Here is a 548623-nt window from a genome sequence, read left to right on the forward strand (position 1 = left end):
TAAACCCAGGTGAAAATTCCCTAGTATTTCAACAGAGTAGAAACCAGATCAGGACATGTCTTGTGCTTTTTGTGGCATCAGAATACAAACAGGCTATTTGGACCATGACTTGCTGAGACAAACTAGGGGAGTGCATATTACAGAAATTAGCATTGAATAAAATGTGTAGGTTGCACAGTTTTTTGGAGGTGTCCCTCCATAGCACTAGTTTGATCTGGAAGCACTTGTAGCTGACAGTGAATTTTAATTTTTTGATAGAGTAGCACAGTAATTTTATCTTGATTTAAAAAAAATAAAGCTCAATTTTATATTAAGACAGGAATTCTCAGTTGAGTGAGATTTTAGCTCAACTTTGGTGTGTCAAGTGTTAACAGTTCCACAATCAGTTGTGGTTGCATTCATGGAATGCCACATTATTAATTTCATATGATTTATCCAATTTACCTGTAACATCTTGAGTTACGGTCATGTCCTAAAAATGCTTGCAGTTCTATTTATTTCATTAGAACATGTTGACAACTTTGAGAAAAGATTTGTTTTGGGGGAAGGAAAGCTCTTGGGTTTTTTTTTGGCAAATACTTTGTGGACATACTTTCAAGCACTTACACTCCACACTAGCATGGCTGAAGGTGGAATTTTATGCAGGAGATTCCCACTGTCTTCTTTTATCAGTGGAAAGCATTAAATACTTGTAAGCCTATGGCTTTTTAAAACGAGCCGCTGATTCAAAGCTAATTTCTCAACCTGCTCTAGGTTCAGATTTCCTGTTAACTGTGATACAGAGATTGCTTTTTCATTTGGCTCTGCTTGAACTAACTGTACGGTGCTGGTGAGTAGTACTTACAGCCTTGTTAGATCTCCATAACTATTTTTGTATATTGTAGTCCTCATAAAATAATTCAACAGGCCAATCAAAACCTGCTTTCAAAGTCCTTTCCCAAACCTTCTTTTTTTGCTCAGGTCTTTATGAAATAATGAAACCCAGCTATATGTAGAACTGAGGGAGAGAAATTCTAATTTGCTAGTCTTATATGAGAAATATACATGTATAATGTGTATAAGTAACGACGACAATTCAGTGCTATGATACTATGTGCTAGTTTTGACTGGGGTAGAGTTAATTTTCCTTATCGTGGCTAATATGTGGCTGTGTTTTGGATTTGTGCTGGGAACAGTGCTGAATAACTGAGGGATGTTTTCGTTACTGCTGAGCAGTGTTTACACAAAGCCAAGGCCTTTTTGCCTCTCACCCCACCAGTGAGCGGGGTGGTGGGGACAAGGCGTGAGAGGGGGTACAGCCAGGACAGTTGACCACAACTGACCCAGGGTATATCACAAACCATATGGTGTCATGCTCAGCGCGTAAAGCTGGGGAAAGAAGAAGGAAGGTGGGATGCTGGGAGTGATGATGTTTGTTTTCCCAAGCAATAGCTACATGTGATGGAGCCCTGCTTTCCTGGAGATGGCTGAACACCTGCCTGTCCATGGCAAGTGGTGAATGAATTCCTTGTTTTGCTTGCATGCCCAGCTTTTGCATTACCTATTAAACTGCCTTTATCTCAACCCACGAGTTTTCTCACGTCTACCCTTCTGATTCTTTCCCTCATCTCGCTCGGGGGGAATGAGTGAGCGGCTGGGTGATGCTTAGTTGCCAGCTGGGGTCAAACCACAACATATTGTGATGTCAAAGCAACTTAAAATAGTTTTAGATGAAAAAATACCTAGATTCCACTTCTTGGATTTTGAACTGAGTGAATGTAATAATGTCTATTTTACAGTGACAGAATTTGTGTCATCTTCCCAGTCATTAAATATTGTATTCCAGCTAGTAGGATTTTGATGCTTTTTCAGGACAGAACCAGTAACCTCTTTAGTCCCATTTGATAAGCATAGACCTAAGCAGACTATAAGATATGGTGCCATGAACTCTTCTGCAGCTTTCAGTACTTCCTCTAAAAATACATAAAGAATTTCACAGCTCTGGGCATCTGTGTTCTTATGTACTTCCAGCATCCCACTAAGATTTCTAGTGCAAGTTAGAATCATGAGTCTGAATGGTGTAGCTGAAATGGCATTTAATATGTTTATTTTTAAGTGCAGTAATTTGGTGCACTTCTGCAAGTTTTTGCAAGTTTTCCTCTGCAAGTCTGCAAGTTTCCTTCCTTAATTTAATTCCTCTCCCACATAAACTACACCATGTCTTTAGAGAATAATTTTTCTGTCAACTTTTAAGAAAACTACTACACAACAACATTAAACTGTAGTCCTCTTTTTATCTTAATAAATTGCAAGTAATGAAGGTATAATTCCTTCCTGCTTCAGCTTTTTTCTTTTTCATCCGATTTATACCAATTGCAAATTTATAGTATTATCTTCCTTTATGTCTCTTAAGACTGAACTCGTGTTAGTGCAATGTTGTAGTCACTGGTTTTGTATTGTTTTAAAAATGGCTCAGCAAGGACTGAGCTTGTCTGATTTCCCTACTTTTTTTGAAAAACATTAGGTTTTTCTTTTAATTTTGCCTGCTCATTTGATCTCTCTGTACGTTTAATTTTGGAAAGGTTCATTGCTAACATTGTGAGTGCCAGTGCATGCAGGAGTGCCAGTATCAGAAGTTCTGATGAATGCATGCAGTTTGACTATATCTAGATTTACATGACTCAGGATAGTGTGTTTCAGTGGGACTAAGTAACAGGGAAGGAGGAAATGGCACTGAGGTGCATGATCACAAAATAGTGGTCAAATGTTCTTTTTGTTGGGTTTGAAGAGTCACTGATTCATTTTGTGATTGATAGACCTAGGAATAATAATATTGGTGAGTTAAAATACATTAAGAATTCCTTTAGTGGGAAACATGAAATTATTTACCAGTATGGTACCATCTAGCACATCTGGTAGGTGCAAAGAAGCTTTCTAACAACTTGGAAGAAGCTTTTTTCTATCAGTTACCAATGCAGAATTTCTACCACCTGATACATACTACTTAATTTGAACTGGAAGATTAAATCTTTTAAATATTATACTTAGAACATAATGAGACAAATAAACTGCTATTGTATATATAGCATATATCTTGAGGTATATTACCAATGCAGTGTCTTATCTCATCTGACATAAATCTGTCATTGACTTTGCTTTCTTGTACTATTTCTAGTATCAGCTGCAGTTCATATACTTTCCATCACCACTAGATTTCTCTGAAACATTTGTTCACTTCTGTAATAAAAAACATGATCAGCAGAATTAGAAATAAAATTAATTAAAGTTAATGTAAATTTAAAAGTTAGAAAGCTTCTTAACCGCTTTCATCCAGGAAGCAGAAATAAATGTCTTCAGTTCTGTTCACCAATGAGTGCAGAAATCTAGTCAATAAATCCCTGTTCTAGCTGTTCTCAACACCATCATAAGTGATTGGGTTTTTTTTTTTTGGGTGTTTTTTTTTTGTTAAATGTATATTATAAATCCAGACAGAAGAGGTTATGCAAGTCAAGTAACTGAAATGTTGTTGGCTGTAAAAATCTTGGCACAGAAACTCCCAAGAATTCAGAGTCAGAGGGGCTATGGCAACAAAGTCTGAACAAACATTTAAGCTGGAAATTCACAGATTCAGAGGGACTAGTAAATAGGTTGAAGGCTGAGGACTTATCATACCAGTTGCATAAAAATTACAGATAGGCAGCTTCATGTCTCAGACCTTAGAGTATGCATATATCCATAAGCCTTCCTTCTGTGCATTGTTTTCCAGCATGCAAAATATTTTCATATTTTTACTCACATTGCCCAATGAGAAAAGGTGTTCTAAAAAAAGATAAAATCCCCCAAAGCAGCCACACAGGTTTATACTCCAGAGTTTAATTAAACTCAATTTAATGCCAAAGATGGTACTATGAAGTAATTGGGAAGAATACGTTAAAGCTCAAACTTGCAATAAACAGAAAAAATTAAATTATTGGAGGCTGCATTGTACTTTTACCGAGGGCAACAAAGGGAAAAAGAACAAAATTAAAGGGTTCTGTGAAAAACCAATGAGCATGTGTCTGTGTGAGTTAGTCTCTGCTTGTGTACATCTTTTGAGACAATCTGCTTCTGGGCACAGAAACATAGCAGAATATGCGGCAGGGATGTGAGAAAATATTTTCCATTTAAAAATTCATCAACAGAAAGTTATAGAACATTATATAATCAGATAATTTTTAGAAACTATTAGAGACTATTTGCTTTTCATGCTGTCTGAGTTTTGTTCATTGAAGATCTATCAGAAACATGTAGTTCACACTAAATTTCTTCTTTAGTGGTTACAACTATTTTCCCCATTTGTTATTACATCTCATTGAGGATGAGTAATTCACTTGTAAGTATGTTCTTAGTAATGAGTTTTGTTGAAAATCGAGATATCACAGATTAATATTCTGAAATTTTGGATGATGATCTCATCATTTTCAGAACCTTTAATTTCTTGTCTTTCACAGCACAACTGTGTTGTTATCTCTGTTTCGGTGAGATAAGGAGAAAACTAAACAACACGGAGATTAAGAGCAAAAACTGAGAAACAGACTTCTTCCCATGGGCTCTTTGCCTCAAAACCACTTTTCCAGCTGACTTACCCAACATTCACCTGCATTTCTGACAGTGGGGCTTTAAACACTCTGTGTGTCATTCTATTTGTTTTCACGTTATCTCACAAGAAAAAGGTCTATGTTGGCCAATTTTATGTCAATCACTGTAAACTTCACAGTGGCTAGGCAGGAGCTGGTGCAAAACACAACCAGTGAGGAGGCTGGCATTGCTGACAAACTGTTATGGCCATGTGGGGTCTTCTGGGAAAATAAATGTAACAGCAGGTGTGCTGTTGCAAACACTTAAAAACTGACAAAGCTAGTTGTGTGGGTGACCAGAGGAAAGTGAACAGTGGTTTTGTCTCTGCATGTGTTTGTCTGTGTTGCAGGTAGTGGGGTAATTAAATTATGGTACTGCTCAGGTAAGCCGGGTTCTAGATGCCCTAGAAGAGATTGGTAGCAGATTTCTATTAGAAGAGCTGCTCCTAAAATCAATGTGGAAAGCTGTTAGTAAGGGAATGTAAGTCTTTTCCTTGAAAACACTGTTGGAGAAAAAAGTTTAGGGACAGCTAATGCTTCTGCAGGTGTCTATCTGGGCAGAGCTAAGGGAAAGTGAATTTCAAATTGAGTGCAGGAAAAAAGAGCAGGGATTCAGCATAGGGATTCAGGTGCAGAAAAGCTAACAAATAGTGGCTTTTAGATGATTTCTTGAGATTAGATGGAAGGTGACAGCCTTGATTAGGGAGACATGACAGAATGTCTCTTGGGAGTTTGAGCCTATACACCTTCAGAGAATATCGAGATTCTTGTTCAACACATGCCCGAGAGGCCTGAGGCAGCTGTAGCTGTGGTTGCAGACTGCTCCCAGAGCTGGTCTGAACTCTGCTGGAGATGTAGGAATAGCCAAAATCAGCCTGTTATGTGACATGTGACAGTTTGTGGATCTCACTAAAGTAGCACTGTTTGATAGCTAAAATAATAGAGTGGGTTCCAACAGTGTTTATAGTGAGATTATAAAGCCAACATAGCCTATTTCCCCACCTTGTCTGGAATACTTCCCATGCTCAATGGGAATTTATATTGATGAGATTTCAGACATAAGTGCCCAAATGATTTTGATTCCTAATTTAAAGAATGTTTTCTGTAGTTGCTGGAATTCTTATGACCTCTGATTATTTTGGAAGCCATAAAGATGCTGGGATGTTCAATTGCTATTGAACCTGTTGAAGTCAACGGTAACATTTTTAGGCTTGGTTCTGTTGCACATGTTAAAATGTGCTATAAAAATGTGTTACAAAAGTGAAAGTTATGTTATAATTCCAAAAACTGTGCAAGTAATATTCCTCTGAATGATTCATTTGCATTTGTTGCTGCCTTGTCTCTGTCTATACACAATATGCAGCAGATTCTTTTAAAAATAAATTCCTTTTATGTCAGAAAGATTTGGGGGGGGGGGGAAGGGAGGGAAATCACATAACATGGTTGAGAGTTAGTTCTACACAAAGCTCTTTCAGAAGCTTTGTATTTTGGAAATCAGTTTCTGGGACTGGAACTCCAAAAGCAATTTGCAGCATTTAAAAATAAATCTCGTAAACAGCAGTGCATGTCAGAGAGACCATGCAAAGCCTGGGAAGGCATGTTTGCACAGAAACTGTGTGCCAGGAATGTTCATGTTGGTGTCTATCCAGGTTAGCTTCCTCTTCTTATCAAAGACTTCTGCATCACAAACAAATATCCATACAGAAATTTTAAACATAGGAGCTGAACCTTGTGAGATGCTAAATATTTTTGTGCCAGCTGAGCAAAACGCTTTGTAACATATGTGCTTAACTTTGGCAGACTGTATGAAGTTCTGCTTGCACCTTTTTTATGGGTTGGATCAGGACCACATGTCAGCACCTTCCATGATCAGTCTTTGTGTTTGTTTAGAGCAATTCTTGAGCAACTCAAACAACAAAAACATTGACGACAGCCTGCAGAAAGTTATTTAAAAATACCTCAAAACCAATAACCATTCACATCTGTGTATGTATCCTGTCTTCTAAACTTTTCTGTTATCATTAAGGAAAAAGTGATTAGGACAAGAAAATGAGATCCATGCTCTAATGTATGCTGCACCCTTGGTGTGCTGCAGATTTTAATGCTGCAGGTCTGAATTACTGTTGCAAAACCACTTTTAAGATGACAGTCAGGTACTTGCAGTCTTTTAAGCTTCTGGACCTTCAAGCTGTTCCCTTCTGTGAAAGTACTTCCTTAGCAAGTGACAGCCATAAAGGCTTGTGGAGTGCTCAGAAACTACTGTTACAAGGATTACCTAAGTACATCCTCTGACATGTTTCGAAACAAAACTCTATGTAATATGGGGATGATTTAGATACACACCAAAAATTTCCATCTTCATACAATGCATACTGAAGTAGCTGTTTTGACTGACTTAACACTTCTGGCTGCTCTGAAGTCTTCTCTAGCAATTTATGTTTTATTCACTCAAAGGCTCTTAAGATGTTCCTCTGAACAATGAGGGCTTCAAGCTCATTCATACTTACCTCTCCTTTTTGTTTTTGAACTTACGGAGCAAAATTTACTTTCAAAATCTGGTAACAAGGAAGCATGGAGTTGAAAATAAGAAGAAATTAGTTAAATGGAAAGCTTATTTTAAAGATAAGGGGATGTGTACCTGACCAAAAATGTACTGTAAATAATTAATTCTATATCTGTTGCATAAATAATAGTGTATATAAGACTGACCTAGCCTGAGGGTTCTGTAAGTGCTATACTGTGTGTGTATCCCACAGGGACAGGAGAAATCAGCAAAGGTTTCTCTTTTCATTAAACCTTTAGACAATTCTGTAGATTTCAGACCTGTTGGGATAAGATATTGGCCTTACATGACTTTCTCAGATGAGATATAATGTAAACGCTTTACTTTGGCTACAGTTTTCAAAATGTTTTACATGATACTAGATATTCATGTTTGGATGAGCAGGCAGCTGGCAACTTATGTATGCTTTCAGCAAATGATCTACAAGGTGTCATCAGCCCTGCTGTATAGTGATATAGGTCAAGTGTAATAATGGTAATCTTAGGAAAGTACATAAAAAGGATTTTGGTTTGTTTGTTTCTATCCATCCAAATGCTATAGGTAGGATGTCCTGCATTTAGGCAGTGGGTGAAATAATTCATTTAATACATATGATGAAAATATGTGAAGCACTCTGAGACCTAGAATCAAATGTTCTGATTTTGCTCTCTTTTGTTTACTTGTCCATGTAATAAGTAGAACTTTATACATTTTTCATCATCCTGTATTAGCCATTTTAAGAACAGCTGAACAAGATCAGTAACTCAGGATTAGTTTAGGTGATTTCTCTGATTATTTCATAAACAGATAGTCATCAAAGTTATCTTTTTTCACAGGAGAAATAAAAAACACAGTAGCAACCTATATCAACATTTTATTTTTATAGTAGACAAATGCAGAGTCAACTTTACTACAGCTGCTGAATATGCTTGAGATAAAATCTTTAGTTACCTATTTTCTTCAGTTTTTCAGTCATGCAAAGACATGACTTGGCACTTTCCATATCTGAAGATGTCCACAGTCCTGATGGCATTCAGCACTGAAAAAAGCGAAGATCCTTTTGATGTCTTGTACATGGTTGTAACTGTTTTGTTCATTCTAAAGAGATGCTTCTTTAATTAAGAAATTCTAAATTCTAGGGGTACACTTTGGGTCTCTGACTCTTCAGCATTGTGGAATTGTTCAATAGTATTTTTAAGTTATTATAAGTATCTCCCTCTGTTTTTTAAAAGAAATGGTAATAGAGGAATTATTGAAAATATATCCCTATTTGTAAGTAACACTATAGTAGATGTTCTGATAATCCTTTAAAATTCCTATCAATGAGATACACTTTACTTTATTGCTCTGCTCCTTCATGTATCAGTTCCCTAAGCTTTCAAGATTCAGAGGGTAGATTTATGCACTAACAGTGCTCAAGGGGCCCCTGCTAGTCATTGATTATGATCTTTTCTGGGTCAGATTAATAATTCATACAGTATTTCTCTATGAAAAGGGATATGTTGCCTGTCATCTCCTGTCATCTTTTTAAGGTTTCTTTCAACCCTCTAACGGGACTGAAGTCAGATAAGTTCATTTGAGGATTAAACTTCAGAAAAAGGATAATTACTAGGTTGTATGAACAGGTACCAAGTAGAGAGCATTCTTAACTCGGATGTGTTTTCTGGATCTTGAGCTACTAGACCATGGAGCAGCTTCTCCTGAAAAATGATGGAAGATCCATTACATGAGGCGCTTAAGATGCAATTGATAACTCCTGATGGGGAAAAATATCAGTGTGGGGAATAATTTTAGTCTTTGAAGGAGATGTAGATACAAATAAATTTTGTAACATTTTTGAGGGAAGTGATACCTTTCTCATGAATCTTTTAGCTGTTTACTTTAGGCCATTTCATTACTTTTAACATCTTGTTCATGTTCTTTTGGATACAAAAGGTATTTGATGAGTATGTTACAGCTTTAGAGATGAAAAATCATCTTTGATTTAAGAAAAAATTGATTACCTCTATTTTTAACTGAGTGAGGAAATCCATTTTCAGGAGACAGACAAGTATTTCATAAATATGAGTTTGAACTGAACAATTCAGAACAGAAGGCGGTGCCCAGGGATTTTGATTGGCTTTTTGTTATCTCATGTGGTTTTTTGGTGGGGTTTAGATTTTGATTTTGTTTTGGATTTTTGTTTTGTTTTGGGTTGTTGGGTTTTTGTTTGTTTGTGGGTGGTTTTTTTTTTGTGTGTGTGGTTCTTTTTTTTCCTCAGTTACACTCAGTTTGCCTTTAGTACTTGGGACACAGATAGTGTTGTTTGTTATCCCTTTGCTTGTTGCCTACTTTCAGGAGAAAAAAAAAGGCAAAGTGTAGCTTGCCAGTGTCATTGGACTCCTTATTCTTTGAAATAAGGTTGAACGAGAACTCTGGGAAGGCATGAGTAGAACTGTGTAGATATCTGTGGCTTAAGTATTCCTTCCTACAGAGCTGGGGAACAGATGAAGAGAAAGGGTTGTCCAGCCCAAAATATTGCAATGGTGGTTGAAACCCTCATCATAAAACAGACTTTCTGTATGGCTGTGGAAAAGTCTGGCTTATCTGTCCACTCATAAAAAGGCCTAATGTGAGGAGAAATCTGTTAATCTGACATACTCTGTACCAGAAAAATGGGGTTATCTATGTTCTTGTTCTCCTAGAATCATGCTCTAAGATGAACCTGGCAAGAACGGAGAAGGTATCTTCTTCAAAAGCAGGCATGTATAATTCTAGAGAATACGGTAATTTAGCTTAATTTTAAATCTCAATATCCAACTCTAAAATGATCTGTGACACTTTAAATTGAATCAAATAACTGAAGTATGATTAATACTGCAGTTCCAAGACAAGGTCTTGATGATCTGTTGTTTGAAGGATAAATGAATGTATAGAAGAGTACTAAAGTTAATATTTTCTGCACAGATAATTGATGATAACTGTGGTTTTTCTTTCACATTCCATTATCAGCCTGGGAAAGATTAATTTCTAAAATATCAGCAGGGATTACAGTATAAAATAGACTAGTATAGGAGACCCATATTATTCCTGTCTTTTTAAAGGGTATGAATATGATTAAATTGCAGGCAAGAGACTAGAACTTTTTATTATAGCAGTGTAAAAAGGTAGATGTGGTTAAATTGCTCCTTGAGGCACACATTTCAATAATGTGGCACAATCACACTGATAAAGTAACAATATATAACTTGCAAGGAAATTATTAAGGATAAAGGAATGTGTGCAGAGATTTAAAAGGTCTAATCACATACGTAAGTACTTATGTATGACTGTCATGAAATTTGCCCTGCTAGTTTTGTGACCTCTGAGGATTTCTTTAAGCTGGGAGAATCCTGTTGTTCTCAGACAGGTTTGAAAGCTTTCTGGAGGTGTCTAACTCAGACATGTTTGCCTCGCACAGCAAAACTTCTGATGTCCTGTGGTTGCTTGCCATCTGCTTGAACTACATACAAAAGGAAGGTTCATGTTTGCAACAGTAAAGGAGGCTATAGACCAAATCTCTAAGGATTCATCAGAGTGCATATTTCTACCTGTCTGAGGACTGGAAAAACTATAGTTTTATAGCTACAACCCACTGTGCCTTTGTTACTTCCCCTAATACTTGTGTATAACTTCAATTGCCATCGGTGTAAAACCAACATACTGGAAAAGCACAAAGCCCTCTCTCTACTGCTCTTGGTACTCTATGGTACAAATAATTTTACAGTATTTTGTGTTATATACCATAGATTATAATATTATTTAGCATATTGAAAAGTAATTACAACTGTATAGTTTTATTACAGTCACTAGAGCTTCTGAATAGATTATTACAATACTTTATATCAAAATGCAAACAGGAACAAAATAAAGTCAAGCCTTTTTACTGTATCAGAAGAAAGTGCCTGTATATCATTGAAATAAAGTATCTTGACATCACATTAAAGAAATGAGGTAGATTAGGCTGCAACTTTCTCCAATATATTTTATTCAAAGCAAAATATTTCAATAAAATATATAAAAATATGTAATAGAACTGCAATTCTTGTATGTAAAGCAGTATTGACAAAAAGATCTGAGCTAAGTAATCGACATTAGTTGTCATGGCTGAGGACTCTGTTCACTGTAGAATATTTGGTCAACTTTCAGAAGTGTTCTAATGATTACCAGTACAATAACATTACATATTTCAGGCAGAAAACCCAACAACACAGGACTTCTATCTGTTGTGAATTTTTCTGACATTTCACTTCTACATTTGGCATGTTTCAAGAAGATTTTATGAATCCTCAAACCCATGAGGGTTTGAGTAACAGTAACAGTAAATCTGCCCCTTGTGTTACTGTAATATAGTTTCCCAGGAAAAAAGCTGCACTGTTGTGATATTTAACAAAACCCAAAACAGACAAATAAGCCAAAAAAAAAAAAAAAAAAAAAAAAAAGAAAGGCTGGGAATGGTTACAGTTGTTTCACAGGAGACCTAGCAATTTTTTAAGTGTACAGTCACAATCATTCCCAAAGCTTTCTATATATTTATTAATTGAGCCACTCTTTAGTTTCCACAGAAGTCATTCATTTCTGCATAGCAAAGCATTAGTGTCCCTGGCAAACACTGATGGGTTCTTTTGAAGGTAGCTATATGAGGGTGTACGCTTTTTTCAGAAAATACGCTGGGATGGAATTGGAACCTGGGATCAACTGTATCTGTTACAAATACATTATGATGTGAAGAGACAGTAAGCATGTGAAGAAGCATTCAGAAGAGGATATGCAAACCCTTCTCAGCTGGCAGTCTGTTATGACAAACCTAAAGAGAAGAAGTGTGAATACCAGTAAGCTATTTTCCAGATGATAGCTTAGAAGTACTACTGTCATTCAAGGAGAAAGATTAAAGCTTCCAAAACAGGATTTTTTCATTGATGTGATAGGTTCCCACAAAGCATGCAAATTCCCATGTTTCTTCCAGAGAGTGTTAATGCATCATCAGGAAATTTGACTTCAGCAGAAATAATGGAGGAATAATTTTCTCAGGAGTCTACTGATGAAGAATTAATTTACAGACCTCCCCATCTACACAATATAGAGCAATTTCTTAAGCAAGCATTTCATCTTTTAGACTGTCACCAAGCCTAGCAAGCAGCTTTGCATGTTTTAAAATAAGGACTATTGGTAAATGAGCAGGCTATATAATATTTTTCTTATGTTTTTAGCTATCACTTACATTGTCATCTCATTAATGATCTTGTTTTAAAGACTCAGCTTGGTGCATTTTTTGTTTGTACTTATCTGATGGTTATTGTTAGCCAAATTAGGATAGTGGCATAGGTTGTGCCCTAGTTCAGGTTTCTGTTTTTAAACTTTTTTTGGTGTCAATTAAACAACTGGTATCCTTTGTGAGAGAACACATTTTTATTTCTAATTCTGAAGACTCTCACTTAAGACAATGGCTTGTAATGTTCTAAAATATTTTTTCAGGTTTCACTGGACTCCTTGAGTCACAACGATTCATTTTATGTGCTTGTTTTAATAAATGCACCAGGTTTTGTTTCTCACTTACATTATTTTTTCCATCAAATTTTTACTTGTATTTTTTTGTAGCTCATATATAGACAATTTCTTGGGTTTAAGTGTATTTTGATGCTTGAATTTTAATTTGTTCTATTAGCATTGCCTGCTAATAGGACAGAATTTTTGAAAGAATATTGAACCATAATCTTCAAAAGAAACAAGCTGATGATAATGTTGCCATAAGACAGATACTTATGGTAGCGTATATTACCAGCTTGTTAGCGTCCAAGTAGTCCTGGCATGTTAAAATCATAGTAGACATGCTTTGTCATGCTCAGGGTCATTATCTATGACAAGATAATATCCTATAGATCTTTCTGTGAAAAAAAAAAAGTCTCTGTACAGACGTTTGATAGGCACAGCATTGACATAAGTCAGTTTTTTGTCCGTGCTTAGCTGCTCTCCACTAGACATACTATGCTGGAAGTAGCACAGTGTTGCAAGACCCTCGTTCATCTCAGCACGTTTTTAACAATCCCTATAGTATGTGATCAGAACTTCTAGTTCAGTTTCAGAAATAACATAAGGGAATTACATCTGGCAGGTCCTAAGCAGTCTGCTTAGAGGAAATTTTTGGTAGTTCTTTTACATTGTAGTTTTCTTCAGTAAGGGCACATCTCTTAACACTTTTTGCTTCAGACCTTTTACAGACTCACGAAAGTCCTCCTGCCTTGTTTTGTATTTTTTTCACACCATTATTAGTGCTTTCATTTTAGGCTGAGATTCTTCAATGAAATTTTGCAGTAAAGGAATAAACTTTGTGTCTGCATTATTGTAGAATAGCAAGAGGCCTGATGGATGGCAGAATTTGTTACACATAGACCTTCTGTGCCATATGAGGTCTTGCCCAGTAAATGTATATTGTTCAAGATTAGTAGTTATTAATCAGTCTGTAGAAGAGGAAAAACCTGAATTTCTGCCTCCCAACTGTGTTTATTCTTTGATAAAATAGTTGGTTGCACATACATACCTTTATACATAAAGAGAGTTTTCTTACATCCTATGATTCAACATTATCCTTGAAATGTTCCTACCAAAAGAGTATGTTAAGAGAATCATATAATCCTAGAAAAATCAAGAGGTACTGTGCAGCATTCCAAGGAATAAATTTGGTAGGTAATACACAGCTATGGATAACAGAGGACTACTATTTCTTTGGTACTATTTCTTACTGGATTGTAAGAACTGGACTGTGCTCAAAAATTAATTACTGCTAGAATTTACGATTTGTGTTGGTTTTTTGGGTTTTTTTTTTTTTGTTTTTTATTTCACTTCAATCAGAATGCCATATTGTGAAATTAATTTTGTTTAATGCTTGCTTGATGTGTTCTCTTTGCACATTATTTTCTGTTTGGACTCACAAATTCACTTATCAAAATTTCACAGATGTAAGTTTTGGATCAGTGCTTTTAATAAAGTTAAACACATAAAAATAAGATGTGAATGCCATAAATGCACCTTTAAATTATCTGACGCTCTTCGTCACTGCTGGTATCATCGATGAATAAGTGTAATGACTTCTTAGATAGATACAGCTTAAAAAGGACTTGAAATTACCTTTTCATTCACAGTCTATCAATCAGATTCACAGTTTTCTGTTTTATGAAAACATGTTCAAATGGCATGGAATTGTAAATGTGAAAAGGAATTTTAATTATGCTCTTTAAAAATTGCATTAATTGGTAAAGTAGAACTTACGGATTGTCATATTCCAGAATTTAAGTGTTCTGTGTTTTAAGTATAGCAAATAACCTGTCTCAGAAACTCAAGTCATAATCCGCATATGAAATTTTATTAGACAGTTACAGAATCTCAATAAATTGAGTATAAATTCAATGTAATTTAATATGCTTTCGTATGTTACAGGAGTGTGCTACCTGGTTGAATGGTTGTAGGTGTTGGAGGGAAAATGATCAGCATAAAAAAGACCCAATATTTCCAAATAATTTTTTTTCCAAAAGACATTCCTAATAATAATATGTCATTAGATCCACACCTCAATACAGAGACATTTAAGTTAAAATATTATTAGAATTACTTCCATGCACCCCTTAATAAAGGAAAGATGCATAGATCCTTGAAGGCTGCAGAATTCAGCTTTGGCCTGTATAATCATGAAGAGAGCACTGTGGTGATCCTTTTTGGTGTCTTACTTTTCACTACCAAGGACATTTGTGGGAGAATATGAACTTGCTATGGTCTCAATGCTCATATGAGCATCTGCTACTCGATGGTGGAGGTTTAGCAAGTGCTAAGTTCATAGGAATCATGGGGAAGGGTGAAATTAGCATGCAGAGAGCTCCTCTATGATAACAATGGAGGCAGAGTTGCCATATTAAAAAATGTCCTTTAAAATCATGTGATATTCACCTAAGATCTTAATGCTTGTTCTGCACCTGCTTGCGTTCGTGCAATGAAAAGTTGTCTAAAATAATTACTGTATTTCAATGAATAACATTGTTCAATCTTTTTCTGTAAAAATGAGACAATCTGTCCTAAAGAAGGTTATTTACAAGATGCTCTAAATGAACATAAGGCTCAATAAAATAAAAAAGCAGGAAGTTTAAGTCTAGTGGTGTTTCTACAAAGGAATATTACAGCTGTTTATATTTGTCTGCTTTGACTTCTGTTAATATGTACTATCTGTATCTTTTGTGTTCAGTATAGTGCCTCTTTCACAATTCCTATTAATGCTTTGCCAGTTGTACATTTCTCTTGTACCTAACATTTTTTACAGATAGTTTCGTTGATCAATCTTTCTAAATTAATTGCTGTTTGTTTTTTTCCAAGGTTGCCATCTAAATCAGCTAAAGTTCTCCTCAGTCTGAGAAAATGAACAATAGGTAGGAATACATTTGAATGTAATTCTTTATAGCACTTTATGACAAGAATGTGATATGTTACTTTTTACATGCTGATATTATATAGGTACAAAGGGAATCTAAATAATGCATAAATGTATAAAACATGTTCTGAAGAACAGAACTCATATGATGGTCAAACAGTGCAAGTGTTAGGTTCTTAATAGTAGCTTTTGCGCTACAATGCCACTCCTATTGAGCCTTACTAACGCTATGCAGACTGAAGGTCCTGTGCTTACAAAATCCCCTTTTCCTAAAGCGGTAAATTATGAATGACATGGTCTTTGGCAGAGCTTGGCAGAGGAAATGTGACCAGGGACTGCTTGTCATTGCCAGCCCATAACCAAAACAGCCTTGATGAGGCCATTCGTATCCTCCAAAGCTTCAGAAACTAGAAACTGTCTCTCCCTGACTCAGTTTCAAATGAGACGCCTGAGAGATTAGTCCTTCGGTCTCCATGTACAATGTCTCAGTGAGCTTAGGACATTGGCTCAGTTTGTGATAAAAGTTAAGGTAACTCTCTTCAGCAGTCATAGAACTAGTGTTATTATCCTATAGCATTTTCATCCTGCTATTATTCTACAGCACCTTCACGTGTGAAGGCCCTGCAAGGTGACCTTTTGTGCACCCTCAGAAATATTCTCAGCTCTTGTGCTGAATTAATCCTCTCCAGTTTTGAGAATTATAGCCAGAGTATGGGACATGAATTTAGCAGAAGATGTTGCATAAACAAGATAATGGATAGGAGAATTACGTTTGAATATTTTGGTAAGTGAGCAATGTCACTTGAGGTTCACTGGGGAGTTCACATTTAGATTTGCAGGTGTCAGAAGATCTGAGAAAAGCACATCCCTAACTTTCAAGGTTAGTCTGACAATGCAGTTTGGTAGTGAGTACTGGTTTAAACTTACTTTCTATTATTTGCTTCCTCTTATACATACGTGTGCTTCTGTTCTTACAGAATCACATGTGGGTGCAGGTGACAGTGTCAGAAATCTCGACTAGATTTATTTATATTGCATATCTTAAAATCACAGAGTCACTGAGGTTGGAAAACACCTCTAAAGATCATCTAGTCCAATCTCCATTAAAAAAACCCCAAAGTTGCTAAGTTTTATAAATGTAAAAGTTGCAAACATTTCCAAAGAACAAAGTCTTTAGCATTTGGAATTTACATTTTTATAGAACTCAAGTTTTGCTCTTGCCCTTTGTTGCATTCTGTTGAACAAGGATTATGAGTCACAGATTGAAAACTAGCAAGCAGCAAATTTTCAGGTAATATTTGAGACAGTGCGGAACAATTTTTATTTTTTTTTAATTTCTTTTTTTGCTAGGAGCAGCCTATGTGAAAGAAAAATTAATTTGCATGGTTGCAAAACCAAAAAGGTTTGAAGAGAAAAAAGATTTCTGTGCTAACTTGTTGCATTTTTTAACCTAGTGTTAAAAAGTCAAAGACGAAGGATTCTTTTCTATAAACACAATTCAAAATATCAGAATGAAAGCTATTCCTCCATAATAATTACTTTTGAACACACAGTAATATATATAGTCTGAAAAAATACAGAGAGCGCAAATAATTATTTCAGCAGATCACTACATGTCTGAAACTCCAAAAGGTTCAAATTAAAGTCTTTGAAAGCCATCCTGTGCGGTAATTGTGTTTCCTCAAGCCCCAAAGCAACTCATGATGTCTCCATGGCAACTGTTCTTTACTTTTTTATTTAGAAAAGTGTTTACGCTTCATACTTCACATATTATCATGTAAAACCTAATACTGGAGAATTTTAGTAGTCAGCATCTTTTCCTTTTGCAGTATTTCCCTTAGTGCAGATACTACAGTTGTGATTCCTGATCTTAACTAGATTTTTATCAAGTGATCATTACATTTTATTTTTGCACTGCAAAATACTTATTTGATGAAAAAATGATGTCATATTTTCTGACGTTTGTGTAGTGGCAATTCAGCACATCCTAACTGCTCTCCATTTGTGTACAATTTTCATCTTAATTTAGCATCAATACCAAATCTGAGCATGACAAACCAGACTCTTTTTGGTTTTTCACTCCATATTTTATGATTGGTACCTGGCTATTTCACTGACTATAAACTGGCATAGAATTAGGACTAATATGCTGAAATTGAAAAGGGAATCCAAGTTCCTGAGGCTGAATAGGAACCTGCAAAAGCTCTCTCCAATGTTCAGGCTGGCATGTCATCTACCTAGACTTGTGCAAAGCATTCAACACTGTCCTGCACGACATCCTTGTCTCTAAATTGGAGAGACATCAATTTAATAGATGGACCACTCAGTGGATAAAGAACTGGCTCGATGGCCACACGCAAAGAGTTGCGGTCAATGGCTCAATATCTAATTGGAGACCAATGACGAGTGGTGTACCTCAGGGATTGGTGTTGGGGCCTGTCTTGTTCAACATCCTCGCCGGAGACGTGGACAGTGGGATTGAGTGCGCCCTCAGCAAGTTTGTCGACACCAAGCTGTGTGGTTCGGTTGATACCCTGGAGGGAAGGGATGCCATCCAGAGGGACCTTGACACTCTCGTGAGGTGGACTGATGCCAACCTTATGAAGTTTAACCAAGCCAAGTGCAAGGTCCTGCACCTGGGTCAGGGCAATCCCAGGCACAGCTACAGGTTGGGCAAAGAAGAGATTCAGAGCAGCCCTGCAGAGAAGGACTTGGGGCTGTTGGTTGATGAGAAGCTGAACATGAGCTGGCAGTGTGCGCTCGCAGCCCAGAAAGCCAACTGTATCCTGGGCTGCATCGAAAGATATGTGACCAGCAGGTTGAAGGAGGTGACCCTGCCCCTCTGCTCTGCTCTCATGAGACCTCACTTGGAATATTGCGTGCAGTTCTTGTGTCCTCAACGTAAGAGCTGTTGGAGCTGTTGGAGCAAGTCCAGAGAAAGGCCATGAGGATGATAAGAGGGCTGGAGCACCTCCTGTACGAAGACAGGCTGAGGAAGTTGGGGCTGTTCAGCCTGGAGAAGAGAAGCTGCGTGGAGACCTCATAGCAGCCTTCCAGTATCTGAAGGGGGCCTATAAGCATGCCAGAGAGGGACTCTTTGTTAGGGACTGTAGTGGTAGGACAAGGGGTAATAGCTTCAAGCTTAAAGAGGGGAAGTTTAGACTAGATATAAGGCAGAAGTTCTTTACTGTGAGGGTGGTGAGGCACTGGAATGGGTTGCCCAAGGAAGTTGTGAATGCTCCATCCCTAGAGGTGTTCAAGGCCAGGTTGGACGGAGTCTTGGATGACATGACGTTTGGTGCGAGGTGTCCCTGCCCATGGCAGGGGGGTTGGAACTAGATAATCTTAAGGTCCTTTCCGACCCTAACTGTTCTATGATTCTATGATTCTATGTTCAGGAGATGAACCCCTAGAATATATTTGCCTTCCAAAGAAACTTGCTAAATGACTGCAGACATCTCATTTCACCCAGTAACTCAGTTCCTGCATCTACAGGTGGTATTAACAATCTGTTTTTGCAAAACACTGGAACATCTGCACTTTTGAAAAGAAATGAATTAGAACTCAAAGCTTTTCATTCTTCATGAATACTAACCAACTAGCTTTCTGGAAATAGTTTGCCATTGTCAGTTCTTGCCCATTAGTGTTTACTTACGCTAATGATACCAAGACTCCATGGCCATTTTGGTCACCTGCACAGCTTTTGTAGCTGTCACTCTAGAGAGCTGTTCAGCAATTTAAATTCTGGCTTCCAGCTCATTTTCATCAGCACAGTATTTTGCTAAGGGTACCTAATTTTATTTCTGCATATTTGACAAAGAAGTGGTTGGACAGCTTCTGGGCACCCATTACTACCTGTCCTTTTACTGCACAGCTAAAATTTGTGCCAACATAGATCATATTATGTGAGCTTAAAGTGATTGGGAAGAATTATATCTATCTGTGTGGTCTTCTGGAGGGGACTGTGAACTGAATGAAGAGGGATAACTGAGAGTGACTGCTAATCTTGTAATTGTTCTGGAGCTCATAGCTGGACTCAACTGAATTCAATAATCAGTTTGGGGAAGCAGTGGTAGTGAGGCTTGTGAGTAGTTCTGGGCAAATATCTGCCAAGAATGTTTTAGACATGATTGATTCTGTTGTATAAATGAGGATGGGCATGACATGTCTTCGACCTGTTGGGGTCCTCTCAATGCATATTTCTACAGTTTTATGCCACTTTTCAATAAGGTATATATTTTATTTTATTTTATTTTATTTTATTTTATTTTATTTTATTTTATTTTATTTTATTTTATTTTATTTTTAAAATTCTTGTTTTAATATTTACTGAGAGGGTTTTTCTTCCTTCAAAGATTTGCATTTAAAATTTGTGTGAGTAACACTTGACTTAATGACAGGCTTAAATGTAAGCACTTACGTAGATGCTTTATCAAATTGAAGTCTGTCCTCTTAGTGTCCCATTCTGCCTTTTTCACCCTCTCCCTGAGAAATATGAGACCAGCATGGTGATGACTAATCCTGCTGCTATTGTTTTGGTAGTGTTTAAATGCATCAGCAAGCAATATTTTTAAGAACATTTCCTATTGTTTGAATTAATTTTTAATAAATCAGAGAACTGCAAAACTGCTGTGTGACCTTGACCAAAAATAATACACTTCAGATACCTAATATCGAGGAAGCAGTTCCCAGCAGCCCAGAGAGTATAAATTGTTGGGCCAGACTAATCATCATGTAATGATCACATCTATAAAGGGTTTGTAATTTGTTTTTACAGAAAATATACAAACAACACCCTTTTCCAACTGTGTAAGAGTAATAATTCATTTATAAGTAGCTTGATAATAACAAACTGCCTGTCTGTATTCTAGGTTGTACTACCAAAAAATTTCAGTCTCCTGTGCTAGTCCTAAAGAAGTATAGCAGAAAGCAGAATTAGACATGCATACTGTATGCCTGAATGCCAGTTACTTACAATACTTTCATTGAAGCAGCTAAACAAATTGCTTGTAGTTTTTATTTGCACATATAGCCCAGTTAGTTACAAATGTGTTCAATTCCATGAAAGTGAACACAAACTGGTTGTTAAACAGTTGGCAGGAGAGAAAAGTATTGGCTTAAAACATGTTTATTGCATTCTTATTAGATTTCTTTTTCTAATAGCAGTAATAAACAAGAAGATGCTATAGAGTGAAAACATACCATTCATAATGGCATTGCTTTTTCTAAAACCTAGTCGCAATAGCCCTGATGGTATTTACTTAATGTTTACACCGAAGAGATGAGATCTAATGTTCGAGGAATATTACAAATATGTAATAAACAATAGTACCTGCTTGAGACTCTTGGATGATCTATTTAATCTAATCATTATTTGTTCATATGCCTTATTTATTACAAATCACCTTTCTTATGTTTGACATCTCCATCTTTAAAGTCTTCCTTTACATCAGGAAGACATCAGGAGTATTCAGACGTAAGGCTTCAGCTTTTGCTTTTTATAAAGAAAATAAAGCATGATCTGCTTTAGGTGGTTTTGGGTCTCCTAAAGAATCCCAAAGAGAACAAGGAAATTCAACACTATTTGTCGGATGGGTTATTGTAGAAAGCATAATAGTAACTATACACCTCCTAAAGACTCATCTCTGCAGTCAGACACCCTGCTAGAAAAAATCTGGCTGCTTTCTGGTGCATTCTCAGGGCTCCCATGGCACAAGATAACAATAGAGAATTTGCCTTCAGAATTAATGGTAATATCCATTTTAGATATTTTTAGCAATCCTAATGGATTCTACATCTGTAGAAATGATGGGATTTGTCTCTTATATTATACAGCATATTTCCAAAAAGAAAGAAAAAATGAAACTGTAAAAAAACAGAAATGAAAAGCAAAAGCATTCAAGAATGCATAATCCTCTCCTAATAGCAATTTTAACTCGTTTGGTGAAAGTCGAGTCTCAGAAACACAAACGTTGACATCAGTAAGAATATTGAGCATAGCTCTTACATTGTGTTGAGCCCTCTAAGCTTAATTTGAAATGAATAGAAGTTGAATAGTCAATGGAAATCTCTCTTTCTTAGGTAATATTTCTATCAGGCAGGATGTTTCAAATTAAGAATTTAGAAACCTATCAAAACATAAATATGCAGAGCACAAGGAGAAACGTCATTGACCAATAATCTAAATATAAAATGATAGGATTGTGGTTACAGATACTTAATAAATTTAAATGATCCTAAATAAGACTATAACCTCCTTTTTTCCTAAGCAAAAACTTATGTGGAATAGAAACAAAGAAACAAACAGTTAATTAGCACTTATTTGGTAATGTTCATGGTCTGGAGTTCTTTGGATAACTTGCCTACAGCTCAAGGTGCCCCTAATTATTAACAGTCTCAAAGACAGTATTAAAAAAAAAAACAAAACACAAAACCATGGTGTCAGTAATGTCTAACATAGGTTGGTGTTCTTTTATTTTTTTTACAGAGCTTGAATACAATCAAAATTCAGAAAACTTTGGGCCAGTAATTGTGGGAGGGATTGTGAAAAAAAGAAACAGAGGAAAATGCAGAAAATGGAGAACAAAGGTGTACAATTTCTTTTCTTCATCAGTTTATTAGTTTTTCATTCCTTTTGTCTGTGTACTAAAATCCTGAGATAATTTGTATGTATATTTGCCATTAATTGGCTAATAACCTTAAAATAAAGAGACTTCTTAATATTAGATATAAAAAGAAGTTTATGGAAGAAATGCAGTTATGTGATAACAATCTGGATGTTAGCTTGAAAACAGAAAACCTGCTGGACTTTCAGTTTTATTGCCACTACCTCATACAAGTCACGGGTGCAGAAATACCATGTAACATAGGGATTGCATCCAAAAGTAGGGAAGGACCAGTAGGAATACATTAACTTAGAAGAAAAAAAAACTAGTTTCCATAAAAAGACCATAATTAAAACAAAAGGGTAGGGAAGAGGAAAGAAAGGAAATACAGAACTCATAGAAACAGATTGCTTTTTATGGCTATTTTTAGCAATTTTCATGGGTGACAATTACTGTGGAAAAAGAGCTTCTCTCATACTTTTTTTTTCCAATATTGAGTATGGTATAGTGTGTGGGTCAGTACAAATATACATAGATACATGGCTAATACTGAATGATTTTTATCATGGCTTCATTTAGTACATTAATTCCCATTTAAACTTCATCTGATCTTGTCTTTTAAAGCTAAATATCTCTAGAAAGGTAGTAGAAAATAAGCTGTATTTTTTTTTCATTAGTTATAAACATCATCTGCTAATTTAAATCCACCTGGGGTTGGTTATTCCGTACCACTGAGGGTCATAGAAGCAGATGTGATTATCCATTCTCCTCTTGGGTAAAGAAACAAGTGTACTCCCTCTGATATATCTGAGGATGTAATGAAGTAACAGAAGATCCAGTCGATCCCACATTCCTTTGATGGTATCACATCTTCCTAATGTAGGCCAGGGTTTAAGGACCAAAACATGATTTGCACTTCTCACATCTTCTGAAATTATATTCTTTGGTATTATAGATATATGGATTACAACTGACAATATTAAGAAAACATATTCTGCTTACACATGCTCTCACATGCATGTACATTTGCTGTATGTAATGCAGTTAAATGAGGTAAATAATCAACTCGACTGTATCCAAGAAAGATGGAAATCATAACATTTTTATGGTTTCTTAGCATCAGAGACCATGGAAGATAAGAATATTTTCCAGCAGAAACAGACAGCTCCATCATGCGTAACTGTTGCTTGGGAAGACAAACACCATCACTCCCAGCATTCCCCCTTCCTTCTTCTTCCCCCAGCTTTTTATGCTGAGCATGACACCATATGGTTTGGGATATACCCTGGGTCAGTTGGGGTCAGCTGTCCTGCCTGTGCCCCCTCCCAACTACTTGTGCACCCGTGCACCCCCAGCCTGCACCACGGTGGGGTGGGGTGAGAGGCAGAAAAGGTCTTGGCTCTGTGTAAGCACTGCTCAGCAGGAACTGAAGTATCCCTCAGTTATCAACACTGTTCCCAGCACAAACCCAAACCACAGCCCCATATTAGGTACTACTAAGAGAATTAACTCTATCCCTGCCAAAACCAGCACATCTTTAGAACCAATACAGGCTGCAGATGTGATAAACTGAAGCAGCATTTCTTAAACCCCATTTTTAGTTTGTTAGGTAGAGTGATTTCACATCCTGAAATAAGAGATGAAATATTTTGCTCCATTTTAATTTCTATATATATTTATATGGCTGTGCTTTTTTGTTTCATTTGTTTTAGAGCCTTTGGAGATCTTTTCTGACAATCCATTAAAGTTGTCAGGACTTTTTCTACATCATTGCCTTTAATTCTAGTCCTGTCTCATTTTTTTTCCATCATATTCTCCTGTCCTCTCCATCTCTCTTGCTGCTGTCTTTTTTTTTATGTTGTTGTTGTTTTTACTCTGTTTTTCTTCCTGATTCATTATTCAAAGCTTTTTTTTTTTCTTTCTTCTCCATATGATGAAGAATCACAGGCATGATTTACATGATATTTGCATTCTTCAAATACAGACATTTATTCCAAATTGCGGGCAGAAGCCTCTGAGTAATGTGGATCAAGAGTATCTGTTGAATCCCTGGAGTTTCAGCAGAACATTGATTATTACTTTGAAAATGTTGTTTAAAGTTAAAAAGACTGAAATGTCGAAAAGATAAGCAGGAAGACCATTCTGAATTTGATGTGAGGAGAAAGCACACTGGAACAAAATAAAGTCCCTTAATAGCAAAGCCTTGTTAAAATAAAAAAGGCTTAAAACTGGGGGTGTATTTATTATGGCATGTGTTGCAGAAGCTCAACACTCAGATATTTTTACTCATGATCTCTTGAATAACTGTGAAATATATCAAATAAATACTGTGCATATATAATATAGACAAACAGATACACAGATGTGAAATGTCTTGAGCAACTGGAGCTGTTTAAAATTTGTTGCACTTAGATGGACAAGATTTTCAGAAGTGGTGTGTAATCTTGAGTGCCTACTTTCTCGTGTTGCAAAAGGACGTGTGCTAAGCCTCTGCTGCAGATTAGTGTTATCTCTTCCCCTATGTTCCCAGCTGTGTATCAAAAATGAAAGCATACTGAATCAGTAAAAACTGTTAATTTAGTTTTAAAGGAATTCTGATAGAGAACATTCTCATCCTCCTCACCTGGGAGCTTCTGATGCAGAAAGGTCAAGAAGATAAGGGGCTTGTTTCAGAATAAGAGAACAAGAGTAGTAAAAGGAATCATTAGCCGTATTAATTACTGCTCTTTCACTTCAGTAGTGTCTATGCACTGGCTTGGCAGGATATGGGCAAAATGTTTCCATTTAAAAATATGTTATCAATGGGATACATGGACAAGAAGGTTCTGCAGTATAGTCTTCACAGTGTAATTAATCTGAAAATGCAAATGAGTTAATTGTAGAATGACTGCTTAATACCAGAGCTGTTTTCATTAGATTGCATGGTAAGTCACATTTGCTAACTTGGGAATGATAAGCCCTTGGGAAAGTTATTAATCTGCTGTTGAACACTGTCATTCCAGTCTCTGATGAGCTGAGGCAACAAAATATAGATGTTGAATGGTTAAAAATGTGAGATGGCAGGAATTGCCTGTGGTTCATGGTGGATCTGGCAGAGACTATTAATACTTTCCTTTGCTACCATGCAGTCATTCTACTTCTATTCTGACATCCGTGAGTGCAACATATCCCTCCAGAAAGAATGGCTTGCACACTAACAAGTTAATAATAAGTTAATAATATCCTTAGACAATTATTTAGGCTTTTTAATACTAAACAAAAAAGAAGCACTGCAGTCTTTTGTTAATATCTTAGCTCTGTCTGCCCTAGGTGTCAAGGTCCTTGTATTTTATATGAACACTAAATGAAAACTAAATGAACAGATATGCACCACCTTAAGCAACTTGTTGACTTAGTATTTTATAAACTGAAGCACTGTATTATTAAACTAGGTGTACTTTTCCTCACTGTAGTCAATGGCAATATTCCTGGTAGTGTTAGTAAGTACAAGAATAGGCCAGAAAGCTGGTTTTGCTTGAATTAAGGAGGGCAACAATAGATTATTCTTTCAAGAAGTTGGAGCCTATTTAAAACATTTGTGCTTTCTTTTTCTTTTTTTTTTTTTTTAATAAGAGAGCAACATGTAGTTGTTTTTTGCATGAAAAGTGCAGTAAAACTTGACTAAAATGATTTAATTAGTCACTAAGGGACTGTACTAATGCCTTCATCTGTTAGATTATATGCAAAATGAAAGACACTGTCATGCAAGCTCAGCGCTCTGGAACGGAGTGTAGATCTCTAACAGGGACTGTTCACTGCAATTAGGAATCAACAGTTGTTTGAGACAGAAACTCCATGTCAGTCTAGACTAAGGGCCTTCTAGCAGAGATGATGGAAGGCTTCCTTTCAGAAACTAGAGGGAGTTAGTAGTCCTTTGTGGATTTTCAGTTTCTCAGCAGATGGCCAGAAGGTCTCCAAAACCTAATATGGATGAGTTAATTTATTCTCTGATTTCTGAACACTCCGATTTCTTTAGATACCTTCTCAAAAACTAAGTGAAAGCTGAGATACTCATTCAGCTAATACTCATTCAGTATCAGAGATACTCATTTGGTACTAGCTTGATTTTAAGGAAAAATGCTGGATATGTATCACCAATGATAAAAATGTGATGGTTTCTGTCACTAGTGATCATAATGTTTTAAAGACACGAAGCAGGCATTTGATGGAATTCAGGTGCCTAAACTCAAAGCTGCAGTTTTGAATATTTTGCTCCAGTAAGATATTTATGTGAGGTTTGCAAAAGCATTAGATCTGTGAAATACTAAGGTTTTAAGTGACTTGCCAATTTATATATGGAGAATCAGTGACTGAAGCAGCCCTGGATATCCAGTTATCTTTTATATGAAGCACACAGTGAACAAAATTCAGAAACAGCCTTGGACCAGAACATGGGTTTGACTCTTCACATTAACAAAAACCTTGACTGTGTTTTCTTCTTTTTCTTTTTTTTTTCACTTATTCAGCCACTCAATTTCACTCCATTTCTTCCCTGCAAACTTCAGAAAAATAGACAGTACCACCACACTCTCCTCACATAACATGTTATTGCATTATAGTCTAACTTATTACCACATTAGTTAGGTGCTTTGTATTCTTTTAGTAGTTGGCAGCTTGTAGCTTTGCAACCCCCAGCTAATGAAGAACTTGTATATCCTATATACATTTTTTTTTTTTTCATTTCTTTATTATGTACTCCAATTCTAAGAGTATGGCTATTGCTTCCAACCAGAAGTTCACATTTTCTTCATAGTATCTGGCTATAGCTAGTTAACACCTACTGCTATTACAAAATCTAGTTTATACGTGGCTGGTTTGACTCATCTCCAATTAGCATCCCATTGTGAAGTGTGCACCATCCCAACTCTAAAGAGGCTGCTTTCATGAAATGTTGAAAGTGATCATTCATTCCAACATGCTTCATAATTGTCAAGTGTTGTATTTGTCATTTGTTGTCAAATAATGGCATAATGCTGAAAAGAGGCAAATAGCTATGCAAAGATATGTCAAAAGACCTGAAGCAAAAGAAATTGTTGTTACTTCAGGAAAATTACAAGCTATGCTACATTTTACAATTTCATTTTAACTGTAACTTACCTTGAATGTTTTCACATTAATTACTGAAGTCATAGAATCATAGAATCATAGAAGAGTTAGGATTGGAAAGGACCTTAAGATCATCTAGTTCCAACCCCCCTGCCATGGGCACAGACACTACACACCAAACCATGTCATCCAAGACTCCGTCCAACCTGGCCTTGAACACTGCCAGGGATGGGGCATTCACAACTTCTTTGGGCAACCTGTTCCTGTTCCTCACCACCCTCACAGTAAAGAACTTATTCCTTATACCCAACCTAAACTTCCCTGTTAAAGTTTAAACCCATTCCGCCTTGTCCTGTCGCTACAGTCCCTAATAAGGAGCCCCTCTCCAGCATCCTTGTAGTCCCCCTTCAGATACTGGAAGGCTGCTATGAGGTCTCAACGGACCTTGTACAATTCCTGAAAGCTAATTTAGGAAATAATATTGAATAAACAAAATTCTCAAACAATTTTGCTTTATAAGTTTACAAGTATTTTTATGATTACTGTCCTTCGACATTGCCGGTAGTTTGGATTGATCACACTTGTAAACAACTCAGAAGATTATAATTTCTTAGATGTTTGTTATGTTTTTGTAAATGTTTCCTTTTCAAATGTTTTTTGAAATTTAATGGTGGCTTATTTACAATTGGTAACACTGTAATGGTGGGTTATTAAAAATCTATCATCTCCATTTTCTGTGAGTTAGTTTCAGGAGTAATTTAGATTAATAAAGCAAAAATAACATCTTTTGATTAATTATAGAATAAACTATCACTGAACTACTGTTGCCATTGCCATCTACGCAGCTTGATATATTTCACAGGTGAAAATATTTATTCCCGATTTACAGAGAGGGAAATTGAGGCATGGGTTATGACTTAAACTTGTGAAAACCAACATCATAAATGAAGGAATAAAACCTGTGTTCTTGTTTCATTACTGGCCTCCTGTCCACTTCATCATCCTGACAGAATTCAAGCCATCTAATGGGATTCCAGTTGAAGTTGTAGATAGCAGCTTATGCATACGAGGAAGCACTGGGTTTGATCTCAGTATAAATAGCTAAGATCGTTTATGGATAGGCTTGAATCCGGAGCTAAACTTAGAGACTTTAATCTAACACTCAGTTTCAGTGATAGGAAATACTAGAAACAGTCTCGCAGCTGTGCCTCTTGGAAATGATCTGTCATTGATCTTCATTTCCATGGTTATGTTTAAGGCTTGGAGCTTCAAACACATTCGTATGAATTTGTATGAATATTCACATTTGTATGAATGAGCCATGCAAAATTCATCCTATAAAGGTGTTATTCTGGGGGACCTTTTCTGATGCAGTAGGGAGGAACAAGGGCAGCATTTCTTCTTACTGAGAAGATAAAGGAAAATGACTATCCTTTGAAATATATTTTGCTAGAGAAGACAGGTTTAGTGGGACAGATTTTGAATAAATTCTATGTGTCTGTAGGAGAAATATTCTTCTAATGGAAAATATGCATACCCAGGGAGAATATTTCAAGTATGTGCATAGGGAGACAGAGGAAGGAAGAAATTACATGTAAAGGGATGACTGAAATAAGATTACTTTGGAGATAAGAAACAGACATACACAGTACTTTTCTTAGTATTTCCTAGATGTGTCCTGTGTTTTTCATTTTATTGGCTTAAGGGAAATGCATTTAACTTTTATTTCCAGAACAGAAATCATGGCACAGAAGAGGAATGCTCAGAGTACATAGCATGAAAGAAAATATCAGGTACTGAAGACATAATTCTCATATCAGATTGCATTCATTTGTTTAAACTGATGCTAGAATTCATTCAACCAGTTCAGCAAATCCCAAATCTTTGCCTTTCAGAAATGTAGCAAAAGGCTTTTTTCAGAGACATGGTGAATGGCATGACAATGGGTGATGGAAGAAGGTGATCTTCATTGTCTTCAGTGTCCTCTACATAATCAGTAGTGATGTCCATCGCTCATGACACCAAGAAGTTGAAAACAGATTTATGGCTGATGTAATTAAAAAAGATAACATTAAAGAGAATTTTTTAATAGAATTATCTAGCAAATAAAGTTTGTGATTAATAGGTAAAGGTAGACCAAAGGAAATACTGCAAAGCCCTGAGGTGTCTGTGTTGGTGGTATTTAGTGGAAATGGGGCATTACTTTGTGTCCCTGTTGTTGTTGTGCCTAGTGCATTCTTCCAGAATGCTAGTCCCCTTCAGTGATGCCACATATATATTATATATATATATTTATTCATGCTGTGGGAGCATTCAGATTTGAAAGATCAGAAATGTTACTGATATTATTACTTTTATCATTAATAGCCAATCCTAGAAGCATTCATCACAGTTTGGAAACAAATGAGTAAGGAAGAAATCTGCTGATGTTCTGCGTGCCCAGCTTTGGAGTCTTCACAATGGTTTTCTATTCAGTGATCTTTGAGTGTACAGGAAATCCTGAAGTAAATGGAACTGTTACAAGCTGAAACTTTCTTTTTGTAGATCTAGAGGAAAATAAAAGAAAACAAAACAGGCATGCACAATACAAATGATGGATGTGCTTTTTTAAAAGAATCTCCAGCCATAACCCCAGCCACTCATTCAGCTTTTGGGTGAGTGTCTCTGACTCAGATTAAAAGGACTAGGCATTTCAGATCTGTGGTTCATGAGTATTAATGGCCACTGATGATGCAGGCTGGTACATGCGTGTTCTGAAAAATGATCCATAGTTAGGTGGTTCTTAGGCCATACCATGATAGTTAAAAGTACAGTCCAAGTTTTTCCTCCATGTGCATGTAAGTAGCCAGTGTCTCTTCCTATTTTTGTTATCCAATTCTCACTCTCTCACCCACTTTCCTGATGTTTGGTGATTGCTTCTTCAGCTAGCACACTGGAAATAAGTCAGGCATTTTTGTAATGCCTAACATGGTAGGCCTCTCAGAATTATCAGAACATAACCATTGAATAATAATAATGATCATGTGAAGTTTGAAATAGTCTTAAAGCTTTTTGATCTCTTACTAAAAAAGACACAGCTGTAAACGAAATTGTCAGTTCTTTTTAGCATGGGCCAGGCTCTACATAGTAAATGAGCATTAGTTAAATGCTGCCTTTAGAAGAAAATCTATGACTGAATTCTGTTCACATTTCTGTTCTTGAGAGGTGCATTTTTCAAGTTTCTCTGCAGATTGCCAGAGAACATGTGATGTAAGCAGTAAAATGGATCAGAATAACATCTCTTCAAAGACAGGTATGTAGTCTCTGGTTTCCACTGAAGTAGCTTTGCCAGCTGACAGACGAGAGAAATTTAGTGACTTCAACAATGCTATCCTTTAGCATTAGTCTCCCTTAGGTGTATGCATAGTTTAGCTAACATGGGTCAGGTAGCTGAAAACCCAAACCAGCTGGTCAGCTGACTTCCCAGGCTCTTTTTCATGCTGTGGAAAAGTAAACAGAGTAGCTAGGTTTGTCTTAAGTGAATTAATAAAATGTCTACAAGGCTCACAGAATCACAGAATCCACAGCTTCTCTGGGCAACCTGTGCCAGCGCCTCACCACTCTCACAATAAAGAATTTCTTCCTAATGACTAATTTAAATCTCCCCTCTGTCAGTTCAAAGCCATTCACCCTTGTCCTGTCCCCACATGCCCTTGTAAAAAGTCCTTCTCCAGATTTCTTGTAGACCCCCTTTATGCACTGGAAGACTGTTATATGGTTTCCCTGGAGCCTTCTCTTCTTCAGGCTGAACAAGCCCAGCTCTCTCAGTCTGTCTCCATGGCAGAGCTGCTCCAGCCCTCGGAGCATATTCATGGCATCCTGCAGACTCGCTCCAACAGGTCTACGTCCCTTTTGTGTTGAGGGCCCCACAGATGGATGCAGGACTGCAGGGAGGGTCTCACCAGAGTAGAGTAGAGGGGGAGAATGCCCTCGCTTGACCTGCTGCTCACGCTGCTGGTGATGCAGCCCAGGACACGGGTGGTTTCTGGGCTGCAAGTGCACACTGCTGGCTCATGGGGAACTTCTTGTCACTGAACACCCCCAAGTCCTTCTCCTCAGGGCTGCTTTAAATCCATTCTCCACCCATCTTGTAGTTGTGCTTGGGATTGCCCTAACCCAGGTGCAGGACCTTGCACTTGGCCTTCTGTTGAAATTGTTTCACAGGTTTCTTACCACAATATAACTGCAGCAAAATTGAAGTCAGTAGAATGAGACTAAGGAAAGTTGGATAATAGTTCCCTTTCTAGGTAACTTCTTTTGACTATCAGTAAAGTGACGAAGAATATGTTACATTGGAGAAAAAGAAGTCTTTGTGTCAGGGAAGATCATTGCATCAGAAGGGAAAAAATTGGGAAAAGAAAGGTCTCATACAGCTTTTCCAGTAGCTTCAAGGCACTGAGAGTGGTGTGAAGGCTGTAAAGGCCCATCAGAGAAGAATAAATGCCTCCTTCACATGCTCTAATCTGGAGATTCTTTCTACAAATTCCCCAAAAGGGAGCATTGAGTTCTCTGCTGACTCCCTGCAGAGCATCGCTGGCATTATACTGGTTTTGAGCTGTCACATTTGGCATAGAAATGATGTCAGTAGGTGGAAGGAGAGCAAGAAGAGACCAAGAATATTTTTTAGGCTCTTCAAATATATACCAGTCCTATGAGTTTGTTTGACACACAGCATTGGGCTGCTGTTTCTGCTACTGTTCTACTGTCCTGTTCCTTTGGTAAACATATCTGAAGTTTCATGAGTGTCAGATGTGTGTGGCTAGTTGCAAGAAAAAAAGATTTACATTAGTGAAGGTAGAAACTGGAAGCCTGGGCAAAATTCTGAAGTAAAAAAGCTATGCTGCCAGACTGAAGTGGTGATGGCAAATGCAGATGGGGTTTGTGTAGTACCCTACAAAACTCAGGATTGCACATAGGTTTGAGTTGAATTGGCCTTTATCCCACTTACCTGCAGTGGATAAACAATATTTGATTTCACCCCTCAGTTAGCAACTTGGCAATCGTATGTCGTTTCATTGAGGAAAGACATAAAAAGCTCTGCTTGCAACCCTGATCTCCACAGAAGTATACTTTTCTTAAGTCATTCAATAAATGTGGTAATTTCCCTTGGAAACAAATTTTTATATCTTCAGGAATTTGGGAATCTGTGAAATTCTATTTATGAGCAGGATTAGATCGTAATGATTTAATTGATGGTTGAGCATGCGGACAAACTATGCATACAAGATTTTTCTGATAATTACATCTTTTCATGGTGTGACAGGTTTTTGTAATTTAGGTCTCAGACAGTAATTACAAACTAGATGCTATTTCAGGCACAGTCTGCATCACATCCATGGTACTTAGTTTGAAATTCAAAACAAACAAAACCACTGTTGGAGCACTTAAGGCAGAAAGATGAATTAAAGTCACTTAAGGTAATGTGGCATCATGCATAGATACATGAATTGCGACAGAAGCACTGTATCATTATAATCTCTGTCTGGGTTCACTGTCATGGAGCATGACTGTGGTTTTGGTGGGATTATTTTTTTAAAGTTTTATGTTGAATCTTCTGAGTCCAAAATCTCAGGTTTCATTTGAAGACTGTGTTGCATAAAAATCACTGTATGTTGGTATTTGGGGGCTTGGAAGAGTCAAGGTAAATTCCTGATCAAAATTGAGGCTTGTTAACACATTGTGAAAGCTGTTCCTGTAATAGTATGTTAGACAGGACATGTGAGCAAATGTCCGATAGTATATTTATGTTCCTACAGGAAACCTATTTAGGAGAGAAGGGCAGTGGTGGCTGTAAGCTGGTTTGATGTTTTTCATATCATACAGAAGCTATAGCTTTGTCTAAGGCAAAATAGACTTAGCCTGCTTGACTTGGGATTTCCCTGGTTCTGTTTTCCATGGCTGACTATGTACCTGGGTATTTCTCCAATATATATATGGGGTGTTCTCTTTGTATGGCATATGAGCATGCATATTGTACATATGCCGTTTCCATGCATGTTTTCAAGAATTGATTCAGAAGGATGTACCTAAAAGGATGTACCTAAAAGGATGTACGATGGGATCTCAACAGAAGAACAGAAAATGAGCTAATTCTTTTACTTCTGTGAGTAGCCAGCAATCATTAGTACTAAATGCATGATGTTTTGCATTCCTCACACATTGAAGATCTGACTTGTCTTACCTCCAAAAATGTGCTTTTTACTCAAGCATCCCAAACAAATAATGATTTAGAGATTTCATGGTTTTTTGCTTTGTCTCATTTAATTACACTTTTTGAAACAGTTCATAAGAAGGTACAGCGTGTGGTAAAGGGTAAAGGAAATTAATATAGAGCAGTAAATCCAAATCTCTTTCTCTTAAGGCCAGTAACATTAGAAGTTTGCTGTGCATTTGGTTTAAATGAAACTTCCAGAAGGTATTTATTAAGTAGCTGTTGTTATTTGGGCAGTTGGATAATGTAAGTATTATATCAGTTCACCTGAATCCTATGGTAACACCTTTTCTAAACACAGTTTTCTCACCTGTCCATTTGCTCTCTGTGTTCCTGAATATTACTTTGGACAAGTGTCAGAATGCTCTGACATTTCAGGCTATGTCATGGCCTGAAATACTTTATAAATGTACTTTTTCAAACTTCACATTATTGACAAATATTTGATGTCCTTAGGAACAGATATGAGTAGCTACTGATTTTGTGATTTGCTATGTCACCTTCGATTTTGCAGCGTTCATCACAAGTGTTTCAGGCATGGCTATTATTGACTAATTAAATTGCAATCTGGCAATTTATTCTACCATGTTCTGACATTCTGAGTAGCCCTTATGTCCCTACACTTTTGATCTGTTATGTGAAGACAAAATACAATCTTTCTAATGAAAATGTTATTTCTGAGAGGTAATAGCAGACAAAACGTGAGTAAAGGTTGAAACAGCTCATTACCAGCCTTGTCTGTTGGACCTGGTCTTATTGGGAAAACTGCAGGAGAAATCAAAGTGTTGGGTGAAATTTTTTTTGTATATGAAGAATGAAAATGACTGAAGTAATCTGTCTAGTAAAAATCACAGAGGGAAAGATTAAGAGGGAAAAGAAGAGAAGAAAATCCAGCTATCAGAAGTGGAAAAAACCCAAAGTAAAACCAGCGGACAATTAAAATGAAAATCTGTTAGGCGTACATATAGAATCAACTTAGATGTTAGTTCTACTTGCAATAGAATTTCAAAGGCAAATCATCTTAGATCTTGTTTGAAAAGCTCCAGAACTTTTGAAGGTTTAGCTTAAATGTGCTATTCTGCCTTAGCAAGGTGATAGCAGAAAAGGGAGAGGGAGAGAATGCCACCCCAGGTCTCAGATTGGAGGAAACAAAACTGGTTCAGCATAGCAGCACCTAAAGATGCTTCTGATGAAAGGAAGGAATTTCTTTTTTGAGTGAGCTTATTTGACAGTGTTTGGAACAATTAATTTTGATTTAATATGGATCTAAAATAAGAGTAGGAGGAAACAACTTCCTGTTCTTTCTTACCAAGAGGAGATTCAGCTCCAGTGTCATACTGAGAGTTCCTCCTTCTGTTTCAATCCACTTTGACTTTTCAAGCAGTTCAAGTAGCATAGAAAGGGAAGAAGTCTTGAAACATTTACAAACAACTGGATAAGAAGGCAAGAAATGTATTAATTTGGGAAAATATGACAGAAAACCTTAGCTCCTGCTACCAACAGCAAGAAATAGAAACATAGTAAAATGTTTCTTCCCAATTTCTGTTGCTGGCACTGTGTGGTACTGAACTGCGTATAATCACCATCCCGTGTCTACAGTAGGTTTCTGCTACCTTTGGTGCATAGCACCATTTAAGGGAGTCTTTTACCATTCATTATGGGCTAAACTTACTTTATTAATTGACCAAAAATGTACCAGTTTTCTTCTGGGTAAGGCTTATTGACATTTCTCACACTTCCAAATGATTCTTTAATATTAAAGCTGCTTTCTTTAGGGTCTTTGAACCAGACTGTGGAGGCACATCTTACGTTATGGAAATTTACAGCTTTTTCTACTTGAGCTTGTATTGGAACATAAATTCACTGACTGTTATTTGCAAGTAATTAAGTGGTTTAAGGCCATGATTGTTTGGATGGTGTGGTGGACATGTGGTTAATTAATTTGGAAATGATACAGCCAGTAAATTATTTGGTGGTGTTTAAATGGCAATATTAGAATACTGATGAGGGTGATAAAAATGGTGGCTTGAAAGACTTTGTTCTTGTCACTACTGAGGGGCAATTTTGGCTCTCAATTGTGAGTGTTGGAACTTCATATTTGCACAACCCATGCAGGGGAAGAATTCAACCCCAACCAATCTACTGATTTCTGTTTCAAGGAAGAGAGGTGTTTTTTTATTTTGCTTAGAATTTACACCACAAGCCTTATAAGAGTTTTCATGTTGCTTATATAGAGAACACTCTGTCAGGATGCACCATGACAAATTTTAGTGACAATATTTTCAGAAGTGAATGGAATTAGTTTGTGGTACAAAACACTACATGGTTTCCTTCCCTGGAAAGGTTACTTTTGGAGTCACAAAGTTTGCCAACCTGATCATGTCTTTAGATGTGGAGGTTCAGCCTGTTCTGCATCTCTGCTCCTTTCTGAGTTACTGGTTTCCTACTCTAACAGCCTCTATCTTCAGCTCTTTAGGGACATCACTGTGCACTCGCATGCCTGTCACTTCAGGAACTTTTTAGGCTTTGTTACACATCCTCACCAAGCATTCCTCCTGTGGAAAGTCATAGTCAGCTGCTAGGAAATCTTATTATTAACAAGGTGTCTCCCTTAATTTTCATCTCACTGGATATTGGCTATGCAGGATCACTAGGCTTCTCAGGTTTAATGTTATGTGAGATATATAATTTGCTATTGATTAGGCTTTTTCAGCGAGGATTCTCAACCTTTGGCTTCTCACTTTCAGTTCTTTATCAGGCTGTTACAATCAGCTGTTCAGCTGTCCCAGTTTTACTGGAGTTTTGTTTCAAGTCTGTAGGCTATGTATAAAGATGTAAAGGATGATTATGCGGGAAAAGTGTCTTGAAAGGAGACATGTGTGGACCTCTTTTGACAGAGAAAAGGGTATTGCTTGCTTTTTAACAAAGAAATAGAAACATGCAAACCTATTTTTGAACTGCATTAAAAACAGTTTTGAAGTTCATACATCTCCTCTGCTGTAGTAGTGTTATAGCTACTGTTATAGTAGCTTACGGGACAGAGAGGGGTAATTAGCACTACATTCCTTGCCAGGGATAAAATGCTTATACATGTATCCTTCGTTAATCTTCCACCTCTCTTGTTATCCTAGCACACCAGCATTCTGGGGCACCATTTACAGGTATCTGTATGTAATGCAGAAAAATAGGAATCTATGTAGGACCTAAAGGTGCTACCATTATTAAGGATAACATCAACTTCAAAACTACCAGCTTGTTCTCATTTCTTTTTCATGTGCCTGCAATATCAAATAGTTCCAAGAAGTGAACAGAACTATATTCAGTCCTTAGTTGCATGAAATTATTGCTTTGTGCCACATTTTGTACGTCAGCTGCCCTTTATTAATGCACTAGGCTATATCTTCCAAATGACAAGAGACTGAACATATCCCTACAGAGACAGAGAGAATCTTAATCAGATGTCACAAACACGTAGAACCCTTGCTGACAGATATGTAATTTCAGTTGGTGTGAAAAAGACAAGAAAAAAGGATGAGAGTATCACCTTTTTAGGTGCAGTTTATGTGGTTAGACCAGATACATCTGTGCTCTCCTTTTTCTGGGCTCTGCCAGGGGACTACTGGGAATTTCTCTGAGCTACATGTCAGGTGTTGGCAGGAGGACTGCTAATTTTGCTAGCCAGCCATGCTAAATACTAATTTTGGTAATTTAACACACTGTCACTTGGTAGACACACTTCTGTAGCATCTTGATTTTCTTAAATATATATGAGATTCATGTTTGGTATCTTTGAAAATCATTCTGTAATGATGATTGTGGCTTTGGGATGAAACGAGAGGAGATTTCAGTATCCAACTCCCCAAATTATGTTTAAGTGCTGTCAAGTAACTGTCATGTTAACAGCTTTGTCTCTCTGGTCTCATTTATTTTATCAAAACACAACATCTATGGAGAAAAAGTGAGTTAAAACATTTCCAAAGTGTTTGCTGGCTTTCTGACTAATGACTTGAATTTTAATATTTTAAATACAAATTAGTAATAAATTACAATTGCACAATTTCTTACAGAGTTTTTATTTAGATCAAAACTTATTTGTTCAGACTAGATTTATATAAATAAATCACAGTACATTTTTACTTGTGTTTAGAAGATTGTAATACATATTATAAAATTAAGAAATTTTTTGTCCCTCAAACCATCACTGCAAAAGGAATCATGCATTATTTCTACTAAATGAACAAAATGCCCACCTAATTGAGAGAGCCTTGATACAGGTATGGCTCTACTCTCCAAAATTAGACATGAAACATGGACATAGCAGTTCTATTTATTGGACAAGAAATCATAAAGTATAGTACAATGTACATGTGTTATTAAAAACAAAAGTATACCAAAACAATACACCTCTCTTCACGCACCTTTGCAATGGGTATTAAAAATGACAGCTGGCCAGCATGCAATTGAGTAAAACATTCCAGTTTTACAATGTCTACATTGAGCAAAAAGAGGAACTAAAAAACCCAGACAAAACAAACAAACAAACAAACAAGCACCCCAGATGCTTACAAGTCTTCAAGTCAGCTTCCCCTCTTTGCCATGTGTGCTGTGTTCAGTCATCAGTTGAACTATGTCCTGATGATACCTTTCCTGAACAGTGTCCATCACTGCCATCCGGATTAGTGCACCCTACGGACCTTCAAGGAGATGGAGGTCCTTTCAGAGAACTGCAGGACCCTGGATAACTTGCAGCTGTAGTCCCTTGACCAACTCACTGTATTAGAAATTAACTCTAAAAGCAGCTCCTAAAACTACTCGGCCTTGAATGTACAGTGCCCTTACAAGATAATTCATACCTTGCACAGCTCGGTTCACATACTGTAAGGCTACCACTTCAGAACAGAATTATGGTTGCAAGCAAGGCCTTGCACCAATTACAGCAAGATAATGCTGTTATGAAGTCTGTCCTGCTGCCATTTTTCCCAGCACAGAGGGCTTCTATTAAATTCTACAGGACTGTGGATTACTTTCTCTACATGCTTTTTCCCTTCTAGGTAAGAAAGTAATTGTTTTCTCACTTGATACTGAGATGTAATCATTTGACAATGCACTGTTCTAAAGTGAAGAAAGCATTTGATTACATTTCAGATCAGGTCACCTAGTCTATTATTTTTTCACTTCTTTCTGTTCAAACAAAATGCATTAACAGTAAAGTGATTTCAGATATTCCTAACTTTGTCAAACATTTTTCAACTGCATTTCTACTCCTTTCTCCCTTCTTGCTTAGTGTTTGTTACATTTAAAGCAAAAAGAGAGTTTGCAGGGTTTTTTTTTTTAGTGGCAAATAGGTCCCTTCAGTGCTCCAATGTTGCCAAGTGACAAACATGTAAATATCTCTCTTGTACCTCTGACTTTCCGTGCTCATGTTAATATAGCTACATATCATGTTTGGTGTTTAAAAACATGTGAGTGAAACCAAACCAAACAAAAAGAAAAGAACCAAAACAACCAACACCCCCCTCCCCAACATCTATCCCCTCAAGCCAAGAGGGGTGGATTAAAATAAACTCTTTATTTTCGTTCCTTTGCATTGCCTTTTACTGTTGTCTCACTTTGGATTGAACTAGCAGTTCCTCTACTGGTAGTTAAAGTTGACCTCTGTATAACAAGGTTCTTACATGTACTGCTTTGGTGTTTTACGGATCCACTGGCGTATAAACCTGGTCTGTATTGATTGGTAGGAACAGTTTGAGCACTGGTTTTTTTATGCTACACGTTTGCTTTCTGTTCTGGTAGTCCCTGCTTCCCCACGTTGAGATGCATGTGTGTTTGTCCACTGCCAGGATTATTTACAGGGAAAAATGAAACAAAAGAGAATAGAAATGCTTTTAATATCTTGTGATTTCAGCGGAAACAGATAAGGAAATATTTGAGCACTCAACTGCAGAAATGTTGTGCTGAGTATTTTGGCATGGGAATATCACACAATTGCCCATTATAGTCTGCACCAGTGTCACTGCATTTTCCTAAAAAAAAAAAAAAAATTCGTTTCACCTGACATGGTGGTTTCTTATGGAAAACTAAAAGTAACAGTTTAATAGCATGTTGTTAACGAGTGAAGTGGGATTAAAATCTTTCTGAGATGCATTTCTAAGGGATTTTCTTTTCTATGTTAGAATTATGATACTTGTCATACAGCATAATTATGTATTTACAGGAAATAAGAAAACAAATGAAGGTTGCAGCTTTGAAATTATTCTTGTGAGACTTCTACTATTTTACCTCTGAGATTCATAGATCAGAGAAGAAAGACTGAAGAATATTGGGATCATAGTTTTCTCTGGGTTTCCAGGTGATTTTGTAGCAGCATATCCTCTGTTCTTTCAAATGTGCTGCAATCCAAAGACAGCAGCAGTCTACTGTCCCTCCAGAATCATCCTATGAAAATATTTCGGGTCTAGGGAATAGCCTTGGTTAAGCGGAGTATAAAGGTGAAGAGTAAAGTACCCAAATATAGAAAATAGCTATTGTCTCATATATGAACAGCTATGAAAAGGCAGATGTTTTTAAAAAGCATGTGGTAATGCCACAGCCTGAGTAACAATTTGCAAGTCATGAGTCAGCAAGAATTAGGAGAATTTAATAAAAAATTAGATTTTCTTCCTCATCCTTGAGCCTTTGCTGGATGCTACTGTAAATGCTTACTGAACAGAGATTCTGATTTTCTGGAAGATCCTCATTGACAGGTTATAAAACTAATTTTTCAGAATTTGGATCAAAATTTCAAATATTCTATTCAATCTGTGCATGCATATTTTTGTTAGGAAAAGTGTGAATCCAAAATGCTTGGTGAACATTCAACTCATACAAGACATGAAGCAATGTGTGTGCACATCAACTTATCCAAACTATATAGAGATCGGGGCTCACTACCGAGTAAGTACATAGCAGGCAACTACACTGAGATTGTATAAAATACTCACACCTTGTGTTTGCATTTTTAAAATAAAAATTCCCATGCAAAAACTTCAATCAAATTCTCTCTACAAAAATGTGAAGGAAGAGAGAACTCCATGCATGGCTAAGTAAGTGGCAAAAATTTATCCCAGGGGCTCTTGTTCCAGGGCACAGATTTCATCATTTGAAAGAGTTCAGTGCTTGGATTATTTTTTTTAATGGTCAGAATATGTCGGCATTTACAATATACCATCATGTAAAATAGCTCTGTTAATTGTACTACAAATAATAAAGTCTTCACAGGCACTATGTATTTGGAACAACATTTTAAAACAACAGTGTGTGTGTGCACATGCACGCACAGGTGTGTGCTTGTTTGTATAACAGAGCATAGCCGCCTGCGATATGTTTCCAACTTTTTGCAGAGTCATGGACACAATTAAGAAACATTGACCGGAAAATCACCTATAAAGGTTGAGGACTAACAGCTTCCACGCTACACAGATGGTTACCTTCTTTCTAAAAGAACATACTGTCATTACAAATACCATATGTACCTTGTTCTCACTCAACAGAACTTTTTTCAGTTTTTCAGATTTGAAGGATTTCTGCAAAGAACCATATTAATTTACAGTTTTCATATAAGGTGAAATGAGGCACCAACTGAGACTGAGAGCACAACTTGTCATCAAAAAATAAATATCAGTAATTCTGAAAAAATACTTAGAAAGATATCCATTTACAATACTGCACTCTTTTTTTTGCAAATCCAAGAACCATATTTATTTCTGCTTCCCATATTTGTTGGTTTTCATTGCTATCATGCTGCTTGTAAAACCCGCGTTTTTCTAATGAACAGAAATTATGACTTGAATTTGGGTAATGCTTACAACCATACAAATAACCTATCAGTAGCAATATTGTCAGCTGGAGAATTAATGCTACAAGTGGATAACATTACGATACTTGAAACCAATAGCTCTTCACACAGTAGAAGACTGAGGGTCCTATTCAGCAAATAATCAGGGTCCTATAGCTGTGGCCACAGAGGTTCCAGAAGCTCTCGCTGAGTCTAATCCTGATTCAGGAACCAAAATGATATGCTGTGTATATATTTCTCTGCACAGCCTGGATGCGCTGGACACCCTCCCCCACTTGATTCCTGGGAAGGAAAAAAATATGTCTCTGTTTAGCTCAGTGACATGAAAAGCAATCCACAGTAATGCAATCTAAAGAAGTTAGCCAGGCATGTATGAAAAGAACAGGATGCCTGTAAAAAGGGAAGAGCTGTCAAAACCTAATTGTGGGCTCTGGCTGCAATAAAATTTATCAAAGAGGGAAGACAGGTTGGATGTAAGGATGTAGATAACTTCTGCTAAGAGACACTTCTCGTATTCTGGGAAATGGTAACCATTACACTATTCCTCATGTATATGTCAAGTCATTCCTATCAATGCTTGGCTACAACTGAGAACTTGGTGATGAGTTTTCTAAACCCAGCTCCCAAATGCCCAGGTAGGCTTTTCAAGTGTGGCACTTCAGCTCATAGCTAGCTTCTCATTGAGGGCACAATCATATAGGCAGATCTCCCCCACTTTGCTTGATCTTCTTTCATAACATACTTGATTGTTGGCAGCACCCTTGTGCTGAAAAGGCATGGTCCGTTCCCACTGCAACAGAGCCTGTGAGCACCTAGAGGTCTCACTGGTGAATCTGTGCTGCTGTGGTCCCAGGCACCAGTAAATGTAATTCCTTATGGACATAGGGTAAGACTGTGATTTTTTTGGCTATTTTTTAGCATCTTCTTATTGCCCAACAATTATTTATGCAGCTACCTAGGGTTAGCGCTTACAGACAAGTAGGTGAAGCCCTCAGTTGTGTTCTAGTAACATGGCTGCACTCTGCTGCATAAAGTATACTCAGAGAGGCTGCAAACTGTCTGCCTCTGTATATTAGGTGCTTATGGCATTTGTGGCTTGGTATGAATACTATGGTCTTTCCTGTCTTTCTGCATTGGGGGTAACATTGTAGCAAAACCATTGTTTTTTCTTTTGACTGGGATTACTGCCTGACTTTAGCCAGTGATAGCAACAATACGAGTAACTGATGGTAACTCTTAGGAAGCAATTTAGTTAGATCTTTGATGAATTTTTGTGCATCATGAATCAGGATTAGTATTCCCTGTATTGGGGAGAGGATTAGACAGAGGGATTAAAAGGACATCTTTACCCCACTGGACTCTGTGGAATAGCCCCTGAGGATATGGCTAAGAAAGAGTTCAACAGGAATGCCAAATTTCTGCTGAATAGGTTAAAAGGGTGAGGAAGCCTCTTCGGCAGCCATCCAAGCGCAGAAGACCTGCATAACATTTCTGCTGAATAGGGCCCTAAAGACAAAAAACAAAACAAAACAAAACAAAAAAAACATAGGAACCTTAAAAAGCTTTTCTGATTGTGTTGCTTCTTATCAGCACCTCAGATCTCCAGAGACAGTTAAACATTTTTTTTTTTCAGTGCAGTTAGGCATCCCTCGAGATGTGCTAGTGGCATGGATGATATATTGTTACAAGAGAAGAAGTCAAATTAGGTTGTTATATATAAAAAAATAGGTCTTGGTTGTTCTGTAAACAAGGTCCATTTCTTTATATCAATTAGCAGTGAAAGCTACCCAAGATCTTATTTAAAAAGCAAAACCAAACCCTTAATCCAGTGTATAATGCTCATTTTTCCATGTATATATGTTAAATACATTTATTACTTTCTGTCTCCCTAAAATTGAAAGGAGCAGACTTAACTTGCGTGTTATGTTTGACTTTTAATACCAGTGTTTCTGAGCCCTTTTCTAAGTTTTTAGTGCATGCATGTGGATCTTGGTTTTGTTCACAAAATTTTATCCAACTTCTAATGCCATATGGAAGAATATTCACAATTACAGTAATGGGGAAGCAAGAAATAAAAGTCTTACCTCTGCAAGGGGATGCCAGTGAGCAATGGGTTTCCGAGGATACGAGAGCATTTCGTTCCAGTGGTCACGGCCTAGACTTTCTGCATCGTTGCCTACTTGACATACTCCAATGACCTCATTGTGACCTACACTGTGAAAATGTTCCATAATATTTTTTTCTCAAAATTTTACCTTTAGAACCATATCATTTACTTATTTCATTAAAAACATAATCATGGATTTTTAGAATTAATTATTGCCTGAAAAATATAAGGAACTATAAAATACATAGGTTTGCTCTTTGCATTTCCCACTAATCAGAGCAATTTAGTATTTCCCCCATTATAGCATACACTGCGCATCTGTGTGTGTTTGTTTCTTAATTTTGCCTGAAGATATAAAAAGTTCTTTGCCTGTGTTCTGTAATTAGTTGCAAATACAAGTAAGATATAAGCCACAATTTTAGAAATGGAGATACATGCCTAAGGGGTGTACAAACAGAACATCAGTGTGTGGACTGATTATGTGTTCAGTTATTTCATGTAGACTGAAGCTTAGCTTTGCCAGTTATAGATGCAAATCTGTATTTTAAAATTTAGGAAGGAAATTCTGCCTGATATTACAAGAAATTTTAGTCTTCTACCAAACTTGACATTAATTTCCCATTTATTGGGAAAAAATTGTAGCTTTTTTCCTGGATGCAAAACTACTATGCGAGATTTTATAAGCCAATAGATGATGTTATTTAAAGCTACAGGTATCTCACCGGTCATAATCCATAACAGCTATCGACAAGTTAATTTGGTCAATGTTTTCTGGAGGGACGTCAAAGACTATGGCTTCATTGTAAACGGGATTAAGGGTATTCCTCTTGGTGGAAGTTTTTCTTTTCTTTAGTCGCCTTCCTTCACACATTAAAGAAACCTTCACGTAGGGATCTGTGTGAATCATAAGAACAAAGTTGGTTTTCTTTTGTTGTTTTTAAGCAAACATAAATGGAAAGTGAAGGGAGAAGCCTTCTTGAATGCCCATACCTGCTTGCAGAATTAACCACCTGGACCTGACTGGAATTTGAGCTTCTTTATTACCATGGAATGCTTGGGAGGCAGTAGAGCTTTGAAAGCTTTACCTGGCTGACTGCTTATAATGAACAATTTCGGTTCAAGAAGCTCTTTGTTGTGTATCAACTTCTCAAAGGGTATTAAAATGTCCACTGAACCGTGTTATACATGACTGTTTTATACAACAGCCAGTGTATCGGCCTATTTATAACAGCCTAATTACTTGTGCAGATTTGTAGCACAGACAGAAGATGACAATATTTTTCACAGTGGGATTTACTGATGTATGGTTAAAAATAATTAAAAGCGTAACAGTTAGTGGCTTATATTTCTCAAGAGAATTATAATTAAGTTTAAACCCCTGAATGTAGCAAAAAAAGCTATTTCTTTGTAGCCCTTTTCTGGGAGCTCTGCAACTCCCTGCTAGTAGTTAAAAGTCATCTATGAACTCTTATTTAAATTAGTTTCTTGGTTTCATCATCAAGTTTTGAAAGGGTTGCTGAAAGGAATCTGGGATGATCCCGTTTTGTCCATACGCCAACAACAGCAGCATTGGCTCAGTGGCTCTGGGAGACTGTCAGAGAGGGCCAGCCTGCCCCTGTGCCACAGCCATAACAAATAGTCTGCTGCACAATTTCCCACTGTTATGAACACAGTTTGGCTAACTTGTGCTAGTCTGAATCACAATGACTTTAGAAGTAATAATCTTGAAGTCTTTTTACAAGCATGTTATTTTAAACTGTTGGTTACAATGGAGCAAACTGAAATATATTATTTATTCCTGAAATTCCTGTACTCCAGTAACTCAAGAGCTTGCAGTGTAGAACCCTCTTCTCAAAAATCATTCTGGGATTTGACAGTGCTGATTCTGTGTCTCAGGAGGGAAACAGGACAGAAATCCACGTTGAGCATTAAATTCATTCCTACCTGATGCTCCTGTGATATCCATTGCCTTTAAATTTCTTGCCTTTATTATTGTAATAGTTAGTCTACCAGCTGTTGGAAGGTAGCAGAGTGAAAACATCAGGTCACCAAGATCCACGTTATCCTGTTGCAAGGAAAGAAAGATAATGTGAAGCAATAATAGCAACTTCCCTACCCATGACAAGAGCTAAAGATAAAAATATACCTTTGGGGATCTACAGTTATGCAAGCAAAAGCTGAATTGTCATTCTGAAACATATCTGAAAAAACAGACATCCATCTGAAACATTTATTGATAGACAACCAAAGTTCTCAAGCGTAAATGTGGTTACAGTTTCTAGCACTCTGTCCTTGGAGATGAAACACATTTAAGTGATGAGGCACAGCTCGAGGCACTAGAAAGCCTTTGCTCTCTTTTATGCTTGTAGTGATTTGCGTCTATCATTGACAAGCTGCACCAGATCTCTGTGCCTCTCCTTCTGATCTGCAGAAGGATACCCATAGAGAGGTTCACAGAAAAAAACATTGGTTGTGCAGGTCAGAGCCTTATGCAACTCTCAAGCTTGCATAAACCGAGGCGTGCTAGGTGTGAAGTCACTGTGGTAATGGGACAGTCTCCACCAGAAGTAGAGTGCTGTGCCTTGCATAGACAAGCTCCCTCTTGTAACTTCATCCACCTCTTTCACTGATGGAATGGTCTGCAACCCTTCCTGTGCCAGTGGCATCAGGGTTTCAGAAAGGTAGTAGAAAATGAGCAAACCCTGTTTGCTCATACAAAAGCATCTGGTTTTTGATTTGTTTTGTTTGGGTGTTTTTTTTGATTTTTTTTTTTTCTTTTTTTTAAAGAAAATCCAGGTCTTTTATAAAAAATATAGTGAATAAAGGATTGTATTAAATGATTTTTGTGATTTGATTTGCATTTTTTTTGACTGGGCAGTGAAGTGCTACTTTCATAGACCTACCTCCTGTAATCTCAATGTTTCATTATTGTCTAAAAAAGGTTACTCTGTCCAGCAAATTCAAAGCTACATTCTAGGTTTTATAAGGAACGGAAATACAGCTGTTGCAGAATATGTGTATCTTGCCCACTTAGCTTTGTGCAATAGCTTCACTTCCTTTCCCAGGTTGGCTCTTTCTGTGTCAGTCATCAAAAAATGAAGGGTGTTGAGTGCAAATACCTTGAAATGCTCCTAAGAGGTTAGTGTTTGTCTCTAAGCTAGGTGCTGTACAGACTAATGCCCGCACCCTATGCAGTCACTTTATATAGCTTCATGAGTTAGCAGCGGAGACAGGCAGGACAGAAAGAATCCCTGTCACAGAGTTGTAGAAAAATGTTATGTCAGAAGGGATTTCTAGAGATCACTTGGCCCAGCCCCTTGCTCAAGAAAAGCTTCTTCACTTTAGTGCTCAGCTTATGCAAGGAAAAAAAAAATCCAACCAAACAACAAAACCACGTACATTAGTTCAGAAATAGGTACTTTCCTTGTGCTATTATTGGAGAAAGATATTGACAAAGAAGGAAAAAGCTGATATGGGCCCTTTGTCAGTAATAACTAGCTTTTAACCCTGACTTGACCTCATCAACTATCATCTTTTTCATTCTAAAGATCAGTGCTTCATGGTAGCCGTAAAGCTAATATCAAGAGGGCAGATATGACTCACCCTGTTTAGTGTCTCTTGATGGCTCATACTCGGAAGCAGTCCTGCTACAACAAACTGTGTCACTGACTCACTTGGGCTATGAAAGGATCAAAGTGCTATTTGAGGTGATGCTCTAAGAAGTCCAGAGGCTAAAGTGATGTCAGCACATCCAGGAGAAAGTTCTCTTAGCTAACATCTGCAGTTAACATTACAGGAGGAATAACTGATCTCTGAAATTTTCCCAGCAGTCAGCTGGAGCTTGGTTCCTATAACCTGGGGAACAGGAAGCAGAGATTTCACTTATCCTTCCCATTGTAAGGAAGAACAACTTCCAGCATTTAAGTGTACGTCCTCAACTCTGAGATGCTGAGGTTTGTAGCTGTGGAATTCTCTCTCATGCAGCAACTTTGAGGGGAGCAGAATTTCATAAGACATTTAAAGAAATTATTGAGTGAAGCCACCTTTTCGCAATTTGAGGAATTTGTCACTGGCAAATTTTAATTGAGAGGTTATTTTTTATGAATTGATCACAAACTTTTAGGAGAAGATAGCTTTGTTGACTCAGGTTTTCCCTGAACATAAAGAAGCCCTTCAGGCAACTGTTGTTTTAACTCTGTATCTGATATACTTAGATATTGTCAACCATGGCAAAGTCATTCTCTATTCAACTCCAGTGCGCCACATGGTGATGAGGTAATTCACTATGTGAGTACTGTAAATGCGTTGCTGTTGCTACCAAATACAAGAGTTTCCATGCCAGACTTGATCATCCTGAATAAACATTTTAAAACCTTTCTTCAATTCTTATCAAGGTGTTCATAGGTAAATGGATTACTATGCAACTGTTTTAGATACAAATTCCAGGAAAAAAATGTTAACCCTCTGCATAACTGAACTGGTTAGGAAAAAAGAGATCATATGTGTTGAATTTTGTGTTAGGAATCATGCCATAATACTACACAAGCTTTGCCTTATGCTTGAAAAATAATCATCACCTACACTGTGATGCACTTTTTAGCAAATGCTGCAATGACAATAATACTTTGTTGATGCTTTTTCAAAAATTGCACTGGGCATTGCACAGAAAAACATTGTTAAACTGGAAACAGAGCCTGTAATTTCTTCAGTCTTTTCCAGTTCTAGAAGTTGGATGTGTTATAGCGCTAGATCACAGACGATTGTGAGATTCAGTCTGTTCATAAGCCAATGCTAGCAGTAATCTAACCATGGAAGTCTGAGAATGAAACTGAAGGAAAGCTTGCAGGCAGCAGCAGGAAAGAAACATACTTTTTGGCATGCAAATCCTTCTCTGAGTCTCAAAAAGCAGCCTTTTCTTCTCGCAATTTCATTTTGATTTGTAGGGAATTAACTACTACTCCATAATACTGGTTACTTGTAAATGTTGTCTTAATTTGGGAAAGATAGATCTTCTAACTTGGGAAAGATAGCTTTTGCCAGTGCTCTGGCTAGTCCACCCTGCTTACCCCTGTTTTCTGTAATGAAAGGGCAACATTTTTAACTGTTCCAAACATTGTAAATTTTGCTTTTGGGGCTTCAAGGTTCAACTTAACAAGTGAATATTCTTCAAAGAGAACCAAAAACTGTGACTGCACCATAGAATTTGCTTGTGAGTGTTCATCTATGTGGGTAACTACAGTGGAACAGGCAACATGCTCTGGCTGGAGATTAGTGGTGTTGCAGGCAGGAATGACTGTAAAACACAGTAAACACAGGTCCTTATAATAAATTCATTTTCTTAACAGAACCGAGGTCTGTGTAACAGAACACAGAGAAGATTATTACATATCTTCACTGGTTTAAAATCACTGAGCCACATGGCTTAAGCCATGGATTGTCACTGGAGGTGTACTGTATTACCAAGAAATAGCCTGAAGGAACAGAATTCAAAAGCATAGAAGGATCTAATGCAAGAATTATGCTTCTGTTTGAATTGAGTACTTATATGTTACTATGTATGCTTGACAAAATGTGGTGATATAAATATTACACTGCCAGAGACACATTTTAAAATTCCTGCTTAGGAAAAGATTTCATAATATTGTAGGTTATCAAGTCATGCATTTTGTACATTCCAAATTTGTGTCTAACTTTATTTAGTGTGGTGGCAATACTGTACTGTGCATGTTATAGAGCAACCAGGTCAGCCCTAATATAATCAGACCAAAAGGCTGGTTAACAGTATTAATAACTTAAATAAAATATCCAGGAGATAATTAAATTATAACAATGATTTTTTCAATATGAGTATGGTCTGCACTATTTTTCTTCTAGTCCTGTTCAGCAGGTAGCATATTGTAAGAACTAAGGTCCAGGCTACTCTCCCATTGTCCTCAAAAACTGTCCACGTTGAGAGGAAGAAAGCACTGCCTCCATTTTTAATCTATAACCTGCTCATCCCTGTATTCTAAAAATGTAGAACAAGATTGGTGTCTGCTTTGTTTTTCCAGTGCCCCAGGCTTCAGCTTGAGGCTTGGGGTGATGGCTGAGTGCTTCAATGTTTTTAGGTGTGTCCTACAGTGAGCTGCACAGGCTGTTTCTGATAATCCCACCTAGATTTGTCTCTGAGCCCTTATTCAATAGGGTAAGAGTATCAAGTTTCTTCGTTAAAAATTTGCATGGTGTTACCTAAGAGAGTTGTATATATTCAGTATTGGGTAAGCAGTCAGCTGGAGAGTTCAAACTGGAGAGGTAAATCACAAGATTTGCCTGAAAACCACCTCTTCACAAAGGGAACGAATCCTGTACTGCAACCTCAAAATAGACAGGACCCTTTCACTGCCATTAGGAGCATAGAGACAAGAGTCCTCCATCCCATTATGCTTCTTTCTTGTTCCATTTCTGGTGAAAATATTTAATGTATCATAAAAATCATATTATCTGAGTAACTTTCAGTGGCTTCTACCTAAAGGTTTATTGTTCCTGCTTCCCCCCCCCCCGTAAAATTAACACAAAACTAATATATCTTTTAAAATGCTGAATTCCAATAGTAATGTTAATAGCTTGTTAGTCTATAGTCAAACGGAATTTATATATTTTAAAATGATTAATTTTGCTAGAGATTAGCCTGCAGGATAAATCACTCCCCAGTACTGTGTCAACAGCTCTATGCCAGTACTTAGGTGAGTCTAACTCAGCACATTGAACATGGAGATGTATAATCTTAGAGAGGACTGTGACAATGGGCCCTTAAATGGCTTCACATTTGATTCCTTGGAGGCTGAGTTAAGAAGCTCAGGCTGGATCAAACCTTCCCTGTGAAACCTGAGAGTTACCTCATCATTGGGCAGTTTCTGACAAATGGGTATGATATTTGAGATCAGATTTCTCCTTTCCATTTTCATAAATACATTTGGGTGCAGGGAACAGGTACGTAAAATCACGCAAAACAGGCAGCAAGGGATGGAAGGAAACAAGACAAATTATAGGTTCCAACTTCTGTTTTTGCCTCTTCTCTAGAAGGTATGCTGTCCACCAGTTAGGCAATCAGTTTTCTGAAACTTGCATTTTTTATTTCTGGAGCAGACAAGCTGTGACAGGCTTGCTATCACATAGTGCCTGTGCCATTCTAATTAAAGCATATGTCTCAATTATACCAGGTTCCTCAGCTCCCCAGCTATAAAAAGACAGACACTACTTATTTACTTTTCTGGTATGTTGTAAAAATAACACTAATTATGGATTGTGCTCCCATGTATTTTTATGCATTTCATCAACTTACCATTAATGAGAGCATTCACAGGCAGTGGTGCCCTTGCTCGCTTATTTTAAAGTGGCTGTCAAAAGAGTTTTTTAAGGCACTAGTGATTTTAGAGACTTTGTAAGTTCTTATTGCTCTGTCAGAGCTGTACAGCTCAGGCAATGGTAACTTTGCATACGACCTCCTTTTGCAGTTACACATATCTCTGAAGAGGTCACTGGAAAACAGGAAAATTTCTGAGGTTTCATGAAATGAGATGTTATTATTTGAGCTTTTAAAGCACAGAAGGGATTGATTACCAGTATTTAATTAAATTCTTTTCTTTTTTTTCCATCCTAGCTGAAGAATATGAGTTTTATTTTAAACAAAAAATAAATCTTCCTAGTTATTTCATAATCTTTCTTGGAATTAATGGAATTATACTTCTTTAATGCAAGACAAATTTTAGTGAACATCATTCTAATATTTGATAATGTGGGGGGTTTAATTTTGCAAGGATTTATGTTAGAAGAGCTACACTCTGCTGAGGATATTTTAAGTATACTAGGTATCTGTGCTGAGTCTAAATGAATTAAAAATATTTTAAGGAGTGCTATCTGGTTTTGGGGATATAGATTTATTAAGTTGTTCTTCTGTGTTGAGAAGTCTAGATTCAGATCTAAGTGAACTGAAATATTCAGTTGAGGTACATGTCCAGGACACAAATAATACGCAAATACTATATTAAAGAAATTTGAGACTCTAATCTGTTTGGCAATGATAGTAAATCTGAAGTATCTAACATGATGAACTCATGAAGTTAGCTCTACATTTTTGATTATTTAATCATAGAGTTACTTTGAGTTATATCTATGAGAAATGTATATTGATAAAAACTCTTTAGAAATGTTTGATTTTAATTGATTTGCATGTGACTAGAAGAGTGCCAACTGGTTTCTCATTACACATTTTAAGATGAATAGAGAAGATATGACTGGAAAATTCTATTTTCATGACATCTTAGCATCAAAGAAATGAACTCTAGTGAAGTAGATATTTATTAATGCCTCAATCAAAATCTATCTTCAGAGATATGATTAAGTAAAGTTTGTGGAAAAATGGGAATGGCCTATCCTTTACAATTATTCTTTCAATACATCAATGTCAGGCTATACTTCATGCTTTAAGTTAATTTGCAAATTGTATTATTTTCTCAGAGTGATTCCATTTTTTGCATTTTGTTGTCTTTCTTTATTCATGGTTTCCTTAAAAAATGAAAGCAAGTAAGTAAAGAAGCTTTTACACCTAGGTATATAGGTCTAGGTATATATATTAGTCTGATTTCATTTCCCAGGAAAGAACATGGAAAAAAATTCTGAAACTTGGTTTCCCTACAGTGAAGGAATACAAGAAAGTGGAAGTATTTGCATGTAATTCATTCTGGATTTTATACTGCTTTGGGTACACAATATAATTTTCATGTCAAGTCACAGACTGGCTATCAACTTTTATGCCTACACAACTGTACAAAGCATATATATAGGGAAGCTAGTCTGGTGGGATGCACAAAAAGGCGGGATAAGAAAATGCACATTTGAATCCCTCTCTCCATGGGCTTGTCTGTGTTACAGCATTTACTACTACAGATTGATAAAAGCACTGGGGAGCTACAAGGTTCTTGCATGACTAATCAGCTAAAGAATCTAAGTAAAAAACCCTTACAGGGGAGAAAGAAAGCACTTCAGCCATCCAGCAAACGGAAGATGTTGCGTGTTGTAATTTAAAGAAAAAAATACCCTCTTGACAGAGAAGTTTAACTTCAACTTTGCTGCTTAACTATGTGGCTCGATTTTTCTCTATTAGAAATTACATCAGTAATGCCAAGGCAATACCACAACAGAGTTTCTATTACCTTATCTCTGAGGCATTCTGAAGCACCTTATGGTCAGTCAGAAGTCTTGCCTGACAGACCAAATCTGAATACCACAACTTTGTGCTGTACTTCGTGGGGACTGAGAGAAGTATGAATCCTTCCTTCAGACTGGGTTGTAGAGAGCCACTATGAGCTCAGGGAGTTTATTTTCTTATTTTAACTTACTCATAGTTTTGCCTAGTATTTTGGCAATTTCTATATAAAACAGTATCAAAAGTAAAGCACCCAGCAGGTAGCATATCCTCCATCTCCACTTCAGAGCCTGAAGATCTTTTAATATGGATTTTTTTTTCTCTCCTTTTTCCATCATCCTTGTGTCATAACTGCTTTAACGCAGATCACTGCAGTCCACATAAGGAGGATCCTCCAGACATGACTTTGTGTTGTGCCAGTCAGTCAAGATATCTCAGAATGTGATGGCTGGAGTCAAAAGATAAGCCCTTCACCTTTATATATTTCAGAACAAATCCAGTTAACATCTTTGAGAAGAACATACCCATAACTTGCTCTTGCCACAGTGTCCTTAGTAAGTCAAGGACAGAGGTCTTTTCCGGTCAGGCAGTCAATGTACCTATCTCTCTAAAATCCCAACATCTGGATTGTCATAATTTGTATCCTGTAAATAGGATGGCAGTGATTGTCCTCAGTCCATCAAGTCATTTAAGTCTTTATTGATAAATTATTCTGTAATAAGATCCTTACTTTAAAAAAGACTCCATTCACTAAACTGCACATACATACTTATTTTTAAACCTATGCTGAAATCCTATAGATTTTACTGGCTTTGAATCCTTTACATAGCTTTTCAATTCCCAACAACTAAAATGCTTTGCTGAATCTTGGCCTAAGAGCGAATCTAATGAATTATCCTGTAGCCATTGACATTGAGTTAATGTCTTCATTTGTTCAAACTAAATTGATGAACTTGGGAGATAGATAGTCTGAACTGAGCTAATGAAAAACAGTAGAAACATGACTGGAAAAGTTGGAGTACTTGTCCTGTTTATGTATGTGTGGCTGTGTCAGAAATTTATTTCACACAAAAACCAGAAATGAGGCATTCTGAAAATGAAACTTCTGTAGTAACTTTGGTTATTGAGACAGAGTGCGCATAGAGTTGTTTCTGAAGGCTTATTAGATGGCATCATTGGTCAGAGAAAGAAACTAATTAAAGTTTAAGTTTCTCCTTGCAAGTTAAACTGTTCCTCTGAAAACTGTTTTGTTTTCTTCATTTGTTATTGCTTTTTGCAAGTCTTCTATGACTTCTTGCTTTCTACATAATATGAAGTTCAGTATAGATTTAATAATACAGAAAAGTCTGCCTTAACTCTTCTTTTCCAGGCATTGCAGACTGCCTTTTACCATGTTGATTGTCACCGGGAGATAGGAGGCGCATGTGTGGAGGATAGGGAATGCTTGAGAGCTAGATAAAATAATTTTGTCTTCCTGATCTAATATTTATGAATGAAAATGTCATAACCTGTAAGACATGAGTTTACAAGCGAGGTGCTCTGGACAGATTTGCTGCTCCTTATCTTCTAGTATATCCCACCTTCAGTGTATCCTACCTTGTCAGCGTTTACAGGTTGCCACCTTTGGTACTGGGCTTCAAAAGTCTTTTGAAAGGGAAGCCTCTTGAGGGTGGGTTTGATTTCAAATTGCTAAAGTTCTAAAGGAGAGTACTTGAGCACAGAGCTAAGTCAAACCTTTGCAGAGAAGGCAGTGGTGCTTTAGAAATGTCGACAAGCTTGGGAACAGCAATGACATAGAAATTGATCTCTATAGGAATAGATGCTTGGAGGACAACTGTTTTCTCAAAAGGAAATGTAAGGGAGAGCTTTGCTGGGAAACATGAGCTTTGGTGTTAGGTGAAGATCGTAAAAATAGAAGGACAAGTAAGTCAGGCAGACAGGGGATGCCTCACAGAGGGCAGTTTCACAAGACAATCCAACAGTGCAACCTGGAAAAATGGACAGTAGTTTTCCAAAATGAGAACCAAACCTTTTAATGAATGTCCATCAGTATCTGTCATGCCAAACCCAGGAATTTATCATCAGGCTGTAACTGATTTGGATTAGACCTCAATTTTTGGTGAAATACTGACATTGAAAAAAACCCAAAGAAAATGGAGGTTAATGGCATTGTAGTGCACAATACCTTACCATATAGGCTAATGTGGGTGGGCCAACCTTGCTTACTTTAAAGAAAACTTTTGATAAACCAACATCATGCAGATGGAAAGCAATGAGAAAACAAACCCTCATGGTTTCAAGGTTAAATCATAGCTCGTTGTAACAAGAGAGGCTAAATTACATGTTAAGTATTCACTACCTCTAGGCAAATGTAAGCTTGAAGAAAATGAAGCAGCAAATCCATTCTAATGCATAAAATTATTTCTACCATGAATTATTTGACAGTTACCTCTTGCTTCCATTCTGATATAAGTTGAAAGTAATGTTTAATTATCTCAATATCCCACTAATAATGAAAATCTCAAATGCATTCAAGAAAAATTGTAAGGGAGAAAACTGGCTTTAAAATAAGTAAACTAATCAAAATATTTTAATCCAAAATATGTTGCTTGTTAGTATTTTTTTCTTAGTGTGTTAAAAATAAAATGTCAATTTAAACTTAAATTTGTATGGAAATTAATGGATTGGCCTTTTACTCTATTGTGAGTTATAATGGCTGCACCTGCACTTCCAACTCCACTAAAATATCAAAAGATACTCCATCTTCTAACCCCAGCCAATTATGTGTTCATGTACCAAGACTGAAAGCAATCAGATTGTCAGGGTCCTGAGGGCCTTAACAGGTCTTACTGGCCCTGACCACCCGCCACGACTTTCCACTCACCCCACCAATAGTGCCATTTCCCCAAAAGGTCCCCATTTCAGCCCTGTCCAGGGCTGTTGGACCCTGCCTCAGTGACATGGTAGGATGCTGGTCTCCAGCTCCCCACAGTCTTGCCCTGCCTGGCCATGGGACTTGCTGAGCCGGGTCCATCCATGGGCAGAAATCTCAACCTGGCTTGGCTCATCCCCAGGGAGCTGGCTGATGCCAAAGGCTGCCCCCCCAGTTCACCTGACTGGGGCAGTGGGATGGAAGCTGGCTGGTGAGGTCCTGCCCAGCAGCAGCAAGGGCCCCCCATGCTCTTGGTGCATGGAGCAGCCAGCCCTTGTGCCCTGCTGACACAATGTTCATTACAGATAAAGGCTCACAGACTGGCCATTCTGTATTAAAAACGCTCATATAGACATGCTGCTAAAATGAGATGATACTAAAGCTTTGGGCCATGTGAACAGTTCCTCACCCTTTCTTAGCACTGAATGCCATCATCAGTGCAGGCGTTTTGTGTTGTGTTGTCCTGGGTTAAACCACGACATGTGTAAAGCAGACGTCTTTTATATCGTGCATTCTGAGCACATCATTCTGAAAAGGAGAAAAACTAAGTATCTGAGTAGTGCTGAAAAAAGATGGAGAGAATCACAGTATCAGGGAAAAACAGACAAACAAACATTTTCTTTTCAGTCCGTGTAAGCACCTATAGTGTTTTGTGGACATATTCATGATACTTACATTAGCTGTTCTGTACTCACTTCCTTGCTACTCAGGCTTAGCACAGGTTGTACGCAAAATGGGTAACAAAGAAAGGCTATTTTCATAAATCTGAATCTACTTTTAGTCTAAGTAAAAGTTTGCTCTACAATTTTGGTTTTGAAGAAGCTTCTATGAAAAAGAGAACAGTCCAAATAACATCGTGTGCTTGAAAAACAGAAAGCTACTGTCAAACTCTGAGTTGCAGTCACATGTCTTTCTTGCCCTTCCAGAGCTTTTCTCTGAGATATCTTTTTCTTATTATTTTTTATTTTTTATTTTTTATTTTAAAACAGACATCTCTTGTTGTATTTTCTCATCTGCTGTGTAATTCCATCCCCGGTCTAATTTCAATAGCGAAGATATGGTGGTCTGCTATACACATATCTGTGTGCATGCCCTGGGAAGGCCAGGAGGGCTTCATTCTGCTCAAGGCTCCAGTGTAATGAATGCAGAAGCTGGAGAAGCACATGTGCTTTGTTCATTGTAAACAGGCAGCAAAAAAGCACTTTGCCCCTAGATTTTGACAACTTGAACATAATGGGCTCCTTTCACAGACCATTAAAATAACTATCAGTGAACAGTGTATTGCCATTAATTCAAATTCTGTATAATCCTTTAAAAATTCATCCAATATGTGGATATCAAATTCAAGTTCAATGAAATCCCTGCTGTGATCTTCCTCTCTTTTTGATCTTTTTTGGCTTCTCATCCCACTAAAAAGTAATAAAAGAATTATTACCTCTGTTAATAAGGTATACCTAAGGCAGACTTTTCAAAAGTAACATTTTCTATACACAACTCCCTTTAAGTTCAGTGCCCATTTAGCAGGTGGGAAAAGAAGCATCATTTTATGAATCTATTTCTTCTATCTTTTTTTTTTCCTACAAGTTACATAGAGATTTTCTTCATCATGATTTAAAGTTATTCTTTCTTTCAAAAAGGTACCTTTCCTGGGTTTCCTTATGATTTTAAAGCCAACGATCAAGTATCTTTCTGTTGAAGTTTCTCCATGTGTTTTGTTTCTCTAGAGACAATTCTGTCGTGCTGTGTTATGATGTATGTTGGCTAAAAGTAGCTTTTTTTCTAGCACTCCCTGATGTCGAAATCCTGTTACCTTTGAAATGGACTTGGTTACTATTTAGTGGTGCAACTAAACATAAAAAGTTGGCCAGTGATGTCACCTGTATCAGTAACACCAGTGGCCTGTCAGACTCAAATGCACCATCCACAGAAATTATCAATGTAAGGAAAATGGTGAAAAGGGATCATTATGGCTCAAAAACATGTCCAAGAGCATTCCATATAACTTCCATTAGGCTGAAAGCACAACTAAATTTCACAACATGCATTTTACTAGTAACACTTCTCTATAATATTACTCACTTTTAACAACAGAAGAGCAATTTCTATAGAAGTTTCATTTACTCCTTTTTAATTTATTTAAATGGGTCATTTGGAATGAAAATCCCTGCAAATTTCAAAGCAAAGCAACCAAGGTAAAGAGACTACTTCACTGCTAGCAATATTCTGCTAACAGATTGGGTGAAAAAGTGAGCAGTTGTACTGCTTTGATTGTCCTTGCACAGCAATTCCATTTTAATTACAAGATAAATGTAAGAATATAATCATGGATGCTAAGGTTAATCCTATAAAACACATGTATTAAATGTGCCAAAATAGACAAAACTCTAAATCTTTAATACTGTATCTTTTTTTTTTTTTTTTTAATTGTCTCATTTTAAGCTGCAGAAACTCTCTGGTTTTCAAATACAAAAGGAATTAAAATAATAGAGGAAGGAAAGAAGAATGAGAATGACAAAAGAATGATAACAAGACAGCATCATTCCAGAAGTGTGAAAAAGAGAACTGCTTTCATCCATTATTTCTTAAACCATGATACAAAGAAAACTTCATATTTGAATCAGGAGAGAAGTTAGGGGTTTGGTGGTTCTTCTTTTGGGGTGTGGTGAGGGACATGGACAAGAAGGTAGGCTCCTCTGTTTCCCCCCAGAGATGCCTCTAACAATTTCATAACAGACTGTAAAATTTGCTGACTGTCGAGCATGCTGACAGGATGCTGGTATCAAACCCTCTCAGGGCAAAACTTCCTGAATCAATGCTGTGGAATCTGTGGTGATCTAGCAATAAGGGATTACTTTTACCACTTCTCTTAGGTGATGCCAGGAACATTTCAGTGTTTCTTAGTATCTTAACTGCTGATGCTGCCCAAAAGCTCACGCAAATCCAGCTACTCTCTTTCCTTCACAGACAGTGCTGGCCTATTGCCATTAGGATACTTAGGCTATGTGAATTTGGTGAAGGAGAATTTATGTTGTTGCTGTGTATCATTCACCTACCTTGCAAATAATTTTAATCTTGAAGCTGCTAGGCAGTTTACCAATACACTACTACATATACTCAGGAGCTGTACAGAAAAAAGAGCTTTAAAGTGAAACTGAAGACTGTGAGGATGCTGAAGAAAGAGGAAGGAGGAAAACAGAAATCCATTTTAGAAAATGCAGACTCTGAAATCAAGTGTAACATCCAGGTGCCTACAGCGTGAGGAGGGGAAGATGTGATTGTGTAGAGTGTGATAACAGTTCTTTTTCTGTAATACTTGTTCTCTATCAGATATGCTTGTGCCTCCCTATTATATTTAGACGTGTACTGCAGGCAATTTCAGGACCAGTTTAATGAGCATGTTTTCTGTCTTAAAGAATGCACAGGGGGGAGTCTAAGACGTGAGATAAAGGGAGCACTAAATATAGAAGTGCTTTAGTGCTTTAAGTCCATAAAAGTGAGTCAACAGCACTTCCTCCTCTTAGAATACTTGTCTTCTAACTTGTTTTACTTTACACATGCTACATGTGAAATGTCCCTAGAGAGGAAAATGATTTTTTTCTGTGGCTTGTTTTACTCCCTTTCCAATGGCATCACATGCATTTGTGTGAGGTTAGTCCAGTGAGCTGCCCAGACTATTACCTGGTTATGTTTCTGTTCAGAATAACTAGTGTTATTAAGTATATTTTTTGAATGTCTGTGAGTGATTTAGTAAACAGTATCTTGCAGTCACTTAGATGCCTTCTCAAAATTTTGGTTTAGTTGCTTGTAATTTAAATAATTTGATAGTTTTGAAAGGAAATCAAAGCTGTGAATTGATTTGTCCTAAGTGGTGAGTTCACTTTAGAACTCTTTGTTACTTTGAGAATGACCAATGATTTGGGGTACTCACTTTGACCCTTAAAAGGGCCTGACTTCGATTTTTTCGAAGGAAGCAAAATTCTGAAAGAATTTAGTGTAGTTATCTCTGACCATCCTGACTTCTGGAGCAAGACTGTCTGAAAAGAACTGTGCTGCTTTAGCTCTGAAAGTTTTCCTGAAAGAAATCATTTTTGAGATGAACAAGAGAGTGACTGGATGGGGGTGAAGAGAATGAAAATCCAGTGCTATACGTACTGGTTTGTTTTTAAAAATACCCATATTTTTATGAACAAAGTATTACAGTTATAGATAGGATTAAAAGCTTTTTATATGTTGTTTTATAATAAAAGCTTTGTGTTGAATGAAGTTTTTCCCAAGAATGCCGCCACTCCATATATTATATTGAATAAAGTAAAGGATTTGGAAAAGGAGCTGGCAAATGAGAAACAGTGCTGAGCTACTGAAAGTAATGGGTTACAGGGACTCAAGCAGAAAACCTTGAGGGAAAATAACCTATTCCGGTTTCTTTCTATTATGACTGCTGCCCAAGTCAAAAGTTGAAGATGTGGATGTAGAGCTCAGGCAATTTCTGAGAGATTTTTACCTGCTTTCTCCAGGACCAAATTTGATAACTCATTCATATTTTAGCCAGTAAATTTTGGGTGAGGAGAAGATTAAAATCTTTGTTGAGCGGGTCATTGCCATGTATTTATTTTGCAGACAGGAATAAAAGGATGGTAATTTGTTTATTCTGTTGTTGTAGTGAATTTTCTGTTGTATATCTCAAGTTATTTTTACTGTTTACAAGACTATTTCCAAACTATAGCAAGAGGATATGCATGAAATCTGAGCTTCAGTGGGAATTCTTTGCCTGACTTTACAGTAGAATCAAGATCTCATCCTGACTACTACTCATTTCTACTTGCATAAAATGTTGTGGTCCCAATAGAGTGAAGTTTATTGTTCAATTAGCATTTACTGTAAGATTCTGTGTTCAGTGGAGTACAGACATTGAAAGGTTTTCATTATTTTAAAGTGATTCCTTTCTTCCTGATGATCATAGCTAACTCTCTAGGGGGCTCAAAACCAAAGTAAGTCTGCTGTTTTCTTCCTATTTTTTTTGTATACACTTTTGTTTCCCTTTACTGAATACGTATGTATTTTATTGTTGGGGTTGTTCAAAAGTTACCGTAATGTAGATCAGATAGTTGATTAAACCACAGCTGGCTTTTAAAAGTATTTTTGAAACCCCAGCATGCTTTTAAAAAGAAAACACGTAAAGATTTCTATGAGTTCTGAAAACAAATATACCAAATACAGTATGGGGAATTGTTCTTTTAGTCCTGTGTGTTAACTTTCATAGTGTTTGGGTAGCAGTTTCTATATGAATAGAAAATATTAGACATTGGATGATACTGCAAGTCTCCTATTCACCACTCCTTTTAAAATAACTTTACTGCAGGAAACAGAAGAGCAAATGTTAGAAGTTAGGAGGAGTGGTGGATTTCAGCCACTTGCACTGTGGCTGTTAGTACTCAGTAACTTGGCAAGCAAAGTTATGTTTTCTGATGTTGCAATAAACTGTTATTTTTAAGATGCCGGATTTGGCCCAAGAATCTGAGTGAGGAATTTTATCCCAATAGTTCATATAATCAACTGTGAAACCCACCAGCTGTCAGTTGTTTTCTGCTTCTGTGCCCATCACAAGCAAGATGCCATCACTAGTTAGAGATCTTCTTCCAGATGGTGTATGTAGCTTTAATTTTGAGTTTGTCTGATGAAAGGAGTAATGAATGATTAAGCACTCACTAAGGTAAGCTGTAGCTTGTAACTACTGTTTTCTTGAGTAAATAGAGCAAGGTGTTTAATCAAGCAATGAAGCGCCAGAAACATGTAGCTATACACATCTCAAATGTCATGATATTACAGATGTTGCTAATAGAGTCTCATTGTTTGAGCCTGTCACTTCACCAAAGTACATGGTGTGAAATACTCATTCTAATTCTCTGCTAGGGAGCCATAGGAAGGCTCAGACACTGCAAACAACTGTATGCTTCATTTACCTTATGAATACTTCCAGTGACTTTAGTGAGACTAACTATGGAAGTCATCATACCCATAATTCTAGAATTTGAGTGTGCATTGCAAATTCTCTTTCAGTATTTGTGAGGGCTGGTGCAGAATTTGGAGGTTTGCATGTGTTTGTCATTTAATCCCACCCAGGCAAGCACAAAGGGATGTGGTAGTGGCCTGTTGGATTTTTTCAGGAAACGTACTTTATATGTTGCTTCTGATACAGATACATCTTCCTGAACGATCAGAGAAATGAGGAAAAATTCAATTAAATAGTAAGTTAAAATTAAGATCTCTGCTGTAAAAAGGTAGTACACTTGGGACTAATAAACCTTGATGAAAAAATTTTTAGTCAGTTTTGCCATTGTTTCTTTAGCTCTGCTCTCAGAAAAATAGCTCACCATGGTAGAGTGCTGCCTTTCTGTCCCTCTTCCCTCAGACAGTTTGTCTGCCAGGTGACCTATTCCTTTTACAAAGTGAAAGAATGAAGAGCATATGTATCTTTCTGCAATAATCTGAGCAAGGTTCTCTACAGAGCCTCAGAAGTGGCCCTAATGCTCTGAAGGGCTGGGGAGCCATGTACATGCCATGTACATTTCTGAGGCCTCCCAGGGACAATCAGGGCCTCTACAGTATCTGGAAGTGTACTTGTTGATCATATCTTAGCAAAACGTAGTGTGTGTCTTTTAAGGTTTCTACTCTTATTTATGTCCATTCAGTTTAATCTTTTATTTCTTCCAAACTATGTAATTTGCTGCTAAAAGTCTCCTAGACTAGGAGAAATGCTAGAAAAGCTATAGATACACATGCAGGCCCTTATCGTGGGAACCAGTCAGCTCAAACTTCAGCTGGAACTTCTAATGTTTTCCCCCCACAAAGGCAGTGGGGAGGTCTGAAGAGTGTGATTACTTAGCAAATGGTACACCCTAATCTTAATTTCAACAAGCACTAGAATTTAGCCTGTAAGCACAAAACCCATGCCTCTGAAGCACTACAGTTATGATCCAGTAATTCTTTCCTTCTGTACAGACAATGTTTTGTCCCCTCTAACAGGACTCTGGAAAGATCCTGTAATCCTGAACGGTTAAATGTGAGACAGGTTACATTCTCTAACAAGAGTTTGAATGGGGACAGACAAATCTTTAGCGTGAAGAAGAGCCTGTTTATAGTGGCACTTTCTTTTCTACTTATTTACCTGGGACACAGGTGTACTAGAAAAGGTGAAGTCAAGACTGTACCCCAACAAGCACATATTTTAGGTTGTGTTGGTATGCCAGCCTGTCAGGTATGGTGCTTCCCAAGTGGGTAGGCTATCCCCTGCAGAAATATCCACTATGTATTGGTAAGAATTTGGAGCACAGTTACAGTTAATCCCTAAGTAAACAATACACAATAACAAAAAAGCCCACTTACTGCTTAAACATAAGACCATGGAAAATAACATGAGAACTGGGTAAACAGACTGTACACAGAGGAAAATTGCAAAACTCTGAAATACCGTTTGGTGGAGAAAGAAGCTTGATGGCTGTGGTATCTTGTGGGGATTAAAGACTAAAAATGGCTTAAGGCTTTTCACATAAGCACGGTATGTTCAGAGGGAAGAATACTTTCAAGTTTGGCTCCAAATATTGAAACTAAATTTAAAGAGTAGGATTTTTCAGAAATTTGGATGAATGCACAAGCTATGAAAATGCTTTCTATGACCTCTGCTAGGAAAAAAAAAAGACAAAGTAAGCATTCCTCAAACTGTTCAATAATTAAATGCATGTTTGAAGTGATTTCTTTCCCTGCCTGGCTAAATACATGTTTAAATTGAAAGTTATATAACCCTGTAGAAAAAAGGCCATGGCACAGTGTAATCCTGAATTATGTGCAGAATGGTTACAGCCAAGATGATTACCTTAATACAGCTATTTTAGCCTTAACGCTGTGCGAGTGCTCTTTGCTCAGCTGGAAGAATTGCTGCCTATGAATTGTAAAATGCTAGAGCAATTTTTTTGTGTGTTTGCAGCTCCCACTAAGTAATTTTGGATAGTATAACTGAGGGACAGGCTTGGCTGACCAGGATCACATTTTGGCTTTGTTTTACGTGCAGCGCGTATGTTATTGCGAGCTATTTCACTGCAGGCTACTCCTGAGAGCCTTGGTTAGAGAGAGGTTTCTGGAGAAAAAGAATTAGCAGAGGAGGGTGAGAAGAAAGGAGAAGGGGTATGCATAGAACAGGGATAGTTACAGATTCTACATATAGAAAAATATGAATTTAGGACTGGATCTAACCATTTTTAGCATGCGGCTAATGTATAGATGAAAATACCATTTGTGCACTATTGCTGTTCTGGGGTTGTTGCCCCAAGGAAACAAGTATGATACAAAGACAAAAGAGAGAGCTCAAGAATATGATGGGCAGGGGAAGAATCAGTGTGGAAAACAGAATTTTAATTTCATAAGGAATTTTGAGCTATGTCCATTTTGAAGCAGAATATCCCTCACTTGAAACATTTTTCTTTGATAGAAAACAGGACATTTTGTTTCTATTTCAACCTTCAAAATGTTTTAAAATATTGCATAGAAGAAAATTCCAAATGAGAACTCAAAACATCTTATTTTGAAATTTCTCAAAATACTGACTTAAAAAAACCAACAAACACCTTTAAAATTATTTAACTGAAATGGTTCCATTTCTGCTAAATGTTTGTTTGGAGTTTTTTTGTCTGCTTTAGTTTTGACTTTGTTTCTTTTGTTTGTTTGTTTTTTTGTATACTTTTTGCAGATAAATATCCAGACTGAAAAAAGCTCACTTGGAAATTCTGATGGCCATACTCCTGGGTTCTGCAAACTTCCAGTGATACATACACATATACACAATTCTCTGAATTAGCATTTTCTTAAACTAGTCCTAAAAAGCCCAATAAATGTTAGCTGAGGCTTCAGTGATATTACAAGATTCATCCTGGTTCTGACCGTGCCTGTGGAGCTATAAGACTGCTGGGTAATCACTTGCACTGAATAGCCTCCATTGGTTTTAGAACCAAGCTTGGAGTGCTTGTACCACTGATTGGGACCAGCCTAGATGCCTCCCATACCATATGTCTTCAAGGCATTTGACTCCTTCTTACTTCAGACCCTTCCCAATTTTATTGAATATCATTTTCATGGTTGCTCCAAACATAACTGGACATCTGCTATTTTTAAATTTTCTGAAAACACACATCAATATTTTATCTTTACCCTATATAATTGTACATAACCATATCTGCCCTTTGGTTAGCCAGGCTGAGTGCTGTCTCCTCATCATTGAAAAGCATGTCATTTCTGACAAATCTTCTCTTACAAAGTAATTAGCAAAATCATTAGATTGAAAAAGAAAACAGAAATACAAAAGGAAAATCCCAGTTTTGAAATGAATTCATTTAAATATGTGGTTATTAAATAATGTAAAAAATGTAGGAAAAACAGCAGCTGTATGATGACCACTGTACCTGTTGTACTCATGCTGAAGGCTAATTAATTGCTTTTTCATGCTTACTGTGGTGATCCTTAGAAATCTGAAGGATTAAAGATCTATGACTTTTTATCATCTTCTGGCTGTGAAATGATTCATTGCAAGTGGACTTTTATTTCTTCTGTACATTTGATTAAGTAAGAAGAGTCAGAAAAAATCATGAAACAAAGAGTGACCTTTGTGACTTAGGAGAAGCTGAATATCCACTGATCTACCCCTTGAAAGCAATTATGCTTTCTGTACTGTTTTGGTACTTATGGGTTTGGTTGTGGGTTTTGGTTTTGGGGTTCTTTTAATAAACCTAAAATTTTAGTGAGGTGAATCTTACCTCTTGTGTTTACTGCCTGACTTTGGCTAGCCATGAAATAATTGTTGTTGCTCCTTAAGCTTTTGGCATAAATGGGCAAGACTCATAGGTTTGCAATTCAATCTCTTCCAGAGAGACTTGTAATTGCAAATCAATTAAACAGATACTTGACCACGTCAACATCTGACTGCCTCCCTGATGCCAAAGCCTACTTGTTTTAAACAAATGGAACACCAGATTAATACTGGATATCTTTTCTGTATTACAAAAAAAAACAAACCAAACAACAAAAAAACCCAAAAAACCCCCCAACAACTAGTGTTTCCCATTTACTGCTATAGTCCTAAAAAGCAGATATGGCACATAACGTGGATGGTTTGGATTGATTTCATAAAGAGACAGATTTGGTTTTCTTCTGTTCCTTCTCAAACTGTTGACTCAAGAATTTTTGATAATCATTGTAAACACTTCAAATGCTTTCCTGAGATCTTGCTTAATGCCATTGCTCTTCTAAACCCAGCAACTTGCCAGAAGAGGAATTTTAGAAATACTAGCTAAAACATCTTGACAAGCTAAACATTTTTTAAAATCAGAGTAGGTGGACTTAGTTGACTTACTGCCAGCTCCAGTATCTGTCGAAGAACATAAGCTGTGCTACATTGAGTTGATTAAAGCTGGTGCCAGGAATCTACAGATTCTGGACCCAGTCTCATTTCTGTGATTTAGTAGTGTCGTGTCTTGAGTGAGTCACATCCTTTTTGTCCACATCTGTTCCACTGTCCATGAATTAGGGACAGTATTTACCTACTTCTTTCAAAGAAGGAAGTTTTGAGGGTATAAGCCCTAAGGATTATGACCTGCACCTATGCATGTGCATTTGGCACACATTAAACATCTCACAGCCTCTTAGCAGGAACGCTCCTGAGCAATGCAACCTTTGAGGAATTTTTTGTTGTTGTTTTTTTTCCATAGTTTTGAACTGCAAAAAATCTGGTAGGTTTGGTCAGGTTCCAGAATTTTAGATTTTTATTATGCTTTCCATAAACAACTGACTGAAATAATGTAGTCTCTTTTTGTCTCTCTTCCACACATATTGTGGTTGGCATTAACATCTCTGAAACAGAGAACTTGAAACTTCCTTCTGGTAATGTTATGATTCCAGTTGCATCTCAGTTATACAACATAAATGCCTAAAAATACAAATTCTCAAATCCTTTCTTGGGCAAACTTGAGAATAACAGCAGTGAACAATTAGCATTTCTAGAATGCAGAATTTCAAATACTTAGAGCCATCCTACTTTCTAATTCTCTCTTTGTCAAAACACTAGCTTGTATATCAACATGCAACTTAAACTCTTAAAAAAAAAAACAAAACAAAAAAGGTTTTCTTTATTGTTCTGTGTGAAAGGAATTCAGCATTATCTGACATACTATAGTATTCCTGACCACTACATATACCCTGAAAGAGCTTGAAGATTCTTAAAAACAGATGCAATCAATTTCTTGGCTTTGCAACTTCCAGCACATGCTGGTTCTTTCTGGATGTCAAACAACTTGATATAGAGCTTATGTTTCTTTATAGCTTTAAACTATCAATAACTATCTTCTGGATATTCAGCAAACCATACACATTCTCCAAAGTCTGTGACATGTTACTTCTCAAATTCTGTATGTATTACCCAGCATTGTCTTTCTGTAATCTCTTCTCCCTTTCTTTCACAAGTATTTTCCTTCTATATTTTCACTCTCCTTTTGTGAGTGAAATATATTATCATACTGAATGAATATATGAATGTATTATCATATAATCATATATTATCTCTTAATTTTGGGGGCTGGATGCTGCACTCTTCAATGTTTACCTAAACACAAAAGCAGAAGTACTTCAAAACAAAGCAACCTTTTGAATCCTTTCCATCTCTTATCCTTTCCAATTGTTGGAAAATAGAGAGAAAACCATAGTTTGAATCTGAACAACTGCTTTTACCTTTATCAGCTTCTATTTACTTCACACCTTTACAGGAGGTGGATACAGCAAAGGGCCTCGAAGGAATCATACAATAAGGATAACTGGTAGGAGTCAATATGGTAGCTACAATTTATAGACTATTAGGTGCACAATCACTGCAAATCCTGTTGTAAATATCCTTTTAGAATGTTATTGAAAGATTCATGAAAACAAGTGAGTCCAGGCTGTACAACCTTGGGCTAAATTGAGAAAATGGTGCCAATGGGGTGTTATGAAATTAAGAATTTTTTAAAAAAGTGTATATATAAGTTTAGACACTCAGAAAAAGAACAGTTTTCATTGTATCATGCCTAGATCTCAAGTATAACTATATGTGAAAAGATAACATCAGTGTCAAAAGCTGTATATACTGTAAGACCAAAGCCACAAATTTTGCCTCCTAAAATGAGTAGCCATTTTTGAAAATGCTGGCCCAGGTAAGAATAGAAATGTGCATTGTTCTTTATCACCCTGCTCTAAGTGGAGGCCACTTTTAAATACTCATCTAGAAAGACCACTTGCTTAGCAAGTGACAAAAGCCAAGCATTTTGAGAATCCAAACAGCCAGTATGAAACAGAACTAGATTTCCAGTTCCCAGAAATCCTTCTCTGTGCCCTATAGCTGCCTGCTGATGTTTAACTAGCAATTCTTGAGAAAGTATTTTCCTTTCTGGGTGTACAGCAAGTTATGCAAGTGGATACCTAGCATCTTCTTAAAGAGAAAGTTCTTTATCTGAAATGGACTATCTGACAGCAACCTGTCTTTCATAGTATATTTTACTTTGTGACTAGCCATGTATTTTTGCCTGACCACATCTGAGTTTCAAGACGGCAACCAAGGAAATATTAACAACTCTTTTCTCTTCAAAACATGCCATCAATCTATGAACATTACAGAAACAAACAAAAAAAACCCCACTCCAAGCCCTGAACACTTTTTAGACACTACTAAACAAAACATACCAGCTACTGGAACCCAGCCTAAAAATGACATATATCTTTCCCCTTGATGAGCCAGAAACCAGTGTAATCTGTCTGGTAGATATACAAAAAGCTTATCTAGTTCATTTCATGTTCATCTAAGGTTGATCCACTTAATTATTTCTTTCATTAAACAGCCCACTGCTGCTTTTTTCTGGTTGGAAAAAGTGCCAGTGTTACAGGAGAGATATTTTATGCTCAGAATATGTGGGATTAGAAGAACAATCATTCTGATATTGGAAATTTGTGTTTGGAGGCAGATTGCTTTTGAGCATGTAGAAAGTTTTTATGCTGACACTTGCCTGTGTTATGAAATAATTTCAAACTCTGGGATGATAGCGGATGTTATAGTCCAAAGAATCAAAACTCCTGGTTTTGGATAAAAAAAAATATTTTTCAGTCTTATTAGAAAACAGAAGAAAACTTATGGCATAATAGGTCAATTGAATGGCATTGTTTGCAGTAAAGCTGACATTTCAGGCATATCCACAGTGCTCCCTTGAAGTAGGCCATTTTGCTGGGCAGAGGAGGATTCAATACATTCTTTTATATTACTGTGTCAAATTGGATTAGAACATAATAAAATGGGGAATGTAAAATGAAGCCCTCTGGGATTGCTGGTTATGCAGTGTAGTAAGATGTACACGGAATTGAAGTGAATGTGCTCTTCAGAAGTATGACAAACTTGTCATGTGCAGTTGTGTGAACCTTCCCTTTTTATAGTGTGTTTCCTTGGTTTATCCCTCCTGTGCTGCACTCTTTATTGATCTACTTGATCTACATCAAGTGAATCTCCTTCGGTAAGTTTGCCTAGGATTGGTCTGTTTCGTAAATATTATTTAAAACAACAAGACATTCAAATATAAAACTATTGAAAACTTGCTACAGTTGATACAGTTTCTGTTTGCAATTATAAACAGCCCAACAGTGCTCTAAACTTTGCTGAGATTTATTTCAGAGATTCATTACTACTGCCTGCTGGCCTGGTTTGGAGTGCAGTCACAGGAGTTTTCACTTCAGCAGCTTCACTGAGTAGCCCGTAGGGTCCAGCTTCTGCTATCAGTCTGCAAGATATCTAAGCTACACAGACAGGAAAAAGTGCTGAAACTTGGTTTCTTAAATGATGCTTGGAGGGTTTCTCATAACTTCATGGAGTAAGTTCTAACGTTTGAAATTTTGGAAATGTTAATTAGTAAGCGGAATACTCCACACTTTCATTTATCTGATACTCTTATCTCAGAACTCACATTACCCAAAATTGGATTGTGTCTCCTAAGTACTATGCATCATTTGCTTTGAAAAGGTCTCTCTTAGCTGAAAACCCAGCGACAAGTCTAGATGGCAGGTCCTGTGTTCTGTTTGGATAAACAGTGTTACACTTCACACAGGAATTAATATTAGTCAGAATTAATAAACCACTGAATTAAATTGTCCTGAATTTAATTTCAGAGATTACAGGAAATCTGATTACAAACTATATGCTGCATCACTTTTGAACTTTGGAAGGGGAAGTGATTAAAAAGAAAATACCGGAGCCACTCTTTTGTGTAAGTTAAAGCACGGAAAAAGGCCTAGTACACATCAAAGTAACTCCAGTGTGCATGTGCATTCAACTTTTAGGTGATTGTAAAACTGAAGAGAAGTTGAGCTTGGGACACTTAATGCCGTGTGAAGACAGGCTTTCACTTAGAATGACTGTCATCTCCTCTGTCAGATTCTTACTTTTCCCTTGCAGCTGAAGAGCAGTAACTTTTCATAGAAAAGCCGGATTCATCCTTCTGTGACACTGAGTGTCTATGACCCTGCCTGTACCTTGAGTGAAGGAACTGCTAGTGCTGCTGCTGCTGCATTTCCATCCTAGTGTGGAAGAGGATTGTGCAGTGGGTGCACAACACATTTCACACGAATATACGTAACACTGACTAAGAACACTGAGAAGTCACCTTAAAGCAAGGACAATATCAATTTTCAAAAAGAAATTCCAAACAAAAAGATGGATTTAATCAATCTGGTCAGTAATATGGGCATGCTACCAGACAGAGGTTATAAGATGAGGGTCTGAATACAGGAAAGTTATTTGGCTTAGAACATCCTTTACTTTTCAATGGCTTCTTACACTCAGCTAAGCATATGCTGAAATGCTTTCCTGAACTGAGGTCTAACAAACTTACACTTTGATCTCACTGTTAATGAATTTTGGTTTATTTGACTCTAAACCATGCACTCCATTTGAGTATGGTTTGACATAGTAAATGAAATATTTACTCACTCTTGGAAATAGTACCTTTGAGGATTTCTGTAATGTATCATTCTCATTGAAGGTCTGATCTCTATAGGATGAATGTGATTGATTTCTAAGGGCATTACAAGGAGGTTGGCTCATGCTTTGAGAAGAAAGCTCTTTCTTATCCAAAAGTAATTTTTGTGGGCTTGTACCTAATTGCTAATTGGATTCCTGCATAGAATTTGATAACAGAGACTTTGGGATAGCAGAAATATGGACTTCTAAGTTTCCCATTTCCCCATGTAACAAAAAGATACCAAACAAAGAGTTAAACCACTTCACTGTGTTTCACTGCTTTCATGGAACAGCATTGTCTGAACTCTGTTTGCTTGGTTTATAGAGTGGTGTTATCTCACTTTATCAGAATATAGTGTTCTGAAGGACTGAAGAGCATCACATAAGAAATCTTGAATCTGCACTTCTGGCTGATTAGTATGCTGTAATTTATGTGGTGAATCATGTAAAACACAGAAATACAGGCAAAATAAGAGAAGCAGTATTTCCTTAAGTAAATTTCAGATTAAGTAAGATTAAGAGAAAAACATTCTAGAGCTTTTCTACCCCATCAGCAGGGCAATGACTAAACCCACTATCTCCTACATAAGACATTCTTTAATATATCCAAAGAATGAGAAATGAGGACTGAAAATGTACCATCAATTTCCTTGGATTAAGGTCAAAGCTTCAGAAAGAGAGAGAATAGAGTAGTTTCCTTCACAAATTTATCAGACAATTTCAGTTACGATCAGATTAAGGAAATAAAATCAGAAACAAAAAATTTCAAAAAAGAAAACGGTAATACTTACATTGGTGACATATTCAATATCCTTCCAAATATTACATTCCCTGGGAAAATCTGCCAAATCTAAAAAATTATCCACTACCACTTGGCCAATCAAGTCATGCCTGGAGAATCTGTCAAAGTCATACACAGAGAAATGGAGCTTCCTTGCGTTCAGATCATTGTATGGGACAGCAAATAAAAAAACTTCATCAAATACTGGATTTAGGGTCTTTCTGTGCACTTTAGTCTGGTGTTTTGTTTTCCTATCAGGAAGCAGATATATCTTCACATATGGATCTGAAGTTCCAGAGAAGTCTTTTGCTGGCAGGTTGATGGCCTTGTGTATCTTCACTATTAACTGCTCTAAATCACAATCATATTTCAGAATAAAGTTCAGTTTTCCACATGCCTTGCTATTACTCCTCCGGCCATCGTCTGTGTCCACTGATCTTTGTTTATAGAGCTCTGGCTTAATGCGGCCAATCCCCGTCAGTTGCTCCTGTTTCTGAACCTGCTGGATGTTGAAGTCAGGGTTGGAGAGGTTGAGCTGTCTTCGGATTGAATTATGCCTAAAGTGGAAATGAAAGAATTGAAACAGATTGTGTTGAATATGATGAGAATCTCTGCACACACACTAAAGATACTGTTCTCATTTGACATATTTTTGTAATGTATGACGGGGTCAGATTTTTACTTGCATAAAGTGATAAAGCATGATACCCAACAGTTGTGAGAGCTCACCTTCAGCATTAGACTGCTCATATCGTATAATTTTCTGTTCCTCTGTCTCAGGCTAGTGGTATGTACTCTCCAAACCTGGCTGAAGAAAGTGACAAAGGCAAATTCACAGCCATTGCAAATCCAAAGGATCTGCCTTACTGGCAAGTATAATGTGATATAAGAACTGTAGATGTTCTTATCACATACCATTTTCAACTAAATTCTTTGGATTATTGCCAATGAAATGAGTTACATTATGTAAATGGGAGTAGGATATGGCCTATTTTGCCAGCTGAGCTCGCTGATTTCTGGTTCTAAGGCAAAGCTGGACAAAGAAGGGTACTTCCTGACGTCTCTGCATTTTAGTTACTTAGTTACTTAATTACTATGACTACTTCATTTACAAGTTCTGGTCTGAAATGGTTTGTTGACCTCCTCAACAATAGTTTTGGTTTTTCTCTCATACCTGATGTAATAAGCTCTGTGGTACTTTGGCCGAAAAGCTCCTTTAGTTTCATTACTCTGAGAAGAGAAAGTTGCTTTTAGCTTCGGTCCAGTGAAATTTATTACCTGGAGTCACTCAGTTACTGTGATTGAAATTTCCGCTTCATGAGATAGTAACAGAAATCAAATTTGCAAACCCTATCAGGGTAGTGGGATGTGAAAGCTGGATTAGGTAAAATCCTAATCTTATATGAGCTGGATTCCACTTTTTTTCCTATTCATATGCATCAAACATCCAGTGCCTTGGAGTACCACAAGCTGTGATTGTACATAGAAAGAGCATGTGGAAAATGCTAGCACAGGATTAGTCCGAAGCTATTTATGTTGAATATAATCAGCAATAGTTCCTCCGCTGTCATTGTTCATTCATTCCTTGTGAATATGTGTTTATGCATGCTTAAAACAGGAACAGCCTCTTATATACTAACCTATTTTTTTCTTGTTGTATAATAAGTACATAATTTTACAGCTATATAATAGTCATTTCAGGATAAAATATTATCGTGTTACAAAAAAAGATTTTTATTATTCAAATCTTAAGCTCCTCACCGTAGTGGGAAAAATAAAAAGAAGGGAGAAAAGGCTGGAGAGACCGCTTAGCAAGGATTGTGGTGCGGCTGGTGCCTGGTCTCTATGGCCACAGAGGAAGGCCACAACCACCCAGTTACGAAGGAAAGCAGCAGAGACAAAGGTGAACAAAGGATGCAATGCAAGGAAGATGGGCCCCTCCTGTTCAGTGAAAGAGTCTTTTGGAGAAGACCTGGTCAAAAGTAAAAAGCAATGAAAGAGAGGAGTAAAGAGCAAAGCCTGTATCAGCAAATGATACAGGGTAGGGGTGGGACTTGGACAAGTCATGCCCGTGTGGACAGAGAGCCAGTGTAATAAAAACCTGCTGGAGAGAGCCAGACTGGGAACAGCTGCCAGAAGAAAGGTCTGCAGAGATTGACAGGAGTGAAGACATTGTGCATGCACTGAGGATGCTAAGGCAAGCTCTTTTACAGATTGGGATTGCTGCTACTTCTTGTGAGATGACTATGCTGTGGTAATACGCTGCATTTGTCATCTGATTAAATATCAGAATTGCTGCCCTGTTGTAGCAGAGGAAGTCTGTATCTGACCCAATACTTTCACAGTACCAAAGACATGAGAGAACTCTTGGTGTTAGATGTCAGATATGAATCTTCTGTTGTTTATGAGTCTTACATGCGTATTTCCCAGCAGTTTGAAAACAGCAGCACTAGCTCTGTACTGTACTTGTGGGCTATTAGTCCTTAACTGGAATTCAATCTTGTGTGTGGTAGGGTATGTGCTTCGGTACCTGTAATTATGGCTTTGACCTCCCCATAGATTCCTACAACAACATAAGCCCAAGCCATTCTTCTGCTAATCTAAGGAGGAAGGGCACCTGGATCTTTTACCGCATAACATTAAAAATGTACTGAGGACTTCCCAAATTCTTTCTGAGACATGTTTTGGACAACTGGCAATTATTGAACTGGCTGTTGTCATCATTCCCATCTTCAGGTGTGCCAGCAGGCACAAGTCTTGGCTAAATTTGCACTCCCAGATGGCCAGAAAGGAGGCTAGTAAAAAGCATTAGAACTAGTGCTATATCTTTCCAGCTGAAGTACATCCGCTTTGACTCAGACGTCTACTGTTGCTTCACATGCTGATCCTTTTTCTTACTGTGTGAAACATAATCCTTTCATCACCTGCCCCTGTACACACACTTACACTTTCTCTTTCCTCTTCCCTCCTGCACTGGTTCTCCAGTTGCCCTGAAGACCCCACTTACTCTTGTTCAGTCACTTTTCGCCCCACAGCCATGATTGTGGCTAAAATCTATGATTTTTAATCCTATTTCTAACTTCCAAGTGCTGCATTAGCTTGCCGTACTTTTCTCCTTTGGCTGTTGTAAAATTTTTGAGGACATATTACTGAGTATTCAGCAACAGTGCTAAGTGCAAATGAATATGCTTTAAAAGCTAAATCCAGGCTGTTCTGGTGCTTTAAGAGACACACAGTGCTCTGTCTTGTCCAGCTTCTGAGGGAGAGGCATAAATGAGATAGTAGTTGATAGAAGAGTAGAATAGTATTGTGATCCTGTCGCTTTAACCTAAGAGGTTTGCACACCTCAAAGAATAACTTTTGTGCAATTTTATTTTAAAAAGAATGTGGCAAGAAAATTATACATTCAGTGTACCGGATAATCAAGCTGTGCTCTTTTGACTGTATCTGTATTCATTAATACCAGAGAGAAATTGGAGTTACTGACCGATCAGAAGAGGTTGGTTCAGTGACCTGACGATGCATTCGCGCATTGTGTACACAGTTCTCCTTCGTTCCTGCCTGAGCATCTAAGGGAATATCAGGGGAGGTGTGGCTGATCTTCATGGAGGACTCCGGATAGGCTGTAGGCTGTCCCAGATAATCCTCACTGTAGTCATGGTCATTGGTCTCTGTATCTGTGTAGTTCAGTGATTCTTGTTTGTTGTCTTTGTTCCCAAATGGCAGACCACGCTCTCGCCAAGGGATCCAACAAAGCTTCCAGGATACGAACAGAGAGACACCAAACAGAGCAAGACCACAGGCTGTGACAACTAACGAGAGCAAGCTTATTGAGATATCTGCAAACAAGAAAAACACATGCACATCACATATTTGTGTTCCTTGGAGCTCTGCATTTTCAAGGCATACAATATGGGAAATAAGTATCTCTGGATTGCAGAGCTACAAAAATTGAATTCTGATCCCTGCAACAGTCATAAGAGAAACATACTAAATGTCCTATTCTTCCCACCTCCTCCCCCCCCCAAGAAGAAAAGTTAACCTTGTTTGGAATTCAAGGCTTATCTTGATAGAACTTAGTTTATATTTTCTCTCTGAAAGCTGGGTGGGATGAAGGCTGTTCTAAGTATGAAAAAGGTTGTTCACTTGTTCATTTAACTTTCTACTGATGAAAAAGCAGTGCCTGCTGTACATTGTGCCTTTTCTTTATTTTCATGTAGTGCAGCTACCTTCATTTCCTTTACCAGATCTTACTACACGCTTTTCCAGAGATTGTATTATACTTGAACACATGAAAATATGCACACATGCACATATGTGACATGATTTTTTTAGGTATTCAACTGAAGTATCTTGTTTCAATCCCTTCTTTTCATCTTAGACTCATTCTTACCTTTGCAAATTACATTGGACTATCAATACATGGCTTGCTATTTGTAATTTAGATAGGTACCAGTATCTCTTAAGAAACTGAGATTTTTCTGGGTTTTTTTACTCCAAAGGCTTTTTTTTTTTTTTTTCTGTTTCCAAACTTCTGGTATAAAAAGGAATGTGGAGATGAGTTTTCTGTAGTTTTTCCCCACATTCCTAGCATTATCCTACTCCATAATCATACCAACACAAACAACTTACAACTGGGAGAGGCTTTTTCTCTGGTTTGCTTTAAGTTGCACATTGAGAAAATGACTCAGTGGAACAGCTGTTTTTATTTTGTCTTTTATTTTCCTTTTAAACGCTTTTGAAATGAGTTTCTCTGTGGATTACACAATGCATCATGACTTAAACACCATTAGTACGAATTCTATTTTACTGACTCAAATTACAACCACAACCTGATCAAAGCAATCTTTCAGAGTTCGTATAGGCTCAGAATGTCAGGCTGCACCTCTCTAGCCTAAATCTGCAAAAGACGGCATGAGGTTGAAATGTAGTGCCCCTACTAGGACAATTATTTAAGAATGATAATTCAAATTAAACCGCCTCAGTCAATTGAGGGGGGGAAGGTGTGGGGAAGAAAATAATATTTTTTTAAAAAGTGTGAAAGTCAATACCTTCTGCCCTTGCTTTGAGTCTCATCCTCACTAGCCAGATAGATTAAATGTCTGCAGAGGGGGAAATGAAACTACAATCAGTTTCACCCAGGAGCTGTCCGGTTTATTTTGCATGCTGAAAACCAATTTAAAACAATTTTAGCCAGTATGGCCCTTTCTTTCCTTCTCCCAGTTGTATGAAGACAAAGCTCATTAACAGTGGGGACAGAACAGCAGCTGTTTGGAATTATAGTAAAGAGTTTCAGAGCTGAAATTGATTCAAGAAATTCCTCCTGTGCATAAAAGGCAATCTGGGAGAAAGTAGAATGGTGGTTCGTGGTATTTTTTGGAATATTTACTGGTAAACAAGTCTGGCAGCGGAGGCAGAGCACACCCTCTCCCTCTGATTAAAAAGCGGAGGATCTGGGATGCGGTAGTGAAAGACGACCTTCAGAATGAAGCAATTTGTCTTGGATTTCTTGGAGGAGAAGGAAGAAATACATGAGAGGTCTGCAAAAAGGTCACATTTTCAAAAAACTGGTTCAAGTAAATGGTCTAGCATTGAAGGAATGAGAAATTGAGAGCTGTCAGAATCAGCCAGAAGATTGCAAGGTGAGAACTGGAGACTGCCCAATACAAGGATATGTGACAGTGAGGAATCATTTCAAAGGTAGACCAGCAGTCCGGTCCCCTACCTTGAGGATGACTTTAATAAAGGACATAGTCATTGAGAGAACTGACATCATGAGATAAAATACATGAGAACAATATGGATGACTTTTCGTTTGGAGAGTTTGAAGGGCTTTAATAATATACCTCTGAGAACTCTTATCTCACAGTTTACTTTCAGAGAAGCTGGGTAATAAGCAGTTCAGGTAACTTGCCAAGTTGCAGAATAAGAAGGGATTACTTTTCATCATCTTGATTTTACTTCTTTCTGACTCCTTAGGAACCATTTTTATTTGAAATTTTTGGTTCTGTGGGTGGAAAAGGGACAATCATGTATCTATCTATCTTCTGTGAAAGACAGTGGGGCTAAAGGGCACTGCTCCAAACTGTGCACTTTCATTGGACAGTGCTTTTCATATATAGCACATCTCACTGGCAATTTTCAGCAACTGGGCATGTCCCATGCCAGGGGGTTAGAACTAGGTGATCTTTATTTAAGGTCCCTTCCAACCCAAACTATTTTAGAATTCTATGAATAGCTGAGGTGAGTGCAGTCCCAAGTGAAGAGACTTTTGGCTGCATCCTGGAGCTGCTTTTACATTAGCCATTTGTACTGTTATATATTGTATTCTCTGTGTAACTTTTACTCCCATCTTTCCATATGTCTTAGTTTTTCTAAGCCTGTTTATCTGTATTCGCATGTGGTACCAGTACACATCTGATGCCAGTGATTTCCTCTGCTTTGTAATGAAAGCAGGATAAGTCTTTACTTGTTTGTCCTCACAAAAACCAGAGATCTGCAGCACAGAAAGTGTTCCTCAAACATCCAGCTGCTTCTCAGTTCACTCTGCTGCCACAAGAATTAGGGCAATGTGTTTTCCAGAGCAGTATCTGATGTTATTCTAAACTACAACTGTGAACCAAAGTGTAGGCAAGTACTATAGGCAAAGCTGAGCAGCTTACAAGCAGGCATGGGCTTTGGGGCCAGTGAGGAAAGGCGTTCTTTCAGAAGGAACAGGGGGTTTTTTTCAGTAGCATTGCAACATATAAATTCAGTGCGCCACAGTTTTGATGATAATCTGTGCTCACTTGTAGCATTCGGCCAGCTCCATCAGTGGCTAACTACTATATCTACTCTGTCCCTACTCTCCAGTGATAGGAGGCCTTGAACCTCTGCACTGAAGAATGTAATGAACACAAGGAAGGCCCCTGTGCCACAGCTACTTGCATTGATCTCTTTCATGGTGCAACCACAATGCCAGCCAACTGTCTTAAGAGGTATACATACAAATCCAAGTCAAAGTTTCAAAACTATAGTTTCCTGATCATGGCTGCAGCTCCCAAATTCTTCCATGTCGGAATACCTGGACAGTGTTACAGTGTGTTGATAACGGGTAATGTGTTCATAGAAAGTAAGTCCAAATTTTCTGTAAAAAACATGTACTTCTAAATGGGTTAAAGGAACCAATCAATGTAATTGTATATACATGCAGTTCATTTTTACAAGCACATCCTCTGCTACATGCTTTCATATACCAATAAAGGAGGTAGAAGATAAGACAGAACTTCAAGAGTGACCTCAGATCAAACACTCTTGAGACTAGTGAGCTTCATCTAATTTTTTGTCTATAAAGACTGTAACTTCATTGCTACAGGGCATGGAAGATGTCATTATTTCCATGCAGTTATAACAATGCAGTACTAAGCTGTGGCTTGCAGTAAGGCCACAGACACATAGGGTCCCTGAATGTCTTGCTCATGGCATGTCTTACAGGTATTCTCATGTACTAATCAATTTTTGACTAAGTTTTCATGTTCAAATCCTTTTTACTCTACTGACTTTCAATTTCTTATTAATCCCCTATGCCTATCAGCATGACGTGTACATTTGTTCATTTTTTGGTAGCAATCACAAGGTTAAAACCAATGCAGAAATAACAAGTGAAATAGAATTTTCTACCTATGGATCACATCGTCACTTATTATCACAGACTGGAGAGATGAGCCCGGCCTTTCTCTGTGACAGATTTTATTACAATCAGTTCTATGACAGCTTTATCAAAAAGACTCAGTTTGGTTACGAAGTCATTGCTGGATCTTTTTAAAATTTTTTACTTACATTTTAAAGCAGATCTGTTATACAAAAAAGTAAGATCTGACTCTTTATGTTAAGAGACTGTATGATATGAATTTAAATTCTCATCTTCAGATTACCCAGTTAAACAGAATTGCTGGGGAAGGGACCCTACAGATCATTTAGTTCAACACCCTGCTTAAGCAAGGACACCTTAAGAGTAGCCTGGGACTCTACTGTCTGGGACCGTGCCCTGACAAAATTTCTCCAAATATGGAGACCCCCACAGCCTCTGTAAGCAACCTATTTCAGTGTTTGACCACCCTCAAATAGACTAATAATTATTTTGTTAGGGATAAGATGCTAAATGGGTAACACTTTTTCAGATCACAATACAAAAATATCAATAAAGCTCTAAGATATAACTGCACTCTGTAGATTATATAGTAGAAAAAGACGTGAAATACAGAAATAATAGTGGTGGCTTTGTTCACAGATGAAACAAGGAATGAATTTTTTTTCCTTCTTGTGTTTATTAAGTTACTATTTGGATTGTTAAACATTATACAAAATCAGGTATCTGAATTAGCCAATGGCAGAGATCAATAGCTAATGCAGAACAACGCATGCCTCCAGATATGCAATTGGAATTACGGAGTTAAAAGGCACATGCTAAACTATTTGGATTCCTCTGTCTTCAAAAGTTGCAAATACAAAAAAACATATGAAGGAGAAAAACCAGCTGGGAATTCCTGATCAACCAGGAATAGACAGGACATTTGATCAAACGAACTGCTGATCAGTAACATAATTATATGCGTAATAAAGCTGTTGGTTCCATGGATGCAATCGCTGTTTGTTCTTTCATACAAATGCATTTATGGAGGGTTAGCCATAATTCAGCTCCGTAATTGTACTGTAAGAGCAGAAGTCTAAGAGCCTAACTTGTCCAGAGGAGAAGTGTTGTTAGGAGGAAGTATCTGAAGTACTTACTGAAGCAGTTTTAGCTTAGTATTGCAGGGTAGTTTCATTCGTGCTTCACAAGTTTTTCTTAATTACCATAGGTGGCACTTGTACAGGATGAAAGGTGTGTCTTTGAGAGACTCCTGAGACAAAGGAGTAATTCTCAGCTAATATATTCTTCTCTGAAATATTCCAGAACACAGTTAATTATCTTTAATACTGTGTTTAAAAACTTTCTGGGAAATTCTTTAAAGTAAGGCAGCTGAAAATCAAGGGAATGAATCTTCAATTATATTAGTTTTATTACACATATTAATCCAACTTTTACTCTGACCCTGAAATTTATGAATGTGGACCAACAAAACAAGCCTAAGTGAGATGAGTGTCAGGGTGTCATATAGTAAAAACATTTTCATGATTTAAAAATGTATCTGTAACTGGGTTTTACTGGAATTTGAAGCCGCCATTAGCTTTTAGTGACTTTTTTTTTTTTTCAAAGTTATGTGTTCTATATACGTAGGCCTTAGGGTACATAAAGATTTTGCATTGGTTAAGACACTGTTCTGATCATCTGAGTGATTTGCTTATATTTTTATTCCTAAACAGTGTTATGAATTCCAGTTTGTCAGTGTGTGCTCTCTTCATCTGTGTTGGTTGGGTTACAAACGTGTAATTTATTATTTAAAATTAACTAAGTTTCATAAATTAACTAGATCAATGAAATATAATCTTAGGTCTTCACCAAGGTAATTATCAATTAGTTTAAATGTACATACATTCCATACCACAATTTCAATATGAAATCAGAATTACTAAACAGCCATACAAAATACAACAGAAAGTGCATAAGCAATAGAGATTTGCTTGCTCAGCATATTTTTCCAGCAGCAATTGTTGTAATATAATTCAAAACTGAAACAAGATTGACATAGTAGTTTATTGGCAAAATCACAAAATTAGAGCTTCAAGGAAAAAAAAAATTAAACTGAACTGTTCATGGACATTCATAAGACAGGAAAAAAAGGGTTCAAAACAGCAAAATATTCTGATTTATTTTAGTTTTGGTTATTAAGAAGAAAACTTATAGAAGCAGAATGTTTTGTTTGTGTCCTGGGTTCAGCTATAGCAGTCATTTTTCTCCTGCTTAGTAGCTGGTGCAGTGCTGTGTTTTTTAACTTTCAGCCTGGGAACAACGCTGATAACACCGATGTTTTTAGTTGTTGCTAAGTAATGTTTATTCCAACCAAGGACTTTCTCAGTCTCATGCTTTGCCAGGGAGGAGGGGAAGCCGGGAGGAAGCAGAGACAGGACACCTGACCCAAACTAGCCAAAGGGGTATTCCATACCACAGCACGTCATGCCCAGTATATAAACCGGGGGGAGTTACCCGGAAGGCCCAGATCACTGCTCGGGTCGGGCTGGGTATCGGTCGGCGGGTGGTGAGCAATTGTATCCTCTCCCCTTGTTATTTCACTAATCGTTATTATCATTGGTGGTAGCAGTAGTGGTTCTGTGTTATACCTTAGTTGCAGGACTGCTCTTATCTCAACCCGTGGGAGTTACATTCTTCCCATTCTCCTCCCCATCCCTCCAGGAGCGGGGGGAGGAAGAAGGTGGGGGGGGGGGGGGGGAGTGAGCGAGCGGCTGTGCGGTTCTGAGTTACCGGCTGGGCTCAAACCACGACAGCTCTTTTTGGTGCCCAACGTGGGGCACGAAAGGTTGAGATAACGACAGATCTGACCAGAGTGTGTTTAATCATATTTGTGATAAGCATTCATTGTTACTACTCGTCACAATGGTGATTATTTGGCTCTCAGACGTGTTGCGCTTGATCTCAGAGTTTCAGCATGTTGTACCTTACTTACAGCCACTATTTGCTGTTTTAGCGTTTATCGGCTGGGGGGCCTGGGCTAAGGTTCTTGTTTCACTGTACTTCATGGTAATGACTTGTAATACAATAGACTCATTGATCATGAAACTGGTCTGGTTTGTGCTTCCAGCGTGGCCATCACCACTATACATTGGGAGGTATATAATGAAATATTTTAGCAATTGCATATCTTTTTTTTTCTCCTCGGGGGGTAAACTTACGAAGGAAGCATTCTCTTTCACCCCCCATTCCCCCACCAGCCTATTTGCAACAGCAGTTGAGAGTTCTGAAGGTTTTAGATGGCCTTTGAGTACCCTTGAAACCTGCCTGCTGATTGTGCTGGGGATCAGCATGTTGGCAAACATACGGAGTGTGTTTTACCCACGGCCATCCCGTCGTAGGAACATCCTATTTCGTTTAATGTCAAAAATTCAGCAGTATCAGGTTCGAATCTGGTCTAGGGTTAGACGACGATATAGGAGGACCACCAGGAGATTTTCCCTGAGGCTGGACAGTTATGAGTGGCAGGGTGTGTGGGATAGTATGGGCAAGTACCTAGGCCAGTGGGCCCCTCCAGTGCTTTGGAACTTCACCACTGAACAAGTGCAACATCCGGAAAAACTAGTAAAACACTTAAACGAGGTGTGCTGTCGTCCTGGTTATACCAGAGAGGGACAAATTTTGGCAACGTGCTGGGGCTTGGCCTATGCCTACAGAGCCCTGCTCAACACTATCCAGCACCTTCAAAGGGAAAAAAATGTCTCTGGATCTGATGGCAAAGCAACAGACAACGCAGCTATGCCAACTACAAGCACAGCAGCTACTCACACCCTGACCACAACAGTCAACACAGCTACTCCAAGTACAGCAGCTACATCAACCCCAGTGACAAGCACAACAGCTACTCAAACCCCGACAGCAACAGACAATGTGGCTACTCCAAGCACCGCAGCCACACCAACCCCAGTGACAAGCACAGTAGCTACTCAAACCCCGACAGCAACAGACAATATAGCTACTCCAAGCACCACAGCTACACCAACCCCAGTGACATGCACAGTAGCTATTCAAACCCCGACAGCAACAGACAATATGGCTACTCCAAGCACTGCAGCTACACCAACCCCAGTGACAAGCACAGTAGCTACTCAAACCCCGACAGCAACAGATAATGCAGCTGTTGGTGTTACTCAACTCCCAAGCACAACAGCTGCACCAACCCCAGCAATAGACATTGCAACCACTCCAATCCTAGTGGCAGACACTGCAGCCACTCCAACCACAGTGACAAACACTGCAGCTAAACCAAATGTCCAGTTTGTGACAATGTCTGTTGCCCCTGTAAGCAAAAGCAAACGAAAGGCACAAAGAGCAACCCGCGAAGCGAAGAAAGATGAAGACCCAGTGCCATTACTATATGCAACAGCACCTGAACAAGAGTTACTACTACGTGGGTCAGAGGAAGAGGAAGAAGAAGAAGAGGTCACTTCTCGACCCCGGACCTCAACCGAACTACGGAATATGCGAAAAGATTTCACCCGTCTTCCAGGGGAGCACATTGTCACCTGGTTGCTCCGGTGCTGGGACAATGGGGCCGACGGTCACGAACTAGAAGGTAGGGAAGCCAAGCAGCTGGGATCACTTGCTAAGGAAGGAGGAATTGACAAAGCGATTGCAAGAGAGAAGCGAGCCCTCAGTCTTTGGAGGCGGCTCCTGGCAGCTGTGAAGGAAAGGTTTCCCTACAAAGACGATATTACGAATCGCTCAGCCAACTGGACCACGATAGAGAAAGGCATCCAGTCCCTGAGGGAATCAGCCATTATAGAGATGATCTATCGTAGGCCGGATTCCAGGAACACATCCGTAGACCCAGATGAAGTCGAATGTACACGACCCATGTGGCGGAAACTTACACGGAGTGCGCCATCATCATATGCCCACACATTGGCATCAATGACCTGGAATGACGGAGTATCACCAACAGTGGATTTTCTGATTCGTCAACTCCGAGAGTTCGAAGACAATCTCACCCCTTCCATCATTTCAGCTGTGGAAAAACTGTCCCAGGAGTTCAAACAATTGAGAGACGATTTATCCGATCTATCCAGCTCTCCACGCGTACCAACCCATGTCTCAGCTATTAACAGAAGGCGCCCTACTGCTCGAGAAAGAAAATATACGAGGTACACGCCACGGGCCACCCTATGGTTTTACCTGCGGGATCATGGAGAAGACATGAGAAAGTGGGATGGAAAACCTACTTCAGCTCTGGAGCAACGGGTGCGTGAACTGAAGAGGAGAACAATGGTCAAGGATGATCCTCCCAGGAAAGCTGCTGCTCCAGTCTCTGGCGAGCAGTTTCCCAGATGGAGCGAAAGAGCTGATTTTACTCCAGCTCCTGTGATAAGGAATACTAATCCCTTTCTACAAGACAGAAGTGGAGAATTTTGTGATCACTATTAGAGGGGCCCTGCCTCCAGCCAGGTGGAGGAGAGGGATAATCGGGTTTACTGGACTGTGTGGATCAGATGGCCTGGCACATCAGTCCCACAGAAGTATAAGGCTCTAGTAGATACCGGTGCACAGTGTACTCTGATGCCATCAAGCTATCAAGGGGTGAAACCCATTTCTATTTCTGGAGTGACAGGAGGATCCCAAGCGTTAACTATGCTGGAAGCTGAAATCAGCCTGACTGGGAGGAAGTGGCAAAAGCACCCCATTGTAACTGGTCCAGGGGCTCCATGCATCCTTGGCATAGACTATCTCAGGAGAGGGTATTTCAAAGACCCAAAAGGGTATAGATGGGCTTTTGGTATCGCTGCCTTGGAGACAGAGGAAATTAAGCAGCTGTCCACCTTACCCGGTCTCTCAGAGGATCCTTCTGTTGTGGGGTTGCTGAAGGTCGAAGAACAACAAGTGCCAATTGCGACCACAACAGTGCACCGGCGGCAATATCGCACCAACCGAGACTCCTTGATTCCCATCCATAAGCTGATCCGCAGACTGGAGAGCCAAGGAGTGATCAGCAGGACCTGCTCACCCTTTAATAGCCCCATATGGCCAGTGCAAAAGTCTAATGGAGAGTGGAGATTAACAGTAGACTATCGTGGCCTGAACGAAGTCACACCACCATTGAGTGCTGCCGTACCGGACATGTTAGAACTTCAGTATGAACTGGAGTCAAAGGCAGCCAAGTGGTATGCCACAATTGACATTGCCAATGCATTTTTCTCAATCCCTTTGGCAGCAGAATGCAGGCCACAGTTTGCTTTCACTTGGAGGGGCGTCCAGTACACTTGGAACCGACTGCCCCAGGGGTGGAAACACAGCCCTACCATCTGCCATGGATTGATCCAGACTGCACTGGAACAGGGGCAAGCTCCAGAACACCTGCAATACATTGATGACATCATCGTGTGGGGTGATACAGCGGAAGAAGTTTTTGAGAAAGGGAGGAAAATAATCCAAATCCTGCTGAAGGCCGGTTTTGCCATAAAACGGAATAAGGTCAAGGGACCTGCACAGGAGATTCAATTTTTGGGAATAAAATGGCAAGATGGACGCCGCCAGATCGCCACAGACGTGATCAACAAGATAACAGCAATGTCTCCACCAACTAACAAGAAAGAAACACAAGCTTTCTTAGGTGTTGTGGGGTTCTGGAGAATGCACATCCCAAATTACAGTCTGATTGTAAGCCCTCTCTACCACGTGACCCGGAAGAAGAATGATTTCAAATGGGGCCCTGAGCAACAACAAGCCTTTGAACAAATTAAACGAGAAATAGTTCATGCAGTAGCCCTTGGACCAGTCCGGGCCGGGCCAGATGTGAAAAATGTGCTCTATACTGCAGCTGGGGAGAATGGTCCTACCTGGAGCCTCTGGCAGAAAGCTCCAGGGGAGACTCGAGGTCGACCCCTTGGCTTTTGGAGTCGGGGATATAAAGGATCCGAGGCCAGCTACACTCCCACTGAAAAAGAGATACTGGCAGCCTATGAAGGAGTTCGAGCTGCCTCAGAAGTGATTGGAACTGAAGCGCAGCTCCTCCTGGCACCCCGGTTGCCTGTGCTGGGCTGGATGTTCAAAGGCAGGGTCTCCTCTACACATCATGCAACTGATGCTACATGGAGTAAGTGGGCCGCACTAATTACACAATGAGCTCGAATAGGAAATCCCAGTCGTCCAGGAATTCTAGAAGTCATCATGGACTGGCCAGAGGGCAAAGATTTTGGGATGTCACCAGAAGAGGAGGTGACGCGTGCTGAAGAGGCCCCACCATATAATGAACTGTCAGAGAGTGAAAAGCAATATGCCTTGTTTACTGATGGGTCCTGCCGTATTGTGGGAAAGCATCGGAGATGGAAGGCAGCTGTGTGGAGTCCCCTGCGACAAGTTGCAGAAACTGCTGAGGGAGAGGGTGAATCGAGTCAGTTTGCAGAGGTGAAAGCCATCCAGCTGGCCTTGGACATTGCTGAACGAGAAAAATGGCCAGTACTTTATCTCTATACTGACTCATGGATGGTGGCAAATGCCCTGTGGGGGTGGTTGCAGCAATGGAAGCAGAGCAACTGGCAACGCAGAAGTAAACCCATCCGGGCTGCTGCATTGTGGCAAGATATCGCTGCTCGGGTGCAGAACCTGGTGGTGAAGGTACGCCACGTAGATGCTCATGTACCCAAGAGTCGGGCCACTGAGGAACACCAGAATAACCAGCAAGTGGATAAAGCTGCTAAGATTAAAGTGGCTCAGATGGACTTGGATTGGCAACATAAGGGTGAATTATTTTTAGCCCGGTGGGCCCATGACACCTCAGGCCATCAAGGCAGAGATGCAACATATAGATGGGCTCGTGATCGAGGGGTGGACTTAACGATGGACACTATTGCCCAGGTTATTCACGAATGTGAAACATGTGCTGCAGTTAAGCAAGCCAAGCGGTTAAAGCCTCTCTGGTATGGAGGACGATGGCTGAAGTACAAATATGGGGAGGCCTGGCAGATTGACTATATCACACTCCCACCAACCCGCCAGGGCAAGCGCTATGTGCTTACCATGGTGGAAGCAACCACCGGCTGGCTGGAAACATACGCTGTGTCCCATGCCACTGCCCGGAACACTATCCTGGGCCTTGAGGAACAAGTCTTGTGGCGACACGGCACCCCAGAGAGAATTGAGTCAGACAATGGGACTCATTTCCGGAACAACCTCATAGACACTTGGGCCAAAGAGCATGGCATTGAGTGGGTATACCACATCCCCTACCATGCACCAGCCTCTGGGAAAATCGAACGGTACAATGGGCTGTTAAAAACTACACTGAGAGCAATGGGTGGTGGGACTTTCAAACACTGGGATACACATTTACCAAAAGCCACCTGGTTGGTCAACAGTAGGGGATCTGCCAACAGGGCTGGCCCAGCCCAATCAGAACTTTTACGTACTGTAGAGGGGGATAAAGTTCCTGTGGTGCACATAAAGAATTTGTTGGGGAAGACAGTCTGGATTATTCCTGCTTCAGGTAAAGGCAAACCCACTCGTGGGGTTGCTTTTGCTCAGGGACCTGGATATACTTGGTGGGTAATGCGGGAAGATGGGGAAGTCCGATGTGTACCTCAAGGGGATTTGATTTTGGGGGAAAACAGCCAATGAACTCAATTGTACGCTGTTGCCTGCTCTATAACACTTTTATAGCCCACCAGCTAGATATCTTCAGGTCACCAGCCATTGACCCTGACTTCCCTCCGATCATCACCTCAACAAAGAATGAATTTTGAGGAAACCAGACGAGCTCAGCAGTGACCAGATGAGTTTGGCGGTATCATCAGCAGGCAACAACCCAACACTATGTACCGTCCCTCCTGCCCTGAAAGACTATTACAAGAGATAGAGCCTGACATCATGGACTGGATGAGTTCAGCAATTTTACAGGGATTGGTCCATGGACTAAGGAACGATATCTTTCTCTGTGTGTGGGTGTGGGTGTATATATATGTGTATATATGGGACAGGGGTGATGGTGTGTTGAGAGATGTGGGATCTGAGCATGACGTGAATGGTATGGAATAAGGGGTGGATACTGTCCTGGGTTCAGCTATAGCAGTCATTTTTCTCCTGCTTAGTAGCTGGTGCAGTGCTGTGTTTTTTAACTTTCAGCCTGGGAACAACGCTGATAACACCGATGTTTTTAGTTGTTGCTAAGTAATGTTTATTCCAACCAAGGACTTTCTCAGTCTCATGCTTTGCCAGGGAGGAGGGGAAGCCGGGAGGAAGCAGAGACAGGACACCTGACCCAAACTAGCCAAAGGGGTATTCCATACCACAGCACGTCATGCCCAGTATATAAACCGGGGGGAGTTACCCGGAAGGCCCAGATCACTGCTCGGGTCGGGCTGGGTATCGGTCGGCGGGTGGTGAGCAATTGTATCCTCTCCCCTTGTTATTTCACTAATCGTTATTATCATTGGTGGTAGCAGTAGTGGTTCTGTGTTATACCTTAGTTGCGGGACTGCTCTTATCTCAACCCGTGGGAGTTACATTCTTCCCATTCTCCTCCCCATCCCTCCGGGAGCGGGGAGAGGAAGAAGGTGGGGGGGGGGGGGAGTGAGCGAGCGGCTGTGTGGTTCTGAGTTACCGGCTGGGCTCAAACCACGACAGTTTGTAATTGAGGTAAGGTAACTTCATATTGAGATATGAATTATTATTTGCAACCAAAATAGTACGTAAGCACAACGCTCAAAAGCAATCTCACTATGATCAAGCCTAACATCTGTAATACAATAAGTTCTAAGAATGATTTCTTATTTGCACATCTATTTCTTCTTAATGTATTTAGTCTGCATTAATGCAAATTTCCTTGACAACTTATCTGACATGTAATATTCTGCTGGAGTTTGTAAGTGACAAAAAATGTCTGCTACTCTGGCTGAATGAGTGGGGATTCTTAAAGACACAGTTGACAGGAGTCATATGTTCAAGGGCTTGCATTTGTCTTTCTGACATCGTGCAGTAGTATCTACTGACAAAGAATGATGTTTTCCTCTTGTAAAAACTAAAGCTTCTGTTTCACAAGCAAACAAAGCATAGTAGAAAATAAAATTTGTCAGGACTGCATATACACAACTGTAATAAGATTCATCCAGGTTCCCATGCCTCAAACTTGGTTCTTTTTGGTTATTTCCATAATCTCTTTGAATACATACTTTGCAACAGCTGATAAAATATGCAAAATTACTCTATACATTTGGTCTTCTAATATCCAGTGAAAAATATTATAATCAGGAAAAAATGCGTAAATAATAATATAACAGAAGAGAGGACACCACTTTTAAAGATACCATGACAGATTGCCAAGTACTCTGTGTAACATGACACGGAGATGGCTTAAACAACTCTATTTCATCCTGTTAGGCAGAATCAGTTAGAGTGCTACATTTGCTGGACAGAAATGTGGCTGGAGCAAATGAATATGAAATCTTCAAAAAGCCATTTGGCATTTGAGACACGCTTGTATCTTGTTAGCTAAAAGGGAAGCTGGTGGTATGCTGAAAAAAATTTTGGAGGTATACATTTATACTGCAAATGCATACAACCATCAGACCTGTTAGGTCCTTCAGAGCGTAAAAACTGAGTAGTGATGCTTCATAAGACTTACAGTTCCCACGACTGTACTCAACAGCTGTAATGCATACTGCCACTCACCCACTCTTTCTACTATTCTTGAGATATGTTAAATAGAATCAGATTAATTATTTCATTGGACTAAACAATACGATACACGTAAAGCTTTTCTTTTTCTTATAGGATTATTCACAATGTGAACTGAGCTACTAATTAATAATTTGGAAATGTTTATCCTGAGTTTTTTTAGTGGATGGAAAATAGTAGTTTATGCGGTTATTGAAGAATTTAACTTCTCATATAGTCATAGGAAGTGACTAGTCACTTTTGGCACATACTGTGTATGTTCCCTCATTGGCAAATGTAAAGTTTTAATAGAGACATGAATGATGAAGTATGAGTAAAGAACAACCATGTTGTCTAGTAGAAATTTTTGGACAAATTGCGTGTGTTAAAAAGTATGAAACTTTTAAGATTTGTGAATATTTTTATGAATAAACCACCAGAGCACATATTAATCTTGTATGTTATGACCCTATGAATAACAATGAAGAGAAATTGCCATTTATTTCTGCAAAGTAATAAATTTATTTCTGCTGCTTTCAGCAACAGAAAGTCCCCAGGTTACAGAAGAGCAAACAGCTTAAATGAATCATGTCAATAAACTTTAAATTCCATTATACTCCTTGAAAGCCCAGTAAGTTACAATAAATAGTAAAGAAGCATTTGAGAGCACTAAAAGAAATAAGAAAGAAGCATTTAATTTACTTCTATAACCTGAACAGCAATACTGTACCAAAGTGCTCAAAACAAGTTACAGAACAATGAAAATAATAAAATACACAGAATAATAATAAATAATAAAAAATATAGAATAATAAAACTAATAATGATGTAGCAACATTTTCTGTAAATTTTTAAAAAAATCCTTTAAATTTTGACTCCCTTTAGGGCACAATCTTACCGGCAAGGGAAAAAAAAAAAAAAAGTACTCACCCAAATGTTTCATTCAATGACTTTCTTTTGGTGGGAAAATTTGTGGAATTAAATGACTTTAAAGGGCCACAGGAGATGTGGACAGACCACTGAAGTGCTTAAAGACCTATCTGACCTTTAGCAAAATTTAAGTTCCACATTCATATCTAAAGCCATGTATATGTAAATATATATATACACACAGAGACACCTATAATGTAATGACTGTGATGTTATATGATGAAAAAATATTTTCACAGAACTAGCTATAATGATTAATAGGAGTTGTGTTGCTCATATAGTTCTAGAACAAATCTATATAACATATTTTTCTTTCAAATTTCCATTTTCTTTTCCATTGAAAGCACTGAATTTCATCTACCAGTTGACTACCTGTCTCTTTAAGTTTCTCAAGCCCAGTGGAAACCATTAGCCTTTCTAAATTTGAATAACCTAAAAAATTGTCTATTTTTGAACCTTTCTTAATTTAGGGTTTTTTTAAAGGAAATAAATATGTAAGACATAAGGAGACGGTACTACTCTTCTGGGCAATTTATGTAGAATAAAAGTGCAAGCTTCTATTTAAAGTCAGATTGCCTGGAATGGAAATGAGGTCAATTATTTCATTAGCTTCCTTTTCAGAATCAGCTACACTAAGCCTATATTATAGGAATTTGGCATATCACAGTGGTTCAATATTTACAATCCTTGCTTTACATTTAAGGTAGAGCCAAAATTCATTTGCTTTCTGTATACTGGCAGATCATAAAACGGTTGCCACAAGCATTGAAACCTCACAAGAGTATTCAGGGAAGCCACCTGCATAGACTGATCTGGATAAGGAGGAAATGTATTACTTCTTTTGACCTTCATGAATCTAATGAGCTGTTTATATCTGGTTTTAAGTTTCGCTGGTCTTTATGTTTATTTGTTTTTTTCTAAATGAATGCACTCTCATCCCTACATAATACCTAGACTCAAAAGATTACAATATTTTCAAACTGCTCTGATCATGACTTCTTCATATTAACTGATTGTCATGGACTTGTTACACATTATCTTTTCTTAAAAGTAAACTGTTACAAACCACTAGCACCTTAAACTCATTAAATAGCCTGATTTTTCTTTTAGAAGGGAGCTGGTGGCATAAACGGAAATAAAGACAGCTTTGAAAGCATTTATCCTTATCAGATGAGGAGCCAGATGCACTGCAATACTCACATTGACTTTTTAAGAGAAGTATTTCAGAAAATCAGCCATGGTGAATGTATTCTGCATCTGTTCTTTGTGAATCTAGGGTTCCCGTTTTATAAAATGAAGCTTTTTGGTCTAACAGGGTGTTACTGACAGGGATATTTATTACTAGGAAAGATAATGAATTAGTAATTTAAAATCAGATCTAGTTTACTGTTAGAATAAATATACAGAATATACTTCTTTCACATTCCTCTTCATCTCCAAAGAGCAAAAGAAACAAGTTCAAGGCCTTTACAGATCTACAAGTGGGTAATTCTAGAAATCCTGTCTAAAATACTAAGAGAAAACTGTAGAACAGATATGAAATCAGAAATACTAAGCACACCAAATCAAGAGAAATCTAAAATGAAATCGCTTAAAGACATAACAGGTGAAGAATAGAACTGAGAAACAGATTTGATAAAAAAATTATCATTCAGACTGCTCTTCTGCTTTTGATTCCTAAAAAGTGATTAATTTAAAGCAGAGATGCTCTTGAAAGCTCTCCTAATTTTGGAAAATCCAAATATAAACGAGAATATAAGCTTGCTTATTTTTGCAAAGCATATACTAAATAATGCATGCTTTGAGTAAGAATTGAACATACCTGGATTTCTGCTTTCCTGGGTGTAATTGTATAGTCATGCAAGACATTCCTTAAAATAATCTATAAAAGGAAATAGTAGCAACAACTTTTTGAATTATTATTATGAACTACACAATTTCATGTTGTACTTTGTGAACGTAAAATTGAAACTGGACAGCTCGAGGGGTTTTTCTTCCTGTGTTCAACTAGTTTTATGGAGAAGAATGTTGTTATACTGTAATTATGATCAACAAAGCAAATATTGAACACCATGTAGTACTGACAGATGCCCACCCACACCAAATTAATGGACCCACTCTGATCAATATTTGGCAGTGGAGCCTAATCCTGTCGTTCCAGTGAGTACTCAAACTGCTCAATAGGTTACAGAAATGAATGCATCAAAGTTTCAATACTGAGAAGGATGGTAATAATATTCACATTCAATAGTTACTTTCTGAGGTTTGCTAGTATTCTTGCTCAATATCATGCAGGAGGCATCCAAACATGCAGCTTTCTCACTGAACAGCAAACTGGCAGAAGCTTGCTGTACTATAGATTACTGTCGGGATCAATTCAGGGCTTTACTCTCTACAACTGCTGATCTAAGCATTTTTATTGAGCTATAATAGATTAAAAAAAGAAAAAAATCAAGATAATAAATCAAAACAGAGCATTCTAGCATCAGTGAAGTACCCAGGGATTGCTACTCCTTAAAATCTAGAGGATTTTTGCAAGTGTTCACAGTTGTGATGCAAACTGTTGTCAGTGACTGGTGAAGATTAGTATGTTCATGTGCCCTTAAATTCCTTGAGTTATACTTGGAGAAACATGGCCCTACCACATGGTCAAAGGGACACGCTCAACAAATCAGTTACTGTGAAAGGTCAGGAGTTCCTTATAACCTGTTGGATTCACAGGGAAAACAAACTGTTAAAAGGAGACAGGTGGGGAACAAGCAACAAAAACGAAAGAATTGATATAACCTTACATGCTGTTAACTTCCAAATTTGCCGATCCCTCTTGTACCTTCCTGTCAACAATAGACATAGCTGTGGACTAGACAAACAATCAGATTATAAAAAAATATAAATTTCAAATAATAGTATCAATAAATAGTTCACTAAGGCTAGAAATTCTGACAACTGTTTAGATTGAGATGTTTTGGCTTTCAGGAAAACCAATTTATTTTTGCCCTTACACCTATAGTAAAAGCAAAGACATTTTCTCACAAACAAAAATCAGGAAGGCCTGCTGAGTCAGGAGTTAAATTGTTTTTCATTCATCTTGACATAAAGGTCAAGATACTAACGCTACAGCATTTCAGGGGTTTAAGGCTGATAGTAACTTACGTGAATACATTAGCTTTGCATCTGTCTGGAAGTTTCAAAAGCTACAAGGGACCTCATGGTACATTTTGTTCCTAAGAAAAGCAGGAAGTGTTTTATAGTATAGATATTTAAGAAACACTGTGAGCCTTTCTGCACAAATAAGGAAACATCCACTTGTGAGCACCAGGGACTGAGGTGAGTGGAAGGATCAGAATTTCTTACATTTTATACCAGAAGTATTTTATAGCAATGACTGCCTGTTGAACCCAGTGTCAACCACTGTGAAAAGGTTCAATGTATCTAACGTACATCAAGAAGTACTTCAATACACCTAAAAATGTTCAGCAATTAAAAAATTAACAGTAAATTTTAAGAGCATCCCAAAGATTACCTACTTCCCTCAATGATAATGAGCAGGCGCAGTTCAGACACTTCATTTTTCAAACACTGCAAACTAGGCAGATGGCTCCACACCGATTTACACTGTTTTGTGTGTTCAAAGGTTTCTCCTTTGCTTTGTGTTCTCCCTCACTTCATCTCTCCCCTCTGATACACACTCACATATGTACATCCCAAACCTAAGATAAATCAGCATGGGCGGAAAGCTAAGATTCTGAAGTATATATTAAATTCATAGAAAGTGATCATTGACATAAGCTTAATAAATGATGTTGCTTCTAGGGATTTGGTGTTTAAAAAAAATGAACAAGTTCTGATGAGTAAAACATATTAAGGGGGAAAACAACTCTCAGATCTGTAAGGCTGGAGCCACAGTTTACTCTAGGAATCCTGCTCTATTGTAACTGAGTTGTGACAAGTTGTGTGAGAAAGCGGTGCCAAATGCAAGCTGCCCTCCTTGACCACACAGGTACCAAGTCACCATTGCTGGAGGTATTCAGAAGATGTGTAGATATGGTGCCTAGGGACATACTCTAGAGGTGGACTTGGCAGTGTTAGGTTAACTGTTGGACTCAATAATCTTGAAGGTCTTTTCCAACCTAAATGATTTTGTTCTATGAAAGAGTCATCAGTTGATGGCTCATCACAGTGACCTCAGAATTACAAAAATAAACCCTCTGTGCACCTTTGAGACCCTGATTTTTCCTAGCAGTTAGATATAGGCTTAGTGTATGCCCAGGAGTGAAACTATTCAGGAGTGATTAAGATAAGGGGTTATCTGACACCTTTCTTGCCAAAATCTTCAGCCTACCTCTGATGCACCATGTATCATTACTGTCCATCAACTAACAGTATGCCTTCTGCCCTCCTGGATGATGACAAGGTCTATTCAAAATATTTTCCTCCAGTAATTTCAAGTATCATATGAATGGAAAAAGCAATGCAAATCCAGATTTTTCAGAGAAAGATGTAATTTAAAAGAAATTTGTAATTTAAGAGAAATTTGCAAGCTATCCTTTTTCAGATTTTGTCTTTATTTACCAGCTTAGAGGCCTGTGCTATATATCTGAGCCATAAATCACAGCCTTCTGTCCTCATTTAACTGATTAGTAATATTGCCATTGTTGATAGAATGAGTAAATTTATCTTTTTTTTTTTTTTTTTAATTGAGGTTTATTCATGGAAGCTGCTAGAAAGCATTACAACTTTGCTGTGTGCTCTCCAATTGTCTGGACATACATAGTTAAAACCATTGGGAGTAAATCTGGGTCTGACAAACGTTAATGGAATGTAAACAGTGTAAGCAATGTGTTTAGAAACCCTAATGGACAGTTGAAGAATTGTTTGTAGTGTTTTTCAACCCACATTACCAAGTAACTTTTTGAACAAAGCTGTTAAATTATCACAGTGATTAAACTGTTTATCACTAAGTAGCTTTTTCCCTCCTATAAATGTCAGTATTATTTAAATGTCTTATTACAAATAGGCAACAGAAACCAAGATGCAGCACAGGTACTCAAGGTGAAATTAGGTAAATCAATTGAAAAGTTGAAAATGGAACCTGGATTTTCTCACTTCTAATACTGAGTCTAGCAACTTTCCAGTTACTTCTAGTGAAGCAACATGTGACTAAATAGAAGGGATGCAGAGAGTTTAACAAGCATTGCTTAGCACACAAGCAAAATTTTGACCACTAAACAGATGGTATAGCTTTTTCAAATAATCTAGTTATAAATGAGTTAATTAAATAACCGAGTTCTGAGAAAGCTGTCATCTCTCCCATCGCACCTGCTCTCTGTGAGGCAGCAGGCATACTGCCAACACATAAAGCACCAACCCACAATGAACAGACCTGTGCAGAAATAAAGTGGTACAGATAACTGAGAGCCATGTCACTGTGCTCTGCAGCACATAGGGACTACCAAGCATCAATTCTTCGGTTGTAAATAAAACTTTTTTTTTTTTTCAGAGTAGATCCCAGAAAGCCTGAAATACCACAAAAAAGCAATTACAATCAACATCTGTAATTAAAAGAAAAAAAAGAAGAAACATAGGCTTTGGTAAATGTCACTATGCTGGAAGATCTGAGCAGAAAATCCAAGCAATGGTATTTATGTACAATGCTAAATGATTCCTACAGTAAAAATTTGTAGTAGTCTCCATACCCCATGTAATATATTCCATCTTCTTCTGGTATATACATGTATACGTAATTACTACCAAAGTTAATAGCTTCTTTCAACTCAGAATTCTGTAGATCCCAATCTTGCTATGCTTTCTTCTAACGCAAACTCTGCAGTAGTCCTCTTATAATTTTTATTATCAAAACACCATTTTACATATTATATAAAATGTTTAATCTGATAACTAATTGAATGGAGAATAGCAAAATAATTAACTGGATTAAAAATAAGCTCTAAAATAGTTTGAGGGTGCTGGAAATCAGTCCATATTTAGGCTTGCCTTTCCACTTGCAGCAGGTAAAGCAAATTTGAATCAAATAGTCTCTGTTTTCACCCTGCATCCTGATAGAAGATATTTCTAATATGTTAGATGTAAAATTTTTGCCATTATTTGTCATATCCAGACTCTTGGAGAGATTTTGTGCTTGCAGCAAGTAGAACCTACATTCTCATTCTACTGGATTTGCATTTTCTTTAATTAAGTTAATTTAGCTAGATCTGTATCTTATCTTCTGAAATTATTCTCTCCAGAAAAATGAGAACAACTAGTTTCTTAATATGAGGAACTAAAGAGTATCTATCCTCTGCTTTAACAAGGACAGCAAGTAAACTTCTGATTACCTTGAACAACCCACTATGAAATGAAAAGAGCAGGTGCTGTCAGTCTGAACTTGAAAACCAGACCTGCGCTCCACCATCCAAACCCTGGGTGACACCAGAAGACAATGCAGCTTTCCATTCCTGTGAGGGGAAGTTTTGCAGATTCCTGTCCTTTATCTATATGAAGGGCTTCACTTTTTTTGCTGTACTGGATACTTCCTGGAAAAGCTCTCTCTTCTATTGAGGTTTCTAGGCAGTCCATGTTAATTCTGGAGCTTTGGCAGTTTAAATAGAAAACATTGCCAGGCTAAGCTGGCAGGTAAATTCATGCAAGCTTCTTGCTTCATTCAGTGCTTCTTGCACCTTGTAACCTAGAATATGTGGAGGAAATGCATTCCTTTCAAGAATTACTGCACAGTTCTATATGCAGAAAACAACTGCTCTGTCTTACAGACAGCATAACAATTTTTTCCAGCATCTTTAGCTGGAGTCTTCTTACATAATATAGGATGTGTCCACATTAATAACGTAGCACTGGAGGAGGGGGAGGGGGAAGGATTCTTTTTGCTGCAGTTTTGCCTTGTATATACTTGGAGCCTGGTGGTACTCATTTGAGTGAGACATACCACAGGTGGGTATGTTCCAAGTAGTTCTCCTCCTGGTAGAACCAAGGCTGAAGCTAGACATCAGGGTTCAGCAATTGGATGCAGCAGCATCCTGCAGTTAGTGCTCTAGGCTCACCTGATGTGTCCTCCAGCTGGCTCAAGTTTCCCTCCGGGTAGCAGCACAATGGGGACATCAAATACTATAAACAAAATGGTGTGCAGCACATCAAACTCACCTCCTTGTGCCACGCAAGTTGGTAACAGAGTCACCTGACGTCTTTGTGAACCAGTTACTCTCCCTTAAGTCAGCGAGATTCAAGTACAGGAGGACTATGAGTTTCTACTCTGAAAAAAAATCCCTCACCACAAAGATCCCCTTATTTTGAATTGGATTTTTGTAAGCCATTAACTCCCTAATTTTGAGATCCAAACAACAAAATAATAAACTATTGTGTACTTTAGAATAAATACAGTATAGCAATTACAGTTAATTGCATATGAGATTCTCAGTGAGCTCTAGGATGAAACAAAGGTGACAAGCAATTTAGTAGACTGCACTTTCCTTGCCAAAATCAATTAGGACATTCCAAATCCTGTAAACATTAATAGTAATTAGTAAGCTACGTGTCACTGCGCATCTCTGACTGATGTCCAGTATGTACTGTCTCGTGTTTAGCTACAGGGAGGACTTCTTATCAAATCTTTTAAGAGACCGTCTACAGCATACGTTTACAGAGGGAGAACAACATATCCTTATGTATATACACTGCTGCTGCTGCTGCCAGCGGCTTGAGCATGTTTAGGCCTGCCTCTGGGTGTCATTGATAGCATAAATATAGAATAATAATTAATTACTAGGCAACGCTAGCCAGCACAGAATGAGGCTGACTACAAACCTGTGTTCATAGCACTGAGCTTATTATTCAATTTGGCTCACTGTTAGATGATGTTAGTGCCAGAGGATTACAAATCCCTTCGGGGCTTATTCTGCAGTGAAATACCACCAGTTGCATAGTATCTTCCTTCTTCTAAAGTATGTATTTCAAATGTATTAGATTCACTCAAGCAATAAATAAGAAACAGAGGATAAACCACCTTACCAGAGAGAGAAATTATAATCATGGTATACAGCACAGGGTTTTTTTAAGACTAGTTCAATTATAACCATTGATATACCCTCCCCGTTGCACACTGGTCTCTCCAGGTGGGTGCACATAAACAAATGGGATGTAGAGAAGGGACTATCGACTTTGCAACATTCTTCTTCCAGCTTCCCGGCTGCTCTTCCTCAGGCCTGTTTCAAGGGGAGAACAGCTCCTCTCCTGACTTCCCCCTCAGAATTACAAAAACAGTGTGAAGAAGAAAATGTTGGCAGCAGCCCCTTGTTCCCAGGAACCATTAACACCACAGCAGTAGGACACTTAAGAAAACAGTTTGGAAACACTGAGCCACAGCTTTCATGTCTTCTCCCCTCAGCCAGGAATTGCTCAGCTGGATTGCTCTCAGATCTGCGGAATTCCCTCGGTTTTGAAGAACTCCAAGAATTCTCCTACTTCTAAGGGAAAACCAAACATACGTAACAGACTAAACTAATGGTAAATTTCTAGTCACTGTTTTTCCATCTTCTGGTCTCTACAGTTTTTATTTTTGCCTAGAAAAAAATGCAACTAAAAATAGTAAGGGGGGTTTCTTCTCAGCTCCCCAGAGACAGCTACAACCCACTTTCCTTCCTAACTGGAACGCACTGATGGAATTTGCTAATTTTTCAGCTACTTCAGCTGAATGAATTTAGGATAATTTTTTTGAACATTGGGTGCTTTTTTCTTTGTCATTCCACATCTATAGGTAGATAAGGCACCCACCAATTTCTACTGCTTATCCTGGTCCCACATAGCCAAAAACCAAACCGAACCAAAACCCGTTTGGTGTGCTGTCTGATCATCTGACTATATTATGAAAAAACATACCTAAACCCATATTACATGAACATTATTTTAAATCTTTTATTTAGAATCAGGTGCTTGTATACATCCTTCTCTCAGGAAGTGTCTGCAATTTCCCTTAAATTAACACTGTTCCTACCATTAAGCTGACATTTAACAACCTGTATTTGCCTCACTAAGTTAGCAGAGATTACCTTTCACACTGCAGATTTCTAACTTCTGCTGACAGTGCATAGCACTGAGGTGAAAGTTGGTCACATTCTTATATTTTTAAGGAAGAATTTGTCAATTCCTGTCATTATGCTTGTTATAGCATACATTTATTATTTAAGTAAGACAAAATGGAATATATGATCATTCAAAATGGATTGCTATAACACTGGGCTAAGTATTTTGAACAGCAGTCATTTCTTATTTTATGCAACCACAAACTATGAGGCTTGGATTTTAAAAAATCTGTGAAGGGCTTATACATCAAATTCCCACTCAGCTTCAGTGGGGTATGAGTAGTTACACTTACAGATGCTTCTTTGAAAATTTTATTCTCAGAGATGATTTTGAGTGAAAGTAGTGCTACAGAAGCCATGAGGTCAAATTTAGTGGCTCTGGTTTAGTAGATTTTGAAATCTGACAGCTGGATTAAGTTTTACACCCAAATTATAGAAACTCAGATGAATGTAGGAAAAAGGAATAACTTTCTGAATTACTAAAATGTGAATGCTAAAACCACAAAACATGTCATTTGTAAGGGTACAGTTACATTCACTTCAGGAAAAAAATACCAACTGTCAAAAAGGAACTAAAAAGGGAAGGAGGAAAGGAAGAAGAAGGGAAAAGGACCGTACACTTCCAAGAGCTGCATATTCCAAGCTTCCAGACTTGTGCAAGTGAGGCTATTAGCGGGTTGCTAAGTAAAGCTACCCCACCGTTAAACAATTTCTGTTGCAGACTTACATGTAAGGGGTGGGTGATTAGTTTTATAAGTTTCCTAAACATGAGCAAAACCTGCTTGTTGAGGTATATTGACATTAATAAACAAATATATATCCTTAATGACAAGTAAATTGAGTCAGTAAAAATACATTGTTTAATCCCAAGTGCGTGTGTGTGTGTGTGTGTGTGTGTGTGTGTGTGTCAAACTGGAGAATGGGAGCACATTAAAAAAGCTTCTCCCTTCAAGAAACATATTTTGTACTGTGCATTTCTGCTACAGTAATGTAAACAGAATTACTAGTGTAATAGTCCTTTTACTTTCAGTCTCAAATAGTATCATGCCAAGATGTGCGTTTGCAGCCCAACCCAGGCCAGGAAAGCAAATGTTTGAAACTTTCATGCTGAAAAAGGGGCAGCAAATGGCAAAATGCTGGGCAATGCAAAAGATAACTAAAAATGACCCTGTTAGTACTGTTGCACAGCCAGAAGCAGAGTAGAGTGTGGGGTGGGATTTAGGTCTGAAAACATAAATCTAAGCTTGCAAACAGATATCATGAACAAATTCTATAGCTAAACATTCAGATTAAGACCAGCACAGAAATGGAAATTTTGAAATCCTTCTTATGCTTTTATTTATTTCCATCTGAATGTCTATGCCATCAAATCTCTACCTCTCGATTATGGCTTCCTTGCTGATAAGAGAAGCCCATTTCTATTTGCTAAACTACAGAGGAGAAAAATATATTCTGTTTATGATTTATAAGAGTAAAGTGCTGACAGGCCCCAACATAGCACAGGCTCTTGCTGCCTGTTCACTCTGAAAACAGAGCACGCCATATTCAGGAAGACTACTTTCCACCTAAGTTCTTGGGCCCACTCTTTTCTCTTGCCTGCTTTTCAGACAGTTTTCTGCTCACTACTTTACTGACATTGTGCTTGAGAGATGCCCTCCTTTCACCACTGATCACAGACAAGGGATTAGCTGGAATTTTAACTGCATATCAGTGCTGAAAAGGCAACTGAAAGGACAGGTAAAAAAAGCACTGAGAGATTTCTCCAAGATCACACCCCAAGTGACTTCTTAACCCCAAGTTAAGAAGAGAGCCTTAGTTTTCACAGTCCCAACTAGGAATCTTTTCCAGTCAACTAAACCATACTGTCTCTAGAAAACATTCCTGAATCAAACAAGTTTGTAGTAACATACTGTAGAGTAATAACTGATTTGCAGGATTTATAGGCAAACATCTCCTGTGCTGTTTCGTATGCCTCTAGTTCCTCTTAGCTGGGGCTAAGTCCTCCCACTACCTTGAATGAAGTGTGTCAGCATCATTCCTCTCATTTAATTGCTGAGTCTGGAAATACTCACTAAAACTTGCTTTTTTCCCTTCTTTTTTTCCAAATACTAATAAGTAAATGAATAAGCAACAGTCAGGCTTTTAAACTCAACAATATTAATGTTTATTTCAGAAGTACTTAAGGATTTAGCATCTATTTGCTGTCATTTACTGGCAAGAGTACTGCTTGAAACATTGTAAAAGGGGTCCATCCTTGTCAATCAAGGGATAGTAATGCAACACTTCTGTATTTAACATTTTTTTCTACTCCCATCCTAAGAAAACTTTTTATCTATTAGCAACATTTCCAGATTTAATAACCCTGGCACCTGGTCTACTATTTACGATTAATCCAAGATCTTATGTGAATATCCACTTTGAGGTGATGTTTATTTTAACATCAATGATGTTATGACTGCAATAAATACACTGGAATAGCTGCCAACCATGTTTCAAACTCCTGGGACTGCTACAGAAAAGTAAGAATTGCTCCTCTTTTACAGTTCTGGACATTTTTTACTGTTGGAGTCCAAGGACTTGTGTATTTCCCAGATGCAGCTGGCTGATCTTGCTGTCATGCATTCCTTTACTGATTGCTTTATCACATCTAGTTTGCTCCTATATTTTTGAGATAGCATTTTAAGACACTAATTTTACGGATTTCTGCTCTGTTTTGCTTACTGAGGAAATAAAAAGGGATTTCCTTAAACGGTAAACATACTAGGTCTTGATGCAACGGTGATGATTTGAGAAAGGAAAATAGCAGAGGATGAAGGGACTGCACAGCTTCTTTGCTACTCCATCTCCTATACAGCATACCTTGTACTAGGTACTGTTAACAGGGTTGGGGAGAAGAAACAGAGAACGGAGAGAGAAAACGAAAGGGAAAAGAGAAGGCTGAACTCCTTCCTGTCTGTTAAATTTACTCTTAAATTTACCCTTCGCAAAAAAATCTCACAAAGTCAGCAGGACCGTCCTGAGAGGAAATCCATTGTGGGAGACAATTAGAGATCCTGCTTAAGAGAAGAGCCTGGTGAAATAAAAGGCAATACTGATTTGTGGTTTTGAATCCCCTAATTCCCCTCCTCTCCTCCCTGACTCTCATGATTTTGAATGAAACATTAATACTGCTTCAGATGCTTCTTCCCTCCAAGGCCAATCAGTTGCTCGGCAGGGCGTGAAGCAGTTGTTCATTTGAACAGCTAACGAGGGAGTGGAAGGACAGAGCTAATTCTAAGGCTTTTCCAGCACTGCTGAAGCTCGCGTTTGCGTTGACACACAGGGAATGACCTGAAGAACCTCCCTCCACTTTGGAATAAGGGAAGTGGTGCTGCATTAATTTTGCGTAAACAAGCCTGACTTGTCAGAAGAGATAATTTTTCACAATACAACCATAAACATAGTTTTAAGATTGGAGTAGACACCTTGTCCTGCTTAGTACCATGGCAACAATGACTACTGGAAATCTTCCTCATGAAAAGGGGTACAGAAAAAAAGGAGGCAAAACAGCCAAAACACTGAAAATGTCAAATCCAAAGACTTCCATTTTAACAAAATATCTGTTCCTTCTTCTCTCAGTGCACAGAGCCTTTAGGATGAGAAGTGAATCCTGAGATTGCATTCGGATGTTCCTGAAGGTGAAAAATTGTTTTACCCCAATTTGGAAAGGAAAAAAAGTTGAGGTGTCTGAAGGTGTTACTGGTTCTGTTGCTATTAAGGTCTGTTCTGGTTTCCAGCTCCCAAGAAAAACAGAAAAGAAGGAAGAAAAATACATCAAAGGAAGAAAGAGCAGGTTTTGTTCACAGTGCTGGGTCTCACTTGTAATACTATACCACAGGAAAGATACAGTAATCACTATCAAATCACTCTGGAAAACCTGTATCTGTGCACTGCTATTTTGGGCACTGCTTTTAGCTATTTTATCGTCATTGGTCATAGCAGCAGTATGAAAGAAATCATCTTGACTAGTCAAATCATTTTTCATAACGTAACTACAACACAACGAGAGACAGGTAGAGAATGAAAAAGGTAGGCAGGAACAAGACACTAACTTGAGAATGGGAGCAGATACAAAAATTTTACACCTTCTGCAGTTAACTGAAGCTGGTGGGAACAGTGATGCTGCTGCAATAGGGAAGAGCCAAGGTGACAGGTTTTCCTTATGAGGCGAAGCCACAATGGCCAAGCTTTCTCCTTCCTGCTTAGCCACAGCCCTGCTGTCACTGTCAAATCATGCCTCCTCAGGCAGGTTTACCAAAGTATCCAATCCTCACAAAACCCCAAACCACCAAGCAAACAAAAAAAGCATCTGATGGGACTCAGAGAGAGTCAACGCATTTGGACAGATCTGCTTTTACTCTTTTTTACAGAAGCAGCTCAAAAGGCTTTGAAACTCGGAAAACTGGCAAATTTTAGTGTAACACAAAACAGAAATATAACTTCTTACAAAGGTATATACAAGATAGATATAGTTATCTACAACGTTTCCTGACTATTACATCTCTCTAGCCAGGTTCTCAAAATCCCAGGCTTCAAATCCGTTAACTCTAATTTCTGAGTGACAGCAAATCTGCTTGGTGCTCTTTGGTCCCTTAGGAATATAAGTGACATTTCCCTTGTCAGAGGCTTGGCTGCCTGTCCTGCTCCTCATGTCCATCTCCTATGCAGCACAAGTGACAGGCTTCATGCTCGTGCCTGCTGCACTGTGAGTTCTCTCACCTTTTTCTTTGTGCAACAGCTAGAAAATTTAGAATAAATATTAACCATCATTAGTAGTTGTAAAATAAAAAAAAAAAAAAGTGGAGAAGTTTAAGTTAGACTTTTGTTACCATGGCTGCCTGAGTGATATCTGCAGAAATAGGAGCCTTTTCTGATAGCATGATCTACTGCAGAAGAGAGGACAACCATAAAATTAAACAAAATTGGAGCTATTAGTCTAGATTTGTGTCTTGTATTACCCCAAGCAAAATGGTACAGCTTAAAAAAAACAAACAGTACCGATATGAGAATTTTCTGTTCAGAGCTTTCAATATTTTCTTACGCAATACCAGATCTGTTTTCTCTTGTATTTGGTTGCTAATGGACCTAAAAGCCTTTTCCAGCAGGTAACAATTGCCATAATGCCACTGCTACACATCCTACAGCCTACTAGAGGGAACAGAAGAGCACTCACTGAGAACCAACTCAATACCTGCTTTATTTCCCTGTAGCCAGCTTTGGGAAACACTCCCTTCCTTTATGCTGTGCAGAGAGACCTTAGCCAAATGAATACTTAAGATCACCCTATTTATGGTAGGCTTCCCCCAAAAAAAGATAGAATAACTAGGCATTAATTTTATCCATTAAACTTCTCAGGGGTGGGGTAGGGCAGGAAGGAGGGAAATTAACTTTTTTTAAATGGGTAAAAAAATCAGCTACAAATGGAAACAGAAGATCACAAGACCTCATCGATGATTTTCTAATTAGCACTGTACATTCCTTTCTACATATTATAGTAGGATAATTCTTACTGAATTACAAATTGTAATTATTTATATACTTTGATATGAGAAGCACCTTTTGTAATATCTGAATATGTAATAGCGAAACAACTCCATTGGCATGATTCTATTTCAAATCCTATTTCTTCTTATTTTACATGCCCTTTGAAAGTTTTAGCTCCAAAATCATTAGTGCCTTTTTTTTTTTTTGTTAGTACAGTGGATTTACATCAATAATCAAAAAGCTTTTTCTGTCTGATTATGTATTCTAGGACTATTTTAACAGTCATCTTTGGTAGACACACATCAACTGTAAATTGGCTCAACACACACAAACGCATGTGCCAGTTTTGACTGCATCCACTGTCTTTCTCAATCCCAACTAACCATAGGAAGTATTCAAGATAAAATCCTGCAGCATACATGTCTGCCAAAGGAAGCCAAATTGATTTTACTTGTTTAATGAATGTCTAAAATCAAAACAGAAAAATGCAGCTGAACATATTGAGCAACTTCGAACATCAAAGATTCAGGGTGAATTTACAATATTACAATATTGTAAATTACAATAAAATATTACAATAGCTAATGTTACAAATGTGCAAGCCACCAGCTGTTCTACGTAACATTTTCTTTATGGGACAGAATTTTTTCTCTACTCTCCAATAACTGGATCAAGTACTCACTACTTAACAGTCTACAGAACACGCAAAAAAGACTTATCTTGTAAGATAATGAATTTAGGAATTAGATTTTATAACTTGCAATGGACAGCATTTTTATGAAAAATCCTTCCATTTGTAATTAATTATTCTAAATTCTTACTCTTTGAACTAAAATTTTGTTAGAAATACAAAAGGGACATAAAGCTTTAGACCAAAATAATCTCTCTTTATCTGTTTGGTCTAAATAAAACCACAGAAGCGCTTAAATTAATGACAAAATATAGCATAAGATGCACGATACAATGTTCTTAAGTATGGCTTTGCACTAAACCAACGGTGATCATTATTTTCAGTGGGGGAAGAACTAAAACCTAAAATGTGGTTTTAAACATAAATACATAAATTGCAGTTTATGTTCAACCTCTACATGTTACAAAGATGTCATAGTGCTCCTCTACATGTTACAAAGATGTCATAGTGCTGCAAAGCTTCCAGACTGAATTTAACCGCATCTGCTGCTATGACATCAATAATTTTGGACTTACATTTCTAGGTCTCTGAATTGCCAGTGCAATTAAACTCTCACTAATTAGTTTGTAAAGGAAATTTCCAGAAAGCTATCTGGGTGGACATGAGGCAAATCATCTGTACTTGGGTCACTAAATGAATGGATCACAAAAACGTAATGACTCAGAATTCCACCCTTACTGAAAATGGCATTATTGTAACACAGGTTCATGGGTTTTTTAGGAATTAATGACCCATAAATCCATTACAGTAGCACCTCTACTTCAGTGATCAGAGCTTTGGGTCCTCAAACATAAAGTGTTGCCTGTGGAAAGCTTAGGGATATTTCTTAGGGAACTACAGTTAGCAAACTCTTTCCCTTCTCCCCTCTATCTAGAAGGAATGCGCAAATCCCATTTAAAATAAGAGCTACGACGAATGCAAGTAAAGTCATATGTACAAGGGCTAAATTTACCCTACTGTTTTTCATCATCAAAACTGGCATTTCGGAAGAGAATCCAGGAGTAAGACAGACTGTATGCTATTTAGCCATCCTGATTCTTAAAAGGTTTATGGTTTTATCATTACTTATTAGGTTATTTTCAACGATACCTATTCTTGTTACAGTTCAAAATAACCATTTTCTTGAATGTTCACTGCACATTGGACGAGACTTCCATAAACTGTGGTACCAATTGAACGAGAAGTTAGTTATGTTATTCAAACTTTTAGGATTACTTCATAAAACTGCTTGCAATGACTTCAGTAAATAGATACTATTTTTATATATATATAATGAATATAGTATATGAGCAAACATGCAAAAATACAAAGGGGTGTAGTTGGCATCAGTCTATTTAAGACAAGCATAATACAATGTTATGCTATAATTTCAGCCTAAGAGCACACTGTAAACAACAGACATCTGGTACAGTTCCCATATAGGTGAAAAGTGAAATCAAAATGGAGATGGAAGCCCTAGAATGCTCTTGGCTTGCACACCTATACTGAATATGAATGTAGAGGCCAAGCAGGGCTGGAGGCCACCTTCCTTCTGTTTTTTTCTCCTAGTTACACGAGCTCTCCTCCCCACAACAATCAAGAGCAGCCACAGGACACCAGTGGCCTGAGTTTTGGTCAGAGGAACTACAGAAAACCTACTCATGTTTGTCTTCTCTAAGTTAGAGGAAAGCACTGCTACACTGAAGTTGTTCTGCACCACTGAAAATCGTTCAGTGATTTCAGTAGTGCAAGGGTCCTTTCGTATTTAAACAGTATTTAATATGACTATGCTCCAACCTGATCAAAGCTCAACATAAGTTTTATTATAAGTATGATCTTTGTAGCCTTTTCTCTGGTTCTGAAGTGTCAATTATAACTGAAATATCTATACATCTTTAGGTTACCTGTTATATGCAATGATATTAAAGTAAAATCTTTACTTTTATTTAAATTAATTTAATTACAGCTTCAAACCGCCATTAAGCACACAGGCAGTCCCTTTTCTTTGAACATAATTTGCTCTTTTCTACACTTTGCTTCAAAGTTTAGTTATCTGCATAAAACAGATTTGTAGGGAAAAAACAATACTAAACTCTTCCAATATGACAGGAAAACCTCTGAGAGCCTATTTCTTTGATGGGAATTACCCTGGCAGAGCAACAGGAAATCATTTTTACCTTCTGCAAACATGTTCTTGACTTTACAAAAGAGAAAAAGAACACATACTTTTAGCCTAAAATATATAACATCACCGTACTTTTTTAAACTCTTGACAGCACTTTAGTTCCTGAAAGCCAAAGGAACATGGGCCTCGCACTCTTTCGTTCATTTGACATCATATCAGTGAATATGATTCACACTTCTCCTCTATCTCGCAAAGAGTTTTGCACTAGCATGACATACAGAAAACTATCAATTTGAAGTGGCAGCATTTTACATTCATTTTGCAGGAGGAAAATAGAATTAAAAATACAGTGAGCTCATCATGAGTAAAATAAAAATAAAAACATACTGAAAGCTGTTTCACCCACTCAGATCTTTTTCATGTCTTTACAACCCATAAATGCTTCTTGCACTTATCTAGATAAATCTAGATGCGCTTATCATCTTGATGAAACTGCAGCTTGGTATGTTGCCGGAAGCTGGGGGGGGAATAAATCACTAAGTCATCTGAGTTACAAAAATTTCTTAAGAAATTAAATTACTTTCTGAAAACAGGTTTTGTTTTAAACTCAGTTCTGAATTAACGACAAGCTTGCTTGGATAGTCTTTAATTGCAAGTATTAGCTTCCTAGGGAATGACAAGTCTGCCGGAATGACACTCTCCACAACCTTGGCTCTTGCACTCCACCGTGGGCTGAGGCCACATTTATGCCAGTCAGGCCTTTTTGTTTCTTTTTGTTTTTCTTTCCTGTAGTTAAAAGTATACATTTAAAAATACCACACTGATTACTAAGATTCTTAAATCCTACTGCAAGGCCAAAACTGCACCTTCTCATACATTTTCTTCAATATCCATCACATTTCCATGCCCACAGTTTTAAGTTTCTTGATTGTCAACTATCTTTACCCTCCAACAAATACTAAAATCTGACTTTCTGTCACTGTACAGTACTGATCTCACACTTATGACCCGTAGCATTCTTTATGCTTAACGACCATCACTATGCCCACAAGACTCACCATGGATTCTGTTTTCGTATCTATTAGTCAATTTTAAAGCAAACAATTAAGAACATTTTAAGACTTACTGGCTTATCCTCAAGACATGCAATCCAACACAACAGAAAAGGAGAGCTTTTTTTTCCTAGCTTACTTTTTATTTCTATTCATTTTTCTGCTATGAAATTAATGAAAATTCATTATGATTACTGGCCTAGACTTTTTTAATATCCCTTATCTTCGTAAGTATTGGGTTCATAACAGCTTCCTCTGATCTTTTTATATTTTTTATTCCAGGTTTTCGAGGGTTGCATACTTTCTAACTAAAGGAAGAAAAATTCAATCTGCAGAATGTGCTAAGGAGATGAAGTTTTGCGCAAGGCACCTTGGTGTGCAACTCGTATGCTTTTCCTATATATAACTTAATTTTACTGATATTCAGCAAACGCCAGCAAACATGTAACTATGCCTTGAACATTTTACTGCTCTATCTAGCAGTCACTGGAAGGCATACAGGCAGCACAAGTTGCTGCAAAGTTGGCAAAACACTACAACAAAAGGCAGTGCAGAAATTCATCAGGTCTACCAAGCGCAATACCAGTCTCCCACTGCCATTGCTAGGAAGCTGATTTATAAACAAAGATTCACTACAGAACAACAGCAACAACAAGTATACATCCTTTCTGGTAGGCTTGATTCATGCCACACCAAGTTTTTCAGTTAAGAAGTTGCAAGACAAATCTATTAGAGAAATGGTCCACAGGGAAATGCAACTGGTTTTGTTCTTAATACTTCTTCTAATGGTCAGATTCACAATTAAGATTTTCTGCCTTCATGGTTTTGTTTATTTGTTTCTGGTTTGTTGTTTGGGTTTTTGTTTGTTTGGGCTCGTTTTTGTTTTTCCTCTTTGCTTGTTTGTTTTGTTGGGTTTTCTTTTTCTATACATTAGTATAATTCTTCTAGTCAAGCAACTTCTATTCCTCATCTCAAATATTTGCTTTATCTGGTGCCATGGGATGATATTACATGATCTTGAATGATGGTTTTCAAATGCCATATGACTAGCGTGGTAGAATATAGAAATATTATGAACGTTTTACAAATAGGGAATGGAAGAATGGAACAGAAAAAGAAGCAGCTTATTAAGGTATCTAAATGCTTAAGGATGCCTCTTGGGATTTTCAAGGGTGCTCTGACATACAACTCTTATGGAACTAATTTAAGATTTTTTCACCAAATGCCTGATTAGCACTTTTAGTTTTCCAAAAACCTTTAAAATATGACTCCCTAGGTCACCCTGTAAATCCAGCAGACCAGCACGTTAAACCTAGAACTCATCAGCCCTTAAACTTATGCTCTAAGCACTGTGCAGTAGTCCCCATAATAGGGCAAATTACAAAACCTGAAGATGCTGTGCATACCACAAACATCTAGTCCCTTTCTGTCGCCCTCCCAGGCTGAGTCACACACCAAATACTCAGACCAGACACCGGGGAGCCACACAGCCAACTGCATCAGATGTCAGGCAAGAAGTGAGTGGATCTCCAGGGATATGGCTGCTCTGTGCTGGGACAGAGTGGTGCCAGGAGGTTGAGTTTGTAGACGAACCCTGGTATTAGGCTTAGCAACCACTCAGCTCTCTCCCTCCCTCAATTAGGGTTTGATTTTTCCAATAAATACTGCACTTGTACAGTCCCCCTTCCACTCCCATAAGAGAAACACCATACAGGAATGGCTCAAACCAAATGTGCTCCAAAACCATCTGTATCCATCACATAGCTGGCAAGTAGCCACTTTATTGCAGAAAAACTTCCATAAGCACAGACTTTAACTCCTGCACAAAAGCTGATTGTGTTTTCTAGCTGCACTTTTTTCTACCCTAACAAAGTTGCCCACATTTTTTTGATAGCTTTTTTGGCTGGCCTAAGAGGAAGTTGCTCAGTTTGGCAAGTGCACATCACCTTCACAAAGGGGAAAAAATTATGCCAAGGATAGCTTCATCTTTTGCCTAATTCTGCCAAGAAGATGCTTTCAGTAGAGGTTTGCTTCATCCCCCTGTGTTTAGACCACTAGTGGCTGGAAAGCGAATGGATTAGCTGTCAGGGCTTTTTAATGCCATCATTAAGTCAATGAAAGTCACTAAGTAAATTTAGATGGGTCAACATACTACCCTTTGATTGTGAATCATATTACTTCATTTTGGAAGTCACACACACTGCCTTCTTACAAGCCCATACCATCACATCCAAGGACCAGATAAACAAACCAATGGGCAGCCAGTTTACTGGGACAATCTATGTATTTTAATCAAAGCAACAGAAGACAAGGTAAACTAATAAATTCCTGACATTGTTTCCCTACAGAAGTGGTTTCCAGTCAGGGCTTACGGATAACATGTTGCCTGCTAGACCCTCTGAGACTGGCTGCAGCTGCAAAAACTAAAAATGTTAAAATTGAGGCCAACAGGAAGATGCTGCCTGCAGCATAATTGCTCCCTGTTGCTGCACATTGGCTGGCAGAGGTTAGGGACCGCTGCTCTATGTAATTGAGCAGGTTTGCAACAATACCAGAAGGCTGTTGTATAATAGTGGTTGAAGCAAAACAGGTAGAAATACATACAGATTATATTTTTTTTATCTTTAGGTAGACGTGATAAATTTTTACTGTGCAGACTGTGTTTTAAAAATGCTCCCAAACAGATGCCGGGTAGGCTTTTTGCCCAAGGCTGAGAAAAAAAAGCAGGTAGCTTCTGAAAGAAATCTGAAGAGCTGTTATCCAAGTAGCTGAGGTTAAAGTCTCCATACGCATTTCAAGTAATTTAGTATTCAAAGTCAGCACTGATTTAAAACATTTCTGGACTCATCACCTGACATACAAATACATAATTGATCCCTCGATAAATGAAAATTACAGAAAATCATAGGTGTCTGTCACAAAAATGACTGCTTATATGAACAAAGCAATTCAATCTGCCTATATGAACAAAACAATTAAATTTACCTAATTTTAAAGAATCCTTACAAAACATTGCATAAATTGCTTTTATTTGAAAAAAGCCAGAATGGCTGCAAATAGCTTTGGATACAAGTGAACTGCATGTCAGAAAATTCCTTATTCACTTGTTGTGGCAGCAGATAATTTTGTCACCATTTTTTTCTTAGTTTTACTTGTTTCTTCCAGGCCTTTCAGCACATCCAAGCATTTGTCAATAAGTTGCACTGTTACTTCAGACTCACCAAATTACAGAAAAAATATTTAATAGCACGTCATCAGACTGCCCTATACTAAATGACCTAATTTATGTCAGAGAATATTAAATAAATTAATACCGTGCTGCGAGGATCAGCTGAGCTGAGCCAGGCTTTCCAGCACTTCAAATGTTTATCAACTCTTCCTTTCACTCTTTAGATTTCTCCTCATATTCAGCAAACTCAACCTGACGGTATAAAAAGAAATATAACAAACTCCTACTTCAAATTGCAATTTGCCTTTCCCTTATGGCCAGAGATGTACAGAACATCAGCAGTCTTTCAACATTTTCATGCAGCTGGAGCTCAGCTTCCTTGTTAAAAAGCTTCCTTTTTAAAAAGCTTCCTTAAGTTAAAGTTTCTGTGTCATGCCAAGACATGAAAAGGCAATCGCCATCCAGGCATACACACAGAAGCACTCGGTGTACATCGTATCAGACCTACAACCCCACATCTGCTACAGAAACCCAGAAGCAGTCTTTTTTTCTTGTGAAATACACAGAATTAGAAAGTTCGGTTAAATTGTGCTGCATTTAAACTGAGCTATAAGCACCCACGCCAACAACACCCCACACACACATCGGTCTTTACACCTGAACCCCTCGTGGTGGGGAGGGCCGCAGGAGCCCAGGCAGGGCCCCGGGCTTGTAGCACTGCAGCAAGCTCCGGAGAGGCGGCGCTGGGAGGGGAGGCCGGGCCCGCTCCGGGCCAGGAGGAGCCGAGCCGAGCCCAGCGGCGGGAGAAAGTTGCCGGCCAGCCCGCGCTGCCGGCACCGCGCTGCGGCGGGCAGAGCTGCCGAATGAGGGCTCTGCATTTCCTCCAAGAGCTGCGCGCCGGACGCCTCTAACGGAGACCCAGCAGCTCAGAGCGCAGCGGTGGGCAGCCGAGCCAGGACGAACGTCCTCCGCCGGCCAGGCCGGGGCAAATCTTCCCCCCCCAGTCCCGGGAGCCCCCCGCTCCTCCCCTGCCGCTCGCTCGCACCCCGCGGCAGGCCTCGCCCCGCGGCACCCGGCCTCCGCGGGACGCCGAGGGATGTTCACTCTCCTCCGGTATTCGGGGGACGGGGGAAGCCGCCAGTGCCCGTAGGCCAACGGCGGCGACCGTACCTGAGTCGGTGAGGCGGGGCCGGGCTCTGTCCCGCAGGTAGTAGATGAAATCCCGGCAGTTCTCGTTCTCCACCGCCCCGACGGAGCACAGCTCGGCCAGCAGCTGCAGCGCTTTCTCGCAAATCTCGTCCTCCCTGTCGCCGGGCATCGCCCCGCAGCATCCTCGGGAGCGGAGCGGAGCCCTGCGGTCAGGCGCTGCGCCGCTGCCCGCCGCCCGCCTGCAGCCGCCCGCGCCGCCGGGCCGCCGCCCGCATCCTCAGCCAGCGGCGCCCGCCCCGCCGGGCCGAGCCGGGCCGCCCGCTGCTTGTCCCCGTCCCCGTCACGGGCTTCGTCCCACCGCCTCCTGCGCTTCGCTGCCGGGGGCGGGGAGGGGGGGCACGGCAGGGTCCCACCAGTTGAACGCGAGGGTGGGGACGGCCGCGGCCGCGCTGGCGCAGCTCTTCCCCGCGGCGGGAGCGGGCGGGGACCGGCCGTGCCTCCGCCCGGCCCGGCTGCGCCGCGCCCCTCCGCCTCCAAGGGCAGGGCTGCCCCAGGCCACGGCCCTCAGCCCCAGACGCGATCTGCCGGGAGCCCTCTGGGCGGCGGGGTCTGGTCGCGGCACCCAGTGAGCCGCGATCCGGCCGTGTCTGGAAAGGGACGAGGAGGAAAACTTGAGAAGCGGCTCAGGGTCTGGTGGAGGACGGTCCTGAGCGCAGGTCCTCTAGGCAGCTCCTCGGTATCCTCCCCTCCATCGTCGGCCAGGCCCAGACCTCCGCCTTGCTGGTGGGCGTTTAATGTTAACAGTCTGTTAAATACCGTATGCTCTTTGCGTCCCACTGCCTATTCAGAAATTACTCCACTCAGCTAGTTGTCTTGAAATAACAATCGATGAATAATGCGTGTCCTCACTGTCGAGAACCTAGCAGACGGGAAAATGTTAGAAATTTACTCTGGGCGGAAGGGTGCTCTTAAGCGCGTTTATTGTTTGGCCTAGGAGATTGGGTTAGAAAGAGTTAAAGTACCGAAGAGAAATCTCAGGCACCTGCCAACCGGCCATAGCCTGAGGGGAAGGTAGGAGAGCCTTCTGGAGGAGGTGAAGGCTGAGAATCTGTCTGCCATTAAGCATGTTTATCCTGACAAGAAGGAGATTTGTAAGGTGCTGCTTGGCTTTCTGGGTTTGTAGGCAGGGAGACTGGTGGGTGTCATGAGGGAAAAAGCTGAGAATTGGCTGCTCCATTTAACGTAATTCCCTCCTTCTCCCCCCTTTTGTCATAGTTTAAGCAAATATCAGAGGCCATGATGAGCTTGGAAAGCTCAGACTGGTATGGATGTTCAGCCTACTGTTTGAAGACTGGTGAATAACGGTTCTAGAAATAGCGTAGACAGCAACATCTTCTAGTATAACCTTTTTCTTTTTTTTTATTTCTTTTAAGGAAAAAGTACATCACTGAAATAAGATGTATTCTGTGAATGGAGTAGATGTTAACAACGAAAGTTGTATACTGGTATGGCTTATTGTCTCTTAGTGCTTTGGCAGCACTGCTTATGTCTTAAAAGCATTACTGTTTTCCTTACTTTTAACAGAAAAATTATGTCTGTAAAACTTGATTGTATAAGTCAGGTATAATTCCATCAGTCAACAGGCAACTCTTTCACACTGGCTTGTTATTAGGGAAGAAAAATAGGTAATAAAATAGTGTGTAGCTGTTAGAATTGTTGAGGTCATGTTTCTGAAGCCAAGAGATTTTTATGACATTAAGTGTATGTTTTCACATCTAGACATGGGGAAACTCCCTACTAGTCTCAGGAAATGCTGCACAAATATTTATCTTGGTGCTGGAAATGCCAGTGTGATTGGCTTACTTCTCTGGGCATGCAGGGAGGGCGGGAAGAGGGACAGTTCTGCAAAGGTGTTGTCAATCACAGCTTTCTCTGCAACTAAGGAGCAGGCTTTATCAGTACTGCGGCTTTTCCTGCTTCAGTGAAGAAGGGGTAAAATTTAGAGAACTTGGTAGAACCAGAGATACCGGAATACCTTTTTGGGAAAACCAGTTTCAAGAGGGCTAGTGAATATGTAGGTTTTCTAGGAATAGGAACTTTTTCATCTGTAGCACAAAATCCAAGTGCTGGACAGTGCTGGCAATACCTAATAAAGAGGAGGAAAGGCAGAGAAGCTATCAAAGACCACAGACAGAGACATTAGTGAAGTACAGTCCAAGTCATCCGTTGATCATGTGTGACCAGATTTGGAATTAGTGTACAATTTGTGCATTGTGACTCATTCATGCAGCTTATTTGGCTATATTTGGGTAGTTTGGCCATGACCTAGGTGGCTGTGCTGTTCTATAGCTTGTAGTCTGTCCAGGATAGACAATAAATCAACTGCAATGTGATATTAATGCATTTACTAGACTGTGGTTTTTATCCTGTGGGACCACAAGCCCATCACTAGCCTGGAAATCTGGCTTGCTGCAGAGTGAGCTCTGGACAGGCTGGTGATGAAGCAGTGATTTCTGTACCTTTCTCCTTTAACTAAAATGTCTTGCCTAATTTTTTAAATAGCAGCAATTTGAAGGTGCTGAGATGTTTGTAATGCAGATGGTGAGGGTTGGAAATTTTTTAATCTGGTGGAGGAAAGATCATGAAATTATTTGGACATCACTGCTAGTAACCAAAGGTGTCTATTCTCAAAAGCTCTGGGCAGGTACTAAGTGTACTCTGTAAGCAATTTTCCATGTCGCTTTCTGGAGATAACAGCAGTAAATGCAATCTGCTGTGTCTCAAAGGAAGTGCAACTTTTCCTTCCTGTGGCGAGAGCTGGATCTTACCTGCCATTTTGTTGTCATCGATTACATGTTTCTGTTCTTGCAGGCACTCCTAGTTGTGGTGAGTTTACTCTTGTGTCAGCTGCAGATTTTGCCCATTCAGGGGCTTGTGTTATGTTTGAGTTCCCTAGTGAATGTGGTACTAATTAACTTTGGTCCTAGCAGGGCATTGCAGTGGATCACTCCTGTTAACTTTATCTTGCAAGTTACAACTTGTACTGACCATATGTCCGTTTTTTTCTGTTTAGCTCAGAGCAGCCCTCACACAGTACAGCGTACTCAGAAGTTAGAAAAAAAAAAATAAATCCCCATGCCTGCTACACGTGAGGTCAGAATAAGTTTAACTGTTTGACCTACAACAGTTCCATCATCATCAATTGACATGTTCTTCTTTCTTTTCTTGAAATAAAGCTTTCCCTTAGTATTCTGGCAGTCACACAGGGGTTGCTTGGCAATGAAATCATCTTCAAAGCTAAGGCGTTCATGAAAAAAATGCCTTTCGGGAAGAAAGTGAGGCAGCTTGCACCAGAATTTTTTTTATGGCTATGCGGCAACCAGAACGTATCAAGGATTAGTATCAAGTATTTGTAACTGGTTGAATGACATTTGGCCACAAATACGTGGATCTAGCTCATCATGTTAATACTTTTTTCCTTAACAAAAGGGAAGAAAGAGGCCAATGTATTTCAGGAAATCAGGGAACTATGTAGAGCAATAGACTTATTAAACGCAACATGACGAACAAGGTTGGGCTTGGTTTGTTCCAGAAATCAAAGTGGATGAACTCTGTGATTAAGGAAAAGGCAGAAATCAAGGACATTGCTGTGGTTAAAGGATGCCCTTGTGCTGGAGGCCATGACCTGAAGTCCACCTGGAGAAGGGTAATGCCATTCTAGGACCGAAGATTGATACACCTATCAAATCTTTGTTATTGGCTATGCCAGACTTTCTGCCTCACTGTCCCTCACACATGCATATAATCTTTACGTTCTGTTCTTAATGGATATATCTTTTTATGCTACCGGAAAGTAGAAAACGCTTAGGTGAACATACAAGGAATAGTAATATGGGTAATGGCTACAGAGCGTTTGTGAGCTAGTGCTTTTCTGGGCAGCTTTATTCTTGAGGTCCATTAGTTATTCTTCACAGAAGGTTTTAGGAATGCTGTTAAGGGGAGGGTAGTTAGAAAATAGGTATGCCCCCCTTTGGGCTTTTGACTCATTGACTGCTAGAGGTCATATGGTCACAGGTTAGTGTTAGCTAAAGGGAATGTTTTATGAAACTAATAATATAGAGACATTTAAAGATTCTGAGATCAGTATTTAATACTGTGTTACAGGAACATGTCAAAGGATGGTGGTGTATTTTCATTATGGTATTTATAAAATCTTAAGGCTTTTTATGTAGAGTCGCGTCTTTTATTGACATCTGTTCAGATTTTTAAAACATAATGCATAAAAACAGTGTTAAACACTGGATAGTACACAGCTTTGTTCTTTCCTCTGCAGAAGGCCTGTAAGCTGTTTCTAAGTCAGAATTGGTAAAATGTCATTACAGAGTTTTCTGAATGGTGGTAGGTAGGTTACTTCCTCACAGGAGGTCCTGAAGGAAGAGCAAAATATCTGTCCTTCATTGAGCAGATCTCTTAGATACCATCAAGTGTCACTAGATGCTGTGCTGTATTAGAAGATTAGGAATATACATCTGACAGGCAGTGTCCTGATACAACTGGGGCTCAGCTAGATTTTATGAAGTGAGTTGAAGGGGTGTGGATAATGAATGAGTTGTTTGAATGAAGGTTATGAGAAAAAGCAAGACAGCTAGTTTACGTCTACTGTAGCTCATCAACGGGATTTTGAGGGAAGGGGTTTTTTACCATGTTGCCGTTGGACAAAGCTTTATTGCCTAGGGAGGAGAAAGAGATGCAAGCTCCAAGTAGAAGACACTGCCCAGAAGACTGTAAACAGTGTAACATGAAGACAAGCTATTTCAGATGATGGATTACTTTCATGACCTCTTTATAGCAGATAACCAGGTGGTTTTTTTTTTTCTTGATCTTCATACACCTCACATTGTTAATAGAGAGGACTGTAGGTGCTGTAACTTGTCATCTGCTATTTTCATCTATCTTAAGAAAGCTTCCTCAAAACTAGAGAAAGAGGGAGGAAAACACTTCTTCTGATTTAACTTTAATTCTAATTCGACAATCTCTTCCTTGGCAGCTTTTGCAAACACTACAGGGGAATAAAAAAAAAAAAAAATACTGAATAATTCAGTCTTGAGAGTGAATTGAGCTTGAGGAGAACTGTTGAATTCCCAAGTCTGTGGTCTGTGGTTTTTGTTATTGACTGCTCACATGGATTTAAAGTCTTGTCTCCACAGTCAGTGGTTTTTATCTCCCCTTTGCAATTTTGTCCAGCTTTCCATCCCTTACTGCCAGCAATCTGATCTTGTGAATAAATGTATGGAGAACCGTCAAAGAACCTTCTTGCTACCAAGAGGAGCCATAGCTAGCATGCTACACTGAGCTCCTCTCTAGCTGAAGTTCTGCATATATCTATGCAACTGTAAATCAGATTTTGACACTGGACCCAAATGTTGAAGAAAGTCAAGTGAAAGTTGATGAGTCAGCATGCTGAGTATGAAGCCATCTTTTCTGACTTCTAAGGTCTGGTGGTTTTGTTCCTGTGCTATTGGGTATTATTTATCACACTTTCCCTTAATGTTTGGCTATTAGCTGGTGCTGCTTTTATTACCCAAGTTTTAATCTTACAAATACACATGAAGGCATAGTGTGAAAGAAGAAAATTGATATCACAGACAGAAACAATCAAATAATCACTTTAGTTTTACCTTGCAAGAAAAGGGTGATCCAATAACCAAAGCATCATCTATGATGTCTGTCTTTTACTGCTAAAGTGTGTCCCCTAAGCTGTGCTATGGCTGTAGCTAGGTTGGAGGCAAAGCCCTGTCTTGTTCTCTAATAGCTAGTCATTCTTGGCTAAAGAGGAGTAGTGTTGACCTTTACATTGCTTGGTGGACTATTTTTTAGAAAAAGAGAATATGCTGAAAAGTGTTCCTACATTAACCTGGACAACCATCACTCTGTTCTTTTCTGAGGCACTGTTCCTAGTATCCTCCCCTCACGTGCTGAAGCTTAAGGAATATGGAAGCTTGATATCGAAAAAGAATCTCCTCAAAATGGGGTGTCTTACTCATTCGAGATATAGCCATGAAGTTTGTTATTTATGTTAACATGCTAATGGGAGCCAGATGAGATTGGTCCTGTACTATATGCATCTATAGTTAATAAGTAACAAAAAAAAAAAAAAAAAAGAAAAAAGAAAAATATCTTTATGTCATTTGAGTATTTGTAAATGCATAGGAAAATAGATCCCATTTTCTGCAAGGTGGAATGATGATGCAGTAAATGTCACTGAAAGTAGCTTGTTAGGAAAAAAGAAAAAGAAAAAGATGAGTGTAGCTAATAGGCAAGACTGTATATAAAACCTGAACCAGGCTTAGCAAACCTTAAAGGCACTGAATAACGTAAATGTTATTACCTCCAAAGCATTTTTTTTTCCTAGTTCAAGAAGCAGAATCATCTGTGATAAAAATTAGTCTGAAAATTGGTATCATACTGTCTAGTAGAACCTTTGTATAGTTGATGGTCTCAGTTCATGCGAATAAATATATAAGACCTCAATCATAACGTGGACTGCAGGAAAGTTCTGCTAATGTATTTCCACTCATCTATTTACAGCTACATGTTACTATTTCCTAACCAAAAGAAGAAATAAAAATGTTTTGTGGTTTTATGGTTTATAGTTTGATGAATTTGTAAGAGAATGCTAAGAAAGTAGCTTTTGGCAAGGAGGATGTAGTCCTTTATCTTTGAACCTTAAAAGGTTACAGAACCTTCAGCTAAGCAAGAAGAACAAAAAAACCCAGACACCCAAAAGAAAACCCTTTTTTGATTTCTGGTGATTTAGTGCCTTATAAATTATAATTATCAATAGTGTTTCTGTAGTCACAGCCTTCCTCAAAAGGTAGTTAGATCTGTAAAACATTTTTAATTAAATGATAGATCAGATGGGATCTTCTTGCAAGTAAAATAAATTCACAAGTGCCTTTATGGATTGATGAAAAGTTTTATTCGTTTTAGATCTGTCTTTAGTTTTGGTTAACATATAATCAGATAAGCTAGAGTCCATGCAGAAGGCAGTATTAGTTGAAAATAGTAAATTAATTGCATCAAGAATATCATTTCCGCTAGGTGTTCTTGAAGTGGGAAGTTAGAAATGCTAACTGAAATAGTAGTATAAATCCTCAATAGAATTGAAGATTCACTTGGACAGAAAGTTCAACTTTGTATTGCAAAAATCTGAAAAGTCCAGGTGGCCTCATTTGTCACATTGTGCTTCAGGTCCATGGTTTCTAGCTAATACACTCATGAACAGATGTGGACTGATGGTAAGGAAAATACAGGGATGGAGAGGTCGAGTGTTGATCTCTTCCTTTTCAGGTCTGTTGAAGAGCAGCATTTTCTTTCTCAAGTTATTCCTGTTGCTTTATTTTAAACAGGAAGACTTTATGATAATTTCTTTTCAGCCTCATTGGAGTGCTTCATTTTTTACATGAATTTGTTGCCTTCTTTCTGTATTTTATTTGACATACCTAAAAAGGGAAAAATCTGGAAAAATAAGGGGAGAGGAAGTTACAAATTTGGGTTCTGGAAGTAAATATCTATCACTTGTACCGATTACTTTTATATGTTAACTAAATTTTGGAGAAAGTGTTACCACAGCAGTAATGTTGTTGCAAGTATGGTGTCTCAACAGCCATGTTGGACCTTTGGGATCAAACCCTTATGTCAGAATGGCAACTTCTTTTTGGAAGTTTCATTGGCTTGACTCTTTTTGTAATCCCTCTGGAGCATGTGTCATATGCATTGTTGTTCTGGGCTCAAGATAGAGTTTGGGTGTGTGATCCTTTTTCCCACAAGCGTGAATTCAAATCAGAGTTGAAGCACGTGTGTATATTTTTGATTCAATCACCAGAATACTTCTGGTTTTAATTAAATGAGACATTCCTAAAGTTAGATTCTTCCCAGGTTATCGCTCTGAATCAGAACTGCCTACACTAATGCTCATGGACTGCTTGTGTGAGTAAAGATGGTAGGATCTTTTTCTCAAATCTCCAGCTAAAGATGAAAAACTTTATCCTGAAACTACCCAGCTTTTATGACTTGGTCACAGCCTTGTTACTAAGCAAACAAATGACAGAAATAACATTGTTAAATTTCCTCTTCTGCTTAAGTCACTTGAAGAAGGAGGTTAAGGAATCCCAGCTGAACGTGCCATTTTGGCTGCAGCATGACTTGTGGTACTTCAGTGCAATGGCTGCTGGTCTTCTGTCCCACACAACTACAGGACCTGGTGCCTGGCATAAATCTGCATAAGACAGCAGGAGTTTTATGGGTAGCTTGGACATCTCCCTTCCTAACAGACTAACAAACAATTTCTTTCTTCTACTGCAGTTGAAACATCGGGTGAATAAATGAGCTGTGCTGCTGTATGAGATACTTCTGACAGAAACCCAGGAAAGCTGTTCCTTTGGCACAGGCATAACTTATGGCTGAGGCCCTGTGTGTAAATCAGTTTCTTTGAGACTTAATGGCAACAGCATGATAAACACTTTAATCAGAAGTGTAGTGTTTGGGGTTTTATGCATATCTCTTTGCGATGCTGAGGCAATAGACTCTGAAGTTTGATTTATTGGTTATATAATTGGTAATAGTTACAACATAGAACAGTTTTTCTTCCACCCTCTGATCTTCTCCCCAACAGTTAAGAGCTATTTTCCTTCTCTGAGGATGTTCTGATGAAGCTGATGCTATGTGCTAGGTCCTGGCCACCTGCTTTACTTGCTCATGTGAATGCTTTATTGAGTCATACTCCCAAAATATATTGTTGCCTAAATCTAGGGAAGATTGGCAATTGCTAGCAGTTGAACTTTCATGTTGTGCCAGAGTTTATGTTAAAAAATAAACTCTTACAAATGATCAGTGTCTGGAGAACATATGGGTTGTTTGCTAAGAAACAAAGGGTGGTTAAGCACCTAGTTTGCTGTGTGAGAAGGGTTTGCTTTTGCTATTAATTACTCCAGGAAGAAAAATCCACGGTAGACCACTACATTGGAAATTGAGATTCATTGTTCCATACTTTTCTTGTTAAGTATTGAAGCTGTCGCAGAAATGTTTCCCATCCTGTGTCAGCTACTCTTAGCTTTAAGTGTCATGTACATTCTTCTTTTGGCACTGTGAGTTTTCAGCTCTTTTCAACAGAGTAGTATCTTTTCAGCCAGAAGGGCTAAGGTTGCTTTAACAAGGCAGAGGGGACAGGGTGTCTGTTAACTGGGCCATTAAGTTTTTCTGTGAGCCAGAACCTGTGGGCAAACATCTTTTCTGCAAAGAATTGACTCCTGGTCTTGCCTCTTTGGAATGTCATCTAAATGAGATGTTCTTATACTGAGGTCCTGTCATTTTATCTGCTGTACCTTTTGATGTTAAGCTCCTGGAGGAGTGTCTGTCTTTGAGGGAGGATTCTAAATGGTACTGCAGGTGGATGATGGGATCCACCTTTCAGTCTGCAGGACACAGGGAAAACGTAAAATATTGTGCTGGTCCCAGCATTCCCCTGGGCTGTGCTTGGAGAGGGCTGACTCCAACAAGCTCCTTGGTCAATAACTGAGCTGTTTTGAATTTTGTTGAGGCATCTGCCTGTTCCCCAAGAATTAAGTGTGAAAGTAGATTGCACCTGCTCCCCACATTGGGAAGTGGAAGGTGAAGAATGCATTATCCACCCTAAGGATATAGTTATCCAGAGGCTTCATCTTATGCAAGTTTTGGATACTGCAATTTCAGATATAGACAAGCTGAAGGGTGTCCAGAAAAGAGAAACAAAAACAAAAAAAAAAAGTCTTAGAAAACTATGTTTTGTAAGCACAACCTGCAAGCAAATGCTAAAAGAAATAGAAGTTTGCATAATCTTTTATAAAGGAAGAGAATGATCTTTTGACTGTGGAAAACTTTGTTAGGTTTTCTGGCTTCTTCAAATAGAAGATGAGTATGATTACATAGAAAAGGTTTTTATACAGTAGTAGGGTATATAGCTGGATAAGGAAAAAATTCAAGTGAGCAATGCATTTTTATCTTTAAAGCAAATCATGCAAAAGCATTTTGCCTTGATGTCTTAGAAGTGGTTTAGTTTAACAAAAAGGTATTCCGATTTAAAATATTTTTTCTAAAGTAAGTATACCTTTGCAGTTGTTGAATACATATTAAGCTTAGACAAAACATAAAAGCTTGTCTTGTTTCAAAAGCAGACCACCTTAGACCATTTAACATCCAGTGAAATTCCCACCAAATTCATAGTGAAGACTATGGTGACTGTATTTACACTGAAGAACAGCCTTTACTCATAAAATTCGGTAAAAGCAAAGTAATCTGTATGGATGTTTATACTTGATGTTATTTGATACAATAGGAACATTTCAGTAGATTGCAGAATTGGTTCTGAAATTTGTTTGCGTGTGGGATCTTAGTTCAAGGTTTAGTTCATCTAGTTCTCTGGACCACAGGTTTCCATTTGTAAATGCAGTTCAAAGCTGACCAATGAACCACTCATGGTTTCAAACTCCCCCTGGGGTTGAAGAGTTTAATGGGTAGCTGGAGCATATTTCACTTCCCTCAGAAACAAATTTATTTCATTCACATGGTGTTTGAACTGTCCTGGTGTAGTGTAAGCATGGATAATTAGGGGATTCGCCTCAGTACTGCACAGTTGCATTGAACCAAAGGACTGGGAGATGCAACCTTTACAGGTAGTCCTTCTGAATCACACAGTGGACAATCTTAATTTGTCACACTTCATCTTTTGCTTGTATTTCAAAAATACAAAGTTATTAAAGCAGACAGATATGCATACTTTTCATTGTATGTTTTATCCCAGTACAAATGTGAGCAAACTAAGGAATGTGTGATATGATTTTTTTTATTGGTAGTTTTCCTTACTGAGCTATCAAAGGTGACTTAAATTTCTTCACTTAACAAAGAGGTTATTATTAATAACTTTGCTTTTTCTTGACAGACATGCCAAATTATCAAGGGTATGGAAATTTAATTTTATTATTGATAGTAACTAGACATTTTTAAGATGCTCATCAAAAGGATCTTTGAACTTTTTCTTCTGTCCAACCACTTGATGCTCATAAAACAAGGATAAATTGTGATAAAATATGAGCACCATGTATTTTCCAAGTGCACATCTATCTGTCACAGTTCTTTAACATTGATCAAAGTATCTAAATCCACACAGTAAAGACCTCAATAATTAACAGGCCAATATTTGCATTCAGTTATGTCTCACAACATAAGCTGTATTTGTGTGAATGTAGAAACAGTCTTCTGACTGGATTTGCTGCTTCTCACTTTGGGAACTAACATTGCTTAATAAATGTTAATTAATTTACAGTAGCCTTACATAATTGGAGTGCAACTTCTTAAGCTGACAGTTTCTGACCTAAAAGTTGTATTTTTAGTTTGTATATGAGTCCAAACTTTCCTTCTGTTCATTATGGTACAACCAGAGTTGGATGAGAAATGTCTTTCCAGTTTTTTGAAATTTTGAGGAATTTCATAATAACTTCTGTTCCAGTGTGGGCAGAGAACATGCTTTTTTCAGAGTGTTTTGGAGATTTTTTTTTTTTGGTTTTGCTAATAAAATTGGGACTGTCTTCATTTAGCCAAAGACTTTGGCGGTAGGAACACATCTTGGGAATAGAGCACCCCGAATCAAAAGCCTAATACCTCCTTCTCCGTGAGTTTTCTCACAGTCAGTTTTGCTACATCCAGCTGAGAGGAAGGAAGGAAGACCTACTTTATACATTTTTTTCTTCCCCTCTTGCTCAGAAAGTTGATTTTTCTTATTAACATTCCTAAACAAAAGAAACAGATTGGCACTTCCTTACAGAAACGTGTTGTGTTCAAGCGTTCCTGGAATTTCTGTTGCAGTTTCTCAAAGGCTTTGGCAGAGTAAGGGTGAGTGGAGTTTGTCTATTCCAGCCTCAGCTGCTGGATTTGAGTTGACTAACAGGGTTCTTCTGCCTCCCTTGAGACCTAGGATGACTTCCCATTTCTCTGTCTTTTTTGCTGATGGCTTTTGTGGGTTGGGTTTTTGTGAGGGTTTTTTTGGTTTGGGGTTTTTTTTTTTTTTTTTGGTGGTGTGGTTTTGGTTTTTTGTTTGTTTGTTTGTTTGTTGTTGTTTGGTTGGTTGGTTGATTTGTTTTGGGTGGGGTTTTTTGTTGTTTTTTTGTTTTTGGGTTTTGTTTGTTTGTTTGTTTTGTTTTTTTCTCTTGTGCAGCTCATAAAATCTTTTCTTAAAGACATGAGGGGTTGATTATCTGCTTTCCCTAGGAGTCTGAACTCTTCAGTCCTAGACTTGTTGCCATTAGGTCAGCAGGGCTGGTACAAGCTTGCTTACTGCAGATTGGCTTCACCCACTGCATCCAGCTATTTTTTCCCTCAAACCATGTGGAGAAGGAGAAATGATCCATAGCCAGCTATAGTCTTTGGTTTTTTTCCCTGCTGTTATGTTTCTGTTCATACACAGGCTTTTCAATTTTATGAAACCAGCTTTACATGAAGGCTGAAATGTAATTGCATCCTCCTGAGTAAAATGGACAATTTCTGTGCCAACTGCGTTTTTAAAGAAAAAGATTACAGCATTCACTCTGCTGCTTGCTTTCTTTGCCAATGAATCCCTCTGCTGATGTAAACGGATTAAATATTCTAAAACACCAGCCAGACCAATTCTTCATAATTCCATATGTGCATGGAATAACACCTTCATTATTGTTGTCAGGGCAAGAAATCAAACATAACAGGTAGGCCTCTTCCAGTACACCTTGTTTTACTTTACAAATACTAGTGAGGATTCAGTTCAGTATACATCATGCTTCTGCATCTCCATCTTACCTTAAACTTTAATTGCCTTCTGGAATTTGTGGCTTTTTGATATACCTTGTAGATCTAAGGCAACATAATAAATATTGTGCATTTTGCAGTTTTTTGTTTGTTTGTTTTAAACTAAAGTGCTAAAGTGTGTTAACATTTGTTTATGTTATGGAAAAAAAAATTAATAAGGGTTCCACTCAAAGCAGTTTCAAATATATTTTTCATCTGTTTTTATAGTTTCTAGCATTCTTTGTATCTTTGATAATACCTTTACACAGCCTCAGGAAATGGGTGGCTTTTACAGAGTGGAATTTAGATACAGTATTTTGTCTTTCATTGATCGCATTTTGTAAGATTTCCAGACTCACCCATGCATTTTATGCTTGCCTATGGACAATCATAAAATAGTTTACTTATAGTTATGTTGTAAGCATGACAATGCCAATATATCTCATTTAATTTGAGTAGTGTACTCAAATTCTCTTTTCCCAGCCAGATGATGTTGCAGTCTTACCTGAAAGAATACTTGATATTAAGATTATGCAATGTCGTTCTTGTTCCCAAAAATGTGTTTGTCCATCTCAGGTCTGCACAATCCTTCAACATTGGAATTTATTCCTTGAAAGCCATCTCTGATATCCCCCAGAGTGGGGGGGGGATAGGAAGCTTAAGGATTGATTAAGGATTGATAGGATTGATTAAGGATTGATTAAGGATTGATTAAGGATTGATAGGATTGATTAAGCTGGTCCAAACCAGCTTAATCAATAAAGGTTAGGAAAAAAGGTACTCTAGCTGCTTTGAAAAACGTTGTATTTGCAGAAATGAGAGAGGTTCCTTAACTCAGGATGACCTGAACTCAAAGAGGCTGGGCTATCTGGGGTAAAATAGTTTTACTTTGCACACAGCTAAGATAATTGGAAGAACTGGAAGATTTGTAATCTCCTTCAGGAGGCGGTGAAGGGCTAATTGCCATTAACGTCCAGTTCAGCAGATTCAGCAGATGTCCTGTATGACAGGATGAAGGGGGTGACAAGCTGCTTCACCTTCAGTTATTGTCACAGCTACACCCATCCTAGCTTCTGATTACACCTGCTGCAGGAGAGGCTCAGTGGTGCCACATCATTGACTTTTTGAGCATTGTATGTCCATCTCAAACAAGGAACATAGGAGTGACCAGACAAGCCCTAAGGAAGTATTACAGCCTGTCTATAAAATAAGATTATGTTCTGAAAGATGCTGAGCATCAACTCTGAATAAAATCAGTAACAACAGAGAGTGTGCAGGGCAACATAAAGCAATGCAGAGGTAGTCTAAAAGCGTTGGAAGTATGAAAGAAACTTATGAAATTAAAAACAGTGAGATGTATATTACTAAACTCCAGTACACTGGATTATAAACTAATGTGAGCACTGGTACATCGAGGCTGTGGAAGGAGAAGGTGGGTAGATCGTCATTAAAAATGTGAATGCCAAGAGAAAAGACTTATACTGTAATATCCTCATGTGGGGTCAGATTAAAATGTGAAACCTTAGAATGGGAATTGTCATTGTATATCTGCTTCTGTATGCAGAAATCTAATGGATTCTGAAAGACTTCTTAATGTGCACTTTTAAAGAAGATTCTTTAACTCCTTTTTTTTTCCCCCACTAATATAAATTCTCTTGCTGAGATGTAAGGTGATACAAATGCTCTGTTGTTTTTTGGTTTTTTTCCTCATTAGGAAGCACCAGAAATGGTCTGTAGTGCATTTTCAAAGAACAACTGGGCCTTTACAATATGTTTTCATACTGTTAACTTTACTAAATTGTGAGGGATGTAACCATAACAACTAACCTGGTTTTAGCAAAATTATAGCTAACTTACTCTTTAGACTCTACCTGAACAAAAGCATTCATCAGTCATCTTCATGAGTTCACAGAATGCTAAGATTACAGGCAATTCCCATGTATTGTATAACCATCTGCAGATCTTAATGCCAGCCATCTTTTGGCAGTATCTAAAAGAAAAAATGGTTCCAGGCTGCTGTGAGAGGAGAGGGAAGTTTTCTTCCATCTAAGGCAAAACTTGCCCTTGCAAAACGTAGAGGTCTGTAACCATTTCAATCTCACAAAGTCTGCCTTTCAAGAGGTGCTTACAAATTGTAGAGATGTAGTACTTGAAATCTGAGGCCAGTATTTTTTCTACTATCTACACTACTAAAGATGTATTAAGACATCTGTTAAATGGTAAAAGCAAGAGCACTTTATTGAAGGCTATTCATGATTACTGGGTTTTTGAAGCACAAATACTTATTTATGTGTGTGTGTGATATTCACGTGCAGCATTACTTGAGTCTAAAGTTTCAGTCTTTTATGGCAGATATTTCTGCCAGGCCTTTAGACCTTTCCCAGTCTAGGTGATCTTTGAGAAGGTAGAGCCTATGCTATTGAACAAATGCTAACTGAACTGGCTCTACATCTTGCTTAGCACTCAAGGAGCACTATCAGCCCTCAGTGGGATCTTATTTCCCAAGATTTAATCCCAAAATCAAGTTTTATCCCTAGCTTAAACTGGTATCTGTCTTAGAGTGGTAGCTTAATTCCCTCTGCTTCCTCCAGGCCTCATTTTATCCCTGTGAGGTTTTAAAGAGCCACCATTAATTTTGACATTCCAGCTATCCATTTCTAGTTTTACACCAACTTAACCTCTCCTCTGGATTGTTGCCTGCTTTAGCAAGAGTAGTAACTCCTTTACAGCTTCTTCCATGTGTCTTCATTTTAAGTCGTTCATGATCCATGACTAGTTTCACCTCTAGAGTTTTTCTTTTCCTGACTAGTCACAACCTGAACTATACCCATGAGTCTCATACAGGCTTTAGGAGTGACATTACATTCTTCCTATTTCTTCAAGCTCTTATTTTAGCTATGTGAGCATGTCAAGATCTATCACTCAGCTGCATATGCTCTCCTTTTTCAAGCTCTGTCCTTAACCTAAATTCTATTTCTCACCAATGCAGTGGGACTTGACATACCCGACAGCCAGTGGCAGCATGTTTACACCTCTGTTCCACAGTCCTCATCTCAGCCTGAAGACTCTTAACCTGCAGCATTCATCTCACTCCTGCTTCTCTACTTTCTTGTAAGCTAACACTGAATGTAGTCGGAGGCTAGTTAGTACTTGCCTTAACTGGAGTGACAGCTCATTTAGCCGTGCTTCCTCCAACTCTCATTGTGGGAGCATCTGCAGAACTGAAGGTAGTGCTGAATCTTGAAGGGCTCAGAGGTCTGAAGTGAGTACTATGGACAGGAGAGGAAGATACAGTCCAGTCTGCAGGATTTGGGAGAGGGTGAAATGTGTGCTGGGTATTTGAAGATCTAAAGGGTTAAAATGGAGCAGGTATACATCTGGTATAACTTCTAACCTTATTAATAGATTTTTATTATCCTTTTACCTGTGATTTCGCTTGTATTTAGTGATCTGACACCCACATCAGCTTCATAGGCTCTCTTTTCTTGAGCAGTCCCTAACCACAGTCTAAGCCATGACTGTTGGGCTGTTAATTGTATTCCTATGCTAGAAACTTGACTTGATAGGACTGAAGGATGTTTGGTGATGAGAAGCTCAACATGACGTGGCAGTGTGCTCTTGCAGCCCAGAAAGCCAGACCTGTGCTGGGCTGCATCACCAGCAGGTCGACAGAGGGGATTCTCCACCTCTACTCAGCTCTGGTGAGACCCTCCCACAGCCCTGCATCCAGCTGTGGGGCCCCCAACACAAGAGGGATGTGGACCTGTTGGTCTGAGTCCAGAGGAGGCCACGGAGACGTTCTGAGGGCTGAAGTGCCTCTGCTCTGGAGGCAGGCTGAGAGAGCCGGGCTTCTTCAGCCTGGAGAAGAGAAGGCTCCAGGGATACCTTAGAGCAGCTTCCAGTGCCTAAAGGGGCCAAAAGGAAATCTGGAGAGGGGCTTTTGACAAGGGCAGATAGGGACGGGACAAGGGGGAATGGATTTAAACTGACAGAGGGGAGATTGGGACAAGATATTAGGAAGAAATTCCCCACTGTGAGGGTGGCGAGACACTAGCACAGGTTGCTGAGAGGAGCTGTGGATGCCCCATCCCTGGTAGTGTTCAAGGCCAGGTCGGACAGGGCTTGGAGCAACCTGGTCTAGTGGAAGGTGTCCCTGCCCATGGCAGGGGGTTGGAACTGGATAATTGCCCTGGGTTCAGCTGTAACAGTTACTTTTCTCCTTCTTAGTAGCTGGTGCAGTGCTGTGTTTTCGACTTTAGCCTCGGAACGGTGCTGATAACACACCGATGTTTTTAGTTGTTGCTAAGTAATGTTTACTCTGATCAAGGACTTTTTCAGTCTCATGCTCTGCCAGTGAGGAGGGGCATGGTAAGCTGGAAGGGAGCAGACACAGGACACCTGACCCAAACTAGCCAAAGGGGTATTCCATACCACAGCACATCATGGCCAGTATACAAACTAGGGGGAGTTACCCAGAAGGCCCAGATCGCTGCTCGGGTCGGGCTGGGTATCGGTCATCGGGTGGTGAGCAATTGTATTCTCTCCCCTTGTTATTTGCCTTATTATTAGTGGTACCAGTAGTGGTTTTGTATCATACCTTAGTTACTGGACTGTTCTTACCTCAGCCCATGGGAGTTACATTCTTTCGATTTTCATCACCATCCCTCTGGGAGCAGGGGAAAATAAGGGCAGGGAGTGAGCTAGCGGCTGCGTGATTTTGAGTTACTGGCTGGGCTTTAACCATGACAATAATCCTAAGGTTCTTTTCAACCCAAACCCTTCTATGATTCTGTGATAATGCTATGAAACTCTTTCGAAGATCTAGTGCGAAAGATTCTTTCCCCCTTGTCCCTGAATAGATCTCTGGCCGTATGACTTGCACTTCCCATTTAAATTATAAATCATTAACTTGCGCTTTCACCATAAATGTATCAGATGGAAGAAAACTGTATCTCTTACTCAGGTTGGAACTGGAATTAGAGTTACATTTTGGAATATTGTTCTCTGGAAGATGTCCAGCTGCAACAATGAGCCTAGATTAAGCATACTTCAGATTCCTGTACACAGGAATTTTCATTTATCATTGCTGCCATCAAGCATTGTCCTAGGTCTTTAGCCCTTGCTTTCCTGATTCCTGTTCATAGCTTGGTCTGACCCTTATTTCAAATAATAAACCTAGCCCAGTGATACTAACCTGATGCTCTAGGTAGCTATCCAAGTAAATTTTGTCCAAAATAAAAGACTAATCCAATAATAATTCTAGCTTTACAGCCCCTCCTATGCAGATCCATAACCTTAGTACTAATTTGTCCAGCTGTTCCTGTCCTGCTTCTAACCTTGAGGCAGTTGTATATGGAGTACTGATTTTAGTTCTTTATTATGTTTTCTGGAACTCAAACCTTCTCCTTGACTATCTAGCTTAGCAATATATAACTGTTATTTTCCATGCTGTGTTTAGTTTGGTAAATAAATAAATAGAGCTTATAACTAAGCAGTAAAAATCGTAACTAAAATTTTCATTGAAAAGCATGCAGAAATAATGTTTTTACATAACTCAATATACACATACACATTTTTATGCTTACAGATTACTATCTCTTTTACAGAATAGTATCATCTATACTAATAGGACAAATAAAAAGATATTTTTGTGTGTGTTATGCCTGTCTTTGTGCAATTACATTACATTTTCAGAGCATAAGGGAAAAGGCTCAACCCTCCACCCCCTCCCTTCCCTTAGGGTTAGATTTCTCCAAGCAGCGCCTCTCTTTGGGAGGAGCACAGGGAGTACTTTGTGTGCTGTGCTGTCTTGAAAAATATGTCAACCTGCTATGATCTCTACACGGCAGCTGATCGCTTAGAAAATCTGGTTTTCATCTGAGTGAACCAGCATATATATATGTAGTACAGCCTTCCTCAGTGGACACATGATGAGTTTACTAAGAAAGCTGTATACATATCGTGATTTTTCATATGGATTGAATTCAGCCTAAGTACCTTTTCACTGATGCATTCAAAACTACTTCTCAAAAAATATGCTGCTCAAGTATGCTTCTTTAACCGTTTGAATGGTAGAATTTTAAAAATATTTAACCCTTTAGATGATGAAGTTTATTTATAAAATAAATTCCATCTTGCAAAAACTAAGATTACTAATTTGCAAAGAACTCACTGTGAATTAAGTGCAATATCCTAGCTGTAAATAGTAGATTTTAGCTGGGAAGGTTAATGTTCTCAGAGTAGACTGGAAGCAAAAAACCCAGATTAGAATTAATCCATAAACACAGTTTGTTAATACAACTTCTATAATGTGAAATCAGTTTTTGAATTTTCAGACTGAATGAGATCTTAGCGCAATTTAGTGACCTACTGTTAGATTAGATTCATTCTATGAAGAGATTTCAGTAAATGCTCTGTATCAAGCGGGCATATGCTACGCTGTCTGCGTACACTTTTATTGTCACCTTTTAACTCTCTTCGAATGAGGATGATGAGAAGTAAAAGGAGACTGGCAATACCTAAGTTTCCTGGAGTGCTACAGATGTTCTGAGTGCTAAGGTCTTGTCAGCATCCTGCTGCCTTAAAAGATCACCAGGCAGGGGACTGAAGACTATGTTCAGTGATGTTAAGCTAAGAAGTTGCACCCAGCAACTGTGAATCCCTGTGAGACTTTCTGCTGCAGGGATCCTGTGTTATCCTGGGATAAATTAGTGATAACATAGCAAATTCCATAATACAGTTTACTGCAGGTAAAAAAGGTCCTTTATTTCCCTTGGATTGAGATTTACCTGCAACTACGAATATATCTCAACTGTTTATTGGTAGTCATGAAAGGCACAGATCTAAAGAGCTTTGATTATAATCAAGAAAAAAAGATCACTCACTCTTAGCCAAATCGTACTACAGCTTTTTGATTTATAGCTTTCTAGCATACACGGTTTTGAATCTGTTACTGTGCTTTTAGTTTGAGGACTCTTGGACACAGACAGATGCTTTGTTGCTTGTCTGTAGGAAAGAGAAGAGCGTTTGTAAGAGCAGCAGTTTTAGTGAGAATTCCATGGCTAAGGTTCATACTCGTCTGACCTTTCTTTAAACTGTATGCAGCAGATGTTTTTTATTTTGTGTGAGATGAAAAGGATTAATAACCTTGCTTAGCCTTGCTTCGTGCTATGTGATTTACCTTAATAAAATACCATTTTGCCTTGGACTTTCTGCTGACTGTGCTGTAAGGCTGGTACCCCAAAACATATTTGTCAGTGTGCGTCACACCTTTTCTTATCTAGCTTGGTCTAGCTGCCTATTTATGTAAGCTTCTGTATGATCAAGTGCTTATCAGCCCAGGAATTCCAGAGAATGCCCTGCTACAGAGATATCAGTGCAAGAACCATGGTTTCTCATCTTGTTAGTGCAGTGATGCTGCATACCTGTGTCACGTTGTACCACACATCTGTGGGTGCTAAGGGTCTTGCAATCAGATGAGGCTGTCTCCAAAGGAGAATTTAGAGTGAGCAAAGGAGTGCTCAACATTTGTTTTCTGATTTGCTTTATTTTTCTTTCTATCTGTGTAATGAAAGAGCTCCCCGTAGCAGGGAAATGCTATAGGAATGGGCTATATACATTTCTCAGAAAGCCTTGAGGATAGGAAAACACAAAAGTGGTAATTTCAGCACTTTTTCTCTAAAAGTAGAATTCTTCAAAAATAGACTAGTGACTCTGTTTGTCCTCTGCAGTGAAAGACTATCCTTTATACAAACAATTGGAGAGAATTATAAGTCAAATAAGAGTGTAAGGCATGCTTGACTGATCAAGGGGTAGAATAGGATACAGCAGTATGTATATGTCAACAAAAGGGTGTAAAAACGTACAATTCTGTAGTGGAAAGAAGTCTTAAGAGAGAAGCTGGCTCTCTGTAAAACTCATCACGAGTAGTGAAAAGTCTATTATCCACGTAGCTGGTGAGTAAAAGAACCTGTGTGACGGTTCTGCTGTTGAATTTGTAGTAGATCAAAGTCCTGCTCAGGGGTACTGGCACTGTAAGCATTCACTAGGCCACTTCAATGTGGGGTTTTTTGTGTTACTTTCTCTTATGTATGTTTTGTTAGCTGTGGGATCAAGGGCAACAGAACAATTAGGCATCTTTTTCCATAAGGTATCTTTGTGATAGTGTGTGTGTGGATTTTGTGTGGTGTTTTGTTTGGATTTTTTAAATTTTTTTCTTTGTTCTGTTTTCCCTTATAACCAGTTGTGCTTAATATCTGATCTCTTAGTTGTCTTTGAAGATTAACCAAAACCAGGTATTGAATGTGTTTGGCGGTTTTGCATTAGTTGTTTGCCTTCTTGGGGAAGTCCTAAACTTGCATTTTTCTAGGTCTGTATTTTTAAGTTTCTTATTGCAGTTTGTGTCTTTTTGCTAATCCATTTTGCACTGCAACCCCCGATTTTGGCACTACATGATGATGGTTTTTCTTCCTGTGTTTATTAGCATTTCACTTAATTTAATGCATCTGTGAGTTTGACCTATAGCTCTGTTGTTGCTTCTCTCAGTTCTTATTTTCCTCAGAATCATGGATCTGTCTCTCATGATCTTGTTCAAAACACCTTCACCCATTTATATTCTCACATGCTTTATTAGTCAGGTCCAAAATAACTGTGTCTTCCGGCTTTATTTCTTGTCTCCTGAAACAAAATGCACTTTCTCTCAGTGCGTTTCATGAATTTTGCTTAGCCTGTACCCAGATATGCATTTGAGGATGCAGGGACTCATCATCAATAGTGAATCTCAAAGTCACTTTCCTAGTCCTACCACACAAGTAGTACAGGGCTCTAACGCTAATCTTGGAAACACCACAAAGAATCTGATCATTTGCTACACAATTACAAAGTAGAACTGGTACCTAGGGCTTTGAGAGATTTTGATGAGCTCTTGGTTTCCTCTTATTAATGTCAGCTGAGATAGATTAGGGACAGGTTGAAATTAGTCCTAACTTACCCCAGGCTTGCTGTTTGCACTCTGTTTGTTCACAGCAGCACATCAGAGTTCTGCAGCTCACTGTCTTCATTTCTGTATTACTGGAGCATTCGGCCTGAAATGAATACATGGAAGAAAGACAGCAGGAAAATGAGGGTAAGGGACACATGGAAGTAAAAATATGTGCTGATGCCTGGTAATAGGTGGTAAACTTTAAGCGGAGAAACTCGAAGCAGTTTTTCTGGAAAAAGATAGTTGTAAATGTGTGAGTGATACTTGATAGAGAAGTGGGGGAAGACAGGGAATCTCTTTAACTCTGTGCTTTGCCAAACTGAATCTGCTTTTTGTAGATTAGGAGGGTATTGAAAATGTGATTATATGTACTGTGGGCTCCAGTAGGTTCCCTGAGATTGGCTGAGGAAGAAAGCAGAATCCTTCTGAGGTTCTGGAAGACTAAAATAGAAAATTGCTGATACAACATGAATGTTTGCTTCAAAGAATTGCTGGTGGACTGTAAAAAGATGGATTTCAGATCACACGAAATTTTGCCCCATGTGTACTGCCCTGATCATCTGTTAGTTGTACACTATCTGTGCTTCCATATTGGAGCCTTTCTAGCCTTGTTTTCCCTACTTTAAAATGAAGATTGGCAACATGCATTACAGTGAATGCCCTGTTAAAAGGAAGCTTGTGAACTGACACCAATAGTGAAGCTGTGTTGGTAAACGAACTACACAAGTTGTTCTGCTTAAGACTAATTTCAGTTTGGAGGAGATGATTTTTTCTGTAGCATGAAGGTACTTTCTTACAGGTTTTATGGCTTTACTTGCTATAACTTTGATACACTTGTTAAGAGAAGTATATAGAGGTCACTTGTCTCCTTGGAAACCAGAAGATGAAATTTCTCTAGTTGTATCTGATTTTTTTCATTTGTAGCCTGTATTTTGATATAAGTAATTTTTTGTTTCCTGAAAGCTACCTGAACACTGAGGAATTAACCATTTTGTAGTGATTTTCTGTCTTCTGCTAAGACAAGGGGGTCTTACAGTGGAAGAAAAGTAACAACATTCTTAACTGACTGGCTCAGATATGCTGTTTGCCTCAAGCGTCTTGCATTCTAATTAGAAATCAAAGCATTACAAGGTGTTCCCTTTGCCTCCTGCTGCTCCCAATTTGTGGAGTTTCTCTGCCTTTCGTCCAGCCTTCTCTTCAGTGCAATGTTGTGTTTCTGTGCAAATATTTGAAATAAAAGCTTTGTAGAATATGTTCTTTCTATAAAACTCAGACTGCTAATGGTAAGGAACTCATTTATAATATATATCACTGGAGTAGTTGTTATTCCCATGGAGATACTGATGCTGCATTGCAAGGAGAATGAGCACAGGAAGGTGCTAAGAGTCTGATAACTGTAGGTCAGAAACACTCTAGCAGTGTAAAAGAAGAGCTGTGTTCTCTGTAAGATAGGGTGTGACAAGCGATTTTTACTAATCGTGTTGTGGTAACAAGCAGCAACTAGGCAGATACAGTCTTGGGAAAGTTTTGTCTCTAAGCATCTTTATTTGCAAGAATGTTTCTTCTATGTTGCAGTGTATAACACAGGAAAAAATGACCACCTGCAATGAGCCTACTTGGGTTTGATCTGTATACAACTATTGACCTTATGACTTATATTCAAGCTTTAGAAGGATGATAGTATAATAGGAATGTTCTCCAGTATAATATGTACGCATACATATAGTGTAATACATGTACTCTAAGATAAAGTCATTATTTCATCCTTTGATCTATTTTTGATTCTCTCCTGATGCCAACTATAATGTGTTTCACAGGTAACAGCAAAGATCTAAGCTTCTTAACTCCTAATGTAGTTTTCCTCTATAACAAAGGATGGTATAAAGGATGAGATTTGCTTCAGTGCTAGACTTTTAAAAGAACTAGAACAAATCAATTTCCAAGACTGAACAGAACAGTGCATTGGTATGAGTTTTGACTTGTGAAAATTCCAGATAAACAAAAACCTAGTATCAGTTTAGGCTGATCAGTGGAATTGCATACTAAGACAATCTGGAAGTCCTTTGGTTGAACAAACTAGCAGGGAATGTGTTTATCTCTGTGGATTAGGATGTGTTTTGGTGTTTTTCTTCAAACAAATTGCTGAACATTTTCTATAGAAATAGCTAGTTTCATTGCCAGGAGTGCATTGCACTGTTCTAGAACAGCAGCTATATTTATGCCATCTCATGTGCCTCAAGAGGTGACTTTATTTCACACATTGCATTTTGTTGTGGGCTAAGGCTGTCCAACTGGCAGATTGTTTTGCTAGTAGTATCAACAATTGTGTAATTAGTATAGCATGGAATCCACATTGTCTCTTGGGGAAAATGCAGTCTCCAAGGCTGCTATATTCTGTTGAATTTTTGAGCTGCTAAAAAATATGGAAGATTTACTCTGCTGGCAACACATGCATTTCCTTTCCATTCCTTGTTGTGTGGTCTGGTTGTTATTGGGCTCTTGGAGACTGTTGGTGGAGTTGGAGCACACCACTTCTGGCAGCATTCTGACTCCCTTTCCTGATTTTTCCTGGTCAGTGGACTTTATTACCATGCCAACCAACTGCAGATTGTCACCAAAGATCTTGTGTCTGTATCTACTGAACTATGATTTTAGAAGCTTGGATTTTGTATTGTTGGGTTCTGCTTTGAGCAGACTGCAGTAGAGCTAAGAGTGGTTTGACTGAAAGTGGTTGGTGGATCTAAAAGTGAAATTGGGTGCTTGGGTGAGTGATACGGCAGTGTTAGGTGGCAAGAAATTGTAATGGCATTGGAATGGTTTGCATACATGTTGTTTCTGTGACTTTCCAGCTCAGGACCTGGTTTCATGTTTATACATCCTAATAGTGTCTGGAGCCTAGCTTTAGTGCTATGATGATGCTCCTGAATGGAAGCTTGTAATGTTAAATAGAAATATGAGGTGAACTACTGGGTGTGAGTGCAAAGCTTGCTTAAGGGGTTTTGAGGTGTTCAAATTAAGTTATGCAGGAGCAATGGACACCATTCATTTAAAGTTTTTCTGATTCTGTATCACAAGCTTGAAATGCTTTCTAAAGCAAAAAATCTGTTTAATGGGAAAAGCAGTTAACTTCTGTTCAAGGGCTAACACAGCTTAATATTTGTAATATACATTTCAAACTTAATATTTATTGTAATGCACCTAGCTAACAGTAAGTAAAAAATGCAAAACACAATTCGCCGTTTTGGGGAATTGCATTCCATGAGGTTGATACAGCTGTTGTGTACAAACAAGATCTCAAATACATCATTATGTAAATCTCTGAAACACGTAGATCTGACTTTCAGTGAATTAATGACAAATACAGTAGTAAATTAGATGAGCAAAACTGCAGTAATGAACAGAATTATCCAGATCAGAACTGTTTCATTTCTGGGTAACTAATCATAGTGTACATTTGCTTTGATAAGTGTCTTCCGTTGGCTAATTTATTTAACGTCATAATATAAAGCCCAGCTATGTATGGGTAAACTTGGATGAAAATTAATAGGTATACTGTCATTAGATCTTACCTTATTCCCTACCTTCTTGGCACCATCTGTGAACTTTTAATTATTATCATGCAAGCTGGTCTGTATTTAGCTACTGTAAGTACTTTTTTAGGAAAACTCTACTAAGACTTTGACATACAGTACAACACTTTAAAAAGAAAATGAAACTATCTAGAAGCAGAAAAAATACAACATATATTTAAAAGCCAAAGTTGCTTTCCAAAAGACATGTGAAATCCTACCAGAAAAGATATTGTCATGTCTTTGGATGAAAACTGACAAAATTTGAGAAGCTTAATTTTATTAACTGAGTCGTCTGTAAGTGGAAAATGTTAGAAACAAGTGCTATAGTTGTCTAGAGGTGCTTACTTTTGTGTCCTTATCACCAGCATGGTGTTAAGGGTCTGTATAGCTGGTGAATGATGCCAGAGATTAACCTCTGGGGGGTTTTGCCAGTCTCATAAACTCGCCTTTGAATTTGATCAAGAGACTCACCAGGCAAATAGGTCCGTATTACCTGGTGGCATGACAAAACTTAGGAGTCTCTAGATGCTTATTTTATTCCCAGAAGACTAATAAAACAGAACCCCTTATGTTGGATATATAGTGTCAGTGGCAATGATAGTGAAACCTAGCAGAACTGGTTTGTAGTGGGACCTGTTTTTTTTCCCTGTTCTAGCTCTTGGGAAACCATTGATGTTTGTAAAATGGGAGATCAGGTTTTGGCACTCATCTCTGAGGAAACATCATGGGGATATTTGCAAAAGTAATCAGTCCAAAGGTGGCCAATTGCATACCTGAAAAAAAGGCTATGGAAGCTTATGAAGAGAATACAGTAATAAGCAAAAGTCTGCATGTAAATAGTGTACAGTCCAAATAAACTTGCGGTTGCCATAATTGAAGTTTTATGTGCAGAAATTTACCAGTCCCAGGGTAGGAACTTGTCCTTTTAGGCCTATCTGGAAAGGAAGATCAAAAGCCCCCCGATTTTTTTATTCTTTTTTTTTTGGGGGGGTGGGTGAGGGTGGTGTTTGTTGTGTTGGGTTTTTTTTTCTCTTTTCTTTTTTCTGTAAGTATTTTGTGAAAAATAGGAGTTTCTCTACAAACTACTATAAAGGCACTTACATGCCAATATCAAATAGATTTTTCTCCATGGAAATTGTAGAAGACACCTGTAAGAAGTGGAAATGAGAGAATTATTTCTTTTTTTCTTTAACAACACAGAACATTGACTTGTTATTGCCCTTTCTGAATCAGTTGTTTAACTCCATACAACTTAATTTCACTTCCACAGAAATCAACTGTGAATTTTCTCACCCTTTTCCAGTTATTACTAAAGCATTTTAATGGTTTAGGATTGATCTAACAAGCCCTCCTTGGAATAATTCTTATTGAAGTGGTTTGGTAAAGACTAATTTAATTTTTCTAACTAGTACTGTCAGGTTTTTAGACCTATTAGGAATAATCATCAAGGCCGAATGGTTGTCCAAGGGGAGCTGAGGTTGTGTGACACAGCCTTGCTGGCTGTAGGTGATCTGATGTTACTTCATTTCCAGATAAAACACTGATTTCCCTGTATGCAGCTAAGATTTTTACCCACTTTGTCTGTGTCGATGGCACTGATATGAGTATTCAACAGCAGAAAGAAAGCAGAATTAATGATTTTAAAATGTTACATAATAGAAATGTATTGAAAAGATACTTTGAATTTCAGTTGAATATAAAGTTCGTGTAATGCAGCTCCACTTTTGTTAAGGTAATTATCTGAAGTTAGCACTTTATTGCTCATTATAGATCTTTGCTTTGTGGAGAATCTCTACAGCTAGATATATTTTAATGAATATGTTTTTCTTTGGTATGCATAATTATATTAGTAACTAACTGCAGCTTGGCTTAAAATATTTGTATTCCACCCAGAGGGAACTGGGAAAAGAAGCTGGAAAATAAATGCTTTTGTTCTAATAACAATGCTTAGTTTTCTTAAGAACATATAAAAACCCTGTAACTTTTAAACTATTTACTGCATAATCGTATGAATTATTTACGTCAGTCAAGGTTATATGAAGCTATTTATCAGCAAGGTGGCAGTTTCACTATGAAACTTTTCTTTTTACTTGGGATGCTTGGGACGTTTTATTTGATTAGCCTAACACAGGTTTTGAGCGCTTTTGCAGATACTTTTTCAAAAAAGCTTTTCCAGGAGAATGTGAGTGAGCTAACTTTGCAAAATGCTCGAGGTGAATACAGTTGAAGTTAATTAAAATTTGAAGCAGAACTTCTTGTGTTTCCTGTGTAATAGATATAAATGTGTAGGAAAGACAGATTGGGAAGCCCTTGTTCTGTGGATAGGTTTTTATTCCATGTAAAACTTGGTGACTTTCTGAATAGTTTATCAAAGGGCTTCTGAAAATATGGGTATTTTTAATCTGGTCCTAATTAATAGTGTCTGCAAGAGGTGCATTTGTTTTATTTTAGCTATTGCCTGTTATTTAGTTTGCACCACTTGATGCTATGCTGTCTGTTAAATTCTAAACTGACTGGTTTTGACACTTTTTTTTTTTTTAATACAGCGTGTTTATAGAAATAACGTGTTGTTAGGTCACTGGGAAAACAGAACTCTATTGGGGTACTTCCTCAAAGAAAGAAACTAACTTCCTTATTCTTGCAGTTTATTTGTTGCTGCAATAGTGCCAGGAGAAGATAATTTACCGTTACATATCCTATTGACATGTCCTGGTTTTACAGAAACTGAAGCAGAGGCAATTTGTAAAGCATCCTCAGTACAGTGTGCTAAGCCTAAAGAACGCTGAAGTTTTGCAGTTTCTTATAAATATTCAACTGACCTTGCTCATTGGTTTAAAAAGAAAGTTAAGGGTGGCATCTTTGCTGCATCAGGATATCAAAGCCGTTTGCTAGAATCTGGTTTTGGGCAATAAAAATAGTGCTAGGTTGAGTTGCAATATAAGAAGTAATGGAAGCACTGATTCCACTTGCATAAGTATTTTTCAGGGAAGAGGTACAACAGATGTGTTCAAGGAGGTGTTGGGGGAAATCCAGCTTCTTTTGCCTGGCCACATGGAAATAAATGTGGTAATAATTGCTGTTATTTTTGCCATGTAACTCCAATCTCCTGCAATAAGTGTGCTTGTGACTTCCTGTAATTTCTTGTGACTAGGCAGAAATCATTAGATAAAAAAAAATGTTATTTGGATTTTACTTCTACCAAATCTAAGCAGTGTATTTGATAGGCTGAGAAAGTTGGGGCTGTGCAGCCTGGAGAAGAGGCGGCTGTGTGAAGACCTCATAGCAGCTTTCCAATATCTGAAGGGGGCCTACAAGGGTGCTGGAGAGGGACTCTTCAGCAAGGACTGTAGTGATGGGACAAGGGGGAATGGGTTTAAACTTAAACAGGGGAAGTTCAGGTTCGGTATAAGAAGAAGCTCTTTACTATGAGGGTGGTGAGGAACTGGAACAGATTGCCCAAAGAAGTGGTAAATGCTCCATCCCTGGCAGTGTTCAAGACCAGGTTGGACAGAGCCTTGGGTGACATGGTCTAGTGTGAGGCATTCCAGGCCATGGCAGGGGGGTTGGAACTAGATGATCTTAAGGTTCTTTCCAACCCTAACTATTCTATGGCTTTATGATTCATGGAATATGATAGAGGGCATCTAGTAGTCCTCTTATATGCATATAAACCAATATCCAATAAAGATAAATATGAAAAGTAATCAAATATTAGAGCCTTTTCTGAACAGTCAGAGGAAAGATCTTAAAGACTTGGGTAATTTCCTGTAATTTTTTTTTTTTTTAATGAATTAAAAAGTACCTTCATTACTTTAAGGTATGCTGTATATCAAAATGAAACTTTCTTATGCTGGCAGTTGGGTGCAATATGCAGTAAATTCGTAGTGAAAGTTAGGAGTCATAAGATTCAAGTGCTGCTCTCGGTTAAAAGGAAATTAGTCTTTTTTTTTTTTTTTTTTCTTCTTTAAAGCAATTTCTGAGCCAAACAAAAATGGCTGCTCTCAGACATTTAGAGAGCAGGATTTAAGAAATAGCGTATGATAGCTATGTTGGCTTCAAAGTATACGAAGTCTTTGGAAAACGTTCTTCTTTCCTAATTCCCTTTGGAGGGAGATAAGTACTCAGGTGCTAGAGTTTTTGCTAACTGAATTTCTGTTGCTTTACATTGCAGTCAGTACTGAAACATACTGAATCACATATGTTGTGATTCAAGGTTAGGTGAGGGTCTTTAACATTTAGTTTCTAAGTGTGTCCAGATTTTTTTTTAGTAAAGCAGTGCTGTGCTGGGTGCTACCTTTATGTATTTTAAGAGCATACGTAATTTGAATGCATGCGAGAGAGAAATTGTATTGACGTAAAAATTGCAAAAGAGCAGAACTTTTGGGCCCTGGCTACGAACTTTCTACCTGTATATAAAGAAATTAATTAAGGGCTGGATGGAGCGTTTTGATTTCATTGAAATTTGAAATGCTTTTTCCCTCCAAGAGGTCTGAGAGGAGTTTGTTCCTCCAGGACACAAACTCTTCTTTCCCCTTTGTCCTCTAGAGTTTCTGTGTTGAGCGTCTTTGCTGTGAGATAAGAGGTAACTTCCAAAGTGCCACAAAATTTATCGTGCAGCTTAGCCATGTTTTCTCCCATTCCTCACCACCTCCTCAGCAAACCTATTAATGTAGTCCTTGCTCTTTGTATGCACACTCAGAGTCAAACAAGTCCTGAGTGGGAACAGCTGATACGTTATATTTCTCAAAATGCTCATCTGAAGGTGTGGCATGGTGAAAAGTGATCTCTGCATGCTTTTTCCTTGTTCAAGTCTAATAGCGAGATCCAGCACAAGTCAGAGTTATAGTACCATACTTAAAGAGATGATGCTATTAGTAATCGAACTGAAGACTTTAATTTGAGGAGTAAGTAGCATAAATAATCTGTTTCTAATCTTGTGGTTAAGGCCATCTGGGAGAGGAATAGAGTTCTCTTATGCTGTGGGAGTATAAGCGTGCTGCTCAGCACATATCAGCCATGGCCAGAGCAGAGTTGGCAAAGGTTATTCTCCGCTTGCACCTGCATGGGAGGAGCAGCTGAGACTTTCACATTTGTCTTTCTATAGACTAGGAGAAGCTTGTTGGGGACAGGCTGGTTTGGAAACTGAATTTTTCTTCTGATAGGTGGTTTGACTAGGCTGAATAACTCCAGTTCTGGCTATGCTAAAGTTGAACTATGTAGCCGTGCAGAGTTCATGTGGAACATAACTGAGCCTGTCCGAGTTCAAGAAGCCTTGGACAAAGCTCTTGGTCATATGGTTTAGTTCTAGGTAGCCCCATGAGAAACAGGGAGTTGGACTTAATCCTTAAAGGTCCCTTCCAACTTGAGATATTCTATAATAACTTCCATTTGTAATCTTTTTTTCTGTTTGGCAATGCTGGTTTTTGGAAGGCTTTGATATGAAGTTCCTGGGCAATACTGTTACAACAGAGGTTTGGAGATTTTGAGATTGGGTTGCTTTTCCTTTAAAATAGTCAATTTATGGGATTTACTGTTGCAAGATGCAATAGAGGGCAAAAGTAAGAGTTCAGAAAGGAATTTGAAATACTTACGGATGAAAAAAAGGGATCCGGAGTGTTTAGTAGCCTGGTCATCTGTGGTTCAAGAGGTTTCCAGACAACGGATTTCCGGAAGCAAGTAGAATATGCAAAATGACCTGTCTTGTTTCTTTTTCCCTAAAGATGCTCTTGGTTTTTGTCAGGGAGTAGCTGATGAAAACAGCTATACCTCTGTACTAAGGCATTTCTGTTCCTATGTCCAGTCTCAGCTGGGCTGCCAGGCTAGGGAATGTTTTCTTCCAGCTGGAAATTTAAGACCTGAATCTACTGGATTTGGGTGTGGAAGGTATACACAGAGAAGGAGGAAGGAAGGGAGAAAATAATGGTCATTGCCATCCGTTGTGCCATGCCTTGTGAGGCTGTCCAGTCTAGACAAAGCCATCTATCTAGCAGGCTTCAGATATTCTGCATCCTGCCATCTTCCACAACTGGTAAAGTTAGAACAATTTGTCTAGTATCTTGTCTTATTGTGAAACATATTGACGTGTTTATGAGATAATTTGCATAAAATGGCATTCGTGTACAAAACTTGGTAGCTCTAAGCCAAATGCTTTTCAGAATTATATGCATAATATTTGCTGAATAATCAGGTTGTAAAAAAAAAACCACCAAAAAAAAAAACCAAACAAACAAAAAAACCCCTCATGACCGTAATTCTCATTGAAAATTTGAACCATCTGGGTTAGAAAGAAGTAAAATCATGTATTATTCCTTCTCAATAGGATAGTGCATAACTCTTAACAATTGCAAACATGAGGTTGCGTTACTTGATTGCTACCATTTTAAGGCTGTTGGTTGCAAATGCTTGCAGCATTTCTGTATTGTTGTCAGTTAATTAATGATTCCACACCCCTGTTTTAAAAAATGTGGTAATATTAATGTTAATAATTCACCTCATGAAAGAATACTGAAATAGCTGTGGAAACACCCCTTGCAATGTATACTGCCTTTGTAATTTTATTATCACCCTGAATATAAATACCTATGCTATTTATAAGCAAATGTAATTATGTAATGGATGGAGTCTTGTTAGGGGAAAAAAATTCTGCTGCTTTTCCTAGTCTATATTGTCAGTTTCTTTCTCCTCTTACCCCACACTTGTGAAATTACTTTCTCTTCCTATAATGTATGTGCAAGAAAGATTTTGGCAATCTTTGCCTTTGAGGCTGACTTGCACAGGAAACTTCAGCATCTGTCTTCAGACTTCAGAGATGAACAATATAATGTTGAAACATACTAGTTGCCAAAAGGACAAATAACCTGAAATGTTGACTGCATCTTATAAGTGATCGTGGGGAAATTGTGGTGGCTTTTTCAGTTCAACCTTAGTTTAGCTTAGTGTTCTGTGCTCTAAAGGCAGAGACATTGAAGATTACTGACTTATTTACTAGCATGTTTTGTTGTGCTAGCTATTCTGGGGAAGAGTCAAACATGGCAAAAATGCTCACCACCAGTCTTGCAAAAGAACTTTTGAAAACTAGATGTGTAGTCAATGTTTAGAGTCTTCCAGAAAGGTTGTCCACAGTAAAACTAATCTCACTAGATTGCTAACAGCTACTGCTGGAAAATAGTTTTGGGACTTTGAGAGAGCCCATTGTATTAGGTGGCTTAAAAAGGCAAACAAATCATTCAGAATAAAATTGAAATACCATATCAAAGATTCATAAAGCAAAGTAAGGTTATAAAGGAGAGTTTTAAAATAACCTGATTCTTCCAAACCTTCATTTAAGTGCTTGCTAGCTTTTTGAAAATTCTGGAGTTAGCAAAGGAGACATAGCCATTAAGCTAAGAACAAAACTGTGTTATTTCAATTCGTGTTTCCCTAAATAGCATACCCACGCTACGGTGTACTGAAAGGGTGGGTTCTTAAATGACTCGCAAAATATTAGTGAATTCACTTTGACTTGTACTTTTTCGAGACTGCTATATAGTATTAATTATGCAGATACAAAATAGCTGATAAAGCAATATATGTTTGATTAGTTACTAAAAAACTCACAACAGTTTTTGGGGAAAATACTGTCTAATAATGAGCCAAAACTTTTAAAACATAAATATTATTTTCTTTTTTGTTTGTTTGTTTTGTTTTCAAACTCAAGACTACTTCTACTAAATGCATGGTATCTGTAGAGGTGTGAAGGAAAGTTATATGCCTGTGGAAAAACTAACCAGCCAATGCGAGGTAAATGAACACAATGTTTTGGAAAATGGGCAATGTTTGGTGAAGAGAGAACTGACCTGGGAGAGACCGGAAATAAGTTTGTTTTAAAATTTCCTGCACATAGCATCTGCTTAAGCACAAGAATTTTCCTTTGCTTGATTTTACAAGAATTTCTTTAGGTACCCCAGCTCCTGCTTTTAATAGCCAGCAGTGTTATCAGAGATTGAGACTGTTACATTAATATCCTGTGACGGTATGTATATTTAAAAGACAGAGTACACTGTTAACTGGAAACGTTGCTTAGCAGTTTCTCTCAAAGGAGAGATTTTGCTTCAAGTTATTGTACAGTTATAAGAAAGTTGACTGAAAGATAAGAACTAGCAAGGAGCGTAAATTTTCTACCTACACTCTAGTGGCTTTCATGCTTTTTGTATTATTTATACTCCATGAATATTCCAATGCAAATAGAGCCTACTTATAAGCATACGGTGGGAAAGAAAGATGTTAGAAGAAAGATGGTTTTATGCATTGTCTCATGATTATACTTATTCAAAGGACAATGTTTTCACATAGAATAGGTTTCAATAAACCCTTTAAAACTAAGACAAATAATAAGCAAAAAACAACATGGAGTCAATCAGATGGCACTCAAATCCTGTCAGCTTCTGCTTTTGTAAAAAAATAATATAAAGACATTTGAGAATGTGATCAGGATGTCTGGCCCACTATTTTTCAACAGTAGTGTTGACACAGTGTCTGTCAAGAGTGTTTGTTTACTGTAGAAATCCTTTACAACAATAGATCATCAAAAAAAAAAAAAAAAAACCAGATAATGTTTTTGCTAGATATGCTGCAAGTTCACTGTAGCTGTCTTGGTAGTTAACTTAGGACAGATACAGTTTGCCTTACCAGTCACTGCTTGCTTCTGCGTCAGAGCCTAGCATCTGAAGTGCAGCCATGCAATTCCTGTAGCTCATGACATGTGCTCATCAAGGGAGAATGAACGATGGGAAATGTCATCCCTCCGCAGTGGCTGAGGGAAAAGGGAAGCCTGGGGGAGGTAAACCCTTGCTGCCCAAAGGTACTGTTGGGGTATTTCAAATTAGATTTTTAGAACTCCCAAATGATATATTCTGGGTGAGTAAAATATCACTTGTTTTCTATATCCTATTTTGCAGTAGCTGCAAGGGCTAGAATGGCTGTGACCAATGCTATATAAAATGAACTCATTTTTTGCTTTAAAAATCTCATGACTTTAAACCCATGTTTGAGACTTGACTTGTGCACATCATTTTCAGTGCTGCAAGAGAGATAGCTGGACTGAAAATACTGCTATCAGGTGCTAGGGTCCTGACCGACAAATCTTGGTTTGAATCCTTTTGTTTTACCCATGTAGCACAGGTTGCAACACAAGTTTATAATCAAAGATGCTTCAACTTGCTGGGTACGTGTTAGTGTTGGTAAGAAAACCTATTGCAGTATTTCTGAAGTCTCCACTTAGTTTTGCGTCACCATGGGATCTTTGTTTCTGCTGGTCCTGTGGAGCATGGTGCCTTCTGTGGCACTGGACAGAAATGAGGCTTGTGCATTAAGCTGATTTTTCTAAGAAGTTAAAAAAAAACCAACCAAAAAAACCCCCCAACAAACCCCCCAGAACATTAAATTCCAGCATTGTGAGTGTATAAATAAAGATGACTTTTTGTCATCTGATAAATTCTGCAGTCCTTGCTAGGTACCCCTGCACTTGTACCGGTACTGTTCAATACACTGATATTGTGATATGGTGAGTAAAGATAAAGAATATGTGTGGAATTAGTCTTGCTTAAAGGGATTAGACCAGATGAACTCCACAGGTCCCTTTCAACCTTAAAATTATTCTGTGATTTTTGCTGTCAGTTGGATACATTAACTGGAAGAAATGCTGGCTGTAATAATCTGTGCATCCACAGGCTTTCCATAGCATTTCAGGGACTTCTTATAAGCTTTCTGAGAGGCATTTAGCATCTATCAGCAAGCACAAATTACTTACCAGGGACTTTTACCCACTAATGCAAAACACTTCTTTGAGAATTCCAAAGCCAGTTCAAAATAAAATCAAACCAGTTCTGCCACAGATCATCTTCTCAGATCATTAGTTTGCTTAATCATAGGCTTCTACACAGAACTCTGCATCCATCTCTAATGCATTTGCACTACCAGTGAGCATCCAGATGAAGCTGCTCATGATGATTATCCATCCAGCAGCCAGATAGGTTTAGAAAAAGGCTTTTAAAAAATTATGTCATCCTTCGTTTAGAGCTAGAAACAAGTATGCAGCTTTTTGCATTAGTTTGTACTGCAGTGTTTTAATGTCTGTCTCAGTTGAGTCCAGGAGGGCTGACATCAGCAGCTGTATCATGCAAGATAGTCCTCTTTTTATTAAGCTGCTCTGTGAGGCAAAGGCACTGCTTAGTGGCATTCATTAGTAAGAAACGTGCTGTGAAGCTCCCTCCCTTCCCGTGCTGTGCAGAAGAGTGTGTTCTTCATCTAATGCCTCATCCTAATGACTGTCTGAGTGGAGCTGCTGTGGCCAGCCCTTGGGGAATCCTTCAGTAGGAATGTCTGGTCATGATTTCCAAATCTGGAGCTACTACTATAGGATACTGCAGTGGTGAAAAGTAATCAGTAATGTTTACACAATGCTACCAGCACTCAGAAAGTAGTATTCCTTGGTGTAAGCGTGAGAAATAACCATCAGAGAGAAGGTCAGGTAATCATCTGCTAAGCTGTCATTTGGCAGTTGGAGAGCATACTAAACTTAAATATTGAAGACACACTGTAAGAACAGGTAATGCTATAAGATACTTCAGTTAGATGAAGTGAAAGTAATACCGCTTCTGAAATCTCTTGGCAACCCAATGGTAGCAAGCACTCCTTTCTGTATTTATGATTGTACAAAGACTGCACTTACATGTTTTACAGCTTTTTATAAATTATGCTTCTCTCTTTGGGAGATTGATATACGCAAATAGAACAAATATTCTAAGCAGTATCGTGGTTTTCTACTTGAAAAGCAGTTTAGTGCTATAGGCAAGAAAGAATACGGGTAAAAAACCTTGATTGACACAGTCAAGCTCACTTTTTCCTTTTGGCAAGCATCCCTGTTTTCAGGGGTATATTTTTGGTTTAGGAGGACACCTGCTTATTTTCCAGTGAGTGGTACCCATGACAAGTCTCATTTCCCAGAGCAGTGTTGAGCCCTCATCCCACGGGAGGTGAGCAAAATGAGTTTGCTGTGTGGGATTGCTGAATGTGCCTCTTGCTCAGCAGAACTGTTGCTGGTAGTTCAGAGGTGAAAATGACCAGCAGTGTACTTACTATCCCTCCACTTCACCATGTCAACAACTGGAGCTTGGTCTGAGGGAACCCGATGTTCACACCATAGCTTGTGTTTCTTTGTCTTGCAGCTGGTTGCTGAATTAGCTGTCAGTACAGGCAGGAGAGCTGTTGGCTCCTTCTCACACTTGCCATGGTTCCTCTTGCTCAAGCAAAGGGCACTTGCTCTGTCTCTGTTCTTAACTAAATAACTGTAGCTTCTTCTCTGCCTCAGCCAGGTCCTTCCCTGGCTGCATTGCTTGTCTTAAATCTCAGAAACCATCTATTTAACAGTTTGGTTGGGTATAATTTGAGTTTTGTACAAAAGGACTCTTCATTTGGTCTGATATCTTCATTTTCATCATTGTGCAGCTGTCTTGGATGAGCAGAATGCACCTCACTCAAAAGAAAGAAGCAGCAAAAAAACGCTGAGGTAAAATAATAATTAGACATAGTTCAATGCATTCAATAGAATTTAACAAAGTTGAACAGTGGTTTACCAAGTCTTAAAATGTTTGATGGCAAGATTCATCTTAATTACTGCATGGCAGAAACATACAAGGAAAATTGAGTTAGAATTGAGTTAGAATGATTCATACAGAGAGCGAAGGCACAAAGGGCAATCCTCTTACCTGATTTTGATGACACTTCCATTGAGTCATGAGGTTCAGAGTGGACCCACTTGCTTTCTAATTCCTTACGGAGCCTACTTGCAGCTAAGTCCAATCTCATTCTTGGACTTGGACATAAGCTTACGCCAAATGATGTTATCTATACAGTGTTTATAATAATATTGAGTAGCTATGTGGATTAGTGATGTTTCATTGGCATTAATTCAGCATGCTATCAGTCATTTACTGAGGATCTGTCACAGGTAAGGGATCTTTCTGAACTGGGCAAAGAAGGATCTCTTAGTCTCAGGTAAGGAGTCCCAAACCTTAGGAGATATCCTTGCTCAAGGGGAAAGTTATCAGATGTCCAGTCCAGTTACGATTCAGGGAGAGCTCAAATTGGGTTCACCCTGATGGTAATATTTATAGAGTAAAGTAGCAGGCTGCTGGTCAGTAGTATAGACAAGGACAGATGTCTTCGTTTCGGCACTGGTATCCTGTTCTGTACTTTGGTTATCTTGCATTCTTGGGCTTCAAAACCACCTTTTGAAATATTTTTCTGGGGCACCTTCACTTGCTCGTACATGAGCCAGGAGCTTTCCAGCTCACAGGTTCACCGAGGAGCATGCGGCCTGCTGCTCTTTGGTCAGCCCAAACTAAAGTATAGCTAGGGGCCAAGCTTACATTTAGCCTTATATATGTTCCCTCTCTTCTGATGTCTTTATACTGTAGGTTTTGGCACCAGTATAGACTAACATTTTGAATTTTAAGTCATGAATCTGAGATTTTATTGTGAATTGAAGAATCTAGCCTGTGAGTGGTTTGGACTTTGGTAAACTAGTTAAAAAGAATTAACAAGTGGGTTGAGCTTCCCTCTTGTGGCTGCATTATGTAACTAAACATCTTCTATAAAACATCTGAACTTAACCCTGAGAATTTTTTTTTTTTCCTCTCCCTACCCACTCACCCCCCCCACCCCCCGCCCCAAGCAGAAACTCCTCTGAGACTTCTCTTGAGTTAAGATTGCTTGAGCTTTGCTGGTTTTGAAAGTGCCAGTTGTTGCTCTGTTACAGGCATGTAGGACATGTTCAGTTACAGTTCGTGTTCAGTTACAGTTTGTGTATGGTTTATACGAAATGAAGAAAAAAAAAAGGAAAAAGGATAAATGAAGAAGATTAAGGGTGACAAGAAGCAACAAGTATTAATAAGAGGAAAAACTTTGTTAGGTCCTTCTGACACTTGGAGAAAAATCCCACTTACCTTGCTGAGGCATTTGGTCACAGGGCTACTCTCTGCCAATTCTCTTCACTAAAGAAGGCAATTTAATATGAATTAGTAAACTTTTAATTGTTTCTATATGGATTAATAGCATCTACCTGTAATTTTTTCCAGTTTCATATTGGCTGTAGTAGTAAGATGTTGGGGGTTTAATTAGACTTTTTTTTAAATGCTGCACCCTAAATGACCTCTGTTATTAACTGTTTATAATAGTCACCACAGTCTTGTATTTGGCCATGCTCCTCCAGAAGGGAGGTTGGCTGTTTGGTGTGCTGTGTGCACAACTGGGATGCTTGCTGTCGGTGCAGGAGTCTGCCATTACCTGTTAGGAGTCAAATGCTGGCAGTGGAAGGATTGGCACCCAAAGCAGTTCAGAGCTACAAACTACTTCTCAAATCTCATGTGCATGGAGGTTAGGTTGTTTTATAGAAGATAATGCAATTATTTTAATTTGAGATTGTTTACTCCTTGTCTCTTGTATTGTTAACCTTGCAAGACCATGTTTAACTTCTTCCTCTTGCCGCTTTGTTGTCGTCTAGAGTATCTTCAGCCTTTGCAGTAGCAACAGATCCTATTCCTTTGTCTGAAAGGGAATTCATTAATTTTCAGGAGATAGTACAGGGATTAAAAAGCTCTACATGGAGCTTTTGCAGTCCCTTCTGCTATGTTATATCTGTTCATTTGATCGGGACAATGCTGCATGCATGTGGAGGATTTAATAATATATCCAGTAAATAGAATATTTTGAGATAATTGAAAAATCGAACTGACAACAGTAACAATGAACCCAAACTGAATGTTAAAAGCCTCTTGAAAACATGATACTTAATGGAGTTTGAATGTAAACAGGAAAAAAAAAAAAGTTTGTTCCCCCCCTGCCTTTTATTAATCACTAAGCTTCCAGGAAATTTTTCACAATAACCACTTTCCTGGTTTAGCTGTAATGTAGGTGGTAAATTAGAAGTCCACATTAGAAGTGATGCTTAGCTGAAAGCATGGTAAGGTTGTTTGCACAGTGGGAAAACTGTGTCAAGATGTCACAAGATAATTTGTCTTAATACAGAATAAATTTATAGAGGAAAGTTAAAGGATTGTAATTGCTCACCTGGAAGAAATTTTTGTAGATAAATAGCTACAGTATGAAGAATATTTTTATGAGTAAATAAAAGAAATAAAGACATTAATACCGTGGAGATAGAATAATGTGGAGAACAACATGCTATTTCATTCTTTAACCTAGCACTTTATGATATCTTTTCAGTTAATCAATAGGAAAATCATTGTATGATCTTGATCAATATTAGTAATCAAATATCATTTGCTGGTTAGTATACAATACTTGGCCCCTTGGAAGTATCCTGGGTAATCATTCACTTATAATTGTCTTATAGCATTAACTGATTTTATCTTTTTGAGAGCACATTCAAGAAAAAACAATCTCTTGATTCACAGGATATTTAAAATGCACTGCAGCCTGAAAGGAGAGACAGAATTAGAATCGCAGTGTAGATCCTGGTGACAGAAGTTACTGCAACAAGTCTTGAAATAAGCCGTGTGTTTTTTCTTGGTAAGATGTTGATCCCATATCCTCACTATGTTAGCTTGGAATTACATGTTTTAATTTTCTGAAACATTTGGTTCTACAATGTTTATTTAAAAAAAATATTTAGCAAATATTTTTAAAGCCATGAGTTTTCTCACTTAATAATATTCTTATGTCCAGCAGCATAAGGTCAGTAGTCAGTATTTAACACTGACAACTTTATTATGTTAACATAATATATGGTACGTATGGTTTTCCTTATCCTATTGCCATATAACCTGAAAGGTCTGTGTCAGTCATTGAACGATGAAAAAAACTAAGGATAATGTTTGTAGGTTAAAGGAAGTTTAGTAATTTTTTATCTTCATAAGTGGATTAGAGAAAGCAGTTGTAATGGTGTTTTGTTTTAAGGCTGTTTAATATGGTGAAGGAGAGGTGTATGTGTGTATGAGCATCATTAAAACTGCTCTTTCTCTTGCTTTTAGGCTAAACTTAGTATGTGTCTGATTGTGGAACTGTAAGTGGCATTGAATCTCTCTGAGGAATTGTCTTTTTTTTCTTTCTGATGTATCAGAGTGCATGACGTAAGACCTAAAGGCAAGGTTATACTGGTAAGGTCCTCTATTACATCCTTTTGCTTTGATGGGAGGTAAACAGGTTCTTTGGCAAGCTGTGGTTTGGGGCATACTGAAAGAGCCGTGTTCTCACCCAGCAAGTGTCAGCTGTTAGTAGCATGGTGAACATTTTATTACGTTTTGAGTATTTTTAGGTTACTCAGTTTTATAAAAGGTAATGATGGTATCTAATTTTTGGTGAGGGTTCATGATGCCCAAGATGGGTCTGCTTTTCTCTTTTTGAAGTAGAAAATAGACAAATGGCATTCTAGATCCTGTAATACATGTTATTTTGGTACCTCTAGTTTAGTATGGGTGATTTCTGAAAAGATTACTGTTGCGTATAGATTATACAGTGAACGGCCAGATGATAAAATGAAAGGATTTGATTCTTAGCTATCATATGTCATGAAGTAGGGCGGGGGGGGTGAGGGGGGGGACGGGGAAGCTAACTCGCAAGTGCAATCATGTTTAGATGTCAAGTGGGGATATTTAAAACCATCAGATCTCTGTTCAGCTATGTATTTAACTGTGATTTTTATTTTTTTTCCTTTTGTTACTTCAGACTTTTACATAGAGAAGTACATGTCACAACACTGTGATTAACAGATGAGTTATTGAAGCTATGGCAAGGATTAAGGGTCATTTTGTTCAGTGTTGAAAAATGTCTCTTCAGAATTGCAGCACTGATTTGATGGATATTAACTGTATTTTCTGAAAATATTCATTGACATCTGTAAATTTATAATTTTTGTCATCAGAGGAGTTTCTCGTTGTACTTTGGATATAGCCATAACTCACTGAAATCTCAAACACATATTTAATGATACTTTTGAGGCTTATTATTGAACTTGGGTTTATTACAGCTGGCAACACATTTCACATGACCATACATTGAAATTTCATCCTCTGGTTAATTTATAAAAACCTTCATACCTGGTTGACTGGCAGGCTTTCATACATACACATAGCCTGGGTTTTAAGAACTAGTAGACAGCCATTGTTTATTTCAGTTGTTCCTCATTCTTCCAGCCTCCTGTGATTCTCTTGTGCTGTAAGAGGCTAATAATTCACCTCTCATCATTCAGTTACTTAGATGTCAAGTCACAAAGGAATCTTAAAGGTCCTCAGATTCCCCAAAAGAATATAAAATGCAATGACACTTGCAAGAATACTCTGGTGGTACTGTAAAATTTCTGGTTCTGTAAAAGTGAAGAGCCTTGAAACAGGATCTTTTTAGATGTCAAGAACTGTAATTTCTGTCCTCCAGACACTGATGATCTTCAGGGGATCTCTCCTTCAGCTCTGCAAGTCTGCAGAGTCTCTCAGGAGTCAGTTTAGTGAGCGAAGACAGGAAGGTGATGGAATAGCTGATAAAAGGGTCAGGCTGCATCACAGAAAGCAAAAAGGAATTAGAGTGGAGAGCAAATGAGAAGATTTAAGGATGAAAAGATAAATTCCATGATAAAGGAGATAATGTAGGCATCTGGGAGAAAAGTAAATACAGAGAAGTGATATTACGGTGAAAATGGAGAATATAAAACAGAAATTAAATCAAGTATGTTTAAAGAAATCACCTGAAAACTGGGGTAAGGAAACTAAAGGAAGGTGGCACTATGTTAGGCATCAAAATAAGCTGTAGGAACCTGGGTGCATGATTTATCTTTTAAAATAAAGGCATTAAAACTATTAAAAACCATGATTGTGTCTAACACCCTGAAAAGTGAAAAATGGATAGGTTACAGTTCAGTCTCCATATTTCCTTGAACTGGTGACCTCATTGCTTATAATTTCCTTATCTCTTTGCTTAATGCTACCATGTTTACAGTTCATGCCAACAAGGATGGCCCCTTTTGTTACATATCATATATTCTTTTATAAGTTCTGTGTAGATGTAGTTTTTACCCTTGTTGGTTTGTTATTTTTATCTTCTAAATACAACTTTTATTCCTTTGAATATACATTACTGGCCTGTCATACTGTCAGTAGTAAGAAATATATTGGTGCATAATGAAACCATTAAGACTTAGAAAACCACTAATGTTTCCCAGGTTGATTGCATGTGTGAGAGAGAGTGAGCGCAAAATATAGTGGCTACTCTAAAGGAATGTTTTTAGGAATCCATTTTTCCTTTGTATTCCGAGTAACCCTGAAGTAGGTGTACTTGTCTTCAGATACAGTGGTCTTTCATTTTTCTATATTAAGCCACTGACTCTTTGCTGCTCATGAATATTTTTGTTATTAAAGAAGTCCTTTTTGTACAAATAATGAGTTTCCTTTGACTTTAATCAATTCATATTAAATATTAACCAATTAAATATATTTGCAGCTTCTCATTTGTAGTCCTATCTTAGAGATGATCCCTGAATTTTATTAATTAAATATTGATTAGCTATTAGAACTGCTTCTTGTACAGGCAAACCTCTTAAGTGTTTTGCAGTTAATGCCTCAGCCTTTCTCCGTTGCTGAAGCTGCTGTAGGGGCATATCTGCTACTTTTAGGGCTGAATATACCTTAGCCAAATACTGCAGATGAAGAGCTGACACAGTGCTATTTGGCAATTAATAGAAGTTGGCAGATGTTTCTGCACATTATGAATCATTTGAACATTGATACTGATAGCTCTAAAAGGCAGCTTTGAAGTGAGGTAGAGGTCTCCTGAAACTAAGTGATATACTAATTTAGTCTCTATTAGAATATGAGACATTCTATGGGAATGTTATAAAAAGTGTGATTCTTACAGGCCTAATTATGTTCATAGCCAGAACTGTTTTCTCTAAAATCAATTATTTACTGGTTGAAATGGAAACAACATTTTCAAAATCTTAATGAAGATGATAATAAATTCAATTTCCAAAGACATTTCAGGTTGGGACAACCTTTCTTTTATGAAAAAGAACCATGATGGATGTCACTTTGCTGCCTTCTTTGAATTAGGGCTGCTGTCTACAGCAGAGGTTTGATAGCAGGTGTCAGAATTAGAAGCATCACATTTAAATTTGGTTATCTAAATCCTGAGAGGCTAATGTGAACTGTGCTATTTGCAGAGATGCAGGGAGTGAGCCTTGCTCTGAAATAGCACTGAAAGACATTCAGTGCTTTTGGATGGGATTGGATAAGGAGCTTTGGAGTCAGAAATCCTCTGCTTATCCAGAGAGCGAATGGCAGAAGCAGTCTAAGCTCCTGGCGGTCCATGTAAAATTTTGATCTGGAGAGCTTAGTAAAAGTGATAGTTCATGTGGATTCTCCTTTGCACACAATCAGCATGTAGCCTTTATAAGGAAATTTTTTAGATTTCATGTTCAGCTAGGAACTGAACTGAAAACATGAGTCCTGTTCAAGGAGCCAGCTAGAAGGCTTTTCAGATAGTGGATTTCAGGTAACACCTGGATTCAGTAATGAAGACTGTATTTCAGTTGCTGGCTAACCAGTAAAAGATGTCACTTAAGCAGTCATCTGATGATGAAAACTTTTACGGGCAGTCAGAATGTTTAAAAAGACAAAGCATTCCTTGTTTTAGGTAGAACTTACATCTGTAAACTAAACTCATTTTGCAGCTCTTGGAGAGTAAGTTCATTCTGCAGCCATCGGTGGGGACCGCAAGGGCCTATCTCCTGAACACGTTATAAAGTTTATAAGCATTTTCAATACTTCAAAATTTTTACTTTCCAACTGAAATTTGCAAATGGATTTACAAGTCTTTAAAGTTATGCATACTTAAGCCATAAATCTTATTTCCTTGGAGATCTGGCTAAGAAATAAATTTGCCTATATCTTAAAAGGTAAAAGTTAAGTGGAAAATGATTCCCTTTTGTAACAGTTTGATAGAAAGTACCAACTGAGCCTGACTTATTTAAATGACAGTAGAAATTGTTGTTACTGCAACAAATACTATTGCTCAGGTAGATCCTCATCTGTTTAAAGCTGTCCAAAGGTGTAGAAATTTAGAAGTACAAATTGCTTTATTCAGAAATATAATACCAGCCACCATGTTAATCAATGTTTTATGAAGGTACAAACGGGAACGTGCCAAGAGCAACTGGAAAAAGCTGTAGTGTTCTGTATTGAGGTGTTGAGCTTTACTCTAAGGAAATCTTTTGTTTAAAAATTTATGTAAAATTTATTGGTTTTCCTGTATTTTGTGGTAGTGGTCATTGGGAGGAGATTTCTTTTAGACAGTTCAGGAATTCTTTTAGGAATTTCAGTAAGGCTTATTTTGAGAATGTTTATTTTAAATATGATTAAGAATTCTTCCTAAGAGAGTTTTCCCTCTAATAATGACACTCGAAATGGAAATATGGTTATTCCAATTCCTGTACCCATAAAGACTGTAGCTAAATTATCTCTTTTCTAGAAGGAATTCCTGCAGATTTACAAGGGAAGTGCTATATGGCTTTGTGGTCCTTAAAATGCTGGATTTATAGAAGGCTGCTGTGACTCTCCATATGACTTTTTGTTGTTGTTGTTGGTTTGGTTTTTTTTTTTTTTTTTTTTTTTTTTTCCCATAACAGTAATAGGTAGTGTGATTCTGTTGATGAAAGACCATTATAATAGAAGAAACCTGTCTCTTACTATGGCCTCAGCCTCTGAAAAAAAGAGACAAAACCACCTGAGGACAGCGTGTTTCTATTGAATCACATATAGAAGTCCAGTTAAATTTGATAACTGGAGACAGGGACCTAGAGCAGTTGGGAAATGTTTTAGTAGAGGACCACTGGCAGTGCTGCTTTGAACTCCACATCTCAGGCTGTGAATGCAGAGCAGGACCTGTGCCAGGTGGAAAGTGCCTGTATGCCTTTGCTAGAGGACTTCTCTGTACTCAATTACTGAATCTGGCCATTTGCATTGATTTTTCAAAGCAAAGACTGGTCTCTAAGAATAGTCAAGTGGGCTCTGAGTCTGAAAACTGTTGATTCTCTTTCATAAACAATATTTCTTTGGGTTTGGGGAGGGGAAGGGGGGTATGTTTGTTTGTTTTAATTCCCCTTAGTTTTGCCCATATGTTATCTGAATTTCCCTAAAATGCTAGGAGCTTTGCATGCTTGTCCCTTGCTTCTGCAGTGACATTTTTGGCCTGGGATTAAGCTTTTAAAGAATACTCATTTGAAGGACTAAGCCTTGGTGTCTAGCCAAGATTTTTTAATTGAAACTCTCTTCAACAGATACGTGTATTTCCTTACGAACATAATAATCCTATGGCAGAGTAATGACTACAACATGATGTTGGTGGAATATACTTTAAATGTATGGTTAATCTGAATGCACTTGAAGTTTAATTTTAGAGTTTTCTGCTTACCTATAAGTTCCCTACTGTGGCTTAATTGCTACCGGCAGTAAATACCTGTAACAATCTTGAAGACATCTGGTTCCTTCAGTTTTATTAACTTGAAGCAGATATATTATAGCATAGCTACATCTCAGACACTTGCAGTCTTCAAAAATATCAGTTATGTCTTATAGGAATGGTTCCACCTTTTGTTCACATGCTGCTTAGCTTTCTTAATATTTGGGAGAAAAACATTTAAACCTGTGTTTCTGGTACAAATTGTAAAAATAACCTAATATTAAAGCTACATGGAGTTGGACAGCCAAAGTGGGACAAGGTAAAGGTCCAGGAGGAATCTTACTATTGGTCTGCCCATAAGATAGAAAGCGAAGAGAAACTTCATTAGCTCCTTTCTGGAGAAGTAGCTGGACTCAAGCACAACCACTTTGAATATTGCAAAAAAAGTATTTCAAGAGTATTTGAATAATGTGTGCAACACAAGTAGGTTTTTTATTGTGGTATTGTTATAATCCTAGGAATCACTAGAGGACTTACTGGTTTGTGAGTGTTTCAGGTTGGGGATGTTTTAACCCTGTGATTGGTTATAGTTATCTCCTTGATTGAAGCACCACCTTGCATGGTAGTCCCAAGCTTGGGGAAAGGTCAGGCCAGCTGAATACATGTCATGTGTGTAAGGGTTAACTGCCAAAATTAAAGAGTATGAAAGCATGGCAAAAATTTTGTTTTTCAATCCTTGTAAACTTGAGTTTAGGCTTCAAAAATGACATTGGTATTTTTCTACTGCAGACCCAGCAATAAATGAAAAACAGTCAAGTAGCCCTGAAATAAACCACTTTCCTTAACTTGGCATATGTATAACAGAGGTTGTTCTTTCCTTTGCATCATTCTTAGAGCTATTTTTCAAAATCCTTCTAATCTCACCCTCCTCTATTTGCATTTTTTTAATGGATTGCCACTAGCTATTGATATTTTCTAAAAATAAACAAAAAAATAAATACATGCAGCTATGACTGAATAGCCAATGGGAACCATTGTGGTAAGAAGCACCATTTCTTTACCATCTTTTCACCACAACATAGGTATATATTGCCATATAACCATGCTTTGGTTTTGTGAGTTGTTAGTAATTAAATAATCATGGATTTCTGTTGCTGGAAGAAAGAATTAAGGACCACTATTAGCATTGTTAAATAGAAATATGTTCTTAAAGGAGCATCATATTTTTATATTAAAAAAAACCCCAACAAAACCTTTCTGATTTTTCCTAAGTGCATTACAAAGCTTTTAAGAATAATAAAGCATTTTAAAGCTCTTCAATATTTGGTAAGCTATATTCATTATTCATTGAGGGAAAATGAATAAGTAATATTGAATGGCAGAAGATAGTTGTATTTTGCTTGTAAAAGACTGTTAATGGAGACTGCTGTTAGCACACGTCATTGAACACAAGCCTATTTACTTGAGATGCGAGTTAAAAATTAGGAAAAAATGTTCTGAATTAAAGCAGGCTCAAAAGTCCAACTTATTTATTGGGGGGAGAAGATTCTTCTACTTCTTGGAGTTTGCTTTTGGTGAAGACTTGTTACCAAGGCAACTAGGTTAACAGATCAAAGATTACTATTTTGTTCTAAACTGCTATGCAATATCAATTTCCTTAGTTCTGTCTTTGTGGTACACCTTGCTGGACATGAAGGATCTGCTAATCTTTGCTTTTCCAATATTTTAATACATATTTTAGTGCAGATTGCCAGAAAACAACATAGCATAAGCTCTGGAGGTGCCCTTTATGTCAAAGGTTCTGCTTGTGCTCCTATTATATCATTTTAACTTTGAGAGCTGTTTAACAAGTTTTAGAAAGTGAAATTTTTTGAAGACTGAAGTTCTTTTGAGTTCAAAATGCTTTTAATGATTTCTGTGTTATTGGCGTTATTCTAACAATATCCATAAAAGAAAGTCAGAAAGGGGAGAAATTCATCTGTCCAGGCAGATGACCAGATGTTTGGCTGCCAGCCTGGCAGAAGAGGATCCCAGAGATTCACAGTCATGTCTTCTAGGCCGCTGAGGTATCTACAGCAGAAGTATGGGTGGTTGGTAACATTTGTGTTTAAACAACTAATGCAAATCAATTGATAATAAGGGAAAAAAAAAAAAAACAAAACCAAGAGTTGTGAAACTAATGAAAGGGAGGGAAAGGCACTATTGTGCACAGACTCAGCATAATGCTTTAGAAGTCTGGACCACCAACTGTAGTAATTTATCTGTTTGACAGGACTGAAACTTACACAGGAAGGGTAACTGGCATTACTTTTGCTGGCATTCACATACTCTGAACTTTAAAACACAGCAAAGTAAATAAAGTATACAATAAAATGAGATAAAAGTAACAAAGCACAGTTCTGTCTATTCATTGCCGTAATAAAGCAGGAGGGGAAGAGAACTTACTGAATTAATTTGTGCATACAAACTGTAACATAGTTTCTCCCATGGTGTGTTTTTTTTTTTTTTTTTTTTCCCTTTGTGGGTTTTGGGTTTGGTTTGAATTTTGGTGTGTTGGTTTTTTTTTATTGTTGTTGTTTTTGTTCTGATATTACTACCTAACAAATGCCATTTTAGTATCTATCAAATGTCACATTTAATTGGGAGAAGTTACTCCCTTCTAATCCAATTACTGCTCTTGCATTCAAAGTATCATGAGGGATTTTCTAACACATTAAAATAAATGAGTTTGAACTTTTATTCCTTCCTTTGCTCAATTCAAAGTTGTAATGATTGTTTAGGGAAAGCACACTTGAATTAAGTGTGATAAACAGTTCAAAGCAGCAAGACAAATTTGGGTTAGCTTCTTCTTTAGGATTAGTTGAATAAGGCACAGTGGTGATTAAGTTGAATAAATACCCATACCTATGATAAATTCATAGGTGTAGTGATGGGAAAGTGCCTGTATTCTTTAAGTCCTTCCAGTAGTACTATACACTTCTTGTAGCTTTGAACAAATACATAGCAATAGTTGTACTAATAATTTCTATGAAAGCAGTGGGAAAACAACTGTTTTGAAACAAATGAAAGATTGCTTAATGTTTGTTAGGATGGTATAACACTGGGGATCAATTTTGCCCTCATTTGCCATCATGTTCCCTGCTGATTAAGCTAGTGCATGGGCTTGAGTTCAGAGTGTAGTTAGTTTCTAATAAGCATCAAACTCTTCTTCACTTACGCACATCTAAGCTTTATTTTTTTATTTATTTCCCCCCTCCCCATAAGCCTGGTAAGTTGAGATGTCAGTACTGTTGTGCTTAGTTGACTACAACTCATTAGCAATCCTCTGATATAACTCTTCAGAGGCTGTTGTGGTTTGATGTTTGGAAAAGGATTAATATTTGCTTCCAAGTAAATCAAAAGGCGGAAAAAAATTAGCACAGACAGGGCACATTTCTTGGTGTCATGGCTGGGACATTTCTTCGCACGACAAATAGGTCCTAATTCTCCAGTTGTCAACCCTGATGTTATTTCATTTCCCTGGACGCTGGCTTTGCCCTCCCAAAGCAGCAATGGCAGCAGTTGTGCGCTCTGAATTGAAGTTAGCAAGTGCAAAAATGTTGCTAACGTTGACTACTGGCAACAAGAAATACAACACGCTGCAGTTCCTAGGTCAGCCCATTGTGTACTTCACTTAGCAGAACAAGTACTCCATTGGAACAGGGTAAGCCAGGTAATAATGTACTTTATTAAGAGTCTCACCTGAATTATGCTGATTCTGCACAGTGGTTGTTAATCTGGGATAATGAGAATATCAAATACAATCACAGACCACTTGAGGATTGCAATGAGACATTTGTACTGTACTTGCCCTTTTCTGCAGTCTCCAGCCTCTGGCTCCATTTGCAAGTTAGCACAGGTAAGGAGATGGAGGGGTTAAGGCTCTGTGTGCAGCTGGGAGCATGGGAGAAAGCTCACACGATGACGGGAATGGTTTCTTCAAAGTTAAGGAAGTGTCTGTAGTAGTGGAAGCCTACACAGGTCAGACAGGCTTATCTGAACAAAAAAAAATAAATAATCAAAATGCTGGAACTTAACATTTAAAAGGATATAGACTTGTTCTTAAACCAAAGAAAATTGCTTACAGGCAGGATGGGTACTACCCAGGCATTCTTGTACCAGAAAAAAAGAACTAACATACTCATCAAAACATTTTGGAAAACAGAACCAGAAAGGAAGAGGTACTGTTGAAGAGCAGAATAAGGGGACTGTAATAAGCAAGAAAACATTCTACAGAGAAACGAATCTGTGTTCAGAAGGGAAATATACAATGGCTGATGGACTCTGGCAGGTTAAATGTAAAAGCATAAGATAGGGTGGGGGGATGGACACCCAGCTGAGAGAATAAAGATGAATAATAAAGTTGTTGGTTTGTTGTTTGTTTGCTTTTTGTTGTTGTTTGTCTTGGGTTTGGTTGGGGGGTTTTTTGTTTTGTTTTGTTTTTTTCAAATGCATCAGAATTGGGAGGTTAGAGAATAAAGCTGATAGATGATCAAGGGGTAGAAGGAACACTCAGAGAAAATGAGCCCACAGCAGAAAGTTAATCTTCATTTGTACTTTCGTATTCTTCACCCAATATGACCAGGATGTGGAAGCCTTTGCAAGAAGATGACATAAATTCTGAAAGCTTTCGCAGCTTTTAAGAGCAGATCAAAGAAATTAATGGAAGAGGAACTCACTTAGGGCTAAATACAAAGATGCTCTCTGTCTCAAAAGTTGCCTGAGCTGCATATTGCAGGATGCTGGGAGAGCACATCACAGTATGTTACGTACTTTTCTTACGTATTTCCCTGAGCATCCTCTTGCTGCCTTGCTCTCATCTCCCTTTCCTGAGAGCACTGCAAAGCTTTGCCAAGTGACTCAGCTATGGCAGGAGCTCAGAAGACTGGATCGGGGTCAGGATTTGAAGTGCCACTGATGTTCACCACATGCTCTTCTTGCAAGCATGTCTTACAGAGCTGCAATGTGATTGCCAGTGTAGCAGCAGGTGCTGTGGGGTCGAGGGGGATGCAACAGGACGGTAGTAACAACACTGGAAAGGCGGCAGTTCAGAAAAAGGGGATTGCTAATGGACTTCATACCAGCCCCCAAAGGAAGTGTACAAAGTTCAGTTCTCAGCCAGTTTTCTAAAAACTTGAAAAGGATTTTGTTGGCTATAGCCTCTGGGCTGGATGGAGCTCTGGTCTGGCTATGCTCATCATCCTGTGTACTTGTTGGTAGGGGCGGCAGGTGCACGTGCCCCAGCCAAAGGCCCAACTAAAGCCTTGGCCAAATCCCATGAAATCTTCCCCTGAGACAGGATCCCGGGAAAACTCCCCCGTGTGCAGCTCCTGTCCCGTCCACATGGTGGTGCTGGCCGTGCAGGGGCAGGAAGCAGGTCCTGAGCCCATGGGGTATGTGACCATGGTTGATCACGGGTCAGACTGTCCCAGGGTGTGAAGGAGTCCCTGGGGCAGCCATTCTGAGCCGCTGCTCCTCAGAGCAGAGCTCCTGCATCCGGGGGCTTTCCCTGGGGTCGGGAGCTCCTCAAGGTGAGAACCCTCCCTGTGGAGGTGAGTGATGGCGCACCTTGGGTCATTGGACATCGGCGGTCAGAGTCAGCAGTGTAGTGGTGAGTCCATGTGACATGCCAAACCTGTAGTTGGCGTAGGAGGTGGCTGGTCTCTTCTCCCAAGTAGAAAGTGATAGGACAAGAGGTAATAGCCTCAAGCTGTGCCAGGGGAGGTTTGGACTGGATATTAGAAAAAATTTCTTCTCTGAAAAGGGTGGTCAGGCACTGGAATAGGCTGCCCAGGGCAGTCACTGTCCCTGGAAATGTTCAGAAGTTGAGGCTCTTAGTGACATGGTTTAGTGGTGGACTTGGCTGTGCTGGGGAACTGTTGGACTTGATCTTGAAGGTGTTTTCCAATTTAGTTGATTCTTTGATTCTATGTTGGTGAAGCTTTATTTGAGTTTGAACAACAAATTTATTGGTTCCACGACAGAAGGAAAGGCATTTCCCTTTCACAGGTATAGTTCTTCCTCATTCCCAGGGGGAAGAGAAGGATCACTGACTGCCAAGGGGCTGGATCATACATCACGAAGCCATGTATGGAAAAGCTGTGATTTCACCTGCTGTCATTTCCACTGCAGATTGAGTTAAGGCAGCACTCTATATGGCCTAGTGGAGCTAGAAAAAGTGACGTCAGTCTAGCTCATTGATAAATTAGTGGAAAAGTCTGCTATAAAACTGGAGATTCAGCTTTTCCTGTAGTATTTCACATTATTTTGTCTATTGGCCTATGAAGAAGTCCACATGCTTCCCTCCTTTTATAACAAACTGCATATCAACTATGATTGCTGTTTTCTAGAATTTACTTCCATGTTAGTCTTTTTAGGCTGCTGTAGAAGAAGTTACACAATCTAAGCTGCTTTCGTTCATGACTAAAATAATACTGCCTTAATTTCTGAATAAATTTGTACTACTCAATGTTAGGATTATTCAGCTTGGGAATTTTCTGTACAGGTAATCTAGAATCTGATACATATTCCCTTATTCTGTGTTGCACAGTACCTTTACTTGTTACATGGTCCTGTAGCATCACTTGAGCTGTTATGTGTCTAATTCGAATTTTGCTTATTGGTGTGAGATACTGTAAGCACCATCCTTCCGACAGAGAGGCTTCAGCTTCCTGATTACACAGGCATAGATAACCCCAGTATAGACAGATATCGTGCCTGGTTGGCAAGGTGCTTTTTAACAGTGGAATGGCAGCAATCTCTTATAAGAAGGAAGAGGTGAACACCACAAGTGGTTGGGCCAGGGGCTGGAGAGCATATTTCCTTGTCTTTAAACAGGGAAACCTCTCAGGGCAGGGATCCAAAACCATTGTATGGCCAGTTGTCATTTAACTGGAGCTGATTTAACCTGGATTTTAGTTTAAGGAATAGACACTATTTTACTATTAGATGTTATCTCCCTGGTAGATGAACAGGGTGTGAAAGTTGGCCTGAAAGAGATGTACAATGCTCAGGCCAAAATCTGTGGCTCAGAAGTTCATATTTGTGATGTTTCAGAGAGAGCTGAATAGGAATTAAGTAAATACATTCAGATACCTTCAGAATTTGCCGGGGGGGGGGGGGGGGGGGGGGGGGGGTGGGGTGGGATTTGTGTACTCATTTGAATTTGTCAGTTACTTTATGGTTAATTATGGGTATATTTACATTGTCTCCAATCCAATATTGATAGAAATCTTTTATAGGCGGAAAAAAAGAAGAAAGACAGAAAGAAAGATTGGTACTATTGGTGGATGTCCAGTGTCAACATGCAGGAAGTGACTCTCAAACTGCCAGTAAATCCTGCCAACCCTAGGCCTTTCATTTGATGTGGCTGTTACAAGGATTTTTCTATGAAGGTTTAAGCTAAGAATCAATTTTTCTTTAATTGTTAATTTTGAAGCAAGCAGGTTATGGAATTGAACTGTCCACCTTTTGGGGCATGAGGCATCTGTAGCTGACCATTTGCTACTTGACAACAGAGTATTTTTAAATTTTGGGAAAACAGGAGTGAAAAAGGCTTGAAGTAATACTTGATATTTGCTGGATAAGACATAATCTCTTGCTAAATTTTGGCTGCAGATACTGTGACTCTTCCCCAACTTTTGTGCCAGTCCAATTTAATTGATTTCAGTGGCACTGCATCAATCTTATGTCAATGTGACTGCTTACAAGTTCTAACACAGATTTTTCAAAAGTATTCTCAATTTCCTTTTGTAATTGCCTTACAAGTGGGAGATAGTGTTATTAATATTTGTTAATAGTAAACAACATATTGTTAGGCAGGCATTTTTTAAAGTTTGTTAGTGTCACAGGTTGAAGGCTGGGAATTGTAAATGAAACTCTCCTGTTGGGCTTTTTCCTCATGTTTTCCTTGATTGTTGTAGGAAAGGGACTAAATGAGGACATTCTACAGAATCATAGAATAGTTAGGGTTGGAAAGGACCTTAAGATCATCTAGTTCCAACCCCCCTGCCATGGGCAGGGACACCTCACATTAGACCATGTCACTCAAGGCTCTGTCCAGCCTGGCTTTGAACGCTGCCAGAGATGAAGCATTCACAACTTGCTTTGGCAACTTGTTCCAGTGCCTCACCACCCTCACAGTAAAGAACTTCTTCCTTATACCGAACCTGAACTTCCCGTTTTAGCTTAAACCCATTACCCCTTGTCCTATCAATACACTCCCTAATGAAGAGTCCCTCCCCAGCATGCTTATAGGCACCCTTCAGATACTGGAAGGCTGCTATGAGGTCTCCACGCAGCTTCTCTTCTCCAGGCTGAACAGCCCCAACTTCCTCAGCCTGTCTTCATATGGGAGGTGCTCCAGCCCCCTGATCATTCTCGTGGCCCTCCTCTGGACTTGCTCCAACAGCTCCATGTCCTTTTTATGTTGAGGACACCAGAACTGCATGCAGTACTCCAAGTGAGGTCTCACGGGAGCAGAGTAAATCATTTTAATCTGTTCATTTGATAGTTGCCCTCTGGTATTTGGGCTGCATAAGCAGGAGACAACAGTTACAAATGACAGCAAATGACTGGGAATGGTTGGGTTGTTGTTTTTTGTTTTGTGTGGGGGGGGGAGGGGTTGTTGGTTGTGTGGTGTTTTTTTTTTTTTTTTTTTGTTATATGCTTATATATATCCAAGACTAGAAGTGAGATTATAATACCTATTTAATTTGTTCAGGGTATCTGACCCTATAAAATAAAAGTGGAAATTCTTAATTCATAGTGATTTCAATGCTTAATCCAATATGAGTGTCCTGCATCACTTGCTAACATAAGAAAATAATATTATTCTCCGTTTCTCGAATAGTGTATTGATGCAGAAGGACCTAAGGCATAAACCCTCAAAATTATTTAGATATCTGTGAAGTGTAGGGAATTTCCTGCATCGTACAGATCATGTTGGCCAAGTAGGTTTGGGCCAAGGCCACTGACCATGGAGCTTATAGATATTTTTCCTGCTTTGTTCAAGTTAATACTGGAGGCTCACTGATGCACGTCTGCAGCTCAATAAATGCCTTTATGCCAGTCAATTCTTATGTATTCACTTACTGGTAATTTCTTTCCAAAGCCCTTGCTCCATATTGTCTTCTACACCTCAGTAACTGCAAATTGATAAGAAAAGATTGTCTTGACTAAAACTATTCTTTCACTCCGGCTGTTAGCTACTGTCTGGTTTGAGCTCTGTTACTGTCTGAGTGATCATTGATGGTCTGTTTCAATGCAGTGTCAAATAGATTAATATGAATCACTGCCAAAGGTGGTTCAGCATAGCCTGTCTCAGCACAGAAATGGACTAGGGGCATTCATGAAATTGGTTGTGGCTAATGTAGTTGTAGAAACTGTTCTTAGCACCTCTCAGCCATGAATTTCTGCAGGTCTTTCTATTGCTCTATTCACGGAAAGAGCCTGAGCACAGAGGAGCTGGCTTCATCTGCCCTGGGCTCTTGATAGCTTCCAGGCATAGTCAGAGGGGCACTCTGCTGATTACCAATGTGGATGGATGCCAAACTGGTTGGCAAACCTGGGTGAAACGCAGAGTTATAAGATGAAATCTTCCCTTGATCAAGTTAGTACAAATGGTGATAAGTGCTCAAGCTGGAGGTCATAAGTGACAGAACTCTTCACCTATGCTAACCATGGGTATAAATTGTGCATTTTCAAATTAATATTTAATAAATGCCACTATTAAATATGAAAATAAAAAACATAGTTAAACAAATGGTGATTTTGTCATCTTCAGGCCCATATGAAGGGAGTCCTTTATGAATGTTTGCTGTGGAGTGAAATTTAAAAGAAGATAAATTTTTCAGTAACCATAGCCTTGGAACTGAATTTAAGGGAGATCTAAATATCTTAGGAAGCAGGCCTCCTGTCCAGAGTAATTTATAATTCTGAAGTTCCCTGTTTGGAAGTGAGATGATTTCTGTTTTAATTATAAACAGATAAATAAATAATCCTCTATTTTTTATCTGTTTCAAATCTATTTAGCTTCAAATCTAATTTCGGTGTTTACCTTCTTTCCACTAGTTCCTCCTTCTACACTGCTGCAGTCCTTGTCAAGGTATGCCTGTGCTACCTCAGGTGACCTGTGTTCTCCTTCGGCCACCCTGTCTTCTCTCCACCTGTCTCCTCACTTCCTTTGGCAATTTATCCCACACACCTTTTCAGGCCCAGCCTCAGCTTGGTCTTATCTCTTGCCTTTATGTGTTACTTGGGCTGCTTTCATCCCCTCTTCCTCTTGCCTCTCTATGTAGTGGTCTCTGCTCCAGCAGTGGGTAGGCATGAGAGAAGTTTCTGAGAAGGTTCTGCACTCACTGCAGGAAAACCCTTGTGGGGAAAGCAGGAAGAAGTCGTCCTGTAAACCCCAGGATGACTGTATAACCCTTAGCTGCAACCTCTTTGAGGGAACAGTTGGGACCCTAGAAGATGTGGTGTCTTGCTCCATGTAACCTGATTATGATTTAATTATATAATTAAAGTGACAAATTGAGCATGTAGTTCTGATATGGGCCATGGCATCTGATGCTTTAATTGGTTTTGTTTGGCTTTTTAATAGGAGGAGGGTGATCTTAAACATCTTGGACTGCCACAAAAGTACCATCTGTGGCTCCCTCTTGGTTATATAATGTTTTCCAGGCCACAGGTCAGTTTTGGTGCAGGAGGTCTATACTGAAGAAACTGCACAGCATTCATTTTTCACTTAATAACACTAATTTCATGAAGAAGGGAGGAGCTATACTGGTGACAAATACCAAAGAATTAATGTGTCATGCTCAGTGAGAGCTATTTTCTGACAAAGGCTTTGTCAGGGGCTTTCATAAAGTTTGGGTCAGAGAAGCAGACTTTTTCTTCATTAATAAAGACATGGAAGAATATTATTTTGTTTTAATTCCATCTTTTGCTAAAGTAAATAAGAAAAAGTGCAGGCAAGATATGCAGTTACAATTACATAACTGTACCAATATGTGGCTTAATAATAAGCAACCAGAGAGAGGTTTTGCGTCTTGCTGAATATTTTATACTTTTTAACATATGATCTATATTATCTGACTTCTTGCTCCATAAGGAATTTGACAGATGGCTGAATTTGCATCAGGGGAAAACACTAATATTAAATTAGTCTAAAGATGGTGCTATGACATGGCATTTCTTTAAAGAAAACAGAGCAAAATCTCTGCTGTTTGAGATGTTTGTATTTGGGTCATAAGATGTTATTCATAAACTTGCAAGTAATTTTTTTCATTGCACAAACCAATCTTTAGTCCTGGAGGAGCACTATCATGTTTGGTCTTATTGCATTTTTACAGGAAGAAAAGTGGTTTTTAGCAAAGGGAAGTTTCTCCTTTTCTTGTCTGCTAAGAACTAGCTCTTGCGACAGGTCCTGGCACTTTGCCAAATGGCTACAATCTCTGCAACCTCCTGCATTTGTTTATTGCTGATCTATTTCTGATCTGACGGGGTTACAGGGAGAGAACAATATGGTAATGACTAGAAAACATTTCTGCTACCTGGCTCTGGTTCTTTCAGGCACTCCAGTGTGTGTCCATCTGGCATATGAAATGTCTTACTGAAAGAAGCTGTCTGTTTGGGGCACTTTGCAATGCAGGGCCCGAAAGGGTGGCAAAGCTGAATGGATCAGCACAGTAGCGACTGCAGGGCACATGCTTACAGAGATTCAAAATCTAGAACCCATTTCTCAGTTTTTCACCCAGGTTTAAGGTAAGCTTGTGAGGAGTCTCATTGACTGCTGTGAAACTGCTAGGTGTTCATACTGCACATAGGCTCAGAATGTTCCTTTTGGCTTTTTAACAAGGGCTTTACATCTGAACAGTGTTGGAAAGCCTAAATGCAGGAGGAAATGCCCAACTTTATCCCCGAGAGATGTTTTTATATGGGTTTATTTTTTTGTCTATTTGTTTTACCTTTATGAGGAACATAGTTACAGAAGTTGAAGAAACCAGTTTTCTTCTGTTGAGCTTTCTTCTGGAGTTACATAAACCATCCATCATGCAAATTCCAAATACATTATGCGAAGTGTTTCAGGCTAATTGCCAGTGTCCCATTAATTTCCACTGCTGAAAGGGATCTGGAACATTCCTAATATAGTTATTTCTCCTTCCTACTCATGCATCACAACAGCCATCTTAGTGCTGGTTTTGGTCCATTCTCTTCCAATTTTAAGAAACATATATCACATAGTGGTAATTTATCATGGATTTAGCTGCCTACCTACACTAGGGAATCTAGTTTAGCCTGCTTATAGCGGGATCTCGTATCATTTCTTCCATTACCCTACACTGGTCTGTTGTCTTTTCAGTTTTCCATATGTGATAATTATAGTAACAAAGTTTGCATAATATCTGTTTATTTGGAGACACGTACCAGCTATGTGAGCATAGAGAAAATTGTCTGTAAGTCTAACTTCTCCTGCTGGCGGTAAGGAGGAAAAGGGAGAATTTAGTCCAAACCATCTGTTCCCATTTTTGTAATTTTGAAATTGTGTTACCTGAAAATTGCTAGGAGAAGAAACGCAGCACTGCTGAAAGGAAAGTTACAGAGAAACTGCTCTGACATTTGGAAAGTAGGTCCCAAGTCTTATAAGTGATAAGTGAGGAGGTAACTTCTCAAGACTGATGAATAGCCATAAAGGAGATTTTCGATTATTTTATCTTTGTGCTAACATTTTTTTGACCATGATTTAGTGAAGACCACAAATTAGAAATAGGTGCTAGTTAAATGTATTTTTTCTTCTTTGTAACAATACAAAGAGACACGGCAATACTTGCAGATTTGTACATTGGTACAGTATCAACTCTTTGAAAAAGGGTGAAAAATATTGATTAAGATCAGGTAGCATTTGGATAGGTTAGAGAGTCTCCAAAGTAATGAAAAGGCAATACTACTGCTGAAAAAGTTTAAATTAGTAGCAGTTTGTTACATAGCAGAAGCCACGTACAAGTAGTTACTGTGTAAGGTGCTGGCAGATGCTCATCAAATTGAAGATTAGGGAAAATTAAAAGCGTCCTTTCCAATATTTTACTTTGCTAAAGCTGCTTTGTTTTATTTTGTTCCTCTTTGAGAAGCTAACAAAGAGTGCAAAATAAGCAGCAGATCCTGATTTTTTTCCTCTGCGTAACCCTGTTAGGTCATGCTTTACCCTACAATTGTCCCATTGAAATCGGGTGAAATCACTTACAGAATAATATACTACCCTCAGTAAGTATGGTAAGAATGGGGTTGAGAGGTAGCTTATTAGGAGCAGTAATTGCAATGTGGAGTTCATTTTAGTGCATGTAATGTGTATTTCTGAAGCATCTGCTGTTGCAGACTGATTGGGCCAAAGTCTGTACCTTTAATCTTAGTCTATCACTAAATAGCGAGGAAAGATTGAACAGATTATCTATTTGAAGGGTGTACAAATATCTGGGTGTATCCACACTCATCTCTCCAAAGGAGGATAATTCCTTTCCTAAGAATGGAAATGTTTCACAAGGTCAGGCTGAAAGCATCATGTTGGGTAGTACTTTACTTTGCAGTCACGGGGCTGTCAGCAGTGTAGAGGTGAGGTACCTGAGGAAAGCTGCCAAGACAACAATTTGTCATATTTGTATTTGTCATCCTAAAAATTTAAAGTATCATTTAAAATATAAAATAAAAAATATTAATACATGAAAATAATTTAAAATATGTCATTCTAAAATTTTAAATTCAAATGTCTTTGTCATCCTAAAATTACCTATTAAATGAAAGTGCTCACAGGCCACTGTGAAAATGTGAGTTAACAATGCTTTCCAAAAGCATTCTCATTATATGTGTTTAGACTTTCAAAGACTTCAGGCATGGAGCTTCTGGAACTTCAGGTAAACAAACTGAAAAGAGTATTTAGCAGCTTTTCTTGTACGAAGGAGGCTACGAGATAAGATAAAGCAAACATGATTGGCAGATCTTTTGTTTTCTTTCTCCACAAAAACCTTCTTAAAAAAAATTAAAAAAAAAAAAAAAGCTGCAGGACTGAATCACATTCAGACTAGAAAGACAACGTAATCTCTCTTATACTCAAGTGTATGGATCTGTTACAATAGGTACTTCAATACGCTTGTGGGCTGGGGCAGAGCCAGACCCATTGGTCACTGGCAACTCAGGAATATTCTAGTTCCCAGAGTTCTCGTGAGTGCTTTTCTCCTTCTTCATCACTTGGGAGTTCAGTTATCCCTCTCTGCTGCAAGAGATTTTGCCCCAGAAAACTGGGGGAAAATGGGTAACTTTCTCTAGGTACTTATGTAATACCTCCATAAATGGTAAATTCTAGGTTCAGATGGCCGAGAGTTGCTCTGAAAATCAGCAGACACCACTGGCTTAATTTCTTCATTGGAGTACTGGTGAACTCTAGGAAGTTACCTTCATAATCACAAAGCTCATCTGGTTCCAAGACTCTGCCATGTGCAGGGACACCTTCCACTAGACCAAGTTGCTCAAAGGTCCATCCAACCTGGCCTTGAACACTTCCAGGGATGGAGCAGCCACAACTTCTCCAGGCATGAGTACCAATTCTGTATAAAATAAAGTATTAAGCTGGGGGAAGGGAGGGGACACACCAAGATTAATCTGTTGGTGGAATATAATGAACACATCTGTATATCTACATAAGTGTGTGTGTAACACAATATGGGCATAATAGAAATTGAAACATGCTCCACAGATGGGCTGCCAAGCGTCCCCACCTGCTGGTACAAACACCAAATACCCCCATAACACATGATTTTTCTAGTCTATTCAGGTTGGAGTAAATTCAGGAGTATCAGGGGCACTGCTGACCTTGATGTTCCAACTCAGAAGTGGTTATGATCTTGGTCCTTAACCTGAATTGCAGTAGTAAAATATCTCAGCAAGAAGCTGCTGAGCCACAGTATCTGTTTTGTTGCTACTTCCGAATAACTTCTTGCTGTTGTTTTATAGACCCTTCAGCAGGGGGGAGCCAGGGTCATGTCAGAATGTGGAGCAGAGTTGTCACTTCAGGGTGTAGGTTTTCCCCCTCTTTGCCTTCAATGTAGACACACTACCTCATGGATTCAGCGTATTAGACATGAGGCACATCTGTCACAATTTATTTTTAGGACAATAAAGTAATGCATCTGCTGAGCATTTCCTGAAGTAGGAATCTTCTACTACATATTAACTCTCAACTCCTAAACCACCTGCAGAGTCAGGTCTTTAAAAAGACACAGACACTGACCAATGTTCTTGGTAATTATTGTTGTGCTTCTAAAGAAAGATGTTAGTTTCATGCAAACGTGTGTATAACAAACATTTTGAGCAAGTGTTACAGACTAAAAGCCTGGCACAAAATGCCAAACCTATGGAATGATAATCTCCCTTCTGGAAAACAGTTCAAACTTGCAAATCTTCACAACGTATTTGGAATCTGTCATGTTGTCCTAATTCTGTGCTAGACATCTAAGGTACCATAACCCTTTGGTGAAGCAGGAGTATGCTCTGTGTTGTAGTATGAACATGTAACATTGTTCACTTTCCATTTTAGTCTAGGTATAAAAGAAAAAGACATTCTTAAAAGTTCTACACTAATTCATGTGTCTCAGCACACGCATGTATAAATTATTCAGGAGACTACTCTCTTTGGCCTCAGTCTTTAAGGATAAAGCCTTAATCTTCAGATAATGGTTGTTTCAGCCTTTCCTTATCAAAACCTCGTACGCCTGCAAACAGGCTCAAATTCGCTGTGCCATTACTGTATTGTTTGCTGTGAAGAGGCACTGTCTCCTTTGCATTCTTTGGGAATTCAGTCTGCCTCATGGTCTTCAACAATGAGAAAACCCATAAGGAAACAGCTACACCAAATCATAAAACAGCTGGTCTGCTCCTAGGGAATGGAGGTTTAGCTCTGTTGGAGTGTTTTATAATCTCACGAGCAAAGAGTAGAACACAGGAAACTGCTTGCTACTTATTACCTCAAACAGGTTCTGAAGCCTAATATAAAGCCTCCAGAAGCAGAGTACAAACTATGCATTTTGTGAGGGGGACAGAAAGGACTGCATGGTGTAATCAGGGTTACAAATATCCTTTTCCTCATATGCATTTTTCTTCTTACACAGCCACAGTTGCCTGTCTCCGCACAAATCCTGTAATCATTGTTGTAGCCTTGCAAGCATCAGATCAAGCCATCATCCACTAAGCATTAATGTCAAAAGCAATGTAATTGTGTGCTGCCCGTCATCAGGCAATCTCACTGCGCTAACCACAATATGTGATTGTAGGCATGCATACTTGCTGCCCAGCTGTTATCTGGGTTTAGTAACATTTTGCAGTTTTTCAGAGAAGCCTGAGATTTTGTGTCAGAAGAAAAGGAATGCTAATAGTAAATGCATTCACAGCTTTGAAAGGACAGTGTTAAGAACTGTAACTAAATTTTCATACTAGGGATGTTACTATCATCTGGGCTTTTAGGGTACTGCCTGAATGGATGGAATGAATTCTCTTTCCATTTACCTCAGTGGCCAAATTTACTTGCTTCAAAGGGAATAGGATTAAACTCTTTGATAACAGAATTTCCTGAAGAAGGAAAGTATAGCATGGTCATGAACAAATCTAATAATTTTTCTGCTCTAATCATCTTATGCCTCAAAGAGGCAGTTCTACCCTAGGGGGGCTAATATTTACATAATTATAATTTGTTGCATGAAGATTTTCCTAGCACAAAGAAACATCAAAGTGTTTGTCTTCATCAAGTTCCAGAACAATTCTTAACTTCACATGGAAGTGAAATGTAAAGGGGAATACTTCTTTGGACCAATTAGAGAGAGATGGCACACGATATTTGAAATCATATAGGCTGTTTGAGTATTTTTAATGAAATGCAGTTAACGTTTGTGACAAGCACTTATCAGTGCCATCACTGGACATGATGTACATGGCTGTGGGCGTTTTGCTGAAATATCTGATTAAAATAATTGGTTATGTATTTCAGCAGGGTGTTTGTAGTATCTCTATGGGCAAAATAGTGTTTATGTAAAAGAGAGCTTTCCGTGGCATTTAATTTCTCTCTAAAGAATAATGTTAGGTATTGTAATTTCAGTAGTTCTACCACAGAATATGTGTTCAGGTGAAATACTGATTGTTTATCACTTATCCCAGGCTGTAATAACTCTAAATGTGCTGCTTTTCAGTATTTAAATTCAGGCTTGATTATTTAATGCATTCACACATCTTCTGTTCAAATTCTTGATCTCCTTTTAGTTAGTCTCAGGTAAATTTAATTCAAATAACTTAACCCACTGATGCAATTCTAGACTGCTTATTGTATAATAATCTCGAGATGCTTTAAAGACATAAATTATTCAGCTTAATTGATTAAGCTTCCCACAGATGGGGGAAGTACTGTGCTCTTTCTGCAGCTAAGAAAAAGCAGTAATGGAAGCCCAGGCTTAGGAAATAAACAGGAGAGATCCTCAAGTTCATCCACAGCAGTTTGACTTCAGGTTTTGTTACAGCCATAGATTATGAATTTTCAGAATTTTTCAGGACCTGAGCAAGACCACTGAGAATGTCACGAGGACCTCATGTTTTGTTATAATGAGGGGAAGGAAGGCTGTTGGAAGTATCTTTTATGAGATTAGCGATGCAGTTGAAGAAGGGTTAGTAGAGAGCTCGCATGCCACAAGTACCTGACAGAAAGGAGTGGGGGGACCGCTCAAGGAGGATTTAGGAGCAGCTTCCTAAACACACTCTCAGCCTGAAGTGGTTTTCCTGCTGTTAAGACATAGAAGATGATCTTAGTTGTCCTCCAGTTTCAAGAGGAAGGCTAGGAGATTTAAAATGTAAGGCTTGGGCTTTTATAATTTTTTCCATTTGAATGAGAGAGACATTTGAGTTCAAGCCCGTTTTCTGTGGATTTAATATACAATCTAAAAATTGCCTAGGAGTCTTGAACTTTTTATGGTGCAAATGGAAGTAAAAAATACAAATAAAATGCACAGTGTTTTGTTCAAACATTTGAATTAGAAATAAATTGGTTTCAATAAAATTCTTATCTTTTCTCATCCCAGGTTTATTAAATATTTCAATGTCAGAAAAGCTCATTGAAATTTTTTTTTTAGCTTGTACATTCTGATTTGATGGGGGTGATTTTGAAATTTGCTTTATACTGACATTTATGCTGGAAACTTTAGACTTTCTTCTTCTCTAGCTAAGGTGCACAAACATTACTAGTGATTGGTTTATACTCAAACCAGGCCAAAGCCCAACACGATCAAATATTGAAGGGGGAGCTTTAAATAAAAGAGATGCTAGACAATTCAAAATTCTCAAATAATTATAAAAAAATATTCTATTTTCTCATATTTTGTGAGCTGAAGATGCTGGCCTTAATAGATTATCAGTTAGAAATAGAGTCCTCAAAGAAAACTAAATCCAAACTTTCTATCAATAAGGTACGGTTCCTAAAAGATGACTTTTCTGAGTTTAAACACCCACGCCATTTAACATGATAAGAAAGTTCTGTTACTAATGGATAATTAATGGCTAATCACTATTATACTCCATGAGTTACTAGTGGGAGTAAAAGCTCTGCACAGTTTCATTTTTTGGTGGGTTTTGGGAGTTTTTTCTTGGTTTGTTGTTGTTGGTTTTTTTTTTGTTTGTTTGTTTTCTCTCTGTAACTTACTTGTTAGGTAAGTTTTTCTTTATTGATTTAATCATGGACAATTCAAAAGAGATAAAAATGAAATAGGAGGAAAGGAAAGGTGAAAATTACTAGTAAAGCTGATGAAAGCAGCAAAGTGATGGCTCCACTTTTACTTTGCCACCTTCCCATAAAATGCATTAGCATTTTCTAATGAGCACTTTGGAAGGAAGATCATGACTCAAGGGCTCATTGTCCCTGGTTGAGACTGCATTGGGCAGATGGGATGGTGTGTGAGACTGTAGGATATACAGACACAAGGTTTTGTTTCTGTGGAAGAAAAGGATTTGTCAAGGGTTTACAATCTCCCTCAGCTTGCAAGGTTCAAATTGCTCCTGGATCCCATGGATCCATTGAGATATGCTGCAGGAAATTCATTAGCGTTCATGTGAAGCACTGCAGTGGGTCATACTCTTCACATTTCCAAAGCGGCTAGGTGATTAGGATGGTTTCTTAGTGTATTTTTCTCTCTGGCTTTGTTTATTAGCATAAATAGTAGACAATGAAGAGATGTTCACCATGTCAAACATTCTTATGTTTTGGGATTTTTATTAATCCTCTCAGTGAAATTCCTGCTTTATCGCTTAGTAGTCATAACAGCGACTGCTCTACCCACTTTTATTATTTCAAGAGTTTTCATGATTCTCATTTACCTCATAGATGAAATACAAAACTTGGATTTTTCTGTTGCAGTTTATTCTAATGGAAGATTTAAAAATAATTGTCTGACAGAAATAGCCGTGTAAGGCATTGGTTTAGGGCTTGATCTGTCACATATTGTAATCAATAGGTCTCTATCTACTAACTAGTCATGGTTTTAAATGACCTTTTCTTATAGGGCTATTTTGTCAGACATTTATTTTCATATCTTCTGCTAGATTTTACTGCACCAGGAAGTTCAGGAGAACGGTATTTGGGTTTAGTGACTAAGCCTTGAGAAAAGATTATTATTATTATCAAGCATAAACACTGTGAGTATTCAGGTGTTGCAGTAATGAGGGATGGATTGCCTTGCTCCAGTTTGTACTGGTAATGCCACTAAGAGATATACAGGCCCAGCGTGTACTGTGATATTCCCTGTTCAGGGAGGAAATATGCTATTTGTAAATGTTTTGGTTGCAAATACTAGCAGCTCTTTAACCTAAAGAAATCCTCAAACTAGTGCTGCTCAAAGTCTGGGAGTTTTCTGCGGAGGCAGAATGGGCTCTTATGCTACCAGCCACCTCTGACCCTTGCATCGCTTTAGCACTACTAGCTGAAACATTGAATTTTAAATAATTTTCTTCACTGGCAGAACCTTATTGTGACATTTTTGCAAAATTTTTTGTTTCCCCGAATTATATTCAGGGAAAGCTTGATAGTGGCTAGAATTAAGGATGGAGTCCCTGGAGACTCTTCTCCCCTGTCCTCTGGATACCCATGCTGAAATGTCCTCTCTACTGGCTCTTAATAAAGCAATTGTCTGTGTGTGAGGAGAACATAGAGAAAAAGGCATAAAAAGTATGTGTGATTCACTATTTGTTCATTATTGAGAGAATTAGTGTTTGGGGGGTTGTTTTGGCTTTTAGCTTTTATTTTAGTGGTACATTAATTATCACTTATATCTTTGTCTTCTGACCTATTTCACTTTCAATACTCTCTAATTAACATGCCTTTTCTAATTAAACATCGAAGTGCCACCCTTTTGACTTCAAAACCCTGTAACTGTTATTTTCATTCCTCCACTTACTGTACTTTTTCTCTTTGTGTCCCCACATGGAGGGTGTTTTCGACAGGCCACCGGTGGGATGCACGGCTGCCATGGATACCAGCAACCCAGGCTGCAGGGGAAATTGTCAGGCAGTGGAAGAAACACAAATGATGGGTGAATGGCCAATCTTGTACAGTGTAAACTGTCACCCTGCAGCTCAGGTCAACTATGCATATATTAAAAATTATTCTTCTGCCTCTTCCAGGTGTGAATTTGTATTTATGTATCTTTGAATAACCTTATTTATTATTTCTGGGAAGTACAAATTTTTCATGTAATGATTCACTCTGATATTAGATTGGTTTAGAAACTATAAAACCAGTGGTGTTTATTGAGGTTTAAGCCTGTGAATTAGCAGGAAGAGCTAGTTGTTGAATAGAAGACTTAAATGGTGATCCAGATGTACTGTGGTGTGTTTGCCTATTCAGATTCTGAGAAATGAAGAAGTAGGAGGTTGAAGACACATTTAAGATGGGAAATAAAAGCAAAGTAAATACGCTGAGTTTGAGGTGGTAGCATTGAAACATATATGCTGCGCATGATAGGAGCGTTGTGCTCAGTGACGAAGAAACTAGCAATTTCTCAAAGTATGGCTTTGGGACAGGGGTGTTAAAATTTTAGAATTGCACCTTTGATTTTTCCTATCTGGAGAACTTGTCACTAGTGAGGATTGAAAGTGGCAGATGCAGCACAAGACTATGGCTCTGGGAATATTCAGGCACTAGAGAAGTCTTTGAGATGCTATTTAAGGTAGCTTCATAGTGTCTGTTATTGTTTCTCATTGCTCAGTGCATATGCAGGCTAAAGGACTGGGGTTTGTAAAGGCCTGTGATTCAAAAGATGTGATTTCTCATCCTGGTTTGGCTATGAACTTTGGTATCTTCTGCACAATCAAGTAGTATGGAATGCTCCTAGGGCCAGGCATGAATTCTAGCTACAGCACATAAAGTGGTGGCTCAGTGTGGCTTCAGCCTCGGTGGGGGATCTCTTGACATAGTTGTAATGTGAATAATATTGCCATCAGCATAGTAACAATTTTGAGACATATTTAACCTTTCTCAAGCTCAGCCCAAGCATGCATGAGAGACTTCAGTAACGTCTAAGGTGTGATAAGGATTGCGTCACTGGTCAAGTTTTTAAATCTCACTGAGCGGCTGCGAGGATCCTTTCAGAAGCAATAAAGCTCAGCGTACTCCAGTGTGTTATAAAGCAGAGAAAAAACAATCCAAGCACCATCTCATATTTTTTTCATTGAATCTATTGAAATTGAGTCCAAAGTAACTGTAGTGATGCTCTTTTGTATGCCTTCTCATCCTGTTACGTACCTTTCAGATAGAGATTTGTATCCTTTTTAGAGATTTGTAGGGGGGAAGAGGGGAGTTTCTTTCACTTGTGTGATTCTGGCATCAATTTGAGATGTGCAGGAAAGAAGGCATGTTTTCAAATATCTGCATGGAGTAATTCTAGCTGGTGGGTGACCAAAATTGTTTGGTTTGTGCCATTTATAGCAATTATGTATACAACTGGCAAGGTAGCCATCTGTATTGTTAGTAAGTGCAGTTAAGCTGACTTTTAGCAATGTGATCTCCTGAGGAGGTCATGTATACAAGTGCCTACTTAGCAAATTAGAATATTGTACATATGAGCCGAACAATGACACTGGTCTCTAAGATTTAAATAAATCCTTGTGGTTTATTACCCTGTAGCCTCTCTATGGTTGTGATGTGCTGCACATGTATGGCAGCATCACAAATATCTCTAGGCAACTTATTAAAGCACCGTCACGCTTTTGATAATATTTGATATTCAGTCTTACACATTATGTAAAGCAAAAGATTATCTGCGGGGTTATTAGTGGAGGGGAAAAAAGCATACAAGGAGGCTTTATAAACTGGTTTATACAACATGATTGCCTGAGAGAGCAGAGAATTGGACTCGATGACCCAGTTGATGTCTGTATTCAAGTAATGTTGCTAGTAATGATGCTGAAAGTATATAAGAAATACCCACCTACTCTCACTTTCTGTTAGCAAAAGGGACCAGGTTAACTGTAAAGATTTTTACTTCAATCATTTTTTTTCACCTAGCAATTTTCTTTTTCAGGGATTGTATTGTTTGAACATCTCTGTTTTAAAATAAAGAATGTGATCTTCCTTGGAGGGTGTTGACTGAATATTGAGATTTTGAATGTTGCTATAAGAAACTTGTCTAAAACTTTTGAGTGGAAGCTTTCATGTTTGCTGGATCATGGAAAATTAACTTTATAAACCTGAGTGATGCTAGTTTGCAGTGTAGTTGCTGTTGCACTAAGGATGACTACCTGAGTACACACAGTTGCTTGTGTCCTGTCTTTGCCTGGCTTGCTGTTTCTCCATTTGACCTGGAGAGAAAATACAAAGACATGGGCTCAACGCTTGTTGAGGTGTGCAATCATTTTTTGCTAGCGAACTGAAGACTACTAGCCAAACAGCTGAAAAGCTCCTGTTTGCTATTCAGAGCATTTCCTGTGAGAAAACACACTTAGTCTCATTATGTGGAAGCATTAAACAGTGGACACAGGAAGGTAAAAGAGCTGCAACTGGAATCTAAGATTTTGGAAATTCTTGCTTAGTAAATGTGATAACAAAACTGTTTAGACTAGGAAGAGCAGTTATTTAAATCAAATGTGTCAGATCCTCAGTGAATAACTGGTAGAGCTCTAAACTTTTGTTTTAGAAGTGTTTCATTTTTCAAGGAGGACTGTCTTATATGAGTCATTACAGTGTGAGGCTGAAATTGAAGGCATCAGGGAGGAGGCTGAGTATATTTTGGAGTGTTGCTGCGGTGGGGAGACCATTGTAATGATGTAGAAAAGAATGCCTAAGCACAAATAATAATTTGAAAAGAAATTACTGATGATACATGACAAGGCTAAACCATGGAGCAGATCCTCACCTGATGTAAACTAGCATAGCTCCAAGTCAGTACTGATTTGTCACAGCTGGCAATTTGTTTAGTTGAGCACATATTTTACTTCTTTATTTTACATACAGGATCGGAGTTACTCATCTGTTCATCTGTATACTCCAGCCAGGATTCCCTCAGTTTGATAATCCTTCACTTTATTATAACATCTTAATCACTTATGATATTGTGGCTATGCAGAGGATTGTAATTTAAAATAAGGAGCAAGCAGCTGGAACAGAAGAATTCATGGCAATGATACTGATTTTTTTTACAGCCTTTCATTTCAGGTTCTTTGTTACTTTGGTGATAGCAATAGAGAATATAGAGCATGGGGAGGAGGCTGTAATGTTGAAATGGCAACCTTGCTCAGAATGATGCCTGCTGTTCCATGACACCTCCTGAATGCAATGGAAGTCCAATTTCTGTATTAAGGAAAGAGTAACAGGGAATATCCATAAAATAGCAGCAGAATTATGCCTGAATTAGTTGCAGTTTTTTTGAAATATAATGGAGATATTCCTTTCAAGGCTTTAAAAAAAAAAAAAAAGAAGTAATGTGCTCCAAGCAATGTCTCCAGACAGCAGTTATGTGGGATAAAAATCTCTTTCCATATTAGCTGTTGAATAAAGAAAATGCTGTTAAAGTCTCTTTACAGGAGAGCGATTTCAAGGCAGGTACTGGACAGGTCATAGAGATAAAATGGCTACTCTCAGACCTTTTAACACAGTACAGTTAATTACAGACATTTGTTCCTCTGAGAAAATATTTCAGACCTCAGTCCTCTGATGTCAGACTAGATTAGCAACATTCGATCTGTTACAAATGTCTAAGCTCTTTCATGAGTAATGCGACAATAAATGCTTCATGTCATCATACAGTAATGTTAAAAGAAAAAAAACACCAAAACAAACCAAACCAAATGGCTACTAGACAATCCTGAAAATTTAGTAGAAAGTGTATTTTATAATGTGATGCTACTGGAACAGGCAGAAGATAGCACTTTAGAGCTTTTCATAGCACAGGAGCAGACGTCCCCTGGGACACTGGTTAGACCCTGGGAAATTAGTTTGGACAAATACTTAATTAACCATGGAATGCTTAGGTCATTAACCCAAGGCCATTTTTATTGAACCAAAGTGATTCACAGGTGTGGGTCAAATATGCAAAATTGTTCACTTTTGAAGTGCGCTTTGTTTTCAAATTCTTAAAATTCAGTTGTAAATGCAAAAAGAGGCATTAATTCAATTAAGTGTAATTTTGGTGTCAAATACTAAGTTTCAGATGGAAAAATGCTTTCTTTTTGGAGGAAACAGGAATATCTTTTTGTTCTAGGTTGATATTTTTCCACATTTTTTATTTGGCCAAAGAACTGCAAAGCAGCATTTCTGTAAGATCATAACAATAAGCCAGCCGGTACCTACTCCACATCTTCTGGTTTTCAGCTGATGCTGAAAACTGTCAAGGAGACCTTCCTACCCACAGCTCATCTGGCTGCCCCGCTCCCTGACCTGCCACCATCCCATGTGCTCCCAGCACACCTTCCCTGCTGCTTCTCCACTAGCTGGGTTTTCCACTGTTGCTGTTACCGCTGACACTGTGTCATGGTGTGAGAGGATGGTGCCGGATATGGGGGCAGCAGTGGCAGAAGTGTTGAGCAGACACTGCTGCAGAGGTGATGGCAGTTTGAGTGTTTCAAATTACAGTGCATAGACTATTTCCAAAGTGCTTAATCCTCTAGGTCCTTGTATTTGCCTACTAGATTCTCCTGGGGGATTTTTAAGAGCAGTTAACAGTTCAAGGACTTTACATTTAGTGATGGGAAAAACTATAAAACTGAACCTGAAATTTCCTGCTCAGTTTATGTGCAAAGTTAACCTCCCTTTATGTGCTGAGATGACAAGTGTCAGAGGTGTTCACCAGCAGCCTTCTAAGGGCTCACTGCAGCGTGGTCTCTTCAGTCGCATACTGAACAGTACTAAAATGAAATTTCACTTCAGACTAATTTCTGCTGCTGTTTTCCATCTTGATAACATGGGTACAATACGTTCTGCTTAAACTGATTATCTGCCCCTCGGGCTGCTCTTTTGTTTGCGCTCTGTAAGCCCTGATGTGAAGCTTTCGTTTCCCACAGATGTTGGTTGTATTGTATTGTATCAAAAGGAAATGATCTCTGCTTCAGCTCAGATGAGGCTTAGTTTCAGCATACTTATGCACAGTGTTCACGAAAAGATTGCTTTTGATTTCAGGAAAGGAAAATAAAGATATATGGAGTCAGACACCCATTAACACAGCTGTCTGAGCATGACTGCGTAGTCTAATGCTTTTTGGATTTTCAGTGAAAAGAGATTGAACTTCTCTTTCTGGTTTTGCCGGGGAAAGAAATTAGGTCCTGAAGAGTTTTAATTCCTTTGAGTGATCTGGAAAGCAGTATAAACTTCTAGATGATAGATGGCAAAGGGATACCCAGATAACACTGAATTGTTCAAACAACGATACCACATGATTACATCACACTCCCACATCCCTGGTCAGAAATGAAGTCGATGGCAGTGATAGATGGTTAAAGACATGAAATTAACAAAATACACAGTGGCTTGATGGGGGGGTTAAGAAGAGAGAAGTAAAGACTGAATGAAGTAGGGTTTTTTATAAATCTTGAATGTATTTAATTGTTATCACTGATTCCTGTGTTTTCTACAACCTTTTGTCTAGTAGCATGGTGTTCGGAAAGCAACAAAACTTGGAGGCATTTTTCAATCCTCAATAAGAATAATGTAATTTCATTTATTGGTTTGGGGTTTAAGTGAAATCATGACGAGCTGTGTGCTATATCATCACTTGTTAGCAGTGCAGAACTGGCCAGGGGATTGTCAAGAAGCCTGGTTACCAGGTTCTTCATGTCTGGGAACTCAGCCAGCTGCACAGGCCCTGTGCTACCCCTTCTCCCTGTTACTTCCACTGTCTTGCAGTCTGAGGAGTGAAGGCAGGCTGTGCTGAGTTTTCCACCTGTTGATAAACCTGGAGTAACTAATAGCTGGTAGTCCTGGCTCATTTTGTACAAACCCTAATCCTGCTCCCCCTGAGGGAAGAATCAGCCTGTCTCACCATTAGGAGACATTTATGCTGCTCTGTTATTAGCTTTCATCCTCCCTTGTGTTTTATGCTGAAGGGATAATAGGGTTCTGTATTATGCAATCTCCTTCCATTAGTTATCAAATCAACCACATCCTGTCATGACTTTGCCTTTCCCTGCAGTAAGGCTTCCATGCCAAAACTTAATAAATAGATTCTGCACAAATGCTATTGTATCCGAAGTGCTCTGTGTCACTGGAGTGCAGTGGTTGTAAAGTGCTGCATGTGTGGACTTATCATATGTAACAAGTATATGTAAGCTTTGTATAGGTATGCTAAGAATTTCATGAACGTAACAAGTTGCTCTGAATGAGTCGTGAGTGTTCAAAGGTCAGAAATATTCTGTATACTGTCCTGGGTTCAGCTACAGCAGTCATTTTTCTCTTTCTTAGTAGCTGGTGCAGTGCTGTGTTTTTTAACTTTCAGCCTGGGAACAGTGCTGATAACACTGATGTTTTCAGTTGTTGCTAAGTAATGTTTATTCCGACCAAGGACTTTCTCAGATTCATGCTTTGCCAGGGAGGAGGGGAAGCCGGGAGGAAACAGAGACAGGACACCTGACCCAAACTGGCCAAAGGGGTATTCCATACCACAGCACGTCATGCCCAGTATATAAACCGGGGGGAGTTACCCGGAAGGCTCAGATCGCTGCTCGGGTCAGGCTGGGTATCGGTCGGTAGGTGGTGAGCAATTGTATGCTCTCCCCTTGTTATTTCACTAATCATTATTATCATTGGTGGTAGCAGTAGTGGTTTTGTATTAGGTATAATACAAAATAATATGTTGCTTACGGCCACACTACCCTGAAAACGCCCGATCTCGTCTGATCTCGGAAGCTAAGCAGGGTCGGGCTCGGTTAGTACTTGGATAGGAGACCGCCTGGGAATCCCGGGTGCTGTAGGCTATGGGCTCCACAAAGAACTGTCGTGGTTTGAGCCCAGACGGTAACTTGGAACCACACAGCCGCTCGCTCACTCCTCTTCTTCTTCCTCCCCCTGCTCCAGGAGGGATGGGGAGGAGAATCGAAAGAATGTAACTCCCACGGGTTGAGATAAGAGCAGTCCCGCAACTAAGGTATAACACTGCTGCTGAGTATACCCACTACTGCTACCACCAATGATAATAATGATTAGTGAAATAACAAGGGGAGAGCATACAATTGCTCACCACCTACCGACCGATACCCAGCCTGACCCGAGCAGCGATCTGAGCCTTCCGGGTAACTCCCCCCGGTTTATATACTGGGCATGACGTGCTGTGGTATGGAATACCCCTTTGGCCAGTTTGGGTCAGGTGTCCTGTCTCTGTTTCCTCCCGGCTTCCCCTCCTCCCTGGCAAAGCATGAATCTGAGAAAGTCCTTGGTCGGAATAAACATTACTTAGCAACAACTGAAAACATCAGTGTTATCAGCGCTGTTCCCAGGCTGAAAGTTAAAAAACACAGTACTGCACCAGCTACTAAGAAAGAGAAAAATGACTGCTACAGCTGAACCCAGGACAGTATGCAACTCCCTGTTATAATGAAATGTGCAGCAATCCCTGCATATGACAGATACTGAATATTTACGTGAAGTGAAGAAACTTAATCATAACGAGGGCCTGATCAGTGAACATATTGCTATCAGTGAGTACCACTGACTTTGATTTAAGTGGAGTGTTTAAAAGTTAAGGACCTAAATATCTTGGTGGATTTGGGATTAGAAATAGCATTGCCAGATTCCTGGATATGTTTTGAAAATATACATCAACATTAGATCTGAATATAGATAAACTATTTTCTTTTTAACTATGACGTTTGGTAGGGATTTTTTTTACTTTGAATTAAAAATTCTATATTAAAATGTAAATAATGACATGGGTTAGTAACTGGCTGCAAAATGAAGTAAAATGAAAATCCAGGTTACTTTGAATTTAAGTGTTATCACACTTAACGTTTTGATATTGATCGTACAAGCACAGCATCCAGAACCCAGACTTGGGACACAGACATGTATGCCAGCTACTGCATGAATTTTAGTCTTGATGAAACAGATACTGCAGAATAAGGTTAGGCACATCTGAAGAGCATTCTGAGATAGCAAGCGTGCTGACTTGTGTACGGACACCTACTTTGAATGAGCTGAGAGAGGGCAGGAATGAAAATTGACTTATAGTCCTTAAATCAGAGCCATGGGAGCTTGCCTCTGATCGCTTGGAGTGTGTATTTCTGTGCCATCGGGTGAAGATAGGTACCTTTGGTCTGTCTTTTGAAGAAGCTGCCAGAGTGCACTCTTTTCATAAATTGACTAAAAGTGGAGGTAGCGGAATCCCCTTTGGTGTATCAGCTCAGTAGTTTGAGCTTTGGACTGGGAAGTGAAATAGCACCAGGTTTCTCTGGCGTGATTCATCCCCCATCCACCACCTGCTGCAGGACTGTGAGGAGCAAGGGATTAAAGGGACCAGGAAGGGCACTTTCTATTACAGCTGCTGATTATGTGTTGTTATGGCAAGGCAAAACCAAAAGACCACAGGAGGAAAAATACATTCTCCACTGTTTTGCTAAGGGCATCTCTCTGGGCTGAAGAAGTCCTGTGTCTCACTGGTCTCTCAAAGCCTGTTTATGTGCATCCCAAGAAATGGTCATGGGACTGTTTGGTTTCCCCAGAAGAGGAAAAAGCAATGCGAGGGGCATGGTGAGAGTACAAGTTTATATACCTGGAGAATTTGAAATTCAAACTGGGAGCTAATTGCTAGAGGTCATTCCTTTCAGGATTAGGCAGAAGCTAATTGTGGGTTTGTACTGGGTCCTTCACTTATATAGTTAAATCATGCAGTTTTATGCAGCGTAATGCTTTATGCTACGTGATGCTTTAAAGAGCTTTAAAAGCTGATGCTAGTCTTTGAGATTTTTATGTTCAACTTCAAACACATGGTGAACCTTTAGAATGAAATGTTGAAGTGCCCAAGTTTGAGGATTTATAATAAAAATACTGTGTTGATACTTAACTAGATAAAATTAGAAATGTTTGCTCCTGATGACTACTCTTTGTAGCAGAGCTCACCCTTAAAAGAATATTTGATTTCTGGCAGCTTCTTCGGAATTTCTAGTAGAAAGAGACGATATGGTCAGTATATTTGTACATTAGAATCTCTTTTAAATTATTTATTGATATGTTTTTTGATTAATCACACCATGATTTAATTTTTTTTCAGATAGGAAATTTCATAAGAGAGAAGTTTATCAATAGATTACATTTACAAAACCATGGTAGTGGTGCAGATTGTTGTGATATTTGGAACTATGTCTAAAGCTAAGTTCTGCTAGTTAACTATTTCTTATTTTGTTCAAACTAATTTTGTCACGTTTCTGGTTCAGAGTAGAAAAATTGAAGATGTGAAACCTTAAACTGGGGATTTAATGAATTGGAACTTTTGATTTTCAACACTTTGATTTTAGTAATATAGAAAATATTCCAAATTCAAAGTCTTAAATATTCTTATCAGAAAGGGTCTAATTCTCAGTAATAACTTGTCAGAATTTGACATCTTTCAAGTACTGGGGGAATATGTACTGAAAATAATCAACTAAACTGGTTTTGTCCTTGCTAAGCCAGTCTGTCATTGAAACGCATTTCAAAATATGTAGGGATATTTCACAAATGTGGCATACAACATTGTGTGTACTGATATATTCTGCAATTTCTTTGCTGAGTATCAGCACATATATCCAAACTTCCTGTCTGGAAGAAGAATACCAATCATCTGTGTGTTCAGAAGAGAAAATGGCAGGGAAGGATAGAATCTGTCCATTGAAAGTCAGAATTAAACTCCAGAGTTAGGTGTAATTGGGGAGCTCAGCTGTGTAACAGTATAATAATGTATAACAAGTGTAATATAATAACATGTAATAATGTATGATGTTCCCTTCTACATTCTCTCATGGATTACTTCTTTCTCTATGCTAGAGTGTTATGTCACATCTTTCCTGGGTTTACTGGAAGTCTTTTTTCCACCCCAGTAATTTGTTATTGAAGTAAATCTAACTTTAGACAAAAGAATTTTTTGAAGCAAAAGGTTCTCATTTTAACGTGCTTTCTCTGAGGCTCAAAATCTCTGTTTGCTGTTATTCTGGAAATAAAAATCCCCCGTCATCTGCTGAAAACTACCACCCAGTACTACTCCATGATGGGCGTGATTTACTCAGCTGCCTTTTGCAGAGCACTCTGGTGCTGGTGGGTCATGATATTACAGGTTTGGTGGTGGTGGAGCTCGAGAGCCATGCGGTACTGTGATTATAGGGTCATAGAATCACAGACTGGTTTGGGTTGGAAGGGGCCATAAAGATCATCTAGTTCCAACCCCCTGCCACAGGCAAAGACACCTTCCACCCGACCAGGTTGCTCCAAGCCACGTCCAACCTGGCCTTGAACACTTCCAGGATGGGGCAGCCACAGCTTGTGTAGCATAAGAACTGCATTCTCTGGCATTTATGACTGCATAAAGGGTTTAGTGAGTGCAAAGGATGTCCTCTGTTCATATTCAAATGTGGTAAGTGATTTGTAATGTAGGGGGAACCCTTGATAAAGCCAAACCCAAGTTTTGGAAATAAAGTGTTTGTATGATATGCCTTATTTACATTTTAGCATGTATTTAAGGTCTGGTTGCAGAGGTAGGTTGGATGAGGGAAGCACACCCCCATGATGAAATGAGGCATAGGGCAGTACTTTGCTTATGGCACAATATTTTGACAGATATTTGCTTTTAAAAAAACCCTAAAAATTAACCAAAAAAAAAAAAAAAAGAAAATCCAAAAGCCAACCACCAAGAACCAGCAGCTTCTGAACACGTTAAAATTGGTGCTAGGCAATTTTAAAGGATTTCAGCATTACCCATGGCAGAAAAGGAGGAATTGCTGACAAGTGGTGGGGAAAGGAAGCCATCCCCCAAATTCACTGATTGTGGCGTGGGCATCTCCACCATCTATTGCCACTGCTACTATGGCCTCGTCAGGCACCAATGCCTTGTGCTTAGAAACCGCAGCAGGTCAGCAAAGGCAGCCACCATGGGGTGCCAGCAGCTGCCTAGGGTAAATTCCAGATGCTAATCAAGCCAGACCCTAATGCACTGAGTGCCATAAAACATACTGGCATGAATGATAATTTCAGTAAATCACTTTGTCGCTATTGATCTGCTTTCATTGGATCAATGCAACCAGATTTAATGTGAGAATGAATGAGGAGACCTGCAAGTAATAACCTGCTGAATCTTCCAGCACTTGAACTTGCTGTACAAACACCTGATTTTGATCAAAGTGTATCTTTATGATTGGAGTGTAAGGAAGTTTTAAGATGACTTGAACAGAAGGTCTCATTATTTTTGCTTTAATATAAACACATGGGTTATTTCCTTTAAGAATGGGATGTTATGTTTGTGCTTTTTTTTCTATCTCCATGATGAAAGACAGAATATTACATAAATGTTGGTCAGAACAAGCCTTTTTTTATCTCTGTACTACCTTCAAATTCTGGGTGTTTGCTGTGAAAATGAAAACAGCTGTAAATGTGTTACATTTATTGCTTTGCATAGTTGTGAAGAAGGCGTCTCCTGAAAATGCCTCCTTGATAAGTAATTAAAAACTTACTAACTCAATCATCCTTTTTGAAAACATCTTTGTAGCTCTTTTCTGAATTTAATAAGCCTGACTTTAACTAATTCAGGATTTAACAGCTACTTTTACTGCTGAGAATTGTCAGCAGCAGCCCTGGATACACTGTTGGTTCATTCAGCAAGCAGAAATGTATAAACCCTTCCACAGTCTGTGCAAAAGTCTTTGTTCTCTTCAAAGCCACAGCAATGCAGGACACAAGTGTGCAGCTGGACATATCCACTGACTTGTTCTTGCTGACCGGGCATGTTTAGAAGCTGCTGGTATACACTGATTTTTGAGGTTCCAGCCTTTTGCTGCTAGTATATATCCAATTTCCTGCCTGCAATTTGTTCGAGAGCTTTCCATGGGATTATTGCACAAGAGACAAAAAAAAAAAATAATAATTAGCTACTCTGTGTCTATCTTGTACAGGAGTGTACAGTTTCTCCAGGGTACCAATACTCAATGCTTTATAGATACGTGAGCAGATGCATACACTTCCTAATGTTCATTCTCCTTCTTGGATTCCCTTAGAGGAAGTGATATGACATGATGTATAAACTTCAACCACAGTGTCTTAAAGTAAAAAGAAACCAAAGAGAATACAGCAAATGGGAAAGGCAGGATTTTCATGGTTTAGGGAAAACAATATTTGGTTTGTGGAGGGATTTCAACTTCACTGTGATATCATTGGCCCCTGTTAACACTCTCAACTTCATGTAGATCAACCCTAGCCCGATATGCTGGTCATCTCCTTATTTTAAATGCCTTTGGATGTTTAGCTGAGACACAGCCTGTAAGTAGATGTTGCCCTAATCCAAAAATTAGATTCTAGTTTGGATGCTGTTTGAATTCTGTTATAGTAAGACACAGTTCACATCTCTTTGGCTTCCTGTTCTAAGTGTATATATGGGAAGTTAGATTTGTGAAATGCAAAGAACATCAAATGTAATAGACTAGGGGTAATATTCTGCAGCATCTTAAAACCCAAGATGCCACTTGTCAGTGTGGAGAAAACCCAGTTATCTCATGGTTATTTTCCTCATTGCATAGGTAAGGATGGCAGAGTACACTGTAGAAAGTAGCGCAGCCTGCTTACTTGAACACTATTCCCATTCTCGGTTACTTGCTGCTGGCCACAGCTGGAGGCAAAAGATAGGAGTAGATGGATTTAGGGTCTGAGGGAGTGTAATTATTTTAATGTGCTTGTGCTCACATGATTGCAAGTGTGACAGTAAACTGTAATCCCTTTTTCCTCTTCACTTCTGCCTAGTAAATCATGATTATTACTGATTTTTCCTTATAGCTTTACACAAAAATTAGTTGTAAAAAAATGGAGTATATAAATCAGTATATATAGAGCTGAAGGTTGGTAGTTTTTACTCCAGCTGACTCATTAAATATGTATTTATTAGTAAGATTGTCAAATTTCAAGATATGAAATAGGCTGCAGTAGGTTCTTCTTAGTTCTTTAATTTTGCTTATTTTCTGCTCAATTTTATATGTCTGACTCAAATGGCCTAAACTCAGAGTAAATGTAGTTATCAAAAACTAGATGTGCAAGGTTGTGTGTGTCTGTGCATATGCAGTGTCCTGACTATGTTGTGTGTTTTCTGCTGTGGGTCTGAAAACACCAATATTTCCTTAGTCCTTTTGGTTTTGTTTCCACTCTAGTGTGTGTGACTGGCTGATGTGTTTGAGGGCCTTTTGTGTAAATCAGACTGGCAGAAGCAGAATCTTTGAGAGTGTTTATGGAGTCTTTATTCTCCTCCTTGTTCAAAGTAAAATTTGCCTGGGATCAGATTTTAATTTTATTAGTTTCAGGTAATAAAAAATATTTTAGTTCTTTTCTTGATGAAAGAGGGTGTTTCCGAGTGTTAGAGTGGTGAATGTCAAAAGCATTATAATATCTAAACCAAGATACTGAGACTCCATAATTTATACAGCAGTAAAATACACTTTGTGCACCAGAGTCTCTTCTGTAAACACATGTTTGTTTTCACTGGTACTCAGTGGAACAGCCTTTCCTTGTACAGGCTTAAGCAGTTCCACAGTCAACTTTGTAAAAAAATTACTGTGTTGTTTCTGACTGGAAATAAATGTCTTCAGCAAATTGTAAAGTATGTAACCACAGGATGTCTTCCAGGCAATTGGCTTTTATTATATATAGAAGAATTACATGCTAATTTGTATATTTTAGATAAACACATAAAATAGACCTGCAGCAGTCAGACTGTTTGTCTGCAATGTGATTCCCATTTGCATTAAGACTCTTACTGCTAAACAGCCAGCTGAAGGGAAAAGCTCAGGCAGTATATTAGCACATGGGTCTTCAGCCAGCAAAAACACCCTGTCTTGATTTCTTCAAAACTGCCATTTGAAGAAAGATGGATTTATTGTCTTTGCTGGCATCAGCATCAGGCATACATCTTACAAAATACAGCCTGCACAATGCACACTAGCAATGGCATAGGTTTCACCTATACATAATTTTTATAAGTTCACGTTATAAAAGAAAAGGTTATATGATTTAGAGCTAAAAGTGAACTCACTCCATGGCTACGAATGCTCTCTCAGCTGAAGATGTTACCATTGTAAGGATAAATGGGCACTGCCTCAGCTCAATTGCCTGTTTTACTGCTCCTCCTACCCCAGTGCATTTGTCACGTCTTTCAGTCTGCAGCAGGGTTTGTGTTTGTGATGTGTGCTGTGCTAATGAAGTTCTCAAAAATGCTTTGGTTTGGTTCTGTAAGTTGCTTGGGAGTTTGTAATCAGAGCAATTTAAAGATTCAAATCTTTAATCAGAAGGGAAGAACCCTTCAGAAGAGGCATCTTAGGTAAAAAAGAACTTTTGGCCATGATTTATTATCTACTTTGAGCCAAGATAATCTGACAAATTAGAACTGAAAGTGTTGGAGATTACTTCAATTTTTAGATCCTCACACCCCTTCCACCCCTACCGCCCAAAGAAACAAAAATGCACATTCTGTTCTGTGCTTTAAAAATGCAGGTATGTAGGATGGCCTTGGTGGTAACAAAAAGGCTGCAAATGACATTTTCCCAGGTGCCCTGTCTCTTTGCAGCTTTTCCCCGAGTCCAGTCTCTCCTGGGTTCATTAGAGGGAAATTTCACTGTGTGAACCTATCTGAATTTAGTGAGTCTGGTTGTTACTCTGTTTATACAGAGTATTCAACAAAAAATTGAACTAATTCCAGCAAGACAATTGAGTATTTATTGTGTCTTCATTCTTGAAATCAAGTGGGCTGTTCTTAATCAAGTTTCATGTTGAACCTCTAAATTATACAATTATCAGTAAAATTTCCGATAGGCTTTGATAAAAAGACTGACAATCTACATAATAAAAGAAAATCCTATAAATGGCCTTTTTAAACTATGTGCTGGAAAGAGCATAAGCTCTGCATTACTGACAGAGCTGGTCCGCAAGCTGTATGAAATTTGCCTCATGCTGTATGAGTAATAGTTTTGGGTCTTTTTAATAAATTAGTAGAATATTTCCTTTTTTTCCTTATCAAGGAGATTTTAGTTTAGCTTTGGTTTAATGTACTGTGAGCTATCACCTTTACAAATAATGGGGAGATTTCTTCTGGTTGTTTGAGCTCTCATTCCAAGGGTTCTCTTATACTTGGGTTCCTACTTAAGTCCTCCCCAACCTCAAATGGGAAGAAAGAGTATCTGAGAACCTAGGCAGCATGTCACTGCTGTGTTCTCTAACCATTATCTTCTCTTTTTCCTTGATGGAGTATGGATAAAACCAAGAATCTACTTGAACAGAAGGTAAAACCACATATCATCTGTTCTTCCAGATTTATTTTTTTTCCTCATAGTTCTCTTAGCAGAATTTGAAAAAAACTTATTTATGAACTAAAAGCAAATTGACTGACCTAAAATTTCAATGCACCTTCCATCAGTGGATTTAAATAGCGAAATTATGCAGGCATCTCTCAGTATTTAGGCAATCAAATTAGTAAATGCTGGAAGTACCAGCAATAATGCCAGTTCTTGTCCTGTTTACTGTCTGTATTTGAAATCCTGTATAACCTTAGCTGAAACCTTTCAGCAAACTGTTTGAGGCAATCATTTTGAGCTGTGCAGTTGATACTACCGAGGGACAGGTTGCCATCCAGTGGGACTTGGACAGGCTTGAGAGGTGGGCCCATGCAGACCTCATGAGGTTCAACAGAGCCAAGTGCAGGGTCCTGCATCTGAGGCAAGGCAACCCCTGGTGTCAACACAGGCTGGGGGATGAAGTGACTGAGAGTACCCCGGAGCAAAAGGACTTGGGAGTATTGGTGGATGAGAGATTGGATATGAGCTGTAGGTGTGCACTTGCAGCCCGGAAGGCCGATTGCATCTTGGCTGCATCCAAAGAGGCATGGACAGCAGGTCTAGGGAGGTGATTATGCCCCTCTGCTCTGATGAGATCCCACCTGAGTGCTGTGTCCAGCTCTGGAGTCTTCAGTACTGGAAAGACATGGATCTGTTGGAGAAGGTTCAGAGAAGGGCCACAAAAATGATTAGAGGGATAGAGCACCTCTCCTGTGAGGAAAAGCAGAGACAGTTGAGGTTGTTCAGCTTGGAGAAAAGACTCAGGGGAGACCTTATTGCAGCTCTTCAGTTTTTAAAAGGGGCCTATAAGGAAGATGGGGAGAGACTTTTTAGCAGGGCCTGTTGTGCTAGGATGAGGGGTGATGGCTTTAAACTAAAAGAGAGGAGATTCAGGCTGGGTGTGTGGAAAAAATTATTTACAATGACGGTGGTTTCCCAGACAGGTAGTGGATGCACCACCCCTGAAGACATTCAAGGCCAGGCTGGATGTGGTTCTGGGCTACCTGATCTAGTTGAAGATGTCCCTCCTCATTGCAGGGGGGTTGGACTAGATGAGCTTTGAAGGTCCCTTCCAACCCAAACTATTCTATGATTCTTTGATTCTGTTGTCTGAGTTTAGCTTCCATTTTCTTAGTGATCGTTCAGTATATATGTTTCCCTCTGCTCATTCCAGCCTGCAGAAACTGGTTCATTTGTCATTTGGCAAAAGTCTGGAGATATGATCCCCAAATCCTCTTTTTATTCATCCAGAAGTTTCATTTCTGCTGAGCTATTCAACTGCAAGACCATTCATGCTATATTTACTCATAAATAGAAGTGTCATCCCCTAAAAGATGGCTGCTACTTTACAGTAGTATTGTAATTTTATCAGAGGGACTCCCTCTTTTTCACCTTTTCCTGTAGACATGGGCTTAATAAGTTGTTCTACTCTTTTTGGTCATGAAGTATTTTTCATTGAAGTTTGCCATTTGTAAAATGAGATTAATATTTCCCTATTCCATAAGAAAATAAGCAGAAAATAGGGATCTTAAATGATGATAAATGTACTAGCTTTTTATAGTTTTGTTCCAAATCTTTAGCTAGGTTAAGGTTATAATTTTTGTAACAATATAAATTGTTTTATGTAATTATTTTTGACATCCATTGTATGATCTGATGTTTTCATAGACTAATAATAGAACATTTCAAATTTCCCTAGAAGCTCCCATTTTATTTTTTTTTTTAATTACACTATGTCCTCTGTTGCCTGGCATATGGCAATGGAATGTCAATGAATATAAATAATGATCTGCTGGTCTGATAAAAAATGAATTTTTGTGCCCAGCAGACAACTGCTTAGAGTCCCTTTAACATTTTCATGTGGCTGAGGTTGTAAGCAGAGAAACATGAAGCACTACCCGTGCCTGGCAAGCTCTATCAATCTCTGTCAATCTTCCACATCCAGTTGTTGCCTTTTGCTCAGAGCATTTGCTCTTCCAGCTTCTTGGTTTGGGTGGTTTAGAAATCCCTTGTATACGTGAAAAAACTAGCTGTTGTTTCAACTTTAATGAGTTGTCTTACTGTTCTGTAAGCAGTCATCTAGAAAAAAACCAACTCACTGTGCCTGGTAGTTAAACTGGAATTTAAAAGTGTATTCCCTGTTTCTTCAGTAGAGAATAAAACTGTGGAAATCTGAACAGAGTATATTTTTGTTGTGGCTATTGTATGAAGACCCAGGAATAGGGAGGAAGACTAGAGTGATATGTAGTTTATTTTCTTATACCATCTGCTATAGCTGGAAGATGTATTGAAGCTGTGGGGTTTTCTATCTTTTTTGTCACATCTAAGAAGCAACACTCTCCAAACCAAATAGGCTAACAACTAAAAAGTGGAAAAAGATACTTGCACAGGCAGGGTAGGAGGCTCTAGATATGCAGTCTCACACATTCAGCCTGCTACACTCTACAGTCTGTGTGCACGCGTGTGTGTGTGATACATGTAAGAAGAAGAATGCCCTAACAATAAGAGGATTATGTTTTGAGACCCTACACCTGAAAAGAATCCCTTGCAAACCTCTAAATATGGAGAATAATGCAGCTGAAGTGTTACTGGTCCTCAAATTAAGTGCGTGCGTGGTTTTGGAAACTGTGATAATAGACCAGATATGTGTCTGCTCCGTATTTTTATTATTCTAGGGCCAAGCAGTTACAGGCCACCACTAGTTTAATTTGGAAGCAATAATTCTGTAGAAGATAAGATATTTTTGCTTTCAATACATAACTTATATTCACATCAACTTTGTCAGCTTTATTTCTCCTCTGTCCTTTTTATAACGTGGTTTTAACAGTAATAATAAAACACAGGCACATATGATACAGATATAAAAGAAGAAATTACTCATAAAATTTAGTATATAAACTGACTTTATAACAGATTTGTGGGAAGTATGAGCATTATAGTTCTATTTTTTCACCGTAGGACTGTTGTATTGCCATTCTTCACAATTGAAATGACACTGTTTTATTATAATGACCTGATTATTAAAGACAATGCCACTGAGCCTTCATTTTCTATCCATCTTTTTTTTTTAATTATTATTGCATTGTAACTGAACTATAAAACGTTTAACTGGAGAAAAATAATATTATTAATATCACCCTGGAGGCAGATCTGTGGTGAAATCATGTTTTTATTTAAAAAAACCTAGTGGATTTTTGGGAACATTACTGAAAGCAGGTTTTCCACTGTATAAACTACAGAAAGTTTGCTAATGTGATACCAAGTCTGAGCCTTATAAAGACAAAAGTGGCACAACGTCATTCATTGGGACTGTTCTGATGACAGTCAAAGCTCCCTTCGTAGGTCATTGCACAGGAATTGAAATTTTGTGGTGTTATAACCTTCATATTTCTGTCTCTTGGGTTACCCATCAAAACACCAGGAGAAGTCTGCTTTACCTTTTCTCTTCATTAGCTGGGGCATGAGCTTCATTCTGCTAATGTTCACATAGCATAAATGCTAATGTTCACATAGCTTTGGCAACCGTGCATGCCAAGTTGTCAAAGCAATGGGTGGTTGCCAGAGCAATCTCCACATCAGTGTGTCCTTTCAACAATGAGCCTGATCTCACTGGAATTGATGCAACTGCTTAAGGGTTTTTCAGAACAATTCCTAGAAAATGCATAGAATTTTGATAAATCTGTTTGGCTTTAAAGTGTCATAAATACTGCTGTAGATACTTTGTTACCTTGATGTTCTTCATGAAATGTTTTAGGTCAGTGCATTCGTTCAATTTTTTTCTTTAATGAAAAATCACTACAGAAGCATTAATTATGTTTTCTGTTAAGAGTTAAGAAGTCTATTCAAAGCTACTGACATACTTTGCTTTTGTACATTTGTGAGAATGTACGGCATTGCACCACTTTACCATCCAATTCTTTTCTTAGCTTGTTGGTCTCAATAGTCAGCTTCTGGAGAACTATGATTTACTTCCAGTTATGTGTTTGTGCAGTTCTTACAGTAAAAAACCTCCTGATCTTGTTTTGGCACAGTATTTTATCCAGTAAAAATGATGGAGATGAAGTGGAGAGAAGGAAAAACTTGGTGCTAAGCCCACAGGCGTGTGTTTAACCTGGGGAAGATGCTCAAAGAGTATGTTTCAGACTCACAGATCTTGGGCTGCTTAGTGTAGTGGGAGGCTGCTGTGTTCATTCTTCCATTTCAAGAAGGTTGATTTATGAATCGCTGCTCTCTGAAATCAGCTTCTCATTAATGCCACACACAGATGGAGCTGCTGTTATTTACCCCCTATATTGTCTTATGAATAACAATAATAAAAATTATATAGAGATTATGTAGAGATTAGATGTGTTTCCCTACAGCAATATGAATATTGACTCTGTAAATCTCTTTCTCCAGACCAGAAACATAAAATTTTGTTGCAGCCTCAGAGGTAAATACTGGTATTTGAGTGGTGCTCAGAAGGCGTAATTAAGTGTTTTAGTGGCTCTGTGCTTCACTGGTGTAGGTAGAACAATTACTGTTGAGATCTGATTATGAAGAGAAAAGCTTTTTCCCCTTTAGAAAATATTTAGTCTTTAAATGGGGGAATCCTAGTGGAACAAAGACCCATGTGATAGGTTTCTGTTTATATGGTATTCTTTTGCATACAAAAGTTTGAATTACAATGAAATTTTGACTGAGCTAAATTCTGCTATCTTAAGTAGCTGTCAAATATGGCAGGTAACATCCTGCAGATGAAATCTGTAGTTTCTAAGGTGGGGAAACAAGCAAACAAAAAACCAAAACCCCTTCCTCCACGTAGAGGGAATGAAGAATGGGAAGCAGAGCAGAAAAAATGAGTGAGTGAAAGTGATGTAAATAAATGTAGGAGACAGGAGTCTTATTACTGTATAACATTAAACATATGTAACAATACATTATTATATTTATAATTAAATCTGGCACAAGAAAATATAACAGACAACCAGGAAGATAGATGAGCACAAAGGTTGTCCTGATTTACAGTGTAAGATCCTGATCTTTTTGGGGTGCTATTGCTCTTCAGCTGGATCCAGTAAGGACACAGAAACCATGGGAGATGAAAAAGGATGGTTAATGTTTTTCCTGGTTGACTGTGCATACAGCCTATGATTTCTACGATAGGTAACTTTTGGTGCCTGGGGCTATGTCAGATGTATGTGGGTCTGAAATCTTCATACTTTCAGCAACAAAGTGAGTGGTGAGTGGAAGAGTTTTGTGTGGCCCTTATCCATAATATAGTGTCAGGAACATGTGGGTTCATCCATGTGAAAAGGTGTGTGTTAACAGTATAATACCTTAGGTACAGGTTCACTCCACAGAATATGGGATCTGAGGGCAATAAATGCCCTGTTCATGTGCTGATATCATGTAAGGATATTAGCAGCTGAAGAGCATCTGAAAAAGAAAAGTTTTTATTTGTCTTGTTTAATGGCACAGATATGAAGTACCTTGTACAATTTCTGCATTAGCCTCTCTCTTTTATTCTCATACAACATCTCTCTTTTACTAAGTGTAATAATATACCCATATTGCAGTCAGAATTTGATGCTTAAGCTCGTTATGCAAGATGACGTGTATGAGGAGAGAGAGTGATCCTAGACAGATAATAAATACAGGAGAAACAGGTCAATATTTCAGAAGTGTTTCAGGTAGAAAATTATATGATAATATATTACACGTTGCATGAAACAAACAAAAAACGGTGTCTATGAGTTGTAGTGGGAATGTCTTTTCGTTGCAGCTCTGGGTGCTAGGTGCCATGCATGATGCTGACCTCCAGCCAGCACCTTAAAAATCAGTCTAGGAGCCATAGTGAATACATCTTGAGAGTGAGTTTTTCTTTCCAGATGAAGGGTTTAAAAAAACCCCAAGTGTTTGTGCAAATGAATAGCACTTTTTTTGCTGTTTTCATTTCCTTGAACCCAATTATTATAAATATTTCTCAGTCTTTGTATCTTCAGCTAACTAGCTTTTCTAAAGGCTTCCTTACTGCATTGTTTAAGGAAAAAAAACTTTTCGTCAGCTCTTCTCAGCTACTCAGAAGTACGGAAGCTTCCATTGCTAATCTTTGTTTTAAGGTCATTTATTTGTAGCCCTTCAAAATCTTTCCAGGGGTCATTAATACCTAGTTTTGTAGCCACACTGGATTTCAAATCAACAAGCTTTTTGTCTATGGGTGGATGGAAAAAGTTTGCTTTAGTCAGTGTACAGCTGAAGATGTAGAACATTTCCTTGAAGACAGCCTGACTAATACAGAAGTTGGTTAAATCCTACTGCTAAGAGCACTCATTAAAATAAAACTACAACTTGTTCTGAGGGTGGTGTTTATGATCTTAAAGTCCTTTCCAACCCTAACTATTCCATGATTCTCTGATAACTTCACTTGACCGAAACTTTGTTTCCTAATCCTAAAAAGTGTTGTGCATCATCATGAGGGCATGATTTGATGTAATAACGATTGTGAATACTGTTACTACATTTAAATATTCAGTCTGAAAACACTTGTCTGGACATCATGAAAACTTTCTGTGTACATCAGAGTGGTAGCAGAAACAAAATCATTATTTTGATTTACAGAAAGAAAAAAATAAAAAGTAAAAAAGTCAGGCCCAGAGGCAATGATATGAGAATATTCTAGCAGCCCTAGGCCCTGCAAGGGATTATAAAACAAGGATTATAAAACCCTTCATAGGCTGCCAGTATCTCTTTTTCAGTGGGAGTATAGCTGGCCTCGGATCCTTTATATCCTTGACTCCAAAAAGCCGAGGGGTCGACCTTGAGTCTCCCCTGGAGCTTTCTGCCAGAGGCTCCAGGTAGGACCATTCTCCCCGGCTGCGGTATAGAGCGCATTTTTCACATCTGGCCCAGCCCGGACTGGTCCAAGGGCTACTGCATGAACTATTTCTCGTTTAATTTGTTCAAAGGCTTGTTGTTGCTCAGGGCCCGATTTGAAATCATTCTTCTTCCGGGTCACGTGATAGAGAGGGCTTAAAATCGAGTCAGTTTGCAGAGGTGAAAGCCATCCAGCTGGCCTTGGACATTGCTGAATGAGAAAAATGGCCAGTACTTTATCTCTATACTGACTCATGGATGGTGGCAAATGCCCTGTGGGGGTGGTTGCAGCAATGGAAGCAGAGCAACTGGCAATGCAGAAGTAAACCCATCTGGGCTGCTGCATTGTGGCAAGATATCGCTGCTCGGGTGCAGAACCTGGTGGTGAAGGTACGCCACGTAGATGCTCATGTACCCAAGAGTCGGGCCACTGAGGAACACCAGAACAACCAGCAAGTGGATAAAGCTGCTAAGATTGAAGTGGTTCAGATGGACTTAGATTGGCAACGTAAGGGTGAATTATTTTTAGGCCGGTGGGCCCATGACACCTCAGGCCATCAAGGCAGAGATGCAACACACAGATGGGCTCGTGATCAAGGGGTAGACTTAACAATGGACACTATTGCCCAGGTTATTCATGAATGTGAAATATGTGCTGCAGTTAAGCAAGCCAAGTGGTTAAAGCCTCTCTGGTATGGAGGACAATGGCTGAAGTACAAATAGGGGGAGGCCTGGCAGATTGACTATATCACACTCCCACTGACCCACCAAGGCAAGCACCATGTGCTTACCATGGTGGAAGCAACCACCGGCTGGCTGGAAACATACGCTGTGCCCCATGCCACTGCCCGGAACACTATCCTGGGCCTTGAGAAACAAGTTTTGTGGCAACACGGCACCCCAGAGAGAATTGAGTCAGACAATGGGACTCATTTCCGGAACAACCTCATAGACACTTGGGCCAAAGAGCACAGCATTGAGTGGGTATATCACATCCCCTACCATGCACCAGCCTCTGGGAAAATTGAGCGGTACAATGGGCTGTTAAAAACTACACTAAAAGCAATTGGTGGTGGGACTTTCAAACACTGGGATACACATTTACCAAAAGCCACCTGGTTGGTCAACAGTAGGGGATCTGCCAACAGGGCTGGCCCAGCCCAATCAGAACTTTTACGTACTGTAGAGGGGGATAAAGTTCCTGTGGTGCACATAAAGAATTTGTTGGGGAAGACAGTCTGGGTTATTCCTGCTTCACATAAAGGCAAACCCACTCGTGGGGTTGCTTTTGCTCAGGGACCTGGATATACTTGGTGGGTAATGCGGGAAGATGGGGAAGTCCGATGTATACCTCAAGGGGATTTGATTTTGGGGGAAAACAGCCAATGAACTCAATTGTATGCTGTTGCCTGCTCTATAACACTTTTATAGCCCACCAGCTAGATATCTTCAGGTCGCCAGCAACTGACCCTGACTTCCCTCCGATCATCACCTCAACAAAGAATGAATTTTGAGGAAACCAGAAGAGCTTAGCAGTGACCAGACGAGTTTGGCGGTGTCATCAGCAGGCAACAATCCAACACCACACACCCTCCTTCCTGCCCTGAAAGACTATTACAAGAGATGGAGCTGTCTTTGACATCAGCAGTGTTCTGAAATCGCCTCACCAAGTCTCTCTGCAGAGCCAAATAATCACCATTGTGACGAGATTTTTTTCTCGGCCCCAGAAAAAAAGAAGGCAGGCTCTTCGGCCCCAGTCTGCCTCCCAAGGTTACGGATGTGAAGCACCATGAGAATAAGCTGGATAAAAAGGCTGGATGAGTGATTGTGTGCTACAAGGGGCCACAGAGTGTGAACTCTCTTTCCCGTTTCTATAAATACCTCTGTTATATGTAATCTTGCCTCTGGTACTCCTAAGGCCGATATGTATGTATGCTGACCCATTTTATGAAAAACAGATGGTTGGTTTCCCAACAAATACTTTGTTCCAGAACACATTATTTCCTACTGGTTTATGAGCTGAAGGGTGCAGTGTCTTCACAGTCAAGTAAAATTTTACTTCTGATGAATGCTCAGCATACCACAATTTTAAGATGTTGGAGAGCAGAACGAGGTTTTTTGCGTCTCTTATGTTTTCTATAGAAGGCATAATATTTAACATTGTCTATCTCCAAAACCTTCATCTAGTACCTCCTGAATCTTCCTTACACAACGTTACAGCATGTTTTTTAAGCCAATCAACCTCTGAAAATGTAGGTAATGACAGAGTTATGGATGTTCGTACCACAGCAGAGAGATTTCCACCTCCACTTTCTCAGTTTGGCAGGAGAAGTGTTCCCTAATTTGCTTGGTGCGATGAAAGCTGCCTTATCTCTTCTTCAGTCTTCTGAAACCAATGCCTGTTAAAGAGGAAAGCATGTTATGGGGCTTGAGATTTGGTGATGATAAGGGCCTGTATTTTCGATTTAGGCAACTGTGGTCACAATTTCTCTGGTACCCAGGATTTCACAAATGCTGTGACCAACAGCAATGCTGAGAGAAAGCTATTTTGTTCCTCAGGAGTCCAACCTCATGAGCAACCAGTTGCCATCTTGAGAAGTTTTTTAGCATATAGATCGTCTGATTTATGTTAGACTGAATAAATGTATTTACTGCATCTCAGTAGTGATAAAGGCAGCTAAAATCCCCGGCTGTGTGAAATTGCACCTAATTTCTACCAGGGATGGAGAATTTAATGAAATTGTTTAGCAGATGAAGCCTTATGGAGATCCCTTTAGATAAAATGAATGGCTTTATTTAATACTGTTCTCCTGCGATGGAAGGGAATAAGTATATCGAAAGGCATCATGTTTAATCTCATCTTTTTCGTGTACTAAAAGCTTTCGTGAATTGTTAGGTGAAGCTGTTTGAGTGGAAAACATGTACATAACAGATGAATATTTCAGTCAAGTGTGTTATTTAGTTTTTGAGATGGCAACATTACTTATGATCTTGACCGGAATGACAGATGCACTCAAAAGGGTTAAGCTGAAGCCACTGTTATATGAATCACCTACCAAAATCAAATTGCACTGGAAACAGGGGAAATATGTAGAATGTGAGAATTACTGTGTGCTTGAAAATATGAAAATAATCTTACGAGAATGCTTTTCTGTAGCACCGAAGAGCCATTTCAGTGTTAGAGAGAAAATATAACTTCCAACAGCTGGGAAAACATGACGGAGTACTTGGTGGGGGTTTTTTTTCTGGGTTTTCTTTTTTTTTTTTTTTTTTTGAAAGCTACAAAATCCACTTTTTGGATTTAGCAAATGTGATATTTCTGCCATTATTCTTGCAGCACGTCTGGCAAGTCATTGCGTCAGTCTAGCACTGCCTGTGTCTGCGTCTCCCGGCAGTGATAAATAAGGGATGTTGACTAGTGGCAAGAGAGGATAAATGTGAGCTGTATAGGAGGACAGTATGAACAAGCCCAGGGCTGAGCTCAGCATATGTAACTGTGGCAGTGTACACAAAGCCTGTCTGCATGGTGATGGATGCAGTTTATTAAAGCAAGCCATTAGTAGTAGCTGCCATGTTTGATTAATTTAATAACAGACTGAACAAAACATATGGGAGTGTATGTGAAGATATGTACTTTGGCAGAGGCTGTATATAGATAAATAATATGGCTTTGACAGTCTGAAATCTGTTAATGCTTTGATAGATTAAAATTATCTGTGGAGGATGAGGAATACATCAGGACCACCCTTACAGGAGAAACAATGCCAGAATGTGTATAAAGAAGCTGTGATTCAGTTTCTGTTATTTTCCAATGTTTCTGATATGCTCTTCTATTGATATGAAAATAAAATCTTTACAGGTTCATATATTCCTTTTAGCATAATCCTTCCCTTCTCTTCCCCCACCTTTGCAGCATCTGAAGTCTGTGCGATAGTAGATAATTTTTCTGTGAGGAACGGTAAGCATACATGGACCCATTTTTACCTGAATATGCCAGGAGTCATGTGTATAGCACTAGATTTTATCTAGGATTTAAAACACCAGAAGAATATCTTACATGCCACACCTGATCATGGCTTTTTACTGGAGAGAACTATGAGCTTTTTCTTCAGTGCTTCCCTGCTATCGTTTTTAAGATTATTCTGTCTCTATGCTGATACTGGTCTGTGAAAACAATTCTCCCTTCTGCCAACTCTTTTGCTAGAGAAGCACAAGTTGTGGCTCTGTTTTTAAGACTCTTAAGCTTTGCACTTAAACCTGTGTTTCATTCGTGGCTCTGGGAAGTAAGGATAAACAGTGTAACCAGAGAAGAAGAAAAAAGTATTTCCGTTGCTTCAGATTGATCCAAATGAAAATAGGATTTCTGAAATGGCAGGCAAAAAAAGTTGTGCTTGATCAATCTAGGAATTAGAGCCTGTATAAGGATTCATAAGGTTTTACACAATTCCTTCTTTCATAATTTGGTCACATGGTTGTTTATGTGGTTTCTTTTGTTTGTTTGAGTTTTTCTGTGGGTGGGTTGTTGGTTTTTTTTTGGGGGGGACGTGTGTGAAGAATAAATGGGATTTACAACTAATAAAAAAGTCACAGTGCTTGGTGTTTTCCCACTAGAGAAAATGGAGTTATGCCATGAATAAACTGAGGCCAAAACTGGTTTAACTCATTGGGATGTTAAGGGTAAATTATCAAACAAAAAAAGTCAAGCGTACAGCATTGGCAATAAAATGGGGAGCAGGGAAAATATAAGAGAAGATAAATGTGCTCTCCTGGCCAACCTTCTCTCTTGAAAAAATTTCAAAGAAATAACCCCTTTTCCCCCAAAAAAAAATCCCAGTATCTATGAATTAAAGAGTATATTATGAAAACTCTTCTTACTGCTGTTTATTAAATTAACTGGATTAGAACCTGAATATCAGTTTAAAGACTTAATTGAAAACCTCTTAAACTGTATTGGCTACCTTCCAGGACCAGGTTTAGTTCTGGAAGCCTCTTCTGTATCCAGGGAAAAACAGGTAGGAGGGGGTGAAGAGCAATAAACGGATTTTTGGCATGACCTGCATGCATTGAGTAGTAGTTGGGGCACATGAATCCAAATCAGAAGAACAGGCAGTTGAAGTCAACAAAAGCAGTTTTTACCATCGCTAACTACAGAAAGATACAGGTCTGCTCCTCATGGTTTGTGTGACTTCTTGAAGAGGGTTGTGTACATACAGGATGAAGGTAAATGTACACAAAAGGCATTGTTCAACACATCCTAAAAGTAGATGCTTCTGAGGTGGAGAGCCATCAAAGTGTAGCATTTCAAGGTATTCATCATTCCTGAGGGCACCGATACTATAATTATAAAATATTGTATAGATGCAGGTGGATCCATAGCTCATACAGAAAAAAAGCAGAGGGCCTGATTCAACAAATACTTATTAGTAAGTATGACGCTTATTGATCTGGGAGGAGTGGGGGGTGTTCCTATGAACCTGCCTGCTGCAGAAACATAGAGATAGTGTTAGTTTTTCAGCTGTTAAATAAAATAATGAGACTAGGAAAGATAGGTAGCATTAATAATACAGGGAAAAAATAATGACCCCCTTGGGATAGAAAGAGAAATAACCCTTCTTGTATTTGCATGGAATATATACTGGCATTTGTGTCCTATAGACACTGTTTGCTGAAGGGGTGTCTACAAGTTATTTTTGACAGTAACTAGGAAGCAGTGTTTAAACTAAAACTTGAATGTGACCTCATTTTTTTCCCCATTTCTTTTTTATAGCCACTGAAACTACCCATGGTATAGAAGCAGATTGTGGGAAATCATATTATTGCCTTTAAAACTGTTTGCACTCTGTGAGATCGGCAGTGCTTGGCACTTTTGATTTTCTGTTTGTGTGTAAAATAAAACCATCACTGTATGAAGTGTGTACCCAACATAACAAAACAAAGACTCTAGAAATACAAAATCAAGTCAGAATTGTAAATAAACAGTTTGTTTTTTAAAAACTTTTGAAAATATCTGAGTCATCCTTGGTTTTGCCTGTTGGATTAATGCCACATGAAGTTGTTAATGATTATATTTATTATGCATTTTCTGTATTTTCTCCAGCCGTTTGTTTTGTCATTTCTTTGCCTTTTGTTATGTTTTATCTCTTGTTGTTTCTTTCCTACTTTACGGCCAACTAAAACATAGTTCAAATCCTGGGCTCAGGACAGGGCTGAAAGCCAAGTAGAAATGGCTGAGATGAGGAAGTCTTGCTGTTGGGCAACAGAACATTTGCTAATCTGATATGTGGAAGCTTCTTCCTCCATCTGGCCATATGTAATCCCAGCCCTTTTCCTCAGTCCTGGGGAGAGCAGGACAGGAAGCTGAGCCTCCTCATCTTTGTTTTTCAGTTCTTGGAGGTGCTGCAGTTTTGCTTTTACCAGTACAATATGCAATGTCTTTCCTACCCTTCTACAAGAAAACTTGCTTAGTTCTGATGAGATTAATCTCTTAATGTGAAGGGAAGAGATGGGGACTGTATTTCTGCATGGTTTACTACCAAATGCTTGTGAATAAAGCTTGCAGGTTCAGCCCTCTGGCAGGGGAAGGTACCCGTGCATTTAGATACCATGCTTTCTAGGCATACAAAGCAAGGTCTGTTCAAGGCTGCAAGGAGAACTTTACACAGGGCACTTGTGTTTCATGGAAAATCATTTGTGATTTATGATGGGGACTTAACATTTAAAACCCCCTCACACACCTTAATTTAAAATCACCAGATTCATACTGCTTTCTGTATGGGGAAAGTTGTTTAATTTGTGAAGCAACCCACTGAAATAGAGTCATGTTGTGGAGGAGAGGAAAGATGTTTGTGGTTTTTTGCTGCAATTTTGGCTGCTGTTCTTAGTTATTATCTGCTAAGTTGTGAAATTCAGTTAGATCATTTCAGTCATCTCTTGGCTGCAGGAAACATATCACTTGAAGATACAAAGAATTATGAATTTGTTGAAGAGTTAAATATCAGTCATGTGAATGTTTTTATACAATTTCTGCTGACTTTATTACAGCCACATGATGCACTCAGTTTTATAGGGCTTCCAGAGAGATCGATTAGTATTTCTTTAAATATTAAAAACAAAGAATGCAAAAGGGTACTGAGGAGTTTCTAAAAGAACAAAGAAGCTCCAAGAAATGGTCTTCAAATTTATTTCTTCTTTTCCAACACTGAAATCTTGTTGAAGTCACTCAGTGTAGTGGTTTCCATAGTCTCATGCAGGAAATGTACTGAACTGAATTATGAGCATATTCCCAAGCTCTGCCTGAGAAAATGCTAAAATTACCTTGAAAGCACCCACCTATTATTTTTCTTTGTAAGATTTTGGAGGAAATATTTTTCCAGTTCTGAACAGTCGATTCTTTACTTTAAAAAGTTTATTCGGAGCACGGGGTAGGTGTAGGCTCTTGTCTGCGTGGCTGAGCTAGCTGCAGGTATAAAGTGCCAATATATGGCACTATCTTTTGCCAGTAGGCAGTTTGGAAAAAAATAACAGGAAATATTCTGCCAAGAAAAACTAATGGAGCAAAATGCAGCTGTGCATTGCATTATAATGCCTCAGAATTTAAATACGAGATTAAAATCCTCCCTGTTCCTGTTCTTGAGTTGTTCAAATGCTATTGTTATTACAGATGCCAGAGGACATGAAGCATGGGTGTTTGTTAATATGTAAGTTATATTAGGAATTTATATGCTAAATATGTCTTCTGTATTTTGAGTGCTCTTTACCATGTGTCTGTTGGAGCCATTACAGAGTGTCCTGTGACAATCTCAGTTTAAGACTATTTGTGCCACCCACCATTTGTCTCTGTCCCACTGCAGCAGTACGCAGCCCCTTAGTTTTGCTTTTGTTTTGAGCCAGAGTGGTACTCTGAGCACAGGTCAATCTCACAAATATTTGCACCAACACAACTGGTGGTGTGGACTGGTAGTCAAAACCAATCAGGTTTTTTAGTCCATTAAGTCTTTTTAGCTACCTAACAGTTCATGGTAAGAAACAACAAGCTGAGGGAACTACCTACCTCATAATTAACTTAATCATTAGTAATAGTCACACTTGCATTTGAACTTGGGGCCAGTTTTGTTTAATATCTTTATCAATGATCTGGACAAGGGGATCAAGTGCACCCTCACTAAGTTTGCATATGACACTAAGTTGGGCAGGACTGTTGATCTGCTGGAGGGTAGGAAGGCTCTGCAGAGAGATCTGCACAGGCTGGGTCAATGGGCCAAGACCAATTGTGTAAGGTCCAACAAGGCAAAGTGCCGGGCCCTGCACTTGGGTCACAACAACCCCATGCAATGCTCCAGGCTTGGGGAAGAGTGGCTGGAAAGCTGCCTGACAGAAAAGGACCTGGGGTGTGGGTCAAGAGAAAACAGCCCCAAGTTGTTCCAAGGGAGGTTTAGATTGAATATTAGGAAATATTTCTTCACCAAAAGGATTGTCAAGCACTGGACAGGCTGCTCAGCGAAGTGGTGGAGTCACTGTCCCTGGAGCTATTTAAAAGACATGTACATGTGGCAGTTAGGGACATGGTCTAGTGGCAGACTTCGCAGTGGTGGTTGATGGGTGGACTCAATGATCTTAAAGGTCTTTTCCAACCTAAACAACTCTGATTCTATTATTTCATCCAAAATGAAGTCCATGCTATGTATAAACCCCACTTGAAGGGCAAACATAGATCTTGAGCAGCTAAGAGCCTTCTGCTTGCCTCCTATGTTGGAGAAACTGCAGCACTGGCAGCAGCCAAAAGAGATGGTTCACATATGGCAGCAAATCGTCAACAATTTGGTCAGTAACCTTTTGAGAAAATATTACAGGACAAAAGCTTATCATTTCAGCAAATGGCATCACACAAATATCCACTATCCATACATTATACAGGTTTACCAGCTGGTCTTGGAGGACTGCAGCCTAATTTGGTCTGATCTGTAGACAATAGATTTTGTTCCTTTGGTGGGTTGGATAATAATACAATGGGAAAAATCTCCTTTAATTGTAAGCATACATTCCGAGCCATACATGTAAAAAGTATTGTATAGATCTGGAAAACATTAAATCAGAAGCAGTCTGTGAAAGTATATGATTGTCAAACAGTGAGTCTGAAATGTGAACTTCCAGCAACTTTTCCCTTAAATACTGGGAATATTTTTCCTCTTTTGTTCTCATTTCCCTTTTGGTGATTTTTTTAATGCTTCCATGAATTTTAGATGAAGTCTACTTAAGTGGTAGACAGGTGTAACTTATCAGGGGACAAATGGGGAATAGCACAATCATTAATCACAAAGCAGAAGCCCTGGGCATGGAGTCAAAGTGCATTGTCTGCCAAACCGTTTTCTACAGATTACTTGATAACGATATTAAGATTGATCACACAGTACCGATCTTTTAGGCGATGTGAGCTGACCTGCTTTTAAAGGGGGTTAATTTGCAATTTCGCTGTAGCAAATAGAGATGTTGGCTTGTGTAATGTAGTTGACTAATAAGATTCCAAACACGCACAACCTTAACCCTATTTAGGAACAAAGTATGATCAATTCGCTTTGTCAGTCCTCTTTTCTACAGGAAAGAAATGCTTTTGCAGAGAGGTTTTCAGACATTATTATTACTACACTGAAGAAATAATAGTGAATGAGAAAGGTGTGAAGACCCATTACGCTAAAGAACATGCTATAGAACAATACCGGCTCCAACCCACTCCCCAGTCTCAATAGGCAAAAAAGGGGTTCATCAGGGAAACTAGAGCCTGTTGGTGTACACTGAGGTTTACTGTAAAGCTGTCTAGTTTATCCATATACAGTTCTTCATGAAGACAGAAAGATGTGTGTTGTCTTCTCACTAACAGTAAGAGGACATCCTCCCTTGGCAAACTGTAAGTCCCTGCTACAGTGCATGGTGGACTGTAAAAATTAACTGTTGGCAAAGCAGCACATGTTCTCAAAAATGAATTACTGAAGTATCTGAACAATTTTAGCACATGCTAAATTATAGAATGATTTCGGTTGGAAGGGACCTTAAAGATCGTCTAGTTCCAACCTGGCTTTGAGCACTCCCAGGGATGGCGCAGCCACAGCTTCTCTGAACAACCTCCTGCCAGGGCCTCACCAGCCTCACAGGGACGAACTTCTTCCTTCTACCTAATCTAAATCTCCCCTCTGTCAGTTTAAAGCCATTCACCCTTGTTCCGTCACTACATACCTTTGTCAAAAGCCCCTCTCCAGATTTCTTGTTGGCCCCTTTAGGCTCTGGAAGCTGCTCTAAGGTCTCCCTGGAGACTTCTCTTCTCCAGGCTGAACAAGCCCAGCTCTCTCAGCCTGTCTCCAGAGCAGAGCTGCTACAGCCCTTGCAGCATCTTCATGGTCTCCTGTGGACTCGCTCCAACAGCTTCATGTCCCTCTTGTGTTAGAGGCCCCAGAGCTGGATGCAGTGCTGCAGGGAGGGGTCTCACCAGAGCAGAGTAGAGGGGGAGAATCCCCTCTCTTGACCTGCTGCTCACGCTGCTGGGAATGCAGAGCAGGACACGGGTGGTTTCTTGGTTGTGAGAGTACACTGCTGGGTCATGGTGAGCTTCTTGTCAACCAACACCCCCAAGTCCTCCTCAAGGCTGCTCGCAATCCATTCTCCACCAGACTGTAGCTGTGCTTGGGATTGCCCCAATCCAGGTGCAGGACCTTGCTCTTGGCCTTGTCGAACTCCATGAGGTTTGCACAGTCCCATGGCTCCATCCTGTCCAGGTCCCTCTGGATCCCATCCCTTTCCTCCAGCCTGTCAACCACACCACACAGCTTGGCTAAATTGCTACGGTGCACTCCATCCCACTGTCCGTGTCACTGACAAAGATCAGAATCAGAAATATTACATGGAAAATTTTAGATTAAAGACTCAAAGAACATTAGATGATTAAAATCTAGATTTTTAAGAAGGAAAGTGTTAATGAGAAGATGCTGATGTTAACTTATGGTAGTCATAGCAACCTAGTTCTTGCTTTTCTAACATTCTGGTCTTTCAGTATTTGAGGGCGGGGAAGAGGGAACAGGTTTTGTTGTATCGCGAGCAAAGTTTGCTCTGCTGAGATTGTGCTTTGTTCTAGCTTTTCTGTAGTCAAATCACGCAATATCCAGTTACTTTAATATAATCACTTCATGCTGGGAGAAGTAGCTCAGGGAAGGCAATAGATCTAAAGGAACAGTTTGAAAACTGGGAGTTGAGCAATCAGTTCCCTGCTGTTACTTATGGGATAAATTCTGAGGGGCCTGGCTCTTCCAAAACATTCAGTCAGAGATTTCAGATGCCTAAACTGTTGTTGCACGTGTGTTCTGTGGGCCATGTAAAGTACAAGTATGACATTGCTGATGAGTTTAACAACTGGAGTTCTTTTTTTGATCTATGCCAAAGTGATTTTCTGTCAAAATACTATATTACTTAAGAGAGAAATCTTGCTCTCAAGAGATGGTGATTGTAGAGCATGTAAAGAGTCTGTTCTGAGTTGGACCTATGTTCAGTTGATGCCTGAAGAATTGACCTGACTTCCTGGAGCCCCTTTAGGTTGCAACAGTCCCTTGTCTTTTACAGGCACTGTCTGACCTGCTTGCTGTTGTCAGTTGGCGCTTGGCGGGTCTGGGTTTGTGCAGACGAGGCTGACAGCATTTCACAGCAGGTCTGGCTTTGTAGCTCTCCTAACGTCAAAAGCGCTGTTTTGGTTTGTGGGAAGCTCTGCTTGTACCTGTCCATGACCCTGCTCCCTCGCCCAGCTCTGTGCCTGAGCTACTTTGCTGGAGTGGCTTGGGAAGAACAAAGCGCCCTCGGTTAGAAACCTGCTCTCATGCTGCCACCTGCAGATGCGCTGGAGGAGTCTCAGATGGGGACTTCAGCTTGGCCTGGATGCAGGGGCTGTGGGATTTCTTTCTGCGGGTTTCTTTTGGAGATAGCTTCAAGCAATTAATTGACCGCTCTCAAGAAATCAATTAAAATTATTTTTCCTGCAATTAATGAAACAAAAATAAACAGCCTCTGCCTCAGTTAGAGGTATGTGTTCTGTACAATCAGCTCTGTTTTCTTTTTCTGTAATATCTTAATTATAAATAGAAAACAAAAAGATCACTGCAGCAGGACAGAAATAACCAAGTTGTCCCCGGTTAGTCTGGTTTTGGTCACCATAGAAATGAAAAGCTCAAAAAAATGCATCTAGAGATAGCTATTTCAGGAAGGCAAACTATTAATTGTGAATGCCTTAAGCATATTAAACGGACATATAGAAGATAGACATAGCTAGCTCCAGGTATGGTTTTTTATACTGCCTTAGAATAAACACTGCACATGAGCTTCTAGCAAGACAAAAAAGGGTGTGCTGTTAGCCCTGTGCTCAGAGAGACTGTCTGGAAATACAACTCTGCTAACAAACTACTCCTTCAGCAACTGTTCCCTTCTTGAAATGCTGCAGGTAGGATGCTCTGTAAGCCAGTGCATAAATGGTCCAAGTGTAAACTGAAAAGAGAAACCTCAGTGAGAAATCTAATATTTTAAAGGAATGTTAAAACGTTAAGTTGGCTGTTGTTAATATTAAAATGTTCAACTCAAGTTGGCCATCACTTATAGTTTACATTTTAAATTCTAAAATGAATAAAATATTTTTTAATAGTTTATAAAATAAAGATATGTTAAGTCTATTCTTTGTGTATTGTATATTCTAATTGCCAGTGTAAAATTCATACGTTAATTAGTAGAGTAGCACCTACTGTATATGAGAATGCTTGGTTGTTGTTACTTGAAATAATATACCTAGCTGTTGCTTGTATTGATAATTGATATTTTGATCTTTTTTTCTAACTGGCAAAAGTAGACAAAATACTATTAGGTTTTTTTTTGTTGTTTCTTTTTTAATAAAGAATTTGAAACGTTCTGCTTTGTTAGGTGATTCACCCTAAAAACATTTCTCAAATTACATCAAAATAGAGATGAGCCCTGTTTTCTTGAGCTGTAAGACTGTTTTAACATAAGAAGGTACTTTACTGTGAAAAAAGGAGAAAAAGCTGTAGTCAGGTAGCTGCCCATTACACCCAAACCAACCAAGTAGAGACTGGGGCTGGTTTTCTGCACCCAGGCTGCAATAAGTCAGATTCCTTAACAGTTCTAAACCAGTTTCACCCCAAAAGTGATTATCTTTTTGTAGTAGTGGTGAATAAATCAATCCCACCACAACTATAACAGGTGCTTTACTGTGTTGCCCATGAAGAAACCAGGCAGCAAAAAATGACTTTTGAGTCACATCAGCCTCACAACCCCATGCATGGTTCTAACCTTGGCTTCAGCCAGGTGCCGCCCTGCAGGTGGCTTGGGAGGCCCAGCTACAGCCCCATGGCCGCCAGCCCCTGTGCCCCAGCAGAAGCACTTGAGAAGGCTGGCTTTAAACCTCATCTTCTTTTGCCCTTTCTTGCCAGAGTGTTTGAAGCCCTAGGTTCCTGCCTCCTAGCCAGGTGGTTTAGTGCTGGGCTGTAGGATTTCTGCAATGCAGCTGCTTCTGAGGATTCGTAAATACACCTTTTTCTAGGGGACAATATGGATGCCTCACTAGAAAAGCAATCCATGGATGCTGTGGCTTCATGTGCAGAAAACAGATTGTTAGCTCATTTCACTACATTCCTCTCACCCCTTTCCCATCCAGTCTGTACCCACTAGCACTTTTGCAGCTAAGCAAAAGAAGGTGGGACAAGAATTATGTGTCCCTGCAAGGTACCAGGCATGTCTGCAGTGGAAAGGGTCTTGGTGTTAGCAGTGTTGAGTTGGCAGATAGAGATAAAAATGCTGACTTAGACCCTGTACAGATAATTCCAATCAGTGATACTGTGCATATAGATTCTACTGCTTAGTTGGGGTTTTCTCTCTTTTTTGAAAGGGCAGCTGTCTGTATTAGCTTCCAGTGCCATCTAGTGGGCTATTGTTTTATTTCTCTAGTAGGGAGGGTTTCAGTAACACATTTCAAGCCTCTATATGTGCTTACATTGATATCAGTATTCCTTTCTGTACACCCCTGTGTTCTTCAAGAGTGATCCATTTATAGATATTTATGCTCATTTCCGACGTTTAAGGTAGTCGTAAACTAGAAGTTGAAACAAGCCATAGAAAAGTAAGCAGAACTATATGTTTGCAAGTAGATTGTATAACAAATGCCTTTTCCTTTAATGGAGACTTCTGATAGAGACCTTCTAAATAATATAGCTGCTTGTTTGCACTTTGAAGTACTGTTCCCATAGTGCATTTTGTTCTCTGTGTATCTTTTTATATACGTGGTATAAAAATTCTCTTCTGCCATTGATAAGATTTTATGCATTTTGAACTCCTGACGTACACCATTTTCATATTTCTAAATTATAATCTAGACCCCTTCTTTCCCTCTGTTCCTTTCCCTCTGTTCCTTTCTCTCTATTCCTTTCCCTCTTTTCATTTCCGTTTTCTTTTCTTTATGCTGATTTGGATCCCTCATCGCTCAGGTGGGCTTAAGGATTTTGTAAGTAAAAAAATTTTTTTGTTGTTTCTAACTTCTGACTTCTGTTGATAAAGTATTGTGGAAAAGTAATACGTAAAACCTCAAGGTTCAAAATAAAGTGTGGGATCTGTTATTTACTTTTTTTTTCCTTCAGCTGTTGGCCCAACTCCCTTTGTTCAGTGCTTATATTGGTAAAACAAAAGTATAAATCCTAACTCTAACCCTGGTAGTCCTATCTGGGGAGGTTGCTTAAAGAGGCTTTATGGATGTGCCACTGGCTACTCCTATATATTGTCCTTGCTCTACCTCCCCAGGAGTTGGATGACGCTTTTGGGACCCCCAGTTCTGCTGACCTAAGCCCTAAGCTGTTCAGATGCAGGGATCAGCCACTGGGTCTCCACAGGTGACGCTCACCACCTTTCCAGAATGGATCAGGACTGCAAGAAGGTCAGCTCTGGGACTTATCTGTTCTGCTAACCCTAACCTTGGTGTTAGTCCTGTCCAGTATAGTTTTACAGGCAGTACTAGCAGAGCAACTGTGGTTGAGGTACTGATGCTTTCTGTACTGATTCAATCATACCATCTTCTCCATGCTGGTCCCAGCCACTACAGGCACAAGGAGGGATGACTTTTTTGCAGCATCATCTAAGACTTCAGGTGGGAGAGACAGCATTGCTTGGAAGGATTCTGTGATTCAGTCACGTGTCCTGTTTGCTCTCTTTGTCTTTACATGCATGTGTGCTCACTCTCCCTCCATTTTTTTTTCCCCTCCAGACACAAGGCAGTTTAAGTAAAGCTGGTTTGGTACACACCATGCCGCTGCAGCATCTTTTCTGTGTTTGGGCCTTCAGTGGGTAAGTGTTTAAAGCGCTTGGCTATTTCCAGTGTGAATGGGTGAGCATCAGGAGTGTGACTGTTCTCCGTGTCTGGGGATTCATGGTCCTGCCTATTGTGCCTAAACCCAGAACTTGTGATACACCCTAAAAGGCAGGTGCTGTACTGTGCCCCTGGCCTTTCCCTGCAGAGCATCATCCTGTGACATGTCCAGGCTTCACAGAGAATCTGGTGAGTTGGGTCTGCTGTGATTGGGATGGCCTTGGGGCTGAGCCCATGAAGTGCACTGAGGCAGTAGCTGGCACAAAGCAGGGGTCATGCAGGGCTTTGGAGCCTTTCAGAGGTAGCAGGCACTTTTCCATGTGCTACCATACACTCCTGAGAGAGTTCCTAAGAGGCATCTGCCTGAGCTGCCATCTGTGCCTGCAATGCTGCTGCTGGTTCGAATGGTGCAGTGAGAGGGGTGGTGAGAAATGCTCATGGTGTTTGGAAAGAACCTTTGATCTTTCTTTGAAACTTACATCAAATGTATGTTTTAAAAGACCTATTCCAAAATACCCTGCCACTTGATAATTAAAAGGAAGCAAATTGGGAGTTAAGAGAGGCTTCATCTTCTCCACTTGTGCAAATGTGACAGGTAAGGAGAAGGTGAGGACTTTCCTGCATCTGTGTTTGCAAGTTTATTACTGAAAGTGGAGCACATGATGTTTCCTAGGACTTTTACGAAGATGAGAAGAATGCAGAACTCCAAGTGCCAGCATTTTGGATGCATTAAGCTACTATCTAGACCACATGTGAAAACTGTCATTGCCTACTGAGCAGTTAATGTGCCATCAGTTATGGCACAAACTGTTCTGTCTTTTGGAAACCAGAGGAGACAGAACTCAATATCATTCAGGTGGTCTGTAATTGCTTTGTTTTGCACAACACTGCATGAAGTGACTGAGTCTCAGAGTTGAAAGCATTGCGATAAAGATCTTAAATGGGTTTGGATGTGAAGCAAAGTACACTAAGTGCCTGGAACACGGTAGCAAGAGATTTTTAAGCACATTTCAATTTACCGGTAAAGGTTTTTCCTTTTTTCCCTTTTTCCCTTTTTCCATAGTAGTTAGTATACTGCTTCCTAAGTGGAAAAACCATGAAAATAATCGTGTATGCACTCTATACCATATATATATTTATACACACACATACTCTCACTATAGTTTGCTTTGCAGTTAAGCGCATAGCCACGTGATGATATGTTGTGTTATTATTAGCTATATCAGAAATGGAAATGATAGTTGCCAAATGAACTGCAATGACAGGCTTCAGATTTTAGCTGAGCTGCATGTATTTTCAGGGGTTTGCTATTTTTTCCCACCCCAAAAAACTCAGTATCTGTGGCCCTAAGAACTATAGTTAATTGATTTACTCATATTACAAATCATGCTTGAGGACCTGCTCTACCCACTGTCTTTCTGTCATGCTGGTTATGGTTTAGGATGCAAAGAGCATCCCCAGCTGGGACAGGCATGCTTGTCAAGCAGGTCCCAAGCAGTAACTTGGATGGCTAGCATTTACAGAGGCCATATGGTCACTGTGCTGGTTGAGGTGCTCTGTGACCCCTTACAGAGAAAACTAGTCTGTACTTTTCTGTGTAATTATCAGTGACATGCTTGCACTCGCAGTGTACCTGAATAGTCTACTAGTAGCACAAAAGGTCAGTTGAAAGTTTCACAAAATGTCAGACTTTTTAAAAGCTCATTTTTTAACTATATTTCCATTCACAAGGCTTTGAATATGTTCTTTTGAATAGTTTCTCTTTTATTAAGAACCATCAACAACAGCAACGAAACAGCAACTCAGGGTAATCTGAGTGATGATCCTAAGTTAGTCAGTGATTCTTGAAGAACAACAAACTATCTGACAAAAACCTTGATACAAATCACTTCCAAGAGGAAAGAATGAGTGGCTCTAGTAAAATCCAGCTCACTTCAGATATCCTGTTAGACTGAAACGAGTGAAATGTAAATAAAATCATGCCTTGACTGCTTTTATTGATAAGTGTATGGGGGTTTTGATGTATGTAATCTTATTGGTTGAACAGAATCTCATACAAGAATAAAATTCATAGTAAAGATGTCTTTATTCCAAAATAATAATAATAATGTGTTAGCCAGACAGCTACAAAACATCTACACAAGACTTTGGTAAGAAATGTTCATGGTAGCTTTTTCATAATTCCACAGCAAACAAAAACAAGGAAGGAAATCTAAAAATGCAATCAAACAAAATTTTGTTCGAATCATATGCTGCACACAGAGTCCTACTGTACAGTTGTTAAGCCCCTAACTTTTATCTTTTATTATGTGTAAAGCCTCTACAGGTTGTATGTTAGGGAAAAAAACCACAATGTATACACAATGCTAAGATCTGATTGTTGAGGTCTACAAAACTGGAATGACATCTGTGCTTTCAGTTCAGCAGGATTATTTGGAAGATAGGAGAGATAACCGTTCTTATTTTTATTGACTGATAATCAGCGGCTATTATACTACTAGAAAGTTTACAGTAACAATGAAATACTTTTAGAGATTTATATCAGAGCTTTTTTTCTGAATAGAAAATCAATCCCTTGTTTTTTCTTCATTTGTTTTTATTTGTGTGGTTTTTTTACAAAATGTAGCAAGCTTAAATATTGTATCAAGTTATAGGAAGGACAGGTGATTTGTAAAATGTTTCAACAGTAAAACAGTGTGAAAAGCTGAACCCAAGCAGGAATGATCATACATTTCTGACCCAGTGCAATCTACGGTGTCATTGCATGTATTAACAAGGTGGGGGGAAAAAAATTCAACATTCATTACTTTAATAAGCCTAAGAGAAATGACTGGAAATCACACTGGACAGCCTCCTAAGAGGAACAAAAAATATATGGAGAATCGAATTAGTAAGGACCACAGTGAAAGGAATGCCAGATTGTTTTAATGCACGATTTTGTGGCACGTATAGGAAGATGTTGTGTATTTCCTATGTACCTAAAGGTGTATTTGGACTATGTAGCCTTTGGCAAAGGGAGTAATTAAAAACCAAAATAGGTTGATGAAATGGAACAAACATGAAAATGAAAATACAATGTTATTTTTAATTGATTATTTGCAGAAACAGGCGTGATTTTGCAAGATTAACTTGAACAAGTGGTAACGGTTGATGAGATAAATATAGTCCACAAACTCACAGTATTTTTTTTACATTCAGGACAAGCTTTCTTCTTCTGGTCCCTGCCCCAAGCTCTCACAGACCCAAGTTTACAAAACCCACATGATCACAGCCTCTGTCGGGCTCAGCAAGAGCGGCTCACAAAGGTAGGTGGTGTGGGGGTCTTGACTGCTCAGGTAGCTCTGCCCTGGCTGAATGCCTGGCAGGAATCACTGTAGCTCTTCCCTGCAGACATCTGATTCTTCACTAGAAATATGTTCAGCTGGTCACTCCTCCAGTATCTGTGTCATTCCACTGGGGTTTTTGGTTGGGAGTTGCTTTTTTTTTGGTCATAAAACGGTAATGTGCAAGGTAAGGTCATTACCTAGGGACAGTCTTGCTATTACACTGTGACGACAGTGCTGTAGAGACATAAACTGCAGACTTTTTCAACAGGCACAAGGAGGCAAACTATCTGAATTATATTATTAAATGAGCCAAGCTGTGTAAAATATGGAATGTTTGGTTTTAGCATTAAACCTTGTATTCTTTTTTCCCTCCTGGCTTGGTTCACTATAGGCCTGCATCCATTTCATTTAGTAGTGGCAGGAGAGGCTTAACACTGCAGTTGGTTCCATTATTTCCCCAGCCCTCCCTTCATTCCAGATCTTAAAAAGAGCAGTAAAATACCTTGAGGGAGTGGAATGCGACAGCTGTGGAAGTCCTGAGCAGGCCTTGCAGTGTTCAGTGGAGAAATAATGAAAAGCCCTACAGTGTCATGCAGCCAGCCCATCTAACCCACTCGGATACAGGAAGGTAATGAGAGGATTCCCAGGGTACTGATGGTGCGGTTGAACAGCCTCAGTGGGTTGTGGTTCACATCAAATGTGGACACTTAAAACCTGGGTGTCAGGTTTTCAGGATTGTGACCAAGTGTTAAGGAAGTGAGTAAATTACTTAAGGCTGGTTTAAAGAGACTATAAAGTAAATTTTTCTCCATTCATTTCTCTCAAGCTTGTTTTAAGTGTCAACATCAACAGTCTTCATTTTGAGTGCATTGTTATGACTTATGTAGAGACATAGATTTTATGCTGCCTTTCCTGGACCAAAAGATAACCCATCACCTTCCCCTTTCATCTTTGTCATTATACTGTTAAACTTACAGAACAGTGCTGTATTCCAACAGCAAGTGAAGCCCAAGGTCTCGCTGGTCCTACACCTGATTATGTGTAGGGATCAGAGCTAAACTCCACAGAGGATGCTGTGAAATAGCAATTAGAATGGTGAGGGGTTGTTTTCTAATCTCAGGCAGTTTGTTAATCACTCAAGTGGTCAGGGAAGACATTTGTCCTGGCTGGTATATCTACAAACAAGAAATTCTTACAAATTTAGTAAATTTTAGATCCTCCTATACTCTGAGTAAAAAAACATAAATGAGACTGCTGTAAATATATTCTTGTGTCAGTCTGTAACTAATATGTTAAAAGGCTGTCATTATTTCATTTCAGAGGCTCTCTTCCCTTTGTTTGTTATAAGGGACGCATGAGAACCTGGCTCACCTGGCTCACCTTTTCTCTACTATTTTTGTTATTTTATAAACCTCTTTCTCTCTTTGCTTGTGATTAACATCCTGATGAAACTGAATCTAATTTTTTAGTGTCTCATGTGGAAGTCGTTCTGTGACACAGCTGTTGCAACTCTGTATTTGGACCAATTTCTAGTAGTTCTGTACCCATTTTTTGAGAGGCAGTGTATAGACCCAATGTAAGAATATGGCATCTAAATACATTCTGACATTCACAGGTTTTCTTTGTGTGCTGTTTTGGCTGTGACTATATAGTGGGCAGGCACCACTATTGAGCTGCACAAATTATTTCCTTTTTAAGATTTAAAGAAACTAAGACCATTTTGCATGGACCATAGCATCCATGTGAAGAAAAGTATACAGGATAATTACTATAACTATCAGCTTAACCCAATAGTGTAAAACGATAAACATGCACCTTCAATAGTATTGAGCCAGCATCACTGAAATTACTCCTTGGCATAGTTGTGAAATCACGTAGGCACTGCTTTGGATTTTCAAATTCTAATCGAGAGAGAAATCCTCCCACATATGAAACATGTCACTTTAACTTAGTAATGTTAATATGCATGCATCCCATGTCTTTACAAGTAGTGTTTCTATATGACTAATCCATGTCCACAGATATGTCTGCATTTTAGTTAAATAACTCATAATGACTTACTATTTTTATGCATTAAGGGCTGGCTGGAGTATCAAAGATTTACTCTCAGCATAAACCTGTGAGGAAATATTTATAAAATATATTTCTTGCACCAGCAAGACTAAAAAGCAAACCACACTGCAAAAAAATGAAAACTAATATACACTTTATATTTTTGTTGTTGCTGTTTTAAAAACCAAACCAAGGTTGACTTTCCATTTAGCTCAGAGTGCATCTCTTGGAAGCCTTGCGTTTTGTTAACAAGGATGAACATTACATGCTCTTAGCTCCTTTTTGTCTTTGCAGCTAGTAAACTGAGTACTTTTGGACCTCTTCTTTACCATCATGTAGCGTTCCTGAATTCCACCTCCACAGAGCGTAGAACATTCTGTCCAAGCAGTCCATGGCTTCAGCCTACAAACTGAAAAAAGAAGTCATTTGAATAAATTTTTAGTATTTCAGTCTAACCTACATATCTCAGTGTAAGTGTGCACACTTATAGCTTTTGAATGGAAGATAGCATAGTGCCTAGTTCTTACAGTAGGAATTAAGAAACCCCACTTAAGTGTACTCAAGGTGCATTTGTCAGACACTGAAAAAAATGTTTTGCTTTATTGCTAAAACTTTCCCTAGACTGAAATGCATGAAGTGGAGCTGCTCACAAACTCCTGTCATGCAGAAAAGACAAAGAGACATAAGCATACTGAAATATGGTTTCACACTCACCTGGATATTGCTCACTATCTATATTTTTTTTTGCTTGTTCACTTCTCCTTTTCTCCCGGGCATCTTTCCAGCGTCTTTTTTCCATACCTGGGCCTCTCAGGCATTTCCTGACTCGACATTTTGTACGTTGGACAGTTTCTGGGCATGCTGTTCCTCCAAACTGTGGTTCTATTTTAATCATTCTTGTTCTGATCATATGGCCCTTTCCACATGAGGTATTGCATTCGGACCACTGGGACCACTCTGTTAGTTCACAGTCAATGGCTGCAAAGAATGAGAAATGTTACATGAAAGCTGTGAGATCTAAACATAAGGTCAAGATGAAACACACAGATGTGCCTAATGAGTTTTCACACCCTAAGTACAGGAATGTAGCTTAAGCCTCCAGTCTTTACAGCAAATGTTGTGAGGCTACACGTCAAAATTTTCAGAGTCTGTTTCTAGCCAGAATTATTATTTGACACTTTCCTCAATTTCTTTTTCAAGAGTGGTGCTGGCAGATCACTAAAATTACCAAGAAAGTATAAATAATTCTTCCCCTGTGCTTTCTTCAATACTCCCACCCATATGCCTGTTTTATAATGAAAAGCTGTTAAAAATTGAGTTATATTTACGAAGAATCTGATGCCTCTGAGATGTAAGCCTTGCTTTACTGTAGTATTATGCAATAAGTGAGATTTGATAATAGTATTATGTCTTAAAAGTTTTCATCTTTCTGCACTGCTTAAAACTTACAGCCCCAGTGAATAATAATGAAAATGATATTTCACATAATTTAAGAAAAGCTGAATTAGCAAGTTAACTAATACTTCCTGTGAAAAATAATGTAATTCGTTTATAAAGCCTCATAAACCAGCTGGCAAAAGGACACTAAAAGCAATCATATCTTACTTGTTCAGCAGTGCCTTGGGCTGTCCTGCTTCACAAGACTGCAAAGCAACTAGAAATTTGCACCACTCAAGAAGGGGAGAGATTTTAGTGGAGTAAGGTAAAAAATCAATGCAGCTGTTTCCATAGCATCCAGTGGCTCATATATATTCCTGGTTGCAAAGGGATATGTAGATCAGTAAAAAAGCTACGATACCATTCAGAGATGTAACAAAGAGGGGGCGAGCCTCTTTTGTGCTCTTTCTGTGAGCTAAAAGAACCACAGAAATGTTTTTAATTCTTCTTTCCTTCCTTCCTAGCAGACACACTGCATTTGAGTAAAAGATAGGTTTTATAATTCTGACTTATTTACTATTGGGAAGTGCACAAACTGTTGCACTTTGTAGTGCAACAGTTTGTAGTCTGTTAAATATGCAGAAACTGTATACCCAATACCGTATACCTATGCTGGTCATCAGCATAGGGTTCAGTAACACAAGCGGAAATGAAGACATGGTCATATTCTAGCTCTCGGTAGATGAAAATCCACAACAATAATAATAGTATTAATTAAAAAAAATAATAAAATCCACAGTTGCTATCCTACCTAAACTTGTGATAAAGTTTTGACCCATAGACTGTGCCATTCAAAATTAACCTTCTCTCTCCAGAGAGTTTCCCACACTTACGGCATTCAGGCAGCATGCACTTTTCTGCTTGTTCCAGCTCCTCATTGCAGTCTCCCAGCTCAGCAGCAGATTTCAGCATCCTTTGCCGGGTTCGCATGCCCTTCCCACATGTTACACTGCAGTCACTCCATTCAGACCAAGGCGAGAGTAGACAGGGGATGGTATCTAATATGAAAATAAAAAGGTAATGAATTTTTATTGTACATAAATTATGAAGCTACACATTTTGAAAATAATACAGGTGGAAAACGTACTAAGTTTTATGTGTCATCAACCAATTATACTTTGTTGTCACTTTGGACAAAATGAATCATAAGCTGAATGATGTTGCTGGAGATGCTCAAAAAACACTATATTAAATGAAAGAGTTGCGGCATTTTAATACCTTTTCTTTGCTATCTTTCTCTATAGCTTATTTATATCTGCAAAATCCCAGTGCTCCTGGGAAATAAATAGTTTAAGAAGGTATGTTTCAATCATGACTCCTATAAAAAAATCTGGATTGTTGCAGTGGACGGATTGAAACTCAAATTGATATAGTCTAAAATGTGATACTTCTGCAAAAGTATTTTAAAATTTAATTCTTTCTGTCTTTCATGAAAATCTTAACGTTTCTTGACATTGAACAATATGAATAGTCACAGTAAGTGTGAGACTGGCTAACTGCATGAAAGGAGCACTTCAATTTCTGAACTGTTCATGGGCTAAAAGGAGAGGGCACTGTTTTATTATAGCCTTATGATTAAATATACCTCATATTCCACAAATCAGAGTTGCTTAGGTATGGCTTGCTAATATACCATCACTATATGGGTAATACAGTAATAGGATACCACTGTATTTTTTTTCTTAACATTCTCATCCTGCTAGTGAAAGTGGTACTTAATGCACGTTCCTTAAGGGAGCTAATTTTAAGGAGAACAAGAAAAAGCAGCATTGCTTCTTATTTAGGTCTATTATCTGTGTGACGGAGGAACATGTCAGAAATGATGCTTATCTTTATAGCAGAGAAGAGACTTACGGCATTCAGGCATCATGCATTTCTCTGCCTCTGTAGTTTCTGCCTTGCACATGGATCCATCAGCAGGAGTCATTTTGATCATTCTGTGTCGTCTCTTCATCCCCATGCCACAGCTAGCGCTGCATTCATCCCACTCTCCCCATTCAGTGACAAGGCAGCTGCTAGGGGCTATTTAAAATGGACAGATAAAATCGTTCACTAGTAGAGCTTATATGAAAACATGGTTTGGGCAGTACTCCTGTTATTGGCTGGCTTTTACAAAGCTAAATAAAATACTTACAACATTCCTCATTTACAATACATTTCTCAGTCTCTTCAGTAGGCACTTTGCACATAGAGCCATCTTCAGGGAATTGTTTTACATATCTCTCTCTAGATCGCGTTCCCATTCCACAGGAAACACTACAGGGGGACCATGTAATCCAGTCAGACATCATGCAAGTGGAACCATCTAAAATATAGAGAACCATTTCAATTGCTAATATTAACAGAATTGTGGATAAATCTGTAGCTGCCCATTTGTGTGCAATGGCATTTTTATGCTGCCTCTCACATTCCGTCCTTCCTTGACTGCTTACTTTACTCCTTTCCTTTTTACTTCTGTGTACTTTGTGCATCAACTAAGATGAATCCAGTTTGTATTCTTTGGCAATTAGTCCTCTTTGTGACAGCCTGAGTCACACTGCAGCAACTAACAGCTTTAAGAACTTTAAAGGAAGAGCAAACCCTACAAGAGTTTCTCCACCCTTTCTTCTTTATTACCTTCATCGCTGCAGCCTGGACCCATGCATGGCTGAAAATCTTGGGTATCTGGGCAGGGCACACTGAGGTCCAGCTGAGCTTTAAGCATTCTCTGCCTCATCCTCTTGCCCTTTTCACAGGTAGAAGAGCTGCAGGCCGACCATGGGGACCAATTTGAATATATGCAGGTCTCCGGGGTATCATCTATAAAAGTAAGAAAAGGCAATGAATGTTAAAAATAGTCCTCTATTTGCTTCTCTTTACTTGACTGGTGATTACTTCAGATGCTAATAGGGTACATTCTTTCCTCCTGCATTCTATCTTCTCCATTTTAGGCCCCACCCTCCAAGAGTAATTGCCAACTCTCATTTAAAAAAAAAAAATTTGAACCCCAAGAGGCTTCTCCCTTCTATTGCTTCCATTGTTATTGTAATCTTCCAGGTATGCATGCAGTTTCTTTACCACATAAGGCAAGGCTAATAGTAAATACCAGAAAAGATGAAAGCCTAAATCGCTTTTTGGCACTGAATGAGGCTTTTGCTCCTAAGTCAGTTTTTTACTTTATCTAGAAATGACAGTGGAAAATGGAACAAAATATAAATTAGTACAGCACAAACTAATTTAAAATGTACCTTCTTCTTTTTCCTCTGGCGCTAGATCTGCCACAATATCATCTATGTTATCAGGTACGATATTGCACTGCTCCCCCTGCAAAGAAATTATTGTGGAGAATTGGTTACAGGAAACTTATACATGTACGCAGCGAGGGGTGCTAACCCAGTGTACTGTGAGGCACCATTGCATCTGCAGCACTTTCTTCTCTTCTCATTCCTATGCGTACTTGAAAAAATCGCCAATTAAGCAGATGCAGTTATTACGACAAGTAGGAGAAATAATACGTTAAGACAGTTTTAGTTCTTTTCTGCCATAATCTTTGTTGGGGGTAGGTTAAAAAGGGTAGATTTGGGGGGAGGATTGTTTTTTTGGTTTATGAAATGGGGTGGTTTGCTTGCTTAAGAATGTTATATATATGTATTATACCTTACGTGCAATTCTCTCAATGACAACTCTGGCTACGAGCTTGATAGATCCTCCTTCTGGATCGTAAAATGGACTTTGGGGATGATCTAAGCTTGTAAGTGGCCTGATCTTTTCTTGAGGCACTGTAGGTTTGTTAGGAGACTGCAGTCAAAAAGAAAAAATTGTTAAAAAAGAAACAAGTAATTAATAATACAATTCATCTGCAGAAATTAAAACTTCTCCAAAATGCTAAATTGGGAAATTTCAATATAAGACGAACTCAGTACAGTTGTACTTAATGGTAAGGTGTTGGATTTTTTTTTTTAATTTTTTTTTTTTGTCAGGAAGCACTTCTCTAACACTTTGGGGTTCAACCCTGAAGCTGGGTTCACAATAAGGTGTAAGTCTTGTTGTGTGGTTAGACACAACTACCTTAATAAAAAATAAATATTCAGTATGCCTCCAGAGTTGCATTATAACTGGAGAAATTCCTTAGGTTCTAAAGAGACCAGGTCTGAAAGAAAAAAACTAGGCAACTTCTGTCATCTGAAAAATGAGTATGTGTGGTGTTTGAGGATGTGACTATTCTTGTCTACCGCCAACTGTCTGTACTCTCTGTAGACTGACAGCCTAGGTATGATCGGCACTTACAGAGAGCTAACCAGTTCATGAATGTGACATAACTCATTTGGTCAAAACCAGGACTTTACCTGAGGATGATGTGAATCTTTTCCTAGACTGAGAGAGAGTGATGGAGACAGAGAAAATGTATGATTTTTAGGGTCTTGTAGTGGTGAGAATTCCAGAGTTTCAGTCACTGTAAGGAACAGTTAAGTTTTCTGTACAAAACAGAATAGTTGGCATTGGAGTTGAAACAGTAGAAAACTCAAGTTGATGTAGCTGCTGATGGTACACGGATCTGTATCAAAGGGGTTGGACACCTTGATACTTAGTTTTGAGCAAATTAAGTCATCCATTTATTCAGTAGATGAATATAATAATATCTCAGGTGAATGTAATATTATCCATTAATAATAATGCTCAGGGAATTCAGATGCAACAACCAGACAGTAGCTATAGCATCTGTCTAAATTACTTTCAATTCATCATGAACAAAATTTTTACAAGAGTAGTATAAAGACATGAATGGCATTACCATGGATCAGATAGCTTTAATTCTTCACTGCTTAAGATGAACTTTATGTATTGAATATATTACAAATACCTCATAGCTAATGCCACTGTCTGTGCCAGCATCCCAGGGTATTAAATCCTGAACGACTTTCTGAACCCAGCCACAGTCCTTGGTACAGAGGTCTTCAGCAGACAGGCCCACGTTCCAGTCCGGACTGGGGCCGAGCATGGTGAGGAAGGACATCAGGTGCCGGTGACGATCGACAGAAAACTCAGCAGAGGGAGCAGCTCTCCTGCAAATTGGCCACAGGAAGACGTTAACAGCTGAATTCATTTTGCTGCTAGAGGGAAATTAAACTGGTGCTTCAGACTGGGAAATGCTGAACACTGGAACACCACTGTCTGGTACATAGAGATGGAGAAATAGGGCAGGGGGAGGACAGCTGCTCAGCCCTGTCTAGTTTCAGTCTCCAAGTACCATCTGAGAAACAGCTCTGACATTGTTCAAGGAGATTTACAGTTTAATGGAGGAGAGATGTAGCAATAAAGAGCTGCAGCAGCAGCAGCTTATGTCTTAGTCATATAATAATAATAATAATAAAAAAAAGTGAAGTAAAATAGCAGAGAAATACCGTGAGGGTTTGGTTGCTGGAATACTTTTTACCCCCAAAATAGAATAGAAATTCTAATGCCAAAAGTGCTTGGAAGTGCTACTTGTGTATATGTGCGAGAAAGCACTCATTAACAGAGTTTTAGTGCTCAGCTGAGAGATTAATAGCTGCTGCCAGCCCTAGAGAATTCAGCCAAGACTTTCGTAGGTTTCTGCCAATGTATGTGAAAGAGCCTCTATTCATCCAGCCTTTGTCAGCCATTCCCTTAGGAAGAAATCAAATCCTGCTGAATCATGAAGTGGTCTGTGATGCTGATGAGCAACTATCCCATTCCTGTGCAGATGAAAAATAAAATCAGGTCTGAGCTGGAAGTTCCTGTTCACAGTTGAAAAGCTGGACCTCATCATGGCATCCTTTTGGTGGGTAACAACAAATGCAGAAGTATTTAAAATACGATTTTGGCAATTCTGCTCTTCCAAATACTGGTCTGGTTGGTGTCAACCCAAGTCTTCTTCAGTTACAGAAGTTAGGCCAATACAGAGTCAAGTTGAAGTCTGGGGGTTTTGTGGTTCTTTTTGTGTTTTATGCTAAAACACACTGCTTTTTGAGCATCTAAATGCTTGAGTCCCTGTAAAAATGTAGCATTTCATTGGTCTGTTTTTCCTAGTTCATAGCATTCTCAGCACATTAGAAAACTGAACAGCCCAAAGACCATGATTTTCAGTAGTTATCACAGTTTTAAATGTAAGATGTCTAAAAATTAGTGTATCTAGTTCATCCTCAAGAGGCAAATGCAGAAGGAGGCATTTGTTAATGGGTGAAATGTTCTGGCCACATCCGCTCCAGTGTTTCTTACTGTGTAAAGCCCTTGAATTAAGGACTCTGAATAGAATGGTTTCTAAAAGTGGTGACATTAGTCCTGCCTTTCCCAGAAAGAGATGCCAGTGACTCGATGACTTCCTCCCCATCCCGTTTCGCCCGCCCCAGGACAGCTCGAACTCTCATTTCAATTGAACAACTGTCTAATGTAAAGTAATAAATAATGAATGACAGTATCAACTTCAGTCTGTGAGTACAGTATCCTGATATATTTGTCAAGTACACAGCAGTGATTAGCCTTAAAAAGCCTGCTAGATGACTTCAATTAACTAAAGGATTTATTGCCTTATATGGGTTTCTAAGAATTCCCTATAGGAATTTTATATTTGAAGCAGTACACAGCAGAAGTCAAAACAGTAAGAAATGTGTTTGTATACATGATCTTTAGATTCAGAATATGTCTAATATGGACATTGCAGATGCAGAATAGAGTCGTGGGTCAGCTCTTGCGGGGGAAAAGCAAGGGGTGTGTGGAGCTGCTCACTACTGCATCCAGCACCTGAGCTGATACTACTGAGTCGGTATGTATTGTGTGACACGACACTCACTGCTCTCCGCACATGTGCTCTCAGGAGAAACAAGAGGCAGATACAGTCATACCATTTAAAGGCAGAGGGTTGGAAATCACTTTAGATGCATAGTAATGGAAAACTTTTGTCACCTGTTCTTCTTGTGATAGGCACATACAATTAAAGCTTCAAATACTTTGTTAGGAAAGTAAATATTAATTGTGTTATTAATATGAATAAAAAATACTTGTGTATTTAAATTAAACTCTATCAATATTGAAACTGTGTAAAGGAACTCTTCAGGAGGAGATGTGCTTTGCTTTCAAATCTTTGCATGTGTTAAATTATATCAGTAGATCTGCGCCTTGCATAATTTTCCAATTTCAGAGCACTCTGAAAAAAATTACCTGTCTTCTGCTCCTTCTTTAAGACAGATAGGTAGTTTTATGGCCGTTTTACTGTATTTCATCCTGTAGCTGTTTAACACAAATGTGAAGGAATAGAGGACGAATGGAAGCATGTTTTTATTCTTTTTTCCTCCACTCTTGTGCAGACAAGAATGGAGTATTTATATATTGTCATAAAATGTATTTGTTACTTTATTCTATTAATTAATTTCTGTTTGGTACTTGTAAGCAGTATGAATACAAATTTGAACCACAGTTGTATAATGTTGTCCAATATTCAGAGTCCTTCTTGAGCTGCTGTAATTAAGGAGGAGAAATGGGCTGATCTAAGGCATGGTCAGTAACTACTACCTGGGCATAGGCACTGGCACTGATTGGTCTTATACAATCTTAAGAGATCTTTCGTGGGTTTTATTTACTGGGGTTTTTAACAAACTGGCAGATTTCAGATGTTTCCAGCCTCCACATGAATGACAATTTATGAAGCTGGCAGGAACCTAAATCCTTCCAGGCATACCTCAGCAACACATCAGGCTCAAGTGTCCTAAGATTTGCCTATGGATCTCCCTGAAGGAATCTAGTGTTTACTCAAGTGCACCCTAAACCTGACCTTTTTCATTTCTGTATTGTCAACACACCTGATAAAACAGGAGTGTAGATCATTATCTTTATCTCTGCTTTCAATACAAGTATATATTATCATTTTAAGGCTTTTAAATTTTAAGAAAGTGTTTATCTGTGACAGGTTGAGCATGTTTAATACCCACAGGAAAAGCCTAAAGTTTGTAACTCATGTGAATTTGCTGTAAGAGACAAACATGTCCCTTTTCCTTCCCTTGCACATATACATACATAAAACCAGTGGCAAATAGGAGTTGCAGATCAAATCCTAAACATCAGGTAAGTTCTAGGTGACAACCTTGAGTACCCTACAAGCTTAGGGAATCCTGCTTTTGTTGGCTGAAGCAGACAATTCCTGTCACATAGCACAGGGTGAAGCAAAGTACCAGATAGTGTCCTGCACCCTCATGTTTTCCATTTTCTTTATTTTTATTCTATGTTCTTTATCTTAGCATGATTTGGTTCTCCAGCTATAGACATGACATGTACCGAGCAACATAAGGAAATGTTCTTTTTTCCCCTTGGTTTTTGTTGGTTGGTTATGTTTGTTTCTGGTTTCGTGTGTAAATGTTTCAGGGAGGTGTGGTGTGTGTGTTAAAGCTGAAAGAACAAACATGGTTTTCTTTACAAGTTTTTCCCCTAAGTGACAATCTAGTTGCTATCAATGCTGGGGTGGGAGGTTAAGAAAGCCTTTGACAAACCAACAGAAACCCCGACTTGCTGCAAGATGTATTTTTGAGTGTTGAATCAATATTGTTGTGTTCTAGTGATATCCCCATACAAGGTATGGGAGCTCACTAAGGAAAGTGGTTGTGGAGAGTTACTGGATAAAACTATTTAAAATAATATTTTCAGGATGTAAAACTTTTAAGTTACTTTTGGTTTAATATTTGATTAGTGTAGAAGAAGTAGAAAAAGGCAGCCTGAGCATATACTCTTTGTCTCTATGATATGAGCTAGCTCAACAAATTAGACTATAGAGTTGAGCCTGTACCATTGAAATCAATGTGAATTTTACTTCCTGGATGCTATGCACACTATGTTTGTATAAGAGAGCCATTTGCCTCACCCATGCTAAAAGCCTATTTTGTAAGGACAGATCTGAACAGAACTGCTTCACAGTTATCCAAGTTCTGACTTCGGTGGTACGTACAAAATAATGTTGTCATTAAGTGAGCATATTTGACAGAACAGGACAGGGTAAAATACTAATTGTTATGATGGTTCTTTGAAATAAAATTCTGCATCAGTTATTCTTCTATATTTTATGCTGGAGAAAAAAATCTGATTGATTCCATGGATTTAATAACTCTATGGAGTATATGGTAGTCTGAAATAGCATGTAATTCTTCAGGTTTCTGCACAGAGCTGTATTAAGGTGTAATAATCCTAAGCCTATTATTAGAGTCTGCATACCAGATTCTTTTAAGTATGCCAGGCTCTGATCTTGCTTGCGCTAAGGATAAAGTAAAGTAATAGCCTTTTCAAATAGGAAGAAAAAAGTTTACACAGAAGAGAAGCCAGTCTAAGTCTGATGCCTGTTTGAGGTGGTAGGTAGTTAAGAGCACTGGGGACCACATTGCCAGAGGTTTAGTGTCAGTTCTAGGTGGCACTGAGGATGTCAAAACACTGTTATTTTAAGCTGAGAGTTTAAGTGATTACATAGACCATGAAAACTGCATATTTTAGGGAAATGGTAAATTAATTGCCTATTATACCTCTAGTCAGCAAAAGTGACATCCTTCTTTTTTAGAGGCTTACACTGCATCTCATATACACTTCCGAGGATGAACACTATTTATTCATCTGTAAACCCTTTTGCTATTGATACAAACAACATTATAAGCATGGAAACACATTTCACACCCCTGAACTTCCAACTCTGCACCTCCTGCCTACCAGCTGCACCTACACAACATCTGTTTTACTGAATAAACTTTAAAATCATAACATCCTGAAAAGTGTACTAGCTTCAAAGAAAAATGAAGAAAATTAAGATCTAAAATTGAATCTAAAATACTACTCTCCTAGAAGTCTACAACTAACAGAACTAATTTGATGGCATATTTAGATGCCGTATTATTAAGTATACTATTTATGAAATGATGCAAAAAAATTAGGACCATTACACGGACAATGAAGTTTTTTTCACAGATATCGACACTTAAACATGGAAACAGAATTTCAGAGTTGCACAGAGGAGGGGGAGAATCCTGCTTAAGTTCTGCTTAAATGCAAGGTGGGTAAGCCTTTAACCTAATGAATAATTTAAACGTGTGCATGTTCCAAAAAAGCTGAGGAAAATAAAACTGCAATAAAATGAACACTGAGCCAATGAAATTTGACTGACATCCATATGAAAAGTTGAAAAGCACTTTAATGCCAAGATGTTTTTGTCTCTGGGCACCTCAGAGGAGGTAACAGTAACAGTTTGGCTATTTTATTTCACAATGAAATAATAGACCAAGCCACAAAAGATTCTTGTACATTTACCTTTTGGACTACAAAAAGGCCAGCATAACAACCTTAAAATGAGAATGTTGCCTATAACCAGGTAAGAGATGGATATATAATTGCATACAGAACTAAGCAATTATGTCATTACCACCGACATTAAAACCACAGATCAGAACAAATGCTGTTCTAAAATAGCATTAATCTGAGTATTTTTAAAAAAGCATTACAAAAGGAAGGGACTTTGGGCAGTGCATCTTTCAGACATTTTCGAATTGTCATCTAAACATACCTGGATTGCTACTTTAGATAATAATAATGTATTATTCATTACTATACCAGCTGTTTAAAACCTTCAGAGTAGGTACACTCTAATGATATGATTAACAAATGTGAACAGGCTTTCCTCACCAAAACAAAAAAATAAAAAAAATAAAAAAAAATCTGAGATGTCTCAAGTTAGAATTGCAGTTTCTGAAAACTGCTGATATGTGTACATGTTCTTTGCAGGTTGTCACAAACCAGTTAGATGTGGTTATCCCACATAGTGCTGGTGACATCTGCTTCTGTTTAGGATAACTTTGTCACTTCTTAGATCACTTACTGTGCATTTATATTCAAATCATGTTTCAGGAATCCTTTTGCAATATATGACATTATTGTGTTTTACCAGGGCCAGGCTGACTACAAAGCCAAAGGACTCTAACTGTACAAATCCAGGAAACTCTCTTTGAGGCTACAAATTGCCCAGAGTAACTACAGCTGTATTTACAAAGGAAATACTATTGGATGTTGCAAGAGCAGTGTAGCTTTGTATCTCTTTTTCGCCTACAAAACGCTGACCATGTTTTTACTGGGAAACAGTGATGAGAAATCAAATTGCTTATGAGGCTATTTATTGGAATAGCTACAAAATGTAGCTACTCCTTCAAATTCCTTTCAAAGATTTTAAAATAGTAATGTCAGGCATTTCAAAATCATTTATTTCATGAGTAGCAAAAGCTCAGAATTGCATTTTATATTTCCTTGGTCCTGTGTAGTCACTGACAATGTCCAACCCCTCAGCACCTTCATTAATATGATACATGTACCATTTCACTCAGCATTTATACCTATCTAACCTACATATGCCTTTTGGTGTCCGGAGATGTGAATTAGAGTAAAAGTTTAATTAGCATTACATTCATAACAATGCAAAAAGATAATAAGTGGAAGAGTTTAAAAGTTTGTGTATAGACTTCTGTTCACTAGAAATTTAAATGGCAAACCGTTCCCATTACTCAGTGAGTATTTATACAAGCATGAGGAGTTAGGATTAGTAACTAGACATATAATTGCATGAAAATAAAGCATACGTGATTACTCATGAAATTATAAAGGGAAATGATTTTGGCTCCAGGAAAGACAACAGATGGTTGGGAAATCATCATAAAACAGTAACTGCCAATGGGAGGAACACGTAAAGAAAACAAAAGCAAGGATAGAATGGGATGAGTAAGTTTGATTTAATTGGATGGCCATTAATTTCCATGAACAATTAGTATCAAGTTCCAGCAATGACTGTTCTTAGTTAAATCTTTTCTATGTTTTAATACCCAACTTCTTTCCTTGCCTAGTGACATTTGAATTTGAAATAGAAGATAAATGATAAGTGATAGAAAATGGAACTGCCATATGTGCTTGCTCTGACCAAAAAAAAAAAATGGGTACAATTTTTTTTTTCTTTTCCAACAAACACATATGTTCTTCCTTACCTTTTTTTTTTTGAGATTGAATTATGAATTTCTTAAAGTGGGTGTCATTCCATCTGTCAAACAATGAAGTTTCCCTAAGTCTCAATAATACACATAACATTTAAGACATCAATTCTTTTTATAAGCATGATGTAGTTTTGTGATTAGTGTTTTTCAGTCAACACAATGAGTGTGTATAACTATAAATGCAAAGACTCGGGTAAACATGGTACTTTACAATAGCATGTGACATCATGCTAGGAGAGGTAGAAATTTGCAGCTTTCTTTAGTCCTGTTTTCTGTGAAGATAAGATGCTGTGTTCTTTTTGTTTTTAAATGGAGATCTGTAGAGCCATTAAAAGAGACTAACCAAGTTGTAAGGGCAGTGTATGGTGTTAGGTTTAGTCATTCTTGTTAAGTTCCTAAGATGTTAATAAAGTGAAAGTTCATACAATTAAAGCTTGTTTCTTACGTTAATTATCCAAACATATACATGCATTTTGAGCTCAATCACACCGAATCTCAAATTTAGATGAATTACAAAAACTGGTAAAAATGCCAATTATTTTGTATGGATTTTTACAATATATTTTGTCTGAGGTTTACTTCAATTAGATCTTTTGGCTTTGGTGAAACAAATATTTCTGCTTTTTTGATAAAATTTAGAATTTCTATTTTAAAAATCTAAAACCACTAGGAAGGTTTTCTGTTTTCAATGTGAAACCATAAATTTACTGTTTGGGTCCAATTCTTATGTGAAAGCTTTCATTTTGAAGTCAAAACCTTTTAATAAAAGTGTTTTGATTAGCTTTAATGCATAAACTGCTCATTCAACATAAATTACTCCTGCATACAGCTCTCAGGAGTTTACTGCCACTTCTATGAACCTTTCAAAGTACTTCAAGCCCTACAAGTGGGGATTGATTTAGGGGAGATGGTGGTCCTTAAGACGGCACATCAACAGTGTGGAGGAATGATACAAAGCAAGAAGGAAACATATACCACAGGGACTTTCCTGACCTAAAATACAGTTTAAACATTAGCCCAATGCAAAGCTGGAGCACTCAGGATTGTTCCACAGCTCGAGACAGACTTATGTATTTGCCTTCACATTATCAAAAGTTATGCCTGACGTTTTCCTTATATATGTATTTTTTTTGTATATCAGATTGTCCTTTATGCATTACTATTTCTGATCAGAGTGGGGGAATAGAATTCTTCTATTTTTGACAATATTAAACTTCACTGGATCAATCCCAGCTATCTATAAAATCATAAAGGAGAAAACAGCTGAACTAGACACACCATAGTGTTGCCATAGAGACAGCGCTCTGTCTGCCCTTCTCATTCCTCTCATTTTGTGCACAAAATCACCAAACTTTGGAAATGCTTCCTAGTACTGTACTGTCATTTTATGTGAAAGGAAACTTCATTTACATCTGCATTGACAGTTAATGGCTTTCACACCATTTTAGGATAGACAGCACAATGTAACAGTGGGAGATAACAAGAGAGAGAAGGAATTGTGGGGAAAACAAATCTCCAGAGATTTACAGGAATAAAAAGTAAAGACAACACACATGCCGTAGTAGCGCTACTGAAATAAAATGTCGCCATGCAAGAATACAAATACATGCTTTCCAGAATTTTTTTGGGGGGAGCAACAGAAATCTTTGCAGGCTATCATCATACTCTGTTCCTGGGATGCATGTCATCAAACTACTGAAGTTGATATGACTTTTAGTTAAAAGGTAAAAATTACACTTAAAAAGCACAGAGCTACCAGAACATGGTATTTTTGGTGTTTTTTTTTTTTTTTTTTTTTATGGCTATGTCTTTCTGAAGTAGTAGGTACCATCAACTGCCTGGAAGGTTCTGCAAGGATTTACTGCTACTAACACATCTTTTGATTAACTAGATTTTTTTAAAAGTTTAAACCCAGAAATATTATTAAAATCACACTCCTGTTCCGTTGTGAGCAGTTGACCAAAAAAAAATTATTTTTTTTTTAATGACAAAGCCTTTTCATCAGTAATGAATAACAAATACTTTGTGAGAAAGCATTTTTTTCCATATAGGACTATGGCAAGAGATCTCATCCAAAAAACTGAGCACAAAAAAACTGAACAAGATACTGTAACCAATGCGCTTGCATTTCTTCTACAGATAGTATAATATATTTTTCCTTGAAGAACTGTCTTCTTTTGCCTTTGTTATATTTCCTATGAAAACTTTTACTTTAAAGAATTACTTTCTAAGAAAATAAGTTGGAATTTGAGCATTTCTTAGTTTTAGGACTCCAAGATATTATTTTTTTTTTTTACTTGTAATTAACGTAAGGAAAATAAAATTTATTCTTGAATCACTAAAGAATGAGTGTTTCACATTTACATCTATGAGGTATATAAATTCAGGTCCTGATTACTTCTTGCAAGAGTAATGCCATTGGCCATGATGATACAGTTTGTAAATGCCAATTTGCATGAGCTGCTTTCCTTCACTTCTTCCTGCAGTTTCACCAAAGTACTGTACTTTTAACTATTAAAAACAGTTCTGCCTTCCAAAAGGCTTCAATCAAAACATATTTCGCCATCAGTCTGCACTCTGCATTCTGATTGTTCTCGCTGCATTTCACTGGCTTCTACTCTGGCTTTCACAAAGTTTTTGTTTACCTCTTTATGCTTTACATGGCATCTCAAATAAGGTCAGTTTCTGCAGAAACAATGAACTACCAGATGTTAACAAGTGACCAGAGGAATTCTGAGATCTCTGTACAATCATTAAACTTGGTCAGACGTGGATGAGTTTTTCAAGTCAGTGATTATCAAGTCATTTTTCCAAAGACAACAAAACAAGCCCTTCATAGTTAAACAGCTATTATAAAATACTAAACATAACCATTGTATTTTCCTCTAATTTAGCATGAAAATTTCAATCTGAATACTTAACATGCAATGAAATTAAACCAAGTGAAAACAAGGTATTGTAATCAATATCCTACAAGATGAACTACAAGTGATACAAAACGTTTCCCTCATCTTGCACTTGTTACAAAAATGAATCCATTGGTTACATTCACCCAGATGAGAAAAATACTAAGCATGCTATTTTCCTCTATTCAGGCAAATCCTGAAATCACTTTCTACTATTCTGTGCCAGCACTGAGTCGTAACGTGTGTAATGGCACTGGGCAGCATCCTCTATGAGCGCAGACAGGTACCTATGGGTGGTTGAGACCAGAAGTGCCCTTCTGAGGTGAATTTCCTGCTCTGGTTTGGTTCTCATCCCAGAGGAATCTCGCAGTGCTGACCTGATTTCCTTCCGATCAGTCTAGGCTGGAGCTTTTCCCCTGCACTCCCGGTGCCGGAAAACAGCCACGGTTCACGCAGCCATCACAGCGGCCACCTGAAGCAATTGCCCATCCCAAAATGTGTCACTTCCTCACAGCACTGTTTCAATCTACAGATCTGCTGCTCTTGCAGCGTAGGTAGCTATTCATTATGAATACTCTCCATGGTTATAAATACATACACTACAGAGATCGTAATGCTTTCACCACAGAATTGAAGCAGGGTTTTAACTTTAGACAAGACATACCTCATGCAAAATCTTTTTTAAAATATTCCCAGAGCACCTATTTAAGGCAAAATATGGGCCATACAATACAACATTACAACTGTTATTCTTATAAAAGCATATCTGTACTTGGAGAGAGCCACTTGGGGATTTAAAATATATTTTAAAGCATCTCAAAATTTAAATCAACTCATCTGTCAAGACAAAAGCACAGCATAATTCTTCAGCAAAACACTCATATATTTTCTTTTAGGATAACATAGATTCAGTGAGATGTCAACCATAACCACATTTCACTCATCCCACTTCATTACATCGGCAAGTCACTGAGAATGTATTCAATATATAATATATTCTGCAAGGGCCATACTATTCACATTTCTCTACTATATTAAGGGACAGAAAATGTCTTTCAAAAATATTTTAACATCAAAACATTACTGGTGTCCAAAACAGCATATTTTTTAATAACAGGACTGTGAGCTTCCCTGCTCCTGCCCAGCTCCCTAAACAGAGCCACCATCACAAACACTTGGAGCTCACTGCTTTGCACCCACAGCATGATAGTTTCCCATGTGACCTGCGTTATTTTATTTTAATTAAAATAATGTCCCACTTCTTCATATGCCTTCACCCTTTCCACACCAAAAGATTTAACAGCTGCTGGTTTACAGTACACTTTTATAACTGGAGAGTTAGCTACACACACTTTTCTCTATTAAAAGAAACTTAAAGGTAATGCAACAACATGCACGTCATAAGGTGTTCAATGGGTTAAATGCAGCTAAGGAAGGATATATGAACTTGTAAAGCAAGACAATATCTGAACCTTTTTTCTTAACAATGCAGAGGAAGATAAATGCAGCTTTCAATTAGGAGAAAATGTCTAGCAAACAAGAATGCAGGAAAAATTATCATTATAAGGAATATAAGAATTAGCAATAAGTAATAAGCTTCCTTATGTCTATATGACCCTCTGCTGACTCTCAGTCACACTAGGTGAAATTATACATTCATGATTTATTTTTCAAATCATTAGGTGGAACCATGTTTATAAGCAATTTGTATACTCAAATGTTAATGATATACAGTGGATAGATGATTAAAGGACTATGACATGAGCTTTTCTTTTCACTTTGGCAAAAACAACTATGCCCATTACAGTCGGTTAATTGCAGTTCAATCTGTATTCTGCCATTCAGAATGCCAATTAAACACAAATCTGAGTGTGCGTGTTTAAACACGGGTTGGTTTTCTTTAATTCTCAGCTAGATAGTCCGAGGACTTGATTAATTAAGCAACTGAATCATTTACTCATTTCTAATGTACATATTTATAAATTACATTCTGATACCAATAGCAGTGCATTGCATGGCGGGACAGGAAATCATTTCAGCATTCTTAATGAGACAGCAAAAAGAGTTACATCAAATTAAAATGAGCAACTAATCTCAGAATTTACTCACCTAGACATCACACAAAGCAAAACTTTTGTGACTATATAACATTTTAAAAGAACTGGAGGTTCAATTTTCTTTCATGTGAAATACTGTAAGTGGATAGATAGGAACTGGGATGACTGCAAAATTCAAACCCCTGTCTTCTCTATTGAAATTGATTACTGAAAATTAGTAGGTTCTTTTCAGTGAATTTTAGTTTGTATGCTATGAGGAGTTTGGTGTGGTACTTGTGAATAATTCTATCCACCTTTAATAAGATGCTCTAGGAAGACTAATTCACAGAATTAACTTACGGACGTTGTCAGGTCTCTAGTTTCTAGGGCTCTGGGCATTTAATTATTTTTTATCTAATCTAAAGCCTCTCTGTTATCAAAGCTGAAAGGTGCATTGATTCCAGTGTCCCCCTCTCAATGCTGATTAGTATAAATTTATCAGAGAATGACATTTGGCACTGCCATAGGGATTCTGAGTTAGATACAACAAATGTCTGGCTCCAGAGGAAAGAAAAAGAGAGTGTTTCTATTGGGGCTTGGTGCACAGGCACGACAGCGCAGAACCAGGTGGTGGCAGTGAGTGAATGGGATGCACAGCATATCATCTTGCTGGCACAGAACATCCCTGGATAGTGGCTGTGCAAACAGGGGCTTTATTTCATAATGACACAACTAAACAGACCTTATTTTTGTTATGTGGATTTCTTAAACAGTTAAACACACACTGTCGGCCCTGAACAAGCCAAGTACTTTCTGGCCCTACCAAAAGTGTTATTTTGATGCATTCAAGCAGCAGCTGATGCAAGACTTGGCAGCAAAGGCGTTGGTGTGAGGCTACATGAGGGACTCCCAACACATGTGCAGGGCTTACCTTGCCTGAAGGCTGCACAACTGCACCATCTCTGCTTTTTTTGTTCTGACCTACTCAGCTGGCTCAGACCAGTGCTGCTGTCACACATGGTTTCAGCACATCCCAAGCTTACCTGAAATGCCTTGGTAAATGTAGCTGGAATAAACTGCCTAATAATTTTAATTATATATATAATAGTTAACTGCATTGAACCTTCCCAAAATTAAAACATGATACAAAGGAATAAGCAAGTTGTTGACACTAGCTTGGTTTTACCAAAATCAGAGGCAAGAAGTAAACAGGGAGAAACAAAAATCTGTTTCTTTCTTCTCCATTAAGGTCACTGATAGGAGCCATGGAACTACTCTGTACATCTGTTTCTTTTTCCTACAACAGTCTCTGCATTAAGCCCTGCAAAACAAATTACTCCAAATGTAGTAGGACAACAAGGTACTGATTTTGAATATAACCTATAAATATTATTCATATAGGTCTTATCAAAGGAAAATTGCCAGCTTTAGTTGTGGCACATGTGCATGCACATTTTATCCGCACAGGTAGTTTAGACAGAAAAAGTTCATCCAGATGAATAGGTAAATTTATTTCTCATATTCCCCAGATAGATAGCTATGAAGATCAATTACATAAATCCTAAAAAAGATTACTTCTGAAAGATATATAGAAAATCTTAAAAGGACTCTTCAGATAACATTTATTTTATAGGTCAACAGAAAAGGAAATGTCTACTTGAAATATTCATTCTAGAAAACTACGCAAATGTATGTAATTTAGTCCTATTTCCAGCACAGAGAAATTACACAAGTAATGGAAAATCAATTTTAACTAGTCTAACCAAATTATCTTTTAATTTAAAAGTGCTTTTTTGGGTCAACAGAAATATTGTTTCTTAAGTTGAATTCAGTCAAAAAATGAGACTAACCCAAGTGTTTTCTTTTAAAAAATTACCTAATGCATGCGTTCTATTTTAAGTAATGCGATGGTGTTTTTTTAAAAGGCTAAAAACCTGGAAATAGACAGAAATATTTTTGCTGGCCAGAAAGTCTCTCTTCCAAGGCAGCCGGGATCTGAAAGCTATCATCATTAAGTAAGTAAGTGCCATAAAATAAACATAGAGGAATTTTATATTGATGAGAACATGCAACTGACCTGTATGTATTCCGCATTTACCCTCCCCGACCTACAAAGCTGGTTAAGTCACTGCGTTTACCAAACATTTTAGACATTAATCTCTTTCAGAAAACTCTTCTGTCTTTTCTCCCTTTTATTAAGGGGAAAATCCTAGTGTTTGCTTGCTTTCTTTGGCTAATAAATATTTATTATTCGGTTGTACTCATATGCATTTATAAATGTTACTAATAGCTATTTCAATATATCAACACTTGAGGAACTGAAAGTTTGAGAATTAGGTGTTTACAGCAAATGGTTGCCTAAATGCTTTCCAGTGTCCTTTTGTAAATTAGCCTTTCTGTGAAGCTCACAAAAGATGTAACACATGAGAAGGTCAGCAGAGACATTCAGCAACACATTAATGTTTACATGGACAATATTCATGTTTCAGCTCTCTACCATCTGATGGAACTGATTAGACAATATTGATAACATTAATGTAGTCACAAATTGTTATTAAAGCTATTTTCACTGCTGAAGCCTTCTAAGTATGCAACTGTATACATAATCTTGGGTAGTTTTACACAAGGACATTAATCAGTGAGACACCACCACATTAAGACTGTGTGCAGAATATGAGACATAATAAATTGAGATCTTTATCAGTGAAGTATAAGATAAGGAGAGGGAGTTATTTTATTACATTTAAGAAGACAGTAAAGAGTTCCACTTCTGACTGAAGTGGTTCTCCATTTTACAACGTCTGAGTAATCATTCAATGATTTAAATATGGAGGTTACTTCAAGGAAGAGAAGTTTTATGGACACAAGAATAGCAGAATATTACAGTAAAGTAGAAAAAAAAAAATTAAAAATTTAAGTAAAAAATAAGCTAAATGAGAAGCAAACAAACATTGAAACTCCAAATAGATGGAATTCCCTACTCAGCTGTGGCTTGGTTTTCAATTCCCAAATGCTGTAAAGAAGATTTATTTATCACAATAAAATCACTCCAGGATCGAAACATACAAGACTTTTTTGCTCAAATTGTGGAAGAATAATTCTGGAAGAAAGCAAAGATAGAAAGAGCTCTCAAGAATAAAAAAAGGAAAATGCAGTACAGTATGTTCATAGAATCACAGACTCATAGAATCATAGAATCATAGAATAGTTAGGGTTGGAAAGGACCTTAAGATCATCTAGTTCCAACCCCTCTGCCATGGGCAGGGACACCTCACACTAAACCATGCCGCCCAAGGCTCTGTCCAACCTGACCTTGAACACCGCCAGGGATGGAGCATTCACAACTTCCTTGGGCAGCCCATTCCAGCACCTCACCATCCTCACTGTAAAGAACTTCTTCCTTATATCTAATCTAAACTTCCCCTGTTTAAGTTTGAAGCCATTACCCCTTGTCCTACCACTACAGCCCCTAAGGAAGAGTCCCTCCCCAGCATCCTTATAGGCTCCCTTCAGATACTGGAAGGCTGCTATGAGGTCTCCACGCAGCCTCCTCTTCTCCAGGCTGAACAGCCCCAACTTCCTCAGCCTGTCTTCATACGGGAGGTGCTCCAGCCCTCTTATCATCCTCGTGGCCCTCCTCTGGACTTGCTCCAACAGCTCCAAGTCCTTTTTATCTTGAGGACACCAGAACTGCACACAATACTCCAAGTGAGGTCTCACGAGAGCAGAGCAGAGGGGCAGGATCACCTGCTTTGACCGGCTGGTCACGCTTCTTTTGATGCAGCCCAGGATACGGTTGGCTTTCTGGGCTGCGAGCGCACACTGAAGCCGGCTCATGTTAAGCTTCTGATCAACCAACTCCTCCAAGCCCCTCCACGCAGGTCTGCTCTGAATCTCTTCTCTGCCCAACCTGTAGCTGTGCCTGGGATTGCCCTGACCCAGGTGTAGGACCTTGCACTTGGCTTGGTTAAACTTCATAAGGTTAGCAATTTTTTTCTCCCACTAGTATGATCCATCAACTCAAACATATTTTGGATCAGAGCATTTTTGCATTCCCCATCATGTTTATCTAGAATACTCTTCATTTGATTTCTGGAACTGTTTACTTTGTTGCCCAGTTTAGTCATATTATCTACCTTGATGCTAAAAACCGTACCTGGGAATATCCTGTTGCATTTTCTGCTATCCCCCTTGCAAGCCAGGAAAAACAGCCCTAATATCTTTGTAGTCAGAGAAAAGATATCAAAGATTATAAAACTTGAAATGGAAGAGGATTGATGGGGTAATCTGAAGGGGATAATGAGGTAACCATACTAACTGATAAACTGTTTGGACTAAATAGTTCTATCCATCTGAAAGGTAAAGGAATAGGCCTCCTCTTCTGCTGAGCTTCACTTGCAAGTTCTTACTGGAGCATTTTCAGGTAATCCCCAAATAAAGGGGGAAGAGCTGCTTAAATGAATGAGAAAAAGAGTAAGCTCTGCACACAGTCAAGAGCCACAGAAAAACCACAGGACCATGACTATCCACGCAAACAACACAGAGAGATGAAATGAAAACAAGAGAGAGAGAAGGAAGAGGAGGATAATGTTCCAAACTTCAAGTAGTTCAGAATTATAATAAAAAAAAGTGCCTAGCACTTCAACATGCACTGGTTGTAACAAATAATGGACAGAGGAGGTAAAAAGGTTGGAAAGTTGTGTTGTTTCTGCATAAAATTAAAAATAAATGAAAAGAGTATGAAAAGTAATGCTTGTGAATATTTCAGAAAAGCCTTACCTTTTAGTGTCAGGTACTCTCACTATGCTTTTTCTTAGATATCTTGAATTTTTGCATCGAAATGTATTGTCTATAGGTTGACCTATTAAACCTAAAATGAACCATCTGAAAAAATTAATCATTAGAAAACACATGATGTGCTTACTAATAATTACAAATATACTGCTGGACTCCCCTATCCGAGCATATTCGTTCTCCTATCTAGGGCTGCAGACTGAAACTCTGGCAGGAAAGGAATGGGAAACAGACAGCTAATTTATGCAGGGATGTGAGGTCTTTTGCCAGTTTTTCAGAATCTTAAAGCTTTTAGGACAGAGAGTTAAAAACTATTTTTGATTTTTTTTTTCTTTTTTTCCCCCCGAATCAATATTGCCTTTTTATGTATCAGGAAAAGCCAGAATGAACACATGAAAATACTTGGAAAGGCACACTGTCTGTACCGGTCTTTAATAATTTTTAAGGTCTAGGTGTTTAATAATGGAATACATGACACACTGGAGAATAATTTCCATCCTCAGCTGATCTGTGTTTGTGTTTATCAGTCTTAGGCTATATGTAGATGGAAGGCCATATTCCACAGTGTTGCGCGGGGCTGAATGCTTCCTTGTATTACAGGAACTACAAAAAAGTGATTAGACACCAGAATTACCATTCAAATATCTCTGCCTAGATTAAAAAAGAACCATATACTTTTACTGGGTATATTTTTGAAATGTCAGAAACTACCCAGAGAGATGTCTATGTGTGACTCCTGTCCAACTACCCATTTTCAATTCCACTCTTTTTTTCCAGAGAGCTGAGAACTGGATGGTGAAATAACATTCCTTGTGCTGATAAGGCATCTTGGCATGGAGGACCTGCTGTTTTTGAAAATCAGAGTGCCACCTGAAGAATTTGCTTTGTCCTACTCCCTAACCACCAGGACAAACGTATCGTTACATAAAAGAAAGATACACGTACAATAATGCCTTTCCCTGATGGTGAGGAATCACAGAGGACACAGTGACCATAAAAAACAGGCAGCTGGAAAAACAGCAAGTGCCCTGATGACACTCCGTGGTTTGGATTTCACTACATTAAAGACAATATAGCTCATGTCAAGATGTGGAATTGACAGCTTCTTCTGTGCCCGAGAACTGGCTCCCCACATGCATCCCAAAAGGTCCTGGTTTTGTTCTTGTAACTGACTCCCATTATAGAGTGGGACAAATTGATCAGGATATAAGATGTGCGCTGGTTTTCTTCTGGTGGATTATCCTAAGAAGCTCTTATTTAGACAAAAGTGCTTGCTGAATGCAAAAGGGGGGTGTCACAAGAGAAATGTCTGCATTTGTAATAAAGGCATAATGAATACAGCCAAAAAATTAAAAAAAAAAATTAAAAAAAAAAAAATGCAGGCATATATTTGGAGGAAGAGAATTTAAGGTAGGATTTTTAAAGGTATTAGCTCCTGTGGAATTTGATGCATACTATCTCTGGAAGTCTTGCCTTCTTTATCCCCACATTCTTCTGTCATGGCTTGATTATTTTACAGATGCTGGATGTGCAGATTTGGATATCAGCTGTACTATCTGTATTTGCTGTATTTTATCCTCTGTACTGCCAAAGGCCAATGATTTGCAGCTGGGTATGAAAGTAAAATTCTATTCTGCCTGAAACACAGCTGAGAGGAAGGGAGCGATGAGCTGTGCACTTGTTTATACAAGTTAGATAAGAAAAACGACTTTCATGTGCCAGCATGCTGTATACCAACACCCTCACGCTCAAGGAAGAATGCATTCCCTGCAAGACTTTCAAGCACCCAATTTGGTAATACAAACATCAGCATCAGCAAAATGTTTTATTACTTGGTCTGGCACGCTTTCTCAGGCACTCCTTCCTCCTCACTCTATCAATGTTCGTTCAGCTGGGCAGCCATAAGACTAGTTCACAAAGATCACCCAAAACTGTCTCTTGTGTGAAAAAACTCAGGAGTTTCCTGCATGCTGGTGCCCTGGGTAAGAAACTGAATGGAGAATAGTGAAGATAAGTAGTAGGAAGAGAAAGGAAAAACAGTGACAAAGAGCAGGCACATATAGGAACTGAGGAGAGGAATGATGAAAAACAGACAATGAAGTATGGCAGGATACAGTTTCCACAGCTTTATATTGTACTGGGAGATGACATTATGTTGAAGTATATTAGCCTTAGTTGTACTTAACAGAAAGCATTTCAGAAAATTACTAGGTGTCATTGTATCTATCTTTCCCGGCGTAGGGCTGGCAACTTGTCTCAGCTGCTACTGTGATTTCTTGTATCTGAACTCACTGTCTGAAGCCAAAGAACTCTCCCTGGGGCAGCATGCTGTGCCCACTGGATCTGCACTGAGAAGTCTCTATTTCTCCACCCTGAACAGAAGAAAAGCTCCCAGTTCCATTTCCCTTCTTACCTCTGGTGTCATGAACAGAAGGATTTTGGTATCACTGTCAGATTTAGGCACAGACACTTCGTATCCTCTGTCTATAAAGAGCTGGAAACATTAGTTAACGAGGTACAACTGGCCTCTGGAGTCACAACCTCCTTGACCAGCATTTACAGGGTCGAAGCAAAGCCATTTGACTCCATGATGAATCTGTGAGAGGTGCCCGGCCAAGACCATCTTCTCATATGTTTTTACAGGTGGCCAGAGTGGAAACACAAGGGCTTACTGACAGCTCAAGACATGGACAAGAACTAAGGGCTTCCCTTGTACGGCCTCTGTAGGGACAGGAGATGCTGCAGTCTCTCTTCCTGTTCTGGAAAGACGGGAGAGGACTCGGCAGCCCCAGGGGCAGGCGCAGTGCCTGTCCTGGCTGGGTGGTGATCATCCTGGTGCCCAGGGTCATGCTGAGCCCCCTGCGTGCTCCCACCTGGTGTCTTTTCTCTCTCTTTCCCCTGAAAAGGATGGGTCTGACTGAGCTGGTGCCTGTGACAAGCAAACACCAAGCTCATAAGGCTCCCTTCCATGACAGTGCCTGCCGCCACCTCTGTGAATGTCCCTTCACTCCAGCACAGTAACTGTGATGTTGCTCTCACAGCCTGCTGTTGCCGTGCCTCACCCCCATTCTCCACAGCAGTGTTCAAATAGAGTAACAAACACTCTTACAGCCCTCACAAGTTTTGGAGGTAACTGTTCCTCCTCCCTCTGATCTAAGTGTAATTGCTGTAACTAACTTGGATAAGGTTAGCAACAAAAATCCCTACATGGAATCAGGAGGTGAGCACTGAAGTGTGAGCAGGCTGAATCTATCAACTTTTGACCCTTTAGGCCTCTGCAAAGTGACTCACTGGTATTATGCATTTTATAAATGTTGTAAAACCCATTCAGGAAGGGTTTTAGGCTGTGCTTATTATGACACATTGTAACGCCATATTAGCACCACTATCACACCATATTATATATTAGAAATGTAACTAGTGATTATGCAAAAGAAGGTTAGTCATGACTTTTAGTCAATTCTCAATTAGTAAGATGGCTGTGCTATGCATAATAATAGACCAAATGTTTACCCTGAGGAGTCATTATCCAATACTTGCGCAACTCTAATCTACATTCCAAGAAGGACCATCCATAATAGCAAATGCAAAATTAACAGCAGGAGCTAATGGCTATTGAAAATTTTGTTTTCTTTTGAAGCTTAGATCGTATTTTTAAATGGAATAAAAGAAAAAAAAAAGGACATAATGGCAAATTATGATAAGAAATTATTTTAAAAGCTAAAAATCTAACACTACTTGTAAAGTGAAGGAACATTTGTTAGGGGAACACTTGTACAGCATTTAAAAACACAAACTCCAAGATTTATTCTTTTTTATATTCCTGAATTACCAGATAGAAAAAGAAACAACTGACTGGAAGAACATCTGGAGGATGTTGCAAAGATGTTTGCAGGCATGTCTGTGAAAGAATATGCCTAGAAAGTATCTGAAGCTGTTCACTCTCAACTTTTTTGTGAAGTTTCACGATGCTGTATTAAAGTAGGCATTATGACCAGGGGCAACATACTTTAATTAGCTTTGATTTTTGTTATGTAATATATTCAGTGTATTTGAAAGATCATGAATTGAGACTCTGGAGCAGGAGATCCTGTCTCCATCTTTCTGTGAACAAAGTACAAACTTGGTCTCCTGTCAATGCCAAAGTCTTCCAAGCACCCAGAGTTGTTAATTTCTATGAGCACTGTTCACTTTGATACAGAAACATCATACGTAAATGGTGCTTTAGGAACGTAACTGAAACTGGAATGAAAAAATAAATTACTTTTTTCAGTCAGACACCTCACTGTAGCAGAACAGAGAAGTGGAAAAAGTTTCCATTTTAAAGTGTTAGTTTGGAGTGAATAGAAAGAAGGCAGCAGGGAAAAAAGTGCTATCCACAACTACAGCATGCAAACACTAACAAATCCAAATACTGACAATTTCAGGGCAATAAGACCATAAATAAAGAATGCCATTACTGTCACCTTGAGTGACCACTTGCATAACAACAGCCGAAAAAAGCCTACTCCATAATTTCTGTGCAGAGCCCACAGCGCTGCCTCAGGATTAAAATGTATTCAAGTGATGGAAAATCCATCTCATGTTCAGGTAAGCTGCTCCGAAGGTTAGTCACACTGTTAAAGCCTTTCCCCATACCTTTACTGAGAATTTCCTTGTCGCAAATTTCCTTAGCTTCCACGCTACAAGAGATTTCACAGTTGGGTTTTTGATTCTAGATTAAAGAAGGATCAGCTATCAGAAATCTTTTCACTATTTAAGCTGTGCTCACCTCCTAACCCTTTTTTTTTCTTCCCTTTTTAGCAGTGGGGGAGGGGATAAACTGAACAGCTTAAGCCCTAAACTGCTTAAGAGTTCCTAAGCCTCTTACGGTAGGGGATGTTTTCTGAAAACTGAACTCTTTTGTAGTTTTTTTCTGACTAACCTCCAAATTTTCACATACTTTCTGAAATACAGATGACAAAACCAGACACAGTGTTCCACAAACTGCTTCCCTTACACTTTTTACAGAGGAGACAAGACTACCTGGTCCTTAAAGTCTTGCAGTACACCCTGCTTCTCCAAGGACTTAATTTGACTGTCAGCAAATGGGGCGACTCCCTATACTGGGTTCTCACCTTTAGTCACTTCTTGTAAGTCTCTCTTTTTTTGGCTTGGATAATTAGTATGAACTTTGGGCCAAGAACAAGTCAGTTATGCAGGAACCACCACCCACCCCCTCAAAAGACAACCAGTAAACTCAAGAGTATCCTGAGCGGAGTTTTTTCCTCTTTTCAGATGAGTGCCAGAGAGCCTGGAGTCAGCATACTGGGAAGCCAGTTTGCTGTCTCACTTGGTGAAACAACCATAGTTATACTACCATCACGATCCTGTTGCTATCGTAGAGTGTTTCAGATAAGCATTTTAAAGAATTAGTCCTTTAACAGTGTTTTAGTGGTGGATTGAGGATTTGCTGTATTGACAAAGAGTGTTGTCACAGTGCGTGACACAGGATGCTACAAAATACTGTATGTAAATAGTACAACATGTATTTGAGCGAGCATTGAATAAACATCATTTTTCAATAAAGGCACAAACTCCATGGGATAATCATTCTGCTGTAAGAGTGAGTGAACCAAAACATGTAAAAAATGAGGAGATGGTGAAGAGGAGAGAGAAAAGCAACTGGGGGCGGGGCGGGGGGAGGAAGGATTAAAAACTCATCTATCACAATACTTTTAGATTATTTCTTTACAAGAGTGAATGATTCTATGAGACAATGAGTTTACAGCAGCCCATTAGCCAACACTCAACACAAAGCTACTGAGACATACTATTCCCTACTTACTTACACATTTAAAGGTTGCCAGGCAGGCCACTGTGCTTTTGCCTTGATGACTGTTAAAACCTCATCACTCTGTGAAAAGAGACAAAACAAGAAAGTGATTGGGACAATTTTACAACAAGAGTAATTTGATTTACAGAAAAAAGGGTAAGAGGCACTAAATCAAACTGTGCCTCCAAGTTCTGACTATGAGAAATGTGCTTTGTCCTTTTGGCTATCTGGCCACCTTGTGCTCCCAGCTGCACAGGGTTCATCAAGAAGCCTCTCTGAATGCAGGAGGCAAGAGCAGCAAGCAAAGGCAGCGAGATCTTGGGCGCAGTCTCTCGTCTGCAGGAACTGAAGTGAGCTTAAACCACCAGCAGCCACAGACTACTTTATTTTTGCATCATGAGCTGAAGAGAAAGGTTTCAGAGTGGTGCACAGTGATGACATGTATAAATAAGACAACAATCTTTGTACTGAGGAAATACCTCAAAACAATATGACCAAAGTGAGCTTTGTTCTGGTAACACTGTCACAGAAAGAGATAACTGTTCTGTATGCTGGGCTGTTAGTCCACATGTAGTAGTTTAGTGGCAAAAAGTATATCCTGGACTGTTAATTTTGCGACTCTCCAACAATCCTTGTCACCAGAGGAATTTATCAGCTTAAAAAAAAGCAAAGACACAAAAATAGCTCTTAATATGTTACAGATCTAGGGGTCATGAGGCAAAAACTAGACTCTGCTGCTCTTGGCAAACTAACATACTCTGTGAGCATGTATGATATATTATTTATTATCCTTATCTGGGTAAGGATGTAAAGAGTCCATGGTGGATGCACTATAATCTCTGCCAGGTAAAGCCATGGATAGCACTTCCTGTTTGCTCTCTGTTTATGCACATGAAAATTATAGGGTGAAATATAGCAGCCATCTGTGGAAGTCCACAATGTGGCAAAGCATTGAACAAAGATTATTTCCTAAAGTATGTAGGAATTCCTGCATCAGCAGTTTTAAACTTTATATTGGTACCATAAACCTAAGACAAAGGCAGGAGACCACTAACAAGGCTCTGATGCCCAGAAGACATCTATCACAGTTTTCAGAAGCATTTTCCCCATCTCCCTTAGGAATCCACCCCACTAATTCACCTAGAGGAACACAAAGTTTACAATTCACTCATATGATTTCTACTGTCTTTTAAAAATATTTCCCAATTAGACTAAGAAAGCCACCTCATACATTACCAGTAATTGGCATTTCCAGCAGAGCTGACCTTTCAGTTTAGTGATAATAGTGCCATTTCCTGCTAGATAGCAATAGTTCTGATACCTCAGACTAGCTCTAGTCTGTATACACCCCTGTTCAAAGAAAATAATATTCGCTGTTTGTTTCTACCACTCCCAATATTTTCTTGCTCTCTCTTTTTTACCAAAGTAGGGTAATTACAGCACTGACAGGCCCTCTCTGTAACACACAAAGTTTTCAGTCTTGGGAATATATATGTGACATGATCTCCCCCTCAGCCTGAGTGAATGGATAAGACATTGCTTGAAAATCCTTTTTATAAATACTACTGCTTGGCCAAAGCCTATGCTACATTAGATGAAAATCTGACTCTATAAAGGCGAGTGAGTGTAGAAAGATTTAATGAAACTCCCATAGTACTAATGCAGTGGGACTAAAGAGAACATTATGATGAGTGGAGCAGAGGCACAACAGGTGGCTGGGTCTTCCAGGGCAGGCCCTGGGCCAGAAACAGCAGCCTGGGCCACTGGCACAACCCTCACCAAGCTCCTGGCTCCTGCGCGGAACCCAGCAGAGTGGAGCATCACACACATCCAGGCTCACCTATGGAAACCTTCTTTTTACCTCCATGCCTGCAAAAGTGGAAAAGACGGCTTTCCCCTCAAAGTGATTTAAAAGGAAACTGATTAAATTAATGAAGTTAAAAGTCTGAAGTCATAAGACTTTACTTGTCTTTCTCTGTCAATGGAATTTGCCTTAACTTTTAATTTTCCTTGTTTCAGCATCCCAAGGCTTTGCAGCCACCCATATCTTCATTTACTTGCCTTGAAAACACATCTGCATTCAAAATTATTAACTGCATATTATACATCCCAAAGGAAGTCTGTTATGAGCATAGATGGTTACATTTATTAAAATAATACACTGCTTATCTAATACAAGCCAGTAATTATGTCAGTAACATCCAAATCACTCGTACCTGAAAGCATTTTAACATGTGCTATTCAAACTAAAAATGCATACGAAGAGTAGATGACTTGTAAGCACTAGCTTCGGAGAAAGTGCGGAGGGAAGGAAATAAACAGAGCATGGTGCATTCAGACATCCCCAGATTTTTAAGGGAGGTGAAAATTCAGGTGCAAGAGCTGAATTCATGGCCTGAACAGTAACCAAAATCCAAAGATGCAGAATCCAGCATTCTGCTGGGCCTGGAATGAACATGCATATTTTTGATACCTAGAGATCTTTAACAATTATACACGATTAAACTGCAACTTGAATTAAATAATTGTTATTCCAGACTGATATTCTAATTATTCAGTCACCTCTATCATGCGATTTTTAACATTTCAAAATTAAAAATAACGAAATTAAAATGTAATGTGTACACTCTTACTAGTGTCAGTATGTATCTACTACTACATGCAGTAATAGGCAGACACCTGGGTAGATGGTTTGTACAGTAAGGAGTTTCTCTTGAACAAATATTTATGTCCTTGAAAACAATCCAGCAAACTGTGCATGAGGTCTGGGTGCCGGCTCTGTGGCAGCCTGGGCAGCGCAGCTCCCGACACCACTCGAGGTGCCACCAGCCTGCCTCTCTCCACACTCTGCAAGGAGCAGGCTCCAGAGTTCCTCCAGCACAGCAGTGACCTTCCTCTGCCTCCAGCCAACCTCCGCATTCTTAAGGGAATGTGATAAACTCAAACAGCCCAGGCAAACAGATGTTATGCATCACATAAGTTCACAGCCTCGTGCACAATCTATAGAAAAGATAGAATCATAGAATCATAGAATAGTAAGGGTTAGAAAGGACCTTAAGATCATCTAGTTCCAACCCCCCTGCCATGGGCAGGGACACCTCGCACTAAACCATGTCGCCCAAGGCTCTGTCCAACCTGACCTTGAACACCGCCAGGGATGGAGCATCCACAACCTCCCTGGGCAACCCATTCCAGTGCGTCACCACCCTCACTGTAAAGAACTTCTTCCTTATATCCAATCTAAACTTCCCCCAAACTTCAGTTTGAAGCCATTACCCCTTGTCCTACCACTACAGTCCCTACGGAAGGGTCCCTTCCCAGCATCCTTATAGGCTCCCTTCAGATACTGGAAGGCTGCTATGAGGTCACCACGCAGCCTTCTCTTCTCCAGGCTGAACAGCCCCAACTTCCTCAGCCTGTCTTCATACGGGAGGTGCTCCAGCCCCCTGATCATCCTCATGGCCCTCCTCTGGACTCGCTCCAACAGCTCCAAGTCCTTTTTATGTTGAAGACACCAGAACTGATCTGATGCTTGGATTTGCTGGCCAATGTCTTCATCTATAATTTACTGGCAGATGGGAGAAACTGAGAAGATATGCCTGAAGAGAAACCCACAAATTAATATTATGTAACTGGTTGATATCATCCAACTGCCTTGACTAATCCAATTGCACAGACTTTAGAGGCATACATTTTTTATGAATTTTAGTTAACATTTTCTTGCTGTATTACATTTGTACTCATTTTTCTTTCCTCTTCATATTCCCAAAGTTTTGCTATGATTTTTGAAGCAAACAAACTCACATTCATGTCAAAATACAGCAAAAAGATCTAGAATCTTTCACTTTTGTGTGTTGCAAGTTGTCATCATTTATGTATTTGGCTGGGAAGCAATGACTCCCAAGTAATGAAACTGTTAGATTTTTAAAAAGAAATCTAGATCATTTACAAAATGATGGAGTGTCAAAATGTTGCAATGTCAGAACAAGTTAAAGAGAAGGACACCAATACTCTTGCTTGGAGCTGTTGAAAATCCTTTAGGTAAAGTCTGATACACGCCTCTTTCAACAACATTCCTCCTGAGTACAAATCACAGAATTGGTACTTGGGAATTTGCAGCTGAGTTTTTGCTCAGCTTCATTTGTGCAAGTGGGTATCATGCAACGGAGTGCAGGTTCTGTACAGAAGGGAACGCAGCGCTGTGCTGCACTGCTGGCAACCCCGGTACAACCAGTTGAACTAGAATGACTGCTTCTCTACACGCCTAGAGCTTGCTCAAAAAGCCCAGTGAGGCCAAAGTAGTTTCTAGATTGACTTCGATATTTTTTGGATTGTGGCCTACATTAAAACATGCAAAAATAGCAAACAATTCTCCTTCAGATCCTCTTTCTATATTTTTGTTTCAAGCTGGGGTGAGTGGTTGACTCAACAGCAGTTCTCTATGAAGGTACTGTCCTCCAAAAAGTCCTAATGGCATGATTTCAAAAAGTTGATAATGTCATTCTAATACAGCCAGCCTTACTGATGTTCTGAAGTTGGAAAAAATTAATCATTTACTTTAGATCTGTTTGTTCCTGCAATGTACAAATGAACATGCACACAGAATAAAGGCATTAAATGGCAACAAATAGAACCCCGTGGTGTGAAACCACTGCTAAACTAGTTCATCCAGCTGTGCACTTCACAAAAGATTAAAAACATTTCCTCATCTTCAATAACAGAAAGTGGGATATAGCTCAAAAAAGCAACACTGAAGATAGAATTTGATTTGAAGTCTTTCTCATCCAAGGGAGTTTAAAACAACTTGCTTAAAGGGTAACATCCATTTAAAAAGTAATAAAAGATTTCAGATGAAGTTTTAAGCATTGTCTGAATACCTTTAGAATAAAAGAGAGATTAGTAGGATCTGAAAAGCTGCATAAACTATTTCATGTGCTCCTGCTGCTTTTTGGTAACTGATGTGACCAGTATATTTTCTGAACTGGAAGTTCTTTTCAAAAGTATTTTTTATTACTATTGTTTTATGTGTGCCAAATTACATTAGAAAATGCTAAGTGCAGATCACTTCGCATTTTGTAATAATGATTTGATTTGGTTCAGCTAAATGCATGACTGTATTATCTGACATCAAAATCAGAGTCAGATTCAACCAACTGTGGGAATGAAAAACCCCTGCTTTGAGCCAGAGCTTCATTGCACTCAATTCACACCACCATTGCTTGGCATTCATTCCATTGTTTTAGAACAGAGAACATTTAATTCCTTCAACAACACTCATCCGTGTACTATCTGTATGCCTTTCTAGCCACAGTAGACTCATTTTCACAAGATTCTTAGAAAGCAGAAAAAGAAACATTATCCTCAATTCGCAGATGATTAATTGAGTGTCTTCTGGAAACAAACCTACATATCTGACTTTTAAGATAACGTCTGCACTGCAGGATCATCCTTGCCCTCAAAAAATGATTTGTTATTGAAGAAGAAAGAGATAAGATGAGAATGAAAAAGTATAATGCACAATATGTCTTCTGAGGGGAATCAAATGCTATGAAAATGAAAATGATATAGTGCTTTGGGGGGATAGTTGGGTGCTCTTAAAAGCCGATCAGTCTTCTGTGATTAGTATAAATAGATCTTATTCCACCTCCACTCTATGCAGACACAAAGAAATCACTTCAGGATGTGAAAAGCGTTCATTCAGTATCCCTAAGACTTCAGTTCCTGGAAACAGTTCCAGGCTAACAGAAGTCTTCAAGACTCAAATTTTGGCTCCTTGTTGCTACATACATTGTATAGTTAGATATCTTGTTACACGGTGCTGTTAGGAGGAAATATTTGACAGACAATACAAACTTCTGCTTGTACACTTTGAGCAGCCATATAGGCTACAAAGAAGCCTTAAGACACAGCACTGAAGAGGATGCTTATACTATTCCTCTTGTGGGCAATCTTACCCATTGCTAAAAGCTCATGTTTACTTGGGACTGATGGCACGAAGATACCTTCTGAAAGGTTCTGATACACCTCCCTTCTAAACTGCAAATGGTGACAGCATTTGCTATAGTGCTCTACTAGTGGTCATACATTTATATAGGCACAATTTTCTATCAAGAGTTTATGTTTATGAATGTCTTTCAAATGTCCCTGCTGCCGAGTGAAAGACTAGATAGACAATGTTGCTATCTATTCCGATGAAACTATCACAGCTTGAAAAAAGTTTTCAGTTTTGGGGCCAGAATGCAAGACTCATAGTTAGGGTACTTGCTAGAGAAGGAAGAATTCTGAGCTCTGGACAATGATTGTTTTTTTTTGTTTTTTTTTTTAATCTAACAACGACTTAATGCTAGAAAGATGTTAGCATTATAGTTTTAATTTTAAGTACACGTAGTTAGTTTCTACTTAAGCTATAAGTGAGGTGTGCCTTTTTTGATATATAGGATTGTTATGATTCAATAGCATAGCTTTCAGTAGAAGTTGAATTGCAGGATATTCATTTATGAAGAATTCTACTGTGGCAATAGATGTGCCAGAAGGTACATTACAAGACCAGACAAAAAGAAACAGGTGCTGTTTTACCCCAACACAAATGCACCCTTTCTTCCCAGGTTGAGAGAAAAATAAAGACCAAGCTTGTCTTTAAAGTATTAACTATCACAAAATACCTGGTTAATTAATGCTTAACATTAGTTATGGACATGGAAGTTATGGATTTCCATTGGATACTAATTGAAATATGGCATGTTTTCACCTAGTTGATTAAATTTGTAGACATTTTGCCTACCTCAGTTTTAAAGATGTATTTGAATGAAAAGGGGACACTGATGTAGGCACATTACTGAAATTTGTAAAATCTTTAAAAGAAAAAGGAAGTAGTTGTCTGCTGTGTGGTAATAAAATATTTCTGGGATAAAAGCAGCTACATACAGCTTTATTTGCTCTAGAATTCATCTTTCTGTAAATACACATTTGCTATATAGTAACTGACTATGACCTCCTGTAATGCACTCTGAGCTAGTGTGTTTCATTGACTCCATAAGCTATCAGCCTGCTCAGAGTCAGCCAAGGTTTCTGAGCATTTCTTGTTTAAGCGGAGCATGTCAGAAGTTTCCCACAGCTATTAGCATGGGCATTACAAAATCTTACTTGCAAGGCTACTACTGGGAGCTGGTAATACATCATGCAACACATCTATTTTCCTGTGGGTGCAGCCAAGGAGATTGCTGAAGTTGCCCTGAGCCTCAGTACTGAGACGCAGTTTTATTGTTCTTTTTAACATGCAGAGACTTTTTTATGAAAGAATGTGCAGAAGCTGGTTATTTCCAGTCCATAAAAGAAGAGCATTTTTGAAAAGGTTAAGCTTTTAGTCACAAATTACTTCATTTGGAAGGAGAAAAAAAAAAAAAAAAAGTCCAGAATTAAAGACAAATACTTTGTTCTACCATTTGATGACAACTAAATTCTGTTAAATTCTATGCCTAACGTAGATTATACTTGAAGTATAGGAGCACAGACTTGGGGTTACTTTAAGCAACAGCAAAAATACATTTCAGTCAGTGGAATTATACAAGGATTGTGTTTGCCCATTTTAATTTAACTTCTCTGTGTTTATGATGGTTATTTTGAGGCAGCTGAGAAAACAACACATATTATAAGAAAGATATATAAACATGCCTGAATGAAAGTCATTGTTTGATCACAGCACATATAAATTCAATATTTTCCTCTACAAACACTTTCTTTAATGTCTTTACTTAAAATGTCTAATTTCTTTTCTTCTAAAAACGGGTAATGACGTTTCATGGAATATAAAATCCGTGTTTTTTAGTTCACCAAATATGAAAATCTGGGGGAACTTCCAGACTTTTAATAATATCCACTCAATCACAAAAGCACAATTTGCCCCATCCCTGGCAGTATTCAAGGCCAGGTTGGACCTGGTTTTGAGTAACCTGGTCTAGTGGAAGGTGTCCCTGACTATGGCAGGGGGTTGGAACTAAATGAGCTTTTAAGGTCCTTTCCAACACAAATCATTCTGTGATTCTATGATTTCAGGGCTGAGATAGATAAGAAAATACTGCTGGGATGCAACTGAAACAAACTGGGATGAAACTGCCTCCATTTCAGGAGAGCACGTAACCCAGCACTTCAGACAGTCCCAGCTGAATCACTAAGCTGTACAGCAAATCTTTCCTGTACTGAGCAATTCTGTATTCACTTTAACAAAGAAAAACCTCTGTGCTAGATAATCAGGCTGAGAATTTTCCCAAAATGTGGATATTGTCTATATTTTCCAGGAACTATGGAAACATATGTTAAAGCCACAATTTCAGGATGGTGACTTTAGCTGACAATGCATGCTTAAGAAAAGCTTTTTAAAAGGGAATTATAGGAATTATAATTCCTGATTTTATTAAAAATTACTAGGATGGGATGCAAAAAGAAGTATTGTTACTCTTGATTGCTACTCTTAGTATATATACCCAAAGTACTGATTCACTTTGCATTAACAACCTTCTGCATTACTTGTCCCACAGGGTTTTCCTTCGATGAAGTGGTTGTTTCAGGAGGTGAATGTAGGCTGAAATTAATAACAGAAGTGTTGCTAATGGCAACACTGGAAATCATATGCTCTATTTTATTTCCATTAAGGTGTAGTTACATAATCTAGGGTGTCCCAATAAAGCAATAATTCATTTTTACATAATACAAATCTTAGCAGTGTGTGTTAATGAGCCCTAGGTATGCTCGGAGTATTTTCTGTGGCTGAGCAGATTCTGTAGAAAAGGGTCTTCCTTGTAATTCCACGTCTTGATTGCATGTTGATTTTTTACTGTGCAGTTTGCTTAATTCTACTTAAAATGCTTTGCTGTCTTTAGGACTACAGAAACATTTTGGAGTCTTAAATTACTTTACCAGAAACAAGGGAATATCTTTTCACTATCCTTATAGATGGTTAGTTTTAAAGTAGGAAATTAAACTCGATTTTCAAGCTGACCATAAGTGGTGTAAATCCCACCCTCTACTTAATAGGTTTATCCAATACATAGCCTTTTGTCCTCCTTCTGTCCTAGCTTGCCGATTTCATCAATCCTCTAGACTAAACTAGCCTTTAAACCTATATCTAACTGCAATAAAGCTACTGTTATTTTAAACTCACAAATTATTTGGAAACACATGAGCACACCAGAAAAGAAACAGGAGCGAAAAAAACCCCACAAACAAATCCAACATACCAAGGCATTCCATGTGTAATAAAGCAGATGTATGCACCTGAATGGCAAACCACAAGCAGCAAGACAAAAACTGCATTCACTGGAGATAATGAGAAAAGTGTTTTAAAGCATTAGGTTCACTCATCATATCCATGTTCAGGTAACTACAGCATTTTTTTGCTCAGACTCCTTCAAATAGGCTGGAGAGTATGGAACTCTGTCTGGGGACGGGTTATGAGGTAACAGAGTGTTTGTGGGTCAGGATCAAAGGGAGAACAACGATGGGGGACATTACGGTGGGGATCTGTTACAGGCCGTCTGATCAAGAGGACTCTGTGGATGAAGCGCTCCACAGACAGATAGGAGCAGCCTCACGCTCGCAGGCCCTTGTCCTCATGGGGGACTTCAACCATCCTGACATCTGTCGGAGGGACAGTACGGCCCGGCACAAGCAATCCAGGAGGTTTCTCGATTGTGTGGAAGACAACTTGCTCTTTCAAGTAATAGAGGAGCCGACAAGGAGAGGTGCCATGCTGGACCTCGTGCTCACCAACAGGGAGAGACTGGTTGGAAATGTGACGCTCCAGGGCAGCCTTGGCTCTAGTGATCACGAGATGGTTGAGTTTGAGATCCTCAGGACAGTGAGAAGAGCGTGCAGCAAGCTCACTGCCCTGGACTTCAAAAAAGCAGATTTTGGCCTCTTCAGGAACCTCCTTAGTAAGGTTCCATGGGATATAGTCCTAGAGGGCAGGGGGGCCCAAGACTGCTGGTCGATATTCAAGGATCACCTGCTACGTGCTCAGGAGTGTTGCATCCCGACTAGAAGAAAGTGCAGCAGGAGGGCCAGGAGACCTCCATGGATGGACAAGGAGATGCTGAGGAAACTTAGAGGGAAAAAAGAAGCTTATAGAAGGTGGAAGCGAGGACAGGTGGCCTGGGAAGAATATAGGAGCATTGCCCGGGAAGCTAGGGACCAGGTTAGGAAAGCTAAGGCCCAGCTAGAATTAAGTTTGGCAAGGGATGTGAAAGATAACAGGAACGGTTTCTACAGGTACATAGCAAATAAAAGACACACTAGGGACAACGGGGGCCCTCTCCAGAAGCTATCAGGAGAACTGGCTACCATGGATTTGGAGAAGGCTGAGGTTCTCAATGACTTCTTTGCCTCAGTCTTCACCAGCAAATGCTCTGACCACACCACCCAAGTCTTGGAAAGCAGATGCAGGGACTGTGAGAATGAAGACCTTAGGCCCACTGTAGGAGAGGATCAGGGTCGAGACCATCTTAAGAACCTGAACGTGCACAAGTCCATGGGACCTGATGAAATCCATCCACGGGTCCTGAAGGAGCTGGCGAATGAAGTTGCTAAGCCACTGTCCATCATATTCGAAAAATCCTGGCAGCCAGGTGAAGTTCCTGATGACTGGAAGAAGGGTAATATAACCGCCATTTTCAAGAAGGGGAAGGTGGAAGACCCGGGGAACTACAGACCAGTCAGTCTCACCTCTGTGCCTGGCAAAATCTTGGAACAGTTTCTCCTGAAAAGCATGCTAAGGCACATGAAAAACAACGAGGTGGTTGGTGACAGCCAACATGGTTTCACTAAGGGGAAATCCTGCCTGACCAATTTGGTGGCCTTTTATGACAGAGCCACGGAACTGATGGACAGCAGCAGAGCAGTTGACGTCATCTACCTGGACTTGTGCAAAGCGTTCGACACTGTCCCGCATGACATCCTTGTCTCTCAATTGGAGAGACATCAATTTGATAGATGGACCACTCAGTGGATAAAGAACTGGCTCGATGGCCACACGCAAAGAGTTGTGGTAAATGGCTCGATGTCCACTTGGAAACCTGTAACGAGTGGTGTCCCTCAGGGATCGGTGTTGGGACCAGTCCTGTTCAACATCTTTGTTGGTGACATGGACAGTGGGATTGGGTGCGCCCTCAGCAAGTTTGCCGACGACACCAAGCTGTGTGGTTCGGTTGATATGCTGGAGGGAAGGGATGCCATCCAGAGGGACCTTGACACGCTTGTGAGGTGGGCCGATGCCAACCTTACGAAGTTTAACCAAGCCAAGTGTAAGGTCCTGCTCCTGGTCTGAGCAATCCCAGGCACTGCAACAGGTTGGGCGGAGAAGAGATTCAGAGCAGCCCTGAAGAGAAGGACTTGGGGGTTTTGGTTGATCAGAAGCTTAACATGAGCCGGCTTCAGTGTGCGCTTGCAGCCCAGAAAGCCAACCGTATCCTGGGCTGCATCAAAAGAAGTGCGACTAGCCGGTCAAAGCAGGTGATCCTGCCCCTCTGCTCTGCTCTCGTGAGACCTCACTTGGAGTATTGTGTGCAGTTCTGGTGTCCTCAAGATAAAAAGGACATGGAGCTGTTGGAGCGAGTCCAGAGGAGGGCCACGAGGATGATAAGAGGGCTGGAGCACCTCCCGTATGAAGACAGGCTGAGGAAGTTGGGGCTGTTCAGCCTGGAGAAGAGGAGGCTGCGTGGAGACCTCATAGCAGCCTTCCAGTATCTGAAGGGGGTCTACAAGGATGCTGGAGAGGGACTCTTCCTTAGGGACTGTAATGACAGGACAAGGGGTAATGGCTTCAAACTTAAACAGGGGAAGTTTAGATTAGATATAAGGAAGAAGTTCTTTACAGTGAGGGTGGTGAAGCACTGGAATGGGTTGCCCAAGGAGGTTGTGGATGCTCCATCCCTGGCGGTGTTCAAGGTCAGGTTGGACAGAGCCTTGGGCGACATGGTTTAGTGTGAGGTGTCCCTGCCCATGGCAGGGGGGTTGGAACTAGATGATCTTAAGGTCCTTTCTAACACTTACTATTCTATGATTCTATGATTGTATGAAATAGTTTCAAAACAGACAGTGCTGAAAGCACTGAGGCAGTTTCTTAGGCATGCTATGAATAAGTGAGCTCCAGTTACTTAAGTATCAGCAGGAAACCTCAGGAGGAGGCTGGGTCTGCTCTGAGAAAAAGCCCAGAGAATGGGGACAGAACGATTCCATTTTCTGGTGAATACTGGCAGTGAGATTCCAGGTATCATTATTATTTATCCTGCTGCTGCTGTCTGACATTACTTAAATATGGTAGCTTGAACAGAAGTAATTCTTCAGATAATAGCAAGTGATTTTAAAGACCAGCAAATTAGCTCAGGAGGTGAGTTTTCTTGACCCCGATAGCATTTTGATAAATCATTGTTGGGGTTAGGGGTTTTTTTCTATTCAGAATGTACAACTTAAGTATTCTAAATGTGCTTTAACTGCTGTACAGAGGCAATCATAACAGCTTCATATCCCTCCAGTAAAGATGTTGCCTAAGCCACCCTTTACCATTCCTTCCCTCAAAAAATATATAACCCAAAAAAAGAACCCCAACAAAAAATATAGTCTTTAAACAAATTAAGGAATTGAGGATCCTACCATGAATTACAGTTTTTGTAATCTGCAAAGGAGTATTCTTTTAGAGAAATCAATTTCACCTCTTCTTCTCATATACTTTCAGCCATTGCCGTGACAAACAGGTTGCTGCCCTCATGGACCATTTCTCTGGCACTGTGCAGTCTCATGGTTTATGCTTTGGCATTAACTGTCTCAGAATTTAATGACCAAATCATACTCATCTCAGATTTTAAATAAGAGTCACCTCGATCTCTGATAGGACTTCGGAGAGCAGGGGTTTAAGAGGAATGCCAGAGTTTTCTCTAAGGAACGGAGATGTTGACATTTTTCCCACTGGGGCTGCCTTTACCACCTCCTTTCCTTGCAACTCCCTTGCCTTCGAAAACAGCTCAGTCTACACTGTGTGACTCAAAACACTATCTACATAGCTCTCCACAGACAGCAGCTCCAGCCTGATAGCCCTGATTCTGCTTGTGTACATTAGTTTTGCCTCACTTTTGCTTTTGCTCTTTGGTAAGTCGGGACAGACAGACAGAGAAGGAAACTGACTGCACTATCCATCCTGTGGGTAGGATTTGCTTTTAGAGTCACTAACTTTTATTTTTCAGACAAGGAACTCTCCTGTCCTGTCCCTCAGTGTGGATTTGTATACATTTAGAAAGGTCTTGTTTAGGTAGGTGCTACATGGATGTGGTGGTGTGCTCCCCACCCTGTCTGGCTTCAGCTGGACTCTGGGGAGACAGGTAACACCATAATAGCTAAGGGCTCTAAATATTGCTCAACACCTGAGGACTAGTAGCGCATGCTCCAACTGATATATGGCTAGTTTGCAAATATAACTCAATGATCCTACTCCACAAATATCGGACAACCCAGAGCCCGTTGAGCTCTCCTGCATGGCAGTGGGCTGCACGTCCGATCTTCCCTTGAGCAGGGATCCCTCTCAAGGTTACTCATTGAGGTTAAGAGAATCCTTATCATGTCAGATAGTAAGTGAATTGGGAATAAGAGCGCTGAAACTTCGACATCTTAGCAATATGACATAAAGGAAGGATGTATGTGCACATACAATCCTTTAGACAAAAACCATTGACCAGGTCTGGGAATAAGTCTAGAAGCAGCCGCTACTAGACTCCCCTCTGAAAAGAAGTTTAGGACCCAACGAGGTCCTTTCTGAACCTCAGGACTCAACGGGAGGGTGTCCCTGACAGTTCTGTCTGACCCTATCCTCCATGCAGTACGTAACCAAGTGTACTTTGCCTGTTAAACCACTGTTGCATTTACCATTGACCTCTATTAACCCACTGTCTTATATCATTAAAATGTATTCTTGCTTCTCTCTTGTGAGTGAAGTGCATCATTCCATCCACAACAATGGAGGCAAATCCAGAAACTGAGACTGACCAGGAAAGTCTTCTTGTCACTGTTACCACTTCCTAGAAATGGCAGGGGCCTGAGCTAGGCAATATTGTCTCCCATCTCTGATGGCTCTCCAGCACTTACACAGCTGGGAAAGAGTATTATGAGGTTTTGTTTCTGTTTTGGGGGGGGGGGGGGGGGCGGGGGGGGTGTAGGCCATTTAGCACTAACTGTTCCCTCAGAACAGTGTGGGAAGTCCTAGCTTGCCGCTAGGTTTTCTCCCTACCTGGTGCCCACAGGAGCTTTTAGAGCCTCAGGTGTCTTTAGATTAATTAATATGGCTATACTTTACCTGTGCCATCAAGCAGAATTAATATATGAGAAGAGGAATTATATAAGATGACAGCTTTAAAAACAGTAGGAGCTGCTATTAAAATGACATCTGCAACTGATGTTCTTAACATACCAGGGAAGAGCTATTAATTCTACTGTAGAAAGTAATGTTTTGGTTTCTAGTTGTTTACTTAGAATAGCAAAAACAAAACAGAGAAATAAGAATTAAACCATATCACCACAATGCTATATGTCAGCCCTCAGTAATGAGAGATAAATGGGTGATGTTGTCTCTGTAATAAGCCAGACATGAAGAAATGTGTTTGTCTTACAGAACATCCCTAAAAGACTCTGGAAATCCATAGGACATCAAATTGCTGAGTGTAGCATTTATATAGTTATTTTATGATCAGAGTAGTTCTAAATTAAGGAACAGGGACAGAAGCTGTTCCTTACAAGAGGGTATTCACCATATTGCACTGTTCTCACATGCTGCAATATTAATTCTAATAATAAGAAAATAGCGATAAACAATCACTGCAGTAAGGTCACAAAAATGTAAGTATCTTCATTTTAACTGTAAAATACCACTAACTGGCAAAGATGCACCTTAAAGCTGTGTGTACTGCTAAAAATTACTATTGTGATGTACATCCCTTGCTGATTTGTAATTATATGCACAGTGACCTATTTATATACTTACCTCCAAAGCTTATGTGCTGAAGTTAGGTTTAAATTTTAGAGTTTAGCTGTTAGTCATGTTATCATGAAATGACACAATGCATTATTATGCCATGAAACAGGTGTTTTGAATATTCTGTGACACAGAGCCAAAAAAAAGCACACTTCTCATTCCAGAGGTAAAGCACATATTTCTGTTGTGATTGTCTCATTTGTATTCCTTCAGGCATCTAATAAACTCTTTCCTAGGAACTCTATGATCAGAGCTGTACAGTATTAGAATTGTGCTCAGTTCTTTTAAATCAGAGATACTATGTACAGATATTTATTTTCTTTCATCCTTTTATTTCTCTCCATGGAGCCCCCTCTCATACCAGCCTCCTGCAGGGGGATTTCCAGGGGACCACTGAACACAAACACCATTCCCCTCTTTATTTTGTACAAAAGTAGACTGGTCCCACTGAAGTCCTAATTCCAGGTGTTAAGCCACTTTATTGAAGTAATTTTCTATCCCTTAAAATAAAATCAGGTTGTTTCTTTTCACAAATCTCTAAAGAGACTAGAACTGCTCTGTTATTGCAGGGCAAGCTTCCAAAGTGGTTAATAATCAGAGCAGCAAACCATGGTAAATGCCACGTCTCATTAAGAAGCCAGTAGCTGGACCCTATTCAGTGGAGTAACTTTAAAGATACATCACCCTTTGGCCAATCAGGATGAATGTTTTTAGTGTTCATGTTCCTAATGCAAAAGCACGTAAAATTCACAGGTTCGTTCCATCTTGTCTTCCCCTGATGCTGCAGTTGTATGCTGAAAGAAACTGATGGAAATATTCACTTCCACCAGAATTGCAGAGGTGGTGTACCACAGTAAGTACTGAAAGACTTAAATAAGCAGTTACTGTGGCATTCTCTGAAGCCTGATGAGCCAATTAATAGCACTTTGTATCTTCATGGCACCTTGCCTCAAGGACTTTAAAAATGCTTTTAAATAATGATTACGTTCTACAGCTCTCCAGTAAATCATTTGCACCATGGTGCAGACACAGAAACTACAGCAAAGTTAGCAGAGCAATAAACCACTTTCAGTTCAGAAAGCTTTTTTCCAAGCATGTGCATTGACTTCCAGCAGCACTATGGTGATACAACAACATGCTTTGAGAAATAAAACTGACAATCATACCACCACTGGTCTTCTCTGTAACTGTGAAGAAGTGACACCTGCTAATCCACAGTAAAGGTGGAGACTCCAACCTTGTTCTACAATACTGAATGACTTGATGAGCTGCCCTCTGATAATCTAAGTAATTACATGCAAACATAGCACCGTCTACAATCTGCACTGTCAATTTGAATTTGTGGTTAAAACATTAATTAAACCAGCAAGAATGATCGAGCTGCCTGTGAAATACATTAACTACACTAACTTTGTGAAACCAAGACACCATCAAACAGATAATCTATGACTCAAACCACACGTTTCACAAAACCAAAGACCATGTAAAAGCAACGTAAAAGGCGTGCTATAAACCAGACCCTCATAGGGCATGCAGTTCGCTTTGAAGAACAAAAGCGTGTCTTTCCAATAGGCACCTAACTATAATAGCCTTATAAATGAGGTCGCTTCTCTGAGGAAGATAGATGAGAATGTTGAATAATTCCTTTCCCCCAATACCATCTACAAAGCTGGAAGCTTGTTATATCTCATCCTGTTCTGGAATAATTGCATTATAATCCATGTTTAAAAAAAACCAAAACACACCCCTCCCCCCAAAAGAAAAAAAATAAATCTCAAACTACTAATTCAGCCTCCTCCATCTCTACCCCAGTCAGAAAGCAAATGACCTTTAGCCACTCCGTCCTGTCTTGACAATTGTAATGTCAAAACTAAGTTTTCTGTGCACCAACAGACTTCGTACAGTGCTACTTGCTGTGCTGAAACCGACACAGAAGTCCTAACATTTCACAGGAACTATGCAAATGAAATAAAATATATTAAGCCCTAGAAAGAAATCACACAGCCAAGAAAAAGGGAAATCCAATCTCCAGTAAGATCTATTCTGATGGGCCTTGAAAATCTACAAAATATTTTCAAAGCCTGGGGACTAAGATCCAGTACTCTCTGCTTTTGAACAGTTCCTGCTGTCTCATATGGTCTTTCTCCTCCCCACCATCCAGCCAATTAATTAAACACAGGATATGTTCAAACTTCAGAATTTCCTTAAATTTTAATCATTATTTCTTCCTGTAAACTTTCCTCCTGACAGACAAACATTTGTGAAAACTCTTGGAACACAATGCAGGCCTACTGAGCCAAGGTTTAATGCTCTTAACCACACAGCTTCTATTTCTCCAAAACATTCACCTCCTTTTGTAGATGAAAGCAAACCTCTTTCTCACACAAAGATCTGAAAAGATCCCAATTGCTCATAGGCTTACAGCTTACCAATTATTCATTTTCTGAATGATAACTGTTGTATACAACAGGCAAGAACATTTGCAACATTCACAAATAATGTTGGTTTAGTTCCCAAGTAACTGAATTATACAAAATTTATGGCTCTCTGATGGAAGTTACTGCTTACTATAAGCATGTCCAAGTGAATCTGAATTTAACGCTTGGTATGATCGGATTACCAAAGTAATTAGGATCCTTCTTTTTTTTTTCTTTTCACCTGTTTTACATATAGTTCTTTGTATCTTTCACAAATACAGGGAGTTCTAAACTGCTCTCAATAGCTCTCTCTTCCTGATCAGGAATATAGTCCTGATTGTATCAGCCCTTCTCAAAGATTGTTCTCTTAATCACTACTTCCTTCAACTACACAGGAATGTACAAGAAGCCTCAACAATTCACAGTTTCCTTTTTCTGCCTTCAGGTCCACATTTCTACTGATTTGTTCTGTACATTTCTTCTACAATAAACCATCCAGTGTTACTGGTCCCACGTGGCTGCATGCCTTTCATTTTTGTGAACAAAAATCCAACCATCTTATTGACTGCAGCTGCGTTTAAATACACTTTGGTGTCAGCAGCGATTTATTTTTTAATTACATTATTTTATTTTAGGTGAGTTGTCCTATTGTTTTCTTAATAGCTGCTTTAAAGGCAGTGCTCAAATAAATGAAACCTCAGCATCTGAGCAAGGAGAACAGGTTAATTCACAATTACTTAACAAAATAATTTCCTACAAGAGCATTCTTGATGAAAATATCGCCACACTTCCCAAATCTTTCACATTTTAGTGTGATGATTAAGGGGGTCATTTCCTTGAAGTATGTTCTAGCTGAGCATTCTTGGGAGATTCTTGCTAAAAAGACCAGCAGAGACAGTACAGAGATAAGATTATTTTTGTCTTTCTTCCAAAAGCCTGAGAGACCATTTTACCAGTTTTCTATTTCAGCTGCAAAGACAAGTTGTGAATCCAATGCTCAACAAAATTAAAGTCTAGGGATTTGATTTTAGTAGAAGGTACATTTTTGTCCTTTGATACGTGCATGTAATTTTTTCTCTTGTCTGCAGGAGCACATTTATGCTGTATCTAGGGCATAATTGAGTGTATAGGTAAACTGGTATTTCCCCAGGGAGAGATTCTAATCAGTAAGAACAAAACCAGCAGAGTCTATTGCAAAAATGTACTCTCTGCAATGGAAATGTGAAGTAAGAAAACATTCATGATTGTGAAAGGTACAAGTTTATCTACATTGTTGATTTTAAAAAAGTCCCAGGAATGCACTGTATATTGTTTCTTCGGCACATGCATGAACTATCAGATATTAAAATATTTCCGTAGCCTTATCAAACATTTGATGCACTTTCATTACACTGAAACACTAGGACCCCAAATGATAAATGTGTCCACTGATTTCAGATCAGGTAATTGCTTTCAATTTCTATACTACTGGCCACTATTAATCTGGCTGAATAAAGTACAGGGAATTGTACATTTTTGTAACATTAATTTTGTATAGGATATGCAGAATTGAAAAGTAGCCAAAATAATATCTGTGGCCAGATATTTCCTCTGATTCTCTGTATCTGCCAAAAAACCCGGGTAACTTCAGGGTAACTTCACAGTGGGGTGTGACTTTTTCCTTTTTTTTTTGCAGTTACCTTCATCCTTCTGAACGTCTTTTTCTGTTCCTTGCAGCAATCATCTTCAAAAGAACAGAGAGGAGGGGAGAAAGGGAAGGAGCAGATGTTTTAGGCTAATGAGCAAATAGTAACAAAATAGTTGTGCCTTGGGGGTCTTAACATTGCTTTGAAGGTGGGTCTTGTTTATTCAGTACTAGAAATGCATTTGTTTGCTGAAAAATATGTAACAATTGGTTGAGATAATTTTTCAAGGAGCAGTTTGCAGCCCTTGTCCTCCTACAGCACTGAATTCTGAAGGAAGGAGCAGGTACAGGAAGAAGCCAAAGCAGTAAATGCTACAAGACCACCCAGAGAAAGGTGCATGAACAGTCTCCATTTACCCATTAACCAGACACACTCAAATTGGAATTGAGTTGTGACAGTAATCTCCTTACTTTTCTGGAGATGTTCAACCTGTACGTGCCCTCCCCCTCTCCCTGTAGCCACATTCAGAACAGCAATGATCTGGTCTTAAATGTTTTCTGACTGCTTTCAGAGGGCACACTTAACACTCTTCAGCTATGGACTGAAAACAGAAAAAAGCCACAGATAAATACTAAATATGTAGTCAATCCAGTTTTGGGTCTAAACTCTCCCTTTCAGACATAAATATTTATCTGCTGAAACTTAAAGCTTTACAAGCATTTCTGAAAGTAGAATCAAAATTTTGTTATTAAAAACAAGAGGTTAAGCATTTGTTCCTACTGGGATCTCTTGCTAGATTAGAGCAGGGAGCTCTTACAGTATTCATTAGCTCTGCACGTTCTGTTTTTTCATCTGTTTGCTTACCTAAGCAGAGAAGGGAAGATATATTTAGGAGCTCCATCATTCTGCCCACAGAAGGCTTTATGAACACATACTGCCAGCATTTCCAGAATCTATACCACCTACATACCACTTAATCCCATTATCTTTACAACAACATAAGCTCTGATATGAAGAAATCTCTAGGGCCTAGAAATGACTTATGAATTAATTACCTGAAGCATAGTCATTAAGAAAATAAATTTAAAGATCATGATTTCACATTCTGTTTCATTAACATGCTAGGAAAATAAGAACACTCAGCAAGTTTTCATGTCCACCTGCAAAAAAATTTTATGCCAGAGCAACACTTTGAAGGCGAAGAAAGTAAGAGAAAATCACAAACAAAATGTCATTGATTTTTCGATAGTAAGAACACAAAGTCAAAGACAGGTGCTGTCTCTGTGTTTGGGAAGTACCAAGAGTATTTTGGGCTCTAATGTTAATAAAATAAATGAATGTGTCCTGCAGCTCAGAGTGTTTGCAGCTTTTGAGCCTTTAGATGGTCAGATGCCACATGATAGTCATACACATATTCCAAGTGCAAAACCCCACCTGGTTAAATGCATAAAATTTAGTTGTATCTGTAATCATCATGGCTAAAACAACTGACAGATTCTTCTAGACTGTATCCTCTTCTCTCTTTTATTATGCTACACCTGGATGTTCTGAACAGCTTCTAAAATTATTTCCCTTTGATTCGTTTAGAGAGAAAGAAGAAAAAGGAAATAAGATTCAGAGAAGTATTAAGGTTATTGCTGATATCTGTCTCAAAAAATTTTAGAAGAAGGGAAATAGTGGATCCATTTATCTCAAAGTGAAACCTGTGAAATATATTGCTTAAGGATTTCCATAAGCCAGACAGGAACATTTTAGAAAGACATTGGGAAAAAGGCATAACAATCTTCAGCCTCGCAACTGGAGTGTCAGTTGCAGTGGGACATGCTGTCAGTTTCTACCAAAGATGGAAAAATCAATTACTCTAACTTCCAGATCCCATAGAAGACAAATTCCCAGAAGAGACATCTAATAGGAATCACTTGGACACACTGTTATATACATTTAGAATTTTTTTTTATTTATTTTTTTTTTACTAGTTTAACATAAGGCCTCTTGCCTTTTGGTGCATCTCACTCTCTCGAGAAGCAAGAGATCTATCTTACTTGTGGAACCCCTAGTATTTAGCTTGTTTTTCAAATAACTTGGGCTTTTATTCCAGGCTGTGAAATTGAAATGCTTTACCCTTGTAAAGCATTAAAAATTTAGTTCTTAAAACCACCACAAGCTATTGTTATTACTAAGGTGTGATTGAAGATTCCTTAAAATAACTTAAGTGAAAATAATCAGTTGCTTATTCAACTTTGAAGCATAATTTCTTCTGGAATACATTATAACTTAGGGACTTATTGTTAAACAAAATGCCTGAAATAATTCCACTACACATTCATTATACTGATTTCCATCTAGATCAGCAGGCAGCTAGTGTCTGGGTGTCTGTACTGTCAACTGATCAATTAGTATGACACTGAAAGCACCTTTTCCAGTCTTCATATCCACTCATTTCTTTAACTTCTCCCTGAGGGGTGATCCATATTTCATCTCATGGCAGTAAAGGACTTATTCTCATCAATTTATATAGAATTTGAGAGAACTAAAATTCAGTAAGAGCTTATATATCAAAATGTTTGACATTTCTAGGCTGTTTTATAAATGAGTGCCCCAGCACAATATAGAATATATTATTGTTATCTGGTAAAAATTATTCATTTATTCATTACACACATATCTGTAGGCAAGGTTCTTCTCCAAAATGTTCTTATTGTCTGGTGAATGGAGAACTGATTCTTGAATTGCATCTAATTACATTCTAATACATTGCCTTAAAAAGGAAATAACCATGCCAATAGTGTGAGAAATTATTTTAGAAGAACCAGCTCTCTATTTATGAAAATAATAGAGTGCTAGCCATTAATAGCATTTAAAAGTTAGCCTTACTGTTAGAATTCTGCAGCTTTATACATAAAACATAAAAGCAGTTTTACAAGAATACATTTCAACTTGCAATTGAAGTGCTGTATTTCTTACATGCATTCAGCCAATATACTATGTAGCTTAAATACATCATTTTATCACACAGCAATTATCGCAAATGTGAATGTTTTTATTATTTTGTTTGTGTAAATAGGATTCTGAAACCCTCTGATTACACATAAATGGTGGTACTTTAAACACTAACAAATAGAAAATTATTGGTTTCTTTTCTACTGTACCTCACATAAGTGTAACATAAATGTTTTCATTCAAGTACTTGCCATTCTTATTTAACATAGTAAGCTTTTGTTACAAACTGAACTTTAATAAGTGATTGCTCCTGTTGGCATAGGACCATGGAAAACAAAGGTTTGGACACAGTATGCAAGAAAAGTGGAAGACCTAGTCAATGAGGTGTAGGTATGATTTTTAAAGAAATTAAAAAAAAAAAATTAATTCAATGAACACATTACATCAGTGCACATCAAAATGATTTGCCACATTAAGCTACAAAGATGCACCTTACGTATATACACCTAAAATCTGCAAGTCCTAACCTAGTTTCTAGTGTATCCTAAATCCACAGATAATCTGTGCATGAAATAGAAATGCAAAGATATATTCAAGCTAGGCACAAGAATGATAAGTGATGCTTAAAAATAGATCCTTATCTCTCTTGATAGAAGTCTTCTGGGCTGACAGTCTAAGACTGGGGAATGCCTGCTTCAGTGGGAACATGCCACCAGTGATTCAACTCACTGATTGACTTAGAATCATAGAATAGTTAGGGTTGCAAAGGACCTTCAGATCATCTAGTTCCAACTCCCCTGCCACGGGCAGGGACACCTCACACTAGACCATGTCACTCCAGGCTCTGCCCAACCTGGCCTTGAACACCGCCAGGGATGGAGCATTTACCACTTCCCTGGGCAACCTGTTCCAGTGCCTCACCACCCCCACAGTAAAGGACTTCCTTGTATCTAATCTGAACTTCCCCTGTTTAAGTTTGAAGCCATTACCCCTTGTCCTGTCATTACAGTCCCTAAGGAAGAGTCCTTCTCCAGCATCCTTGTAGGCCCCCTTCAGATATCGGAAGGGTGCTATGAGGTCTCCAAGCAGCTTTCTCTTCTCCAGGCTGAACAGCCCCAACTATCTTAGCCTGTCTTCATACGTGACGTGCTCCAGCCCCTTTGTCATCCTCATGTCCCTCTTCTGGACTTGCTCTGACAGCTCCATGTCCTCGACCCATCTGTAGTTACACTGTCACAATGCTCAGGCTCAGAGAGATCCCCAAACAAAGATGATGTTAGTAACTGTTAGTGATGTTCGTGAGAACATTACAAGAAAAAGGAGGACAAAGAAGAACATTCATATGCAATTACATTAATTGAATGAATGAGAAGCGAAGATTAAAATCAATATTCCAGTGCTCTAAGGCAGAGCAAGAACAGAAGTTTACAAGGCACAGATTTTTCTCTACTGCTGATCAAAGACAACTTAAACATGGATTTCCAGGAGAAGTGGAGTTGACCTGGGAGACTTGTATAAGTGTGAGACATGTAGTGGTTATCAAAACAGCAATTGTTAGCTGAAATTAACCCTGCTAAATTACCCTGCCTTCAGCTGTGGAGCCTCACTTCAAGCAGTCATATTAGCAGCCCTTTCAGCTTTGAATATGTGATGTGAAGCAGAATAAAATATGACTTCTTGCTTTTTAGATACTTTCAATAGCGTTTAAAATTCTATGTCTCCTACCTTGTCTCAGCTAATTAATATCACACAACATGATGAAAGCACACCAGTGTTGATTCACTAACAAAATGGTATTTGGTGGGTCGATAGTGACCTGTTGTATGCCTATTGCAAGAACAAGCAAGTCCTTGTTAATGAACACATTCACATCATAAGCACTAAAATCACTGCTTTATCTCATAATACTGTAGTGATTAACATTAATTAATTTTCACACATGGTATAGGAGAAATAGTAATGCAACTTCGTGTTCCTGTTTCAGTTTACTACTTCTTGTCTACTGGTTCATAGGCAGTTTTAACTACCTGCTAGTCCCCTTTTCTCCCCATATATTTTTAACATCCTGTTGTCTTTTGACTTGATAGCTGCCTAGGGCATGGATTATCTCTGTCTTACATGCCTATAAAAACATAACACATCTATGCACAGAGGCAGTGGTCAGGTCTTTATGGCACTGCTGCAACAGCAAAAATCAATAATACTTGGTATAGTGGAAATGAAAGAAGGTTTTTATGTGTGAAACCATTTAGGAATTAACAGCTTTGTAGGTATGGCAACAGAGTTCCTTCCCTAGTCCCTTCCCTTGTCCTTGTTGCTTGTCCAGAAGGATTTGCAGTGAGGGACCGCTGACGATTTCTCTCTGTAGGACAAATTAGTTTGTGCAGATCTCTTTGTTGCCATATCTAGCCTAGTTCAAATCTAGTTTGGGTCTTTCTGCACTATGCTGCAATCACCAAACCCTGGGCTCGACACACAGAGGTTAAGTTTCACTTTGTGGTACATGTATTCAGGAGTTACTTAGTCCCCATCTATCTGGTTAAACTCCTGTGGTTTTGAAATCATCTCAGGTCATTGTATGTTGCACACTGTGTCCAAAGCCACTACTTTTTCAGAGGAAGCATCACTATGTGCCTTATTCCCACACGTTCCTTACAGTTACTGGTGAGCAGTACGATACCTGGTTAGAAGGAATTTCAGTCTAGCTATCCATCAAAGCAACTACTGTGCTGTTAAACTCCAGAAGTTGGGACTGGCAGAAAGAGTGAGTCCTTTGCAAAATAAACATAAGATTTTGCCATCTCATCTAAAGCCACAACTGCATGCTGCTGTTAGGAAGTAACGACTTCTTATCCCAGAATGACAAACATGGAAAGAAACAGGAGGAGAAAAAGAGGAGGGGGTATTTTGATTCAGGCAATATGTTAAAGCATAATGCAAAGACAATGTATTCTATGTTATCGTTTTGTTAGGGCAACCTGTTATACCTCCTTCAGTGGTATTCACTGCAGAACAGGAACTCTGTTTTGAAATGTGCAAGACACTATGTAAATCAAGGGTTAATATCAATACAGCTGGATGTCAATTTTTCAGTGCAACAATACTAATTTGCTAAGGTAGAAAGAGATTGTAGAAACACATGGTTGTTTTGATGAATTTCTTCAAAGTTTGGGCAGTTTTCTGCTGGAAATATGCTTGGTTTCCCATCTAGCAAGCTGCTTGGGAGCCTGGGATCTCATTTAATTTGCTCATGACTGGTATTTGAAGGTCTGACAAATCCAGAAGCACACTGCATATATTTCTAAAGGGGACTCAGCTTTTTGCTCAGGACGTGACTTGTAGGATTTTTTGGCTCCCTGCCACGGAGTTGAAATGAGGTTGATTCTCCCTGCTGCAGCTCTGGGTTTCCAAGCTGCCTGTTATGTGGCTGCGAGCACTGCCCAGGCAAGCAAGCTGGGTGCCTTGCCTGAATTGAAGGCTCTTCCATTACCCTGGCCAATTTTCTGAGAGTTGATGACAGCCAGTACTGTCTCACTTTTGGAAAACAAACGTACAAACAAAAACCCACAACACAAAACAGGCCAATACAACTAGAAAAATATTCAAGGTTGTTGGAAAAGCAAATACTGTGCCAATGAACAAGTATGAACAGTTTATGCAGCTGTCTTAGGCTGCATGTTTATTTTAAGCCACTCTTTGAGTTCAGTCACTGATCCGATTGCCCAGGGATGTCAGTAAGTCAAACTTTTTGACTGTATGAACTGAAATACTTGAAATGCTGGAAAAGCATCTTAAAATGCTGCTTCTTTTTGTAAAATCATGTATGCCTACTTAGGAATATCCTTCTTAAAAAAACACTACCTCTATATTTCCATAGTTTATTACCATTGATTAGGAGATTAAAATGCAGAAATAGCTTTTTCAAGAAGGGAAAGTAGTTCTGTTCCATCTTTAAGCAAATTAGCATCTTAAACTGGATTTTGAGGTACATTTTAAAGAGGAAGAGCTGTTATTAAGCCACTACATATTTTAGCTTAAAATGGACAAAAAAGTAGGCAATAGTCTCATTTAAAAGCGATGTGGAAGGCAGGGTTATTAACTACATTACGCGAGACTGAAAAGTAAGCTCCAATACTATCTCCTTGCACATTTAAACCCCATCCTGTGGAGATACCCTGTTAGAAAGGGGTACAAGAAGGACATGTGAGAGTAGTCTTGGTTTGGATTCTCTGTGGGCTTTCTGAGAAAGTACTTGGGTCTATCTTGCATGCAGAGCACATCCTGACTGAAGTTTTTAAGTATCCCCTACTTCTCAAAAGTTGTCTTCTGCTGCTGTAAAACAACACTTTCAGTACTCAAACCCCCATATTTCAATTTCTTAATATAAATTTGCAGTAATTGAGAGATTATGTATATCTAAATAAAATTATTTGTATGGTCAGCTTACACATGCACTTATAGAAGTCTATCTGAAAATCTGGCCCTCAGATTAGTTTGATAAAAAGATGTGCCTTCTACACTTCGGAATACAGATTTCCTAAGAGTAAAATCCTTGCTGAAAACAATATTTCACAATTCTCAATCTGGGAAAGATTGTAATAAACCGCTCTGCTATGAAAGAATAAGGCAGTTCTACCCTGTTGGCAAAACACCATGGTTTGTCACATTTAGGTGCGAAACCACCTCAAGAGTAAAAATCAGGTTGAATGCTGAATAGGAAATGGGTTATATTCATAGATTCTAACAAAGGTATGCAGGTGTGTTTTGTTGACAGTCCTTAAATATTTAACTCCCTCATTTGACTCAAATCATTCTGCTCTCTGAAGAAAGAGAAAAGAGAAAATCTTAGCTTGCAAGTCTTTCAGTCTGAGGAAAAGAAAGTGAACTCTCCAACTCAATACTTTGACCTTTTCTAAATTCACTGAAAATTCCATTTTTCACAGCGGGTCATTCACTGTGTAACAACAAAACCTCCTCTTTGTTCTGCACTGTGACATGTTAGATTGCACGCTGCTCATGAAAATGAACATTGATTATTGCGGTGCACATTGCTTATGAACATGCTTTCACTGCTAAGCTTACTGTACCTCTCATCCATGTGTATGCTAATTTATAATGTGAATGGACTCGGTGAAGATGTAGCTGTAAATGGGTAAATGTGAGTGCTGTTCATATGTGGAGATATTCACAAATGAGATGCATGAGCTTGAACTGAACTGTCAATTAAAGCATCTTGGATGCTTTTCCCTTGGCAAAGAGCTATACTCGGTAACATGTTTATAAACAGATTTACATAGCTTTTAATATTCTGTTTTTCCCAGATGATGCAGTAAACATTAAAATACATTAGTGATGAGCCATACATATAAACAAAATAAAACTCACAATTAAAAAAGCAGAAAAACAAACATAATAAAAAAAAAATGGAGCACAAAAAATAAACCATCAGCCACATGCTGACTTAGAATATATCAGATTCCTTGGCAGCTTCTGTGACTTTGCACAAGGCATCTGATCATAACTCAGTGGAGGAGTATTTAGGCCACCAGCCTGAGCCCTGGCACATCTGAGACTGCAAGAGTGCAGACAGCCACAAAATCCCCTTTCCTACATTTATTCTCATTTTGTGCTGAATGGGCTTTACCTGCACATTCAGAAGAAGCCCTAAAGAAAAAAATCATTGAAAGAGTAGGAAGGGTTTGAGGTTGATTTGAATTTTATTCAACCTAAAATAGGTTTTATGAGGGTTTTTTAAGGTTATTTCAGTAATTTCTTCATTTCAGGACATTTTTCTTCAAAATTGCCGGTGACCACAAAATTCAGATAGGTTTAAGTGCATTAGCCACTTAGCCATAATGATGACTGTTACAGTGTTCATTATATTGTTACATTATGTTGCATTAGATTGTTATATTATAGTCCTCTATTGTTTATTACAGCATTAACAAAACACCATGATGAACTACGGTTCCTTTTCAACAATAGAAGTACTGAAAGAAGATTCTGTGCATTAATATGTAGCTATACTGGAGTGAAATACCACTAACAGACACTTGGCGAAAACTGTATACATCAAAGTGATGGAAAAAATTTGTTAGCCTTTGTAGGAAAGCTGACTGATGCAAGAGGTTTTTAGTTTATTCTGTTCTGCAGGTGGCACCAACAACAAAAGACACAGGCTTTGTTTTATAGTAAGAGTTTTTGAGCTGACAATTTATTGCAGTTACTTAAGAGTTTTTATTTCAATTTAATATATATGCTTGTATAAAAAAAGTAAGAAGAGTATTAATTATGCCTAACAAATTACATCTGTAGCAGACCAGAAAACTCATTGAAATTAAACTAGAACTGAACTGACCTGAGCCCAGGTTAATAAAATATTTTTAATTCTTCATTATACTTCAATAAAATTTATGTTATTACTCCACATAAAACTCTGCTTGAAATGTAAAGTTTAATGTGAATGAATATTCAATATACATATCCCAGAAAAGCCTTATCTTAGATTTCAAAAATCAAAGAACTATAAAGTACAATTTTGTACTGATACAGAGTAACATAAAAAATGTACTTGCAAACTGGAGCACAGCTGCGATACCAGAAAACGTATATATATAACGTGAAATTCATATTCAGTTTTCATGCAGCCAGATGTTTTTAACAGCCACTGACAAAATGCCCTGCAAATGTCTATTAATAGAGTAAAGATAGTCAAGGCAACATATGCTTGAAGACTATCTCAGATTGTGACTCCCCAGATGATGGAACATTATTTGAATCTCACTTGGGCCCATCCAAAACAATTCTAGCACTGCACCCATCCTTTGGAGAATGTCCTTTGTGGAGGAAAATCTACTGACAATAGTAAGCCACAAAGTAAAGGAACAGTGTAAGTGTCCCTCTGTGATGGAAAAATCCTAAAAGAGAATCTGGACAGTAGTTTTGAGTATGTTGCCCAAAATATCTTAGCACATCTAACAGATTTCTTCTGAGAAATTATAAGTAATATGTTAAAATTCCTATTAGTATGTTTTCATATATTTTTATGACTGCTAGGTACTTTTAAAAAATTTATCAAATGGGAAGCCACTTCGAGCCCTTTCACCAGAGTGATACTAGTAAACTTCCTAAGTATAAAAATACTATTTGTATACATTATTCTTTGTGACAAATGTAAGCTTTTAGATTATTGCACAAGCTAATGATTATAAAGTACCAATAGTTAATACATAATTTTACTCCAAAACTTCCCCCCTCTCCTCCCCAGTATACAGTCATTTTCTCTACAGGATTTCCAATGTTTCCTTAGGTAAGGTACCTAGGTATTATCCATTATTTAATTACAAAAGACCTGAGAACTCTGCAGAAGATATTTGGTTTTCAAAGGAAAATGGCAAGCTTGTAAAACTGACCACTCATGCTATGATTAGCTGCTGGGGACTTTGCTGACAGTTTAAAAACTTCCTCTAGAAAGTATTCATATTGATAACTATATCTCTGACATAAGTAAAAATCAATCTGTGACTTAAAAGAAAACTGAAATTAGTTTAATCGATGGGGGGAGGGGATTGTGTTGGTTTCTTTGTTTTGTCCTACTATCCTACATTCAATCTTTACAATGAAGTATTGGTGCATGAGGATGAAAAGAAAAAATACCCCTCCTGAGCTGTTTACCTGCAGACAAAATTTATTTCTTGCAAATGTTTTACCTGTAGGTGACTAGAAGACAACAATAAGGAGATAGAGAAGATATTTCTTCAGTTAAACTTTTCTTTTACTGGTGAACTTCATCTCCACTATAGACTGAAGGTGGCAGACACTGAGTTTTTCTAAGCCATCAACAAGATGGAGAACATGAGAAGGTGGCATCACTTTTCTAACACCCAGTACATCAGCAGGCTGGAGCTGGCACCACCATTCAGAGTGAAAAAATAATCCATTCTCCAATGCCAAGGTAGTCTTTGTAGTCCCAGAAAGCAGAGCAAAAAAGACAATGAGATTTCGCATTGTGCACATTTGACTATTTAAAGACGAGTTGACATCAGCAGCTCATTTCAGCCCAACTTGTGAACAGTTACAATTCTGATAATTGCCCATTTGGCTTATGTTAAACTGGGACCCATGAACTGAAGTACTTTGTGGACATGACTAACTTCATTAACCTTATTCCTCTCAGTAACTGACAATTATAAATATTTATAGACAGTAATGGGCTTAAACTTGAAAAGAATAAGATACGATGAACTAGTGAGAATCTTGATCTTGGTCCTTGACAAAGTGTATTTCTTTTAACAAAATATAAGTTCCTACAGCTTTGCCTGTTTTCTATTGACACCATGCCAGGAACTGGTAAGAATGTAAATCTCTACTGTTCATCACCCAGCACCTCTAGCTGTTTACTGGGAGCTCATGTAGCCTAAAGAGACTGACATACTACAGAAATACTGCATCTATGTTCAGGGCAACAGGTCATGGTAAGGGTGGAGGCTGTTAACAGACAGGTTGACTCAACGCTTAACATTTAGAAGTTCCAAGCAGTTGCAGATTTTGTTCAAGCCAAAGACAGATGTTTTTATAAAAAAAAATGATGTGATAAAAGATCAATTAATGTTGTAATTATCTCTCCTGTTTTCTCAGAATGTGTGTATGTGTCTTAATGATTTAACAGCAGAGACAGCACAGGTGGCCAGAGTATGGGGGGAAAAGAGGTGACTGTGGACATTACTCCAGAGAAATCAGAGTTGTGTGAGAAAGAAATATGTACTCAGGAAAAAAGAGAGAGAATCTGGGCAAAAGGGATATAAAGCCTCTTTCCAACTGAATTGGCAGAAAGTCAGGGCCTGTCAAAGCAATAACTGCAGTAAAACTGAAATTGTCAGACACTGTTAGTCACTGTGTTCATATGCTACTGCTACTGGAAGCATTTAAATGAGGTGTCAACCACTGCTATTTAAAATACAACCCATGCTCTCACCTCGCCAGTCCACTCCAACCACAACATGATTAAAACAAAATAAAAAAATTAAAAAATCATTCTACTCTCTTTGCACTTTTGTCCTGTGATTGTCAAGCAGGGTTAGGCAAGAGACTGCTCAGAATTGTCTGTGAGAGAGATGCAGAACGATGCTCCTCTGGCATGACTAGATACACACTGGAGACAGGGATACTGAAGAAAAGCGTTTTTTAAAGGCTACACGAGAATACATCCATTATTCTGTAGGTGGATATCTAAAATATTTTTTAGCTCATTCTTATTTCCTAGCCTTTGTGATACTGGATAATTTATGGCTAAGGTATGGTATTCTTCCTAAATACCCCATGACCTCACTAACCAAAACACTTTTAAAATATGTATGCAAAAATAAAAGAAGTTTTGAGATGCCACCCATGCCTGGAGCTACCACTTTGTAAGGATCACATCCTACAACTTCTACTGCAGTGGCAGCACAAAACATGTACTATGTGTCAGCACCGAAATGTTTATGTAGTTAATAAAGTAGGGATAATGGTACTTTCCTAACAGCGTGAGAATATGGCAATGGTTGCAGAAAGTTAAGAGCAGATCAACTGTACTGCACAGATCACTTGGTAAGTTAGATTAATTCCCTGCAGAGGTTTATAAATACATTCAAATATAATACCTGTGGTTTAGGAACAAAGCATACAGTATATGCAATCAAAGGACGGGGATCCTAGAAAACTAATTATGGAAATGGCTTAGGAAACAGCGGCTAATCAAGCAAGATGAACCATCAAGAATACTAATTCAGATTTTTATGCATAATCAAATAAAGAACAAGCAGGAGAAGGGAAATTACAGTATTTGTCACCACATCATGCGGACGAATACTAGCACTGGCTTCCACACACAGGGATAAAAAAAACAAAACAAAACAAAACAAAAAACCAAAAAATGCAGGGGCGAGAGGGTCTTTAAAAATGAAAAAATATCCAGATATAGAAAACCAGACTTCAAATGAGACTTAGGACATTTGATTTATTAAACTTCACAGAAATGTTAAGGAGTTACTCGACTCCTGTCTTTTCCACCTTAACTGTGAAAACACATCAGACAGTAGTTAGTTCTCAAATCCGCTATGCAGAAAACCCCGAGATGCTCAAATTAGAAAACAAAGTATTATCCTTGCCATTCTGAAACAACCTCTTTATCTCCACTCTTTGTAAATTGAGACAAAGAAGTACAAAATGAAATGTAATCCTTTGTAAATAAGAAAATTCAGTTCTAAGTAACGTTAAGCTTGCTGGCTTTGTAACAATAGCAATGGAAAGTATCTTATGTGAATATTTCATAATAATCAGCTAAAACTGGACTAGTGGTTGCTGACATAACAACAAAACTTTCCAAACCTAAAGAGCCCAACCAAAAGAACATAATAAAGATCCTTGTATAAGGTAAATCATTGTAGCTGACATAGCTTTAGAACCTTATGACCTTCACACAAAATTTATTGTAAGCAAAACAGGAGTGTAGATAAAGAGTATCTGAAACTAGCAGATGTTCAGGATGTGCTGTAGCGAAGTTAACTGATAAGTAGAAGGACAGGGAGAAATCACCCACTTATGTCAGCAGTGTTACCAACCCAATTAAGCTGGTGTAAGCATTTACCTACTGCGCATGCTTCAAAGACTACCAGAACAAGAGTTCAAGGAACGGCCAAGTGATGAAGATTGTTGGAAGAAGTAAAACGACCATCAAAGACCACTACCACAATGTTATGCACACGCAAAAATGGGCGTGGAATTATGTAAAACGATTCTCGGAAAACTAATGAATATGTATGATGCTTACCAGAAATGTAATGAGTATATATGTTAAGCAACAATATGATCATGGTCTGTTTGATGCTTAAACAAGACACATTAGGAGGAGATATCCCCTGTGTCTCCCAGCGCTGCAATAAAGAATACCTGTTTGTCAACTTAAACTTCATTGGCGAGTTCTTAACGAGTTCTATGAATCAAAATACATGAGAAATGTGACTTTCTCACTTGCACTTCTCTGGATTAGGAACAGGTTTATGAATCAACCAAGAAACTTCTCAGTTAAGGTATGATAAAAAAGTAAGAGGATATTTAAGGGAATGCCAGGAACATTGATGACTTTAAGTCATCAATTTTTAAATTAGGCACTGAGACATGATGGTGCATGAATTATTATGACTAACATCTCATTTGGGACTAGCTAGCTACAAATAAAAAAGCACCATAGAAAGTTTTTTGATAATGATAGATAAATACAGCATACGGTTTGCTTACAGGATGATATTAAAACAGCTGCAAAGAATGAGCTGGTCTCTGCTGTGTATCATTCAGCAGAATAAATTACAAAAAAAACATCTGTGAGGAAAGGTATGAGAGAGGTCATGTAAATGTTTAGAAGTATGGAGGCGAGAGTTCCTTTCAGATAGTAACTTCCCAAGAAATGTCTACCACTGGTTCAGTCTGTTACTGACCAAAAAAAAAAAAAAAGTAGGCTCATTCTACCAGCAGGATTTCTAACACACTCAAAGGCAAAGCAAAATTTTCAGGAACAGGAGCAATGAAACACACATGTACAGGAACTGAATGTTAGAAGGTAGAAAGGATATAGAAAATTACTCTTTTAACACTGCTGTGAAGGATCTGTGAGGAGCTACTTAGACCTGAGTGGGCAGAGTGCAGGTTTGTGACCTGACCTTTCGGTCTGTAAGTCAATAAACCATTTGACTGGATATTTCTTCCCTCCCCAAAACTGACTATATGTCCTTGTGAGTCAGAGAGGCCAGTATCATTTTCACAGAACTGCTTTTCAGAGTTCAATGTCATTTGTTATTTTAAGCACTTTAGGCATTTAAGGATGTTTCTTTTCCAAATCACTCCATTTCTACATCTCACTGTGTCTACTTACTTGACTAATATGAGTAAAGCTTAAACCACAGAATTGTTAAGAACTGATCTGACGAGAATTTAGGCATGTTCATTAGCAGAGGAAATTAAACAAATACTCTTTAAATAGAACCAAGTAAACTGGGAGAATCCCACTCCAGACTACCATCCTGCAAGGCTTGAGGACATACAGTTTTGCAGGAGCAGATTAGTGCAGCAATCATATATTAAGCCCTTTAACCTGATAAGTGGATGGAAATCATCTCTAAGAATTAAAGAGCATAAAACAAAACTCATGGTGTTCAGGTTCAAAACTGTCAGAAAGATGTGATAAGACACCTGAAGGATTCTAAATGTGTGCCTAGTGTCACAGGGCCTGCTAAATTATTCAAGAGGACAAGGAATTAAGGGGGGGTTAAGGAGAATTAATTAATGAGAACCCATACATGTCTTGGGAAGCTGTCGAGCTGAAAATACTTGAAGGCTGGGGGAGTATCAGGAGGAATCAGAGCCATGCCCAGCCCTCCTGTGCACCAGGGACCATGTGACTCTTCCCTGTCCCACTGGCCAAGCCTTTTGCTGGAGAGGGGACAGCAGGCCACTGCCACAGGTGGACCTTTGGTCTCACCCATCGTAGCTGTCTTGATGTGCTGTGACACAACTTTTCCACTATTTAGTAACACAGTGAGTCTTCTGGTTGCTGAAACTCCAAGAATGGTCCTTCACCAAGCACTGCTAACTCATTCTCTTTAGTAGAAATAATGTGATGAAACGTATATTTCACAAGTAAGTAGAGTGGGGTTCTTTCAGGGGCAGTTTTAGCACACACGTTACGGCACAGAAAAAACATGGGCAAAACCACAAGCACAGGAAGTTCGCAAACACCTCATGCATCACTAAAATGTCAGTACTCAGTATGTGGAAAGCAAGGCAGAATGCCTTTTAATTAGGTATCTTGCATATAATTCTCCATGCTGCATCCTAAACCTATCTGTTGGAAATGCTGAACTAAACTTTTCTTTCACTCAAAGTTTTGCATAGACACGTATTTTTTTTTTTTTTTTTTAGTTATCTATCTGCTCAGTGTCGGGCATTTACACCTGATTGTTACACACATCAGATATTCAGTAATGTTGCAATAAGGCATGCTTTGAAAGAAATCTACATTTTGAATTTAAAAGCAAAGGAGTAACTGCTGTTGATGGATAGAGTATCTACTTTAACAGCATCTTCCAAAGTGAAGACTGCAATCGCTCTGCTCTCTCTGTGTGATTTACACTGTACCTTGGTTTGCCGTGAGAAAAATGCAGAAATTGTCTCTCCAATACAATAGATATAGCCTTTGAATCCTTCTAAAGACAATGCCTATTTGAAAAAAATCATGTAACCAAGAAGAATGCAGGGAAATGAAAGCAGCTGGCTAAACTACCATACAATTTTTTTTTTTCTTGGACAACCAGTAACTAAATTAATTACCTCACTGTTGAGTTAATTAAATAATATTAGTACATAAATGCCCCAATTAATTATCCTAAGCTAATAAAGACAACTGCTGTCAAATGCATTTGAAACAACTGTATGTGCTGAATGTAAATTTTCCCATTTTCTTCCCAATCCAATTTTAATTATAACATTATAAATATAAGTCCTTCTCATAAATGAATTTTAGAGCATCACAAGCTAATCACTCCAGAAAAATAAATGAAGACACAATAATCCCTCACATAATTATACTGCCAGTTAGAATGACTTTGAAAAATAGCTCATCAATTTCAGAATTTTAAAGTAAAATTTTTACCAACCAAATGAATGTACCTGCAGCCTAATTGCCTGAAAATGAGCCCAAAAAGATAGGAAGAAAATTTATTTCTTCATTGGCCTTGTAATTCTTCATTTCAGCAACTTCTTTGTTGTTTTCCCAAGAACCATTTTTCTTACATTAATTATTAATGAAGACAAATGTTAACAAAGACAAATCTTGATTGCTGTCATCGCTTTCCAGACTCCTCAATACTGTCTAGTATTTTGTTTTATTTTTTTAAAAGTGAAGGCTCCGTTTTCTTTGTAACAAGTTTTATTATTTAATAACAGTGTGATTTATAAGAGTAAAATGAACAGGTTTAGGCCAATACTAGTCAGTATTCAGGGCTAGATATACCAGCTAAAAGCTTATAAAATGGATAAGAGCTGATAACAAAAGCTTGATAAAACTTACAGAGTGGTTTCTAATGCTTTGGCTTTTTCAATGCATTTGGAAAGAAAAAGAGCTATTTTCTGAGTCATAAATTCATAGCCAAGGGCATTAAAAACTCTTCTTTCTTTTAGGACAGTATTTTGAAAGTTTGAAAAAAGAGCAAGGTAAGTTCTCTTTTATGCAGATACCAGGTGGATGGCTATATTTCTTGAGCATATCTGTGCACCCACCATTTAAAGAAAAAAAAGGGAAAAAAAAACCCTAAAACCCAAACATGTAAGAATTCTTAGTTTGAAACCTTGTCACAAGTCCATCTTCATGTGCAGTTTAAGCAAGTATATTATTTTCACTTTAAGAATGTGAGGATGGATAAATATGCCTTTATGCCACGGTATCTTCTGTAGCAGGGGGTCAGGCAGACTACTGACAGTGGCAATACCTTTAATCAAGACAGCAACATTTGACTGTAAAACATCATGCTCACACCAGTACACCAAAAAAAATAAGCAAGGAATATCAGATGTCTCAGAATCTACTCAGGTTGGAGTCATGCCTATTTAATGTCCCATGGACAATAAATATAGGTGGTGACTTACTTACTACTTACATACTAAACAAAGCATGTTCTATGTCATCTCTTGATTAAGCCAAAAGTATCCCAGATTTCAGTTATATCAATGCGGCTGACATTTGACCCAATTTTACTTGTAAAGTGTGCAAATCATAAATCTTCTTCAAAAGTATGACTTTTTTTTTACTACCTTTATTAATTTGCTTGAAGATAACTCCTAAACAAGTATCTTTTTGAAAGTAATTGAAAGTAACTTCTATGCAAAGAGATGGCACTCAGACCAAAATCAATGTGTTGCAGTTTTTGCAGAGACTACCTTCCAAATCCTAAAAATGTTGTCTGACACAAAGACCCATGTTTCAGTTTTACAGAAAGATGTCTGGCCAGTGACGTGGTAAGATTTTGGACCATAAGTTCTTCTCTTTTCCCAATTATTAAAGGGCTAAGAAAGAAGAGTTATCTGGACCACATTTTCCTTCCAAACATTGTTTTATCACCCCAAGTATTTTTAACTCTACAAAGGGGCTTTTGCTTCTTCTATCTCTTCTAAAGAGGAAGAGAACAAAAGAAAGAAAAAGGAATGGAAGGAGAGGAGGAAAGAAAAGCTGACTTGCAGAAAGAGTGTCTCGTAAAGAGTGAGGTGTTCAACAAAGTCAAAATAGCTATGAATCCTGTTATGTTTTCTGTAGAAGTATTGCTAGTAACATTATTTTAAGTCCTTTCCCATAAGCTTACTACTCTGCTGCTTTTCTACATTCGCTTTGGTTTAACTTTATGTAAACCTGTTTAGACTCATATAAAGCTGGCTGTGTGAGTGCGCTGAATATTGAACCTCATAGCAGGGATGGGAAAGTAGAGGGAATAAAAAGTACGTTTGTTTATCAGTAGTTAAGCACAACCAAACGGACTGTATCATATCCTTATTCTGATAACAGGATTTGCCATGGACCACTGCCATATTTCTTTATCAAACACGATAGTAACTGAGAAATGTAGACTGTTCTCAAGCTGTTGCAGACAGTGCACCTCTGATTTTATTATGAGTTTACAGCATTAAAAAATGTAGCAGGAGATAAAAATTCCCAGTGTATGGCAGTACTAGACTTAATGGCCTGTCACTAACACTTGCTTCCACTGCGATTATCTCAACAGGCAGAGATGAAGAGCCAAAGTGGGAATAATTTTCATTGAACAGATATCAGTACAACATCTGCCCCACCATGTATTTATGAAAATCTCCCTCCTGTTCCAGGAACCTCTTGAGCATAAAATAGCTGAGATCCAATAAGTTAGAATTTCTGGCATGACTGACACTACCGTAAAACACTCCTGCAGAAACTTGGTAAAGATTATCCTAACATAGAGCAACTGAGCAAGATGAGTAGCTTTCTTTTTGTGCTGCTTCTAGCATATCTTAAATGTACCCAGCAGTGTATCTGAAAAATATAAAATATATAAAGAAATATATTTCTTTAATGATTTTATGTTTTTTAGGTACACAGAAGTCGTGTATATATTTTTCTCAAACCCTTGCACTTTTACTTAAGTAATTCAAAGTTTAAACCAAGAGTGCTGTCCTATTTAATCACTGGAAAGAAAAAAAAGGAGCACCTAAAATACTTTTCTTTGCTAGATTGCCTTAAGCTGATAGCACTTTGAAACTCAATTCTGATAGCTTATGTATCACCCCTCTTTACCGCACAGCAAGAAGGCATTGGGCACTTCTGACTGAAGATATTTAATTAGTAGGGACCACAAAGTATACTTTTTGTCTTAATGCTTGGTTTTATAAAACTAGTATAAACTAAAACATTAGTCACATTCCTATACTACATCTGCTCAGTAGTACCAAATAGAAAACATTTTCTTCTCATTAGCATTCTTCTTTCTGAATACATGAGGTCTACAGGGATTCAAATTGACTTTTTTCTTCAAAAAAAGACAACTTTCCACAGAAGACTAATTTTTTTGTTTGTTTTCCTTAACTAAAAATCATCTTCTGAACTTGGTAACACTGGATATGATCATTTGATGGATATTTTCCTCTAAGAAAGTCAGATAAAATTTAAGTGTGCTAAATAGTTTTGACCAGAAAACATAAAGGAGGAGCAACGGGTCCCGCTCTCAGCGGTTTCCAGGAGCCAGGTGTCCAAAGTGACTGCAGCTAGCTGCAGCCACATGCTGGCTCTTCCCTTGACCCTCCTGCAGCATCTTGGGAATGGCTGAGATCCAGCAGGAGCAAAGACATGCCTTCCTCTTTGGCAGGGTGTTCTGCCAAGCGCTGAACAAGTCTACCCTCCAGAAACATAGAATCATAGAATCATAGAATCGTAAGGGTTGGAAAGGACCTTAAGATCATCTAGTTCCAACCCCCCTGCCATGGGCAGGGACACCTTGCCCTAAACCACGTGGTTCAAGGCTCTGTCCAACCTGGCCTTGAACACCGCCAGGGATGGAGCATCCACAACCTCCCTGGGCAACCCATTCCAGTGCTTCACCACCCTCACTGTAAAGAACTTCTTCCTTATATCTAATCTAAACTTCCCCTGTTTAAGATTGAAGCCATTACCCCTTGTCCTGCCATTACAGTCCCTAAGGAAGAGTCCCTCTCCAGCATCCTTGTAGACCCCCTTCAGATACTGGAAGGCTGCTATGAGGTCACCATGCAGCCTTCTCTTCTCCAGGCTGAACAGCCCCAACTCTCTCAGCCTGTCTTCATACGGGAGGTGCTCCAGCCCTCTTATCATCCTCGTGGCCCTCCTCTGGACTCGCTCCAACAGCTCCATGTCCTTTTTATGTTGAGGACACCAGAACTGCATGCAGTACTCCAAGTGAGGTCTCACGAGAGCAGAATAGAGGGGCAGGACCACCTCCTTCGACCTGCTGGTCGCGCTTCTTTTGATGTAGCCCAGGATACGGTTGGCTTTCTGGGCTGCAAGCGCACACTGTCGGCTCATGTTAAGCTTCTGATCAACCAACACCCCCAAGTCCTTCTCTGCAGGGCTGCTCTGAATCTCTTCTCTGCCCAACCTGTTGCAGTGCCTGGGATTGCCCCGACCCAGGTGTAGGACCTTACACTTGGCTTGGTTAAACTTCGTAAGGTTGGCATCCGCCCACCTCACAAGCCTGTCAAGGTCCCTCTGGATGGCATCCCTTCCCTCCAGTGTATCAACCAAACCACACAGCTTGGTGTCGTCGGCAAACTGGCTGAGGGCGCACCCAATCCCACTGTCCATGTCGCCGACAAAGATGTTGAACAGGACTGGTCCCAACACCGATCCCTGAGGGACACCACTCATTACAGGCTTCCAACTGGACATCGAGCCATTTACCACAACTCTTTGCGTGCGGCCATCGAGCCAGTTTTTTATCCACTGAGTGGTCCATCTATCAAATTGATGTCTCTCCAATTGAGAGACAAGGATGTCATGCGGGACAGTGTCGAACGCTTTGCACAAGTCCAGGTAGATGACGTCAACTGCTCTGCCGCTGTCCATCAGTTCCGTGGCTCCATCATAGAAGGCCATCAAATTGGTCAGGCAGGATTTCCCCTTAGTGAAACCATGTTGGCTGTCACCAGCCACCTCGTTGTTTTTCATGTGCCTTAGCATGTTTTCCAGGAGAAACTGTTCCAAGATTTTGCCAGGCACAGAGGTGAGACTGACTGGTCTGTAGTTCCCCGGGTCTTCCACCTTCCCCTTCTTGAAAATGGCGGTTATATTACCCTTCTTCCAGTCATCGGGAACTTCACCTGACTGCCAGGATTTTTCGAATATGATGGACAGTGGCTTAGCAACTTCATTCGCCAGCTCCTTCAGGACCCGTGGATGGATTTCATCAGGTCCCATGGACTTGTGCACGTTCAGGTTCTTAAGATGGTCTCGAACCTGATCCTCTCCTACAGTGGGCCTAAGGTCTTCATTCTCACAGTCCCTGCATTTGCTTTCCAAGACTTGGGTGGTGTGGTCAGAGCATTTGCTGGTGAAGACTGAGGCAAAGAAGTCATTAAGAACCTCAGCCTTCTCCAAATCCATGGTAGCCAGTTCTCCTGATAGCTTCTGGAGAGGGCCTACATTGTCCCTAGTCTGTCTTTTATTTGCTACGTATCTATAGAATCCTTTCCTATTATCTTTTACATCCCTTGCCAAACTTAATTCTAGCTGGGCCTTAGCTTTCCTAACCTGGTCCCTAGCTTCCCGGGCAATGCTCCTATATTCTTCCCAGGCCGCCTGTCCTCGCTTCCACCTTCTATAAGCTTCTTTTTTCCCTCTAAGTTTCCTCAGCATCTCCTTGTCCATCCATGGAGGTCTCCTGGCCCTCCTGCTGCACTTTCTTCTAGTCGGGATGCAACACTCTTGAGCACGTAGCAGGTGATCCTTGAATATCAGCCAGCAGTCTTGGGCCCCCCTGCCCTCTAGGACTGTATCCCATGAAACCTTACTAAGGAGGTTCCTGAAGAGGCCAAAGTCTGCTTTCTTGAAGTCCAGGGCAGTGAGCTTGCTGCACGCTCTTCTCACTGTCCTGAGGATCTCAAACTCAACCATCTCGTGATCACTAGAGCCAAGGCTGCCCTGGAGCGTTACATTTCCAATCAGTCCCTCCCTGTTGGTGAGCACAAGGACCAGCATGGCACCTCTCCTCTTCGGCTCCTCTATTGCTTGAAAGAGGAAGTTGTCTTCCACACAATCGAGGAACCTCCTGGATTGCTTGTGCTGGGCCGTACCGTCCCTCCAACAGATGTCAGGATAGTTGAAGTCCCCCATGAGGACCAGGGCCTGCGAGCGTGAGGCTGCTCCTATCTGTCTGTAGAGCGCTTCATCCACAGAGTCCTCTTGATCAGACGGCCTGTAACAGATCCCCACCGTAATGTCCCCTGTTGCTGTTTTCTCTTTGATCCTGACCCACAAACACTGTTACCTCATCACCCGTCCCCAGACAGAGTTCCATACTCTCTAGCCTATCACTGACATAGATAGCAACACCCCCTCCCCGTCTGCCTAGCCTGTCTTTTCTAAACAGCCTGTAACCTTCCATTCCGACACTCCAGTCATAGGAGCCATCCCACCATGTTTCTGTGATACCAATGACATCATATTCCCATAGCCTTGCACACATCTCTAATTCCTCTTGTTTGTTCCCCATACTACGGGTGTTTGTATAGAGGCACCTTAGCCGAGCTCCAAATGAAGCCGACTCAATGGCTGGGGCAGCTGGAACATCTCTGCATCGCTCCAAGCACTTATTACAGGTGCTGGCAACTGACCAGGAGTGTTGGGATGGATCAATGCTCCCCTCCCCCAACACATCTAGTTTAAAGCTTTCCTGACCAGCCTGGCAAGCCTCCTATCAAAACAGCTCTTCCCCTTCTTTGTCAGACCAGCTCCACCAGCCTCCAGTAGATCTGGCCTCTGAAATGGAGCCCCATGTTCTAAATAGCCAAACCCCTGACTATGGCACCAGCATTCTAACCATTTATTAACCTGCCAAACACGCCTAGCTTTTTTAAGGTCCTCCCCTTTGCCCTGGAGAATCGATGAAAAAACTATCTGAGCTCCAGAGCCCCTAACCACCTCTCCCAGGGCTCTGTAGTCCTTCTTAATGTTTTCCAGGCTACTGCTATCTATATCTCTAGCACCCACATGGACCACTAGGAGGGGGTAATAGTCAGCAGGACTTACTAGAGCAGGCAGCCTCTCAGCAACATCCCTGATCCGAGCCCCTGGCAGGCAACACACCTCCCTCGAGACTGGATCAGGCCAGCAGATGAGTGCCTCTGTGCCTTTCAAAGTAGAGTCCCCTACTACTATGACCCTCCACTTTTTCCTGGAGGCACCAGTAGCGATCCTCTTTACTAGTGCATCAGCAGGGTGCTTATTAGGTGTGGTAGGTGCTTTCTCATTAGCCCCCTGCAGAACCGCAAAGCGGTTCTGGGTGCGGACATCAGATTTAGGAGGAAGCCCCTTGTCGTTAATTGTCCTCTTCCTCCTTTTTTTGTTCGTTTTTCTCGTTACTAATTCCCAGCTTCCTGGGTTGCTGCCCTCTTTCTTTCCTATATGAGCAGTGCTGGACGTTTGCAGCCCCTGCACAGTTTGGGCCTGGAGCAAGCAGCCCAGCTTCCTCTCAGCTTCCCTGGCATCTTTTAGCTCTCCAACAGCCTCCCGCAGCTCAGCCACCTGCTGCAGGAGGACCTCCACCAGGGCGCACTGAGTGCAGCCCTGCCCATTGTGCACCCTCGCCTCAAGAGACCAGTCGAGGCACTTTCTACACTCCGAGGTCTTGCGCCGCAGCCTCCCCTCTCACCGGCTCTGTCTGGGTGCCTACGCTGGCCACCGCCAGGGCAGAGCTCCCAGAGCGGGCCCTGGTCCTGAGGCGAGTGCTCACCATCCCGCTCGCTGCCCGCTCGCCCTGCCACGCAAACTGCCGCGCCACGCCCTGGTCGCCGCGCTCCTGGTCGCTCGCGCTCCCTGGATGGGTTTTTCCCCACTGAGGGCTGGTGCCGTCACTTCTGGCGCCGCCCCCTGTGAGTCAGCTGCTCGCACCAGCTGAGCTGCCAGCTCCTGGGCAAGTCCTGTCGAGGACCTGAGGCTCCCTCGGTCGCTCTTGCCGCTCCGAACTGAGGCTCCGGGACGCTGTGCTTCCCCCCGCTCCGGTGTTAAAGGCGTCCTCTCTGGAGATACTCACCTCGGCAATTCAGACTCATTCACCTTCATGATGTCAGCCTTGACACCCCTGACCCCACCATACACATTACCTCTTTGACAACTAAGATATCTGAGGAGGAATCACCAGGTATAAGCCCTTACCACCAATAAAGACAGGATAGTCAGGAGTCCTTCTCTTTATGCAAGAGGTGTGTTTGGGCATATTTGAGTGTGTGCCAAGAAACAAAACTCATCTTCCTGGCAGAGCTGATCCCTGTCTTTACAAAAGCACTGGTATGTCTGTTCCCAGCAGATGCCCAAGGACAAAGCCTCTAGAGTTACCCTCAGGCTCTCCTGTGATTCAGTGAAAGCAGCAGCATTGCAGCAGGAGATTGGTTGGGATCTCCTCCAATACTTTGTACACCCTGACAAATGGAACAGTTTCCTCAGAAGTGGAAGCAATTGGTTTAATGTTTCAGAATGGTGCAGATAGTGGTTCTGCAGACATGCAAAAAAGTCCAAAAAATGTTGCTTATCCAATCTGGCAAAGACAGCCCTAAGAGTACCCAATCTCTGAAACATGTCATGGGAGAAATCCAACTCTGAATTAAGATGCACATTTCTACCAGGAAGGCTATTATAACATGAGAATATCTCTTATCTGGCAGTTTTACTGGGACTCTAAGAATTTACAGTATGATTGTTCAAAAAGGTATCCTTAAAATTAAGGGTTTGGTAAAATTCTACAGACTGTACAGACAGATGTCTAACTGGAAAATAACTCTGCTCCTTTCTGGTCACTGCCTCTGAATGAATATTAATGAATAAATGTTGCATTATTTAGTCAAGTTACTTGATACGGTAGAAACTGTGTCATGAAGGGCTTCTTCTGGTGAGATAAGAACAACAGATGTAGAACTAGAGCCTCCTAACTCCACTGTTAGATTATTTCAGATGTATTTATTCCATGTATTTAGAATTCCCTTGCATCAAACCTTCTGTTTACATCCATGTGCCAAAAAGCTTTAAGCCTTTTGCTCTACTGAGCTTTGGAAACAAAGAGAGGCAGAATTTTGATTCCAGAAACTGTTCACTATACAGATCCAATTTACTGACATTTCTAGACCTAAATATAAACCACATTCAACAGATATATTATCATATCATATTATATCAATATTAGGGTTTTCCATGTGAAAGATGGGGACTCTCTAGTCCTAAAATTTGATTCTTACTGTTTCTCTGCCACTAAATTCATTCTTAGTGGACAGCCAGCTGAGCTGGAGATTTTATGCTTCTCTTATGCAACCCAGCTTTTTCATGTCAACTTTTAAGTAGCAGGATCATTTTTTATAAAGGAAAGGATAGTGCATTACCAGCATCTTTACAAACATTGGCATCTTCTCTGAGATGATGCCACAGGCATTAGTTGTAAAGCTAGGGACATAACTTAGGAATCTGAGGATACAAAACTTGTTTCTCAGCCATTGTCTCCCACTTCATGACTCACCATTTCCTAGCACTGCTGCCTTGGATTAATTCCAGCTGAAACTGCTCCTATAGTGGTGTTTTCTGTTTTATTCCAATCTCCTGAGATATCCATCACCCTAATAATAGATTTGTCATTTAATTAGAGGTCACATGTTGTAGTATTTTGTGTAACTTCTACATGCTTTTACACGCATTGTTTATACACTTTATATGGAAATAAAATTTTATGGCAAAACAGAATTATGATACAGACAAATCTAAAGATTTTATAGAAAGTTAATCTCCGTACGTGATAGCCTGCAAATGTTTGCATTGCCATCTCATTGGAAATAGGTAGCAAAAACTTCACATGCAGACAGAAAATACCTACCTCGTTTCCATTTCTATACTTTATTCTGCAACAGCAATGGTGTGTTTCTACTTTGCAAATAAGAACACAAACATGGATAACATCTGGATGCTTAATGGGATGAAAAAGACAGTTTCAAATCATTCACTAAGTGAATGTTATTCCATATGCCAACAGTATTATGACAGGTCCCCCTGAAACATAATTTCAATTATATATGCCTCTACTCTGAAAAACTACACTATAAACATTAGACAGCTTCCCTCAGTGGTCTCGTTCCCTGTGGCACACACAGTCCAATTTTCTGATGGAAGAATCAAGAATGCATTTTGTTCATCATTTCTGTTATTTCAGTTAAAGTGATCTGGGGAGACTTGTGTATATCTGTTTCTTATTAACAGGAATATTTACAAATTTCCTGTTAGATACTGCAACCAAACAACTAAGGGGTTTAGATCAATGAAATCAGGGCCATAATTTAGAAAAAAAAAATCAGATTGCTTCATGCCAGGGATAGTTTTATTTAGTACAGGAGAATGTAGGTGTTAAGGAAATGTAAGACTGCATGTAAATTGCAGGTAGAGCAAATGGAAGAAAAGGCCTTGTGTTGACAATGCATACTAAATACAGAAATCACTGAATGAGATTAAGTCCAGAACTCCCCGCGCCCACAGTTCAGAACACAACTGCATTTTAAAGGAAATTTCTTTTATAAAACCTTGAATAGTGGATGGGTAGCAAACTCAAAATACTGAAAACTATCAATACATCTGTGAGAACTACTTGCTATAGCCATAGTTTACACAAACTATGACTTTCTGATGCTTCTCTATACCTTAACTATCTTTCAAGACAAGTTTCCTTATCTAGATACATTTCCTATATTTACAGTTTTCATAGAAGTTTCATTTCCCAAGTATGGCTATTTGGAAACTCCCTCTCCTCAAGCTTTAGACTGTTTCTAAAGTCCATTGGCATTTTTCAGCTGAAATCCATTGAAATTTTCTCACAAAGTATACTACAAATGAAGTATATAGGGCTTTGCAAAGGCTGCTTTCAGAATCCATGCATAATATATTCACTATCAAGAGATACAATTAAGACTTACACAAGAAAAACAAATCTTCTGTACTGAACCTTTCTCCAAAGGCTGAAACAGCTAGCATAAGCACTCTTCATGTGAGGAACTCCTCAGGCTAGGTATGCTGAAGATACTCATTATAGCACAATTGTCTAAAAATTAATATAAATAACACTAGATACAATCCTTCCCTGAGGCAGTTTTGGCTGGGCACTGAAATTGGCCCAGCATTTGGTCATTTATATCAAATAGTTGAAAACCTAAAATTCGTGATGAGAAAGAACTTAAGCCAATTCAGCAGACATTTTTTCCTAATCAGTACCTTTTGCTCCTGTCTTCAAGCAGAGGTTATTCGAGTCCTAGTCTGTTTACTCAGCAGCGAGGCAGGTTGCTTAGTCGTGCTTGCTACGAAATGCAATTCAATGCTTTACGTTTCTGGAATTGGGACCACACCTCCCCTTCAGTCCACCCCAAGCTACGTTAAAAATATATATTTCAGATTGCCATTGCCCCTGCGGTTAAGAACAGGCATCAGGCAGAAAGCATACACTTACAGCTCAGTGGCCCAAACAGGACTGGATGAGTCCTGAGAGGTGGTTCCCAGAACTGGCTGAAGAGACTTGTCCTGGACTGGGGGCTTTTTGCTCAATTTGGGGAACATGGACACAAAAGCAGTAACTGCCCTTAGCTCCCCATGGGCTTGCAGGGTCCCTAGGGCTGAGTGTTCTCCTTTTCCCCAAGCCTCCCTCCAGTGCATAAGCAGAACTCTTTCAAATGGCTTTCAGCTCTCCTCTGCCTGCTCCAGCTTACGATTAGGGTGAGTTAACTTTAGTTAGGGGGAGAATTAGTTAATTAGTTAATCAGGAGGTCAATGAGTGCCTGGAGACCTTCACATTTCAACCATTTGAACTGGAAGCAAATCAAAGCTCAAAACTAGACTCCAGCTTCATGTATCATATAAACATACCTAACTGTGATGTTACACAAAGAACAACTCTTGACATTTTTACTCAGTTTTGAAATGACTCTTTAGTCCACCAAATCTTCCAGAAGTTAGCTTAATTAGGATAGGATGGGTGAGGGAACAGAGGCAGAAAGAGTCCTAGGTCAATGCCCTTCCTCGTAACTATTTTTCTCACTAGCTTTATTGGAAACAAATTTCTTGTCTGTAACAGCTATGAAAATTGGTAGCACTTCAGGATGGACAGTTCATGAGATGTCTGGAGACAAAGCTGCTTTTAGACTCATGGCTCTTGCTTACTTTTACATGTAGTAGGTGACACAAAAAGCAAAGAGAAAGTTCCTTTTGTATCAGCACCTTCAAACATCACGTATGCAAAGTTGCAGACTCTCTAGAAAAGCCTGCAAATGTTGGTATGGACTATGTGCTTATGTGGATCTGATGATAAGACATGGGAGCGGTAATAAAATAGGCTACCCAAAGAAAAGCTTGTTTCCAGGGTCACCGTGTGCCCAATTCACAGTGACAGGGAACAGCCCATGTAGCCCTGGTAGTTCTCATGCATGTTTGTCTAGAAATAATAAGCCAGAAATATAGTTATGGAAAGTTTTGTCAGGAGGTCCTAATGGAATATTTGCCATGAACAGTCAATTCTGTGAATCAGTAATGGGACCATGATGCAGACTTCTGCTCAGGGATATTATGTTGGTGTATGTTTTACCTTGCTACCCATGCATATTTGCTCAAGGTGCCAATGCAGGCATTTTCAGTCTACATACAAAATATTGCCATGCTCTGTAACAGCCCTAAGCACGGCATCCTTTTGACACCTATGAATCATTGTTTGAACCCCTCCCTCCACTGTACACAAGTGCTCTACCATTGTTTGTTGGTTTTGAGTTTCCCGCACCCTACTCCTTTTTGGACCATTCTTTAGCAAAAGCATCTGTTCTGTTGCTACTAAAAACTTAAGAGAGGAGAACTGTCAAGGTTTCATTTTATCTCCTCCTTGGTACTATTTTTACTGTTCCTGCATGTCCAACATGCTGGAGGGAAGCTCTTCCTTCTGACTGTCCTTACTAGATCTATTACATCTTCTTCTACAAAAAAAAACCCAACTTATATTTGTTTGTCATCTCTTATGCTGCCTTAGCAAAGTCAAAGTTGGAAGCACCATGGCTGTACTGCACACATCATGCATTTTTCTGAGAATACTCTTTATCCTCCCTCTATCATAGTCTCAAAGTTGAAGTGTCATCTCCTGAGTTCCCTCCCTATAATCACTGTTTTGTTTAAGGACAGGAGAAGCCTCTTACAGGAAGTAAAAAAGCTGAAAAAAGAATCCCAACTTTTTGCACTAGCTATTTTTGAGGGCTTCCTATAATTGTCCACACATATTCTTCCATAGAAACAATACTGTAGCTGCTAACAGAAATTACACAGTCCTAAATATAGGGGCTCAGAGACAAGTGGAAAAGATTTTATAAATTCAGGCAGAAGGGCAGATGTATCATAAACCAGCCTTTTTTGTGGTCCCCACCTCCCCTTAAGATAAGGTCCATGAAATGGATGGCTGCTATTGGATCAGCTGCTAATGAACTGCTACAAATCTAGACAAATTAATAAGGAAAACGTTCCCATGCAAAATGAAGAACATATATGTAGACCAACCATTTGGGTGAGTTAATTACCAATGTAACTTTGTTAATTGGTACGAATGTACCAATTTTTTATAGCACTGCCATAAAAACAAAATGCTATTTTTACACATAATGAATCTGTCAACTGTCCTCTTTCTACCTGATGAAAGACTATACATACAGCTTACTGAAAATCCCTTGGAGGAATTTAAAAGCAGAATAACAACCAAACTGCTAGAGGGAGTAACAGGAGAAATTGCTGTAAACATGAGAATATAACAGAAAGAGAGCATAAGAAATTGTGTAAAACTGCCTTCACGTGGTTCTTTGAGAATCGTGCATGGCATAAAGCTAGTAATGGTAGCAACAGGAATAAGACATTAAGACAGAGAAAAAAACATTTGTTCTCCCTTCTATTACAGAAGGCTTATCTATGCATCATCTCAAATTGCTGTACTTCAATAAGCAACCAAAATCTGTTCATGGGGTGAGTTTGTTGCCATTAGGTATCAGCACTGTAGGACTGCTCTTGGGGTTGTAACTGAGAGGCAAGTTGGTGTGCCTTAAATACCAACCTAAGTGAAACAAGAAAATTAGTTAATTGGGAATCACAAGCCTATTTCTGAGGAATTCATTAGCAATGCCAAGATAAACATTTGGTGATATTCACTAGTAACTGCATACCAATATATGGAAGCTAAACAACCAGGTTTTTGAGTGCTGTTGCTCCATTTCTTAACACAAAAGGGAAATGTCTAGATTCTCCATCCACCTTGCCTGTTTAGCTCTGATGGTCTCCCAGGATCCATTCTCAAGCAAATAAGATTTCTGACTCCATTTTTTAACTCACACTGTCCTTTCTGGTTCAAAGACATGCCTAGAAAGTCACTACAGCTCAGGAGTATTTTCTTTAGAGATGTTGCAGAAAGAATGAATAAGTCACTGAATTGATACTTTTCCTTCTAAACACTTTTGTGTTTGTGATAGAAAAAAGCTAAATAAGTTTGAATGGGTTGGTTATAGTTCTTTCTTTTGGTTGCTATTGGAAGTTCATTCTCATTCCCTGTCCCTCTGCCAGAAACAGCCTCCTACTACCAGGACTGCCACATGGAAACCATTTGCTGGGGGCTCAGACGCAGGTATGGCTGAGGTGAGTCTCTGGTCTACCACCCAAGAAAGGGGCTGGTTCCCCAGACTGAATTGGGAAATTCTTAGGGACAAATAGCAGAATGGAGCAGATACATTAGGGAAAAGTCAGGGAATCATGCTAGACCCAGAAGCTACATATTTCCACAATTTCTGTAACTTGTTTGAATTCTCTATCTAAACTTTATGTAGTAATTTGGCTGCTATCTTTTCTCTAATTAGAACAAAATGTAGACTGCACTTTACTAATTCCCCTAATGTCATTATCTCGAGTTTTCAGTGGCATTCAGTAATGTCTGCCCTGGTGCCCTTTACATAAGGTTCATTTCTTGTCCAAGTAATAACACAGGTTGAGGATTCAGGGGGTGGTTTAGTTAGAGCTAAATAAGAATGACTTGAATTAAAAGAGAGGGAAGAGGCTTCTTAATGCACTGTAATTTTTTTCTTCTTTTTGTGTTATCATTGCTTTTCCATCTCTCCTTTAATAAGATGTCTCTCCCTGCTGCCTGGTATCTGTCTACTTGCAAAGACCTTTGCATCTATCTTTTTCTTGTCCTTCTATTTTTAGTGCACATCTGTTCCTGTTTTGACCTCAATTCTCTCTCGTCTGGGGCTTAATTTTCTCTGTCTCCCTTCTGCCAGATCTTCTCACAGCTGTCAGATCCCTTCTCTCTAGCAGATCCATAATCTTTGTGTTGGTGGTAAATGCCTGGATTCCTTCCTTGACATGCTGCCTGCTAGGAGAAGGCAGCTCTCCAGGAAGACCTGCTTAGCTGTGCCACCTCCTGCACCAAACCCCTTACTTCCAAACACTGCCAAATGTGGGTGAGTTGCAAAGGTTTTAACTCACTATTTTCTCCTTGCACTTCTTTTATATTTTTCTAATACCTTAAAACTTTCCCGATAACTGCAAATTGAACTTGTTGGCCTTTATGAGCATGACAGTAAATGCCATTTTTCTTAATTTTATAGGCTTTATTTTTATTTTCTTTACATCAGTAATTATGAAATTTGTTTTGTTCTACCTCATTCTTTCTCTTGTGTCATGTCGCCATTTGGTGGTACAGTTACTATTTTCATTTCTCTGTTCTCTCTTCCACTAGTTGTTCCTTTTCTCTCTTTTCAGGTTTGTTTTTTAGTGTGTGTGTGCACACAGTTAACATTTTGCTATCCCTCAGCTTCCTGCCACTATCTTCTTTGGAGACCTCAGTCTGAGAGTCACCACATCAGATTAAATTGGGAGCACTGGACAGCTGTTGCTGACAGGGTGGGCTCTGGATCTGGGAAGCAACTGGCTGCTCTGGCTGATTGCTTAGCTGGCCCTGAGGCATTGGGGATGGTGATGTTCCAGGCAGTCCTTGGGTCAGACTCCACATCCAAACCCCTACTGGCAGCAGAATTAGGAGTATGAATAAGGAGATGGAGGAGGGTCTTTTCTGCTTTACTCTCAGCCATAGGAACATGTTTGTAGAGGGAAATGTTTGTTCTCATCTCCTCAGGTGCACCTACTAACACCTAGTACTGTTCCAAACGACAGGAGTGCCAACAGAAGCATGGGCAAAGATCACAGGCGGTGATGCCTCTTGGCACTTGGCCCTACCAGCACACTCCAGTGACTGTGAGTAAAGCAGACAAAGACCTTTGCCTCCTCTCCTTGTCATTACTGACACCCCTGATGTTGTTGTTCCATTTGTAAAAAAAGATTTTTTTAAAAAAAAAAAGGCATCATTGTGCAAACAAGGATCAGCCAACATAAATATTTTCCCTGTTTAACTGATGTGTGCTATACTTTTGTTCTAGTCAAGTAGCTGTGCAGTTTCAATGTTATAAAACAGTGTTGCTGTAATAGAATATGTTAACATTTACGTAAGACACTCAGGATAATATTTTTTATTAATTTTAAAAAATTATTCTCTGCTAGGTGCATATTATTCAAAGGCCACATACACCTTTAGCAAACTCAGATTAGATAGTGAATGTGTCAATGCTAGAAATGGTTACTTCTAATTAGATGTAATATTGGAGGAAAGAGATATATGCACTGCAAACAGTGTTCAAGTAAAATGTTAAAAATGATCTCTTCTGCTTTTCCTCCCTCTTAGAGCATGAAGAGAATCTAATTAACATGCTTAGTGTCACTCCAAAATTCAATTCAAACCTAAAGTACGCTATCAAAGGCTTGAACATCAGACAGAAAAGTAATTTGTGATGACTGAGCTATCTCTACCAACTTAACTCTAATAGATCCATATTTAAAATTATACCAAATCCAGTTAAAAGGACTTTACCTGCTTTTAAGAGAGAATAATAAAGTTATTAGGAATTTTCTTTAACCTTAAAGCTGCCTTTCAATTGTTAAGTACAATTGCATAGCTTGATACATGCAGCAAATCACACAATATCATGTGAACAGACTTGTGCATGACATTTTTCTCCTCGGTGGTCTTTTCTCAATGAAGAATATTTTCTCTGTTACAGTGACAGAATCATTCAAGATCTGCAATTTTTCAGGTTCTCTCAAATTTCACATAAATGTCATTTACAGGCTTTACATTCTTTTATCCATTATTTTTTTTAAAGACATTTCTATACATCAGATCTGAACCTACCCTGACAGCATTTCCCATCCAAGCAATTTCTTTGCTGCAGTATTCTGCATCTCTACATTGCAGACGATAAGCCAGGTTTCAGCACTGTTTATCATGTGCCCAGAGCTGGTGTGTCGTTTCAGTAAAGGGAGGATGGTAATCAGCTAAATCATGAAGGAGAGGAAAAGGGACATAAATAGCTGTTTCTTGCAAAATGCCGTTATGGATTGGAATAAAGCAGACCCTCCTACATTCAGCACAGTAAATGAACAGCTCGCTATCACCCATCAACTTTCTTGGTTTTCTGTAGATGCGCTATTCTGAGCACATTAAAGCAATGTTGATAAGAGGAAAATGGTTTATTTTTTTAGTCTAGATTTCAAAGAAGTGTTCTTAAGAAGGAAGGTATGTCTAAGGAGCAGCGCCTTATCACAGTACTCTTATTAGCATTTCTTCAAAGGTGTCTTCTACTTGGTCCCAGCTACAAAGACAAAATCTGCATTTGAATACAGATATTCAAAATGAATTTGAAAATTATTAGAGTCTTATGGAAAAGATGGACATAAGCCAGAAAACTGAACTGTAGCAAAAGGAGAAAGACAGTAAGTGTACACAAATAAGCAGCTATTGTGTGTTGATAAAGCATCAGAAAAAGAGAAAACTGCTTTTGTTTCAGAAGCTTCATGTTGAGTACAACAGAAATATGCACATTTCAGTCACTTGACTTGTCACCAGTTACCACCAGTGTTAATGTCAATATGGTCCGTTACTTTATGAAACTATGAAGTCTTTAAGTGTCTCTAAGCCATTACTGCTAGGATCACTGAAACAGAGGTTCCAGTATATCCAGATTTGTGTGCTGAGATCCTGTTCTATCACAAAAACATGTAACAAACCCAGGAAGGACAATTACGCAGTCTGTATGAGACAATTTTTCTTCATAAATGCAAGCAAATAGGGTTCAAATATCAGTATCCTTATTTTATTCTATACAGTTTAGCTGTGCCAAATGTGTATACAAAAAAAAAAAAAAAATTCACAGCTTTTGAAATAATTATTTAGAATAGGACTTCAAAAGGGCCATAACAATGAATACCATACTGAAAACTACACTGAATAAACATTACTTCTTATCCATTTGGTATTTTAAGCCTTTTAATTTAATCCATTATTCATATATTCTGAGAAATAAAAAAGTAAGTAGGAACTCCTGAATAACATTTCTCTACTATTCTTTATTTACTACTCCCCACAGAAAAACACATTTAAGAGGCAGTTAAGGTCAAGAGACTTGAACAGTAGCTGAAGGATAAAAAAGGACTATAAGAAACTAATTGCTGTCAAAATAGATTGTAAAAAAAAAACAAATCAAAAAACATAAAAATTTAGGCCCTTTAGTGCTCAGTGCTACAGTTAAAATGAAAAGAAATTGAAGTTTTGCCAGAGTTCTGGTTTTGCTTTCAGCCACATCAAGTTGTACTATAGCAAGATTAACTTTTTTTTACCTTATTCAGACCAAAATACCAAAATATTTTACTTATTGCCTATAGCTTGTACACACAGCAAACTCTACCAGTCACTCCTGAAAGACTTGTAAAAATTGTACTTTACTGATAATTTTTTTTCCACACTATGTGGATGAGCAACTGCCTTAAATATTTGTAGATAATTTTTGAACAGGTACCTAAATTACCAAAGTGAGTTTTGATTTATATGACATTCTGATATTGTGAGTATTATCATCCACCCTACAAGATAGTAGAATGTTATCTTATTATCTTAGCCCTCTCTTTTGACTATCTGTAATTTCATGGAGCTGTATACAAGCCAAATATTTTCTAATGTGTTTCCTATGAATTTGAAGCCACAAAGTATTCATCAGTAGTTCAAATTTCTTCTCTGCTGTTTCCTCTCAGATTTTCATACAGTATGTATCATGACACTGCCTCAAACAGACACCTCTGACAGTGGTTGGTCTGTCTCTGTCTCTCTTCTAATGCTGCCACTTCCACGTTATAATCATTTGAGCTAGGTTTTCACTACAAAAATACAATGTTTGCGTAAGCCCCACGACTTTATTTTTAACATTATTTGGGGGCTTTCTTACATATTACTCTTCAGCAGATTCACTACTCAAATTATAAAAAAGTGTTACATTATATATAAACATGACCGTTTCACTGTTTATCTATCTTCCAGAAAAATAACTGATTTCAATTACAGCTCATATAATTTTCTTAGCATCCTTGTACCTTCATTTGTAACCTCCTTCAATTATAAATGGCTATACTTAGGCATGATGATTTATTGTAATTTAGAGATACCAATCAGTCTAATCTCTCCAGGACATAATACTTCATATATTAAGGTTTCACTTAAAATACTTGCAAAGAATACATGTCAGATAGCTATCTTCTTCTTGCCTGTAATGAAAACCAATGAAGAAATTTGATTCCCTCATTTGATTCCCTCACTAGTTTAGCAGACTAGCAACATTCAGGGATTCCTTTTACAGAAACACGTATTTACCCTTTTTTGTCCCCAATGTGCTCTGCTTGTGCAAAATTCCCTTTTTAGTCCCCCTAATTCATTGCGCATTTCATTTGCCTCAATTAATGTTTCCATGGACATTCTATTTTCTTTTTTTTTCTCTCTCTTTTTCTTTTTTAAAGATTTCTTTAAGAACTGCATGTCATTATTTAACCAAACTTGTCCTCCTGGCCGTTCTCTTCCTTTCTGCTAAAGGTAAACTTAGTTCTTTTTGAAAAAAAAACGTTAGAGCTCATACGTATGTTTTCAAAATGACTTTAAAGAAAACCTATCAGGTAGAGTATGAAAAAATTAGATGTTACAACCCAATTTTCTAAATTTAATCTGTTGAAACATTAGCAGGAATTTAGTGGAGACTTCTAAATAGCTTTATATAAAATCTGACACTGTAAGTTAAACGTTTATCTATGCCTGATCTTCAGACAGTAACTGAGTGTGTTCATGACCTATCAATCAGGTCCGATTTACTATTTCTGTCAAGTGTTATAGTCTTTTTAGGTGTAGTTCTTTCCAGAGACTTAGAGAAACCTGCTCACACTTCTAAAGGTCTATCAGTGATGAATCACTACAGTAACCTACCAAGAAACACAGTGGATTCCCCATGCCTTTTCTTCAAGTTAAGCCTGGACTTCTTTCCAGAAGATCAGACTTAGTCAAAAAGAGACTGTGTTTTAGCCAAGCAGAAGTTACCGATCTCATTGTAAAAGTGGATGAACTATAGTGACTTACACAGTAGAAGGATTTATTGATCCCAAAAGACTCAATTCTACCATGAATCTGTAATAAAATATGGACAGGCATTTCCCCCATTTTACTAGTCAGTCCTTTATAGGCGGACCCATCCTCAATTCTATGTTTATCACTCAAAATTGCCATGTAACTCATACGATATTTACATAATATTGTCCTTGTTAACACACAGCTGCTACAGAAGCTGTACATTTCCCTGATCTTCCTACAAACAATCAACTCTTTAAGGATACCTTCCTTGGAGTAAGCAATAAGGAATAAAACATACCCTCTTTGTTTGGTTGGGGTTTTTTTTATAAGTATATATTTAACAGATGCTAGTTGCTCACTACTAAAGTACCTGGTTGGTTTCTAATTACAATGCTGATGGAAATCTCCTAGAATTAGATTGCAAAATTTAGACTGACGGACTTTCAACATTTTTAATTTTGAAAGGAGCAACATGAGCCAAGGTTGAATAAAAAATATCCCCACTAGAGCAACTGAGAGCTGAACATTTACACATAGCAGGAAGCCAACTTTGTTAAGCCTTATTTGGAATCAGGCAGATAATGCAGGCATTGTTTATACCCTGGTTTCCTAACTGCAACGTTTATGTACACATTCACACATCATTACACATCACTCAATGTAAAAAAAACCAAAACAAAACCAGAACAAAATAAAACAAAAAAACCCCTCATCATAAAACTCAGCCCCATATCCGTATCAAATTCAGGCTTTAGTCTGCAACAGATTTACTTGGAATAGCACAGAATTGAACATCAGTTGAGAAAAAAACTATGTGCAAACCAAAAATGGTAACTTCATCTATCTGGAGACCAGAAATTCAATGACTGAGAAAGGCTGTGTTATGACTCAGGATCATTTATAAAGATAGCTTGTTGTAATAAACATGGCAGGAATTATTTTTGTCATATACCACCAGCTTACACTTTGTTCTTTTAAGCAGGTGGAGTTTGTTTGAAGAGATCTTAATTCAAAATATGTAACTCTGAATGTTCTCAGGAGGTAACAGACTCCATGACAAACAAACAAAACAAGTGTAGCGAGATTTTATTACAGGGTGACACATACAAGGAGTATAATTAAAGTAAGTCCAGTGAGGGAAGCAGTATCACTAATAAAGTTCTCAGCCTTTGCACAGTCCTGCGCGGGCTGAACCATGAGTCTGCTTATTGCAAGTCATTAAGGTTATTTTAATATTTGTATTATTGTATTTTATGAGCCACAGGGACAAATGATTAAATTGCACTAATATAAAATATTTGTCACAACAAACTGTAACTGTCATCACATCTTCATCATCATATGCTGAGAGTTACTAACTCCATCAAACATAGTACATGTCTGCTCTACTTGGTTACAGAAAAACAAGAATAAAAAGAACAGTGTGAAAAGCCACAATTTATCTCGTGACTTTTCCTTCTATGGCTTAATATAATGGTTACCATGCTACCTTGTCAAGCTGGAGATGAATGGAACCTTTGGAACCTAAAGCCTAAAATACTTTTGAGCCTGGCTGTGCTTACACATTAAGAAATGACTGGAAGCAGCCACAGCTCTAGGGGAATCGAATGCTTTGAGAAAGGTCATTATTCCAGAAAAACAGTACACTCTCCAGCTATTCTTCTTTCTTTTTTTTTTTTCCTCCTCCTGTTGTTGAAACATTAAGATCAGTTGGCACCCTTCCTGCTCCCTGTCTGCCAACATTTCAGTAAAACATTGACCATTCTGATGAGAAAGATGAAAAAAACCATCAGGTTCAAACAAAAAGTTGTATAAAAGTTCGTGTGTGATTTGGTCTCCTGCAGGGCTTTTTAGTCTATAGCATAAGCCTCTACAGCTAAAACGTAATAGAGAAGAAAAATAGTGCAGGAAAACGAGATCTAAAACTTTAAAGACCACATTTTACTTTTGTTATTCACACAGAGCAGTAACTAACCCGCTGCCTTCAATATGAGTAAAACCCAGCCACTTTGAAAATAAGCTAGAGGGAAAACTGAAGTACTATATGAGTACAAGTATTTTTAAAATGTGTGGTGTCTGGAAATATTACAACTTGGACACCAAAGTTTTTAGTTTCCTTTATGTAACAATTCTAAATGTAGAAGAAGTGAATATACTTGGGTTTGTAAGAGAATGGCCCTTCGACATTACAGATGTCACCCAGTTTGAGACTCAAACTTACAATTTCGACTGCTATGCTGCCAGTCCAGCCCATGCAGACTTTACCTGGGTATTTCTGCAGTAGATCAAGGAACCTTTTTCCAAAATAGATCAGGAAAGACCTATTCAGTTCAATGCAGAGGGGCCTCCAACCTGTAGCACCTTCTCCCATATCAAAGACCCTAACGGGCTCTGTGTCGTTCGCAGCCTTCACCCGCCCCTTTCTCGCTGCACATATTGACATAGCCCCATAAAGCAGCATTGTTGTCATAGCCCAAGAGATGCAAAATGGTTTGTTTGAGGACACTGAAGGCCTGAATAATACTTTGAGGCTATGTTCCTGATCAGAAATTGTCATAGATTCCAATTAGCAAAAGGAAGAATGCTCCAACTAATTGCAAAATAAAATTTGCAATCTCAATTGCTCTTAGTATGTAAACTTAGGACAAAAATCCCAAACCAAAAAACCCAGCAAATTTTAGTTTGGAAAAAAACCGATACCCAGAATATTTTAGAAACAGGAGGCATCATAATCAAAAATGGCAGAAAATTGTCCGATTTTCAGTGACAATGTTGCTAAAACATTGCCTTTACTTAGCAAATACTTCGCAGGTCTCCCACTCAACTTCCTATGTCTACAATATATTTTCAGATTTTTAGTAGTTTTTAGTGATTTCCAAAAGAATTGGAGCAGTATGTATTAACATTGATCCAAAAGTTCAAATCCCTTTCACCTAAACAGGTGAAAGAAGAAAGGAATGAAGAGAACAGATTTTCTTTTGCGTGGAAATTATCAGCTGGTAGGTAGCTTGGAGCTGGCTAGTAAGACAATTTATTAAAAAATATATATTTGCAGAACAGTAGCAGATCCTAGATGGTTCTTTTATTTTCAGGCAATAAAAGGCTTTACTGTGCCATCTTTGGCTTTTTAAAACTAACTTAAAGCTAATTGGTGTGCTTTTTTGGCACCTGTAAGCAATAAAATTCATACAAGCTGCAGTATTAAATATTTATGTAGGTGTGTGTTGGGCAGCTGTATACCTACACTACACAAAAAGTAAAAAAAAAAATATTAAAAGCTCTAAGAAACAAGTTACAATATTTTTCTTCTCAGATGACACGAAAAATTTCATACCTTAACAGCTTTCCTCACAGAAAAGCCATAGTCCTCCATTTTTCATGCTCTGTATTGAACTTTCTTATAAAGAAAGAAAAAGATTCAAACTGTAAATTTCCTCAGTCTAACCTTTCCCCTTTAAAATACGAATTAATTCTGTGGAGACGCCTGTTATCTAATGGTATTGTACAGGGTAACGGAAATGTCTCTCCAAACTTAGATGTCTTCATGATGTGCTCAAAATTAGGCTGAAAAAACACGGACCCAATTAGAAAAAAATTACCTCTGCTCTTCAGTGATGCTGAAAATATTATCTAGTTTTGAATATGTTCTTCAGAAGCCTCAGAGCCTTAAAAAACACCCTCTCTCACCCTTAATATTTCCCCTCTACAGGCTGAAGAAATGCATTAAACAGACATGAGGCCACTTTTCTGAGCTGTATTAAGGGCATTTAAAGCTTACTTTTCGAGTTGCATGAAATGTCTTCCTTCTTGGAGTCTACAATATAGTTTGTTTTTCCAAATCACCATCAAAGTTCTTAAAACCAGAGGTTAATGCTAAACTAGTTAGTTCCTATGCAAGATAACACCACACCACTGCTGTAGTTGTTTGCAGATCCAGCCCTGAATAAAGGCTGCCAATCTGGTTCAAAGGCAGCTGTTTTGAAAACTCCTCCAGGATAAAACCACTTCTGGTCTGACCAAGATTTTGGGATTGTGGCTTTGGAGGGAAAAGCTCAGTGAAATACTTTACTGCACAAATAGCTACCATAGTTGGAGCTATTCTCATGTAAAGATACTTGGTTCTACAGTTTCGACTGTGGTAAAGCAAGGCATGTGTCTGCACAGGACCTTTAGGCCTCTTTTGAACTCCTGTATACTGCAAACATGGAAGTCAATTAATTAAAAGAATACTTTAAGTTATTCCCACATACTCATACTTACATATGTAAGATTTTCTGCTTGCCTGAATGTATACAATTTCAGAAAAAGGATAGATATAAAACTCTACTTGCAGTTCTATGTATGAGAAAAAATATTAAAGATTCTGTGAATGGCTGCCTCCACTGGGTTAACAATTTCATTATGAAGAATTACTTTAAGCTGTTAGTCTTTGATCAATAGCTTATCTCCTTATAACAGTTACACATGGTTTTGAGCGAGTACCACGGGCTGGTGTGCTGCCAGAGATGCTTACTCTGCTGTCAGATGTGTAAACTGACTTCCACTCCAGGTATGTGGGAAGAGGACACAGTTTTTGTGAAGGTAGACGAAACTTTCACCCAAGCAGAGCTGCTGGACATTAACTTGTGTGAACAAGCTCCTTGGTTCTGCAAAAGAGTGATTTTGTACTCCTGTCTCACTGGCAGGTACTGCAGATGCTTGCGCATGTCATGCAGCACTAATTAAAGGACTGCTTTTTCTGCATTGCCAGTATTATCCTGTGATGCTGAGCATCCCCACATTCAGAGTTTATTTCTCTGACTGATTTTAGGCATGCTTGCAACTTTTCCTGCAATAAGGCAAGAAACATATGGCTGTTAGACTGTACCTGTCACAAGTTGCCATGTTGAGTTTAAAAAGATATCAGATGAATGCTGCAGAGAGCATTCACTGGATCTCCTGCAGTGCTCGTGCTCATAGTGTGATTACCACAGCACTGAGGACATGTGCACAGTATGTCAGATCACATTAATAGGCTGCTGTCCCTCCATTTCCCAGCAGACCCATTGCTGCTCACTGCAGTACCTTGAGACACAACAGTCTGTGTGCTCCCAGGCCCCAGTAGCTGGCCCTCCACTGCAGGCAGCACAGGTGTTATTCCCTACCTAAACCAAAAGCCAGGCTTAAAACAGGCCATCTTCCATTTGCACGAGACCTGACCCTAGTTTCACCCAGTTTCAGAATGGAAAGTTGAAACTGGATAGATGCAAGAAAATCTAAAATGCCCACCCTATTCCCCCACTCTCCTTTTAATACCTTGGTCCTGAGCCAAAAAGGATGATAAATTCAAAAAGACATATCTAGCATGAAAAAAACTAGGGGATGAGTATTTCTATAGATAATCTCAGATAAATCAGTCTCTGCTAGTTATCTGAGATTTGCTTGATGGATCTAATAGGATGATTTTTACACTTAACACATATCTGTTTCTAGTCAAGCAATGTGATTACCCAATGTTGGATTTCCACTGTAAAATTAAACTTGCTTTCCCATATGGCAGTAATTGCAGTACAGGATCTCAGTAGGCGTATAAAACAGAGAGTACAAGAAAGAAGCAGAAGGAAACTATGCCAATTCTGAAAACATTTTTATGCAAATTGAAAGCTAAACCCAGTATTTTTAACTAAACAGCATAAGTATATTTTAAGCTTTTGGAATCAAAATAGATTTAGGTATTTAGTTTAGGTCTATTGGTATACAGACCAATTATCTCATTGCTTATTTTAAGAAAATGACGTGTAACACAGGTGTGAGGGAGTAGTAAGATTACTGTAGTTGATTTTCCTCTGTTGAAGCCCTTATGTCAAGAAATAGAAGAGCAGTTGAGAGAGTACTTATTGAATCCAGAATGATCAAAAAGTTAAGTTTTTGCTAGGAAACAGTAAGGGCTACGTGAGTCAACATAACTTTTTATGTGTAGTTATAATGAGAATTTTTATATATATATATAAAAGAGGTCCACTTTTCATTTGCAGTTCTACTGGGTGTATTTGCAGAAGCATTTGCGCAATGAACTACTTTTTATTGCTTCTCCTTGCTGTTAACACTGCAAAGCTACTTTGGAAAATAAGGTAGATCTTACTTTATCTCACATACAATCCTTAGTAAAATCCACTATTGCTGCCATTTTGCAAGCGATGGCACTAAACAATGATACTAAAGTCTGAATAAGCCTCAACTGATTATTGGAGCTTGGTTCAAATTTTTCCAAGCTAGAAGTTTAGAAAGCTGTGTGTTCACACGGGTTTCTAGGTGGATGTGGATGCATTTGCTAGTAAGTGTGCCTGCTATAGAACTTACTTAGTTCTTTCATCCAGTTTCATTTCCAGATATTTAATTTTTCAAAGGTAAAGATGACATTTCAGAATTCTACTTTGATAATACTTTTCAACAGTATGTCTCTACATCGTATCCCATAAATCTCTGCAAAATAATTTCACATCCAAAATGATAGTCATAATCATAAACCATTGGGGGAAAAAAACACCATATATTTTTTCCTCCAAATCTTGTTGTGAAGGTCTTACAGATTTAGTATTCCTTTAACTCAGTCTCTTGTCTACCACAGGAAGTTCTTTTATTCCAAAATGGTTTCAAAACCTTAGCAAATTCACTATTAGTTTGCTCACTAGAGACTGACGTTTCCTCTATCAACTGCAACATGTTGCATTGCAAATGTGAATCAGAAAGTCTGCCAGAGACATGAGCTACTGCTCAGAAATGAGACACTATTCCCTACATCAGTAAAACTGTTCTACAAGTAAATTCTGACTTTCAATTCATGAACATAATTTCTTAGTTGGTACTATTACCTTCTTTTTGCCCTTAAAGATGGCTGGGATAGAAACTTACTGCCTAAAAAGCGTTATTTAAATTTTTTAAATGCTTTGTTATATGATCAAAACCTATTTTCTCTAACCCTAGTTAGCTGTAGGAAAGGCCTAATTTAGAGAAGGATATTTTTGAATTAAAAAGAAATAGAACATTATTAAAAATTTTCTCCTGCCTGTTTAAAATTTTCCAATATTGGAAAAAAATGATCAGCAAAGCACTACATTTAATTCTTTACAGTCTAAACTTGTTCAGCTGTTTCTTAGCTGTTGCTAAAAGTTAGGAGTTCTCCATGTAAACATTATATAAATACAACTTAGTTTGCTATGAAGTAAGAAAGTAGTAAATCACAGTGTCTCCACATTTGTAATTAGGAAGCCATAAATTCCAAACAAATGAGAGGTTATTTGCTTCTCACATACATATGGGTGTGTCCATGTAGACACAGATACGTTTCTACTGTGCTGTAAGAAAATCTTGCAGCACACTGAAATCTGCCTCCATGGGGGAGCTGCAATGGTCTATTTGTTGTAACAGACTTTGTTTATTTAGGGACCACAGAAATTCTTCCCTGGCTCTGAGAGTACTGTCTGGTTACAGTAAGCTCAGTTTATATTGGCATTGTTAAACTCATTTCTTGAAACAACTCCAGCCTCTACATGCAGAACCTTTCCCAACCCCCTCCCAAGATAAAAACAAAAACTAATAACTACAAGTGCACAGCAAGAATGAGATGTACTTGAAAATAATAGCTAGTTAGGCAAGCAGCTATTTAAAATATTAGGAAATCAGCATGCGGCCCTGACAAAAGAAGACATCTACATTTTCTCTCCTTCCCTTCCTCATTTTTTAGTGTTCTATCAGAGTCAATCACAGCATTTTTTTACGATTAGGAAAGGCCTTCATTTAACTGGGAGCCCAGGGAAGTCTCAATCATGACAGACCACTCACTAATTTGATGGGACATAGGAAAAACCTGTAAACAACCTTGCAACATGAATTCTGAAATCTTAAGGAATACCATTATGACTTGATACATTCCTAGAAAAGATACCGTATTTTCATCTTCCTGCTAAGTTTATGTACAATACTTAAGGCAACACATATACAAGACACGTGAATTGTTTATACTGTTCTGCAAATTATTTAAGCAGTTATATATAGTAATGGAGTAATATACATTGAATCAGCTTGTAAAATGCAAAGCACGTAAAGGATAAATGGAACAGCAATATGGAAAAATAAGCCCGTTAGTACTGCACTCAGTAGTAATATCCCATTTAGAGGTACTTTAATTAATGCCAGTCCTTGAATGCTTGTGGTAACTGAAATGAACAGATTATTAAGAGGTGCCAATGTTTTTCAGCCTAAGTGAATCCTCACATGATTATTTATGATGCTTTAATTGTCTGTAAGGAGAAATAGCTACTTTTGATTTTACTAAACATCCTTAGTTTCTTCATGCCTTTCCAAGTATTATTTTCACAGCAATGCCAGTAATGGTCTAGCCTTTAGAAAAATATAACTAGTAAGTCTACCTTGCCAGAACTGAGTGCTGCACTAGCTAGAGTAGGTGATGAACAGCAGTCAGACATGAAACAGATCCAGGCTGCATAAAATATCCCAAAGGCAAAAGATCAGACAGAAAAATTCTCCCAGGCTTCTTCCTTCAAAAATAATTTTTTTATTCTTTGTGCTTAAGTAATTAAGAAACATTTTTTTTACTAATAGCTTTTTCCATCTGTTTGTGACTGGTACTCTGCATAGTAAACTCCTAACAGCATAAGCTAGCTCAGATCTCTCATGGCTGCATTTTCTAAACATGGCTCTACAAACAAGTTAGCAACAAGCTTTCTTACCAGTAAGTACAAAATCTGCTTGGATAAACTAAGTGTTGTGCAACAGTTTAATTTTTACACAGCATGAGCAAATCTTCATTCCCAACACACGCTGTGCATGTTACATCATGCTTTCTCCAAAGTTTACATAGATGTCTACACATTTGCATCTTTCATAAGCCAAGCTCTAGCACTAAGTAGCAATTTAACCAGAAATGCATAATTCAACAGCTCCCCAAACATCCTTGTTCACTGCCACATTGCATATGTTTTTTCCTCAATTCAACACCAGGACGATCTTTGATAGACAAGTGTGTTACTACTGCAAACTTACACATACATACACATCTTTTAGACGCTTGGAGCACTCACTTTTCTTAGGATGTTAGTATTTGGGTGATCTGTTCTCATCACTTGCAGTTCTGAATTCCCAGCTACGCTTACACTGAATCACTATTGAAAAAACTTTCACACCAAGCTGGTTCTTCCCCAGTAATAGAAACTCTGTTATGTGAAAAAAAAATCTACTTAGACAACTTGGTCATCCCAAAATGCACCCTTATCTCTATATCTGGAGGGAAAGCTCACAACTCGATCCGCCATTACTGATGACACACATGGAAGAAACTGGTTAGTGCAGGGAAGTAGTGAAGGAGAGGCAGGCAGCAAAGACAGCAAGCTCCTTTGAGTCCATGGCTGCTGGGACCCTTTTTTCTCCACTGCTTCTCTCCCTCCAAATAATGCATGAATGTGGGGGAACAAGAAAGGAAAATATCCTTCAACTCTTTCTGAAAGGCTCAGTGTCAATTTCAGCTCTCTACACCATCTCTGCATTCCTGGTCTTTTCCCACATTTATGTGACACTCAGCACTCTGCTATCTCTCTGTTGCAGCCACTGCGACAGGAAAAGACTTCTAGGCTGCGTCTTTTCTTCCCCGAGAGCTGCCTGCCTCCTCCAAGAGGAATTGTGGGCAGCATCCCGGCATTGGACGGGCAGCACATGTCACAGTTTGTCACCTTGACTGGAGGTTTTGAATTGGTGGATGAACTTAAACAGATAACTCCCTTCAGTTGAAAAGAGAAAATAGGAAACAAGGGAAACTTTTCTGAGTCTCAGTGAAAACTGGGAGATGAGGAAAGTTATCTTGATTGTTTTGGATGCACAGCTTATCAACATGTCAGGGGTAGTGTGGTAATGACACTCAAATTACTGAAACAAGATCAGCAATTAGAATAGACACTAGTTCTAAGAGACGGGACCAATGCTCTGAGGATTTCCTTCATGTTTAACAGAATGGTCACAACTACTCTTCTACATGGGGCATTTCTGCTTATGAAATACCAAGTGGAACAGTATTCAGTGCATCCAATGCTGCCAAGCCACCCAGACAAAACTCAGACTATTTCTCTGAGATCACAGGTCAAGTCTATAATATTTTTCCTTTATTCTTTTCAGGAGACAGAGATTATACAAAATCCATCTATTCTGTTAGCACTGTCAGACCTCTGCAATACACAGGTGCTTGATGTATGGTATTAGCTTTCCAGACGTTTTGATACTCTGTCATTCCAATAAGCTATTGAGATTGAAAAGTGAACTGAGAAGAAGAAGGAAAATGCCTCGACTCCTCTGACAGCCAAGAAGAATTTCACAAATGCTCTATTCCCCCCAACGTGTCACCAGATAAGCACGAGCTCTATTCCCATTCAGCTGGCACTTGCTCTATAATACTGCTGGCTGTCACCGGAATGAAGATGCGCTGCCTTCTTGAGAACAGCATGAGAAAATGCCACAAACTGTAAAGGGTCACCAAGAAAATCTGCATTAACATCTGTGACCATAAAGCACGTTGCCTCTGCTGGAGGTAAAAGCCACAAAGTAGTGCAAATAAATGGATTTGGACAGAACTACAGCAGCACTTAACACTTGCAAAGGGTTTCAGATCTGGGTATTTGTGCTCGGTGATTATGCCAAGTGGACTAGCTGTCACAGGGAAATTTTTTTCCTTGTGAAGCTGTGCTGGTTTGAGTGTTTTGATAGTTCATACATATAAAGTTGTACAGGACTGTTCCACATAGATGGCCCTACCTAAAAAGAATGAGCAAGCAGATACTTTCAAAACCCATTTGAAGACGGAAGAGTCCGTTGGTCATCTCAAACTGCGGCTACCAAGCAAGAGTTTCAGGCAGGCAGATACACACATGCAAACACACAGAGAAGGAAGACCAGTGGGCCTCTGAGACGAGAGAGCTTTGCAGTACAGCTCACTGAATTTCCCTCAGCACCAGCTGCAACCTGGCATGGGGTACCTCAGATTCTGAAACGAGCAGACCTTAAAGAAGCTGTCACACAGAAATATCAGATTTTCATTCTTTATTGTGATTCTTGGTTAAATTATGCCCTCAAGGTTTGAGCTTGAGCAGAAATCTGTAATGACAGTATAAAACCATAACATTTTCTCCACCCACAAGGATAAAACAGAAGATTTTTCTTTATCCTTCTATTTTTTTGATGCAAGAGGAGCAGAGGAACACAGGCAGCAATAGGCAATGCTCCCTAGCTCCTCTCTACACAGGATCTCAAGGTGGCACATTTTACTGTATACCCACCCACTGTCCTCCATGTTTTTCAACTCCTCTAGGTACAAATGAAGCTCCACTTACTTGCTCATCCACTTTCCCCTGCATTCCTTGTGAGAGCTGCTGCATGCCACATGCAGAGCTCTCCTAAAATCTCCTGAAATAAATCACAAATGGGTTTTTTTTTTTATTATTTTGGGTAGGGAGAGGGAAATCTACATGCTCCTTATCAGAGCTGACTTTAGAGACCAACCACCAGGAAAAACCACTTGTTAAGGAAAGGTGAAGAAGAGTGGACTGTAACTTCAGGTTACATGAAGCTTCAGGGTAGGTTAAACCACACATGGGCAGGATGACCCAACACTCATACCTCTGCTAAGAGTCCTTGTGAATCAACCTTCTCCTTCTGTAAATGGTGAATTAGCTTTTCTATTCGACTCTACTAATATTTGCCTACTCCTGGCGGGTGCACACTGGGAGCCAGCAGGTTACATCTACCCAAGCAATTGCTACTTTATTCCATTTTGGTTCCATTTTCCTCTTTCCTTATGTTGTCTCTAAGATAATCCTCATTAGGCATTCATGCCAGATCTGCCTCCCTCCTAACCCTGAGTAGAGCATCAGTAATCTCCTTGCTGAGCTGTTGTAGGAAGAGAGGTGGTGTGCTCAGGAGTAGATAGGAGGATTACCGGGATTGAAAATTAATTGCTAAGATTTTGGGGTACAGAATCAACTGGGATCAGAACAGATTAGGGAAGAGGTATGCAAAACTTACTGAATGAGCTACCAGACTCTAGGTAGTGCAGAAGCCCCCAAAATGCCATACAGGGATACCATATTTTCAATAATATGCGTGGTTTAAAATTTCTTTGCTCTGTCAAAATGTGTTAGGCACATTTGAGCTGCTCTATTCCACGGCTGCCATTTTCCTTCACGGAAATTCAGAGAAGCTTCCTTGGTGCTAATACGCACTAGGATACAGCAGAAATATAACAGCTCAGTTAAGATACCTCTGATGGGATAAGCTTCCTGCACTCAGGCTAAAGAAAAATCTTCTTTACTTCAAGGATTACAGTTTTCATTCATTAAAAGAAAGATGTTTGAGAATCAGACATTGTTGAACAAATCATAAAACTCCCTGTTATGCTCCGACAATGTGCTTTTCACCTAGTTATGAACAGACCTAGTTGTCACTGGACTCGTTTTTATTTTTTAAATAGGAAAACGCACCTTTATTAAAATTCAAAGACTAGTAATTCTTTGAATAAAACAGTACAATCTTTTTTTGTCCTTCTTATGAGCATGTCTCTGATACATTATAGTAAGTGGGCAAATTTGCTTTGATGTGTTTTTAATAATTTAAGAATTGCAACTGCATAGGAAGAAGAAATGGACTAGAATGTCAGATCTACCACTGCAAGATTCTCCTCTCTCAATCTCATCAGATTTTCATTTTCCCTCTTCATTAAACTGTTCATGATATTTAAAAACATTACATTCAATTTGAAGAATAATGAAAATGTGTTCCTCAGTTATTTTCGCTTCAGCCCTAAAATAATTTGCATAACATAACGAAACACCCGCTTTACAACATATTTCACACTGAGAACTAAGCAGTTTTGCTATTAGAAATTCAGTTGTTCATGATATTAGACATAGGGTTCATCCTATGCTTGTAAAGCTTTTAGGACTTCCTTCTCTATAATATATAAAGGAATAAATTTCTAGATTTCTTAGCATATCCCCTGACATACTATATTGCATGTTAATGCTTTGATAATAACAGCGTAGTTAAGTCGCTGCACTGTAAAAATGTAATTAATTGTAGTTAATCCAATGGTTTTCATTTTTTATTCATTACCACACCAAATATTTGACATATTCGAGATTTTCCACCTAAATATATTAATTTTTTTATCAGAAAGCCTGATCTATCAGTAGCATCCAACTTTATTATTTCACTAATATTTGGTTAAGGACATTTAACACATAGTATTTTTTTTCTGATCAATGGATTCTTTTGCCATAATAAATATCTAAAACCAAGAATCATTGGCAGTTTTTCTCCCAGATTATTGTAATTAAAGCTTTACATTTTATATAGCTGAAGAGTTCTATGGACTGATGTTTTTAGAAATATAATTTGGTTAAGCCTTAATAGAGTTTTGATTTTTTTTTCCTCCACAATTGTTTAATTGACTAGATTGATTAATGACAAATGAAAAAATTGGAGACTACACGGGTTGACTCAGTCTTATAGGTCTTTTCCAACCTAAATGATTCTATGATTCTGATTCTACATGCAGCAAGAAACCAGGACAGAAATGACAATTTTTCATATTACACTTGCAAAAAAAAAAAAAAAAAGGGGGGGGGGGAGAAAAAAAGAAGAAAAAAAGAAATCCTACAAGGATTTCTACTATGCCTAATTTATGACATCGCAACTTCTACACTGGTTTGACTATTTCTTGCCATGAAAATAAGCACACACATCACACACATGGCTTCAATGATACTCTATATATCTGCATAAAGAAGATCTTCAATCAATTAATCTGCATTATTTCTATGGTCACCACCTTACAGAAGGGAAACAAAACCAGGGAACTAAAGTATTTGCCATGGTACAAAGTATAGAAAGTAAACTTGGGTTTCTAATGTAGTACTGCTCCCCAAGCATTCTTCCACAACTCCAGTGTGTCAGATGCTACTTGTCTTTTTAAATCTACTGTTCAGACCTGTTTGAATGAAACTGAGAAAGAAGGGCAGGCTACAAATATTTCTATAAGTGGTTTCGAAGGGGGGTGTGTGTGTATATATATACAAGTATATATATATACACACACACACAGAGGATATATGCCAAAAGAAGAATTATGAAGAATACTACACAATAGAGCTTTTGACAATTATTTCATAAAGAAATAAACATTCAGCGCAATATAAAACAAAATGGAACGATTCATATAAAACAACAGATAAAACTAGGAACAAGATAGTTAATATTCCTATTAACACTGTGGTAGGTAAAAGAACGAAGAAGAAAACAATGTTTGTTAAAGGACAGAATGTGCAAATAAAAAGAACCAACACAGACCTTATGGATATTAAATGCCGCACTGGGAAACCTGGTGTCTGAATGCATCATGGACTCTCTAGGGCATGACTACACTATGAAACGACTAATTTAAAACAAAGTTTTAAAATCTGTACAGGGCAATGATGCTAGGAAAATAAAACATTTAATATGCATTCTCAAAGAATCTGGGATTCCAATGATGGCAATAAAGATAGCAGGACAAGATTTTTTTTTGTTTGATCATAAATGAAGAGGAAAAAACCCAATTTGAGGAGAAGCATAACTTTAGACATACTTAGCATATAGAATATAAGACAGTAGTGAACCTGAGAATCTACATTAACTTTAATGACAAAGAAAGGAAAATTAAGAAAGCTGAGAAAACGAGATTATGATACATACAGAAATTAGCAGGCCTAACTTTAATTACCAACAACATTTTAAATTTATCCACTAAAGCAAATCCTTTATGATTTGCTCATTTGCTCATTTAAGATCAGCATTAATTCAGTAACTCACTGTAGTTATATTTTTGCACTGACTGAGCATATGACTGTGAAAATAAACTCAGTCATCTAGAGGACAGCCACAATAGAGCCACTGTTGGTGCCCAAACTAATGAGTGGACACTTAATGAGGTCAGATGCTCACTAATCTGCTTTATTGGTTTTGAGGCACCTGACAAATGCATATGTCAATCTAACAGGCGATCTGCCATAAACCTGACACTAGTCATTCAGTGAGATGGTAATAATCTGAAGCAAGTCTGCCCTTCAACGATGCTTAAGTATTTTCTCTTAAGAGATTCAAATTTTCTTACCTGAATAAAAGTCTGAGAGCCCTTCACTTCAATTAGGAGGTGAGTTCCTTTTAGCTCAGTCACACGTACCAAAACCACCAGTTCCATGATGGGGATTCACACCATGCTGCCAGACCTCTGACTGCTCTCCAAGGCAGAGCACACCACCAAGGATACACTGCAAAGGCAGCAGTACATCCACTATACTGATGAAAGCTACAGTCAGAGACAGTCCCCCAAGGAGGTACACTCAAACTGTGGTATTCTCACAGTGCTCACAGCCCAGGGCTAAGGAAGCTGTGCAGCGGTAATGCTGTTTCTGTATTTCAGCAAAGATAAAAATGAGATTCTACCTTCACTTGTACAGAAAAGTGAGAACAGTGGAAGATATTCACATTGCTCAAGCTCCGCTTAGAAGTGTGAAGTGAAAAAGCAGAAATCATTCACTGGCACTTCAGGAAAGTTCTTCTAACACAAATTCATTTTCAGTTTCTACCCTTTGTTCAGGCTTGCTCAATAGTTTCCAGATCTATAGCTGACAGATGAATAGCATGACCATGTAAATTTGTTTCTTAGGAAACCAACCTAAAAATGAATATCTATGCTTTTCATATATTTTAACCAAAATGTTACAGTTCAAAAGCTATGTTAAAGAAGCATAAATTCATGTGTCTGAAAAACAAGCATTTAAGTCCTTTGAGAAGCTAAGATCTCATTTATGTTCACATGCCTTAGCTTCCATAATTTATGTATGTATAACACAGCATTATATATGCTGCAGAGCATATTAAATTCAACAAATATAAGCAAGGGGCCACCTGCTTTGAAGATATATAGAATATTGGAGCTAGCAGGAGGCAAGCTGCTTCCTAGTCATATTTTACCCTAAAATACTTTGTAGTGAACACAGGGATTAGTCTTCGGCTTAGAGACTAGTTTAGAGAATACATGAGGACGTAAAGTAAGGACAGATGGAAGGTTATATGCAGTTGAAAATGTTGCAGTTTCATCAAAACTATTACAACGTTCAAGATTTTACTTAAAATCTCAAGAAGCCTGGTGACTTTCAAAATTTTCTTTTTTTAAACAATTCCATTTCTTATAATTGTAGCACAACAACTGGAAATACAGCCATATAACCAAAAATGAGCATATAAACCACTTACAGAAGGAAGATATCAGTTCTTCTAACTCTCATTTTTCCAGTTCATATAAATTAATTTTAAAACCACTTTCATGAACCCAAGCATTTTAATCATGGTATTGGAAGATCTTAGCCTGGTAATACAGAGAAGTAAAAAGTTATTGAAAATTATTTTGTAATCTCATGCCTGTGTTCTTAACATTGGAAGAACAATTCTGATCTGAGCAGTGAGCGGCGGAATGGGAGCTGGATTCACAGTGCCTGGCACAGTACATCATTTGCCTTTCTTATCTCTTTCATGAGGCACGTATGGATTCTTTCAGATGGAAAGCCATCAGAAGTGCAGAACCAGCTTTATGACTGCTCTTTCAGCTCTGTGCCTCTACAGAGGCCAGGCACAACTGAAACCTTAATGCCCAAGTAATCTATCTCCACTGGGGAGCTCCCAGCCTACAACGCACAAGGAGGAAAGGTAGCTAGCACTGCATCTGATCCCACATCCAGAAGAATTTAACACCACCAATGAGCTGCTGGAAGTTGTCAGTGTCAGATCCTAATTCAGTACCAAGAGGCAGGATTTTGCAGAAGCAAAAGCCAGCAGTGACTGCAGCATTTGGTTATGTTCAAAGCACAGCAAAACTCTGTAAATACTAAGTGCCTGCAACAGAAAATAGCATTTTTCTCACAAAACCATACTCATGCTCAGCACTTTGTGTAACGAAGCAGCTGTCCAGGGAAATATATTAACTAATCATCCTAGAAAAATTACTCTAAAAATTAAAACTTTTGAAATTTAAAATCTCTGGGTTTGGGGTTTTTTCCTTATTTCTTGTGGCTAAAAATACATTATCCTATTAAAAATTACAGGACAAAGCTAATTTGTTTTGAAGTATATAAAGCATAAATAGGTTTGAAAGTTAGTTAAATGATGAAAATAAAGTTAAGGCATTGAACAACTGTAATGGAAAACCTACTTATTCCAAGCAGTTCTATTCCAAAACATTAGCATTATTCGTATTATATATGATCAGATAAAAATAGATACAAAACCTTACAAATATTCAACATAATAAAGGAATTACAATAAAGATGTCATATTCCTGAATTGCATGGTTCACTGGAATTCCATATCTGGTGACTTTTTGTTGTTTTTCTGTGAATTATTCTGAAGAAATATTTTAAGTTTAGACTTTAAAAAGTTATTCATTCTCAGTCAATTTTACAACTGTCTCCGGCAAAGTATTACATTTACTGCATTTCCCACCACTCAAACATGAAATCAGTGCGAAGGCTGATAATACATCATTAGATCCCTTTTGGAAAACCAGTGTGGCCCTTATGTGTGCAATAAACAATATGTACCCCCTTTGTTGCACCAAGGCACGCTGTATTTTGAGCTAACATGGGAGTTGACTCAGAAGAAATGGCTGACTAAACTTCAGCTAATTGATCATTATTTTTACATTCAAAATAATAATTGTTTCAAGGAGAAGATGGGTAAAGCAAAATCTAAGGAAAAGACCAGAGTTATAGACAGTATAAATACCTTAACTTCGCTGTTATGGTATTTTTATGGTTTAGATTTTTTATGGGTCAGAATGCTTCCTGGGAAACACAATTGGAAAAATATTCAACAGCAATTAGGTCCACAGATTTATGTATGTTTAGAAACTCCCTGTCAAGGAGCAAGATAAGGTATGTGGAGTACAGATAGGTTCTAGCAGCCAGACAGAATGGGGACGGATAAAGGCATGAAAATATGCTGAAGCATTTTAAAATAAAGTAATCCTTCACACAGCAGTATTCAAGTCATACTGCTGTTAGTCTGCATTGTTAGCAAACACCTTAATGACTCAGGTGGTCACAGCCAAGCTACTTGCACGCTGAAAGTGCCATGAAATCTATTAAAATTATTTCCACCTTACTGACACAATTTTATATATAAAAGCAGGTCCAATAGCATTAAACCACTCAAATGTTGGTAACATTTCAACAAAAGTCTAATTTCACAGGAAGACAAAGGTTCTGAGGGTCAAAGTCAGTGCTAGTATAGAGACATATATGCACTAATAATACTTCCATGAAAAAATAAAGCACTCTTCTGATTGTACTGTGTGATGATACAGGTCTAAAAACAGGCTGGCATGTTGTGCTTACAGCTCCATATGCTTACATCCTTGTACTAACCAGGGCTCTACATGCTGTGAGGCAGCAGTCAACCAAGGATATATCTGCATAAATACTATCCACATATTGTTCTTATTCCAAGACAAGCAGGGATCAGCACTGGCCTCACCAGTTTGGTTGATGGTGGACAGCAAGAGTGGCACAACTACAAATCAACACAAAAGCTTAAAAAAAAAAAAAAAAAAAAAATTATGGTGGAGCAAATGCATACAGAAAATTTCACTGTGCAACAACTGCAGCTGAGCACAGTAATAATGTTCTTCCAACCCAAGAAGTTAAAAAAATACAAAACCAAACCCAAGCAACTATATAAATGTTGGAAGGATTTTTTTATTTTTCATTCTTATTTTAATTGTATTGGCTCAAAATTGGTAGGGATCATCGGGTTTGAAACACTCTCATGGGACAGTCAAACAAAAATCTATTGACATTTCCAAGATCTTAATCTAAAATTGTGTCTGACACTGTAGAAGTTGTTTCTTTTCTGAAACAAAAGAAAAGAATTTGACTAACCAAGTTTCTCTTTTGTTTATGAGACTCTTTTCACCCTCTTTTCTCCTGGGTTTCAAACTTTGTTTTGGAAAAAATGTGTGCCTTGAAAAAAGAAAGGAAGAATGGCTTCTAAGGTAAGAAAGAAATGATCTTCTATTAGCTTTGATTTGGGAACATCAATACTGTTGGCAGAGGCTGATGTTCTGTGACTCAGGACATTCACTTGGGAGAATCCTGCCTATCAAGGCTCAAACTGAGTTCTCTCTGCAAAAATGGGAAATAGGCCATTTGCCAGTATAATTTGTTTTTCATTAATGTGACATGATTCTAGTAGTATGCTTCTTCAGCAGAAACAAACTCGTTCTTAACTGTCTTCTGTCATCTGTCAGAGGGATTTCATTTTCCTTAATATAAATTTTGTTATAGTAGTTAAATTATTTTAGCTTCTCTTCTCTCTCATATTAACTGTTTGGATTCCAGTGTTATAGGGTAGGCACGACATTTGCCATTCATATTCCTTCTGTTGCTCATTTCAATGTACGAACTAGATTTTCTAGCCCATTGCAATAAAAATGCTAATTTAGAAAAAAATTACTTTAGGAAGAAAATAAGAATTTTTATGCATCATATTTCAATTTTTAAAAAAATTTATGTTTTTTATTTGAAGTAGGGTTTTTTGTTTGTTTTAAATTACTAATTATATATATTAGTTTCATCACATAGTAGCGATGCTACATTTTCAGATGCTCCTTTGATAAACATATAATGGAACAGCAAAACCATAAAAAAACCCACCAGCACCAACAACAAAATAATCATAAAAACCAGAAATCTATTTTACCAAAACAAAATTTTCTGAATAACCTAGGAAAAATTAGTTTAAGAATTCTTCTGCGCATGGAATTGCAGAATTTTAAGATTTTGCTCAAATCCATTAAAAACCACAGCTGCTTTGGGGGTTTGGGGTTTTTTCCCTTTTAATGAAACTGGTCTCTTTGTATTACTAATTTCCACAAAGTACTGGAGAGAAGTTATGAAACAATATTGGCTTTGTGGATCTGAAGTCAAGATGAAAAAACAATACTGCAGGATGAAGATGTTTCTAACTTCTTCAAATTAAATAGCACCATATTTGCATAACTCCTGCAGGGCAGGAATAGCTCAGTTCGACTGTGTCATTTCTTTTCTTTCCAGAAAACAAGGACATTCTAAAAGAAGGAAGGAGAAAAGCAATTGACATGCATGTAAAAGGAGGATGGGAAAATAAAAACAAGAAAAAAAAGTCAAAAAGAAAAAAACAAATCAACGAGATGATAGATATAAAAAATAAAGGAAAATGGACTCCTTTGAAGGGAGTCAAGAAGGAGAAAGAAAAGAGACAAGTAAGGCAGACACAGAGTTACAGCTGCACAGGGCAGGAACTAAAGCCTCCAGCCAAGGAGTCTGGACTTTTACTGGCTTTTACTCTGCACATTCAAATTCTCAGAGGTAGCCTTAGACAGCCAGCAATGGAGTAATTTTCGGTTCCTCTAAAGACTTCCCACATGCTCTTTCAATAAACCACTTTACCTATACCAAATTCTTCATATACACACTTGGGATAGGAGCATGTCCTAGCCGACAAGATGAGCCATAAGATGAAAGAGATTGTGAGCTGAGGCTTCCAATAACAGCAGTAGCAGTGGTCATCAACTAAATTCTGCAGGTAATAGATAGGTATTAAAAGAAACTAAGCAATTAAGAAGACAGCTTGAATTCCTCTCTCCTGTGCCCACATCCTATGTAATTACAATGGGAGCAAGAGCAGAACTGTATCAAAGAGCTATGGTGTGCTGTGATGCAGATAAAATAATTAGGAATTAAGGAATTAATAAAGACTTCATTTGTGTCAGATCTGAAATATCTAACCAATATAACTGGCTTTAATTTGACATTTCTTTCTAGGGCATATGACAGAAATTTAATTAAATCAATACATTTCTCCTCAATGTTAACCAATCCTTTTTTTTTCATGTCTATACTTGCTTCTTGACCATTATTAAACTCAGTAACTCAAGTCAAGTAAATGTGAAAACTTAAAGGAAATGTCTATGATAAGTAGCCAATTAAGTGCAAGGGATTTTTTTTTCTTTTTTTAAATACTGTTTTTATTTCAGAGGAGAAAACTTTAACAGCTCCAACTTCTAGAGCTATACATGAAGAAGGAGGATATTAGGGAATAAATAATTATGGAAATAATCTACAAATAGATGACTAAATCATTGAAAAGTTTTCTGTCTTTTTTGCAAAATTTATAGGTACAATTTGTGCAAATCTGCATAAGACTACCTGGACTGCCACTGGGTGAAGGTTCTGATGGACACATTAGAAACTTTCTCTGAATTTTGGACAAGAAATTATAAACCTACATGACTGTGAAAGTGTTTTGTTTATGGGAAGATGTCTCTTAAACCACTTATTTTTTACAAATACATCTGAAGAGAAAAACTCTTTCATTTAATACTGAGAGGCCTAGAGTTACACTTTTTTGGTTCTGTACACTCAAAGAAAGTGTACTCATGAGTCAATACCCAAATACCCACATCCACAAACCTCACAGCAATGCACAATGATTCTCATCCTAAGATCTTCCTCTGTGTAAGCTGAGACCCCAGAAAAAGGAAAAGAACAACAGCTCTATTCTTTACGAGGAAGAGAATGAAACAGGATGGGCTTGTTGCTGTTACACGAGGGGAAAGTAGAAAATCCCATTGGAAAAGAAACAGAAGCTGGAGTATTAAACATCCACCCTCACAAGTACAAAACTGAACGTATGGATGCAAAAGCAGGAGGTTCCCTTCTACCAGCAACCAAAACAGCTGTAGAAAAGTTTGTGACCAGTGCTTTTATCAGACAGACTGCTGGATTAAATTCGTGTAAGACCACTGTAGTTTGGGCATATTGCCTTTTTCTAACCATTTTATCTCTAAATTCATTTTAATTCATCTGTAACCAGCTTCTAATAAGAATCTCCCACAGGTATTAGTCTATACTTTAATGTGAAAAGGCTCAACCTACATATTCCTTAGCAACCAGTTTACCCCATGTACAAAGCAGCACTGTTTCTAGCATCAAACCCAACTGCAGTGATCTGTGTCATTCCTGATGAGAATTTATGATTCTTTTTCCTTGCCATTTGCAAAATAACTTTTTGCCAGCTTCACATTTCCCAAGTGCAGCATAAAGAAGAACGCTTTTTCCTGTATATTTCCACCCAGCCTGATCAGCCTTTCTGCGTAGAATTTTTTTTTTTTTTTTTTGGTGCATTTGCTACTGAATCCTAAATCAAGCTAGAACAAGTATAAGAGGCATTCTTGAAAAAACAGTCTTCTGCATTCTTCACCATTTAAATAGATCAGCTGAACCAAGCCACCTCAATAAGAACAAGATTCAGAGAATAGCCAGGCTGAATTATGCTTTTAACTTTAAAAGTGATCATTGTGTTTACCTCCAGAGAGCATTCTGAGATAAATGGCTGCTATTAAAGTGATGATCTTATCAACACATGGCAGCCTTTCTTCTCTCATACACTGTGAAGAAAATAGAATTATCCCATTTGGATTGGAACCCATCTTATTTTTTCATGCTTCACAAACTGAGTGAAATGAAGGCACTCTTCCCAAGTCTCAGCTATCGTATAAAGAACAGACTAAATTCCTTTTACCCACACTTGCAGAAGTGCAAAACTGTTGAAAGGATTCTAATTAATTCCTACAGATTCTCCTATTTCTCCTCAAATTAAGACCACATTATTTCCCTTTTACCTTAGAAACATTCAAATGATCCACTTATTCCATCTCTCCATCACTATCAGCCTCCTCCTGCATGGGGTTGCAGTATTAAGAGTAACAACACAAACATTCCCTTTCTCAAAAATCAGAAGCACTTTACAGTATTTTACAAGCGCTTTACAAAGGCATGTAGAATATTAACTGTCACATCGTATACATGTTCTGCCTAACATTACAGTCAATTCACAGATTGACTGTCTGTCACAGGTATCAAAAGATAGAGTGAAGTGCCCAGTATTGCAAGATGCAATAGAACTATCAGAGCCAAGGAATTCTGGCTGCTGGTTTTCTGCCTTAGACAGTTATCAAGCCACTTTTCTGTGTCCTAACAAAAAAAGATAATGAAATATATTCTACGTTACCCTTCCTATCTTATGAGTCAATATTCTCACTCTTAAGCATAAAGTTCCCATGCAAATTAAGCTTTGAAAATAGCTCTGTCAGAATCACCTCTTAATGAAAGAGTTTAGTTTGGAGTAACCCTGAAAGTCATGCACAGCCAAAATCACTATTCAAAGGCACTGGCTAAAGAAAAGACCCTGTGACTTAGCTTTTGTCTTACACTGGAACAAGATCTTCCCCTTCCAAAATTCAGTCTAGAGATATCACACAACAGAGAGACATCAAAACAAAAATACTTATTTATGAACATTATGATGAATTTCTACATAGCAACCAGGAAAAGCTTTACAAATACATTTGTCCTTAAATTGGTTCAGAAGTTAATTCCCAGTTTAGTCACTGATTTAGGACACATGCAAGGCACTTAACCACTCTACACTGATAAAACTAACCTGTCTGAGTTTTAGGGATTTTCTTTTATTAAATATTTTAAAGTGCTCTGAAGCTGTTAGAAGAACCTTCTATGAACAGAAAATGTTACTGGACATCATTGTGGAAAAACAATTTTTGTCTTAATTATGACATCAAGGAATTGTGTCATCGGTCAAGCAAAAGGGATAAAAATGCCTATAAGGCAGTTTTTCTCCCTGTATTTTTATATGCTTCACCAACATGTACTAAATTGATACACTTTTATTTATTCTCCTAACACCGTAATGAGAAAAGAGAGTATCGATAGCTTCTTTTTTTCCAAAAGGTATCGAAGATTCAGGGGACATAAGTGACTATCCCAAGGGAAAAGCAATATCAAGTGCAGTGGTGACTCACTCAAGTGCAAACTGGCCATCAATCCTTTTCCCTTTATTTTTCTATATTTTTTAGCTTTTTCTTCTAAATCCTTAAAAATAACTTGAGTCTACACTACATCTAATGGAAAAGCAGCAAGCTCATCTAAAAGGAAAACAACAGGTAGCAATAAGGCCTAGTATCTAGCTCATGTCTTCACACAAATTTACATTATTACAAGCCAGCAATAGAAGTTTAGAAAAACACAAAGGCCTTTGGCTATAAACATTCAGGTGAGAAAGAAAGTTATTGCTTCTCTCAATTATCCTTCCAAAGATTTTTCTCTTAGGTTGAAGTCTGACTGTGAGTGCTTCAAGCACAAAGCCAGCACTGTAGTAGCTTGACGAGCTCCAATCCCTTCTGCTACTAAAAAATTAAATATTACAGGATACCAAAGATCTATTTTTTTCTGTAAAAAGCAAGATATTTTTCCTGCTTTATTAAACAGATAACAGATGGCATATAGATACAAAGAGCGATTAATCTGTTATTTGCTGGGGGGTTTTACTGTTATTTTTTTTAAAGTCACCAGTGGATGGGAGAGGTTAGGGGCTTTAGTTAACATCTGGACAGTCAAAACATTAGGACCATATAGGAATTTGTTACATTTACTTGTAAATTTAACAATACTTCACAGTGTTGTTTTATAGCACACACTGGCCAAAACAATACTGGAATTGAAACAAAGCCTGGTCTTCTTGAAACAGATGTTAAAAGGATGTGAAGTCAGAAATAAAAACTGACAAGGGATTTACAATCTTGTTTATTAAATCTTGCACAGGAAAAAAAAAGAAAAAAGATTAAAAATTTTCTCATGTAACATTATGGATGAATAAATGGCCTGCAACTGAATTCCTTTACTTAACTGGAACACCTATTTGAAGAAAAGATTATATACATTATAAAGTCTGGAAAGTATTAAAATTAAGTGCAGAAGAATTGACCAAATAATGGCATACAATCTGGGAGAGGTTGAAACATAGGTGCTCTTTCAGAGAAGCCTGGAAAACCATTTCAGAAAAAGTTGATATATGTTTACTAAAATGCTTTTCAGTGCAGTACAGAAAGATTAGAAGGGAAGATGAGCTGAAAAGTAAAGACAAGACTGAACATGCAAGGAATTCATTTCCTCTACTTTGCACAACAAATACATAAGAAACGACACTGTTACTGCGCTGTGTAGAGGTTGGCAGAGTACATTTACAGATAAGTGAGGATCAAATTATCTTGATTATTTATTGTTAATTTAATTCCAGCCCTTGTCTCCAGTGGAGCTCCACTGAAGCAATCAAGCAGCTCTATCTGAGCTCTTGATTGGGAAGGGAGGCAAGGAGACAGGGACAGGCTTAGGCCAGGTAAGTGTAGTTGTCCATTGCCATAAAAAGAAGAATCAATCGCTGGTAGTGGGACCCACACAAAGAGTACAGCAGAGAGTGAGAAGGGGGACTTCTGGGGTACTGAAGGTAACACTGGAGGAGCATCTTCTGAATAACCTGCCCTCTTCTGAAGATTATTCTAAAACATTGCCGAGAGTGACACATATCCAATCATGCTGTTAAGTGGAACACAAGTAATCAGCTAATTACCTGCTTTACATAGTAAGTGAGGGACGTGTCAGTAAGAATGTTTTCACGCAAGGAAAACCAATAAAAAGAAGAAATAACACTTCCTATAAGCATCACAGGGGCTGTATTCTCAATCAAATGACAAGGCACAGCAAGATTCAGAGAGATGTGTCAAAACACCAAGTCAAGTAGAAAAAAGAGCACCTTCCTTCCTAGACTGGGAGAAAGCAGCACTACTGAGATCAGATCAGCTCCTGAGCTGATCTGCTAGTATGGGTAGCTGAACCAGCCCTGGAGGTCTGGGGGCACTCAGGAAGGTATCTGCAGGTAATAAAACTAAATCACTACTGAAAGAAAGTGGTGGCTTTGATGCCGAAGCATTGTTACCTTAAATGTTGTTTCTGACTTAAAAAACTGAAAGCCTTAATCTGACTAAACAAACACATACTTGGTATTAAAATAAGGCATCTTCAACATATGCTGACTATAACTTCAGTTTATAAAACCAAAATAACAATTTTTTTAATCTTTCCATGGACTCTGTACTAAAAACTAGTTCTTTAAACTGGATGAAACGTCATTTTACTAATTCCTGTAAATAGAGTCATAGAATCATTTAGGTTGGAAAAGACCTTTAAGATCATCAAGTCCAGCACTGCCAAGTCTACCACTAAACCATGTCCCAGGTGCCACATGTACACATCTTTAAGTACCTCCAGGGATGGTGACTCCACCACTTCCCTGGGAAACCCGTTCCAACTGGATTAACTCCATTCACCACCACTCTCCTGGCTCTGCCATCCAGCCGGTTTTTTACCCAGTGAAGACTACACCTGTCCAAGCCACAAGTAGGCAGTGTCTCCAGGGGAATGCTGTGCAAAACGCTGTCAAAGGCTTTATTAAAGTCTAGGTCGACAAAATCCAATAAAGCATGGGGATCCTTCTTAACCCTCCTTTTGTTGCTAATACATTTACTGAAACCTGTTTTTATTAGTCTTTTATGGCAGTAGCCAGATGAAGTTTTAGTTGGGCTTCAGGTCTCCTAATTTTCTCCCTGTTTAGCCTCACACCACCTTTGCAGTCCTCCTGAGTTGCCTGCCCCTTCTTCCAAAGGTCATAAACTCTCCTTTTTTTCCTGAGTTCCAGCCAAAGCTCTCTTTTCACCCAGGCCAGTTGTCTTTGTCGCCAGCTTGTCATTTGGCACATAGTGATGGCCTGCTCCTGTGCCTTTAAGATTTCCTTCTTGAAGAATGTTCAGCCTTCCTGGACTCCTCTACTCTTCAGGACCATCTCTCAAGAGACTCCATCAACCAGTGTCCTAAATAGGCCAAAAACTGCCCTCCGGAATTCCAAGGTATCAGTTCCGATGACCCCCTCCTTACTTCACCAAGAATCAAAAACTATCATTTCATGACTGCTATGCCCAAGACAGCCTCCAACTAAATAAAATCATAGAATGCCATTATAGTACACCGGACTTCCTGGGAAAAGGGCTTTTCCCTTGGAAGATCTTAAGTATCACAGAAATTATCAACTAATAAAATAAACATAAGGTAGAATATCCCAATGCTTTTCATTACAATTATGACTGCTACCCAAATCTTAAATGACTGCAGTAATATCAGGACAGCCAGAACAATGGCCCAGAACCAAGAACTAATGGAGAGATCTCACCGTCAGTAACAATCAAAACTACCAAATATTAATTCTGTGAACACTGTGACTTTGGAGCCATGGCAGCATTAATAATGATGTAATCAGTAAAATAAATCTGACTGCAAATGCTCCTGATAAAATTGATCAGTCATTAATGCCATATTTCTTTTGCAAAGTTTATCTAGTTCGGTGGATAGTAAACATGACCATCACTGGGAATAACAGCTTTGCAGTTATGCTGTTGCATATATGTTCTGTATTATGTATCTGTTAGTACTCAGTCATAAAATAGAAGTGTCCTCTGTGTTCCCTGATGCCATTTGAAAACTACTTTCACCATTTGACACATTATCTTTTTCTCCCTTAAAAGAAAAGAGCAGTGGAGAAAAGTAACAAGGGACTATAGTGATTAAGGGAAACAAACACCATTCTGCAAGCCAGCTTTTCTAAGAATAAGATTTTGGTTTTGTTACATGATTGAACACCTCTTTGCAAATGCAATTTATGCTTGCACACTGAAAATCAGATTATTTCATATCTTTACAAACTCATATTCTCCACTGTTATTTGAACAAGAAATATATATAGAATATGATCTTTGACATTTTAATTAAAACCTTTTAAAAAGTCTATAGCAAGTAATAAAGTACAAACTGTCTCCCTGATTTTAACCTGCATTACAACTGTGTCATGAATTCAGATAACCATGGGTAAAAATCTTCCACAGCTAAGAGCATGAGCTGAGCAAAAAATTCTGGGGCTGACACTTAATTAAGATATAGTTCCTCCCATGAACAAAGTTCTTCATCAATTACTGTGTGTTACAGCGGTTCAGAGCTATATTTAAAAGGCCATTAAAAATGTACCTGAAGGCAAAGTTAATCTTTATATTTGACAGATAATAGCAGCTTTTTTTGCAGTAAGTAGCGAAGTGAATATTTTATTTCTTTATGATCTAATGACCATTCTGTTTAATCTTAATGGAGTACAGATGAACAAGAAAATATGCTTAAGGGACATACTAGTACATCAGTTATGGAGAGTGGGAAAGTACTTTAAAAAAAAAATAACAGCAATCTATTGTAAATGAAGATCTCAATAAGCACTCCTAGCACATGGGGAGAGCTAAGAGAGATGCATTTAAAATCTATCCAAATTCTGCTCATTGTAGATATGTTCTTCTCAGCTCTTAAGTAATGCAGCAATCATGTAATTAACTTTTGAAAAGGGAAGAATTTAAAACAACTGTGTATGTATGGAACACAGCAGGCTTCCCCCTTATTTTGTTCAGTGAAAATGAATTTTTCCATCTACTTTCCTTTAACGTTGTTGCAGAAGTGCTGAGACTGAGCGGCATTTCTCCTGAAGTTATTGCAAAAGTAAAAATGTGATTCCACAAGCAAAATAGATGATAAATATTGGTCAAAGGAACCAGAAAAGTAAAGGCAAACACATAAACAAACTCTGCTACTGTTTAACTACAAACATACTGTATATCCCATATAAAATTCCCCTGGAATTTCACTCTTAAAAGCAGATCTGAATTTCATATTGGAAAGTTTTTCCTTTTTAAATTGTTTTGATTTTGATTTAGGCCTCTGTCGCATGAGGTGAGGTGACACACCCCAAAATATCTGTATGCCCCAAACCCACACACTGACTCTGAGAAGAAAGCTTACAGAATTTTCCTGGTGAAATCACTGGGACTACAACGACCAAGGACCCCAGCTGTGAAGCCTTGAAGGGCTGATTCAAGTCCCATTAAAATAATGAGCCTTTCAGTTGAATCTAATGAGCATTGACATTATATGCTGTAATTTCAAGGAAAGATGTCTCTACTCAGCAAATCTCTGGACAGGGCACTCTGGATTCTTATCTCCTTGTACACATGTCTTTTTAACTTTGAATTTGCCTACAAAAGCCCAAGGAGCTACTGTAGAACAGACCACCTATGAGGACTGCTACTCTGTGCTACAATTGTTTTGTGCTGTTTTCTTCCTTTGCTGTCTTTCAGTGTGTTGAAACATCACTAAGCTAAAACGCAAGCAAGCTACCCCTCCAGAACAACAGTTTCTGCATGGGGAGTTAATGCAGCATAACTATTGTCTGCTAAACTCAAACCATTCCTTACATCCAAAAGCTGCCCCAGGCAGATGAGTCCCAAGTGTGCAAAGATGCACTGGTTTTCAGATAGGCAGGCTTCTGACTGAATTAAGAAACATGAATATCATTGATATTATATGAATAATCAAGGAGTAACCTGCCTTTCACATTCTTAACATTGCTGAGCTGATGTTAAGTTCAGAACAAACTGAGTATATTCTCCTACAGACACTCGTGCACACATACAAAATTTAAGCAGTAATCTGTAAAAATGCCTTCTATCAAAAGGACACAAAAACCCTCAGGTCTTGGGTTTTCTGAACTTACTGCATTGCTTGTGTCTGATCAAAATCATTCTGAACATCACACATAGTTTTGAGGCAACACCACTGCTACTGACAGCAAAAGCTCTAAAGCTGTGCTTTAGAGAGTGCTATCTAAAGCCTCCGTGAGAACACAGGGCTGACAGTGACAACAGACCAGCAAATGCACATTAGGTATTGATGCAGGGAAACCTAGTGTCTTCTACATTGCCATTTATGCAAATTAAATTAATTAAAGATTCTTAACTGAATACTGTTAGACTATATTCTAACATTTAACACTACTGTGGTTAAAGTGATGAAGGATGTCTGTTCTTTCCTGAGCCGTTTTTCCCCACTTCGTCCGTGAATGTATATGAAAAGGACAGAGCAAAAGAGAGGGAGAGGGAAAAAGCACAGCAGAAATGCACACGGGCACTATTTCTGCCCAATCTTCTTTTGGTGGGGTGGGAGGAGAAGAAAAAAATAAAATAAAAAAATAATAAAAAAAATTAATAAATTTGAAAAAAAAACCCCACACAGAGGAAACATCTGAAGTGGCAGCTAACAGATAATTTACGGGCAGCTTTTGTATCTTAAGAATAGGTGTCTACTATGGGCATTTCTTTGCCTGTAGAACTCAAATAAAATATTTTTATATGACTAATGACATACCAAATTTCTAAACCTTAATTTCACGGGGTGATTATCAAAGTCAATTTATACGGGATGTAGAAAAATTGCATTTCCATTTGCAAAATGAAAAGAAAAAGCTTCTGTAACTATGTTTCTAAGAAGGTCTCTGTGTGGGATTCAAACTCCTATACTTAAAAAGAAATAATGCATTTTTAATTTGCCATCAACACAATCTGTTTCAGGAGTATTACAGCACAAAGTCTTGTCATATAATTCAAATAACCAAGAGATTTCATTTATTTGTGGTATTGTCACTTTTTTAAGCCAAGGAAAAATGAAGAGATAGCAACAGACTTTGGTTGCAAATTATTTTTAGGAACTTCTGGATTACTTACTTAATCTAAAGATTGGGGAAATGTACACATCTTGTAAGAAAGAGAACTCTGCTATTCATGGCTGTATAATAGTCAATGGCAATTTAGTCCCTTGATGAAATGTCTTGGGGAAAAGCTAGTGGTGCTCAGCACACTTTAGATAGTGGATATTATCTCGTTACCTATGTATGGCTAGCTACAGAATTTTGATGTAGTTTACATGGATAAGAAAATTATTATTAACAGCCTTCTTATGTTTATTATTAATAGCCTTCTCATGTCTAAACATTAGACCATATTATATGGCCAGATATGTCTTTGTATATTATACGCATTTTTGTACGCATACATTCCCCTTTGTATATATATTGTTTTAAAACTAATGGAGACCTATTTATTCCTTTGGTTTTTATTTTAAATGCAATAGCCGCACTAAATTTTTCAGCAGAATGCACTACATGCAGTTATGGAAAACTGCTTTGAGAGGCCTGTTCTCAGCTGTAAGAGGAATGAAAGCAAAAAATCATACATGTAACAAACTGTGTTCTGAAAATAGTTGTGAGGAACTGAAGCTGTGAGGATGGGACAACAGTGATGATTCAGCTGAGTGTTTGAACTGACCTAATTATTTTGGAAGAACACTAGAGGCAAATGCTGCATTTTGATGTTTTGGAGCATGAATGTAAGGAACAAGAGAATGCCAACTGAAAAGAGTCTGTAGATATTAATCAGTATCAGATTCATGTGGGACTAGATATATTTACAAAATTTTAGCTAGAATCTACAGTGCTTATGTTAGCAGTACAAGGATTTGTCTTCAACCTCCTGTACAGCCCCAAAGCACAGCTTCTTCCTCTTAGCAACTTGAAGATAAATGATAAACCATCATTTTGTAGACCCCAATCTCTGTGACTACAAAACCAACTGAAGATTAAGTCCATTATAGAGAAAAAAATAATGAACCAAAAAAACCCCAAACCAATAAACTTCTTCCTTTGTGGGCAAAACATCAACTGTCCATTTCCTGTCTCTTCATTCCCCTTACTCTCAAACTATGAATCTTCTCTCAAAATGAAATAAAGTAGGTACAGTTAATAGATTAATAAGCATATGTGAAATGAAAAGTTGCAGTTTTGATTTATGTATGCTCAAAATAATAGTCTTCAAGAAATCACTCATCTTCTTCCACTATCACTCCACTCTCAACTAACATAGGAATTTATATCCAAATAGAAGCAATAAATCCCGTCTCATATCACACAATTTAAATGTCATAAAGCACAAAGTCACTCACACTTATTTAATCCTTGTTTGTAGGTACATATGTCTGTCAGATACTCAATAACCAATATGGAAATCTGCAACTAATACAAAGAATTTATCTGGTTTGCATATCAAAATAACTTTATGAACTATGTAGTCCAAGTATACTTTCAGTCTAGAACAAAATATGCATAATAAACTTTCTCCTTTCCATATTTGAATGGAATTTACAAATAGAGGCTACTTTAAAGTGTTCTGTTTTCTATGTTGATATTTATTCTTAAATAAGATACTTTTAAAGTATTGAATTTATTAAAAATATGGGAAGTATTCAAAAAGTCAGTTATAAAAGAAAGGGAGAGAGGCAAAAATCACTGCATCCTCAACATCTAAATTAGTATTACCAACTTATAGAGAATATGGCATAGATTATGATTTTAAGATGCATTCAATTTCTGCAAATAATTTATCCAGTCAGCTCATTTTTTTTCCTTTCCCAAGATTGACCAGTACAGTATAAAACAAAATATTGTAAAAGGAATAAACTGACTTGTCTAAATTAGATGACTCACTATATAGGTAAGGTATACAGTGTCTAACACCTCATAGACTACTCCAGGTTCAGTGCTGGCCTCTTTTCACTCATAAGGAAGAAAATAAGCATTTGAGATTCTCAGTGTTTATTGTGGCAAAGCATCAACTTACATGTTGTCCTACAGGTTACCATCTCACTTAAATTCCCAATTTGTTATTGGAAAACAAATTTTCTATAGAATATTATCAATATTCTATCACTGACTGAAGCAAGAATATGACAAATGAGTTAAGTCATGTTTAAGGAGATAGATGACTGACAGAGACCCCAATAACGTCCTTTTAAAAGGAATCCAGGGAGTTTGTAACCAACAATTAAGGACAATAATAGACATTGTCATCTGAGCCATATGTTAACTCTTGAATCTTGCAGTAGCAAGAATCTTTCAGGTTGCAGCATATGTTATAGTTCCTAAATTCATTCACGTGTTATTTCATGTCTATGTTTGACTGGTGAACTTAAAGAAACGTACAATCTGCAAGCATGTTGGTCTTTCCTGAGCTCAGTACTAGTAAACAGCATTAACCTTCCTCCCACTAAAAATAAGTAGTCCTGATTCTGTTTTTCACTGACATAAACTACAAAACAATAGTCCTTTCAAATTTAGACTGAAAAAGCAATCTAAGAAAACAAAGTTAAAAGTTGAAATAATGACTGCTGACTATCCTCCCTATTGCACCAGTTGTTTCATTACATATTAATACATATGTATTACCCAAGTATGCTTTATTCATTGCACATTAAATGCAATAAGTTATTTTCAAATCAGTATCTGATCTAGATATTTAACTGGGAGGAGCTATCTTGGAAAATGACACTGGACAAGTAACATTCATATATTTGCATCCATATTTTGTAAATACATATGATATTTGTATGTGGTATTTTGCTGAGTGTTCTGCTGGAATTTGGATGGAAATAAGCATTTGATATAATCACAGTAACAGAGTTCTGAACTGAGGTTCCTAAATAAACAAACAAAATCCTGAAAAGCTAATGCCAGGATGATGAACTTGGCATTGTGGGGTTTTTCCTTAGTGTAAGTTGAAAATTTATCTGAATAATTAAGCATTTGCAAGTCAAATGAGCTAGTAAGACTCTTGAGCTTCAGCTGTTATATCATGCTGTTCCTTTGAACATTATTTACAATGCATCAAGAAAGAAAACAATGGATGATCCCGTGGTTCCTGACAAATGCTGTTAATGAGATTTCAGGCACTTCTTTAGCATTTGCAGGACCTCCTTGATAGGCAGATGAATACCACCAGCTATGCATCCACTGCATTTTAACCCCAGGTTGAGCCACTGCAGGTGAAAGTATTCAGGGAGAAGTCAGCTCTTCCTAGTTTAATTTTGAGGGGTACTCTGGACCTTTAAAAAACAGACTTTGCTAAAGTCAAGAGGAGTTTAGGTGATGATTCCCAGAGTAGAAGGAGCCTAAGTATCTGCTCTACATGCCTGACAAGCAATTTGGCATTACTGGTGTTAGCTCTTCTACAGTTTGTGTTACTTAACGTTCTGCTTGTGTTGCTCTAAGACAGTTCCTGAGTGCCTTAGAGTCACTCCTCAAATGCATCTGTTGTTTCTTGTTAGAATTTAGAGCTGCCATTCCAAATAGTAATTCGAATGAAGTAATAAGACTAATTCCTCTGACCAAAGTCTGGTGTTAAGAATGCTAAACTACTGCTGTCAGATAGAGTTTGTCCCTCAGCCTATCCACACAAGAAAAATCAATGCATTGGAAATGTTCATGTTGTAAAAATACTACACAGTAGGCTGAAAGAAAATAACCTGAAACTCATTTTGTTGCATTTTTCCACTGGATGAATCTGCTACAGCATAGTAATAATTTTGTGACAGCAGAACCGCATGATAAAATCTAGCTGCAGGAAATGAAAAGGCAGGATGTTTTAAAAGCCTTTAAAATCAGCAAATAATGTCTAGCAATCCAATCATATTGTCTTGATCAAACGACATTTCCTACTGACTTTTATGTCTGTGTACTGGAGAACAAAAATTACTGCATACTGTCCAAAGGAATGAACCTACCAGAAGCAACTGTTTCCTTCCTCTAGCATTGCTTTACTGGTATCCAGGTATCAAAGATGCAGAGAAAAACTTTATAAGCTTTGATGAGCTTCTCTACCTCTTATAGACATTAAAAAGGGGCAGGAATTTTTGTTGGTCCCATTTCTGCAAGATTTAGCCTCAGGATTCACTGAGAAAAGACTAGTCTTTGAGTTAAACCCTGTCTTCTGCAAAAACAATTCTACTTTGTTTGAAGGGGTTTTTATTCAAAGAGAACCAGATTATTGGATTTTACTGAAAAGTATTTTTTCCTGTTTCATATTAGAAATAGATGGGCTGTGATAATTGGAAGAAAATAAGCAGCAAGGCAAATCAAGGTAAATGAAAGGGAAACTAACTGTTGAACTAACTGTTAAAACCTTAACTTGATTGGTTACACAAATTGTTTTATACCGACGACTGAGTAATTATTCAGAGGGCAAAACTTCAAAGACTCCCATACAAGTTAGAGGTATGAAACCTCTGGAATTCATTAGGCAAGATGGGAGCTCCATTTGCATGCAGTGTGTGCAAGTCAACATGAGATTATTTCCTAAGAAAACAATGTCCTAACAGGAGTCTGCTCAGTTCTGACAATTTCCAAAAGCCTTTTCTAATTTTAAAGAGATGAAGAAGTGTCCTGCAATGTAACATTACACACACACAGAGTATATTGAGACAAAAGTCTTGAAACAGCAGTAGCAAACACCCATCCTCTTCTCTACGGCATGGGTGCACACAAATCACAAGCAGGGTTACTTGCGAGGGGAGCACCTATCCACCACAGAACTACAGCGGGTTTAACAGTTTGTAGATCACAAGTGCAAATACTCTGATTTTCACAGATCTTTAACAGCAGAAAAGACTTTCATTTCTCTCTGACAACAAAGTGCCTGGCCTAGCTCTGCACATAACTAATACAAGTGCATTAAAGACACACCACAAATCCAAATAAGCAATGGTAACCAGGATGTTTCACTAAGATTTTACAGCTCTACTGTCAAAGAGTTTCCAGTAATTTTACAGCATTTTCCTGTTCCTGTTACTAAACCTGGTAAGAACCAACTTGACAAAACTTGAAAAAGTATTGTTAACCAAGCCACTATTTTGCAAAAGTATTTTGGCCTGCATTGTTATCATGCTCGTAGCAATGAATCAAAAGGCCACAAAGAGCAAAATAGCACAGCATTCAAAATCAGCTTTCTTCTAGAGAAACGTATCTTTGTTATCATCAAGTACTAAGAAAAGAAGGCAACTGGGATGAACTGGGTTTGTTTGTTTGAAGGCAGCAACAGAAACTGTGAATCATCCTAATTACAGTTTCCAACAGAAGTTTATTAAAAGGTGGAAGCCACCGTAGAAGAGTTGTTGTGAACCCTGTTGTACGAGTTATTTACTGCTAGGTAAACAGATAAATTTCCCCCTTATGATGTAAATAGACATCCATTTCTTTTTGGCAGGAATACTTTATGAAATTTAGCACAGTAAACAGGCATTTCAAAACTTCTATTACCAAAATGCCAGAGATTTTAAATTATTATATAAGGTAAACTTTCCAAAAGGAAAGGATGGAAAATCTACCAATAAACATTTGCAAAAGGCATTAAAAGTACCATAATTCACAGTAGAGATGCATGCACAGAGCAATAGAAGAGTCTGAGCAAACAAATTCCAGGTACAAATTTACAATCAAGCAGCTTGATCAGTCCAGAATTAGATTAAACACTGCATTAAAAACATGCTATCAGGCTGTAACTAAAGCAGAAAGCATGCTTGGACAGTGTTTTACTGTTACACTATTTCACTGTTAGACCAAGTCCAAATTCTACTGAAAATTTCTATGGACTTTGCATGGAAACCTAAAGGGGTTTTGGGCTATTTGTAAGAATAGTGACTGTGCTTTTCGTATTCGATTTTATGGCCACACCATAAGCATTCCTAAGCATTCTTGTCTTTTGAACAGAGAGAGGCTGGTGCCTCTGTAAACCAGATAGGAAGTCAAATCCTCTCCATGGAGACTGAGGATGAAGGGAGCTCCGTGGGAATGTTGACACCATTCATTGACGGTTTGGTTAAGCAAAGGCAGACACCTCGTCCAGTTTCTTCATTTCCATGAGTAACAACAGTAGCAGAAATACCAATATAGTATGTGGCAAAATAATCTAAGATCCTGTATATGTTTTCATCTCTATCTATCTGTAATGAAGGCCAAGTCACCATGTTTTCACTAATTTTTAGCTATTTCAAACAAGCACATACTAAGCTACTTAAGCAGCAATCGCAGTTTTCAAGTGCAAAGTAGCCTTATTCTCAAACATTTTTAGGGGTGTTGTGGTCTCTGAAGCTGAAGTGTTCAGGGAGAATTTTTAGCTGCTCTGTCAAGCACAAGTGCAGCTCAGCTGACCCCCTAGTTGTTTAGCTAATTTTAACTTCTAGAACTACATTACAACAGATGATTCAAAAAGTAAAATTTTGAGCCTGTTTCAGTAAACATGACAATAATTTGCCTAGCACTGTAACAAAATGTAATCAATACACTGCAGATTTTTCTTTGTAAGTAAGTCAGGTGATTTACCAGATTCAGTCAGAAAAACCTAATGACCCCATTTTTCTATGGAACAACATCTTGCTCTGTTACAAAACAAGTAATGAAATGTTCACTATTTGACTGAAATACTGAAGTTACATTTCTCGGGGAAGAGAGGGGAGGAGGGGAGGAATCAATCAGGATAAATCCAACAATGAAATTAATTTTGACTGTCTTTTCTCTTTGTCTTTTAATTACATGGCTATACTTAAAAAAAAAAAAAAAAAAAAATCCAAACCAGAACTATTTTCTAAAAATAAATGTCTGGATAGAGTCACAACAATAAGATATATTATTCTGTAGAACGTTCAGATATTTCATGTTTCACCTTCAATTAATGGATGCAACTTAAATTATCATGTGACAAAAACTTTACAAGCATCTTTCTGGAAAGCAGAACTTGCTCTTCTGAAAGGGCTTGGAGGGATAGTAAGCTCTAATCTGAGGTCACTAAAGACAATAGAAAAAGTCATCCTACTTACTGACATTTCAGAGAGCATTAAACCAAACCTGTAAGAATGTCATCTATGTGTCCATAGGAATAAGAAGAGAGTACATACTGTATTTCCTGGAGATAGCAGCAAGGTACAGAATATTACTTATACTGTTTTTAAAAAAAGAAAAAAATGGTGGCAAAATGACTTAGAATCTACCCTAAAATAATTAGGCAAACCCAAATGAGTTCTCTTAAGGTGCGAGACATTTAAATTAAAAAGGAATGACCATGTCTTTATTTTAATCTCATTTCATCTACCCAGGATATCACATTCAGCACTATGCTTTATTCTTTTTGATTCATGTTTTAACCACCTGTTTGTTTGTTTAAACAGAGCAATCACAATATGATTGCAGAATTCCCCTTTCAAACTCTGTATTTGATTCTGTCCAGGAAGTTTATCAAATATCTGGTTCTGGAGAAATCACACTTTCTGAAAACCAAGTGAAAGAGTGAATACATTTCAGAGATACATGAGGTCAGTGAACATTCTTGTGCTCACATAATTCCTTTTCCATCCTCTGTTTGTTCGTTTTTAACCCCTAAAAGTACAATGCATGAATCATCCTATTGCGCATATCAACAATTTGATAGTTTGTTTTACTAAAACTCTCATTGCTGTGGCTTTCCTTCAGGTTGCCAGGAAAGTTCAACAAAAAGGTTGATTAGTTCCTTTAAGTTCTCCCAGACAAACAAACTACAAAGGAAGTTTACAGTACCCAGGGCCATCCATGCAAAAATAACACAGAGGCTCTTTACAGTAACAACACACATCAGAGCACCTGAAGGTGCTCAGTCAAGAGGAAAAGCTGATGATGATTCAGCAGTCCGTCAAATGGGGAGCAGAAATGTTCACGCTTGAGAATCTTTAGTTACTGACACATAATTGTTAGAACGCTTCTTAAGAAAACTCTGCTTAAAGAAACCCTTTTTTCTTTGTTTCATACATGGATGGTAAATTTTTAGTAATAATTCATGAAAATCATTAGATTTTTTTGTCCTTAATAAAACCTTAGGTAACATAGACACAGATGTTGGTTACATAAATACGTGTCTATGTATTCATCTAAGAAGCTGCCTACAAAACGGAGCAGACACACAGCAGATCTCCAAATCAAGTCTGGCCTTGTGAGCATTGCACTACCCACTGGGAGCATGATGCAGGTGAGGGCTACAGCCTCAGTCCTGCGTCTCTGCATAAGGGCCTGGGTCCGGGTACCAGAATTAAGAAAAGAAATTGCCTTTCTTGTGTCTTCAAAAACCTCAAAAGCAGCTTAGAACAGTGATTTTAACAAATTTCATTCTCCCACCACCCCACAGCAGAAGGCTGGGAGGACAACAGATAGGGGAAATAAAGGTAGAAGAAGAAATGGAAAGTGGGCAAATGGATTCTGAAAGAGACTGAGAAGTGTGGGGAAGGAAACAATACTATCAAATTTCAAGGCTGGCAGGGATATTGGAAGCCTGAATGAAATGTTGGCAAATTAGCTCCTGGCATTACTAGCTCTGCTGTCTTCATTCTAGAACTTTACCTCAGTATCTCTCAAAAATATTAGCACAGCTTTCAGACATGTTAAAATGAAAGGAAAAGTGAAATAAACTTGATAAAAATGTTATGGAATTCATTAATGCATCACATTGTTCTAGGTAAAATCCGGTTATAACACCAGATCACTGCTTGGATTGGACTGAACCAGGAGAATCAGGGGAATTATTGCAGGTCTGGCACAATCAGACAGGCCTGATGGTGAAAGAACTGCGACATTAAATTATTTCAGCTCCAATTTCAACAGCCCCTGAAACCGTAGCCAGTCAGCTATTTTATGTACTTCTAAAGTCACAATCACCTCTGATTTGAATCGAGCTTATAAATACACCTCCTTTTTGCAAATACAGGGCACATAATGAGAAAGAACTCATTATTTGGAAAGCAGAGCGTCATCATATTTATCCTTTACCAGATTCCCTTCATTCACTGCCTCTTCCACTGATGCTCGGTATGACCTTTCATAACTGCACCTCTGCTTGCACTTCATCCCATATTCTCCCTATGCCCCTGCTACTTCTGGAGCAGACCTAATCTTTGTATAATCACAGTTCAGATGCTCCAAACCCTTATTTATAAGGTATTTGTGAAGACTGAAATGAAATTATCTTTTTTTGTACAAAGATACTAATTAAGCTAAGATTCTTTATAGACCTGGTCGTATGGACCTGTTATGAGAAAATCTTGATTTCTCAAGTAAGCAGAAAAATGACAAATCATATGTGGTATATAGAATACTAGAATTTCCATCCATCTGGGTTTACATGGGATTGCTAGGATAAAATCCAGACACTTCTCTGTAAAGTTGCAAAGGCAAGTTATGTACGATCCAGGCCTATTTTCTATCGCCTGGTACAGCAAGGTTTATTATGAGAAAGAGAGTAACGTACCCACCATATCTCCCCCTCCCCCCAATTTCACGTTGCTTTTCCCTTTCATATTCCCCTACATATCATCCCCTGTAATCCATTAAGTTATAAACTGGTTTTATTTAATTTTTCTTGTATCACTTAATCAGTTTGGAGGGGGAAGTGAGAAAAGTAGACTCAGAGACTGCATTAGACCAAATCCATCTTCAGCTTTTCTGCTTTTGACTTTTCTTATCGAATGCATTTTCCCTTCTGTCCTGATTGTACAAGGTGATACACTGTTGGGAGCAATTATAACTATGTATTATATATGCACTTATCCACACACGTACACGTACATAAATTCATATGTATAGCTCTATTATATGTAATAATATTTACATCCTTTCTGTCTTACAACTGAGGTTGGTCTCCAGTGAGTCCTTAAATTTCATGGAGGTAGACATCCTAATAATAATCATCATCGTGTCCTGGTATATTTTATTTGGTTGCATGTTACTTCACATAACAAAATTAAAATCATCTATAAACTATTTGAAAGATTAATTTCTGTTCAGCTGAATCAATCCCCAGTAAGATGATAAATTGTAAAGGCTTTTCTGCCCTTAAACCGTTAATCCTGATTCATCATTTTTTATTAGTACAGTTGCGTAAAGCTCTTAGCAACAAAAATCACCTCACTTTCCTGTAAGAGCATTTCTAACTTGAATGAATCTGCAGAAAATTACAAATAAGGTGCTTACCAGTTAAAAAAATATATATATAAATGCTATTATATACTATAAAATGAAAATCACCACTTCAGAAAGGAATAAGGAATCCTGCTAGCAGTCTTCAAGGTCTTCCTTTAACAAATTCTAAGTGCCTCCATAATTAAGCCCAGAAAGAGGAATTTTACTTTTCTACCTCTGATTTATGCCTTAGATGACACACACACATTTCTAAGTTCAGAATACTGCCACTTACTTGCCCTTTCACAGACAAAAACTTCTGCCAGAGTAGGGATGAGCCTAGAAAGGCAGCTCTCCTAATCTGCTTAACTGAAAATAAGCTGGTGAGATGACATTCACAGACATTGTCAATGACAAATCATTCACAGGCCAAGGTGGGATGCATTTTTTTAAAGTATGCGCTAAATTACACCTACTTGTTGTCGAATTTCTTCTTCCATCTTTACTGGGGATCCCAACTCTGCAACTTGTTTGACACCTTCACTAGCATATCCTCCATACTCCCAAAGGATGTAGTTTTTTGAGTGAGAACTGCCAATGATAGCAGACCAATGGTTGGTGCGTCCTATTAGGGAGGGATGGGAATAAAACAAAATCAATAATCCAAACAGCCTCAAAGCACAACTCCTAATTTGTTACTTAAGTGAAAGGTTTGAAGTGCCTGGTCTTCACCAGCATCAAGTTTTGCATGCTGTCAGTTCTCACTACGTCAATACACCATATCTTTAGAGTAATAAGAACAAGCCAATGAACTACAGAAATACAGCATAAAGTGTCAATAATTATTGGATATAACAACACAGGCAGCAATGGTGAGAAAGATTGTATTCCAACTAACAAAGCAGCCTCCCAAACATTTTTTCTCCGCCAAAGACTTCAATTCAGGAAGTTTAAAAATTCTTTAATTTTAACTTCCCATGTAAAATATTTTGAGGGATGAAACTTGCAAGGGAAGACTTCAGCGGTTACTCAAAGGTTAACAGCCAGTTGTTTCCATTAGTAGGGGTTCTCTTTAATTTAGGAAGAGAACAAAGAAGTGAATTTTGGTGCATCTATATTCACTGAGTTTGCTTGCTCAAATTTCTCAGTGTAAGAGTTGTAAAGCTAGGCAAAGGATTCCTGTTTTGTTTCTTATTTTGCTGAACAGAAAAAGAAAAAAATGTTAAGGTTTAAAGAGAAAAATCTTAGAGAAGTCTGATCGAATTGAAAAGAGAGTCGAGCAGAAATAAGGAGTCACACAAGTCCCACAGTGCTGGAAATAAAATTGGACTCACTTTAGTGTCAAATAACTCCTCAAAGATATCGGGAAAAAGAATGCTTAAAAGAAAAGGATGAGAAAATTAACTGCTCACATAAGCGGACAGTCTGGTAACAATGCAAAGGCTGTAGGAGATGAGTGAGACAGAATGATGGAGTGAGACAATATTTAACATTTTTCTTTGCAATGCAAAATGTAGAGAGTAGCAGCAAAGCCATCTGAAAACTAGAATAAATGAATGAAAAATGAATAATGAAGTAAATAAAAGGAATGCAAATTTAAGAAGAGAAAGGTGGGACATTGAAATTGAAAAAGACAGTGTAGAGAATTGAATAGATAAAGTCAGATTCAGGAACCTTGCCACAGGAGAATAGAAAATAGATTAAAAATAAAAAATGAAAATGAGTAGTAGGAGAAAAAAAGGCTAAAAAAGCATAGGAAGCAGAATAGATAGATAAGGGGGATGGCCTAGCAACACAGCAGAGCCTCTATCATTTCCTTAATGCTAAACTTGGACCAAAGTATGCTTACTGAGCTCTGAATTGTAGCAGGCTTGATGTTTTCAGATTCAATTAAAGCTAAGCAGTACTTGAGCCCCATATGGAGAGCAAAATCCAAAATCATACCCAAAACAACTAAACCTCCACTCTCCCACAGGTAGTAGGTCAGGAGACAACAGTATCAGAAGATGGTTTCCTGATCTAAGGCCTAGTAGTTCCTTAAATATATACTGGCACCTTGTCAAACCACAGAGAGATACTGTCATTCAGGTCCAGTGATGGGACCACCAGCTTCGCCTATTCTTTCTTCCTAGCATACAGTTCTAACGATCTCACAAGTCATAGACAGCAGCTTTCCCTGAAAGACTGTAAGTGACACCAAAGCTTATTGAAAGAGAAGGTTCCACATAGTCCCTACAAAAGAAAAATGCATCGCTACAGAGAGGAACCAGAGTGCCTTTAAGTCTTTAGTAAAATGATAATGAATTGTTCCATGTGCTCCAAAGCTTCTCTCCCTCCTTATCTGGAACAGGACAAGAAAATTTAAACTCTTTGCAATCAGAGCCCAGCCTCTTCCACCAAACACCTCTCCCTGAAGATACTGGCTCTGCAGAGCAAAACTGTTTCAAGAGTTAGCTTTTGAACCCTTTCTACAGCTGTGGTACATTTCTCTCCATTCACTCTATAGTTGGCACACTCAGAACAAGACTGTGTTGCAACAGTTTCATTCTAAGCAATGCTTCATAGACTAGACACATCTGATAACTCTTAAAGAGTCTTTTAAATTTAATGGAACAGAGGTATTTTAATTGCAATAGTATAATAACTGTGAAATTATTGAATCTGGGATAACCTCAGAATAGTTTCCCAGAATTAAAAGGGTTGTGCTGTACCTTGCAGAAATATTTCTGTGTAATAGCAAAAGAAAATACTTTATTTGGCAAAAGCAGTTCTTTGGAGAAAAGCCAAGCAATGGAGTAACTATTACTTAGGGATTTTTAAAGCAAATCAAAAGATAAGGTGCCAAGTATAATGATCTCCTTTCTATTTCAGCCATACTGATATATATAGAGAAGAATTTTTTCTCTGATGAGTTGGCAAATAATTAGTGATTTACCACAGTCCCTCATGAATAACACCTTATTTTAATGTAATTACTGTACAAATTCAACAGTTTAAAGAATATGTCAGTGACTAGTTTTCATTATTAACATCATTATATCTGGATGAGATCTTTTTCTTGAATTTCAGAAATTTCAATGTATTACATAGTTTTCACTTTTCCTTTTTTTTTTTTTTTCCCCAAGTAAAACATTAATGTAATTCACCACTTTCTCAGTGGGGAAAGACAGTCTATAGAGTCCAACATTATGGCAAACTATTACAACTTGCTTACTTTCATTCATGCACCCATACTCTTCATGTGCCTACTGACTTGGTTTTAAAAGAAAAGGCCATTTACCCCAATATCACATCATTAAGTCATAGTAATTTCGTAGTTTTCAATTATTTTCTCATCCCTATTTCTAACCGCCAGCTGAATCCATACAAATAATGCACTTAGCAGATATACAAACCATGCAGCAGCCTAAAAGGGCATTTCTGCAATTATTGGGTTTGCTTATTTATCTCCCATGTATTATGCTGACAAATAATATTTGAACAATGCTGCGTTTGACTAAAATGTATGAGACTCAACATAAGCAATACTGCTTAGGCTGTTAAGACCCTGAGATGACTAACACACAAACTGTATTTGAGTTATAATTGACATATGAAGTCTATATAATGAATATCAGCCACAGACAACAGAACAAAGTTTAAAGACCAGTAAAATGACACTCATGCTCTCAAATTGTTTCCTAACCTTTATTACCACAGACTGTGGAGTCAGTAATGGAAGAACAAATGCATAATACATGTTTTTGTAACTTTAGCTCTTTACAGTTACTTGGGCTACTGCAACAAGAATACTGATTCTGTAGTTCAGAAACTTAAAAAACTCAGACAAGCAAAACTCAGAATCTGTATTTTATCTGTCTATTCAACCAACGAAGACAAAGAAGACAATATTATAAAGGTTTACATGTCTAATTAGTGTCCTTGGTCAGCAAGGTTCAGGGCTCAGCAAAACTAACTGGAATCTTTCTAAAAGACTTTGAAGGAAAACATACTGGCTAGATTGGCATGGTTGTAATATTAAAATGTCAGTGTGCAGTCCATCCATGGTCCATCCTTTTTCTCAAAATCTCATTTCCTAACTGTATATTATAAGCCAGAAAAACTAACCTTTCTACCACAAAGAAATCTTGAAATTGCGATCTCATACACACGTCCATTCAAAATATTAGACAAATCAATAGAATTTATTTGTAACAGATAGCATTCACAGAAAGATCCATGGATTTTCAATACTGAAAGTTATATATGTGTATATTCTATATATGTCATAATTTGCACTGCTAGCTGTAAATAAGTAGTGTGTCATACAACAGGCTTCAACACTCTTCACAGTCCCTATATGGTACAACAATAGTGAAAGAATAATACTCACGTGGAAAATCTTTGGGATGTGTTTTTTCTGACCAGTTTCCGTAAAAAGTTAGCCTGTATTTGGCTGTTCCACATGCACAACAATCTAAAATTGGTTTGTCAGTTACACCTTCTGAGGCTGAGTCTGAAAAAGCAGCAACATATCCATTGAAAACGGATACAACTCAAACTCAGCAGATGACAGCAATGTTGACATAATAAATGCTACAGGAAATAAACGTGATTTAAACACATCATTTTTTTGTTTATTTTTAAGTTGGGCTACACTAGCTTAAACCAGAACCCTGAAATACCTGGATCTTATAAATAAGTGGATGTAATGACTGAAATTTGCATTTTTAAATAAGAAGGCACTACTATTTCAGTCATCCTCAGATTTGAAATAGATTCGTTTCTAGTTCTTATCTGATATGGAAAAAACCTCAGTTGATCTCAAAATATAATAGGCTTTAATTTTCTGGATGGTGAAAACACATAGTAAAGCAAATTTATTGCCAAAGCAATAACCAACTGCAATACTTAGGTTTAGGAAAGGATGGGATAGGCCAGGATTCAACAAATTAAGTGCCCTGAAAACAAATGGGTTTCACATGAAGACCAGATAAAAAGCTGCAAGTATCACATTTAGGGGCAGGCAAGGAAAACTGTAGAAGTAACAGTATATGTGATAAGAAAGAACATAATTGAATGGAAGATCCCAAATTAGAACCTGGATAGAACCGTTCAAGGTCTAAAAATTTTAGTTGGAAATAATGAGTTAAGAGAAATACGTAGAACACAACAAGGATGTCAGAAAGATGTTTTACTTTACCTTGTTCACAAATTTTTTTGGTGAGAGAACCCTCATCCTGAAAATAAATTATGCGCTTCTGCACAATACTGGCCCTATAAAGAGAGAGAGAAAAAGAAAGAAAAAAAAAAAGCTTTAAATATATTTATTCCTTAAAGGAAGAAGAAAATTCATGATAAAGTAGCAAAAGGACAAAACTGGACTGCTAAGATCTAGGCATATTTCCCTCTTCTGACAATACACATATACAGGAGTATACATATACATATATACAGGAGTACAGATAGGATATTTTTAATTCAACTTGCATTTGAATTTCATCACATTTTACAGAATCTTGGAATATTATTACCTTCAGAGAGGTGATCATAGTCACAGGGTGAAGATCTCTGCTCTTGAAATGCATGATGGTCAACTGAATATTCAATATTTCAATCAAATCTTAATTGAAATACTGAAATAATGTTCAATTTCAGAAACAATAGTATAGCTAAAGCAAGCAGCTGTTTGTAGGAAATGACATGGCATTCTGAAGAGACAAGTACTTTTGATATATGACAGCAATTCAGTGCAAGTAACACAGAAAAAGGGGTAGCATAATCTGAAGTCTTTAAAAGCAATTCGAAGGTTCCAGAAGACAAGCCACTTTCAAGTACTTAAATGCAGAATAATTTATTAAGACTTATGAAAAACATGAGTTTGTGAGCCTCAGTGGGGGGAGGGGAGGGAGGCTGAACCTGAAAACGATCCAGGGAAAACCATGCAGGTTTATTTTTCACAGCTGGAATGGTACAGCTGAAATTCAGCTGATTTTTAGCCTCCCATCTAAGAGAACATAAACTGAATTTTGCATCAAAGATCTTCAAGTCAGCAAAGCACCAAATCCAAGTTCTCCTTGATGATTAGGGTCATGTAACCACCATATGGTAAACATCAAAACCAACAATCAACTGGAAAATAGGTTCAAATGGCTCGGGTGACCCCTTCCAGTCCTAAACAAACTTAACTAGCTTCTTTGACTATTTTTTAACTATAAAAATTTAATTTGCATGTAAACTTGCATCTTCTTTCTATAAGAAAATGGAATTTAGCTAAATTCAAAGACATTCTTTGGACAGAAAGTTTTCTGAGGAGAATGTTCTTTGGGAGCTGACATTGTGTGTTTATCAGTAACAGAGCATGTTCTTCCAGCAACGTGTTGCACCATCACTCCTATTTAAAACTGTACATGGCAAGGGCCAGATTCTTGTCTTACTTTAACTTTACAGTCAAATATTTATCTTGTGATAACTTGAGTTACTTCTCACTCATACCAGTTGAAGTGAGAAAAAAAAACATCATGTGGGGTGTCACAAGGACTCGCCACTACACTGCTGCTCTCACAGTCAATGTCCAATGACCCAAGGTGTGCAATCACTCACCTCGAGGAGCTCCCAGCCCCAGGGAGAGCCCCCGGCTGCAGGAGCTCTGCTCTGAGGAGCAGCGGCTCAGAATGGCTGCCTCGGGGGCTCCTTCACACCCTGGGACAGTCTGACCCGTGACCAACCATGGTCACGTACCCCATGGGCTCAGGACCTGCTTCCTGCCCCTGCACGGCCAGCGCCACCGTGTGGACGGGACAGGAGCTGCGCACAGGGGAGTTTTCCCAGGATCCTGTCTCAGGGGAAGATTTGGTAAGATTTGGCCAAGGCTTTGGTTGGGCCTTTGGCTGGGGCACATGCACCTGCTGCCCCTACCAACAAGTACAGAGGATGATAAGCATGACCAGACCAGAGCTCCATCCAGCTCAGAAGCTATACCCAACAAAATCCTTCTCAGGTTTTTAGAAAGCTGACTGGGAACTTGAACATTGTCCCACTCCATAAAGTTACCAAAATAAAGATACAATTTTACTGTGCTTTCTTTGCCAAGGTACAAGGCTAGATTAGGAAAGGAAGGAACACTTTATTTCACATTGTAAAACACCTGGGAGCGTAAGTGGGTTTTGTAAACTTCTCTAAGCTAGATCAAACCAGAAAGGGTACAAAAACTACAGCTTGCTCCCATCCATAATAGTGCTGGCAACTCCTAAAGGAAGATGTGGTAAAGGAGAATACAGGCCACCAACCAAGGCTGTGAAAAACCAGCATGAAACAGAGAAGAGCAAGACTGATGTTTACAAAAAGCAAGGGCATGGTCTGCCAGTATTTGGTGAAGGGGAACTCCTAGGTCTCATCTTTATAAGGCAGTGTTTACACTAGGGATAAATATAAGCCTGTAGCAAATAATAGAAAGTAAATGAAATCTGTCTTTCATATTAATATGAGAACTATCATGAGGCAATTTAAAGTGCCAGAAGAGACTGACCAAGTATGTGAGAAGCAGAATGAAAGCTTTCTGATAAATCTTTTTCAAAGTTTCTAGCAGGAAACAAGGGGAAAAATGAAACAAACAAAACCACCAAAAGAACTGCTGGCAAGAATACAAGCCAGATGGCCAGCCTGTGACAGTGGCACGCTACCTTAGTTTTTCCAGTCTTCGCATTGAAAACCAAAGACAACTTTAAAGACTTTTTGGGTGCTACACTGCAACTGAGAACCAATACTTGCACACAGACTCACTGAATCACATACAATTTTTTATACACCATCAATCATGGTTTTGCAAACACTGCAGCATACAACTGGAAAATCATGTATAATGATCAATGAAATGCAAAGTAACAGCAATCTGAGCTAAAATGTATAAGCATTGTCACAACTCACACATTATCAAGATGCTTTAATTTCTTATATAGAGGTCAGTTACCAGCAGCCATCTTCCAGGACTGATAGTAGGAATAGCTTCTTCATTAATGTCCTGGATGAGGGAGTGGAGTGCAACCTCAACAAGTTTGCAGATGGTACTAAATTGAGGGAGCAGTTGACATGATGGAGGGAAGGCTACTACTTGGGCAGATTCCCAACAGATTTAAGAAATGGGTTGGCATGAACCCCATGAAAAGTCAAATTCTTGCACATAGGATGGAATAATGCAGATACAACAGTCCAGTACGGGCACCAGCTAGCCAGAGAGCAACTTTGCAGAAAAGGCCTTGGGGGTTCTGGTGGACAAGCTGACCATGAGTCAGCAGAATGCCAATGCTGCCGAGTCAGGAGCGACCAGCCTCCTGGGGCTTTAGCAAAAGCCTAGTAACCTGGTAGAGGAATGGGATTTCTTTCCCTCCATTTGGTAATTGTGAGACCACATCTGGAGTATTACATCCAGTTTTGGGCTGCCCAGTTAAAGAAAGACTCTACATTACTAGAGGAACGCCAGTGAAGGGCCATTAAGATGATTAGAGGAATGGAGCCCATGATGTTTGAGGAGAGGCTGAGAGAAAAAAGTAAAAAGGAAGGATCTTACTGCTTGTTGGCTTCAACTACCTATTGGAAAGATATAGAAGAGGTAGAGCCAGATGCTTCTTAGAAGTGCACGGTGGCAGGATGCAAGGCAACAGACAAGTGTGGACACAAAAAATGTCAAGCAGATACAAGGAAAATCTTTCCTACCACAAGGATGGTCAAAGTGATCAAACACTGAAATAAGCTGCCTAGACAGTTTGTGTAATCTCCACCCCTGGAGACATTCAAAACTTGATCAGATGCCTCAGCAACCTACTCAACCTACCTGATGTAACAGCACCTACTTCAAGCAGTCAGGTGAAATAAATGACTTTCAGAAGTCCCTTCCAACCTCAAGTATTCTATGATTCTGTGCTTTAAACATAATTTTAAAGAACAGATTTGCCACAGCTTACTCAAAAAAACCCCAAACAAAATCCCACTTAGAAAATCCAAACAAACAGGAAATCAGCTGCTTGATAAAGGAGCTCCCAAATCTGCAGATAACATGTTATGAGTATTTAATCTGAGAATTAATTATGAGTATTTAATCTGAGAAGCAGTTATTTTAGAAATAAAACATAGAACAATTGTTTGAAGCTGAAAGTGTACTTATATTATTCTTTTTGCCGCAGTTAGCCTGTCACTGTGAAATGTCGTGGGAACAGTTCCTTTTCTAACAACAAAAGCTTCACAGCTTTCTGAGTTGTTGTCTTTTCAGCCGTGTTTGAAATTATAGACAGAGCCAATAATCTAAATGGGAGTTTTGTGACTGATTCTAAGTGGAACAGTATTGTTATGTTAGATGCCTGCATAAATACCAGCACGCAATTTTACAAATGCTCAGACAGAAACCATATTAGATAAATTTTAAAATATTTGTTTTAGTAATCAGCTTCTAGACTGAAGACATACCCAAGCATCTGATCAGTGTATTGCCTATGTTTTATCACCACCTTTTGTTCCCTTGTTCTTTTTTTTTTTTTTTTTTTTTTTTGGACATAATTTTTATTCCTCTATAAAAGTTCTGATTTGGACTAAAGATTGTTTCTTTGATTTTGAGCCTTAAGAAACCAGCTTAACAACGCGAGGCTAACTTTGACAGAGAGCTAAGAAAGCTTTTAAGACTTTACACAAGATACACATCAGCTTAATCTGCATGAATCCTTCCCACCAGCTCCAAAATCCAGTGTTGTCTGAACTTTATGAAAAGGGGAGGGGAGATCCATTTGCTTTCCCCTACATATTAACATATTGAAGTGGATATTTAATTGATTTTTTTCTTTCTTTGACTGTCAGCATGCAGGAATAAAAAAGAAAAAAGAAACACATATGTCTCCAAAAATCTGTTTCCCATTTTCTTCAAAGTGACACTTCTGGATTTATGTTAAAGCCTTTCCATCACCAAACTAAGGAGCAAAACTGATTGTTACAGGCATTTATACACCTAGCAGCACTTGGTTTTATTTATAAAAACAAACTCCCCAAAGCGTTATTCTTTCTGTTCTGTAGTTCTCTCAGCAAAATCAAGGAATATCGAGTAGATTCTGTAACATTTGTTTTGGCAATACTACTTCAGAGTGCTGTTGGTTGGATATATGCAGATCAGAATCTCTGTCCTGTCTCAGTTTGGTCAGACCACATCTGAGCATGAGGGGAGGTAGACCTGCCCTGAAGGACTTCCCTGGCACAAGAAGGTCCCTCTGCAGCACAGTTCCACAACAATTGTACCATCCTGCTGTGAAAAGCTCTACTAAAGTCACATAAATTGCATTTGGGATATTGACAATCAGGAAATGTCACAGATCATAAAAATTCAGTGCAGCTTTGGGAATGCTTCAAGTCATACCAGAAACAGAGTTGATGGTTTGGTATGGGGTTTTTTTTTTTATCTCTTTCTTCCATAGAAACAGCTTTAGATCATCTTCCTCACTCTTTTTGTCAAATCCCAGCATCAACAGAAATACTCTTAGTTTAAGTTGCCTCTGTGGGTGCAATGATGTGACAAGAGAAGTAAGAAGAGGATCTATATGAACTGTTACTATGACATTTTTTAAGCTTACATCAAACACGCTAAGTAAAATGTTAGAGTTACATTTTAATAAAACAGGTTTTGCCAGAACTGGTAAGGATACCCTAAGTTTCACCTGGATATTGAGAAATCATCACGAATCACTGGATTGCAGAAAATAAACTTTTTTTGCTCTATATTACTTACAAGTTAACCTTGTCTTGCCCCTCTAGCCATCAGAATTATTTTGTTTAACTATTCCATGCCTTGCTGATTTAATTACATTATTAGAAGTTGTTTACCACCCCAGAAACTGACCAAGAACAATTATACTCAACAGAACACTAAGCTCATTTGCTTTTTTGGTTGTTTTATTCTTTGGAGACAAATGATTTCTGAACGTACCATTTACCTTATCACTAGAAAGAGAGGTGAAAACCACACACATCTACTGTAATTTTGTTGGTGTTAGTAGATGCCATTATTCTGATGCTTTATTTAGGACATACTCATTCCATTTCCTTTTGTGACGTCTTACAAAAAAAACCAACCATACATTTCTGTCAAGCACTGACAAGGAAACATACAAACTCCTAGAAGTTTACCAAGAACACTTACTTTTCCTTCTAATATTTAGAAGACTTTTTTTAAAAATAAATTAAATTTCCTCTGAAAGCATATAGAACACTTTAGCCATCAGATGCCCAGCAATTTTTACACTGGAAGGGTATTTGACAACAACATTCTCCGAAATAATTTTCAACTAGCAAAGAATGCCCAGACTCACCAAAGAACAAGCGCCATCTACACTAGAATCTAATTTTGTCATCAGCCACCATTGGCACGGGTCAGTACTATTAACAACTAGAATGAAGTTATTTCTTTCTGGATGCCTAACTTAGAAGCTAACACAGATGGTGTGGGTTTTGTTGTTGCTTGTTGGGTATGTTTGTTTTTAAGTAACTTGTTAACACAGTTGGAGCAAACCAACAAGACTTGATATTTGATGCTAGATAAATAACAGTAATATTAATGTGAAATTTATCAATGTTGCCATAATTCAACAATTACATCCCTGCACAGGATGACTGCTTTTTCTGTAATAGATTAGTCAGATGAAAAAATAAATAAATAAGTAAAAGCTGCTCTCTTCTAAAATATTCAATGCACACATATACACCCAGAATATCCCTCTTCAGTCTTTTATTTTCCAGCATTTTACCCATACTGTAAGAAAATACAATGGAGAGAAATCCCACAGCATGAGCAAAGTACTCCAAACTTGTCTTACAAATTTGCTACAGCTTCAAAATCCTTTTGGTTGTCCTTTATATCATACTCAGGTCTACCACCACACGCACCCATGGGAGCTCACTGACTTCAGGACTGATTTGGCCGTCATGTATAATACAACAAAAAGCTCTAAGGGAAAACACAATTATATATGCTGCTATCTTGTATTTGTCCTCAGAAAATCTCTCTGTTCTTTGCTTGAATGACCACAAGACATAAATATTAAATCTAAAATCTTCAGGATAAAAACTCATACTGACAAAAGTATTTCTGACATGTACATTACACCTATTACTCGAGGGGGAAAAGGAGAATCCAAAACAACAAAAGCAAATAAGATGAAAGAAGTTTGTCTAGGACTCTTGGGCAAATTTTGTATTGCTTAAAGCCCATTGCTCTTTGTGGGCTGTATCTTCACCAGGTATTTTGCTAGCCACCATTTTTTGCAGCAAGTACCATCTCCTTGAATTTCAAAACGAGGCATTATAAATTATACTGTAAAGAAAAGCCAGAAAAGATTGGATAGGACTGGATGGTTGGAGAATATATTTATTTCGTTATTCCGACTACTGGTTTTGTAGAGTAGATGGAAACAACCTATCAAAGGTGGGAATATCGTTTTTATCAAGCTAGTGAGCCCAAAGTCATACAATCTGATAGCTGTATTCACTGAGCTAACTTGTGATAAGAACTGATGCACTGCATTTGTGTATTAACTAATAAATCCTAAAATCAAAACAAAAAAAATGAAAACAACAAATAAAACTTATCAAGCATTTTTTTATTTCTGCTTAAAAGGTCTGTGCAACCTGTTTAACACTCACCCACTTGTCAAAGACCTGATTCCTCTGGCTGTTCAAGAGAAGCAAGAAAAGAGGCAATCACTGCCCCCCTTTTCAGTCTCTAGTCTGCCTTACCTACTTTATATGGCAAAAAATGAACTGCACCGGCAAAGGTCGCATTTCAAACCTTCCCACATGTGCTATTCTTCACCAGTGCTCGAGCTCCTTGCTGTCACTATTTGACCTCTGCTGATCTTGCCATTATTGCACAGCAAGTGTGGACTGCTGACGGTAAAAAACATATTTGCCCTTTTACAACATTTCTTTTAATCTTTATATCCTACACATATTCCCCGCTCTTGTCAAGCCACCTGCACCCACTCCAGGCGGGGGGATGAAAAAAAAATAAAAAATAAAAAAAAACCACCCCATCCCAAAACCAACATTTTTTTTCTATATTACATTAAAAAAGAAAAATAAGTAAAAGCTAAACATCAGCATAATTGGCCAGTCAATGAAGCTTAAAAAAATTCCCCAAAACTTTAGAAAAATTGTTCTAAATCTTTAATATCTGTAGGGAATTCAGGAAGGAAGGAAGAAAATTTGTAGATAAAACCCAAAAGTGTCAGAGCTGTCATTCTCCAGCTATTGCTTTGGAAGAGGTGTCAACTAGCAATGTACTGAATTATTTGCTTGTACAGACAAAAATATGTCAGAGAAACACCCTAACCAGGTCCACCCACTTGTGAAATACTGATTACTGGGTATTCAGTAGCAGGAATCCAGATTGGAGTAAAGTGTTTGATGTTTTCCAATCAAGTAAAATCTTCATCTCATTTCAGTTGACAGGAGCTTGCAGGTTAATGTGCCACAATGAATTAATACTCACTGAAACTAAGATAATTTCATTTGACATTAAAATGCTTAATACTACTCTTAAAAGAGACCTTAAAATTACAAATATATCTGCCTAGTGTAGTGTAATTTTGATGCAGTACCTTTATTACTTGAAGTTAAGTCTGTCACCACAAATCCACTGGAACTGGATCTGAAACCATCAGAGGAGACATAGCGTGGCTGAGACACATGTTTCAGCTTTCAAGAATTAATACCTGTCACATCTGAATCTCTCCTACCTGGGCTTTTCTGCTGAGACTGCAGCTTACCAAATATTCAGACAGCTCATGCCAGGATATACTGCCTGGTTAGGCTGGAAGACATGAGTGCAGAGAAATGAAAGAATCATAGAATCATAGAATCATAGAATCGTAAGGGTTGGAAAGGACCTTAAGATCATCTAGTTCCAACCCCCCTGCCATGGGCAGGGACACCTTGCCCTAAACCACGTGGTTCAAGGCTCTGTCCAACCTGGCCTTGAACACCGCCAGGGATGGAGCATCCACAACCTTCCTGGGCAACCCATTCCAGTGCTTCACCACCCTCACTGTAAAGAACTTCTTCCTTATATCTAATCTAAACTTCCCCTGTCTAAGTTTGAACCCATTACCTCAATCAAGATAAGAGGGTACTGATCTGTAACTTTTCCACTTTCCTCATTCTAAGAGACAGTATATGGGAAGAAGGCAGATTCAAATTGTATTTCAGAAATAGCTGAAAGACCACTCTGTTCATGCAACATACAGTTATAAAAGAATGATCAAATTAATCCATGAAGTTATTCTACATCATTAGGGAGGTTTTCATCAAGCTTCTCCTCTTTGTTCAACATCTGCTGCAACAGGTTTATGGCTGAGGACAATGTCAGGTAGAGTCTTTAGTTCATGAAGTTGTTCTGCTTCCAAAAATTATTTGCAGTAAGGATTTGTAACTGATATCATTGCAAAACTTGTATAGGTAGATTTTCAGAGAAAGCAATGCAGGGAGCCTGTATAGCAGGGTTTTACTCTTCCTGCTTCAGTTCTTGAAATGTCAAATTGAATATAACCTCCTTGTGTCTGATTAGCTGCCACACCAGCAGCACTAGTAGCAGTTTTGCTACAACAGATCAGAAAAACAAGCTGGCCCCAGTAGCCCATAAATAAATAAAAATATCAATACCACATTTGTGCTCTTCATTCTATGTTTGGGAATGCTTAGCAGCTGCTTGGACAATGCAAAAATGAAACATTCACATGTACTGCCCCTATGAATGATGTAAATAAGAAGTTGCCTTTAAAGTATATTCTGCCAGGATCATTGACAGAAAGCACAGAGCTTCCAATACTTCTATTGTTCCATGGACATTAATGTCAACAAAAAACAGATCAGCCTCAGACAGGTTGAGTAACCTGATCTCTTTTATTATGCTCTACTCAATATGGGAACAGAAGGTCAATGCCCAGTCATTTACAGACAACACCTACACATGGGACTGAGGAAGATTTTGAAGAAATTCAGTACAAAGTTACAGCAGAAATCACCTTTGGCTTACTGGTGGAATTTCAAAGTATATTGATGGAAACAGTGAGCAGGGCATGCATGCACTGAAGCTGAAGGAGACAACTCTAAGCAGGTCAGCCTTGCAAACAGACCACAGTAATGCTTGAAGTTTAAAGACAACTAAAAGCTGAGTCCCTTGTGACTTTACCTGACCCAGATTATTGTGCGAAGGGAACACAATATTGGATGTTTGAGTAGATTAGGAGAAGGTAAAGGCTGGGTGACAGAGCTATTTTTTAATAAGGATTGATGCAAAAGAGATTCATAAGCATGAAAACTGACATGGGGATCAGTTGTGAATTAGGTGTCTAAAGGCTCAAAGGAGTAAGGATCGGGAAGCTGAATGGGATGATAAGCAATATTCAGCAGCTAAAGCAGCACAGACCTGGGACATGTGAAATGTGCAGTAACCGCTGTTACTGGAGCACAGCAGAACAAAAGGACCAAGAAAGTAAATGGAGAAGGAGTTGCTAACCATGCTACATGAAAATCAGAAAAATACTCTTACAGTTAAGGAAATAACAATGTTGAAAGGTACTGAAAGAAGTGTTAGCAAAAGGATCAAAAAATGTCCAAGATATGCATAGGAAGGCAAGAACAAAGTCTAGTCCTCTTTCTTTGCTGAGAATTGTGGATGTGGTTACATATATGTGGTTACATCCACATATTATAGACAATTGGCTCCCCAAAACTGTATGGGATAATGAACCTCATTGGAGGTGACTGATTCCTTCTCAAGGTGGTTGGTTTGAAGCTTTTTCTATAAAACAACATTCAGCAGCAGGGAGAGGAAAAAACCTCAACAGTATCAAGAAGCCTTTTGCCTCACTGGGGCTCTTGAAATCTTGTTGATCTGGATAAAAGTCATCATTTCATGGAGGAAGTGATTACAACTATGCATGAAGGACCAGGGATTAAGGAAAAACTACAGTCTATCTCCCTCAATCATCAGCACAAGGAGAGCACACAAATAGCACTGTTAAAGGAGCACTGTGAACAGCAGTAAGTAGTAATGGAAGGATTAAGACAATGAATTACCCTTCATATTAATATTAGCAGCTTTGTGAAGCAGGCATAGTCTAGGAAATAGAATCCAGCACTACCAAGTTTTATGTGGAACAAAAGTGCAGCTAATTAGATTAATTTCATTAGAAACTCTGAGAAGGAAATGTTTGAATGTGGATAACTGACATACACTAAGCGTGATTACAGACACAGGAGGAAATAGAGCAAGGGATCAGACTTGTAGAGACATGCAGGGCTGCTGCTCCAGTATTGTGTATGGGAAATAGGTGAAGCAATTCTGGTTTTGTGATTGACACACCAGCAGTGTAATTCGAACTCTGCCGGTAGCTGGTTTAGATTTCAAAACTGAAACAACAAAGAAAACAAATCTCCTGATCTTCAAGACAAAACCAGAAGATACCAATCTGACTTTGGTTTTCATAGCAGGCAGTTATTTGCTACAACCAAGCATTCACACGGAGAGGCAGAAAACATACATGCTCTGAAAATTAAAACACACAATGATGTTGAAGGTGTTTTGAAAACATAGATGTGCCCTGCAATCTTATGCTGCTGTTGATTGTGAGATGACATTCCATTGAGAACTGACCAACCTTCTATTGAAATCAATTACCAACTTCAGTTTCGCTTAATCAGAAGACAATCACAGCCTGAATTTCATCTGGTGCATGAGTAGCCACCGGAAAACTAGAAAATTATAAGGACAGCACTTAAAACTATTCTTGCCGAACCCAATGGCTTACTGATAATACACATTACTGAGCATCTGTGAAATTTGCTTCCTGTTCATGAGTTTACCTTTATTTAGTTGCCTGAACAGATTTAGTACTTTCTGCGTAGAACTATGTGCAGCGAAAATGCAGACAAATACTATAAAAGTGGGAAGAATGAAGAGCTATTTGAGTTTCTTCACTGTATTGAAAACAATGTTTTGTCCACAATTTATTCAGAGCAATTAGATAAATGGATGTTCATTAGTATTTGTTATCTAAATTAACTCTGATGAACAATCATGAAATGATGGCATCTCAGTAGATGGCATCATCTCTGCAGTATGGAACATTTTTCTATTTTGTAGACAAGTTCCATGTCTCATTGTGTATCTACTTCAAAAAAACAACTGCAAGGCAATTGCATCATGAGAGATTACACCTTTTTCCTATGTACCAAGCAAGCATATGTTCCATTTTCAGAGATACGTATGGCAAGTAACTTTATGATGGGTAACGTGTAGAGTTTAAATGAGGTGTTAGTACATATTAAAGGTATCACCAGGCTAGATACAATGCGCAGTAAGCCAGCATCAAGCTCATTACCCCCTAACGAACAGAGCTGATTCCTTCTCTAGACACAGGCCCCTGGCATTTGCAGCCTATATCCATTCTGCAGCAAATGAAAACCCAGGAACCACTGAAGGAATCAAGCGTGCTTTCTGGTGCATTGCAAGACTTCAAACTACATTCTGCTGAAGCAGTCAACTGACTGAGCAACAGATCTATTTATTCAGGAAAGCAGTGCAGAAAGCATTCAGACAGCAAAGATACTTAATGCATGTCTAATGAAGGAGAAAAGACAGAAAAAGTGGGTACCTAATTACTGCAAGAAAAAAGAAAGGAATGGCCCACCCAATTATTGGTTGAATTTAATGTTTCAATCCTTTCACAAACCCCTTCAAAACACTGTCAAACCAGGTAAGTAAAAAGACAATAAGAATCAATTCAACAATCAATTTACATGAAGATCAATTTTTTTTTCTAGGTGCTGTTTTCCTTTCATAATTTCTAAAGAATTGCAGTAAGCCATGTAGCAACTGCTTTAAGGAAACAAATCAGAACTGATTTAGTGGCACTTCATATGAAAAAAAGAACTAAGATAAATAGTGTTCAGGTTCTGAACACTCTTAAAGAGTCTCCAGTTAATATATTTACATTCACATGAGAATTTAAAAACTATTCACTCTAAGTAAGGATGGCCAGATCCAACACTTGGTTAATTCAGCTGTTTGCCTTTCATACTGAAATACAGTTGTGCTTTAAATTTTACCTGTAAAACGTACTCTGCAGAGCTGTGCTGGATTCTTGTGGCATGCAGACAGTTCAGCAGATACTGAACTTGGCATGCTAGAAATATTTTACTAACACACAAAATTTCACACAAATCAGCACACCCAATATACCTTCTTTAATTTAGTTGCATGTTTATTGTATACCCTCATATAGGCACAGAGCCCTGAAATACCTGAACAGATTGGATTACAAAGGAGCAAATGACAAGGAAGATGTGCCATCTTTACGACTAATTTAAATTAGACTTTGTAACATCCAAGAATTGCCAAAGTGTTGCAGTATTGAGACCATACACTGCTAATTTCATCTCTCTTGTCTGGGTCTATAAACATTTTGAGTAACAGAGGATCTTGCCAAGATATTCTAACAGCACTTTTTACTAAAGCCTCCTAGTCACAGGGCACATACTGTATAAAATCATTGGTTACTAAAATTAAAAATTAACCACATCATGTTACTTAGCTCTTTCATTATCTCATTTCATCATTACTGGACCCAATTTGCCCTTCACTTTTGATGGTGTGAAATGAGAATACTATTATATTGCAGTAAACAGAATTATGTTTGTATGACAGTGGGCCCACTGGTGCCTCGGTTTTAATACAGAGGAATAAATCTCTTCAGCTATAAACTGTAGAAATAGTATAACATTTTGATTTATAAATAATATTTAAAAAAGGTAACATACTACATTAAATTAACATGTTCGGTTCCTGACATAAGATAAATGCCTTCTTTTACATGAAATACCATGCACTGAGAAAGCTTAATTTCAATTCATGTGGTTAAAAAACACACTGATTTTAAGTATTCAATAAAACAAAATGAAAATATTTGACATGTCACCAATAGTGACTCTGCTTTGTTTTGAAAGGAAATCAAATTATGACTACGATGATTATTTTTATTCCTTTCCTGTCCTTGTTTCACCCTCAAAAATTGACAATGGAATTGAAGTCAAATTAAACATCTGTAAAATGTAATTGTAAAATTTGTAATTGTAATTGGAAAATAAAATTTGTAATTGTAAAATAAATTGTAAAATAAGCGGGAGTGCTTCTGACAGCATTTATCCTCCTTCATCACAAATTTTGTCAATAAAAAATACTCTTGAATAAAAAATTTTCTTGGGTTTTTTTTTTATAAATCTTATATTTCTAAATACGCAGACCCCAGATTTTGTCATTTTTAGAAAAAAATGCTTACATATTAATTACATCAGAATTAGATGGCAGGATTTTTTAGACAACAATATTCTTATGTTCAAAATGAATTTGCTTTTTCATGTGTTTAGAACTCAGCTGTAACTCACTGAAGAATTTCAAGGTCAGTATGGCTATGCACATATATCAATATTTTCATTAATAACACAAGTAGAGAATGTCTTGACTGCAGACATCATCAAGCTGTAATCAAATAACGTTAAACACAAAGTCCTAGTTTTAGATAAGAGGAATTATTTGTACAAAGACAGAAATGAAAAAGCAAATGAGAGAAGCATTTGATAGCAGTATGAAGGAAGTCTAGTAAATGCTCTCTTATGAAAGGCAGCAAACACTGCTGGAAGCACTTTCTCTAGGACCACATGGAGTCATGTAAGGCATCTGTAGGATTACAGTGCCCAGTTCTGGGCACCACAATTCAAGGATATAGATCATTTGGAGACAGTTCAGACAAGGCTCATGAGAACAATCAGATATCTAGAAGGGGGTAAAGACTGAAGGATCTGGGGTTGAGTAGCCTACAGAAAAGAAGGCATGGCTTGAAAAGAGGGTTAGAGCACCTGAGAATAAGAGGCATCAGAGGAATCATTTTAGCAAAACAGCAGCAATGACAGGTAAGTATTGGCACCACTTTCTTATGGCGACTGCCAAGGCTCCATCCACCTCTAAGAAGAAAAGAAGTTGACAGGGGCAACTCACTTGTAGTTCATCCTATTGTCATGCTTTTGTCAGACAGTAAAAGACCTGGGTATTTCACCAAAATCCCTTCTGACATCATTTGCCACGGCTTCCCTATTTATCTTCAAGCTTTGGATCAGAAAGTAGATCTATATAATGTAGGTATAGCAGCACTACACCTGACATACTACTTCATGAGATTTTTTTGCAGGTGCACAATTTAAACACATAGTAGGTATCCTTAACCTACTGGTGGCACCAGTGGAGTAATCTAGTGGTGACAATCTAGAAGGACCAAGAAATTCAGCATGGATAATTTCTAAGAAATAAAAACGAAAGTTTTAAATATCCTATTTATCTCTCTAAGTACCAGATGTGAATACAGTTGACTTCTGATCAGTTCTGTGTTAGAGTCTGTGTTGAATGTTAACTCTAATAGTTAATCTCAATTGCAGATTTCCCCAGAAAGTCTGGAGAAAATTCAACGACGATCAGAACGCGAACTGATATCAGTGTCTTATTGTGAAGCATGTTGTACTGTTCTAATGCTGGCATTCCTACCCCACTGCCACACTTTTATTTTTCTTGTTAAAAGCTTGTTTTACAAAAACCAAGAATTTGTGCAAAATAATAACCATATGGACCAATGAGAGTACTTGCATGCTAATTCCAAGTACCTCAAAATGTACCATGACACTGATTTTTCTAAATATGAAATTATTGTAGGCATTTTGAATGTACAGTGTGCAACAGTTAGAAGTTTCTTCCACAATAAAGCCATAACTATATTCCCCCTACCACTAGAGAAAAGACCATCATTCTCTCTTTATACTTTTTTTCCACATTGTGTTTCTATAGCTTTGTGCTCCTGAAGAAGTAAACCCTTCTTCCAGAAGCAAACCCATTAAGCTGCTTTGCAACACTATGCCCTTGGAAACAAAAGAGCATACGAATGAATCTAGCTAGATTCTATAGGATCACTACATCAATTGTGCTGTAACAAAGATTATTCAGAACACCACAAAATTACAAGAAAATCCATTTACAACATTCCAAATTCATGTGCTCCCATTGTGAAGTTACACAAACAATATTCTATCTGTGAGAAACTGAAAGTGTAACGGATTTCTGTTTTAAATGTAGATATGTTTAGTCAGTAGATCCAAGGGGCTGCTACTGTGTATATTAAAATGCAAATATGCATTTCTACAACCTAATATTAGACCTGCTATAAATATACAAGGTGTATAGGAATGCAGGTTATTCTTTTTTCATAATACAAGTAAACTCTCTGTGGGTGTTTAGCCTAAAAAATGAAATATAGTGCAGTTAGCTCCAATGCAATGTTTAAATTTTTGTCCTTTTTTTGGTTAAAGAATAATAAAACAGCTGGATGAAGAAAACATTTAAATTATTTTTAAGGAATTAGAATAGTACAATACTAACTGTCACAGTTTAACACAATCATTTCTGTCTTGCAGTGTTTTATAGAGTCGTTGGCCTCTAGTTGATTTTGAGAAAACAGAGGCATTGAAAAATGAGTTGAGCTGTGTGTAATAACCCAGTGTGAAAAATAGGAATGGACCCAAATCTACTCACTTCCAATCTATGCCCCTAGCCATTTAAAGCTGTGTACATTTCTGTTACATCAGCTCCTAAAAGTGAAGAATGGGGGGAAAATGACAGCATGTCAAAAGAATTGCATATAGAAACTGCCCATTTTCTATATATCAAAGGTTGCATTTGTTCTAAGGACTGTTAGGATGTATAGAGATATCTTAGATTTCTATCTTAATTGTACAGAAATACAGAAAGTGTCTACATAAAATATTTTATTTAAGCTATGCACAAAGAAATATTAAGCTATGCTGTTATCTCTATGAAAAATTAAGCTCAGAAGCTACTGCTGCTCTCAAGAAGAGGTTAACTGGAAAATAAAGATTTGTATTTCTTTAAAGATTAGCACAGGAATTTTGATCATTTGCATGCAGAAGACATTAATTCTACTGGGAAAATCAACATAGCTATTTATGAGAACTGTTATCTTCTATTTTTCCATAAACTGTATATAATTGTTACTAAAAGCTCTTGCTAGGCAAGGCAGGCAGATTATTCTCTGTGTCTCCTTGGCCATTATATTTAGTCATAGTGGAAAGCTTTCAGTAAATGCTTTATAACTGTGCTCAACTGCTCCAGCATTAGCACTCTAATAAACAGTCAGGTAAAATTGTTGACACGTATCTGGACAATTGTATAGGAAGACTGAAAGGATAAATGGAAAAGACTGAATAACAGGCTCAACATCCAATTCAAACAAGCAGGAGTTTTTGGTGTTTGTTTTTACACTACAAATATTCGTAGAATCATAGAATAGTTAGGGTTGGAACACTGAAGCTGTTCTCATAGGTATGGTAGCTTTGCTATAATAGCACAACTACCTAAAAGATTTTGCCAATACATGCTTGATCTACTAAATATATCATAGTTCTTGTATTAAAATTCCTCTACTCTCTGACTACATACAAACAAACCCCAATGTAATTAAAATCATGGAGATTGTTACACATGCAGAAAAAAAAGGTTTCACAATTTTCCTCAAAAATTATAAAACATTTCCCTGGAGATGGCTCAGAAAATATTTCTAGAAACCAACAGCAGAGATATTATGATAAATACAGTAGTTTCTGCAAGTAGTAATGGTAATAAACACTATTTACAGATACCCGGTTTCAATTTGTTGGTTGTTTAAACATACGTATAGCAGAAAGAAAGAACTTGTCAGCAAGAACTTTTGTTACATTTACCATACAAGTCACATCCATTGCCTGAGAACTCAATTATTCCAGGAGCCAATCAGAGGACTGTGGTTTCTTTTCTAAATGGTAAATTGAATACAACTTATCTGCATGCGGTCATCATTCACTACATTAACAATTAATCTCAGACTCAGCAAAAAACACCAAATGCTAAAGCAGGAAAAGATAATTACAATCTAGCGATACTTGACTCCATGAGATCTGCACCAGCTGACAGATAGAATCAATTTGGATATTAACAAGATTCTCCCTACCATGAAATTTTAATATGTGAGTAGCTAAGATAATTTACGATATTTTCTTCACTCTTGTATTATACTATGGAATTCTAGTAAATAAATATTTTTTTATATATATATATAAAAAAAATTCTAGTACTTCCAGAAAACTATTTGTTCTGCATTTTCCATCAATTACAGGGGTCAGACCTTTACCCACCTGCTCAGAGATACCTTATCTGGAGAAATCCAACTAACCAGTCCAATCTAGGAATCTGGGGCTAGATGTGGCCTAAAAGAAGTGATTCTCCATCACTGCTGAGGAACTTTGAATGACGACTTAGAGATGTTAGAAAGCAAATGCTTTATGAAGTGCCCAGAAATCTTGTAAACAAGCTTTAGAACAGAAATTTTTATCAGAAAATGAAGGCGATGACCTGGTCCTCCCATATTATTACATGGCACCTTAGTGTCCAATCAATGACAAGAAACGAGGGAAAGTAAGTCAGGATAAAAAGATGTTGAACTGTGAACATGAAAGCAAGTAGTCTGCACACAGTGTAACAGTTCAGAATGGTCCAGATAGATATATTTAACCACAGAAGCAAGAAAAATATTGTTGTAAGAAGCAAGAAAAATATTGTTGTAAGCACTTTCCTGCTCATGCTGATAGCTTTGGGTAGCTTCTGAAGCTAGCACAGATCCTGAGGCAGCCAAGTGAATCCTTATTGCTAAGTAAGACTCAAGAGCATTCTGTTGATTTATCTTTTTATAATAACTTTGTTCCACATAGCAAAAATTCCCATTCAAGTACCTAGTGCTGTGATGAGTCTGACTATGCTGACACCTGATGACGCATTCCATTTTCATTAGGTCGTTCTAAAAATCAAGGTGTTTAAAATTGTCTTGCAGTGTCTGGGGCCATTCCCAAACTGATATGCTTTTTTTCCAGCTCATCCATCTGCAGAAATAATTTCAAGAGCTGGTATGCTGGAGTCGGTGTACCTTCCTATAACTGGATTTAGCTGCACAGTGTTCCTAGCATACAACAGGCAAGTGAAAAGAAGGCTTAAAACTGGGGGGTCTCCCAAGCAGTGTGTGAAATCTAAGCAAAGTCTTGTGTCTTCGGTAAGACTCAAGCACAGGCTTTGGACAAACAGAATGTTGGCTACTGTTTGCATCCTGGAAGTGCATTCAGCACAGTGGCAGTTTGGTAAAGAGGCTGGAAGATTAGAACCGTTAGGCTACTTCACTGTCATCATGTAGTGGGAATGAAGAGAATTGTTCCTGACTAAGTAATTACAGATTAACATACAATGTTGCAGTATTTCCCTCTTCCTCCCCTCAATTCTAAGCTTTCACACAGCAAGTGATATTTTGGAAAGCAAAGTAGTGTTCATATGCTCCTTAACATTGTAGTTTGCAGTCCCCCAGGAAGCTAGCATTACACATACATGCTAGTGCCAAAAGATTTAGCATCCTTTACTGAACCCCTGAACCTTAGAACTGCAGATTACCATTTCTCTGTGTCACGTTATGCTTGTCACAACCAAACTGATTACTAAGCCTAGAAAGCATTGAGAAGAAGCCAAAGGGGGGCAATTGTTTCTCTCACAGGTAACAGACTTCACAAATTATGACCAAAAAAAAAAAAAAAATAATTTAAATTTTCCCAAACCACTGTATTAGTCCAGGAAAAACTTCTTGGAAGCCTCTATGCTTAATTATCCCATTATAAATCTAAAAAAACCCCCAATATTTAGCACTACAACCATAATAAGTTTTATGGATCAGCTATGTTTTACTCGTGACTACGTTTAACTTTTCTATATATTGAAGTCAATTGTGAAAAGGAAAAAGTGTATCCTTCTGATTCAGAGCAGGCTCCAATATGCTGCCATTCTGGTTTGGAAATTCTAAAAGAAAATTATCAGGTAGTCTCCAAGGACTGATACAGATATGTATTGATAATAAAAAACTACATACACTTCATCACATGGAGAAAACAGAAAAAACCAGATGGCTTTTGTTTCCTCTAAAGGTCAAGGTTTCAGAATTTTTCCATGATGAGTTTGGACTTAACTATTTAAAATAATAACTCCTTTTAGACATTCATTTTTATCATATTATTAAAGCTTTCACAAATGACAGAATAATTTTGATAATTGCCTCCAACATGTCTATGCTATTCCATGGGAGCTGACCATAAAGAAGGGTTATAGACTGCTGACTGCAAATTCTAATCCAGATGTGGTGAAAGCTTTACACACAAAAGAAAAAATGTAAATGTTGTTAATGCCAAAACCACAGTGATTGCGAAGTATGATGCCACAGAGGACCGCATCACAGCACAAACAAATGCCACGTTATGATGTTAGTATCTGGCATCAGCAACTTGTACTAACAGTGACTGTTTCATTCTTTCTCTGAACTGGCCTTGGGAATGGGGTAGTAGTCACTTACCCTCGGAGTCAATAAAACGACCACTGGAAGCAAGCTTGTATTTTTCACATACCAGCAAAAGGAGAAGCAAGTGAAGCAGAGGGTAAGGGGAGAAAAAGTCATGGACTAGTTTTGCTCGTGGCAATTTTGCACCCAGCTCAGAAATCAGTTGCAATTTTAATAACACATTTTCCTGAATTGCACTGAACTATCTTCAGCACAAGCTTTGTACTAGCATCTCCTTAAAAGCCTGGAATTTTTTGTGTCTCTAAAGGTGCGCCCAGTACTGATAAGACTCTCTGAAATTCTTTGGTCTACTGCAGGACACATCTTGGCAATTGCAAAGGCTTATCTCAGACACAGATTCAGAGCAAGCAAAGAAATCCCAATTGTCCATGCATATTTGACCAATCTGTCCTATTAAATATGACAAGAAAAATCTTCAGAGACAGGACAATGTTTCTCTGGCAGTTTCCTCTGACACTTTTCATAGTAAGAAGTGCCTAAAGGTGTCTACAGACAAATGTCTAAAGCAAAGTGCACCTACCTAATGTTACTTTTGTCTGTTGCTTGAAAAGCATGAATACACATGCTTTAGAAATAGTCTATTGAAATAATATGAAAACATCAGATCACCAGCTCCAAAATCAAAGCATTCGCCTTGAAACAAGTAGATCTGTTTTTACTGATAAAGGTCAATTTAGAAAATTCTGACCCTACAGAAAGCCCCTGTTATTCATCTCAATTAAGATCATGTGTTTTACCTAAATCTCAAATGAAATAATGCAAATTTGATCGTAGAGATTCAGAATTTTCAGATTTTCATGTGAAAGAAATGGCTGAGAGCCTACTCAGTTCAATTAGGGTCACCAATTCAATAGTTATTGAAGTCATAACTTTGATTATGCCTTCAATATTATGGCATAGTCATACAGATGACGACTTATGCAAAGGAGTAACTTTGGTTACTTGGGCTTTAAGCTGCTAACATTTCACTTGTGTGAGTAGTACTACCCTTGATCCAATGTGTCAAAGAAGAAAAAAACATGTAAGAATACCAGCAGTTCCTAATTAATAAATATTAATTTATTATTAACTAAATTTTACTTTAATGGTTAGTTTAATATGCCTTAAAATACTCACTTCAGAATTACGCAGCCTGTACCGGCAGGAGGAGCCGTCCAAAACACTTGAATGCGTGTCCTCCTCCTCGGTGTGCTCTCAGTAACAGCAACAGGACAATTACTCATGAACTGTGTTTCTTCTTCATCTATGATCTAATGAAATAGAAGAATATGAAAAGATAAGGACATAGATAGCCAATGTCTCTTAAGGGTGCTTTGTAAGTTCATGTTTTCCCTTCAGTGGGGTTATTTATAATACTCTGCTTAGCTCAGCACTACTTTGGTAAATTTATTTATAACATGCAGATCATTCACTGAAACAAAAATGACAAGCCCACAAAACTAAGACAGAAGAATAATTCAGTTCTATGTGAACAGAAGTTAGTCCTCTCTGAGCGAGGCTCCAAATAACCTTTTTTTGTAGATCCTGATTACTGGAGCTTCCTGTAAATGGTAAAGAACTAAAAATAATTAAAGTGCATAATTTCAAATTTTTTTTATATTATGGCAATTGGTTAGGACAGATGGAACATGTTTTAAACATGTTCCATCTGTCCATGGATGGACATTCATGTAAATATTTGTTTAAACAGCATTATTCTTAAGGTACCAAAAGAACTTCCAGGTCAAAAGAGGTAATACGAATCATAACAATCTATAATTCAGAGACCATTACTTAGTTCAATCTGCAGAGCTTGTGGCATTTTTGGTTGATCGATGTTTAACAGAAAGGTTTAAGTGGCGTAAGTCAACACAAACCAGAGCAGCAGATTTGGAAGTGGTGGTGTTCTAAGGATTTTACTCAAAGGTGTCTGTGACAAAATAGCTTTCTCACTACATATGTTCTTCATGGGTTGTACTTTAAACCTTCTGCTCATCACAACTCAAAGAAAATTCATCTGAAGCTGCCAAGTTTGATTTGGAAACAGGTGATACTGTGATATTGCAAATTTCTCTTCAGAATCAGTTGGTGGTCCACTTTCATTCAACGAAGCTACAATTCACACTGCACTGGGTCAAGATTCAGGCAATGAATTACAAACCTTACCATTTGGGGAAAGAAGCTGTATTTATCGATGTATAAGACAACTCTGAAGGAGCTTTTTTACAAATCTGATTCTAACAACACAGACACTTTTATCAGATTACAATTTAAAAATAAAAATCTTCTGGCCGTAACATAACTTTAAAAAAGTACTTGGGGGAAAAAAACAACACAAGCAAACAAACAAAAAAAAACAACAAAAAACCCAAAACACAACAAAAAACAAAATAAATCAAAACCAAACAAAACAACAACAAAACAAAATACTATTTACATTCTGAAAAAGTGGCAATTTCTATAGTTTGACCAGATCTGCTTTAGAGAGCAGGCAGCCGCGTTGCCTCACCCAATGATACTTCCAGCATTCCCAAACATTTTTAGCTGAGCCCACAAACCTATCCAGTTTTGCACGGCAGAATGAAGGGGCACTGCCCTAAAAGAATGCTGAGAAACTATTTATCTGGTGAATAGGGTAATGGTTAATGGGTTTTAAATCTAAAGCCGTTAACATTGTTCAACTCTTTAAACGCTTCGCAGAATCTGTGTAACTAAACACAATGTGTACAGCTACATCTACTTTGCTAGATTTTAACTAACATTGAAGCATGGGATCTACTGTATGTTTAAACTGACACTGCTTAGTTTATACTTCAACTTGATACAATTCAACGAACTTGAGCACCAAGAAATCCCTAATCTACAGTTCTGTCTTGGCCATGAACTGCATTCATTCTGTCTGCCTTATTTATGCAACAATAAAATAAAGATCTAAAACTTTCACTTGTCCCTCAGAAAGGTTATCTCAATTATATCAATTGACTTTTTATCCATATCTCACAGGAATTCATTCTCAATCAAAACCCAGTTTTGGCAGAAGCTTTTAGTGAAGAATGTGTGATTTTTATATCATCTCATACAAAATAAAATTCTATTGTATGTTATATAAAAGCAGGATAATTCCCATTGAAAGAGCTCTTAGGAGGTCATCTCAAAGTTCTTAAAAAAAGACAGCTGCTCTAGAAAAACAGAAAATTTGCAAATCACTGTACAAGTTACACTAGCCCTATACCCTCTTGTCAGATGTAAACTGTTGCTGTAGCATCATAACTCACATTGTTGGCTTTACAAATATGTTCAATTCAAGTCAAGAAAGATGAAGTAATTATAGGTAGGTGTAACTACTTGACAACTGACCAGATAAAAGCTATTCAGCAATGATCAATGAACCTTTCACATATGCTGGTATTTGCAAATTTAGTTTAGCTCGTCTGTCACATACTTCATCAGTGAATGTTTCTTGAGAAGCCCAACTGAAATGAACCTGTGTTCTCAAAGTATAGAGTGCTATTTTCAGTCAACAAGAACTTGGCTGTTTCCATATCCCTAAATATCATTTCTCCAGCAGTCATCATTGTAGACCCATCTGTGATGTATTGGCATGTTAAGTAAATTTTTGTCTCATCCAAGGTGAACTGAATTCATTCTAGGTGAATGAATCCTGCTTTTTCCCCCAGTAATGAATGCAATCACAAGGAACACCAAAACCAAATCCAATAACTAATACTTGAGGAAGGAGTTGTGAGCAACTGTGAGTAGTTATTACAAGTCAAATTTCCGGCTACTGCAAAACCAGAACTTGAAATATTTGTTTGAATTCTAGATAGTCATTAGGTGGGAGTACATCCATGCCCTTTTCCAGTAGCAACAAACACACAGAAATGTAGATGTATTTTGCACTTCTATAACCTACCCAATTCCTGCAACTGAGCTAGTTATAAAATTTCTGTAGGAATACAGATGCCTATAATGAAATAATTTAAAAGTTCTGGCTGCATTTTAGAACACAATCCTAGAAGAACAGGAAGTGGTTAAACCTCAAGGCTACATTACAATTTCTTGCATCAGGAACAATCAGAGCAAGAAGACTTAGGAGATCAGTGTCTACTGAGCAAACCTGACCATAAAAGAACAAAGTCCTCCAAAAAAGAGTTCCTCTGAAGAAAAATTAGACAGAAGACTTCTTAATAAAGACTTCTACTGTTGACAGAAGACAGCAAAGAACTCCTAAACTGGATGGAAATGCTCAAATGCCAATTAACCCGAGAGGGATAAAAAAAAAAATTATATTAAGAAATTTTATAAAAAACTCAGGAGAATGATCCAGACTCTAGGACTTCAGATAAATATAAACCAAACTCAAATACATTTTTTTTAATTATGAGTTTTTTTCCATATCCATGGAGATTTGATTCTTTATAAAAAGTTCTTAGGGGTGATACAGAAAGGGTTCGCTATTTATACAAGATTCCAAATAACACACTATTTTAGGATGGTAGATGATATTGCTGCACTCACACATAGCACAGGAGAAAACATTAGTATCCTCGCCACCTTTGAGGAGGGGAAAAAGGATACATAATCTCTGAAAATCATACGATTCTGATTTTCCTTCTGGAATCAAGTCAGACCACATAGGCATGAAGGAAAGAATTGGCAGGAAAAAGGCATGCAGATTAAAATGTAGCATTTGCAAAATCACAGCTTCTAAAACCCCAGGTTATCTGTAATGGGAAGCCTCACATTTTCAGTAATAGGCCAGCTAATTAACTACATAATGGACAAAAATCCTAAAAGCTAAAAGAAATTCTTGGCCAAAGAATCTGAGGTCTCAGAGGGGGGGAATCTCTATGTGATGAATTCCGTCAAATCCATAAATGCAATGACATTATCTTAACTTTCTATTTAGTTTTTGGAGTGTTTTGGTGTGGTTTTTTCCCATTATGAATGTAGTATTATTAGACCAATTTATTTCTTTAGGGAAACTTGTGTAAATCCTGAACAAGATGCTTAGAGTTAACGTGGATTTGAACAAGTGTCACAGAAAGTAGAATCTAGCTGAATTTGGGTAAATCTACAAACATGGAGAGAAGGTTAGCAAAAGGGAGAATTTATCAGCTCCAGGCTCAGATTTGCATTCCTTGCATATTCCAAACGCTGACGAGGTTGAGGACAAGTTTTGGGTGTTCCTGAAAAGCAGGACTGGAACACTGCTTAGTTGTTAAACTGATGAATGAGTGGTTTTCTTTTCCCAGAATTGGAACATTTCATGCTGAGTGATAAAGCTTGCTATCTGTTTCTGATTTCTACAAAATGGTAGTCAGATAAATGACATCAGGCAGTTGTCCTCTCTATAACTACATTTCTATCAGTATTTTAAAAAGTCAGAACGTTCTGCATCACAAAGAAAGGAATTAATATCAAGTACAAAAGGAAATGAAGTTATATAAATCCTCTACTGGCTTGTGTCCACTTCCTCAGTTTAAACCACTGGCTGGGATCTGCAGCACCATTTCTTGTTCTGTGGACACATCATCACTTTCCACCCACTGAAACAGCTGTGTTCTATTGGAACAACTGAGTTAAAGACAAAACAAAACATTCAAAGTTCACCAGATAAGCATTTCTGTAGGCAGTGTTCTTCTTCGGAAGAGCTAATATGGAGCCTGACTTCCAGAATGTTGCAAAACTATCTTCTCCTTGAGGAAACTTTCCCATTATAAAAAGAACATTGGCTCTAACATAATGGTAATAATATTTGGCCTTTAGGGATTAATCTAGAATAGAGATTATTACATGGAATGGAAACCTTATGATGTAAAAAGTCAGTTTAAAAAAACCTGCCTCAAAGATATGCTCCATGTAACCAATTTCTTTGACTAAAGGACACAGTACTTCCTTCAGAGTCTGTGCTTAGAATCAGCAGAATCACAGAACTGATATAAATCATCTTCCAAGAATCAAAACCAAACAAACGAACAAACAAACCCCAAATATTTGTCTGTGAGATGTTGTAAGGGAAAGTGTTTGAATACTTCTGTCCAACTACCTTCTCTTCTTTAGAACAATCGATTTGAATAGAGTGTTCATTGAAAAGCAAGCTGTGCTTGATGAACAAAAGGAAAAACTGCAGGAGTCCTGTATGAGACTCTTATGCATTAACACACCCCAAAAATATGTGCTCTCAAGAATCTTGTAGTCATACTGTACTATAGGTTGCTCTTCAGCCTAAACAAACCTGAGAGTTATATTACACCTGTTGTAGGCAGGCAAGTGAGGTGCAATTCAAACAAAAGGAGGAAGAAAGAAGTTCAACATGAGGAGAACTTGAAGTGCATTACAGATGAAGCACCACACTGCCAGCTTTTACACTAAACAGCCTTTCCTGCCCAAAAGACTGTCTATGGATGGCTTAAAACTCAGCAATTTTTCTTAATTCAACATATATGAAAAGAGAAGATGTATATTGACAAAGGCAGATAGCAATAACTTGACAGCATTTAGTAAACCTAAGATGTTATACTGTATATTTTTTCTTGAGTTTGAACCATTCTTGGTTAACTTAATGTTGCAACATGTTGAATTATAAAGGCATATACTTGTAAATTGAAAATTATCAATTTAGCAAAAGCTGTCCCTGAAATTCAGGAGATGAATGAACATAGACCATTGTGCTTTGAGACTGTTTTCATCCGAGTAGTCAGTGAGAGTGGATTAAAGGTCAAAAGTTTAATTTTTGTTTCCTACAAATTTTTCTCCTAACTGCAACATTAACATTGCTATGAAAACAGTTGGGTAAATTGATTCAAGATACTTCGGGTGACATTTGGTACAAAAGCAACGAGTCACTCCGTGCCTTGCATGACAAATGGCTTACCTTTATTCTTCATGTTTTGTGTTCAGTCTACACAGCTCCTTTTACAGCATTTGAAATGAGGTATGAGGATTCTGGGCAAGACTGAAAATTTTAGTTTCAAAGAAACAGAACTTTTGGCTTGATGTATAATTTAATCAAGTGAGATGTAAATCTAGAGCAAACTTACTGAGGTCAGACTATGCTGAACTATTCAAACACATTAACTTGTAGGGTTTTTTTCATTCCCTTCAGGCAGGAGCTAACAGACTGAACTTGCTTGTCAATGAAATCAGGGTTCTTTTATGGTCTAAATACAGTTTACATTTGGAAGCATGAAACAAGCAGGTGAAAAGAGGGTAAATTTTATGAACACTTAGTCAAATGAAAGTGAGGATATATTACACTTTCAAAACTCTGTTCCCAGCATTAGGAAGCAGAACTGCCCTATTGCAGCCCTAAGATAGAAAAACAATCAGTGAGGATGATGTGGGCAGAGAAAAAGGCTATGTTATGGTGATCCTTGGCTGGCCCCCTGTGAACAGTCAGCTTTAATCAGAGCAGTGCTCTAGCAGCAGTTCCCTTCACCTGAGCTAAGGCCAGACCAAAGCAGCAGCTGCAGAAAATCAAATCCAATATAAAAAAAATTACAAAATAAAAAATTGAGAACAACCACTTAGGCTTACCAATGGCCCACATGGATTTCTCATTTCTCTCCTCCTTGTATCTGGAAGATCAGAGTGTGAATGGTCCTTCCAAGATTACAGAACTAACACACTCATTTCAAATACTACTATAACCACAATAAACTTCAACAAAGATACACACAGGATTCCTTGTGTAATACTTTTGCAGAGGGATTATTTATACTCAGTGTTATGTTGTCAAACTACTTCAGTATTATTTATTTTGCAAAAAGTAAGTAGTATTTCAGTCTGATAAGAAATTCTCACAGGCCAAAAAACAACTTTTGATAGGCGGTATCTCAGGTGCTTTCAGCCCCAGAGAAACAGTGCTTGATGAAGGGGGTGTTTTACACAAAAATCAACTTCACAATCAAGAATTTTCAGATAACAACCACTTGAAAGCAGTAAAAGCTTACATGATTTTTTTATATTTCTGATGCAAATTACTACAGTTAGGACCTTTCATTTAAGCTTATAATACACATTTCTTTGGAAAGAGAAAAATCTGTTGCCATCTCTCCTAAATGTATTTGCTGCAATTTATCTACCTCATATTTAAGAACCTATTTTAATCTGATTTTCTAGATGGATAAAAGGCATTAGAAGGTCGTGTAAGGAAATAAGTGTTTTCACAGCCTCATAAAAGGAAGTGATATAAAATAAAGCAATGTGGATACAACACTGGACTGGAAGTGAAATGTGATTTTTATTGCTAGGCAACCTTTCTCAAATCACTTTAGCATTGTCTGTTCCTCAGTTGTGAAGTGGGAATATAGACATTGACCTTCTTTTTCAAAACAATGTATTAAATGCTCTACAAAAACATATTTATTATTATCCATAACAGCTCACTGTATCTCAGTGTATCTCAGATCGGTCTCAGACTTCATAAACAGGAGTACTTTGGGAAAAGATTAAATATGAGAAGCCCAAATCTTCAGCCTGCTCTGTGATTGCCAATAGCTCAAATTAGATGGAAAAGGGGCTTAGTGAATCAACCAGGAATTCAAGTCAGGGAAACCCGTGGAAGCCAGAAAGTCAGGGTGCCCCACTGCGTACCAACCCTTTGTCTCACTTTTGTAAAAAGAGCAGCCAAATTCTGCCAAAGATCTCCCAGTTTGGTGCATTGTTGCTCACAGATCCCAGGAAGCAGAACAAAACGAAGTTTGGCAGAGCTCCAGTTTGCCAATGGCATCTTTTACATGAGAGCACTTTTTCAACATATTAAGGGATTGTAGCACAATTTAAAATGGAAATTTAAATATTGCTAAAAAATAAGAGCCTTGTTTTGCAAAAAAAAAAAAAAGAGTTTATATTTTAATTTGGCTGCACACTGGGATTAGAAGACAAACCTTATTTACTTGTTTGTCTTGTAAAAGCCGAAGGTCATAGAGCCTGCTCTGTGACCAACATCGAAGGCTTTACTTCAGCTATGGAAGATTCAGATTCATCCACACATTCTGAATCAGGCAGTTCACTGTCAGTATAAGCTTCTACAGAGCGAGTAACCTTCAGCCAGTCTCTTTTCTGATCCTTTCTACCTCACATGTATACTTACTGAACCAAGGGCAAAAACTGGCTTGACAGTCAGGGAATGCGTCTTCAAATCTCTGCCCTGTTTATTTTGATGACTTTCCCTCCCAGTCTCTTCCGTGCTGACCCAGTGAAGTGTTTTACTGATTTTACAATGCAGAGGGATTCAAGAAGAAGAGATTAAGAGAAATAAATCTGGAAATATAGACTGAAATTGCTGCATGGAGGAGCACTCTTAAGGACTGCAAAACTCCCTGGTGCAATCCCTGTTCTAACAACTCAAGACACTTGAACTTTCTCTCCATCCAGATTGAAAGCCTTTCAGCACACGCAGAACACCTCTTCTTCTAACTGAAAATTATGCCTGGAAGAAACATTAACCCAACAAAAACACAATTTATGTATTCCATTAAAAAAATTATGTATTTCATTAAAAATTATGTATTTCATTAAAAATTTATGTATTCAATTAAAAGGATTATATACTGGTGTTTCCTTCTGAAGAGACAAAAGACCAAAACGTTTCCCCGAAATATTGATAATCTCTTCTAGCATTCCTCTCAGGGCTGAGATCACATCAGTTCTAAGAATGCTAACTTCACACTTTTCAAAATGTTCAATTAAAAACAAACAACAAAGCTCCTGCTGCATTTATTTCTGACCCTCATAAACAAATGCCCCTGTCTGAAAAGGGGAGGAACAGATCTCCAAACTTCCTCCCCAGCCATGGCCTCGTGCGTCATCTTTAACCAGGGCTCATCAATAGTCGCATATAACATGCCTCCATCAAGACTTTATGTTTAAGCCAGCATGAGCACTTTGGCCTTGTTACTGCAGCTTTTTTATATATATACACACACATGTATATACATACACACGTGTTGCATCTGCCAGCACCAAAAATTCAAAACAACTTTAGTGAATAAGATTAATGCCTGGGTGACACAGCAGGCCACTTATGCATGCATGTAAAGCAAACTAATAATGCATTACAAAATATTTTTTCCCTCACATTTTCTAAATCCATATGGTAAAGGATTCATTCAGATTCTTTATGTTTCAGCACAAGACAAAGACTTATAAACATGCACCTAAGCCAACTTGCAGACCTTAGGCTAAGCATTCAGTTTAAGGTTATTAGAAGTCAGAGGAAGACTGCTTAGGCCCTTGCAGAACTGAATCTAGGACAAATCCAAAATACGTTTATGGACATGCTTGAGGAAAGTCAAGGGAATATCTGATTGTTGTGAGCACATTTTTTGCAAAAAATCAGCATTTACATTTTTGCTATATGCAAGAGAAAATCTTGTCAGCACATTCTTAATTCATCAGAACTATATGAAACTTTTCATACTGGTATTAGGGTTTTCCTAAATTTCTGCGGCAACTGCCTTTACGTGCATGAGCCCATGTGTCTTTGCTTCTGCCAATGTACACAGTTCTTTGCACAAGAATACCATTTATAAATGTTTGACAGGATGTGCCTTCACTGCAATTTATAGATACTTCATTAGTAAGGATCTCTATCCACCATTCAAGTCCAGCCAAGGACATATTTTAAATTCAGTGGTCTAGAACTCCTTTTCACCATAAACTTAAGCTTTAAGCAGTCAAACAGTTGAGAAATGTAAAGAACAAAAAACCCTGACATTCTGATGTTCATAATGAAACAATACTTGAGAGAGAAAGCAGGATCTAACCCTAAGTCCACCATTCTTATCATCAGTTCCAGAAAGATTACCTAAGCAATCAAAAATATCTGATTTTCATATCAGAAAAAAACACATGGACTGGGTGAGAGTCATTTGCTAATCACTGCATGTCAGTAGTTTAGTAAAGTTGGTGTTAAATGATACTCTTGAGGCGTAGCTCTTCCCTTTGAAATTAATTACATGATTACCTTTTGATAAGAACATCATTCTTCATGTACTGTTGCCACAATCGTATATTGCCTATATCTTCAGTACCATAATGAGCAATACACAAGTAACCAGAGTGCCAGAGAAATATTTGCTGTGGGCTCACATAGAAGACATGGACCTTATCTTCTTCTCACACAGGCACTTCTCATTTACATTTCTGTGGCAAGGAACTCCAGGTTCATTGTCAATTCAATTTTAAATTCAGGAACTGCCATTTTTACTTCAGGAACAACATCCCTGATAAGAACACAGTTGCAAGACCAGTCAATCAAAGGAAGCAATGTTAGATTTGAGGAGACACACAAAACATTGTATAAGGAAGAAATTTTATAGTGGCTGCTCAAAAGACATACATAGCTCTTCTACCGAAGCCACCTTTCTATATCTCAGGTTCTCCCTGCAGAATGATGATAACAGCCTGCCTTCCTCCTCAACCCTCCTCTCTTGCATTTGTCAGAGCATTAATTGCCAGCCAAAGGAACCTTTTCTATCTATGACTTTGTAGACTACAAAGTACAACATGAGCTTAAACCCAGAGGGAGCTTCCTTACTAATGTAATCAATACTAATATTAGTATAGAGGTGACACTTTTCTACAATATAACATTAGATAGTAAACTACAAAGGAAATGTCTGTTCTGCTATTAGGTACATCAAAATTGACCAAAGTCATTAAATACATAGCAAAATGTGAGTCTGCACATTTTATTGGATCAGCATTTTTCAGTTGCTTAGTTTGTTCAGGCTTTTCATTTCTCCTTCATTTTAGTAAATATTACACTACTCAGCATTATGAATATTCTGCCAAGAATAGCTACCTCACTTGGAGCTCTTCATTTAAGTTAAGAAGGGATTTAAGTATTGCAGAAAATACATATTTTTAATAGCATTATTATCCTGCTTGGTGTTGAAGCTTTGAAGCACCAGAAGCTCTGGCACTTGTGCTATTCATGTTTCTCATGAGCATCTCTTCGCAAAAATATACATCCTAACCTAGTTCAAGCAGATTCCACATAAATTCCCATAGCCTTCAGATGACTGTGTAGAGAACATAATCTATTTCAGAGAGACTTAATCTACTGTTAAAACCACAGTCAGAAAAAAAATACTGGTGAGCTAGAGCTACAGGCTTTATACAGATAAAATTAAGAAGGCATTTACCTCCTTAAAGGAGCTCTCAAATCTTTTGCTTAACAATTTGCACAAACTGTTGGATGGGGAATACTGTTGGTACAGAAGAGCTACAGAAAGCCAGGAAGGGTTCATGGCAGCACTGACATGCTTGTGAGCAATTATAAAGCCACCAAGTTCTTTGTATGTATATGAGTGTGTGCCTGCACATTAGGCAGAGACAAAAGATAATCCAGGTCACAGCTTCTCTTGACTTTTGATATGCTGATGAATTACCAATGCACAGATCCTCAAATTCTTTCCTTAGAAGGCATCACAGATTATACAGTCTATTCCTGAACAATTCCCCTGCCTGCCTCTGTGTCCAAGGTTTTCTATGAAGCCTAATTTCACATTACCTGCAGTACCCTTCTGGTAAATTAAACCTGCTTACTGAGAGTTTCCAGGAAACCAAGAAGTTATTCTTTTTTCCCATCCAGTATGAGAGGGTTCTGCTTCAGAAAGACACATTGTAGTCAGTCAAAAGTGAAGCCACAGTTTAGCAACACGGTGAGTCTTGTGGGCAGACTTCAGGTTTCTTTTCAAGGGTGTGGTATGCTTTCTTCAAGTGCTGACTGAAGGGGTCAAAGTGCTGTCACTAAAGAAAAACCTCTCATCACCAAATAGGAAAACTGCATCTGTATTAAAGCCCAATTTGGACACTTCTGAACACTGTCTTGCATAAAGTGTTCGTTATGGGAACAAAACAATAATATGAGTATCAGGAAAGGATTCATGCTGAGCTTCATGCGTGAGTGTGTTTTAGTGGTGTTTTTTTCATTGTTTTTGGGTTGGGTTGAGGTTTTTTTGGTTGGTTGGTTGGTTGTAATGTTTGATTTTTTGGGGGGGGTGGTTTTGGTTTTTGTTTGTTTGCTTCGGATTTTTTTTCTGGGTTTTTGAGTTGTTGCTTTTTGGGTTTTTTTTCCAAAAAAGTCCCGTATTCTCTTGGAATTATGATATTTTATGATAGCTCATCATGCTGTAAGATGTCTGCTGGAGAGTTGTACAATCCTCTGAAAGGAAATAAAAATGCAGAAAGGGATTCTGAAAAAATAGAGTAACAAAAAATTTTGTAAAAGCTTATAAGAAAATTCTTCATAGCTCTGTAAATTGAAGTACTAAAAAAATGAGCTGTAAACTGAAATGGAACTTTATTAAATCATACTTGTACATAGGTTAACATTATAAAGACTAACAAACTTTACCAGGCTAAAACCAATATATATAGAGTGGTATCTTGTTTTCATATTAATTCCAAGCAGTATACAGTCGTAAAGATGAGGTTTATCCAATGCAACTCTCACTCACATTTATTCTGGCTTAGCAGTCAGAAGCATGCCTCAATGAAGAGGCATTCTGCTATGCAGGATTCTGAAGAAGTTTGACACTATTATGATTAGAGAAATAAAGCCACATTAAGTGGCATCGTCTCATGCAAACATCATTGTCTATTTAACTTTTAAAAGCTATAAAACATTTGCGAATCATAAAGAGCTCTAACTCTGCTATTGCACAAGGGCCTAAAGTAGCATTCCTCCCCCCATATGAGTACGGTGGCTCTTCATAATCCTCAGTGGATACACTGATTCTATCTTGCTTCAAGCAATAGACTGAATAAAATATTCACTTGCTTGTACCCCTTTATTAACACACGGACCACCAATTTTGTCAAGTACTTGGCACACAACTTTTTTTTCAACCCATTATTAAAGGCAGTGATTTTGATAAATCTGCTTCTGAAATTATTTGTACATTCTAAGTGCATTTCAAAGAAAAATTGCATAGGGGACAGCAAATTTCTGAAGGACAGAAACACAGTAAGACTGAGGCAAGAAGGGCATGTGTGAAACCAGGTCCTGCCAAGAGGGTGCCATGCAGGAGCCCAGACACTTATGTATGGTGCCACTGCCCAAGGCTGGCCACTCTGCCCTGGTTGGAGGAAGAAGGAGTAGGAAGCGCAATGAGGAGCGTGAAGAAGAAAGTGAGGGACAAACTGCCTGCATCGCTTGCCTTGACACCGCCAAGCTGCAAGAAACATAAAGATCTAAGGTTTGCTGCATAGAATAGCTAAAGCTGCAAGCACATTTCAGAGCAACCACATATATATGTATATATGCATTAGACCAAGTTTTCATCTCCTGATGGTTTGGCATATTTTGTTTTGAAATAGAAGGTTTCTTTATATGTGTCAACTCTATGGCTGTAAATAGGCTTTCCAATTAAAAATTTGTACTCCCATCTTACCATACATGCAGATGACAACACAATACCTTTAGAAAAAAAAACCATAAATTTATCCCCATCTCAAAGGGATTTAATTCCAATGAATATGTATTTCAAGACTATAAAGCTGTTCCATTTGAAATTTCATTAGGACTAGTAGAAATTCAATATATGCAGTCACAGACCAAGAGGGATATTCATTAAGAAACTAGAAAATTCATTTCCAAACCAATTTGACATATAAGCAAGGAAAGTTTAGAATTGCAGATCTCTAGCATCAACAATAGCAATACACCATTGCTGCAAAACAGGCAAATGTGTATGGAATCAAGAACATGAAGAATTGAATAAATTATGTGAATTAAAGGAGCAAAAGCTGTATTTATGCTGGCTCTATTTTCAACCCTCTCCTTTGCGCTCTGAGCAAACCCACTTCGATAAAAAGCAAACCCACAGACATTCCATTATTTCAAATGTACATTTTAAACTAAGTTTCTAATTGACTTGGTAGTATTTCCTGCTACACTGAGATTTAGGCTTTAGAACTCCTACCGTTACTAACTACAAGTAATAGGAAAAACATTATTTTACACCATTTCCAGTTTCAACATGTAATTTTGTCAAAACAGATTTTTCTTCTGGATATAGGCCATTTTATTGAAATATCATCTTAAAGCATTTGGAAAAATTAACACATTTAAAACAATCAATTCTGAAATGTTTTGATTTTTCATCATCTCAAGCATGGTTGAGTCAATATTTTATTTAATATTTATCTATTGTACATAATATAATAAAAAGAATGGTATGCTTCAGTTTTATCTGAATATAAAGTACCGATGACCTTTCTATTGGAAATTTCTAAGTGATTATGCTGTTTAACTAGTTAGAACTATAGCATACTTTGACAGGGAAAATTTCTCATTTCAACCAGTTTCACCTTTTCATGTTGGGTCAAAGAACCCCCTGTGTAGCCCTACTAGCCCTAACTGGGGAAAATAAATAGTCCTTCTGTATTGTTTGTGTGTGTCTTTCATATAGCAGCAACAGAAGGAAGCAGTAACATTAATTAGAAATCAGCCAAAATTGTCTGTACTTTCTGCTCCTGATCAAAACTGTCTTCAATACACACAGTGCCGTTCATGTGCTACTGACAGCTGGAAAGTCACAAGGCAGACAGCTTCTATTTGTCTGTAGGTTGATATTACACAGGAGTCTGAGAAATCATGAAACCTTATTTTTTGCATTCAGGTCCTACATTATCCTGGTCATTCAAATATGAATAACAGCAATAGTTACAAGGCAAAAGGCATGAGCAAAGGTGTTATGCACAAAGCATAAAGTGTTCGCTTTCATTCTGGCAAATGATCAATTTTCCATGGAATAAAAGAGATATCACCCTTATACAGGGTTGGACCAGATGACCTTACAAGGCCCCTTCCAACCTAAGTTGTTCTACGATTTTATGAAGTACACAGTTAATGAATTTCTGATTCTCATTTTTTATATGTATTACAAATTGTTTCTTTGTACTTCCTTGTCATCTTTTACTACACTTAATCTGCTACAGGTAGTTTTTTCCAACCTTGAACAAAGCTTCTTTCACTCACGTGACTTGAGACATATTTAGAAGAGGGTGCCGTAAGAAATAAAATTAAGTGCAGCACCAAATATGAGTCCAGACAATACCATCTTTTCAAACTGATGAAGTGTTGATACGTAGGAATATAAACAGCTGTCCCTTTCTTCTAGATTTCCATGTGAGAATCTGAAGTATATAAATGTGAAAGTTTTTATCTGAGAACAGAACGTACCCAAAATCATGTAATTTCAACATGAATGACACAAATAGTCTAACCTGTCTATCGGAACATTTGCAGAATGTGAGCATGTAAGACCTAGAAATAATACAGGATTTTCACTGCAGAAACTAAATGCTTCCAGCAAAGGGACTCCTGGGAAGTTTCATGCCATTTTTCACTTCTAAAGCTGAATTTTGGCGACATGGGAAATCTGCCTCAGAGGTTATGAATACCCAGTCACACCGGTGTCTCTTCAGAGATTCACATTTGGTAGTTATTCTGAATTATTCTCAATACATTTCAATTAAAAGCTGTACAAATCTCTAAGTCAGCACTCATTATTATTAGTTATTTTTCTGTGCTTTTACATCTTTTGCAGACTTTCTTACCAATTTTGCACAGGTACTTGAGAGAACAATCCTATAAGGTATGCAACTGTCAAACAACTTGAACAAAGCAGCATGGGAAAAAAATGGCTCAAAAAAGGGAAAAACAACTTCTGATGGTCAGAAATTCAACCATATATAAAGGAAAAACTAATTTGCAGAAGATACCAACAGTTGATAAATGACAGCTTATCTCCAGAATACGAACCGTGTAATTAGAGAAGTATTAAAATTAAAGGCTGGGAATAATATTTAATAGATGAGGCTCATTACTTCTGGGAATATTTTAACTTTTTTTTTTTTAAGAAAAAACCACACGATTTCCATATTTTACAGAGCTCAGCAGGCATTAACCCATTCTGTTTACTAATCCAAAATACATGTGAACACTGCTGTTTCTGATTCTGTGCCAACAACAGGAAGAACTAAAATATAGTACAGATACAAACCCAATTATTGCTTTAAGTGACTAAGCCATGAGTGCTAAGAACATTTGGAGGGGTTTTGTCATTTTAATCCTGCAGTAGGAAAGACTTGCTTATCTTTCCAATACATACCAGCACAACAGCTACCATTATTGGAATTGTTTTTAGGGACCCCATTGTATAGACACTTAGACTGTGCTCCTATATGTTAAAAACCCCATCTTGTATTTCACACTCACGGTTGGAATGTTATACGTTTTACAAACATTTGCGATTTTATGCATGGACAGGATTTACATGCAAGAGGACAGATGACTATTTAAACATTCCTGACTTGGGAACCACAAGTGAAGAGCAGAACTGAAGTTTAATAGTAGCTCAAGTGTGTTATGTGATCTTGAGTAAGTTGCTTCAACGTTTACTCTTCTGTAAAGTGGACATGATAAATCCCCATGCTACAAAAACATTTATGGAATTTAATTTATGCCAAAACTTTGAAAACTTCAGCAGAAAGGCAATATAAAGGCACATTTGAAAGCTGTATTAAATCCGTAAATGTAAACACAACTCTGGTAGCACTGACAACAGAAACCATTAGGACAAGATTCAGTAAATTTAACCATAAGAAAAGAAAAATTTAGTGATAATTTCTCTAAATTCATACAAGAGGTATGTATCAAGAATCAAGTGTCAAACTTGATTCTTGTATCAAACATCATGGAGTTCAGCATTTTATCCTGACTTTATGGTTATCATATTTTTAATCTTACAATATTCCTTCCCATATTTATGTCATTCTGGCTTATTTGGCTCAGGCATAAATCAACTGCTAATTGTACATGATGTGTACGGATGTGAAAATATGAATGACAATGGTTATACTCCAAGAAAAGCTTTCACATAGATTATATCAGGTTTGTTATTCCCAAAAAGAAATACCAAGTCTCTTTCGTAGTCAGCAGCAAGAGGCAAGTGGGTTTAGAAACCCCAGAACACGGTGATGTACACCGTGTCCTTCCTGTAGAAGCTGGCAGTTGCATAACATCCGTACCACATACAAAGCTGGTTGTTTATTATTATGTGGGTTTAATACATTTTGCAGCTAATGTAATCAGATGAGCTGACGATCATCAGCTGAACAAAAAGGAAAAAACAGGTTAATATACAGAGAGCTCTGAGCTGGTAGCTTACAGCTCTTTTTCATCCTTTACAGAAATCTCACACGAGCTCCAAAAAAAAAATCCAAATTATTGTTTGGAACACACTGTATTTGAAGCTAAGGCTATTATATAATCCCAGTGTCTAAATATATCATAACCCAATTCTAATTCATATAAGTACTTTGCATAACCTCTAAAACTAGGTTATTGAAACAATCTCAAAGGAAGCCAAGAAACTTCGCATAGCCAAAAGCCATACTGGCCCTATGCATGCAGCACATACAGAAAACATCTATGATTATCTTACTAATACTGGGATTTATCACAATGTGCGGGCAGATTTTCTTAACAGGTAGGATTAGGGTGGGGGGTAATTTACTAACTGCAGGTTCTTGCTTTATTCCTACATCTGTGATTCTCACACTATCACGTACAGAGAGGCCAGAGCAAAAGTACCACCAATAACAGACAAACTGCTGCCTTGACAACCATTTAAAACACTTCCCTGAAGCTCCCAGAAAACATTCTTCTATTAACGGTCTCAAAAAGGTAGCCAATTTTCTTATGAAATTGACCTATTGCTCAAGAGAGGTTGCAGGAAAAAATATTTCTCCATTTTGAAGATTGGTTTACTACTTTACGTCTCCTCTCTCCTTTTCTCTGTTTTCCTCTTCCTCCGCTTTAAAAAGCAGTAGGTTAGCAAAAATCAGCTTGTGACAAACAGGCTAAACTGAGCAACATCAGGTACAATTAAGCCTCCCATACAAGCAGAGTCAGCTTTAAAATTAGAATTGGGGGGGGAGGGGAGGGGGATGTTGGAAATTAAATGTGTTCCAGGAGAACAAAACCCTGATGTGTACCTGACAAATCATGAATAAACACTGGTAAGGCCCTAAGAAAACGCTGCTATACTACTGACTGTATCAAGATATATAATCATTGAAGTTATAGAACAGTAAGTACTAAAACTACTTCTTACATACTCGTTCTTTTACATGTTTCTTTTGAAAAGAAAGGCAGGTCCAAATGAGCTATGCCCACCCACAAGGATAAAAAAAAAAAAAAAAAAGGAGGCAAGAGCAACAACAGTGCCTCAATTCACAGAGATGAGAATAATTGGAGCCCAGTTCAATCTGTGAAGTAAACAGAAGCAGGACGAAGGCTTTTCAATTTACACCTCCGGCCTACAAATTAGTAAGCAGTCTGGTAGTATGAGCTTGCCAGAGATTGCATAATAACCCTACCCACAGTGACAATGCAGCGAATGGGGAACAAAATGGTAGCTCTATACCAGCAGGGAATTTCCCTTTCTAATTACTGAGTGCTCTGAAAAGCACTTTCAAGAGCCAAACATTAGCTTTTGTGCAGCTGGGTCAGGAATTTCTTTACTATTCTTGGTTTACTTTCGTGTGAAAATTAATTTTAATATGCTCTTTTAATAAGCAAAAGTAACTGCATAAAAAGTAAAATATTTTCCAGCAGATATTGCATGGGAATTTATCTGATTTTTTTTTTTAATAGAGAGTTCAGTAGGTTGCCAGTAATAACGGCTTCTTGAGATGTCTTGCCTATATAGGTACTCACTATATTCTCGCTTGCCTATATCAACTGAAATCAAGAGGGAGCAAGCCATAAAATCCTGCTTTGGCCATACGGGCAGGGTGCATCCATATCCTACCCCTTATAAAGCCATGAAAAAAAGTCAAGTGGAACACATGATTTTCAGTTTTTTCTCACAGCAGCTGAAAAGGGAGACAAAACAGAGCAGAAGGCAGGATAGATGGAGATAAATTGTTGAGTTTTTTTTTTTTTAAAAAAGGCAAGCAACCCACCTCCAAAGAGTGACATTACTCACAAGTAACTTTTCTGTCCCCTTTCAATGATTGCTGCTATGGAAATTTCCACCGTGGGTGATTCCCAGCAATAGGTTCTTCCACTAACACAATTACTTGGGAGTCAAGAATCATCTCAGAAAAAAAAACCTGCATAACTATACTGGCACATGGTGCATTATTCCTAGATATATCCTTGAATCTGTAGTGCTTGCTTAGTAAGTCAATCTCCTGCCAGTCACTCCTGTAAGTCACAGGCTGTCCTGAGGCTATCTTCTATCTGCTATCTAGGATAGAAACATCTATACTACAGCTTGAGAAATAACCTGACTCAGAAGTGGTCTCTGGTGAGACCATATCTATTTACGGCTGTTCTCTGGTGTCTCCCTGATAGAGCACACAGAAATTAAAGGCTGAGGAAAGGACCTGGCTCAGCCAATGTAGAACATGAAAGCTCTCCTTATATTAAGGAAGAGCTCAGAACTAAAGGAGCAAGTCCAGGCAGAAGGGGAGGCAGAGATAACCTTCTTTCTGGCTTAAAGTAAAAGCCACATGTCCTGGCTTTTTCTGCTGATTGACAGTCTTGCACAGGTACCAGGGCAATTCAGCAAGATAAGAATTTAGCAGACAAGAAGTCATCCATAAAAGCATTACTCTTACAGCAGTGATGACCACCGTCAGGAAATCCGCACAGACTGAGATGCAGGTGCAGGCTGGGATTAGTGCGAGTGCTTAACAGAAAGGTCATAGGAGAACAGACAGGAATGAAAAAAATCCCACTGGTGGCACTGCTCAATGGGACAGAGACCCAGGAGGCCTTTGTAAAATCATAGTTATGTAGCAGAGGAGCACAAAAACCTCTCTGGCAGGGCTTTATGTTACTAGAAGGAGATAACATTCAGGTGACTGTATAGCATATGCTGAGGTGCATAGCAAGCAATTAGAAAAAAATCAAGACTATGGGGTGACAGAGCAGGAGAAATTCTCACAGCTGAGCTTTGTGCATATGTCTGAAGAGATCCTTCTGTATAAATACTTTCAGCTAGCAACATCCTTATAATCCTTCACAAACCAGGGGTAAACAACATCACTTTACATTGAAGCAATCCAGCATCATGCTGGATAAGACAAGTCTCTGGAGTTCTGCAAGAGTAGGTGGGAGAGGAAAAGCACCGTTATATGGCTTTTGGGTCTGGAACTCCAAATAGTCTCAACCAGATTAGGGAAAGAAGACTTCTTAAAGCTGCATCCTAGCCTTACCTTGCAGTTTTCAGATAAAATAGACCAAAGAAAATCAAGCATCCTAGTCAGAAAAACGTCTGCAAAGTCTCGAGTAAAGACTAGCACTGAAGCAAAACATCTCATGTGTTTAGGATAAGAAGGTATATTTTTCAGTTGTATGAGTCCTTGCATGTGATTCTGAAGACACCATTATGGATTTCCATTCCTGGCTGCATGAAATGAGATTACTAAAAACATCTATGAAGGTACATTAGGATAAAGCAGTAAAAGGCAAGAATGTTAAATGCACCAGAATGAAAAGATATGGCCACTTCCCTGAACAGGTTTTGCATCATTCTGATACAGAATAAATACATGGTGATCAGATGACTAATGATCCTGGGTTATTAGGTCATGAGAAAGAGCTATCACAGCAAAGAGAATAATCAATTACAACTGTTCAGGACAGCAATGGGAGCTGAAACAGGATCCTTCTGCAAACACTGAGAGGTCCCTACCATCATTAGAAAGGGTACAGTTGTTAAGGAGGACTGTCAGAGTGGACAGTATCTAGGTCTGAGAAGGGTACACATGCAGTCTAGAATAAGGAGAGCTAAATATATTTGTCACTTTGGTAATGCAAATTGCCTTCAGAATTTAAAAAGCAGTTCTCAAGACAACTGGCATAGCAAGCAGTACATTTAGTCTGCTAGCAATTAATTCAGCCATGAGTTGTGATGAGGACTTATCTCACTTGACTATGAAACCTGGAAGAAGGATTTTTCCTACAGCAATCAGAAGCCCAGATCAGTAGGAAATACCCAATAAGGGCTTTGTAAACTTACGTGAATGGAAGCACAAAGAACAGATCCTTGCTCTAAGGTACCATTCACTGGAACTGATACACTGAAGGTTTTCTGATGCTGCAGAATTGCAAATAACTACATCAGAGGTAATTCTTGGAGCATTAAAGAAGGATAATAGGAGCTAATGAGATAAGAGTGCTGATCTTTCTCAGATCTTTTGTGTAGAGACACAAAGAACCTAGAGTAATTGACTAGTGCTTTAGATGAAGTGGGTAAATAATGTGGAGACCAAAGGGAAATCTAGGAAGGAAAGCCTGATGGCAACATTATGAATGAAGAAAGAGATGCTGAACAGACATTTCAATGAACGTGGTAACACATGACAGCTACCCTATGGTAACTGCAAAGCACCTGGCTGTTGCCAGAGGGTTAAGAGTCTTTCCTAAAATTTCACATGGCCCAGCTGAGTCACCATGTGAAGAAAGGCTATCTGAGACTGGAACAACGAGTTGGGTAGAATACCTGGGCTGTAGAAAAGGGATATTTGAAACACATTCCTTTAGAGTCACTGCGATAGAAATGTCCTCTTAAATACTGCCCAGGGGAAGAACATACAGCTTCTACTGATTGACAAAAAAGAGTTAGTGGGATTTGCACACCTGGAACCAGACTGGGTCTGAATTAAATAATTGCAAGTGCAAAACTGCCCTTAAGTCTGGAAGTGAGACCTGAACAGTGAACCCTTGTAAAGTGTCAAACGGTCCCAAGTCCCAAAAGGACTGGAAGGGAACTCCCAATGCTGATGTGTCTGAGGAGCTGACTGGAGTCTCCAAGGCAGAAAGGGACAGTGCTTCCAGTGTCATTTCCACTTTTTACTCTTCCCACAGATTGGAGCTGATTTAAGTGTTAGTGCCAAATTCTAGGAAACAATTCTCTAATGAGCCTCTTAAAATGAGAAAGCCTTGCAGTTCAGTGCTACTCCAAGGAACAGAATAAATTAGTAGATACTCTATTTTAACATGAGATTTAATTAGGCAATTCTGATATCTGACCATGGTGTAGCCTGGCACTGTGTAGGTAGGCTGCATGCATTGGCAAGCTGCAAGGCAGGACAGAAGTTAGACTTGAGATAACCTGACTCTGATAAGCCTTGGATCTGAAAGGAAGTCTGGAATTTTTGCTGATTTTATTTTTTATATATATATATTTTATAGTTTTAAAATTTATAGCTTTTATTTTAAGCAAAACTTGACACATCAACAAATAAAATACTTGTTTAAGCATAACCCTTTCCAAAAAACTAACTTTTACTGCGACACAATCATTTGGGGATATTCTCAAGAAAGAGCATTTCTCCAGCAGACCAAAAAAAAAAAAAAAAAAAGAAAAATTAAAAAAATAGATGTAAAGAAAATAAGATTAGATTAAACAAAGAAAGAGGATTAAGAACTATATGCCCAGAAGCTGCAAGATCTTTCCATAGCCAAGCAGAGAGATAAGAAAAGGGTAAAGAAAAAAAAAAAAGTGGAAAAGAAGCTAAAGCCAAATACATAAAATAAAAAAAGAATGTAATGTTTTACAAGTGATGGTAGTGACATAGCAAGAAAACCTTTACATAAAAGCACTGCAGCATGTTTAAAATTAAGCAGTAATCAGGGTTACACAATCAATCTTCCATCAGCATGGGTATGCCCTACTGAAGGGGGGCTGGGGAGAAGACGTCTCTGCTTTGAGTGCTCAAATTATGAATATTTAGCATAAAGATACATATATAGGCAAGTTGTTTAATATGAAATCAATGGTTATGAACTTTTTCAGATTGATTCAAACGCCCATGTAAAAGGCTGTTTGTACATGTCTCACTGCAGACTCTAAAGCCTGTAGTAGAGACTGGGTAGTATTTTGTGTGTTTGCATCTGCTCCTAACTTCAATGACCAAAATACATTACTAGACATACAAATACTTGTATCCAGGCAAGTCTTCAAAACCTTGCAGTGTGGAGACTTTATAGTCTGCCCTGGGCAACCTCTGCCACTGCCTGATTGTCCTTACAGAGGAAAAGTCCTTCCTCAGACCTGGTCTTACCCTGCCTTGTTTCAGCTTGCATGTGTTGACACTCACCCTCTTTGCATCCTTGGTGGAAAAGCTTGGGCCACATAAATCCCAGAGGGCTGTCACAGAAAGCCTCTTGGCTCTTTTCCTATTACATGATAAACCAAGAATCATCATTAAAACTCACAGCATTGAGATCATAGAATCATAGAATAGTCAGGGTTAGAAAGGACCTTAAGATCATCTAGTTCCAACCCCCCTGCCATGGGCAGGGACACCTCACACTAGACCATGTCACCCAAGGCTCTGTCCAGCCTGGCTTTGAACACTGCCAGAGATGAAGCATTCACAACTTGCTTTGGCAACTTGTTCCAGTGCCTCACAGTAAAGAACTTCTTCCTTATACCGAACCTGAACTTCCCGTTTTAGCTTAAACCCATTACCCCTTGACCTATCACTACACTCCCTAATGAAGAGTCCCTCCCCAGCATGCTTGTAGGCACCCTTCAGATACTGGAAGGCTGCTATGGGGTCTCCATGCAGCTTCTCTTCTCTGAACAGCCCCAACTTCCTCAGCCTGTCTTCATACGGGAGGTGCTCCAGCCCCCTGATCATCCTCGTGGCCTCCTCTGGACTCGCTCCAACAGCTCCATGTCCTTCTCATGTTGAGGACACCAGAACTGCACACAGCACTCCAAGTGGAGTCTCACGAGAGCAGAGTAGAGGGGCAGAATCACCTCCTTCGACCTGCTGGTCACGCTTGTTTTGATGCAGCCCAGGATACGGTTGGCTTTCTGGGCTGCAAGCGCACGCTGAAGCCGGCTCATGTTAAGCTTCTCGTCAACCAACACCCCCAAGTCCTTCTCTGCAGGGCTGCTCTGAATCTCTTCTCCTCCCAACCTGTAGCTGTGCTTGGGTTTGCTGAGACCCAGGTGTAGGACCTTGCACTTGGCTTGGTTGAACTTCATGAGATCGGCATTGTCCCACCTCTCAAGTGTGTCAAGGTCCCCCTGCATGGTGTCCCTTCCCTCCAGCATATCAACTGAGATAAGAAAGTTGTCAACAGGAGCAAGAGCCAAGGTTGAGAAACCAAAACCCACTTTCATTCAGTAGTGAAGTTACATTGCAAGCAAGTACAGTTTAATATTTATTTCCTCTTTGTAAATGAGTATTAGCTAATACCTCAAAGATTCACCGTAGGAAAAATACATAGAAGAGAAGTATTTAAAAATATTTTATGTTTGCTGATTCTGACTGTGAAATGTTATGGTTTCAATAATTAATTCTGAAAGACACTGCAACTATGTACACAGAGAGTTGAGGGAATTCCCAAGGTGGAACAAGACAACATTTAGTATAAACAAACAGTGGGAAATGTTACAATGTAAAAGTTTTTGCCTCATTCACCAGGCAAGCCGAAACCAAACCAAACCAAATAAATGCTAAAGGAAGAATGCAAACCCCCCTACATGGTCAGAATTCCTACAGCCGCATCAGTAACAAATAGTGACTATCACAGAGCTGTTGCTCTTCTGCAAGTTCCTTGAGTTCATCAGTCTGCTAAATGATTATCTTCTGCTGTGTGAAGCAAGACATAGCTGCCTCTTAAGATAATTTTTAACCAAACCCTTGGCAACAAGTGGCTCAGATTTTGGTTTCTCCAGTATACCATAGATTTTGGTGTAGAATCTCATTCAAAGTGTTCACATTTTCCAATCAATGTTAGACCAGCCTGTGGCAGATACCTTTTTTCTGCTTTTAAGCTCATTTAATCCCTGAGTATCATGATATGGAAGTCAGGAGTCTTGTAGAAAAATATGTGAAAGTTTACATTGAGAAGAATCAAATTCACCCTACAGAAAAGGTGAGAACTAGAGCTTGTTTTACCATTATAAAATTATTTCTTTTTTTCTGTCTAGGATAATATATGCAATGCTTCTTACAGAAAGAAAATTCAGGAATACTCTCGCCAATGCAAAAGACCTGGAGACTTAAATTCTACAGACTCAGAATTCATCTCCACCTTCTCAGTTTCCAAATCATATACCTGGCATATTCCAATTCTTTCATATTTAACAAACTCCTGTAGTTATCCCTTTGGATCATTAATTTAATGACTGTGTGCAGCTATTTCACATTGATTTATCTCCTGCTGATAGTAGAACTGATCAGTACTTCAGAAAGAGAATTTTCATTTAGGTGCTTGGATGCAACTGCATTCACCCCCTCTTTTGGGGGGTGTACAGCATCCATCCTTCTTTGTAACCAGCACAGACTGCTGTATATTCTGTTCGATAAATATAATGCAGGTATATAATGTTATGGCCACATAATTACTAGGCTTAATTACACAAGTCAATAGTTTGAGTCCGTTCTCCCTCCCATCATATGTCACTTGAGGATTGTGTTTCTACTTGCAATGTTTCAGCCCTCCTTCATGAAAACCCTGAAAAGTTTAAAATTTGAAAATGTGGTTGGATAGAAACATTGTTTTCATTCACTACTGTGACGAAGCTTTACTAAGAAACCTAAAGGATGAGATTTCACTAGGAACTGGAAATTCATCCCCCCCGATTTGCAAACCATTAGTGATTGAACGTTTCACGTCAGAGTAAAAACGCATTACTTCCATGTGCTTACAAACACTAAGAGGACAGACTCAGTTTCAGTGATAAAATGCTGGGAAAGGGAATGTAGAGAATGCAGACAAGAGCAAAGTACTGAAAAGTTCTGAGCACTTGTTCAGCAAAACTACATTCTTGCATACATCTCAGAGTAAGCCGTTTATTAAATAGCCTGATGTGCTTATATTGGGATACAAGGTAAGGAAAAAAAAAAAAAAAAAATAGAAAAAAACCCCCATAAAATACAAGTTGTGTGCAACATCAAGATTACGTAAGTATAGCTTAATTTTGATACAAAAAGCTTAATACTTGCAGTCAATTTTAAGAAAACTATAAACAGGCTTCGCTTATAAATACAAGTACAAATAAACCGTGAGACATGGCTAAAAGCCTTTTAAGACTGCTTCTTTCAAAATGCGGTGCTATCGACTGCTTAAAAAGCTGTCAAATTCCTGTAAAATGCTGGAACACTGCAACTGAGGAGCTGCTTTTCTAAGAGCTTGTAAAAACACGTTTTAATCTAAAAGCTTTAGTAAGCACATCAGTCAGCTAAACAACTCAAAAGACCTTGTCACCAGTCAGCACGGTCTTCAACAACAAAGGCAATGAAACAAAGGTTGGGCTATTGTTTCAAGGTAAATCCCGAGGAGGAGAACTTAGAATAAAGGACCACTTACCTCGCTTGGCTCACTACTACTCCAGCTTTCCTGAAATGTTTTCTTTTTCAGAACACATCCCTGGTTTTTACAAATGTCAAACTCTTCATGAAACCTTCATTCTTGCTACTGCAGTGCCTGCTTATGTTCTTGTAGTAGTTTTGCACTGGTGGGTCGTTAAATTCAGTGTCATAAACTAAGAATTGCTTAATTTAATCTAGAGCAAAGTAAGTCAAAAGGACAACTCCAGAAACACTAATACAATAAACGCATTTAACACTAAACTGCCACAAAAATAGTGGACATTAAGTATCTAACAACTGATTATGCAAAGCAATACAGATAAGTGTCTAATTTTGAGTCTTTATGACTCAGTTTATCCTGGTACATGAGAAAACCACGTCACATTTGCACATAATATTCACATTAATTGTCAAACATGTACTTATAAAGCCCACAAATAGCACCAATTTTTTGAGGAATGGTGAGCACTTTGAAGGATAGGATTGTAGTTTAAAACTTTTTATAAATTGAACAAAGCTCTGCACTTCGAATAAAATGCAGACAGAAAATGAGGTATCACAACATAGGCAGCAACACATGCAGGAAAGGATTTAGGACTTTTATCATGGACCTCCTGTACAATGCTGAGATGCTCCTGCAATAAAGGCACGTTGAGTACATTTAGAGGATTCTGCACAGAGACAAGCAAAGAAATTACGATGCTCCCAAGGATTATGTTATCCTAATTCTACATTATTCTATGCTGGGGGTCCAGACTGACTATTGTGTACAATTCTGGGGGATATAAATAAGACTGCAGAAATGGCAAAATTGAAAAAAGATGCCCTACAATGAAAATATGGAAATTTTAACAAGAAACAGATAGAGTGTATGTGGAGTTGGGGAAACTTCACAATAACTCAAATATCACAAACGTCACAATAACTCAAATGTCTCAAAATATCAAGAAAATTCTCAATTTAGGAAGCAAATATGATGAAAGCAATATAACCACTATTAGTAAAGTCTCAGTTTAGACATTATTAAAAGCTCTCTAAAGTTGTCCTTACATCTGCTATAAAATATAATACCTTACATCTTCTATAAAGTACTAAGTGGTTGAACAGGCCACTTGAAGAGATGAAGTTTTTGGTGGTGCTGAACACCTCTTCAGAACAGATTCAGAAAACATCCACCAAGAGTTTTCTTGGAATATTTATTCTTCCTCAGAAAACAAGGGAGATAGATGAGATGAGAGTCAGAACTACATTTCTAGTATTCTACATTATTTACCAGACTCAATCTATTACATTGCATACATATGATGATAAAGATGGCCAGTTTAGGTACTATCCTATAGTCAATCGGTGCTTGATTGTTGCCCTTGAGTATAATCTGCCTTCAAACAATTTGCAGACTGTTGCTAAACATTACAAAAGAGACAGATCAGCAGTTTGCATGACAACAGTTGGGAATGGCTTGTGTAAAGAGGCCAGTGGGACATGATATCCAAAGCTTTCAGAGTGTGCACTGTGCCCCCGGGTTCTACAATTACTACTGACGTAAGAGCCGTGTTATTATATCCCCAAACTTCTATGACTGAATCTGGCATCTTTAACTCCCCAACCATATTTAATTTAGCTATTTAACATACGTTTCCACATTTGCGGGAGACATGTCAGTTGTTTTAGAAACAAATCGTGCACTGGGTGTGCTACAAGGACAAAGAAAAAGAAGTGTCACGGCATTAAACAAATAAACAGTAGTAAAACCAGATTTAAAAGCCTCAACTTTCTCAGAGGAAAACAGATTTAGGATGGTGGAATCCAAACTACGCTTTCTCTAAGGGTCTCTACTCCATGGCAAGTATAAAGGTAACCAGAAGTAGTTAAAAAAAAAAACCAAAACCCACAAACCACCAACCAAAAAAAAACCAAAACAAGAAGAAACCAAAACATCTGTCTGTTCAAGAATTTTTTAACAGCTGTGCTATTTATAGGATCAAGACCCTGTAGCTTAATGATTAATGAAGATTGACTGTTCCTGCTGACTTGCAGGGTCAGACAGGAGTAAATGAACCACGAGGAGGTTGTAAAAAGCAGAGCAAAGCCCCTGCAGGGGCAAATCACAGCAGCTGCTTACTGCAGGGTCATCCTTTGCAATGGGCTGTAGCACTTGACCTGCTGCAGCATGACTGCGACTGTTAAAAACAGCGTTCTTCCAGCCCGAGTGTACCATGTCCACATCAGTCACTGAGATCTTAGCCCTTATTTAACACCTTGCTGCTCTAGCATGTGCCCCTCTCCAGTGCTTTGAGGCACTACATTTGTTGATCAGTTTAAAACTCGATAGCTGTGCAAAACAGAAGCCACAGCCGCAACACAATCTTGACCTGAGTGCAGAGTGTGGATTCAGGTTTTCCCCACAAAAAACATTACAACCCACGCTTCATGACTTGAAAGTTGTGTTCACAGGCTTGAAAATATGGTGGGTTACAATCTCTAAGGCATGGGGGAAAGCTTATGTTTTATGTGGTAAACTTTCATTTCTTTCTATCCTGGTTATACTGCAAAGTCTTGCTAACATGAATAACGCACTCTGCTTCATGCAGTGCATTCACGTGCTTTGTCTTGACTATCATTTGAGGAGTTTATGTATCTCCTCATGGAGTCAGAGGTTTATGCCAGTAGTCCAGAAGTAGCATTTAGTTTCTTGCCACTATTAAGGAATTTTCACTGAGTTCTGTTCCACTGGGTAATTCATTGAATAACATGTTCTCCATCTGAGCACAGGAAAAAAGTGAGTGTTGTGCAAGTTACTGCACACACAGGTTTTAATTCCTTAGCACAGCTGCTCAGACACCATGAGGACCTTCACATTATAATAAAAACACAGTGCAAACCCTTGAACTAAACATTTTTCCTCCTCTAGTTCCTAGCCACAATACAAGAGACATCAGTATTCATCACTGTAAGCATTCATTGGATACCTCAGTAAGAATTTTAAATCTGCATCGAGACTGGCAGACACTACCCAAGTGAACTTCAGTTAACTGTGCTGATGTGGGGTGAGCATACTGAGTACTCTTTGAAACTCTCATCCACCAATAAGAGTACCAATTTCAGATTGCAATCCATAAAATAAAGCTAATTCAACAATCTTCCCCCCACTGAGATCCATTGGGCGCTTTTTTTTTGACCTATATTGTTTTTCCACTTGCATCCCACTCTGCTCACTTTAAATACCTCTGTACTTCAGCAAAGCTTAGTGAGTTTCTCACTGCACTGAGTTAGACATATGCCTGGCCATAAAGGCAAAAGTCAGGCAAAGACTTTCCTTTAAGCCACAGTTAGAGAGATATTAACAACTAAAATACAGAAATGAATGTTGACAAGTTTCTTTTAAAATAGATAAAGTAATGCCATTTCTACCCCTTAACAGCAGCTGATGATTCAATGCTAGCTTATGCTTAAAAAAAAACCCCAAAATTAAAAATATTTCACCCAAACACTATTAGAAAGTTGTTTAATACCAAGGATGATGGAATTATTCCAAAATCAAATAAGTTATCACTTATTCTAAATTTTCTTACAAAAAGCAGAAAGAGGCCTCTAGGCAAACTAGGGGCAAATATGCATAGAGTTTGCATATTGTATTTGCTGTGTACAAAAACCAGAAGGTGCTTCAGGAAGAGATGATAGGATTAAGTTGATTTCTGTCTTCTTGTAGATAACCATAATTAGAACTTTTGATATTTCCCCTAAAAAAATAGAAATTATTCTTTGAGGTAAGCGTAATCTTTTATAAACTGCTATTAAGATTAGTATCAATCAATTAGTATCAATTAGTATCAATCAATTAGTATCGACTACCCATCCTGTAAGTTATAATCAATATCATTCAACATTTTTTCTAAGTTCAGAAAGTCAAATAGCAAACAATCCCTCATCTTAGAATCAACAAACAACGAACCTACATAATTTCTACCTACTTTCAGAAATATGAACTGTATTCTCAATTTTCAGAGTTCCTTTCATGCAATGTGATCTTGAATTAGCTGGAAACGCTATTATGTGAATCATCACTCTGGATTCTGATCATTTCAATAAGGATAAACAACATTTCATCCCACTGAATGTGTTCATTAAGAAAATACTATAGAGCGTCAATAAAACAGCAGAATCTAATTTATGACTGATAAAGTAGTAATTATAGCTGTGGCAAACACACTTCTCAGAGTCATAATCTACATCTGAATGGACAAAAATATCTAGGCAAAGAAATACAAAAAGCAAAATATGAACAAAGCAATTTTCACATTCAGTTTGGATAACAAATGCAGGTGTCCTAGCCTCTAGTTCAAACAATCAATGCTAATTTTTAACTAAGAATGTGGGAAGGCAAGCTGAAGTCAAATGTCTTGACCTCTTTAAGAGACTGCATGGAATATAAAATATGCCATGTTGTTCTCATGTCAACTTCCACAAATATTTATGCTTACACAATATAGTCCGCGTCCTGCTCTGTGTATAAAATCACCCTTTGAACCAAGCATGCAGTAAGGAAGACTCCTAGAGGTGCAGGTCAGCAAAGTTCTCTCACCTGAAAAGTTCCTGCATGGTCATCTTCTTTGTCACCTTCTTTTCCTTCCTTAAGAGCGATCAACGTGAATCCTCGAAAGTAAGCAGGAGTGGCAGCAGAAAGTGTCACTGTGATACAACGAACAGAGAAATAATGAAAACATAATATTAATTGGGAAATCAGCACTTGCATATAATTTCAGAGTTCAACTTGTGCATGGTTTAAGTTGGTATTCACCAAACCTAGAGCACTAACAACATGGAGCAGGGGCAACCAAAGTACAAAAATGTTCAGCCCAAGTTTCCACATAAACCAGAGAAGACTGGCATGATGTGAAATACCTCAGGGTTTGTGGATTTGCTTGGGTATTCTTTCCCTCAAGGCAGATGGCTAATCTGCTCAGATCAGACACAAGGGTGTCATGGTTTAAACACAGCCAGTTTAAACCCCCACCTTAGCCCTCCCCAGGCAGGATGGAGAGAAGAATCAAAAGAATGTAAAACCCGCAGGTTGAGATAAGAACAGTTTAATAACTAAAGTACAATATACTACTACTAATACTACTACTAACAATAACAAGGGAAACAACAAGGGAAAATAATATAAAACTAAAAGGGAAAAGGAAAAAAACCATAAACCCAAGCGATGCACAATCCACTCTCACCAGCCGCTGACCGATACCCAGCCCAATCCGAGCAGTGATCTGCCCTTCCGGGTGACTCCCCCAGTTCATATACTGGGCATGACGTCCTGTGGTATGGAATACCCCTTTGGCTAGTTTGCGTCAGGTGTCCTGTCTCTGCTCCCTGTCAGCTTCTTGTGCCCCTCCTCATTGCCAGAGCATAAGAGACTGAGCAGTCCTAGATCAGGGTGTTACTGAGCAACAACTAAAACATTGGTGTGTTATCAGCATTGTTCTCAGACTGAAGCCAAAACACAGCCCTGTGCCAGCTACTAGGGAGAAAATTAACTCTATCCAAGCTGAAACCAGGACAGAGGGTTATCGTGGTGGTGGTGGTTTGTGGGTGGGGACGCACATATTCAGGGATTATTTTTTTTTTTTTTCTTTTTTTTCCTTGTGTGTTGTTTGGTTTCGGTTTGGTTTTGTTGTTTTTTTTTAATGTAAGGGAACATCTCCTGAATATTTGGCTTCAGCTTTTGCCCTGCTCTGAGCATAGACAAGGATATAGGCATTTCAGCACATTTCAGCACTTCAGCAGGAAGTTTCTTTAGCTGTAAAGCAAGGTGACACATTGTCTGCTCCACCTCAGCACTCCAGCTAGTGGAGATGTTCACTCTAGAACTGTCCTTCCTCTCCCTAAACCTCAGGGCAGAGGAGGACACAGAGTGCAACTCATGGCTGAAGCTGACCTCTAAAGATTGTGCGGCCAGCTCTGCTTGCCAAAGCATGCTACACATCAGCAACGCCCCTTCTTCACATACCAGTCCTGTCCAGGAGGGTGTTACTAGATCCACCAGCAGAGAACAACTAACATAACGCTGACTAACCTGATTTTGCCATGCTCAGCACCAGGATCACATCCCTCCTTTTCTGCTAGTGCAAGACTCCTATGTATGGTTTTCCCATTTGCCATCATCAGTACCTAGGCCCCACCACCAACACTCAAGTGACACCAGCTGCAACCCTTTCTAACACTATCAGAAACACGGAATGAGGCAGAGCTTTGAGGCAGGACTTTTGGGAGAGTTTTAAAATTACTGAACCCTTTTCAACACCTTATACAAATCCTTTTCTGAAACAGAGGTACGTATTTGAAAAGGTCTTTTTGAATTAAGACAGAAAGCCAGACCACTGATGCTTTTAAGTAGCTTCTACTTTAAGCACAATGCAGGCAGCGCTGCTTGTAGTGCACTATTGTCACACTCTCAAACCCTGACTGGCACAATAAAAACTGAAGACCACCCAGAGCTTTCATACAACTACCAGTGCTGCTTCATATGAGAGTATTCACAGAAGACTCCTCCTCACACAAATAGGCCATGAGGGGTTGAATCACCTCACTAAAAATTACCGATTGTTCTTAAAAGATACAGACTTCAAAATACTCTCAGAGTTATTTGGAATATATGGAGAGCTCTTTGATCCAGAAATTCAGTAGTGGAAAAATATAAAATCAGATATTTGAAGATTTATAGCATTATGCAGCTGTATTTGGGTCTAAAACATACATAACTTTCCTGACTGTACATGAAAAAGGAGGTTTGGAGAGAGACAAAAGGTTAAAAATTGAAATCAAAGTGCCCTGTTTAGACCTGTACACCTGCAAGCACCTGTACAAACCTAGAGCAGCAATCAGCATAACAGCAAGTCCCTCAGCTCTCAGGATTTTCAGCACACTTTCCGTTCCATGGAAACTTATAATAAGGTTAGAATTCATAAGTTTGGGGGAGAAAGAAACTTTCACATTTTATATACAGGAACTAAGCAGTAGCAGAATAGCATTAAAATTGCTTATTGCATTTCTAAGTATTGCTCCAATTAATCCATCATCTGCCCAGTAATTAGTATTATTTGTCCAATTTCACGTGCTTTAGCAGCTCTATCTGAATGCAAATCCACAGCCAGCCCCTCAGTTGCAGTAATTGAGAACAGCACACTGCTCAACTCGACAAGGACAAATGCATCACATTTGCTTGAACACCGATTCTTAGAAACTAATTGCCATAAAGGTATTTTACATGCAACAATTTTTTCCATGTATTACAAATAATTCAAAACTCTGAATCACTATGAGTAAAAGGTTACACCAGAAATACTCAATTATGCAAACAGAGAATGCAGCTGTGAATTGACTCAACAGTTTCGACCATTTTCCTCACAAATTTACAGATCAAACCAACCAGCTTTCAAATTTCTAAACAAACGCCTACCTATAAAATAGAGGACATCTGAAATGCTGCAAAACCATCAGGAAATAAGAAAAAAGAAAAGAGGAAGGTCATTCCAAAGCCTGACTCACAGTTTTTGCATGCCTAAGGTTAGCAATACTCATGCTGTGGTTGCACAGTCATTTTAACCCAGAATAAATCCCTGCTTCCTCCTTCACAAGTGTCCTCCCCTGTGCTGTACTGCTCCTCCGGCACCCACATCCAGGCTGCTCTGCTGTCAGCCCAAACAGGGAACACATGCAGCCTAAAGGGAAAACAAACCAGCACCTCTGGAGAGTTGAGCTGGGCCTGGCAAGGGACTGGAGGTCCCTTGTGATGGACTGCAGGAGCAGGGCAGACCTAGGTGGGATGTTGGTGTGACTTGCGCAGGATTTTCGTGTCTGTGCAACCTCACCTCAAGGATACGAACATGAACATGTGCTTTGGTGACCCCTGAGCTAGGCCAGAGCAGACGTAACAAACACCCAAGCTGAAAAGATTTCTGCCAGTTCTCTGAACTACCCGGTGTGCTCAGACACCATTGCAGTGCAAGGCTTATATTTGAGGCACTCCTAAATACACAGCCTTGTTATGGTGGTGGTGGTTCTGTAGGCACTGGCTCTCAACTGATTGTTTCAGCCCAGGAGGAGGCTCACATTGCACAGTCAGCAGTGGGAAGCTGTCAGACTACATCTGGTTTCCACAAGAGAGAGCGGCTTCTCCTGCCTAAGAGTTGAGAGTTCTTCTTCCTGGGCTAAACTCTGTCCTTTAACAGACCAGCTGAGCACTGCTCACACTGTACTCACATTAACTAACATCAACTGAACAATATGAACTTCCTGTAAAGATCAGTTACATCTCAGTGCAAGTTTCAAAGTTAAAGGTTATGCTTTAAGGGGAAGATGACACATTAACAATTACTTTTGTCTGTTTCCACCCCCTCCAGCAAATCTCTGATTACAAGTTGCACTTTGGCAGACACCTCAACACACTCCTCCTTCCCCAGCCTCCCCAGCTAACGGTGGGGTGATCAAAGCAATTGCTCGTTTGGTTTCAGGCAGGAAATCTGACTTTCCACAACCTACACAACAGCACGTCCTGCACTGTACATCATACAAGTACCAACAAATACACTTTTAATATCTGCTTTTATCCATAATCTGTGAAACTTGAGAATCATTAAAATATTTACAGAATGACTGTTTATATGCAAAGTATAGAAAAGAGGGTTTGCATCTTGGGGGAAAAGAGATGGAAAGAAAAAGGTTCAACATTCCTTATAAGTCCCCAAACCTATGCAATGGAGTGTGTAACATTAAATGAGCTTTTGCTTGAAAACTCAGATGAACAGACCTACAACTGGAAATTCCACTAGAGAAAAAAAAAACAGCATCTACATAGAAGGTATATCTAAGGACTACACTAGTCAAATCTTTGTTTTCTTCATCAGAATATGTTAATTACATGGAGGAAACCATGTCCACTGCGTGTTAGCACATGACATAGACACACTGCTGCCTTTTTTTAGAAGCAATTTCCTTTATATTTTTAATAGGATCAAACTTACCTCATTTTTCATGGAAATCTCATGCAATCATTAATCTAACTCTACAGATCAATAAAGCTAGGACTGAGTACTTTCAAGGATCATTACCCCATAACACCATCTAAACCTAAGGCTCATTTGTGCCCTTTGAATGCAACAGGAACTTTGACTTTCGGCGGAAGCAAGAGCAGCTACATCAGGGTCTAAGTTAACCAGCAGATTGGAGAGAACCTCCACCCCAGGATGGTGTGCCCACAAAGCTGCTACTAAAGGACTTGCCCACCACATGCATTTGGCTGCCAGCTCCACGAGGGGAGATGCAACGTACTGCAGCCTGAAAGACCAGGCAAATGAAGGTCCCTTGCAGGCTACAGCATCAGAAGTCCCAAATAAGATGTTAGAAATCAGTCATGTCACCAACCCTGTGGGACACCACAGAGCCTATAGCCACTGTTGCTTTGTTAGACATGAGAGAAAAGGAGGATAGCTCCTCAGCCCTGCAGCCACCTCATTTTGAATTGTCTGAGACAGGAGAATGGATTTTTATTTACTGCTGCCGGTGTCTGCAGACCAGAGGAGGCACATACCCAACCCATTCAAATAGGTTATTCAGTCTGACTCCCCCACGGCAGGAGTGCTGCGGTGTTCCCTCCAGTCACTGCAGCTTGAGGGTCTCACACAAGTGTCCCATCAACCAATGATCAAGAGAGTCATGAACATAAATGGATGCCTCTATACCATCAATTCGGTCGAGCACAGCATTTCTATGTACAGTTAAATCCTGTGTTCTCCACCTGGCACAAACACTAGTTTATTCCAGAAGCCTGCTAGGGAATGTGCCAAGGATCCAGATTGCATTAAATCAAGCAGGGGCCATAGAAACAAGCACATTTGGCTCCAAAACAATGATGGTTGTGCAGATCTTCCACAGTGTTGTACATCTAGTAATTTACAGATAAAAACTGCAAACCTCTTGCTTTTTTTTTTCTTTTATTATTACTTGGATTTTTTAGTTTTTATATAAAACAGTAATAGACTTCCAGTTGTACTGCAGAAATTCCTTTGGGAACAATCTCTGAAACTTTCTGTAATGCTGTTCAGTTTAACTGTTGCCATAGATAATGTGTATGTTACGGTAACATTTACTTCTTCCCACCATCCAGGAAGTGTTGCTAAAGGACTCTCTAGATAATTTTATGTGCCCTCTGAGTAGTTCAATCCTAAATACCAAAATTTTGGGCACATATTTGGTCTACATTTTACTTTTTACTATTAGCTGTAATTTTCTCACTTCCAAGAAGCTACAATATACTAATATGATCCTATTAATCGAGTTCCTAATGCCAAGACCTAGTATCTCCATAAAATTAGTTCTGCTAATTCATCTGGGAGTTTCCTTCCCCCTACGGTTCCATGCAATAGAAACCTCTTCGGTAGATGACTGAAAATATTCAACAATGCTTTTACAGAAGTAAACTCCAAAACTTTTTAAGAACATTCACATTTGTCACTGTCAAAGAAACTGACACTTATCTTTATCATTCTTAGATGTATCAAGCAGACATGCAACATAAAATCTTTCAGACCCAAGGTACTAATCCTAACATCTGTAACAGTCAACCAATTTGTGGGAAATGGGCATTTCCTCACACCACATTAAAATAAAACAATTCTTGGGGGGGGGGGGGGGAAGTCATGCAAAGTTACAGGCTGATCCTCAAAACAGATTAATCACTGCTGCAGATGTATTTTTCAGCCTTTAAGAGAACATGGTGTTTATGCTATGTGCGCACTTTTTCCTCCCTGTCCATACTAAGATTCCCATGTTCATGCACTGGGAAAACATTGCTCTTTACACTGAATCTAAGGAAGGTCAGGAGAAACACTTAGAAGAAACTCTCAAAATTTGCTTTCCAAAGCAATGCCTATAAAGTACATCAGCTCTGGTACCTAAAAATGTCCACATTCTTTTCAAAGTGCTTTTAAAAGACAAAGTTAACAACATACTCCAAGAAGGTTTCTTTCTAAAGGCATTATATGGTGAGCCAGGACAAGTGACCAAAAACTGCCTTTGCCTATTAACTAGAAAAACACACTGAAGTGTACTCTGGAAGGTAATTTCGAGGACTGCATGTGAACTGCTCAGCAAAGAGCCAGTGCCTCCATCTCTTATTTACACTGGTCATTAGCACCATCCCTGCCTCTTTCCTGTTTGAACCATCTGTTCATTTCCCTAAAAAAAAAAAAAAAGGAGGGGGGTGGGATAAACATAAGTGGAAAATGTGGGCAGTTGGCAGCGCGCTGCATCGCTGTTTGCCCATATGCTAACTCATTATATTAACATTCCTATTTCGGGGCAAGAACAATTAGCTCCGAGTTTCCTTCCTGCTGAATGCTAAAGCTTCTCCTATTCACTGTGTTACATTTAAAGGGATAGGAAGAAATCTTAGAGAAGTAGGTAAACGGCAGAAGAGTGTGTTTTGTATCACATTAACTTGTGATCTTGTGCTAGCGCTGAGCCGGTACAGAGAATTCATAAAAGAAAGGAAATTCCTCCTAATACTGAGTTAATGGTTGGGAGTAAAGTGATACCGTGAAATCCAACTCCCTCTCACTTGTCATGAAAGCATCCCCAATAAAGTAATGCGTGGGAATATATTACCCTGTCTTAACCCACACAGTCACACACGCACGCCAAGAGATACAGAGATGACAGGCAGAGACACATTACAGTTTGAGAGCCCCTTGTCCTCACCATTATCGTTCATACGGGATGCAGAGGATGGCCAACTTACCCCGGTAACTGTTTCCAGGCTTGTAAAATTCTGGGTCGCCCTCCACCCTGAGGCTAAATTCATTGTACCCTTCCCTCCTGGTGCCTTGGGCTCGCAGGATACGACTGCAATATCCCTCGGATTTCGCGGCTTTCTCCAAGGTTTCGTCAGAAAAGCCCTTCGCCACCAAGGGGAAAGTCAACGCCAGAAGCCGCAGGGCGAGAGGCTGCAGATGCGTTCCCATCCTCGGCGCTCCGCACAACTTTTGACCGGCGGGGCGGCGGCGGCGCCCGGGAGGGAGCCGGGCGGGGGGCGGCCAGGACCGGCAGCGGGGGCAGGACCGGCACCGCGGGCAGCGCGGGCAGGACGGGCTCGGGCAGCCCCAGCCGGCAGCGGCCCCCAGCGTGAAGCTGCCGGGTCGGAGGGACCGGCTCGGCGGCTGCCGGGGAGAGGGAGGGGAAAAGCAGGGAGGGGGCAGAGAGGGAGGGGAGAGGGAGTGGAGGAGGAGGTACGTCTGATCTTGCCCAGGGCCCGAAGTGAAGTGCTGTTTTGTTTCAGACCGTGTGATTAGCGGCTCGGCAGTGTTTATTTAGCCGAGCTGAATTCACTGGGTTCGGCGGAGGAGCGGAGCAGGGGGATGCTGCTGTCTCCCAGACATCCAGCGGGAGAGCGGCTGCCACTCGGGCTGAGCCCACAGACCTGAAATTAATCACCCACATTCCTGACACAATCTGTAGTTACTGTAGGGATAACAAGCCCCAATGAATTTCCCAACACCCTTCCACTCCCCCATCTCTCCCCAAACCTGCAGACATGATAAACATTATCAACTAAATCAGTGCAGATGGACCAAGACAACTGCTTGCTGTCTGCACGCTCGACAAGCAAGGGCCATCGGCTGCAGTTTCTCGGGGGTAAGCATTTCAGTACCACAAAGGAGAGAGACGCAGAGAAATGGATGTACCAGAAACATGAGATTCATTCCTACCCCAAGCTACAAGCATGCACATCAAAGGTGCAGGCTGGTAAGTGTACCTGTGTGTAGCTGTACCTGTGTTTGTGTCAGTGTGCCTGCAAGCACACCATGTACACACAGCAGCTGAGAACAAAGTTCACCTCAATGAAGAAGGGAGATATTCGAAAAAAGCAGGCAGATGCAAACAGGGTTAAGCAAGGAGGGAGCAGGTCTCATTGTTTTGCCTTAATACAAGGCATGCTGACACAGAAGGACTTCTCTAAAGCCACAAAGTTTATGGCAGTGGAAAACTATACATAAACTTAGACCTCCTGGGGTCCCCAAGGCCAGTGTTTCAATCCCTAGATCCTGCTCTTCTCACCCTTTCTCCACTGCTTTATAAGTGGAAGAGAAAGTTGGAAAGGTATGTCCTCCATCAGGACCTGGATACCTTCAGGATGCCAGGTGTACAAGAGGGCACAAACCTCTTTTTAGTATCTGTCTCCGGGAGAATCACAGAATGGTTAGGGTTGGAAAGGATCTTAAGATCACCTAGTTCCAACCCCCCTGCCACAGGCAGGGACACCTCTCCACCTAGACCATGTTGCCCCAGGCTCTGTTCAACCTGGCCTTGAACACTGTAGCAGGCTGATGAATGCAATGCATTTAAGCACAACTTCCTTGGGAATATGGGAAATAGCAAGCAGCTTCAAACCCTCCTGGTGCCCACTAAGGCATTTGTTAGTATCAGATTTGCAAGATTTTGGGTTCCAAACTTCCCTTTGGAAGTTGTTTAGCAACAGCCTAGTGCTGTGTGTCAAATAAAGGTGTTTTTCCAGATCTCTGTTAGCATGCCAAACATTTTACTTTCTGGAAGGTTACTCACCAAGACTGTTGCAACTGTAAGCTTGTCTGTAAACATGTAACATATAGACTAAAATATAAAGAATATAAACCACTAGACCCTCAAAATATATGTTTAGTAATGACAGAGTTAAAAGTTAAATTCTCATCCAACGGTTATTGTATATTTAGTTGCACACTTCTGAAGATCATGTTCATTTAGGTAGTTAAGTGGCTACAGTTCAGCCATGTCATTGACTCTTGGGTATCATTTGGCTGCTATGTTCACCTCATTCATTTTATGAGAACAACGTGCACTTTATCCAGGTTCTTCAGTCAAATTTATCAGTGAAGAAAAGCAAACCAATACACAACTGAAAATGACAACTATAACCATACTGGTGTGAGATGCCTGTGATTCATTCTCCATACTTAACTTTTCATTTCTTTTGCTGAGATTGATTGAAAAGCAATTACCTGACTGAAGCGTTCACGCTGAGAACCGCACATGCTCCTGCACAATCCGCCTTTGTTCCAAGCCAGAGCTCTGGGTTCCAACTCAACGTTCCTCTGAGCATTTTGTTTCAAGTCCTTTTCACAATTTTCAGGGTTTTATATGGTACCAAACTCATTAAAAGTTAACTAATTCATCAGCATATATCGATTTTTTAAACTTAAAATAGATTCTATATCTTTCACTTTTTTATCTCTGAATTGGCCTGGCCTGTTTCTTCTAGTTTCTTTTTTGTTTAAAAGCTAAAGCGCTGGAAAGTTTCCTAGAAAGGTATAATACAGTGTGTCTTGTTAAACGTGAATGCTTCAACTTAGCAACTGATACAGATAAATTGACTTGCGCTGCCTACAACCGTGAAATAAGTAATTTGTCGCAGAGCTGGTTTAGAAGCTGGGCAATGTCATTAAGCATGGGCATCCTCAGGGTTTTCTATTTGTTCAACTAATTAGTGTGCGTTTGCCTAAAGCATCCAGCATGATGTATCAGTCAAAGACACATGCAAAGTGGTGAATCCAACCATCCATGGCAAATTTAACAGAGCAAGCGTCGTATCTTAGAGACTGCAGTGCCGCTTTTCTTTGTACACTTTCTGGGATGAATCAAGTTGCTGTCCATGACTATTAGGCATAACAATCATTACAGGGGTAATATTGCATATGATGAAGCTGTGATGGTTGGAGGATACTCTCTCCCCTCCCCCTCCCCCCACAAAGTGGGCTTTCCTAACAAACAAAAGCATTTCACAAGATCTGCAGTCTGTCTTACTTTTGTTTCTCTAATACGGAGCTCATTTTTAAATGACATTTTAGAAGACTGCACTAACTAGTGCAGAATGTCCCTGCATTGACTGGAAGATATCGTAGGTGGCATTTTAAAAGTTCTCTTTCCTTCTGCTTCTATGATTTCAAATAGCTATTTGAAGTCTTGGGAATTACCTACAAGGTGACGTGCAACGGAAATGCTTGGCTATGTAACACCTGATTTTAAGGGCCCAGTCCTCAAAGTAAACCGGGGCCCCATGTCAATGTCTAAAATGATTACAAGATTATCTGACCCCTTAGAAGAGTCAGTTCACTGAGCAGAGGCCCACAAAACCAGCCAATAAGAAATAAAGGTGACAGGTGCCCTAGATGTCACAACCATCAAGTGCTTCAGAACTTTACTGGGCTGTAGGATTCACTTCCCAAACCCAGGAGCTAGAAGCTTGAGCCCAGCTTTAAGATATTATATAAATATAGTAATAATAAGAGGGGAATTCATCTCTTTCAAAAGATGACTGGCAAGAGTGATGCCTATGCTTTGACACAAGAGCTGGAGATTAAGTTATCATTTAGGATGTCAGAGAGACATGGGTTTCAATTCCTCGCTTTGTTTGCAAGTGCTTAAATCCTCATCTCTCACTTCTTAGTAAGCTTTTAACGGTGAAGCTCTAAGTCTTCTGGAAACACCATCAGTCCCTCATGGAAACGTGAAACCTCTAAAGTTGAGACAAAGCTCAAATGAATGGGATGCATTTTCTGGAGTCTGAGATCTAGGGTGTCTTTTCTTCCTCAGAAAAGTTTAATTGTATTGGATCAATAGCTCTTCAGGGTTTGGGTGATCACCTAACGTCAGAAGTTTGCAGTAAGGGCATTCTGAATATCACTACCAAATTAAGAGACATAGGTTGTAGGAAGTCCCCAAAAAGATCTTTTCTTCAATATTTACTTGCTAAATATTTAGTTGCTCATCCGTGCCAAGATAGAGGACACTGCTCTTCAGGCAAAGTAAGAGTGCATGAGATGACTGGCAAATAACACTGCAAAACATTCTGCAATAAATCTTTGGTGACTGGGAGGGTAAGCAGTGAATTTGAGGACTGCATTTTCAAATAAGCCTATCCCATTTTTAGACTTTTATGTCATACTATAGCTCTAGCTATTCATCTAATTTGTATCTCTATTTCCTTTCCCACTCCCCCAGCAGTCACAGTCCATTTTCTCAAACAAGATAAACACTTCCTCTATTGATTTAAATGGAATAATACCACCATTGCCTCTAAAATTCCCCTCTATCTATAGTAAGAACAAGTCTTTTCTAATGCAGATTGGTCCATGCTGTCTTTGAAGCCTATACAGAGAAAAGATCCCGAGATGGTCTTTAAAGTCTTTAAGGTCTCTTCCAACCCAAGGATTCTATGATATTTGTTGTCCTATTAGACAAACGAAAACACTTGGAAGACACTTAAGATGATCTGTTATGTCTCTGTAGCACTGTTCTCAGCTTCCTTTCTCTTAAGAATGTAAGTAGCGAAGAGTAATGACAGCAAATGTTTTCAGAGGTCTGTTCACCATTTAATACTACTGTCAGTCAATGCAATGCATCTCCAATATTAAACTTCCCAGTAGCTCAGTTACATTTGCCTGATCATCCGTGCATGTCTTCAGCATATTTTTACAGTGACAATACAGAAAATTTTCATTTCTAATACTAATTTCATTTCTAATTTTATAGAAATATTTGGTTCTTGACAGGATGAGATTAGTATCATACATTTACTAAAGAAATACTGCAATGATGAAACAGAACGAGAGAGAGAAGCTCTGTTAAGGTTCCTTTTGTGCTTAACTGGGGCAAAAACTGAATGAAGCTGAAAAACCATGGGACGAGTCATATGTTTGAAAGAGCACAGAGGCTGCAAAAGATCTAGAAAAGTCTTGCCAGCTCTCTGGGTACCACAGGCAGAGCAGGAATTAAAGTAAAGCTGTTCTTGAATGGATCTTTCAAGTTGAGATGTTGACAGAAACTCATCTTCCACCCTCAGTCTATTTTGGGGAGGAGGTTTGCTGAGGAAAGACCTAGGCTTCTTGGAACATTTAAACTCAGGATTCCTTCCAATACCAGAGAGTAAATATGTTCTTAAAATATCTCTCCCTTTATCCCACACAATGACTCAAAAGCTATCATGGGAATGCCTGAAAACTCCTAAGAGTAGATTAAACAGAACCAGCTTCTCTAAGCCCAGCATGAGGCTTTTTACTCCTAAGAAAAATCCATTGACATAAACCTGCAGCACCAGCAATTTCTAGGTCACATCTCATCCAACTACACCTGATTGTCTCCCCCAGCAGTTGCTGCTTTTAGGAACTTCCCAGTTCCCATGGTGAGGGAAGAGGAGATGTGCTCCTTGGTGCTCCCCTCTAGTGCTTGTGCCAGCCCCCTCTCTTGCACCTCCTCCAGGTGCCCACTACGGATGGTTCTACTACCACCATGTCCATGGATACCTTGGCCATAAGCTTTTAGCACAGAATAAAAGTTTAGCTCTAAAAAAAAACCCCCAAAAAACAAAAAAACCCCTAAATAAAACCAAATTCATCTATGCTCTTTCCAAACTAAGCCACACAACAAATCTGCAAGGGTTTCTGTTAATTTAAAACCTTAATCCCAATCCAAAAGAAATCAGCATCTTGACAATTTGTTCAATTCTCTGATTTTACAGGTTTGCTGGTTCTCTTGCATCAGCCTTGACCTTAGTTCCTCTAACTTGACTGAATCTGGCTAAAATATTAATGAACACTAATCAAACTGAATTCTACTATTCAGCACCTTTGCAATTTAGAGTTATCTACTCAGTGCTCACTTATCGCCATATCTTAGTGTTTGACTTGCTCAACACTGTAGATTGGTTATTGCTTCGACTTGCTCACCCTGCATTTTTATTCCTTTAAGATACATGATACAACTGCCTTTCTTTCAGTAGCTCAACTCTGAAAGTTGTAAGGAGCTTTCAAGAATGGCCTGGATAAAAATTCAGGGCAAACATTAATATAAATTAAATTTTGCATAGAATCATAGAATAGTTAGGATTGCATACAGAAGAACTTTTTTTACCAATCCCTGGGCTGCATTTTTTTCCATTAAGAACATAAAAGACACTAGTCAAAGAAATTATTGGTTTATATCTGCACAAATCATTTATAAAAACATTCACCAAGCTCTCTATATGCCTATTATTTATTCAATCAATCCATCCTGTTCTTTAAAAAGCACTTTTATAGTGATATAATAGGTAATCAAAGCTTCAATCAACTGATAAGAATAGGACTTAATTACATATTTGCTCAGATTACAGTAAAAATTACATTGTAAAAGTGGAGAGAAAATGCTCCTTGTGAAATAACACATCCTATCAACACAAACAGCTCAAAGCCAAGAATTACATCATCTTCAAAGACACACTCAACCCCCCCAAAAAACAACCACCAAAAACTCCAACCAAGCAGGTAGGGGAAAGATGAAGAATTCTTTGGGATCTCTGGTGTTGACCATGAAATCAAGACAGAAGAAAACAGAAGAAAAGTAAAGTATAAGGTGATGCCATCAGTGACAAAACTCACAGATACCTCTGCAAGCTGGAACTAAAATTCCAGCACACAGATGTTTGCACAATAGAACCATTTCTCAAAGCAAGCTTTTTACAACCGCCTCCTGCTACCTGTTACGAATTTATTCTGCCCATGTTTTCCTGTTGGATTCAGTAGTCCTTCTTTAGGGGAAAAAAAAAAAATAATTAAAGAAAACCAAAAATTACTGTAACATGTTGGACTGATGCATTTTTTTTTTAATATATATATTATTAGATGGCAGGTTTATCTGGACCGAGACTCAAGGCCAAAGTGAAAGCGCAGAACTAAGAGACTTACATGTCAGAATTCCTTCTGCCACTGAACAGCTGGGCTGAGTCTGAGCTAACAACATTTCTCTGTAGCTCAGCTCCCTATCAGACAGGAGAGCAGAATACCTTTGTAAAGCGCCGAGATCTACAGGTAAAAAAACATAACCTAGGAATAGCTACTAGCTATGTATTATTAGTGCATGCAATGGTTAAAGCTCTACAAGTATTGGAACATGGTTTCAAAGCAGGTTTGGGGCACTGAAAGAGGTTTAGGAAGTTTTCCTTCAGTGTATTTTTCCAATTGACTGTTATGCCAAATGTTGCTGGATATTCATGCAGGTCACTAGAAGTGTAGGTGAAATAAAGACAGTAACTATCCATGGAATCTCTACGGAGAGATTCTGCAGTTGGGGATGACAGAAAAAACCCAACAGTTCTCCAGCAAAGTTTCTTAAATCTCAGATTTCCAGTTCAGATATTGAAAGAGCTTTGGGAAATCTTTCAGAGATCTACAGACCTATTTCTTTTCATATCAAAGGAGTTTTGTGGCCGCAATTTAGAAAGGAATCTAAGATATCTGACAGTGAATGAGTAAAAAAAATACATATATGAAAAACTTTCAAATGTGTATATTCATATACACAGGGGAAAAAGCCCTACATGTTAAAAGTTAATATTTCTTGCTTGTCAAACAGATGGAAGTTCAAACAGGCAAAGGTACTATGCTAACGATGTACCTTGTGAGTTCTGTGTACACGTCATCTTATTTTAACTGTCCTAGAGGGTTAAAATTGCAAGCTGGTAATGCAAAACAGGCTTTGTGGGAGGAAGAAATATCTTCTCGCAGACCAGCTGGTATAGCTGGGAGAAAAAAAAAAAAAAAAAAGGACAAGCTTTCAAACACAACAGCTTTCTGCAGGTCTGAAAACGAGCTCTTTTACAAAGCTAAGTGCATGTTCACAACAATTTCTCAGAATTTAGTTAGCAACACATTCATTAGACTATCTCTGTGAAGAAAGGTAATTGGTACCTAAGTAGTATAAAGAATGTTAAAGGGAAGGAAGGAGAAAGGTGTCAGAAAGAGAGGAGGAGGCTGGTAAGTAGGTGAAAAAGTGAGTTATTTTCTAGCCTACAGAATACACAGGAGATCGTGTGGGAGAATACCAGTGTGTGCCATAAACCAATGTCTCTACTGAGCTCTTGGAATTTGGTGCTCCATATTGTACTACATTTTAGTTTGCTCAGCTTTGGAAAGTATTTTGCAAGTTTACCTTGAGAATAAGAACAGAGATACTGGAGACAAGGACAGTTTTCTGGGGAATGCTTGGAAATGGCAGCTGGGTATCTTGTCCTTTAGAGATGCACCTGAAGAGGTTCACCTGGTATACTCGGAGAGAATGTCACTTTCTTTGAGATGCAATCCATTAGTAACTACAAGCACAGTGATGACTGGAAATTTGCCAATGACTTGTATTCTTTAGCACCAGTTTCACAGGTCACATCATCTGCCTGAGCAGACAATGACATCTGACTGCCTCCAGACTTCAGCTCTGTCAACTGACAGAGATTCATCTGGAATGTTTCTAGAGGAATCAGAAGAGTTATGAAGATAAATTCTGGTCACTGAAATATGTACACTACTGTAACCCCACCCTCAAAAAGTCTAAATCCAGTATATTTGTGAAATATGGCTATCTGTAGTAGTTTTTTTCTTTAATCATAGAAGCAGCAAGGTGGAACGGATTTCTTCAACTACCAAATGTCCTGCCTTCTCCTCTCCAAAGCAAAACATCACGTAATACTATATTTCATCAAGCTCCTTAAGTCATTATGGTTTTTTGTCATTACTTTGCGCTGCCAAATATGAAAATCAAGCGTAGACCACAAGCGTCCAAAAATAGTGGCTTTATTCTCCAAGATATTTTTAGAGCACTAGAACATTGAAAATTGCATAAATAAACCCCAAAACCAGAATGGAAGAAAAAAAAAATAACTATAATGAAGATGCACGTGATAAATATGAGTATGAGATTAAACAGAGAAAGACTTGAACAAAGAACTCCAGAGAAGCTAGTTCTAGGTGCTGTGAGTAAGAGCAGCAGGATGTGCTACATAGGGCATAGTGATATCAAAGGACTAATGGTATAGAAAGGAGTTTTGTGACAATTTCCATAAATCCAATATAGAAAAAGCATGAGACAAAGCCTTGGTGATTGCAATGCATAAGCTAGAAAAAGCACGGGAACACAAAGGTATCTGGAGACAGCAGTGTACCCTTGGAAAAGTTCCCGGCCCCACAAGAAAATTCAAACCATGACTGATTAGGCTTTTAAAGTGGCTATGTACTCAAGAAATTCAGGAATACTTGAAGAAATCAGTCTTCATTTTTTGACAAAAAATAATGAATGCCACAGACTGTGAATAATGCAAAGCCATAAATTTGATGAGCTGTGCCCAGAGAAGGACATATAACTACGTGATCATTAAGTTCAGTCCCCTCTAATTTTAGGCAAAAAGGCAATAGATGCTTTTGGTCCCAAACAGGTCAAAAAATTCTATTACATCACTTAGAAATCATCAGAAGCCAAAAACCATTCCCCAATATTTTGAGAGCAACTTTAAACCAGATACCCTGTTGGTCTGACCTGGAGCATATTTCTTCCTGATGAAATTTTTTTCGTTAATTTAATTCATAGTGCAGAGATAAACCTAATAAAATGGTAAAGCTTTAGTTTAAGATGAACATTCAATTTGCAATTCCTGTAGCACAACTAAGCAAGTCATAGTGGGTGAGAAGGAGCACGACTCAGTTTGGTTTACTGACCTGTTGCAGCCATGCAATGGGTACTTGATGAAAGTGCATTTGTAGTACAAAGAAAAGTTGATCTTGCTTTGTGATGTTTTCGAAAATCAAACATTGGAAAGCATAGCAAACAGGCCTGAAAGGGCCTCTGAAATATACCAAAGCTGGATTATAATTTTCAAAACTATTCTTGATAGCTGATGTCCTGATATGCAGGAAAGTGTCTGCTACTTTGGAAATAGTTCAGTTTTTGTCTTGTTCACTGCACCCATTTCATCCTTCTTCAACAGTACTACAGCCTTGTTAGTCATTCTCCATCTTTTACTTGTACAGTTGATTCTTCCCATCTGTCACATGCTCCATGCATCCTTATAAATTTACATTCTACTTACTTCATATTATTTCTCCAGTTTATTTGGATAATATATATCTACCAATACAAGTTTTACTTCTCACTACTACTGTGCTTCGAAACCCTCCTATGCTTATCTCCAAGAAGTGCAAGTCTGCCATTTTAGATGTTATTGTCAAAGTAATTAATGCTTATTCTTGAAAAATGTAACGCTGTCTGACAAGATCTGCAGCTGATAAAATCTTCTACCAGGACAGAAAGTAATGGAATACACAAACACAAGACAGTAAGGGAAGTGTCAAGGTCTCCATAACACAAGAAAAGAAAGAAGATCATATGCAAAATTTGTGAGGTAACAGACTTTATGACAACATAAAAATGAATACGTGACCTCACTGCAATAGCTGCAGCTAGTGCTGCTGCACCTAGTCACAACAGTTTTTTTTCTCTACTCTTATGATTATTTTCACATTTTATTAAAAGGGCATTCATTTTGCTTCCTGTTGGTTTATTTCAAAATTTATTTTGAGATTTTTAACTCTCCTGATGTACAATATTTCTAAAACAAGCCTGGGAGTTTAACTTTGAGTTTCTACTCTGTAGTGGCTCTATCATACATTAACACAGCTTTCCTAACGAACGTAATTGTTAGGGATCTGATCCAAACTTACAAGTCAAATAAACTTGTACTAAAATAAACTTCATAAAATAACACATGCCCAAGTTATTTGAATGAAGGCCTTGAAAATCCTGAATGGGCTTTTTTACCTCGAAGGTTCAACAAGCTATGGTATTATTATAGGGAGTAAGTACATCCATAGTTCAACAATTCTATCAGTAAGATGTGTGAAAAAATTTTCATGCTGAAGATCTTAATTTGTTATCTTTTAACAGTACATACAGGTACATAAACACATCTGTATTCCTATTTTCATGTCCACTTATATTTGTTAGATGCATCATTAAGAACTCAATTATCCTCTACTTATGCACACTATGAATGACTTTAGACTTTAATCTAGAAGATGTAAAGTGAAGTTCTTAGTATTTAGTAATAAGGAAATCTTTATGTTCTTTCACTTGGTGAAATAAAGCATGTTACTACTCACTCAGTTCCACAATGGACCCCATTTATGAAAAATTAGTCACAATACAACTATTGACAAAAAGTGCTCTTTATGACTGTGATTTAATCACTGGAACAATCCTATAAAACTTTACAGGAAAGAATGCACTGCATAGGCCACAAAACTTCCAACAGATGTTTTTTTGAAGCGTTAAGGTATATAATGACATGGACAGAAGTACCTCAGTCACTAGGCAAACCCGACCGATTCAGTGCTATGTTAGTGCCTTCTACTGTTTGATAAGGAAAAACTAGGTACAGTCTGGTTTAACAATGTAAGTTCTAGACAGACAGGCAAGAGCTTTTGAAAGCTATACAGAATTTGGGAATGTTTTTTAGTTTGTCCTCAGAAATTATTTGAAATTTGATACTGTCCACAAAAATAGCAAGGTACTTTTGTAGATGTATACACAAAGGTAATGGCATCAAATGCAATTTAAACTTGCAACTATGGAAACAGCGCATTTTTTAAAAAGGCCAAGCCTGATCTCATTGAAATATAGAGAGAAAAATAATCCTCTCATGAAACAAGCTGTCTCTTTTTTTGGTGCCTGGACATTCCATCAAAGGACAAGCATCACCATACAGGGAGCCTATCCATAACCAATCCCCAGTAAAGTAGAAAGACACAGATTTGGGGGAAACTCTGAAGCAAAACCTAACCTAAATCCTGCAAAACACTGTCCTATCGGAAAGCCTTTTGGGAGTCAAAATGCCTTCTGACTTAGCCTTCCAGACACTCAGTTCTACTTTCCTCAACTTTCAGATGAAGGATCAGAGCCAGGCGTACTATGCTAATTCAAAACCTTCATTTGAGCTTCTCCATACAAACTGGGAAGTCAAAAAACTGATAAAAGGACCCTCTGATTTGTTGGACTGGGCCTGTCCTACTCTAACTGAAAGTATGATGACACTCCTGCATCTCATGAACTCTCCTAGTGTAACAGCAAAACTGTCTTTAAAAAGACGACACACCACTGAATCAGGAATGTATTGTGCACAGGGAAAGCCTGAATAATGGTTGACAAGGGATGACACTTAGAAAAATGATTGTGGGTAATTTAGAAAAATCTTCTTTCAAAGACATTGTCCACAGGCATTTTGAAAAGCGAAGTACATTGTATCATGGGGAACAGCTGAAGACAAAATGAGTCAGCAATAAAAGCTTTTTGTAAGAAAATTAGACATCAAATTACAGCCTGGAGTGGAAATTACTAAAAATATTCCTTTGCTGTACTGATTCCAAGAATTTATGATCACATACAGGTCTTGCAATTTAGTTAATTTATGCAACGTATGAGGGCACATAAGAAATACTTAGAAAACAGGCTGTTGAACTACAACTATCAAAACATACTAAGGAAGAGAAACACAAGTAGATTTTTAAAGAATGAGAGAAAATCCGAACTTCTAGAGGAACAGATGATCAAAAATAAGTAACTGTAAACTAAGAATAACTAACCTGCATCTGTACATCTGGAGTTTGTGGCCATAAGTGAACTAGAGTTCAAAACACTCTTTAAAATTCAATTTAGAAAGAGTAGAAAGAGTTTCAGCTTTGCAAAGCTCAGTTACAGATGATACTGAGGTAAAGCCTAAAAAAAAAAAAAAAAGAAGAAGAAAAATCTGACTCAGATGCTAAATTATGCACTTTTTAAAGACATCAGCATTTACTGCAGCAAGTGCAGGACATCAGAGTAGCTGGTCACTAATGTTCAAGTGTTCATTTATTTACCAACAAATAAGTAAAATTAGCATTTAGAAATAGTTTGGATGTTTGTTTTGTCATTTCTTTTTTTTCCTAAAGGCAGAAATAACTGTTCACAGAATAAATTCAGTTGGAAAATATCTTTAAGATCATCAAGTCCAACCATTACCCCAGGACTGCCAAAACCACCACTAAACCGTATCACTGAGGGCCTCATCTACACAGTTTGTGAACGCTAAATTATTTTACCCACAAATGACAGGCTGATTAACAAAGCAAGGTATCACTGCAGTTGCAGATTAACCATTTAAACATTCAAAACCACTAGGAGTTGGGCAAATAGGTTCCCTAAGCAGTAACTTGTTACTATGAGATTCTCTGTTGAAGTTTCTTGCGATTTCTGAAGAAAGCTGGTAAACAGAGAGGTCAAGAGCTTGATACAACATTTATAACTGATCTAAGAAGTCTTTGCCAAAGCCAAGTAAAATGAAGTATAGATTTAACGGAGGAGGAACCAATGACAAGGCAAGTAAAACAAAGAAACAAAATCATAGCCAGTAGCCCTTAATATTTAGTGCCAGGACTCATTTGTGTTATCTATGTGTTTCTGATAATCCTTTTTGTCAGTTAGATACGAAATAAAGCAAGGCACTGGCGTAGCCAAATCCCACCTTACTCCGAAGGAGACAAGGGGAGTATAAGACCCAATTTTGGACTAGAGGAATGGAGATCAAAGTCTCTCAGAAAAGAGTGAGCATTTGTGGCAGAGTTATTTTGTGATAATTTTTAGGTCATTGTGGTCTCAAAGCTGCTACACCTGTCAGAGAAAGAACAGATTAAAACTGCAAAATAATCTGAAAAGTATGGAGAAAGAGTGCCTTTATGAGTACCAGGCCTCTGGTTGAGACCTGTCCAGGGAGGGAAGTGGAGCAAGCAGAGATAACTGCTAAGATTATGGACAAACCATCTTCATATGAATATAGGATATCTCATTTCATTTTTGTAACATAAAGACTGATTTTCAGGCTTTTTCCTAAGTCGTCTGTTTGACCAGGAAGCTTATCTGGCTATGGAAGCAAGATAAAACGTCCCTGTTGTCAGTTTAACTTGTCTCCACAAAGGCAGTGGATCTGCATCCAGCAAAATGTCCTTGAAGGAGCAAAGCTCCTAGGCATTTGGACAGTACAAAACGCACTTGTACTGTGCTTAAGAAGATTTGTGGAGGGGTGGAAGACAAGGAATGATCTTTGAAAGCATTCACACAGCAGATACAACACATCACCACTCCCCCTTTAAAGGGCAGACACCCTGTTGCTCTCGTTAAAATTTCAGGGTTATTGGTTATTCTTTGTTTTCTCGAAGACAACTTAAAACCTTTTACTTGCAAAATGAGAAGCATCTATATCTGCAAACACAGAATTATACTTGAATATAAGTAAGTAATCTGCAGACATAGGTCTTGGGAATCAAAATAAGCCCAGGAAAAATCCCATCTTCACGTTTTAATAGATTTTGATATTTCAGCTGTTGCAGAATTGCATGGGTTTGAGCTACAAAAGATACTGTTCCCAAACCTAAGGAAAATAGTTTCTTTCAGCAAAGATAAAAGCTAAAGTACAGAAATCAACTGACTCGGTAGAGCTGGTGGAGTAAGAGACCAGTCTCCAAATCATCACTCCTTGTTTATTATCAGCATTCTTCCGATTTTTATGTAACTGATTGCAATAAACAGATTGACAATAATAAAAATGCAAACAAGGCATTTGTAGTCTGTGCTAAAGAAACCTCAGTCAGTCCTGGCCTAAGTAAGGGTATTTTTCAAGACAACTTCCTCATAATGAAAATATGAGCCTTGCCCTGAAATGATGTCAGGGAAAGCTTCCTCTGGGATTACAACTACCTAAAGCAGAAGGGAGTTCAACTAACAAGTGCCCCAAGCGGGTTTTTATTAATGAATTCTATTTCTTTGGTTTATTTGTTTAGATTTCTTTAGGTCTTTACCATTGTCTCTCCCACAAAACACATGTTCTGCCAAATGTGGATGAAGCTTTATTTTGGATTCTAATGGTAGGCAAATGCTACATTACACAAATTAGTTCTTAAAATGATTAGTCTTATTGCAAAGAAAACTTGAAGTGCACACTGTTTCATGTGTAATGAATGTGAAACACAACATTCAATGTTGTAGAAAGAGTAAAACAACAGAATTTTGGAAAGGATGAGATTTTTTTGTTCCAAAAGATGTGTAAGAAACTAACAAAATTACATATACTGAAGTATGGACTAACAGCATTGTACATAGCTAGGCTGAGGAGGGATTTCCTCCACATTTTAAGTCTCCTCGGTGCCTAGCTAAGGCAGCTTGGCTGACACATGGGCTTAAAGCTGTCCATTGCTTCAACCAAAGGCATTTCCTTTTGGTTTAAAGAAATAATAGGTGTCTGCTTGTCTTTGTGACATTCTGAGAGACAACTAAATACAGACAGACATCCAAAGACAAACAGGTTAACTGTCCCACTGCAGTCAGCTGAACGCAGGAGTTTCCAGTTCTGCCACCTAATGCTAGAGCAGTGCCTGTCTGTTCAAGGAGAGTTACTCTTATAAGACACGGTTGAAGAGTACAGAAAGTGTTACAAGCCATTAGTCAAAGCTCAAGCCATGGCACCTAGAAGAGAAAGTTATCAAGGTAGATCCTCTTAAATGGTCTGACAAGTTCTTCAGTAGTAAGCAGTGCCTGACTAATCAGAGAAAGCTAAATAGAAACTCAAACAAGTCCAAGGGGAAATCATATTCATTATTATATTAAGAGGAAACTTATCTAATCATTAAAAAAAGTCTACCTACCATCTATCATCAGACTTCTTTTAAAAAACAAATCTAAGTATATCCTTTGGAAGGTGCACATTAGGTGACAGGTAAGTAGAAATACTGCATATGCACTTGTGAGATAATCTCCAGTTTCATGATTGGACATTTTTAAATGGCTCTGCTTCATTTGATAAACAGAAGAATGATGCATACTAACTGGAGGCATAACTTTTTATCCTTCTGTTGCAATACTGCTTTGTACATTATTTATGGACTTTGTCGCTGTAGTCTTCTATACAAACCCATTGCTAAATCCATAAAGGAAACTTTGGTGCCAAAACCACACAGAATCTTAAAATCCTCAGTCAATGCCACCCACCTATCAGATGCTTAAAGATGCCTAGTTCATTAAAGATGCCTAGTTATGAGAAACAACGCAGAATAAACAACCTTAATATCACAACAGATTCTTAAAATGGTACAATTCCAGAGGGAATTAATGCAGGAAAGCTCCTAATCAAAACAGCTGGTGCTTGTCTCCCTGTCAAGCAATGCGGAACACATACGCCCCAAGCTTTGCACAATTATTAGATATGAGGAATACCTCAGTTTCATCACAATATATTTCGTTTAATGTTGCTAAGTGCTTATGGCACCAGCCTCCTAACTGGGTGGAGTGTATAAAGGAAGCTTCCAGTCTAGGGAGGAGGAATTACAACCATCCTCAGTTGACTGAGAGAGCACAGTGTGTTATTTTATGCTGCTAGGAATCTTTATTACACATTGGTTTTACAAAAGAACGTGAGCGTGGTTAAAAACTGTTTCCACCAAGATGTTCTGCCAATAATACAAACCATTTTTAAAATGGAAGTATTCATACTTGTACAGTGATTATTTGTACAGATTACTCGTACAGTACTCCATATACCATCACTTATGCAAAATCTGTGCATTTGGCTTTATGTTGCTTTCTCTTTATCAGAAATCCCCTTACAACATTGTATTTCCAGCCAAAATTGGAAGATCCTGAAAATAACACTGTTCAGAGCAGGAATGAAATCCTGATGCTAACTCCCCTGGCCTCCACCTAGTTTGGGACCTCCAAGCGCCTTAGTCAAGTAGTCACTTCAGGAAACATAACCATCACTTCCATTTTCCCTTCCCCGCTCCCAGGAAACAATGGGGTTTGTAAAACACCATTTAGAAATTGTGTTTCTGCTCCAGAATTCACTTAATTTCAGAGACTCTCCTAATTAATATACAACAGACTTAAGTCCCTGATCTCTTCTGAGGCAGAAAATCAAGTTTTAATAGTGCAACTGAAAGGAATATTTGGGTAAGGCAGGTTAAAGGCTATCTTGATGGAATTTTCTCTCATTGTTGGAGCTTGTGCTAAATGCGAGAAACAAAAGATTTGTATAAAGGCAATACTTTCTTTTCAAGGCATTAGAATTAACTTTTGATCTAATCTTCAATCAGACCAGATGAAGGTAAACTATTAATTTTGCCAAGTGATTGCCCATACTGCCTGTATAGTTATAGGCTATACAAAGGCATTTTAAGGCCCTGCACAGAAACCAATATTACTCTTTTCCAAAATATCAGTTTAAGCACAGACAACTCAGTCATCTTTGTGTTCCAGTTCTTTCAACAGCAGGATGAAATAACATTAAGTAGATAGTTTACGTACAGTAGTTTAGAAATACTTTATGACAACGTTATTACATATTTGTCTCAGAAGAAAGTATTTGACAAAAGAGTGTGGGCATAATTTTAGATAAATTAGGTGTTATAACAGTAATAATTCTTTTTGGCACATTTATTGTTACTTTTAAGGGAATTTATTGTCAATGTCAGAATTTGTATGTTTATGATGCTATAAGAACAACATAATTTATTTTTTCCCTGATTACCCAATATACTTTGACAATCATAACCCACTTCAACTATGTACTAACTATGTGAATAAAGATTTATATCAAAGACAAAAACATTCAAATTTGCAGATTATCACCACAGTATTTTTACTTTGGTCTGGTTCTGTTTATCATGAAAGGGAGAACTGGGAATCCCCTTGCATTGATTCACCCAGAACAGAAATCTGTCCAATTAAATGGCAGTAGCAGCATGGTGTTTAAGCATATGTGTACCAGAAATGGCAGAGAAGAGTATTACTTGGCTCATTCAGATTATTAATACAAAAGGTATTAAGTAGATAAACAACATAATGGAATGATGCCAGGAAAGAGAGCGAGATGCAATAAAGAACACTTCTCTAGCTCATCTGACCCTGAAGTCTAAAATTAACCATACCATTTGTGTGAATGTTTTTAAATAATCCTAGTTTTTGTCCAGCAAGCACCTACACGATTAACTCCTTTTACAGCATAGCATTTTAGCATTTGTATTTTCAATTGCTGGTAGGCAATGCAGAAATAATTGGGAAAAAAAATCGATGGTTATTCAATCTGCAGAATACAGATGTCTTTAGACAAGCTCACTCCAGCTTCAAAGCCCATTCTTACTCCTACTGGAGTTGAAAGTTATTCTAGAGACACTAATGAAATTAGCATTTTATAATTTTTTTTTTTTTTAAAAAAAACACTGATCATTGCATGTTCTCCCTCCAAAGTTGCCTTAACGTAAAAGAGACACAGCGGCATCTGTAGTTCTGCACAGTTCTACAGTGTTCATTTCAAATTTGCATGTGCTTTGGCTGACAAGAGAAGTAATGGCAATGTCTATCCTCTGTCAGTTATTCAAACCTAGTATTTCATAGCAATTTCTAGAACTGAGATTAATGCTTAAAAAACCCTACTCCTGCAAACCAGAGAAAGAACACTTAAAAATCTGAATGGATAATGGTATAATAAACTATCTAGGTTCAAATAAAACCCAGACCAACATGTGCTATAATGTTGAGTAATGCTGGGCTGTATTGATTTCCAGGTTTGCTTACAGCACATACTGTCCCTGCTATATACATAAGTACAGAAAATAGAAACTGGGATCATGGAACCAAGGACTCAAAATATCAACCAAGTAACTCATAAAAAAAACACTTTTAAAAGTGGAAGACAGACTAAATGGAGTATCTTGTGTATATGAAATAAAGCTAACAATGGTATATATATTTATCTATGCTGTAAAGATCAACTGAATCATTTTATCTATAAAATACACAAAGCAACATTTTATCAGTTAGTCCCACTAAGTTACATTCTCTCAAAACACTATTTATCTTCTTGAAGTCTTTTTTATTTGTCATGCATTTGCCAGAAACATTTAGATATAAATGCAGTCTGACTCCATTCCAAGAGTTGTCCTTGTCCACAGTTTTTCATATAATGGAACACGATTCTTTCACTGGTCCTAAGGAAAGTAGATCTCAGTTCATAGAGCCAAAGACCGTATAGCTTAAGCTGGAGAAATGAGATCCTGCATTGGCTCTGGGAAAAGACTAAATTCTGAAGGGTTGGATTTTGGTTTTGGTTTTTTTTCCCTCAGATAAATCTCTTGCTAGGCTGAACTGTAGAACTTGACCAACTATCAGGAAAGGAATAAAGGTAGAAACATCGTGGCATTTTAAAATTAAAATTTACATTTTCAACAGCGTGGCACGTTTCACTTTAAAATGAGGAACAGTGGGTGCTACTGGAAGACATGCACCTCTGACTTTTCACTCACTGAAGTGTTAACAGCGTATTCACAGTGAATGATCCCCACTGCTGTACTACCATAGTTTTTAACAATTATTAATGTTATTATATGAATAATGTATTTCTTACAGCTAGCAAATCCTCAACCTTATAACCACTAGCAGTTACTGGAAATTTGTGTTCTACAGTCCTTAAATCAGAAAATAGCAGACCAAGTGGTTTAGTTCAATCTAAAGCAGTCAACTCTTCCTAAGGCTACGGTATTTCCCATGCACATCTTCATGAAGTATGTCGGTGCCAGATATTTACACAAGTTATAATAAACTCAGTTCAATTCTGATTATTTCAATATTACATTAATTTTTGAGAAAATTCTCAGAAAAAATATTTTTTGGAACTTATGACTCCGAAAATTCAAGACTTCATTATGTTGTCAATCCTATTACTCATACTTTGCTTGTGAAAATAATACTGAAATACTAAGGGACAAATAGTACTTTAAATATGTTTAACTTGTAGCTAGTATTTCAGCAAGTGAACAAGGAAGAACCTAAACTCCTACAGTGATTTTATGACTCAGCGTTTAGCATAACTTGCCTACTGGTTTAGTACTTGTCTGACTTTCCCAGTTCCTAGTAAGGACATTTATTCAGAAGGGGATTAAGTAATTTTTCCTTAATTGTTATATCAAAACATTAAACCACAAGGACTAAGCAGCAGCTTATTTACATACCAAAAGCTGAAGGCTGGTCTGTTGAAAAGTTTACTAAATCTCCCAATGCTTTCAGCAAAGCCTAGGCTGCAGCTTGAGAAACGTTTGAATCTACTTAGCACTTTAAGAAGAAAGCATAAGGAGCAAAGAAATGAAGGAAAATGTTTGGATTTCAACTTCCAGTATTTGGGTTTGCAAACAACTTATTCTAGACTCCCAGTACAGCTCTAGATCACAAATGTTCCTAAAGCATCCAAATGCTGGGGCTTGTTTAGACTTCCAAGATTAAAAGCAAAGCTCAAATTTAAACTTGCAAATATTAAACACCATCAAAGAATTTCTAATTGCTTGAAAATGTAATTACCTAAAGTAATTTTAGAGCTTTAGAAATATATGCTGATTCTAATTGCATTTAAAAAAAAAAAAAAAAACCACAAAAAAAACCCCAAAAAACCCCCCAAAAACCCCACCAACAAAAAACCAACACACAAACCCCCCAAAACAATTCTTAATGAAAAAATTACTCAGGCTGAATGCAAGTTTCAGCAGCCAGACCTCGGTAACTATGGAGGCCTAAAGCAATGTGATCTTAGACAATCACCTAGTGGGTAGGAGGTATAAGTATTCTTCATCTGCCTTTTTAGCAAATGTCACTGAAGGTAATTTACAAACCATTAGTCCTAGTGCCTTCAGTTTCCAAGAGGTTTATAAAGCACCCAAACAGTTCTTTTGCCCTGTCTTGGGATGGGGAGATTATCATTAAGGTTTCTTCAAGGATAATTAAACTTCTGCAGGGAGTATTGAAAATCCAGAAATTTTGATGCAGACATTCAGGACAAGAATAAATGTAATACTTCCCTAAGACTGACTTAGAAAACTTGCCATTGTAAATTGAGGAACTGGGATAGAAAAATATTACTGAGGTGTGCTAACACCAACATTTAAACAAGTACCAGCGAGTCACGTGCACACACACACTCCCGACAGAACGTCTGCATATTTCAATTCCAATCTCAGCACAAAGATGTTTAGGCATATCACAGGTATGAACTTTTTACCACTTTTTTCCTCAGCCCTGTAGGCACATCTACCATTCTTTGACCTGCGTGACCTCATTTAATCTGATCTTCATCTGATTTCAGACTTCCTTTTTAATATCTCCCGCCCCCCTTTTTTTTTCTTTCCCCAAATACAGAATGGGCCAAAAAAGAGAAACACCCCCTCTCTAGAGCCTCACTAGGTTAGTCAGTTAGGACCTACAGAATCCAGAAAGGATTCTTGAACTTTAAGCTGCTAGCTGTATTGTAAAGTGGGGACATTTCTACCAGTCTCCAACCTGTTGGAAGAGATGAAGCCCACTAATGCTACTGCTCAAGGGACTCAATGCTTCTAAAGCAAGTTTTTATTTCAGGTTACAGAACTGCATGCCAGAACCTGACAGAATCCAGAGGCTCAAATTTTCTGTTGAACAGAGATAAACAGTTATCTATTACACAAAAGGGAAAGGAATCCACTGTACATATAAATATTTTAGCAATGTCACAACCAGGAATCACTCGTTTTCACTTTAACTTTTCCAACTTTGATGTCTTAATGCCCATGAAATCAGACAAAGCCACTCAGTGGAAACCATTTCAACAAATCTCACCATAAAATATTGAAAGCTGAATTACAATTCAGGTACAGTGTTTGGAAATGGAATATTTTAAAAAGTTTGTCATATTAGCATTCAAGATTAAAACTACAAGACATTATTATTCTCATTATTTCAAATTCCTACTTACAACTCATCCTGCTATCAAATAATTTGACTGCCATTTTCTCCTTTGCCTCCAGGTCTGGTGCTGCCTTTAAAGTATCTATTAATGGTTATGACACATTTCTAAGGGGCAGATAAAACACCTTTGATTAAAAAATTTCCAACATTACAGGTCATGACTAAATATAATTCATATGAGAGGCTCACTAACACTTTCCATTTCCATGTCATCAAACAACACAAATGATTCATTCTTTTATGTTTTCAAAGTATATCAAGCAGAAGACAGTTTTGCATCTTTTATACAAGACCTTCAAAAAGGTGGTCAGAAACCTGTAACAGATGATAAAATTTCTGGGTCATTTGTGAGACACACCTAAAGCTATTTTTGGCAAATTTTCAGTCACCTCTTGGATTAAAGTGCGTTATGACTGTATTCTAGAAGAGATGTTTATCAGAAAATCAGTCTTCTCCTTATCTTCCTTTAACTGAAGACTTTTACCAGCATTCCAAATGATCACAACAGGACTTTGTCCTGTGTTAAATATCTCATAGTAATGGGCTACAGAAGAAAATACTACAACTGTAAAATGTCTAAGGAGAAACATCTTTAAAAAAATTTCCAACAAGAGTCAACCTGTGTTTGTCCACACACAAAAGAATAAAGCTGCCCACAGGAGACAACCTACTCCCACAAATTACACAATTCAGCTTTACTGACTAATCATGGCAGGCTTAGATAGCACTTGGCCAAATCTGTTCTTATAGCTGAAGCCCTGCATTAAAGCCAAGGAGAACTTCCCCTGTGCAAGGCCAATTCCCCAAAGGTACCTAATTCCTATTTCCAACATATTCATTAGGGGCATAAACACGTTTGAGGATTTGAAACTTCATGTTTCTACCTGTCATTGTAACACTTACTTATATAAAATACTAAAGCAGTTTCCTATCCCTCAAAGAATGTCATTAAACCAGAAGCTACACATAACAAGTAGCTATTTTAAAGTCCTCACCGCAAGCTGAACTGGCAGGGAGCTGACAAGACCGGCTTTTAAACCTGTAGCAATTCAAAAGAGGGTAACTTATTAAAAAACAAAACAACAACAACAACAAACAACAAAAATAAAACTCCACAAACAACAGGGAGGTCTGGTAATTACATTCATATGGTTAGGACACACAAATCGCGCTGTAATTTGTAGGTCTGATTTGGATTGGTAATGACGGGGTTTAGTCAGTAGATGGTGCTGCTTCTTTCCAGCCCTCTCCATCCATGTAAAAGTATATGATTAGGTGCATGGTCTTGCATTTTCTGTAATGCAAGGGCTGGGAAAAGATGGTGTCTGTATTACTTGTGTCTTCCTGCTTGGTCACATAAGGAGCAAAAGGCCAAGCTACCTTTCTATATTAGCACAGCTGATAAAAACCTGTTCGTACAGCCTATTTATTAAGAAACAGAAGAGAATGGGAGAGACGCACTCAGACTGATTTTTCTACCTCTGGAAATGTAAGATATAAATACCTAACAGATGCCATGTTGTTTCCTATCCCCAAGCTACTTTGCATAGAAAAAAATCTAATTCATTAATTGCAAAGATAGAACCTCCATTTACATGTGTGGTTTGTAGCCCTGAAACTAGTCCCTGGATTTCATCAAGTTACCGTTCAGAAAGAAGTGAATGAGAAAATGCTACATAAAGTTTCTCTCTGATCCACACCATTACATCACTGCATTACCAGTAGGTAAGAGCATGCTGAAGGCGCGTGACTGGTAAAACCAGAAGCCCTAAAATTGCTGCTAATACAGGCCCAATCCCACACAGCCCAGCAGCTTCCTGTGCGCTCCAAATACATCCTTGTATTTTCTACCCTCAACGTTACTTCTGCTGCTCTGTGTTGCTAAGGAATTCCTTGGTTTTAGGATACTCAGACATCAGATAAAGTTTTAGGCAGTGTGAGCAAGATTAACAAAAACATTTAAGTATTTAAATGTGTATAAAAGGATGCATCACCATTAAATCCTCATTGGAATGCAGTGGTAGTCAGTTATTTAATCCATCTTTAGCGTTTTAGCAAATCCAAGTATATCCTTATGTACTGAGTCCAGCTACTTGCTTAGCTTCACTATTGCTAGAAGACTTTCACTGCTAAAGAAAAAGTAAGAATTACCTGAAAAATCTTAGCTTACTCTTAGTTCTTTTGATACATTATTGCATTTCTGACTTGCAGACATAACAGATCACAAGAATGACCTGGTGTGAAAAATCTTGCAGGTTTTGCCATTAAATATCAGGACTGGCCTGCTGGCCTAAAGCCACGCAGGAAGAAATACAAGGTACACTAGACAGTTTCATGTTCTTTATGACTTTTTGATTCATTGGTGAATTTAGTCTGATATTCTAGTCATATAAACAACATACACACTTCACACCCTTACTTCAAATTTTGTATACAAAAGGCCTTGGATCTTGACAAGAATAGGACCTAAGAGATTTCTTGGTCTTTCTGATTGAAAGAGATGGCCGGGGGGGGGGGCGGGGGGGATCTTAAAATAAGCCTTTCACTTGGTTTTGATCCTGACAGCTACAGCTGAAACCTGAAAGCAGAAGTGTACCAAAAAATAAAAAGCAATGAAGAAAAAAAAAAATCTAAATGGTCTAGAAGCTCAAAAATTGGTTTATTCCCAACAGATGCTTAGAAAATGAGTGATTCGATTCTCATTTTGTCCATACGTGCTTACCTAGATAACTTACCCTGGGCAATATACGTTTTCTGTGACACAGCAGAGATGCTTTAAAGTTTTTTTGATTATGCTTTAAAGGAGCAAAGCTTCACTCACACAGTATTACATTAACGATGATGATATTAAAAAGCAACCCCAATTATAGTGACTTGGTCATAAAAGAAAAATAAATATTGCAGTTGACCAGTGTAGCTGATCGCTTTAGCTTGCACTAAATGGTAATCATACAAATAATGCGAGTGCCCCTCATTTGTTTCATTTCACATGTTCTGTAAGAAGGAAGCATTAACTCTAGACGGTATGTTAAACAATTCAGGAAAGTTTCTACATGTAAGTCTGGTGTATAAACACAAAGGGTCAAAATGTAATGCAGCCTAGAAAATTGCAAAAGAAAGCTCATTATGGAATTTTATTCTAAGAACACCCTATCAACCAGCATAAGTGAAACAGCATAGCTTTCCTCTCTGAAAAACAAAATAACAACCCTCCAAAAATAGGATTTTAAAATATATGCTCCATTAAGTGATTCCTATGCCTGGAAGAAAATATATAGGAAAAACTGGACAGGAAGTGCTAGCATTTCCCCATTAATGATCTTGAGCCATTTGAAGGTTTTCTTCCAGGGGATAGAATGAATTTTCCAGTATTTACTAATGTGGAAGATGCAGAAATAAGCTCTTAAAGGACAGAGAAAGGTATTTTGCACAAATGCAAGTACCTATTGAATTGGGTAGAAGCCTCTGGTTATTATTCTATTCCAATGGTTAGGAATTGAAAAAGATTGTGCTTGTAAAAGGTAATTGCCCAGTTTTGATAGCATTTCAATGCCCTTTCCTTTAAAGCTTCTTCTACTCATATATGTCATTGTTACTATAATGCTCCAGTGAGACAGCACAGCTCTCAAGGTGACTGCTTTAGTGCTGTAGCAAGGTGTAATCCGTCTGCCGTCCTCCCCCCCACCCTTTTCATCACTACATACACACCAGCCCTACTTCAAAAATTGGTGCAGACCTACAGGAAGTGCCAGAAGTGGCAAAAATCTAAATATTCATCAGGGAAAACCCAAGAATACCTGTGAAGATACACAGTTTGTAACCCCCCAGATTCTACATCTTTTTCTTGCACTAGCTAAAAATAAAAATTTACTAATTTAAGGATTTAAATTACTTTCTTTGTGTCCCATGTCACTTCATTTATCTGCCTGTTCATACCACAGGTGTGTTCAAAGGATATATCCTGCACTGCCCCAAAAGAAAACGAATGCAACAAACAAAAACGTAACATAACATTAATAACTATGTGATAACAACATCCAAATGCACACTATAGATTTGGTTTTAACTGCACAGAGCTCAGTGGAATTACATTAATCTTGAAAGACTTTTCTTCTTTTCAGCCCTGCATCTTTTAAAACACTGTCTAATGTTCCTAATTTTCAGCTGAACATGACAGTGGCTTGATATAAGCCTCGAGAGGCTGGCAAATTGTTCAGAAGTTGATCTAACTAATGGAGTTCATAAGATTTGCAGACATTTGCTTATAACTAATCCTAGCCTCCACTCAGGGGATTCTCATTTACCTTTTTGGAAAGACTGTTGCTAGCAGTAAATTAGGTGATGAATTAAAATATCACTGAGTTAAAAGAATACAGTTCCTTTCTTTGCTTTTGAATATTTACCTCAGTGACACAAAAAAAAAAAAAAAAAAAAGGCAACAGAGAATGAAGCCTAAAATACTTTATATTTATATATATATAATAGATCTTATTTTTTCTGGGTACTTGAAGTACAGTATAAAAAAAAAAAAAAGAAAATGTCAATGTTAAGATTTGGATGTGAAAGTCCATAAGTTGCATTACATTTCCAGAAAGTTTAATGAAATCAGTGTTCACATACAGAAAATACATTCATGTTCTGATTTTCATTATGTAGTTCAGCAACACAAATAATTAAACACTCTGAAGAAAAAAACAAAACCATCAATTACAGTTCTTAGATCTACATCTGTTGTTACAGCTTGCTAATGGGAAGAAAGCTATTCTAGATCATAAACTGCAAATCCCAAAGCTATAAGAATGAAAACGTAGAAGTGGGGGTATTGCCGACCACCTGATTAAGAGAAGGATGCTGCTGACTGAGTAGTGAAGGAGTCAGTCTATTTCAATACAGTGGTGGTTATTGCAGTATCCAGGCATTATGTATAAACCCAATTTCTTCGCATTTTAAATGGTGTAAGTAATGCTTAGATAGGTTAAAAGTCACAGAAGGAAAGCCTGTTCTGACATGATCATGAACGTTATGGAAGAACTGGTTAAATGAAGGAGCTGCAACAAGAGCCACAGAACTGAGCACAGAATAACTGATTGCAACATACACAAGAGAACACACAATACACCTTAATATTATGAAAAGAAGTTGTAGGAAGGAAATTATGAAAGAAAAATTTCATTAAATTCATGCAGAAAGCCTATGGCAGAAAGGAATAACCCAAATAAGTACAAAGTTACTGAATTATGTTTCGAAAATTTAAAATCTGCACAAAGGAAATTGGCAATCTAAATATTATGGCAGTTAAACAATAAAGCAAAAACGTCAACAGAAGGTGAGGAACACACAGCTAAAGAGAAATCATATCACAGGAGGGATGCACAGATGGACTAGTTGCACTGCTTGACTTACCCAAAATGAAGATGTAAACCAACAGGCAGAAAAAGTTTGAAACAAATTTCATTTTTCTGTGATCACAACTACCTTTACATTAATTTTCTTAAGTATTTGAGCTCAAACAACCCAGTTATTCAACTACTCATATGAAACAAAAATTATATTACTTAGCCAAAACAACTCATTTAATAATTAAAAACAACCAACCAGTTTTTCCCTGTTCTGCTCTGTTTACTCATCTAAGTAAAAAAGGTTTTAAAAGCTTAACTAAATTAAAAGCTTAAAACAATTTTCAGCCAATACTAGGACCCTTGGTATCTGCTTCTGAATTATTCAGCTCACAAGGTCACTGTAATTTTATGTTGAAACTCCTTTGTTGACCAGCCTACCATAAGATTTCAGATAAAGCAGACATCTTCTGCTCCTCTGGCCTTACTTCTCTGGAGTTATTTTTATAACCGGTGTATGTATGTTGCCCCAAATTCTTGTATTTCTCTGAAATTGAAGTTCCAAATTTAGCTCATCTTTGTACAAAAAGAATAATCAGCAAAGATTAAAAAACCCAAAACACACCCAACAACAGAATTATAAAGAAAACACCCCTAAATTGAATCCTACCACAAATAAGAGCGTAAGCATTTATGCTCTTTGTTACAATTTCTGAATTCTATGGTGAAATAAAACCACTATATAGTTTAAAACAGATAAATAGCATGTGTTTCTACACACAAATTCCACATATACGGAATAACTGTGTACTTGGGCCTATAAGCAAAGCTTTAAGCAGTTCTTATCCTACCAACTGCAAAAATAATTTGATACTAGAAAATTATCTTTACCAAACTTTCTGAAAAAAATCAAGTTCACTATAATCAAGCCATATTTCTACTTGCATTCTACAGCAAAATTCTGTTTACATATTCCACAGCAAACATTCCTTTTATCATGCTGAATTATTCCAAACCAATTAATACAGCCTTAAATATTCATGTTTTTTCCCTTAAGTAACAAGTTTCATCAATGAAATCTCATTCTTTTAATGGACTGGAATTTTTATTGGATGAAACACAAACCACTAAGTCTGTTTATGAAACCTTCAGTCTTGAGAGAAAGCCTTTGCAATAACACAGCAATGACTGTAACTGTCTCTGCACCTCACAACACTACACAAAATATTGTAAATGCAAGTAAGAAGTTTTCTAGACTCGGCAAAATAAAAAATAAAATAAACAACAACCAAACCACACCCAAAAAAACTAAAACAACAAATTCAAAACTGGTTTACAACTACTTATAATTATTAGAAAACACACAACATCATGCCAGAGGCACCCTGTTGCCTGGAAAGTCACCATTCGTGTGCTCCAGAAGATTAACATTCTGGAGGACAAGAAACCAATATAATAAAGCAGAAAGCTGCAGGAGGGGTGGGGGGTGGGAAAGAAAAATCCAGAAGTAAGAAAGCTTACTTTGAAGTAACTGACCAAATTACCTAGAAAAACTCAAAAGACAAAGAACTGGAAGCACAAGTTTAGAATCTTCCAAGAATTAAATTTCCTAAGAAACTGGGAGTTTTAGAAACCTTGGGAACCACAGGAACATTTCAAAAGAGCTCTCCCAGCCTAACAGTGGTACAATAGGAAGAATGCATTTCCTTTAAATATTTTGACTCGCATAATATACTTTGTGTTTGGTACATTCATAACACAGACCCGATGCTGCGTCCTACATAGCAAACTTGAATTAGAAGAAAATATTATAATCACTATCAAGACAATTCTACTTTAAAAAAACCCAAAGAACGTAAGTTTTTAATCACAGTGAAGAATGGAAAAGTTCTACTAAGCCTCAAATCTTTCATGGATTTTTTTCTTTCTTACAACCCAAAATAGAATTGCTTTTCCAAAGCATGTAGGGGACATACAAAATGGCTTAATTCAGCATTTGTTGCTCAAACTGAATGGATACCAATCTACCTCTATTCTCAAAGTATCAGAGCTCAGGTATCTCTGCTGCAAAATACGAAGAGAAAAATAATAACAAATGCCTAAAACCAGAGGGGAGATATTAAGTGGGTTTTTTTGCAAGAGACATCTGCAGTAATTCACTACAACAACATGTATGCATGCATGTTTGTTACCATAAGCATTTGGTAACTGCTCATTTGTTTAAAGTCATGTTTCTCTAAAGCTCAAATCCTTTTCTTATGAAGGGTCTTTGATCTTCTCCTGTACAGGCCATCCAGAATCTTTGCACTCCCTTTTCCTTAACCTAGGAGATGTGCCAGTATTTCATCTATATGAAGAAAGAGATCTGCACCTTGCTTGCAGCTTGAGATGGGTAGCTCAGCTTTCTGCCCAGACTGAATTACAAGATCATTGATCTAAGCCTTTGAACACACATATTTTGAGCTCTGAAACTGGGCGGGGAAGTGATAAATGCTTACACTGTTCAGAAACAGAATAAATATGGGATAACATTACTCAAGGATTTTGGGAGCAATTTCTTTGTTTTGTTGAGATTTTTTGTTGTGGGTTTGATGGTTTTGTTTTGTTGGGTGGTGGGGTTTTCTGTTTTTGTTTTTTGTTTGGGGGTTTTTGGTTGTTGTTGGTTTTGGCTTTTTTTTTTTCTTTTTTTTAATTCTGAAAATGATTTTGCTATTGTTCTATAGTAGAATAATTACCAGTGTTCACAACCCAGATCTTGGAATGAACAAAGTCAATGGCAAGATTCCCAGTGTTTTTAATGGAATCAGGATTTGGTGCTTAAAGCAACTGGCCTTTCTCCTCCTCACACCCATGAGAAGTATGTCATTCATTATGTGGCATTAAAACTGTGGGTGGTTTAATGCTTGTTCTCTGCATCATTTTACTGCATATAAACTATAACTTAACACCATACTGTAATACAATTCACATACAGTAAGTCCCATGGGAAGGAGCTGTAATGTGAAAGAATTAAAATATTAAAATATCACACTGATGGTAGGTTGTGTGCTTTAAACTGAAGGACTGGCTGGGTGGGGATGTTAGGGTGCATGAAGGAAGCAGGGCAATAAGTAGGATTACAAGCCTAGACTTCAGGAGAGCTAACTTCCGTCTCTTCAAGGACCCGCTTATAGGGATCCAATGGGTAAGGGTTCTAGAAGGTAGAAGCATCCAAGAGAGCTGGACTTTGCATTGATCAGCAAACATTTTATCTTTCTACAATCCAAGTGATGAATAAATATTGTTGCTTTAGAAAAGCGACACCATAGTTATACAACACAGTTAACTGACTAAAAAAAAAAAAATAAAAATGTTAGAACTCTGCTTAGAGCTGATTAAGTTTTAAGAAAAAGAGAGAGAAAGAATCAAGCTTGCTGCCACTTGCCCGTTTTCAGAGAAACCTTCACATAAAGGTTACACCAACATTTAGCTAAAAATATTTCTTTATAAAAGTCAGATGATCCCTCACACAGGGTATACACAGTTTGATCTCTATATTTCAACAACCTTGACAGTTAATTAGGTAGAGAGAATGTCATGAAAGAAAAAAGATAATGGGAATTTTACTACTTTCACATATTTCAATTATAGGGCAACCTCATTCTTCCAATCACTTTTAAATCTGATTGTGTTTAGATTTAAACAAACATACATTCATTTTGAACAAAGATATGTGTCTACATACCCCCTCAGCCAGAAATCCTAAATGCTTATATGTATTGACTACGAGGTGAAACAAGTTTTCCAGGAGACATTTTAAAATACTCCAAATAATTCAGAGAGAAAACAGATTGTTCACATACAACAGATTGAGAAAAAGCTTTGTGTGGATGAACCATTGTAAAGGAACTACAGAATCCAAAAATCAAATGTTTACTATGCAAACAGCGATTATTTAACATTTAAGATACTTGTGTAGAGAATGCTTTATTGACGGCTTCTTCCAACAATATATGTATAGTAACAACTATATAGCAACTGGGAAATAGTGTCCTGTAGTTGTATTCACAATACAGGAATGTATGTGAATACATGTGTGGGAAGCTTGGTTTTAAAGGAAAAGTCTCTAAGACTTCCAAGTACTAAATGCAGGGAAAGCATTATTGTTGTGGAAAGTCTCAATATAACCCAGAATACTTGAACATTAGTGTCAAATTCAAACCCAAGATGTAACCAAAACATTGCAAATGAAAAAGCCGTTAATGACGGCCAAAGTGTTAAAGGAAGACATGCCACTCATATAGGACCTTTAAGACCTTTATTCAGAAGCAAATTTACATCTCATATAGGAGAAATCACCTCCTCCTTTTACTGTGAGCCACACATAATCTGGGAGAAAGAGCTCCACATATAAAGAGGGAAAAAAATAATCACAGTAATCCACAACCTGCTCTACCTTTCCATTTTCATGATCCTTCTTGATTAAATTAACTGCAAAAACATTAATGAATCCTGAGATGTAATGCTACAAGATCTCAAAGGCTCAAGATTCTGCAAAAATAATGACTGGACACACTGCAGAGCATTTCTTGTATATTTTATCACGTGCTTTTAGCAGTATCGCTCTTAATTCAAAACAAGAGAAACTCGAAGAGAGTACCTAGAAAACCCAAGACCAGGATCATAAACTACAGGAGATGCCGGCTTTTCAGAACAGATCTCCATGCTAGAGGAGCTCAGCATCTTCATGTATGACACTCAACATCCAGCATAAATCTTTTGCTGTGGGGATTTTGCTGCCTCTTTCTGAATGTTTGCAGCAGCAGCATCTTCCTCAGTTCAACTGACATCAAGACTGAACAGTGAAAAAAAAATAGGGGAGCAGTTGTGCTGAGGACAAGCGGTTGACATCTCACTATTGAAGTGAAGTCTGTTTTGAAAAGCCCTCTCCCCTCTATTTGATGACCTTGGTGATCCCTCCAGTTCTGTGGCAAACAGGACGCTAAAGCAAAAAGCTTTATTTTCTGTAGTTTGTACATAGATCTTATGTAACAACCCATTCCTAAAACAGAAATAAAGTATTTAGTGTCTCTCTGGCTACCTCTAGATATTTCCTTCACCCTTGAGCAGCATTTCCACTCCCACCCCCTCCAAGGCCCTTATCACTTTCCTCATGCTGCACGATAGGCAAAAAAAAAAAAAAAAAAAAAGCCTGCTGATTTCTGGATTCCTTTCAATGGGCATGGAGCCAGAAAACAGACAATACACAGCCAAATGCTGTAGGTGTCTTCCTTCCTAGGGCTACATCACTCTAGGTATTCTGAAAGTGACACACACAACAATCCAGCGCCATTTATGTGTGAACTTTTCACTGAGAGCAAAATCTACGCAAAGATGATCCCACTGAGAGCTTCTGCCCCCTGATAGGTGTAAGCATTTGGGGGGGATAATCTAAGACATCCAGCTAATTCCAGAGGTCTCACCTGTGGGTACTAAACAATCACTTTATTCCCCGACATCCCTCTACCAGTTCTTCGGGGTGAAACAGCTTTTCTCACAAAGCAGTAAGGTCACAGGAATCTTTATTACATGCCAACTTTGCTGATAATTATTCTCTGAAGTATGTTTGCCATCACATTTACCATACAACATTTTAAATACAATTTTTGCAAGTCTGTAAAGCATTTCAGATTGGAGAGGACTAGAAAAACCAAAGAATGAGGAAGAAAAGAACCAAGTAGATCGTAGGAGAGAATTCCTTCCCAGTTTTTTGGTGGATGTAGGTGAAATTCTTCACCATAAAACACAAATTTTGTTGCCCTTCTGAACATGAAAATATAAACTCTGTATGCCCCTGGCAATATTACCAACCTGTAACTATTCTGTAGCTAATGATTTGTTCTAATAGCTTGTTAAATTACCTGGCCAGACAACAAATTGCTCTCAGAGGATAGCTGGTAAAGGAATATGGATCAGAAAATACATTTAGCTTCACAAGTTGCTGAACAAGCTTTCTATCTTTGCCCTCCACCTCAAGCAAGTAAAATACAGAAAATATCAAATAACCAGTTATACAAGGGAACGCACAGAGACCAGTGCATATGAATCATTTTTTACTTCAATAACCAACACAAATGAAAATACCCTCAGATGCACTCTCACCGTTCTAGATACTTGGTCACAACAGATTTTCACCCGAACAGTCTGATTTTGCTCTTTAAGGTTCATATTCTCCTAAACTTAATCCATCTTTCAGCATACCTTCCAAGAGTCTGTGGAAAAACATCCAGGGATCAGGCTTTTCTTGGGAGGACGGTGATGCACACAGTGATGGCGGAGCAGAGCTCAGGGCCAGTCAGCTCCTCAGCAGGGTCACAGGGGCCAGTCAGTGCCTTCAGGATAAGGTTTTGTCAGAGAAGTAGCAGGGATCATCTCAGATTAAGATATTAATTTAAAACTTCATAACGCAGCTTTGTTTCTTTTCGGATATACTTTCAGATAAAACTATCCACGTTTCAGATATGCTGCACCACTTGAGTTTTGGTTGTTTAATTATTTATTTAATTTGCTAGTCCTAGCTAATAAAAACACTCATGTTCTTTTCATGTTAAAGCTCAGGAATGCCTACTGAAAACAGTGACCTTTTCCTCTGGCATCCTGACTTTTTAAAATCTAAATTCTAGCTCAGAACCATTTTTTTTTTTAATCCAATCCTTTTACAGACAGATTGTCTCTAACAAAGTGAAGGAATTTGAAGGAATATTTAATCTTACAAATCACCAAACAAATCTGTCTGGTGAAGATCAGGGCATTAAAATGTCACATCCTCTGGAAAGGGTTATAATCTAAAATTAATTTTTTGATGCCCTGGTGCTTTTTAACTCTATTTGCTCTTCAGAGTGACACTGGCATAGCAGCAGTTGCTGTGTATTGACACACACTTTTAAAACAGGGAAGAGAAAATATCAAGAATGTTTTGATTGCAGATTTTTAAAAAATCAGGCTTTGTTACTGAGAAAAGAAGGAAAACTCAGAAACCCCAGAGTGTACATCTCGCTAGAGCAAAACTGATCCATGTCAGTACAAAGTATGCTATAAAACATGAATGAACACAGCCTTTAAAAAAAATTCAAGTACAAATAAATGTTGCATTGGTTTGTTTTTCAAGCACATTAAAACACAGTATGTTCATTAAAAAACATCTGTTCTTATTACATCACATTATAATAACTGTTAAGGAAAACATTCTATTTTTTTTTTTCAATCCTTAGCAGATGTAGCTTGCTTAGTAATATCTCTTTGAACATCGAGTTTCTGCAAAGGTGGCTAATTAATTATCATGACTAGTTTCATTTTTTAACTAAGACAGCACAAGCACCAACAGCAGCAAATCTGTGGCCACACAGCTTCAGCATATATTGTACAATTACATGCAAAAGCCACAGAATTCAGCCTGAACAGAAATCTGAGCTGCTTTAACTTCCTTTAAATGCTTCCTCTAGAGTGGATTTTGCTTTCCAAACATTGGTTTTAATTTTTACTGTCACTTAACTTCAGCCTTTTGATCTTTTCTACCTTTTGAGTGGTATTCCAGGAGCCATTGCTCAAGGACAAACAAAATGAATCATATGTAGTGGATTGGTACTTGTTAAGGAAATCCAGGCCTTTGTGTTTGAGATCACAGTGAGATATGAGAGTAAATGAACACCTTTGGCAGATGCAGCTGCAGAGAAAGTAAAGAAATACCAACACTTAACTAACAAACACCACTAATATTAATTTTATGAGAGTTCCCTTTGGTGAACATGGAAAACAGCATCAGAGCAATTCCAAGTTACTACCTGAACTAGGACTCTCCATTTCCCAACACGAAAAAGTCACTCACCATTTAGCAAATAGGGCACTTTTTACATCAGTGGCCATAGTACATGGATTTGCGAGTTAGGTGCGATCAATTGTAAGGTTTTCATTTGTATAATGAATTATTTATAATTCATCAATCATATATACATAACTAACAAAAAGCAATGTTCACTATGGATGCACTGGCTGCCACAGCGTCAGAGAGCTCTGCTGGTATATAAGGACAACAACGGACTCAAAATCATGACGTTACCTACCAAAATGATTCTAATTACCAGTCTTTACTTAGGAGGATTAGCTGCCTTTTCTTAACCTGGGTAAGGAACATGTATGATTTTATATATGTTTGATAAATAGCATTATACCTCAGAGCACATAGTTTGAGATACGGTTGATTTCCGTCTCCAGCAATTGGCTGCAGCAGTAAGTACCATCCAAAGGCTGGGCTCGGTTCTTCAGCTGGAGGAATACACATCCACAAGGTTTCTAACCCAGGCTATGATAAACTGCAGAACAGATTCTATCCTTGTGGACAATTAACCATATCTCACTCTAAATGACAAACCCCCACATATAGTTGTCCCAAAGAAGAGACAGAAAATTGATTTATTATCCTTCTTGGGCATCACCAAAACAGCTGTCTAATGAGTTCTGGTCAGCTATACTTCTGCAAGCCCAGCAGCGTAATTTCTCTTGCAGAACTTTTCTGGCAGCAGTGAAAGTGGACAAAAAAGAACAAAACTCATGCAGCTCTTACAGTCTAGCCTGAGTTTTCAGATTTGTGATTTATCAAGTAACACTTTCAACAGTAAATATACTTGACATTTAGTTGCCGAAGTAAAATAAATACAGGACCCAATAGTGTCATTTTTATGGAGTAGAACTACATTTTAGAGTACATGTCAAAAGTGAAATTCATTTAACTAAACAGAAAAGACCCATCTAAACTCAACAAGGGATATGAAAAAAGATTGATACAAAACATTTCAAAGGTTCCTTTACTAGGTAGCCCTAAGGAGAAGAAACTTAGACCATCAAAGAGCACTACCATTCTACCTAGAGAGACTCTTTGCAATACAAATTTAATGTCTTACACACAAAATTCACTGTCCATTAGAATCAATTTGATATTCTTACGTTGTTTCTCATATGATATCACACCCTTCATACTTGCTTAGTAAGTCCCTGCACTTGTTTATCAAGAACATATTAAGCCAACTACAAATCCAGAGTTCAAATTTAGACAATGCATATGATCAAGGAAAAAAAAAATCACTGAATTCTCTCTCCTGGTGTGAACTCATTACTGTGTATTTACATAATGTTGTTTTGAAAACCAGTGAAATGATACTCTGTTACCGAACTTTAATGGTTTTCCTACATAAAATCCAGCAATTATCCTTACCAGGTAAATCAAGTAAGCAATGAGAGAATCCAGCCCAATGAGTATGATAGCACTTCCAATACCTTCATAAATGTCTCTGAAGAGTGCTTGGTTTTTTTATATTAATGCTTTTTGTAGAGATTTCTTCTGGTAGCAGAAGTCTCTCATTCATATCCAAGGACTTCTATTTTTTTATATGCAAATAAATGTGTTTTCATGCAATGTCACAGCTGTTAAGCTGAAAGTTATTCAAAGCCTTGTGTCATAGTTCATCACCTCTCTAGAACCTATGGCATAACATGCAGAATTAAAGTTTACTTTCTTTGATGCGAATAATGGCTCCCCAGTAAATGAGCAGAATTCATTATGGGGTTTTATTTCACAGAGCAACACCTTCTGAAAGAGAAAATTTCCATTCCAGACATCTGAAAACAACTTGCAACCAAGTATTTAACACTTCACACAAAATACAGTGAAATCTGAAATCTATTCTGAAAAAAAAGCATCCTCATTATGCTTCAGGTAAAGGTGTGGCAGTCATTCATTTTAAATTAATTGTGAATGCAAATCAAATTCAGTTTATGCTTCACACACATAAGCCATAAAATGGTAACAGATAATAGGACCTAAATCTCTGATGGAATTTCAGAAGCAAGGAATCCCCAATACTTCATTCAACACAAGCCACACTAAAAATGAATAAATAGTGTGTATCTTTGGCAGACAGTGCAACAAAATGCAAAAAGCACCAAGCTAGCTTCAGCCTCCCTCTTCCAATGTTTCTGCGTGTTTTTGCTCCAGAGGATCTGGAACTGCCCCATGGCACACCACTGCTGGTGCCTTTCTGAAACTCATGGAGTGCCACCATGGTACTCCCGCCTGTGACGAAGCCAGACCAAAGGGGAGCAAAGATGAAGATTCTGATCTTACACCATAAAAAGAACCTCCTGTAGATGATTCCTGTAGGAAATATTAGATTAATATTTTCATAAACCAGGTCTGTAAGAGGACAGAACACAGGCTGGATAAGCCAGCTCATGTTGCTGAGTAGGGGGAAAAGTTTATCCACTTCTTCCAAGAGTGGTCTAAAAAACGATGTTACCTCTGTGAATCAAACTTTACCTGATACCCTTAAACCGCTATGGCTACAACATTCTAATATTTAAAAACATATTCATCAATAATAAATATATTTTCAAATAGGTGTGTACTCAAAGTATCATTCAACAGTTAAAAGCAAGTACCATGATTTAAACATATTCCAAACAATCCTGGCAAACATCTCATACAATCTCCTCCCCCCAAAATATAATCTAAACTTAGTATTTATTCCAGAACTAGACTGCCCATCAAAAGAATCCTGTTTGAAGATGACAGCTTCTAAAATAATTTTAGAAACTGCTTTAGCTGTTACAGTATCATTATTTGCACCTAATCACTGCAAGCATAATGAAATTGTCTGGAGATACAACGTATGTATCTTTTTTCCTATGCTCACTAGAAAATAAAAACAAAATTTCAGTAGAAAAAAGAAATCCCTTTCTTTGTCTTTTCATATTCTGCATGTATTCTATTAAGACAGAAATTTGGAGCTGTCACTAACTTATTCTTAGACAGAAAGAGCTTTTCTGGGCTAAATCAATCTACAAAGAAATTGAACTTGAGTTCCCATATTTTTACTCCTCACTTTCCTTTTTAAATGAAGTTGAAGCTTTGTAAGCTGAAAATTCTGGGATAACAACTGCTTTAATTTGTATTTAGAATGGTAAGTGAAACCATCTGGGACATTTGGGACTTGAACAACATTTTGTTACAGTTCTGTGGACTACCCCAAGACTCTACCCTACTTTATTTATACATAACTAAAGGAAAAACAAAACACAAAAGGGAGAGAATTTGGTGGTTGTTTTCACTGCCATCTGCCTGAAGAGATGCTTTCATCCAGCTTGTGTTCAATTCACACTGCAGTCCATATGCATCCTGTGTTAATGTGGGAAAGTCAATTTATTTCCCTTTCATTCAATTCCTCATCGGAGAAGCAGGGATATAATTACGTACAGTGGAGTCCTAACCATGGCTGGGGTGATAAGAACCAATTATTAACCCAGTGCCAGATTCAGATTTTTAAAAAGAGAGAGAGAAAATACAGACAGACACAGGAGTAGGCTTTAACATGTACTTATATCCCTAAATGCCACCTTCTTAAGGACAATACATGTACTTATGTTAAGTATATGTTCCAGTGATATACTGATTTACGCACAAGTCTTCTCTTTGAAACTCTTTAATCATTCCAAATTGAAACTAAAATCTCTACTTATACATGTGCATGCATTATATAGCCTTATATGCTTTAGGAGAATGAATTAAAAGCACTTGGATTTTATTTTCTCATTTGGAATTTGTTTCAACATTTGGAAGCACTCAGTGGTGCTTCTAGAAAACCCTGATAGTGAAAACTATCAGATTTCTCAACAATAGTAGCTTGATTTTCCTCCTGAAAGGATTACTAACAGTATAGCTCGTGTGATATACAAATAGAATTAGAAAGTTGGGATATGGCAAGATAAAAGCTAGTACTCTTCAAAAGTTTTGCTTCATACTCCGTACAATGTATGCTCTTTTGCCCAACTGAATTCCACCATTCAAGCACTGAATGTCTTTTCCCCACAATAACTGCTGATTGGCTGCAGAGCATCTTTGTCCCAGTTCCTGCAATGAGGCCAACTTCCACCTTGAGAAGCCCAAAGAAATCAGAACTACTTTATGTATGAACTTTTAGAAGGAGAAATTGCTTACATGTAAACAATCACAAGCAAGCCCTGCAGTAAGCTATCAGAATGAAATTATGTTCAATATAATGTCTTACTGCAGGAAAGTAATTAATCTTGTATTGAAAATGATTACAGAGAACTTGAAATACTTTGTTGAGGAAGCCAAGTTTTCAAAAGCCTTTGCAATCAGCTTGGTGACTAAAAAGAAAAAAAAGAGCTAGAAAAGGAATTCACACCTGTGCTTCCCAGATGATAGCTGTTCAAAATAACTGGATAAAGAACTATACATTTCAGATCACATCACCTACTTTAAAAACAATTTCTAAAATAAATTCAGCCCCCGTTATGAGGTTCATTACTTGATATGCATTATTATCTATTAAATTCATCATTTATTGTCATTTTCTCTCTTGCTGGATGACCGGGGGTCAGACTGTAATTCTCCAGACAAGCTGGTATAATTTTCAGTTCTTTCTTCTTCCTTTTCTCCTTTTAATGATTTTTTTGTTTGTTTGTTTTGTTTTTTGTTTTGTTTTTTTGGTTTTTTTTTTTTTTTTTTAAGTTCTGTAGCACCCATTCTTTCTTCTTCCCTGCACTCTACTACTGCATTCTCAGCTCTCTCCATCATCCTTACTCTCTATGAGAGTTTCCATGGGGGGGACAGACTGTGGTGGCTCATAGAACTTGTACTTCAAGCTAGCAGGAAGACAGGAGAGCCTGGAAAGAGCAATCCTGAGCCCGGATTATCATGCTCTGTACTCGCTGAAGTTTGACATCTCCACCCCTGGCAAATGTCAACCACATGGTGGTCATCCCACCAGAGCATCAGGCTCGTCTTTTTCTTGCCATTGCTCTTCTGAATTCACTTTGAATTATTTCAGCTTCTACTTTGACTAGTTCCTAACCTATTTCAGTGTTATCTATCTGCTCCTTCACTCTCACACATCTCAGTCACTTTCCACGACTTTGGCTCATCAGAGGGTGGTTCACTGTATCTTACAACTACCTTTTGCCAGCACCACTTCCCTGATGAGTTTCTGTGTCATTCCACAGTTCCTGTGACCTTTTTTCTTACTCTTTTGTCCCCAGTATGTTATCTATTAATCACTGAAAGTCTTTCCCCCACAATATCTCCTGGTTTTGCTGCTATGCTGCAAATCATCTTTGTCCCAATTCCTGCTGTCCAGCTGGCTTCACCCTTTAAATATTTGCTGTCTTTCATCTTTCTGGCTGAGCAGCTATACTTCATGCAATTTAAACTGAATTCGCACAGCCATAAGCTCTCTTCCAAAACTGCCTTTTCAAATGCACCCTCCACTTACTACCCAGCAAAGGATTTTGCATGTTTCTTCCAGACATGAGCTGATTAAACGCATTAACTGTTTCCTTCACTTCTACTTTGTTTCTGTCCCCTTTCTTCTCTCACATTTTTATTTCCACCATATAACACACAGAAAGGTTTCTTATTTGCTCTCCTTCTCTTAACCCCTTCACTTGCCCAGTGATATTAGTCCTACTCGCATGGATTTATCTTTCAGTTTCTCTGTCTTCAGGAATAAAGACTTTGTTCTGTCTGTACAGCACACAGCACAATGCCTGGCCCATGATTAGATGCTAGTACAACTATGAAAATAGTATCTCAAAACTACTAGATTTGTTTAGAAGAGAAAATCTTTATTTTCTCTGAAACAAAGAAGAGCTGGATTTGATTACTGTCTAAATCTCCTACAAAAATATTACAGAAAGCCAAGACAAACTAGAGTAGTTCATTACATGAATTTCTTGGAAATGTTTAACATAAGCTTTTGTAATTACAAGTCCCACAGAATGCTACAAAGAAATAATTTATAACAACCTCTCATTTTCTTTGAAATAACTGCATCATGTAAAAGAATGTCTGTGATTTTTAAAGGCTTTGCTCTTTTTCAAGTCTTGGTAAAAGAATCTGTCATGTTTAGTTTAAGTTAAAACCTGATCTTAGCTTTGTATCAATTTGTGAGTAACATGCCCGGAAAACTACTATTTTAAAAAATGTGCCACTAATAAATACCTTAAAATCTACTTTCAAATCACTTTCTATTTAAAAAAGCAACCAAACACACTAGATGCAAAACGCAGTGGGACTACTAGCTGAGCTCTGAGGACCTGGACCTCAAGGATGTTTTAGCACTCATCTGTGACAAGAACACAGCTATCATACAGCAAGGCAGCCAAAATTGTTTTGTCTACCTGATTCACCCTGAGTCACCTTAGGGGTCTACTCTGTCTTCTCTGGATCTCATTGCCATACAACTACTAAATTCCAACATACACTATCTCAAATATTCCTCTCATTATTATAAATTTTTTTCAGAAACATCCAAGACAGACAGGTCTGGAAAACTTGTGTAACTCATCAATTAAAAAGGGGTTTTTTTCCCTTGAAATTCTTGATTTCCAGTATTCCAAAATAGATAAACTTATAATTGTTTTGAAACAAGCAGCTATACCTATCTAGAATTTCAGCTACAGCCCAGGAAGAGAGAATTAAATTGCTATGTGACATGAAAAATCATTCTAACGATGTTACATGGTTCACACACTGACATACCTAACAGAACAATTTGAGAGTATTTACACCACCAAACACTAAGCATTCTCTAATTCTAGTATAGTATTTTTTGCTGATTAATAATGAAACTTTTTTTTAATTCCTCAAAAAATACAAGGTGGTGAACAAGTACACCAAAAGCTAACATTAAGAAAGGATCATCATGTTATACATGTTCAATTTATGATTGCAAGTGTAAAGTACATCTGACAGAGGTTTGTTTCCTAGATGCACACTGAGCTGTTTATCCCTTTTCTCCAGACTCTTTCTGTCTGTTTAGGCATTAAAATGCTGTCAAGTATGTGCAGAGAAGATCCAGCCCAAAGAGACCATGAATTTATTAGGGGATTTCAAATCTATTTCAATAGAAGAACCTATTTCCCCCCATCTTCATCCCTCCGCCATGGTTTAAAAATGATGGTAAAAAAACCCCTTCTCCCACAGAACACATTCTTTGAATACAGAAATTTGCTATACTCTAGTCTCATTTAATATGCTAGACTTCCTCTCCAACACTTATGTATAAATTTTTTGCACCAGTTACTTATATACCTCAAACCCACCCTGGCCCAACACTTCATCAGCATCTTGTAATTGCAAATCTTCTTCTTCTTCAGGTGGTACTTTTAGGATGCTCCCTGCAAACTGCAGAACTGAAAGCAGCATTTTATTTCTGAGAAGAAAACAATTCCCAGGGCTCTTTCTGAGCACCTGGCATTGTATTATCACACCAGAAGTCAACAGCTGATGGCCATGCAGGTGCTTTTCTTTGCCTCAAGGCAAAGATCACTCACTGTTATGGCTTGCTCTTTGTCATGTATGTTTGTGCCTCCACACAATGACAAATAAGTGTTTGTAAAGCTTTGCCTACCACTGCCTCTCAGACACTGACAATGACTAGATGGACGCAATTCATTTTAATGATTGGTTCTGTTCTCTCACACTTGTAACATACTACTCAGTAAATTAACTTTGCCTCTCTTCCCTTTCAAAAAAATGCCATGAATAGCCTTTCACAGCACATAATATGTAATTGATGATTTTTCTTTGACTGTTGTACTTCCATAAGGTGCTGTTTTGTTCTTGTTGTACAGTCTATTAATTAACAGATGATAGTCCTAGGAGTACAAAATATTCAAATATGTAGGAGAAATAGGAATCTACGTGTCCATAATGAGGTTATAGTGAGGTTCCCTTTTAATGCAACTGAGAATCAAAGATGCTAAAAGAAAAGTGACCTAAAATAAAGAGGCATGAAGAATTTACAGCTCAAGTCTAGCAAAAAAACTCCAAAACCAAACGGCACTCATTACAACAAGCAGTCCAAGTCAGAACACTGGTCCATATTGAAGAGAGAAATAAGAAACAGAATCACTGTCACAGATTCCCTCCCCGCTGTAGCTCATGCAACAAAGAAAAAGCTAATACATTTTTTCATTAAGGATATATTCTGATATTCTGATGGCAGAAAGGTGAACTGTCAAAAATAGCTGTGATAAAGAAAAAAAATAAACACTTGCAATTGGGAATATGTTTCTAGGAACTGTTTATAACCTCCATCACCTAAAATAAAGGCAATGGAAGGTAAATGAGTAAGGCAGAGGACTCATGGCAATGTTTAAATGAACAGCCAAGCAAAAAAACCCCACACAGTTTACAGTAATGCCAGGGAAGGCAAGCTACCAATCACGCAGTTTAATCCGTCAGGCCCTTGGTTTCCCTGCCAGATGCATACACCAAACAGGGAAAGCATACACCAAACAGGCATTCTCGGAGTACAGGACAGAAATGAAAGTAGATTTAAAAAGATGTTTCCAATCAAAACTGAAAGACTGTTGAAAAAACATCAGAATGGAAGCTTCTCCGATGTGTACAGAAAAGATAGATGTTTAATCCGGAAGCCGCAGGGATATTTTTGATAGGAATAAGTGGCAAGTTAGCACCTCACCTAGACATTTTCCTTCTCTGCAGAGACCCACCATGGCTTTCTCCATTGACACCATCTTGAACCACGCAGCTAGGTAAACCACAAAATCCATCCAAGGGGAACACTAAGCACAACTTTTTAATTTCTCTGGTTGTAATGTGATACTTTAGACAAGTACAACTTCCATCACCTTTTCTTTCTCTTTCAGTTTCTGTCTCTCAAAAATGATGTAGCAATTTTTTTGTCAGTTTTACATTATTTGAGAAAGAGTCTATGTAAATATATGGGAAATGAAAATAGCAGGCTGATGGGAATAATTTGGTAAAACTGTATATGAATAAAAGATGTGAAAACATGCTGTTATAAATATCTTCATCCATTAAGTTTTCGTACCAAGTATGTTTTCAGCCATACAGGACTGATCTCTACCTCTTCCTTTCTCTACAGAAATCACAATTCAAATCTGGTCCACTGTATGTGCTTCATCATTGAAAGAAAATACTATCAGCTCTCAAAAATTGCCCTCAACTTAGTAAGTCAAAAGACTAATTCCTCTGACATCAAAATATTTAGTTCATATATGAACTATGGAAACTCTTAATCTGTACATTTCCAGAGTTACTGGAACCTCTGTACGTCATTGAATAAGCATGGTATAATTAGAAACTTTACCTAGTAATGTCATGATTATATGGCTAGATATATTACATTTATAATTAGGATTACATGACTCAATACCTTACAACATACATTATAGACACTGTTTCAGATATAGTTTACTGCATAATCATGCAAACAGTTAACTATTCAATTTAAACTCATAATTTAACCTCATGGCAATGTACAATGTAATCACTAGGGTAGTATGAGAGATGAGGAAAATGTAAAATTCAAATGTGAAAAAAACCCAAACCCCAAAGATATTTTTTCATAGATATTCTTCCTGAGGTACTGGATTCAGCCAAAAACCAGTTACATTCAACATTTCCCAACACCGAAGTTAAATTTTATCTATCTCTCAAAGATGGGGTTCTGTGTCTGTTTTCTCTCTCTTTAAAACAGAATATATTGGTGAACTTTAGCTTTTCTGAAAACTACTTGATTCCATTTGCAAAATTGAGCTCAGGAATGGTTTGGGTTTTGGCTCCCTTTAACCGGCCATCATAGAACTTGAGTAGTTCAGTCTCAAGCTGAGACACTCTCTCCCTTTTATTCAGAACTACCATACAAAGGAAACCAAATCCCAGTTTTAAGCAATACTCAAAAATACAATGATAGCTAAGTCTTCACAGCTGGTGTCAGTTTTTATTTCACAGCAATGACAGTTTCAAACACTTCAAAAATTAAAAGTATGCATTTACAAAAGATCAGCAAGACTGTAGTAATGTAGTGAAACCTACAATCTAATGGACATACTGCTGAAAAGCAGGGAGAAAGATGAACAGAGATAGACATTTTCCTCTCTTTTTGACATACAGCTAGCAAGAGGTTTCTCCCTACACATTTTACTAATCAAAGAGAAATTCAGCTGCAACACTGAAAAGTGTGTTTATGTCCATGTGACAGGTCTGGGGCTGGGGGCAGGGGGCCGGTTTTTATAGTAGAGGCAAGAACATACAACATTATTGCATTTGCTGCTGCCAAGTAAGTTCTACATTTTTGTGCTAAAAGCAAGGTCTGTGCATTTACTATGTTATATGGGATTATCAACCATGTACAGATTCATTTTACAAATTTTAAAACATTAACATCTTCTGAATATCTCTTTTAGACAAATGGCCCAGGTACAAAGACTGTGTGCTAACTGGAATCCAAATCCTGTTTTACCAATCCAGGTCCTTCTTCACAACAACAAAGCAGTATCACAGGTTATATAAAACCTTCATGTAGAAATAACGATTGGGAAATGCAGAAGGAAGAATTTAGATGAAATGGCAATCAAAACATCCAACCTGTCCCTCAGTATATCTGCATATCATGCTTCCAAGCCTTGCTACTTTGATTTTGAAAAACTAAAAAATAATTGACTCCATGACTTTTGTGCTCTTTTAAATTACCTGATTTGCTAAGAAGATTAGATACTGTCTGTCACTGGTTTGGAATTGCTCACTAGAGGTTGTTGTATTGAATATTTCAGAAGATTTTCTGAAAGTTCATCACCAGAGTGTATCTATCTACTAATGACACAGACAGCAAAAGAAGTCTAGTTTTCTGATCAATTACGTTGCAGACTACTGCCTAAGCTAGTTATGTGCATAGTTATGCTCCAAGCATGAGACTTTAATGAAATAAAAGTTTCAATCAACTGCCAACCACAATGTTATAAAATATTCTCAACAATAAGGAATATGGACAAAGGGATTTTTTTGTTTTCCAATTTACCGCCTTTGACCTCCATGAAAGACCTACAAGCCTCTTGCTGCCTTTCTAAGATTAATATTAGTTTAGGGAAGATCAATGATTCCTTAGCCACCAGCTAAGGGAAAAAATCTTTCACTTTTATGTCCCACTTGCCAGTTTGTCGCAGGTAAGAGTGAGTATGCATTTGGGTCTGATAGGCTCATAAATAAAGCAAGTAGTGACTAGAGCAATATACTGGGAACTGCTAAAAATGTTTTATTTTTATGCCTGCTTCTTCCCTCATTCCCACCTCACAGATACCTCCATGGAATCTCTAAATTTCAAAAAGACAATGTGCAAGACCTCCAGCAAGCTGATGTCTCTCAGTTGTCATCCCTTGACACACATTAACCTGGTACACAGCTTCCCAAAAGTTTTTGGTGGATTTTAGCAGAGCTGAATAATTATTTTATACCATTTGCCTTTGAAGAGGGTAATATACTGAGTTTACCTAGCTGTTCCTCACATAAGGAATGAGCAACTTTTGAATTCAGTAGAGTGGTAATATGAGCAACCTATAGATTTACTTTCAATTAATATTTCACACCAAAAGTGTTTTGTGTTTTTTAAATATTTAAAGTGTGATGTTGTCCGTCATCAGGCAACAATTTCTGTCACCAAGAAGAAATATATAAAAGTAAAATCGCTTATTCATAAAAGCAATTACTGAGGAAAAGAAGAAACACACAAGAAAAGAAAGAAAGAAAAATGTTAAAAAAGAAAGCTATATGGATAACGTCTAGTGACAGAGAGCTCACTGGTGGGAGTTGAACAGGGCAGTTTGTTAATCAGCTGAGATGGAGGTTAGGGAGCAGATAGCTATTTGAAGGGAGGAAGTAAGAGAATAAAGGTGAGACAGGTCCTGATATAATTTGTATGATTAATTACTCCCTTAAGAATGCATATGTGATTTGCATGCTACATTTCAGTATCCAGAAAAAAAAAAGCCTTGATGATAAATAATATTTTTAAATAAATGAAGCTTTTGATGCAAGAATTTTGTCCCCCCCCAAAAAGAAAAAAGTACCAATTTTGTATATAAAATTGAAAATTTTATAGAAGTCCTTTTGAAAAGAATAAATAAAGCTAAATCTCATTTCCAGAGAAGCTGCCAAAAATATCAATTGGAGGGTTTCCTACATTAGCAATCTGCATTTCTATATTTATAAATATTCCTTGTCTGCCTTACTCAACTGTAATCATGCAGAACTTTTTGCTAAGATTTAATCTGTCTGAAAAATGATAGGCATTAGAACTAAGTAGGTACTGAGTTCAAGGATTTCAGACAGTAGAATTTCTCTCCTTTCCAAATGATCACCTCTTTGTTAGTTTGGGTGGTACTGCCTGAGCTGTCAAGCTACTACACTCCTGAAACTTTACACCTAGTGTAAAAGAAAAATAATGACAAAAGTGAGCTCTAAAGCTTTCTGAACATTTCAGGCCTCCTAAATACATTGCATAGTAAACAAGAAACCATTTCTTCTCTTTTGGTCCATAATTTCTTATACACTAAAGTGAAAACATGCCACATGAAAATAGTGTTCTGGGAAGGAGCACAAAAGGGTTCTAAATGCTTCTGAAATGTCCTTTAAAAGTCAGTGCCTGCCCCACAGGCAGGTATTTATTCTCCTTGAGCAAGTTCACTTAACCTTCTAGCCTCTGCACCCATGCACAAAGAAAAAACATGCCTCCCCTTCCTTCCCAACAAAAAAGTACCTTTAGCACCATTATATCTTTCTTACCTTGGAATAGAAGTAATTTAGGGGGGTTGATTTGATGCATCATGTACTTTATGTACTTTATGTACTCGCCCCTATGATTTAAATATTTGGGCGTTTGGTTTGGTTTTGGTTTGTTTGGGTTTTTTTTTTAATAGGAGAGCTTGAGGGAATTAGTTGTAAAAGAGACACCTGCGAATACAATGTTTCTTCTTTCAAACAATAAATTCACACAACTGGACATCAAGAGCAAAACGTGGCTAGATATAATACAGAAACACTCAGGATGAGAGGGAAAGGGAAGTCATTTTTCTGCCTTATGCAAACATCTGAGATATTAGATTAAAGCCAACTTGATACTTTCAAGGGGTTTAGTCAAAAGCTGTTAAGAGAATGACCACCTTACCTTCTCCAAACTTAGAGTACCCAGCAAACTGAGGTTTAAGAGCTTAAATTCGTGCTTAGAATAGGAAGAATATTGCTGGAATATCCAAGTCTCAGTGAACCACCTTCACCCCTAGCCTACTGCAAGCTTTGTGGGGTAAGGGAATGTAGTACGATACCTTCTCTTATTTCGATCTAAAATTCTGCCTTACAAGAGTGAATGGCTGCAGTTATGCCAAAACTTTTCTGTTCGTTTGTTTGAAATGAATCAACATTTTCCAGTCAAAGGAGAAAATTCTTGTTCAGCTCCAGAGTCCATAATGTGACTGTGAGAAGAAAAGTTTCCAAACTAGAGCCTAATACAAATGAACTATTCTGTTCCTCTGCTTTTGCTTATGGATAATATCTGCTACTATTGCTAGACATTACACAAGCATGTGAAAAGACTTCTTTAGAAATCAGGAAGCAGAAATGTATCATCCTGAATACCAGTATGTTAGATAATTAAAAATATTAGTATATAAGTAATAATATACTAATATTAATATATAACACAATATATTCTATTAATTAATATTATATTATTATATATATTACATTAGTGTACAGACAGATTCCTAACACCTTCCACCCAAAAAATGGAGTTACTTAGTAATCTGTTTTGAAGTGTAATGCCTTCAAATCAGACTCATCATGAGACAATCAACTAAGCCAGTGCCTAGAAAATAGCAACCGATTCAGAGTGCCTTCAAATATTCCCCAGTATTGAGCCAATCATGCCATTCTCACCAGCAAATCTACTCCAGCTGTTCAGATTGGAGCACAGCAGACAAGGCAGGTACCCACTCTGCCCACCCTGGAGCACCAGCAGCAGGGTGCTGCATGGGAGGGTTCACACAGCAGTGACAGGCTCACTGCAGCCCTACATCTACTTCTTCACCCACCACTGTACCCACACACTGGTACTATCAATACCCTCCAGCTCTAAAGATAAGGCTGAATCACCACATCGTCAATTGTACCACTAAGAAGTGATAGTTTTGCAAATGTTTCTGGAAGATAATCTGTATAACGTGGATTCAAAACAACATATTAGAGGAAGGAGTCAGGGACTATAGCAATGCATCTTAGATTTCCACTGAACATTTGCATATTAAACAGAAAAATCTTTTTATGATGTTTTAGCTATGTAACATTTGCTTTGGTAACTTTTCAAAGCATCCACACACATGGACAGCTTCTGAAAGCTGTCCAAGCATATGTTGTGTTCTTTCAATAAAAGAACAAAAGCCTTACAAACAATGTTTTTGTGGTTTGTTTTTTCTTTTTAGGTTTTTTAGAAGTGTTTTTCCTCTGTATCTCCTCAAAGGCATCAGTGTGCTACATTTACAAGATCAACTGACTTTATTTTACGACATCTTAGATCTCCTATTCATGCGCAATGGTCACTGACTGAGTCCAACGGGTGCAAGCCATAGTATATATTCTGGAAAATAAGAACTGAACATATAGGTTAATGTCCAGGCAAGCAGACTTTTTAAACCTGAGAACAATCACCCATCTGAGCTGCAAATCTGGTAGCTCTTGGGAACTGTGCAGTTCAGAAGACATTTGCAGTGCTAAGAAACTTCTGTATTTGCCCAGATCAGTCTACAAAATACATGGAAGTATTCAATGTACTAATTTGTACACCAAATGTATCAGCAGATGGTACTTACTACCTTACTGCATATGCTACTACTGTCATATGAGACCAATCTCTTTACGAGATGAGTAAAACTGTCAGTTAAGGCCAAATATAAATTCCCATGAGGCTGAATAAATTGCAGTTCCAAGTAATTCCCCTTTGGTTACAATGTCACTAGAAATCATGCATGCCAATGTTTTAGTAGCATTAAAAGAAAAAAGTAGATGCAAAATTCATAAAATCATAGATTTACACATATGAAGTTCTCTAATGACTTCTGTGTTAAAGTACTGATACGATGATAAAGCACTTGTGTCCAAACTTCTTCACTATGACATAAGTGGCCAAAGATTGCTCCAGCAGTGGCTGAAGAAGACCTAAGCAATAATAAAGAACAGGGAAAGTTTACACCGTGTTCTGCCCTCAAAATATCCCCCAAAATATAGGGCATTGGGAAAGTATCTTTGGATATGATAACCTTTCTTGATTATTATGCTTTAATGTATGTACTGAAAATTAAAGACACCACCTGGATTTCTTTATGAAATAAAAACGGTTATGTGTGTAAACCACATTTTGTTTGGTCTTTGATGCTTTAAACTGCATTTAGCTTACAGCTGAAGGTTTTCATCTTAGGAATTGGGACAGTCTAACTTAAAACACAGTTAAAGATCTCATCCAATCATTACAGCCAACTCCTTCACCTAGGAATGTTACTAAAAATCAGTAAGAATCACAGAATCTGCACATGCAGACAGAAGAATTTGCTCTGTGCATATTTTGAAGCCCCTTTCTACTGAAATCAGAGAGAAGAAATGGATGTGTTAACTGCCATGGGACATAACAGATGTGCCTCAGGTTAAACGTGACCTCAAGCATAGTCCTATTCTTGGAAGGTGTTGATACAGAACCTTGTAGACTTCAACAGTTGCTGTTTCAATAAAGAAGCAAAAGCTACAGCTCCCTTTGCCATAGCCCACTTTAATCTCACTCAAGACCTCTCCTTTTTACCCCAAGCCAAGAGAAAACTCTGAAACCTAGGTATTTAGAATTGTAATGGGAAAGAAAACTAAGAGCCTTACATTGACTTATGAGCGCAACAGTACAGGATGCATATTTGCACATGCATATGTAGGCAAAGGAATAAGCAAACAGATAGTAAAATATCAAGCTAAAATAATCAATCAGGTGAACAGTAAACAGGGAAGCGCTATTGTACCAGAACAGGTGGACAGAGAAACTAAATGTAGCTTATTCTTTGTAATAGATTATACATAGCATTATCTTTACTAGATTCCATTTTAAAAAATGCTTATTAATAATACATCATTTAATTTAACAATACCTTTTACTAAGAAATGTTAAGAATTACAGATTCAATGCTCCTAAAATGTGTGTATAAGGAAAATGCTGAAATATTGTGTACAGCAAACTGAAGCAGCTATTAATATAATCTCTGAAGGGTTACAGGTTCTGTCTTTTAAACAAAAATATCAGTGACATTTGGAACTCTTTGTTTAAACTGCAGACTGACAGAATGGGGATATAAAAACATATGGCTAAAGAGGATAGATGCAATGATGGTATACACATCTACTTGCTATACTGGTATCTAAAATATATCCCTTGATGTGAATATTTTTCTCTATTTTCACAAATTAATTTTCTGTGAAGTGCTCACTGTAAGTCAAAAGAATGATAATTGGACTTATTTTTATCATAAAAAACAAACCCGCTAATGTTCCCTCATAGTGTTTTCCTCACAATGTTTTCCTTGTAGCTTGTAAAACTATCAGTCAGTTGTCAAAAGTATTTTAAAGCCTTTAAAAAATTAAAAGTATCTAAAGTCGTGAACCTAAGGTAGTTTAAGAGACTTTTATATTTCCAAATTTCGTCCAGTATGCACCAAACTGGGAACATCCCACTAGTGAACCCATCGAAAAAAAGTCAAAATAAAGAATTGTCTGTTCTATGACTCAATACTTATTTACTAAGGTTAACACTGTTGATATTACATAGATAGTTTCTGAAATATGAAGTGTATGATGCCAGAGAGATGGATTGTATTATCACACCATTCCCCTTTCTTCCTAAAACCAGAAGTAGCTCAGGAAGATATGAGGTTGGTGTAACCAGTGAATTACACCATCTCAAGCTATGGGCATTCACAAAGCAGCAGAAATGGACAAGTTAACTCTCTCATAAATTCAGTTATTTGACATTTACCGTTTTCTGTCAGCTTGCCTGCCTCTGCTGAAACAAAGATCATCCTGCCACCCTGAAACAACAAGTATAAGCATGTTGTAATTCCTATTGAACCATCAGGAACAATAACCTATGAAATTTTAAGTCTTAGAAACAGGATTAAACCAAGGGCCTTCTTATTGTCACCAAACCTCAATTACATGTAGCTTTGAAGGTAAACCTGAAGCTTAAGGTCATCTTCCTTTTCTCCTGCTGATCTTCTGCCTTATGATTGCAGTGGATGGTCTGCATGTTGCACTCTCCCTCCACAGTACTGCATCAGTTCCTGCATTGCAACTACAAAAGATTGCCTCTTTAATAATTTAGGAAAAATTTATGATGTATTTTGCATTAATTTTTACCATTCTTTTTGTTTTCCTCTAAGAGCAATAACTCATAACTAAGCCCAGAAAACACTTTACCCCAGGATATGTCTTTGAAAGTTGTCAGGGAAACTGGAAATATGAGAGGAATTTGAGACAAAGAGAATGTAGCTAAGGACTATAAGGCCACCTCACTCAAAGCAAATACAAGTAAAAGCCATGACCAAGGAGAAAATTCCAGTTGCAATTGTGATAAAGATCTAAGGAAGATGGGAGTTACAAGAAAGTGGTATAGAACTACAAAATAAAGTAAAAAATGCTTGATTAAAAAATTGAAGGGACAAGCACAGACTCCAAGCCTAAGACCAAGAAAAAGAATCAAAAAATCATCACTATTCTTCCCTTGGGAGACTTCCATTATTGTTTCAAGACATCCTTATTCATAACAAAAATATAAGAACAGTTCCAGCTGTCAGGTACCCTCTTTAATAAAGAGCCTAGTATAAGGGAAAACAGAAATACATATCAACAGGCAACTGATATCACCTAGGCATATCTCACTCCATTTTTCGGCTACTGCAGATACTTGATTGTAAATGCATCCTGATCCCAACTATTCAGTGTGCTGTACAAAGTAAAATCTCCCAGATTAATTGGCTTAATTTACTTGTTTACCAAAATCTGCATCTGCAAAATGGGATATCTGGATGAAATGTAATGGACTGTGATATGTAAAAAGTCACACTGGATAAACCTAATGGTTCTATCTGCTTTTGGACTATAAAAAGAGGAATAGTCTAATCACCACTGTTTACAGGGCTTATTTAACTATCCTTTGACAGCACAGACATATTTCACATTACTAGCAAAGTGCATACCTTTATAACTACAGGTATTATAGGTCAAATATAAGCTAGCAATAAAAAAATACAACTTTAGAACTACAAATGAAACCTATACCATTTCAAACAGGCAGCAAGGATACTAGCAGAACCGACATTATCTGAAAGTAGGAAAACTTGTGGTTTACTCTTCACCTCATTGGCCATTGTCTCGTCTTTCCCCTTTCTCACAGTCTAACTAGCATTTACATAAAACTCCTCTTTGGCATCTTTTTTTGTTTTAGTATTCTCAACAATTTTCTTTCAGATTCCCTTTGACTAACTGTCCTTAGTGGCCACCAGGGTATATATTGAACAGAATGTCAGTTTTACCTTTCTCCTCACATCACCCCACCTGAAGAGTTTCTCTCAGGCACAGAATTTCTGCACATCCATAAAACTGAGAGACAAGGTAAGGATCTGCAATGATGTAAATAACGTATTCAGCCTATGCCTCAATAATTTATTTAAACCAACAGCAAAATGCATTTTATCTCAGTGACTTTAACATTAAGACTAAAGCATCTAACTGGATACATACTTATTCTATGAACATACATATTCTTTAAACATCTACTCTAATTTTCTTTTATTTGATTATCATGTCTGAAAAACGTATGTAATTATGAAAAGTTAGCATTTGAATTTACAGTACAACCAGTAAGAACAATTGTATGAAGAAAAAATATCAGGCACTAATTAAGAACTACTTTTTTGAACTGACAGTACAAATGCTTTTCCTGAATTTCTGCGAGACTGTTTAAAAATTCATCAAAAACTTCCACATAGAGTCGGACTTTGAAATATATAATCAAACTCAGTGTTAGCACAGATCCCCCTGCCCATTTTTAGCCTGACTGCCTGAAAGGAAGACAAGATAATGTGACCACCCTCCATGCCAGCCTCCCTCTTCCAGCCCCTTTCAATACTATCAGCCAATTTCCTTCAAAGATAGGGAAGTGTTAAAAGGCTCAAAAATAACAGTATTTCCTCAAGTTGGAAAACTGTTTCCAGGTACAGAAAAGAGATAAATCAGTGGCTCTTCTGAGAGAAACCTGGAGTTTACATGCTGTGTTGAATCAGTAGCTGGGGAGGCAATCAGCTTCCACGAAGCTGCCGCACACACTGCCAAGTGTGCGGGTTTCTTAGAAGGATTAGAGGGACCCAGTGCTCTCATTTACAAAGACACACTTATTAGATCAGCATCACTTAGCTCAGCAGCTCAGGCAAAATCTTGTCTACCTACAAACACTACAGAGATCACTTTCAGCAAAAAGCCCGGGCCAAAACATCTTGGAGCTTCAGCAGTTGTTGAGTCAGGGTTTGAACTTTACGAAAGCCCCAGTTGATGCTGTAGACTAAATTAGTTTCTGAGATGCAAGTATCTTTTATCTCTAGTTGTCTATACCTGAAGTTTGTGTGGTGAGTCTTTGTCTCTACTATCCTCACACTTGTTTTCTTAGATTTTTAACTGAAACCATAAATATGTACAGGCAAAAAGAAGGAACTCACTTTATGCATGGCACTTTTGCAAAGGCAGCCAACAAAACAAATTTTAGGACTGTCTCCTCTCTAGAAACAACCCAACACAAAAAAAGTATTGGAAAAAATACTAGATTCTGCAGGACAATAAAAATATCTGCATATCAATATAGTGTAAAAGCTCTTCATCTTGTAGATGAAACTCCTGCAAACCATGAAATTCAGCTACGACACTTTAAATCTTCAGTGCATGAATACCTTGAAGCACATGCTTGAATGCAAGTGTAACTGCCTTGGATGTTTGATAAACGAAGGGGGTTTTTTAGCAGAACAGGAAGAAAGATATATTTTAAATTGTGGCAGTTGTTTTACTTTAGAGGGGTTCTCAAAATTCAGACATCATCTTTATAATTTTTGCACAGAAGAAAGAGGACCAAATAATCTTTCAAAGCCCCTTATCGATTTCACTTTTCCCAAAAGCCCACTGAAAACTCAACAACAGGAAAAACCTGTGGCTCAAACTGAAAACCGCCACAAAGGGGACTCTCCACTGTAATGAAGTGGAAGAACTGAAGATACTCTTATAATAATTGTCCAACATTTAGCACAGCTGTAATACTTGGTGAAACATTAAAGCTTGACACAGTTACTCACATCCACAGAATTAAACTCTTGACCGAGTTCAGAGGTACTTGGGTTCCACCTTAAATACTCGCTCATTGCTAATTTAAAAAACAGTTATCTAACCTGTAAAAATTTAGGAATTAGCTTTTGGTAAAAAATTGCAGTAGTTGGATTTTTATACAGTTTGTATTCCACAGATGCTGGATTCCCATAGAAGCTGCCTGAAACTATTTGCAAGGCGACTCATGTACCTCGTTTGCATTCGAATTGGTACATATCAGCTGGGACACAGCTGAAGCAATGGAGAAAGGCAAATGAAAAAGAGGGACAAAGGAGGAACTCCCTTGGCTCTGACATTCTTCCTTGAATTCCATGCATTAAGGGAACCACTGAGTTCATAAAATCTGCCCACATTTAGCCTCAACTTACTACACAGTGTGTCCATTACCATCAAATAAACTGCACAGTCTGGGACTTAAGGTCAGAGTGACAGTGCTACATGACAAATCTTTTTTACTAAAGCAACATGTATTCTATGCTGAAATCTGCCCCCTTCATGTTGTATTGAAATAAAACAAGTACATTTTCACATAACTTATCATACTTATCAGTTGATTTTTTTTATTTTTTTTAAAGCTGAGATTCTTTAGCTACAGGTTTATGCAACTTCCCTGTCTACAATTTTGTAAAGTTAAAGAGCAATACACTTCCACATCCAAGGTCTTGAAGTGACCATAAAATGATGTACTGCTTTGTGTCCCTTCCCCCTGAAAAGTATATGCTTTCACTTGGCAGAACAGCAATAGCAAACTATGAATGCTGATGTATGAAATGAGAGTATTTGTTCCACAAACAAAGGTAAATCAGAGACCCCTGCAAGTTCCCTGCTCTGCTGAGCTGATCACTGGGTACAACACAGGAAAAGTAACAGGAATTTTCAGCAGCATTTTAAATTAATAGTTTTCATTTTAAATGATGTCATCTATTTCTGTCAGTTAGTCATTTAGGGTTTTCACAGCCAGCCTCAGGGTAGCTCCAGTTCTGAAGACCCTATGAAGGCAAAGAAGAATTCTGTTTCAATAAGGACTTTATCTTCAACCCTGAAACACTGAGTCCTACCACTACAGCCACCGTATATCATTATTACATGAAACATCTATTCTGCAGTACTAGACTGTCTTTATTGTCTGCTATGAGTAAAGCTGTAGGTCGAGGCCATTGGTATTTTGCCTTGCCTTACTTCAAAAGATTTCAATCAGAACTTGAATATTGCCTTCTGATACGAACATGGAAAAATGCCTAAAGCTATCCGAATTGAATTTGGCACAAAACATTGCTCTGAAATTATTAACTTGTTTTAGCCTACAGCAAAGTTTTACAGCCAACCTATAAACTCCCTAATAATAAGATGCCTAATAAAAGTGCTGACAGACCATTCATAGCTTCAGCAGTGCTCATTAAAATGCACTAGAATAGAACATTCTCAGGATGACAGATTCTCAGTGCCGAGGAACACCTGATAACTTGATAAACGTGCATTTCTCGGCATGTGCACTACATACTCACTTTTCCTCTCTGGACAGCATGTAATTACATTACTGCCTGCAAAAATAATGACTTTGGCACTGGATATTAATGACCTGTTTAGTAACTAATATAAAATCATATTCTACCTCTATGGAAGAACATGCAACTTTAACCAGTATTCCCATAAAAATTAACTTCAACAGAATACTTTTACTGAACAATTTCATAATGGATTGCTTTGCCTCAGGGCTTTATTTTTAATGGGTGTCCTAACTTTTCTTTTTTTCATAACTCTACTTATTTTGAAAATAGGCCCATGAGTTAGCAGATTTCCTTTTAATCATAAAAGCCATTCTCCTGAAGTAGCGGGAAAGGACATCAGTATTGGTTTCTTTTCTAAAACTCACATGTTCAAGCACTTGGGATACACAAAAGAACGTTGATACCTGCTTCCAGAAGCAGCAGAATAGCATCCAGACTTGGATTAGCAGTCCGCAAACACAAAGGCAGGGAGGATTTTTTTTTTTTGTGATAGGACAAACTGACAGAGGGGAGATTGAGATGAGATATTAGGCAGAAGTTCTTCCCTGTGAGGGTGGTGAGGCCCTGGCACAGGTTGCCCAGAGAAGATGTGGCTGCCCCATCCCTGGCAGTGTTCAAGGCCAGGTTGGACGGGGCTTGGAGCAACCTGGTCTAGTGGAAGGTGTCTCTGCCCATGGCAGGGGGATGGAACTTCAAGGTCCCTTCCAACCCAAGCCATTCTAAAATTCTACAATTTTAGTTCCTATGGAGAGGATCCCCAAAAAGCAGCAACCAGAAACCTGTATACATAAATGTATATGAGATTTATGTAATGATTATGAAATTATAAAATCATAACATAATTCATGCTTTTGCTTAACCCAACCTCCTCCTCAGATCTGGTATAACTGCAAGGATAAGCCAGCCTGCTTTGGGCCTTGTCTCATTAAATTCTGGCTGTCTCGAGGAAGGAGGAGCTACATCCTTCTTCGCGCAAGTCTGTGGGACATTCAGACCCACATTTTCCCCCTCAAACTACAGAGGTGTTCCTGGCCCTCTTGAAAATAGCTCTGACATACATGTAATTACTAACTTTACTAATGGGCTAAGAGAACCACTCGCATAAGAGAGCACAGGCATAGCTATCCTCATTGTTCCAGTGACTCTGAGAATTTTGTATTACACCACTATTTAATAAAATGCAAAAGAGACATTGGAGCAAGAACTGGAATCCCAATCCAGCTCCTGGAATCGATGGCTGAAACACCACTCTCTGGAACCATACCTAATCCCTTCATATTGCTAAGTGTTATTTTACTCAGAGCAGAACACAACACAAATGAAGTCCATCAACTACTGAAATTAATTTCCTTCAGTCACAAATCTCTCCCATGTAATGATTACCTTAAAACAGAAATGGAAGTTTGATACAAAGCCTTGCTGGCAGGACACTGTTCAGAAAAGTGTTTCAATCTAATAACATGAAAGGTAGAAAGAACAAAACAATAAGAATTAACTAAAGAGCACAGGTAAGAGTTTACTACTTAGATCTTAACAGAGTTAAATGAATAATTTAATTAAATTGTAAAAAATGTATTCTTTGTTATAAATCTTTCCTGCTCTCAAAAAACGGTTTCTTTATTTTTTAATTGCCTATGAAGAGTCTGTTTTCCAGCATGAAAACATAATTTGTCATAGCCATTACTGATCTCTACATAGCCTCTTATGGGACTGGCAGGCACAGAACCACACAATTTTCCACGTCCATAATGCAGCTGCAGGAAATAATTCTGCTTTTACAAGGCACTCTATCCTGAAGTAGCAGCTTATTTGAAATATCATTTCTTACTGGGCAATAGTTGTAACATACAAGGACATACAAGGATTGAAGTTGTCAGTTGTCGACCACTTGCTTTTTTCTTTTATTTATTTATTTTTTGTTGTCCTTGAAGAACTGAGGGACATGTGCAACAAAGCGTTTTTAACCAAACAAGTTGCCTTTGCTGCTCAGGGATGGCTTCTATACCCCTGGATCCACTACTGTCCAGTGCCATACTACCACCTTTCTGCAAATGAGCAAGCTCTCCATATGTCAGCTACTCCTTCCCTTATACTGACCCATCTATTCAGAGCTCTCTATTAAGTTAAAACATGTATCAGACAAGAAAAATTACAGAATCATTATAGAAAATTACAAAATGCTATAAACAGATATGTTACAAGATAGAGAAACTATACTCCCATACCATGTCACAAAAGAGAGTCCAAGAATGCCCATGGTCTCAGAATAAGTCAGTCACTATTTTGGGTTTGCTTGTCTTACATATTTCTTCTCACACTGTTAAACTCTTGGACGCTTCAAAGACTATCTACGGATGTGTTATGTAGCATTTGCCAGTGTCCAGGAAAGTATTCTATGCCCTTTCTCTGCTCTGTGGTACAGTTCATGAATTCTCTCATGTTTCTGATTGTTTCTACAATTCTTTGTTAGAAACCAGAACAATTTTTCCTATAGAACATCAGGTACCCCAAGGATTTAGCCCCTTCTTGCCCTATTAATTACCCCATTACAGGATTTGGTTACTGTCAGCATATTTTGTAAAAACTTTCCCATTATTGGGAAATATTTTCTCAGAGCTCCTTTGCCAGGAAAAATGCACAAGACTTCTGTTTCACTGTCTGCTTTTTGTAGCATGAGGTCTCAGCCACAAGGAATCCATCATTCATTGGACTCAGCTATGTGCTATCAGGTGTCAACCGTTTTCTGGCCGCAGCAATTCTTTGAGGTTTTACCAGGAACCAGAATCACTGATTCAAAATCAGAATTCTTTCTATCACAGCTTTGAAACACAGCACCTGAACAGGAGCACCTGAACACTACTATAAAAACAGGAATCTTATGCCCTTTGGAAGAATGGTCGATAAGGGAAATCAAACCTCAGGCTACTTATTTATTCCATAAACAAAATTCATTAAAGTCTCAAACTCCAACCACAGAGGATCATCTCTGTTACTCACATTAATGAAAGTGTAACAATCTACTTAGTTAAATGTATTTGCAACTGCAGTTCAACCAGCTTTTTCTAAATCTCAGATCAGAAAAAAAAAACCACCAAAAAAACCCAACCCAAACCAATCAACCAAAAAAACCTGCCTCAATTCAGTTTCCAGTTGATGTGGTGCTGTTTTATCTGACCCAGTGTTTCAGAGCATCAGATAATAAACCAAAGCCATAGCACGAAATCTCTTTATTGGTCTAGAAAAAAGGAGTTGTAAATTAGTATGCCTTAGGGATAGATAAAACTATAGCACAGCAAATAAAAACAGCAATGAAAGACAGACGACTATGATCAGCTGAACAGGTTTGCTTACAATTTTCCTAGAGTGGACCCGTTATTATAGATCTTAAGTTAAGGTTAGAGAAAAAAAGACCATAGAAACTTGGAGACAACCTGCCAAATTATAAGGATGCACTGTATAGAAAATTAACAAAATCAGAAATTACGTATTAGTATTGAAAGATGTGTCACTTGAAAACTCTAATTTTAATAGCTTGAGAACGCCCTTCAGAACACTTGTTTCAGAGGAGTCACCATTGCAATGGATCCAGAGGCAAATGTCTATTATAAGACATCAGGCAGATTCTAATTCTTTATATTGTGTGGTGCTTGTCTTGTGAGTATACTGAAATTCTCCAGTTACAACAGCACATAGTCCTACAGACTGTATTTGTTATAAACTCACTTTGAGACTGAGATGCCTCCTCCACTGTTGTTCTGCTGCATGCCAAATATACTCTGGCTATTGTTTGATTACTAGAAAAAGTCTATTCCACAAGAATACTTCATATTACTGGCTACCAAAATATCCCATCAAGTTTAACTGTAATGTACCTTGTATCTCAAGTCCCCTGATTTGGGTATTGTGGGCAGGAATAGTAAAGCAGCAAGACTGTATGTAGGATGACTGTGCCTGTGGGAATGGAATATCTGTTGATTTGCCAACACGCTGTCACATGTGGATTCACAAAATTTACCCAAGCATTCCTTATCATTCCTTCATTGATCCACATATAATCTCCTGAAGAATTGGTGAATTTCTGCTGCACATGCCAAATTGAAACAATCCTTCTTGAAAGACTATCATTTTACTTATCAAAAGACAAAGCATTAATGCAGTTGAAATGAAAATCTCATTTTCATTTTTGAAAATTCCATTAACCTAGCCTCGATCTTGGGGCAGGATTTTAGCATCAATTTATCACATCAGGCATAACAAGAAGTGTGACAGGATCATGCCACAGATCAGGAGAAGCCTAGAAATTTTAAGTCTGATAATCAGCTCTACACTGGTTTCAGCAGGAAAAATTTAAAACTATCTTATGTCAAATTCCATCTGATTCTTCCCTTACTCACCACACAATTCTTTGGCTAGTTTCCCAGATCACCACCATTTTGATGATTTTTAACAATAAATATTTTACAAACACCTGATTGCATTCACCACATTCCCCTTGTTCAGAATGTCTTTTAGGAAAGGAAGACACCAATCAGGCCAGTCTTACACAAACTACATTGTAATAAATACACGTTGCTTTCAAATCCCTTTTCCTTTATGAAGGTCTTCAACTATTTTTTCTTTCAAAATTTCTCTGAAAATACTACATTTTCTTCCATGTGATTTTCCTCATTCAGTGTCCTAAAGGAATCCAAAGGGCAGTGGATTTGTCTCAGAACTACCTGTAAGTGCAAATAATTTCTAAACAAAAGTGAGGTTAACAGTAATTCAAAGCATTTACAAGATTAGAGCCCAACCCCAGAAGTGTCAATGCATAAAAAATTGGTGCACAGGAGCTGTAAGGAAATCAGGGCACCTCTGGAATTTGTAATGTTGGAATTGACAGGACTGCAATTTCCCTGTGCTTTGAATGACAAAACCTAGAGGTCTGTTTTAGGTACAGCACTGTATCATGTAAGACAGTGTCCCTACACACTTTCTCCCTATTTCAAAAGAGTGGCTTTGCCCTTTATTGCCACTACTCCTCTGGAAAAAAGAATAAACTTGGAAATTCTTGTCTTGCAGAATTTGAATCTCAGCAGAACATCTTGCTTTGTTTAAAATATAATTTGCTCATTGCTTTAAAGAACAGAAGTCTGGACAGTAGCTATGTCTCACGCCAAAATAAATCAGTGATCATTTGAACTACCAAAACCAAAATGCTAAAACATTGTTTGCTTTCAAGCCTGTTGTGTTAGATGGGTTTAACACTGGGGAATTGGTGCGTGGTGGACCACCCCAATCATCTAGAATGAGTGTGCACAGCAAAGAGCCAACAAGGCCACTCCTCCTGACACAGGCTGGCCCCCTGCATCAGGATGAGTCTGCGCTTCTGACATACAAAAAGCCTGGGGTTCGAGATAGATCGCGAAGGAGGCGGATCCAACTACCGTTTATGTTCAACATTACTTCTGCGGGGACGCCCGCTAAAGCAGTGCCGGCCACCCCATCTCCTCATGATGCACCTCGGAGCTGGCCTCTTGGTCATTGTATAAGTGTGTGGATCGGTAAGAATCTGTGCCTAACCTAGGTTTTGGTAGCCTTTAGTTATCTCTCTTTCTAGCTTGTTATATTTCTGGATTTTATATCTATTCTGGATCTTGTAATAAACTTTTTAGCAGTCTGCTGTGTTGTGAGTTGCTTACGTCCTTCTCCACCCGGAATCCTTCGATCCCTGGAACACCTGTAAATCGGACTTTTTTTACAGTACAGTTGCATTTTAGTTTAAGTTGCAATTTTCTTTGCAGAATTAGAAATAACTAAATAATTCTATATATAAAAAAGACCTATATCCACAATTTTGGAGTTTAGATTCTGATGAATACACCCTAAGTGACAGTGCTTAGACAGCATGGTTTCCATCTCTCTGAGAATGCCTCTTCAGACTTGAGAAACAGTACTAGTTCTTCACCCTCTAAGCAATGTCTCTATTCTGTAAGAAGCAGTCACCAAAAATTAAAGTAAAATTATAATGATGTATGCAAGAAAAAATTTTTTGTGATACAAGAAAGTCAACTAGAAATATGCGGAAGCATTATGTCAACTGAAGCAACTATTTCAATTTTATTTGCATTTCAGATTACCTGTTAGTGTATTGTTGCTCACCCAAAACCCACCACAACCAATAAAAAGCACTTAGCTATTTATAATTGGGAAGTGATGCTTGTTCTCATGTACTTTAGAACCCTTTTTTGCATAAATTTTGTTCTGCTTGCAGAAACTATTTTCCTGTAAAACCTTCTCCCCAAAAGATGAAATTGTGTAGTTTTTATTCAAGTGAAAGTCCCAGTGGAAATTCTACTTGATTAAAGACTGATTAAAGACTGCAAGTTAACACCCAAAGGCTAAGATTTTCAAAATGAGCAGAGAATTTAGCTACTTTTTTTCCATCAATTTTAATCAATGAACTGCTTTGAAAGCCTCAGTCCAATTGTGTATTAGATTAAACAGAAGACCCAACTTCTAAGGCAGTTCCTAACTGCATCTACAGATTTAAGCAACACCAAACACATAAGGAACAAGCCTAAAGGGAAAGGGCTTTCAAGAGTGTTTATCTGTTCTTCCTCATTGAAATTGATTACAGAATTCCCATGAATTTTAATGGAGCAGAGTTCAGACAGCATTTACTATGCTTTTACAATATTACTTGATTTATAATGGCTATCTCTTGCAGGATACATCTTTTAACTTGTCATTTTAATCTATTCCTTTGCTTGGTTTACACCATTTTATAGGTTCATAGGCCAAATATATATTACGATTTAAAATTACTAATAGCAAAGCAGTATGAATCCCTATTCAATTATTGCCTCGATCAGAGCTTGGTTTTGTGCAAAGCCATTGATTGCATATCCATACACACTGCCATGAGCTGAACAGCACTGATAATGCGTAACAATTTGTGAACAGTTAACTATGGCAAGTGTTTTTTATGCTGCCCTATACAGTCACCTAGACCTCTGCTACGCTAGAAGCAGCACAATACTTCAGTTCCTGATTTGAATCTATCTTAATGTATTCTTTCAATCAACTGTGAAATAATGCAAGTTAAACCAAGATCTTAATTCCAAGCGTTACCATGGTAAACAAACAGCACTTTCCCTTTTAATTTTGTACCCTAGAAGCAATATCTCTTTAACCAAATAGCTTTAAAGAAAGGTTACTTCCTGGCATTCTAGGTTAAATAAAAGCAAATTTTCAGCCATGGCTATCAATAGCTGAAGAAAACTCCTTAGTAAAATTTAGTCCTCCAGAAAATATTATCATACTTTCCTTCTACGAGATCCTTCTTATTCTAAGATGGGTCATATGACTTCGCATGCAAACATTAACACACGATGAACAGCAGCAGCAGCAGCAAAGCACATAATCCTACTCAGCTGTTAATGAAAGACAAAGTACACTTCTCTAATCATCCAAAAATGGAGAATTGAACTGGTGTTACTTACCACCATCCCAAATGTATATCTATTACTCATCTGGAGTACTTGGGCCTCACATGTTGTGCGCCATTTGCAGTACACATCTGGGTCCTGAAGCAAGAAGTGTGGCAGTGTTACTGATAGGCATACATATGTAAAGCTGTGGGAGGAACACACATGTTACTTCTTCCCTGAGTTGCTCCCGGAATAATGTGGACTGAGTTATAAAAAGCTGAGAGGTTGTACACAATGCCCTATTAAAAGTAACACACAGGGAAACCTACAGACTAGATGATTATTTCATCATTTTCTACTAAGCATAAGCAGCTCTTGAGAAAATCTTGTTTCCCTGTGCCCAGTAACCACCACTTTGCAGAGAGACAATGCATTGGTTCTCTCACCTGAACATACTAAAATCAGTCTTTGGAATGCATTATTGAATTAAAAGCCCCTATAGTATAAAAAAAAAAAAAAAAAAGGAAGAGAGAAGAAGAAGAAAAAAAAAAAACAACTTAATGGCTAGATTACAATTCTAAAAATCAAGCAAGTCTGACAAGCTTTCTGTAAACTTAAGCTCTGAGACATCAGCTTCAACTCAAGATTACCAGTCCTGCATCAAAGAAAAAAAGTTAATAGTAGGTAGTTTTCAAACACACAGAAAACACAGTCAAATTAAGTTATGAACACATCTGTTCAAGCACACCAGGAAAGCACTCAGAGAGACATGAAACCAACACAGAGATTTTCTTTCACATTTGAAGCTGATCAAAGTTAACTGTACAAAGCTATGTGTAACCTAATTGGCAGAAGATTAAACACCTTCCGGAACAAAAGGAAACACCTCTTTCCTGAACCACTTTGTCTGACCAGAACATTATTTCATTAAGCCTTTTTCCATTCTCTAGTTCAATCACATCATTGCCAGAGTAACTAATTGAAGCTGTGCCTTCAGAGCACTCTGAAGAGACTGATGCCGTGGTTACAGCTCAGCTGCAAATCACACATTGAAGACAGCCTTATGATTAGGTATAAGGGAACGATGAGGAAAGACAGCTAATATATCCATATTTTAATATGTATCTGTGATACCTAATGATAACAACATGTTGATTTGAACAGCTACTCACTTCAATCTTCTAATTTACTGGCTGATGGAAGAACTAATTTATTTTATGTAAAATTCAAAGGAAAGTTCAAGAAGACATTCTGAGAAGTATTCTATAAAAAGATACCTACTTCCAAATGATTGACAGTGCTGCAGCTATATGCAACTATCCGAACAACTATTGGTTTTGTGGAAGTAAGTGCAATTAATGGATAAATGCTGCTCCACAGAACACCCCTTACAGAATTTTCTATGAGACTAAGAATAAAAACCTTTTTGATAAAGTAAATTACTTACTTAGTGAGAAACATTGCTTTGGGAAAACAATGTTTTTCCTAGGATTGCCCAGAACTGATAAATTCAAACTGAAGAAAGTAAATGCCTTTCCATGGAAAGTGAAGATTGACAGTGGATTTTTTTGCCATAGAATATGAAAGCTAAGACCTCCCAAAATTTGCATGGGAAAAAAACTATACAAATTTAAATGGGGTTTTTGTTTGTGGGTTTTGTTTGTTTGTTTTAAGATAAAATAAGAGCCACTCCTTCCCCCCAACATGGGTATGGGCCCTGATAGTTCCGGGCAGACCTCCCGTGTAGTTTCTGTCACAGGGAGGGAGGGGAAAGCACACTGTGGCATCGTGGGATCAATCCAAACTACAGCAATTCCAAAGTTCATAAGATCACAACTCCACACCTGCTTATTTCAAGCAGCACCTCTGCATACAGGAAACAGAGAGTAGGAGCAAATAATGGGATAAAGTTTTTTTTTAGCACGTACCGCTAAACGTAGGTAAGCAGAAGCACCTTTTTGAAAGATACCACACATTTCTGTGAAGACTTACTAGTAGTTAGACAATATTCCAACCACGTTGTTTTTGATCAGAGCACACGACATGGCAGCGCAGCTGGCACAGGAGCTCAGGCGCTAGCAGCTACGCTGTGGGCGGCCGCTCTGAGAGGAGCTCACAGCTGCCCCGCGCTGGTTCCGGCCGGCTCCAGCCCCACCACAGGGCACAGCTCGGGCCCTCCGCCACGGGAAGAGAAAGGGCAGAAACCGCTCATGGCACTGAGAGGTGAGAGGAAAGTGAGAGGAACGCCACTGGTGCCAGGGGAAAGGGAGGAGAGCGGGTGCACCAGGGAGTGCCGGGAGGAACAAAGATGAAGGGTCATGGGCTGACCCCATTCTCCATCTCCCTGCACTGCTCAGGGGGAATCACAGAACGGTTTAGGTTGGAAGGGACCTTAAAGCTCATCCAGTTCGAACCCCCTGCCACAGGCAGGGACACCTTCCACTAGACCAGGTTGCTCCAAGCCCCGTCCAACCTGGCCTTGAACACTGCCAGGGATGGGGCAGCTACAGCTTCTCTGGGCAACCTGTGCCAGCGCCTCACCACCAAGGAAGAATTCCTTCTCAGTATCTAACCTAAATCTCTCCTCTGTCAGGTTAAAGCCATTCTCCTTTCTCCTGCCACTATATTCTTTCGCAAAAAGCCCCTCTCCAGATTTCTTACTGTTTTTATTCTATCTTTGTTTCTCACCATACGAATCTATTTTAATTGGAAATAATTTAATTTGCCAAAGTCAAGTCTGTTTTGCCCGTGACAGTGTTGGTAAATTATCTCCCTGTCCTAATTTTGACCTACAAGCTTTTTCATCTTATTTTCTTACCCCATTCTGTTGAGAAGGAGCGTGAGGGAGCAGCTGTGTGGGCACCTGGCAGCTAGACAAGCCTAGGACAGACCACCACAGACAGATTGCTCCTGTTGATTCAGAGAAAAAGGGACCTTAGAGCCATAGAAAGTAAAAGGTTAGCAGAAGACAGCTTAAATGCTAATAACAGTGGGAGAGCTTTCTACCTGCACAGATATGTGACCCCAAATAACCTTATCAGCTCACTACTCTGAGGCAAGCAATACATGAGATGTCAATCTCTGTTGGTGATGTCTCAGCAGCAGTACTTCAAAAAAGCCTTGTTTCTTTTGCAGAAGAGTATGTTCAGATTTGACATATAGGAAGGCTATAAAGTCACGTGATCTAGGAAAAAAGAAAAGTATGAAATCTTCCTCATGAACAACTTCATTTTAACATGTGTACTATGTCTTTCAAAAATGGAAATTTAATCAACACTCAGAGTAATGTGCTGTGAATGTGCAGGAGCTCTAGTTAAAAGCTGTGGTTTACATTTCATTTATTCTGGTTTGTTTTTTTAACTTGGTAACATTTTTATGCAAGAACTAAATGGAGCCATGTTAAGGGTACAGTCCCAGTATCAACTTTTGGTCAGTTTGCTTCTCTAAGGCTGTTTAAACAATATTTTCTATAAAATTATAGCTATCATGTACATAACTACTCTTGAATGTGAATTTCAAAGCACTTAACATTTGTCTTGCTTTAGAATTCAGTAATAAAGCTCCCACTGATGTCAGTATCAGCAGAGCTAGGACAGGGCTAGATGTGGCTTAAAATGTCTATTCTTACTTATCCAGAAGTTAATCTTCTATCACAGTATACAACAATTAAAATTGACAGAAGAAGTACCTGTTCTAAAGGATAAATGGATAATTCTGTTAGCCCTGATTTACTTCCAGTGAGAATGAGCACTATCTCTCACCTTTGAAATGCAGCACCAGGGTGGTGCAGGAGGTAGAACGCCTCACCCAGCTGTATGAACTCCCAACACTGGAGTGAGAGGCTGGGGGTGTGGGGAAGGAGGGGCCATGCTGCAGTGCTGCCCCTCTGCAATTTTAACATGCACCAAAAACCATTAAGAACAATTTGAAACGCAAGTCACTGATCCTGAAAGTTAGGCCCATGATTAACTTTATTGCCAATAATTGCATTTTAAAGTAATGTTATTAACATGAAATTGTACTTAAGGTAGGCACATGTACAAGTCTTTGAGGACCCGCATGCTCCCCAGAAGAGACAAGTATTTTTCCTTTGTTCCTCACTGTACATAATTCAGACAAAAAGCTAATTGCTCTAGGAAAAAAACAACCAACGAAACAATCCAGCAGCCTTTATAAGCACAGCCCTTTATAAAAATGTAAATTGGAATTCCACTGCCTATGTAACCTTTACCTCTCACTACTAGAATATCTGTTAAGCTTCTGTCTGATGGAGTAGCTGAAAGGCTTGCTTCAACTGAAAGGCTTGTTTCTCATTTATTTGGTGTCTGACTAGCAGTATATACACTTTCATTCATTATAACTGCAGTGTTAGCTTACTTTCTGTTTGTTTGGTTGTTTGGGGTTTTTTTTATCAGGAAAGTATCACACAGCAATGGAAATTTCAAGCTTCAGAGTCATGCTCAAAGCTTAGAATATTTCTCTTTGAGGTGACATAGTCCTCAGGAGTTTGTTCCCTAGTTATAAAATGCAAACTCAAGAACTAAAGCACATCATCAGTTCTTTGGCTCACATATTTCAGCTTGAGTTTATGCTGTTCTTGGGCAAAACTCATGTTACATTCTTCACAGACTCTGGCAAAATAACAGAAGCTTTTGTATTTGACTTGGTGTTTTAATAGATAATTAATCTAGATCAGATGTTTTAAAGCAAGGAACACTTATTTCAGCTATGACTGTTGATAAGTCACTATTCTAACTGGAAAAAAATCAGCCTGCTGTGCTAACCCATACAAAACTCCAAACTTTCTGTCTACCAAGCTGCATTTTAGCCTTCAGTTTTTAAATGTTAGCTATTATATTCATCTGTGTAACACAGAGCTAAGTTTGTCACAAACCAAACTTTACAAACACTAAAAAACCTGAAACATGCCAGGAAAATTACAGTGACATTTTTGAAGGAAAACATTTTCTCTTTGTATATTTTTCTAATTTGCGAAAGGATACAGATGTGTAGAGTGGGCTGGGGCTGAAGAGCTGTGAAACACACACTGGATTCTTTTTTTCTTTCTTTTCATTAATCAATAACTCATATAAATTGATGTTAGAAATGTAATTTTGAAAGGGTGATCATATTGGCAGTGAAGATATTTTGATTAAAGAGCTTGGGATATATTCCACTGGAGAGATGCAAAACAAACACTAGCTGTATAAGCCACTTGACATGACAAGTTATTAGAAGGAGGTAAAACAGTGAGAAAAGGCAAAGCAATTAATTTGCAATCAACTTCTTCACTTTGCTAATATGCATATGTAAAAGGAAAGAACACAAAGGAGGACAGTGAGATAGGGAGGAGGGAGACGAGGAGAGACTGAGCTCAGACCACGACAGTTCTTTGTGGCGCCCAACGTGCGGCTCGAAGGGTTGAGATAACAACAGATCTGACCAGAGTGTGTCTAATCATATTTGTGGTAATTTCCTCAGGGACCTGGATATACTTGGTGGGTAATGCGGGAAGATGGGGAAGTCTGATGTGTACCTCAAGGGGATTTAACTTTGGGGGGAAAACAGCCAATGAACTCAATTGTATGCTGTTGTCTGCTCTATAACACTTTTATAGCCCATCAGCTAGATATTTTCGGGTCACCAGCAACTGACCCTGACTTCCCTCCGATCATCACCTCAACAAAGAATGAATTTTGAGGAAACCAGACGAGCTCAGCAGTGACCAGATGAGTTTGGTGGTATCATCAGCAGGCAACAACCCAACACTATACGCTGTCCCTCCTGCCCTGAAAGACTATTACACGAGATGGAGCCTGACATCATGGACTGGGTGAATTCAGCAATTTTATAGGGATTGGTCCATGGAGTAGGGAATGATATCTTTCTCTTTGTGTGTGGGTGTGGGTGTATATATATGTGTGTATATATGGGACAGGGGCGATGGTGTGTTGAGAGATGTGGGATCTGAGCATGACATGAATGGTACGGAATAAGGGGTGGACACTGCCCTGGGTTCAGCTGTAGCAGTCATTTTTCTCCTTCTTAGTAGCTGGTGCAGTGCTGTGTTTTTTAACTTTCAGCCTGGGAACAACGCTGATAACACCGATGTTTTTAGTTGTTGCTAAGTAATGTTTACTCCGACCAAGGATTTTCTCAGTCTCATGCTTTGCCAGGGAGGAGGCGAAGCCGGGAGGAAGCAGAGACAGGACACCTGACCCAAGCTAGCCAAAGGGGTATTCCATACCACAGCACGTCATGCCCAGTATATAAATCGGGGGGGAGTTACCCGGAAGGCCCAGATCACTGCTCGGGTCGGGCTGGGTATCGGTTGGCAGGTGGTGAGCAATTGTATCCTCTCCCCTTGTTATTTCCCTTATCATTATTATTATTGGTGGTAGCAGTAGTGGGTTTGTATGGTACTTTAGTTACTGGACTGTTCTTATCTCAACCCGTGGGAGTTACATTCTTCCAATTCTCCTCCCCATCCCTCCGGGAGCGGGGGGAGGAAAAAGGAGGGGAGAGTGAGTGAGTGGCTGCGTGGTTCCGAGTTACTGGCTGGGCTCAAACCACGACAATAACTGCATGTGAAAGTGCCCTAGGAAACACACTCTCTTCATTGTAGTTCCTACTACAAGAGAACTTTGGCTGGGATTCTGTAGATGAAAACATGACAAGTAGATAAATGTATGCAAACACTGTCTGACATCTCTGAATTGCAAGTCATGCTCTGTAAGATATCAAGGAGGAAAAACAAAAAAAAACAACCATAGTTGTTTATCCATTTTAAAATTAGGACATTGTGACCTATTCAAACAATAAAATGAGAGCACAGAGTGTAAATTCCCTAGTTTGTCTATATGAAATAAATGTCAGCTTAGATCCAGAATCACTAATAACCAATGGTGTAAAGGTGCTTCTTAAATAAGTAAAAGTTGTAAAATCATATAATAGCAGTTTTGAACTAAAAGTTTTTTAAATTCTAATGTCACTCAGTCTCTTATGCATCTAGGATTTTTCAATTTATCTATCAATATATCTTTCCTAGCATTGTCAAAGGGAGTAGATCACAAGTACTACTTAAAGTTCAAAAGCAGCAGGACACTTTCTGAGAAGATTTGATTCTTTTGTTCCACGTTTGGAGCTCTGGATCATAAAACAGTTCAATTGCCTTTAATGTCACCTAGAACCATGAAGTTTTTCACAGCCTAGGACTTCTGAACATAAACTGCTATTCAGAAAACAGGCAAATAGAAACAAATTCCTTGAAAATACAAAACAAAAATGACCCCTCTGAGAAGTCATGAAAGCACATTTTTTTGTTAACCACCTGCAAAAGCTGAAGAATTAGGTATTTACAACTACAGATGCTTATCTAAAAAAAACCCAAAAACAACTCCCCAAAACCACAAGGACTTGGTAAATACTGATTTAGCTCCTCAAACATTCCTATAAATCTGATTTCAGACATTTCCACCCTCCCCCCCGATTTTCTCAGAGAAGGAAAGTATCATGATCACAGAGTTTCACTTATTTGGATGTATTCATTCTACATTTAACAATTAAAGTCAAAATTACTCTAGAAGACAGACCGTTCTGGTTTCTCCTCTTTGCAGTCAGTAATACTTTGCTGAAATAGTTCTCTGCAAAGAACAGTGCAAGAATTATGAGGTTTTTGGCTTAGCTAGTTCTGCCTCCAGGAAAACACATTGTGTTAGAAAACATATTAACCATCAGTTAATGTTCTTGTGTCAGGGAAAGTCAATTATGATTCTGAAATAGCATTTGCAGTGTGTTACACTAAAACACACAAAACCATCTCCAAGGCCTTTAAACCTGACTTGTTTCCCCGTTACAACAGATGCTAACTCACATTTAGCAACTTGTTCATTAGCACACTGTCTGATGGGATATGTTTTCCATGCAGAAATGTGCTAGTGGATCTTCCTTAAATACATGCTGTACGCAAAGAACACCCTGGTGGAGAAAGGTGTGATCTGAAAGTCACCCCCTACTGCCTCTTAGGAAAGCTTTGTAGAGCATCCTGTCTTTTATATCTATATGCCATATATGTTAATGTTTACTCCCTCTTGTAATATGTTTAAGAATGAATACATGGGAAATAATGTCATGGGGTTTTCAGTCCTTATTAGGAAGAAGAGGAGTGAGCCTTTCCACATAATAAAGCAACTAGCTGCAGGCATGGAAACTAGCTTGTTTTCATCTGTGCAAATATAATCAGCTATTGTTTCCAAACTGTTATAAGAGTTTCTACAAATATATTGGACTGCAAGTCTAAATCTCAGTTTGCTGTCAATACTTCTCACAACTTCAGTGCCAAGGCTGTCTTAATGCCAATACAGAAATGAAGAGAGAAAGCTACAGCGATGGCTGGGGCAGTCCTGGTTATGAGCTTCCCCACAAAGGCCTGGTAATGAATAGAGACAGAAGTAGTCACATTTTTGCAGAGGAACAGAAAGATGGAGGCAGCCAGGAACTATAAAAAAGAAAGAAGGAACTCAGCCATGGCAGCTGTGAGGACAGCAGTACTGTCAATACTTAGCCTCTCAGGTGGAAGTCTGAAACCTAGCCCTCCTATAACAGGACAGCTGAAAAGCTATTTTGGAGACAGCCCTAGCAAACTAAGATGTTAGTCCCCACCAACCCCGCATCAATTAAACTACCACAAGAGATTACACTGAAGACAGACAGGTCATTTTAAGTTTCTACTTAAGGATGCCGTGCTCCTTGGTTTCGAATCAAAACAGATTAGAAACATTCATACAATCTGTTAACAGTAATTCGAGCAGCATCCAGCTCAGTAGCAGAAATGAAAAATTGTTCCTACTACATTCCAAAAAAATTTCTGTAAGCCTTCAGAAATTGACCCACAAAAACCTAACATGCTGAGTGGGAATTATCCCAATATCAGTATGCGGAGCAAAGAGGCGTGTAGTCTTACAAAGGAAGAAAATACACACGAAAAGAGTATCTCTGAAATCCTGACTCTTTTCAGACACTGGTGATGGCAAAGGTGTCGCTCTGGGATTCCACCCTAGACATCCCTCCTATGTCTGGTCACCTTAGACCTTCTTTTCATCAAGTGAGAGCAGGGTCACTCTTTTACTAAAAGCATCGCCAGAGAAAAATCTCAAAGAGTAGAGAGCTATTCAAGATGTGAAACATAGGCATCCAGTTGTCTCTACTGTCTGAGTGAGATAGGATCATAGGATAATGCAGGTCAGAAAGGACCTCACAAAATCAGGTCAGCTCTGAGATCAGATCAGGCTGCTCAGGTCTTTCTCCAGCTGGAACTTCAAAAGCTCCAGGGATGGAGAGCAAACAACCTCCCTCCACAACCCATTTCACCACTTTACTATACTCACTGTGAAAAAGTGGTATCCATATGTCCAATGCCTGTACTTACAGAGAAGGGACAGCAGAAAGCATACATTGTCACCATTGCAGTGAGTAAGTACTTTGAAGTGGAAGTGAAAACTGCCACTGTATGCTATATAAACACTAGTTTAAAAGGTCATGATAAGACTAATAAAGTTATTCGGGATAGATAAACAAAAAATACTGGGTCTTCAGAGACTGAACAAGGCAGAAACATGAATCACGAACCACACTGTTATGCCCCATCAGTTTAAGAGGCCACTTACAGAGACAGCTCTTCACATGCCTAAGAAGGCGTAAGTGAAAAATTCTGCTGCCTTTAGATAGTTGCCTTTGGATAATGCTGAGCAGTATTTTCAATATCTAGCTCTTGGGCCTGCCTTCTGGGTCAGTCACTGTGGGTTGTACTCAGACTACTTCCTATAGGTGCCTTACTTAATAATTGTGATATTGCTGTAGAGTTTCTGCAGAGTAGGCACTGTGTAGTGTAAGTCTAATTTCAGCCTTCTTAAGAGCCTCAAAATGCTTCTAGGCTTTTTGCATTATTCTATGAAATATTTAAAGGCTGTTTTATGTTGATGTCAGTATCTTTTGTTCATGGTTCAAAATCTCTGCTCCAAGATGATAGATGAGGTAAATTTTGCAGACGTAGTGAGAAGAACCAGTTTCACAAATCTATAGATTCTTTATGACAAGGGTACAAAAACTATAACTTTGGCTTTGCTACACCTGATGTAAATGTGCAGGTAGAAATGTTATTTAGGAACTTAAAATATGAAGTTCAAGAGGAGGCATACCATACCAAGAAAGTCTTTCTGGCATCAAGTTTCTCAGCAATTTCTCTAAATGGAATAAATTTTCTACTTCTATGTTTATGCTTCTCTCACAGTACTTCTTTAATACACACACTGATGAGGATGGCAAATGATAATTTTTTATTTGTTCATGATAAAGAATGAGAAAAAGCTTTCAAGATTTGTAAGTACTATTCACATTTTACGAGTAAGGATTTTAATTCTTTAGAGAGATTACATGATTTCCCAAAGTCTCATAATGAGATAATGGTTAAAGCAAGAGCAGAACTACATTACTTCATCCACTATCCCCACTTCTAACCTCTACTCAGATTTAACTAATATTAGATATTAAAAGTTAACAGGCTCAGAGAGTAATGACGAAGTTCTGGGATAGAATCCAATGAAGATGACTTCATACATAGAAACCATTTCTGAATGAGGAAGGCTCCAGGACAAAGGTGGTTGGGAGACAAGGAAAGGACGCAGGTGAAGAAGCATCATCAGTATTTATATTCTTCACCAGACTCCCCCTTTAGGATGTTGCTAGATAAAAGACACTGGGCAAGATGGATCTTTGGGCTGACCAGTACAGCCATTCATAATTTATCTTCAGTATGTATGCTTAAGAAGTACAGAGAATTTGCTAACAGAGACCACTAAATCACTAACAAAAGAGATAGTGGTGTAGAAATAACACAATGGGAACATTTGGCAGTTGGGAAATTGCAAGAGGCCAACTGTTTAAAGTGGCTTGCCTCAGATTCCTTGACTTTTGAAGTTACTATAACAACACACCAGCATCACCTAAAAATGTTTTCTCTTCTTTCTTTCTCATATATGCACAGGACTAAAGCGTTTTAGAAAATCTGATCTAATTGCAGAACCTCTGAGCAAAGAATAATGTTGACCAAAGCTGGCACAAGTTGGCAGTCTCACAGAGACAGGGCTGTATTGCACTGCTCAGCCACTCAATTTTCATTTAAGGGGTTTTAGCCTTGCCTTCTATTTCCCAGGATCCTCAACAGGTCTGGAGATTTCTACCTAGGCACAGATGAATTCACTGACAGACAGGCTTTGGACAATATAGAAATAGTATCTTCACCCAATAGCATAGGGAGAGCTTGGAGCTAAGAATGGACCAGAATAAGAGCTCCATATGGACAGGATTTGCATATTAACAAAAGCATAAGTGGCTGTAGCCTTCTCGCCTTCAGAGCAGCCAGTGTCAGCCTCTGAGGAATAGGATGTTACTCTACAAATCTGATTACATGTGGGTTGTATCAATATGCCATAGATGGCAATGTTTTGCTCTCTAGGGAAATCAAGAAGCTATTGAATGTTTAATCTGATTATTTTGTGGTGTTTTAAATAGAACTCCACTCTTCCAATATTCCAATAAATAGCCTGGCTGATCTACTGGAAATGGGAAAGACATGACACACTACCTCCATCAATAAACTGTCCATGGGAGCTGCAACGAATCACCAGAATACAAATAGTGTTTTCACTCTTCCTAGGCCTTTCCTAATATCCAATCTCAGCTATATATTTATTTAAGCTATGTAGCTTGACTAAAATGACAAGCATATATATCAAAGATGGGAGAGTCACAAAAATACTAGACACAATACTCACCTTTTCATGTGATAGTTAATTCTTATACCTGTGACAGTCTTACTTTTTATCATGTAATATCTTAATCTATTGACCATAAAGAACTTCCACATAGCATATACAGACAAATCAGCTGATGCTTGAAAGTGGGGTTTGGTACTTTTTGGGGTTTTTTTATAACAAAACCCTCTAACTGCACATAGTACAGTTTTGCACCGAGGTTAATCTGTTAAAAAACAGAAAAGAGAAGGAACAGGCTATAAAACAGGATATAGTACTAACATTGTAAAGTTCTTTTGTTTAGAAAAAACATACTGCACTTGTCTCCTGCCTAGATACCAATCTACCCTCAGAATTGAAAAATACATTTCTAAGACATCTTATTTGATGTCTGACTGATTGTGTTATATATTCAGAGCAGGTAGTCTAAAGCAAAGAACAAAGACTGCGTAATTTGAACTTTAACTCATACTTCACAGGTCGATGCCTCAGCCTGCAAGAAAAAGCAATTATTGCACTTGAACTAACACCAGGAACAATATAATAAAAGGGGGTCAGGACACACCATTTCATTGGAGAAAAGATGTGCAGTAAAAACAATAAACTAAAAATTATTAATTTTCTTAAAAGCACTATAATTTCACCTCCCCGACTGAAGAACTGTTCAAAAGCAAAAAGGAACACACTGCCATGACATTAGCTACTTGAAATCTTAACCCTGAAGTAATTCTGGAATACAGTTTTAACAAATGATTAAGCATCTGTGCCTCATTTTCATCCTACGTTGTTAATGAAATGCTCTCTTAAGAAAGACTTTAAACAATGATAGCTTCAAAACAAAAAGGATGATCTGTTCCTAAGCAATGTTAATTTAAAGTAATTCTATACGCTTGTGGTAGCTTCTGTTTTTAACAGTGGCTGCTTTTCTTTGAAACAATTGCTGTTCCATTTGGAACAGGTAAATTGCTTCAATGAGTGACAAGTTAGTCCTCGTGCTGTGAGACTGGAAGCTGTTCCCTCAATCAAAAGTAAGCTGGTTGGAAGTAACTGATTTTATGCCTCACTGAGTTTGGTCTTGCCTGAATACAGAGGACATGATCTTACTGCCTGCCACAGCTCAGGAAAAAGGCCCGATGTGACTGACGTACATAGCGCTTAGGCAGAACCAGCGCCTGCTGCTTAGCGAGGGCAACAGGGAAAGGGGCGGAAATCTTTCAGCAACCCGTGCATGCTGTGGAAGCAGCGGCTCCAAAGACAGCCCAAGGTTCGGTTCTTGGTGTTGAAATAAGCCTCCCCCAGCCACTCCCATGTGGTGTTCTTGTCTTCAAAGTTCTGAAATTGAAGCATTTACGGACTATGTAAATATGTAAAATACTGTAATATGGGAAAAAAAATTTCACGCACAACTAACTCTCCAGCTTGCTCTTATTTTGCATTTTCACTTGTTAATCAAAGTGAGGATCAAAACACTTAATTGAGTCCTCTGAAAAATCAACTTGTAACCCAAGGCATTTGCTTATGCTTACCCAGGTCTGCCCCACTCTCCCATAAAGCACTGCTTTATTTATCAGACAGACTAATTAGCTTCTAACTTCTGCTGGGTTGAGCTTTGAGTGAAGCAAAGACGCTGAAGAACTGCTAGAGACACATTTCAGCAAATGGAAAAGCAGCTGGGGCAGTTCTCATACAAATTCATCTACTGTGGGAAAAGAAAAGTTTAAGCTAGTAAATGCAGCATTAGACAGTGCTTGACCTTTGAAACTGTGTGTCAGACTTGGTGGGAAAACAAATATACCACTTATCATTAACGGGCATTCTCTTCAATATGCAAACAACAGGCTATTGTACCACAGAAGAAAGCGATGTCCTCAACATCTTACACTAATCCTCCCGGGGAGGAAGGGGGACCCCCCAACTCCCCCAGAAGATCAATGCTATAATTGTTTTATTAAAAAAAAAATGAAATTCACTGTAACGACTTGAGTTTTAGCTTCTCGATTCCAGGAGAGTAAAAGCATGTGTCCTTGCAATATAGTAACTTACTAATATATGCATATAATCATCTAAAAATTGTAAGAGTGAAACAAGAATAGGTAGGAACAGAGCAATGCAATGGAACAGCCTGGGCAAGAAGAGCATAGAAAAACCACCTGAAAACCAATAATAGTCTTTCAATTTCTTTCCCTCCCACATTTTAAATCTAAAAATTTGTAGCTAATGATCAATGTTACAAACTCTAATTGGATTTGCAATATTGTTTTGGAAGCTCAAAGACTGCACATGAGTTGCTTAAGACAAAATAGCATAAGAATGAGAACATTATTCCAGCTGTAATACATCTGCTGAAGCTTGTTTAGACACCAAATTGACTCTTGTTTTTAAAGGACACCTAATGCTATGCTAATGTCAGGATAACTAATCATGGTGTATTAGTAATCTAGCATTTTTAATTTTTTTACCCACAGCTTGATAAGAAAACAATATTAAAAAAATCATATTAACCATTATGTCTCTGTTGTCTTACTATAGGAAGTAAAGCAGTTTACTTTTGAAATTAAACATGGGCATAAAATGTGGGCATCTCAAATGATTAGTTGCCTGTACATATAATGGAACACACGCCTATTTAGACTACCTGACAGGTTATATATCTGCACTGCAACAGCCATATTCAGGAAAAAAAACAGAAAGTAACAGCTCTGCAACTGATCTTACCTTGCGCTTCCTAACTGTAGGTTGGCTAACCTGCTTCATCTAGAACAATCCAGAGAGACGGTCTTTCTCAGATCCCTCTAAGTTAGACAAAGTAACGCTGATACCCTTGCAGCAGCACTGTTTCTGCAATAAAACACATTGGGGAAATGAACCTTATGTCCAGTTTTTGCAGCAGTTGGAAGGAGAATAAGGGAGATAAAAGTCTGCCTCAGTATACAGATGCGATCCACTTAGTGTTCTGTTTTGTGTAACTACAGTATCTGCAGCATCATGTGTCAGGGAGTTCTTTGCTTGGTAATGTTCATTAAGAGACTTCATATCAAGACACTGACGTGCTCCATCTGTTTTCAGCATATTGCCACCGTAATTCAGCTTAAAGTGAGTTAGTTCACCCCTTGCAAGATTAGAAGAATTCTCATTTGGTATAAACCCATCAATTCTCATATGGTCCATTTTCAGGGATGTGAAGGAACTTAGAAAAAAGGCAAACAGATGACCTCGGGGTGCCAATGATTTGTCTTCTATATGCAATTTTCCAGTAGCTCATAGGTCAGTGGATCTACACATCTGATCTGCTAGAGAAAATGACATTAACATAGTCTTATTCTTTGTTCCCAGAGATCTGGGGTATCTGATCTACTGCCCTCTGTGAAACTGAATTCTATAAGCCACTCATAAAAGAAAGGGGTTACTTGCTGAGTTTTCATATCTATATCTAATTTTTACCCATTTACAAATCTAGTTAAATCACACTGCACCACCATACATATCAAAACTTAGCATAAAAATATACCAACAAGTAAAGACTCTACTTTGAATTAAATGAATTACCAGAATTAGTCTTCCACCTTTACCTTTTATGCTTTATGGCTTGAATTTAAACTGAGACAAAGCATGCAGAAAGAAAATCCATATGAAATAGTATGCTTCCATTCCTATGTACTAAAGAAAGCACATAGCGCTCTAAGGAGTGCTCAGACTACAAAGGACAAAGACTACACCTTCAACAGTCTTTTAATAAAGAGTTGGTTTTAAGGTCTGTTTTTTAGATTTTTATTTTTTTTTTAAGACTGAAGAATTATTAAAGACTAGCTAAATTTCTATTGAAGTTTTAGAAACTGAAAAATGTGAACATTTTTTTCTGTTGTCATAAAATTTAAGGCCAATAAACATTCATGTGTTTTCATCAATTCAGAAAAATATTCACTATGTCTTCAGAAAAATATATTGAAATAAAATAACCCTAAGAAAACGTGTCTGTTGAATTGGTGGATTGGGCATGTGTGGCAGAAAATAGTGCAAATCCTTCATTTCGGATACCTACATGTAAACATGGGGTTTATTTTCTAAGTTACAAGGTTTTTAAGGGGAAAAATGTCCTGTCCATCTCTTAGATTTCTGGTTCATATCACACTTGCTCCAAACCCTTTTGATATTCATAAAAATAAAGTTGAAAGATGTATAATTTTATGCAAGATGAAAATAACAAGTCATTTAAATTGAAAGGAAAATGCGTCTGCTCCACACAGTCAAACAGAGCAGAGATTTATGTTCTTCTCCCACACACTGCAAAGATAGAAGGCAAAAGTTCCCTTCTTAAATCACCAGTCCACGTGGCTGCAAAGGGCAATACTGCAGCCTGCACTTCTAATGGCATGACTATGCCTTGTTTTACAAGCAAGCAACTTACCTCATTTCTAGCACCTACTAATTAAAGTCTCCAATAGAGATTTTCCTTCAAGGAAAACCTACACACACCTACTACATTGCTGCTAACAGAATTCCAATTCATGTTTCAAGACCAGACCACAAAGCATAATAATCTATATTCTAAAAAAAATTCAATTCTCTTCTCAGTTAATCCTCCTTTTATAAATGAGGGTTTACTAGATTTTTTTTTTTAACCAATTTTGAATTATTCCCTTTTAAGTTGTCAAGGTTTGTATATTTATTAATATGATTAATGTGATTAAGATGATTAATAACCTACAACACTTCTCATCTCTGATGGAAGGAATTAACAGCTAGGTAGAAATTCAGCAAGAGGCATTCTTAGCTTCCTTCTGAGACCTCAAATTGGAGTTTAAATACTACTTGAGCATTGGGCTGTCTCGCTGGAATAAATTCCGTTGTAGGCAACAGACTTAGTTTCTAAAATATTTTTTCCCACATATTTCTGGATTGACCTTTTCCTCCCCTATTCTCATACACCCTTTCTGCAGAACATCTTGCAAAACACCTCAGTGGAGAGTCTCTGTTTATACCCATGTCTGAACTAAACTAATATTCTAATAGCTTAAACAATGTTGCCATGAAGTGTTTTATGTCCACCAATACCCCATAAAAACACTGGCTCCAGTTAGAATAAATCAGTATAAACTTCTTGTCCACAGATCTATACTGGCTTGCATTTGCTGTAAATTTGGCCAGCCCTTTCTGTGGTGATATACAAAACTGAATCCAACTGCTGAAACTTGGAGCTGCATAAAATGCAGTGACTGTGCAGAGATTCACCAGTTCTCAAACCTACGACTGCTGTAGTTTAAACCTCTGAGTTTCAGGTCTGAAGGAATCCCAAAGAATTCACTGAAAAATCCAATATATATGAGATACTTATATTTTCAAATTGGTGACAAGTGCTGTAACAAACTTGGTTAGCAGAATTGTCACCCACAGAAAGCCCTGGATTCCCTCAATCTGTCCAGAACAGCAAAGAGCTCAAACTTGAGTCCCTCAGAGTAATAGCTTCTCCAAGCAGGTTCGTAACAAGATCATCTCTTGCCATTTTCATTCCACATTAAAATCTGTGGGATTTAATTCTTGTTGCTGTGATTAGCCCTGAATAAGAAGTCAGCAGTAAAATTCACATGTGCAGAAAGACCAAGTGCAGAACTCATAGACTAGCAAAGTAATGCTTGTATCCTGGCTTTCAGTGTGCACTGACATACCAGCACTTGGGCTGTTTCGTATGATTCACACCCACCTTGTTTAGACCACTAACATTTGTCAGACCAGAAGTAGTACCTTCAAAGCAAGCTTCTGCTCCAAAATAATATTGAGTAGCACTCACTCCTGAGTTAGAAATTTACAGTCTTTTGTGGTTTCATAATTTCTTTAGCAAGGTCAGAGTTTCCAGGAGAAACTAGACTCACATTTTAAGATTAGAATAAATATGCTAGTAACTATTCCCCTGGCTTGATTTCCCCTTCCCTGTCTTTGATGTGGATAAACAGCTGTAAATGAAGGTTTCTGCTTTGAACAAGTTGGACTCAAAACCTTGGAGTAGTATGTTTCAGCAGTTAGCACCTGGAGTTGTGGACTAGCAGCACAGTTTTATTCAGGTGCTATGTGCCTCAAATCAGTAAAACAGAGGGAGGATGAAACTAGAAAAAATAAAATAGAAAAACAAGAGAAAAACTGTATAGGAAAGCACTCTTTGGAAAGAAATTTACAGATATCAAAGTAATATGCATTTGAAAGAAAAATGGGGTTATAAAAATGCTTCAAGATCCTCAGCTAATATAAAATGTCATAGGACTTACAGAACTGAGTTATGCAGCTGTGCCTATGTTTGCTCCATCTTCCACTCCTTCCCAGTTCCTATTTCTGCTCATGCAACCTCCAGTTGGCCACTAAAAGTGATTTCCTTGGCAATTTTTTCCTCATACTTATTTGCTGGCTTAATTACCATAATATTTCTTGATATTACATCCTATATATAAGTGCATACGTCTGCAAACCATTAGTTCAAAACAATATATGAAAATCCTGCCATTTTCCATTACTTTTCAGCTCATTCCTGAGTATGTCTCTGATGAAACCAGATACATAGATACACTTTATTTCTTCACTCAGCTCAATGGTTTGTGTGAACAATTTCACCATTTTTCTCTTAACTTTGGGACGAGACATGGAATCAATTTATGCTTTCCATGAATAGTGGCTATTCAGAATACACAAACTGAGAAATGTTGACACATGTACCTCCAACTTGTAGAGAAAAGGACTATCTGTTCCTTTGTCTTTCTTACTCAAACTCTTATCACACTGTTTATTCACACACTTTTTCAACAGCTGACAATGACAACTAGTGAACATACTTTGCTATGAAGTTCTCAAGGACTTGCACTATTCTTGTTACACAGCTACAATTTCTTCAAGATCACTGACAGTGGTTTTCTGAATTACATTTAATAATGATTACACAGCTACAATTTCTTCAAGATCACTGACAGTGGTTTTCTGAATTACATTTAATAATGATTAATCAGTACAGTGTAAAGTTGATTCCTGCCAGATCATTTTCTAAAAAGGTCTAGCAAGGCATCACAGGCAAGAAAAAAAAACCTCTAGAAAGGGGTCCTGTTAAAATCAAACAAATCCAACCCTTCTCTTGTCCCCACCCTCCCCTTAAATGAAATTATATTTCAGTTTGGCAAAAAAAGCGTGACTTTGCAGATCAATTACTTACAATGGTTCCATTCCCAAAGATTGTGCCATTATATGTACTGTTGCTACCAATCAATCAATAAAATCCTTGTCCCTTATTATTGAACTAGAAAAATCCTCTACCTAAATGTGATCTTTTTATACCTTGTGCTCAAGTGGACTGCAAATTAAGTTGTCTTTGGAATCAGTTTGGGTTCAAAGTAAAACTTCAAGGACAGTATTTAAGCAGTACTCTGATTTGAAAGCTCATGGAGAAACAGCATCAAAATCATCTGTGGTGTCTGCAGTTCTCCTGACATTACAGCTTGCAGACACGTACAGACCTAAAAGCTGTAGCATCATTTATTTAAACTCTAGAAATGAAAATCTAAGCTTTCTTGTGAGAAAAATTTGATTCAATACATTTTCTTCTAGTATGAATGACAGTTTGAAAATAAATGTTATTCAAAGGATGTAATAAAACCAGTTTATTTCACTGGGGGCTTTTTTTACAGTCTCAGGAGAATTGACAGAATTTGTTTCAGCAGAACATGGACCTCTTCTTCATAATGAAGAATTGCAGTGGGAAGGGAGAACTGAGTGAATGGCCCCTCAAGACGGCAACTGTGTCTAAGTAATTATATGTCATTCTGATCTGCAATGCCTTGACAAAACAGCTCACAAAAAATCTTGGCCACTCTAATGCCTAAGCAATCCCATTCTTCCTTATGAATAACCCAACAGCACAGAAAATGTCTTGCCAATAAGAAACAACACATCTCTGGAATAAAATAAAAAAAACAAAACAAAACAAAAAAAACACAAATGAAGAGGAAGGCAACACATAACCACAGCACTAATTTTTGGGGTCTTTTCATTCTACAAGACATCTCTTTTCAATAGAGAGTTCTTTACCTCAGTTCCAAAAAGACAAGGAAAACTGCTTCCTTAAAATCTGTCTATCCACTTCATTAAGTACTTCTTATTTCCTTGCTTTTTATGCTCAGTTTGATATTTTGTTCTACTCAAACGAAGAAACTGTTTCTGCAACAACCTGCCTTCCTACAACTCTGCAGAGACCTAAACCTATCCTGTTCTGTCATAGTAATGACAAAGCATAACAATTTGATGCTGACGGGAAGAGACAAATTCTGCCTACAGGAATATAACTCACTGCAGTATTTTCAAAGAATCTTGGTGTATTTGGTTTATGTGATGAGGCTTTGGCAGTAAGACAAAGTGTTATAATGAACACAAGCCCCGTTCCCCATCCCACATGCATTCCTTGTTGTTGGGGAAGGGGGAAGCAGAAGAGTCGGGAACAAAGGCGTCGAGTTGAACCTGGGACTTCAAATATTTAGATTAACAGGAGTAACATAAGATGTGCAAATTCCTCCACTTCGAGGTGTTCTGGCACCTATAACACAAATTGAGCCCAACTTCCTAAGGGAAAAAAAAGGTTTGATTGCTCAATAAGATGGGCCTGTCATTTGATAAATTCATTTACTTCTAGTAAACAGTCAACTACATTTTCTGGGAAAGAATGCAAATAAAATTATTTTTTCTTTTAAAGTGACTGAAGCTGTCCTCTTCTTTTGCAAACACAAAGCATGAGCAGCAGCTGTGGCATTTGCACTTTTCCCTAACTGGCATAGCCAGAAGTCCTGTAATAACCTGTCTTGCAGGAGGAGAATACAAACAGAATGTTTATTTATATCAACAGGAAGATTAAGGCATACTCGGATGGTAACAAGCAGATATGCAGTCAGACAAAAGATTCCTGACATTTTGGGCTTTCTAATGACATCAAAACCCACCTGCAGCATAACTTGAATGCATCTGAGATGCCCACATTTTAATTCCTGCAGCTTTCTTTCTTTAAATGATACCCTGTGAAGTTTATTTGCTGAATAGCAGCTAAAACTATGTATGCCCCTGGTTTTCATCAGCATAACAAATTCTTTGGACTCCAAGTTCTTTAGGGAGAGATCACATCTCGATGGTCCGTGTACCTTGATGTAAATTACATACATGAATAATAATTGCTGCATTTCAGAAGAGGTTGTAGTGGATTAAAATCCCTATATTTCAGAAAAGTTGTTTTCTTGATTAAATTCCTGTCAACAGTCAGTAGGGTACTAAGTGAAAAACAAGCTTTTGCAGGTTCAAATTGCTATCTCGAGAAAACTGTAAAAAGAAGAGTGACATCAGTGAAAGTAGTGTAGATTTTCAGAGCCTTGCACCATTTTATAAAAAAATACCTATACGCACTCACAAGCAGTTGCTAATTCCTCACAGAATTGTGTATTTTGATTCTATTCAGCAGCAGTGATCACAAACCTCAGCATCCTTCCTACCACATTAATAGAATGAAAGCAGCTCTGAGGACAGTGACAGATGCACCATTAAAAATGCGAACTCCAGTGCTGGCCCCAAGCTATTGCAGGGTTGTGGCACTGAGGTCTCCTCTAACTGGTTACGCAGCTGCATTCAGATCACTCGGGGTGGATCTGCATAAAGCAGTTTTTCCTGTTGCAGTTTTTCCAGGTTGCATTTTTACAGCAGAACTCTCCCTCTGCACTGACAAAAACAAAACAAAGCCATAAAACCAACACTCATACATACCATCACCATCAAGAAATCTAAAGCACCAAATCCAGCCTGGAACCTCCACTTTGTAAGTCTTTAAGAGATCATTCATGCCATGATCCTACTATATTGAGATCAGAGCTGAGGCTCCAGGTTTCCTAGTTCTTCATGGATTGTGTATTAACATCCTTTTCACAGAGAAACATTAGAAAAATAAGAACAACTTGCAACAATTACAAAAGAATCAGAAAAGGTCCTATGAATGCATTACCAGATGGTATCAACTCAAAGTGATGGTACCAAATCAAATACAGATACAATTATGATGTCAGAAATCTTGCAGGATTTGCGGCAGAGGAACACGGGGCGGGGGGGATGGGGGGGTGAGGATGTCAGTGTTTTTGTCAAGTCCCTCCTTACTCTTTAGGAACTGAAGCTTATGATCTGATGAAAGAGTTGCATGGATTACAGTTACTGTGACAACAATTACTGACCTAGGAAATGACTGAAGAAACTATATCTTACACTAAGGTGCAAATGTTAATGAAAGCTTTCTGCATCTCATCATCTTTATGACACTCTATACAATTCTATGCCAAGCCCCTCAAAATCTTGCTTGATACTAAACATACACCTCAGCCATCACTACCTTCTGAATTTCAGGCAGTGGTTTTGGCATATCCTTATATAAACCACCAACAGATAGCTCTCTGGGCACATGGTCTGGAATCAAACATTTGTTTGACTGTTTTGATTTCTCGCCTCAGTTAGGTTTCAGGAATTGAGCTGCTTGTACTGCTACCCTGGGGGGATTAACATAATGACTCACTTCGCTTAATCGCCATAGTGTATCCCAAAGTTATTGCTATGTAGTTGAAAAAAAAACTTAAAAGTCAACCATTTTACCAATAGCACACAACTAAAGACTGTACATAGACTTGTTGAACTGTCTGAAAGCTATTGTATGCTTGTTTGGCCAGTCTCAGGCTCCTGAAAACAAAACTATAGTTCCAGTCTTGCTGTTCTGCCACTGCACATGCTCCTACTGAAATACTAGTAATAAAACCACACATTACTAACCATTTTCATTGTATATCCACGTATTTTCCAGAAAATATGGGGATATATCTGAAATTATTTTTTCTCCCCTTCCTCCCATCTTACAAAACCCTTAAATTCTTTAGATAACAATTTACTTGATTACAGAGTAGAGTTTAGGTACGGGTTCAGGTACTTCACAGCTCTTACCAAATTCACAAAACGTGTCACAAGAAATAGGCTCCTCTGAATTTCCTCATCCCCTTGTTTTTTATTCTAAGTATGCGTAAAAGTACTATGAGAAGTGTCTCTCTTCTGTGTCAGCATGAACCAGGGTGGGGAGGGGGAGACTAGTGGAAAGCTAGGAGGAATGGAGAAAAGAATGACCACAACTCCCAACAGCAAGCACCTCCAAATAGCTGGATGTATCCAGAATACAGATCCAGAGTAACTCTTCTTATTGTATTTTCTGAGCCTTTGAATGTAGGAGCAAAATCTCAGGTCTTAAGCCAATAGAATGCTTTATTTCAGCTTTGTGCCAGAAGCTAGTCAAAATTAATAGCACTTTTTGCTCATGGCAAATTTTTTTTATTTATTTCATTACTTTATGAGTGAATTTGTTCTTAATAATTTTCTCTGCAGGCGACAGGAAGGCATTTGTTTCCACAAGGAGCATTTTTCTTTCCTGGGGGTCTCCACAGCTAAATAAAAAAAGTTTTAAAAGAAGAATATAAAAAGTTTTAACAGAAGAATATATACATTTCTCTCACTGTGAAATACCATCTTTTTTCCCAAGTACTGACAGCCAACGGATTCTTTCAATTCCCTAGCATTTCAAGAACAGCATGAGATTTGTAAAGGCAAGAGAAACAATACAGAGTAAAGAGTACTGATTAACTTGCGGTGGCTCATTGAGTCGGAATGCGGTTCCCTACCGTGCTGCCTTGAAAAATCTTAAATCATCTTTCCCTCCCAGAAGCACCCAGAATAATTTAGCCTCTCAAGGTAACAAAGTTAATTCCTTTAATCCAAAGTAAAAATCTTCAAAAGATTCTTATGTGATACATTGCATTTTTAGCTATAAAATCTAATTAAAGAGTCTGCCTATACATTACTAAACAGTTGGGTTGGGTTGGGTTTTTTTCCTTTTTAAGACAATCAGACACCGCTATTTCTTACAAAATGTCCCCACAGATTTATGCTAAGGAAACACTTTCTACCTGGTCCTACGTTGTGGCTCCTTTCTTTACCACTGGCTTCAGTTTTAATTGCTAAATGGTATCTAAATGGTGGTGGTCTGATCATTTTACTCTCCCCACACTCGCTTGGGTTTTTTTTCTAATACTGATCTAACCACCATATATATACTAGAGGAGGTATATTTATCAAAAAAAGGACAATGAAAGAACATTTGCAGCACATGAATGGATTTCAGTAGATAAGGGTACCATGTAATCATGGGCTGTTTACGCAGTTTAAGGTACAGAGATGTAAATATCTAAATTGCTCACCATGGCCATTAAGTCACTCACTTTAAAGAAGTCTCTAATATCAGAAGATTCTCGGTCCAACAACTATTCCAGGTATAGCAATGGGAACTGGGCACACTATTATGTTATTCTAAGGCTTAGCTATATCAGGAGAAATGACTAACTGTTGTCTTGGGAATATCTGATTAGAGCACATGTTTCTATCCTGCCTATACTAGAAGCTGTTACAGTCAGGATCTTTGAAGCATTGACACAAAGAAACAACATTCCCTACCGACTGGGAGCACTCTCATGATTTTCAGTTTTTATTGCCTTCTTTTGGTAGAAATTGTTTAAATTTCCACCAGATTCTTAAAAAAAGTAAGGCATTACTACTTTAATTACTTTATTACTGGTATCATTAATCAAGGTAGGGAAAAAAACACTTAGAGACGGTTCCATCATAGTTTTCATGTATACTACCATACTTGGTTTTCTTTTTTTTTTTTTTTATTCTTGATAACATGCTATGTATTCCTATGTATTCCTTTGGAAACTACCATCAGAGTGACTGTTTCTCCAAATCATCTGTATTTATTACTTTTTCTTCCATAACTGTCCCTCCCTTTTCCCTACTTTAGTATTCCCTTCCTACAAAGTTTTTTCTCTTCATTCACTGCAGTTGACTTCACTCTCTTTTCCAGGCATTTGGATTTTGAGGAGCTTAATGCCAGCTCCTTTTTTGTTTCATCTAGTAGATGCTCATGGTCTGTTATTTTTAAGCTTGTTCTTTTGTCAGTACATCTCTGCATTTCACCATTAAAATCCTACCTTTTTGCTACCAGCTGATTCTAAATTATTCAGCTGATGCATAAAGTCATTCCTCAGGTTTTCTTTACATTCCCTATAGGATGCACACAGGAGAATGAAACCCAGAAAAAAGTAATAAACGTCTCTCTTAGTGTCTCCATCTACTTTCCTGCAAGGTAGAGAGGACCTTTGATAGATTTTTCCACTTGTCATTCTTCTCCTATCCAGCCTCCATTCTCTTTCCATTTGAAGTTCATAAACAAACCTTGCAAGCACTTTGAAATCTGTCCTGACCTACACTCCCTGCTCAAGAACATCTTTCTCCAGTTCCAAACTCCACCATTCCAGAGTTGGGTTCATCCACAGGAAGGGCTTAATGTTAGGCAGTAGAGAAGAGTTGCAGACTTCAGTAATTAAATCCTGCAATTTCTACGACTGTCCCTCATTACCATCTTATTATCAAGCCTTACAAAAATCGTTTATATATTGAGACTTACGCTATCTTATTTTTCTTAACTTCTGGATCTATAACTCATAAAACAAGCACAGGAACTTGCTTTACGTCTCAAAATGTGTGTTTGCATGCACATGCATACGTATACAAACATATACAAACGTATTGTGTGTGCAACCATATATATACATGGACATGCTTGCTGTTACAGCACTAATAAATTCACAGTGACCTTATACTGTCTTATTATTCTTGTGATGGAAATGCCCAGCTCTGCAGCTCTCCCTCATATGTCAAGTATCATCTCTCATGGCGGGCCTAGTCTTACCAATTTCAGTAGGTGTGCTCACAGGATAATACTTCACAAATAATGGCCTAGAAATCAGGCACAAAAATAACACAACACTAATTAAGCCCAAATGCTAAATAATGAAAGGAGCTTCTGAAGTTAGCTGTCATTAGCTATACCAGGAGAGAGAAATGACAAACCGTTGTCTTGGGAATGTGACATTAAAGCAGAAAAATATTAAATTAAACATTGTTGTGCTTTGGTAAATGTCAACAACCACCTCAATGAGAGAGTGACAAGCCTCTGGCAGAGAGACTCAGCATAAAAGAACGGATTTCAAAAATAATTTGTTTTATTCTTTAAAAGGAACTCCCTGCACAAGTAACAAAGGATGACAGACAGAACTGAGATTAGGAACAGCCTTTTGAAAAAACCTGTCATCCTAGGAAATCAATAGGAAATCATTCACTAATAAATGATAGCATCTGCTGTCATGTGATTTAGTGTTGTTATACAACCTTCATCCCTGATTTCATTAAAAACAATAAAAATATTTAGCTCTCTGGAAAGACATGGAAGCAATGTTACTGGACTGTGCTCCACCCTCCATAAATAAAAAAAAAATCTTCCTATACAAACATACCTCAAAACTAAGGATCATCTCAAAAAGACAGTAATAACATAGTAGGCTTTAGGATTACTGTTATCACAGGGCAACCAGTTTGGGTGCTGTTCTGTGTCAGATTCTGCACAAATACTACATATATATATATAAGAACTCATAGAATCATAGAATCATAGAATCGTAAGGGTTGGAAAGGACCTTAAGATCATCTAGTTCCAACCCCCCTGCCATGGGCAGGGACACTTTGCCCTAAACCATGTGGTCCAAGGCTCTGTCCAACCTGGCCTTGAACACCACCAGGGATGGAGCATCCACAACCTCCCTGGGCAACCCATTCCAGTGCTTCACCACCCTCACTGTAAAGAACTTCTTCCTTACATCTAATCTAAACTTTCCCTGTTTAAGTTTGAACCCATTACCCCTTGTCCTATCACTACAGTTCCTAAGGAAGAGTCCCTCCCCAGCATCCTTGTAGACCCCCTTCAGATACTGGAAGGCTGCTATGAGGTCTCCACGCAGCCTCCTCTTCTCCAGGCTGAACAGCCCCAACTCTCTCAGCCTGTCTTCATATGGGAGGTGCTCCAGCCCTCTTATCATCCTCGTGGCCCTCCTCTGGACTTGCTCCAACAGCTCCATGTCCTTTTTATGTTGAGGACACCAGAACTGTACACAGTACTCCAAATGAGGTCTCACGAGAGCAGAATAGAGGGGCAGGATCACCTCCTTTGACCTGCTGGTCACGCTTCTTTTGATGCAGCCCAGGATACGGTTGGCTTTCTGGGCTGCAAGCGCACACTGCCGGCTCATGTTAAGCTTCTCGTCAACCAACACCCCCAAGTCCTTCTCTGCAGGGCTGCTCTGAATCTCTTCTCTGCCCAACCTGTTGCAGTGCCTGGGATTGTCCCGACCCAGGTGTAGGACCTTACACTTGGCTTGGTTAAACTTCATAAGGTTGTCATCGGCCCACCTCACAAGCGTGTCAAGGTCCCTCTGGATGGCATCCCTTCCCTCCAGCGTACCAACCGAACCACACAGCTTGGTGTCGTCGGCAAACTTGCTGAGGGCGCACTCCATCCCACTGTCCATGTCGCCGACAAAGATGTTGAACAGGACCAGTCCCAACTCCCACATATATATGTCAGCACTGGATACATGAGGCATGCAGTGCACTTTAGCCAGTTCAGATATCTTTTGTACAAGCAGCAGCTCACCGAGAATGATAAGCACAACTTCTCTATCTAATTTATTCCATTAAGTTCAAATCAGAACTCACAGCTAATCCCTTTAAAATATTGAAGTCCCAACAGAACATCAGATTTCTGGACCTTGGTATCATCTTTTGCTGGCTGTAAATCTAAAGTGACATCCACAAATCTATAAAAGCTACTGAGCTTGAATCTAATAAACCAAAACTACATAATGAATTTCTAGCTTGTCATTTTACTCTGCATTTATGCAAAATCTGCCTATGCCTAACTTTCTACTCTAATTAGCTGAACTGACTTGTATAAACCAATTTTTGGAACTGGGGAAACAAAGACTGCTTAGCCAAAAATAAATTCTTTAGATATATATCTTAATAGCACCCACAGTTAGTCCCAGTATGCCAGACATGCCTTTTGTGTCACACAGTTTTATAAGACACTGCTGTTCGGATCACATGCAGATCAGAAACCAGCACAATAAAAAGACTTGAGAGAAAATGATTAAGTTTAAGTATCTGTAAACAGAAATATTTTCTCTTCCTCACTACAGCTGTCAGTGTTTTTGTACACATACACACATACAAAAACACAATCATATCAGAAAAATAAACTTTAAAAAATAAAGAGTTTCAAAGTGTGGATGCATCTAAAAGCTGTTGCAATTTACGAAAAGCATTTACTACTTACGTATTATCTTAAATAATGGTGCTTTTTTCAACTTATACTTGAGATGCCAAATAATGTTCTATTAAAATACATAGTAATTTATTATTTTCATACCACTGAACCAAGACGAAATTAGGTGTTAATTTTTCAGATTAGCTAGTAGACCTTTCAAACATGCAAGATGAAGATGAAATGAGGAATGTTCGGGTTAGCACACACAAATGTTAGCTTTCACCCACCAGGCAATAGTGACCAAGTAGAAAGTTCTGCCAATGCAAGGAATTTTGTGAGTGCTAACTAGTCCACTTGATCTAAAATGATCTAATTTTTATGTGCTTTCATCAACAGCACAGATTTATTGAGGGATTTTTCCTTTCATTGGGTTAGGAAGAAGCCCCATGACCATTTCCAGTGTGGGATCTGCAGGGAGAGTGTCAAAGAGGTGACAGACAGCACTATGTGCAGTACCTTCAATATTATCAACCTATGAAGCTGTTTTTATATGCCACCTCACATAAGAGCAAATGGCCTTATTTATTCAGCTTAGAGTTAACTTAGGCTATACATGTAAGTATATCTGCTTTTATTTCCTTGGGCTATCTCCTTTGGTAGCTACTACAAAGGATGAACTGAGACAGATGAATCACTAGTGGTAGCCTGTTATGTTACAAAATACATAGCTCATACACAAGACATTGTAAAAGGAATGTCACACTAAATGCAAGATATCGCCAGCTAAATAGCATTGTAACTGCTAATTTGGCAGACATAGTTTTAATGAAGCTGTAAGAAAAATCCTTATCTACTGGTGTAGTTGAAAACTATAAGCTGAGAAACAATTACTTAATCTGAAATGAGATTTGTTACATAAATCCTTACAAAATGCTAAAGGGTTTCTACTTCTTTACCCCTCTATTAGTTCTCCTACATCAGCCTTCTGAGTGACCCCTTATATGGAAAAAATTGCAATGTCAGTGTAATAATCAAAGGCTAAGGCCTTGGAAAATGTCCTGCTTCCTAACATACCACTGATTTTAGTTTTGATTCTCCATTTTGATTCCTTTTCTCATGAACAATAATCTGTTTGCTGAGTAAGACCTTCTCTTGCCTTTTCAAATTCCAGAGGCTTTCTGCTAATTACAGCATTCACCACAATAATAAATGAATTTGCACTCTCCAGACCATCATCATGTATCTTGAGAGGGAAGGATCAAATGTTAGTTCTCGCTCATTACCTAACTAGAAGTTTCAACTTAGAATAAGAGGAAGCAGAACAGAGAAGGTGGGTGGAGGAGAGGAAAGAGAGAAAAATTCCCACATTGCCAGCTCACAGCGCTAGGCCAAGCCAGAATACTCCAGCAGAAGGCTCGATGAGAAACACTTGCCCCCAGTGTGCATGCTGAGTGAAGCCCTGATGATAATAAAGCTCTCAGATTCACACAAATTCAAAAAGCTTATGCTGGCTCCCTTTGAACCAAACATCTGACAAAATCAGCAGCATACCTCTTAAGTGAAAGGAAAATTTTTGCAAATAATTGAACATTTCTGCTTTGACAGTTTATCTACTCGGGAAATGCAGCCTGAACTGTTCCTGTTGTCCTTGAATACTACGGTCAAAAAAGTATTATCCCTTCTTACAGTATATCAAATCATAAGCTTCAAAAAAATGTAGTGTTCCTGGGGATAAAAACAGCATCTTAAAACATCATTATACTGTCTCCTGATTTCTTTAATAAATCCTATGAGAAGATGGGAAAATTATTTAAAGATTTAGTGGCAATTTTTCAAGGATGTTCAGATTTGAAAGTCAGTTAAATCATCGCAGGTGATCATTTTTTTAATAGGTTATGAAGAGGCTTTTTTCATTGCTATCCCTAACCCACACACTTACATTCACAGAAAGATCAAGTGACAGGGCAAAAGTTCCTCCTACCTGTTTTGACAGACGACAACAGCCAAAGCAATTTAAAAACTGCAGAGATGGTTGAAGAGGATGTGTATAACCATCTTCCCTGGTAGAGTCCCGCCAGACAGAAAAGACCTCTCTGCTTCAGCAAGGCTTTGCATTTTGATGAGGTTCAGACAGGGGACGGTTCAATTTCTACCTATTGCTATGTGTGCTAAGACGAGCCATAAATTGGTTCCAGGCAAAATCCTGGAACCAACTAGAAATTCAATCTAAAGAGAACAAATAAGGAACAATTATACAGCCCATCTCCTGCTATCACCTCACACATGCAAAGATACTTAGCATAACTCTCCAACATCTTGCCAGCTCTTTCAAAGCTCAGAGAGCCTTGCACAGGCAGCACAAATATGTCATAATTTTTCGCACCAAATATCCTCTATCAATCTTTTCAAGAAAGATTAAGTCTCTTAAATTTCTCATAATTCCTATTACAATCTAAAATCTTTTTACACATTTACACCTTTCTAACAGTAAGATGTTCAGAAGCGAATGACTTGTGCAGTAAGAGCCCACTGGTATACCACATAAGAGAAAAAATTACCTTCCTCATGGAACTTCTGTGATTACTGGAGAAGAGAAGGCTCAGGGGAGACCTTAGAGCAGCTTCCAGTGCCTAAAGGGGGCCTACAATAAATCTGGAGAGGGGCTTTCTAGGAAGGAATGTAGTGACAGGACAAGGGGGAATAGCTTTAAACTGACAGAGGGGAGATTTAGATGAGACATTAGGAAGAAGTTCTTCCCTGTGAGGGTGGTGAGGCGCTGGCACAGGTTGCCCAAAGATGCTGTGGCTGCCCCATCCCTGGCAGTGTTCAAGGCCAGGTTGGACGGGGCTTGGAGCAACCTGGTCTAGTGGAAGGTGCCCCTGACTGTGGCAGGGGGTTGGAACTGGAACAGGAAGTACTTTAAGGTCCCTTCAACCCAAACCGTTCCATGATTCTACACAGCAGAATGTAGAAGACCTACCAGAAGGTTGGTAGATCTTTCTTTGCAATTATAGCATATCCTCAACTCATACTTTGATGAGTAATGTAGGGTAATCTGCTCTGACTGATCTAGTGGAATCTCCAAACTGGTGTCTAGCCAATTATCACTATCTATTTGGTTTCCGAAGTACAGCATTTTGCAGCAGTCTTTTCAGCATTTCATCTTAATTTCAAGCCAATTCTCCAATTTATTATGTTTGTTTTGAGCAATAATCCAAGACATCAGTAAACATATTATACCTAGAACAGATTTTGTGTATTTGATTTTATTAGAATAGCTAGAATAGTTATAGCTAGAATAGTTTGAACAACTCAGTAATCACAATTCAGTACTTCGAACAATTCAATAAATAGTTTAGTAGTTAAAAGAATAATTCAATAAACCAATAATAAGAATATTAGAGTAACAAAAAAATAAAGAGTAACTTTTCAGTGCCTGCAGCTGAGCATGGTCACCTCTAGCAATGCACATGATTTGAAGCCCTTAATGTGATGGAATTGAATAAGAGCTCCAAATAGGCAAACAAGCTGATTCCTGAATGATATGTGATTTGAGGGACCTCTTAAGGGCATTCTGAGGCAAACCAGGATCCCGCGAGAGCCTGGGGGTGTTCTGACAGAGAAACCCTAGTTCAGCCCTCTGGATTCAGCAGAATAAATCATATCACACAATGAGACAAATGTCATCCAACATTTTTACTGGTCACAGATTAGAGAAGATTCTATAGATTTGTCCAAACTGCCTCTTTCTTGCCTGTACTGTTTAAAACAAGTGAGACAAATCAGAAATAAACAGCAAAAGGAGAGAGGGATAAAGTAAATGTAAAATTTTATTTTACCTGTAAAGTACTTGAGACTATTTTTATTTTTCTGTGTTAAACCTAATGGCTGCATGGGCTTTTCTGGTTATCTCTCAGTTAAATATTATGACAGTTCAGCACAGCAATGTCTGGTAAGTGCTGTCTGTATTCTTCTTGTGTACCCCTATACAGAGAATGAGGAATCATACCTCTCTTTTCCTGCATTTCTACATAAACTCAAAGCCTTAAGAGTAACTTTACCTGGGAAAGTATCAAATAAGACTCAAACTTCGGACACGGACCGGCTTATACAAGGCTTTAACTTTACTAGAAGACTCCTTTTAAGCCTTTAAAGCTGGACTAAAAATTCTGGTTGTGTTCCAAAATCCACAGAAAACACACCTGTTGCTATCAGTGTGACTGAACTGAAGTCCCCCTGCACATAACTCACTGCCATTCCTTCCAGTAAGACCAGAAATTACCCAGCAACATGTAGAGCATTTGACATCTGTTATAGCTATGTAAAAGCACAGGCTCTTACCATATTTTGAACTAGTTACTTAGCATACCTCACCTATTACACATTAACTCCTTGCCACCGTTCAGGCACCTATGAATTTGTATAAATATTCCTAAACACTTCACTGATTTTTGGATTATCAAAGGTTTTTAATCCTCATTACTTGTACCTTTTTGGAGAGCACAGATTTCCTGGAAGAGAAAGAAGAAAGAAGCCTGGTCAAGTAGATGGTGCCTGCAAATCTCAAAATCAGACTTTTCTCATCAAACAGGTGTCTATCAGCATGGGGACTATGCTACAATGCAGCTTTGCCACGTGCTTTACCATCCTAGCAATTTCCAATCAGCTGTTAGTCTCACTTGGTTCTTTGAAACACACACAGCCATGCTGAGCTAAGCAGGCTTGGCAAAGGGACAGGAAAGACTGGGACACAAGTGACAAACTGTCTGCTTAAGGGACTGCCCTCAGGACTTGGGAGCCCCTGCACATGCTGCTTATTAGGAGCCCCTTTAAGTCCAGAAAAGATAAACACACTTGCAGAGGGCATCCCGACATGACAGCCGGAGGGAGAGCATCATTCAAGCACGCACAGCTCAACCACTTGGCAACAGAGCACTGGATCCTCTGAGCAAGTACCAAGTGTTTTAGCAGCAGTTTTCCAGCTACTGGAGCTGGGAGAGGAGCTAGTTAGTATAAGAAATAGGAAAAAAATCACATTCTATTTGCTTTTCATGAGGGGCATTGGACTGTGATTTTATCATACATGGCAGATTCTCACTGACAAAAACTGCGTTGGAGAGGAAAAAAACAACAATACAGAAAGGTAATAAAGGAAGGTAAAAGCACTCTTTTAAGATATATTTTTAAAACTAATACTTCCAACCATATTTAGAAACTACAAACAGAATGGCAATAAGTCTAAGAAAAACAATAATTTCATATATTAAAAAGTAAATTCATGATGCCACACCACCACAGATGTTGCAGCAGCTGTATCATATGTCTTTTGTTAGACTATAAAGGCCAGGCTCTTCTTGCAGTTAAGTATTGTAAGTTTCCTGTATCTTTCCTTAAGTGTAACACAAACCTAGAGGAAATGAGGAACTGTTCCTATAGGTTCCTTTACGATGTGCAAGCACAACCTGGTAAGTACAACATCACCTTTGGAAAACGTGTTGCTACTCCTCCTAACTTTTATATAGCAGCAATCTTGTCCAACAAATGGATACTTCTGCTGAAGGAAATCACAGGATAACTCTGAACTTTTATATAGCAGCAATCTTTTCCAACAAATGGATACTCCTGCTGAGGGAAGTCATAGGATTACTCATCTCTCAAACTGAATGAAACAATCCCAATGCCTACATGTTGGGGGTTTTTTTCCCAAACATTATACATTTTCCTCCCTTGCCAGAAAGCTGTCCTAAAGATAAGCATTTAGGGACATAAGCTGGAAAGCGGTGTCAACTGTAATGACACAGGTGAAATCACAGGCTGTACAAAAGATCTACTCAATTTTTGGCAAGGTTCAGTGGGTGACTTTACCACAGTCTCCTTAAGTAGTGCACTCATTCCACAATCAAAGTTGAGTCTGCCATTTCACTATGTTTGCCCAAAAGTAATTTCCTGCTTTGTTTTATTCAAGTTGCGTTTCTGAGAGGCAATTTTTCAATGTAGCTCTTCAAAAGAATAAAAACTATCTCATACACACGTATCTATTCTCTCTTTTTCTACAATGTTTTTTTCTACTGTGATAAGAAAACTAATTAAAATAGCTGATTCCTTCAAAAGGGAGAATTGGAAAGTTCTAAATACACTGAGCTCCACCGATTGCAAGCCTTGATGTTAAAAACACTTTTCAAATGTATTAAAGGAGCACAATGGTTGACTTCAGTTCTTGAGCCAATATAAAGCAGTCATAGATGCAGGATGGAAAATGCTGAATAGAACATCTAGCATGGCCCTGAGCCTAGACAATATTGTATACTTGGCTATATAAAAACACGACTTGAGTGAGAAGGCAAAGTCTTCTGCAGTTCTAAAAACTGAAGTACAGCAACATAATGAAAGAGCAATGTGCCAAGCGAAAATGGAATAATACGCAGTTTTTAGAACACAAAAACACAACAAAAAAGTCTACATGCTTAATTCAATTCTCTTTCTGATATGTTTCATTTCTTTGTTACTTTTTTTAACTCTTTATATGCAGAAACATGCAATTATTTTCTTAGCATATTTTAATCACAGACAATAGCATGGAACCTTTACATTTTCCTTCATCGCATTTAGCCTGTGGACACTGGGAATCGGGTGTCACTCAAGGCCACAGCAGGGCCCAGTTCTGCTGCCATACACACAAACCCTCAGTGAAGTCAGAGAAGAAATATTTTGTATATTAGCATGAGGTACTGGGGCAGTAAGCTGATTGTAATAGCTGGGAAAAAGTTTAAAGTTAACCTTGAAACAAGTTTATTTGGAAAAATGTAAAATTATAGTCAGACATTGCATGCAATAAATATTAAAATGCTGCTTTAAAAAGTTCTTGAAAGGAAGACTTGCTTCCCACTCACCAAGAAGTGGTCTATGTTGTAGTCTATGTGCAGTCTGTAACTTAAACCATCACTAATGACTGGTGAGTGATTCCACCTTCTCACTAATTTTTTGCTAGTATCAAAGAAATTACTGAACTGAAAAGAAAGAGATTAAACTAAAAATTAAGTTCATCCATCACTTTTTATAAGCCATGAAAAAGTCTTCAGAGGGAATAAATCTTTATATGAGAGACTACTGCTGTTGAAAACTCTTCATGCTTGAAATGCATGAATACCTTAAAGCTTGTAAGTTGTTCTGTTGACATTTTGTTGTTTTGATTAAATTTCCTATGCTGCTGCATGTAATGTGAAATGATATTTACATTGCTGTTATATTTCAGAAGTACCTTTGCTGTATAAACACATACGCAGTCTACTTAAATTCTGAGATATACTGTTACTGGCCTGGAGCTCCTCTGAGGAGTAGTAATAGGCTTAAGAAGCATGCTTATTAGCACTATTAACATACAACAGTAATTAGCAATTACAGCACTCTCTTCAGGTTCAAATGTAGGAGTTTCAAGGAAGATGTTTTTTTTTCAAAACAGAAAGAGGAGTTTAATATTTTTCTAATTTGAAAAAGGATGCCACACGCTGTTACTGTGAGTTAGGTAAGCAGACATAGTGTACAGACAGGAAGTGAAGGGACTTGCCAAGGCCACGGCTGGAATCATCTGAACCTAGACTTCCTGTTTTTCAGTTCCTGTGTCAAGGTGGCAGGCAGGCTGGGCACCACTTTTCCTAACAAGTTGATCAGAAATCTGCATGCATTTAAACAGTCTTCTCAGTGGAGGTGATCTGTAAAGCTGCCATGGCTGGCAATCATAGAGTGTATTATGAATCTTACCAGCATACACAAGCTTTATTCTCAGTTAAAAGCCACGTATTTTTAAACATCAGCGATTCTTGATTGATAGGAAACACATCCTAAAGATTTCTTTCCATAGTGGCAAGAGTTAGCAAAGCAGACAGACAAGTTTCCTAACAAAAACACACCTAACACTCGTTCCAGAAGAGCAATTCACATCCCCTCCTTTTGTTGAAGCTTCATTGGTAGGCATTTTAGTAAAACAACACGGGCTGAATTCACAGCTTTGGGGACTGCAGATCCTGCCCTGTAACATGCTGCACATCTCCAACTCTGACTAAGGTCAGTAGCAGCCTAGATTCTTTCAAGTGTTGCTGAGCATCTGGCAGGGTTGTGCCCAGTGAGAGGAAGAGTTTCGGAGAGCATCACCATCTACAGTTTCAGTAAGCCTGATATTGTTTGTGTGGAAGTCTTAGATGAATGCTACCACTTCCATGGAAACACTGAAGTAAACTTTTCTGAAGTGAAACCCCAGAGTTAGAGGGCTTTGGACTCTTTCCAAACAAGAACTCCACTCTTTGTACACACCATTAGTTTCTTTCCTCTTAAACACAAAGGAAAACAGTTTCTTAAAAAGGCAAATATTCGTTTTATTAAGGCTGCAAGATTAAACTTACTGACTTTCCCAAAAACAGGTGGGGGCTTTGGATACCTACTATTGAAAGAGAAGTGGGGAGATGTTCTTCATTAATAGGCTGTTTTGCAAAGATATAAAAGTTAACTTTAGCCAAACCATTTAGCTTTCGAATAGCATTTGGCTCCAACAAACACCTCATACAGAAACAGATGAACCATAACAGTCCTGCTCCTCACTTGTCTACAAACCAGAACGAATAACAGAAGAGCTGCCCTTGTGTTTCACTGGCCTCTGCTAATATATCTAAGCACCAACTACAGGATAAGGGGCCTTCAGATGCTTCATGTTTCAGGGTTCTCAGGGCTGTGGTGACACAACATAAATGCCCAATAAAGCCAGTCTCAGATTATGTATAAAACTCAAGGAAAACATTACTTTACCAGGATAACAATCCATACTTTGTCAGCGCTCAAAAGAAGCCAAGCACTCTGTTTCTGAATTATGTGTCCTAGGACAAGAATGCCCCAAAGCAAAACTACTGTTCATTTCACATCCTGATGGAAGAAATGTGCCTGTGGACTAAGGTATAGCTGTTGTAAACTAATGGTTAAGGGATAAAAGCATACTTCAAGCAGAAGCATCTGAATAAAGTTATTTTACTCAACATTTTTGAACCCACATCCTGGCACTAAGTATCCCACCGGGGGTTGCAGGTGACTGAGGTATTAGGGAATCACTCTGCTAAAAAAAAAAGATGAATAACTTTTTAAAAAATCTCTTTTCCCATAAACTACAGTAGAAATTTTACAGCAATTTATCCCCCCACCTCCTTTCAACAATAAAGTTTTAATGGGGATCACAAATGTATCTTAAGAAAAACTATGGAACTCCTGAATCAACCCTTGGTGGCATGTTTGCAACTGTCCCTCCCTTAACACACTAGGTGGCTTTGTGGTGACCCATTTCAGACATTTTCAGCAATAAAGAAGAAAGGAAAAGATGCTGCCAGCGTCCCTTCGTGAGCTTTCAATGGGTGACTCAGAATGATGAGAGGTGACCTCTAACTCATGCTGTCTGACATAGCAACTATCCAGTTTGGTGGTATGAGACTCGTTCCTGTCAAACACAGAGCAGAACAAATTGAAAAGAAACAGGCTACATTTCATCAACTTTATAGTCATTTCTGCTTTGAAATGGCTGCTAAAGAGCTTGTAAGTATGTTTGCCAGCAGTTCCAGTCAAGAAGTATTCTTTGAAGGGAACACTAAGATCTGAGCCTGCATGTACATGACAGAACTCCACTGCACAAAAAGAGTAGAGGGTCATCTTCAGTTTAAGAGACTGAATATAGTCTGCCAGAGTGAGCCAAGTGCATCCAGGAATTTGTCTTCTTTCTCCCAAAATAGAACATAGCACCAGTCTGACAGAGATGCTACAGAAAAGGGCAAGTGCACATGCACCAAAATATTGGCAGTAATGATTTTGCTATATTTGAATTCAGTGATTTCTGCCACAAGCTGCAGTGCAATAAAAGCAGATGGACAGAGTTAATTATGGAAGAACTTCACGAAAATAGTGGAATGAGACTTTAGGTGCAATTTTTCCACAAGACACTGAGAAAATGCCAGCATCTATTTCCTTGTCACCTTCTCAAAGATGGTTCTAGTTTCACAGTGTGAGAGACATCTGAAATCAGACTCCACTGTCCAATGTCTCAAAGATTGGTATGAGAAGCTGAGATTTAATTCCACCAATTCATTGTCTCAAGGTCAGAGGTGGGTGTCCTTGTGGAGATGTCCTGGAGTTGTCCCCTCGAAGGTACCCTGTGGAATGTGTCCTTCATGAAACCTTTAATCAATGTTTTCTCAAATGCTGAACAAGGACCCTGAAGGGTGTGAAACTTGAAGAGTTCTATCTAAACCTCAGCTACCAAGATGCTCAGTTAAAAGAAAGTATGAAAGAACAGGAGAAAACTGACAGTTGACTATACATTTACTCATGGCAATCTATATTTTTCATCTAAGAAAAATGCCCATCATGGTTTTCAGAAGAAAGGGGAATGGTGTGATAATACAATGGAATGGTATGAACCAATTGTTCAGGATAGCAGGTGGTATAAACCCAGCTTTGCTCCTGTTGAAGTGACATACAGATGCTGCTCATGAGAGAGAACATAAGGCCAACATGGAAACAACAAGCTTATGTCACTTGGTTAGACAAACTGAAGTCCAAATTCAGCCAAAGCTTCCAAAATCAGGCTGGATATCATTTATTTTATTTTAAAGAGATTACTTTTCTCCAAAGCCTCAATCTACACAGTGTAGACAGTATGATGCTTTCTTCCCCTTTCATTTTTTGTTAGCAATTTCCATTACAAAGTCTTCAAGCCAGTACCTGACTGTTAACGTTCCAGATTTTTTTTTTTTTTTTTTTTTTTACATATCAACTTAAAGTAAGATTTTGGAGCCAGATGCAATACATCTTTAAATGAAAGGGCTCTTTTCCTTTCCTTTGAGGACTCTGAAAGAGATCCTCTGTCCTCAGAAAACCTCAATCAACCACAGGAAAAGAGTAGGAAAGCAAAGCAAGCAGAAGAACAAAAGGGGAAAAAAGTCTCATTTCCCTCAGATATTAAAAAACCCCCAACAAACAAACAAACGAACAAAACCACCACTCACATCATGCAAGGCACAACAAGAAAAATCTCTGCAGAGAGCACTAATTCTACAAAAGCACTTCTGCATTATTGAAAATCTATGATGATCTGGCTACATTGATCTGGATGAAAAGGTGAAATTCTAGGCTGAACCAAGGGGAAGTGAGTCTCCCCCTCCTCAAATGAGCAAACAACTTTATTGTTTTACCAAAAGTGACTTCTCATTATGAACACTCTCAGAGTAAGATTTCAAAGCAATTGGAATCCATGCAATGAACAAAGGTCCCCATTAACTTCTTTCCAGAAAAACAGCTATTACTCTTCACTTTTTCATGCAGCATTCCAACAATTGCTGCATTTCATAAACTTTGGCTATTTCAGAAATTTAGTCAATAACATGCTGGGCAAAACAGACCTTAGCAGAAAATATTGTAAAATTAAATAAAATAAAATAAGGTTGCTCAAGTTCTTATGAACATTCACCTGCAAACAGAAAAAAACCAACCCTCGTTTACCTGCATAATGCAGCTGGGCATTATGTCTAAGGACTAAAATGAATAGTACAAGAACTAGAGCAGCACACACGGGAATGCATGGGAAGGCAGGTCACAAGATAATAAGAAAAGAACATCTGTTGCTCTTATATAAGATTTAGGATTCACACGTGTCCCTCTACTCAAGAGCTAAGATTCTTTTTCATGCTTTTAGAACATATTAATGACAAATGCAGTCGTTCCTCTTTGCACAAGGTAAATAATTGACTACTATAGGTACAATTAAAAAGATGGCAAGATTCTTCTCCAGGTTCTCCTCATGCCTTTTAAGAGTGTCAAAGCCCTGGAAGAATTTGATTTCCGTAGTTCTGTGGCTAGGAATTGGGGCTATTCTTCTACCTCTTACATGAAGCTCAGTAGGCAATAACAGATTAAAAATAAACAAACAGTCTCACTTGTGCCCTCATACATTTTTGACCTAACACCATACAAACAGGGCACTGAAGAAAGAATAATTGATTTACTAAAGGGCTTTTAACCGATATCACTGCTTCAGCATTAGTGTGTTACACATTTTAATTAATTTTTATTTTCCCATATTTGACAGATGGATGCACAGAAAGATTAAAATAAAAACTATCGATAATTTTAAATATCTAATCACATTAGAATAAGATCTAATTTTATTAAGAGAGAACTGTGCGTTTGAAGTACATCTATTCTTTTACTGCAACTACAGCTGGGAGTCCAAAATGGATCTGGAAGGTCACAATGTAGGTACACAGAAAAGGAAGACCACACAATTGGCGGCTAACTGAGAAACCTGTAGGTTTGGTACTGCACAGTGATAAATATAATAAAGAAAAAATCTGAAGAAATGTAGAAGTTTTGCTTGGAAAGTTTCAGTATCTACATTTAACATGAAAAACTAAGGTTGGCATCCTGCCATAAGCTAGCCTTAGCCACCACTGAACAAAATCAGTCTCACCACATTTTACCACAGGGCCACAATTAATCCTGCAAATCCTTGCTTCATTTGCTATACTTCCAACTTCTTCATTAACTTTATTATCCCAGAGATGACAGTTTTCTTCACCATTCTTGATTTAAATCCAAGGCATGCTCCCAGACCTGATTTATCTGCAGAGCACCACAGTAGACAGCAGTTCAGTGGAAACCACAGTACATGCTTATTTAATTACAGACAGTATCATAATGCATATGTATACGGACAAGGGAGCTAATTTGACATTGAAAAAACAATAGGGAAGGAGAAGCCTGTGCATAATTTTCTGTGTTTTAAAGACTATGAATAACAAGAGTTTAATTATATCATGTCATATCTATATGCACGTAGATCATCAACAAGGCTGCTCCAGACAGCACTTCACTAGTTACATTAAAGATGTACTTTTATCTCATGCAATAAAAGCAGTAGGTTGTCATCTGTCTCATGGAATAACCCTGCCAAGAATGTCATATTCTAGCTAGAGAGTGTCACAGGTATTTCCTGACAAGAGTGGAAAGGCAAGATGCAGGAATCTTGGGTTCATTCCACCTCTCAAACAAATTTTACTTTAATATGTACAGTTTTTCACACCAGCACAATCCTTTCTCTGTCTTGGCAGCCAACATGTCCTTAATACGCTTCTACTTCTCTCTCGCCTTCGGTTCTTTTTCATAATCTCATTTTCTTAGTCTCCAGCTCTCATTCTTTTCATTCCAGTTCCACTCTCCTTACCCAAGCACTAGTAAACTGATCTCTCCAGGATGTTCAGTACCTTAGTTACCTGCTTACTACCAGCCCCATTCTTTAGTACCTCCTATTCAAATCGGCTAACATATATGTCTCTTGTTTATTCCAGTTGCATGTTTCCTACTCCTTCTGCTTCTCCCAGTCTATCAAAATTTTTAGAGTTCCCATCAATCATAAGAATTTTGCATCTGTAAAACACAAAATTACCTCTAATATGGAAATGAGGCAGCAACAGCAAATGATGAGCCATGGAAAAACACAAGGGATCAACATTCTGAAAATTTTTTACCATCTGCTGAAATATTTACCATAATTTACAGGTTGGGTTGGGTTGGTTTTTTTTTAAAAAACAACAACTATCAAACATTTACCTATGAAATTAATTGTATTACCTATGGTTCCTGTAAAGCATGATTTAAGGAAAAGCAAGAAACATATGTACCCAAAAAAGCAACTTTTTCTTTAATTAATTCATGCTTACAAATTTAAGAGTTGTTTTACACATCTACAATCCAGATGGTCTTGTAAATAAGTAAGAGCTTCAGATGCCATTTTTAGAAACAAGTTATATGAAGTACGCAAAGTAGAAAGTGTACTGAGATGGGTGAGATAATTTACTGACAATGCTGTAGAGAGGATCTTTTATGATGCTAGTCACAAGTTAACCTACATTATTTCCAACACAGTTACTCTGTAATGTTGTGGTATTCGATGGGAAGCCAGAAAAAGATCTATGCCATCCAGGACTGTCAAGATTATTAAATACATGAGGAATATTAAGAATTAATGTATTTGTCCTAATCAAAATATTATTATGTTATATCTTTTTAATAAGGAAAACCTCATTTGTTTCTTTTCCTCACACAGGCACAAGGTATATACACCCACAGAGAACCTGAAGATCGTACATTGCTAAGAAAGAGGTATAATAGGGGTTTTTTCAACTATATGGGTATGTGGAAAAATATCTGAGACAGATAGGGCCTGTGGTTATAATGCAAGTTAAATGCTATTATTAATTCTGTGGTTAAAAAAAAAATATTAAATGTGTTGAACCCACTGTAATTCAGAGGTCATTTATGCAGGAAAATTACTGTGCAATGAGGTAGGATATTAACTTACAGAACACTGACTTATTAACGTCTTTGTATACCCTCATAGTGCCCTCTAAATTCAAAGCACTGTGATCCATTTGCTAAATGGCACACAATGCAACATCTGCACTGCCAAAGACTTGGGCACCAATGCACAATGTGTAGCTCTTAGGTCAAAAAATGGAAAATTGTCCAAATGTCCAAAAAAACCCAAACCAACTAACTGAATGAAAAAAGACAAACCCTACACACACACCCCAGAGCTGCTTGGCAAATTAAAGTTAGCTGGCAAAGCAGCACAGAAACTCATCTAATCCTGGCTGTGTCTGACATAATACTTTCAAAATACAGCTTTTCTTATTTCAGACTGAACTCCCGTTACAATTCCCACACCATCCATGTTATTTTTACTCTATAAAACTGAAATGCAATAAAAAAATAAAAAGACTATATGAAACTAGTTCTGAAATGATTTCAAAATAAATAAAGAAACCTCTGATACATTTTTCTATCTGTCAAGCAAAGCCAATTAAAGTGCCCCTGTGGCAAACACAGCTTTAAAGTCTGTGAGCTTTCCCTGGATTACACAGTGAGCTACCTTCTCAGACAGGTTCATCATAATCCTCATTATTTCCAGCTTCCAATTTCCTTGTGCTTGTCTGGTTTATCCCAGCGAATGACCACTCATTTGCAAATAATGTTAAGTTATACATTGCTATAAACAGACCATGTGTGGGTTTCCTAAACTCTAATAGGTCTCCCAAATTGAAGGATGATTCCTAAAGCAGTAAAAATCTATTTGTAACTCTATTTTGGCTTTTATAAAACCAGCTAGTTTTTCTTTTAGTTCTACTGGAGCTAATACTTTACACTATGGAGTACACAGTATTCTTAGGTATAAAATAAAAGCATGGTGATTGGAATGGGTGGTTGAATTACAACAAAGCACTGTCCATTAGCTTTAAAATAAGAACAACATCAAATTTTCAGAGCCTTTTTGTATGCCTGCTGCAAAGTTTTCCAAAATAGCAAAATACATGACCTCTGACTAGATCTTATTAACCTTAAAGATAATTCAATCAGAACTCTCTGGTTTCAGATCTCAACACACTAGACTGCTGAACACGCTTCCCACCAGCCCCATTCCTTCCCCCATTCCCACTCACATTCATACCTGCCTAACAGAACTTCTCAAATATCCAGCTAATATATATATGACTGTATATAAAATTAATTTTCTTCCATATCAAGATTGGTGATTATATTTTATGAAGTATTAGGAAATGCTGATTACCATATGAGAGTGAATGAGTCAGAACAGCACACTTTTATAGCTTGGGTTTTGATTTCTTAACACATCTCTGGTTTTGAACAAGGTGGCATTTAATAACATTCCCTGGAAAGTGACAATAACAAATACTAATGTCTTGTTCCAGTCAGAATGCCTGTTCACTTGAATGTAATAGCAAGTACTTTTTTCGATACACTAACTGTGCATATAAATTTGGCATTGATGAACTCATGGTGTTCTCAACTATTATAAACGTTTTCTATTTCTGAATAAAAGTCCACTTTTTCTGAAGATAAAATTAGTTTATAATTTATGATGTTTGCTTAGCACAGCACATGCAATTTCAGGCATTCATAAGGCTTATCGTTTCTTTGCTTGTGTATATTTTCCTTGTTGAAGTGCCTCAGCATACTTGGTATCAGTGCAGAAAGCAACCATGCTGCCTTGCAGTGTCAGTAAGCACACCAGCATGCCAACTGACATAAAATAGGATTTGCAAATATTTGAATACAAATAGCATTAACAAGTCTCTTCTTCATTATAATTCAGATCAGGAATAGGGTTCATGCTATACATTTCATAAAACTTATTTAAAGTAAGACTTTGTCTCATGAATTCTGAATTCCCTTTGATCACTTAGTCTACATAGGTTAGATTAGAATTGGTTTGGTCTGTCTGACAGAACCATGTAAACAGTTCTCTGGTTCTTCGATTTTTGGGGTTTCCACGCTTGCATATGTCCCTAGTCTTAATATTGTCATATACTTAGTACACATACACAGAACTAGCACCTCAAAATTTCTATAGTCTTTCAAGTACATCTTTGCTAAGTGACACCACTCAACACTTCTCAACTTATTTTCTTCTTCCCACACTTTCCTGGTCAAAAGGAAAATCTCCCCTTAATTGAAGAGCCTGTCAAAATTAACATAATCTTATTACCGTATCACCAAATGGAAACTCCAATTAAAGGAATTAACAGAAACATGGCTACATGCAGTAGGCTTAATTGTTGAAGCTGGGAAAGTCTCATTATGACTTGCATAACATAGATACTAATCAATCTAAGACAATAAATTCTCATTAAGAGTAAGCCAGAAAGCCCTCCATGTTTAAAGACGATTTTCTTCCTTTGTTTTTTGTCATCTCAAGTTTTTATTTCAAAGGACATTCTTTTAAGTTACTCCACATAATGTAATCAAAGCACATCACCAACTGAAAAAAAAAATAATCATACACTTAAAAAAACCCTACAAAATATATAAGGAAATCTACTTTATCTTCTGTCATAAATTCCTGGGCAACTATCACACGTCATTTCACGTCTCTGGCACGTATTCATTCACTGAGGATATAGTCACTATTTTCTACTGAATATTGCAGGATGTCACAATTGCACTATTCATCCAAAAGAAAAGCACAGAAACCAGCTACTACTGGTTCCTCAATTAATTTAGTGTTAACTTCAGGAAATGAAATGTTGAGCATGTGGAGATATTAAACCAAGTATGTATTTTTAAATATCTGACATAATTTGGGGAAAAAAAAAAAAAGAAAAATCTCTGGCATGTGTCTAACAATGAGTAACACAATACTATATGTTCTAGCAAACATATGTTATCTGATGATGAAATAATTATGTTCATGTCTACACAATACATTCCTGAATATCCTTTAACCGAAAAATCTATGCTTTAGAAACAAGATGTAACAGATGACAATTGTATATCCTCGGACTGAAGTTATTCCCTGTCTTTAAAAGAGTGATCCATTGTAAACAGTCACCAAAACATACTAGCTTACAAAGTGGAAAAATAAGCAGAGCCATAATTGTTGTGAAATTAAAGAACTGTGCATATTTTCAAATTGTGCATTCTGAAGCTCATTTGTGTGCACTGTACTAATGGCGACATGTCAGGAGGCAACACCAAAATCAGTGAAATTCAGGGAAAAATCAGAAACTCACATGTCAAACTGTAAATTCAACCCTTCTGAAGACAGTAGACTCTGAGAGACAGATTTTGTTTTACAAAGTCACTACCCCTCTAGCTTAAAAGACAACCAGAACAATGCACTCACATGGAATTTAACTGTGACATGGTGCTATACAGCAACTGCACCATTATCTCAACACAAAGACATTTTATCCAAGCCCTTGATACAAGGGGCCAGTTCAATAAAATATTAATCATGTTTCAACTGTTCATGTACCTAAAGAAAGTGCTCACACTTTTGGGGTTTTTTGCCCTCCTCTTCCTCCCTTGCTTTTTTTCTTTTCCTTCCAAAGTCAAGAACTCACTGTCACTTCAGGTCAGCAAAAGACTGGTTTTAATTTATTTTACGTAACTTTGGCTTGGAAAAGGCAGTTTCAGAGACTTCCTGTAATCCGTATCACACTACATGGTGTACCATACAAGCTCTTGAACTGGAACAACTTTTTACAAAAAAGTAGGAAAATATTGACTACCTGTTCTGCAGGAAAAAAATCTCAGCTTACAGTTCCTCCTCCACCTTTGGCATGGATAGGTGGTATCTGCAAAGGCTGGGATGACAACAACCTTAGACAGGATATTAGAAAAATTTCTTCACTGAAAGGATTGTCAAGCATTGGAACAGGCTGCCCAGGGAAGTGGAGGAATCACCATCCCTGGAGATATTTAAAAGATGTGCAGATGTGGTACTTCAGGACATGATTTATTGGTGGAGTTGGCAGCGTTAGGTTTACTGTTGACTAGATGATCTTAAAAGTCTTTTCCAACTTAAGTAATTCTACAATTCTATGAAATTAAAAGTAAAAGCCTTCGTTAGGCAAGGTGAGTACAGACAGCTGGCAAGAGCACCTCAGCTTTTCCATTCTGAATGAGTTTAGTTACTGCATAATATGATATGGTAAATTATTCTAGTTGGCTCTGCCACCCTATGCTGAGCAAATAATCTTCTGGCAGAAGGAGACAGATAAAAACCATAACAATTGTTATTGTGTATGGGTTCTGTCTGGAAAAAGAAATTGTTTCTGATAAATTTCTTAATTTACGAAAAAAGTTAATTGGAAATTTCCAGAAGTAAATGGTCAATTTAATAGTCATTTGGCTTTTAGCTGACAATAAGCCAGTCCCCTCTAGGTGAATATTTTGGTAATGACTGAAAATATTCATTTCTCAGTGTCAATGCCTTTCTCTGTAATTTCTCTCTATTGCAGAGCAGTGAAGACAGGGTAACTACTTCATATTTCCTGGGCAACAGGAGTTTTCATTTCACTTTATTTTTTAAGACTGTGCAGATTCAATTGATAGAAAATCCACCTGAAAGTAGCTTTGAGAAGGGCATAGAGCGAGCACTGAAAAAGCCACAGCTTAACATAAGATAGCAACTTTCCCTGCTGCAATTTGACTGCAGCTTTCTGAACACTGGATAGGAATTTTTTTAGTAAGTCCTCCATGTAATGCTACACTGTGTGCACTATAGGAATCACTAGGACAAAGTTAAAATGTAAGCTCATTATTTGAGATGCTAGAAATTATCTGAACACTTAATTTTTTTATTGTTCTTTTGGCTTAGTAATCTTGAAAAATATCTTCTAGAAGTAAAAGCTAATGACAAAATCCAACAAGTCCTGGTCTTTATTATCCCATGAATGTCAGCAACTTGGGTTTCACATATTTGATGTTTAAAATAGATGCATGTTATACACCCTGAATATTTTGTATCCTTTGTTCTACCCTTTGAATCCATTTGTTTGGTCTCGTACTTTAAACCCTTAAGACACATCATCTTTTCTGGTTAGGAAACATGTCAGAACAATGTAAGAATTCATAAATTTCTTTTCTCCCACCCCCAAGAGAGATCCAAGTGGTCAGACAAATAAAACTCTCTTTCTCTGGTTTTACTTTCTTATTGAGCTCCTCCGAAATACGGAGAAGCTGCTTTGTCTTGGTTTTCTGCAGGGTTTTGGAAGAACAGGAGGAAGATTTAAGCTCTCTTGGGGGGGACAGGACACAACACGACCAACACAAAATCCCCACAAAGAGACTGTATTAATGAAATCATTGTAATTCTTTTTCATGAGCTAAGGGCTCATAGAGTCAAAGGCCAGGTATGCTTATTATGCATTTTTATTTCTAAAGCATGTATATATTTAAACAATATATTTACAATAATGTATCATTGCTGCTCTGATAATATAAAATATTCTCCAAAATTAAGAAATACCTCGCTAAATAATTTGCAAAAAATAATTGTTCATTATATTTCATAATGGCACAACTCTTTTGAGCACTTTTTAATGGTAACATTTTTTACTGTGAGGGTGGTAGGACACTGGAACAGGTTGCCGAGAGAAGTCATGAATGCCCATCAGTGGAAGTGTTGCAAGTCAGGCTGGGCAAGGCTTTGAGCAACCTGGTCTAGTGACACAGTAGGTGATCTTTGAGCCTCTTCCAACACAAACCATTCCATGATTCTATGAACTTCATTAGTTTCAGAAACAAATAAACCAGTTTTGAGGCAGTACTTCAGCTATATTTGTGGCTTACCTATTCAACTGACCTGCCTTCAAATATCAATTTATTCCTTCACCTCTGGGTTCACTATATTGAGCAAAAGAGGCAAGTAATGAATTTCTGCATAAAATACAATGTGGTATGAATTCTTGTGCATTTCACTGATGGACTTAGTAGGAGATGAATATGACCTCTAAGATAGTCAACTTGAAGAAGCAATAATGAAGAACAAACCCATGATTTACAGTTATTTTTCCACAGATTTCTGCATTGGAGTTTTCTTGGTAAAGTTTTAGTAAAAATAAATTTTTATATATGCACATACATGTTTATATGTCCAACAGAAATGTAAGAAATATGTTATGAAGAAGCTACACTTAATATAAATGTTCTTCAATATACTGCCATGAGGCAAATAAAGGGTGACAGTACTTAAAAAGGAACCTCTTATAGAGAGTGAAGAAACAAACATTGCACAGGCTTGAAACATTCTTCATAGCCTGATGTCTTCTACTTAGCAACTCTTCTTTCCTGAGAGGAAACCTCACACCAAACAAAACAGCCTTCAAAAATTTAACACAGTGTAAGTCACTACTGAGGAGATAATAATGTATGTACATGTTATTTCACATACTTTCTGTGTTTTGAAAACACTTGCAGAGCCTGTAGTGTTTACTTAAAGTAGCACACATCTATGGTAGGAAGAGCCAGAAATTGATATCTTTGCCCTTTCTTGTTTGTTGTTAAGGAAACAAACAAAAAGTATCAATGAAGTACTTTGACTTCATCAGTGAAATCATCAGTAAAATCATCAGTAAAACATTGTCCTCTGGAGGATAACATTATTTCAACATAAATACTGACTCAATGAGCATACAGAATGGTGACTGAAATAAAGACTGTACACAAAACTATCAATCAGCTATATACAGAATCTGACGTATAGCTTAGAAAAAATAATGAAACAAAATATAAAATTTGGTGGTTTGGGGTTTTTTTTAGAAATAATAATAGTAAAAAAGTAATTACAGCTTGACTTTCAAGCATAACTGAAGTAAAGAGTTTAAAAGCCATGGCTGAGTAACCCTCACCTACACAAGACTGTGCAATTCACATGTCAACTTTCAGTTGTGGTTACAGAGTCTACACAAGTCTTCACACTGAGGCCACTCAAAAGTGCCTGCATAGTCATTAAGGTAAGATTCATTTCGGCAGTCCAGCACAGCAGCACTTTAAAAGTGAAGCTGCCTGGCAAAGATGGAGGGAATTTTTCCTTTCTAGCCTAGGATCAGACTAATTTTTGCTCTTTCCAGAACATACTACCGAATTAGATGAGTGGAAACATCTGAACTGGAAACTCTCCAGGACAAGAGGTAGCTGTCAGCATCGTAGTCACACATGCTCTAATGAAATCCAGATTTTTTTCTGGACTCCTGCATACACTGAACATGTCTGTTTTCCCAGACTTTAGAGGAATGGATGCCCCGAGATTTTTGTTTTCTTTTTCATCATTATCAACATTACATTTTGTGGTAAATGCTACTTCTAGGCCTCAAGGGAAAATAAACTGTCTCTTCCAATACCGCTAGATTGTTTCACTCTATGTTTCACTGTTTTACAACAGCCACACAAGATTCATACATGCAGGTTTCCACGCCAAAATAAAAACTAAAGGAGTAGTAACGTTGTTTCTCCCTCCTCTTGCATCTCCGTCTGCAGTTCCTGCACGCAACACATTCTGCTCCTGGCTCATTGCCACTAGTAGTAATCCTCACAGAAATCCCTCAAGAGGTGCATACATCTTTTTTTCTCCAGTCCTTGCATAAGATTGAAATGAAGATTCAGTGTCATGCATCCAGCACAGTCCATTAAGCATTATTTCTATAAAAATCAAACTATAAACCATCTCTGACCCTTTCAGGTAAAAATGTTACTTTAACAGTCGTATGGGCTTTACTTATACTAATGAACTAGACAAATCAATTTAAATTATTAGTAAATTATTTATAGTTTCGAGTGTCTGGCTCATCAGAGAGGAATGGAATACTTTAATCAAAAAAGGATAGCAAATTATAAATTAATAATAAAAAGGGATAATCCTAATTCCCCCCAATGCCTTTATTTCCATGAGTTGCAGGAAAGCAAAGACATTCTTGTCAAGAAAGACAGAAGATATGGAAATATTTAGTAAAGTATGCAAAGATAGCTGTGCCCAAATCTCTAAGTTTGTGGCCATGAGCAGAGTTTTAATTTCATTATATCTGCTAAATATAACAGTGGAAAAAGTCATCCTACTGAGGCTTTTACAAAGATTATTTCTCAGCATTACCTATGTTACAATAGGTTAAAACCTTCTATTGTAGAGATAAATGAGCAGAATGTGAAGGGACCCTGCCCATACCCCTTTAAATTCAGTGAAAAGATTGCTAGAACTGACAGAGGCAGAAAGGAAAACAGTCATCTGATTTTCCAGCAATGGCTAGTTACCTTTTCTTCATGGATACATCTATAACTACCACTGCCATCCAGGGCCTGACTGCTGTTTCTGTTTTCTCTTACTGAATGTTATGACCCATTTATAAGAAGATTACAAATGCAGTGTATATCAATTTTAGAAGCAATAATTCAGCCTTTCAAACACTGGCATGAGAAATCAAGAAAGAGAGTTGAACCGTGTTTATTACAAAGAGAAAATGACAGATTTCAAGATACCATGTTTCACTTGTGATTTTATGCATTAGTTTGATTTGAACATATTCAGCATTCACTTCTATGCCTCATTTATTCAGCTGTTGATAATATACAGATTCAGCTTGCTAATGCAGCAAAAACAACCTTATCCACAGAGGACATCAGCATGAGAATTAACCTTGAGTGACAGAAGCTGATCTGTACTTAGTAACTACTAAATAGCTTGATTTTCCCTGGAAATGCAACTCGAATACTTAATTCTTCTAAAACAAACAAACAAACAAAAAAAAAAAAAAACAAACCCAAACAAACAAATAAACAAAAACCCCAAACAACAAAAAACCACACAACCCCTCCTCCCCCACCAAACCACGAAGGTCATTTTTGTGAAAGACAGTGGTAGGTAGGTAGTGATGGTGGTTGTCATTTACCACACAATAGCAGGAAATCACCATTCACAAAGCAGATCAGAACAGGCAGAATCTGATTCAGACTAATCATTTAGTAGTCCACAACATGAGTAACAGTTGAGTTGCTGGCACTTCCCTGGAAGCTTTCCTAAACCATTCATTGCATTTCATTTGAAAGTTCAGTTACACAGGGAGTTTAAGTCATTTTTGAGTGTGAGTGAAGTGAAAAAAGCTGCTGTTCTTGCTTAGCACTCTACCAGAATGTATTTCTACAGAAAAGTAAGAAGTTGTAACTGCCCTAGAATACCCACTGTATCAGGCAGCACAACATCTTGTTTAATGTCAGAATACAGCACAGTATATATAGCAATTTGTTTACAAACAGATAAAGTTATTTGGTATACATAAAATTCACATATAAAATTGATAATTCGTGGTGCTGAGTTCAAGGACCTAGCCATTAAACAGCACTGCTTATGTGCTCACAGCTCTTGCAGAGCACAGCTGGAAACAAGCTTTGGCACAACATCATTACCTGATTCTTATTCTCTCCATGAAATAACACAGCACGTCTTTTAAAAGCATCGCATATCATCAAATCAGGGTACCCATTTATTTCAAATTCATCCAACTTCCATAGTAACAATCCTGTAGCACAATGTCCACTGTAATGCTTGCCCATTAGAGGGTGACAAGCTCCTAAACCCACCCCACCCCACCATGAGGAAACTGTAAGAATTTACTGTAAGAATTTGAAGTCTTATATTCTTTTTCCCTGCCAGTTCAGGTTTTGTTGTGGAGCAAAGCAGCTGCACATAAGGCAAGCTGATGACCACATTCATATTAGAGTGATGTTGCCCTAGAAGACCTCCTACATATCATATTATCATATGCATGAACTCTACTCTTTCAAAAGTTTTGCTCCTCAGAGAGACAGCAGAAAATCAAAGGCAGGTGGGCTATTCAGTGAACAAGGTCTAGGCTAAATTACCTCAGCACCATATCTCATCATATGGTCTGAATAGCAGAGTTACTGCATGTTTATTTTAATCAATAACCTGAGAGTTATTACTGTAGTTCTGTATGTATAATAAGAAAAGACTTTGAGCAGGTAGCTCAAAGGTAACTCAGCAAAATTCAGTAGGAGGCATAAAGAAAATAGCCAAAATACACTTTGCTATAAATTTCAGCTGCAAGGAATTCAGTGGAAGCCTCTTCAAAGACCTAAAACTTAAATAAAACAAAACCCAAACACCAAACAGGGAGAAATAAGCCAGCACCAAGAACCTTCACAGTCTCCTGACCAAGAAAAAACAAACCAAAACTAATGAACCAACAACAAAATCCAACATGCCCCCTCCACATAATCACGGAACACATCTTTCATTCTACTGTGCAACATAAGCTTTTCTGTCTCAGCTCTTTCTTCTAAGAAAGCAACAGCAAAACAACTGTGACTCCACATTTTCACTTGCACTTCTGCATGTTGATGACACCAAGCTGTGTGGTTCGGTTGATACACTGGAGGGAAGGGATGCCATCCAGAGGGACCTTGACACGCTTGTGAGGTAGGCCGATGCCAACCTTATGAAGTTTCACCAAGCCAAGCGTAAGGTCCTGCTCCTGGATCGGGGCAATCCCAGGCACTGCGACAGGTTGGGCAGAGAAGAGATTCAGAGCAGCCCTGAGGAGAAGGACTTGGGGGTGTTGGTTGATGAGAAGCTGAACGTGAGCCGGCTTTAGTGTGCGCTCGCAGCTCAGAAAGCCAACCGTATCCTGGGCTGCATCAAAAGAAGCGTGACCAGCAGGTCAAAGGAGGTGATCCTGCCCCTCTACTCTGCTCTCATGACACCTCACTTGGAGTATTGTGTATAGTTCTGGTGTCCTCAACAGAAAAAGGACATGGAGCTGTTGGAGCAAGTACAGAGGAGGGCCACGAGGATGATAAGAGGGCTGGAGCACCTCCCGTATGAAGACAGGCTGAGAGAGTTGGGGCTGTTCAGCCTGGAGAATAGAAGGCTGCGTGGAGACCTCATAGTAGCCTTCCAGTATCTGAAGGGGGCCTACAAGGATGCTGGGGAGGGACTCTTCCTTAGGGACTGTAGTGGTAGGACACAGGGTAGTGGCTTCAAACTTAAACAGGGGAAGTTTAGATTAGATGTAAGGAAGAAGTTCTTTACAGTGAGGGTGGTGAGGCACTGGAATGCCCAAGGCAGCTGTGAATGCTCCATCCCTGGCGGTGTTCAAGGCCAGGTTGGACAGAGCCTTGGGCCACATGGTTTAGTGTGATGTGTCCCTGCCCATGGCAGGGGGGTTGGAACTAGATGATCTTAAGGTCCTTTCCAACCCTAACTATTCTATGATTCTATGCCAGAGCAATGTTAACCTGCTTTACTTAATAGTGAGGAAAACAATACTGTACAGCCAGCATTTAAGTCTCACTATGAGTTGACAGAATCTCCTTTGCTCTTTACAGCTTTCATCACATAAGGGAAAAGATCCTCTCAGCAGTTTCAGATCAAGATTTTGATCTCACTTATGTTGGTGAAAACTCACTGCAATTCCACTGAAGTCTTTAATTCTGCCAGAATTATCTTTATAGTGATGTTATAATCTGTTTATTGTCAAATAAGGGCACTTCTCTGCCACTTGCAGGTTTTTTGTGCACTTAATATTGTATTTCAAGTATCAGGAGGGGAAGCATTGCATGTATTGGGAAACTTAAGTGGAGGATTTATTTTATGCTCTTCGTATCGTATGGGTGGGTGTACAGGTACTCACTATTAAGTAAAGCAGGTTAACATTGCTCTGGCATAGAATCATAGAATAGTTAGGGTTGGAAAGGACCTTAAGATCATCTAGTTCCAACCCCCCTGCCATGGGCAGGGACACATCACACTAAACCATGTGGCCCAAGGCTCTGTCCAACCTGGCCTTGAACACCGCCAGGGATGGAGCATTCACAGCTGCCTTGGGCATTCCAGTGCCTCACCACCCTCACTGTAAAGAACTTCTTCCTTACATCTAATCTAAACTTCCCCTGTTTAAGTTTGAAGCCACTACCCTGTGTCCTACCACTACAGTCCCTAAGGAAGAGTCCCTCCCCAGCATCCTTGTAGGCCCCCTTCAGATACTGGAAGGCTACTATGAGGTCTCCACGCAGCCTTCTATTCTCCAGGCTGAACAGCCCCAACTCTCTCAGCCTGTCTTCATACGGGAGGTGCTCCAGCCCTCTTATCATCCTCGTGGCCCTCCTCTGTACTTGCTCCAACAGCTCCATGTCCTTTTTCTGTTGAGGACACCAGAACTATACACAATACTCCAAGTGAGGTGTCATGAGAGCAGAGTAGAGGGGCAGGATCACCTCCTTTGACCTGCTGGTCACGCTTCTTTTGATGCAGCCCAGGATACGGTTGGCTTTCTGAGCTGCGAGCGCACACTAAAGCCGGCTCACGTTCAGCTTCTCATCAACCAACACCCCCAAGTCCTTCTCCTCGGGGCTGCTCTGAATCTCTTCTCTGCCCAACCTGTAGCTGTGGAAAAACCAAGAGTTCGGAGTTTTTTAAAAGAGAGAAACAAAAGGACAGGTAATGCCAATCTGGGGGTGAAGGGAGGAAGTGGGACAAGAAAACCCTAAAATACCCTTACACCATCCTCTCCAAAAAAAAGTCAACCACCCTAAATTATTGCCAGCTTTGTCACCTGGCAAACCGTAGCAGCTTCCCTCCAAAGATGGCACAACCTTGGTCCAGCTGCCTTCTTTTTAAGTTCAGATGCTGGTAAGTACTTTAAAAACTCATCTCTCTACCAGACTGATCAAGGAGGATTGCTTCATAAAATTCGTATCCTGAGAATCAGTCTGAAATATTAAAGGAAAACTTACATAATGCAACATATTCTGACATCTGCTACGGTACTTTAGGAAAGATAACAGAGGGAAGAAAAATACTGTTTTAATCCAACATTTTTTCCTGTTAAAAGAGATATTGCTTAAATTATTATTATTTAAATTGTAGTTTTATTAATCTGCCTTGGTAGTAATGAATATTACACCAAGAAGAGCAATTTTTACTTGCATTTAAACTATGACCTGTATTGCTTGCACATGCACATATTTGAAGAAAAGAAAGTCACAGTAACAAGAAACACAGAAATATTTGCATATTAAATACATGTTATTAATTGGCTTCAATGGTAAGAAGACTTTTCATTCCCATATTGGAAACATGAAAATTAGGAGAATAGTTATATGAAGTGTTAATAGATGACTAGGGCTTTGTTTCGGACTTAAGATGCTCTCCTGAAGCTTGTGTCACGTACTTGGTTTTATTTTACATGTCCCTGGTGCTCTGTTTTCCACACAAAAGCCATTGGCACCAACAGCTCTTTTTCAGATTAAATAATTTTTCCTCCCTGAATACAAAGAGGTAGGTGCAGTTATTCAATAGTTCTGCCCACCAATTTCACTCCTCTTTTCTCTCCTCTCATTCCTCTCAGCAGGAAGAACTTGGAATTGGTTCCTCCCTGTAATGGTTAGTTAGGGTGACAGCACACTTCTTAAATGTAGCTGTAAATCCATTTTCTGATCAGGAGCATTCTGGGAAAGGCATGATCCTCTAGAGGCAAAAGCAGAAAACCAGGTTCTGGCAGAAACAGCAAGCACTGGAGAGATGCACAGAGGCAAATCCAGTGCTTTTTTTCATGTGTCAGAGCCTTTAGAATTAATTTTTTGCCAGATCCCAGCCACTTGTGGGAGAGTACATAGGTTTCGTCAGTCTGCTTTTATTTCTTCATGTACAATTGCTGAAGTAAAAACAAAAATATGTTTCCAATCAAAGTTCTTTCTTGTGGAAGGCAATTACCTAAATCAGAGAATGGACAAATGCAATAGAAAGTCCCATGAGAGTCCTCTGTGATTTTATAGGGATCAATAGGAAGAGGAAGAAATAGAAATACATTGGTACAGACCGGTAACCAGGATACTCCAAGGAACCACTATTTTCCCAAAGGAATTTCCCTTTCCTCTCTCCTAATCTTTCCTATCTTCAAAGCCCTGGTATCCCTGTTCATTCAGCGTTTTGAGATTCTGCTAATGGGAGTTTTATCAGATTAAGCATTTAATTGATTTTTACCTTCAGTATGGTGTAGCACAGTCTCCATATGAGGCAAATTAGCAAGTGACAATTCCATGCACTGTTCTACTTGCCTATTATGTTCTTTCCTCTTCTGCTTCATTCTTTTCACAGAATGTACTTAATACTCTGCTCAACACACAAAGCCTTTTGCTAGCTACATCAGAGAAAGCTAACAGAACAAATACTGGTTAAGTCCCCAAAAGTCTGGTAAAACTGTAGGAATAATGGTGAGTCTTATTACATGAAGATGAAAGAAGGAAGAACTAAAGGCTTGAACAATCAGTATCTTGAGCCCAAGCTATCCTGCTAAGACCTTGCAAGAGCCTTAGCTCCTTGATGGATGTGAGGAAATATATTCATTTTGATACTAACACTCATAATTCTGTAGGAGAATTTAAGCTGTTTCAGAATAAAAGCACAATCTGAATGTGTGACAGGATCATGACAGGTTTCTGTCCTCTCTTACAGGCCAGAATGTCACTGTTAATTGCTGCTTATAAAAAGCACACTATCTTAATGCTTTTAGCAGAAAGGTGGCTCTGGAACTTAAAATTAAAAATAATTTTATATACACCCAAGATGTCTTTGTTTACAGAATGCCTTAACAAAAATCTAGTGTATGCACAGGTTTATTGTACCTGTTTCTATTCACAAAGAAGACATGCCTGATTCTCCAACAAACCCTTAAATCTTATTCTATTGATGTGTTACTATCAGATTAAAACCTGCGAAGTACAGAGCAAAAAATATTAATATTAAAGCTTCTCCAGTACTGGGGAACATTTTGCATAAGAAAGTACCCATACTAATTACAAACACTTTTTATTTTGATTGAGTGCACTGCAGAGTGCTATCAAGCAAAGAACTTGAAGATATTTGAAGTATTGTCCAGGAAAAATGAAGAGTCCAGTTAGCTGATATATTTTAATTTGAATCTAAATTTTACTCTCAGTGAAAACCTTTGAACAACTCCATTTAATTATATTCATTTGACATCCTGGACTGTGTGTTGATTCATTTTCAAACCACAGAAACTAGGACAGAACTTAGTGTACAATGGACACGAACATTCTTTTTTAGAAGACCAGAAAGATCACTTGTAAATAAGATCAAGCGGTGTGTTCAGACTGAGGTTTCTCCACAGGTGTTCTGTGCTCTTTTTGAGATTTCTGGAGCTCTTAAGGAGTTCATATTTATGGTAGAGACATGGTAAATAGTACATTGTTAATTTAACTAATCCTATAAATAACCTATGCAAAGCTGAGCATTGAGGGAAAAAGAAGTGGCATTAATCACCTATCTTTGTTTAAATAACTACAAAGTTTTTTGAACCAGACATTCTGCTTTGAACTTACTATGTTACTGATCCTAACAAGAATTTCTAGATATGCATACATTTTAATGAGACTATTACCTATACTGTCTTACAGGCCACATGGAGAACAGAAGCTTAACACAGTTTAACCTAAGGTATTAAAATATAAAATTCAGAAAAGAAAACAGAACAGTATCTTAGTTTTGGCACATAGATATGTAATAACATTATTTAAATATCTTGAAAAAGAGGAAAACAAGGTATAATCACACTGTGCCTATCCCATAAAAGACAAAAAATAGAACTAGATGGAGTGCCTTGGGCAATGGCAGGGGAGGCAAAGTGGCAATTTTTAATCATGAGAGAACTTTCTCCCTGCCTTTCTCTTTGTAGAAAGATGAAGTGGATATCCAGGCCACAGTCATTCTGCTTCCCTATTATGCTGTGTCTAGAAAAGTCTCTATTTACTCCTATAATTTGCAAGACTAACATGGACTGTGCTGTATGATTCAGAGCTGATCTGAAACTGTAATACCTTTCTGTCTACAGACAAACACACAGAAAGATACAATATGTTAATTAACAAGCCCAATGTGACTCTCCTTTACATTTCTTGCCTATAAAGCAAACGAAAAGCAATTGTTTCATTACAAATCAATATACAGTACTTATGTTTTTAATCCATCCCCTTATTTTTCTTTTGCTCACACAATATTTTTCTGTTTTAAGACTGTTCTTGAATGTTGAACTCTTGGTTAACAAATCTACTTAAAATTTACATGATTTGACATAGTATAAAAATATAGCAGGGGAAAAAAATTTCACAGTCAAGGGTCTACCAAACTTGGCCACCCTCTTCAGATTACACATAGCAAGAATGAAATGTGGGCATTTCATCATTTTAGTAAGTGATAACTAGGTGGATGTTAACGTCAGTGTTTAACCCCCTTAAGAGTTCAATGCTGGCATAAACCTGTACAGTATCTATAATAAAAAGTGATGGACTTGCTATAGATGCATCCAAATCCAGGAATAACGTAGGCATCTTGAGGCATACTGTGTCACTGAGTAGGTTTAAAGCAGTTTCATTGGCAAAATCTTGCAGAAATCTGGAGAGCAACTGACAATTTGGCATTACACATCCTGTTCCTCACCTGTAGGCGGTTTATTTTACACACAGGGCTTTCCAAGTTTCTGTAGCATTCAACCATTCAAATGTTGACATTTACCACAGAAAGCTATTAGATTTACTGAATATTAAAAAAATACCTAAAAAAGTATAGTAAACCTAACAATTTTGAAATAGCAGACATTTATTTTGTCAGTGTCACCACTGCATATAGGCCACCTGATGGCAGACAGAAGGACCAAATTCTACTTCCAATTAGAATTGAGACGAACAGTAACTCTCACCAGCAAAATGGACTGAATTAGGACAGGTTTCTAAGGGATATGAAACAGTAATTCTAGCTGATTTAGGTGTAGTTGTCATATTTAAAAAGAAACCATCTAAGACTGCATTGAAGAAAAGCTGTGCTCACTTGGTTTCAAAACTAAGCCCATGGGAGAAACAGTTACAGGAGATGAAAATAAACTTTAAAGAAAGAGTTTCTTTCTGTTCCCTGAGATCCATATGCTGTCTGTTTCTGGTAGCTAGCACTTCCAGCTACTTTCACCACACAGCACATTCGACTAAATTGGCCGCTAATGGGCAGAAAAAAATCTGTTGAAGAGAAAACATTTCTCCTCATGGTTTTCTAGACTTTGAAGTAGGAGCTGCTGAAGCCAGCTATGCTGAACAGGGTTCCCATGCCTCACTCTTCCTCTGACACTGGTTTTCCAACTAGATCAAAGCATTTTTAGCTGAAAGAGCTAACTTGCCTAGTTTGTAAATGCAAATAGACAAGTCCTTGGACAACAAATGTACCTAAATACAGATGATTGGATAGTGCTAAACAGATACAACACTAAGAAACAACATTCCAGCATCATAAAGACAGAAAGATGATTTTGCTCTCTTAACATTCACAAACACTACAATTTTTAAAAAAGCAAACATGCTTTTCAGTGCTCCCATTACCCCACCTCATTCTTTACTATTCTTAGACACTACTTTTTTTAGTCAAAATTTTTAAAAGGAATGGCAAAGATTTGCTCTATGGTAGGTAAAGAAGTCTGAAGTTTACTCTCCTATGACTATGCTCAACTAAAGAACACAGCAAGAAACTACAAAAATACCCCAAGGAGATTAGTCTGATTGACTTAGATCTGAATTATTTATGAATATTTCTAAACTGGAATATTTGTAATAATATTTTTCTTGATCAGTGAAAAAAGAATTTATGGACCTTAAGTTTGCATATATTTAAGGAAGAAATATGTAAAGAAAACTGATTGCTTTTAAGAAGTCATCATCCAGCAATTAACTAAATCTTACTGATATGCACTTAGAAATTTGTCATTATGCCTCTGCACTTTGTTGCATTCAAGAGACAAAATTACACCAAATGGTGTTCTAAGCAATTGCTTCAAAAAGTGTTATCCATCCCAGGTATGATGCATAATGGGACATCATAGGTTTTACAGCCATTTGCCCAGGCAGGAAGGACTTAAAGGAGTCTAAAGGAATGGAAAAAACTCCGTCTTTGAGTTTTGTATCAAAGACGTGTGTTTCACTCACCTGCAAGGCCACAGCCAGCAAGCTTTCATACTGCACTGGATCTGGAGACACTGGTGTATGTCGATGATTTGTAATTCAAGATAATTCTATCTTGCAATACTATTGCAGCACTTTCATATACATCTTTGCTAATTTCAAAGTGTTGAGGTTAAGCTTCATCAAATCTTTTACAGTATTATAAGTTATTAGCAATTATGTACACTGAAGCCCACCAAGGATATATGGCAAAATATAGAGCAGATCCCAGAAACTGTGGTTGCCAGTCTTCTGCTTTAAGGGACAAAACACTACAGCATTTGGGGTATATGTGAGACACTAATAGGAAGAAATACCCATAGAGTTTATATCTGTATACATATCTGTCTATACATGGGCATACATACACAAATAGCTAATGTTAAACTACAGCTGACAAAGATTTGATTACGTTTTTAAAGTCAAAATTTGAATAACACCTCCCACCCCATTTTCCTAAATGTTATTTTTTTATACCCAGCTAACATGATTTATTTTTTCAATTGTTAGCCCTCTTGCCTCTATTTTTTATTGTACCACAGGACACAAACAAAACACTACAGACAGCTTTGGCACAACACCAGCAATGTGGAAATAAAACCTTACTGAAAAACATCTGAATGTTTTATTCTGTGTTTTTGTGATTACACTTTGAACTTTCAACAGTATTTTCTTTTACTTAATTTCCCTTTCTAATTTCACAGATGGAAGATATTATTTGGCACTTGAATAGCCCCCCTGTAGTTTTGAATTCATACACTGGAGAGATGAACAGATATACTCTCTCCTGCTTTCGATGCTTGGCTGGGGACACTTTACAATAGCAGGTTAGAAGGCAACAGCACATCAATCCATAATGTAAGAATTATAGTCTCCAAATAAAACCAGAAATCTTTTTGCACAAGCACTAAAATGTTTTCAAGTTTTCAACAAATCACCAAGGTCACATTTCGCTATTTGTGAAAAATACAGCAATTATCACTTCCATATGGGAGGTAAGATGGCTCTTGTTCAAATATACCTTGCATCCACTGTCTCCATGATGAACTTCATTCTGGCTTTTCTACAGGACAGGGAGAACGTTTTTACCATGCTGCAACTGGTCTCTCAACGTCAGTGCTCTTCAAGCTGTTCAATCTCACATGAAACACTGAAATATTCATTGGAACAAATAGAGAGCATTGAAAACAAGTCTACAGCTTTGGGGTTAGGGCACTCAGCTGGCAGGGGCAACACCTGAGTGCCAATACCTTTTCAAATTAATATTTAATCTTTATACAAAATTAAACAGCTGCAACAAGAGAGAGATATTTCCTGTCAAATGGGTTAGACAGCGTTTCAGAGACAATCTGAGGTAAACGATTCTAGGAAAAGCACTAGACCTATTCAGCCAAATCCAGCAGCTGAAGGAATTTTCTTCAGTGAGGAAGCATGGTAAACCTAACCCTGAAATGAAGTTTAATAAAATGGTATCATAATAATGATAACAATTACAATGCTGATTAAAGATTTTGGTTTAAATGCCATTTATATTCTTTCACTCTTACATAAACTGTGATAAACCTTTTTTTTTTTTTACCATCGATCTGAATTTCTATATGTGAACTGTCTGAAGGTATGGAAAATCTGAAAAAAACAATAATTGAAGTTTTCATTTTATCTATTTATCCTTTTACTATCACGGTAATCAATAATACTTAAAAACAGATGGCTTAGCTTTTCCTCATTTTAATTATTGTTCATTTAATTATCTTTCTAATGAGAACCATAAGTCTCTTCCAAAATAATGTCTCTTTTTCTACAAACCCCATGATGGTGTGAGTTAGGCAAGGTAAGGTACTGTGTTTTTCTAAAATCAAACAAAATCACATTGAGCTTTTGACCAGAGCTTGAAACACTTTTGTACCCCAGTCAATACTCTGACAAATAAAGGTCAAGTGTGTCAGGCACAAAATCATTTCAGTAAAATGAGGCTGCAGTTGCTGACAGCTTTGGTTATCTACATTTTTTCAGGTCCAAACCAATTTTACCATATTTGCAGCAATGCCCTGAAGATTCAGAGGTTGCATGTAGTTTCTCTGGCTGCAGAATCATTCACAGGCAGAAATGGAAAAAAAATCTATTCCCCAGAGCTCAGGACACAGTTTTGGAATCCCATTCCTAAAGAATTTACTTAATTCCTTCCTGAACCCACTGATACTTTTGATCTTTACAGCATCATGTTGCAAAGACAACAATTACAATGCAATTGAATTCACTGCCTGGGATTCTGCTAGCATCTTTGTGTTTCATTGACCATGCTCTCTCAACAAAAAGTCTGTATGTAAGACAAATTGTTTTGAAAGAGCATCTTTGTATAATATTCCTTCAGCAATTTTTGTTCAGTTTTTTAATACTAAAATCAATATTTAACCTACTCACAAAAATGAAAATAATGAATAAATTCAAAATTCTCTCAACTGCCACAAACATCTGAGGGAATAAATTGAAAAATGAAAACTAGCTGAAACAAGCTTGGGAAAATGAAATACAAGTGAGTGTACCATGGCTTTCAACTAATTAAGGTAACGCATGAATTTATAGCATATATAATGGATGGCAGCATATACTTTACAGTTTACCGAGCCCTATCGATAAAACCATCAGCATTTTTCATCCAGACAAGGTTTCATGTTCCTGTTAAACAGCAAGCTAAACACACTCCATCTTCCTCTCTAGGATGCTGTCACAGCCATATGTACAATTCTAAAGCTACATCTTTCCTTAAGTGCCACTGTGTACAATAGAGAACCTGTCCACTTGTTTGCTTTTCCATTTAAAGCAAGCAGCAAAAGTCTTGTGTTTCAGCGACAAACGTACTAGAAACAATCTGTCAGCTTTTGCAGTTTAACACACACTATGTACCCTTTACTGTGCACAGATTGTGATCAATCCATCAACATCCAGGACGTTTCAATATTATGAAAAGCTATCGAGGAAACCTATATCACATGAAGCTTTGTTATCTAAAATGGGCATTGAAATTACAAACCTCTTTTTCATTTACAGGTCTTTTTCCTCCCCAGCCTCCATCACAAACTTAGATTCATTCACTCACTCACACACAAACACCCCCTTTTGTCTTTAACTGATTTTCATAAAGAATGAATAAAGCTGTGAAGCTTTCTGTTATGAACAGCCTAATGGAATCACAGACAGAACACAGTCAAATTTGTATAAGCACTTCAAATAGAGTGCGTCTCCAGCATGCCACTATTTGGTTTTCTATTTAAAAAAACAAAGAAAATTCTGAGATAAAGAATACACAAGTCAGAGGTGCCAAAGAGATAAAACTTAGCATGTATATGGAAAACAACTGCAGGAGGCTTCAGGATGGCTTCTCTGTATAGCTGCAGACAGAGATTACTGTTTTGTCAGTACCCAGTTTCTGACAATAGCTGATTCAGAAGCAGCCATTATGTTGAAGTGTTTTCTCAGCTATTTTCCACTGCATGGTTAACTAAGACTGCACTGAAGAAATCTGGGGACTACTGGCCCTGATAAAAACATGAGACACAAGAAAGATATTTTCCAATGAAACATAAACCAAAATTGAAATTCAAGAAAATTTTGTAACTAATCTCAGATTAAACAGTCAATCAGTTTTACAGTCTTAGAGCAAATATGTTCTCTACCAAAAAGCAGAAGAAAAGGTTAGCTTTTTTGGGTACTCTGTTAAGTATGATGAAAAGGCAATGAGCAAAAGGAACTGCATTACACTTCTTAAAAAGGATCCTCAAGCACTGGAAGATAGGATCTAAAATGCCTCCAAAAAACCCCAAACATCTAGACAGAATGGCCCATATAGTTCCAAAGCAGAGTCAAACAAAAGCAGCACATGGAGCACATGACAGACAAGACAACCAGTGTTACCCACCAAGAGGTTCCAGACTTGCAATGGATCTCCAATCATTTGCAAGTACAAACAAAAGAGAAATTGGCACCACCCACTCGGATGAATCACTAACTGCAGCAACTGAATGCTGCTGCAGCTTTAACAGTGGTATAAAAGTCTACACATTACCAAAACTGAGTTAACTCTGATTAGTGATTAAAAAAGTCACAGGCTTCAGATCACAAATAAGAAAGAAAAAGGACAGAATATGCAAATACTACAATGCAAATACGATAATACACTGGAGCCAATATAATTTAATGGAGGAGAGGGGGAAGGGTTAAAAATGTGACAAACCCTCAAGTTCATCATGAGGTTTCACTAAGGGCAGAGAACTGAAAAAATTTAGAATTTGCTTGAACCCTCCCAAAATAAAATGGCTCAGAGAAACATTGAAATTCCCCTAAAGGAGAAAAGATTTATTAAACAAAAGTGTCATGCTGCTGAGAATACTACTATGCAAACGAAAGCAGCTAATGTAAGAAAGCACAAACTACAGACACTCCCTAAGAAAGGGTCAATTTTACATGTTTCTTTTAAATGACTATCTTTAGGAAATTTAGGATCCAGGAGAAAAATCTATAAAATACTTGGGTGGTATTTTTGGATGGAAATATAGAAAGAACTGTTGTTTAGTGTTATTAAACTCTACTAATACTTTTATTATAATTGTAAAAAGTCAAACATATGTAATTTATCAAATATTGAGAGAACTGTTGTTATGCTGATGCTCTTTGCATTGTTAAAAAGCAACTGTTGTTTCCTTGGTAAGAATAGGAAAAATGTACTTGGAAAAATATTTCAACCCCCACAGCAGAGCAATGGATCATTTCCACGCATGTAAACTGAAGTTAGATATTCCATTAACACGGGCAAAGCACCTACCTATCATCACTTTGAGTTCATGGTCAAAAGCAAACCTGTACTGTCGGCAGTGAGTAACATAATACATGACTACATCAATTGCCCAATTTAGCTTTGTGAAGGACTTGGTAGCTTGAACAAGGACAGAAAAGGAACGTAACTCACATGCTGAACTGCAAAGAGATAGTAGGAAAGAAAATGCAGTGATTTAATGAAGAATAGATTTTATCACCACAAAATTAGTAAAACTAAGACTTATCACCACCAAGCTACTCCAAGTTAAACCAAAATTGTGAAAGTTGGAAACTGGGTTCAATGGAATGTTGATGGCTTTTCTTAAGCTATCTTCAGGTACTCATTTTCCCAGTAGCTAACCCATTCTCATGGTGGGAAAATTTATTAACGGTCAAGATTTTTAAAACTTTAGGTTTGAAATAAAAAAATCTATAATTACTAAATAGAGAGAGAAAAGCTATTAATAGACAGAATTTGTATTTTGCATCTGTTCTGACCGAGTGATTTCCCCTCATTGACTGCATTGTGAGATGTAATATTTTACCTGGAAAAAAAAAAAAAGAATAAGCAATATTTTTTCTTTGATAAGTGCTTATGGTGGCATCTCCAGTTTAACCAACAGAGACTAGAAAAGTAAGACTAGTGTTCAGTATTAATCCATGTTTTGTTTCCTTTTTTCCCCCCTAATTCTCACTAGGTGACAAGAGCTGTGTCACCTAGTGACACACGCATTACCCATGGTGTCTCTAAAACGTAGCTCATGAAGCCCAAGTAGCAAATACTACATTGTTCCAGCTAAACAAAAGTCCAGTAACACAAAACCAGCAATAACATAACTAATAATACAAACCCAGTAGTGAAATTTTGTAATGATGTTCAATTGTTTTTCCATCACAGAGATATGGAACATTGTTTTTTTCCCTTGATCCCAAGGAAAAGTGGATTATAACTTCACACTATTTATCTACTCCAATAGCTTTGGAACACATTTGTTGATTGTAACAAAATTTGACAAAGAGATATGGCCTCAGAGATATTATGGTCCCACAAATTTGTGACACTAAGCAGATGGGAAGAGGAGAGAGATCTTTATGTAATCACATTACATATCCCACTGAGAGAAAAGCTTCAGAGTATACACATGTTTTCTTAAAATACGGAGTATTTCCAGGAAAGAGAACTTATGCCCCAACCGAAAAAATACAAAACCTAGAGACAAAGCATGTAAGCAGACATAAAAAACCATACACATGCAAGCAAACAGCTTCCTAGTTCTGATGCTTATGAAGTTGTTACGAAGGAGAGGCAGCAATGGAGCCATCATGTTTATTATCTCCTACCTGGCTTGGGAGATTTCCAGTTCCTAGCAAGTCTGACAACTTCGGTGACAGCGATAACACTGGTAGGTTACAAGTCATGATTCATTGGTGCTGTTCCGCAACACCACTGTGGTAAAGAGAGGCCAGAACAGGATTCTTTTTTTATTTCAGATTCATTTTTTTACAAGTCATGACTGGACTCTGATATTTTTTAAGTTATTTTTCTCAAACACTGTAGGACATTAGCAGCAGATGACTATTTCCAATGTTCACAGCACACTGTAAGAAGGCGTCAACTTTGCATACTTTTACCTTCCTTTTTCTGAGGTTACTGACTGATAGTACTAGTCACAATTTCTGTGAAGCTGTTCATACATACGCTATTTTTAAACAAACATGTAAGAGTCAATATGCCAACGGGAAGCATGAGGAGCAATGTATTTCAGATATACGCTGTTCAGCTGTGGAAAACTATCTCGTGACTCTGTGGGGAGTTCACAGCTGCCATTAGCCGCCTACTGCAATTTATTAAAACAAAAGAAAATCATAAAACATTTCACTTCTTAATCAACATTAGACTATGGAAGGTTGGATGATGTCTATGCCAAGGCCAGCACACAGCTGAATCTTCTCAGGGTTACACAAAGTTGGAGGGAATAAACTTTCCCAATAAACTTATTCTTTTCACTTCCAAGTCAGCTGCATCTGCTCCACTGTCTTTGACTTGCCCCAAGTGTACAAAGACACAAAATCACCTCTCCACCTCAGCTGAGCATTGCTCCATCTTTCTTGTCGACTGTAATTTCGAAACAGATTAACTGAAAATAACCAAAAACTTTTCTAAAACTACAAGAGCAGAACTGAAAGCTCCATTTACAATAAGTACTGATACTCTCAAATTCAAACAGATTTAAAATATAGGATATACTTTTCATGCATAACCAGATAGTAGTATGATAAGTTACTATCTGGAATTTTCTATAACTACTCTAGTGAAATTTGAACTTGCCACAACAGTTTTAAAGAGAATGTATTTCAGTTTGCACATAAAGAGTAAAATGTTGCTAATAATTTCTTGATTAATAGTAGTTTATATGCTTTGCAAACATCATCAAACTACCAAGCCTTTTCTACACAAGCTTGTTTCTAAATGCGAAGCTTTATCATTTATATTGGTACAACTTCCTGCAATAAAAGTAGTTTTTTCCAGGTTAGCTGAGATTTTTCATATGCTAAATAACCAAAGCTAAACCATAACTGGCATTCTTAACAGTGCCTGCATGAAGAATAACGGTACATAGTGATAGGACCCCACATTCATACCATAGCTGATAGTTGTTATCATTTTCTTCATAGGCAAGATTAGAAGGGAGCACCTAGGATAGGTGATTTTGGAGGACAGGTGATTTTGTCTAAACAGACAAATAATACAAAATGTTTGGGGGAAAATCAGGTGAGGAAGTCTGTGTAAAATTTGATTCTACTGAGTTAGACTAAAAAATTTCAATATTCCTAATGACTTTTATACTGTACAGAGGGAGGTTATTCCCATAACCTTCTGTGCATCTCCCTGTCTCTGAATATTGGGCCTCTCTTCAAATTTCAATTGTATCCTGTGCTCCAAAACTTTTGGAAAATAGTGTCCAGGTTCTTTAAATCCAATTTCATTTTCTTTTAGGTGTTGTGTTGAAGTGTGTTTCATCCTTGAATCATCTGTTAAGGAAAGCTTAAACTGTTTTCATTCTTGTCTTGCCAGTCAAATAGTAATTTAAAGTGACTGATTTCAGAATCAAGATGGTGAAAAAATGTCTCATCACCTAAAGGTATAAAACTAATTTTGAGAGTTGCAAATACGAGAGCTGGAAAACTGTTAACAAAAAGAATACTTTGAATACTGAAAAAATGCTACATTTCTTAAGGAATACCCTCAGACAGCTACTATGTCTATACTGCAGACAAGATGAGTTACAAAAGTATAATGAGATGTGCCAGCTGATTTTAAACCGCTTAATCTGCCATTTATAAATTCATTATACAGCTCAGAGCTCAAGTTTTCCTGCCCAAAAGCACCACATTTGGCATTTGGTGAGGATCCCATTTGCAATACTGAGCACGAGGTGCCTTACACCCTCTCAGGCTGAGCACCTCCTGCCCCTTCTCCTTATTGCATATAACATCTACAGGATTTAAAAAGCTGTAGGACAGGAGTTCAACATAATTCATAATTTCACTTTGAAATGCAGAATTCTGAGTGCTTAGTATGTGGAAAGCACACAGAGTGAATGAAACAACCAGACTTACTTTATTTTCAGTTTGACAGCTAATCTTCTTTCAATTCTGCCTAGATATCTTAACTCTATCAAGGTTTAGGTCTTTCTCTTTTAACATCAAACTCTTGCACGCCATCCCACCTGCTCTCATCTCAAGGTTTTGCATACCAAAGATTCAGTAGGTCTCAGTCTTCAAACTCTCTCATAACTAAAGGCATGTATTTAAAAGATAGTTTCATAAATGTTCTCAGTTGGGTAGTCTCTGCTCAAGATTAATGTTGTTTCAAAAGCAAGTGCAGCACTTCTGCCAGCAGAAGATAAATTTGCTCTCTATTTTGAGCTTCAGATAAATCTTAAACACAGCTGAAGGCATTCAAGTCACCAAATGAGAGCACATACAGCACTTGCATAATATCTATCAGCATATGGCTAGCAGAGCCTGCTTAGGTCACAAGGGTGGATCTTCACAAAGTGAATGAGCACAGTTTCTTCAGAGTTTTAGGCTTCTCTAAAAAAAAAAACCCAAAAAAAACCATGTTTCAATTTCAGGACTAGTTATTTTCCTGTGTGAAGTCCTGGCAGCATACCATTTTCTTCGAAGCTGTAATTTGGAACAGTGGCTTTTTTCCACTAAGGAAAATCTCAAAGGCTTTGGGAATTTAGGGAAGATTACACATGCACTTAAAAGTGCAAAGCATTGTTCCAGCTGCCTGTGCTACCTAAGTTTGATCCATTTGTTCTTAACTTTCACAAAAACAAATAGTCAGCATGGTTGTAGATTGTTTTTGAAATCAGGTATCTCTTGCTGCAAGCTACTTTATGAGCCTTTCTCTTTTCCTGTTCTGTTACAGAATTAATCTGTAATTAATTTCTATATAACCATGTGTTTTTTCTGAAACAGTAGGTGTGAAATACATGCTTATTTGCTTTGCTAGACATGTTTACTCCTAGATATTTTGAAAACATAAATTTGCACAATTTTGTGTCCTCCCTTATAACCTGAATTCCCCTACTGCTGTCTAAGCAAAACAACCCATATAAGAATCACTGGACCAGAGAGATCTTGAAGCCTGTACAGAAACACGTTAAGAAACAGGCCACAATATGGATAATCTATGCGTAGGCAAGCCAGACAAATTATCATGGCAAATCTGGCCTTTGAAATTATGCCAACCATCCAAACAGAAAACGGGGAGACTGGGACTATTATAGTATATAGCATGTTATTTTGTTCTTCTGTGAAAACATGTCAATTCTTATTCAGTAAAGCTGGTTTTGCCCGGAAATGGAATAACATTTTTTATTTTGTCTAACTGATTGTAGCTACATGACTACAGGAAAGTACTGTCCTCAAAAACATATCAAAATTAGTTATGAGTCCCATGCAAATGAATTGTTTTTAAATCCTTCCAGCAGCTTTCAGGCACTCTCTGAAAATATTTTGCTAACTATTGATTTCCCAACTTCCCTAGTTGCCTCTGAGAACAGCATACATTTTTGAGGAATGGTCTAGCCAGCTCTAAATAAAAGAAATGAGCACTTGACAACACATGGAAGAGGGCAAGACAACAGGCAACACCTTAAGTACTTTCCAATGAAAGTTTGTGTCTCTTTCATGAAGCTGAAGACCTGTTGCCTTGATTGCTGTCACAACCCAAGACCTCTCAAATTGCTGAAGACATTTCTGACAATACATATACATTTTTGTAGTATAAATCTTTACATTTAAGTCACTGTCCTGGTTATGAAGCATGCTGCAAGTTAGAATCTTGTACTGTTTCTGTGGGACACCTCTCAGGTGATAGGGATAGTTCCCGCACCATATCCTAGATGGGCACAGACCTTCCTACAAGGTCTGCCTGCATTTGTAATTTGCATCCCATTTTTCCTGTCCACATTAATACTGTACACCCAACTATACATGTTGGATAGGTATGCTTGCTTCTTGAAAAATCAGCCTTTATTAGAGGGGTGAAGAAACCTGTTTAGGATAACAGGTTAAATAAAAAATTCTGTGTGCCTCTTTCTTATTTAAAGCATACATCCCCCCATAAATGTTTCAAACAGTTCCAGCTTACTGCAGAAACTTTCCTTCTTACAGGTATGGATACTCCCTCCATCCCCAATCCTATTTTTATACATGTACTCTAT

At 38.2% G+C, this 548623-nt stretch overlaps 2 protein-coding genes and 1 non-coding gene across 8 annotated transcripts; 1 reads left to right on the forward strand and 2 right to left on the reverse strand.

The window, feature by feature from the left end:
• Positions 1 to 37562: 37562 nt before the first annotated feature.
• On the reverse strand, positions 37563 to 113904 carry SYT9 (synaptotagmin 9). Of its 4 annotated transcripts, XM_030484376.1 has the most exons (8): positions 113431 to 113891; positions 74901 to 75252; positions 71424 to 71970; positions 45394 to 45514; positions 44172 to 44343; positions 43427 to 43556; positions 42692 to 42848; positions 37563 to 41624 (listed from the first exon to the last, which is right to left on the reverse strand). In XM_030484376.1, the coding sequence occupies exons 1-7, from the start codon at positions 113576 to 113578 to the stop codon at positions 42741 to 42743; spliced, it is 1578 nt and encodes a 525-aa protein (XP_030340236.1). In that variant the 5' UTR covers positions 113579 to 113891; the 3' UTR covers positions 37563 to 41624; positions 42692 to 42740. The 4 variants fall into 4 exon arrangements, 3 of the variants coding, with proteins under 3 accessions (XP_030340236.1, XP_030340237.1, XP_030340235.1); XR_003991167.1 differs by lacking the exon at positions 42692 to 42848 and having other exon boundaries at positions 43427 to 43551; positions 113431 to 113876; XM_030484377.1 differs by lacking the exon at positions 42692 to 42848 and having other exon boundaries at positions 113431 to 113904.
• Positions 113905 to 186643: 72739 nt separating this feature from the next.
• LOC115607780 lies at positions 186644 to 186762 on the forward strand. The gene has a single exon (XR_003991345.1). It is a non-coding gene; the product is annotated as a 5S ribosomal RNA (ribosomal RNA).
• A 32878-nt stretch (positions 186763 to 219640) lies between these two features.
• Positions 219641 to 477773, reverse strand: SPON1 (spondin 1). 3 transcript variants are annotated; one of them, XR_003990959.2, is made up of 17 exons: positions 413163 to 413592; positions 405954 to 406060; positions 375134 to 375267; positions 353656 to 353729; positions 352846 to 352968; positions 348950 to 349098; positions 251946 to 252010; positions 229229 to 229430; positions 228025 to 228165; positions 227616 to 227691; positions 227005 to 227187; positions 226523 to 226693; positions 226243 to 226410; positions 225222 to 225386; positions 224557 to 224705; positions 223666 to 223929; positions 223085 to 223360 (listed from the first exon to the last, which is right to left on the reverse strand). XR_003990959.2 is itself a non-coding variant. In XM_030482967.1 (16 exons), exons 3-16 carry the CDS (start codon positions 375238 to 375240, stop codon positions 223197 to 223199), a joined length of 2052 nt encoding a protein of 683 aa, XP_030338827.1. In that variant the 5' UTR covers positions 375241 to 375267; positions 405954 to 406060; positions 477702 to 477773; the 3' UTR covers positions 219641 to 223196. The 3 variants fall into 3 exon arrangements, 2 of the variants coding, with proteins under 2 accessions (XP_030338827.1, XP_030338826.1); XM_030482967.1 differs by lacking the exons at positions 224557 to 224705; positions 413163 to 413592 and adding an exon at positions 477702 to 477773 and having other exon boundaries at positions 219641 to 223360; XM_030482966.1 differs by lacking the exon at positions 224557 to 224705 and having other exon boundaries at positions 219641 to 223360.
• Positions 477774 to 548623: the final 70850 nt, after the last annotated feature.

The sequence above is a fragment of the Strigops habroptila genome, chromosome 4 (genome assembly GCF_004027225.2).
Source record: "Strigops habroptila isolate Jane chromosome 4, bStrHab1.2.pri, whole genome shotgun sequence".
Lineage (NCBI taxonomy): Eukaryota > Metazoa > Chordata > Aves > Psittaciformes > Psittacidae > Strigops > Strigops habroptila.

What these genes read in the sequence shown, in the direction of transcription:
- SPON1 (XM_030482966.1), bottom strand. Translation starts at nt 413,385, where the DNA reads ATGGGAACGCATCTGCAGCCTCTCGCCCTGCGGCTTCTGGCGTTGACT. An exon ending in GCCTGGAAACAGTTACCGGG is followed by an intron (nt 406,061 to 413,162) that starts GTAAGTTGGCCA and finishes GTTGTATCACAG; the next exon opens with TGACACTTTCTGCTGCCACT. An exon ending in ATGCATGATGCCTGAATGCC is followed by an intron (nt 225,387 to 226,242) that starts GTAAGTCTCTTC and finishes TTTTCATATTAG; the next exon opens with ATACCATCCCCTGTCTACTC.
- SYT9 (XM_030484375.1), bottom strand. Translation starts at nt 113,578, where the DNA reads ATGCCCGGCGACAGGGAGGACGAGATTTGCGAGAAAGCGCTGCAGCTG. An exon ending in GCCCCGCCTCACCGACTCAG is followed by an intron (nt 75,253 to 113,430) that starts GTACGGTCGCCG and finishes TCTTGTTTGCAG; the next exon opens with ATATCTCAATAAGCTTGCTC. An exon ending in GGATATCACAGGAGCATCAG is followed by an intron (nt 44,344 to 45,393) that starts GTAGGAATGAAT and finishes TGATTCACACAG; the next exon opens with ATCCCTACGTGAAGGTTTCT.